The sequence below is a fragment of the Lissotriton vulgaris genome, chromosome 3_1, assembly GCF_964263255.1.
Source record: "Lissotriton vulgaris chromosome 3_1, aLisVul1.2, whole genome shotgun sequence".
In the NCBI taxonomy this organism is placed as follows: domain Eukaryota; kingdom Metazoa; phylum Chordata; class Amphibia; order Caudata; family Salamandridae; genus Lissotriton; species Lissotriton vulgaris.
In genome coordinates this window covers 515,779,140-516,266,726 of record NC_141689.1, presented here as the reverse complement: position 1 = coordinate 516,266,726, position 487,587 = coordinate 515,779,140, and the positions used below count along the sequence as shown (strand labels likewise).

General features: G+C 46.7%; 2 protein-coding genes across 3 annotated transcripts; one reads left to right on the top strand and one right to left on the bottom strand.

Moving 5' to 3' along the window:
• Nucleotides 1-531: 531 nt before the first annotated feature.
• POC5 (POC5 centriolar protein) lies at nucleotides 532-329,523 on the bottom strand. 2 transcript variants are annotated; one of them, XM_086960759.1, is made up of 13 exons: nucleotides 329,402-329,523; nucleotides 271,927-272,010; nucleotides 253,620-253,764; nucleotides 248,460-248,564; nucleotides 240,020-240,213; nucleotides 235,917-236,093; nucleotides 224,420-224,524; nucleotides 221,418-221,597; nucleotides 213,591-213,753; nucleotides 178,686-178,825; nucleotides 115,456-115,569; nucleotides 17,711-17,890; nucleotides 532-1,623 (listed from the first exon to the last, which is right to left on the bottom strand). In XM_086960759.1, the coding sequence occupies exons 2-13, from the start codon at nucleotides 272,008-272,010 to the stop codon at nucleotides 1,480-1,482; spliced, it is 1,731 nt and encodes a 576-aa protein (XP_086816885.1). In that variant the 5' UTR covers nucleotides 329,402-329,523; the 3' UTR covers nucleotides 532-1,479. The 2 variants fall into 2 exon arrangements, with proteins under 2 accessions (XP_086816885.1, XP_086816887.1); XM_086960761.1 differs by having other exon boundaries at nucleotides 240,020-240,210.
• LOC147726714 (uncharacterized) lies at nucleotides 147,042-148,880 on the top strand. The gene has a single exon (XM_086962734.1). It carries the CDS (start codon nucleotides 147,042-147,044, stop codon nucleotides 148,878-148,880), a length of 1,839 nt encoding a protein of 612 aa, XP_086818860.1.
• Nucleotides 329,524-487,587: the final 158,064 nt, after the last annotated feature.

Sequence of the window (487,587 nt, the reverse complement as noted above, 5' to 3'; positions counted from 1 at the left end):
AGTTGAAAACCATTTTATCTTTAGGATACACTGTAAAACAGGTCCTGTATGTTTTCATTATAAGATTCCCTGGCTTCTCAGCCTTCTATCCTTGTGCCTATGGCACCTTTACCGGTATGCACACAGTTAATAGATTCGAAATAATGACAAAAGTAAGGGTATTCATATAGTGGAAATACAGGGGGCTTGGGGGAGAATAAAGCTGTATAACTATGTTAGACAATTCGTGGTCTGTTTCTCAGGTAGCTGTGTAGATTGTCCATGTTCGAAATCTGATAAAGCGGCTTATGTAAGGAAAAAATAGCCAACGTTACAGGTTGGATTGACTGTGTGCCAATATAACTACCAGCAGACAATATTATGTTAACCCTGCAGACAATAAAATATTAATTATAAAAATAATTGCACAGATTTCAACTTGCCCTTTTACACAGAGGTTGCTAATTGGCCACCGAAGGCAGTGGGGTGGTCTTCATATTACAGTAACCTCAATCCAACTGGTTAGAACATTAAATACATGACACATGAAGCTTGAATATCACATTTTATTAAAATAAATTATATATAGTACTTATGCCATAGGATACAGTTTAAAATCATTGTTTTAGAGCGTGGATATTCACACAATTAAAATATTTGGACAAGCAAGTCCTTTTTCTGACATTTAAGGACAAAACAGGTGTGCTTCCAACTCTCAAAGCAAGATAGAAATGCCACAAGCACATAGAACTATATGAAAGATATAGCAACTTATTTATACGGAAAACCAAAGAAGGAAACCAGATGTTCTCTACCTTCATATTCATACCCATCCCAGTTGTAACTGGGAACACCTCGGCTTCAGCATCCGCTTACAGATACGGTAAGCTTCATACTGCATTGTGTAATGGACACGTTATGTTGCGTCTTAATACTCAAAAGAACCTCTTTAAGAGATCTTCATGGCCGGAGGTTTCCGATGTGCACACAAGCAAGTAGCAATTGGTGCACAACATCAAAGCTAGTATATTTCTGGGCACAGAATGCATTAAGATTGCAGGAGTACTGAAAATAAGAACTTTGGAAGGAAACTGCTTGTGAGCAAATATAAAGAAACAAAGTCTGCCTATTTTTAACCAGGAAAAAACAAAGCAAACTCTTCCAAGTGATTTAAAAGCAAATGATTGAAATGCTAATCATTTAAATATGTAACCTTGAACACAAGCCTACATACATTTTAGCAAATTTCACATACATAATATTTAAAAAAACAATTCTTTGTAAAGGCACAACATGGATTTCAGTTAAACCTCCTTCCATAATCGATTTATTGAATCATACTAAAATTCAATATTTGCTGTTGATCACGTCGGAAGTAAAATTAAGAAAACACAAGCACTGACAACAAATGTTTTATGGTTGATAGGGTAAAACCTGTGGCTCATAAATGTTGGCAAGGGCTCTTCACAAAAAATATACTTTCGAAATAGATTTTACATTTCAGTCAACCACCTTTATTGTCTGAACGCCAAGGTGTGGGTGATGAGTTCGGCTGCTCTGTCCTGAAATCCTTGCGTTCACCATAGTAGAACCTGGCTGTGCAGTTCGGGAATATTTCATAGCAGTTGCCTGTGATATGGTTTGCTTAGAAAAATAGAACAAAGATTGTATCACAAATTATGCTAAACAATATCTACATTTTCAGTTCCTCTGGATACATATTCCAATTTTTAGTGCTCTACTCAAAGTATTGTCAGCATTTTTAAAAGTTCTGCGAGTTTTGGTTAGATTACCAAACAAAAACTTTCAAAATGCATTTTTTTTTAAAGACTGTTTGCAACCATAATGCTACTTTACCTGCTGTTTTCGCCACGAATATGAGGTTTATTAAACCTATGTCAAAGTCTTATACCCAAAGCTAACCATAAGTTCATGTTTTGGCGTTTCTCAATCATACAGCATGGAATAAGTGTGTGTAAGGCTTGTCGTCCAACTCACCCCAGGTGGCAGGGCCTGCAGCCCCCCACCGCCTTATGCTGCACACGTCCTTTGGCTGTGAGCAGCAAGGGTTGGCTGCCCCTCTATGCTCAGCCTTCAGCAGTGTGCAGGAGCCATTTGCTGCAAGGCCTGGTTCTATACCAAATCAACGCAGGAGCCCAATCCCGCTGTACACAACCTTTGGACAAGTGCAGTGGGAGTTTACTGCAGGTCCTGGCCAAAAGAACAGTTTATTGTGCGTTTTGGAAATGGGTTGAGGGGGAGAGATTTGTGTTTTCCCTTTTTTGTGGGGAATTCCACTCACTTTTTTTGGTGAACTCCAGTCTTCTCCGCAATCCACTTGTTTGGTTCCTGAACACCACAAGTGCACCTTTCACTAATTATAAGAGAATTAAACACTCTTGGGTGTGAAGAACAAGTTACTTTCTTTTGGTAACGCATTATCTGGTAGAGACAAAATCTAGCTCCAGATTCCTTACCTTTGAAATTCCCCAGGCATCAGACTGGATCCAGAAACTTTGCGTGAGCAGTATCCCTGCGCGCATTCGTGTAGTTCCATTTCGGCTCCGCGTGACGTCGGAGTTGTTAGCATTGGTATTGACGTCACGGTCACCTATATAGAAGCCACCCAGGGGCACGGACGTCCATTACTTACTACTTTTTCACGCCAGAACCATGAAGTGAACTGACATGTGTGTCACAACTAGGGCCCTGAAAAGGGAACAACCCTAGCCCTATCAAATGAGTCCACAGAGCGTGGAGACATGGATGAATCTGTAAAGATATGCAGCTAGATCTCGTCTCTACCAGATAATGCGTTACCAGAGGTAACTTTTTCATCTGATAGAGACTTCTAGCTGCAGATTCCTTACCTTTGAATTAGATAGCCAAGTCATACACTCCTAGTGTTGGGCTGAGGTCAGATTTTCTACACTAAAAAGTCCGGCAGGAATGAAAGGGCAAAATGCCTGTCCCTGCGGACCGGACTGTCCGGGCCGTAGTGCTTGGCAAATGTGTGCAAAGACGCCCATGTTGCTGTCTGGCAAATGAGCCAATGCTGTGGTTGCAGCTTTTCCCCTGGCAGAATGGGCCCGTAAACCCTCAGGAGACTGCTTCCTAGTCAGGGCATTAAAGACCTTTTTATTTTAATAAAGTTAGTTATTAGTTGCATTGCCAAATTACATACTACAGCTTGCAAGGGCATAGAAGATCTTAATGCAGACAATGACCCCGCGCAAGATTGTCAGTTTCTACACTGTCCAACCTTTTTTAGCTCCCACTTAACCCACACAGAGATGGTCATAACACTCAACACCTCTTTTATGGGGTCAATGTAGAACGATAATGCTCTTTTGAGGTCCAGACGGTGGAGGCACTCCTCTTCCTCAGAGTAATGCGGCAGAGCAAAAAAGGTGGGCAGAGTGACTGACTGAGCCAGATGGAATGAGGTTACAATTTTTGGCAAGAACGAAGAATGGGTGCAAAGCACCCTCCTTATCCACAAAAGTCATATTGTAGGGAGGCTTGCATGATAAAGCCTGCAACTCACCCACCAGTAGCTTGAAGGGAGCAGGCATGAGAGATGTGAGGACCAATTTAAGGTCCCACTGTGGCATGACAAAGGGCGTAGGGGTAAACATATGTACACGCCCTTTCAAGAACCTATTTACAATAGGGGACTTGAATAAAAAGGGTTGGTCCAGCAATCGCAAGAAGGTGGACAGAGCTGAAAGATAACCCTTAAACGTACTCATAGCAGAGCCCTGCTGGGCAAGGGTAAGAAGAAGAAGAGAGGAATATTACACAGAAAAGCAGAAAGAGGGTCAAAAGACCTTTCTGAACAATATTTTACAAATGTTTGCCAACGGCAGGCATATACAGTCTTAGTGGAGGGCCAACTGGCTACCAAAATAACATTACATACTTTGGCAGGAAGGTCGAAAGCTATCAACTGGCGCTGCTCAATCTCCACGCAAGGAGGGGAAGAGTTGACAGGTTCGGGAGGGAGACCCTCCCCATAAACAGAAGATCCTCCCAAAGGGGCAGCCTGATCCGAGGATCGATGCTCATTCTAAGAAGCTCTGAATACCAGACTCTGTGCCCAGTCCAGAGCCACAAGGATGATTTGGGCCCGGTTGTTCTTGATTTTCTTAAGAACCTGGGCAAAAATGGTATGGGCGGAGAAGTGTACAGGAGGCCTAAGCTCCACTCATGACGAAAAGCGTTGCAGAGCAAAAGCCGGCTTGTAAACTCCGGTACAAAAGGGGGTGGTGATGGACGGAGCATCTGAATCAAACACTCACACCCAGTCAAAAGATCTGGGTTTAATCCATCACTATTCTTTAGCCCACTCTGCCACCCCAGTTCAGACATGGCTATATGCAAATCAGTCTGACCCTGTGCCTAATGGAACAGTCCAGCCCGAACTGCCAAGCCATGTCTTCCCTGGACCGGAAACAAGCTTCCGAGGACCGGTTTCTGGCATTCCAGCCGTCTTCAGCCCGGCTTGCTTGAATCCAGTGGCAAAGTGAGCAAGGGACTCACGTCTGAGCATACCCTGCCACACTTATGGCGGCCAAAAGCGGTACAAAGGGGGGTGGTGATGGACGGAGCATCTGAATCAATCAAACACTCACACCCAGTCAAAAGATCTGGGCTTAATCCATCACCGTTCTTTAGCCCACTCTGCCACCCCAGTTCAGACATGGCTATATGCAAATCAGTCTGACCCTGTGCTAATGGAACAGTCCAGCCCGAACTGCCAAGCCATGTCTTCCCTGGACCGGAAACAAGCTTCCGAGGACCGGTTTCTGGCATTCCAGCCGTCTTCAGCCCGGCTTGACTGGGTGTGAGTGTTTGATTGATTCAGATGCTCCGTCCATCACCACCCCCTTTTGTACCGCTTTTGGCCGCCATAAGTGTGGCAGGGTATGCTCAGACGTGAGTCCCTTGCTCACTTTGCCACTGGATTCAAGCAAGTCGGGCTGAAGACGGCGGGAATGCCAGAAACCGGTCCTCGGAAGCTTGTTTCCGGTCCAGGGAAGACATGGCTTGGCAGTTCGAGCTGGACTGTTCCCATGAGGCACAGGGACAGACTGATTTGCATATAGCCATGTCTGAACTGGGGTGGCAGAGTGGGCTAAAGAACGGTGATGGATTAAACCCAGATCTTTTGACTGGGTGTGAGTGTTTGATTGATTCAGATGCTCCGTCCATCACCACCCCCTTTTGTACGGCTTGTAAACTCCAGCACACAAAACTGCTGACATTGCGTGTTCTCTTTGGAGTTGAACAGATCAATCCAATGCTCTCCCCACTGCTGAAAGATCTTGCGCCACCTCTGACTGGAGACGCCATTCGTGATTCGCTAGGCATTGACGGAGTTCGTCCACCCTGCCAGGTCTTGAACCACCAGGGTTATGTCCTGAGGGGCCTCTTGACAAAGAGTCCACAAACCCACCCCGCCCTGCCCTGCCCTGCTTTTGTTGCAGCACCATATGGCTGTGGTGTTGTCCGTAAACACTTGCACTAACTTCCCCTTGACAAAGGGAAGCAAAGCTTTCAGTGCCAAGCGAACCCTCGAAGCTCCAACAAATTGATGTGGAGCCTCTACTCCACCAGGGACAAGTATCCCCTGATTGCCACCTCTCCCAGATGGCCGCCCCATCCCAGGAGTGATGTAGCTGTCACTACGGTGGGATCTGGTTTGGGAAGGGAGAGGGGTCTGCCTCTGACCCCATTGCGGTTTGTCAACCACCACTGCAGGTCCTTTGGAGTTCCTTTCAAGACCTGGACAATGTCTGAGAGATTCCCCTGATGCTGCCTGCACTGGAACTTGAGGTTCCACTACAGAGCCCGCATACGCTATCTGGCGTGATTTATAAACAGGATGCAGGAAGCCACGAGTCCCAGCAGCCTCAGTCATTCTCACCGAAATCCAGGATATAGGCTGTACCATTGCTATCAAATCCTGAATATCCAGTAATCGCTGCTCGGGAGGATAAGACTAAAACTTCGCTGTATCCAGAATATCTCCAATGAACGGGAGCATCTGAGAAGTAGTCAGTTGTGACTTTGGTATAGAGAACCCCAGTGAATGCAGGAGGTTTGCGGTAGTCTGGAGGTGGGAGATGACAGCCTGGGGCGAAGACTCCATCCACAGCAAGTCCGCGAGATGGGGTGAAGACGGACACCTCTAACCATCGCAGATGAGCTGCGACCACCACCATCACATTGGTGAAAACCCACGGGCTGCTGGTAAGACCAAATGGAAGTACGGTGAATTGAAAGTGCTTGTGGCCTACCTTGAACCGCAGGTAACTACTGTGGACAGGCAGGATTGGGATGTGAAAATATGCATCCTGCAAGTCCAACGCTACCAGGCAGTCTACTGGGTCTAAGGCAGACAAGGCCTGAGCCAACGTGAGCATCTTGAATTTCTCCTTTTTGAGGAAGAGATTGACAGTCAAAGTTCCAAAATGGGCCGCAACCCTTTGTTCATTTTCAGTATCAGACAATAGCTGGAGTAGCATCCACTGTCTACTTCTGAAATCGGAACCCTTTCTATAGCTCCCATGGCCAGGAGAGCTGTAACTTCCTCTTGGAATAATGCAAGACGATCCCCACCAGCCATTCGTGAGTTGGCGATAAAGGAGGAGGAAAAGATAGAGAATAGCCTTCCTGAATGATCTGCAAGACAAATTTGTCTGATGTTATGGACCTCCAGCAGAGGAGATGGTGTTGAATTCTGCCTCTGACTGGAGTAGCATGGCCTTGCAGAACCAAACTAGGAATCTTTGGAGGCTGCAGCTGCCGGGGATTGGGTGGCAGATGACTTCTGGCTACCATTCAGAGGTCAGAATGAACCACGTCCATGTCCTCGCACAATGTACAGAGCCTGTGCAGTACGGGGGCTGGAATATGGCTAATGCGGTTGAAAACCCTTCCATGGCCACAAAAGGGGCGAAAGCTAGACTGGTCACAAGGTGTGACTATTGGATTTGGTTCTTTTTGGCTAAAGTTCCCTAAACTTTTTGCCTTCCTTCTAGACCTTTTTTCTGACATGGTGTTGCCAACTAAGATGCTTTGGGCACTTTGCCACTCCTGATCAGTGTCAAAGTGCAAGTGCTCCCTGTAAAGTTTAATGGTAATTGGTTGTCCATAGTTGGTATATTTGTTTTACTAGTAAAGTCCCTAGTAAAGTGCACTATGTGTGCCAAGCTGGTAACACAAATGCTACTAGTGGGCCAGTAGCACTAATTGTGCCACCCACACCAGTAGCCTTAAAGAGAGAACTCAGGCTTGCCATTGCAGTGCCTGCGCACAGTTTGTTAAACTGCCTTGTTGTCCTGACAAGTGCAGCCACTTGCCAGGCCTTACCCTTCCCTTTCCACTTTCCTAGAGGAATCCCTGACTATCACAGGTCTAAAAGAACTATGGGAAACTCCTTTACCGCATGTGCAATTCAAGCGTGTTGTAAACAAGAGCATAAAAAAATCAATCGCACCTGGAAGATAAAGCGACCTTTTCACAAAGGCGACACGCATGGATGACTTTGTCCACATACAAATCGCCTGGGTTACAAGCATACTTTGGTCTGGGGTATGGCAGGAAATCAAAAGAAGCCTTTTTAAAACATAGGCTAGGGATTCTACCCTGTATTCCGCATCTGCAACCATGGCTGAGAAGGGGTTGGGGGACAAAATGCAGGCTGTGCGGGGCAGAGTATGAAGACTTCGAACATCTACTATGCACCTGCCCAAGGCTGAAAGAGGAAAGAGTAGCCCTGTTAAAAACGGCCTTCAATGAACTAAAAATCCGCACATGCAGACAAGCGGTTCTTGCTTGCTTCGACCCAGGCCTTCCCCCATTAAATGGGTAGATGGTCAAATTCCTGAAATGTCTGGAACTGAAACTAAAAAATCTGGAAGATGGCACCAGACCGGACTAGTTGAATATTGGCCAAGACACCACACTTGGACCTCACACCTGCACCAAACTGTCTTTATCAAAATTCTCTTGTTTTAAAAATAATATATTTTTCTAAAAATCTTTTTATCCAAAGGTATGAGTTATCAATGTACTTTTGTAATGGTTTTAATTAACCTAAAACAATAAAATTACTTACTTACCTTCCCTTTTCATGCACATCAGACACCCCTATGGTAGGTCCAGGGTACCCCCCTAGGCAGGGTGCAGTGTATGTGAAAGGTTGGACATATACTGAGGTGTGTACCATGTTCCAACAGTGAAATACTCTCCATTTCGTTTTTCACTGTTGAAAGGCCATCTTGCCCATAGGACAGAATGGGGAGGCTGTGTAATATGTTTCCAGTCTATCTTCACATAGTCTTAAGATGGAGAGGTGAAGTTTAGTATGCCAGAACTCACAATTTAATATCACATCTTTTTGTGAAGGTGGTTTTTGCATTGTGTGTTTATAAACCACACTTTTAGAAGTGGCTGTTTTTTTGGTCTCGTCCTTCGCAACGCGCATGCGTTGCATAGGAGGGGACCTCATGTAATCGATTAGCTTTTCTCCCCACAAACGTGCACACGTTGCATTGCTTTCTATTGCAACACGTGCACGTTTGGCGATCTGCTCTCTGGAGCGAGCGGCTGGCATATGGCAGCAATTATCGCGGCGCCAGCCGCTCCCTCCCGCGAGTGAATTGCGCAGGCCCCCCTCCTCACCCCCTCCCCCTGCTTTAAGGCGTGCACGCTTGTTTAGTTTGCTTTAAGCATGGGTGTCTCCCGGTGCGATGCATTTCTGTGCAGTCCAGCTGACAGAAGCGAACATCTCCAATTGGCTTATCAAAAACCATGCAAGTCCGGAGTTCTGTTGGCATAAATCACTATGGTAAAATAAAACATGCTCGCCTTATGCTTGCCAGTCAGGCACGTTTATCTCTGGGTATATTTAGCATTCTTGGACTGCTTGCTCTTTTGTGATGACTCGGGAGATGGCTCGTTTCTTCGAACTGCCTCTTTAATCTTTTGTATGATTTGCCTGATATTTCTTTCTATGGCTCGGCTCGGCCTTGGACTCTTAGGCCCGGGCCTGCACCTTGCACTGGGTCGTGCACGCCTCTGCGCGGAATGAGGTTTTCTGTTTAAACATACATTGAGTAGTTTCACAGACTGAGGCAAATTAAAAACCTGCACCACTCTAATAAGCACACGTTTGGTGATTCACATGGAAAAAATGTACGTGCATTTCTTTTTTTGAGAAATTAGAACTTCACCAGTAACCTGCAAAACTTCACGCCTTTTTTTCTCAATATAGCAGCAGTAGTTTCATAGGGGACCTGCACTCCTCAAATTACCATCTAAAATAACCTTTTGGCATCCAGCCTCACCTGGGGGTACCCAGTTGTATCCCCCTCTGCCCACACTTTCACTGAAGAGCTCTTCTTTCAAGCTGTTTGGAGACAGAGTTCGCAGCCTCCGACGCACGCGCCGCCTGTGCGACTGCCTGCGAAAGATGAAGAGGAAAAAGTCCTGCAGGGTCCCAGCCTTAAATCACACCTCAGGACTGGAAGATTAAATATAGGTGTATGCACGCCCCCACGCTTGTCTCACACATCAGGGAGTGGGTACACACACATACATACTACAAATGCATAAACATATTAGCAAGATTATGAAAAATAAAGCAGCTTAGTTATAAACCGCTGCTTCCAGCTGAGAAATAAGTTTAGCTCCATACATTAAGTGGCAGCTTAGCCTGGCCGACCCCCAAGCCCCCCCCCCTCTGCTGCCCCCTCTAATTACCCACAGATGGCACACATTACAAGTCGGTGTTGCTTTTCTAAAGTGGCAGAGGCAGAGTCCACGTCCTCGGCTGACTCCGGGACGCAAACGTCTCAGCAGAGCAGCGCTGGCTCGGAGTCACCTGGAAGCGGCAGCAGTGCGGATGCCGAATCAATTAGTCTACTCAGTGCTTAATTTGTAAAATATGAAGTGCAGGTGCTCAAATCTTTGTTGGAAGCCACACCTACTTTCACTGGTTCCACCCACATCCTCCATTGGCTCCACCCACTTTCTCTATTAGCTCCACCCACTTCATCAACTGGCACTGCAAAAAGAGAGATGAATTTCAGCAGGGGAGCCTTCCTCATAGTAAGGTTTGATAGGAGGTACCCTACTACTTCTACTTCTAGGTACATCCAGGCTAGTGTCCGGCGCACAATATTTCATCAGCCTCAAATCACACATGCAGTCCGTCTTAAAAAAACATTATTGCCTAGCTGCAGGCAGGTTAGACAAGCACGACGTTCTGATAATACAGCACTCTAAATGGGATTTTACAGCCACAAGAAACTCACTAAAAGAGATACCACAGAATTACTGCTCCTCAGTCCTGAAGCAGCACCCAGGCGGTGTAAAAAGCACTGAGTGCATTGGGCTCAAATCATTAACTGTACGTCATGAGAAGCTGCAGTTAAACATACCTAATGAAGTATTTGCACAAGTCATCCATAGCCCCAGCCTGTGCCTGTCCCTCCCTGAGCTGAAGATTCCTAAAATAAGAACCTCTTTCCCAGTACTGCTCTCTCCTCAAGCCCAGGCTTTCCCTCCTGGCCCTGAATATTTGTGGCATAGGAGCATCTTTCCATAGCCCCAGCCTGTGGCCTCACACAGCACTGCTGTTATCAGAACACCTGTGACCTGTCCACACCCCCGGGTATAGCTCCCTCTGGAAGCTGTCCCTGTTCTCGGAACCTCTCTCCACAGTCCCATGCTGCCTCTTTTGTTGAAGCATTGTCTGCTAAGAGCCTCTCTCTGCCTCTCTTCTTCAGACCCTCTGGAGCCTGCTGTACCCCTCCGAGGACCCTCCTGCTCGCTGCCAGAAGTTTGAGGCGAACCTCTTTGCCCAGGGCCGGTGCCAGCACTTCTTCCCTTGGCCTGCTGCCTGAGGTACCAATGGCTGGGCCACGGGGCTCAGCCTGGTAAGGGCTGACCTCAGCCGCCATGACTATTTCAACAGGAGCCTGGGAAGTGGGAACAGACACCGCTGCAGGGGGCGCGTTCTCTCGAACTACGCCACCACTCTCTGACCCCGGAGACTGTCTGTGACCTAAGACCCCCCTGTGCCACCTTAGCGGCCCTCACACACACTGTGGCTTCGCTGGTGATGCCTCTCTGCCCCCTGAGTCTAGCACTCTCTGCGACCCCCCCAGTGATGTCTCTCTGTGTGCCGTCTGCCCAGAGTCTGGTGGTACTGTCTGAGGCTGCGGGGCACCAGTTCTGTCCCTCTGCCTCCTGCCCCAGGTGTGGTACTCTGTGGCCTCTGTGACTCTGCTTCTTGAGGCTGGCACTGTCTGAGGCACCAGTGTGCCCCACTATGAGTGACCCTTTCTTGTGAGCAAAATCTAGCAATGAAGACGAGGGAATCATACAGATAGCAGAAATTGCACCCATTTGAGTCTAGCTGCTAATATTTCAGATTGCTTATGTGTGACATTTTCATACATTCAGTGGATTTATGAGTCATTCAATGACTAAATGTGTGCCACTTTCTTACGACCAAAATCATGCAATGAATTCAATGGAAATAGACAAATATCAGAAATCACACTCATTTGAGCAACAAGAAATTCGAACTCTGCAGCAGGTGCTTTTAAAGCGATTATATAATTACTAAAAAATCAGCACCCTCCACCACAAACTCAGCTTCAGTTGTGGCTGAACCACATGTAACAAAGAGATCTCTGTGACAAAAACTGCAACCCACTGAGCTATCCACATACAATACAGTTCAATACACTACAGTATGCCGGTAAACTTTCTTTGCAGTAGGCATATTAACACCCTGGGCTACTCAATGGTTAAAGTAAAAACTGAAGCTGCCACTAGATAAAACTCTGACCTCTCTCCAGCGGGAACATTAATCGCCTGCCTCATCTCTGACATAGCAAGTCTGCGCTGGGAAAATAAAGGCTGCCGCTTCATTGTGCCACTGTCAAGCACGGGTATTAAACACTTTTCACTAATAAATCATAAAAGCTGCTAGTTAGTTTAGAGAAAACTTCCTCCTTCGATGGCACTGCATTTACAGCACAGAGAGAAAACGTTAGTGTGCCCATTTTCCAAGGCGCTAAGCCGTGCTGGAGCACCCTCCGCATTCTAGTAACAAACACACCAAATGTCATCAGTAGCAGATTAATAAATTAATATCGGACTTACCCGAATCTCTTTATAGCTGTCGGAATGATCCACGGAGAGGAGCTGCTGGCTTTGCACCACGGAAATATCTTGCCTCTTCAGAGTTTGAGAGCGAGCCATGCTATCTTGCCTCAATCTGTGCCACCTGCTCTCACTATGACCCAGAGGTCCCAGACTCAGCACAAGTTGGGCTCTGCCTGGACAGGGCACAGCAACAGAACATGTCGAGGTCAGGAAGAAGTGAAGACCGGCTTCCTCCTTTAACTCTGGGTCATGCACCAGGAGATTTCCTGGGTGCCTTGGGGCCCGGCTGGCAGGCAGGGAATTCAACATCCTGTCACAGAATACGCGCGGACTGGACATGGCCTCTGCAACAGTGTGTTCATTTGGGATCTGAGTCAATCAGGAGTGAAGTAATTAGTTCACAGCGCTTTGCCCGCGTGGCGGATCGAGTGCGAGGCGCACGTGATCCTCGCGCGGGCACCCATCCGCCAGCAGCGGTGCCAGGTCTGCCCTATTTTGGTTGCTTGCAAAAAACACAGTTGATGGACAGAATGCACCAGTTCTACCACACCTTTGATTAATAGCGAAATAACCTCTGGCCTAGAGTGTGAGAATGATCTTCGGCGGTGGTACAGGAGGTGTGTAGGAAGGAGTACTTGAAGGGCAAAGCCCCTGCAAATAGATTGCAGTACCCAGTGATCCATCATGATGAACCACTGTCACTCAAAGTGGCAAGACACCATTCTCTCAAAGGCTGCATGTATTTCTTCAAGGGTAGACTAAAGTGGTTTAGGTGAAGGTGCCAGAGAAGAAGCAAGAAGACTGCTTCTGCTGACCTCTATGGTTATTGTCATCTATATTGCAAACAAAACTCACTGGACAGCTGAATGGGTCTAGTCAACTGATGTCTCCGACAGGGCATGGTGTGGGAAAAGCCATGGAATTTGTGGTACTACTGATGGAACTGTTGTGCCAGGGAATTCAGGCCCAAAAACCAAGCAGTAGTCCATCCTTATTTAAAGCATTTGCGAGCAGAGTCTGCATTATAGCCGAATAGCAGAGGCTAATAAATGGCATGTCTATTAGAGATGCATGGGTGCCTACAGAATAAACTAGTCAACCTCATCCAGCCTTGGCAATGGATTGCGACCAAAGAACTCATAGATCGGGCACCTGAGTCAATAAAGTCCAGACCAGAGTAGAATATGAATGTATCATGTAAATGGTGAACAACCTCCACAAATTGATCACAGAGATGGTCAGGCAGATTAGGAATAACTATCTGAGTCATCTTCCACAAAGCATAGGGGCATCAGGACAAAAGTTAAAGAGCATTGTTTGAGCAAAGATCTAGGCTCCTCGAAGAAACAAACACCTCTCACCTTGACCCTGTTTACAGGCAGGTCGCTCCCCAGGCCGCACAGCTCCACCTAAGTGCGCCTGTGTTTCCACCCCCGCTGCTGCTGGAGTTTGCGCCAGTGCCTGCCTCAGATCTTCCCCTTCGGCCCATCTGCCGCTTTTTCACTTTGCACTTCTTCGCTTTTTTTCCACTTTGTTACTCTCATTGTATCACACTTTCACTGTATTTCGGTATTTCTCTCTATTTGATCACTGCTCCCTCTGGGACGCTCCTTGCTCCGATTTCCCCTTCCGGCCGCTGTATCCCCTGTGGTCCTGCCCCCCGCTCGCCCATTCGCTCACCGCAACCGCCTTAGAGATGCTCCTCCCTCCCACCTCCTCTTCTTAATGGCGACCGCTGCGCTCTGGCTCGCCTAAGGCAAGCCCGTCTGCGCCAGACCCCCTGGCCCCCCGCCAGAGCCAACGACTGCGCCAACACTCTTGCCCCAATCAAGAAACCCTCAAACATACGCACCGACAGGGGGGCCAGCTGGTTCACCACCGACCTCGAGGCATCCAAGCAGGCCTGCCGAACACTTGAGAAGAGGTGGCGCCACAAACATAAACCAGACAACTACGCTGCTGGCAAAAACGCCAGCCGCAAGCATCACCAACTCATTCGAACCGCCAAAAGGACCTCCTTCAAGGAACGCATCGACAACAACGCACACAACAGCAAAGAGCTCTTCAACATCGTGAAGGAACTCGCCAAACCCAGCTCCAGCTCCAACAACATCCCGCCATCGCAAGACCTCTGCGACTCCCTAGTCAACTTCTTTCACCGTAAGATCGCAGACATCCATGACAGCTTCAACACCCAGACCCCCTGACAGCAGCCGACACCTCAGACTCCACGCCCCACAGCCACACCAGCCTCCTGCTCTCCTGGAACCACGTTAACGACGACGACACTATCAAAAACATGAACACCATCCACTCCGGCTCGCCATCCGACCCCTGCCCCCCCACATCTTCAACAAAGCAAGCTCCATCATCGCACCCCATCTCCAGAAGATTCTCAACAGCTCCTTCGAGACCGCCACCTTCCCGGAGAGCTGGAAACACGCCGAGATCAACGCCCTACTCAAGAAACCCAACGCGGACCCAAAGGACCTCAAGAACTTCCAGCCCATCTTCCTACTCCCGTTCCAGTTGAAAGTCATTGTGAAGATAGTCATCAGGCAACTGACCCACTTCCTTGAGGAGAACAACAACCAGGACTCCTCCCAATCCGGATTCCACAGCAACCACAACACCAAAACCGCCCACATCGCCACCGCCGCCATCGGACGAAGGCGAAACTGTGGCCCTCATCCTCCTGGACCTCTCGGCCGCCTTCGACACCGTCTGACACCACACCCTACCCACACGCCTCCTCAATTCAGGGATCCGTGACAAAGCCCTGGACTGGATCACCTCCTACCTCACCGGCAGAACCCAGAAAGTCTGCCTCCCACCATTCTGATCCAACGCCACCAAGATCACTTGCGGCGCACGCCAAGGATCATCCCTCAGCCTGACCCTTTTTAACTTCTACATGGCACCGCTCGCCAACATCGTCCAATGACACGACTGCAACATCGTCTCAGACGCTAAGTACCCCACCACCGCCAAAACCAACCTCCACGAAGGAATGAATGCCGTTGCCGAATGGATGAAGAACAGACACTTGAAACTGAACTCAGACAAAACGGAGGCCCTCATCCTCGGCTCCACCCATCCACTTGGGATGACTCCTGATGGCCGGCTGCGCTGGGGGCTACACCGACACCCACCGACCACGCACGCAACCTGGGGTTCATCCTGGACTCATCTCTATCAATGACCCGGCAAGTCAACGTCGCGCAGGATCTACAGATGGATCCCCACCGGAACCAGAAGGACGGTCACTCAGTCCCTCGTCAGCAGCAGGCTGGACTACGGCAACGCCCTTTACGCGGGAACCACGGCCAAACTCCAGAAAAGACTCCAACACATACAGAACGCCTCTGCACGCCTCATCCTTGACATCCCCCGCCACAGCCACATCACTGCCCACCTGAGAGACCTGCACTGGCTCCCAGTCAACAAGAGGACAACTTTCAAGCTCCTCACCCACGCTCACAAAGCACTCCACAAAGCCGGACCAGCATACCTCAACAAACGACCCACCTTCCACACCCCGAATCGCCAGCTTCGCTCCGCTGACTCCGCCCTCGCCACCGTCCCACGCATCCATAAAAACGACCACGGGCGGCAGGCCACTCTCCCACCTCGCTACCAAGACATGGAACACCCACCCCATCCACCTGTGACAGAACCAGATTCTACTGACCTTCAGACGACTTCTCAATACCTGGCTGTTCGAGCAGTAGCACCTGGGACAGACAACACCTGGCTAGCCACCCACATCTCCAACAGAATTCCTGGGAAGTGTAAGGTGCCATGTCTCTCTCCAGCCAGCAGCATTTTGCACCCTTTGAAGACCTGGGATAGGAGATAGTGGTCTGTTGGTCTGTTAGAAATTGCCAGTAGGGAACCACCACACCAGTCAACAGTCCCAAACCACCTTTAACCTCCAAAAAAGGTAGGCAGAAAAGGCTCATGAACAGCTGACTCCGAGCAGCCTGACACTGCTAGTGGATGTTTTTGCCTGATGAACCATTGCAAAAGGTGTATAGCAATAAAAACCAATGAAATTCATCTAAAAAAAAAAGATCAGAAATGTACAAGTTACTGTACTACCTTCATTTAATCTAAATTGCTCTCCCATAACTCCCTGCCACACCATGTACTCTTGGAAACGTGAAACACATTATCACACACAAAATAACAGTACACGGTGTACAATATGATGAATTATCAATACAATAATTACACATTAATGGATACATGAAAGGAATCCAACTTTGGAAGAAAAAAACCCCATTGTGCAATACCCTTTACCAGAGACTACCAGGGAGTATGGTAAAACGTCCAATTACTCCTGCCCTCACCATACACTCTTCACAAGGCGAAACTTGTATTTGTACACCGAAAACCACATTACAAAATCTAAACTGAGGAATTTCATCTATACTAAACAGCTACGGATGGAAATGTAGTTTTAAACCCTAAAATCTTTTAACACTGGCATATCAGGAGTATGCTATAACATATGATAAGAACTTAAACATAATAAACAACGATACTTCATTCCACTCGAGACTAATAACATTAAAAAAACAGTATTTTCCACAATAACTTTTTCTCTTCATTGTCACTACAAGTGTTTTAATGGGACTTTATAGTCAAAACAAGCTGTTGGAAAATCATGTAAATGTAACTAGCGATTTCATGCTCCATCAAATCTGAACTATCAAAGCAATTTAACGTTTGTATCAACGGTTTACCTTTAAATTTCATTTTTTATACATCCATCATTAAGTTTCTCCAATTTTAATGATTTTAAATAATCAAACAAAGCTTTTTCATCACTCCAGCTAACAATACAAAATTCCACACACTCACACACATTATTCACATCAAATTTCTGCCTTTCTCAGGTTGATTAAGTTGAAAGGGGAAGTAGATTAGGTGACAGTAGTGCCTAAAATTGTTGTGTGTTCTAGTCACTGTTGATCCCACCGCTAACCTTAACATCACTTCAAATCTATGTTCACTTAGGACATCAAATTAGAACAATGATGACAGCGATAACCACAGATCATGAACAAGGATAATGGGTAATGCACAAGCCCCCATGTGTTGACATACCCCAGTAGGCACCGCCTTTGGCCATGCTCAACACGGCTAGCGCACAGAGCCCAGGCCTTGCACTCTCCACTATTCTTATGGTCACAACCCACGCAGTGGTTGGGTACATGGCCTGGCCTTCAGCCATGTCCACGGATTCCACCTGTGCGCAGAGGGTAGGGTACAGGACCTAGCCATTGGCCAGGCCCTGGGCAAAGACGCCATATGGACCAAGCCCACTGCAAGAAGCCTTCTGCCACGTGCATGCAGCCCCCCTGCCCCAGGTCTTATTATGCCAGAAAAATGTGGTTCCACAGAACCGACTGCCCATTTACAGCTGTACAGATTGGGCCCTGGGGGCATGGTGCGTTTCATAAGACCACCACCAGAAACAACGTGTGATATTATGCATGTCACTAAGCTTACTTTACATAACCAAAAAAGAGTTTACCTGCGTAATGGGATGATGCTTCTCCACGACAACAGAGCTCATTGGTGGCGATACACCCACTGAAGTTATATTGCTTCCAATTCGACTTGCCTTTTGTGCCATATCTACACGTCCTGTGATTCTTGCTGTGATGGTTTTTCCAGCTTTCTGCTGAGCCGACGTTACAACTCTTGTCATAGGCTAAATTAGAGAAAAACAAAAGACAAACTGATAAGCTACATACCTTGGTTACGCTTTTTATGAAGAATACCGTCAGCTTTCAGCAATTCAACAAATCCAACAACAAGGAAGCACTGCTGGCAGCACCTGTTCACACACCCACCAGACATTACTGTTTGAACAGTACTAGCAGCACCATACAGGAACCACAGCAGTGATGTGATTGCTGCTTAATTCACCTGCTTCGAAGTCTCAAGGACAAAAAGAAAGAGCAAACTGTTAAAAAGTAAATTCAGAAAAAAATTACAAAACAATGACCGTACTCAGAAAAGGACGAGGTGGGAGGCAGATGAGGGATCCGCTGGTGGGATCCATCAGAAACAGACGTATAAGGGCAGTAAAGAAGCGCTCCTATAATAGGTACTTCTTCCCACTCTCAGTTCTAAAGACTGCCCACGACACAAGGAGGATATAAGGAACAAAGAAAGAACTAATCCAAGCCAGACATTGAGGCAGGACTTTTCCGACATCTGCAGCAAAGTACTGGGATCCTGCTCCCCCCAACAGTACAAACATTGCTGCCAGTCTTTGGTAAATTGTATGCATCTTTATTGATTCAGGGATCTCTTTGTGAATCAATTCAGACCACAGCTCATTACAAAGCAAAAATATATGTTAATAATCTGCTTCATCAATGTTAGACTTGTCAGCATTAGGGTGGCCTTCCCCCAAACTTACTCCAACATTTTTGCTGATCTTGTTTTGTCGGCCTTAAAACTCTGTGCACTTTACCACTGCTAACCAGTGCTCAATAAATCAGCTCTGATTTGTAGAGTGCTGCTAATCACCCGCCAGCGTATCCAGGTGCTGGGTTCGTGCTGGGCTCAGTCGAAAAGCCAGGTCTAGAGTCCCTTTTTCAGTGGCGGCTCGCTTGGAACAGGCATTGTGGTGAGGAATTAAACAAAAATAAAAAAAAACTTCCCTTTGCTGCCACATGCATCTACCATTGCCGCACTCCACTCCTCTGTGGTTTGGATGCTCAGGCAGTGCCTGGGGAGGCTAAGCATGTTCTCTGCGGGGCTGTGCAACACAGCCCAAAGGAGAAAATGTCAAGTGCACATGACGAGGGCCGGCCAAATTGTCATTTACACTAAAAGGAGTGCAAACCACTCTTTCCCTGCTCTGCCATCAGGGAGCCAGCTCCACCCGACTCCCGAAAGAAAAAGAAAAAAGAAAATGATAACAAGAAGATGTTATCATTTTCTTTTTTTCACTGCTACAATAACAGTGGGGCGACGCTTCTCCGCCGTAGCAAGAGCCGCCACTTCCCTTTCTGAATTCTGGGAGAGAGGATGTTGTTCGAAGCTGAAGGGGAAGGTGAAGGAAGCTGGTTCTGTATATACTATCCCATAGGAAGGTGTGTGCACAGAGTCCAGTGGATCCCCAGGAGGTATAGCAGAGGCTAAAGTAGATAATACCTTACTTTCATTTGTGGTAGTGTGGTTTAGCAGTCAGGCTTATCAGGAGGGTAGTGTTAAGCATTTGTTGTACACACACAGGCAAGAAACGAGGTCACACACTCAAAGACGGAGTCCAGACCAATTGTTTTTTAAAAACGTTATTATTGTTTTATTTAATTTCTAGAACCATGATTCCCTTAGTAGCAGGTAAATTAAACTCTTCATACAATGTTACTTTCCACAAGACAGTGAAAGTTGGATTTGGAGGAACAATCAGATTACTTTTTGCAGTTGAGAAAACAGTTAAAAAATGCTAGTAAGTACTTTATTACATTTCTGGTTTGGTATAATACATACTCCTAACAGTTCACACAACACAGAACATTTGTAGGCAGTTTAACTCTTGTGCAAGCAATAGATTACTGTTTGTGCAGTACAAGACAGTTCAACACTAGAGAAAAACCCACCATTCAGTCCTATGGGAAAAATGAAGAGTTAAGTTACAGGTGAGTTCATCGGTTTTGGAATTGGAGTTTTGGGGGGTAGAACTAAGGTTCCTCAAGGTTCAGGTTGGCACTCAAGGAGCACCACCAGCTGCACTAGGGCGGCCCGATGCAGAGTGCAGGGTACCAATGTTAGCTAATGGGGCACCTTGGTTTGGGACTACTCACGGGCAGGCCTCTCTGTCTCAGGAGCCAAGATCCTAGGGTTAGGATCAGGGCGAAGGGTTCCCAGGTTAGCACCAAGTCCACACCACTAGCGGTACCGGAGCAGCCAGGTGCAGGGTGCCTAGTAGTTGTCGGGAGCCCAATGCGTTTCAATGAAGGAGGCCAGTCGCGAAAAAGGACTGCAGGCTAGAGCCAGAAGACTGGCCGAAGGGAACCAACGACTGGAGGATGAAGAGTTGCTGGACACCATCGGTCGGGGACCTCAGGTCACAGGAGCTGCAGATGCAGGGGTGTCTTTTCGTGTTGGGTTCTTCTCAGCAGTCGCAATTGGTGGGACCCTTCGGATGGAGGCTGCAGCAATTCAGGTGAAGGTCGGCCAACCCTGGATCACAGGTCAGGCTCTCTGGGGGGACCTCACTGAGGTGTTGGGCCACTTGAACTCGGGCCATGAGCGTCGTGTGCAGATTGGTGATTACTCGTGGACCGGCAATATCTGGAGTCCTGACTTGGGTTGGTGTTGGACAAATCCAGTGTCAACAGGAGATAAGAGTTCTTTTAGAAGGCAGGGCAGGTCCCCGAGGTTCTTTGAGGCTGTTGGCTGCAGGACACCGGGTTCAGCTCACAGGGGTTCAGAGCAGGATACGGGCCGGTAGGGCTGGGGCCAAAGCAGTGGTGGTCATTGTCCTCTTCTTCAGCACAGCTCTTCGGTCCTTCTTCTGGTCACGTTGAATCTGAACAGGCAGGGTTCAGGGGTGCCACTAAATACTAGATTTAGGGGCATTACATGGATGTGCAGGTTAAGACCAATGGGTCCCTTCCTTGGGGTGTCTACACTCCCTAGTTTTCCATCCTCCAGTGGGAGGGTGGCATAAGCCTCTTCCTGATTGGGAGGGCCCACCTCCATCTACAAGATGGTGGTATGCTTCACCTCACCTCACCCACCTGAGGTGTTGGGTTGGCAGAGGTGGGCACATCTTCCATCCTGGCTAGGTTTTCCTGCCAGCTCTTGCACCCAAAATGGGGTCAGAACTGGTGGGAGGCAGTTGCCAATAGCAGTAAAAGGCTGGGGCTAGCTAACTAAGGCGGCAGGCCTTTATGCTATTGACGGAACAGTTCCGTCATGAGCGTCGGTTGGCCTGTGCTCATGACGGAACCGTTCCGTCATGAGCCCGTTGGCTCATTAGAACGTTCAGCACAGCGCAGGAATCTGCGTTGTGCTGATGTGGTTAAAGCTCCCTCTTCAAGGACCTTGTCCATCCTGAGGGAGGAGGCCTCTGCCCAGGATGTGCTTTGTTCCCGGACCCAGAGAGCAGAGGGCTCTCTACTCAGGGGTCCAGAAACATGTCATGGTTGTGTCAAATGGCTGGGAGCCAATCCGCAACCAGACTGAGTTGGTCCTTTTTAGGGGGCATCTCTAAGATGCCATCTGTGTGCATTTTTCATTAAACCCAACACTGGCATCAGTGTGGGCTTAATGTGCTGGGAAGTTTGATAGCAAACTTCCCAGACGTCAGTAAAGCCATCATAGAGCTGTGGAATTTGTGTTGACGAACTCTCAGCCCCTGTACTCAAAATGGCTTCACTGCACTTAGTGTCTGTGAATGGCACAGACACTGTAGGGCATATTGCTCTTGCAGCTATGCCCTCACCTGGACATGGTGCACCCTGCCTTTACGGGTGTAAGACCTGCTAGAGGGGGGTCTTACCCATACCACAGGCAGTGTCTGGTGGGCATGGCACACAGGGATGCATGTAAAAACACGAGAGCGATCCCTCTAACACAGGGATGTGTGCCATGTCGGCTCTTTGGTTTGGTCTGCATCAAAACACCCAGTCTGCATTGACAGGGAGGGGTTGCTAAAGTGAGGGGTCTCTGAGGGTGATATAATACATGCTGTAGCCCTCAGAGATCTTCTGTGGTCACTAGGCCTTTGGTACCAGAGGTACCTTTTAAATTGGATTTGCCGGTGGCCCAAGATGTGCCAATTGTGGATGCAAAGGTACAGTTTTAGAAAATAGCACAGGTGCTGGGGCCTTGTTAGAAGGATCCCAGCACACACGTCAAGTTGGCATCAGGTATCTGGCAAGATGTTAGGGGGTAACCATGCAACAACGGGCACTTTCCTATAGGAGGTTGTTCCAGGACTTGGCGGCGAGTTAGGAGGATTGTCCTCCACTGTAGCTTTGGCAGAGCCGAGGAAAGTATGCGTGGACGTGGGAGACAGAGCGCAGATGTCTGGAGGGTTGGTTGATGTTCAGGTGGTGGTTGATGGATGCTGGTCCTTGGTCGTGGAGGGCCTTGTAGGCTTGCCACCATCTTGAATTGGTATCTTTTCTGGTTGGGGAGCCGATAGAGTTTCCTGCGGTGGAAGGGTGATATGGGTCCATTTGGGGAGGTCAAGGATGAATATGGCAGCTGAGTTCTGTGTTGTCTGGTGTCTCTTCAGGAGTTGGGTGGCGCTGCCTGCATAAAGCGCGTCACTGTGGTCCAGTCCGTTGGTGACTAGGGCATGAGTGACAGTTTTCCGTGTGTTGACGGGGAGCCATCTGAAGATCTTTCGGAGCATGCTAAGGGTGTGGATGCAGGCAGAGAAGACCGCGTTGATCATGCTTTTTATATTTACTTTGAGTCTATGAAGATGCCATGGTTGCGGGGGAGGTTTCTCAGTGTAGGTCTGAGTTCGGAGGGCCACAAGGCGTCGTTCCACGGGGAGGTGCTGTTCCCAAAAATCAGCACTTCAGTTTTGTCCATGTTGAGCTCCAGGCAATTGGTCTTCATCGAGTTGGCAACACTTGTTATGCAGTTGTGGAAGTTGGCCCTACTGGAGGAGAGGTCTTCTGAGAGCGAGAGGATGAGTTGGGTGTCGCCTGTGTAGGATATGAAGTTGAGGCTGTGGGTTTTGACAATGTCAGGCAGTGACATTGTATAAGTATTGAACAGGGTGGGGCATGAGGAGATGTCTAACCTCTGTGTGTTTACATCCATTGTGAGTCAAAAATGCATGTAGAATGGAGGTGGGTTTGCAGCAGATTTTCTTGCTCCTGAGGTTGAAGAAGTGGTGGGGACTGGGGTCCGTGGGTTCTACCAGACAGCGAAACAAAGGAGAATAGGTGTTGGTAGAATGGGCCTTCCATGACTTGATGAGGGGCGGGAGCTGTCACCTACCACACTTGAACATAAGAAAGTCTCTGCCTGTCACACTCACAAAGGGTTTGACACTAGTCTTTTGTGACCTCAGACAAGCTAGGGCCAGGGCATGGAGGCAGAAAATCCCAAACACCTAAAGGGGGGGAATCCTTTCGAGCCATCTCCTACTACAATGTGGTCACCAGGTGTAAATAATAGACCTTCAGAACCAAGTCTTTAGTACACCTCTATACCTGCGGAAGAGTTAGAAGAACTGCTGTATTGCTCTACAAGTAAGACCACTATTCTGCTGCCTGAGAGAGGACGCTACGCTGCGTTGGTGGGGAAATCCTAGACCACAGCAAGCGGTGAATATTAAGATATAATCTGTCCGAGTGCCCACAGGATTATGAGGCATAACATTGGGTGTAGTAAGCCTGATTTTAGCGAGTCTAATAGTGAGCTAATGGTGTTTTCCCTTTTTGACAGTTATATTGTGGTGACATTGAACGATCATGCTCTGATTTGTCGTTCCGAAATGATGACGGCTATTTGCACCTTACAAAGGAATAAGAAATATTGAAAACTGTGAAAGCACACAACAAAGGTATTTGGGTTTATAAGAAACCTTTTAGCGGCAACATATGTCTGGACTTAGTTTTAGGGGATAAACAGAATTTATACCGTATATAAAGTTTTCTTTATGCAGGCGCATTCAATTAAAAATAGGTTTTTAGCAACTCTGCGGCCGCATTAATCAGGAGGATTGAAGACGGTACCCCTCGTAAGATGCTTGGTTAAAGTAGTTTTTAGGGGTTGTGAGATGATTGTGTAGACACCTGGTTTAAATGATACGTGATGGCACTCTTCCTTTCCCCCTGGTAGGAGGCAGGCCGTCCTCTGCAAAGAATATCGCTTTGGGTGTTTTCCCAGACCTCAGTGGTGAAGATTGTACCTAAGCAGCGGGGATCTTTAGTTAGTAAGTACCTACTTATGGATTAATACGGCGGCTGGTACAGTGGCAAAAGTTGCCAATACTAACTTATGACTATAGAGAGGCGATGTACGGCTTAGTGTAGGTATATAGTAACAAGTGTTGGTAGAGTGCATATGAATGTGGTGATGGTGTGTAAAGTGTTTTAAGTCTTATTCTTTATCAGCATGTGATTCTGTTGCTTATTTTTGCCCTTAGTAATATTTCTGTAATTATCCTGCCCCTACTTACTATCAATGTGGATATATACTCACAGTGGATCTTTGGGCTAAGGTTGTACTGGTACACTAAATCATGTGTTATGAACACATAAGAATGTTGGTTATATGGTCCAATCAGTGTCATTTGAATTGACATATCATGGGCGATTAACTTATTGATGATTTGTTTATATACATTTTTTCTAGGTAGTCCCAGGTTATATAGAACCAGTTGTATAACTGGCGTATCCTGATGAAGGTGGGTCTCATTGTTTCTGCATGCCACCGAATCACGTTGACCAAGTCCTTTTAAAATCCTACTGAAAGCAGTAGCCCTGAATAGGGTCACAGAGACTAGAACCAACTAAATGTGTTAACTTGTACAGATTTTGAGTTTGGAATGGGATATGTATGTAGTATAAAAGATATGTTTACATGAATGAGTGATGTGTTTTGTTATTTCTCTACCTGGGAGTGAAAATATTGTAATGTGGAAAACCAATTTTGTTTTGTAGACTGTTGATATTACAAATTTGTATTTTTTATAAAGCTATATGTTGAAAACAATGATGATATAAAAAAAGAATATTAATGAAAAATAGTAACATAAAAGAAAGTTAAAAAGTAAAGTGTAAATGTTTTTGAATTTTGATTTTCTTTAGAGCCCATGTTTTGAATTCATAGTTTGAATCATATGATAGAATAGATAGGTCACGAGGGAGCTACTTTATAGTGTTTGTTGTCTTTTCCCCTCTTCACCCTGACCTTAGTTAAGAAATGTCTTCAGAGGGGGTCCCATAATTTTTGCATACCTGTCATTCTGGAACCAGACTTTAAAAGCATTGCACTATCTCTAGTCATCTCCTGGTTGGACCACGGAAACACGCTGCTCACAGCTTTTTCCCAAAACTCATTTGGATCCTCTGAAAGCCACACAACTCCACAGCACAACTGTTTCGGGAACTAGGTATTTTGATCTGATCATGCCAGCACTGATTTCACTAAACTAGCTCCCAATTGAAACACAAGGCTACTTTAAAATTGCCTGTATTTTGAACAAAACCCCACACTGTGGAACACCAAATTATCTTGCACAAAATGTAGTCCTATCAGGAGGTATGTACTCCCTCATATAAACAGACTCTTTGCTCCTTGAATCACCAAGATTAAAAAGCGCAGAACTTCCTTCTGGTCTGTTTTGGAAAATAGTCCAAGAGTATGGAATTCTATTGCAATGGAGAGCCATGTATAGCTTTCTCCAGTATCCTAACAACTCGTAAGAGAGGGTCTGAGGGAGGTGTTTAACGACCATACAGGCAAATACCCCCTGCGTAACTACTTAAATAACAACAAAGCCTGTAGGTCAAGTGGTGCTGAGATACGAAAATTAACACTGGTGTAATTGCACAAAAAATACTGTAGTGAAAGAAAGGCTATCAACTATTGCTGATTAAGTCCTATCAGCCCACCTGATGGCGGAGCCTCATCATGTAGGACTTCCGAACTTAGGTCAATGTGCGATCGCCCAGTTGTATTTTAGCGACGCATCACTGGACCAAAGTACGGTCACCGCAATTGATCGTACAGAAGGTAAGGCTGATATGTGCAGTGCGAAAATCAAATAAAGTGAAGTGTATTAAAATGGCTATCAAAGCAAACAAAGACCTTTAATAGTGTTTGCCTGGACGTCAGATTAAAAAATAGTGAAATGACAGTGTGAAAAAATCACTATCTAACTTGCTTGGTAGAAATCCAACAGAGATCTATATAGGGCCAACATGTTTCTGCCTTACTGTGAAAAGTCACTGGCATTCGTCAGGGCCAAGCTCTTATCTGCTACTGCAAAGGCACTATCGTATGTGCTATAATAATGAAAACTAAAAAATGAAAATAAGGTGATCATTCAAGACCATCCTACCACATCTTCTTAGTATTGCTCAGTTGATGCAATAGGTCTTTCCTGTATAAGAATGAGAAAAGGGGAGAGAACCATATAGACATTGCATATGTATAATCCTCAAAATTACATCTTCAGCAAATACTATATAGAAGGTGCTATAACTGTGCAAAACCAGTGATAATTCAAAATAAACTCAGACTGGACCATCACTACTTCGTGATAGTCACATACAAAGTGCATAGTGTTATGTCACCATAAGTTAATCAATATACAAAAGTTTGACACTTACCCATCAATGTGTGGGAAGTAAACCTCACCTCACCCGGCAACTGCTCGGACGAATAAGGCACCGCTCTAAACATATAAAGACAATCTCTATGATAGATGCATGTCTAAAGGATAAGACCTCAGTGTACTGTTTAAAAACCCACTTAATTTCTTATCTGTCTAAAACATGTCCCCCACTGGTGTATCTGATGGCTGCATTGAACGACTAAGGCATCAAGCCCCCTTCAATAAATTTAAGCAGGCGCTCCACAGTTGAGCAATGGCACCTGCTAATGCCTATGGAAACAGCTGGGTGATGTTGCTGTTTCAAGCTAGTGGGGAAGTACCCCCCCATTCTGATCTGTTCCTCAAATAAACGGGCCAAACTACAAACTATTTAGCCCCTTAAGTCTAAATACCCTGGTCCAAACTTACCTGTCCGTCGGTACCTCGCGGCAGAATCTCGAGCCGAAGGGGAGGCACCGACGGGCAGGTCGGGCGTCTATTTATAACGCAGATAAGTGTATGATTGTTCCCAGCTGTTCACTCGGCTATCACGCTGCACACGCGCAGTGCAGAACCACTACACTCCGCGCATGCGCACAACCTGGCGGTCGTCTAGCGCACATGCGCGTGAGTTAGTAGGTCTGCTTAGGCATGGTGCGCATGCTTATTGGTCCTGTACTTGCTCTCCTGTCAGGGCCAAGAGGCGAGACACTTGTAAACGATTCTCGCGCATGCGCATTGACTCTCTATTCAGCACTGTTTACCGCGTCTATGCGGAAATAGAGAAACCACGATTGTTATTTACAAAAAGCGCCGCGGCGCGACTAGGACAAGTACCATTCTTTAATATTATCTATGCACGGCAATGGTGGCTAATATAAACCGACCGTGGATTACCTACATAGGTAGCGTAAATATGCGCTGCATGGCCTCAATCAGCAGTAACAGGGTGTGCACTGGGGGATAAAAGGAGTCAAGAAGTCAAGCTTCCCTAAGCCCTTAGACACTATCTTGTAATGTTTACTTATGGTTGGAGATGTGGATAATGATCAATGGTGATTATATGATCAAGGTGCCTACTGTTTAGGTAAGTAAAGAGATAAGTAAAAATTGTGTGCTAGTAGACCCCAGATTAAGAACCTTAGAAGTAATATGTAAGGCGCCTGGTTGTTGTAGTGAGCACCACGAATATGTGGAAATCTCAATCTCAACCGGTAAACACACCTTATTGTGACAACAAAGAGCACCCAATGACAAATGTTACACTCAGATAGATAACCATGGAATGTTGTCATTCAGTCCATTGACATCGGATTCCAATCTGTAAATCCATCGTTGCTCCTTAACAAAAAGGAAGTGAGAGACATCAGTAATATGTGGCGGGATGTATGGCTGTTCCAGCACTACCCAAAACAAGTCCTCAGCTTTATGATTCGCTTCCAAAAAGTGGTTAGTGAGGCCTGTAGATTGCTTCCTACATCGGATTGTGCTTTTATGTTCGCTGATGCGAGACTTGATCATCCTCGTTGTATGGCCCACATACTGCTTCTTGCAGGGGCAAGTAATCAGATAAATCAATTTTTCTGAATTACAGTTTGTGTGTCTTGTCAGTCTCCAGGGTCTATTAGTGCCAATGTCTATTAACAGGGTCTTACGTGTCTGTGGGCAGGCAACACAATTCCCACAGGGGTAATGACCTTGGACTGGATTGCTGTTCCAAAGGGTGTTAGTGATTTGTTTCATCTCACTGCGTGGTCTAGTATGCACCAAATTGTCCCGAATGGATGGTCCTCTTTTAAATGCAAACAGCGGGCAAGGTATTACCACTGCTGCTGTATTTAACATTTTCCAATGCTTAAGTATGATTTTCTTAACTTGATTGGAAGATGTGGTGAAAGTTTGTACCATAGTCATCCGGTCTCTTGTCGCCTCTGACCTCTTATGTTGCAAAAGGGCCTCCCGATTATTATTGAAGGCTCTCTTCCGTGCTCGGCGTATTAAATGGTTGGGATAATGCCGATCTTTCAGGTTGAGTGCCAATTCTTTAGCATGGTGCTCGTATAAGGTGTTGGACGAGCAATTCCGTCTTAACCTGAAGAATTGGCCTACAGGCAGATTCTCACGGAGCGATTGAGGATGAAAGCTCTGGAATGACAAAAGCGAATTGCGTGCCATCGGTTTCTTGAAGAGTTCACTTTGTAGGCCTCCCTCTGCCGGAAAGATCTGGAGGTCAAGGTACGCCAATTTGTCTTTGCTGCTCTCCATGGTAAACTTAAGAAACTGATTCCTAGAATTTAACCATGTGTGAAAAGACGATACCTCCGTTAACGTACCTCTCCAAATCACAAGGATGTCATCGATGTATCGTTTCCACAGTACCACCTGGTGGATGAAAGGGTTACTGTGGTTCAATACATGATCTAGTTCGAATTGGTGCATGTATAAGCTTGCCAGGCTAGGCGCAAAGACGCTCCCCATTGAAGTCCCTGAGACCTGGAGGTAAAGATCGTTTTGGTACTGAAAAAAATTCTCCATCATGGCGATCCTTGCGCACTCCATAATGAAGGCAACTGGTGTTATGGTGTCCATTTGTTTAGCCTCAAGGAGACTCCTGACGCAATCCAGTGTTTCCTGTTGCAGGATAGATGTATACAACGATTCAACGTCGAAGCTCACCAGTAGGTCTGTCTCGACGTTGAACTCAACATCAGCCAAAAGTCTAAGCACATCCCCAGTGTCCTGCAGGTACGTAGGTGTTTCCTTCACGATGGGTTTTAAGAAGAAATCCACAAAAGTAGATCAAGGCTCGAGTAACGAACCTATACCCGAAATAATGGGCCTTCCAGGAGGCGGCCTCTGGGCCTTATGAATTTTTGGAAGGCAGTAGAAGTAGGGAATGACTGGATGTGTTGTGATTAGATATCTTGCTTCATGGGGAGTAATCCAGCCTTCTGCTGTTCCTTCTTCTACCAAACTCTTGATGTCATTCGAGATTCTGGGAGTGGGGTCTTCATTAAGGCGACGGTAGGCTTTGGTGTCATTTAATTGTCTTTGGCATTCTTGATGGTAAACGATGGTATCCTGCAGCACTATAGCTCCGCCCTTATCAGCAGGCTTGATAGTAAGAGATCTATCATTTGACAGAGTAGAAAGTGCTGATTTCTCCAAGTTGGACATGTTGTGAAAAGTCTTTCGTCGTTGGTCGGTATTCATCACCTCATGCGTCACTGCTTGCTCAAAGGCTAGGACATTTGCTGGTACTTGTTGATTCAGAGGTGTAAATGTCGATTTAGGTCTAAGGCCGGTGTTCTGTTCACCTTGGTCGAACATATTAGCCTCATTCGTGTTGGAACTAGATGTTTTAGACATGCATCTATCATAGAGATTGTCTTTATATGTTTAGAGCGGTGCCTTATTCGTCCGAGCAGTTGCCGGGTGAGGTGAGGTTTACTTCCCACACATTGATGGGTAAGTGTCAAACTTTTGTATATTGATTAACTTATGGTGACATAACACTATGCACTTTGTATGTGACTATCACGAAGTAGTGATGGTCCAGTCTGAGTTTATTTTGAATTATCACTGGTTTTGCACAGTTATAGCACCTTCTATATAGTATTTGCTGAAGATGTAATTTTGAGGATTATACATATGCAATGTCTATATGGTTCTCTCCCCTTTTCTCGTTCTTATACAGGAAAGACCTATTGCATCAACTGAGCAATACTAAGAAGATGTGGTAGGATGGTCTTGAATGATCATTCTTATTTTCATTTTTTAGTTTTCATTATTATAGCACATACGATAGTGCCTTTGCAGTAGCAGATAAGAGCTTGGCCCTGACGAATGCCAGTGACTTTTCACAGTAAGGCAGAAACATGTTGGCCCTATATAGATCTCTGTTGGATTTCTACCAAGCAAGTTAGATAGTGATTTTTTCACACTGTCATTTCACTATTTTTTAATCTGACGTCCAGGCAAACACTATTAAAGGTCTTTGTTTGCTTTGATAGCCATTTTAATACACTTCACTTTATTTGATTTTCGCACTGCACATATCAGCCTTACCTTCTGTACGATCAATTGCGGTGACCTTACTTTGGTCCAGTGATGCGTCGCTAAAATACAACTGGGCGATCGCACATTGACCTAAGTTCGGAAGTCCTACATGATGAGGCTCCGCCATCAGGTGGGCTGATAGGACTTAATCAGCAATAGTTGATAGCCTTTCTTTCACTACAGTATTTTTTGTGCAATTACACCAGTGTTAATTTTCGTATCTCAGCATCACTTGACCTACAGGCTTTGTTGTTATTTAAGTAGCTTTCTCCAGTAACCTTCAAGAAGAAGAAAACAAGTTACTTACCTGTAACTTCAGTTGTCCAGTATTGGTATCTTTCATAGATTCACATGCCTGAATCATTTCCCGTCGCCGAGGCGGGAGTCCCACGGTATATAAAAGTGCCAACAGTAAATTACAGTAGTAGGCCCTATGAGAAGGCCTGAGGCCTAGATTGTAGTAGCCTATCTACTTCATTATACTAAAAAGACCAAAGTCTTTGCATCAGCCAATCAGCTCACAGCACCCTCTACAACCCTCTCTGCAGAGCCAGTTCTCCTCAGATTTTCGCTAGCACAAGTTGGAATTAGTATCCCAAAATTAGAGAACTGACTCTCCGGGGAGGAGGGTGGGTGCATGTGAGTCTATGAAAGATACCAATACTGGATAACTGAAGTTACAGGTAAGTAACTTGTTTTCTTATCCAGTATTGGGGTATCTTTCATAGATTCACATGCCTGAATCCGAATAGCAAGCAGTAAGCCAGGCTAAAGTCGATTGCGGATATTGGGAGACTTATTGTGGTGCACCCCCATAAACTTATGTTTAACAACCAACAATTGCAACGTAAATGATCTACTAATAAAAGCATGTCTAAATTCAAAAGAGGTCTCATCTAGTATTCCACAGGAAAGGAATATTAGCATAACATAAATAAGCAATACGCTAAACATGCCCTTCTTTTATATCAACAAAAATACTGAATAGTATACACACATCTTAAAATGAACCAAATATTGTTACCTGAATATGTTCAGGTGACGTAAAACCGCTTGGCCAACTGCTGCATCCTCCTGATTTGCTGATTGCAGGCAGTAATGTCTTGTAAACGAGTGGACATTCTTCGATGTCGCAGCACAGCAAATGTTCGCTAGCGTCACTCCTGCAAACAATGCTGTAGATGCTGCTACAGCTCTTGTAGAGTGAGATCTTACAGTCCTTTGTAGTGGTCGGTTAGCTTTAACATGGAAGAAATGGATCGCAGAGGCTATCCATCTGGAAATTGTGGCTTTAGTGACTGCTTTCCCCAGCGTAGTTTGGTCATATGCCACAAATAGCTGATATGACTTTGTGAAGTTTTTTGTTCTTTGAAGATAAAACTTTAAACATCGTTTAATGTCCAAAGAATGCAGTGTTCTTTCCGCCGGGGTTGTAGGATTTGGAAAGAAAACCCGCAATTTCACTGGTTCATTCAAATGGAACCGAGAAGGCACTTTAGGTATGAAAGTTGGATTTGTTCGGAGAGTGACATACTCTTGAGAGAAATGTAAGAAAGGCTCTTTGATAGTGAAAGCCTGAATTTCTCCTATTCTTCTGGCAGAAGTTAGGGCTAAAAGAAGGGCGACCTTTCATGTCAAGAATTTGAGGTCGGCTTTGTGGATTGGTTCGAACGGGTGCTTCATCAGCTGTGAGAGGACGGTGTTGAGTTCCCCTTTCCGGTGGTGAAGGCCTAATTGGAGGATAAGCCCGGAAAAGACCCCTCATGAATTGTTTGATCAGTGACGAAGAGCATAGTGATGGAGTGTCAGCCACTTTCCTGAACCTGGATAAGGCCGCTAAATGGACCTTTATGGACGAGAATGAAAGACCAGAGCGAGCCAAATGTAAAAGATAAGGCAGAATGTTCTCCGCTTGAGCTTCGATAGGGTGTAAAGCTTCCATTTGAGACGATAGGTCTTCAATGTGCCCTGGGCTCGTGCTTTCTTCAAGATATCCCGGCAGTCTTGAGCAATTTGTAGGTGTTGAAATTCTAAGAAATTAGGAGCCATGCGTAAAATTTCAGAGATTGAGGGTCTGGGTGAAGAATCTGACCTCAGTTGAGTGACAATAGAGTTGGAGCCGGTTGAAGTTTTTTTTTTTTTTTAAGTTTTTTAAAACCTTTATTGTAAGAAAGCACACAGCTATTCAGCCTAACATCCCGGAGGCAAGGCAGCACAGTAACAGAACGGTCATAGTGCCAAGCGATTCATGTCAGTACAATGCAGGTTGTTTTTTATTTTATTTACACACAGAAACGTAAACAGAAGCGCCCGGGGGCGCAGAAAGGCAATGGAAGGAAGAAGGACCATGAGTCAGTAGGAGGTGGCAGGGGCTAGAGAAGTTACAGAAAAGAATTAAAGCAGGATGCAGGAAAAGATGGAGGGGGGGGGGAAAGAACAGGAGAATCAGGACAAGAGTAGCATAGCTTCTGTCAACGTCTATGGCGATAAGCGTTCATCCCGGGGCATCGGTTCAGGCGGTAGGCACAAATCACCCCTGTAAGCGTTCCAAGCTCCCCACACCGTATTCCATGTCTGAGGCCGCCCCCTGGCAGTGTACACAGTCTTTTCACGCAACATGCACCAATCCATGTTGGCCTTCCATTGCACCACCAGGGGGGCCACGTTAGATCCCCATTTCTGCGCTATGTCCCGTTTAGCGACCATATTGCCCAGAGTAGCCCACCGGGTCTGCGCCGTGTTGTAGTCATTTGGCTCCCAGACATTGAGGAGACACCTACGCGCCTCCGCAGCTAGCTCAACTCCAGTCACCTCTCGCATCACTCTATGGACCCTCTCCCAGTAAGGGGCAATAACGGGACACTCCCACAATATATGCAGAAAAGTGGCAAGGGCTCCGCAGCCACGACGACAAAGGCCGTCCGGCGAGAAGCCCATATGCACAAGCCTGGGGCCGGTAACGTACACTCGGTGAAGGATTTTGAACTGGACCAGCCGCAGACGTGAGGAAATGGCGACCTCCTTAGGGGAGGAAACAGCACTCTGCCAGTCCTCATCGTCCAGTTCCAGCCCATCGGCCACCCACTGCCCACGCAAGCGCTGGAGGAGGTCCACCTGAACGTTTATCAGCTTTTTGTAGGACAGAGAGATGGCACTATCCGGCATATGCCCGTCCAGCACCCTGTCCTCCAAGGGGGAGCTCTCGGGAATGTCACCCTCCTCCGGTCTGGCGGCTACTATTGCGTGTTGCAGTTGGGCGTAGCGGAAGAACTCCGTCCCACTCAATTTATATTCCGCCTGCAGCTGTGGGAAAGTCTTGACCTCCCCCCTGGAAAGCATGTCCTCAACCCTCGAGATCCCAATGAGGTCCCACTTGTCAAAACCCTTGGTGTGCCAGAGCTTGCCCAAAATGTCGGAGTCGAAAAGAGGGGTGAATTTCGTCAGTCTGCCCTGCCAGCCCTGCATCTTGGTAACCGTTCGCCACGCGTGGACCGCCGCCTTGGTCGGGCCCGTGAGGTTCCGATCAAAGGATCTAGAATAGAGGGCGCGATAGTAATTGCCCCCGTGCAAGAGCCAGCGGTCCATGGCATAGCCGGGGCTGTCCACGGGACCGTAAAAACCATGGTTGATAGCGGTAAGTTGAGAGGCCCAGTAGTACCTCCGCACGTCAGGTAACGCAATGCCCCCGTCATACCACGGCATGGTAAGTTTCCGGACAGCGACACGAGGTCGACCATCCCAAAGAAGGGCACGCTGCAGGCTCTCAACCTCCCTGAAGTAGCGGCCCGGAACAAGGTCCTGAGTATTCTGCAAGGCATACAGAAACCTGGGCAGGGACATCATTTTAAACAATGCCGCCCGGCCCAGTAGCGAGAGAGGGAGTTTACGCCAACTCTCGACATCCCTCCGCAGCCGGTGGAGCGGGGGGAGTAGGTTGTGGTCGTACCTTGCCTTAGGGTTGTGCGAGATGTAAATCCCCAAATACTTGAAGCCTTGTCCAGCCAGCTGTATGGTACAACCTCTGGGGAGGCGCGGCGTGTCACCCTTGAGAATGTAAAGGGAGGATTTGGCCCAGTTAATGATCAGGCCGGAGTAGCGCCCGAACAACCTGAGCACATCACCCGCCACAATAAGCGACTTGCAAGGGGAGGTGAGGTAGAGCAGGATGTCGTCTGCGTACAGGGAGACCCTGTCCTCGAAGCCCGGGGACCAGGAGATCCCATGCAAGTCAGGGTGCGTGCGCAGCATCGCCGCAAGAGGCTCTAGAGCCAGCGCAAACAGGAGCGGAGACAAGGGACAGCCCTGCCTGGTGCCGCGTTGGAGCGCAAATGGAGCAGACATGCGACCGTTAACCGTGACAGCAGCCAGAGGGCTAGCGTAAAGGAGTTGCACCCAGCCCAGGAAACCCGGTCCAAACCCAAGTTTCGTCAGCACCGCCCACAAATAGCTCCATTCCAGGGAATCAAAGGCCATCGTGGCATCCAGGGAGGCCAGTACCGCTGGTTCCGTAATGGCGTGAACCCTGGCCATAACCCCGTGCAGGCGTCTCAGATTAAGGGCAGTATTGCGGCGGGGAATAAAACCGGACTGATCCGGGTGCACCAGGTCGCTTATAACCCCGACCAACCGATTAGCCAACAATTTGGCCAGGATCTTGGGTTCAGCATTAAGGAGAGAAATGGGGCGGTAGGATCTACAAACATCACGCGGTTTGCCATCCTTATGGATAACCACTATAGTGGCCAGTCGCTGGTCTAGGGGAAAGACACCATCCTCGCGGGCACGGAGGAACATATCCTTCAAAGGAGGGGAGACCACGTCCGGCCGGATCTTGTACAATTCAACCGGTATGCCATTGGGTCCGGTTGCTTTGCCTGCACGCAAAGCGCGGATCGCCAGAGCGATCTCGTCCGCTGTGATGTCCCGGTCCATGTCGACCCTGTCCTCCTCAGAGAGACAGGGAAGGACTATCGCCGAGAGGAATTCAGAAGAGTCAGCCTGGAGCCGGTTGAAGTTTGATAGTGTTGCTGACCTTGTCCCTCCCTGTTTGTTTACGTAAAACATGCTGGTGGTATTGTCCGTTCGGACCAGGACTGAAGACCCCGCGATTCTGGGAAGGAATGCCTGTAGAGAGAAGAAGATGGCTCTCAACTCTAGACTGTTGATGTGACATTTGTGTTTCAGAGACCATTTGCCTTGCACCTGCAAGTCTTGGAGATGGCCTCCCCAGCCCTCCATGGACGCATCCATCGTCAGGACGAAGTCTGGAGGAGTTTGTAAGAACGTGAGTCCTTGTTTTAGATTGTGAAGTTGTGTCCACCATTGCAGAGCATCCACTATATGTGGGGTAACTTCGATAATGTCCTCGAATGAGCCTGTCGCTTGCTGCCATTGGAGATGTAGCTCCTCCTGTAGAGGCCGCATTTTGAGACGTGCCAACGGAATGAGATTTATGGCTGAGGAACACATTCCCAGAAGTGACGCAAAGAGGCGAACAGAAAGTGACTTTCTTTTGGAAAATTTTATGGCCAATGCCTGTAGATGAAACTGCATTTCTTGAGACAAGAATGCTTTGCATTGTATCGTGTCCAGACAAGCTCCTAGGAAAAGTAGGACTCTTTTTGGAACCAATTGAGACGTCTTATCGTTGACAGTGAGACCTAGGGATGCAAAGAGATTGCTCTGCACTGTCATGTCGCTCTGCACCCTGCATTTTGATGGACCTTTGACTAGCCAGTCGTCCAAGGACGGGAAAACCTGGATCCCTGATGAACGTAGTGCTGCCGCTACTGGGGCCAGGCACTTTGTAAAAATCCTTGGCGCCGACTTGAGGCCAAATGGGAGAACTTTGAACTGATAATGGGCGCCAGCCACAGTGAAACAGAGATACTTCCGATGTGTTGGGTGGATTGGGATGTGGAAGTATGCGCCTTCCATGTCCAAGGAAGCCATAAAATCTCCCTCGTTGAGGCAATTTAGAATTTCCGAAAGAGTCACCATGCGGAAGCCCTGCTTCTTGAGATATTTGTTGAGTTTGCACAGGTCTAGAATCGGTCGCCATTCCCCGGATTTCTTTTTTATGAGGAAAAAAAGGGAATAGAAGCATGTGTGCCTCCGATGCACTGGAACTTTTTTCTATAGCATTCTTGAGGAACATTGAATGAACTTCCTTGAACAATAAGTGAAGACGAGGGGGAGGGGGACCCCTCGGTGGAGTTATTGGTGGTTTGGGGATAAACTCCAGGGTGTGACCACGTTGTACTAAGTCTAGCACCCACTGGTCGGATGTAATCCGCTGCCACTGTTCTTGAAAGGCAGATATCTTCGCGCCCAAAGGGAGGGAAGGAAATGAGGTTGGCGCCCGGCTGATCACACTGTTTTCTGTGAGTGTCTTGCCCTTGATTGTTTGTGCGCCTTCGTCCACCTTGGCGAGAGTAAACTAGCTGTTCCGGACTGTCGATAAGAAGACTGATAACTTTGCCAGTACTGAGGTTGATATTGTCTGCCTTGTTGGTAGTAGTTTCCTCTCGAGGAGTATCCACGTCCTCTAGCACCTCTAAACGATTTTCTCTTGTACTGTAATGACCCTAGAGATCGTGCAGTGTCAGAATCCGTCTTGATTGCCTGGAGAGCCTCGTCAATGTGTTTCCCAAATAGAGACTCTCCATCATAAGCCATGTCCAGGATCTTAAGTTGGACTTGGGGCTTAAAGGTGGTAGCCTTTGGCCAGCCCTGTCGTCTGAGAACTGCAGCTCCTGCCAGCTGTCTAAAGTTCGTATTCGCAATATCCAAAGTGCAGTCGATGGTTTCTGCCGCTGCACGTTCCCCCTCCAATAAGATCTTACGTGCGTCCTGTCTTTTATCCTCTGGAATGAGATTAATGAAACCAGCCATCTCGGACCACATCTGGCGATCATAGCACCATATAATCGCTAAAGAATTTGCATCTCTGATCGAGGCAGCAGCCATAGTGGAAAATTTCTTACCAATAAGGTCCAAACGACGCCCCTCCTTATCCGGTGGTGTAGTGATAGGGGTGGCTGGGTTTAATGATCTTTGCTGCGCGGCCTGTGATATGACCGAATCCGGCCACGGGTGTCCAAAAAGGCATGCAGGACTAGTGAGAGGAGCACAATACTTTTTGTCAATCCTGGGCAACACTGCTGGAACTGAAGCAGGGTTTTTCATCACCTTGACACCTTCCTTCCAGATATAATCTATAATAGGAATGGCTCTTGACACCTTCCTAGTTTCCTCTTTAAAATCATGGAGGAAACATTCTGACTGCTCCACTGTCACCGGCAACTGAAATCTAGATGCAGCTCACTGCATGAGATTATGAAAACCACCTATGTCTTCAGGTGGAGAGTCTGATGGTTGTGTAGTTGGTGGAGACGGCATGGGAATAACGTAGTCGTCCCATGGATCCAACGGTGGATTGTTAGGTAACTCTCCTTCCTCTACTTCTTCATCCGAAGAAGTGTCCGGGGTCTGCGTAGGTAAGGCAGGTTGTGGACTTTCTGTGACCGGAGACCTGGGCGGTGGAACGTTAGATTGAGGAACTGGAACAGTAGGTTGGGCTAGAGGCACAACCTGTTGAGGTGGAAAACGTTGTTTGTAATCTGCCAGCATAGCCTGTAAATCTTGGATGAGGCTTGGTGGTAAATGGCTGGCCTCCGAAACCGGAGGCCTCCTCCGGTATTCTTAATGATGAGGGACTACAATGTCCTCTTGATAATAATGCCCAGAATAAGCATCTTCTTCATCATCCTCCTAGCATTTAATATTTAATTCTGAGGGATGGTGAGCTATTCCAAAAGCTCCCTCGTGGTCATCATCCTCATAACTCTCCTCATCGTCATCAGCATAAGTCTCTAGTAGATGAGATGGCATAAGTGGCGAAATGTAAGATCCTTGCTGTCTCTGGTATGATACTAATTGAAAGGTCTTTGAAGAAAGCCGGGTAGAAAAAGCCTGTTTCACAGCTAAAGGCTTAGCTGAAGCAGTATCCATTAGTCTTGATGCCATCGGTGATTTCGTCGTCGATATGTTCATCGTCGACGAGGTAGTCGACGAAGGAGTCGTCGTCGATGTATTAGACGTCGACGGGACCGCCATCGACGGACACGACGTTGACGGGACCGACGTCAACGGGACAATCGTCGACGGGCTCGACATCGACGGGGCCGCCGTCGACTGACACGTCGCCGATGGGTTCATCGTCGATGGACCTTGCTTCTTCGTCGACAAGACGGTCGTCAACGGTACCGTAGATGACTTCGTCGACGGGGGCTTCTTCGTCGAAGAGTGCTTCTACGTCGTCGAGGTTTTTGTAGCCACAATACAGATTCTTGTAGACAGGATAGGAGAAGCAATGGCTGTAGTGGAGGTCATAGCCTTAGAAGATTTGTTGGTGGCTGAGGCTCCAGAGATATTAGATGGAGATCTCTGTGAAGAGCCTGAAGTGGAGTGGGAGGTTTTAACATGTTTTCTCCCCTCACTTGAATTATCCTCTTGAGATCTCGCTCTCTTACTGGAGGTAGAGGCTCTGTCTTCGTCATCTGTAGAAGAGGATTTTAGCCCCAAAAGGACTCTGGCCTCCCTATCCCTTAAAGTTTTAGAAGGGAAGGTGCAGCAGATCTTGCAATTTATTGCCTCATGCTTTGGATAAAGGCAATAAATGCAGTCCTTATGTTGGTCATCAACATGGACCCTTTTCTTTTCACTTGTTCTACAAGGTCTAAACAAGGCCTTCTTGTCAGACATACTGAAGCTTAAATGAAGAAACTCAGGGAGACTCCCCTCCACACGACGTGCAGCGAAAATCTGAGGAGAACTGGCTCTGCAGAGAGGGTTCTAGAGGGTGCTGTGAGCAGATTGGCTGGTGCAAAGACTTTGGTCTTTTTAGCATAATGAGGTAGATAGGCTACTACAATCTAGGCCTCAGGCCTTCTCATAGGGCCTACTACTGTAATTTACTGTTGGCACTGCTTTTTTATATACCATGGGACTCCCGCCTCGGCGACGGGGAATGATTCAGGCATGCGAATCTATGAAAGATACCCCAATACTGGATAAACTAAAATTATTTACTAGTCGTCAGATATCTACTAAACAAACCCTCAATGCTACCCTAACCACTCATTAACCACATTGTTCTAACTTCTTTCCTGATTGCTAGGACTGTGCTGATGTTTTACCCTCTAAACTCTTTGTAATTACCTTGCCAATCAATAGCATCTTGTTTATTACTTATACTCCTATACTCATTGCTGTATACTAGGCTATATGGCTGTGCTTTGAAACACATTCTGATGCCTCGGGGTCTTATGCGTACAATATCCATTTATAAATAAGTCTAATGAGTTCAATGAACTGGCGGTGGAAGGGAGGGAAAGAGACACCGGCCACCCACTCATCTTGCTGATGTACGGCAGGTTCTGAGAAATGAGTCTATGAAATTTGTTATACTTGGACATATCCTCATGGGCTCTAGGACGATTTCGCCCCAGCAATGCCATGGGGACCAGGTTAGATCCTCAATATGTCTCCCTCTTAACTATGCTCAGTACCCGAGAACCTGGGAGACCAGTGCTATTACCCACCATAGACACTAAACATTGACTCTCCGAGTGAATAAGACCTCAGACACCCAGAGGTACACAGCATATCTGCATAGAAAGTAATTACAGTGGATTGCCTGCCTGAAACTCTTTGGTTTGATCAATGTAGAATGGCAACAATCTTTTGGGGTTCAGAAGATGGAGCCTCTCTTCTTTAGAAGGGAGAAGCGGAGCAAAGAAAGTAGGTAGGGTGATACTTTGACTGACATGGAAGGGTGTCACCACCTTCGGAGGAAAGAGGCCTGGGTTCTCAGCACCAGTTTGTCTGGGTAGAAGATTGTGTAGAGAGGGTGTACATAGAGTGCCTGCAGTGTGCGTACTCTCATGGCCAATGTTCTGGCCACCATAAAAGCTTGTGTGAAGGTTAATAACCAAAGTGGGCAATTGTGCAGTGGCACAAGGAGGAGTACATGAGGAAGGTAAAGACCATATTGAGGCCCCATTGCGGCATGATGAATGGTCTTGGGGAAAACGGATGTTGGAGTCCCTACAGGCGTCTTGAACAAGGTAGCCGTTAACCAATAAAACCTGGGTAAGGGTGGGGACCTTCATAAAACCTTTGGTAAGGCCGGACTTGGTACCTTTTTTCAATGTTTCAGGAGAGCTGGAATTAGAAGGAAATTTGCTATTTAAGTCTGGTAAGTGTATTCCTCTTAAAGGTATGCAGGACGTTATACTCAATATAGCTCATAAAACCCATCCAGGTATATCATCTATGAAACGGTTGGTCAGACGTTTTTTATGGTGGTCTGGCATGGATAAGTTAATTGATTGTGTTGTTAGAGAATGTAAAGAATGTCTTTCCAGTGAGAAAATGTTAAAGGTGCATGTAGCTCCATTGAAAGTTGTCAAGTGGCCTGAAAAACCATGGCAAAAAGTTGCATTTGATATTACAGGTCAGTTCAATTGTTTACCTGTGAGTTCGCGTTTTGCTTTGGTCATTATAGATTACCATTCGAAGTGGCCAGAAGTAAAATGTGTTTCAAAGGCTACCAAGAGTGCTGCTATTTGGTTTTTTTTAAGGAAGTATTTGCTAGTGAAGGCCGTCCTTCCATGTTAGTTACAGATAATGGGGTACAACTAACATCTATGGAAATGGAGAATTTCCTCAAAGATTGTTATAAAGCATAAACTTACATCTCTGTATGAACCACACAAAAATGAACAAGTGGAACGCTTTAACAGGGTACTCAAAACTTTTGTTAGATTCCTTGAAGTTTGGGGGTAGTTGGTTAAGTGCGTTAAGAGAACGTTTGTGGGTTTATCGCATTAAACCCAATTCCACGACGGAGGTCAGTCCTTTTAAACTTTTTAAAGGAAGAGATCCTGCATCAAGCATGTGTCCATGGTGGTTCAGGGACAAATGTCATACTAAGTTTACTGAAAAAGAGCGTGTACATGATACTGCAAAACGAGTTGAAATGAAACAGTTTAAAACTGCTAATTGGTATAAGGACAAATGGAATACTAAATCACACACTTTAAGTGGGTGATTGGGTTAGAATTCTTAAACCAAGTTTAATGAATAAAGGTTCCAACAAATTTGGAAAAGCTATCCGGGTCAAGAAAGTTTTTAGCAATAGTGTCATTATACAAGATGGTAAAGTGTGGAATGTCAAGAGAATAGCTAAATGTCAGTTTAAGTGCGCTTCCCACCTAGACACATAATAAACATGTTATTCCACTCCTAATAAAACAGATGAGCAAAACAATGGAACTTTTGCATCCAGAGTTAAAAGGTCTGACATTGTGAGACAATTACAATTTTTTTTATGGTTTTGTATAGTTACACATTCTACTTGTTTTAGCTTTTTATTAATAATTGGGGATGTGTTCCATTGTCCTTTTCCTTCAATGATCTCACTCTGCTCTATTCTTTATCAATTCTCTATTTCCACTACTCTTTCACTCTGTGCTTGCCCACTATGGCATGAGCCATGTTTACCCTTAAATTACATTCTAGATTCTGTTTTACAGTGTCATCCTGATTTTTAGGTCGAGCGTCAGCGAAGGACCTATTGTCGGCGGTTTTGGGGGAATCTGAGACAGCGTTCGGGCATGCGCCTCTGCTGTCTCAGATTCCTCCTCTTGGGCCGTGCCCTTCTCGTGCCTCATATTCCCGTGCGCAAACACACACACACACAGCCACTTTCACGCATGCGCACATACACAGCCACACGCACACTGCATACACACACGCACCCCGTCGCCGCCGCACCTACACACACACTAGCGCACCTACACACACACACACACACACACAGAGACCCCCCCACACACACCAGCGCACCTACACACACGCACACATACAGAGACCCCCTCCCCCCGCCGCCATCGCACACATACACACACACACAAGCGCACCCCCCTCTCCCCTACAACTAAGCCCCACTTACCGCCATTCGGGACTTCTGTAGCCAGGGCTCTCCCTCGGGCATGGGAGCCCCGCTCTCAGGCACTCCGTGGGCGCGTGCGCAGGACTTCCGAAGATGGAAGTCCCGCCCAAAGGAACTGGCTTTTTTGCTTGCTCAAGCTGCCCCCACTGGTCTACGGTGTGCTCACTGGAGTCCGATAAGCCTTAAAATCAGCGTCCATGGAACACCGAGTTTCTTAGCCAATGAAAGGGCGACATGCGCGCATACGCCCACTGATACCATGTGGGTTGGCCAATGGGAGCCCAGGGAGCATGGCTACCGGTACCTGCGCTGTGATTGTAAATACAGTCCACACGAGCTTGGCCGCGTCTGCAGTTCGCAGTGTGTACAAGCACGGAAAATGTGAATTAAAGCGAGAAGACTCCACAGCTACCCGACTGCTGTCCAGGCCTACACGCACGTCTTCCGCGCGAAACTTATGCCCTTCTCTTAATATGTTGTAGGCGTACAGGGCACCATGAATCCAATTCATTCGAAAAAACATTGTAAGTAAGACGCATAATCTGCGTATTTCAGAGGCGATTTAGCCAATCTTTCAAATGGGGTTGAGCCATCAGAGTGCGAGTCACGGAGACGTGTGCCTTGAAAGTATGAACTGTGCCTGCATCCTATTCCAGTAATGTGCAATGGCTGCGAGTCATGTCTGGGGCACTGTGTAGAGAGAATTCCAGCAAAGCGTAAACTCTTTATGCTCCCCCAATTAATATAATTCTAGTGGGTGGCACGAAGCAATGGGAACCCAGAAAAAAAAACAACTACGTAAACTAAAGCAGACAGCGTCCAACAATGACGTCACGGTGGAAGAGCTCCCACGTGAAGAGCTTGTGTTCTGAAATCAACGAACAGACGTGAAGAAATCTGTGGACAAAGTAAGATGGTTTGGAATGTTTTTAATACATCAGATCTGAGGCCCATGACTTGCGTGTGGCCTGCAGTTACACGTTCAAATTCTGGTAAGGCCATCTCGGCCTGTCATCCTTCCGAAGTTATTGTCATAGTACCACCTGCTCTGGAATGCTTATATACGACAAACTGCTCCATTAAGAAGATTTAAGTCGACAAGTTATCAGTGACCTTAAATTGCTATAAAAGGGAATGTTTTATTTTAAGCGGCGTTGGGCTTCAAGGGTTTACTAATTCGCTTTTCACCCCAACCCCTTCCCGCTGCACCCCGCCCCTACACCTCTACCTCCAAATAATCTCAACATCGACGTTTCTGGCTGCTTTGCTCATGGCTGAAACTTTTTACCTTGTTCTTGACATTACTGCGTGGCTTTGGCCCCTGTATCCCGGTCTCCTCACACTGTTTATTCTGACGAATTTGCAGGGGTTAAACATAGTAGTTTCATCTCCTGTTAAAGTGAGGACGCTTCTCTTTCCCACCTAATGATACATGAAGTGGAGTTGGACAACCCCAGTGTAAAGTTTGTTGATGATGGAATTCTGTGGTGCTGTCTGAAGCCTGGCACGACTGAGCCGCTCTAAATGGGCACTGTCAACAACAGCTGGGCATGTCACAGAAGGTGGGGCTTAATGGGTTAAATACAGAATGTTGTCCCATCTCCAGGCTGCGGCAGGGTGTATGCATTTTGCTAATGTGCAACTAGAGGACATTAGTCTATTAATTATGTTGATTGACGTTGCTCTTGGTACCTTCAGATCCCCTTAAGTTGACTGTCCCTGTTGTAATTGCATTTGTATAGCACCTAAAACATCTTCAAGGTGTCAAGGAGCATCAGCTGAAGATAGAGCTATACACCACGGGGGAGTGTCTGGTTGAATTGCTTTCATGTCTGTTTGGGAAGTCTTTTGGGGCCATGCTTTTTAGTACTGAGTGTCAGTGCTTGTCAGTGTGATGGTGCAAAGTGAGAGCAAGGAGTTGGCAGTAGCTGAGCTACTCTATTGTAAGGCCCCTTGCACCATTCTTGTCTGATTATCTCCTGAGAAATGCCCTTTCTGATGTGGATACGAGCTCTGTATAATGTTAGTCGCTGGTGTGGGGCAGGAGTGTGTTGTGGGAGATTGCGGTGACAGATGCTGAGCGCTAAATCTACCACGAAGGAAGTTATTTTTGTAGCAAGTGATTTTTGCTTTACAATTCAGTGTAGACCTGTGAGGAGCAAGAGACCGAGCCTGTAGTGATAGGCTGGGTCTAAGCCTCCCTGGGTGGATGATGTTGTAGAGGGTGATTTATTGCATTTAAACCTAGTTTAATGGGAGAGCCATTCCTCCCTTTGTTTCGTGCACTCAGTAAAGAGTTAGATTGTTGTGGGAGGGTTGTAGGTTGAGTACACAATCGTCATGTGGTTTGTCTCGAGGTAAGTGGCTATGTTATGAATGTCTTTTTGCTCACCCTGTGAGGATACAAAAACAGCCTTTGGTCTGAGAAGGCTTAATCCAGTCAGGATAAATCTCTTCTGGAAACTCAAGTTATTCAGGTTGCTGCGCGTGGCATGCAGTGACTTGCCCGCACATTATTTCAGTTGTTACAGTGACTCTTCATGGACTGTTCTGTGTCTGCCTTGTAGCAGTCTTATGAGTAGTATTCAGTTCAAACCCCTTGTGAAGGAGCCACCATTGTTTGAACTAGAGTGGACCTGGGGAGGTCTTGCCTATAGCTGTGTGCAGGAACTGGCTTCCCCTTCCATGGAGCATAAAAACCCCATAATACATGCGTGACCCTAACTGGTGTGTATGTGTGCATGTTTTTTTGTGGTTTTTGTCTCTCCCATTCCAGGAATTGCATATTATCTCTTCCAAGACCACAACTTCAAGAACTTTGCTATGTACGAGTCTCATCCTGTGGGTGTGATGTACCTTCTTGCTCAGGCCAGGCGCGTAGTATGTTCAGTAAGTTTGGGGGGGGGCAGCTTCTGATTTCCCAACAATCACACTGGCAATGCTTGTTGTTCTTCTCCTTTCATTCATTCATTCATTTCAGTTTCGTTTTTTCTTCCTTTCATTTTCTTCTCATGTATCTTTTTCCTTCACCGCCTTTCTTTTGCCCCTTTCTCTATCTATTTATCCTCATTTATTTCTTCTATTTTCATATCCTATCTTTCTCTGCTTGCCTTATTTTTCTTTCTTACTCTTGCATTGTTTTCTGCACTCTGCCATCCTTCCCTCTCTGTCTCTTTCTCTCCCCTCTTCTTCTAATTTCTCTCTCACATTTTCTATCTCTATTTATTTCTCGCTCTTTCTCACTTTTGCTGCCTTAGAGCAAAGAGGCAAAAACTGATCCTCAGGGACCACAAATGTACACTTTTTGCAGTACAGCTCATGTGTCATCAATGCTGTGTGCTGCTTGTAGCAGGAATTGCAAATGCTACTTACCAGTATGCATCTGTTCTTGGCATGTAGGGCTGCTGACATTCATATCTGTGCATAGATCGCCGCCTAGTGTTGGGTCCGGATGATTGCACATTGTTGTCCTGGAAGAGTCTTCGAAGTATCACGAGATAGGTGGCTCCTCCCCTGGACTACAGTGCGCATGGGCATCGACTCCATCCCCAGATTGTTTTTAGCCATTGTGGCCGAGATGGAGTGAACTATGCGAGTGATGACCATGCTATGAGCATATATATATGAATACTGCAGCTGCTACAGGCGCCGGGGAGGAGGGCGGGCGATATGAATGTCAGCAGCCCTACATGCCAAGAACAGATGCATACTGGTAAGTAGCATTTGCAGTTCGAGGCATGTGGGCTGCTGAATTCATGTCTGTGCATAGAATACATAGCAGTCCCTCCATTATCGGCGGCCGCCCGTGCCAGCTGCAGCAGTTTGGAAAAGTGTCTTGAGAACAGCCTGACCTACAGCTGCCTGCTGTTTAGACTGCACGTCTACACAGTAATGTTTAGTAAATGTATGTGTGGTAGACCATGTGGCTGCTCTACATATATCCTCTAAGGGAATGTTTCCAAGGAAGGCCATAGAGGCCCCCAACTTTCTGGTGGAGTGGGCTCTTGGTGGAATGGTAAGAGTGCGTTTAGCTTTTGCATAACAGATCTGAATACATTTCACGATCCACCTAGCAATACCAGCCTTGGAAATAGCGTTACCTTTGTGGTGTGATGCAAAGGCAACGAAAAGTTGCTTAGTTTTTCTAAAATCCTTGGTCCTGTCAATGTAATACATTAGGGCCCTTTTAACGTCAAGGGTGTGGAGCATCCGCTCCGCCAGAGACTCAGGATTTTGAAAAAACACCGGCAACTCGATTGTTTGGTTTATGTGGAACTGAGACACAACCTTGGGTAGAAATTTAGGGTTAGTGCGGAGCACTACCCTGTTAGCATGAACTTGGAAAAAAGGCTCTTGGATGGTGAGGGCCTGCAACTCACTAACCCTCCGTAGCGATGTAATTGCTACTAAGAAAGCCACTTTCCAAGTCAGGAACTGAAGCTCGCAAGAGTGTAGTGGCTCAAAAGGAGGACCCATCAGCCTTGTAAGAACCACATTGAGGTTCCATTCTGGAGCTGGTGGTGTCCGTGGTGGAATGACCCTTTTGAGTCCTTCCAGAAAAGCTTTGATAGCAGGCACTTTGAAAAGTGAAAGGTGTTGTCTATTCTGGAGGTATGCGGCCATCGCAGACAGGTGAATGCGGATGGAAGTATATGCCAAATTACACTGGTACAGATGGAACAGGTAACAGATGATGTTCTGAATGGAAGCATCTAGTGGGTTAATGTTGTGGTTTGCGCAATAAATGACAAACCGCTTCCATTTAGCCGCATAACATGCTCTAGTAGTGGGCTTTCTCGCCTCCCGAATGATGTCCATGCAATCGGGAGGAAGATTGAGGTAGCCAAACTCTAGGACCTCAGGAGCCAGATCGCCAGGTTGAGCTGTTGCGGATCTGGGTGCTGAATGTCGCCATGGCTCTGCGTCAGAAGGCTGGGTGTGAGATGAAGCCTTTGATGCGGTACCACGGAAAGTTCCAGAAACGTGGTGTACCATGGTTGGCGAGCCCACGTTGGAGCAACCAGGATGAGAGTCATCGAGTGCTGCCTGAGATTGCGCGCCACCAGCGGTATCAGAGGTGCTGGGGGAAAAGCGTACGCAAATCTGCCTGGCCAGTTCATCCATATTGCATTGCCCTGCGATTGCGGGTGTGGGAACCTGGCGGCGAAGCTTTGGCATTTTGCGTTCTCCCTTGTGGCGAACAGGTCTATCTCTGGATGACCCCACCTTTGGAAGTACGGTTGGAGTACTGATGGATGTATCTCCCACTCGTGCATTTGGTGGCTGTGCCTGCTGAGCAGGTCCGCCATCTGATTGTCCTTGCCTGGGAGATGCTCTGCCATCAGGAAAATGTTCCTTTGAATGGCCCACTTCCACATGCTCTGAGCCAGATGAGACAGCTGCGGAGAGTGTGTGCCCCCCTGTTTCTGAATGTAGTACATGGCCGTCATGTTGTCCGTCCGGATCAACACGACCTTGTTGCACAGATGTACTTTGAATGCCTTTAAGGCCATGAAGATTGCCATCAGTTCCAGTATATTGATGTGCATCTTCCTTTGCTGTAGTGTCCATAGTCCCTGCACTGTGTATTGGAGTACATGCGCTCCCCATCCCTGGAGAGAAGCGTCAGTCGTCAGGATAATCTGTGGCACAGGCACCTGGAACGGTCGGCCCTTGCAAAGGTTTTGTGGATTCCACCAATGCAGAGAGTTGTATGCCCGACCGCTCACCAACACTAGGTCTGTTAGTTGCCCGTGAGCCTGAGTCCACTGACGTGCTAGGCACTCTTGAAGCGGACGCATATGTAGTCTCGCGTGCGGGACAATGGAGATGCAGGAGGCCATCATGCCTATCAACTGCATGAACACTTTCGCTGGGAGCGAGTGTTGAGGTCTGAATTTTTGGATCAGCGACTGAATACTGGCAACTCACTGAATTTGGCTGCGCAGTGGCCGCCAGAGTGTTTATTGTCGCACCCAGATACTGCCGTATGTGGGCGGGCTGGAGATGGGATTTTGGGTAATTCAGTGAGAACCCCAGATCGTGCAGGAGGTGAATGGTGTGGGACACGTGGTCGGCGCACTGCTGTTCCGACTTTGCCTGAATGAGCCAGTCGTCCAGATAGGGGTAGACGTGGATGTTTTGACGTCTTAGATGCGCCGCCACCGTCGCCAGGCACTTCGTGAAGACCCTGGGCGCTGTGGTGACCCCGAAAGGCAGGACCTTGAACTGGTAGTGCTGGTCTTGAATGGTGAACCTTAGATATTTCCTGTGTGAAGGATGCAGAGGAATGTGAAAGTATGCATCCTTGAGATCCAGAGTAGCCAGGAAGTCCCCCTGCCGAAGCAGTGGGAGAACCTGCTGCAACGTGACCATATGGAAATGTTCTGACAGAATGTACCAGTTGAGGGGTCTGAGGTCTAGGATGGGCCTGAGGGATCCGTCCTTTTTTGGAATTAGAAAGTACAGAGAGTAAACCCCTGTTCCCCTTTCTTGCAGTGGAACGAGCTCTATTGCCCCTTTTTGCAGCATGACTTGGAATTCCTGCTGCAACAAGTGCAAGTGCTCGCCGAACATAGGACGGTTCTTTGGAGGTATGTTTGGTGGAGTGGAAGTGAGTTCCAGACAATAACCGTATTGGATAAGAGATTTGACCCACCTGTCCGTGGTGATGGACTTCCACGCGGGCAGGAACTGCTGGAGTCTCCCCCCGACCGGTGTTGTGTGGTCGGGGGGCAGCGACAAGGCGTCACTGTTTGCTGGCGGTGGAGGACCTGGAGCTGTTATTTCCACGCCCTCTGCCTTTGACGTTGTTGCCCCGGTAACCTCCTCTACCCTTGTTGGTATATGAGGACTGGGTGTTACTTTTATAGAATTGCGTGGATTGCGACGCTTGACCCCTTGAGGTGCCTCTGTTATTGGAGCGGCGAAAGGAACCACCCCGAAACTGCTGTGACTGTAGGGCACCCATAGATTTAGCAGTGTCAGTGTCTTTTTTCATTTTTTCAAGGGTGGCATCCACTTCTGGCCCAAACAGGTGGTCTGGATTAACTGTTTGGTTTAGGATGGTAGTCTGAATGTCTGGTTTAAAGCCTGATATTCTAAGCCATGCATGTCTACGCAGTAGAACGCTAGTGTTTATTGCTCTCGAGGCGGTATCAGCCACGTCCAGAGCGCACTTAATTGAAGCGTTTGTGATAAGCTTCCCCTCCTGAATCAACATCTCAGCTCCCTCCTTGTACTGATCAGGTAAGTGCTGTAGAAGGGTTTCTAGGGTGTCATAGTGTGCCCTATCGTAGCGTGCAAGTAACGCCTGCGTGTTGGATATGCGCCACATATTAGCTGCCTGCGCAGCAATACGTTTCCCTGAAGCTTCAAAGACCTTTGATTCTTTGTCTGGGGGAGGAGCATCACCCGTGGTCTGTGAGTTGGCTCGTTTACGGGCGTTGGAGACAACCAAAGAGTCCAGTGGCAACTGTCCCTTGATGTACGTTGGATCAGTGGGCGCTGCCTTGTATTTCTTGTCAATACGAGGATTGATGACTCTTGCCCGGGTGGGCTCCTTGAAAACCTCTGGCGCATGCTTTAGCACTCCCTTGAGCATTGGCAATGTCTTGACAGTCTTTTCAGCCACCGAAAAAGCGTCAAAAAGAAAATCGACATCCACTGGGTCTGCATGGAGGTCGACATCATGATTGGCTGCAGCTCTTTCAATTAGAGCGTTGAAGGCTGCAGAGTCTTCTGTTGGGGAAGTTTTTGCAGCAAAAAGCTGCGGCTCCTGTCCTGACTGAGGGTCCTCAGGGTCGCCCCCGGCAGACCATGGCTCATTTACATCATCTGGGTCCGAGTACACTGGATAAGTATACTCATCCTCCTCGTCTCCGTCACCCTCCCCAGCGTTCGAGTGAGTGGGTGAGAGCTCCAGACCTTGTGGAGATGTAGGCTCCATAGGGGCAGATGCACCCGCAGAGTCCAACTTCTTTTTAAGGGGTATGTGGAAATGCTCCAACACAGGCTCCGGGGTGATCTTCCGTTTAAGGAGAGAGAGCTTGCCAGTGTTGGCGTCGATGATGACCTCTCGACGCTCCTCCTCTGCTAGTGGTTGGTGCCGTGGCTTTGGAACCACCAATGATGCCTTCGGCGTAGAAACCAGCTTCAAGGGCACTCCGGCCCCATGTTTCGGAGCGAAAGCCTTCGGCGCCGTCTTTGGCGGCAGCGTGAAGTGAATCGGCGTCTGCGCCTTCGCCGGTTACTGTGGAGGCTTGGGCGACAGTGTCCTTCGGCTCGAGCGCCGCGGCCCCCTCCCGAATACGCTGAAGGGACTCCGTGACCTTCTTGGTGAGTGAGGAGGAGGGTGGGACCGGCTCGAGCGAGTCCTCCGAGTCCGGATTCGGCTCGGCAACCAAAGCAGCAGTCTTCGGAGCCGACGCAGCACCTCCCTTTGCTTTGTCGACCGGGATCGGTGCAGGCAGAGACTTGGGGTCGTCCTGACGCTTCTTTGGGGCCTTTTTATGGTTATCGACCTTCTTGGCGTCGACGCGACTCTTCAGAGCGTCAACCAGCTTCGGCGCCGACGCAGCCGCGTCGGGCGTCTTCGCCTTTGGCTTCGACACCGGGTTCTTCGGATCGGCCATTTTGGCGTGCCTTTTGAGCTCGACGGCCATCTTGGATTTCTTCGGCGCCGAGGCCTCTGGAGCCTTTGATCCAACCAGTGCGACTTGCACTTTCGGTTTCGATACAGATGGCGTCGACCCCGATGGCTTCACTTTCGGTTTCTGGACCGGGAGTGGCACATCACCAATGCCCGTGGCCGGGCCAGAAGGCGGGGCCGGGGGACGAGTATTGAGGTCTTGGGTAAGGCCCAAAGGCGATCCCTCGACCTGGGCCTTATGATGGTGTTTGGCCCCGGAGTCAGTATGAGGAAGCTCCTCTTCCGAGCTATCCTCTACGGTGGCAATGGCCCCGTCGTCGTCCCCTACCTCCTCGACGACTTCCTCGAGCTCTTCGTCCTCCGCGTCGTAGTCTTCCTCGCCCTCCGACGCCGGGTTAGAGTCCGAAACATTGTGGATGGTGTCGTCGTCAACATCCTCTTCAAAGATGTTTGCTGGTGGGGGTGCCGAACTCTGGGCCTGCAGTCTTGCGGCCCGACGTAGCTTGAGAGTCTTCTTCGACCGGAACTTGGAGCAGGCCATACACTTGGCCTCGTCGTGGTCCGGCGACAAGCACTTGTTGCACACTGGGTGCACGTCGATGTGCGGGTACTTTGAGGCACACACTGGGCACCTCTTAAATGGACTTCGTTCCATGTTGAAGTAGTCTGGAGCGTCGTGTAGGCCCGTCCGCGCCGACAGCACGCAGAAGGGCAGCAGTTGATCGGAGTCGATGAATAAACCAACCCGACCGATAAACAATACCGACGTGAGTCCTAAAGACCTTTTGGTCTCAACACTGGGCACCTCTTAAATGGACTTCGTTCCATGTTGAAGTAGTCTGGAGCGTCGTGTAGGCCCGTCCGCGCCGACAGCACGCGGAAGGGCAGCAGTTGATCGGAGCCGATGAATAAACCAACCCGACCGATAAACAATACCGACGCGAGTCCTAAAGACCTTTTGGTATCAAGTAAAGAAACTTAAACAACTATCGATTCCGACAGAGGGAACCGAAACACATCCGAACCCAATGGCGGAAAAAAACAATCTGGGGATGGAGTCGATGCCCATGCGCACTGTAGTCCAGGGGAGGAGCCACCTATCTCGTGATACTTCGAAGACTCTTCCAGGACAACAATGTGCAATCATCCGGACCCAACACTAGGTGGCGATCTATGCACAGATATGAATTCAGCAGCCCACATGCCTCGAACAGGGTACTATCCATCGCCCTCCCTCTATCTATCTATCTATCTATCTATCTATCTATCGCCCTCACTATCACACTCACTTTATCTATCTATCGCATCACCACAGCATCACTCAACACCACCACAGAATCACTCAGGGGCACCACAACATCACTATGCGCTACCACAGCATCACTCGTCGCCACCACATCACTCTGCGCCACCCCAGCATCAATCTGTGCAACCATTCAACAACAACTGGTTCAAATATGTTCTCTCAATGTTTCAAGCTTTATTAAAAATGTCACAAAAAGATGTTAATATTTCACTTCTGTTCTTGGATTTTCGTCACAATAAAATACACTGAACATAATCTTCACAAAAGTTATTTACAAAAGTTTAAGCTACTGCCATTATAAATCACAATCACTTTTATTTAAGTATTAATTATTATTTTTTTTTTAAAGACATTGTTATTTGTAATATCATTACATCTAAGTCACCTAAATACAACACATATTGCATTACAAATGCTATAGGTGTCACATTTGCGAAAGTTAAAACTATTGGCATTGTAAATGACAAAGCTATTTATTTAGCCATTTTCAAAACCAACACAAATAAAATAATGGTCATTTACAATACCAATGCGAGACCTATTGCATTGCAAATGCTTGTTCTATTTGGTGCCAGTTGCATCTGGGGCTGGACCTGTATGGACTTACTTGCCGTGCTGAAATAAACCTACTTTGAATTTACTCCTTGGAATTGGATCTTATTGTAATAGGGTGCCAAATGAGGGTCAGTGTTTTTGGAAGCAAACCATGTTACAAACCTGTCCCAATGGCAGCCATATACCATCTTGGTGAAGTAATGCCTGGCTTCCAGAATAACATCACACTCTTCGAGAGGAAGATCGAAGGCTGTCAATTGCTGCTGCTCCATCTCCAAGCATGAAGGTGAAGGGTGCGTAGGTGCGCGTGCAAGACCCGACCCTGCTGCTGCAACAGAAGATCCTCACGAAGAGGCAGCCAGATCGCAGGACCGATGCTCATATTCAGGAGTTCAGGATACCAAACTCTTTGTGCCCAATCTGGAGCCACAAGAATAACTGGCTGATACATCAGAATCATAGCCTGAATATCCTGGTCTTGTTCGAGAAGATAGGTACAAAACTACTGTGTCCAAGAGAGCCCCAGTGAATGAGAGCATCTGAGACGGAGTCATGCGTGACTTTATTTATATAATTTGTAAAGTGCAACTAATACCAATAAGCGTCTTGGCGCTGTAGGAAAAGATAAAACTGCTACAGTAGATGTGCGAAACAAGTTTAGCCAGTGGCCAGGTGCAAACTACTCCTGGTGGAATAGCCAGGTCTTTAAGGCTTTTCTGAAAATAAGTAGGGAGGGAGCAGCTTTTAGTGTCAATGGGAGGCTGTTCCAGATCACAGCTGTGGCCCTAAAAAAAGCTCTTCCTACCCCAGTTGGGTATCCAGAAAGGGGGGGATAATCAGGTTCATGGCGGAACCTGAGTGGAGCGAAACTACCTTGCTGGGACATACCAATTGAGTTTCTCTCTGAAATCAGCTGGCCCCAATCCATGCAGTGCTTTATAGGCCAGACGAAGAACCTTAAACGTACATGGTTGTTTAACTGGCAACCAGTGTAGTTTCCCAATGGCTCCTCTTACCGATTCATGTTGGGGATTTTGACGAGGATGCGGGCAGCAGCGTTTTGCAAAGTCAGGAGCCTCATTTCGAGACCCACTGCGAGATTAAGATAGAGGCTGTTGCAATAGTCTATCTTAGTAAGAACCAATGTGCTGATAGCCGTTCTCAGGAATTCGGAGGGGAAAAATTTTCTAAATCTTTTTATAAACCTTAGTGAAAAGAATGAGGTGGATATAATTTTATTTACTTGGTCCTTGAAATTCAGTTATTTATCAATCAAGACGCCTAGATTTTTGACTTTGTTAGAGGGTTCAGGAAGTGAGTCCAATTCGGGTGGCCACCATTCCGGTGTCCAGAGTGAGAGGTTGTTACAAAAAAGGATGACCTCAGTTTTAGGGGCATTTAATTTCAGGTTGTTGTAGTCCAACCTCTTGCTCACATTGCTGATGCATGTTCCGAGTGCCGTGCCAGAGTTATTTTCCAGCTTTGCCAGTGACACCACAATTTCTGGTTCATCGGCGTAGGATGCCAGGATGCACTTTTGAGGATTGTTGTGAGTGGTGTAACAAAGTTTGAAGAGTGTTAGACTCAGCGCAGAGTGACTATTTATTTATTTAAAGGTTTTGTATAGCGCGAACAAGACCCTTGCGGGTATCCGAGCGCTTCACAAGTGAGGTAGTTAGACAAAAGAAGCATTGTACAAAAGAAACCGATTATAATCGGGAGATTAACTGGGGCGGGTCACTTTCAACAGCCAAGATAAGTCTAGGTAATGGAAGATTGGAACCCCTGACATCTACAGATGTGCTCCAACCATCGCCATCACCTTGGTGAACACCCAAGGTGCGCTGGTCAGGCCAATGGAGAGCACAGCCAACTGATTGTGCTGTTGGTCCACCACGAACCACAGGCAATGTCTGTGGGCAGGCAGGATGCGGATGTGGAAAAAGGCATCCTGCATGTCCAGCGCTACCATCCAGTCTTCTGGGTTAAGGGCAGACAGGACCTGACCATCTTGAACTACTTCAGGATGATGTTGAGAGGGCGCAGGTCTAGAATAGGATGGAGACCTCTATCCTTTTTGGACACCAGAATGTAGCGGGAATAGCAACCACAACCTACTTCGGATTCCAGCACCCTCTGGATGGCTCCTTTGGCCAAAAGAGCCAGTACTTTCAGACAAATTAAGGAGAGATGGTCCTCCATAAGCCGCTAGCGCGACATTGGCATGGGGGTGGGGTGGGGGGTAGCCATAAAGGGGATGGAGAAAGACCTATGGATGATTTGAGGAACTCACTTGTCCATTGTTCTAGACTGCCAGTGAAGCAGATCATGGCGATGGTGCCCAGGCCTGCAAGAGGCCAAGCTAAAGGGGTTTGTGAACGACGACTGCTATAACTGGTGATGCCACGTGGTTTGTCTGTTGTCACGGACAGGATAGGTCGCCTGCTGGCTGTGGTAGCTGGATGCAAAAGGACGAATTGGGTAGCCCCAATTGTAGCCATAGAATGAGTGAAAGGCAGACTGGGGTTGGATAGGAGCCATGAATGGGCCCAAAGATCTAGCCGCAGCCCTCCAACGCTGAGCCTGCTTTTCCATGAGGGAAGACTGGACATCCCCTGAAAAGCCAGTAGTTCCCAACCAGGCAAGGCATCTGAGTGCCTACTAAGTCAGTCGTGTCCAACCCACATCTTATGGTGAACTTTGCTGTCTCTCACCAGTCGGCAATAGCTTAGGAGAGTATGGTTTCAGCCATCTCAACACCATGGGCAACCCTTGCACAACCGAGTCCCTCACAGTGTAGATGTATCGTCCCAAAAGGCATTCAGTGTTCAGAGTGCAGTGCTCAGCTGGCTGAAGAGAATATACTCTTGCCAAAGTTGTCCAACCTTTTGGATTCCCTATCTGGTGGAGGAGTAGGAAAAGCGCCAGAGTTAATTCAGGAGTTGGAGGCTTGAACCACCAAGTAGAGTGTTGGGTGAGGAAACTCGAGTCTCCAGGAGCGGGCAATGGCAGCGGGCAATTGTCCTGTGCACAGGAGCCCCTGTGCAGGGCTTTGACCAGGCCCTGAGTAAGACATCCGTAAGGGATTAATTGAAAGGGAGTGGAGGTTCGGAGGGATAACTCCCAGCTGAAGTATCTCTGTCAAGATGTTCATCTTAACAGCCACCAAGGGCAACCAAAGGTAAAGGACATCAGCCGCCCTCCGCACAACCATTGCACTCCCTCCTCTATAGCCGCGGTAGGAGGAGAGATCAAGCTAGTGTCCAGTTAGGTACCTCACCCGCTGGTATCCACCAGCTCGTCATACCAGTTCTCTGGTTCATCTAGGAGGGTGGCAGAATGTGTAATGGTCCTCAGACCCCTCCCAATAGCCTCTCCAGGCATATTAAAAGATAATGGCACTGGCTCAGTCTTGGAGGGTATGGTACCGGCTGCACCAGAGTCCAAGGTGGGCATTGCCAACCCAGCACTTCTTGCACTTGTGGAACTTACCCGATGATTTTAACTGGGACAATCAACCATCGACATCAGGATCTGCTCCACAAGCAGTCACAGGACCTTTTGCACAAATGGGATAGAGAGTGTTTCAATGTCATCCGATATCAGGTGGCAAGGGTTTTGAGGGAACGTTTCCTCAGCACCTTCGGGTAGAGTACATGGCGCTGCAGTACTTGCAGGCCTTGTAACCGTGGTCCCGCTCCAAGCACAACAGTCAAAACAAGTGTGGGCCTGTCACAGACATGTCTGACTGGCACTACAGGGTTTAAACCCCATTGTTTTTTGGGTGACATCCTTCACCCATCAGGAGGAAGGAATTCTCAAACAAGTCTTCAACAAAACGTTTAAAAAGCTCAGTCAAAAAGTAACCGCAATAGCAATTCCAGAAATGCGCTGACGCGGAAAACAAGGAACTGATGTCAGCGTGCTGGGGTGGCACCTATATAGGCACCACGCTCATCACTACCAGCGCGGATGCCGTAGACATGGAGCCAAACTATGCCATCTACCGGCGTGCATGGGCATGCAAGAATTTCCAGATCCAGTCTGACACTTTGCGATAATTCTAAGGTAAAGAATCTGCGGCTAGAAGTCTCAACCAGGTAGAACATGCCACTGACAGTGACACACTAATGAGACAAAGGCCAAGAATGACAAGTGTACAGTTTACATTTATGTAAACCTGATTAAATGAGCTGTGATCTTTACAGCAGATAAGAAAGATATTGGTCATTACAGTTATCAATAGTCAGTCCTCTATTAAGGTTATTACCTACAAACATAATGGCTCAAAAGTTGGACAGAAACAAATATTGGGCCAAACAAGCTCCTTGTGTACAGGGTTTACTGGCACAAGAAACACCATTGCAAAGACCTCATCAAAGCCTTAATTAAGTAATATATAGAGGGAATTCTACATTGTGAAGGAGGTCTTTTGTGAAGTAGAAAAGTTCCATCAAAGGTGACTCTACTTCGATATAACAATTACTTAGACAAGGAAACACATCTGCTGTGTTTAACCTAAGGAATCATATTGGAATATACTGCAAGGGCTAAATCACAAAACAGAACATTTATTAATAGTCCTCCAACTAGAAATAGCAAAAACCTCTGGCGGCATTTGTAAATGGAGATACCAGCCAATCCTTAGAACCCAACAAAGGAACAATGTATTTTTCTTTCATTAGACCGGTTTTAGACCCTGGTGAGCTGTGCACCATTTTGCCACAGCAGCAGAGTGATCTACTTTGCTACCTTGGTGGGCTAGAGCCCAGCATTGTTAGAATGCTCCGACTGCCTGGCTTGGATGGAGGCTCCCTGAAGAAGCTGTGCAGGAGGCATGCTCAATGCAACTGCACAGCAAAGTTTTTGTTTTGCAAAAACTCTCAAAGTGAGAGATGTTTTTCTGTAAATAAAATATTCTCATCATTGTGGGAGTTTTCTCCTAGTGTGGAGATAATTTTTGTGTTTTCTAGTTAAGAACCGTCAGGCTTTCACCAGTGGTCAAGAACAGAAAAAAAGTACATCAAACCGTCTGATATACTTACACAGGACAGTCAGATGTCATTGGGGCTGTTGGAATAAGGAATTTACTGGCAGAACCAGCAGAGGCTCAGTGTTGGACAGGCCACATGAAGGGCCGCTCTCCCCCGGCCCAACCAGGCCTGAGCCCAGTCCCGCAAGTACCACACACCACCATTGCACGTCCTCCGTCCCCTCAGGGACCCATGCCCTCGAGCCTGCCGACCTCGAGGGTCCGATCCACTGCCGGCCCACGCGCCCAGCCTGGGGCGCCATCTTGGACACTCCACCACGAGGCCGCCTGGCCCCCGATCGACCTCAACCCTGGGCCTGGCCCGGCCTCAGACATTCCGGCACCACCCTCCACCCAGGAGGTGAGCGGGCTACTTGGCAAGTCCATGGGAGAAAGAGGTGTCAATGGCTCTCCCCCACCAAGTGCCGCTCGCCCATCGCCTCCCCGGGCGCTGGCTCCACCCCCCTGCTGGGTGTCTGGACTCCCCCATCCCGGACCTCCCGACCTCCAAGTGCGAGGGTCCGGACATCAAAGCACGCCAGCCCTATAACTGGGGCAGCTCCAGAGCAGGAAGGCAGTTGTATCTTGGAGTCGAGAGACGTAAAGAGGAACTCATCCTGGACGGACTACTGGCGCTGCCATAGCTCTGTCCTGTGCACCATCGTCCTGCCTGTTGGCGCTGCCACAGCCGTCGTAACCTTCATCCTTCATCGTCGTCGGGATCTGCTGGCGTGGCCGCGGACCGTTGTAACCGTCATCTTCCACCGGGACCTGCAGGCTCCGCCGCGGACCGTCGTCCTTCCTTCATCCATCTCGGGACCTGCTTGGCTCCTCCACGGCCCGATCATCTAGAACGCCGAGCTCGAGGATTGAGAGCTATTTTGTACTCATTGGTAACTAAGACTGTCCCGCTACCCCTTTCCTAAACCAGAGACTAGAACCGAGGGGACCCCTGAGTCCAGACCTCCTTGTATCCATCCTCGTAACCTAAGAATTGCATATAAAGTCTTGTTAACCTTCAACCTTGTGTGGTGTCCGTCTGTGGGGGGGAAGTTACTTATCTGTACAGTCGTTGGAGACGGCTCTCCCTGGAGACCTCTCCCCGTAACCTCGGCCGACCCTCCCGGTCCGTCTAACATTGGTGGCCAGCGGCGCGATCCGAATCACCGCATAAACGTACAGAGAGTAGCTCACCCCACGACGAAGTCACAATGACCACGAAAGAGAGCGGATCAACCGAGAAATTCCAAATGGAGAAATTGGAGGAGTACAACCATCGTGAACTTAAACAATTCTGCATCGAACTGGGTATCGCTACCACCGGACTGAGTACCAAGGACGATTTTAAGCATGCCCTAGAATCTTGGGCAGAAACCGGGGCTGCCGGAACCCCTGATCAAAGCACCGTAGAAAAAACGACCACGGCCCCGGAAGGGCAAAGAACGGGTCTCTCGCAAGGCGAGATCCAGGAAAGAGAAAGGACCCGACTACACGAACTAGAAATGGCCCGACTTAAAATGGACGTTGAACTTAAGTTGGCCGAACAAAAAATCAACTTAGAGCACCTGCGTCTCCGAGAAGAAAGAGAGGAGAAACAGAGACAAAGGGAGCTCGAGGAAAAAAAACTAGCGTACGAACACGAACGAAACCTAGCCGAGATCAACCTACGCAAGCAGAATAAAGAAGCAGGGGTACCCGAGCGACCCCCCACCTCAGGGGCCACAGACAAAAAGGTACACATCCCCAAGGATGTTGTCCGAGAATACTTCAGAGAGGACGACATCCAGCAATGGTTTAAAGCCTATGAAATCGCTATGACTGCACACCGGATCGATAGAAGCGACTGGGGAGCCGGTCTCTGGGGAAGATTCCTCAATGAGGGCCGCGACACCCTACTACAGCTCCCGGACCACCAGATGACCTCCTACGACCATATGAAAGCGGCCCTCCTCACCCGCTATGGTCTCACACCCGAGATGTACCGTCAGAGGTTCCGAGACTGCACCCGCATCCCGGGTACAACTTGGGTGGACTATGTAACATACTTTAGCCGAGCCTTCGAGGGCTGGATCCGAGGAAGCAGCGTCACGACCTACGAGCAACTATTTAACCTAATGGTATGGGAGCATCTGTCGAACAATTGCTTCATTGAACTCCGCCAACACCTCCTCGACAGCAAGTTAACGGATCCCCGGCAGCTCGCAGCCGAAGCTGACCGGTGGGAGATCACCAGAGTGGGCCGGAATGGGTCCTACGAACAGAACCGGAACAACAATGGTCAGCACCGACCCAGAGGAGGAGGAGGGGGCCAAGGGCGAGGAAGAGACAACGCCCCGGTCGCCCCCGCTACCAACACCAACCCCCCGGCCAACCGGGGCAGCACCCCAGCGCGACCGGGGTACAGAGCCAATGTCACGTGTCACCGATGTCAACGAGTCGGCCACTATGCGAACGACCCAAACTGCCCGCAGTACCAGAGCCCAAGACCCCGCCAAGTGGCCGCTGCAGCCCTAGGGGAAGAACAGATCTCCGAGGAACAGGAAGAGTACGAACAAGAGCATCAAGAGTGGGAGCCAGCCGCCATGACTCTAGCCTGCTTAGGGGGGAAAGACATGGTCCCGCGGGTCCCCCTACCCGCTAACACCCAGAAGTACAGCCAATGGGTGAGCATCAATGGACACCAGGCCGAAGCCCTTCGTGACACCGGGGCCAGTGTAACAGCCGTCCGCTGTCACCTGGTGGCCCCAGAACAGTATCTACCGAACATTCTCTGCCCTGTACGATCAGCCGATAACTCGGAGAGCCTGTGTCGGATGGCCTGCGTCCCCTTCGAATGGGGGGGGGTCTCCGGCATGTTGAAAGTGACGGTCCGAGACGATGCCCCCGTAGACTGCCTCCTGGGCAATGACCTGGAAAGCTCTCCGTGGGCCGCCGTGGAGCGAAAGGAACACCTGGGGATGTTGGGCGTCCCAGACTGGGCGTGCGTCACCACCCGTTCCATGGCCGCCCGTGCCAACCACCAGCCAGAAGAACCCGAATGGCCGGCGCCACCGCCTTCGGTCGCCCCGGCCGAAAACACCGACCGTAACATTCCCGCCGAACCAGCTCAACCTACCGACCTCGCTAACCTCGACCAGTGGCCTCAAGAAGGGGGGCCCACGCAAGAACAATTTCGCAAAGAACAGAAGACCTGTCCCTCCCTCGAGGGACTCCGCCAGCAAGCGCTCGCCCAAAGCGCAGGGGATACCCCCGGAACTCATTGGGTCTACTGGGACAATGATCTGCTGTACAGCGAGCAAAGAATCGCCGAGCTGGGGAGCAACCGAGTACTAGTGGTACCCCTCCGTTTCAGAGACTTCCTGTTAAACCTGGCCCACGATGTCCCCCTGGCAGGACATCTGGGACAAGATAAAACCTACAGTCGCCTAGTGACCCACTTCTTCTGGCCCAAAATGAGAAACGATGTGCACCAGCATTGCCGATCTTGCCCCACGTGCCAAGCCAGTGGGAAGAGCGGCCGCAAACTAAAGGCTCCCCTGCAACCTTTTCCCGTGGTCACTACCCCGTTTGAGAGAGTCGGAATAGACATTGTGGGGCCCTTGGACCCACGCACAAAACAAGGCCATCGATTCATCCTGGTGCTAGTGGACCACGCCACCCGCTACCCTGAGGCTGTTCCTCTGCGAACTGTGACAGCCCCGGTGGTCGGCCGGGCCCTGATGGGGATCTTCTCCCGTGTGGGCTTCCCCCGAGAAGTCGTCAGCGACAGAGGCACGAACTTTATTTCCAAATACATGAAGTCCCTCTGGCAACAGTGCGGGGTCACCTACAGATTCACAACCCCCTATCACCCTCAAGGGAACGGACTCGTTGAGCGGTTCAACCGTACGCTAAAGGGAATGATCGGGGGGTTGGAAGAGCCCCTCCGTCGCCAGTGGGATGTGCTGCTGCCGTGCCTCCTCTTCGCATATCGAGAAGTCCCCCAGAAATCCCTGGGCTTCAGGCCATTTGAACTGCTATATGGACACCCAGTGCGAGGGCCGCTCAGTCTCGTCAAAGAAGGCTGGGAGATGCCTCCGCTAAAGAACCCTCCAGATGTCTTCCGGTACCTCCTCACCCTCCGCAACCAGACCCGGCGGTTCCGAGAACTAGCGAAGGCCACCCTAGAGGCCAGTCAAGAGGACATGAAAAAATGGTATGACCAGAATGCCTCATCCATTGAATTCGAACCTGGCCAACAGGTATGGGTGATGTCCCCCACTGAGCCATGCGCCCTGCAAGACAAATGGACGGGGCCCTTCAAAGTAATAGAGCGCAAGGGTCCTGCCACTTATCTCATCGACATGGAATCCTCCCGGAACCCTCTCCGGGTCCTCCACGCTAACAGACTAAAGCCCCACTTTGTGCGAACAGAGCTCAGCCTCCTGATGGCCACAGACACTGGGGTTGAAGAAGACTCCGAGCCTCTCCCTGACCTCCTACGGACTCAAGAGCAAGACGGCTCCGTGGATGGGGTCCGGCTCTCAGAGGCCCTCACCAGAGAACAACGCCAGGAGTGTCAAGCCCTCCTATCACAGTTCGCCAGCCTGTTCTCCCTCACCCCGGGTGTCACTTCCTGGTGTGTGCACGATGTGGATACCGGGGACAGCCCCCCTATCCGCCACCGGGCCTACCGCGTGCCAGACCGGGTACGGGCCTGCATCCAGGAAGAAATAGCCAAGATGCTCACGATCGGGGTCATCGAGCCCTCAGACAGTCCCTGGGCCAGCCCTGTCGTACTGGTCCCCAAAGCAGCTGCCCCCGGCACCACACCCGAACTCCGGTTCTGCGTCGACTACCGGGGCTTGAATGCGGTCACCAGAACAGACGCGCACCCCATCCCCCGGGCAGATGAACTAGTCGACCGAATGGGAGCTGCCCGCTACCTCAGCATCTTCGACTTGACAGCAGGCTATTGGCAGATCGGCCTCACACCCCGGGCGCAAGAACGTTCTGCCTTCTCCACCCCCGATGGCCATTACCATTTCACGGTCATGCCCTTCGGCATGAAGAATGCCCCAGCAACATTCCAACGGCTCGTCAATCAGGTCCTGGCGGGGCTCGAAGGATTCAGCGCCGCCTACCTAGACGACATCGCTGTATACAGCCACCATTGGACCGAGCACCTCCACCACCTCCGAGCAGTGCTGCAAGCCCTTCAGCGAGCTGGCCTCACGATCAAGGCCAGCAAGTGTCAAATTGGGCAAGGGTCTGTAACCTACCTCGGACACCAGGTGGGAAGCGGCCTAGTGGCCCCGCTACAGCTGAAAATTGCCGCCATCCAGGCCTGGCAGCCCCCCATCACCCAAACCGAGGTACGAGCCTTCCTGGGCCTCACGGGCTACTACCGAAGGTTCGTAAAAGACTATGGTACCATAGTGGGGCCCCTCACAGAACTCACGTCAAAGAACCAGCCCAAGAAAGTCACCTGGACCCCAGAGTGTCAAACTGCATTTGAACAATTAAAGGCCGCCATGTGTTCCGCCCCTGTGCTCCAGGCCCCAGACTACAGCCGGGAGTTCGTCGTCCAGACGGACGCCTCCGACCAGGGCATTGGGGCAGTCCTGTCTCAAGTGAACACCGAAGGCCTTGATCAACCGGTGGCCTTCATCAGCCGGAGACTCCTACCACGGGAGCAACGCTGGAGCACCATAGAGAGGGAAGCCTTCGCTGTGGTATGGGCCCTCAAGAAGCTCCGGCCCTACCTTTTCGGCACCCACTTTCGGGTGCAGACCGACCACCGACCCCTGCAATGGCTGATGCATATGCGGGGGGAGAACCCAAAGTTGCTACGCTGGTCCATCTCCTTGCAAGGTATGGACTTCACAGTCGAACACCGGCCTGGGCCAGATCACGCCAACGCGGATGGCCTGTCCCGGTTTTTCCGCCTCGACGAGGAGAGTCCCCAAGAGGATGGGTAACTCTCCCCGCCTTCAGCTGGGGGGGACGCATGTTGGACAGGCCACATGAAGGGCCGCTCTCCCCCGGCCCAACCAGGCCTGAGCCCAGTCCCGCAAGTACCACACACCACCATTGCACGTCCTCCGTCCCCTCAGGGACCCATGCCCTCGAGCCTGCCGACCTCGAGGGTCCGATCCACTGCCGGCCCACGCGCCCAGCCTGGGGCGCCATCTTGGACACTCCACCACGAGGCCGCCTGGCCCCCGATCGACCTCAACCCTGGGCCTGGCCCGGCCTCAGACATTCCGGCACCACCCTCCACCCAGGAGGTGAGCGGGCTACTTGGCAAGTCCATGGGAGAAAGAGGTGTCAATGGCTCTCCCCCACCAAGTGCCGCTCGCCCATCGCCTCCCCGGGCGCTGGCTCCACCCCCCTGCTGGGTGTCTGGACTCCCCCATCCCGGACCTCCCGACCTCCAAGTGCGAGGGTCCGGACATCAAAGCACGCCAGCCCTATAACTGGGGCAGCTCCAGAGCAGGAAGGCAGTTGTATCTTGGAGTCGAGAGACGTAAAGAGGAACTCATCCTGGACGGACTACTGGCGCTGCCATAGCTCTGTCCTGTGCACCATCGTCCTGCCTGTTGGCGCTGCCACAGCCGTCGTAACCTTCATCCTTCATCGTCGTCGGGATCTGCTGGCGTGGCCGCGGACCGTTGTAACCGTCATCTTCCACCGGGACCTGCAGGCTCCGCCGCGGACCGTCGTCCTTCCTTCATCCATCTCGGGACCTGCTTGGCTCCTCCACGGCCCGATCATCTAGAACGCCGAGCTCGAGGATTGAGAGCTATTTTGTACTCATTGGTAACTAAGACTGTCCCGCTACCCCTTTCCTAAACCAGAGACTAGAACCGAGGGGACCCCTGAGTCCAGACCTCCTTGTATCCATCCTCGTAACCTAAGAATTGCATATAAAGTCTCGTTAACCTTCAACCTTGTGTGGTGTCCGTCTGTGGGGGGGAAGTTACTTATCTGTACAGTCGTTGGAGACGGCTCTCCCTGGAGACCTCTCCCCGTAACCTCGGCCGACCCTCCCGGTCCGTCTAACACTCAGCTAGTGGAAACATGACGTTTCACGGTACAATAAAATGAGAGTGAACCACAAGTTTGGCAAACAGTGGGTTTTGTCACATCGGTAGAGGAGTACTACTCTGTCTACCATGCTCTAAATAAGGCCCTTAGTGTAAAATAGGTCAAAGGACGATACTTTTCATTTATTTTTAGCAGCAACTGTTTTGGAAGCAGGGGACTTCTCTAGGATACCCAAGTTCAATAATGCAATAACTTTGTTTAGCACGACATTTGTATGGTGGTAGTGGAAAGCGAGGTTGAGGAGAGAATAGGCGTTTGCTTTTTGGAGAAAGAAAGGGAATATTTAGAATATTCTTAAGTACCCACATGTCCAAGGTATTTTCATTCTAATAACCGTCCAACTACTCGTGTTTAGAAGTTTTAGACGTGCTCACTTTACGGGGGGCCAGTGTGAAGGGTGAGTCTATCAAGGCATTAAATGACCTCTGGATGGAGAGAGAATTGGGCTTCTTCTCTGCTGCTGAAGAGTAACAGCTTAACCTCTCTTCCACTAATCGCCTTTGGGAGCACATGGATGCAGTGGACACAGAAGCTTGTGCCACACTGTCTCTTTGATCATCAAGTTAACAGAGAAATATTGACCTGCAGGAAAACCATAGCAGCTCAGACCAATAATTGCAATGCTATATAATTAGGAAAGTCCAACAACATCATTGCTTACTTCAAACTCTCCAAAATGCTTCTAATAGACTTGCCCTTGGTCTTAATATACAGACTCTGGAAGGAAGTGTATTTTTATCAAAGTCTATCAAAATTGTATGTATCCTTCACAAACCAATTTTATCGACTTCCCTCTTTTTTTTTTTACTCTAAACCCACATTATTTTAAAAGGGTGTTTTTTCTTTTAGCGTTCCTTCTGTCTGCTATGCTCAAATCTGGACTCCCAAGCTTTAACACAGACTTCCGCTTTCCTTTCGCTTCCCCTTTACTGCAGGGGCCTGAAAATGGAACTTTAGTCTCATCAAGTAATGCTTTTATTATGTGGTTTAGTTCACTACTCCTCATCGCGTAGACATGATTTTACAGTAACAGTGCCATGCTTTACAAGTGATACGTTGGGATACAGTTTTGAGATGAAGCTACATACAGAATGCAAGTGTAAATAGCACACCACATTATGCATCTGAGCATTGATTAGCAGCACAATTTCTTCCCTAATGATGTTTGTCTCGTAGGCTTCATTGTACTAAACAATTTAGGAAACTTTAAATCAAAAAAATATACAAACCGGTGGCATCTTGTAGAATGTTGTAAAGGGAATGCTTGGGAGGATAGGTCAGTGAATCTATGTTACGTTTTGAAACACACTTAACTTTCTCCATGTTGCCTCTCTTCAGCACCGAAATACTATTAACTCAATGCAGGTTCTGGAATATTATGACAGAGTTGGCTGTTGGGGAGCAAGAACCCGTCTTACTTTGGCATGGAACTTGTACCTATATAACTTTTAAATGGAATAAACACACTTCTTATTCAGGAACCATCCTTTTACTGGCTACCAGAACTTCAAATTTGCTTGAACGATCACTACCTGAACACATTTGTGAAGGTCACCATCATATGAGGTGACAAAACAGTTGTCTGACACATTGCTTGTAAGATATGCCAAGAATAATAGTTGTAAAATTATATTTTTGATTGATTATGGATGAGAGTAAGATTTTTTATAAGCCACAGAGTTTCTCCTTGAAGTCAACTCGGAGCTCAAACCAAATTTGTGCCAGGACTATTCGGGAAACTTGGAACACAAGTGTTGATCAAGGAGGCTCTGTGTATGCCCATACCAGCCTGCGTTCCATCTCATTTGAGGAAAGACAAGGCAAAGAAAAACTGTTTGCTGAGGCCCATCTGTCAGGTCAAAATAACTTTATTCGGTTACAAGAACCATAAAAGTTTGACACAGATACATTGCAAAATTAAAATTAATCTATCAGGATTACTAGAACATGTATCAACTCAGATACAACATACATCTAACTTATATACGAACACTGATATCTGATACATAAGGCATTCATCTCCGATATCACCCATACAGTATAAAATGTGTAACTAGTTTGTAGAAAACGATTGCTCAGAATTTTATCAACTATACTAGTTCATAACGTTTTCTTATAGACATTGCAATTCAAAACAAATTCGTAACAGGGATGCAAATAGTTGACGTAGACAAAGACAATAAAAAAATTAAAACAAGAAATAAAAGTGCAAGGCCTTATTTACCTTAGTAATGGATTTAAAAATTGCCCCTAGGCTCCTTATAGAGGGGAAAAAATAGAATAAAGTGCAACGTGGATTTAAAAATTGCCCCTAGGCTCCTTATAGAGGGGACAAAATAGAATAAAGTGCAACGTTCTTTGTGCTGCTAAGTAACCGTGGGCGAAGAGGTCAGCTCTACCCACGGAGTGTGCGGAGTTGTGCCTACTCCATGTTCCGCGGAGTAGGCACAACTCGGCACACTCCACGGCGGTGTTGCCAAGCCCTTGCCTCCCCCTAGGAAGAATTACATTAAATATACTTTAAAGGTAAAAAAATAACGACTGCAGCGTCCCTGGGCTGCTGTCCTCCTCTTCCTCGGTTTCACGATGATCGGAGCATGAACGCGTGCCCACCCATGCGCATTCCTTGCGTGAAATGCGCGGGCGCATGCGCAGATCATCGTGAAACAGAGGAGGAGGACGGCAGCCCAGGGACGGCGCAATCACGGTAAGTCTTTATTTTTTTACCTTTAAAGTATATTTAATGTAATTCTTCCTGGGGGGCAAGGTGGGCGGCAGAGCGGAGTTTCGTAGACCTCCGCATAGTGCCGCTACGCCAGTTCCGCCCAGGCTTACTGTTAAGTTGTCAAACGGACAGAGTAGTAGACTGTGAACCCAGCCTGATTGTTTAGGAAATGCCACTAAATAATGCAATGTATTTAATCGAAACCTGGCCAGATAAAAATCGTACTTGAACATTTGTGGTAAAAGATAAATAAAATTTCTGTTCATCAGGGGATAAACCTAAGGGATCAGGCACTACCAATTGTGCATGGCACAAGTGGGCCCTAGCATGAAATGCCTCTTTTACGCGTTTATGTTAATGCTAACAGGTTTATTGTAATAATGGCCCAGACTTAACTCATTTACAATTTTCTTCATGAAGTGAAGCCAGGGAATGGTCAGTGCGCTATCTAAGTTCATGCAATCTGAGGTAACGTCACATGAGAACATTAAGTCCTCAGATAACCAGATCTTAGACCATCGGAGAAATGGGGCAATGGCAATACGATCTTCAAGGTAGGTCAGCTGTGGTAAGCTAATAATGCTCCCGAGAAAGTAGTTGCTTAAACAAGAATTCAATATTTATTTCATAAGTTGCACCGGGTAGAAATCTGTGGCTGTTCCTCTGGCTGGTCCATCTGCAACTGCCACAAAGTAGAACCCGCAAACCTTCTAGGAATGTGGAATGCACCACACACAGCACTCCAAACTCTATAGCTAACCTAGATAATTACAACATCAGCCGTATCTCCTGGTGGCAAAAATATGTGGGGGCATTATTAGGGTTCAATAAAAGTCTCTTTATAAATCTATTTTCAAGGACCTGCAACCGTTGAGGATTATAGTAGCCCCAAACTCCTGCCCCATATGATGCCACCGATAAACACTTTGCTTTATAATGGGTAACTAGTTTTGTCATTGGTCTGTAGTCTAGCTTGCGAGCGAATCGAAATAGTCCTTCCACAATCAGACTAGTCTGTTGTGCCCTAGCTGCAATGAGATAGTCCCAAGACATATTTTCATTAAAAATATTCCCTAAATATGTAAAAAATAAAAAATAAAAATAGCTTTTCAATGGTCTTGTCCCTAACCTCAAACTTTCTTGTTTTAATGCCTTTGGGGCCACAGACCATGACATAAGATTTAGTAAAAATAACTTTTAAATCCAATGACGCCATAAAATCAGTGAAAGAAGGAAGTGATTTTTGGAGGTTATTGGCTGTCAAAGCCAATAAAACAGTATTGTTTGCATACGATAACAATGGGATCAAAATGCCTCCTATTTTGGGAAAATAAAGTTCCTTCTCTATTAAAAAGGCCTCTAAACCTCTAAACCATTTGTGTGCAGTAAAAAAGGAATGGGGCTAAAATACAGCCCTATTGAACTGTGGAAATAATAGGGCCCGTCTTCTCCCCCCTAGAGCCATAACTTACAGCAACCATAGTGGAGGTATGAAGCCTGCTTAGAAGAGTTATTAGGGCTGCTTTGAATTCTATTTGCTCCATCAAACCCCACAATTTCTCCCAGTTAACCGTATTGGACGCACAGGACAAGTCCATGAAGGCCAGGTGAATAGATCCCCTCCTGGGCTTCATATACTTGCCTATAATGAGACAGGTTTAGGCACTGCTCGGTAGTGCCCCTCCCCCTTCTAAAACAATATTGTAATCTTGACATGATCCCAGTCTCATTCGCCCAGGTCTCAAGTCGCACAAGGATAACCCTCCACAGTACTTTAGCGGTAGCATCAATTAATGAAACTGGCCTGTAGCAAGTAGGGTCATTCCTACTACCTTTCTTGTATACTGAGACAACAATTGCCTCCTTCCAGGCCTCTCCGTCATTCTCTTTACCGCCTGATATAACACTTTTCTCAGGGAAGAACATGCTTGCAATACATTTCCAAAAAATGCATTTTTGCAAGAGAGAGAACCACAGCAGTGTGGCACTGAACTTGCTCACTGGCCAGCAAGGAGAAGACTGAACTTGTACCTTTCTTATTCCTCTCAATGAACACGTTTGTTGAGGTACTCGTGCAGCATACTGCTCCATAACCGGAAGAAAGCATATGAGCTCACCTTATGCACTTTGGCCATTTTCAAGATGGCACCGGGCTCCGAATGCTGGGGGGAGGGGGGAGTGCATGTGGAGTGTACATTGGTAATCCTAGTGTCCTCCCATATCTAATACCAAAATCTAGTTTAAGGCACTCCATGTACCCACAATAACATCAGAGGCAGACGTCTGGTAGTACAGAACTGAGTTTTCAATCAACCAGACATGGAATACACAATATTTTTGCCATCCTGCCTTTGGCTTCTGAAGTGCATTCCAAATGTTAGATGTAAACTTAGTAAACCTGTATAATAAGCTGTGACACTGTGTGGTCAAAAAGACACCCACTTCAATTTGGACCCATCTGCCTGGGGGGACTGCTTTAAGTTCTGGCCCAAAGAGGAGGTTAGGCAGAACAGTTACAGGGTTCTCAATAAAGACCCCAGGCAACTTGATATCAGGTTTATAAGGCTGTTTAGGCCTAACTGGTTTTAATGGTCAATGGTTGTGACTAAAGTCAGTAAAAACAGGGCAAAAGGGGCTAAGTACTAAAGGAAAGTCCTGGGCTTGTTCCCCATATTCATACAGGGATAAGGGCAACATAGGACAGTCTCTGTTATTCCTGATTCCAGGCTCTCTCGGGTTCAGTAGGTGTTCCAGTCGTCCAAGGGAAAGGATGAAAACAGAACAAGAACACAACGGGGTTAGTCTTATAGGCTTAATATTCTGCGAGTGCTACCCATCACCATAATGCTTTGTGACACCAAGGGTGAGGACTTCTGTCTCCTAAAAGTTTTCCACCCTCCTCCCTGCCAATCTTTTTATGTACTGTAAACAGGGCACTTGCTTGGAGCCACAGTACTCTGGTACCGCAGCATGGGGTATTGCGGCGTCCTGAGATCCCCTGGGACATCTGGATACTTCCGCGTTTACTTTCTAGAGGATAGGGTCTCCTCCCCGGCCTTCTAAGGCTTTCCTGATGCTGTGCTCCTCTGTCTTCGTTTCGGTCTCGCCAGTCGTTGCCACCACTTCCTTGTCTCCGTCTCTGCTCTCCTTCCCCTTGCAGTCCTCAGGCTCTCCGTTTTTTTGTGCCTTTTCCTTGGCGTCTGACATCATTGGGCGCTGACTTCTTTCTAGACCACCGACCGGATAGCGGGAGCTCCATTTTAGAGGGCCAAAAGAAGGGCACTTCTTAAGTGACATCTTTTGCCTGTGAGAGGGGAGGCCTCTTTGAAGTGCTCACCAAGTGTCATATGAAAAATCCAAGCAGACCTGTCAAGCAGGATGTGATATTCAAGTAGGAGTTCACACTTTAATGTCAAGTCAAAAGGGATCCTTCCAGTATATTCTGTCAGCTCTCCCCCATTCAGGTCAGCCTATTGTTTGAGCCTGGGAGAAAGTTTAACCCTCATTGAGACCTATTCAAATGTTAATTACTGGCTGGCAGAAGCTGGAGAGTAAAATGCAGATTTAGCTTCCAAGAACTTAAGGGAAGGTTAAACGTAACTTTCTGAAAGTGCCCATTACAATATATTTATTAAGTCTGCAAATTCACCAGTTAATTCGGATTGTAATAAATATTTCAAAAAGTAAAAAAAATACATTTGTACTGGTTTTCGAGCCGGAGTGGGAATAGTAACCAGAGCAGAAAATAAAATGCATTTGACTTATTACACCCCAATGCTTCCCTATGAAACAACCAACTGTCTTAGAGTGAAAATAGCTTTTAAGGATTTTTAAGGACATGTTTACCATTAAAGCTTTACTTGTCCTACTTTTGAATACAGTGCACACTGCCTCTATTTTGAGGATCTACTACAAGATTATAGGCTCCTGCAGCATATAAAATCCACATCCAGCGTGCTTCTCTTTCCTCCCGGTTGATGAAAGGAAGCAACTGCCTGGGCACTGCTCTTCATCTGTGATTCTGGTTCTCCAGCCGAGATTATTTTCAATCCCGAAGGTTCATCTTTCTGCTCATAGCGCATCTTAAAACTCCATCCACATTGTCACTTCAAATAATTTCTTTGCATTCTTGGAACTCTTCAACCTCTTCCAGTGCGGTCTTCAGAGGCATCTGGTTAGTGATGGACTAGGGAGAGTTCAATGTATTTGCTTAGACTGTGAAACCCCTTTTGGTTTATTCTACTGCCCCTTGTGCCTATTAACTGTAACTCTGCTTTGCCTTTTATGTTGTGTTGGTTTAAGTGATGGTATGCCTTATTAGTGACAGTTGAAATAATGATAATGCTGAAGTGATGGCAGGAAAGTAACGGAAAAATTTGGTGGAGATTATTGTGTGGTCTACAAGGACAAGGATGGAGATATGGTAGGATATGCTACAGTAAGGCTGGAAGCAGGGGATAATCTCCCTTGGTAGCACCAACGTTTTTGACCACCACAGGAAGGACGTAGGACTAATTAAGATTCAGAAACTCTCAAGATTCTCTGCAGTTAGACAACGTCCAGGGTGTGAAAGGCAGGCAGACGTCAGCTGCCAATGAAACTACAGCTCTACATACAAAGTTGGCGACGTCAGGAAAAGCAACCAGCTGCTCGACTTGCTTATGTGCCCTCCAAAACAGCACAATGTGCTGCTCAGCTGGGAGTAAACAAAGTGTACCCCAATGTACAGCCTTTGGTAGTTACTGTCCATTCATCAGCCTATGGAGAAACTTGAAATGTGTGGTGTGTAATGATGCTCCGCTCAGGTAGGTGATGTAGGTAAGAATTTATTAAGGACAAACAGGTACATCCACATATGTAGTGGATATGTATTGGAATCTTAATTGTGTTTCCTGTTGAAGTCTCTTACCACAACATAGCAAGTAGTTTCCAGCTTAACTGTCCTAACTCAATTCTAGAATGTATAATGATGCATTACAATAGTCACAATGCAGTAAGTAACTATAGTAACAGAGATACCACATCTCCTCTCTTTAAATGAAAAAAATAATTAAATTAAAAAAAATGGATACACAAATATAATTCAATTAATATTAATAACAATAAGAATACAACCTAAGAAGAAATAGATTACAAGTAACCACAATCCCCCTCTTTGCAAAACATATTCACATTACATAACTTCTGTATTTTGCTGGTATGTTTATTGCTCTACCAACTCGTGTTACTCTTCTGGAGCAACATGAAGCTTGCAGTCTCTTTGGAGAGGATATTGTAGTAGTGGGAGATATATATATATATATATATATACATATTCACTGAAAAAAACATAGGTTTCACACCAGTTATAGTTACCTGGAAATTTTACTGACATAAAACCATTGAAATTCCCGCGTTATAGTTAGTTGGACTCACTATAACTTAAGCGCCTGCAATGCACTGATGATGTCACATATTACATCACTCATGACATGGTCAGTGTCATCACTCATGACATCACTGATGACATCCAGTGAATGTGTGTCTTTCTGAAAAATAAATATGTTTTATATATGTATTTGTAAAGGTCGATGGAAGAATAAATATTTAAATAAGTGTCTAAATGGATGTTTTTTGTAAAAAAAAAATTGATTGGTTAACTGGCTTATTAAGTGTATCTTAGTGAATACATATATTAGCGTGTAATGTTTAAATATTTAAATGTTTGTATCAGTGTTTCACTTTGTGTATAAGTGGCTGCATGGGTTGGTGAGTAGCTACATGTGTGTATATGGGTTATTAGATTCTTTTTAGTATCAGTATGAGTGTCTGTATGGTTTGGTGGGGGTATTACTTAGCACATAGATGCATCAATGACTGACTCACTGTTTGTATGTGTTTTGAAGACAGCATATGTGCAGGACTGTATGGGTGGATGAGTGTGTATATGTGTGTGCTAGTGAGTGAATGACTGTCTCACTAGTGTCTTTATCAGTAACTAAATATGTTTTAATCTAGTATATGTGAGTATTGATGTATATAAGTGAGTAAATGTGAGAGTGATAGATTGTAAGAGTTCCTGTTTAAATAAGTATGTGTTTCTATAAGTGATTGTTTAAGAGAGTAAGTATGCGTAAGTTTCCTTAGAAGTAAGGTGGTAGTGTGTGTATAGCTGTATATGTAAATAAATGGATGTTCAATAGTTTATTTGCGTGTGCGAGTAACTTTTGGATGACTGTCGGTGTGTAACAGGATGTATAGGTGTATCACTACATATGATGAGTGAGTATATGTATGAGTGACTATATAGAACTGTTGGTGAATGAGTGGATGTGTATATAGATGGTGGAATTACTGAATTGGTTGTTGTAACTGGTATGGGTATCTCAATTTTTTTGAAAATGTTAGTTTCTATTTTTGAATATGTGTTTCAAGGGTTACATTACACTGAAAGGAGGTCTGTCACTGTCACAAGGATGGTGTCATCAGTGATGTCATGAGTGATGTCACTGGCCATGTCATGAGTGATGTAATATGTGACATCAGCAGTGCATTGCAGGCGCGCAAGTTATAGTGAGTCCAACTAACTATAACATGGGAATTTCAATGGTTTTATGTCAGTAAAATTTCCATGTACCTATAACTGGTGTGAAACCTATGATCTTTTCAGTGAATTTAATAGGTTTTTTAAATGCTAATTCCTAACTATAACTGGTGTGAAACCTATGTTTTTTTCAGTGAATTTAATAGGTTTTTTAAATGCTAATTCCTAACTATAACTGGTGTCAAATCTATGGTTTTTTCAGTGAATTTCAAAGGATTTTTAATAGCAAATTTCTATAGCTATGAAATGTAATATTTTTTATAATGAATCCTATATTGTATATTTATGTAATACTATTTTCTTAATGTATATTGTTCATGTTTTTTTTATTTTTTATTTTTTTGCCCTGGAGCGCTCCCGTTGCGCATACCAGTGAGCGCAGTTTTGCGGCGCGCTCCGGTGCGCGTACCGGTGAGCGTCCCGTTAGCGCTATTGCCGCGAACGAAAACATCATCGTGACGTATCGCGTAGCCGCGTCCGCGTGATACGCACGGCGTAAGCGCACCCGGAAGCACCCGAGCGCATACGATCGCTCTACATAAGCGCCCCGGGGCGAGTAGCGTAAGTGCGTCGGGTCATGTGACCTAAAACACTTTTTATTGGTTTAGGACAGTTTTGGTTTCCAAATGATGAAAGCCCTGGTCATGTGACCTTAAAATAACACTTTTCATTGGCTCAGGACAGTTTTGTTTTCCCTATGATGAAAGCCCCCACCTTTTTTCCTCATTCTCACTTTGTACTTTGAGTGAGGAAGACCTGTTTCCAGAGCTATTAGAACCTATTTGTACTCAGAAATGGCTACAGTAGCAGCAGGAGCATCTCAGCCGCCACCACCACCACCACCACCACCACCACGAGGAACAACACCACAGTGGTGGAGATGAAGAAGAGGAGGAGAGGCGGCGCTACCTGCCAGAAGATGCTACCTGCCAGAAGATACTACCACATACAAGCGAAAAGGAGCACATTGTGTGGGAATTTTTTTAAATCCCAAAGGGCCAAAAGAAAGTAAATGCGCCAAAGGTGACTTGTCTGATCTGTAGAAAGGGTAAATTTGCCTTCAAGGGAATTTGTTCAAACTATATTTTGTTTGATTGAAATTATTTCCAAAAAGGATCAGTTACTTATCCTTAAAATGAATCCATCAACAGTTTGATAATTCAGCACGAGCAATGCATCAACATATAACATGTAAACATGAAAACAAAAACACAAGGTGTATACGAAAAATATAATTTTATCAAAATCGCTCAATCAAAGAAATCAGCTACATATACAGATCAATAAGTAAATAAAATTAGGGCTGTAGGTACACATATACGGTAAGGTGTGAAGTGACTTCACACCTTATCCCTTTCTTTTGTTTGGTTCAATGTGATTCGGGATAGGTGTCTTTTTAGGTTCTGTTGTGTTACTCAGTAATTTACTTATATGTGTACCTACAGCCCTAATTTTATTTACTTATTGATCTGTATATGTAGCGGATTTCTTTGATTGAGCTATTTTGATAAAATTATATTTTTCGTATACACCTTGTGTTTTTGTTTTCATGTTTACATGTTATATGTTGATGCATTGCTCGTGCTGAATTATCAAACTGTTGATGGATTCATTTTAAGGATAAGTAACTGATCCTTTTTGGAAATAATTTCAATCAAACAAAATATAGTTTGAACAAATTCCCTTGAAGGCAAATTTACCCTTTCTACTTCATTACCCAAGCCCTCAAGGGTATTCCGGGTTGCTCACTCCCTCTAAAACTTGTCTGATCTGTGGCACTGTACTTTCCCGGGGGAACACTGCCAAAAAATATTCTTTTGCCAACACCATGATTTGCCACATGCAACGCTGGCACCCTAACAACTATAGTGCGGCAGAGGTCAGAGAACTGACCAGAAACCTCCCCAATCTTCTCCCAGCACCTCCCAAAGTACCCAACCAAGTCCATCGGGACCAGCGACAAGGGAGATGGAAATTTCAAAATAGTGTGCGTATTTTGTGGGCGTACAATTTGCTATGGTGAGCAAAGTGTTAAACTCATCAACCGTGCTGGTGACACCCACAAGTGCCCAAAGAAACCTTATTTTTTTTCCTAATTTTTTTTGCTCCAGTTGAGCCGTTTACAATTCCCTGTTTTTTGTTTGTCCCCATAAAAATTCCCCCAAAAATATAAAATTGTTCATAAAAGCCAAAAAAAGTACAAAATGTTAAAAAAAAAACAATAAAAAAAATATAAAACAACAAAAAGAATTAAAAAACAGTTCTTTTTAGAACGACCTCCAATTTATAAAAAAATGCAACATTTTTTAAAAACTCTGTCATTCTTTTTTCCCCATTGTACGCTCCCCGGTACGCTCCCTGGTGCGCGTACTGGGCGCTCCCTCGTGCAAATCGAAAAAAAAAAAAAAAAAAAGCCCCGCGGGGCCCTTTTTTGGCCCCCACATCAAACCTAGGGTGTCAGGGGGGGGGGGGGGGGGGGGAGGGGGAGGGGGGTCTACCCTGCCCCCTTTTGGTCATTTCCCACTTTGTTTTTGCCACCTCTTGTGTCTCGATCCTACCGAGACACAAGATGGCAGCCGCTCCGGACTGTTTGGAATGTTGACAGACACCCGAGAGCCAATCAGCTTTCCGCGCGCGAACTCGCGTAGCGCGTTGGTACGCGCCCCGTGCGCGTACCGGGGCACGCTTATAGATATATATTTTGTTTAACCTAAATTACTCAAAATCCACTGGAGCACATATCTTGAGACATAGCAAAGGCACATCGGGCTACCAGTCCCTACAATTTTGCCAAGTTTTGTGGAAATCCATTCAGCCATTCGGGCTAAAAGTGAGTCCAACCGCCCTATGGAAATTAACATGGGGAAAACACGTTTTGGACCCCCCTTTTATCTCGGCCCCCGCTTGACGAATCCCCCCCCCCAAACTTTCAGGGAAGGAGCGGAGCGCAGCGAGGCAAATTTCAGGAAATTTTCAGGCAGATTCCTTAACCGGCGCCAAAGTTATTCCCAATAGAATGTTGCAGATTCCCTATGGAAAACAATCCTAACTATAACTACCTACTGGCGACATCCAGTAGGTAATAAATATCTATCTATCTATCTATCTATCTATCTATCTATCTATCTATCTATCTATCTATCTATATATATATATATATATCTATATATCTATATCTATATATCAAGGAATCCAAAAGAAAGATGTATTGGAGCATCCACCTTCTGAAGATCAGCAGTGTAACTGAAGCTCAGCTGATCTTCAGAATATAGAACAAACAACAGTATTCAAAGACATACAAAATATGCACAAGGATGCATTACACAGAAGATTCCATAACTGAATGCATGAGTGGATTTCTAAAAAAAACATTCTTAATCTAGTAACAATCTATTCTACTACCACAGATATGAGTTGAATCATTAGAGATGACTCTTGTGGATTGCAGACTGGAGGTTGGAGAAAAACTGGATGATTCAGTAGAAGAAACAGGTTTTATACGTTTTTTTCTTGAACAAGCATCACCGCACAAAGCCATTCTGTTGTAATGCCACACATTTTCATAACTTAATTTGGCAGATTTAGAATAAGGAGAAGTAACTTGTAAGGGGGCAGAATATTTGCTTTGGCCTTTTTTTGGACTTTTGAAGACAATTTTACTTTAACCCAATCTCTAGTCTTTAATTTAATATAATTTGCATTGTGTGTCTTATCAAAATGAAATTTGCAAGAGTCCTGCATTTTCCTTAAATTAGATCTGACTAAAGCTGGTGACCATTTGCTGTAAAGCTTCTTTGTATTCCAAGCTACATTGTCTTTACTAAAACGTTCTCTGCCTCTTAAAATTCTGAAAGGACTATAAGCAGGGCCCTTAGGAGTGACCCTGTAAGCCCACACAGTGTGCTCATAAATTCTCCCAATTTCTACCTGCATTTATAGATGCTTGGACACTTTTTATAATAACTCTGTTGAACATTTCAACAATTCCATTCCCAGCAGGATTATAAACTGGAGTATTTTTTCTGCAAATTCCATTCCTCTCAAAAAATGTGGTATATTTCCCAGCTGTAAATTGCGGCACATTGTCACTTAAAGTCACTTTGGGAATTCCTTCCCGTAAAAATAAACTTTATTGAAAATTTTGATTGTAAACATATCAATTTTTTGCAATTTCAATTTCGAGCCATTTGGAAAAATCATCAATGACTACTAAAACGTGTTTATTGTTCCCTTCATCATCCTCAATAGGACCTAGCCAATCAATACTGAGATTTTCCCAAGGGCAGTCAGGAATTACTCTGGATCCAAGTGTAGGTCTAAGTACTGTTTGGGATTTGTCTGCATCGGCACAAATGGAACAAAGTATAACAACATTTTCAATTTCTTTGTCCATTACTGGCCACCACTATAGCATTTTAATTCTAGATTTCAACTCCGTGATGCAAAGATGACCATCGTGATTTATTTCTAGTACTTTCGTACGTAATGTAGTGGGGAAAAATAATTCTTTCACACCTACAAATGTAACCTGAGTTGTCAATGGATAGTTCATCCTGGATTTCCCACATGGCTTTTAAGTCTCCTTGAAGATCGTTTTTGTTTGGCCAACCTTTGGTGATGAGACTTTCAGCTTTACATAGTACATCATCATGAGAATAACCACTGTTCCATTCCTTTTTAGTAATAGCACACATGTCATCAAAGATTACAACCACATTGAGATTGTCTGAATCTGGACATGAATCGGATTCATAATGTAATGGTGATCTACTAAGGCAATCCGCTACTTGATTTTTCTTCCCTGGTAGGTATTCAACATCATATGTAAAGTCCAATAATTTATTGTTGCAGTCCTTGGTGCGGCTTTAAGTATACCTTCCCGACGTTAATACTTTGATTAAAGCTTTGTGGTCTGTACGAAGAGTAAACCTAGTACCCCAAACAAATTGTCAGAACTTTTCCATAGCCCCTACAGTGGCTAGCATTTCTTTTTCTATTACCGAATATTTTTCTTCAGGGGGAGATAACTAGCGAGAAGCAAGTGCAATGGTTACTTCTTCACTCATCATGTATTTGTGAAAATATTGCTCCTAGTCCCTTGCAACTAGCATCTGTTGTGATGATACTATGTGCAAGATTGTCAAAAGCTTGATGTGGAAAAGCAGCCGTGAGATCAGTTTTAACCTCATAGATGCTATTAAACATTCCTCCCCAGTGCTGCGCTGTCCATTGGAACTAGTGCTGAATGGACGTCCAATGGTCGTGCGCAGCACTGGGGAGGTAGTGCTGCCGTCGGCCAATGCACCGAGGCAGCACTTAAGGGGTTAATTTCTTTAAAATCATGTTCAAGTTCTACATGCCATACAAATTCTTGTTTAACTTTCAGCAATTGTCTCAAATTGTACGTTTTTGTAGCAAAATTCTTTACAAATTTGGAATAAAATTCCGCCAATTAAGGAGAAGATCCTACTTCATCCTTAGATTTGGGTGGATGCTTTTTCAATAGCCTCAATTAAGCATTTCTTAGGGAAGATACCATCACCACCTACTTCATGACCAAGATATGTTATAGATTTCATTCTAAATTTGCATTTTTTAAGTTCAGCAGTTAACCCTTTTTCTGCCAATTTCTTAAGTACAACTTAGTTTTGCATCATGCTCATTCATGTCTCGACCCATTATTAAAATTTTGTCTTGAAAATAGGTTATACATTGTATACCTTTAAACAGTTTATGCATAAGCCTTTGAAATACGGCAGCAGCCGAAGCAGGACCGAATGGCATCCTTATAAAACGGTAACAACCAAAGGGTGTAATAAACACTGTTAAACTTCTGCTGCTGTCGTGTAATTGAATGTGATGATAGGCAGACGTTAAATCTACCGTAGAAAACCATTTAACACCCTTAGTTTGTGCTAACAGTTCATCTATTCTGGGAATAGGGAATTTGTCTACTATAATATTTTTATTGAGGTCCCTCAAGTTGATGCATAAACGCGAATGGCCATCCGGTTTGCGTGCGATGAATAATGGAGCCAAACATTCTGCACTTTCTACTGGATCTATAATTCCTTTTTTTCTAATGCATCTAACTCTGCCATGACACCTTCTCGGACACTTAAAGGAATGTTCCTATCTTAGTGACTTACAAGAACTGCATTCCGTTTAAGGATTATATTGTGTGTAAATCCATTGAGTTTACCTACTTCTCCTGAAAAGACATTTGGAAATTGTTTAGTTATATCATCAGTGAAATTCTAGTCTACCTCATCCAAGAGCATGATCATCTAATTTAGGGTTTAAGATGCTTCCTAACTCACCGTGATACTGCAGGTCCTTTTTCGGCAGAGTACAACTTGCCTCTGGCAGTCCTGTCCTTAAACTTAAAGATTTCTTCAATGTGACCTACTATAGGAATGTGTTCACCAGTAAACGTCACTGGTTGAATGTCTGAAGGTTTTAATTTCTGTCTGAGAACACCTCCAAATTTGTTTTCCCACACAGCACGTTGAACAATAGTGTAAGGGGAACATGCATCAGGTACAATTTGTAAACTTACTCCAGCTACGCTTATATCACAAATTGGTTTCTTCTTCCCTGCAGCGTTAATATTTAGAACAACATTACCAGCATCATCCATGTTCTCAATGCATACTATCAGCAGAAGATGAGTCATTCCGAACAGTATCTTCAGTTTTTCCTTCTACACAACCTACAACTTTATTTTTATTTCACTTTATTCTCCTTCAGGCTGATAAGTATCGAACTCAGTTAAAGTGTCTAGGAATACATTAGAATTCTCACTTACACTTGCCATGTCTGAACTGGGGTGGCAGAGTGGGCTAAAGAACGGTGATGGATTAAACCCAGATCTTTTGACTGGGTGTGAGTGTTTGATTGATTCAGATGCTCCGTCCATTACCACCCTCTTTTGTACCACTTGTTTTCTTTTCTACTTGATTATAGATTCCATTACCTTCCGAGCCTAAACGGTGTAGTAACATTTTCTTTTTCCTGGAAGCAGAAAACTCATCCTCATTTTCTTCCTCCAGTGCTGCAATATAATTTAAAAAGTATTCTTTCCAACCAAGCCATTTTACCACTGGTTCACCAGGACGTGGAAGAAAAGATACCGGAGGAACTAACCCTGAAGCTTGTGAAGTCATGTTGAATTAACCGTAATAATTATAGAATTGTAATAATAATTATAATAATATCTTTGTTAAATTTAAAATTTCTTCTAAGACAATCGTTAGTCTCGAATTGTAAGGAGTTAAATATGCACTTAATTGTATTTTGGTGTGCATATCACAGTAGATTTACAGAGTAATTTGCGTTGGTCACACATCGAGATAACTTCTAATCTTAAGCGTTTTGATCAGACTTTGTTGCGACTTCGTAGATTCAGCGTCGGTAAGTGCGTTTCTTGATGCTATCTGTTTCTAAGTGACAACCTCTCTCTTAAATGACCTCGCCCGATGACGTGTGAGCGCAAAGGGGTGCTTTTGTTCTATTGCCTGCGTCATGGTGAACGTAACGGGGTGAAACGATAGGCAAGTCGGAAGGTGACGCTTGTAAAGACCCCAAGAGCGCTGCACCGAACGTTTTCCACCGCTCGAAAAATGCGGTCGAAGAGAGCATCCAACGGCTGACTAAGTTACAAAGTCATAGGCATGATGTTAACATACCTTAATTAATATCTTTACTCATGAATATCATGCCGTAGTAGAAGTATTGACGTCTGCTTCTATTTGAAACACTTTAATGCTTTCTTGAACGTTTCGAAACTTGTTGCCTGTAGGTTTTCAGTCTCAGGAACACTTCTTTATACTTTATGCTTCTTTGTGTGGATAATTCTCTCAGCCAAGGATGTATCCGAGGTGTTGATGAAGATAATGTTGATAATGAGCAGTTTGCTGTGCTTGCCTTTAAACTGGTCCTTAGTCTCAAAAATTAATTTCAAGAAATAGAAGGTTCTATGGTAGGTTCTTCTGTAGTTTTGAGTTAAAAAATATCCCATCATGTCATCGCCAAAATGTAATGATGCTCCGCTCAGGTAGTTGATGTAGATAAGAATTTATTAAGGACAAGCAGGTACAGCCACACGGCAAGTAGTTTCCAGCTTCACTGTCCCAACTCAATTCTGGAATGTATAATGATGCATTGTTATTCAAAACTCGCAAAGTTAAACTTCCATAATGTAACCGTATTAATAGCATGTGTTGAAATAATTAATCAATCTAGATTAAAATTGCACACACTACACGCGGGACTAATGTGCTTTCATGTTGCACTTGCAAGTTTGTGAAAAATAATACCTAGTCTATCGTTATTGTCAGTATTAAATGCTGCGGTTTCATTAATAGCATGTGCTATATTTCTGTGCATATGCTTTGTCGTCTCTTTTCTGTGGCAAAAGCTCATGGAGAATCCTGGTGGCCTAAAAGAAGAGTGTTTTTATACACGCTGCTTATATGTGCTTTGCTAGGTAATATAATTAACTGGGTTAATATTTAGCAAAGGGGAGGGAAACAGAATGGGTTTCAATTCTTTAATTAATTACTGCCTTGTGTTTGTTTAAATACTAGTTATCGAGTGGGCCTAAGAAAATGGCTGACTGGCAGTGCTGGAAAATGTGAAACTTGACCAGAGTGAAGCCTTCACTCACATGCAGAAAAAAGTTTTCTTGCTAAACAATGGAATAATACACAGAACTGATTTTGGTCGAGTTGTACGTGTTCTTGGAGAAGAGCACCAAGGACAAAAAGCCTGAATCGTCTGCCAAGATTAGGAAGTAAAAAGTTTTTGTGTTCGGTGAAATGTTTCTATTCAGAGGAAGCTAGAAGGATGGAATCTAAGAACAATAAGGGCTTATGATGTGCCCCGGATTTGGTCAGGAAAGTAGGACATGAGGATGGTCTGACATCTGTCAACCAATGGGAACCCTGATGGCAAGGAAAAGTGTACTTTTTGAGAAGATTAGCTAGTAAAAAAGGTATAAAAACTGGCCCTACAGGCAGGAGGGGGCTCTTGCTTCCCGATTCCTGAATGACGTGCTGACAGACTTTTGGCGCACATAAGGATAGCAGCCTTAACCATTTTATTAGGTGAAGAGAGTTTTAGACAGGGAAATAGAATTTAGGGAATGAAAACTTTATTTTGCTTTAATTCATGCTAAATGATTTACTTTGAAATGTCAGACTAATAAGCCCATCCTTGAATGATGCTTTCAATTTGCTAATAAAATAAAGATATCTGAATAAAGAATACTTTCCTTGAATTAAAATAAAGTTAATAAATAGATTTTGAAATGACAAGCTGGTCTTGTTTAATTATGTCACATAGGCGAATGGATCTAATAATGATAACTAGACCATGAATAATGTTGTGTGATCAAAACCATGGTTAAATACATTAAACTGCAGTTGTATATAATTTTGTAAATAGATTTTGAACAGAGTGTTTTAATTAGGTCACATGATTCAGTCGCTCAAAAATTGTCTCCTTAGATTATGGGCCTAGGTAGTGATTTGTGGTTAATGGTGAGTATTGTGGAGATGAATAGCGTTTGTGAGACAGTTTTTCATTAGGAGCGCTGGATCAATTATCTGGTAGCAGAGCTACGGTTACTATGGTAGATACATAGGATACATGTCTAAAACATGTTAAGTTTGTCCAGTTGTTATATGTAGTCGAAAGGTCTTTTCCAGCACTGAGAAAATTCCTAGTGTGCCGGCAAGAGTAGTGTGACAAGTGAGGTTACACAGTGCATTTGTTCTGTTTCAAAATAGTGGTATTGACATATATCACTAGTGTTGTGGACGTACAGCACAAGTTTAGGGACCATAGGTGTGATAGGTAGTTGAATGTATAGTGAAGATTGTCTATGAAATCGTAGCTTTCGAGTATAGGGATAACTGTCCTGTTTTAAAACTTACTGTGAAAAGAGGAATAGAATGTATCCAAGCTTGAGTGAAGGGTAAGAAAGTGTTGTTTCTTACTGGCAAGTGAGGATTTTTATTGGCGGGTTAAAGTCCTGCCATAAATTTCATGTATGATTGGTTAGGGACTCATTCCGTATGAATGTGTATGATAGAAAAATATTTTGTGAAAATAGCGTCGTCTATTTCACGCGAAAGGATACTTGAATGATTGCAAAAGCTATCTCTTTATTTTAGCGAAACAGACAAATGGTTTGTTTATGTGAAGTTACTAACTGAATTTCATTGAAAGATTTGTAAAATATGGCGCTGTTAAAATATTTTGTAAAGGAGGGGTTAGTTCAAGGAGTGAATCAGAGACCGTGAAGCTGCAGCGGCAGCATACGTCACTAGGTTCGCGCTGTGATTGGCTAGCATACGTCACAGTATTCGCGCACTGATTGGCTCATGGGACTTTGCAGGCTTGTACCCGATTGGCTCATTCTGAAATACGGCAATTCTATTGGCCGAACAGAATACCGACGTGGCTTAACCTGATTGGCTTGTTGGTGAGTTTCGTGCACGGATTGGTTGGAGTAGCGGAACCACAAGAAAATATTTACGATCTTTTTGAACTAAGCAGATTTGTTTTAAAACATGAGTTATTACTACATGTATGATGAAAAGAAGCCATATGATTAATCATATGTTTACCCACAACTTAATCATATGATGAAAAGAGGCCTTCATGGTTTCAGAAATTGAAAAATATTTTCAAAAGTGAAAAGAAAATTGAAACGCGAGGTGGAAAATTACTTCATAGGTATAAAACACCTGCAGCCTTTATGGAAGGTGAATTTGGTTATCATACTTGTCTTTGGATGGAGAATTGGGTGGAATATACCAAAGATGATGGTGTATTGGCATGGCCAGAAGATGGGTCATTTAATATGAAAGTGTTGAAAAACTTGAGACAAAAAATGATGTCTCTCGTACCGAAACCCAGACCTACACAATTTGAGGCTTTAGCTGAATGGGAAGATGAGATGTTTGATTTAGAACGGGAGAACAGAGGTGTAACAAGAGGCACTAGAATGAATATTACCAGAGAAACTCATGAAGATTGTTGGAGACAGGCAGACATGTGTAATGGTTTATACTCAGCAAGATTTAGTGAAGAATCTGGTCAAAAGAGTTCTGCAAAGAGAAATAATATTGGTGAGGATAGTGAATTAGAAGATCCAGTTTTAGAAGAGATTTACATTACGAAATCAAAACAACCGCCACCTTATCAACCAGTTTGTTCATGGTCTACCTAGAGAATTCCTCAAGGAACTTCTCCAAGTGCTCCTCCTAGAGAAATTAGTGGTGAAACTCCATTTAGATTAAATCAGAATAATGCAAAATTTCCTGAAAGAGTAGAAACAAGAACTAATTCTAGTACATCTGGAGAAAGTAGAAATTATCCTGAAACTCCAGATCAGAGAAATGAGATCCCAAGAAACGTAATAAGAACAGAAAGACTTGAGGATATTTGAGATATTTCAGAATATCTTCGATCAAAAGAAGAATTAATACAGCAGTTAACTAAAGGCATGGAAGCAGTAACGGTACCAGTAACAATTGGATCCGTTGTTCCGGTTTTTGATCAAAAAGAAATTAGACATTAAGCTCTAACTGTCCCTTCAAATGCAGAAATTCAGAAAGTGGCTGAAAAATTTTATTCAGATTTATCAGAAATACACCGAGAAAAAAAGATGCCAGACTTAACTTTTAATCAAAGTTTTTCAAATGGTCAATCTCTAATTGTTGCAGAATCTGATTCTGGAACTCCAGAAAGAGAATGAAGTATGAATAAGTCCTCAGAATATAAATTACTTGATGCTGCAAAATTGAAAGCAGATTTGAGGAATTAATTATTGGCACAATTGGTCCTGACAGTTTAAAGTTATATCAGGATGATGAATTGTTGTTTATTTGCAAGAGCATACAATGGAAAACGAAAAATAAATATGATTTGTTAGAAGAAATAGCTGCTGAATTAGATGTAGATTTGATGAGACAGAAAAATGTGCAGAAACATTATAGAGTAGATTTCTCTGAAAAAGATATTGAAAATATGAACACCACAGGAAGGATAACTTATATAAAAGAATCAATAGTATTCTTAAAAAGAATAGGTGAATTAAGCAAATGGAGAGTGAAATGGACAAAGAAATGAGAAGAAGAAAAAAGAGAAAGAGGGGAAGTTGCAACTCAGTTTCCTATGAGAGAAATAGCTGGCGGAGGATATGTTCATGTTCCTTGGTCAAGACAGGACATTTTACTGTTCACAAATGATTTTTCCAAATTGAGAGAAAAACCTGTGGAATGGTATCGTCAGGTAGAATGATTTGTTAAGGTCTCAAAAGTGGATTGATCTTGATGGATTCTTGGACATTGTTGTTCCTTCAGATCTTTGGACAGAATGTAAAATTTCTATAGATTGGCCCAAAGAAGAACCTATTAGAGATAAAGTGACAGGTGCACCTTCATCAGATGTTATAAAGCTGTATGATAAAGTAATTGTGTGGATGAAAAACAAGATTCCCCCAAAAGAAGTGGATTGGGTTAAAATCGACAGGACAAATCAAGAGCCAAAAGAGTCAGTACATTCCTTCTATGAAAGATTACTCCTGGTATTTAAACAATACAGTGGTTATGAGAAGCTGAGTGAGAAGGATATGAGCCATTTTATTTACAGATTTGTAAATGGCTTGAGACCTGAAATTGGTGAAATGATCAGATCAGGAATAGTTGGTAGGCAATCACTTTCAGTTGATGACATCCTGAGAAAAGCAAAATACTGCAGTGATGAGATAGACGCTAAGCAGAAAAAGCTAAAAGAAAAAGCAATGTGGGCACAGGTGAAAGTAGCTTAACAACAAATTGCAGCTTTAGAAAACAAAAATGTTCAACAGAATCAAGGAAAATTTAAGGGAAATTTTAATAAGCCAAAATTATTGGGAAATATTGAAGAATTAAAGCAGAAACTCCCATGTTTTAATTGCGGCGAAATTGGACACTGGAAGCGAGATTGTAAAAATCCGCCCAGAAATTTCAAAAATACATTATTAAATCCACAGATGCAGAATGAGGTAAATCAGCAGCATCAGCTACAGCGACAGTGAATCAGCAGAGTCAGATTGCACAACCGCCACTTCCAAATTGTATTAATGTGCAAAGGTACAATTCTGAAACAGGATTCTGCGGAGGTGAACAGGTAAACAGATCACCAAGTTTCTCAACAATATTGGATGGAAGCGAGTCTGATGATTACTTATGACGGTGCCTAAGAGAGGAGGAAGAGTGTGTGCTTGGAGCCACTCTTGCGGTAGATCAGTCAGGTCCATTTATTAATGGTAAAGTGAATGTTGTAGAAATCACTTTTCTTCTGGATACTGGTGCTATCCGTTCTACTGTTAGCTCAGTGGAAATAGAAAACCTGCCTCTCTCTGGTGACACTATCCAAGTAGTTGGCGTAGCTAATCAACAAATTAAAACAGATTTAACAGATCCAGTTAAAGTTGAAATTGGTAAATTTAAGGACATAGATTTGTAGTCTGTGATAGCAGTCCTGTAAACTTGTTAGGGAGGGACATCCTTTGTAAAATGAATTGTAAAATATATTGCTCACCGGATGGTATTGAGCTTCAAACTCCAGATGAAGAAGATGGCCTTTATAAATGAACAATGTTAATGGTTGAAGCAGAAGAAAGTAAACTATTTTCTGCGTTTGACAAAAATAAAATGATTTGCCTAAAGAATTAAAAGAAACAGTCAATATTACAGTTTGGGATTTCACTGGTGATGAAATGGGTTTAATGAAACATGTAGACCCAGTGCAAATTACAGTAAAACAAGGAGCAGATTATCCGAATATTCCTCAGTATAAAATGAAAGCTGAAACAATTGAGGGAGTAATTCCTGTAATTGAAAAAGTTATAAAACAAGGTGTTTTAAAAGAAATTCAGAGCAGTCCATGTAATTCACCGATTATGGGAATCAAAAAGCCAAACAGAACTTACAGAATAGTTCAGGACCTGAGAAAGGTTAATCAAATAGTTGTTCCATGTTGCCCAGTTGTACCAAATCCAGCAGTAATTCTTTATCAGATTCCGCATGATGCAGAATGGTACACAGTTATAGACCTTTGTAACACGTTCTTCACTGTTCCACTGCATCCAGAGAGCCAACAAATTTTTGCGTTCAGATTCCAAGAGCGCATATTAGCATGGTGTTGTATCCCACAAGGGTATACAGAAAGTCCATCTATTTTTAATCAGTTGCTAAAGAAATCCCTGGAAAATCTAGATTTGCCTGGTAAATCGACATTAGTGCAATATATTGATGATCTCCTTGTTGCTGCAAAAACACGGGACAACTGTGTGACAGATACAATTACTCTTTTGAATCATTTGGCAGATGAGGGACATAGAGTGTCTCCTGCAAAATTACAGTTTTGCAAACAAGAAGTAAAATATCTTGGTAACAGAATTGCAAAAGGAATTAGACAGGTAACAATTGAAAAAATAAAAATGATCCAAGCAATGCAACCTCCAAAAACACAGAGACAGGTCAGAATGTTTCTTGGAATGGTAGGTTATTGTCGTTAATGGATTCGTGGATTTTCGGTAATTGCAAAACCATTACAGAGACTGACAAAAGCAGACATAAAAGACCAGATTGTCCTAACAAAAACTGAATTAGAGGCTTTTGAACAATTAAAAAGAAGCTTGTGTGAAGCACCAGCATTGGGTATGCCTGATTACGAAAAGGAATTTGAGCTGTACTGCAGTGAAAGGGAAGGATGTGCATTATCAGTTTTGATTCAGAGACATGGAAAACTGAGAAAGCCAATTGCTTACTTCTCAGCAGTTCTTGACCCTGTTGCAAAAGCATTACCAGGTTGCTTAAAAGCAGTGGCTGCAACAATTGTGAGCTTGGAACAAAGTGAAGGGATAATTATGGGGTTTCCTGTAAAAGTATATGTTCCCCATTCAGTTGAGATTCTTCTTACCAGAAGTAAAACTCAGCACTTGACGAGCAACAGATTGACAAAATATGAAAAAGTTATTCTGGGATCAGATAATGTTTCGATTGCAAGATGTTTGAATCTAAATCCATCCACATTATTGCCTGATGGTGTTGTGACAGAAATCAGAAATGAGAATGACATAGATCATGAATGCCTGAAGTTTTAGAATATTGTACCAAACCAAGGTAGGACATTAAAGATGTACCATTGCCTGAGTCAGATGTTGTTTATTTTGTTGATGGCTCATGTTTGAGAACGGATCAAGGTGTTCTGAGTGCAGCATATTCAGTCTGTACAGTTGCAGATGTGGTTGAAGCTTCTTGTCTCAAAGGAATTCGTTCAGCTCAAATAGCAGAAGTAATTGCTTTGATTCGTGCATGTGAAAAAGCAAAAGGATTGAAAATTACCATAGTGACTGATAGTCAATATGGATATGGCGTAGTCCATGACTATGGCCAGCTTTGGTCTCAAAGAGGTTATTTAACTTCTGCGGGAACTCCAATCAGGAATGCAAAATTTATTAAAAGATTGATTGATGGCACTCAATTACCAGAGAAAATTGATGTGGTAAAATGCACAGCTCATAAAAAGGGTAACGATTATATGACAAAAAGGTAATGCATAAGCGGATGAAGTTGCTAAGTTCTGCGCGAAAAACAATATGTCAGTTAATCGGGATAAAGACAATGATCATGTTTTGAACTCACTCATGCGAATATCTGTAGTTGAGACATGGCAAGGAGTAAAAGATTTACAAGATGAGGCAGATAATGAGGAGAAAGACACATGGCTAAAATCCGGTTGCAGGTAGCGAGAAGAAGATGGAATTGGGGTTTACAAAGATGACAGACCAGTAATGCCAAACTGCATGATTGCTGACATGGCACAAATGTATCATGGTCCAGGTCACTTAGGCAGAGATTCAATGATTAGGTTATTTAGACAGACATGGTACAATCCAAAATTCAGGATCATTGCAGAATCTTTTTGCCAAAGATGCTTGATCTGTCAACAGATCAATCCGAACAGAAAAACAGTTGTAAGCTTGGGAACCATAGGATGGGAGAGTGGTCCTTTTACCAGGTTACGGATGGATTTCATTGATATGCCACCACACAACAGGCTGAGATATGTCCTGGTGATAATCTGTATGTTTTTAAAATGGGTGGAAGCTTTCCCGACTCGTCACAATGATTCAGTTACTGTGGCAAAATTGCTTTTGAGAGAGATCATACCTAGGTATGGATTTCCAGTGACAGTTGAAACTGATCGCGGCACACATTTTGAAAACAGATTGTTACAGATGATTTGTGAAGCACTTGGCAGAAAACAAAAGCTGCACTGTGCTTACAGACCAGAAGCATCAGGTGTTGTTGAGCAAGTCAATGGTACTATCAAAAATAGGCTTGCTAAAATGTGCTTGGCTACAGGAATGACGTGGACTGACGCACTTCCACTTGTCTTAATGTCTTTGAGAAGTACTCCTTACAGAAAAACAGGTTTAAGTCCTCATGATATTCTCAAGGGCAGAGTAATGAGACAAGCATTTGTTCAAGTTGGAAGGGTACTTCGCATTAATAATAGTGCAGTTATGGAGTACTGTAAAACTCTGTCTGACGTAGTGACTTCTGTGTTCCATCAGGTGGGAACTGAAGTGCTCACAAAAGAAAAGGAGCAGGCTCATGATCTTTTGCCAGGAGATTGGGTGAGAACAAAGGTTCATCGAAGGAGAAATTGTCTGGTACCCAGTTGGCAGAAAGCGAGACAAGTGATACTTGTTACAACAAATGCAGTTAAGTGTAGAGGTCTGAAAAGGTGGATTCACGCCGGCTATACTATTCGAGTGCCACCACCTGAGAATTCTGACGAAGAAGGTGATACAACAACTGATTCAGACTCTAAAGGAGAACCTGAGAATCCAGATACTGAAGATCGACAAGAAAGTCGAGATCTGGAAAATGCAGATGTGAATCAGGCATCAAATGAAAAAGATCTAGAAATCGTGATACTAGACTCCGAAAACGAAGAAGATCTGCTAGAAAAAGAAGCAGAAAAGGAGTCTGATCAAGAAGTGATTCAAGATCAGGAAAGTATTGAAAAGCAGACTGAACGCTCTGGAAGAAGGAACGAAAATTCTGAAACTGGTTGATTGGAAGTAATTCAAGAGGAAGAAGAAGACGAATTACCAAGTACCAGCTATAAGGATTATGTTCCTAACGGAGTGAAGCTGCTGAGTAAAGAAGCACCTGAATCTAGAATTCAAGTCTCAGAAACAGAAAGTGAAACTGATGAAAGAGATGAAGAATCAAAAATAAGAGAATTCAGAAAAAGAGCTTGGAGAACTGAATATAATCAATCTGAGCCAAAGAAGAAACTATTCAGAAAAGGAGATAATTGGCCAAATGAGATGAAGGTCTGAAATTCAAATTGGTGAATAAGTCAAAAGAACAAATAAACGAGATTTAGAGTCAGAAAAGTGAATTGGATAAGAATAATCAAGCAGGAATGAAAATAGAAGTGATTAGCAGTAGGGGAAAAAGACCATTAAAACCAAACCAGAAGTATAAGTCACCTGAATGGACTTACATCATTATCCCACCAGTAGTGGAAGTAAGCAGTAGTAGTCAGGAAGAAATAGATGACACAAGTGACATGGACTAAATTTGTTTTAATTTCAGGTTAAAATTGTGATTGACATAAGGTCAAAGAAAATGTGTTAGGTGACACAAGGTCGAAGAAATTGTGTTAGCTGGAAAAACACATTGTAAGACGTAAGGTCGAAGAAAAGCTGTTAGTAGATTCATTTTAAAAAAATTAAAAAAGGGTGTTGTATATTTAGTGTGATTTTTAAGAATAATTTTAATTCTAAATTTAAATTTTTTTGTTTTTGTTTTTTCCTGAAACATTTTCTGAAAGGCTATTGTCTCAAGTAAAAGATGCCTAATTATATTAATAATTCGAGATGGTCTGTCTTAAGAAGGTGTTGCAAAATGTCTTCTATTTGTGTGATTTTATTCATTTTGGTCTGGTTAATTCTAGCTGTCATTTTCCCTTTTGGAATTGACAAAGAAATATATAAAGCTAATATGACTAGCAAAGCTGAGACTAAACAAGCTGTTCATGATGTAGCAGGTAAAACTTATAAAGATATTGAGCACAAACCAGAGATCCACCAAGATAGATCTGTTGGTGATTTTTCTAGTAATACTTTTTCTAGACTCCTGTCTGAATATGAGTGACAAATGTCAAAGATTGCTACGTTTGTGTGAAATTACCTGCTTCAGTTTCGGAAGGGGTGACTTATAATATGCTACCCCTTACTTATGGCATTACTTGTAGTGTATTAACAAGCTTGTTTTATGAAACTGGTCGGTTGGAATATTATTATTCTGACTTTTATGAAATCTTTGCAAATCTAAAAGTTGTAAATAGCTTAAACACAGTGAGGCCTGTGAAACAGATAAGGGAATTTTTCTTAGTAACTGGTGAACTCAATTATGAGTATGCGTTAAAAAAAAATCTAACATGTAAGCTGAGAACAGAAGAAAAAAGTTTGCTAAATATGGTGAAAGAGAGAAGAGCAATCTATAAGAGAAACATGATGACGAAACATACTAAATCTAAGTCCTGGCAAAAGGAGGATGAGAAACTTAATGGAAGAAATGAAAATGTTGCTATTAACATAGATAAACCTGATAGAGGAAAGCTTTGCATTAGGAGAGATAACATGTTATATGATAATTACTTTGTTGGGGCAAGTCAATGTGAAGATACCTATCGTATTATAGGGGGTTGGGGATTTAAAGGGGGCAAAGATCCGATCTTTCCTGGAATTTATTTCATTTGTGGGAATAAAGCCTATTACAGTCTTCCCGTCCATTGGTATGGGACTTGTTTTGTTGGTTTAGTTTTCCCAAAGATATTCCATGTAGATAGAAATTCAAATGGTTCATTTGAAATAGGTGATCACCTGAGCAGATTTAAAAGAGAAAGTTTTTCAGAAATTATTGGAGGATATATTTGGTGCAATAATACCTATGGTGGGAATTACCCTGAATGCAAATAAAATCAGAAAGGTATCTACAATTGTTGACAGATTGTCAACAGACACAGCAAGTTGATTTCAATTGGTTGATAGTGAACTTGTTGCCATGAGATCCATGGTAATGCAGAACCGTCTTGCTTTAGACATTCTGCTAGCAAAAGAAGGAGGAGTCTGTGGGACATTGCATGTCCAACATTGCTGTACATATATCCCAGATAAAAGTAGAGATATAGAAATGTATATAAAGAATTTAACAGAAATGCATACTGAAATTGAACCTGTTGAAGATGAAAGTTTTACAGAGCGCTTGGCTAAAAGATTCGCAACAATTAAACATTGGTTCCAAGAGATTGGTAGCTCAATCATTGGGAAAATACTTTATCCTGTAATAGCTATAGTAATACTTTTGTTACAAATTAGTTGCATGTTACACAAGAGAAAGAAATTTGTGAGGGAAAAGAAGAGAATTTATAAGCTCAGTAAGGAACAGGAGAAGGAAATAGAGCTGGAAGAGTGTCGTAGAGCTCAATATGAGAGTAGTAGACAAATTGCTGAATCTAAGCTTTAGAAAAACTAACAGAGAATGTTCAAAACATGATCAATATAGATAAAAAAAATGTTACTGAAAATTTTTGGGTGTGGTTTGGTGATTATGAAATCACCAGAGGAGGGAGTTGATGGAGCGAGATGTTGTTCAAAACTCGCAAAGTTAAACTTCCATCATGTGACCGTATTAATAGCATGTGTTGAAATAATTAATCAATCTAGATTGAAATTGCACACACTACACGCAGGACTAATGTGCTTTCATGTTGCACTTGCAAGTTTGTGAAAAATAATAAACTAACCTTGTCTATCGTTATTGTCAGTATTAAATGCGGCTGTTTTATTAATAGCCTGTGCTATATTTCTGTGCATATGTTTTGTCGTTTCTTTTCTGTGGCAAAAGCTCGTGGAGAAACCTGGCGGCCTAAAAGAAGAAGGTTTTTATACACGCTGCTTATATGTGCTTTGCTAGTGAATATAATTAACTGGGTTAATATTTAGGAAAGGGGAGGGAAACAGAATGGGTTTCAATTCTTTAATTAATTACTGTCTTGTGTTTGTTTAAATACTAGTTATCGAGTGGGCCTAAGAAAATGGCTGACTGGCAGTGCGGGAAAATGTGAAACTTGACCAGAGTGAAGTCTTCACTCACATGCTGAAAAAAAGAGTTTTCTTGCTAAACAATGGAATAATAAACGGAACTGATTTTGGTCGAGTTGTACGTGTTCTTGGAGAAGAGCACCAAGGACAAAAAGCCAGAATTGCCTGCCAAGATTATGAAGTAAAAATTTGTTGTGTTCAGTGAAATGTTTCTTTTCCGAGGAAGCTAGAAGGATGGAATCTAAGAACAATAAGGGCTTATGACGTGCCCCGAATTTGGTCAGGAAAGTATGACATGAGGATGGTCTGACATCTGTCAACCAATGGGAACCCTGATGGCAAGGAAAGTGTACTTTTTGAGAAGATTACCTAGTAAGAAAGGTAAAAAAACTGGCCCTACAGGCAGGAGGGGGCTGACGGACTTTTGGCGCAAGTAAGGATAGCATCCTTTACCATTTTATTAGGTGAAGAGAGTTTTAGACCGGGAAATAGAATTTAGGGAATGAAAGCTTTATTTTGCTAATAAGGCCATCCTTGAATGATGCTTTCAATTTGCTAATAAAATAATGATATCTGAATAAAGAATACTCTTTCCTTGAATTGAAATAAAGTTAATAAATAGATTTTGAAATGACAAGCTGGTCTTGTTTATTCATGGTCTAGTTATCATTATTAGATCCATTCGCCTATGAGACTTAATTAATGTTGTGTGATCAAAACCATGGTTAAAAAAATTAAACTGTAGTTGTATATAATTTTGTAAATAGTTTTTGAATAGAGTGTTTTAATTAGGTCACATGATTCAGTCGCTCAAAAATTGTCTCCTTAGTTTATGGGCCTAGGTAGTGATTTGTGGTTAATGGTGAGTATTGTGGAGAGGAGTAGCGTTTGTGAGACAGTTTTTCATTAGGAGCGCTAGATTAATTGCAATAGTCACAATGCAGTAGGTAACTATAGTAACAGAGATACCACATGGTGGCCTATTAGATTTCGCAAGGGCACATTTTATAATTCTACGCCTGAGCGAGACTTCAAACTCTGTGAGAACACGCAAAGTATGCACAAGATTGTCTTTAAGGCTGTTACAGTTTCCTTCTGCTTGGAGCAGTTCTTGGGCACACACCTTGTAGAACCTATGGGATTATCACTCGTCTAATTTATAGGCTCTAATTCACATTCAGATGAAGAACCTGCTAGGAACAGTGCAAGGAATGAAACCAGTTAGGATTGCTGGACAGCCCTCGATCAGCCAAGTAACAACTTATTGTTGCTTGGGAGGTCTGCCCAGTGACAACTGAATACACATCTTTGCTTTTCTCTTCAGTGTGAATGAAGATGTACCCTGTTGTAGTTGCCTAGGTGTCATGGTTTTTGAAAGTGGTACAACTGATTGGGTCTTGGTTTCCTGACAGTATGCCATCGCTACGGGGTCTCCAGAGCATTACTTTGTATTCGTTATGACTTCTAAGTGGACCGATGTAGCTCAGCAAGGCTCTGAGCTGCTGTTCCTGCTCCCTGTTAAGCCTCCCTCCTAATTTCTGGACGAGGCGCTCTTATGGCTCCGGTGATATCATGCATAGTCACGAGCGGTGCTGTAGCAGTGTGACGTCCTAGTCGGCGTGGAGAGCTAGGAAAAAAGTTTCCGCTGAATGCTGGTGCAGGGGATATTCAAAAGGTGAGGAATCCACAGGCAGATGTATACATCGGAAATGGTAGTTACCCGCTACTCTGTAAACTACATCCAATCAGTGTGTTAGATTGTTTTGATGTTATCAGTGGCGTCATAGAACTAGTCATCAGTGGTGTAATATGTGGGGTCCTAAGCAGTGCACGGCATGGACGCAGTTCATAACATTAACGTTAATGTTGTCACTGACAAATTCACCTATGTTACTTTAACCTTTGTTTTTTTCTGGGAATTTCATATATATATATTTTTTTTTAACTACAACAGATTTTTCTCATCACAACGTTTAGTTAAGCTTTTTTTCTGGGAATTTTTTTATTTTTTATTTTTAAAGTAAAATAATTATTTTTGGTGTTTTTGTATGGTAGAATAAATGAAGTATATATCCTGTGTGTGGGCAGAGGAGGACAAAGGTTTTTATTTATATAGCGCTTGTTGACGCACGCTATTCAGGAAGCCTACAAAGGATTAGTGGTAAATTATTATGGTGAAATATGAAGTAATTTCAGTGGTGGATATTAGTCAGTTACTTGGAGTGAGAAGGTTAGCGGAGGGATAAAAGGGGGAAGAAAGATTTGCATTCATATAGCACTTGTTACCACCGATGGGTGTTGCAGTGCTTTTCTGGCGAGTAGCACGCCACTCCGGAACCCATAAAGGATTACTGTTGAAAATTAGTATAGTGAAAAATATGAAGTAATTTGTGTAGTGGATATGTTATTCAGTTATATGGGTAGTAGATTAGTATAGTTTGATATGGAATTTGAGAAGTGAACATGTTAGTCTGTTAATTTCGATTGAAAAGGATAGTGGAGGGCTAAAAGAGTGAAGGATTTTTTAATTTTTTTTAGGTCTTAGCAGTAGGAGAAGGCTTTTGGGTGAGTAAAAAGGAGTTTGAGGGGAGGACTCAGAGGGAAGAGTTAGAAAAGTTTGTGTTAGGGGATTGGTATAGTAAGAGGTGCCAGATGATGCAAGGAGGGGTAGAGTAGGAGTATCTCTAGAAAGGGTTATTTTGGCAATCATAGTAGTGGTATGGGGTTTGGGATAAATGAGAGAGTGGATGTAAAGGATATATTGATAGATGTATAGGATGAGAGATAGGGTAGTGCATTGGAAGGAGTAGTAGAAGAAGTTTGAGATGAGTCAGAAGGTTGGGCTAGAAGATATATTGAGCGAAGTATATGCTGAGTATTAGGGTAGTGCATAGGAAATGCTAAATTAGAAGAAAGTGATAAATATATAGATCCATAATTACATTGAAAGTATATAGATACATAAAGGAGTTAAGAATATGTATATTAAAGATATTGCTAGAGGCAAAGGTGAAAAATAGGGTAGTGCATTGGATATGCTTTTTCAGGAGAAAAGTAACAGACACACAGATCCAAGTTCATGGAAGGTACATAGATGCACAATGGAAGTACGTACATGTAGACCAAAGATGATTTTTATTTATTTATTATTTTTTTCTCTCAACAACATAATTATTTTAAATGTTTATACAAACTAATACACAAAGATAAGTACATATCTATAGTAAAAAAATGCTTGTATACAGAGGGATATGCTGTAAATTTCTGTTTGCGTATGGTGCTTATGTGGGGAAGAGCCAAATCTTGAAAATCTTCTGAAGATAAGGTGGTTGTCGGTGGACCTTAAGTTGGGGGGGGGGGGGGGGGGGGGGTAAAGAGGTCCATAGTTTGGCTGCTTGAACAGAGAAGGATGTGCCACCCATGGTTTTTTTCTTGTATGGTGTATTGATCAGTACTGGTAATGACTTCATGTAGATGTTGAAAAGCGTGGGCTTTGTTGTTTTAGGTCTTTTATTTCTAGGTTTCTCCAAGGTGCTTTTTTCTTTTGTTCTGTTGTGTGGTTTTGAGTGGTATCAGGATGTCAAAAGCTTCCTGTAGCCACTCATAGATTTTGAACAGAATTTATGGTTTCCAGATTTGTACTGGATGTTAGTTGTGTTTCCAAGTGTTCCAAATTGAGTTTGTTCGAAAGCCTGATAGGTGGATGGATGTGAGGTAGTTTTAGGGGAGTTGCTTAGCGTTATTTTTTGTTGGAAGGCAAGCACGTGGTGGCCTGACCATGTGACTGGAGTTATAGTTTGAAAGGTCACTAGTTCAGTATTAGCAAAAATGACATCTAGGATATGTCCAGTGGTGTGTGTCGGATTGTGGACAATCTGATGCAGGTTCAATGCGTCTAGGCCAGTGATTATAGTTTTTGGATGGGTCATATGGAGTTTATCAAACCAAATGTTGAGGTCACCCAGAATGCAAAGGTTGGAGTGTATTGTTATCAGGTATGAAACTGTGTCTAGAAGTGAGTCTGGGAATGTTGCCTTGCTAGATGGAGGTCTGTAAAGGAGCAGGAAGTTGCAGGAGGAAGACGGTGTAGGATTGCATCTTGTTAGAAGAGCCTCACAATTCTTTATGGAGATGTTGTCAATTTTAGTGATATGTATTGTTTGCCTGAATACAACAGCTAGACCACCTCCTTTTTTGGCTATACGATTTTGGGTGATTATTTGATAGCCTAGCGGATGGCTTCATGCAGGACTGGAGCCATATCTTCTCCCAACCATGATTCGGTTATGAATAGTATGTCTGATTTTGCATCGGTGAGGTCGTAGATGTGATGCTTGTTTTTAGAAAGGGATCGAGCATTTATTAGTAGACAGTTTAGTGAGTGGCCTTTGGTGATAGTGGGACTTTGTTTGGTGAAGAGTGATCAGTATTGTGTGGGTTTGGAGCAGCTGAGTTTTTAGTGCTGGTATTAGCTGTATTAGGATAGCAATTGTGTAGCTGTTCTGTATCGTGTTTCTCATCCAGCATGCTAAGAAGGCATTTTGATGGGTCTGCATGTGTATGTGTTGGAGATGGTGTTTGAGAATGAGTTGGAGTGATGTGTTGCTTTTGTGATGCAACATTGTTGTAAAGTAGACATGGGGAAGCAAAGTTGTGAGGTGTGGCATGTTGCTTATATTTTTTGCGTGTGTTTAAGGCGGAAGGTGTAGGATTCAGGGGAGATGCTAAAGCATGTGGGTCATGTAGTAATGTTCTAAATTGACCAATGGATGAGAGGCGGTTAGAAGAGAGGTGCTGTATTGCTGTATCTGTGTTGGGTGTGGTGGAAGAGTGAAAGCTTGGCATTGGAGTTTGTTCCTTTGTGTGGTTGAAAGATGGGTATATGTTTGTATTTTGTGATGGTAAGTATTATGAGGTGTTGCGCTTTGAAGATCTTGTTGTGCTGGTGTGTGTGTGATATGTTTTGCTTTTGAGGAGTAGTGAAAAAGGGTGCTGATGTGTACGTTTCATACAATGGATTTGGTTGTGTAGTAAGTTAGTGAGATGTGGTTGTGAAGTAGAGGGGTGGTGATGTGTTTATAAGTAGAGTGTATGTTGTGTGTAGGAGGGAACGAAGTAGTGGTGTGCAGTGTGTGTGTTTGCGTTAGTGTTATTATGGTAGAAGGGAGAGGAGGGTGTGTTGGACAACTGATGGAAGGATGATTATATGTTTGTTAGTGGTAAAAGGTGGTCTGTAAGGTATAATTACAGCAGGGAGAGTGTCTGAATGGCATGTAGTTATGTATGGTGTGAATTGGCGTTGTGTTAGTGATGAGTGTATTGGTTAGTGGTATAGGATAGAGTTGTGTACTGTGTGTAGGGGATGGTGGATATGTGTGGTAGTTGGGATAGTAGGGTGTGAAGATGTGGTTTGGTTGGGTTTGTAGTGCATGCTGGTACATTAATCTGTGCATAGTGTTATGCATGGTGTACATTTTGTGTAAGTGTGTTGCTCTGTTTGTGGATGTGGATGGTGTGGGCTGGGTATTGCTAAATGGGAAAATGGGCAGCATTTCTGGCCCTAGCCCCGACCAGTCTCAAACAGGCTCAAATAGTTAACTGCCCTTGTCCTCTCTGCCCTTAACAGGCTCAAACAGGTAACTGCCCTTGTCCTCTCTGCCCTTCGCCTCGACGCCCGGTCTGAGACACCCTAAGCCTGGCCTTTTATAGCCCTAGTAATCAGGTGACCCATTCGGCCAATGAGATCCCTAGCCCTAACACAATCCAATCAAAACACTAGCCCTAAAAATCTAGAACCAATAGGAGACCAGGACCTTACAGCCAATCTTAGGCCTAGTCCAAGCACCCAATCAGTTAAAAAACCCTCATCTCTACGTCCAATAAAGGCCCTAGCCCTACTAGTATTCTCAAAACAAGTCCATGCAATCCTAGCCCTAGTCCCAACCCTACAATGATTGAATCGGAGACCCAGAAACCAATCAGAACCCTCAAATACCCAACCAATGAGGACATTAACCCTAATCCAATAGAAACACCAGATATAACCACCAATCAGTGTAGACATGTACCAACCACTAGCAGACCATATAAGGTCCCAGCGATCTCAGACAAGGTTTGCTGGCCAGGGAGTTGGAAGCTGCTTCTCCTGTTCAGAATCTCCTAGGAGACAGACAGGCTCAATCCACACTTTGGACTGCTGCAGGTAAGGGCTGCACTAACTTGAAATCTAACAATACTGTTTGAATAAAACTTTACTCCCTCGGCTGGCCAAAAATCTAAGTGCACAGGCCCGCGTAAACACAGTTTAAACAGCTCCCAGAAGCACCCTCTGATGTAGAAAATCACTGTTGCTGGGGGGGGGTGGAGGAGGCGGTGGTTCTGGTTTCACTGGCTTGTGAACACAAAATGGTGGCTCAGAGTCCACTGTTTTAACATACAGGTCTTAGCACAGAGCAAAGGAGAAACTTGGAGGGAAAACAGAATTGTCACCAAGGAATGAGAGGGACAAACTACAGAGGTTGGACTGCAAATCCCACAATTCAACACGCTAAATGGAGGCAATCATGAGCAGGGAAAACCACAAGTGTAAAACAACACAGGTGATCAAATATGCAATTGCAGGCTAAAACTACAATTTTTAACTGTAACAACCACAGGCAAAGACAGTAAAATAGAAAGTGAAAAACGTTTTTTAAACAACTTTTTGTCTTGGGAAGAGACCGCACTAGTCTGTTTCCTTACAACTTCCTGGACTCTGCTCACTGCAATCTGGGGCACAGGTAGGCTGCAACTCACAAGATGGAGGAGAATGATTTGGGGTGCACCCAGCAAGGCTTTAAGGGACCTGGGCTGGTGTGAAAGGAGGGCTCAGACTTGCCTGGTAGCGGAATAACCAATGGTCTGCTGGCATGGGGCTGGGGGCTGGGCAGCTGCTTCTCCTGTTCAGAATCTCCTAGGAGACAGACTGGCTCAATCCACACTTTGGACTGCAGCAGGTAAGGGCCTCACTAACTTGAAATCTAGCAATATTGTTTAAATAAAACTTTACTCCCTCTGCTGGCCAAAAAACAAAGTGCACAGGCCCTAGTAAACACAGTTTAAACAGCTCACAGAAGTACCCTCTGATGTAGAAAATCCCTGTTGCTGGGCCTCTCTCTTGGATGACAAGCGTGCATAGCAGGCTGTGGGGAGGGACTGCCACTACTCGCAGCCCCCCCTCTTGGATGAGTGGTTATCATAGTAGAGTGTGGCGAGGTACCGGCCTCTCCGCTGAAACTGCTCTCTTGGATGACTGAAGCGTGCAGTAGAGTTTGGAGAGGGACTTGCCCCTTCCACTGAGACCCTACTTTCGGATGACAGATTAGAATAGTAGTGTGTATGGATGGAGTTGCTGCTCCTTCGAGACTTCTCGCTCAGATGACAAGAGTACATACCAGAGTGTTGGGAGGGGCTGGTCTCTCCTTTCAGTCCTCTCTCCTTGATTAAAGTGTGCGTAGCAGAATATATGGAGGGACTGGCCTATCCAATGGGACCTCTTTCTAATATGTACGGTGTCGGTAGTAGGGTGTTATAAGGGACTTGCCTCTCCGCTGATACCCCTCTATTGTAGTTTAAGACGGCTGTACGTAGTAGGGTTCAGGGAGAGTCTTAACTTTCTACTCAAAATTCTTTCCAAGCCAATATGAGTAAATAGTAGACTCCGATAAACACCACCTTCACTAACACTACTTCTTACAGTGTGTATACTAGAGTGTATTCAAAGATCACCTACTCCTTGCTATTTATTCCCCGATCCCACTAGTATTGTGAGATCGTACCTTTAAAAAAAATAATTAACCTTCTACTTAACATAGTATTTCCGTCTTACACACTTCCTCTCAATAACAAGGTCCACAAAAAACATTTCTACTAGTAGTGTACTGAGAGCTCACCTACTCCTTTTTAATATTCACGATCCTGCGAGAGTCCTACGAGATCGTACATTAAAAAAAATGTATATATACATTTGTTCTGCCTTCGACACCTCTCCTAATCTAGTGTACAGAATTCTTTCTGATGCCACCTTATACAGCTTTTTTATCTAATTCCCACAACACCAGCAATTTTTCCTCAGTAAACCGTAATGGCGTGCCATTTTTTTTTTTTCAAACCTCCAACAGCCAACTAATCAGAGCGCTCACGGAACCCAGCGAGTGTGTGAAGGTTCACCAAAAAAACATTGCCTCTTGACCAATCACAGGGCTCCATTTTTTTATTTGCTCTCTTGGAAAGGGGCAACCACTCGGTCCCCCCGAACGTATGGTTGGGTGCCTCGATCCCCCCGGGAAACCATTTTAGGCGGGGGGGCGTGGCCCGGCTGGAATGCCCAAAGTGGCGTAGCCGGGGCGCGCCTTCTCCCGCCCAAGAGGGGTTGTCCTAGACACCTACACAGAAGACCACGCCCAGTAGGCGTACAGGAGGAGGGTACACGCCCTCCCGCAGAAGAATAAATAGAGCGGGAATCCGAAGAAGCGTCCTCTTGTTCCTGTGCTCGGAAGGCTGCACCCACTCGTTGCTCGTGAGCCCTCGACGGAACAAGCAGCAATTTTGAGAACTTGTAAACTTGTTGTTTCTCTTTCAGTTATCTGGAGTACGAAGGATCCAGGACCTCGTTGATCGACTAGGAGCAGAATACTCGAAACCATGGCTGGCAAAAAGGCGGGAAAGGGTTCCGAGACGGATAAAGTATTACGCCTATTGTCGAACCGGATGGCCTGCATGGACCGAAAACTCGGAAAGGTCCAATCGATCGAGCGAGGTTTGGCGGAGGTCAGAAAACAGCTGGTGGCACTGAGCGACTCGGGCCACCCTAAAAAGGTAATAGGCCCGGCCTTGCCGGGAGTCGTCCCCGAGGGTAGAGGGAAACGGGTCAAGAAGAGGGCGGTTTCTGGGGAGGTCCCAGTTCCAGTGGTACCCCCCGTCGCCCCCGTCACGCCGGCAGATAACCCGGTACCAAACCCAGATATAGGTCTGCCGATCCCGGTTGTAATTACTCCCGCTAATAATGAGGAGATGCCTCCTGAGTTGGCCATCCAGTTGGCAGCGGTGTTGCCATGGCTCAAGAAAAAAGCAGGGGGGGCAGTGGCCCCGGGAGACCCGGCCGAAGAGGCCAGACTAATAATCGAGCAATTGCGGCAGTCGAGAGAGGCCGCAACGGCGATTGTTCCTCTTGTTTCCCCACAGGTGGCACCGGTAGGACCTGCAGTTGGTAGCGAGAAGACGGCGGGGACAACAGCCGAAACTGGTAAGCTCGCATTGCCAATGGCGGGGGAGGGTTCATTACCCTCAAGGCGGGAGAAGGTTGCACAGCACATCCCTATGGCCACAAAAGAATTAATATGGGGAGACAAATATGTTAACATGTTTTCATTATTGACTGACCATCGCGAGATGGAATATGCTAAAACACAGAAGGATTTATGGCACCCGAGCGTTTGGCGCGCAAAGATGGCGGAGTTCAGGGTGGATGAGACAGTAACGAACTGGGTAAAGGCCTTTTCTATATTTACTGCAATCATGGGGGAAAGAAAACCCGAGCTCATGACTGAGTTAACTTGCTATCAAAATCGTATTATGGATTTTTATTCAATGTATGAGGGGGATGAATGGAAAGGTTATGATATGAAATTCCGGAAAGCGAAAGAATTCGATGCTACCTTGACTTGGGATTGCCTGGACTCGGTGTCATGGCACAAACAGCTCTTGCCAGGGGCGGCAGGTACGTCCTCGCCAGGCGGGAGCGGGTCAGGGTTTGTTCGCCAAAAGCCCGCTGTGCCCTTTCGAGGGGGTGCCGGTGGGGATTCCCAGCCCAAGACCGGCGGGAATGGCGGCAAGCGTGGGGTTTGTTGGGGCTTCTATCGAGGCACCTGTAATAGACCGCAGGGAACATGTAGGTTCAAACATGCGTGTGCGGGCTGTAGGAATTCCTCACACCCGGAGAGTACCTGTAGATCTAAAAACAGCGGGAAGGGAGGTAAAGGAGGGTCTAAGCAGGAGTGAGGTAGGACGTTGGGACCGATTGCCTACACCCGTCGATATCATGGCTCTGACTCCTTGGTTGAACAAATACCCGGATCATGTATCCGCTGGGGTGTTGAGGAAGGGATTCTTACATGGCTTCCACATCCCGGCGGGGAATTTTCGGGGGGACTCCTTTTGAAAAAACCAGCTATCAGTACAGCACAACCCAAGTGTGGCAGAGAAGAAAATTGCGAAAGAAGTCAGCTTAGGGCGGGTGGCGGGGCATTTTCATCGCCCGCCGGTGGCGGAGTTCATATGTTCCCCGTTAGGGGTTGTCCCGAAGAAAGACCCTGGGGAGTTAAGACTTATTCATAACCTGTCTGCTCCAAGGGGTTCCTCGGTGAACGAAGCCATTGACCCAGAAGTTTGTTCCGTGCGGTACGCATCGTTCGATGATGCCGTGGCCATGTTAAATCGCCTGGGCCCCGGGGCGCTGATGGCGAAATCAGATATCGAATCAGCGTTCCGGTTGCTCCCGGTACACCCACAGGATCAGCGCTTGCTAGGTTTCACATTTCAAGGGAGTTATTACATGGATAAATGCATGCCTATGGGTTGCTCTATTTCTTGTGCTTATTTTTAAATGTTCAGCTGTTTTTTAGAGTGGGCATTCACCGAGGCCACAGGGCATGAGCATGTTATGCACTATCTGGACGACTTCCTTTTCTTGGGAGCACCCGGAGATACGGAATGTGCGCAGGCGCTGCGGGACTTCTGCATCCTCATGGGGGAGTTCGGAGTCCCATTGGCAGCAGGTAAGACGGTTGGACCATCTACTTCACTGGAGTTTCTGGGAATTGAGCTCGATTCTGTGGAGGGATGTTTCCGTTTACCGATGGAAAAGGTGGCCAAGTTTAGGGCTTCCTTGACGCAATGCCTGGGCAAGGAGAAGGTGACCCTGCACCAGTTACAGCAAGCAGTGGGTCAGCTTAACTTTGCCTTGAGGGTGATACCAATGGCCCGCCCCTTCTCACGCTCTATCGCACGAGCTATGGTTGGTCTCAAGGAGGGACACCACCGTATGAGACTGTCGGCAGAGGTTCGCCAGGATATGCGCATTTAGTTGGCATTTCTGGCGGACTTCAACGGTCGAGTTGTGTGGAACAAGCCACCAGCGTCTTCAGACGAACTAGGTCTATGGACTGACTCAGCTGGGAGCGTGGGTTTTGGCGCCATCTTTGGTAACCGATGGTCTGCGCAAACATGGCCGGCGTGGTGGCACTCCAGCGGTCTCACAGGTAACATTGGGTTCTTGGAGTTATTACCCATTTGGGTTGCTCTGATGGCATGGCCAGACGATTTCAGGGACCGCTCAGTGGTGTTTTGGTCTGATAATATGACTGTGGTCGAGTGCATTAACCAACAGGCAGCCCGCTCCAAGTGGATCTTGAGATTGTTGAAAGAAATTGTACTACTTTGCATGAGATTGAATGTACAGTTCAGGGCGAAACATGTGCCAGGCGTACTGAATCATGCAGCTGACGCACTCTCTCGTTCACATATGCAGGCGTTCAGGGGCTATCTGCCGACAGCGGACCTAGTGGTGGCACCGTTCCCCGAAGCGCTATGGCTAATCGGTGCCCCGGATTACAAGACCTCGTGGCAGCAAGCTTAGCCCCTAGGACGAGGAACGCATACGAAGGAGCGTTTCGTTCCTACTGCACATTTTTGGGTCCAACGGGGAGACAGAGCTGGGGTCAGAAGGAATCCTTCCTGGGGTTCCTGGTAGCGCTGCACAGAGAAGGCCGATCAGCGGCAACGGCCAGTAGGCATAGGGCGGCCATTTCATTCATGGCACAGGTGCATGGCATAAAAGACCCGACGGGTTCCTTTTTGGTTAGGAAAGCCCTTCGCGGCTGGCAGCGCCTCGAGGGTCGCAAGCAAGATACGAGGCGCCCGATTGGCTTGGACAGACTGTCTCTGCTTTTAGCAAAGCTGGATGAGACGTGCTCCTCCCATTTTGAAGCAGTTCTGTTCCCGGCAGCTTTCGCATTGGCATTCCAAGGGGCTATGCGGGTGAGCGAACTTGTCGCAAGGAACAAGAAAGATATGGAGGGAGGCTTGTGCAGGGATCACGTCCAAATAAGAGGTGATTCGATGGTGATCTCGATAGCCAGGTCCAAGACTGACCAGGGAGCTATGGGAGATAGTGTTATCATGCAGCGCGCGCGAGGGTCCCCCGTGTGCCCGATAAAGTGTTTAGAGGAGTATTTGGCACTAAGGACGGCTACGTGGGGGGGGGTTTGCTTCGGCACAAGGATGGCACCCCACTGACAAGATTTCAGTTTCAGAGGGTGCTGGCACTGTCAATCGCTGCCGCGGGCATTGACCCGTGCGATTTTGGTACCCACTCCTTTAGGATAGGGGCTGCTACTGAGGCTACAGCCAGGGGTCAGAGTGCGGAGGAAGTAAAACAGCTGGGCCGTTGGTCCTCGAATTGCTTCAAAAGGTATGTGCGATTACACATGTTGTAATGATCAATTGACATGCACTCACGCTTCTTGTCTTTTGTTTGAATTACAGTTTCGCGAGCCTGTCACGCGGGGCGGAATTTGAAGTCGACCCAACATCGGGAGACCAGCGGTCAAGGATCACCGACTGGAGAGAGGATGGTATGGGTCGTGGGACACTCATACGTGAGGCGCGCCGGGGACGTATTCAAGGCAGGTGACGCTACTCACGCACCTGGGGAATACGGGTACAGAGTGGCCTTCCATGGGAAGGGCGGGCTCTGTTTTGACTAATTCGGTTCATTTTTTTAGGGTCTTTTAGGGCGGCAAAGGTCACCGTCATCTGTAGTCATAGTACACCTGGGGGGCAACGACTTGACACTGGGTAGACGAGTGTTATTGGAACACATTTTGTCGGCTGTTAGCTGGTTGGCTAAAAGAGTCCCGGGGTGCACGATTGCCTGGTCCCACATGATTCCAAGGAAGGTATGGCGGGGGGGCCTTTCGGTGTCAGCACTGAACCATTCAGTGAAAAGGGTTAATAATAAAATTGGTAAATTGTTCCGCTCTTCGCAGTTACATAGCATTCCTCATGGGTGTATTCGGGGCGATCACATGTACCTGAACGATGGGGTTCACCTGTCCAGGGAGGGGAATGACTTACTCATAGGAGACTTCATAGCATGGCTAAGGGGTTTGAGGAGGCATGACCTTTAGGAGGAGTTAGGGGGGACCGGATAGTCGGTCAACTATCCGGTCTGTGGCGGTAAGGTCATGATTGGTGAGCAGTAATTTCAAGGTCCCTAGAGGGGGGCGCCACGGCCATTGGCCCCTTCCACGGGGAGGCGGCACCCACTAAGGATGGGTCGCCTGGGGGGAGACGGCCGTAGGCCCCTCCCAGGGGGGGAGGCGGCTAGATGCCCCTCCTAATAATTTCCCGGGGGCCGGATATCCGCGACGGCGGATAGAGAGTGTGGGGATGGGGGGGTGCCCACTCTGTCCTTCCTACAGATACCTCACACGGGAACTCGGACGACCTTTAAGATGGCCCCCACCACGACATGGGAAGTTACAGTTGGCAATGAGGGTAGAGTCCTCTGCGCATGCGCCACTCACACCGTGAGGGCGAGATTCTGGTAGTGGGGATCTGACACCGGTTAAGACCTTGCCGTTGGCCCGTAATGCTAGGATGTACAATTTTAATTTAGAATGTATGCATTTTCAGGATGTTAGACTCGGCTAGGAAACCTTTGTATTAGAGATCTGTTAAGGTTAGCTAAAGTACATGTCTTCATCGAAATGTAATAAATGTAAAATTTTACATAATGATGAAACTTATTTAATGTTTTAAATTTTGTTTCATATTTTAATAAATGCGGCCGGGAGGGTGACTCCCTCCCGCCTTCCAAAAGCTCAAACCAGTGTCCGACTTCTCCCATCCTTGGGGATGGGTGTTGGGAGGGGGTGGCGGGCATCCCGGCCATATGCGGGACTCTAGCAATACTCTCGCAGATCCAACTGCCTAAATATAGAATTATATTTTATCCAAAATTTCTCAATAACTACTGAACGGATTTACACTAAATCACACAAGCACAATCTGCAGACCAAGATCTAGCTTCCTGCAAAATTTGGTGTCATTCCGTTCAGCAGTGTTTGCTGCAGCCAGTCTTAGGGAGGTCTACAGAAAACATATGGGAATTTAGCGTTTTTGGTACCCCTCCTTTTACTCAGCTTGTGAATGATGCTTCACCCCAAAATTTTCCAGGAAGGAGCTCAGGTGAATAAACATTGTTTGGAAGAAAGTTTTGGGAAGATTTGTCATAAGGGACAAAAGTTATGAGCGAACCAAAAAACGCTCTTTCTATGGAAAAGCAGACCTAACTACCTGGTGGCGTGCTCCTTCCTGGAGAGCAACTTAACTATAATTGCCTAGAGGTAACCATGTGGTGGCTGCCACTGGGTAGTTAGAGTTAGGTCTGCTTTTCCATAGATAAAGCATTTTTTTGGTTTGTTAATAACTTGGATCCTGTTTCACAAATCGTCACAAAACTTTCCCAAACAAAAGTTTGCCCAACTTAGCTCCTTCCTGGAAAGTTTCAGGGTGATACTTCAAGCAGAGTTTAGGTGTCCCTAAACTCTCCCTATCCGTAAATAGGTGGTGCACTCTGCTGGCAGAGCAAGCCGGACTTTTGAATTCTCCACAGCAACGAATAAAGCACATTCTCAGGGGGAATATATACGACAATGATCATTTATTTCAGTAATGCGTTTCAACTGCGAACAGTCTTGCTCACACACCAAGGGTGACCAAAAGTCTAATTATTTGAGGTATAAAGAGGATATGTGATGCCTACTCCCACAAAGAATGCAGTTATGGTGTGGCACATCAAAATATGAATTACGGTTGCTTTTACCGACTGGAAAAAAATCTGCAGGGATGAACAGGATCGCTAGCATGCATGGTTGAATACTTGTGTATACATAAAGTATATTTAATGAAGCACAACCTAGACCGATGTTCGCCAATGGTCAAATGCGGAAATTCTACATTAATACTGCAAATTCTAATAGCCAAGACCTGATCGTATAACCCACTTAATGGATGAGGATATTGTATTATCGAAGGAAGGTATCAACCTCAGCTATGCCGTGACCCATATAAACAATCAGCATATAAAAAATATTTGTTAGAGAACAAGCACTGATAAAACCAACAGGTCTAGCGTTAGATGCCAGAAGCCGACCTATTGGCTTTGCCAATAATCACCCAACCCAGATGACTATGTTCATGCAAGGCAGCAATCTTATAATGGATAATCTCTTTTTTGAGAATGATGGCACTAATCGTGGTTTTGGCTTAGCCAGTGCTTGTTAATTTGCACCACAGTGGCCATCTTTTAATGATTTAAAAGAAGATAAGATCATTACAAGACGGCTGCTGTGTATGTACGCCCAAATACATCAGCCATTTTGGAATGAGTTTTCTTCATATGAAAAGGCTGGACGATGGTATCTGCTTCACAAATGCTGGTGACAATTCAACCAGCATTGGCAAAGCCAAATGCACGTGCAGTGCGGGCGTCAGGCAGCAGTTGGAGGGAGTGGGGACACTCGCACAAGGGGAGATGGGACACGGACAATGGAAGGCAGAATGATTTGGGCAACGTTGTGGAGGTTACCTCAGGGTACCATTTGAAGCCCCATGTAAGCTCCACAAAATGCCATAGCTTTAGGGATAGCCCAACTCTTTAAACCAACATTGGCATAGCCAATAGGTCTCGCCTTTGGGACCTTATAAGTGTTTAGCCATGCAGCTCATTATCCCCCACTGGGCAAATTTCTGTTATGGAACTAGTGACTCCATGTCACCTTGACAGCATGTGTACTGTATTCGAATGCCATCTAACATATCAATGCATTATGCAAAATGCCTTTCTTTCGGCGACAGAAACCTATAAGATTAATGAACCCGATAATGATAACACCTAAAAAGGAAACCCCTTGGCAGAGACAATGTTGGCCCCTTGTTATGTTGCTTTCCGGGCACCCTAATATAGCAGCACTGAGTCATGGGAGAACAGGAGGCACACAGTGCCCTTTGATGCATGGTTTGCAGTCAAAATATGGCTGTCGTTTGGAATTCCAATAAAGTTTATTTCAGTGTGAATTTAGGAGACCGGGAACTGGGTGTGTGGAAATTGTTGTGATATTCAGACAAAAGACGAGAGGAAAGCCAGATAAGGAGAGGGCCTGGGGCAGGTGTGGGTGGGGGGCTCAGAGTCAGCAGGGGTCAGTGGGGGCTCAGAGTCCACGATAGCAGGGCTATATTTAAAGGCTGATTTTAGAAAGCTGGGAACGCTCCGCAAAGCTGATAACAACAAGCACAGCGCGCTACCAAGGGTGGCAGTGGTATGTCTGCAGGATGATGGGCACCTTTTAATAGCAAGCAGAAGCATTTAGTAGGTGATGTGTATTTGTGGTTAGTAACACCAGCTATTTAGATAGCTCACACCAGGAGCTGAATGAGGCTAGGCGCTTGAATAATAATTGCATGATCTCACACCTTAGCGGTATTCATTTCATTGCGCACACAAGGATGAAAAGCTGACACTGTAAGGTGGTGGTTTGCAGTGTGCTAGGAAGGAGGTGCTGTGCTGGCTCTGGAGAGTCAGCCTGGCAACCAGTGCCCATGCTGGGAGAGAGATCCCCATGCCAGGCACATCATGGGAAGGCTTTTACAGCAACAGTGACAAATCTTGTGTAACAGAAAATTAAATCAGCAGGAAATTAAAACAAGCGCGGCCGCGAAAGTGAAAGTGCTGTGTTTAATTAGTAACATGATCCACAAAAACAAGGAAGGAATGCAGCTGCCACAATGCGCGCCGCTGCTCGCTCCCGAGACCGAAACGCCATGGGAGTGAAATTTAGAGAAAAGGTGGGCCATACACCCACCTTTGGCCATTTGCGTGCTTTCATTATTGAAAGCCACACGCAAAGGTCAATAGAATGTGTGGGAGTTGCCAAATCCAGGAAACACCCGGGGGTTGCCAAACCCACACTGAGAAGTTTCGGGGAAGTTTTGAGTGCTCACAAGAAGCCTCCCATATAGCAGCGCATCCGTGCTGCGCTAGGCTCGACCTAAAAATGCAAACGGTCAGTGGTTAAAGGGGACCTGCCAAAGCTGCTGTTCTTTATTGCATTTATGTATGTATACATATATACACGTATATAATCACGTATATATACATATACACACATACGTATACATATACACACATACGTATACATATACACACATACGTATACATATACACACATACGTATACATATACACACACACATATATACGTATACACACACATACGTATACACACACACACAAGTATACACACACACGTATACACACACGTATACACACACACGTATACACACACACGTATACACACACACATATATGTTTAAAAACAGCAAACGTATGTATATAACTTTATTCGATATACAATATCATAAACGTATAAAAGCAATTTAAAACAAGTTAAAAAAAGGAAAGAGGAGAGAGACAGCCCTTTGTTATTACATTCGCACAATATGTAAAAAAATATATAGCGTAATCAATCCTCATTATTTGATATATACAATAGATCATAATAAAAAAATACTAGACATGAATTTAAAAAGTGGTTCATCATAAAAAAACAGAGTACAGCCCGATGGAAGGTGACAATCTACGGATCCACTGCCTGGACCTGGGTCACCCTAGAAAGCTTCGCTCTGGTCAACCAGGCACAGCCCAGGTACTTAGCTGTCCCACAAATCACACTGGGGATCGAGGTCTCAGATGTTAGGATACGCAGTGCCTCACTATGGTTTTTACATCCCAAGTTGGAACAGACAGGTTTCAGCCATTTTCTCCTCGCCTGACCATACACTGGGCAGGCGAAGAGAAAATGAGCGACAGATTCCGTAGGGGAAGCACAGCCCGGGCACCCTGTGTCACTCTCCCTCGACTTCATCCAGCCTGCTCTGAAACCATCCCGTGGGAGGGTACCAACCCTAAACTTCAGATAAAGTGCCCTATCTTTCGGGGACTCAATAAGATCCAGGAAGGATTCTAGTTTAGGTACAGGCTTCACGTCTAAAAAAAAAAATCCTTCAAGGTGCAGTGATTCTGATTTCTTGTTGCAGTTACAGAAACCCAGTCCCAATAGCCCTTCTTTACAACCGGTTTAGACGGTGGGTTCTGGCTCACCCAGGCCTCTCCCAAGCCAGTGTCCCCCACTAGCTGTTTCAACTTGGATAGCTTATGTCCTACATCTAGTTGAATCAGCTCAGTCAGTGCAGAGGCATAGTGACATAGTTCCGGGGTCTTTCTGAGGCACGTCCAAACAGTAGGGGGCGCAGCCTTGCCATCTCATTTATTGGATGTCTCCAGAGATCATAACGGAGCGGGACTACAAGGGAGCGAAACCAGATCCCTAAAAAAACTTGTTCTCGGATCTTAACATTGTCGAAACCCCACAGTTCCACCCCGTATAGTGATGACGGCAGGGCTTTTCCCTCGTAGACCTTAATGGCAGGACCCACAGGTCGACTATGGGGAAGGCTGCTGGTGTTTTGCAATGGCCCCCGACACGCGTTTATGATTAAGCAGCATTTTTGCCAGATGGGAGGACCACTTCATCGGGCTGTTAATCCGCATTCCCAGGTAGTCAAAGGCTTCGACAAGTTCCAGAGGGGAATCATTCAGCCTAATGTTGTTTCTAAAACTTTTCGATGGTGCCAGTGCCATTAACTTTGTTTTAGATGTATTTATAGTCAGGTCTCTGGCATCACAGAACTGGGTGAAGCGGACGAGTAGTTTTTGTAGCCCCATAGGGCTTTTAGAGATCATGAGGGTGTCGTCCGTGAAGAGCAACGTGGGTGTTTTTTCCCCCGCCAGGGTTGGGGCATCGGCCGTATCCTCCCTCAAATGGTCCACCACCCCAATAACGAATAGGGAGAACAGGGTCGGGGCCATAACGCAACACTGGCGGACCCCCCTCTCAACCGCTAACCTCTCAGTCAATTATACCTGGCTACCCCATCTCACTCTGGCATAGTTCATGGAGACGTTTAATGAGGTCCAAGATCAGGGGGGGGGGGGGGGGGATACCTAGATCGAACAGTACCTGCCATAGCTTGGCACGAGGGACCAGGTCAAAGGCCGTTCTTAAATCTATGAACGCCAAGTAAAGGCTGCCTTTTTCGATAGTAACAGACTTCCAGTATATTGCAAAAAATCTGAAGACCTGGTCCACTGTGCCAACCCCCTGTCTGAACCCTGCCTGGAAGTGTGTGAAAAGGCCATCCTCATCCATCCAAGTCCTCAGTCTCGTCAGGAGGACCCTGCCAACCACTTTCTGAGCTACGTCGATCAAACTGATCGGTCTGTAGTTGGCAGGATCCTCCATATTCCCCCTTCTTATAGATGGTCACCACCTCTGCACCCTTCCAGGAGTCTGGCACTGGATGGCCGCTCACAACGAGGTTGAGAATCCGGAGAATAAAATGCGCCCAGAGGTTTTTATCATTAAGCATTAGATCACCAGGGAGTCCATCGGGACCGGCAGCCTTACCCGGTGCGATTGTTGCAATTGCCGATAAGACCTCTCTTTGCCCAAACTGTTGCCCCTGCTTATGGGATTCGAGAAAAGCCAGCCCAATCTCTTGCTCTGTTGGCACATTCCCTACCACACTGGAATACAAGCCATAGAAATGTTCATACCATTGGCGCCCTACTATATAATTTGATACAGGGTCTACTCCTTTCCTTGAGATAATGCTGATTAACTCCCAGAATCTGGTTGAGTCTTTCAACTGGGCCGCAGATTTTAGTTCTTGCCAATACGTTTCTTCCCACAGACGCGTTGCTTTGTCAATGATCCTGTAGTAGGTCTTTCTCGCTACAATTATACTAGGCTGATCTTTTGCTCTTAGGGCCATTGACAGCTCCAGTCTCCTTACCCTACACACGTCTGAGTACCACGGGTTTTCGGCCTTTGGACGGGGGGCCTTGCGACCACCTTTTTCTTTAATCAGGAAAAATTCCCCTACTTTCCCCAGAGTCTCAAGTCAAGTCAAGTCAGTTAATTTATATAGCGCGCTACATACCCAGAGGGTCTCAAGGCGCTTGAGGAAGGGTGGGGAATTACTTGTCGAATATCCAGGTTTTAAGTTGCTTTCTGAATGCTAGGTGGTTCTGAGTGAGGCGAAGGTGAGTGGGAAGAGTCTCCTGGTATACCTCTGTGAGCTTCAAATCCTGTATGGCCACTGAGATGGGACCCAATATAGCATTGAGCATTACGATGTTCTGTTCCATAACCTTCCTGATGGTTACCAGTATCGATTCCTTCTTAGCAACCTTATTCCATCTCAAGCGGTGGCTGCAATTAGAGGGCGTTATCTCCCTTGTAAACAGCCTCGTGGAACTGGCCAGCTCAATAGAGGTAGTGGCCCATGCTCTCATCAGTTGCATACATATATATATGTACATACATATGTCTGGTTTACTGATTTGGTAATACGAAGCCTGCAACAGCAGCTCTGATGACGAGACCTAAAAAGATGCTAGGAAAAGATAAATGTTTTATTGTGGACGATATCAACGAGTAGCCAGAAGTTGACAGACCTTACACCAAATGCATTAGATTGCACAACTCAATACTACAAGTCCATTTAAGTGAATCCCAGTTTGACAGTATAATTACCAGTTGTTGAGCCTGTTGAATGCCCGATCCTGCAGTTGTTGCAGAAACAATAACCGGAATACGTAAATCATCTTGGAGATGGTGAGTTGTCTGATGGCTAAAGGGAGCGGAGAGCTGAAAAGAAATCACAAATGTTTCTCAGATCAGCAAGGTAGAAAACAGGGTAAGATGTACAGTATGCCTAGGAGACACACAAACACTATACCTTTCCATTTTTCAGAGGAAGTTACTTCTTTACAGAAAACAAATTGATTAATGAGTTCTGGAGGCAGCAAAAAGTGAGAAAATAAGTACAGTAAAATATACTAATAACAATCGATGGACATTAAGTGTTAATATTTTTGTGGAAATGGTGCAGAGGTTAAAGGAGACTTCCGATGGCAACTACCCTGTTTGGGTCCGAAAACTACCTATGGGCGGAATAGCTGCTTGTTGCCCTCTACACTGTTTTTGGAAACGTTCCTATTGCTACCTATTTTGCAATAATCTACCTGCATTCCTTTCACAGCTGGCAAATTGATATCTATTACCTGTGCACCCAGTCAATCTGGCTGAACGTCTGGGGGAATCTGGTAAGGCTTTGCTTTAGCTGCAACCTACAATGCTTCTGGGTGACCTCAGACTATTTACTGAGGTATCTGAATTTGCCAGAAGGGTGATCCTTCTGTGCCTTTAGGTGGCCCTCAAAATGTACTAAGGGGGCTGTGGATTTTCTTGGTTGCGACATTTGTGCTTCCAAATGAACCTCAAAGACCTTTTATCAAGTCATCAGTTTCCTTTTGGTTGTAACTTTAGTTCTCAGAGTGGACTACACTGTCACCTTCATGTCTGCAACACTATTTTAACGAGAACGGGATAGGACATTAACTATGCTACTGCCCTGCAAGAAGTGTCCTAAAATATTTGCTGCATGAAGCACTGGCTATTTACTCTCCCACAGCTCTATTAAACATTGAATAATGGGGGTTGTGGCCTAGCGGCAGATTAAGATGACCACAATTCTATGAGGCACCACATTGGCCTAGACCTATGTGCCGCACCCAAGTTGTCACCCAGAAGCACTTTTGATTGGCAGCAAGGGTCGCTAGAGCACCGGCACAGGATTAGTGTTTGAGAGGTGGGGCTGATCTAGATATCAACATGGTGATGTGGTGGTAACTACCTACCCACCTCCTTACCTGGTGCTGTGGCTGCTTGAATCCCACTTGTGGCAACCAGAACCCTTCGTAAGTAACACCATAGAGTGCAGCTTTATATCCAATGAGGAAGGCGATAAAAACAAGGATATGCAAGGAAGCTGGTGTTTTAAAGGTGTGGCAGATGGCACTTGAGGATTAGTGGTGGTGGTGCCCAATGACATTATTGCCACACAAAGTGAGCAACAAAGTTCTGGCAGGAGACATTCAAATTGGCGACAAACAGGGAGCACAGCCCATTAAAAATCAAATAAAGAGTATGCAAGACTCAGTATAGAGTGAGAAGGCTGCCCATAGTAAGCATGGAGAAATGTGTCATATGTCTAAAGTTGTACATGACAGGAACTATAGAAGGTTCCATCTTAAATGAAATACACAGTAATCACTACAGTGTAGTATCTCCGCTCACCTCCTCATTGTGAGTGATCATGGACGCTAGGAGGTCATCAGGCTCCAAAAGGTACACGGCTATTGAGGGTTCAATATCTTTACACCAAGAACGGGTGAGAAGACATCCCCATAGATGATTGCCTGCTTCACCTTCCAAACATGTAATAGTAGAAATGCTGTACAAAAAATCTACAGTTAGATTGGACAGGAATGGGGCTATCTGGAAGCTGGAGAGTAGGGTGAATAAGATGAAGGGTGACTTAAGCCAAGTGTAGATTCAGTGGCTGGACACAATATCTGCAATATAAAATAATAAATGTCTGAACAGCAAGATGATACACTTGAAACAAATGCTAACAAGAAGTACTCAACGACTAGAGAATAAAAACAAAAAGGCTGTCCAATGTGCAGATCCTTTGGTTTCCACTGAGACAGGCTGAAAATGGTTGGAAACACAATGTGATACAATGCAGGAGGGCCTATGCCTGGATGTAACAAACTGCTAACACATTGGTTTCAAAACTGCAAGTTCTTGGGGGGAAATGTGGAGGCCGTACTAACATTCAGTTATGAACTGTTTGGGGATCACTTCTTGAGAACTAAGTAAAACAAATATCTGACTGCTTACTGAATCACAAAAGTTAGTATTTCCAGATATTTGTAGCTCCACAGAGAAAAATATTAAGGACCTAGAGCCTGTGAGTACAGCAGGTCTGCTTATTGGGATAAAAGACAGGCCTTCTTCCCATCAAGACAGAGTCAGTCATCTGTGAGAGAAAATATATTTTGTGATGCAGAATCGACTAGTTCCTAGCTGAAGAACACCAAGACAGTGGAGGTGTCTCAGTCTACAGTGAAATGTAGCAACTCTGTTGGATTTATTATAGCCTGGGTGTGTTATAACTTGTCAGGTCAGTGTCTGCCAGCTGTGTTCTTCAGGCTTGTTGCCTTTCGCTTACATTATAGGTAGGGTGCATGAGAAGAGGTGTGGCAGGAGATCTTGCCAAGGAGACTGATTCAAAGGGTTTTTAGATGAACTTGTGCAGTTACTTATGTTAGCTCTCATGAGAACTTGGCCTCAATTTTATGCATTGCTGATCTTGTAAGCCCGACACTGATGTATGCAAGTACAATTGGCTTCACAACAATTCTTTTGCGTTGTACTCATCAAAATGGTCATAAAGATAAATTCTTCAGATTGCACACATCCAAAAAGCGTGAGGTTGCTCAGCAAACTGATCAGATCATGTGTCAAGACCTCATGCACATCACCGAACTCTTTCCCACATAGGTGGTCACAGTACAACTACACTACCCTCCATCCAAACATACAAGTCTGCCAATTACCTTAGGACAGTTTGTGTGCCATGAAGCCAAATTAGATAACATAACATCATATATAGCCCATCGCATAAAAAGTCTTCACCTACGGTGTGGAGTAATTAGTGTAGGTCCAAAAAATTACATTTCAAAGAGACAAATTGGTGGGTTACCGGTTTACACATTACAAAGAAATCTCCCTAGTCTCTCCCAGTCAGCTATGTATGTTAGTCTCGCACAAACCATTGTAGTGCATCATTTCCTGCCATTGGCTAGTAGGGAGTGGGGGAACCTGGTTTGGTTTGGCGTATTGTCTTGTGGTAGGCTCTAGCAGATGAAACAGCCATTTATCAAAATGTGACTGAGCATACAATATGCGATGAAACTTATGGAATAGTAAGTAGCAAGGCAAATTCACCATTTGCAGGTGGTCGCAAAACAACCTACTAATACATGTTAATTTAACAGAACACTCTTTGCGACGCCCTGCGATTTGCTTTGAATACAGGGATCTTGGCCTGCAAGGGACCGCAGACCAGTAGCCTGGCTTTTGTGTTTCAAAAAGGAAACTCTTTTAAGCACCTCATGCCCCTGAACGGAAAAGAATTATACTATTTTTTTTTTACTAAGTATTTTCCTGTTGGGACTACAGCAAGTCAGGAGGACATAGTTACTATTTCTAAATTTCCCTTTGCAAATCCTTTACTACCTTCTTTGAATGCGGTAGTAAATTATTGCTACATACTATTGTGACAGTTAGGAGGAGCATCCCGTTCACAAGTCTAACTGCTTTGGATTGGTCGCACAACCTATGGTGCGATTTAAAATGAGTTAAGTACATTGTACATCACACTTTCGAACTCACAAATCCTGTGAATTTGCGAAATGGCTTTGAGAATGCACAATCATGTAGTGCTTAGAGTACACAGTGCCCTGCAATTGGAATGTAAACATGCCAGTAGTTTAATGCAGGCTTAGTTTAATGAAGGGTACTTCTCCCCTTGCAAATGCCTGCTGACATGGTGGAAAGAAGCATTCAAAATGCAATAGGTCTTGCCTTTCATTAGGTTAAAGCCATTTACTTTGCTATACAATACCATTAGCAAAGAAAATGGCTTTAACTTAATCAAAGGCGGGACCTATTGCATTTTCAATGCTTGTTGTATTTGCAAAGCAGACACCCTGTGGGTCAAACGTGTATTTTATATCAAGGCACGTGCTGAGAAGGGACTTCCCTTGCGATGCATTTGCTAATATGGGGAGTCGTATACACCCATTTCCCCAAGAGGAAGAACACTGAGGAATCAAGGGTCTCGACTAGTTGGTCGGACCCCCTTTCTCTAGTTTAATCAATGCAAGCGAGCCCAACACTGTTGGGCGCTTAAGAAATAGGAAAGGCTGAGTTGGTGCCAACAAGATTTGAACTTATGACCCTGAAGATTGTCCTCATTTAACAGCTAATGCATTAAAAAACATATTGGTAGATGGCAGCATGACATAAAATTCAATCTGCACTAGGGGTATACAGGAATGTCTGTCTAGTATTTTAAGAGAGCCCTATAGAGCAAAGCTCAGTCCTCCTTTTTAGGTCTCGTGACCTATCAATGCGCATGCGCATTGATAGAGAAGCGAGACTATAGGGCTTTAAACAAACTCTAACTAACTGGCGATTTGGTGCTGTGCCCGTGCGGTTTTAGGTCAATGCGCAAGCGCATTGACCTAAAATGCGCGTGCACAGCACCAAATCGCCGTCTGTTCCCTCAGCTGCACTCCTCCCACACCCCGCTCCGCCCCCTCCCCTGCCTGCCGTGTCGCATTTCTCCTCCTCCCTCCCCACAGCCTTATCCGCTCTCCCTCCTCCCACACCCTCCGCCCCCTCCCCTGCCTGCCGGGTCGCATTTCACCTCCCCCCTCCCCACAGCAATGCAGGCCTGTTGCGACAACACCTAACCAGGGGAACAAGCCTGCTATCCCTTCCGCTTGTTTTCCATACAACTTTGTCCGCTATCTCTTCACTCCCGCCTGTGCACCCCTTGTCCCCATCTCTTTATCTCTTTACTCCCGCCCGTTTTCCCATCTCTTTACTCCCGCCCGTGCACCCCCTTGTCTGCTATCTCTTTACTCCCGCCCGCCCGTTATCCCATCTCTTTATTCCCGCCCGTGCACCCCGATCTCCGTGGTGATGTGCTCTGATCCTTTGGTGATGTGCTCTGATCTCCTTGGGGATGTGTGGTGGTCGCTGTTCGTGCTCCTGGTATTCTTGGCCTGGGCGTGCTCTGGTCCCAGTTTACGCTACAGATCTTGCTCTGCTGATGTGCTCCGGCTCATGTTGATAGATGACGTCTTGCTGTGCGTGCTTTGCTCCCTGTTGGTGCTGGGCATTATCCTAAGCGGTCTGTACGGGGATTCTGGCTGAGTAAGGTTCGTCCCCTTTTCTCACTAGTTTACTCTACTTGCTGTTGTGTTTTCCTGGTGCTACCCCGTGCCCTGCTGAGTCCCGTCTGATCGGCTTACCCTGACAGTCTCGCTAAAATCCGTGTAAGTTCAAAGGACGCTGTCTGGTCACTGCTTGCTCCGCTGGTCCTTCCAAGCGGCCCCTGTGATGGCCAGCGTGCCATAGCTTCTCATGTCTTGTTCAGCGCGGGCGGCTGAAGAGGAGCCGAGCGCAAGAATTATCCTTTCGCATCAAAATGACGGAAGATCAGGCAGCAAATGAGGTGAAGCGAAGCGGATGATAGAAAATGTCTGAGGTAATCACTGTAGAGTCCGCAGAAGGAGGTGACCTGAAGGGTAAACATGGGTTATGGCTGCTCCGACTGCATGTGCATAACTGCCCTCTGAGAACTTGTGTGCACACGTGTTGGACTGTGCATGCCAGTGTGCTTGGAGTGCGTGTGTGCCAGTGGGTTGTGGCTGTTTGTGCACTGATGCTGTTTGACTGTTCTGTGACCCCCCAATCTGACTGTATTCTGTTTCCCTGCACGGGTGCTCCTACTTCTGTGTCTCTTTGTGTGGCTGCTCTGTAGCTACTTCTGTGTGGTTGATCTGTGTTTTTTTTAATTCTAGTAGTTGTTTCAATGCCTGATGTGTTCGCTGTATGATACACATGTGTGCGTGTTCTGCTCTGTGACCACGCAGCTGCTGTCTTTGATTATGGGGATTCTCTGACTTCCTGTAGGCGCGGGTTGGTGGCCGTCCTCTGTAAGTACCGATATGTGTCCACTCAAAGTGGGCTGGTCTGTTGTAGTTGTACATCTGTTGTGTGTGTGGCAGTCTGTGCTCAGACCCTTTCTGGCAGTTAGTGGGCAGCTTCTCTGGTGTTGTGTGCATGGCTCCTCTGTGGTGGTCCGTGCTCTGCTGCTCCGGGGTGGTCTGTGCGGCGCTAGTCTGTACCTACTCCTTGACAGCCAGCGATGCAAATTTGAACGGTCTAAAGGAGCGGCGGTCCCAACCCCAGGTGCCCTTTACACAGTGTAAGTAGCTGCACCGCACCGCACCACACCACTTTGCATCAAAAAGAGCATTACTTTGCTGTAATTTGAGCAGATTAGAGCAAGGACCACAGTTTTTAAATCCAAAGCCCAGTCTGCTCAGATAGGCATGGATTTTTTACTGGAGAGAAGCTTCCAGTACAAATCCTAGGCTAAACAGGACACTCGCGCCTCTGCACAATGGTGTACAGATGTGTGCCAGCTCTGAGGCAGTAGACAGCAGCAGGCCATTTATGATAAATATGGCTCTGCGTTGCTTTTTCCACCTTGAGCAGCTCCACATAGCACCTTTGGTTGCTACCCTGCATTGTACTAAAATAAATGTTCCCCATAGTGAGCATGTCTGGCATGCTCAGCTTTAACCCTCACACCCTCTGGCAGTTGGTGGCAGTTATACTGAAAAACAATACTGTTGTGTCATTTCTCTCTCCTTACTTCACTTCAACGCCTCTACATGACGCCTCTTTCTTAACCTTTTTATCTAAACCGCTTTATGTAATTCATTCTTTCTCTCTCACCACACTCTTCCTCCTCTTTGTCTACCTCACTTCTATCTCAGTAGACCCAACATACCTTACTTGACTTCAATCTCACTTTCCCCTTCTTTCTATCACTGTCTGTGCCTATTTCTATATCCATCACTTTCGATCCTCTCTCTGTCTCATCTCTCTCCATCTCATCCTTCTCGCTACCTCACTGCAGCTTTTCCATCTGACCTCCTCCTTGCATCTCTCATCCATCTACTTCATTTCTTACACAACCTCATCTTTCTTTGCTTCACCTCTTTATCTCACTCTCCATGTCTCTATGATCTTACCTACCTCTCTCAGCCCCTCCTCTACTTCTCCACTCCCCCTTACCTCTCAATCTCATTTCCCTCTCTACCTCACATCTCCCTAATTACCTTTCTGTAAATGCAACCTCTTAGTTTACCTCGCCATTAGTTTACTACCTGACCTCCTCTCTTACCTCCTCTTTATCTCATTATTTGCTCCCCTTCCTTCATCTCTAAGTATCGTACTCCATTCTAGCTGCCTCTGTTTCTATCCTTCTTTTTATCGGTCATCAATTCCTTTGTCCCTCTGTCTTTCTCTTTCTCTCACAAACGCATAGATCTCTCAACTTCATTCTTAATAGCACTGTTTACCTCTTCCTCGCTTCTTTTTTTCACTCACAACTCGCTTCCCCTGCATAAACCTCACCTCTTTGTCTCTCTTGTAAGTCTCTCAAATTCCTCTTTTCTTTCTACAACACCTTTCTCTTTCTACCCTTCACCCCTCTCTCTACCTTTCGCACTTCCTTACTCCTTTTTACCTAACCCATTTTTAGGTCTCGCCTCTCAATGCGCATGCGCATTGAGCAGAGCGAGATTATAGGGCTTTAAACAGACTTTACCCAACTGGCGATTTGGTGCTGTGCCCGTGCGGTTTTAGGTCAATGCGCAAGCGCATTGACCTAAAAAGCACGTGCACAGCACCAAATCGCTGTCTGTTCCCTCAGCCGCACTCCTCCCACACCTCCGCTCCGCCCCCTCCCCTGCCTGCCGTGTCGCATTTCTCCTCCCCCCTCCCCACAGCAATGCCCTCCGTCTTGGCTTACTCGCTGCCTCCTCCCGCTCTCCTTAATCCGCTCTCCCTCCTCCCACACCCCGCTCCGCCCCCTCCCCTGCCTGCCGTGTCGCATTTCTCCTCCCCCCTCCCCACAGCAATGCCCTCCGTCTTGGCTCGCTGTTCTTTTAACTACTCGCTGCCTCCTCCCGCTCTCCTTAATCCGCTCTCCCTCCTCCCACACCCCCGCTCCGCCCCCTCCCCTGCCTGCTGTGTCGCATTTCTCCTCCCCCTAACCACAGCAATGCCCTCTGTCTTTGCTCGCTGTTCTTTTAAAAACTACTCGCACTTCTTTTTAGGTCTCGCCTGTCGATGCGCATCGAGCTTGCGAGACTATGGGGGCTTAAACACTCTTTAACCAACTTGCAAGGAATCGTGGCGATTCCTTGCAGTGCCCGTGAAATTTAAGCTCAATGCGCATGCGCATTGAGCTTTAAAGCGCGTGCACATGCCCCCAGCCGCCTGCCTTGCACTCCTCCCACACCCCCGCTCCGCCCCCTCCCCTGCCTGCCGTGTCGCATTTCTTCAGTTCCCTCAGCCGTCTGCCAGGCCCCTGCTGCTTTCACACCCTCTCCCCGCTCCGCCCCTCCCCTGCCCGCCATGTCTCATTTCTCCCCCTCCCACTCCCCCCTTCTCTGCCTTCCGTCTTATTCTTGTCTCTTTAAGACTCTTGTCCATAACACCAACATTCTGCGCCTCGCTTCAAAACATTTATTTTTCTTACGGTTACCAACATTCTGCGCCTCGTTTCAAAACATTTATTTTTCTTACGGTTACCTTTGATTTTCCCTTTCTTCCCCTTCATGGCTCCCTTTCGCCACCATTTTCCCACAACCCCTCCTCGTCCATTTTGAATTCCTGCTTCCCTTCACCTCGTTTGCTTTCTTCCTCCACTTTATCTTTTTCCCCAGGCTGACGATTCATTTTCCTTGCCCCTTTCATTTGCTTTCTTTATTCCTTCCTGGTCCTGAATACGTCCCTTTTTTTTTACCTCATCCCATTTCCTTCCCACCATTACTGTTCATTTACCTATCCTTTGGCTGCTCGCTTCCCTTCCTCCTCGCTTCCCCTCCACATCTTTCACCTCTTTATTCTCTCCTCCCTCCCTCTGCGTAGCTCACCTCCCCTCCCCCTCCCTCACTCTTTCAGCTCGCTGGTTGTGTGCCTCGCGCTGGTGCGTCCACAGCTGTTCCGCAGACAGGGTTGACTCCAGACTCCCCTTGGAAGATGCCACTGAAAACATGTTCTATTTCCGGCACGCGCGCTTGGACGCCATCAGCAGAAGAGAGCCGCCGCGAGGACAAATAGACCAATTTAGCAACAGATTATTTGCGGCAGAAGAACCTCCTCTGTTAAGCATCAGAGACGCGCTGGAGAGCCGGCCAAACGCCTTGCTGCTCCGAAAAAAATCACATATTAAAGGACCCACGTGATGGACCTAAGATTATAAACCTCCTTGTTTCATATCTTAACGTGTATCCTCTGGGATTTATACAGTTAATTACGAAGCATTTTGACTTAAGACAGTGCTCGGCTTAAGATCCGTTGCTCTTCAGGCGCCTGCATAGGGAAAGATGCAGAACAACCAGAAAGCGCGGTGAGCATTTAACGTGAAGTTGGACAGTAGGGTTGATAACCTGGAATAAATGGTAAAAGATGAAGATTTTGGCTAACGTTCGTTACATTTCCAGGTTCGTCAAGTGACCCGAGATGCATTTTCTGGTGGCAGCACCCAATATACGGGAATTTTATTGGTACTTTTCTATTTCAGGCATTAGGGAACCAGGGCTGATGACTTTAATACTTTTTTTTTTTTTTTTTGATAACCAAATGTATTGATTTTAGGTAAAACGCGAGCACAAAGAAAAACAAAAACAGAAGACCAGCAGCAAGTAGGAGCAGCGGTGCACATCAGAAATATGACGACATTACGACAGCATTTAATACATTTTTATTATATTTTTTGATAGATTGTTGAATCTATTGCATCACAGCTATTGTGCGCAAGTGAATGGTTGGACATAAACCTACAATGCAAAGCATACAGGAGCTAAACCCAGTTTTGATAGGCAATGATGTGTTAAGGCTAACTTCCCTCAGCAGTGATGGGCCTTTACCCCAACCATGGCACTACTTTCATAAGCTGAGTATCTGTGGCTGATCATCCTCCCCTCTCTCCCCAATCCCCTCTCTCCTCACTCCCCTCTCTCCTCACTCCCCTCTCTCCTCACTCCCCTCTCTCCTCACTCCCCTCTCTCCTCTCCATCTCCCCTCTCCTCCATCTCCCCTCTCCATCTCCCCTCTCCCCTCACTCTCCCCTCTCCTCACTACCCTCTCTCCTCTCCATCTCCCCTCTCCTCTCCATCTCCCCTCTCCTCTCCATCTCCCCTCTCCTCTCCATCTCCCCTCTCCTCACTCTCCCCTCTCCTCACTCTCCCCTCTCCTCACTCTCCCCTCTCCTCACTCTCCCCTCTCCTCACTCTCCCCTCTCCTCACTCTCCCCTCTCCTCACTCTCCCCTCTCCTCACTCTCCCCTCTCCCCTCACTCTCTCCTCACTCTCTCCTCTCCTCACTCTCTCCTCTCCTCACTCTCTCCTCTCCTCACTCTCTCCTCTCCTCACTCTCTCCTCTCCTCACTCAACCCTCTCCTCACTCAACCCTCTCCTTACTCTCCTCTCTCCCCTCTCTTATTCTACCTCTCTTCTCCTATCTACTTACCTCTCTCCTCTCGTCCCGCTCCCCTCAGCACCCCCTCAGCACCACCACAGCATCACTCAGGGGCACCACAACATCACTATGCGCCACTACAGCATCACTGAACGCCACAGCATTACTCATCGCCACCACCGCATCACTCAGCACCATACCAGCATCACTCAGCACCACTCATCACCACATCACTCAGCTCTACCCCAGCACCACCACATTATCACTCAGCACCACCACATTATCACTCAGCGCCACCCCAGCATCACTCAGCGCCACCCCAGCATCACTCAGCGCCACCCCAGCATCACTCAGCGCCACCCCAGCATCACTCAGCGCCACCCCAGCATCACTCAGCGCAACCACAGCATCACTCAGCACCACTACAGCATCACTGGTTCAAATATGTTCTTACAATGTTTCAAGCTGTTTTCAAGCTTTCAAGCTTTATTACACATCACAAAATTTTTTTAACATTTAACTTCAGTTCTTGGATTTTCGTCACAATAAAAAGCACTGAACATAATCTTCACAAAAGTTATTTACAAAAGTTTAAGCTATTGCCATTACAAATTAAATAATTTATTTAAGTATTAATCATTATAAAAAAATAAAAGCCATTGTTATTTGTAATATCAACACATTTAAGTCACGTAAATACAAAACATGTTGCATTACAAATGCTATAGGTGTAACGTTTGCGAAAGTTATAACTATTGCCATTGTAAATGACAAAGCTATTATTTTAGCTATTTCAAAAATCAACACAATAATTTAAAAAAGTCATTTATAAGACCAATAGCTCAAACTTTCCTAATGCGAGACCTATTGCATTTCCAATGCTTGTTTTAGGTTAGTTTTTGACAGCATGGCTGGCAATCAGGCCTTGCTCAAGTTATTGGCTGTTTGTGTTTATCCTTCCGCCGCCACTGGGGTGTTTGTACTGCAAGAGTGACTGCTTTACAACTATAGCCCTCGTTCATACAAATAGAAACAAAAGATTGTATTGAATGCAAGGAAACTACAGTCCGCCTTTCATTTTCAGTTTGGCTATAATGTGCTCTTGCTACATGCATCTATTCCATCTGCCAATGCTTATTAGACTTCTTTTTAAAGATACTTTTAGAAAATACTTTACTCTGAAAGTATATTTTAGTTTGTAGCAAAAGCAAGCAAAGACACGTGGCTACCCTCATGATACCACAAATCATCTTGCAGCATTAAAAGGGCGCAACAGATGCAGGGGCTTAAAGGTGAATGGCGTTCCCACGCAGGACACCCTGCCACCTACATCACAATGTTGGTTCAAACTGTCATAAATACTTTGCCAAGTGTGGAAACCCCCAAATAACAAGAGTGATGGAGTGTGCTGTTAAGAAGCGGCCGGGGGCACAGAGCATACAAGAAGGATAATTCTGAAACGCAGCAGCCTTCTTGCTGCCTAGCCTAAAATATGGATACAGATGTAGAGCGCAAGGTCTCTTTGGTGTCAACATTGCCTTGTAGCATAATGGCGGCTTTAGCAAGTCTGACAGCCTCAGGCGCATGCATTGATAGCCCAAAGCTATTTCCTTTTGCAACTAAGGTACAGGCTTCCGAAACGAAGATGGTGTGTGCCAGTCGCCATGGGCCGTACCAAAAGGCGAAAGGGCGGTAACAACAAAGCCCAATATTAAATCACACGCCACCGTTTACCATAACGGATGACGCAAGCCAATCGGAAAGAGGAGCGGGGATTCAAGTCCCTTTCTAAATCTGGTTTACTATAGCTCTCGCAGGCGAGGAGCGCATGCGCACTCCAACGCCAGGTGAGACCTAAAAAGAAACTGGCCTCATTATCACCTTTGAATCTGCAGTTAGCAGTGATGTAGTCTGTCAGCCTGACCACCAGTAACGTTAACTCATCTGTAGATTGCAGTGATTAAGCAGTGAGAGTCAGAACAAGTAACCATTATTGCCCATGGCAATGAACTAGGTTCTGGACAAGCAATAGACATGCAATGTTCTGAGCTGCGTCCAGACTCTCAGGTGAGGACAAAAGGGTATAAAGAGTTTGAAGTATCACATGGAAGATGGTACTTTAAAGTACCAGGTTACAATGTTTGCCATAGAATAGAATCAAGAGATCCCAATGCTCTATTTGTAACGTAACAGATACCTTGGAACCTTATTAGTACCTGCACTACTCCAGACGGAGTGCTGTGAGGAATCTTCAGGAATATAGATGTATCCACCATAAATATTGTTCGGACAGCAAGTAGCTTTCTTCTAATGGGTACTGCTTTTTCAGATTTCCCTCCATACGAACAGTAGCGGACCGTCCCCTGCCAAAGTGGCGAGGCAGGCCGGGCTGGAAGAGGGAGGTGGGAAGGGTTCAGGGGACAGGGGAGGGGGCGGGTGGCGTTGAGGGGCCAGGAGGCACAGAAAAAAATCAACTTTTACATTTACTCCAACGCACAGCGAGCCCATCGCACTTATCCTGCTTGAAGGACAAGCTCCCAAAATGCACAGCTGCTAATCCTGATGGTGCAGGAAAGCAGCGTTGCGATTGGCTGGTGCGCCAGCAACTTGCACTCCCAGATAGACTGGGAGCCAGTGCCTGCTTTCTCCAGCTCCAGCAACGTAGCTGGGGCTGGACAAAGTTCCACTGTGCATGAGGGTTAGGCCAGCTTGAGAGAACCGGCCAAACCGTCATGCTAGTGGTGGCGGCACTCCTCCACTCTAATCTGCTTACAAATACGTTCAATAACATGATCAGCTGCATGTGATCCTTGCGCATATTCTGCTGCATTATCGAATTTTTAATTGGGAAGTTCTTACGACCAACTCAAGCTAAAGTCACACCCCCAAATCCATGTTACGCTCAGAGTATAAGAGCACATTTCATATTTAGTACCATGACAAAGTCGTCGATGCAGTGACATCCCAGCTGGAGGAAAACCATGTGACATATTGGAGAGGAGTCCCCATTCATGATCTCCTAGATTCAGGCAACTCAGGACATCCACCTTCAAAGCACTGGGAAGATAGCTGCCATCAAAAAAAGCATAGCATACATTTTAGCCCATTCCACAAGAGCAAAGAGTCCCAACGCAGGGTGCAGAAATCCATTTGCCTTCTCTGCTGAGGTAGTGGATGGTGGTAGCAATATCTGAGAGAACATGCACAACATGACACTTGATGGACGGGAAAAACATCTCCATGGCCAGACGAACAATTTGCAGCTCCAGCACTATGTACAGTTGGTGTTTTGCCAGGGACCAAAGTCCTCCACTGTTTTCTTCCCCATGTGAGTGTCCCAGGCCACCGAAGAGACGCCCATTACAACAGTGACCTGGGACTACTGAGGGCAGGAATGACCGATTGAGAGACTGGAGTGATATATCCATCAGACGAGATGCAAAAGGAGTGGTCTGAAGATCTACACGCAAGCAGAGACGCTGCCTTAAGCAGGAACTACTGCCATCTGAGGTACCAATAGAGACATCATCCTCCACCAGGCATGCAGTACCAGAAAAGTATACAACAACAACTAATATCTGGGGGTCTGAAAGACAAGTGAGTAGGTCAGACAGATCGGATCACTAAACCAAACTATGCAAAATAACACCGGTGAAAGAAAGTTGGTAACTACTGGTCTAGTCAAGGCCCAGGAGTATATGGAGAAAAATAGTTCCCATCAGAAGCCACACTGTACCGCCCTTGTCGTCATCATTTGGGTTCTCCTTACCCAGGAGACAAAACGGCCAGTAAGTTGTTACCGTGACCGAAATGTGGTATGCGGGGAGTACAAGAAAGGAAATGAGTGACTAATGAAAAAGCAGTGTATGGTAGTTAGAGTGAAAAAGTGAGGGGTAATAGTAAAATTAGGTGAACTGGGTAGAAAAAGAAATTTATTAATATCTCCCAATCCCTAAGATTAAAAGGCAGGTGTGGGTGCTGGTTTTAAATAATAACCGCACTTTATGGTGGTCGACATGTTTCTGCATTCAAAAGAAAAAAGTTTCTAATGCATTCCTCAGGACCTAAATAATAATACACTACTGCTTTGTCAATAATAAATAATGAAGAAATATCACCTGGGGGTCCCAGGCGTACTCAACCGTATACTGTTAATGCATATTGGCATCGGATCCAAAACGAATGACAAACAAACAGATAAACAGAGAAACAAATGAGCATGAATAATTACTCAAATAGCGCTTGTTTCTAGACATACTGAAATATGTTCACTCACACCAGGACACAATCTCTGGTAAACACTCACCCATGTATGTTGGTTGAGAGGCTTCACCCCACCTGGCTGCAGCGCAGGTAAAAGGAGCACCGCTCTAAAGATAATTATAAAACAATTATAGCGCGGTTTTTAGAGAGAAATAAAATAGAGTTTACTTGGAGACAGGAGGTAGTGTCAACCTCCAATGCATCATATTGATGGTTAACTTGTAGGCACCCCGCTGTAGTCTAGCCAAGTTAGAGAGGGCAGGTACTAGATGTAAGCAGGTACTAGATGTAAAAATATATCTGGGGGCTGCCAATTTTCATGAAAACCACATCTTAGGGTTAATAAGAAACTGCGTGGTTAAGCGATGTAGCTCTTAAACGAGTATTTACTGTTATGAAATGCCACGATTGAATGTTAAAAAGATGTAAAAAGTCTCTGCTACCGCCAAATGATATGCAGCCGCTTTTAGCTCACAAAAGCGGATCGCTTCTCTGTATGAGTATAGGGCTTGTCAGTAGGTGCCTCGTTGGGCACTAAATCTTATATTTCCAACCAGCGGAGAGCCCGTTGAAAACAATAGCTTCTCCGTGTGCGCGTTAGCAAGCCTGTCACTGTGCGCAGCGAGGAGCGCGATGACACGCTTACCTCTTCGTCGGTTGAAGACAATGGCTTCTTCGTGTGTGCGTTAGCAAGCCTGTCACTATGCGCAGCAAGGAGCGCAATGGCACGCTTACCTCTCCGTCGGTGTCTCCGGGCAGTCCTCAGTACTGCTGGGGGGGGCACGCATCTGGTCACGTGAGGCCCCGGGAGCAAAACACGAGTCTTCAAAGAAGCTTTACGACTCATCGCCGGTGCCCCCCCGAGCAGTACTGAGGACTGCCCGGAGACTCCTCGCTGCGCACAGTGACAGGCTTGCTAACGCGCACACGGAGAAGCTATTGTTTTCAACGGGCTCTCCGCTGGTTGGAAATATAAGATTTAGTGCCCAACGAGGCACCTACTGACAAGCCCTATACTCATACAGAGAAGCGATCCGCTTTTGTGAGCTAAAAGCGGCTGCATTTCATTTGGCGGTAGCAGAGACTTTTTACATCTTTTTAACATTCAATCGTGGCATTTCATAACAGTGAATACTCGTTTAAGAGCTACATCGCTTAACCACGCAGTTTCTTATTAACCCTAAGATGTGGTTTTCATGAAAATTGGCAGCCCCCAGATATATTTTTACATCTAGTACCTGCTTACATCTAGTACCTGCCCTCTCTAACTTGGCTAGACTACAGAGGGGTGCCTACAAGTTAACCATCAATATGATGCATTGGAGGTTGACACTACCTCCTGTCTCCAAGTAAACTCTATTTTATTTCTCTCTAAAAACCGCGCTATAATTGTTTTATAATTATCTTTAGAGCGGTGCTCCTTTTACCTGCGCTGCAGCCAGGTGGGGTGAAGCCTCTCAACCAACATACATGGGTGAGTGTTTACCAGAGATTGTGTCCTGGTGTGAGTGAACATATTTCAGTATGTCTAGAAACAAGCACTATTTGAGTAATTATTCATGCTCATTTGTTTCTCTGTTTATCTGTTTGTTTGTCATTCGTTTTGGATCCGATGCCAATATGCATTAACAGTATACGGTTGAGTACGCCCGGGACCCCCAGGTGATATTTCTTCATTATTTATTATTGACAAAGCAGTAGTGTATTATTATTTAGGTCCTGAGGAATGCATTAGAAACTTTTTTCTTTTGAATGCAGAAACATGTCGACCACCATAAAGTGCGGTTATTATTTAAAACCAGCACCCACACCTGCCTTTTAATCTTAGGGATTGGGAGATATTAATACATTTCTTTTTCTACCCAGTTCACCTAATTTTACTATTACCCCTCACTTTTTCACTCTAACTACCATACACTGCTTTTTCATTAGTCACTCATTTCCTTTCTTGTACTCCCCGCATACCACATTTCGGTCACGGTAACAACTTACTGGCCGTTTTGTCTCCTGGGTAAGGAGAACCCAAATGATGACAACAAGGGCGTGGCTTCTGATGGGAACTATTTTTCTCCATATACTCCTGGGCCTTGACTAGACCAGTAGTTACCAACTTTCTTTCACCGGTGTTATTTTGCATAGTTTGGTTTAGTGATCCGATCTGTCTGACCTACTCACTTGTCTTTCAGACCCCCAGATATTAGTTGTATATTGTGTTTGGGGCACATATCTGGTCGGTCGGTAAACTTGCCCTTGGACCCTTTTCAATTGTTTGTTGTATGGGTACCAGAAAAGTACACATGGCCATCAAGCACAAAAGGTGCAAGACTGTGAAGGAAAGTCCCTAAGGTAGATTGTGCCCAGGATCACTCCAATAAAGGACAGCCTCCAAGACATAGTTAGATGCGATTTATTAAGGATCAAAGACAATGGAAAAAGGTCAAATTATGCATCAAGTTGTCTGAAAGCAAAGTGGGTGAAACAATTTTCATCAGGTAGTCGTTCAAGAGTGGAAATACAGGGACTCCTGACTTTCGGTGGGAGAATACCGCAACTGCCAACTTTGTAAAGACACTCTAAATGGTCACAAGGCTGAAAGGCAGGACAACAAATTCATAGTGCTGTGACCCCATTGTCAAGCACACATAATGCATTAGAGATGAACGGATTTCGATGTGAAATGGTGTTATGGAGATCTAGGGATACCATCCAGTCCTGCATGGTATGCCTAAATTTCTTTATTGGTTCATCAAAAGAAGGGGGACACATCTAGACAAGGCAGCAGACAAACCTGAAGCATGACTCTTATCAAAACAAAATCAGGAAACCCCCTGGAATCCTTCCCCGGGAACCACCCCACCCAACCGAACACTAGATATGTGTGTAAACACCAAAGCTACCTCTGAGCTGTAGCAAGTGGAGGCTGTGAGTCGCAGTAGTTGCAGGTTCTTGGGGGATGAGAGGTCACGAAATTCCATGGGAAGCAGTGATAACGGGTGCCAGAGGTCTGGGAATGAACCCCCCTGCATTGATAAGGAGAGAGAAATACATTTTGTACCCAGGATATACCACAGGCGATGCAGCTATCCCACCTAAGCAGGGAAGACGCCCAGACCCCCAATGTGCAGGGATATTCAGTAGGGCCGCAACCCTGTGCCAAACCTATCTGTCGCCCAATACGAGACTTAAGGAGGAATATGAGAGGATTAGGTAAACCTAAGATAATGTAAGCTGGTAAACGGTACAGACGTGTGTCGAGGAGGGCGTCAATATAGTACAGTTCTTGTGTCCAGTAGGTAGCTATCTTGGGGTAATCTCACAACAAGTGTGTTAGAGTGCCAATGAAAACACACTCACACCAACACAGAGGGCTAGGAACGGGATTCCCCCTGATGAGTCTGGGGGGAGTGAGACAAAAATAAGTGGCAATTTTATGGGATGTCTCTTTCCTTGCCACATTGCAATCTGTATGGCGTGCACAATGATAAATATTATCCCATTCCCGCTGTGTATTGGGATGGCTCAGTTCGGACTTCCACCGGGGGAACATGAAAGAGGTATAGTATCTTCTGTAATATAGCCATCTCACTGCTGCCACCCAGCCCAGCCAGGAGAGGGTATGCGGTCTGAGGTAATAGAAATTTTCAGGTAGCTAATGTGTCCCCCACTCGCACCCCATCCATACACACGTGTTCCATGTATGTCATGTAATTCCTTTTCCGTGCATGCTAGAAAGACACATATGCATTTGCGTCCAACGTTAACATGTTAGTTATACAGTTCCCCAAGAAAATCACGTTAATTAGGCTTCAAGGCCTATGGTGCCAACGTCTTTACATTGTACACTTTTGAATAAAGCACACGTTTTTCCATGTTTCCTGGCCCAGTCGAGCCAGGCCCTTAACGAGACTCCAAGTTCTTTTCTGCTTTGAAAGCTGCAGTTTAGGTATGCATCCCTGACCTCTACCTTACATCCTGCACAAACGAGCGGTGCCCGGCTCAGCCTGCTTGCCTGCCAAGCGATATTTTGCCTACAGTTATCTGCTCAGCCTCCGCGAAAACACATTCCAGTCTAGTGAAATAGGTAAACATATTCCCGGCTGCAGAGCAAAGGGTCCTGCCTTCCTGTCTCCATGCAAGTAATTTACTGCTCACGTTACCATGGTAGGCCCATGGCCCCCGCACTCTACATGAAGATTCATATGCACGCACTAGCATTCAGTGATGAACAGCCTCTGCCAGAGAGACCTTTTACTTCAGACACTACATCCTCAAAACATGAGATACCAGATATGCTATAGGTGCAGGTCGTTCTGACATCCCAGACATTAGTCTCCTCTACTAGTGTAAAAGTCAAAGCCCCCAGTTCTCCCAGTTGCACGTCATGCTCAGTTGCGCGCGCATACAGGCCAAGAGTTTCTGCTGATCCTGCAAACTTTCTCTAAGCATCCTCCCACTTGTGACGTTTCTCTGACATGCCAAGTGCACGCCCAAGTGTACGCCTTCTTTCACGCCTCCTGTTACGCACAGGTGTTCTTATCTCTCTCTTTTCACCTGTTACGCCTACTGTATTCGATTCAATTATACTGTTTTACTATATATAATGTGTGATGTTAATAAAATGTTGAATGTCCCTTCCTGAACCTTAGTGGTGATGGAACTCGATGTCCCATACCTCGAGGTATTCTATTAAAGCCCGTATGACTCAGATTCCACGGACTCTGCCTCTCATTTGATTGAGCTATCCTTTTGACTTTTGATGTATGGAAAAATGATACGGTAATTTTATTTACCACAGGTCTCCAGCAGCGCACATTCACTTTTATCTGCTGAAGCAGGGCAGAATAGTTAAGGGACACTGTTTTGTGCGTCTAGGCCCATTAAATAGGGTAGGAGCATTGTAGCCTGGAGAGTGTGGGGTCCCTGAATGATAAATTGAGGGTTTGGGATTTTATGGATGCTGACCTGAGTGAACAGGTCAAGTTTAGCCATAAAGGCCGGGATATAAACCACGGGATCTTCTAATGTTGCCACGTCATCCACATATAGACCAATCGTATGTTTATCCCCCAAAAACGAACTCCAGATATAAGAAGATTATTGCGAGTCCTTTGAGCCATTGGCACCATGTACAGAGCCAAAAGGAGGGGAGAGAGCGGGCACCCCCTACCTTGTGCCTCTCTGGATTGGGACGGGGTGGAGGTATAGCCATCCACTCGCACCATTGCCGATGGCATAGTGTTACTGTTCAGGACTCATTGAGTAAACAGAGTAGGAAATCCAAAGTGCCAATAGGTCTCTCTCAGGTAGGACCAATGGACCCTATTGAATGCTTTTTCTGCGACGATCTGTAACAGCATGTGTTCAGTATCAAAGCACTGTGCCTTATCAACCCATGTACCATGTAAGCCAACGTCATCCGCTTCTGGGTGGACAAAGAGACAACTGGAGTCGTAAAGGGCTACCTCTCTGTGCTGGAGAGCTACTGCTAGAGAACAAATTTCTTCATCGAGTCTAGTGCATGGGGATATTGAGAAGTTGAAGAAACTGAAGGAAGAAGTATTCCACAGAAGCACTACACTTTTTTTTAAATTATTTATTTTGAACAAAAACATTCAACATTCAGTGCTTATATAGTGATTAGACATAATGTGTACATACAGTAATAGTGCCAGATTCCTTTACCTCCCTCCATCTACACTGTCTAGTCTTTTCGACCACATTGAGCAATTCTGGATTGCAAGAAAAGAAATAAGGCAGCCATTGCGTTATAGAATAACGTTGATTCCCACTGTGATAAAGCTGAACAAAACTCCAGCCCCTATAGTTTGTAGTTTCGAATTTCCCCTCAAGATAACGGAATCTCTTTTGCTGTTCAGGGTGATCTATAAGTTCCCTTTAAGAATCAACTGTGGTATCTCTACAGTATGTGTTAGAGCTCCTCTTTTATAGAGTATGGTAAATCAGAATGTTCCTTTGTAGTGGTTCATGTATTCTGTATATTACTTGTTGAGAATGTTTGCCTATGAAGAAGAGAATGTTCTTGTGGCAGTTGTACCTGCTAACCTGAGCCCTCAAGACTGCTTTACTTATAGTAGTATACCGCCACAAATTCTTTACTCTTGTTCAAGCTCCCAATGAGTCCATTGACACCTACATTACTGCGCTAAAAGTTTTAGCAAGCTACTGTAATTTTGATCATTTTACGTCAGAATTAATTTGTGATCAACTGGTGTCCAGATGTTCTTCTAAAAAAAAATCCAACAAAGGCTTCTTACAAGAATCCTTCATTAGACGAGGCTATTGATATAGCAAAAAGTTTGAAAAGTTCCGAAATGGACTCCAAGGTACTAGAAATTCCTCCCTTGTCCAATACTAGCATTACCACAGCTGCTACTAAAGTTCAACAAATTCCACAGACTCCTATTTCAATGGCAATAAATTTAGGGGCAATTCTTATTTTAGAGGTGGTAGAGGTACAACTTTTGGTCGTGGCAGGATACAATGTTTCAGATGTGGGTCAAATTCTCATGATTCAAATTTTAAGACCTGTCCAGCTGTAACACAAGAATGTTGGAAATGTAAGAAAATTGCCCATTTTGGAAATGTGTGCAGAGGTGGCAAACGTCATTCTATTCAGAATGTTCAAAAGGATGATGTTGACTTTGATCAAGCTTTAGTAGAGAACAAACTTGAAGAAATACTATTGGCTATAGACTGTGTTGATATTAATGTTGTCTATTCTGATAAGACTGTGTCGGATCCTTTAGTGCAGATATAAACATTCCTTTGCTTATTGATTCTGGATCAAGAATTACCATTATATCTGTTGACAGATCTAAACAAAACTGGGGACATAAAAGGCTTCTCCCACCAGATGTCATTACCACGTCATTTAATGGAACAAAAATGGAGTTGGCTGGATATTTTTGTGGTAATATTACCTTTGAAACAAAAACCATTCAAGGGAAAATTTATGTTGCATTCAAAAGTATCAATGTATTGGGTTGCTGGCATCAAGCTGAATTTGGTAGGGTTATCAAACCTGGTCTTAAGCATCCTGTTTCTCTCACTAATTCTGTTGCTGATCATTCATTTTCTAAAGCTACTTACTGGAAAGATAAATTTAAAGACGTGTTTCCAGACAGAATTGGTTTGATAAAATGTTTTTCGCACACTATCAAGGTTAAAGAAGGTGTAACTCCTGTAAAACACAGGTTACGCAATGTACATCACAGTATAAGGCATGAATTAACTACTATGTTGAAAGTAGATGCCACTTTATGGATTTCTCCCATTGTTTTGGCAAAGAAAAGGAATGGCGAGCTACGCTTATGTGTGGACTTACGCACCGTCAACAACGCTATTTGGGTAGAAAGTTTTCTGTTACCTCTCATTACTACTGTTGGTAAATCTAAGTGGTTTTCAAAATTAGACTTACGAGCTGCCTACCATCAGGTGGAATTGGATGAATCTTCAAGACATCTTACAGCATTCATTACGCCTGATGGTACGTTCCAGTTCCGTAGAATGCCATTTGGACTGGCGTCGGCAGTGTTTGTTTTTCAAAAAGTGTTGAGTAATATGTTCAGTAACACTCCCAATGTGGTAGTGTTCCAAGATGATATTTTGGTTCATACTAAGTCAAAAGATGAACATTATACTATCCTTCAACAAGTCCCCACGATTTTATAGGATAACCATGTTTCTGTTAGAGAAGATAAGTGTGTATTTGAAGTCAATGAAATTGAATATTTAGGTCATGTCCTTTCCAAAGATGGAGTCAAACCAAAACCTAGTATTGTTGATGGTATTGTTAATGCTCCTCACCTTACAGACAAAGAACAACTACGATCATTTATTGGTTTATGTGAGTTTTACTCCAAGTTTACTCAAAATTTTGCCGAGTGCTTTAGAGGTTTGTTGCGGAAGGGTTCCGATTTTGTTTGGACGTCCACCTGTCAGGACCATTTTCAGTGTATCAAAAATAGCATACTTTCTGCACCTGCTCTCCAACCTTACGTGGAAGGTCGTGATACGTATATAACTGTGGATGCCAGCTCATATGGTATGGATGCAGTTTTGTCACAAATGGTAGGCAATAAAGAATTTACTATTGGTTTTGCTTCTAGAAGAATGAAACAGGTAGAATTGAGATATTCTGTCATCGAAAAAGAAATGCTTGCATGCGAGTGGGATGTTGAGAAATTCAAGCCTTATCTTTGGGGGGAGGACATTTTTTCTTAGAACAGATCACCAGCCCCTTGTTGATATTTTATCTGGTAACAAAATCAAGAAAGCTACTGCTAGGCTAGCTAGATTTCTACAAAATTTTTGGAATTTGATTTCACTGTACAGTATATAACTGGTGGCAAAAATGGAAAGGTGACTTGCTCTCCAGACTTCCTGTTCAAATTGATAATTCCAGTGAGATAGAAGAGGATGACATTGAGGAATGCATCATTGCTGCCATTGAAGATAATGTGATCTGTAATGATATGGAAGAATGGTGTAAAGCCTTGGAAAATGATCCTTTGTTAAAACGAGTCATGTACTGTGTTATTATTGGTTGGCCTAAAGAAACATCTATTGATCCTGGTCTACAACACTTTTGCAAAATTGCTAATGAGTTATCTTTTGAGGGTAAACTCTTAGGGAAGGCAAGTTAATTCCACCGTTTTGTTTCAGAAAACATTTAGAGACTGCGAATACTGGTCATTTAGGGATGACTGCCACCAAGCGCAGGATTCGTAACGATTTTTGGGGGCCTTCAGTTGATCGTGAGGTGGAGGCTCTGGTTAATCATTGTACCCAGTGTTTGTATAGTGACAAACATTTATCTACTTCTTCTGCACCTATCAAACCTACTATTTCTCCTGACCGAGTTTGGCAAAGAGTGGCTGTTGAGTTTTTTAGGACCTTTTCATGTACTTCCTAACTGTACGAGGTATTTCATTGTTTTAATTGATCATTTATCAAGGTGGGTAGAAGTCAGAGGTGTTCAAGTTCAAGTTAGAAATTTGTATAGCGCGCTACTCACCCAGAGGGTCTCAAGGCGCTTAAGGGAGAGGGGTTCGCTACTGATCGAACAGCCAGGTTTTGAGTTGCTTTCTGAAGGAGAGGTGGTTCTGTGTAAGGCGGAGGTGGGTGGGCAGGGAGTTCCAGGTCTTGGCCGCTAAGTAGGAGAAGGATCTTCCTCCCATGGTGGCTCTTCGGATGCGTGGAATCGCGGCAAGGGATTGGTTGGTCGATCGTAGTTGGCGGGTGGGGGTGTAGAAGGTCAGGCGAGTGTGGAGGTATTTGGGTCCTAGGTCGTGGAGGGCTTTGTGTGCGTGGGTGAGGAGACGGAACGTGATTCTTTTGTTGACGGGGAGCCAGTGCAGGTCTCTTAGGTGACGACCGGATATGTGGTTGTGGCGAGGTATATCTAGGATGAGCTGAGCGGAGGCGTTCTGAATGTGTTGAAGTCTTTTCTGCAGTTTGGCTGTGGTTCCGGCATAGAGGGTGTTTCCATAGTCCAGTCGGCTGGTGACGAGTGCTTGGGTGACCGACTTCCTTGTTTCGATGGGGATCCATCGGAAGATCTTACGGAGCATGTGCAGGATGTTGAAACATGATGAAGAGACGGCGTTGACCTGTCTGGTCATTGAGAGGGAGGAGTCTAGGATGAATCCCAGGTTGCGAGCATGGTCCGTTGGTTTGGGTGCGTTGCCTAGGGCCGGGGGCCACCATGAGTAGTCCCAGGCAGAGGGGGATGATCCTAGGATGAGGACTTCCGTCTTGTCAGAGTTCAGTTTCAGGCAACTGTTCTTCATCCACTCGGCTACGTCTTTCATCCCTTCGTGTAGGTTGGATTTGGCGGTGGTTGTGTCTTTGGTGAGGGAGAGGATCAGCTGGGTGTCGTCTGCGTAGGAGATGATGTTGAGGTTGTGTTGGCGTGCGATGGATGCGAGGGGACTCATGTAGACGTTGAAGAGGGTGGGGCTGAGCGATGATCCTTGTGGAACGCCGCATAGGACTTCGGTGGCCTTTGATCTGAAAGGGGGGAGGCGGACTCTCTGTTCTTCCGGCGAGGAACGAGAGGATCCAATCCAATGCTTTGTCTTGTATTCCGACATCCTTGAGGCGTTGTACAAGTGTGCGGTGGCAGACCTTGTCGAACGCTGCGGAGAGGTCCAGGAGGATGAGGGCCGCTGTTTCCCCGTTGTCAAGCAGTGTTCGGATGTTGTCTGTGGCTGCGATGAGGGCGGTCTCGGTGCTGTGGTTGGCTCGGAAGCCGGACTGTGAGGGGTCGAGGGAACTGTTAGACTCAAGGAAGGCGGCGAATTGACTATTGAAGGTCTTCTCGATGACTTTGGCGGGGAACGGGAGGAGCGAGATGGGGCGGTAGTTCTTAAGTTCGGTGGGGTCAGCTGTAGGTTTGTTCAGGAGAGCGCTGAGCTCGGCATGTTTCCAGCTTTCTGGGAAGGTAGCGGTGTTGAAGGAGCAATTGATGATGTCCCAGAGTTGGGGGTGCTATGACGGAGTCGGCCTTGTTGAAGATGTGATGGGGGCATGGGTCAGTTGGCGACCCGGAGTGGATGGAGTTCATCAAGCGGATGGTGTCTTCGGTGCTGATCGGGGTCCAGGCGCGGAGGGTGGTGGTGGAGGGCTTCAGCTCAGTGGTGATGGGAGTGGGCTGGTCGCCGAAGCTGTTGTGTATGTCTGCGATCTTGCTGTGGAAGAACGAGGCTAGAGAGTCGCAGAGGTCTTGAGAGGGAGTGATGTCGTTGTTGCCGGCGCTGGGATTGGTGAGTTCTTTGACGATGTTGAAGAGTTCCTTGCTGTTTTGTGCGTTGTTGTCTAGTCGATCCTTGAATGCTGATTTCTTGGTGGTGCGGATTAGATGGTGGTGTTAGCGGGTGGCGTTCTTGAGGGCGGTCATGTTGTCTGTGGTTGGGTTTCTTTGCCAGGCTTTCTCTAGGGTGCAGCAGTTCTTTTTGGAGTTCTTGAGGTAGTCGTTGAACCAGGAGGCTTTTTTGCTTCCAGGCTTGTTGGGATGGTTTTTCAAGGGTGCTAGTTTCTTAGCGCAGTGGGTGATCCACTGTGTGAGATTGATGGCTGATTTGGGTCCTTTGATGTGGCGGGAGGGTTTTGGTTCAGAGATGTGGTGAGCTGGTCGGTGGTAATTTTGTTCCAGCTTCTGCGGGGAACTTGTTGTGGGTCGTGGTCTTTCTGAAGCTAAAGTGGACGCAGCTGTGGTCTGTCCAGTGGAGTCCCGTGACGTGATTGAAGGAGATGTGCTTGCTGGAGGAGAAGATTAGGTTGAGCGTGTGTCCGGCGTAGTGGGTGGGGGTGTTCACCAGTTGTTTGAGTCCGAGATTGGCGAGGTTATCCAGTAGGGTGGTGGTGTTGTTGTTGTCGTTATTTTGCAGGTGGAAGTTGAGGTCCCCTAGGAGAATGTAGTCTTTGGAAGGGAGGGCGTGTGGGCTGACAAAGTCAGCAATGTCTTCGCTGAAATGTGTGCGGGGTCCCGGGGGTCTGTACATGAGGGTGCCTCTGAGTGTGGTCTTGGGGTCGGTGTGTATCTGGAAGTGAAGGTTTTCGGCGGCAGCGAGGGTGTCGTCGGAGCTGGTCATGATGCGGATGGTGTTCTTATGGACGATGGCGATGTCTCCTCCTGTTTGGTTGATGCGGTCCCTTCGGATGATCTTATAACCATCCGGGATGGCGATGTCGGGTGCTGATGAGGTGTTCATCCAGGTATCCGTGAGAAAGGCGATGTCCGGCGAAGTGGTGTCGAGTAGGTTCCATAGTTCAATGGCGTGTCTGTGGACCGAGCAGGTGTTGAGCAGAATGCACTGCAGGTGGTTGTTGTTGGAGCTCAGTTTGGCGTTTGTGGTTGTAGAGTGGGACTTGATGCTGCAGAACCTGCAGGATTGACAGGTGAAGGGTCCATGGGTACGTCCTGGGGCGGCTCGATGGCAGTTTTGGAGGCGGCCGGTGTTGAGTGCAGTGAGCATTGCGGCGTCGTAAGTTCGGCAGGGGGGGGGGGGGGGGGGGGGGGGGGAGGCCTCTACAGGAGCCAGGGGGTCTGGTCCTGGGCGTGGAACAAGCGCGGACGGGCATAGACGGGCTTACCTTTGGCGCGCCTAGGGCGCTTCCGCTGCGCGTATGCGTCTCTGCCTTAAGTGGAGAGCGGAGGGGGAGCCGAGCGAGGGAGGAGCTGCTGGGAGGCAGGAGCGGGGTGGCGAGTGAGGAGGGGATCGGTCGGCGATGCTGTAGGGAACGGGGGTGGGGCCGCGGGGGAGCAGCGGCAGGGAGCGGGGAGCGGGGTGGTGAGACGGGCTGGGACAACAAAATGGCACCAAACAACAACAAAAACAATGCAGGGCGAGATCGGGGGCACAGTCTGGCACAGATACTTAATTAAAGCAGGGTCAATACGATAAAATGCACAATCTGGCACAAATACGATGCAGGCGAGATCGGGGGCACAGATACGATACCACAGGAAGCGGGCAGAGTAAATACGATATCAGCACAGGATGCAGGCAGTGTCAATGCGATATCAGGACGGCCTGGAGCTGGTGGAGCGACCGGTTCTGCCCAGGTCAGGACGGTCACAGCTCTTCACCCCCTCGGGTCTTTCCTTATGTTCCAGTGGGAGGGAGGAGCAGCTGGGAGGCAGGAGCGGGTGGCGAGTGGGGAGGGGATCGGTCGGCGATGCTGTAGGGAACAGCGGTGGGGCCGTGGGGGAGCAGCGGCAGGGAGCGGGGTGGAGAGACGGGCTGGGACAACAAAATGGCACCAAACAACAACAAAAACAATGCAGGGCAAGATCGGGGGCACAGTCTGGCACAGATACCTAATTAAATCAGGGTCAATACGATAAAATGCACAATCTGGCACAAATACGATGCAGGCGAGATCGGGGGCACAGATACGATACCACAGGAAGCGGGCAGAGTCAATACGATATCAGCACAGGATGCAGGCAGTGTCAATGCGATATCAGGACGGCCTGGAGCGGGTGGAGCAACCGGTTCTGACCAGATCTGTGATTTGTTTCCTTCAAGATGTGTTCAGTAGAGAAGGTACTCCAGAAGTATTACTCACAGATAATGGAGTACAGTTTACTTCACAAATTATGCAAGATTTCTTTAAAAAAATGGGTATACAACATCTACGTACTCCGCTGTATTTTCCTCAAGCCAACGGAAAAGTTGAAAGATTTAACAGAGTGTTGGTAGAATGTATCCAAAGTGCATTAAAAGCTAAGGTAGACTGAGTCTGCCATAAGGGATGTTGTGTGGGCATATAGAACCACACCTCATTCTATTTCAGAATGTGTTCCTTTTGAACTAATGAGGCAGGAAAGTTGTTTATAATTTCAATCCATTATGGAAAGTGAATTCTTTAAATAGTGATTGTAATGTAGCTAAAGAATCTGTCGAAGCAAAAAATCTTAGTGATGCTGCTAGTATTCGTAGATGTCAAAAAAATATCTTTTCAGCAACGAAACAAAGAACAGTTCATTTCACCGTTGGTGATAAGGTTTGTGTCAAAGATCCTTTGCTCTTGCAAATAGGGAAATCCAAATTGAGAACCAGCTAGCATTGTTAGTATTAGAGGTAATGCTGTTAAATTAGACAATGGGCAATGGTGGAACATGGGTCGCATAGCAAAATTCTAATTGTGTTATGATTCTAATGACAAGAGTTTGCAAAATGTTGGTGATTCCTATGATAAGAGTTTAATGAATTTTAGTGATGTTAGAAGATGTCTTAGAGTAAAGAAAACTCCCAGTAGATATATTCAATGATATATTTTATTCTTCATTTATTAAAAGGAGGGAGATATGTGGTATCTATACAGCATGTGTTAGTTCTCCTCTTTTATAGAGTATGGTAAATCAGAATGTTCCTTTGTAGTGGTTCATGTATTCTGTATATTACTTGTTGAGAATGTTTGCCTATGAAGAAGAGAATGTTCTTGTGGTAGTTGTACCTGCTAACCCGAGCCCTCAAGACTGCTTTACTTATCTTCCATGTAAATGAATAAATCCTTTATTCAACTGAATACTTCTGGCTCCTGTCTTTGCTGTGCAGTCTGACCACAAGCAAGCCCACTTCATCAACTTTAGGATATCAATGTTTGGCACTTTTCGCACTTTAAGGTAGATTTTCTTACTATAGCCCAATTAACTTTGCATCATACTATAGCCCTAATAATTATGCGTCAAAAAACACTATCCAAATGTTACCCTGGTTAAATATCAGCACTTTCTCTGCAAAATTGCACATCGCTTAGGCCTTACCAGTTTTAGACAATGTAGGCATTTTCTGCTCTGTTCTAGACATGCTTATTGTTGGCTTAGCAAACCCTGTATCAATGACTGCCGCCTATGTGAGATAGACTGTTTTACCATGATCGATGCAAACACAAAAGGTGATGGACAGAATGCAGAACAATGTCATACATTCACCCCAGTACAGAGATCTGGGCCTAAATCCATCGTTTTTTGCTCACCATGCCATTCCAGTTTGAACCCAGCCATATGCAAATCAGTATTGACCCTGTGCCACATGGGAACAGTCCAGCCCGAACTGCCAAGCCAGGTCCTCCCTGGACTGGAAACAAGCATCCTAGGACTGATTTTGGGCTTCCAGCCCTCTTCAGCCAGGATAGCTTGATTCCAGTGGCATGGAGAGCACGGGACTCACGTCTGAGCATACCCGTCCCACTTGGGGTGACAAATGCAAAAACAACAGGTGATGGACAGAATTTAGCTCAAGGTCATACATTCACCCCAGTACACAGATCTGGGCCTGTGACTGAGGGTGAATGTTTTGCCATTGTGCAACATTCCGCCAATCAACTTGTGTGTTTTGCTGTTCACCCTAAGTGGGAAGGGTATGCCAAGACGTGAGTCCTGTGCTCACTACGCCACTGGAGCTATCCTGGCTGAAGACGGCTGATAGCCAGAAACCGGTCCTAGGATGCTTGATTCCGGTCCAGTGAAGACATGGCTTGGCAGTTCGGGCTGGACTGTTCCCATGAGGCCCAGGGTCAAGACTGATTTGCATATGGCAATGTCTGAACTGGGGTGGCTTGGTGAGCAAAATAATGATGGATTAAACACAGATCTATGACTGGCGGTGAATGTTTTGCCATTGTGAAACATTCCATCCATCATCTTGTGTGTTTTGCTGTTACCATGATCGATGACTTGACTTTAATATTTTATCTATTTATATGACTTGTACTGTATGTTTTAATCATGGTTTATGGTTTTTATTAACTAATAAACAAAGTTACCTACCTAACCTTAGGCTATTATTGGGTCACAAGAGGCAACATTGTACATTTCCTGCATCTAAGAATCTAACGTGGGGCAGTTTACTATTCTCCACAGTATTAGACACATTGTTTTGCTGTGGCCAGGGCTGTAGCTAACCAGCGAGCTTGCTGATGGGGAAACATTGTGGGATTGGTCAAAGTCATGCAAAAGGGCAGCTTAAGCCATCAAATGGTCTTTTGTGTTCGCATGTCTCAGTTTATTCTCTACCGGTGTCTAGAAAGGGATTAGTGGGGGAGATGCCCGAAGTATATAGACAAGGTCTCCATCTTGGGAGCCACATCCCCAGCATGATGCCTGGGTGAGAATTCCAGATTTACACTGTGTGACGATTCAGACTCTGTGGATGCCCCCTCGGGGCACTTTTCCCCTCATTGCTCTCCCATTCTGTGTTTTCAGAACGACAACGACAATGATGACTGCGGCCCCTTTAAATCCTATGCCTGGGCCACTCCGCTGGGGGAGTCACGTGGTTCCAGCGCTCTAAATAAGGAAGACACCGAGGAAGAAGGTAGTCGTACATCGGGACCACGGATCGGACGCCAGGAGGAAACACCAGTGAGGACCTTCTTTGTTTCACCGTCGGAGAACGGAAGGACGGAGCCTGACACCGGGAAGAGGACAACAACAGCCGAAGCCGCCTGCGACGCCGAGGAGCTGAGCACCGGAACAGAAGGGCAGCCAGACCCTACCTGGCAACGCGAGTACGCCAGCCACGGCCACCGGGGGTCGTGGCTGCACAAGGTACGAGACAAACTTCAACTCTCTTGGGGTCGGGGACTGGAGGACGGGAAAGGAGGGGGGAAACCGGGTGGAACCGAATAATTAGTGTTGACACTGTGCATAGAGGACGGGGCACAAAAACGTCCGTTTAAAGAACTGCACGCACACTGGTGAAGGTTCTGGTGAAGAGCTTCCCCCCACTTCCCTTGCTTCCTGCGTAGCTTTAACGCGTAAAACCCCATATCTGACAAGAGGTCTTGTTTTTTTGTTTTGTTTCACGGTATCCGAGGAGGTCTGTCAAGCCTGAAGACCGGGGAACTCCGTTTGGGTGAAAACCTGAGGAGGAGAACAGAGTGTGACCAAGTTGTATTCCTACCTCCATGTTTTGCTTTGGACCCGAACTACATCTCCCAGAACTCCCCTGTTTAGCCTGGATTTGAACTAGTTCTCCCTGACTTACCTTGGTTATTTTGAAAACATAAATGCCTTTGACTCTGAATAAATCCTGACATTATAAGGCATCTAATTTGTCTTGGTCTGCTTCTACACTGCTCTACACGTGGTGTCAGAAGTGGGATCTCTTCGCCTTACCATGGAAAACCTTATACAACAGTTAATACGAGGGCAGGAGAAGCTAGAATGGGCAGTAGAAAAGCAGATGACTTCTGCTCAAGCAGACCGAGAACTCATGAGAGATAGTCTGGCCAACCATGCAGACCAAATGCAAAAAGTAGCAGACGATAGAAGGGAGTTAACAACACAACTTCAGATAAGGGCAGGAAATGGACCAAATGTGTCTCTCCAGAAATATGCACCCGGAGAGGACCCCGATGCCTTCCTTCTTAACTTCGAAAGGGCGGCAAGGGCATCTGGGTGGCCTGAAGCTAAGTGGCCTTTCTTCCTAGCCCCACTTCTTACCGGAGAGGCACAAGCTGCTTACCAAGTAGCTAACCCGAATGGTAATACTTCCTATACAGAAATAAAAGCTTTGATACTGGATCATATGGGCCTAGATGCAGAGGCGTATAGGGTACGGTTCAGGAAAGAACGCGGCACCCCAGCCGATAATCCCAAAACCCTATATTTTAAGCTAAAGGCAGCAGCAGACAAATGGCTAAGACCGCAGTCCCAAACAAAGGATGAAATCATGGACATGATTTATTTAGAACAATTCTTAGAGGCCTTGCCATACCCCATTCAAAGATGGTTGAAACAACACAAACATCTGAGTCCAGAACAGGCGGTAGAAATGGCCACCACGTTTTATAGGGCGCAACCTAGGGCCTTACCTTGGGATTCTGAAAGGCCCTCAAAACCAGGGAGTGGTCCTGTACGACCCGAAAAGAAACCACTAAAACCCCCACTAGAAACTGTAAAACCAAGAACACCCCGATTAGAGCCACCTCCCCTACGCAACCCCCAGTGTTTTGAATGTGGAGAGTGGGGGCACATAGCACGTAACTGTCCCAGGAAGAAACCTCCTGAAGAACCGATGGACATCGGATGTATACCCCGTGCCATCCTATATTCTGCGGAACTCGGACCCAGTTTTCACGTAAGTGTCCAGGTTAAGGGTGTGCAGGTGAAGGCATTGCTAGATTCGGGGTGCAAACAGTCAGTCATTCTACAGTCCGTTGTATTACCACTCTCTGAAGAGGTGGAAGATTCTGTACCGATTAGGTGTGCTCATGGGGATGTAAAGGTTTATCCTGTTATCACTGTCCCTGTAGTCCTTCCCCAAGGTCAGACCCTAAAGGTTAGGCTCGGGGTTGTTCCTAGTCTACCGGAGGAAATGATAATAGGGCAAGACAATCCCTCATTTCTTAACATGCTACGAAACGAGTTACAGAACATCTCTCCCAACCCCAGAACACAACCTACTCTTCTAACCCAAGCTCCGTGGGTCACCGACCGGAGTTTCAGGTATGCTCAGAAACATGACCCAACCTTGCAAGCAGCATGGTCTCAAGTGCAACAAACACCCGATAGCTTTCCCTCTTTTCACGTAAAAAACGAATTGTTATATTGCATAGGGAAACAAGGGGACACTCCTCAGTTGTTAGTGCCTCAAGCATTTCGGGAACAAGTTCTTTTTTTTGCTCATTCACATCTGCTCGCAGGACACAGAGGAGCCCAAAAGACGATGCAGATGTTGTTGCAACATTTTTATTGGCCTGGTATATTTTCCCAAGTCACTAGATTCTGCCAAGAGTGCGAGGTCTGCCAAAAAAAGAATCCTTACAAACCACCAGCTGTCCCGTTACAACCGTTACCAATTGTGGGTAATCCATTTGAAAGAATCGGAATGGATCTAATTGGTCCATTACCACGAACCAAGAAGGGACACCTCTACGCTTTGGTTGTGGTTGACTATGCCACAAGATACCCCGAAGCCTTTCCTTTGCGTACTCCCACAACCCGAAATATCTGAGAAACTCCTGGAGCTCTTTTCAAGAGTTGGTTTCCCTCGGGAGATATTGACTGACCAGGGCACTCCCTTTGTTTCTAAGTTGATGGGACACATTTGTAAGTCTTTAGACATCTCACATCAAAACATCAGTATATCACCCCCAGACTGATGGACTCTGTGAGCGTTACAACGCCACTTTGAAATTGACATTGAAGAAGCTCTTAACTGTTGAGGGCAAAGAATGGGACCAGCTACTTCCCCTAGCTTTATATGTCATCCGAAGCCAGGTACAAGCTAGTCTAGGGTGCTCCCCATTTCAGCTCCTCTACGGAAGAGAACCAAGGAGTCTTTTAGAGATTACAAAGGAAGTATGGGAACAAGAGAAAGAGGAAGATACTAAAACTTTTCTTGAGTATACCCAGAGTCTCCACTCCAGACTCCACAAGTTAAGGGAATTTGCTGATTCCAACCTAGAGAAAGCACAGAGACAACAACAAACCCTCTATGCTCTACACACAGTTTCTTGGGAGACCAGTGCCACCTGTGTAGCCGTAGCCCTTTATAATAGATGATCTTTAGGTGGGCCTTCCACAATGGTCTGTCATGAGCATCCATAAGGATCTGCCCATTCATCTTCAGAGTATTGCACCTGTAGCATGTTTGTCCAAAACTCTCTCAGGTGTCCTGAAACTTGGAAAAGAGACATGGGAATGAGTCAGAATGTTACATGGAGCCAAACTGCTCCTTTGTAGGTGCCCTATTTCATTATATATTCAAGGATGAAGGGTGTTTAGATGGCAATCGAAGATGGACTTAGCAAGTTTCTAAGGCATTGGGTAATACATTGATAGTCAGAAGAGACGCTCCTACAGGTTCAGCTCGAGCATTTTCAAAAGGTTTTTTTTCTCCTTCAGTCAGATATGGTGTGGACGCCACTGGTTCCCAGCTCCCTCAAAATTGGTTCAGTACTGCCAATGTTTTTTGAGTAATTGCACCATAAAGGAGCATGCTTTTGTGGAAATTCAATTTCTCCCGATAGTTAGTGGGCTTTCTGCCAGGCAGAAGCTGTTGTGTTTAATAGGAGGTTAATTGTGTATTTGGATACCCTTTGTAAAACATCCTTATGTCCCCTAATTTGCCTAAGAGAGCTTTTTACAGCTTAAGTCACCCTTGTGCATCAAGTGGGTCGTGCATGATTTACCTTATGTGTGCACTTTGAGACGCCAGCCAGTTTGTGTGAGATAATCTCAGACTTCCTTGTTGTTTTGTGGCGTGCAGTTTGGTCATTTTAAGATGCAGTTTTCTCTCAGCCCAGATGAAGATTTCCAGAGCCTCGTCTCTGTTCATTATCATTAGAGAGGGGATACATAGTGGGATCATGAAGAAAAGGTAACTGAATCTTGCATGATGCTCGTTTTGACCAGCTGTGCTTTACGGTTAAGGTTAAAGTGGGCGCATCTGGCTAAGTATCACTTAGTGGAAATTATGTAAATCCGTTATTAACAAAAACACTCGGTCTGTCAGACTGGGCATCACTACAATTAGTGTGCTGCAGCTTCGTAGTCGGCATTTGAAATGATTGCCTCCTTGCGCCGCTATTGTGGTGTATCTAGTCCATAAGAGTGGATCACATTTAGCACAGTTAATTTTATAACTGGATATGTTTGAGAAGAGAGAAATCCGGTCTAGAAGGGTTAGATGACCATCACTAGTATATCCTCTGCCTACAATGATATTTTGTGTGTTCCAGTTTGCACTGCTATCCCATGAATGTCTGTTGTGTCTCTGATGGCTATTGCCAGGGTTTCCAGCACTAGGGTAGCAACAGTGGAGATAGGGGACATGTCTATCTGGTTCATCATTTGATCTCGAATGGCAAAGATTTGTAGCCATTACATGTATCTCTTCTGTAGTCGGTTTATCTAGTCTTTGGATTCTTACAGGCCAATACAGGCTGTAAGACCTGCAACAGGTAGTCCCATTCAACTCGAATGTCACCCTTTTTTCACCATGAAGGGAAACTGCCAGCTTTGGATCTTGGTCCTTGCAAACCTGCTGTAGGGCGTGCATTGAAGGAAGAAAGTGGGATGCAGAGGTGCAATGAGGGACAACCCCGTACTTGGTCCCCATCTACAGGTGTATAGTAGGACCATTTGGAGTCTATTCATTGGCAAACTTGGCCATCATCTTTGCATCTACTTTTAGGAGCAATACTGCCCTACAACCGATTCAGTTCAACAAGTTTTTGCCTAGATTAGCGTGATTTTTGTGCTATTCGTTACTTTCAGTATGTTAAGGTTATTTTAGATTTCTTCATACATGGTGCATAGGCATTATAATGTCTTTCTCTAATTTCTAATACTTCGGCAGGTATCAGTCTATTCTAGGGTACTACTATACAGAAGGTCATCAATGACCATTTTCATTAATTCCTCTATTATGTCTGCCTCCAGACTGTTTTTGATCAGAGGATAGTGTAAGGATTGCATAGTGTGAACAAATCTATTTCGGTCCGTGTATTACAGCATTTTGATAAAAAAAGGGCTGTGTAATAGTCTCGGAAAGTATGTAGGATTTCTATGGGGTGGGTCAGGGTAATATTTTGGTTTGATTACCAGAATAGTGCGATTAGCGACTTGTTGCTGCATTTGCATGGCCAGTAACCTCCCAGCTTACTGTCCCCATTTGGAACACCTTTGTCTGACGCAACACAGAGCAGTTTCTAATTTCAAAGTTTATAGGCTTTTAGCTTCATCTTGCACTTCACGTGGTGCTCAAAGTGTCTCTTGGCAGTATGAGGAAGAGTAATCAGTGGTTACGGTCTTAATTTGTTGCTCTAGGTTAACTCATGAGTATGAGGTCTCCCACTTTCTGCGTGCATTTTCTCACCTCGTATAAAGAACTTACCTGCCATGACAGTACTCATGGAGAAGTAACTGCTCCCTTGTTTTCTTCCAGGTAATAATCTCAATGGTTTTTGTCATGCAGAGGTCTGTATCTGGAAATATTCAATACCCATTGGCTCGAGGGAGGTTGTGGAACTCTCATTCTAAGCAATATTTGTATGGCATCATAATCAGACACCCCAGCAGGCTGGATGACTGTGCATGTAGTGTAGCCTAGAAGGGATGTGGATATCAGTAAGTAGTCTATACTTGGTGATTGGCACTTGATGTGAAAGCATAGTCTCTCGTTCTGCATGGATTCACTATGTAAAGGTCGGTCATCAGGTGCCCTAGCATCTTTCTGTCCACAAGTGGATGGGTCAATGGGTGCTCAGATTTATCTACGAATTGGTTGATAACTAAGTTCTAAAACCTCGACCAGGAATGTTATAGGTTTTGCCTGCTGATACAGTATTCTGGAAATATCTTCTATGGTCTTTGATCAATGTTCTTTATTTTGGTGTGAATCGGGGCGTGTATCAGCCCAATGAGAGGAGTGTGTTTATGAAATGGGGCTTGTGCCTGCCAGGGAGAGTTGAGGTGGCAATATGGTGTTCAGATGATCACCTAGTGTTCTGACAAAATTGGGACCTACTATTGATGGAGAGCTTTGAAGGTAATAATGCATGGAGTGACCCAGGTAATGGGGTTTGATCAATCTGAGGACAGAGGTTGGCTCTTTAGACAGGTGGATAATCATATGCCACTTCACTAGGCTGCACCCCGCTGCACCCCATCTGGCTTTTCATCAGGAGTTTTGTTGTTAGGCAAAACCAGACTCTTGGCCGAGGGAGAAGGTTGGAGTGTGTGCAATGGTTACTGGCTAGTTTATCTTAGTATGATTAGGTCTGGATCTGGTCAATCAATCAAAGCATTTGTATAGCGTGCTACTCACCCGGAAAGTCTCAAGGCGCTTGGGAGGGGTGGGGGGTCCTCTACTGTTCGAACAGCCAGGTCTTGAGTTGCTTCCTGAAGGAGAGGTGGTCTTGGGTCAGGCGGAGGTGGATGCAGTGCAGCATGTTTAGGTTATCCAAACATCGGTCATCTGAGGCGGTTTTAGTAGTGAGTGAGTGAGATGTGTCCTGTGCATGTGGCTGTCTGAGTTGATTTTTGGACTCTAATCATGTGGACCACTGCCTGGTGATTTCTTCCAGCCTTTGGCTTTCTACTGATGGGGAGGTTGGAGTTCCATTGGTCCATGTAGTGATGTTCAAGTCTTTGCCGATGGGTCCTGTTGCAGTATCTGAGTGAGTTTCTTCAAGAAAATTCAACTAGTCCTCTAGTTGCCCAGGATCCTCAAATGCGGAGGTTTTATTTGCATGGGTGATTAACATCTTGGTGGGGTATAATAGGGCATAATGAATACCGAACGACGACACCCAGCTCATCCTCTCCCTTACCAAGGACCTGCATACTGCCAAAACCAACCACTACAAGGGTATGAAGGCCGTCACCGAGTGGATGCGGAGCAGCCGCCTGAAGCTGAACTCAGACAGAATGAAAGTCCTCATCCTCGGCCCTACCCAGTCTGCCTGGGACGACTCCTGGTGGCCTGACAACACTAGGAACAGCACAAACGCCCGCTGACCACGCACGCAAATTGGGATTCATCCTCAACTCCAGCCTCTCCATGTCAAAGCAGGTCAGTGCCGTCTCCTCCTCCAGCTACAACATTGTAACAACCTGGGGTTGTCCCACGCACTGGAATGTTGTCAAAATACGAAGGGACAAAGGGCTATCTCTACCTCTAACTCATTGTACCCTCTACAGAAACTCGACACGGACGTAGACATTCAATCGGAACACTGGCCCTTTAATGAGGACTGGGAATACCAGTGGGAGGAGTCACGTCAGGACACGGCGACGTCTTATTCCAGGGAGAACGAATCAGGAGTGTGTTTATTCACCCGGAGGGAGGAGACGGAGGAATGGAGCGGAGACGGAGAGAGAGACGAAGCAGAGCAGAGTTTGGAGACGTGGGACAAGACGAGACCGGGAGTCGTTGAAGCGGAGATGGGAGACGAGAAGCCAGGAGGCCACCGACACTACGAGCCACCCAGCCATACACCCGCGGGAGGTGTATGGCTCAGCCAGGTACGAGACAAACTCAGGGGCTGGGTCAAACGTAAAACTACTAGTACCGATTTACCCTGAGGTATCCCCACCCGGTCTTGGTGTATCCCTTCCTGAGCACTAATTTCCCTCACGCCGGCATGAAGTTACTCGTGTTGCACCGATAGTGTGGTCCTCACTCCCTTACCCTATGAGCACGTAGAAAAAAAACGGAACAGAACACTGATACCTACTATCTTTTTCCCTGTTCTCTCAAACGAGCGGCAAGACGGAGACCGACGGGCCTGTTCCGCGGAGAAGACTCGACAGGGAGCACAGAACATCGGCGGCTGAATCTGGGATCAGAAAGACCGCGAGAAGTCGTTCTCCAAGGGCAAAGATACCATCGAAGAAGAAAAGTTCAGACTCGTTGTATACCAAAATAAAACCTACGAAAACTAAGATCAGTGTGTTGCCTATTCATCCCGCACCCGTAACAGTGGTGGTGAATGCGGGCATAGGCACCATCTGTGGAGTCAAGATGGAAACGGTGGTGGAACAGTTAGTGAAAGGACAAGAACGGATCGAGTGGGTACTAGAACAGCACTTAGTATCTGCACAAGCGGATAGGGAAGTTATAAAAAAAGCCTTTGAAGAGAAAAATGAACAACCATGGGTCGACCCCGTTATCAGAGGAGGAACAACGGAGAGAACCATATCCCATGGAACGCCAGCAGTCTCCCTACAAAAATACTGGACAGGAGAAGATCCGGATGCCTTCCTATTAAATTTTGAAAGGGCCGCCAGAGCATGTGGTTGGCCAGTAGCAAAATGGCCGTTTTTTTTGGCGCCCCTATTAGGAGGAGAAGCACAAGCCGCTTATCAAGTGGCCAATCCTAATGGAAACACTTCATACACCGAGATAAAGAGAATAATTCTTGACCATTTGGGACTAGATCCAAAAGCCTATCGACTAAGATTTCGGAAGGAAAGGGGCTCAGTCGGGGAAACCCCCAAAACATTGTTTGTAAGACTCAAAATGGCCGCAGACAAATGGCTTACACCCGCTACGAGTAGCAAGGAGGAAATACTCGACCGCATTTATTTGGAACAGTTTCTAGAGGCCCTCCCATATGCCACCCAAAAGTGGCTACGGCAGCATCATAGTTTAACAACCGCCCAAGCGGTCGAAATAGCCTCCTCCTTTGCTAGGGCTCAACCAAAAGGTTTCCCATTTGAGCAGGACCGAGAGAGAAAGATAATGGGAAGACCTGAAAAAAGTGTTTCACGGGGCAGAGAATTAACACGCCCTCGGACCTGGAGAACAGAAAACAGCATCCCTTCAGGTCCACAATGCTTTGATTGTGGACAATGGGGACACATTGCAAGGATGTGTCCGAGAAAAAGAAACGAAGAAGAACCGATGGAGGTTGGCTACCTCCCCAAGGCCGTACTGTTTTCAGCAGAAATGGGTGGATCGTTTAGAGTAAGTGTCAATGCAAATGGATACACTCTATTGGCTCTGTTAGACTCAGGCTGTCGCCAGTCAGTAATCAGATCATCCTATGTAAATCCAAAACAGTACATTTCTAAAGGGGTTGTTAACATTAAATGCGTCCATGGGGATATCAGACCATATCCAATTGCCGACTGCAGGGACAACTCCAGAAGTAGGAGTGGGGGTGATGGAAAATTTACCGGAAGATCTAATAATCGGAACAGATAACCCTGGCTTCTTAAATATGTTCAAAGACAAGTTGGCAACACAGGGACACACCTATAAAAGAAATACGAAACTAGAGGAACGGCCCAAAGTGAATTACCTTAGTTTTGTAAAATTAACCCAAAATGCAAGCTCTCCCACAAAGTGCTCGGCTAAGGCAGCAGGTTATGATTTATATAGCGCCTATGACTATTTGATACCGAGTAGAGAAAAAGCGGTGATCAAAACGGACTTACAAATAGCAGTCCCCACAGGGTCCTACGGCAGAATAGCTCCTCGGTCAGGTTTAGCCGCCAAATATTTTATTGACGTGGGAACGGGGGTTATCGACGAGGATTACAGGGGTAATGTAGCAATCCTCCTCTTTGATTTTGGACCAGAAACATTTCGGGTCACCAGAGGAGACCGAGTGGCCCAACTTATTTGCGAGAGCATAGCCTCTACAGAATTGAAAGAAGTAGACCGGTTGGACGACACCGAACGGGGGTCTGGAGGTTTTGGATCCACTGGGATACAAAGTGAATGTGTACATGCGGTTCTTCCTCACGACCCGTGGGTGTTGGATAAAAGTTTCAAATTTGCCCAAATTAGTGACCCAACCCTGTTGAATGCATGGGAACAGGCCCACCAGAGAGCGGTAGGTTCAAAAAATGTTCCCGGCTTCATCATACAAGATGAAGCGTTGTATAGAATTGGGAAAGAAGGTGACTCTGCCCAGCTTCTAGTGCCTGTATCTTTCAGAGAGCAGGTCCTTTTTTTTGCACATAGCCACCTTGTTGCCGGACACTCCGGTGCTGAGAAAACGACCCAAAGTGTTCTCCGGCAGTTTTTTTGGCCCGGGATTTATAAAGATACTGAGTCCTATTGCCGAAAATGTGACATATGCCAGCGGATGAATATGGTCAGACCTCCTGCCGTGCCCTTACAACCCTTACCAGTTATTGGGAAGCCTTTCGAGAGGGTCGGCATGGACCTGATAGGTCCGTTGCCCAAGACGAAAAAGGGGTTTCAACACATCCTGGTGGTGGTCGACTATGCCACAAGGTTTCCAGAAGCTTTTCCCTTATCGGCTGCCAATTCTAAACAGGTGGGTGATAAAATGATCGAGTTATTTAGCAGGGTAGGTTTCCCAAAGGAAATTCTGACCGACCAGGGTACTCCGTTCGTTTCTAAACTAATGAGAGAAATTTGTTATACGTTGAACATCCACCAGATCCGTACCTCTGTTTACCATCCTCAGACGGACGGACTGGTGGAACGTTACAACCGTACTCTAAAGTCAACTCTCCGTAAGATGATGGAAGTCAGCGGGTGTGATTGGGACAAGATGCTGCCACTGGCGTTATACGCCATTAGGGCCCAGAAACAGAGTAGTATGGGAGTATCAGCTTTTGAACTGCTATACGGCCGTCAACCCCGCTCCTTATTAGAAATGACCAGGGATGCTTGGGTCAACGAACAGACAGAGGAGGTTACTGCTACCCTTGATTACGCCACAGCCCTAAAAACTAAACTGGGAAAGTTAAGAGAGCTGGCGATGGACCATCTTATGGCTAGCCAGACTGGCCAGAAGCGTGCTTATGACAGGGGAAAAAAGTGGAGACAACTAAAGGTAGATGACTGGCCCTTGGTTCTGCTGCCTTCCTCCTCACATAAATTCAAGGCCGAGTGGATGGGCCCGTATAAAGTTGTCGCTGTCATAGGGCGCACTAGCTATAAACTGCAGATCGCTCCAAATAAACAACAGTCTTATCATAGTAACCTTTTGAAAAAGTGGCTGGGGCCGCCCCCTGCCGAAATTCACTTAGCAGAAGGAGCAGGATCGGATAGCTCGACCATTGACCTGCTGGTACATAATGAAGAATTACAGGGACAGCAACAGTTGGAACTAAGAAATACTCTGAGTACATTTGAGGACGTGTTTTCAAGCCGCCCAGGGAGAACGTCTCTGGCTGAACATTGTATTGATACCCCACCTAACAAGAAAGTTAGGATTAAGCCCTACAGAGTCCCCGAAGCCAGGAGAGCGGCTATAAAATCTGAAGTGGAGGAAATGCTTCGGCTGGGAGTGATTCGGCCATCCAAAAGTGATTGGTCCAGCCCTATTGTAATGGTCCCTAAACCGGACGGCAGTCGAAGATTCTGTATGGACTTTCGGGCTCTGAATGACATCTCGCTCTTCGATGCATACCCCATTCCCAGAGTGGACGAATTAATTGAAAAATTGGGCAATGCTAAATACATTTCGACCCTCGATTTAACTAAGGGGTATTGGCAAGTTCCCCTACGACAAGAGGATATCAAAAAGACTGCATTCTCGACTGATGAGGGTCATTTCGAATTTACTGTATTACCGTTTGGCCTCCATGGGGCACCGGCTACGTTTCAACGTTTGATGAACAAAGTTTTAGCTGGGTTAACGGGGTTTACGTCTGCCTATTTGGATGACATGGTCATCTACAGTCCAGATTGGCAGTCTCATCTGAGTCATCTGTCCACAGTATTGAATACTCTACGGAACGCTGGTCTCACAGTGAACGCAAAAAAAGTTAAATTAGCCTTCCAGAAGGTCAAATACCTTGGCTATGTGTTGGGACATGGACTGATCGAGCCTTAAATAGAGAAAGTGAGGGCCATTGCTGACACCCCTTTCCCATCAACTAGGAGGGAGATGAGATCTTTTTTGGGTCTGGTTGGCTACTATCGGAGGTTTATACCACAGTTTGCTGATATAGCCGCGCCCCTTACCGATGCCTTAAAGGATAAGGGTAAGGCCTCAACACCGGTACATCCTAAAGAACTGATGCAGGAGGCTTTTCGCACATTGAAGTCCATCATTACTTCAACCCCAGTGTTGTCTTCCCCCGATTTCTCTCGCCCTTTTTCGTTGCACACGGATGCATCGGATTACGGAATTGGAGCTGTACTTTCCCAGATCGGGTCTGATGGGCATGACCACCCGATCCTGTACGTAAGCAGGAAACTTTTTCCCCGGGAGTTAAAGTACGCTACGATAGAAAAAGAATGCCTCGCAATCAAATGGGCCATTGAGAAACTCGCATACTACCTCGAGGGACGGCATTTTGATCTCTTCACGGATCATGCTCCACTGCTGTGGATGGCCCGCAATAAATCAAAAAACGCTAGGGTACTACGCTGGTTTTTAAGACTACAGCCATATACTTTTTCCGTTCACCACCGTAAAGGTATTGAAAATGTGGGAGCAGATTTTTTGTCACGTCACCCACTCACCGATCGGGAGTGTCCGGAGGGGGAGGTATGTAACAACCTGGGGTTGTCCCACGCACTGGAATGTTGTCAAAATACGAAGGGACAAAGGGCTCTCTCTACCTCTAACTCATTGTGCCCTCTACAGAAACTCGACACGGACGTAGACATTCAATCGGAACACTGGCCCTTTAATGAGGACTGGGGATACCAGTGGGAGGAGTCACATCAGGACACGGAGACGTCTTATTCCAGGGAGAACGAATCAGGAGTGTGTTTATTCACCCGGAGGGAGGAGACAGAGGAACGGAGCGGAGACGGAGAGAGAGACGAAGCAGAGCGGAGTTTGGAGACGTGGGACGAGACGAGACCGGGAGTCGTTGAAGCGGAGGTGGAGGACGAGAAGCCAGGAGGCCACCGACACTACGAGCCGCCCAGCCATACACCCGCGGGAGGTGTATGGCTCAGCCAGGTACGAGACAAACTCAGGGGCTGGGTCAAACGTAAAACTACTAGTACCGATTTACCCTGAGGTATCCCCACCCGGTCTTGGTGTATCCCTTCCTGAGCACTAATTTCCCTCACGCCGGCATTAAGTTACTCGTGTTGCACCAATAGTGTGGTCCTCACTCCCTTACCCTATGAGCACGTAGAAAAAAACGGAACAGAACACTGATACCTACTATCTTTTTCCCTGTTCTCTCAAACGAGCGGCAAGACGGAGACCGACGAGCCTGTTCCGCGGAGAAGACTCAACAGGGAGCACAGAACATCGGCGGCTGAATCTGGGATCAGAAAGACCGCGAGAAGTCGTTCTCCAAGGGCAAAGATACCATTGAAGAAGAAAAGTTCAGACTCGTTGTATACCAAAATAAAACCTACGAAAACTAAGATCAGTGTGTTGCCTATTCATCCCGCACCCGTAACAAACACCCTCCGCATGCTTCGCAGGATCTACAAGTGGATCCCAATCGAAACCAGGAGAACTGTGACCCAAGCCCTCGTCAGCAGCCGGCTGGACTACGGCAATGCACTGTACGCAGGAATCTCGACCAAACTGAGCTCTCCCTAGAGGGGGATTCTAGGGCTGCGAGCTGATCGCTTACCCGGACCTCGTTTTTAGAATTCATTAACTGCTTTTAAAACTGATTCTTGCGGAGCACTTGGAGCGCGATTTTACTTGGGGGGCTTTTAGTGTAGCTTAAGGGGTATTGTTTTTTAGTCAGGTACACAGACACCCTACTCACCTGATTCTTCTCTTCTGCCCAGCCGCCTTGGAACCGCTATCGGCGGCGGTGGGCGCCATCTTGGGTGAGGCAGGGGGAGCGCTCTAGTCGCGCCTTCCTCCCACCCTCCTCTCACCTATATAATGTGTGTAGTGACCAGACGGCGCAGCGGGCTGGCGCAGCGTCGAAGCCGCGCCTAAGCCAAGCCCGTCTGAAAAAGTCCGCGGCAGACCGGGGCCAGGGGCTACGACCCTTGCCTCTCCCGAGGGCCATTCGTATTCCTATACTAGGAACAGGCTGCTGGAACTCTGTCCTTCCCTACACACTGCCTGTAGGCACTCGATGAATGTGTTGGACATACGCCCGTGTCCACACTGCCCATTTCAAGGTAGGACTATGCTGGTGAGTGACACTGACAGGGTTACAGTAAAAGGTGGGCTATTAAATTGCAGATCTTTAAGCAAACACTGCCTCCAGCTGTGGGATCTCCTACTTGATGAGGACCTGAACTTACTATTCCTAACGGAAACTTGGTTGGGTGAGCACTCTGATCCTGATATACTGAATGCAGTCCCTCCAGGATTTACCCTCCATAGACTTGACAGAGAAAATGGGAGGGGTGGGGGTATTGCCATTATTGTCAAGCACCCCATTGAGTGCGCCCTGAGACCCGTAAAAATTGACAATAGCGAAGCTGGCGAATTCAACATTAAACTGAGTCAGCAGGAATCTATCTCGGGCATTTTAATCTATAGGCCTCCGGGGTCCCTGGGAAATTTTCGAAGTAGCTTATTGGAAGGGATTACTCAGACTGCTATTAAACACAGTAAAGTACTAGTGCTGGGGGATCTAAATCTACACTTGGAGGATCCTCTATAGAAGGAGGCAGCAGACGTTCGATTAGTCCTAAAAGAGCTGCAGCTTGACTTGTTAAGTGTGGCCGCTACCCATGAGAGGGGTCATTGTCTGGACCCTCTGTTCGCCAGCTGGGATATGATAAAGCCACTTACTCCCCTACAGCTCCCTTGGTCTGACCATTTTTTGGTCCCATTCCTTCTCTCGTATCAGTTACATAAGTCTACTAGGTCTGGGCCTAGCAATTTCCCACGTCGTAAATGGAGACTTTATTCTCAAGAGGCTTTTGTTCTGGCCATTCAGAGGGCCAGGCCACCGCTGGCAACTAACAGTGACTTGGCCAATAAGGAATTTAATCAGCTTGTGGCGACCACCTTGGATGAGCTTGCTCCTTTGAGTAAAGGCAAGGCCAAGGAGGGTAGACAACGCACTGCCCCTTGGTTCACACAGGAACTCCAGCATATTAAATCAAATTGTAAAAAACTTGGAAGGAGCTGGAGACGGAATCCCAGTGAACAGGGCAAAAGCAGCTATAGCATAGCACATAGAAGCTATCAGTATGCAGTACGCAGAGCGAAAGCTAAATACTACCAGTCTCGCATTGAGGAAGCCGAGAGCTCCTCACGGGAACTGTTTAAAATCTACAAGGAGATATCCTTGATCTCCAGCTCTAACGCCCCTGCATGCGACTCCATGGCAGAGTGCAATAGAGTAGCTGACTTTTTTCCAACAAAGTCAAGTCCATTTATGCCTCCTTTTCGAAACAGCCAGGGAGGGGCATAGATTTTAGAGCCACGAGGCGTGGCTTGGGCGCCGATGGCGATGGTCGCCTGAGAGCTCGGCTCCGGGACTAAGCCCGGGATTATCCTGAAAATCGGAGGCTGCGGGGCACCCCGGACCCCGCATTCTGCTGAGTGTGCCGACGGTAACCTGCCGAGGCCCCTGGTGGAGATCGGACAAGGATTGCTCCGGAGTAAGACCGAAGTTTGCGGAGTTGCGGAGTGCGACCCAACATGGCGCCCGGACTCCTTTGTCCCCCTGTGAGGACCTACTGACTTGAAGAAGAGCCGTGGGCAGCGACTGGCGCCCGGCTTCGCCATCCCCGGCTGTTCTAGGCATGGGACATTTATTGGCTTGGGCCTTTTGCAACGGTTTTGCGCTCGGTTGGACGGCCGGGTGGGTGCCCACGCAGTGGAGGGCACCGGAAGCGGACGCCCTGTGATCCGAGCGGTGGCCGCCTCGCGACTCCGCAACTAGCTACGTCTTCCCGGCCAGTCCACCTACATGGGAGGCGCGACACTCTGGCGCCACAGATCATCCGAGGGAATTGGTGGCCCTCACCCCGGGGCTGTGGTGTGTGAACGGGTCTGCCCGACTCGGCGACGGCTGTCTCCGCCCCCCCATCGGTGCCCTCGGACGCCGTGGCGGTAGCGTGAGCCGAAGCGGCGGAGTCTCCACAGGCTCTGGAGAAGGAGGTCGCCCATACCCGAATTGAGGACAAGCACCCGGGAAGGTCGTGATCGACACCTGTACACGGAGACACCTACTCCGGGACCCTCACGGAGTGCCCCTGGCAGCATGGGGAAACCTAGAGGAGCCAAGGGATCCACCCAGACCACCTCGGACTCTGAAGCCCAGGACAAAGAGGAGCATGGGGACCCGAAAAGCTCTGGTAGCGCGCCGTTGCAGCAACAGTTCGACCGTGTCCTAGAGGCGATAGAGGCTACGAGATCGGCCCTCCAACAGGACATTGCTCAGGTGGCGACGAGCCTGGGCCTCCTCAGGGCGGACCATGGCAAACTTTCAGACCGGGTCAAGGAGGTGGAGGGCACGGTGAAAACTTTGGAGCCGGCGCAGCGAACCTTGGCTGCGACGCTGAAGGACGCCTTATCCCGAATTGAGACCCTCGAACGGAGGGCGGAGGATGCGGAAGGCCGCAACAGGAGGAACAACATCCGAGTGGTGGGCCTGCCGGAAAAGATCGAGGATGGCGACATGGTGCGATACTTGGAGACCTGGCTCCGAGACACGGTGGTCCCGGAGGGTCTGTCCTCCTTCTACACTCTAGAACGGGCCCACAGAGTCCCAGCACGACCCCCACAGCAGGGACGTACCCCGAGGCCGGTGGTGGCGCGGTTGCTGCATTTTCGGGACAGGGACTTAATCCTCAATGCCGCCAGGCACAGTGGCCCGTTCCAAGTTGCAAACAGTCAGGTGAATATCTTCCCTGATTACACCTACGAGACGCAGCGCAAGCGGTTCTCCTTCCTAGCGGTTAAGCGCGAACTCAGGAGCGAGGGCATTCAGTATTCACTCCTATATCCTGCAAGGCTCCGCGTCATTGTCGATGACAAAACCCAGTTCTTCGACACCCCGGAGGAGGTCTGTGACTGGCTCGAGCTATACCGGACAGGGAAAGATGGTTTTGGCTCCTCGTCCCAACAGGCGGATGAGCCGGAACAAAGGAGGCGATCCAGGAGGGTCAGGAATCGCCGCGGCCGCACGGGAGGGCCCTCGACTGCGGAGACATCGTCGGAACGGAGGGGAGTGTTGGAAGTATTGTCGGAACTGTCGGGAGCAAGGGACGAAGCCATCGAGGAGGAAGACAACCCGGGTGCTCAGGGGGCACCGTCGGACTCGGAGGATTCAGTGGCAGATAGTACACACACACCGGTGATCACACCGAAAGCGGTGGAGGACCTTCTAGATGGACAAGGGTAACGGGGTATACTGCTTTGTTTTGGGTGGGGGCCCGGCAGGGGGGAGGCGGTTGCCGTCCTTTATTGCTGACGACGCGGGTGAGAGGGTTGGGGGGCCTCTGCTTTTGCCCCGGAAGGTTTTGGCACTGTTTGGGGCTTGATATAGTCCTGGTGGCCTGGGCGACAAGGGCCCACTGCCTCCGCCCAGCCCGCACCTGGCCCATAAGGCCTTCCTACGGTGGCGACCGTAGGATTAGTGGGGGTTCTGGGGTTGATATACGACGAGGTTTGGATGGGATCTAGATGGTGCTGTTTGGGTCCTGTTCTGGGGTGGGTGGGGGGGGGCTTTGTTGGTTCTAGGGTGGTTTGGTTTTGGTTGGGGAAAATGGCCGCCATCAGCGCTGGGAGGATTGATGCCTTTGCTTTGTGGGGACCCGGATGGGGGGACTGTGCAAGAACAATCTGGGACAATGGCTGATGTTGCTAACTTGAAATGTGTTACTTGGAACGTGAGGGGGCTTCACACTATGTCCAGGCGCCACAAGGTCCATGCTTATTTAGTGCGTAGGGGAGTGCAAATGGCGCTGCTGCAGGAAACGCATCTGAACAAGGCGGAAGGGGCGGCGGATTCAGCGTAGATGGCGGGGGCAGGTCTTTTCCACGTCGTACTCTGCTTATGCCAGGGGGGCGCTAATATGGATCAGGGCAGGGGTCCCCTTCCAGGTCACGAGGACAGTGTTGGATCCAGAGGGGCGTTTCGTGGCCATCTCAGGCACTCTAGGAGGGAGGGACCTGAACGTTTGCTGTGTGTACGCTCCTAATGTGGACCAGACTGCCTTCCTTTCCAGGTTATCGGGCTCGTTGGCCCACTTTTTCGCCGGGCCCCTCCTGTTGGGGGGGGGACTTTAACTCCGTAGTGGATGTGGACATAGACCGCTCGCATCCCCCGCTCCCCGATTCCCCGGTCCGTCGCACGGCTAAGAGTCGTCAGGATTGGCAGACCCGCTGGGGTTTGACGGACATTTGGAGGGCGCATCACCCCGCATCTAGGGATTATTCATATTTCTCGAGCCTCCATGAGCTGCATGTCAGACTGGATGGCTTTCTTGGTTCGCCCGAACTGGTTTCGGCAGCGGTCCGATCGGAGTACTTATCGAGGACCATCTCGGACCATAACCCCCTCCTACTGGACATTCGCTGGTTTCCTGGGACGCCGGCGGTGCCCACCTGGAAGATGCGACCCGAGATCCTCGAGGACAGTGTCTTCAAGGCGGACCTGGGGGAGAGAATATCGGATTATTTTGCGTCCAATGGCGGCTCCGCGAGTACTAGGGCGTTAGAATGGGATGCTTCTAAGGTAGTGGTGAGGGGCTACTGTATCTCTAAGAAGGTGGGCATGAGGCGCGTCATCCTGGCTGATTTGGACACGGCGGACCGGGCACTCCGCGAGCTTGAAGTTAGCCGCCCCGGACACCCGGAATTGCAAGCACAAACGGCGGAGGCGAGGGAGAGGGTAGCGGTGGAGGTCGAACGGCTCCGCTGTTTTGATTATAAGGCCTATACGGTCCGGTCTATCGCGGAGGGAGACAGGTCGAGTGCGTTGCTGGCGTGGTTGGCCAACCCTACGCGCCAGTCCCAGACGACGACAAATATGCGTGGAGCTGACGGGACCGAGGTATGCACCCAACCGGAGATTCTTGGTTGCTTCCGGCATTATTATGAATGTTTATACCGCAGTCGCTCCGCACGTGACCCAGACCGGCTCGATAATTATCTTCGCCCACTGGAGCTCCGCACAGTAGGACAGGAAGTGGCGAAAACTCTAGGTTCCGATATCGACTTGGGGGAGATCCGCGGGGCTAGCAAACGGATGGCGAGGAACAAGACCCCGGGCCTAGATGGCCTACCAGTGGAGTTCTATGCAGCTTACGCTGACCTCTTAGCCCCTCGGTTACTGGTGGTCTACAGGGAGGCAAAGAGGCTGGGGCGACTCCCGAGCTCGATGTGTGAAGCGTTGGTGGTTCCTCTCCTCAAACCGGGCCGAGACTCATCCGACCCGGGGTCCTACCGTCCCCTATCAATGTTGACGGTGGACTACAAAATATTGAGCAGCATCTTGGCCTCGAGGCTGCTGGGACATATGAGTTCCCTGGTGCACGAGGACCAGGCCGGCTTCATCCCGCCGCGGAACACGACTATGAATATTCGTAGGTTGTTCCGCTTGCTAGGGGAACCATTTGTGGATGCCCCGTCCCCGGTAGTTTTGTCGGTGGACCTGGAGAAGGCTTTTGACAGCCTGGAGTGGGACTACCTCTGCACGGTGTTACGGAGATTCGGCCTCGGGGAGGGATTTGTCAGATGGACCGCGGTTCTTTATGCTTCTGCTTCGGCCAGGGTCCGATCGGGCCCATTGATTTCATCACGGTATCCGGTGGAACGAGGCACGCGGCAAGGGTGTTCCTTGTCCCCGCTTCTCTTCGCGCTAGCGGTGGAGCCACTGGCGATGCACCTTCGCTCGGGAGCCCACTATACGGGCTTATGGACGGCAGCGGGCCCGCATTATGTCTCGCTATATGCGGACGACCTGTTGCTCTTCCTAGAGGACCCGGTCGACGCTTTACGGGGAGCGGAATTGGCGCTCACGGAGTTCGGAGCGGTCTCGGGCCTCCGAGTGAATTGGTCTAAGACCTGTCTTTTTCCGGTACGCAGGGGTACCCCCACCCCTGCGCTAAGTAGGGAGATTAGATGGGAGCCCGACTGCTTTAAGTACCTTGGGGTATTCGTTTACCACGACCAACCCGACCTCCTAGATGGGAACATTGCCCGCTGCATTCGAGCACTCCGAGGTTGCATGGACTTTTGGGCCACGCTGCCGCTCTCAGTGGCGGGACGTATCGCCTTGCTCAAAATGGTGGCGCTTCCCCGGTTATTGTATTACTTCCGAACTTTGCCGATCTGGGTCCCTCCGGCCACGTTTCGTCGCTTACGCTCTATGGTGGTCGGGTTCCTCTGGGGAACGGGCCGGCGGCGGGTGGCCCTTAATACCTTGATGAGGCCGAAAGACGAGGGGGGGCTCGCTGTGCCGGACTTCGAGAAGTACTATCTGGCGGCGCAGCTCCAGACCTTCACCCAGGAGATCGCCTGGGAATTCAGGGGCCCGGAAGACGGTAGAGGGACGGGTATGGCCAGGCATGTTCTCTCCTTTATAGCGCTGCGACAACGCTTGGTCCTGCGGGACTTGTCGATGGAGGAGCGGACTATCCGACTGTGTTGGAATCGGGCTCACGCCAGAGGCCAACTGAGAACACCATATGCGCCTGAAATACCGTTGGGGATGCTGACGGCCCTCCCCCACGGAGGGGATTGGTCACGATTGGCGGCCTGGGAGGATTCCGGTTTACAGCTCGTCGGTGATCTGTACGAGGACGGAGCGCTCTTGTCCTTTCAGGATCTCATTGACCGCTTCGGGATCTCCCGGGGCGACTTTCTGCTGCACTCGGCCATTGTGCGAGCGATCCAGGCACACTGGCAGAACGGGCTGGAGGAACCCCACTTGTCTCAGGTGTGCCAGTACGTAATGATGTCGGCGGGCACGGTGAAGGCGGTCACTTGCCTCTACGGCAGGTTGATTGCCGAGGGATTGGCTCCTCTCACCACATTGAGGACCCGCTGGGAGGAGGACATTGGTAGAGAGATCCCGGAGACGACCTGGGCCCAGTTGGTGAGACGTGCCTGGAAGGGCACACGTAGCGCCCGTTTCCAACTGGTCCACTATTATGTTCTCCATAGAGCGTACCTGACCCCGGTGAAAATCAGGCGTTATTTTGCCACGGCTTCAGCGGAATGCCCTAGATGCCCGGCTCAGGAGGCGGACCTCCTACACATGTTATGGGCCTGTCCGGGACTGACGTCCTACTGGCAGGAGGTAGCGACGACTCTGGAGGAGGTGACGGGGAGGCTCTTATCATTCGACACGGCGGTGGGGCTCTTACACTGGTTCCCCCATACCCCCCGGAATAAAATTTCCAGTAAATTTATTGACCTGGGGCTCCTCCTTGCTAAGCGAGAGGTGACCAGAAACTGGAAGGCACGAACTGGTCCGGCAGGCAGCAGATGGCACAGTGAGCTTTTGAAGTGGGCGGCGGGAGAGAGCGCGCTGAGATATCAACTGGCTTGGAGACAGGGTAATGAGAAGGCGCAGGAGGCCGCGTTGGAGTGGGAAATGCTAGTGCAGGCCCTCAGGGATTATTGTGCCCCCAGCGACTCCGAAAGTGAAGAAGCGACTCGCCCCGAGTCCCGATGAACGTCAGCACTGACAGTCTTATTACCTTCCCCGTGGGTCAAATAGCAGATCCTATGTTGATGGCTCCCTGGCGCTGGTGGTGGGGGGGGGGGAGGGTTTTTTTTTCAGTTAGTAGATATTTTGAGGGGGGGGGTTTATTTTGGGGGTTTTGGGTTTGTTTGGAAAAGCAGATGACGGACAGTGTCTTATCCGGACCAGCTCCAGCATCCTACTGACCCCTGTTGCATTTCGCCGCCCGACCCCAGGGTTGTGGGCCGGTTGGCTGTGTACAGACTTTACGGAGGGGGGCCAGAGGGCTTTATTCTGTATATGTTGCTTATAATACAATGCTGGTCGCTACTGTACTGATTTACTGATTCCTGCAATAAAAATATATTAAAAAAAAAAAAAAAATAGATTTTAGAGCCACTGTATTGCCTTTGGATCCTAGCACTTCCTTGCAAATCTTTGAGGTCCCCTCAGCTGAAAGTCTAATTAAGATCTGTGAAAGTGTGAAGTCTGGTTCCCCTAATGACCCGGCCCCTCCAAGGGTTATTTCAGAGGGTCTGGTAGGACTGGAACCGCACATAAGACATGTCCTACAGACTTCCTTCTCCTCCCAGCGGGTTCCAGAGGAGTTGAAGAAGGCAATAGTATTACCTATTAAGAAAAAGCCAAATGTAAGCATAGAAGTGCTGGAGAACCTAAGGCCCATCTCACTATTGCCTTACCTGGCGAAAGTGGTAGAGAAGGTGGTCAATGTTCAACTTACCGAGCACCTGGAGAGAGGAAATATATTTCATCCCTCCCAATCAAGCTTCCCAGCAGGCTTCTCGACAGAGACAGCTCTATTACGGGCCACGGAGACCCTAAGAGCTGGAGCGGATGCAGGGCACACGATGGCCTTGATCATGCTCGACCTCAGCGCAGCGTTTGACACTGTAGCTCATTCCATCTTGCTACAGTGTCTTAGCGAGGCTGGGGTCGGAGGTGCCGCTTTGTACTGGCTGCAGTCGTTCCTGACAGGCCGATGCTTCCAAGTACAACAAGGGGCCTGTCGATCTATAGAGATGCCACTAGACCAGGGAGTGCCTCAGGGCTCAGCCTTGAGCCCCACTCTTTTTAATCTGTATATGGCCTCCCTGGCTAAAGTGGTTCAGGCATTTGGGGTGGAATTGGTATCTTACGCCGACGACACCCAGCTGCTGATCTCTTGATCGCAAAATCCCGCCACTGCTTCCTCCAACTTTAAGGCCTGTATGCAGGCCTTGGCTGGCTGCCACTGCCTAAAGCTCAACGGTTCTAAAACAGAGGTTCTGGTAGTGAGGGGGGGGGGGGGGGGGGTAAGAGCGACAGCTGGTCGGCAGAGAGGTGGCCTCCATGTCTGGGTCCCACCCCCACACCATGTGAGGAAGCTAAGAACCTGGGAGTATGGGTTAACCCCACTCTCTCCTTTGAGGGCCACATAAGGCGCCTTGTGGGTAAGTGTTTTGGGGTACTGAAGACCCTCAATAAAACACTAGATCTGTTACCCCTAGAGGCCAGAAGGACGATGACGCAGGCGCTGGTGACCTCTCGGTTGGACTATGGGAACATTCTGTTCCTTGGGTCCACCGAGGGATGCTTAGGTCGCCTGCAAGTCATCCAGAATGCCGCCGCCAGACTGGTGCTTAGGAGACCGAGGAGAGCAAACTCGCAGAAGGCGTTGGATGCCCTTCACTGGTTGCCAGTGAAGAAACGTGTGTTGTTCAAATGCCTTCTGTTCTGTTACCGTATTGTCTGGGGCAGGTCTCCCGCTTATCTCCAGGACTTAGTCAGCCGTTATGAGCCGCCAAGGGCCCTCCGTTCAGAGGGCATTGGGCTGCTGACAGTTCCGAGGGTAAGGAAGGCCAGAATGGGCGGGCGTTCTTTCTCGCTTCAAGCCACTCAGCAATGGAACAAACTTCCTCCTGCTATGAGACTGGAAAGCAGTGAGACGGCGTTTCGGTCTAGGCTCAAATCCCTTCTGTAAACTTTGTAGGGACGGGGGTTATGAATGAGGTCTGGGTGTGCCATTAGCTCCACCAGCGCGGGGACACGCCGTGATGGCGTTACTGTGCGCTTTATAAGCTCTTTATTATTAAACACCTACAGCGACTACAACACACCCAGAACGCCTCGGCCCGCCTAATCCTCAACCATCCCCGACGCACCCACATCACCCCCCACATCAGAGACCTTCACTGGCTCCCCATCAACAAGAGGATCACCTTCAAGCTCCTCACCCACGCACACAAAGCACTCCACAACTCCGGACCAGCCTACCTGAACAGCAGACTCAACTTCTACACTCCAGCCCGCCAGCCTCGCCTCATGAATCCAGCGTACCACCTCCGGAGCAGATCATTCTCCTCCCTCGCTGCCAAGACCTGGAACACCCTCCCCCCTTACCTGCGGCAGACCCAGGATCTGCTCACCTTCAGGAAGCTCCTCAAGACCTGGCTTTTCGAGCAGTAGCAGAAGCCCCCCCCCACCCCTCTCCCCGCGCCTTGAGACCTTCACGGGTGAGTAGTGCGCTTTACAAGTTCAGCGATTGATTGATTGATTGATAAATGGTTAAGGCGAGGGTACTGCTAGAGAAAGTGTTTGTTTATTCACTGTATCCTCTTGAGATATGACCATCTTATAGTCTTTTAGGTGGAACCGTTAATTTTTTAGTTTCTGTGATAAATTTGCTTGCTCGCTGGTGTCATAAAGAGCAAGCCATTATCTGTCTTGAGCCTTCGTTGGATGTCAGACGTCTGGGATGGACCCTGTGCACTCTTTAGAACTCTGACTAAGGATCAAAAGTTACATTTGTGATGGCAGCTATGAAATGTGAAAGATAGATCATATTGTCCCTTTCCAATTTCTCTGGTACCACAGATAGGCTCAGGTTGTCTCTGCAGTGTTGGTCCTAGAGTTCTATGGCTTTCTTTTGTAGATACCAATGATCCTGATTCCAGTCAATCAAGGAGGTGATCTGTTTTTCTACCTGTTCCAGTCTGTCTTTGGTGCTATGCAATCTGGCATTAAAGGTAGCGTTAACCATGCAGGTTGATTGAATATTTGTCAATTACTTTGCAGTAGTGACTGCTACTGTGGACACTGTTGTTTTGAGTGCTGCCACCTCCTTCGTGACTACCTCCAATGTATTATCCTGTAATGGTATCTCACTATCTGGTAGTGCTTTGGATGTTGTGTGAGACCACCTCTGTAAAGAGTTGTTTGCTGGTTTCGACATATTCCACTGCCGTTGATTGGGTAATTGGTGATGTCTGCCAAGTAGGCCCCGCAGCTATGGAGGGGAGAGTAGTACAGGTTAAGCCAGTACTGTCTAATGTCTTGCAATAATATGAAATTCGGAGTTGGTTTTTCAATGGAATCAGGGAAGTCTGGGATCAATTCTGTGGTGCAGATCCCATGCTGGTACTTTTTTGGCTAGGGGCATATTAACGCCTGTAACATGCACAATCTATGTGTGGGTTACATGTGGGTCAAAGTAGGGTGTCTAGCTGTTAATATCGCCCTGCTCTGACTGGAAAGTGAGCAGATTTCTTATCCCTACACCACTCATATTTAGGCAGTAGCATGATGAGATGTCTCTTGGGGAGGTCAGGTTTTCTTCTGTGTATGGTCTGCCTTCACAAAATCTATTGCCAATTCGGTATGGGGCTATGAAATGTCCAAGCGCCTTTGCTTGAGAAATCCCTTCCCCTGTCTCACTGTAGTATGGTGCTGGCTACTGGCCACCTGCCCCACAATTGGAAAATACCTTTTCCTATATGCAAAGTCTCTCTAAACCTTGGGTTTCATTTGTCCATTTTAGGGTCTGGACACTACCCTGGCTCGCGTAAATGGTTCTGGGTTCACTATCCTTCCTAGGGTACTAGGAGTCTCAAAGGCTATCCTTGGCTGCTTGATGTGGTGTGAGAGAATAGGGGGACCAGGCACCCACACTCCGATTGTCTATCTGTTCTACTTAGGATGTTATGTGGTACACAGGGCCCCTGTTCCTCAGCTGGGAGAATCCTCTTTCTATTTTCACCTGGGTTGTGGATCTTGAGCGCACAACTCAGGGCTCTGTCTCTCCTCTAGGTCCCCAGCCTGCTTCCATGACCACTGGCACTCCTGGGGCCCACTGTCTCTCTGCATAAAACCTCATTGCATGCAGTTTGCGGGGCAGTTTGCGGAGATGGGGCATATTACGCATTTTCATTGTTTGCTCCCCATTACGGTGAATGCCCTGCCCAAGGGGATCCGCAAATTCACGCATTCATGTAAAAACACAGAGGGGCTGTTTTACAGCCACTCAGTGTATTCACAGTGCAGGTGGCAACCCGCCTGCACTTCTAAAGTTGATGTCTGGGGGTACATAGGAACCCATTTCGCCCCTTTATAGGGCTGTGAGTGTCCCCTCTGGAGATCTTCTTTGCCTCTGCGCCCGTGTCTGTAATATGGAGCCACGCAGAGGCACAAGGATTCCCTAATTTGCATAAGGCACACCTCTAGACAAATGTAGGAAAGCCCCATGATGGTAGTGCTGGTGCTTTAAGTGCACCAGCACTATCAGTATTACTGAAGGGGATGAACAAGCATCTGCACCCCCTTCTGTAATACAAAAGTGCCCCGGGGTGGGGGGGTGCAAAGCAGGTATAAATGGCCGCTGCACCCCCGGGGCACTTATTGTAATACAGCTCCTTGTGTGAAACCTCTTCCAGTGTCTGCCTTCTCTCAAGTCTGCGTTCGAAAGGCGGACAGGTTAGGACAGGTCCAAGCTCTGTGCTGAATGGCCTTGGTTGTCACAAGAAGTCTTCCATTCATACCCCCACCCACCCGCCGTTTTTGACAGTTTCAGCCTGGTGCTTGCGTCAGCCTGTTAGGGCATTTGATGACAGACTCAAAGAAGGGCTGCAATGTTCTCAGGCGCCAAGCTATGTGCCCCCCTTCTAAAATATTTAGATAATTAACTAGTATCACCAATGTGAAACAGTCACTCAAAATCCCAGAGACAGCAGATGAAAAGTCATAGATACCTCAAAGGAGACCAAACAGCTTGCCACAACCTATATAGAGAAAGAATGGGTTTCTCCTTGAGTCAAGGTGCAAGCACAGCAACAAACTATAAATAAACACAATGGGGTAGAACAGGAGCACTCACACAGCCTGTGCGTTTTCCTCACACTATTTGTAGTGAATATTATCAGAATAGCAGTCACTACAAGTGCTGTCCTCTCAGATTATCTGAGACAATACTGGGTGACCGCTCAGACACCAGGAACACAACACGTAAGAGAACTAAGATGCAGGACAAGAGCAACAGGCACAAATGGTCAAAGCACAAATATAATGCACTAGAGAACTGGGAAGTAACACAATCTAGGAGGTATTTACAAAGGTATCTGCAGCTTTTCTGTTTCTGTCTGTTTTCAAAATGCAGCGCCACAGAGGGAAGTCTCATCTACTCCTATAGTCACCACCACTTGCTATTTATTTATATTTATTTATTTTATAAACTTGTATTGCGCAACAGCTACCCAAAAAGGGTTTCCCGGCGCCTGATAACACAGCATCATAGATGGACGAGTATAGCTGGCGCATTCAGGTTACTGATCGAACAACCAGGTTTTTATCGCTTTACGGAAATTTGAGAGATTTCCCTCCTTTCTTATGTGAATTGGAAGGGAATTCCATATAGTGGGGCCCAGGTGGGAAAAGGATCTTCCTCCCATCCTGGAGAGCCTGACTCTTGGCACGCAGAACTTTTCAGCTGATAGGGACCGTAGGTTTTTTGTAGGAACATAGGGGAGTGCCAGTGCCTGAAGATATTCCGGGGCAGTACCGGATTTAATTTTAAACATGTAGTTCAACGCCTTAAATCTGATACGACTTTCCACCTTCAACCAATGCAGTTCACGTAAGTAAGGAGACACACTAGAGTTTTTGGGGATGTGGCAGAGAAGTTGGGCAGCCGTGTTTTGAACTAGTTGTAGTCTTTTTATGACTGCTTTATTTGCCCCCAAATAAAGGATGTTCCCGTAGTCAAGCCGGGATGTGATTAAGGCATTGACTACTGTTTTTTGCATGGGGACCGGCAGCATTCACAGAATCTTTTTGAGCCATTTGATAATGGTGAAGCAGAGACCCACTACCTTACTTGCCTGTTGCTTCATGGACAAAGTATTGTCTAGAATCACTCCCAAGTTTCTTGCCTGGGTCACTGGCGTAGGAAGATCACCCATCTGTGTAGGCCAGTGTGTTCCATTCCAGAGCTCAGGCTGTTTGCCCAGAAGGAGGATCTCCGTCTTGTCTCCATTTAATTTTAACTGGTTAGTTGACATCCAGTTGAAGATGTTGAGAAGACCATTTTTAAGAGAAGACGACGATGAGGATTGGGGTTCCGATAGTGAAAAGACAATTTGTGAGTCGTCTGCGTATGTCATAAAAGTGAGTCCAGCTTTCTCCACTAAATCTGCCAGGGGTCTCAGATATAAATTGAAGAAAAGCGGACTAAGAATGGAGCCCTGTGGGACCCCGAGGGGAGTTGAAGTTTCCCGAGCTTGCGATGGTAGATGCAATTTGGTATGTACGTTGGCTCAGGAAAGATCTGATCCACTGCAGTGCCATTCCACCGATTCCATTCTTTTCCAGTGTGGTAAGTAGTCTCACGTGCGACACAGTGTCAAAGGCTGCGCTTAAGTCTAGTAAAATAAGCGCAACCGTTTGACCGTCGTCGAGGAGTTTTTTGATGGATTCGGAAATTCCTAACAGAGCAGTTTCTGTGGAGAAACCTGCTCGAAAACCGGATTGGGTGGGGTGGAGGAGGGCATTGTCGTCAGAGAAACGGTGAGGGCTGTGTGTACATGTCTTTGCAGACATTTGGAGAACACAGGAAGGAGTGATATGGGTCTGTAATTGGCTGGCTGTTCCGGGTCAGCTGTAGGTTTTTTCAACAGAGGGGTCACTATGGCGTGTTTCCATAGGGGAGGAACTGTGGCTAGCTCTAAAGATGAATTTAAGGTATCTGCAATAATATTAAGTGCCGGGGTTTCAAGAAGTTTTAATATATTGACAGGGATGGAGTCACGTGGAGAACCAGATTTGATTGATTTCAGGAGGGAGGTGAGGGTATTGGTTGCTAGGAGTTCTGCAATTATATCCAAGACCACTTCTGGGTGTGCTGCCTGTCTTTCCCTCACAATATTAAATGCAGTCTTCCACTATACTGTGCAGACTCCATTGTGGTTTGAGTTGGTATGGATGCCATCTTGGTTTAAACTATCAATGACCAGGATGACGGTTGAGTGGGCTCACTGTGGAAGTGGCGGACACGTTCATGTCAGTCCTATGCGCACACAGCAATATTCACATAATAAGCCCACAGCTATGGCACCCTCTAGGACTGCAGGCTTACTATACTACAGTGCTCAGCAGTTGTGGCAATTATGTCATGGCTTCAGAGCGTGGAAAGATGGACAGTGGGATTCTTCTGGGTGGACTGATGGCAATAGGGTTAAATGCCACACATTTGACCTGCAGGGTCTAGACTGATTTGCATATGGCTGGGTCCAAACTACAGTGGGGTGGTCAATCTGTCCCAGCATTCCCGAGGATTGACCGTATACTTTCAGGAGAAGGGGGGAGGGGGGACAGTAGATTCACACATAACTTTATGGGAGGCCTACAAAGCGGTGTTGAGGGGCAGATACAGGCGCTAATTGGGGCCAAAAAAAGGAAGATACTTAACAAATCCGTTCATGAGAGCAGCAAATACCTGGATGGAGGAAGAGGTGACAAGGGACACGACTAGCGACCTGCTTCACAGACCAGCGCTGCGACAGCGTGTTCTACGCACCATGGCTGATAACGAAGCGAGAGCCTACGCCCTGGAAACTCAGCATCGTTTATATGATGTAGGTGACAAAGCATCAAGACTCATAGCGTGGTTGGAAAAGCGTGATCGGGAACGGCCATGGGTGACTGAGGTGGAGACAAAGAAGGGGTACTGAAAACAACGAGATAATGCGGAAGCCTTTGCTACGCCTTTTGAAGTACCAGATCCAAAAGAGACAGTGAGGACCTATTCAGAGACTTCTCTATACCCACACTAACAGACGAAGCGCATGAGACTCTGGAGGTTGACCTCACAGAAGATGAACTGGGGGGGTGGGGTCATGGGCTCCTTAATTCAGGGAAGGCAGTGAGATTTACAAATATCAGGCTTCCACAATAATACCACCGTTACATAACATGCTGCTAGAGGCACGAGAACAGGGGCAACTACTGCCGGATCAGCGGGCGGCCACAGTGGCAGTGATGCACAAGGCAAGGAAACCACCAGAACAGTGTCTCGTATCGTCCCATCTCCTTGATCAATGCAGAGGCGAAAGTGCTAGACAAGGCTTTAGCCGATCATCTCAGAGGTGATACATGTAGATCAATCGGACGTTACGCCAAATAGAAGCACTCATCACTATCTACAGAGGCTCTACATGGTGCTCCATATGACGCGTGACCCTGCTGCTCAGCAGATGGAATTGGATGCATCAATGGCGTTTGACAGTATATGAATGAATGAATGTGGATTGTCCCTATTTGTTTATGATACTGCATGAGTTGGACTTTGGCCTTAACTTCTGTAGCTGGGTGAGGCTGCTGTACAGGAAACCTCAGGCCCGAGTACGGGTTACTGGAGCATTGCCCAGATCCTTTCAGCTGCAGAGAGGCACTAGATAGGGTTACCCTCTGTCCCCTTTGCGGTTTGCCCTTGCACTGGAGCTGCTGGTGCATTGAATTCAGAGGGACCTGATGATCTGGGGCATAGAGGAGACTGGGGGGTGGGAAGAGCGAATCTAGCTTTAAGCGGATGACACACTCTTGTCCTTAGCAAGACTATACGACTCTATGGCCAGAGCCCTCTATATTGTTGAGTTGTTTGGGAGTTACTCAGGATATACTATCAATTGGTCCAAATCGGTGGTCTTCCCGCTATCGGGCCCTTCGCCTAGGATACCGGCACGGTGCGCGGCTCCAGTGGTGTAAGATGGACTTAAAAGTACCTCATGAGAGATCAGGGGTTGTTTCTGAAGAAGAACCTCGAGCCCCAGATAGAGCGGCTAAATGCTGATGTACGGCACTGGCGTACTCTCGCATTGTCTCTTGTGGGCAGAGCAGCCCTTTTTAAAATGGTGGCTCTGCCGCACCTTGTGTACCTTCTCCAGAACACCCCCTGTCCAGTCCCGCCGGCAGTTTTTAAAAGATTAGCTCAAGAAGTTAGAACGCTTCCGTGGCAGGGTGGCTCTCCCAGAGTAGCACTCCATAAACTACAAAAGGAGAGTAAGCTGATGGCCTAGCGGTCCCAAATGTTAAACTTTACTACTGGGCTTCGCAATTGCTGGTTATAAACTACTGGATTTATGCAGACGTGCATGAGCCAGCCTATAGAATAGACAAGAGCCAGCATGCCGGAAGGAAATTGTGAATCACTCTTGTACTCCCGCAAAGCACGTCCGGAATAGCCGACCCACACAGGGGTAGTTGTGGGGTGTTGAAGGAAGGCTAACAGATTCCTGGGCTGGACAGAGACATTAACTAGTCGGATTCCACTATGGGCAGGGGACACATTGAAAGAAGTGGCCGCCCTAGTGGGCTTTAGAGGGTGGCAGCTTATAGCAATCGAATACCTGGAAGGATCTACAGACGGGAATATAATTTAAATCAGACACAGAGATACCACTATCTAAGACTGATGCAGGCACAGCAGACATATATCCAATGTGGTACCCACATTCCAGATCACTTCCCCTGGAGGATACATTGTTATTGGACCGCATCCCCGAAAAAGTGAAATCCATGATATATCGCAAATTAATAAACAATGTGCCAGACCCCCTGGTTACCTTGTGTGCGACATGGACTGACGAACTTGAGACCATAGACGATGATGAATGGCAAGAGGAAATAAAAAGCCCAAGGGAAATTGCAAGCCACACACGATTTAGACTGGTGCAACTCAAGATATTGCACCGTACCTCCTATCCACGCACACAATTATATGAATGACATGAGGGGACTCTCTTTCACATTCTATGGGAATGCCAGGAGATTGACAGATTTTGGCATAAGGTCACAGATGTAATTTCTAGGGTGTCAGGAGTGACTGTCCCTATGGACGCCAAATAGCTTCTTTTGATGATTCAAGGAAACCGTGACTGGCCCAGACACGTGGGAATATGGTTGGCACTAGCAGCTGGAATTGCCAAAAGAAACATCGCAAGGAGGTGGGGAGGGCCTTCACCATCGTCGTTGAGAGAGTGGAAAAGGGACCTTGACTGGTGCCAACCACCCGAGGAAACAGTTTACAAAAGTTGGGGCTGTATCAAAAAGTGGAAGAAAATATGGAAATCCTGGCGTCAATATAGAGCAACGTTGGGGGTGGACTGATACACATTAGCCACGTCTTGCTGGAGGGTGGGGAGGAACTGTTGGACAAGGTTTTTTTGGTCTCTGGTCTGTGGATGTTGTCCATGGCTAACCTGTGCTTTTGAAGCCACCGAAGGTATACGACCTACCACTCTCTCATATAATTGTTGTATTGATGAAGCTAAACCATGTACGAATGCATGTGATTAATGTTAAGTATGGTAATTTGAGCAAGGTTAATAAACAAAAACAAAAAGATTCCCACACCCCCCAAAAAATGTAAAGCACATTTTCAAAGCAGATTGATAGGCAAAACATTGAAGATTAGAGAGAAATATATTAGCTACTATTTAATTTCAATGGTTCTTTTACTTACAAGATGCTCTGATGTCATGGTAGGTGCCATTTGTGAAGTAGACCCATCATATTGAGTAGCATCCATATGCGGGGAGGTTGTTTCTGGCTGGAAAGGTGCTGGCTGACTTGGCCCAGCATCTTCTCTTCGGTTTGATTGATCTGTTGAAAGTAAAGAATGCTTTAGATGCTGCAAATATTTACAATAAGTATACCGCAACATATATTCCTTATTATTTTATTGTTTGAATGTGTGAATAAAGCTGCTTCAAATGCCTCTGGCTTGGGGTCATCCTGTCAACATGTACCAGGTTAGTCACTGCTAGATGGATCAGAGGCATTGCTTAGGACACGCACAATGAATTTGCTGCATTGAAAATTTAAAAAAGGATGAAAACAATTTGAAGGAATTCACTTTTAGAACTAGTTAATTATTTTACAAGCGTCAAAGACTAAATATATGCCAGTTATGACAGGTGAACTTTCACATTCACTTGACCCTAAGAAACTGAAGAACTACAGGATGTACCCTGATCCTGTTGGACTGATCCGGCAGCTTTGACACTGTGCCTTACTCTATAATAGTGGCCGGTCTGGTTGAACTTAGAATCAGTGGCAAGGCTCTCTAACTACTTAATTCTTTTCTGTCAAACAGAACTCAGATGGTTTCTTGTGATCCATTTAGACCTAGTGCTTTTTCACTCCCCTGTGAATTTCTCAAGGGTCTTCCTTGATCCTACCTTCTTTGATCTGTATGCAGGTCTGCTGGAAAGCCTTATTAGATCTTTTGGGCTCTCATTTCATTCTTATGTGGAAGACACACAGATTAGTGTTACCATCTCAGATGACATTCACTTGCAACTTTCTAGATTTCATGTGCGCAGTAAGGAGCTGCCCGAAATCCAGTTGTCTTAAGCTGAACAGAGAGAAGACCAAGCATTGGCATAGCCAATAGGTCTCGCCTTTTGAACCTTCTAAGTGTTTAGTCAGAGATATTGACTTTGCCTATGTCTTTAAGCGGTGCCGTACAGAACCACAGCAACATCTCTGGAAACGAGGGCATATGCGGGCAAACCAACGGATTCAGGCGGCTTTGAAGCTCTGAGAGGCACAATTCTAGTAATGGTTGTGTTCTTAGCCCTCAGAATATAAATGACAGGTAGTCTCCCTCTGATAAAGCACACTCTTCTCTCTACTTCTTTCTTCACCTCCGGGCATCTGGAAATTGCACCAGCATCTTTAGAAACAGGCAGCTCACAAAGGAGATTGGATCATGGCATGCCTGCGATGTAGAGTCTCTTCTCCAAACTATACCTATCCAAACTAGATCTTCAATGGTATATCAAACAGAAACATATGTAGATCCCTAAAGCTTTGCGCAGTTGAAAATAAGCTGGACAACTCACTATCAGATCTTGGGAAACCATCAGTTAAGTATATTTTTGCAAGTAATCTGGACATTCCTCCCCACAGACTCTGTAGACAGTAACAAAGGACTGAGTGCCAGTAGAGCTATTTCAGGACTCCGGCTATGTGACTTCCATTTTCTCAGGTTCAGGCAGAGCTGCTGCTCAATTTTGTATTCTTTGAAGAGTGCCTTTGCAACTCCAATTTTATGTCTTATGTGAAGTGAGAGAACCCTTGCCTATACTTTAACAAATAAACAACCCTTGTGCTACTCAGATTAGCCAGGAGAGGTTGACTGAGAAAGAATTGAACCATAACAAAAGTTTCTTTCTGATGAGCTGAAGACATACGATTGAAGCTCTTCTCCTGTATTCTGTTACTTTTTTTTCTGCGATGTACTGTTTTTATACATGAAGCACTTCCATGCCAATGTGACTAGAATGCTCTGTATAAGCACGCATCTGTAAAAATGCATAGATCTTTGGGGCATAGCTGAAACTGAGTGTACTAGAACTGAGCAAATTAGATTTTGATTAGGTTAAAATACAATCCGCCTGTGACTGACAACCCTTGATGCTTCAGTCACAATTAATCTGATAGATATATTGAGTGTTGCATAGAATAATGTCTCTGCTCCAATATAGAGAGCATAATTCCCATTTACACAACACTCCTACCGCACACACTGGCTTTTTGTGTAGCTCTCCTATACGGAGTACCAGCCTGCTGAGAAAGTAGAAATCAGAAAAGAATATTTCTTAACAGTAATTTGGGGCGAAATTTAGCGGGTCGTACGACACAGGAGCATCCTGGAAATTTGAAGGTCCAGCTCCCCGGAAGCCAGGGGCCAGCACTCAGAAAAGAAGAGGACGAGCATCTGGTTAGGAGAACAAGTTACAAAACGCAACCAACAGTCACCTACACTACCTACTAGAATAGGGCGACGAGCACCGAGCTACACGTCATTGTAATTTACAATCAACTGTTGCGTGCATACACTGCAAGCCTGTTTATTGCGGCACCCTGCTGGTAAGCATTCCACAAACATTTTCCATCACTATGCGCAGAGGGGAGTCATTTAATTAAAAGATCATGTGGTCATGTGCTTTGTGCATCGTTGAACTATAATGCTTCTATCTACTTTGCTGGTTGAGTATGGATGCCCGCATGTAAGGTTGCCCTACTACGGCCTTTTATAGTTCTAAACTGAGCCGTGCCTCATCGAAAGAGAAAAGTTCAACAAGTCACCAACATGAGAGATGCTTGGTGCGAGCATGCTCGTGTGACATCTGGCACATAACAGATAGCACACTGTGCGCCGCTGCCCTTAACCACTTGGATGCTAATGACAAGGGTAACTTGTCATGCACTGCCCATTCATTTCGATGGAAATCTCATTATATCAGTGGAACTTCCTTAGCGTCCAAGTGGTTAACCGCAAGCCGTGGGCCGTGGGCAGATACATTTCCTGGGAAAGGTGGAACATGCACCCGCCTTTGCCCAATTGCGTGCTGTCTTCGCACACAAAGCTCAATAGGAAAAATGCAACAAAATACAAAAACACACGCACGAGCGTGTGAAAAGTCCTGAGTGATTCCAAGAGGTCGTTTTCCTAGAGCAGCACATGGGCGCTGCGCTAGGCTCGACCTCAAAAGGTGTTTGTCAGGGAAGCAAGCTTTAGGTCCAAAGCTTTGTGACCAAAGGAGTTAAGTGACTTTGCAGTGCCAGTTAATTCTGCAAATAACTTAGAAGTTGATTGAGACTTAAAATTTTTTAAAACACTAGGTATTTCTTGTTGTCGCTGGTAATTTTAGAGTATGGATAACCAATTACTTGTGCAATGAGTCATCAGTATGAGAAAATGATACAATCTTTGGTTTAAGTCATCTGTTTCTGTAAATTTAAGAGACAGATAAACATGGCAAGATATGTTGGCTTCATAGCGCTATTTTAATTATAGTGAAAGGCTGCTTTGAAGACAGTCGTCTAAACAATCTAATGATGTGGTCTAATGGAAAACCGGCCACAACAAATTGCTATATCATTGTTTTCTATAGCAAGAAAGTAAAAGTAGAGTTTACCTTTAGTGTTCTCTTAAACTGTAGTTTCAAATTTGTCAACAAAGTCTGCTGGTTAGGATACTATATCAGAATAAGTTTGTGAATAAATGTTTCTATGCTTTAGTTCCCTATATAATTTCACACATGGATTCTACTATTATGTGAAAGACTGGTTTCAGAAATTTAGGACAATATAATTCCCCATATCTGTTATTTCCAAATAACTCTAGATAAATCCGATCATTATCTGGAGAAAAAAAAATATTAAATAAAATTAAACATACATCTCAAACCCTAATTTAAGATAGAAAAAAATACTAGTGTACTAGAAAGTGTTGATCCATATTACTTTAGGAACATAACTAAGATAAAATCGGGCTATTCAAGACTAATTTAGTTGCTATTCACAACAGCTAAAAAAGAAAAGCACAATTTTGGCACAGAATAGCCTAAGCACTAAAAATTAGTGATTAACCCCTTGTGCGCGGCTGCGATTCTGCGCCTGTGCGGCACATTCCGATCGCGGGTGCAGTCATGACGCCGGGAGCCCATCAGCACACGAGCACTGTGTGCCATGATGGCTCCCGGACGTCAGAGCATGGAAGGGGTTAATCTAAATTCTGGTCCACTGTTTTATTGTTTCAGGGGTTACTAGTAACAACTGAGAGAGTAGCTATCCCAGTAACATCTATGGAGTGAGAACACCACCTTAATCGAAAGAAATAATTTAATGGGCTCAATTTTCTGGGACTACTCTCGAGCCAATATTGAATTTGTTTCAAGTTAATGACATTTTTAGAACTAACTCCTTTAAATGGTCCTGTGCCCGTAGACCGGATGGTCTTCAAATAACACCAATTAAAATAATTCCATGATTTGGGCCACATATTCAGAACCTTTATTTACTTATTGTCTATCCTACTCTGTCATTTCTGCTTCCTGTAAGGGAAAGTTAATAATTTCAGTATTTAAAAAAGGGAACAACAGATTGTTTGTAAAACCTATGTAGAATAAAGTTAATAGACACTAATGGGAAAATTTTTGCCAAATTCATTTTAGAGAAATCGAGTTTCTGGTGTCATTATTGTAAAATTATACTGTTAGAACAATTGGATTTCAAAACACCGCCTTGTATTGTAGACAACTGCCTCTTCCTTACTTTGATTATAAAGTGCATAGCAGCATTTAGAAATTAGTAATGCCTTTGATAAAGGAGGTCAACAGTTGTGTTGGGGCAAGTTGAAAAAGATCCCATAATTGGACAGGAGGTTTCCCTGAGGCACACCCATTTTCAGAGGGCCTCATCCATGAGAGATCTTGTAAGAAGTGATATTAAAAACTAAGAAAAGGGGCGTGGCCTAGCGGCAAAGCAAGATGACCGCAAGCTAAGGACTCTACGAGGCCAACCCTTTCCTCCCACATAGATCCGACTAATGTATCCGTGGTCTGAGGTCGGAATAGGCTATCAGAGGACCTGTAGAGCACAATGAGCCCAAGATCAGGGCAAACAGACCTGTAAATCTGGAGACTCGGCCGCTCCCAATATCGGCCTGCGACTGGAGGTGAGCCAGGAACTAGAGTGATCAGGTGCCCAGGACAGACACCTCAGCTAGCGGATTTCGGCCAGCAGTGTACCCGGAGAGGCACCCGAAGACCCAGATCGGCTGCAACTTGGAGGGGAAGCAGCGGCTGCCCAGACAAGTGCAGCGGGAGACAATCTGTTTCGCAAGCGCTGGTGTTACGCTGCACCCCCTGGCCTAAAACAGCGTAATCGGCTGGTGGGTCTGAGGCCGTCAGAATATTCCGGAGGCCCGCAGCGACCACATGGCAATCCGGTCCTCTGCCCCGTGAAGAGCGGTGAGCCCTGCGTGCAAATTCCCTACATAGGCATCGGTGTGGCTGCGGGAACGTGAGGTGTAGAGGGGGCTCCTAGACACGGTGAGACCAGCACTGGAGTCGCTGTGGGCCGCACTAGTGCCAAGAGCTGCAACCAGGGGAGTGCACACGGAGATGCAACTGGGACAATCTTAGCCCTGAAGATCCCCGAGGGGCCCACCGTAAGGAGCAATGGTACCAACCCCATTTTAAGCTACAAATCGCCCTAATCTCACAGCGGAGTGAAAGGCAGTTGGGTGGAAGGCGGTGGCAGAGTGAAGAGCGCAGGAGTTGTTGGGGGGATTTGACCCGCAGAAACAGAACGGGCCCCACAGCACCAGCGCCCCCTGTAGACGCACTAACTGGGAGGGGACGCACTAGATCAAGGACACAACCTGAAAGCTGGTACCAACCCACCATCTTGGCCCAGACATCGGTCGTCTGTCCCCAGGAGACCACCTTGGAATATCTCTCATTGTATAACACCCCGTGGTAGACAAACAGGTCAGTGCCGCGATGGTACACAGGGAAAGAGGGGATGGGCTGAAAGGGCCTGCCAGCACCTGGGAATCCGTAAATGCCTTACAGACGCATGGGGACAGCTCTCAGACCCACACTACGGTGGCACATGCAAACCCTGCCGAAATGTCGAATGTGAGGGGTCCTAAGAACACCCAAAACAACAAACTGGACAGGTAAACCTGCCCGAAGGCAGCCATGGTCGAACAGCACCCACCCCAAGAGAAACCTGTGGAACGACCGGATGCAGGTGTCCCAGAACACACCTTGAAAGATGTGCTGGACGCAATCAGTGAGATCCGTACATCTCTGGGGCAGAGAATGGACACTATTTCCTCGGAGGTCATGTTAATCAGGGCAGATCTGGCCATGAACAGGGGGATGGTTAAACAACTTGAGGTAACTGCGACAAGTCTGGTAGAAGATACTAATCAGTTGCAGATCGAGGTACAGGAGCTACAGGCATTCCGAAAATATCGTTGAAGGAAAGCTGGACGACTACGAAGGCAGCAGCAGACGTAACAATGTACATATCCTTGGCCTGCCTGAAAAAGCAGAGGGACAAGCGGTAGATCTATTTGTGGAAAGCTTGATCACTAACCACCTTCAACCCAAAGGCCTGTCCAATATCTTCGTTGTTGAGAGAGTCCACTGGGTGCTGGGGGGCGACATACACCAGGGGCCCCTCCTTGTCTCATACTGGCCAGACTTTTGAGCTATCGGGACAGAGACATATTGCAGAGGGCCAGAGTTGCACCACCCATACGACTGGAAAATTCGGAAGTCAGATTCTTTCCGGACTTCACTCAAGCGGTTCAAAGGCAGCGCAGATCATTCTTGGGGGTTAAAAAGTATTTGAGACACAATGGCCTTAAATATGCCATGTTGTTCCCGGCGCGTCTTCGGGTGGAGGCCTTAGGGAAAACCAGATTCTCTGAAGCTCCGGAGGACGCTGCTGATTGGCTAGACGGGTGGAGAGATCCAGCGGATCACAGCTCCCAGAGAGACTAGGAGGTACCAGGGCCCTGGCCATTTGACAGGTGTTTTTTGGCACTGGCAGTGCCCCCAGCTTACACAGACTTTCTATAATAAACTATGTGAGGTGCGTAACAACAGGTACTATTATGAGGCCGAGCGACTCAGGGAGAATCATTTACATTGCGTATTGGGAGGGAGGGGGGAGGGGGGGGGGGGTGGAGGGGTGGAGGAGATTGTACCCCCATTTTTCTTCACTTAGTTCAACTTAAGGGCGACAGGCACTCTGCATTGTTGTAGTCATGAGCAGTTCAGGGTCCAGAGTGCAAGGAAGCAGGGATGGGGAGTTGGGAGGGGTTCAAGCACAGTTACATGTTCTTAAGGAATCTTCAAGGCATCGCAGTCCAACAACACAGGCACATTGGTAACATGTGAATGTCAATGAGTACGCAATGGGACAGAGGGTTTAAATGGATGAGCTGGAATGTTAATGGCCTGGGGGACAAAGTGAAGAGAACCGTGGTACTACAGTACATCAAGAGGTACGCCGCTGAAGTAGTGCTACTGCAGGAGACACATCTGGTGGGGAACACATGTAAAGCCCTCAACAGGTGAGGATACAGCCTTGTGGCCCACTCCGGCTTTACTTTGGGGTCGAGAGGAACAGGTATATTACTTAGGAATCCTTTCCCCTGACGGTCAAGTCCTCCTGGGTAGACACCGGAGGAAGATACGCGGGACAATGGGAAGGAAAGGTATTCACCCTCATGTTGATTTATGTGCTGCCGGGCCTCCAGGAACTAGCCTATAAGAACCTGGGTGCCATTCTGTTGACGGTGCCAGAGGGACTCCTAATGGTGGGACGGGACCCGAACGCGGTGGTCAATGACACCCGAGACAGAAGCCCTCCACGAGAACGTTTCCCTTCCAACAGCGGACTACCGGATTTTCTGGGGGCAATGGGGTTGCAGGATATAAGGCGGTCGTTTCACCCTGACACCATCCAATATAACTACCACGCGGGCGCTCACAACAGCCAGTCGAGAATAGATTACTTGCTAGCTCCCCAGACCACTTGACACATATACGAGAAGTTAGACACATGGCGAGGGGTATATCCGATCATTCCCCATTGTGGGTGCACCTGGTGGTGGGCCATCATAGAGCGGGAAGGGTAGCTCCCATCAGCCCTTGGCATCTCTGTAATCCGGTGGTTCGCAAGGCACCACACACCCCGATCAAACAATACTTCCTAGAGAATGTGGGGTTGGTGAGCTCTCACCGGACACTATGGGAAGCATTCAAGACGATAGTCAGGGACCAAGCCCTTTCCCAAACAGCGGGGGGAGGAAGGAAAAGGTTAAGGAGGAGGAAGCACTAGAGACAGATCCTTCGATTGGAAGAGAAAATGGTGGAGGGACCCAGCCCACTCACCCTACACGTACTACAGTTGAAGAGGGATAGTAACAGGGCCTTAGCGACAAACAGAGCCAAGGAACTGGGAAGAGAGACGCTAGGTAGAATCTATGATCAAGGGGATTAGGCTGGGAAATTGATTGCATGGTTAGACAAACAAAAGCTGGCAACTAGACTGGTGCCAGAATTAATAGACAAAGCCGAACACATGATCACGGACCCCAGGACATCGCAAACACATTTGCCGCCCACTTCGAACAGATCTATTCCTCACAGAACCCCTACACAATACATGACTCTCACGATCTCCTAGGGATATAACACTACCTAAACTCTCAGCGTCGGAGCTGGAATACCTAGAAGGGGCGCTCACGGCTGATGTTGTGGCACAGGCTGTCAGGGGGCTTAAGTCGGGGAAGGCTTCAGTACCCAACCTTCTACCAATTGAGCTATATAAACTTGGGACGGATATTCTTGCCCCTCACTTGTGTAAAATGTTTGAGGAGAGCAAACTCGGGGAGCTGCCCTGACACCAAAGGACAGCAATCCTAGTAATGATCCAAAAGGAAGGTAAGATCCTGACAGACTGTTCCTCCTACAGGCCAATCTCCCTATTGAATGCAGAGCCGAAGATCTTGGTTAAACTCCTCGAAAATAGACTGATCAAAGTCATTAACAATCTGTTACACCCGGATCAATCAGGCTTCATGCTTCAGCGCAACACTTCGTTGAATTTACGCAGGGTACACAGTGTGATGGCAACCATACAGGAGGAGGCGGTATAGTTATATCTGGATGCCTCCATGGCATTCGATATGCTCGAATGGCTGTATTTATTTGCCGTTCTATAGAAAATGGGTTTTGGGCCCTGTTAGACCTGGCATCATTGGCGTGAGTCTCCCCTCCATTTTGAAGGATTGCCTCTTCTGTTTTGATATGTTTTTGCTGATTTTATGCTTTGGGCACTGTGCCACTGCTAATCAGTGCCACAGTGCAAGTGCTCCCTATGTTACATTTATGTACTAATTGGTTATTCCATGATTGGGTTATTTGAGTTATCGGTCAGCCCCTAGTACAGTGCACCATGTGTGCCTAGGGCTTGTAAATCAAATGCTGCTAGTGGGCTTGCAGCACTGGTTGTGCCACCCACAGAAACAGCTTGTAAAGTGTGTCTCAGGCATGCCATTGCAAGGCCTATGTGCAGTCTAGCACTGCCATGTCAACCTGGCCAAGTGCACCCACTTGCCAGTCCCTAAATCTTCCCTTTGCTTCATGTTAGACACCCCTATGGTAGGCCCACGGGCAGGGTGCATTGTAAGTATAAGGTAGGGCATGCTCTGATGTGTGTAGCATGTCCTAATAGTGAATTACAGCCATTTTCGTTTTTCACTATTAAAGGCTACCTGTTCTCCATAGGTTAGAATGGGCAGTTAGAATATTACATTCTTATAATCCTAACTGACTCAGGGAACATGGTAGAAATTCAAATTTAGTATGCCTGAACTCAGAATAATAAAATACATATTTTAGTAAAGTTGGTTTTAATATTCTGTGTTTGAAAATACCACTTTTAGAAAGTAGGTATTTTCTTGCCTAACTATCCAGGCCTGCCTCTGCTGGGTTGTGTATTCCTTGTCTGGGTTTGTGAGTGACATGGCAGGGGGATTCCAGGAGACAGGCTGGGGCAGCCCTGTGGTGAGTAGAGAGATCTGTATCTAGATGGGAGGGAGGAGTTGCACCTGGGACCTGAATAGGGCTGGGCCTTCCCTCTACAATGCTGACTCCACCTCCTGTGGTTTGTCTGAGGTCTCTGCCCTGCACTGTGAAAGGAGGGGAGGAATCATGTCAACAGAGTGCTCCAGAGCCGCATCGTACTTCCCCTGTGCTGGCTCCACCTCCTGTGGGGCGGCTGATGTCTCTGCCCTGCACAGTGAAAGGAAGAAGAGAGTCTTGTAAACAAAGTGCTCAGGAACTGGTTTGGACTAGGCAGAGGCCTCTCTGCCTTCAGAGAACAAAGGATTTTGGGGTATAAATATTGGGACCCTGATCCCAAGAAATGTGATCACTTCTGGACAAGAAACCTTTCTGCCAAGGAGAAAAACCAAGGAAGTTGCAGGAGTTGTACTGCTCCTCTGCCAGTGTGCAGTTTGCTGGGTTGGCCTGCAGTGGTTGCTTCATTGCCAAGGGAAAGGAGAAGGAACTTTGCAAGGACTTTCATCTACAGAATATTCTCCAAGGGCTTGAACTGTGCTTGCCTCCTGCTGAAGTCTCAGGGATAAAAGACGTCACCTCCAGCTCCCCACTGAATTTCCTTGCCGGGAATTCGGACTCCAGACACTTGCGTGCCGCTGGGAGCTGGATGCGTGACGCATCGAGAAGAAGCGTGTCGCCGCCACAGCTGAAATCGTCACATCGCCGGAGAAGCGAGCCTTCGCTGCATCTCCCTGGAAGCGGGTGTTAAACGAAGCTGCCTGCTTTCGCATCACCAGAGAAGCGTGATGCCATCCTGAGAGCCACCATCGTATCACCGGAGAAGCATGTCGCAGGGCCTGTCGCGGCTCCAAAGTACAGAGTCGTCGCAAGGCTGCCAGGGCGTTTACACATCATCATCGCAGCGTCATCGCATCGCTGCATCAAGGGCGCCATCTTCTTGCATCGCAACCGGATCACCACATCGCATCAAGGCGCCATCTTGCGCACCGCAAGGGTCCTGCAGGCCGAGAATCTACGCATCACCTCCGCACCGGTAAGGATCACGACGCATCCCCTACTCTGAGCAAGCATTGAGGGACGACGCATCATCTCCCCCGGATCACCGAATCAACGCATCTCCCCTTTTGCAAGCCTTTTTTTACTTTGCGTTACGCATCCAGGTACTTTGTTGAGAACTTTGTTGCATTTACCAACAACTTGAACTAAGCAACTTTAATAATCTTTTAAGTAATCTTAAGTGTAGTATTGTGGAATTTTGTCGTTTGTGGTCACGTGTTAAGTCTATATAAAGAATACTTATTTTTACAAAACCGGAGTTGTGTCCATCTGTAGTGTTTTCTCTGTATTACTGTGTATATTCACAAATGCTTAACACACTGCCTCTGAGATAAGCCTATCTGCTTGTGCCAAGCTACCAAGGGGGTGAGCAGGGGTCCCTATTTGGACAAAGGTGAATATCATTGCCAACTAGAGACCCCCCCCAGATCGAACAGGCCCCAATTCATCCAGTGGGTGAGACCTCTCTATTCGAAACCACTAGCCCAGATAGTAGTAAACAAAAGATCTGAGGTGTTCGGACTCAATAGAGGAACCAGGCAGGGATGCCCGCTTTCTCCCCTCCTGTTTGCCTTGGCCCTGGAACCCATGGCATCCTGGATGAGGAGGAACCCGGTGATTTGAGGCTTTAAATGGGCTGAATCGTGGGAGGACCGCATTTCACTGTATGCGGACGACATACTATTGTTTTGAACATACCCAAAGGCCTCACTCACAGCAGTACTTGACATCTTCGCCATCTTTGGCAGATACTCAGGGTACTCAATTAATTGGGTCAAATCAGTATTGTACGTCCTAAAGGGACCCCTCACAGGCCTTCCCAGGAATTGCCCGATACAGATCACCACACAGGGCTTCAAATACCTCGGCATCTATATCACCCCTGATCCCGCAGATAGATTCGCTCAGATCTTACTCCCTCCCTTGCAGAGATTGAAGAAGGACTCGGAGCAATAGAAGATGCTTCAGCTGTCGATGCTGGGGAGAGCATCCTTATTCAAAATTATGTCTTTACCCCGGTTCCTAAACGCCCTACAAAACTCAATAGATATGGTTCCTGTAAGCTATTTTAAAGAAATCTAGAGTCTACAACACAGCTTACTCTGGAATGGGAAGCCGTGGAGAGCACTTCCTAAACTGAATCTCACCTGGTACGATGGGGGTATCGCCCTACCTGATCTTAAAAAATATTACTGGGCAGCTCATCTGACATCTGACAGCCATCAATCATGGCATTTACAGACAGGCGGAGATCTGGGCTATGCGATGGATCGTTGGGTACTATCTGGAGGGAATGATCAACGTGTGCTCTATTCAAGCACCGGAAAGTACCGCCTGACCGGAACCACCAAGTATTCGGTGCAAATTTAGCCAGCAGCTAAAAGAAGTCTGGGGTGGGACTGTAGGGTGACCCTGGCTACCCCATTATGGGATTCGGAGCGGCTTGGGAATTTGTGGTCATCTAAAGGCTTTGACAAGTGGGACCTCACAGTTATATCAAAAATAAGCGACCTATGGATAAAGGGGGAGGTAAAGTCATTTTCAGCCCTGCAACAGGAATAGGATCTTGCTCCTACAGAACATTTTAGATACTTGCAGATCTGTCACGCGTTGCAATCCTGTCTCCAGAAGAGAGATGCTCCCCCAACTCCTCACCCCTTGAGAACAGACTCCTTGATGGCTACTTACCAACGAGGGCTATATCACTCACCTAGAAAAAAAGTTAGTGAACCACACTGGAGATCCCCTTGTGAAAAAGCGGGAAAAGTGGGAAAGGGATGGAATAATACTTGACGATGAAGACTGGGCAATCGCGATAGCTTCACCACAGGGGGTAGCCATTGCAGCAAGGCGGAGGCTAGTGCAACTCCAAATCTTGCACTGGATCTACATCATGGGGCCCTATATGGTGCAAATAGGAAGAGCAACAGATGGTAATTGTAGACGGGGATGCAGAAGTCAAGGCACGTTTTTCAATATTCTGTGGGAATGCGCATTTGGCAAAGGTATTGGAAGAAGATACATGAGGTGATGGGCGAGGTGTTAACGCATGCAGTCCCTCTGGAGGCTAAGAGATGTCTCCTGAATGTGTGGGAGCCCACGGATCTAAACAACACGCGCATCACCTGGGTTAAGTTAGGGTTGACGATTGCGAAATATTACATTGCTCAGAAATGGGGGACAGCACAGGCACCTGCGGTCTCCGCATGAAAGAGGGATATGGATTGGTGCATGTTCAGTGAAAAGTATGTATATGTAGCTAGGGGATGTCCCAAAAAATGGACCCCCATTTGGAATGACTGGAACGAGTAAAGAGGGGACATTTGTATTCCACCACTAGTACCAGCTCAAAATGAATCGTTACAGACATGATACACCATGATATTACCAATTGTTACAAAATTGTGCACTATTGTTAGGGATAGAACCTGGTTAAGATGAGAAATGAGAATGTTCTGCGCTATACCTTGCGAGGTTGATTCCAACTGTTAATAAACAAATTTAATTTTTTTTTTTTTTAAACGAAGAAAAAGCAACATGGATCACACTCACTGAGGGATTCGTAAAGTGCAATAAATGTAAGGCATGACAGCATGTGTCAACATTACAAATCTCAAAACACCATTCAACAAAAATATCAAGGTCAAAGGAAGATTGACTTGCAGGAGCAAACATAGTACACAATAAAAAAGCCATGATCCAAGTTAACCGGTTGCCAAACATTATGGCAAATATCATGAGAGTGAGGAGTCATTGTGAAAATATAGTAGTATAGCACAGATACCCATGGACATAAAAGGAGGGGGACAGAGAACAAGAACTTAGGAGACTTGAGACACCGTTTATTCTGAAGATGGATAGTAAGGAACCCCATAGCCTAAATGTAGACAGGGAATTACATACCTTTTTAGGTTGACTAAAAAGGTGAACCTAACAGGGAGATCGTTGCCATTGCTGGATTAAAGTTGCTTTGGCTTTTAGCTATATTTATTAGGGGGGGGGGGTAGGGTGGTTAAAGGAAGACAGTTTTAGAATATGATATATGGTTCTGTGGAATGTTTCATTCACTTAAAGAATTGCTGAATATGGCCCACTGGGGCAGAATGAGTGATTTAGAAGGGGTTCATTAGAATTAAGCACAATGGTGAAATACGGATGAGTGAGATTTATACAGAAACATTATGGCTATTGAAAAAACAGCAATATTCGCAATTACTTTAGTACTGAGTTCTTGAAACAGCTATTAGATGAATTACGTTGCACTGCTCATTAAATGTCGTATTGCATAGGTTTAACTATGAGATTTTTTGCTGGCAGATTAGTGATTTACATCTTCTAGATAAGATGAATTATATGTAACTGGAATTAATTGGGTAAATATGTAACTGCAAAAACAACCGCAATGAATTTCCAATCAAGTTACTATACAGTGATCTGCTTCACAGAGAGTATATAGTAGGATTGTTTTAATGGTTGGGAAATTTCATTTCTTTTCATGACTATTTGCATTTGATCTATATCATTTGGATGAGTTGTATATGGTTAAATTCTATTTACAATACACATGCACTGATCTTATGTTATATGATGATGCCAATTTTTTGCACATTGGGTGTTTTTGTATTTAGCACATTAATCTCAATGTCGACCATATCATGACCAGGGTTTCTGTGAGCAGTTACAACGCGTATATGTGTTTTTCAGCCTGAACAGAAATTTGAAGCAGCCATTAGTGTGTCGGTGTCATTCCTAACTGGAAAGCGAACTGATAAATATTATATATAATATATCTATTTATCTAAACATACACACACCCACACACCATACACACACTCCACACCCCTACCCCCACACACACCCCCCAATTGAAAAGCATCTGTAAGAGGACAGTAGCGGGAATGTGAAATGAAAATGTGCGATAGAGGGTGCAGACATATTTAAAGTGTTGATTGGACAGGACTTGTGATGTGGAGGTAGCCCATTCTCGTCACAGGGCGCCTGAGTCAGATCCCTAGAGTGAGGGTTCCTAACGTGGACGTGGCAACAAAGTCTGCAGGCCAGTGTGTAGAATCATCTAATGAATGAAGTCCAGGCAGGTAGAGATGAGAAAGAGGGAGTTTATTGTAGAACATAAACTAGGGACCTCATCCTCCAGAGACCAGCAGGCAACTGACCAGAGAAGGTGGAACATCTTGAATCAGGCACATTCCAAGATGGAACAGAGGTAATACACATAAGGCAAAGGCCAGGACATGCAAGGGAGGTAGAGGATACCACACAGTGCCATTTTAGGAAAGGTGGGAATTGTAGGGCTAACCCTTATGAGCATATATAAGGCAAGAAAAAAATTGGGGCGCTAGAGTTGCATTAGTTCTCCACACCAAACTATGCATAGGGAATTCACAGAGCATTTGTAATTGGCCTCAGGCCCCACGCACTTTGTCATCTGGACATGTAGAGGAGTAAAGGGAAATTAGGCCTCGGCGGTAAATTCCGTTCCGCTCGTGGAATTTGGGTAATTTTGCGTTCCTTCGGAGAACGCGGAATTGCCAAAAATTCCGCGATTTGCTGCTTCGTGGAAATTGTTGCTCTTTTGCGCTCCCAAAATGCGTGTTTGTGAGATATTATCCCTAAGGACGCAAACACTTTCGCGAACAGGAAAAAAGCATCGTTAACGGGAAGAACAAGCAATTCCGCGTGTTCGTGGAACTTTTGCGTGCCCCCAGAGATTTACCATTTCGCAGAGCTTTCTAGAGCGCGACTACACAAATTCCGCCCACCCCTAGAAATAATGCTGCACCAAACCAGTCTTGTTTTACTACCTTTGTGTAGTACAAAATAGTAGATGGTTATATATATTTTTTCTATGCAAAATTAAATAAATGTTTATTGGGTGTGCCAACAGTCTGATACCTAGACCTTAAGAGCCGAATATGTAGAATATTCAACATTAAATGCATTGTCTCTTAATTTGTTAGCGTCTATCTAATACATATATTATAAACAGTTTTACATAAATTACAAACTAGTTTTCTAATCTAAGTGATTCTTAATAAAGGTTACGACTAAGTCTCCCAGTTTTCTCTTTTTACTGATTTTTACAGATAAATACAGACAGAAACCCATTTATTTTCCTGCCTGTATTTGTTTTCAAATATGGAAACAAGTGGAAAGGAAATGTTACTTACCCAATAAGCATCTGTCCCTGGCACGTAGAGCTATAGATCTACATGCTTTGCATACTCCTGCCATATAGTGTTGGGTCTGGATGTTTGCAAGTTGTTTGTTTGAAGAAGTCTTTCCAGTCACGAGGTAGGTGACTCCTCCTTTCGTGATATTGCGCATGGGCATCGACTCGATTATTCGGTTGTTTTCCAGCAGAGGTTGAGAAAATGGACTTGGGAAGTGTAGAATAGAGATGTCCATGTGTATGAATGTAAAGCAAGAACTACAACCACTACAGGTAACCAGGAATTGGGTGGGCGCATGTGAATCTACAGCTCTACATGCCAAGAGCAGATGCTTTGGGTAAGTAACATTATCCATTCGAGGCATGTGAGCTGTAGATCACATGCTTTGCATAGACTATGTAGCAGTAATCCCTCAAAGCAGTGGCTAACCTGTGGTGTCTGTAGTTGTTTGAAAAAGTGTTTCAAGTACTGCTTGGCCTACATTTTCCTGTTGTCTTGAAGACACATCTACACAATAGTGTTTCATGAATGTATGCGGTGTCGACCATGTTGCTGCCTTACAAATGTCAGCTATGCGGATATTTCCCAAGAAGGGCATAGTAGGCCCTATTTTGCGAGTGGAATGCGCCCTAGGGGGCACTAACAAATTTCTCTTTGCTTTAGTATAACATGTCTGGATACATTTTACAATCCATCTAGCAATCCCGGACTTAGAAATAGGATTGCCTTTGTGAGTTGGAGAGAAAGCAACAAACAGTTGCTTTGGTTTCCTGAAGTTCTTGGTTCTTTCTATGTAGTAACTTAGAGCTCCCCTAACATCAAGCGTATGTAGAGCCCGTGCTGCTACAGAATCAGGTTGAGGAAAGAAGACAGGTAACTCAACTGATTGATTGATATGAAAAGCAGACACTACTTTAGCAAGAAATTTAGGATTAGTACGGAGAACCACTCTATCCTTGTGAAGCTGAAAGAAAGGCTCTTGTATAGTCAATGCCTGAAGCACACCAACTCTCCTTAGTGAAGTTAGCGCTATGAGTAAAGCGACTTTTCACTGCAGGAATTGCAACTGACATTTGTGCATGGTTTCAAAAGGTGGACTTTTAGCCTTGTAGGAACTATGTTTAAGTTCCACTCTGGTGCAGGGGGAATTCTTGGTGGTATTACCCTTTTTAACCCTTCCATGAATGTTTTAATCATTTGTACTCTGAATAGGGAAATGTGATCTGTTTTGCAAATTTGCAGCCACTGCTGCTAGATTTAAGCGAATGGATGTATAGGCTAATCCACATTGCGGTAAATGCAACAGATAACAAAAGAGGTTTTGTACAGAAGCATCAAGTGTATTGATATGGTTGTTATAATAAACAAACCATTTACATTTAGCAGCATAACATGCTCTAGTAGTAAGCTTTCTAGCCTCTTTAATAATATTCATACAGTCTGGTGGTAATTGTAAATAACCGAACTCTAGGACTTCAGGAGCCAAATCGCTAGGTGGAGTTCTTTGGGATTTCGAGGTCTGATTTCTCCATGGCTCTGAGGGTGTGAGATGTAACCTTTGATAATGAATCACAGAGTTCAAACAGGGAGTGTACCAAGGTTGGCAAGCCCAAGGGGAGGCTTTTAAGATCAGTGTTAGAGACATTTGTCTAAGCATTCAAACCAGTAACTGATTTAGTGGGAGAGGCGGAAAAGCGTAAGAAAATATCCCGGACCAATTCATTCATAGAGCATTGCATTTGGAAGCTTGGTGTTGGAACCTGGATGCAAAGTGTGGGCATTTTGCATGGTTTACTGTGGCAAACCGATCTATTTGTGGAAATCCCCATTTTTGGAAGCAAGGAAGAAGAACTTGGGGATGAAGTTCCCACTTGTGGATTTGCTGCCTGTGTCTGCTGAGCAGGCCTGCAACCTGATTTCCACTCCTGGAACGTGTTCTGCTAGAGATATATTTTGTGGTGAATCGCCCAACTTGAAATGCTTTGCGCAAGACGCAACAGCTGGAGTGTGTGTCCCTCCCTGTTTTTGCAGGTAATACATTGCTGTCATGTTATCTGTGCAGACTAATACAGTCTTGCCTAGAAGTTGGGTGAGAAAAGCTTTGAGTGCTAAAAACACTGCTATCAATTCCAGGTAGTTGATGTGGAGACGTTCGCGACTGTGTGACCACAACCCTTGTACTGTGTGATGTTGATGTTGAAGGGGAGCACCCTAACCAGTAAGAGATGCGTCCAATGTCAAAATTATCTGTGGAATCAGGTCTATGAAGGGCCGCCCCTTTGAGGATTCCACCACTGCAGAGAGTGATGGTTGAGGTTGTCTACCAACACTAGATCGGTTAATAGACCCTGTGATTGATTCCATTGACTTGCTAGACATTCTTGCAGAGGACGCATGCGAAGCTTTGCATGAGGTACGATTGCAATGTATAATGCCATCATTCCCAGAAGACTCTGTCTGGTAATGATTGATTGGGGTGAAACTGTAGTATTGTGGCCTGAATTTTGTGAATCCTGGCTACTTTGGGAGTGGTTAGATCTTTGATAGTATTGAGGGGAGATCCTAGGTAAGACTGCACCTGTGCTGGACACAGGTGAGATTTCTGTACATTTATTGCCAAACCCAACTGATGAAGCAGATGTACTGTTATCAGAGTGTGAAGTATACAGGTTTGGTAAGTGCTTGCTTTGATAAGCCAGTCATCCAAGTAAGGAAAGACATGTATACATTGTCTTTTGAGATGTGCGGCTACTACAGCTAAACATTTGGTGAACACTCTGGGGGGATGTGGTAAAGCCAAAGGGAAGTACCTTGAACTACTAATGTGTGCCTGCTATCACAAATCCGAGGTATTTGCGATGAGCGTAATGAATTGGAATATGAAAGTAGGCGTCCTTTAGATTTGCATAGACATAGTCGCCCTGCTGCAACAGGGGAAGTACTTGTTGAAGAGTGACCATGTGAAAATGCTCTGACAATATGTATTTCTTTAACTCTCTGAGTTCTATAATAGGTCTCAAAGATCCGTCATTTTTGGGAATGAGAAATTAGAGGGAATAAACCCCTGACCCGTGGTATTGGAGTGGGACTGGATCTATGGCCACATTGAGTAATAGCGAGTGCAATTCTTTTTGAAGGAAGTATTGGTGGTCTGGAGACATTTTATGTGGTCAAGGACAATTATTTGGAGGAGTGTTGGTAAGCTCCAGGCAATAGCCATGATGGATAATTCCAAGCACCCATGTGTCGGTTGTTCTTGATTTCCAAATGAGGAGAACGTTTTGTAGTTTTCCACCGACAGATGTCCTGTTGCCTAACAACTCTTTGGGCTTGGGTTCGATAAGCTGTCCAGGGCCTGATGAAACCTTAGTAACACAGGGAGGGGACCAGTCTATACAAGGGAGTCAGGTCAGTAGACCAGGAGACAGTATAGATACCTCAACTGTAGGAAAAGATTATTGTAAGGTGCTTTTTTGGAATGTGGCCGGGCTAAAACAAAAGATTACTAACCCAACCTGGGATGAGGCCATTACTGATGTGGGAATACTAGCCCTCCAAGAAACTTGGGCTACCACCCCAATACATCTTAATGGCTATAAAACATACTTTACCCCGGCGGTGGGGGGAACTTTTGGGAGACCCAAGGGGGGGTTGATTGTATACATATCCAATTTGCTAGTATACGATAATATTTCGTTCTCCCCTGGATCCAGTTATTATCAAAAAATTGTAATTTATACAAGGAAGGGTCCAAAGATGGTTCTTTTTAATTTTTACAACAATTGTTCAGATGGCATGATTAAGGATGTACTTGACACATTAACTATAGAAATGCAAAATGAACTTGATAAGAGCAAGAGGGCTGAAGTTATGCTTTTATGGGGAGGTGATTTTAATTGTACTCTCTGCAAAAAGGGCCAAAAGGGCATTTGTGGTTTAATGCTGGAACAAGATGTCAACTTAACCCATTTTGAACACACCCGATTAGGTGACTCATTAAATGAGATAATTTTTAACTTTAACTTTGGGTTTTCAAATGAGGTAGCACAACATACAATGCCATTTGTACCAACATTTGTTGGTCGGGGTGCCTCATCTATCATTGATTTTAATTTGTGTACGATAAGCTCTGCGAGCAGACTGATCAAAGCAAATATCATGGATTTACCATTGAGTGATCACCTGCCACAGGTACTAAAACTGGATAATCTATTTGCTGCAACTGATACTAGAGAGGATCCGGACCAAAGGGTCCAGGATGTGAGGTTGGGTGCTCAAAATGGTTACAACCTTAAATGGAGCAGACTGGTCCCGGATGACTTTCTGTATAAAATACTGAGTAAATGCATAAATAGTTTCTCGATCTGTTTAGATGAGTATGCTGAGCATTGTGATATAATAACCCATTTTAATGTTATCTCTAGTACTATTAAGGAAGCCTTGTGGGTTGAAAGGAAAAATTCCTTAAAGTCCAACAGGAAATGGTTCGATAGGAACTGCACTAGAGCCTTAACAAAACTTAGACTTGCAATCCACAAAAGACCACGGGATGCAATCCTAATTAGAAATGCTAGGAAGGTCTATAACTTTGCACTGAAGGATAGAAAGGCATTGATAAAAAGGGAGGCTTGGGACAATCTATGCGCTGCCTCAAAATCAAAGGACCCGGCTGCTTTTTGGAGGGTCATTAATACCCCCCTTTTATATGATCAAAAAGCACGCCTGGAAATTGCTATCTCAGAAAATGAGTGGGTGGCTCATTTTTCCTCCCTTTATAAGGCTGTGGAACTGATTCCAGATGTAGGCCAGGACGTGGGGTTGTTAAATGTAGACACCACTAGAACTCTGACTGTAACCCTCCCAGAAGTGATAGCTAGTCTGAAGGCGACTAAGGGGGGCAAGGCAGCAGGGCCAGACGGCATACCAGCTGACCTCTATAAAGCTAATATTGAATTATGGGGGCCTTTGCTGGTTCAGCTTTTTAATGCCGCCCTGGCAAATAGTCCAATCCCTACCTGGTTCACATCGGTAATAGTCCCCATTTTCAAAAAAGGTGACAGGCTAAGTTGTACTTGCTATAGGCCAATTTCTTTACTGGACTCTTCCATAAAAATTCTGGGGAGAGTGATTTTAGCAAAACTGCAGAGCTGGGCTGAGGATAATGGAGTACTAAGTGATTTTCAATTTGGGTTTCAAAAGGGTTTGGGGACCATTGAGCAAGGTTTGAATCTTTTCACCTTGCAACAGAAATACATAAAGGTTAAAAAACAACGTCTATACCTTACTTTCGTTGATTTAACATCAGCTTTCGATTGTGTGTCACACACCAAACTATGGTCTATTATGGCCGAATTGGGTATAGAAAATGCCATTATATGTTTTCTGAGAGAACTTTATTCTGGGGCCACTGCTAGTGTCAGATACGGGAATAATGGTAAATGCAGTAGACAATTTGGGATTGGTAGGGGTGTGCGCCAAGGGTGCGTTTTAGCCCCCTTTCTATTTTTGTTATACATAAATGGATTGGAGAAGCATCTCGTGCATGAGGGCAGAGACATGCCTATGGTGAGAGGTAGGCCTGTCCCTGCACTGATGTACGCTGATGATGCCGTTTTGATGGCTCGTACAACAATGGCTTTACAAACTCTGGTTACAGCCTTTAACACCTTTATGCTTGGCTTAGATTTGAAAATCAATTGCTCTAAAACTTTATCAATGTTCTGTGGGCCCAGAACTAGCAAACATTTGAAGCCAATCTTCATTAATACCGATCCCCTAGAAAGGACCCCTACTTTCCCGTATCTGGGCATATTGTTTCATGAAAGTGGCTCATGGACTACAGCGATTCATGCGAGATCCCTGCTATTTTCTAAGACTATTATGGCCCTAAAATGCTTTATGAAAAAATTAGGTAAAAAACCCATAAAGGAGATTTTAACTGTGTATAATGCGACCTGTATATCTGTAGCCACCTATGGTGCCGGATTATGGGGGTACTCAAATGTTAATGCGCTTCAAATCATGGAAAACAAGTTTTTATGTCACATTCTGTCCGTACCCCAAAGCACCGCAACAATGATATGCCACGCTGAACTGGGTATACCCTATATTACAGACACTATTAAAATTCAGCCAATCCTTCTTTGGCATAGGGTTTGGACAAATGATGAATGTGTTGTTAACCGGGCTATTTTAAAGGATATCATGGTACTGGACAATATCAGTGACTTTAAATGGATAGGCTATGTCAAAAACTTTCTTGGAAAAATAAACTGCCTCCAATACTTTGAGGACCCGCAATCCATGGAATATATATCTAGACGGGATCTGAAAAACCTATGTACGGTGTACCTCAAGGAAATGAGACATATAGAAGAGGAGAGAAAAAAGACTGTTTCCGCCCACCAGGACATTCTATGTGGAGAGAGATTGCAGCCATATCTTTCATTGTATATGTCCAACCATGAACGCTACCTCTTGACCCGTTTTAGACTGAATATTGTTTTTAGGACATTATCATTCCCGTCGATGAATTGTTGGTCGAAGGATCTATGTCCCTGTCCATGTGATGGAGTATCCCATCAATCCGATATACACATTTTATTTTTTTGTAAATTTTATACCTTTCCTCGGAAAAATCTGATTATCCCTATCCTCAAGGATCTAAATGTATATAGATGTCGCCTAGCGTTTACAGAGTGCCAGAAAATGGAAACTGTTTTTATGGTTGCCTCAATTGCAGAATTTTTAAAATTGGTTTTTAAGTGCCGTAAATCAATTCGATTTGATTGATTGTTTTTACCGTATATATGAATTTAACTTTGATGATTCTCCTTTTTCTTGTGTTTTTAAAAATAAGCATACCTCACCTCTTGTAATTTGTAATTTGCACTTGTCATGCTACTTTCATGGTTATCTTGCTTTTTAACCGAATAAAGTATTTTTGAATCTTGAATCTTGATTGATTGGGGTGAAACTGTAGTATTGTGGCCTGAATTTTGTGAATCCTGGCTACTTTGGGAGTGGTTAGATCTTTGATAGTATTGAGGGGAGATCCTAGGTAAGACTGCACCTGTGCTGGACACAGGTGAGATTTCTGTACATTTATTGCCAAACCCAACTGATGAAGCAGATGTACTGTTATCAGAGTGTGAAGTATACAGGTTTGGTAAGTGCTTGCTTTGATAAGCCAGTCATCCAAGTAAGGAAAGACATGTATACATTGTCTTTTGAGATGTGCGGCTACTACAGCTAAACATTTGGTGAACACTCTGGGGGGATGTGGTAAAGCCAAAGGGAAGTACCTTGAACTACTAATGTGTGCCTGCTATCACAAATCCGAGGTATTTGCGATGAGCGTAATGAATTGGAATATGAAAGTAGGCGTCCTTTAGATTTGCATAGACATAGTCGCCCTGCTGCAACAGGGGAAGTACTTGTTGAAGAGTGACCATGTGAAAATGCTCTGACAATATGTATTTCTTTAACTCTCTGAGTTCTATAATAGGTCTCAAAGATCCGTCATTTTTGGGAATGAGAAATTAGAGGGAATAAACCCCTGACCCGTGGTATTGGAGTGGGACTGGATCTATGGCCACATTGAGTAATAGCGAGTGCAATTCTTTTTGAAGGAAGTATTGGTGGTCTGGAGACATTTTATGTGGTCAAGGACAATTATTTGGAGGAGTGTTGGTAAGCTCCAGGCAATAGCCATGATGGATAATTCCAAGCACCCATGTGTCGGTTGTTCTTGATTTCCAAATGAGGAGAACGTTTTGTAGTTTTCCACCGACAGGTGTGAAATAGTCGGCGGGAAGTGTTGGGAAGTCACTGCTTGCTTGAGGAAGGGGAAGTGCGATAAGTGGTGTTTTTACCTCTGTCTCTGGCACTATTTCCCCCATAACCCTCCTCTGAAAAACCCTTATGTAAAGGAGGTTTAGGAATTGCATTTATATGAGTAATTGTTCTGCTTTGTGCCTATAGACTTAGACCCTCCTCTATAAAAAGAGCTCTGAAAGAAACCTCTATTTGAGGGAGATTGAAGCGCTCCCATCAATTTTGCCACATCTGTATCCTTCATTTTTTTCAGCACCAAATCGACTTCAGGACCAAAAAGGGGCTTTTTGTTAAAAGCTATGTTCAGCATGGATTACTGGACTTCAGGCTTAAATCCTGAAATCCGTAGCCAAGAATGAAGTCTCAGTAAGATGCTGGTATTCACTTCTCTAGCTGCGGTGTTGGCTTCAGCTAGAGGGCATCTGATAGTCCAAGAAGGGAAATTAATTTCCAAGAAGGGAAATTAATTTCCTGCTTCTAAGACCTGAGCTTTTGCCCTATGTTCATCTGGGGGAAACTGCAATAATTGCCCCATTCCGTCACAGTGGGCTCTATCATACCTTGCCAGCAGGCCCTGCGTATTAGCAATACACCCTTGATTATCTGCTTGCGCCACTACACGCTTGCCCAAAGCATCAATCAGCTTCTATTCTTTATCTGGGGGAGGGGCATCCCCAGATGCTTGAGAATTAGCTCTCTTTCATGCATTTGACCCACTAAAGCAGGGGTCTCCAAACCAGTCCTGGAGGGCCGGATCCATGCCAGATTTTTTGGATATCCCAATTGAGATACATGTAGTAATTTAAAAAATCTGGAATGGATCCGGCCCTCCAGGACCGGTTTGGAGACCCCTGCACTAAAGAGTCAAGTAGTAACTGACCCCTAATAACAATGGGATCTGTGGGTTAAAATGTAGATTTTGTTCTACTCTAGAAGTAAGAATTCTAGCAAGGACAAGGTCTTTAAAAATATCATCCGTGTGCCCTAACATACCCTTGAGCATAGGGAGTGTTTGATTAGATTGATGTCATCCTAATGTGTCTAAGAGAACATCTTCCTCTAAAGCCTCTTTACGTAGCTCCACCCCATGGTATGCTGCAGCCCTGCCAATAAGCAGTTGGTATGAAAGGTTGGCATCAGGTGGAGATGGCCTGGCAGGATAAAGATTTGGGTCTGTATCCTGTGGAGGATCAGTGGTGTACTCTGTCCAAGGATCTGGAAGTTGTGGTTTGTCCTCGTCAGACCCACCGGTGTCAAGTTGAGATGGAGGAGACTGATTGGGTGTAATGTTTAATGGATCATGCTGTGGAGAAGAGGAAGGAGGAGGAGGAGGAGGAGGAGGAGGAGGAGGAGGAGATGGAATCGTGTGAAAAGGACTAGTGCATACACTTTTCTTTTTCAAAGGAATTATATGTGGCTCATCATCATCAGGAAGCTTGTGCTTGGATGGTGGTTTAGCATGAATGTGTGTTTTGGATCCAATCTAATAGGTACAGTGTCTTTATTGGGATCCGGTGAAACTGCAGGCAAGTCTTAGCTTTTCGGAGTCGAGGCGGAAAGTCCTTTTGATGCCGAAGGTTTGAACTCCGAGGGATTCTTGGGTTTGGCCGTTGAGTGTTTCAGATCCGAAGATTTTGGTTTAGAACCGATTTTGGATTTGGAGCCCGAAGGTTTCTGCTCGGAGGTAGGCTTTGTGCGACTCGGTCCCGAGCCTGAAGGCGAAGCGTGAGAAACCTCTTCTCGTTGCGGACCTTGGCCTGGAGGCAGAAGTGGTGCTGAAGCCTTAGATTTTTTTAGGGACGGTGGGAGGGGGGGAATGACGGGGGTAGAAGGGGTCTTCGGTACTCACGTCCCCTTCTCCCTGCAGCAGCTCCTCGTCTTCTAGGGCGATCTGCAATTCTGAACCGGAGTCGGATGCCGCCAAAGACAGTTCTTCTTCTGCCGCTGATACCCCTTCTTGTTCGTAGTCGTAGCCGAACAGATCTGGTACGACATTCAACCGCAGCATCTCCAGACGTCGAGCCCGACTATCACTGCGAGTTTTCTTTGATCTGAAAGATCGGCACGCGTCACAGTCTTGCTTCTTGCGCTCAGGGGAGAAGCACAAATTACACACCTGATGAGTGTGCGCTAATATTTCTTGCGGCACAATGAACAGAATTTAAATGGGGTCCGTTCCATCGACAAGGAGCCTAACAATGAAGTCGATGCACATGTGCACTATCACCGAAAGGAGGAGTCACCTACCTCATGACTGAAAGACTTCTTCGAACAAAAACAACTCGCAAACATACGGACCCAATACTAGATGTGATATACAGCTCACATGCCTCGAGCATAGGTTTTCTTTTGGACGACTCTCGCTACTGTCAATCATGAGTGCTAGGTCAATGGCTGTTCAGACTGACAGGTAGGGGAGTTAAAAAAGAAAGATTTCCTAACGAAGCTTAAATAACTGCAGCAGTACAGATGCTTATGCTGTTCTATAATGCAAATGGTTTCAGATGACTGTATTGTACTATAAATGTCCCAAACCTATTGGACATTACAACAGTGTAAACATTTGCAGTTAAATAAATGTGTAAATGTACCCACTGTAGCTTCATTTTTTACACTAAGGACAAAATAAATATGGATAAATACAGACTGAAATGTCAAAAAATAAATACCATAAAACTGGGAGCCCTCGTTATGACTTACAATGCAAGCCCTGTGTTTAATTTTTATACAATTTCTTTAAGAAATAGAAAACTAACCATGTGTCTAAGATTTCTTATTCTATTTGTAATTATTAATAAAATCCTTATTTTTATATAAATAACTTATAAATAGTGAGAGGTAGACATGTTAAATATCGGGCACTAAATGTGAGGAACTGTAAACGGTAGGCCCATAAGATTTAATAAGATGCAAATACGACTTAGCTCTACCATTGCCTAAAATTTGAAGTATCAAATCAAACCAATAAAAATGCCACATAACATCGTAAACAAAGAATTGAGGAGAACAATCAAGATAGTCTGAACAATATAAAGAGACTGTGGTCCACCATCTTAAATAGATCTAGATGACCAGTTGGGAGAGGTGGAGGCTTTTCCTAAAAGTTGTTTAGCTGATTAGGCAGTCAGGAGGAGATTGATAATACAGATGTCCCAACGTTGATTATTATTAGGGGCCTCGGGGATTGTAAGTGTGCTACTAAGGCTTAAAGCACATACAAGAGTAGAAATAGCAGTAGAGGTAAGAGGCAAACTTGCCTGTTGCCTCTGAAAAGACTGGAAGGGACTAGAAGCAGCAAAGGTGGTCTGAACCTTGTGGTAGACTTGGCTATATAGTAGTCCAGTAAAAGATCCTACCTTCAGAAACGGAGGATGGAGAACCTAAACGTGAAGTCCATGAAGCCAAAAGCTTTATGTCTAGGTGTAGGCTTGTATTCACTATATGCAGTTTGAGTGAGGTAGAGCAGGTTCAGATAAAACCAAACTCATTGCCAGTAATCACAGAGAGCAGTATTCTAAAGTATTTATGCAAACATTTTCACCAATACCTTAATATACCTATAGATTAGTGATATCAGATTAAACAGGATTGTTAGAAGCGTTCAATAGGTTTGAGAATCAAAGTAATAAGGGGTTATGGTAAGAGGAAGTTTTTTTGCTACAGCTGCTATACACTGGGGAGATGGGTAAGATAGGGACATTAATTAGGACTTCGCTGTCCTGTCTAACAATGTGCCTAACCCTCGGGGGCACCGTCACTTACTTCAAGTGCACCATCCTGGCTGTTGCACCTACCCTGACCTCCACACTCTGCATCTTGTAAAAGACCGGTCTTAAAACGCTGAACCGGTGCAGTGACTATGCTCCCTGCGAGTTAGAGGTCACGTGGAAGGGTCTCAACTTTTGTACCGCAATCTGACTCATTATGTATAAAGAGGGCGCCGAATGTTGGTGCGGTCAGCCTAATTATGTAGAGAGGGAGACACATGGTCCAGTATGTACCAAATGGTCTTGCAGATTTGGACCGCTCCTGTGAGCAAACAGTTTTTTTCAAAATTTAGTCATCAGAGTTAATAAAGCACCAGTTTTTAATAATGATCCTCTTGATTTTAGAGGAATTCTTCCCTATTCAAATTCCTAGCTCTCTTATGGCTCCTTGAAATGATGGAATCCAGGTAGCTCCTGGTTTTCAATTTATTTGATAGTTCCTCCGATTGTTCCTTAAAATACTTGGTATGACTGCAATTCCTGCTGAGTCGTAAAAATTAACCATAAGGTACGTTTTTAAGTAGTGTATGGGGATGAAACCTGCTGAATGCCAAGATGCTATTCTTGTCAGTAAAGTTTTTGCAGGTATTAGACACTTAATAAGGTATTTCATCGGCTTACTCCAACACTATCTTGCATGAGTGTTTAATTCATAAATATCATGGTAGATGTACTGAATAGCAGCGCCTCAAGGGGCTACATTATGACATAATATTTTCATGCATATTGCCTTGGTCTTCCACAATGTCATTTTATAACCCATGATACTGTAGCGGGCACAATTGGTGACATGGCAACCGGTTTCCAGGACAAACCAGAAACTACAACTGTTACCCTTCTTCCATGTCATTTTCCCTGTTCTTCTATCTATATTGACAGGTAGCGGGCCAGTGAACCCAAGAAGTGTGCAAGTCTATATCAAGCATGAATGAAGGCATTCACCTCACACAGCATACTGCATTTATACATCGCAAATAATGGCTGCATACACACTGAGTGTTCAATACAGGCCCAGCACTTCTGATAGTAGGGATTTGCTATATAAAAGTGCTAAGAAAAGCCACAAGACCGGATCTGGGCTTAGGTGGCTGAAAAATGTACACAGCTCTTGTTTGAAATGAAGACCATTAACATCCATCTCTCGTGTTTTCAACCTTATCAAAGTATTCATAGACCAAATAAACTATACATGTAAACCTAAGGTAATTGTACACATGGAACTCCGATCCCAAAGGCAATTCCATTTAGAAGTGTATCTCTCTCATGAGGTTAAGCTCAATCAGACATGCTAGGTATCCTGGGTGAGGACTTGATGATGAAGCAGGACACTAATACATTTTATTCAGTTTACGAATAAACCACAAAAACATAAAAAGCATTATTGACATCTAATTAATTGATATTGAATACCATTAATGAAGGAAACAATTTTCTATTTGCACACTTACACAATAAAATATCACCATTATTCATACTCAATTTAAAACCCTTTAAGTGCGTGACCCTAGAGTCAGTTAGCAGAATGCCTCATGGCATTGTGTGGGTTTAGTTTTGAGGTCAGTCATACCAATAAGAGTCATTCCTCCTCCGAAGACTTTTCCAAACCCCTTTCCCCCTCCACTACTAAAAAAAGCAAGGGACTAGGGCTTGTGAGTTGAGTTTACACTCCCGGATTGTTGTTGCTTCCTGCTGTTCAGGTCTGAAAAGTTATTGTTCACTCCCAGGAGGTACTCCACTAGGAGATTCATCTGGTGGTGGATCACCCAATGTAAATTCGCTGCATCCGTGTTGACAGTAGAGGTGGTCATGTTGTTTGTATGCACCAGGACTACTTTGTGAATGCCTTGGAGAAATGCCTTGAGGGCTAGGTGTATGGCTAAAAGTTACAGATGGTTGCTGTGGAGACCACATTGATGACGTGACAGGGCAGGATCTGTGACGTCATCTAGATGCACACCCTTCCAGAAAGTGATGCACTCATGGTGAACATAACATGAGAAACAGCAATGACCTGCCAAGACACAGGTCATTGCTGTTCTATTTCTCCAGGAAGCATTGGATACTGGCCTCTGTAAACACTAGATCTTCCCAGTGACCATTAATTTGTGACCACTGTAAAGATGAGCACTCTTTGAACAAACAAATATAGAGCCTTGCCTCCGAGACTATGGCTATACATGAGGCAATCATGCCTAGGATACGCATCACTGGTCAAGGCTAGAATGTCTGAAAAAGAGGCAAAAGCTGCTGAAATACTGTTGTTAGCTTGAGTCGGCTTTGGGCGTGGCTCCATTGGTACCACCCTAGGACTTAGTGGTGTTGACCAGAAACCTCAAACTGTGAAGTAGTGAAATGGCAGCTTGGGTGCTGTGGTCTTGAACTTTTGATCAGCAAGTCATCCAAGTAGGGGGAATTTGATGAAAACCCTGGTCTAGTGTGGCCATGAAGTCGCAATGCTGTAGAATAAGGATGACATCCTGCAAGGTGATCATGTGGAAATGTTACTAGAAAATGTATCTGTTGAGAGGCCCGAGATCAATGATTGGCCTGAGTGAGCAGTCTTTTTTGGGAAGGAGGACATAGTGGGAGTAGACTCCTTTGCCCAGGTGTTGAGGGGGCACCTGATCTATGGCCCTCTGAAAATGAGCACCTGGAACTCTTCTTGTAGAAGGGTGAGGTGGTCTGAGTGGAGGGTGTGTTTGCGGTGTGGGATGATTGGGGGTTTGAAGAAGAGTTTGAGGCAGTAGTCGGGCTTGATCATCACTAGAACCCACCAGTCTGTGCTGAGGTCTTCCCAGCTGGACAAAAAGTCCTTGGAGCCCTCCCACCACAGGTGTAGCACTACACTCTAGTGTGATCGGGGGTATGTGGGGCAAGTCAATGTTTGGAGATAGCTGCTCCCCTGGAAGGCGTACCTTTGCATCGACCCTTGGAGTCATTACCCATGAAAGTGCCCTGTCTGCATCTCCTATCCCCCTGTTGGTGATAGGACTGCAGCTGTAATTAGTATGACTGGATCGACTTAGGAGAGGGGGCTTAGGGGAGGTGGCTTAGGGTCTGCCTCTTGTCTGCTGCCTCTGAAAGGAGCACTTGGTCGGTGGTACTTGTAGGGCACCCATGGCTTTTGCGATGCCTGTGTCCTTTATCTTTTCTAATATACCATCAACCTGCGCCCCAAAGAGGTGCTCTCCATCAAAGTACAAGTTGAACAGATATGTTTTTTGACCTCTGGCTTAAAGCCAGGAATATGAAGCCGGGAGTGTCGGTGGCGGATCACAGAGGTGTTTACCCCTCTGGAAGCTGTATCATCGTAGTTCAAAGCACATGTTACACATGGCTTTCTTCTCCTCAACAGTCACTTCACCCCTCTTGTGATATTGGTCAAGGAGATGTTGAAGCAAGGCCCCCATTTCTTCCCATTGGGCCATGTCTTGACACAAAAGGAGGCCCGCAGAATTGGCAATGCATCAGTGAGAGGCGGCAGCAGCAACTGCCACTTTTTGCCAATTTCATCAATGCACTTTCTTTCTTTATCAGAAGGAGGAAAGTCACCTGTGGCTTGACCTGCTGCTCTCTTTCAGCAGTGGAAACCACCAAGGAATCGGAGGAAACGTGTTCTATGATCTAGGGAGGATTAGATGATACAGGTTTGAAGTTTCTTAATCCTGGGTGTTCCCACCTGGAGGTTCACAGGCTCACCTACTATTTTCTGAGACAACTTCACTATACCCTTCAATTCAGGGAGACACTTGATGGAACACGACTCCACCAGGAAAACATCTGCCTCCACGGTGATATACACATCTACTTTTCTGTAGGCAGCTGCACTTTGAAGGACACTGGTATGCTGTGGCATTTTCCAGTGGGGAAACCCTAACAGATGTACTGTTGGTCAGGGTTTCCTGGGAGCTCCACGTCATAGTTGTATGAAATTGGGTTATTAGTAATGCAGGATGTGAGTGAGGCCTGTGCAATTTATAGGTCCACAACTGCCTTCTTAATGGGAAACAAGTATCGCATGAAAGCACTTAAATCTTTCAGATGGCAGAGAAGCAGAGCAGTTCCAGGACTGCTATGGTGAGATGGTGTGGGCTAATAATAATCCACTGGCAAACTACACTGAAATCATTGTCCAGTCAGTGCTTTTTCTTTGAAAAAGGAAAAGTACATTCATTACACACACTAAATACTATGCATTAACCCCTTCGATGCTGATGACGAGCTCAGCTCATCATCAGCCACGGGTGACTTGTGCGGATGACGAGCTGAGCTCGTCATGTAACGCGGTTATTTTAAAACAGCCGCACTGCGCAAAAATAACCGCAGCAGCGATGCGGTTAATATACAAATACATACATAATTTAGATGAGAATACCTTTGGTGACATTTTGAAATCTCATTTGACCCCATATGGGTCATGACCCCCAAAATCACTATATCCCCTTCCCTCCCCCCATACCAGATGCAACAACACATATAAAAGGGGATTGGTCATTTTACATAAAGCAGGCCTACTGGCTTTGCCAAGGATCAGCAGATCAAAATATAAGGCAAGCCTATTGGCGTTGACAAGGGCCCACCATGTTAAAATATAAGGCGATCATCACATATTTGGATGCACTATTAAAATCAATGGATGCAGTAATCTGTTTTAAAAGCACTCAATCAGCATTGCATTGCATATCAACCAAAATTATTAATAAAGTATTTGTATTATAAAAACAAATGTGCTTTCTTTTACCACTTCAGATCACATAATGCATTCATAGAACCAACCACTAGAGTTCCTGTAGTCGAGCTGAAGAGCATCAAGCCCCAACTCTGGGAGATTTCAAAATGCAAAGTCTCCTCTGGTCATGCATCTTATGACCTGTGTGACATAGGGTTAGCGTTTCCTGAATCACTCTTGGGGGGGGGGGGTGCGGGGGGGAGCAGCACGCCCTGCAGCCCCAGACCACTATGACTAAATATTGGAGATAACCCTGCCACTTGGTGGTGCCCGACAAAGCCACTTCGTACTCTCATTGATAAGAGCCGTAAATATATTAACACTAGATGTGTACGTAGACCGTAGCCTGAAAGTCCTCTGCTGGAGAATAGGGATTATGCTGAGGAGGAGGAGGAGGAGGAAGAACAGGGCGTGGTGGAGGAAGGCTAACAACCTTGCTTTTTGTCTGCAGGCTTCAGCTCAAGAGAAGTGTACGGTTGTGGAGTACCCTCGAAGGAAAGCCTCTGCTTTTTAAGAGAATTCTTTCTGGGGGCAGAGATCTTACCAGTGCAGAGATGAATGATGATGCATTGGCATCTGCCACTGAGCTCTTGTTTGAGCATGTAGAGAATTGGCCTCTCCTCTGCATAGGCCGCGGATAGTCTAGAAGCGGATGATCATTTCTGTGCAAACTGTGCCTTCGGTTTCGAAGTCTCAGCAGAGGTGTGCTCTTGGACTTGAAGGCTGATGGGGGTTGAGGCTTTGGCTGGATCTCATATCTGCTCCACACCTTGCCTTGGTGCATACCGGAACCAGAGGGCAGTGGAGGGTTGTGCACGTGATTCAATGCCCAAGCCCCTGGGGCGGAGCTTGGCCTCGATGTGCGACTGCTTATATGATTTAGAGCTTTAAGTTGAAGGGTGGTGTCAACTGTACTTTGCGTGCCTCGGAGTGGACTGGGTGTGAGGTCTGGGGGTCGACTAAGGTAGACAGGACATCTTCCTGTTGCTCTTCTTCCTCTGGGTCTACTTCCTATTCTGGCTCTGAATAGTTCAATCTGATGATTTCTGGGCGAGTTGATGGGCCACTACATCGGATGGCTCACTGTATTACTCTTCTTTGGCATCAAGCGGGTCTGCTTCGCAGAAGAGGTCAGATGGTCTGGACAATGAACATGAAATTTTATTTTAGGCTCAGTGCCTGTCTATCCGCTGCCTAAGGGTCTTCTGCCTCCTGAAGGCCGAGCAGGAGTTATAGCGGGTGTAGCCATATTCAGGGTAGAGGCACAGATCACAGAAAGCGTGGTAAGACCAAGGATGCTTTGTTTGGCACAGAGGGAATCTCTTGAAAGGTGCCCATTCCATCACCCTCTGCTTCATGCTTTGGCATCAATAAGGAACGAGTGGAGCCCCTAAATGTCGAGGTTGCCGTGAGGGCCAGGACGCCCAGTATTCGGCGGAGAGATCTATAGCGGTTTTAGTGAATGAGTTGAAAATGGAACAAATGTAGAGAAGAACTCTTCTTGGTGACAAGAAGGAAGATTTGGATACAGGAACCACGACAGTCTGTGTCAAACACGTCGAGACGGGGAGCAATCTTGATATGTGCCTGTACCGGATGGTGAGAAAAAACATCTAACAATGGAAGTGGAGCCCATACGCGTTAAAAGACAGAGGAGTCACCAATGCCTGGTAACTCCAAAGACTTCCTAAAAACACAACAACAAATTGCAACAGTCCAACCCCAGCACTAGATGGCAAAATTATACAGAGAATGTGTATCTACAGCTACATGTGCTAAGAACAGCAGTTTATACGGGAGTGGTTATTAATGAAAGAGAAGCAGCTTAAACAAAGATGGGTAACTGAGCAGGAGGCCCCTCTAAGCTTAATAAGATCATATTTAGACAAGTTGTTTCCAGTCAAATTTGACATATGCTGCATCTAGCGTGATTAACCAAGGGCCTGCAAAAGCATAAAATAAAAGTTTCCTAGTGTCCTCCCTAGAACCTGCGGGAACCTAAATACCAGGGACATCTAGTAAGCGGTTCTACCTCAAAGGGGTGGCAGGAGTCCGTTACTTCTCACATCTCCCAGCCACAGAGGGCAATGTGGGTTATAATGCAAAGACATCTGGAAGCATGTAAACTGGACCTCTGTGCTCAAACCACACTAGCTATGTAGAGCAAAGATGTGAGAAACCACATTTAGAGAGCTTTTTAATTTTAGTTTATAGACAAAGCAAGGTTTACTATAGGATAAGTGAAGCACTTTCACACAATTCTAGTCTAGTTATTACATTTGGTGATAGATATAAACATATCACAAGCAGTGTTTACTGTAATTGACAATAGCAACATGCTAAGTTGAATGCAACTTTACAGTATGCATTTTACATACGAACCATTATCCAGTCTATTTTCTCTGCCGTGAAACATGGTCATTGCTTCCATATTCAAGGCGCATACACCACGCATGAAAGCTTTCTTCATTGAGCCTTCAAAATGTTCTCGGTCTCCATGCAGGCGCTGAATCTCCGCTCTTGCTTCCTCAACAGTTTCATTACACTAAAAACCAAATAAGTATATAAACTTACAGATAGCTTTAAGAACCACACTGAAAAACAACTATCAAGCAGAAAGTCCGCCAGTTCATCTGCGGCACAGAGCAAGGTGGTTGCATGTACACATATGCTAAATTACCTCTTCTACAATACATAGAATCTATTTGAGGTTGGAGGAGAAAAATAACCTGCACAGCTTCCCCATGCACTTGTGTCTAAGTAAACTCAGATCATTTAAACAAACAAATGCACAGTTAAATGAAACCGTAATAGTTATTAATACACTTCCGTAGTGAAGGTTAACGTCTCAGTATATGGAGATTTTCATTGGAACTCTGGTGTGTTTCTCACACAAACCACAAGAATCTTTACTCTTAACCTTAGGGGGAGATTATAAAGCAACAGAAGCCTATTCTTCATGAGTCCCTGCAATAGCAACAACAGGCACTGCAATTGATCTGAAATTGGGCCACAAACAGGGACCTCTGGCAAAATCATCATTGCCAATTAATCAGAGGCTTGTAAAGCGCAGCTACTCACCCATGAGTGTCTCAATGGGCTGGGGGTTGGGGGCTGCTGGTCGGACCGGGTGGAGGATCATTTGAAAAGCCAGGTCTTGAGGTTCTTCCTGCGTTGGGTCAGTGATGCTGAGTGAGGTGCAGGGAGTTTCACGTCTTGGCGGCGTGGTATGAAAACTATCTTCCTCCAGCTCTGGTTGTGTGGACCATGGGAATGGAGGCAAGGGTGAGTTGGGAGGATCGGATTTGTCTGGTGGGTACGTGGAATGGGAGGCTGTGGTTCAGGTAGACTGGTCCTCTCTTGTGTAGGGCTTTGTAGGCGTGAGGTAGGAGCTTGTTGTCTGGGAGCCAGTGGAGTTGTCAGAAGTGTTACGTGATGTGGCTGCAGCGGGGGATGTCAAAGACCAGTCTGGCGGCGGCCTTTTGGACGTACTATAGTTTATTGAGCTGTTTCTGGGTGATGTCAGCATAGAGTGCATTGCCGTAGTCGAGTCTGCTGGTGATGAGTGCTTGGGTGACTGTCCTTTTGGAATCTGTAGGGATCCATCTGTAAGTCTTTTGGAGCTGGCAGAGTGTGTGGAGGCAGGCTGAGGAAACCGTGTTGATTTGGCGGTCCATCATGAGCGAAGAGTTCAGTATGATGCTATGGTTGTGTGCGTGGCTCATCGGGGTGGAGGGGGGTGGGGAAGGCACCCAGAGTGGCTTGCCACCAGGAGACGCCCCAGGCTGATACAGAGGGTCCCAGGATGAGGACTTCGGTCTTGTCCGAGTTGAGCTTGAGGCAGCTGTCTTTCATCCAGGTCACAACGGCTTTCTTTCCACTATGGAAGCTAGTTCTGGCGTTTGAGGGTTCATTGGGGAGGGAAAGGATCAGCTGGGTGTCATCGGTGTAGGAGAATTTGTGTCCGTGGCTTCTGATGATGGCTGCGAGGGGGGCCATCTAGACGTTGAAGAGGGTGGGGCTCTGGCAGGAGCCCTGGGGGACTCCAAAGCTGATAGCCGTGGTTTATTAGAGGAATGGTGGTAGTCTGACTCGCTGGGTCCAGCTGGAGAAGAATGAGTGGATCCAGTCCAGAGCCCAGTCGCGGATGACGGCGTCATGGAGTCTGGCGATTAGGGTGCGGCGGGAGGCAGTGTTGAAGGCAGCCAAGAGGTCTAGTAGGATGAGGGCTGCTGTCATCTGTGGCGGTGAGGAGTGCAGTCTCTGGGCTGTGGTTGCTTCAGAAGTCAGATTGGGAGGTGCCCAGGACGTGCTTCACTTCGATGAACTCAGACAGTTGGGCACTGATGGCCTCTATGACCTTTGCTGGGAAGGGGAGGAGGAAGAACAGTCTGAAGTTCTTGAGGTTTGCCGGGTTGGAGGATGGCTTCTTCAGCAGGGGGTTGATCTCAGCGTTCTTCCAGTCATCCGGGAAGGTGGGAGTTTTGATGGAGCAGTTGAGGGTGCGGCAGAGCTGGGGGGGCGATGGCAGCGTCTGCTCTGTGGAAGAGGTAGTCCGTGCATGGGTTTGTCTGGCCCCTGAGTATATGCTCTTCGTGGTCTTCAGCATGTTCTCTGTAGTGAGAGGAGCAGAGCACGGTCTGTTGAGCAGCGGCTTGTTTGTCTGCGATGGTGGTGGGTGTGGCAGCTGGGTCTAGAGTCTCGAAGCTCTCATAGATCTTCCTGATCTTGTGGCAGAGAAAGGTGCCAAGTTTGTTGCAGAGGTCTTGGGAGGGGGGTAACGTCTGCGGTCTCGTTGTTGGGCCTGGTGAACTCCTTGATGATGATGAGTTTGTGTGCCTTGATTCAGTCTTGGATGGCCACCTCTTCAATCTTCCTCATGTTCCGCTGGTGACATCATGCAAAACAATTTCCACTATTAAGCTATCCTACTGCTGCAATGACTGCCTCAACACCTATGAGCTTAATGAAAGGCCTTTCCTAGCCTTACCACCCAGTCATACATTACTGGGTTTTATTGATAAAAGTTTAATACCTCAAAGGAATAAAGGCCTCATATCATCTTGCCTGTATGGATGGCCCAGACCAACGAGGTAGTATCCAAGTCTAAAACGAACTCAGAAAGCAACAGTAGGGTTGGAGAACATACTTCAGTAAAAATTCAGAGATGATGCAGGAGCCACTGCTGTTTCAAGCACCACTGAAAGGCCCTCGTACTTTATCTGGTGTGTGACACCACAAGAATGCACAAAACAATCAGGCTCAGAAGGTGGAGGACTTGCAGAACCAAAATCAAACTTTGGAATCCTGTCTCAAATATCTGCAGCCCTCGGAGGAGGAGAGAAAGGCTTTATGAAGGCTGTGCCCAACACGACACCTATGAAGGGCAGCCTCTACTGGAGTATGAGATGGGACATCTAGGTGTTGATGATAAAGCCAAAGTCATGCAGAAGGGTCATGGTATGCAGAAGGCCAAGCCATCATCAGCTAGCTGCCCAAGGACTCATGACCTACTGAAGGAAGCCATCACCACAGCCAAGACTTTGTGAACATTTCTGGAGACGATGCAAGACAAAATGATCGTACTGCATGGGCGAGTGGGACTCCAATGTGAAAAGGCTTGTGAACATGGAGGATAAGCAGATGGAAATAGGCATCCTGAAGATCCAGGACACAAACCAATTCCTGCTTGCAGGTCCAGCAGAAAACGGCACATGAAAGCATTTTGAAACGGTCATGTTGAATGAAGAGGTTTAAGAGTCATAGGTCCAGAACGTATCCAAGACCTCCATCTGGGCCAAACAGTAAAGGGAGTAAAATCTCATGCCACTTTTCTCCAGGGGCACCACTTCTCTAGTCCCTTTGCTCAGAAGGGCAAGTGTCAGAGAGCACCCCCTTTTCTGCTAGGCTTAAACACTCAGTGAGTCATCTTGACTGTCTCCCAGTTTGTGGGTAAGAGGAAGATGTTCCTGCTCTCTCCTGGAAGCTGGTGGCGGAAGAAAGAGGAGTCAAAGAAGTTGTGACATGGCAGATAAATTAGAACACAGGGGAGACTGGAGATACTACTGCTGGTGATGTTGGTGTCACTTAAGTATACTCTGATCCAAGAGAGGGATAAAGCTGTTACGGGGTCTGGACTGGCTGAAAAGGTTACCACTGCCACGAGGGTTGTCGCTGGAGAAGTGACTGTACTTGCTGATGAAACTGTTTCCATGGAAAGGCCAACACATGTACGCATGCCATGACTATTTTTAAAAAATGTTGCAGGAAGAAGTCCACCTTCTCCCTGAAAGGCTGCTTGCCACTGAACAGTGTGTGATTCAATCCCACCTGGACAAATCCTAAAAAGCTTGTGCACTGTATTTAGGCATGTTGGCTATGGACTGAGCCATTGTATGGCCAGAGTTCTGGCCCCACTTCAAGATTTGTTTGGAGTTGTACAATCCTCCGTTGACCAAATCAGAGAAGGGCTTCATGTGGTCAGGGAGACTGAAAATGGCCAAGCAAGCCAATACTCGCGAAACATGGACATTCTGCCACGATGATGAGGCCTTTACAGTGTCCAGAGCTAGACCGCATGAAGCAAAGACTTTCCTGCCCATTAAACTTTTTTGTTTCATAATACGAATTAGCAGCGGTGAAACTGGCAGATTTAAACAGGCAGAAGAGACTGGTACCACCAAAATCTTCGGTGATGGGAGGAAGACAAAAATATAGGGTCAGATGGCACAGTACTATGGTATTGTGCGATTTGTCTGTGACTGAGATGTCCAAGAAACATTTCTCACTTGAAATCAGAACTAGCTGGAAGAGCACATCATTGGGACACACTTGGGATAAGATCAAAAAGCCTAAAAGGTCATACGATTGAGAAAAGTTAAAAACATAGTATATAAGTGGTAATCATTTGATATTGAAGTAGCGCCTTTTTGGCCAAGCATGAAGGTGCAAGCACGGTTGGTTAAACTTGTTGGCCATAACAGCTGCATGTCCTTGGAACAATTGAGAGCGATTAGATCTGTAAATTATATGGTAATGATTAAAATATGTCTATTGCTGCAGGTGGTTATAATGCACAGGGTTTATTGTCAAAGCAGGCACAAATATTTTCCTTCACGGATTAGGTCTCTTAATTGGAAGGTGGAAATTGTTTCTGAGGGTGGTGTTGGAGAGTATGTCATAGATGGTGCCTAAGGCACAAGGTCCAATCTCAACATAGGCAGGAGCTACTTTGGAAATATCTCCAAAGCCAAAACTGTTGAGTCAGGTGGCATCTGGCTCCGAGCTGGCAGAATCATCAAAACGTTTCAATCAACCCAGCACTGGGGAGTAACCTAGAAGTTTGTGGAGCCATCATCAAAATGTCTAACATGGTGTTTTAAAAGGCCTTGACCTGGGATGAGGCGGCAGATGGAACCAGAAACTCAAGCTGAACCAGAATCACCTTCTAGGTTGAGGAAGAGGCTCGGTCACAGGACGAGGACACGGAGTCTCTGAATACTACTAGAAGCAGGCAACATCCCTGAGGAAGAGGACTTATCCTTCCTGTGCTGTTCACAGTAAGATCCACTGGGGGATAGTTTCTGTCCATGGGCTTGCCAGAAGAGATGAAAGGACCACTTGGGGTGTTCTTGCATGTTCTTGCCAAAACAGTTTGGCCTTCTATTCCCTTTTCGTGCATGGGTGAGAGCTAAAGTCACAAGTGTCATGATCTGATCCATGACACCACATACAAAGGAAATGTGGATATGATAAGGACATATTGGGCAGTCACCAGGGCGTAAGCCCCAAAAAACGAGGGAGAGCCCATTTAATTCTATTAGGAATGTCATCTGTGAAACCCTGGGAAGATAAGGAAACAGTAACTGGAACCCACTCTTTGCTTAGCTGTGAAATGTTTACAAACAAATTGTGTTTTAAAACAAGTTATAACAGACCCTACCATTCCTAACTACAGGTATACTTTACTTGCAGCACACAATATCAACCTTTAACATAGCATTAGTTAAACATTTAAACTAAGAAATTTACTGAAAAACCCCAAAAACATAATCGTGAGGAAATTAACGTTGACCAAGTTGTAGTAGAGGCTACACCCAAAACCTAAAGAGACTAGAAATTCAAAGGTTTAGATACGACCTTAACTATACCTTTTACCACCACCATGGGGACTTAAGCTGAACTCCTACTCACAGCACGCTTAATTTATAACACACATTTTTTAAAAATCATCGACAAAGACAATTTAACAATTTATATTCATTAATAAGATGCACACAGTAACTATAAAGTATAAAATGAAGACTACTTAAAAAAAAATTAAATTTACCCTTTACAGCGGACCTGTGATAGTCAGATCGTGAAAAGTTTAGCAGTTTGTCATGGTCAAAAGGGGAAACAACAAGCAGGGCTCCAGAAGACTGGTTATACCTTTTTTGTGGTCCTGGGGCAACCTATAACTTCACAGTCAAAAGCTCCTAGTGGGACAAGCCAGTAATATGAAGCTTGTAAAGATGCATCTTTTTTGGAGTAAGCTTGGTGTCCTGTCCTGGTCTTCCAGAAACAGAAATTTTGTAAGTCCCAACTTTCAGGAAAAATTCTGTAACTTTTTTCATGCTGCTGGAAAAGTCTTTAAACCTCAGGGAAGACTGAAACCAGACCATTGCTTTAATTGTTAAAAACCTGCTGACAAATTGCAGTCAGGTTTAAAGCCAAAAGTCCAGTAACAATTGGGTTGCTGCCCATCTGCAACTTTTACCAATTTTTTTAAGACATGTTAAGACTTTACTGTCAATTTGGTTCTCTGGAGTAGGGGAGTGGGTGGAAATCCCTTCTTCCCCTGGAATGTGTCAATAATACTAAATAAGATGCCAATTTATTTAGCATGGTATTCTAATGTATTTGCCAATCATGTTTTTGCAAATACTCCGTCCTTTGCCAGCAATGAGCAGGAGGGCTTATGGTTCTAATTGAGCATTGTATTAAACAACTGCTCCCACAATTAATTCAACGGATGTACCTTTGCCACAATATTGTCAAAAAACAAAGGGATACTCCCTTATAGGAAAGTATAGAAGTGTTCCTTCCAGACTACGTGTGTCTCCTACAATGGTGGAAAGCACACAGCTTTGTTTAAATATCCCTCACCCACCAAAAGGACCCTTTGTGGCATGCTTCATCATTGGGGTTTTCCCGCCACACTGCGGGACGGGGCGTGCTACGACCTATGACTACGTGGGAGCACTGGTTATGAAAAACAATACTATGTGTGGTGCAGGAGTGTGAGTTGAAGGGTCTGAAGTGAGTGGTAAAAAATGTAAAAATATCTGTCTCAGTGGAAAAAATAATTGTTAATGTTCCTTTGAGCTGGTATCGTTAAAAGTGGGGAATGAGATGGAGATACTATGCTTTAATGAGCAGTGTCCCCTGTGTAGACATGCTTCGAAGCCCTCCCCTGGCTTCTCATCAGGACCTAGAAGAGATCCCTTCTACACTCAAATCAAAACAACTATGTATTTACATATAGTCTTACTAAGTGGTGCATATAAATTTAACATGCACAGTATACTACACCCCAATAGGAATATTGCTGAATGGGTTCTGGAAGAATAAAAACAGTTAAAATAACATAACACATTCAAACTGCACCATATGTGGTGTTGACCTGGAGGTATCCACTTCTTCTGCCGTTTTGAGCATTACCTCTTCACTCCCTTGTTGTGTTACTTAGACCTTTGCCACAATACACAGATTTTATTTAACTTTTATTCATTAACCACAAGATATCAGATATCCAGGAGAATAAAACTGGAGAACCGGAAGAAGATTTATACATTTTCAATTCTTTGAATTTTGCTTCAGTGTTATAACAGCCTTTGTCTCCAAAGGCATGGTCTTTACACCTCTACTGTATTTTTATGTAAAGAACTAGCTCTAATCAAGTAAGGAACTTAAGTTCCCTTCTGACCTGAGTGTTTCAGCTTTAAACGCTGAGGTAGTAAGTCTGCTTGAGTAAGAAAACAATTATTTTCATAATATATTTTATGATCCACCCGTAGGCCAAGTATTCAAATGGTTAGGAGCACCAGGAGGATATCAAATATGCCTGAATATTATAGCAAGCATTTTATAGGTAGCTGACGTGCCCAAATGATCTAGGATTAGTAGCAAGGGTTGAAAACATTTAAAGAGAAAAAAAATCAGAGTTACCTGTGCAATTTTAGCTTCATAATCGTTAGACAGCTGAACACAAACTTCTTCAGCTCGAGTTCGACATGCTTTCTCTACTCGGTCTTTCCAATTTGCTTGAATGATAGAATGCCAGGCGCGCCATGCTTTCTTCTTTAAAGCCATGGAGTAGTGCTTATCCGCTAGGTTCCTTGCATAAGCCTTGAATGTGATAAAATTCCTTATTAGCAATGCTTCAATAATTGATCTAAAATACACAATAATAAAAACTGAACACAGAAAATAATGGAGTTCTTACCTCTACTTTTATATTTATAACGTATAACTTATGTACAAAGTTTCCTTCTAATTATTTCTACTAAGCAAGAGATGGCAATTAAAAATTTCAATATGAAAAATGTCTTCATTGAACTACAGTCTTCTAGGTAAGGTAAACTTATCTTAAAAGCTCACAGGCTCTATGCTGTAAGAATTTAAAGGCACCAAGATGGGTGCTGAAACAATGGTGGTTTGCAGCTTTTTGTGAAGTGCAGCACATAGCTTTCCCAGCAAATCGTGTCATATTTGATTGGGTACATGCCTATGCAAAGGCTTTGACAAATGCTAGCAACACAAACATTGATTAACACATTAGTGCTCTGGGGCTGGAGGAGGCAGGTAGAGCCTCAATGAGAATTAAAACTAGTCTTGGGGAGAGGAACCCAATTGTCTCTTTGGGATCTGCCACTGTGGGTGTATGTGCGAGTTTCGAAGGACTAAGTACATTATTAGAGCTGGACCTCAAGGAAATATCTGTGCAGAATGGAGGCCAGAGTAACTCGTCAACCGAGCAGGATCATTTCCAACTAGTGATCCAGCTGAGCACTGGGTGGAAATGAAACAGGTAGTCCATTTTAATGACTGCTCTGAGAGGGATGCATTTGCACAATTTCTCTCTGCCCTCTGACAAGACAACTGTGCCCAAAATGGTGGTTATGAAATACTAAATTTAGACAAGAGAATGTAATGATATTTTATAAAGTAAGACTAAAAGATGAAACATTACAATACAAAACTGTCTTTACTTTTTTCCTCCTTTACTTCCTTTGCCTTTACTATTTCCGTTCACACACCTGTCAACAATGGCCACCAATTACATTTTCAATACTTGTAAGTTAAGGAGTAACACATCAAAGACAATAGGGGCAAGTTTAGTCTTCTAACTCTGTCCTCATTCGTTCTGTCTATCTCTCCTTTTAATCCATCCAACAAATGTTATCGTTTTGGAGTAGTGTCATACAGTGCAAACAATCCAGCGTATTGAATTAGACATATAGATGAACCACTTGGCAGGAAGTAGCTCGATCCATTATATTTTGCTACATCTGCGAAGGAGAGCACTTCTCTCACCTCTGTGTAAACGGTGTGCCTTCTGACTGCAACCTTTGATTTTAATTTCACTGAAAGTAAGTAAAGATGTGAGCATTGAACAACAGGCACTGAAAGAGGACAGGGCTTCCAAGTGCCATCCTGCAAAAGGAACACTACTCCAAACAGTTCACCTCTGGGCATTAAATATCAGCACATACATCTAGTTTGAAGCTTGTTTCCTCAGCACTCCGTGCAGCAAGTAATATGTACTCTGCATACAAATAACCCCTTACTATGTATAACTTCTGCATAGATGCTGCTCACCGATTCATTTACACCCCCCTCCCAGACACAACGGTCACTCATTTTCTCACATTATACAAGCCAAAATTCCTGCATTTGCCTACAAGAACCTTTGTGCCAGATAATGATAGCTCCCCCCCGCAGAACCACGCTCCCCCATAGTATTTTCCATGCAGGCATGTTTGATTTTTTTCTAAAGCAATACATGGATTGTTAAAACCTACATGTAACGTAATGAAGCAAAGTTTACTAAGTATGTGGTTTATCAGCCACTTCGGGAGCCACTGGACAAACTGGGGCAACAAGGCCCCAAATGAGGTGGTGGTTGTTATTTGTTCCTGGTGTATCAGGGCCTGATATACTATGGCTCCGCAAACTAGGTCAAGTACAACCCTTTCAGCACTATATTCTAAGAGTAGCGTGCAAACCAAGGCTTCTGTGTAGGAGACAAGGGTATAAATGGATTTCCTGATGTAGATGTGGAACTGTGACTGCCATGGTCGTTGTAAAACACCATGGGGGCCAAAAACAGACCAAATAGTAGTAAAATATAGAAGTTTGGCAACTGAACTCCCACAACCAGCCTTGTGGATGCTTGGAGGGAATGGTAAGTATGCAATAGGGATTCATTTTTTCTACTGCTAATGGAACTCGTTCGGAGTTTTTTTCCCCAGATCTCAAAAGTTAAATAGATGGGGTTGGCAATTTCGGTCGATGAAGATGGGAAAATGCTATTCTATTTTCTGGAAACTAATGACTCACTGAAACAATGGCACCTGAATGCATCTCTATTACAAGAAAAATAATTCAGAATGAAGCGCATAGAAGCCAATTGGCCAATTCTGTCGCCCAATAATGCCTCAAGCAGGGGCATCTGCAATAGAGTAACTCACTCCAAAATAGGGAAACTAAAGATAATCAGGCTCAAGAAAAAGTTGAAAAAAAGATGCTCTATTTCAACAATTAGAGTTTTATTTCTCTTTAAGGAGTATGAGCTCTGAACTCCACATGCCAGCGAGTAGTCATTATGGATTTCTGGGATTTGCATCACAACCACTTTCACTACAATGACTTTACCTACCATTACTTCGATGTGGATAATTTTGTCAAAGTAAAGGTCAGTGGAAGCAAATGTGAACCAAGGAATTGAAGGTGAAATAATGGTGTCCGAAGTTAAATCGGCAAAGTAAGTAATCATAGGACGATGGAGCAAATGTAGGAATTTATATATATATATTATATATTTTGTTAATTCTAGTGCAACAAGCAATTTTTGCTGGTTCATTAGATATTGCACCAAACACGTTATAACAGAACACAAAGAATGAGGTAACTTTTTATATGGTTTATGGGTCGAATTTCATACCCACCTCTTGCCGACTTTCTGCGTGCTCCAGCCTCCATTGTGTAAATGATTTCATTACAGACAGCCTCTCTTTCTGCTTTTCAATGGCTTTTGTCAAATTAGAGATCACCTGTGAATTACATATAGTTATTATGGAACATGAAAACCTATTTGAAAGAATTTGTCTTGACGCACTCTGCATCCAAAGTACCACTGAGAAAGAAAGCAAATTCCATCAACAAGTCCATGCACAAATGAACCAAAGAACTGACATTTATCAAAATACTTGGACAAAAAGGAAGCATCCGAAACCTTTATACACATATTAATTCATTTCCATTTGAATGAGTACCATGATCCACAAAGGTGAAGGGAACAGAATCATTGTGCAATATCCAGGTATTGCATGATAGCCCCTATGCTTAAACTCTGCGTCAACGACAATGACCGAAGAAAGTGAACCAGTATCTTTTCTGACCGTACTAGAGCAAAATGTGTAAATGGTTAAATTGCTCAAGTTGAAACAACTTAAACCTAGCTAATTTTACAAATTCTACATATAAATAGAATAAAATGCTATGTCATTTTATTAAAAAAAGATTACCCTTTCTTTCTGGTAACCAACGTCTGAAAGACCATCTAATGTGGTATCGCACAAGGGACTGTGTATTGCACGTGGGAGGGGGCTGCAAAAGGAGGTTTGATGCAGAAAATATACAACAATCACAAAAAGGCTACAGCTGTGCACAGAAGAATCAATGCTTGCTGATTTTTGATAACGTTTACATATTATATATACATACACATACACATGTAATTAAATTGTAATTAGTAGGGTTTTGCAGATCAACTCAGCAAGACTAGGGAAGGTGAGGGGGATGAGAGGTGCAGGGTATTCAAGATCAGATCTGAATCTTTTGATAAGGTACTCTACGGTAGGCAATGGGAAAAGATGTTCCAGAGTGAGAAGCTTTGTTGTTTTTCTGTTTTTATTTAGGGAGTTGCAAGGTTTTGTTTCTTCAGTATCACAAGCTTTGAGTGTAAGAGGGTGGAAGGAGAAGGCAAATCCATTAAGAAGAACTGAAGTTAGCAAATACTCACTTTATTGTTGCACAATGCATTGATGAATATGGATTAATTTATTGGGTCACACAGAACGGAATGATTTGAAAGTGTTTTTTTAGGCATTGGAAATAGGTGTATGGGACAGAGTTGATGTAAGGTTTATATCACCCACAAACTAGTGAACGATGGCTCCAGGCAAAGATTCATGATCAAAGGAGTTGAGAATAAAGATTAGAATGTATGTTGATCATTTGAGTGAAAGGAATGAAGAAAACCAATTAAGGGCAGTGTCAGAGAAGGCCATTTATGAAGATGCAGCGTTAAGCAGGTCTCTGTGGTTAACGAGTGACAAAAGAATGCAGAGAAGTTCAAAAGTGTGAGAAGATTGTGACAGTCATTTTGTGTACTTGTAGTTCTGCAGTTACCCCCCCCCCCCTTCCCAAATTGATCTTGCCAAGGAAGGAGAGGCAAGTGATATGACGGCAACTTGCAAGGTTATTGTTTTCTACATTGGGATTCTGTTGAAGAGGAACAACTTAGGAAAGAAGTTGGCGAAGTTTGAATCTTGAGGGAAATTTAGCTCTGCAAAGAAAGATGCTGAATATATATTCAGGTTAAGGAAATAATAAAGAGCAACACAAAAAAATGTTTCTCAAAGTTCTTGATCTGAAGAAAACGGACGCACAGACTCGTCAGCATCGAGACTGTGCGTCCGTTTTCTTCAGATCAAGAACGTATCTGGACTTTGAAATAAAGAATACATTCTGGTATCTGGATTACCACGTGGAACGCAAACTAAGGGATAAGCTGTTAAATCCCTGAGGGTATGAATTCATACGTTGAACTGCACTTCTGAACACTCATAGTGCTTTCTGTGTTTTATTATAAGGGTCATCCATACTGCATTAAAATTCCTCGTCCTGATGATGGTCTTTGGATAAAACTTTTAAGACCGAAACGTCGACACACCAGTCCATGTCTACACCCTGCATCTGACTGTTTATTCTGAAAAGGAGTAAATTCTTTATTTATTTACAGACTGGATTGATTTTCTTATGTATTGATGGATTGATTGTCGCTTCCTTGTACCTAAGATTTTTTTTGTCAATTACTTTGATTATGAACCCTTGCAAAATTTGAATTTGATTTGAAGATACAAATAATACGTTTCTTTGAAAAACATTTTTTTGTGTTGCTCTTTATTATCATTTGATTTTCATTTGTTGAACAGAATTGCTATTTTTAACATTGTTCTATTTCCTCAGGGCTAGTGTGGTAGCTCTCATGAGGTCTCAAACAAATATAAATAATTATAACGGTGACTGATTGTTTCAGTTGATAAGTCTGAATAAGACAGACCCTATCACACTGTAAAACTTTGATTTTTAAATAAATCCCCTGCTGGTACTTTTCCTTAACCATATATTGTTTGCCCAAGCCCACAAGGGTATATTTGGTTACCCACTTCTCTAATCAGAATATATATTCAAGCAATGGTAAATTGAAAGGGTACTTAAACATTGATGAGGGGAGTTTATTCTAATCTTTGGAGAATTTTAATAATGTCACTGGTGGTTAAGAACTGGATGGTGCTCCGGAAACGTCCATTGGTAGGAGGAACTGGCTATCCAGTGTATTGGAAAGATCAGTTTTTTATATGGTTTGATTGTAGCAGTGAAGGATTTGCTTATGTTTGTCGTTCTCGACTGAGCAAGGACTCATGGGGGAGTGAGTGAATGCATTGTTTGAAGCTTTGAAAAGTGCATCACTATAGTTCTTAATTGTTTTAGAATTATGTGCAGAATTAGTTTAACATTCAAGTTTACAGTGCATGCAGTACTGAGGGGAATTAGGTCAACAGGTGATGCTGAAGTGTGCCAGGTCTCCCTGTTTCTTTGAAGCCTATTTTAAAATGTTCATTATTGGGTTTACCAAGGGTCAGCATATTTTGATGTTGCCGTTTTAGATCGAGCCTAGAGTCAGCGTGCAAGCGCTGCTCTGGTGAACATCTGCTGTAGTTCACTACGTGAGGGAGGCACTGCCCTGCCCATTTTTTATATTGGCTTGTGTCTTTGTCCTTCGTAAATGCAGTCTTCTTATTGATTAGGAGGCTTGTTGGGTACTCCTTATTATGGCCATGTAGTCATTTGTACCCTCCCATTGCTATCTGCCCCTTTACTTCGAGTGTTACAAGGTACGGTACGTGTTTTTAGACTGTGAGCACTATTTTTCTGCACCTTCTCACCCTCTCCCCCACTCCAGTTGTGCGTGCCTTTTAGCCTGCACTCCAAGCTTCTCTGGAGTGCGGGCGGGGGTGCCTTCTCCCCCGGCCCCCCGCCCGCACTCCAGTTGTCCGTGTCTCCCTCCTCCCCCTCCTGTTGTCCATGATGCAATGCAAAAGGTCTCCCGTAAATGTGAGTCCTATTGCATTGCAAATGCTTGTTTTACTTTGAATGCCAAAGCTGATCTCTGTTTCTATCCTACCACTGTCTTGCTCTTCTTATTACACTCTGATGAGAGATTGACTGTTTGGCTTTTGTTGGGGTTAGAATGTGCAGGACAGCCATCCACAGCTTTGTATTTGCATTTCATCCATTCTGATCTGTCCCTTGCAAGGAGAACTGGCGTGGGCAACTGGGGCACAGGAAATACTTGAGATAAGTCCGGGGGAGAAGCAATGCCAACGTCTTCGTACTTTTGTAGACCAGAGGTCGTCGTGCCCCGGGAGTGGGTCGAGAAGTACAAACAGGATCGTCATTTGTACTTCTTTTGCGCCACGCGCGATTTAAGTCCCAGCAGAAAGGTGTGAACACCGACTTCAACTCAGTAAGAGGGGCGTGGAGAGGCTATTGCCATGTTCAAAATAGCAGGCACAGGACACGGCCCTCTCTCTCGCACAAATAGGTGACAATAATCCCAATATGGCTACACAGCAATACTACCTTCCCCTTTAGTTTACCCAGTTGCTAACTGCACGTTCTCCTCAAAAATATGCGCCCCATCTCCAACACTCTCCCCTTCTACAGTTGGGCTTTCCCTTCTCTTCAGAACCCCTCCACTCTCATTACTTCCGGGAGAGCCATCCGGTTATGGCAACAGATGCTGACGACAATACAAAGATCTCCATGTTCAGACTACAACTCTAGTTGAATCTCCAGAGTTTGGCAGCGACACGCGCTTGTCCGATGCCCAAGTTAATAAGGGTGGCAGATTCCTTTTCCTTTGTACACCCAGGGACAGTAAATGTAATCCCTTATAGAGCTGCACACCGCAGTAGTAGTAGTAACTAAAATACTGTAGTTAGCCCTCCGCGTGCCACACTCCTGAGTCCCAACCCCGGCAGCACCCATCTGCCATGACAGCCGCCTGCCGGCTTCAGTACCTCGATGACCTAGACCCATTTGTCTGCACCAATTTCCCAGAGACTGGCCGCCGCTGGAGCACAACCTGTTGCTGAGAGCTGCCCTGAGTAAGCAAATCCCAGGACTGCACCGGCTTCTACAAGATCCACTAAAGGTATTTTGGAGAGTAGATGAAGGGGAACTATTGGTAGGAGTGTGTACTGCGAGCAATGGTGGATATTTGAAGGTATTGGGAACCCACTAATCTGCCTAAAACACTGGGGTCAGGGAGTGTTCTTGGCAACTGTTGCCATTACGGGGCATCGGGCCTTATTGCAGTTCACATTGTATCCCTGGTACGTCCTGGGGTAAAGAGGGAAGGTTTCTAGAGGGAGATGGCAGAGAGGGTAAAATGGCTAAGGGTATCACTGATAATTGTGGTACATACTTGGGAGTCTCAGCCCACACTAAAGGCAGGGTGAAGTGTCTAAGCGTCGCTATATTTGGTTTATAGATAGACACCAAAGAAGGCTTTCATTTCGAATGTAAAGATTGCCAGTGAGGTAGTGTTGTGTAAGCTCAGAGGTAAAGAGATACACATTCTGGTGGCACTCCCGAAGAAGGATGGAGCCATAAATAGTCCCTTTTTAGGTCGAAGACTAACTGTCTGGTGTTCTAACAATATCTTGGGGACATTCAGAAAACTTACATGGGAATGCACGCTAACAATTGCCTTTATGGGTTGTAGCTCACATTTGCTTGCTTTCTATTTGCAGTCTTTATTGGTTATAGAAAATCCAGATTGAGTTTGTCCCTTCCTGGCTTATATTCTATTTTCTGTATTCTTCCACCAGTACTCGCTTTTTGTAAACAGGCCTTTAACCTCATAGCTGCTATTACACATTCCTCCCCAGTGCTGCGCTGTCCATTAGAACTAGTGCTGAATGGACGTTCAATGGTCGTGCGCAGCACTGGGGAGGTAGCGCTGCTGACGACCATTGGCCGTCAGCAGCACTTAAGGGGTTAAATTTTGTTCTTATCTTGTGATGTTTACTGTGCATTCAAAGACAAGAGGTCAAATGTCAGGTTCTGTCTTCCGAAGGAGGTTTGTGTTTACTTTTCTTTCTCTGACTACAAAGTGAGAGAATTTATGTGACAATCATGCTGCTGCTGGTCGGAAGAAGGCTGCACAATGGTATTTTTTTTCTACTGCACACTGAAATGTAAATGAACTGTGCAGGTATATCAGAATTAAGAAAGCACATATGAAGCACATTTTTTGGGGCAATTCTGAAGTCTGGTGGAAACAAATATTTCAATACAATCAATACACTAGGTCATGGGTATTCACAAACTTATTCTTGGGGGCCAAAATTACAGTCTGGCTTGTGGCCAAGCGCTGCGCAGATGAGCCTGCCTGGTGGGGCTGGGCTACTGGGGTGAAACAATCACCCCCATTTCAAAAGATTACTAGATAACTATTTCGAAATGCAACATTTATGCATGTGCCATGAATAAATATTTTTATTTTTACGGAGGTCTGTGTGTTTCTGACCATTGTTTTCCATCTTTGACTTGTTTAGATAAGCATCCAGTTCCCTGCTCTTAGGACCTCAGTTGCGCAGACACTTGGAAACACCCTTCATTTGTCTCAGAAGACAACTCAAACCCCTATGTCTCTTAAAGTCGCTCCGAGCAACCCTTAATGGCCCTGTTGAGAGTTTACAGTACCAAGCCACAAGACAATCCAGCAAACATCGGAGGGGTAAATACCAAGTGCATTGATAGAGGTAGGTTTCCTGTCCTCAGACCAGCCCGCTGTTCACACCCCGGCTCATAAAACTTACCACAGGCATGAAGGAGAGGATATGGCCTAACTGGCTAGGGCGGTGGTCTCAAATCTGGTAAACCGGGTTGGAGTCTCGGCAAGATTGCTCAACATCCTGTGATTCTGGGCAAATCACTTAATCTCCCTGTGCCTAACAAAAATGAATGTGTCCTTGTGTAACGTAACTGGTGCTCATGTAAAGCACTCTGATACCTTCGGGTCAAGTTTGCGCTATATAGATCTACAAATGCATTATCATCCTATCCTGACCCCTTAGCTTCAAGATCTCCCCATACAACGCCATGACACAATCTATACCGCCTACAAAAATTACAGCTGTTAATCTGGAACGTTCGGGGATTAGGAGACCAGCGCAAATGTAGACAAATATTGGTGTATCTAGACTATCACCATATCCAAATTGCGTTACTACAGGAGATGCACCTCAGCCCCCGGGGCGTTACTACACCTCAGCCCCCGGGGCCTTTGCAGCCCGATGGGCGGAACATCAAAACTTCTCTTCATATTCCACATGCTCTAAAAGAATGGCAATACTGATCAAAAAACAAGCCCCATATGTCCCAATAGGATCCATACAAGATCAACTAGGCATATATAGTATAATGTGGGGTATACTGGGCCCCACATCGGTTACGTTGGTGTGCTGCTACGGTCCCAACACGGACAATCTTAATTTCTTCACCACATTATGGGTAAAGATACTAGAAATAGGATCCACACATGTGATCTACAATCAATTTCTTAAAACTCACTTCACCGCCGCCAAAGCACTCCTCTTCCAATATGGCTGACTCCCACTATAATCCAGATGTCTTCTACGATACTTTCTGGGGTACTGTTTCTAATAGGGTTTTCGAACCTTTAGCGATTCCCGCCCGAGTCCCTCCATAAATGCCGCTGGCGCTTAGCCTGAGCTCTTACGACAGAGGGCATATAGTACAGTTGCTGATGTTCAGCTTTATAGTTAACTGTTTTGTGTGTGCAGATTTATATAGTGCGAACTCGACCCGAAGGTATTGAAGCCTTTACATGAGCACCAGTTACGTTACACAAGGACACATTCATTAGGTCGAGCCTGAGCCAGCGCGCATGCGCCGCTCTGGCGATCTGCTGTAGAGGAGATGGGGATAAAAGCCCCACCCACTCTATGCCCATAATTTCCATCGGCTTGTGTCATTGTCATTACCCTCCCACACATTGGCTGTGATGCCTACCATTTGCAATAGGTCTCACGTTTACGCAAGTCTGAGCTATTGGGATTGTAAAGGACAATGCCTTTTATTTATGTTTTGGTTTTTAAAACATAAATAACACGCATTGGCATAGCCAAATGGTCTCGCTTTTTGGACATTATAAGTGTTTAGCCATGCAACGGTTGGTGTTGGTTTCACCAAGGATATTCTGCTGCATAACTAAATACTTATAAGGTCCCAAATGCGAGAACTATTGGCTATGCCAATGCTTGTTTTTTAAAATAAATACAAACAGACGAGGCCGATGTGTAATACTGGGATACGTGAAACTACAAGTCCCAGAATTCAAAGTGCTAAAACAGAAGGAGAGGGTATAGGCAGGGTCACTAGAATTAGGAAAATCTACATCTATACTCGGCACAATCGCCACTGGGGATCCCTACCCCGAGGGGTAAGATACTTCAGTGGCGTTATACAATGGCCTCGTTAGAGATTTGTTTAACTATCAGCTCATCAAATCAACAACACGTATGGGAGACACAGACTCGACTTTTTTAGGCTATCGGGAGTTACTTTTACTGAACTTCTTTTATCATTCGAGCGTCTAAAGATTACCTCCAGATATCCAATGTTCTCAGTAAGCACATGTCTCAGAGTCTGGGCTGCCATAATACCACCAGTTACTATAATTTTAGCTGTTAACAAGAACTATAACAGTTGTTAAAGGCCCTGAAACTGCAGTATAGTTGCAGGCTGCGGACGAGGGCCTTTAATAACCAGGAATCCTTGAGGTAGAAGGGTCATAATTATATTAGAACATTTTAACCAATGAGAACAAAACGTTCTAAATTACCTGAGGGAAGACCCAGGAAGACAACATTTAAATGTTGGAGCGGAACGGACGTTGTTGTACCTGAGTACCATCCATGTATTCAGCAGAACGCCCAACATTCCAGGGGTGTATAACGTAAAGCTACCAGGTTCCGCATGCTTCGGCTCAGAACCCTCAATCCTGGTACTTGGAAAGTGTTAGCACAACCTTTCAGGCTCCTGCATTGAAACACGGCCTCTGCACCTCCTCGCCTGTACGGATGCAGCTGTGCACGCGGGGTCAAGGCAGCCAGGACCGCGGGCAGGTATGTAGTCAAACCGAGGCTCCTATCATGCAAACTGGCCAATCTGAGACTGGCATTGAATAGAGAGCTCTGCAGAAAAAAAAACGGTATCTGCCATACTTCATCTAAACACAAGGTGGTGGTGTAGCGTAACGGTTTATCTGATGCCACCAGGACCAAGAGAGGTTGAAGAAGGTGCGAGACATTGCAGGAGGAGGGGAGAAGTGAGGAAGATAAGAAAGGAGGGGCGAAAACCCTAAAGCAAGAAACAAGTAAAACTACAAAATAAAAAAAACTCGAGTTGTGACGAGAGTTGTGCACTAGCGACGGGAAAAAGTGCTTTGTACGCCGCACGCGCTTGTGCGCGTAATAGCAAGCTGGTGGCCGGCACGGTAGCGCTTTTTGAAGCAGCTACTAAATGTCTCGCCAGACCAGCGCATGCGCCGACTCTAGCCAGACCTAAAAAGCATTGCCATTTACAATGCCACTAGCTTAAACTTGTGTAAATGCAAGACCTATTGCGTTGCAAATGCTTGTTGGTATTGGCAGCAGTATGCATGTTACCAAATGATATGAGAGTCTAGTAAGCACAAGAGGGAATACACATCACCTGAAGTGTTGGAAGGCAGACAGGACAGGTTGTGATGCAGCTATTCAATATGAAGATTTTTGACGCATCTGGAAAGAATGTTTAGTTTGTCATTTATGAAGAGGTTGCCAGTGGTAAGAAAACATGTTTGGGCAAAGTGGTCAACTGAGAAGGGTGAGAGGCAGCTGATGATGGGAAGGCAGATCGGATGAAGTTAAGATTGTTGCATGTGATGAAAGAATTAGTTGAGATATGGGAGGGTGGGTTGAGTGGAGCAGCAAGATGTAGGAAGGAATCATTGAAGAATTTTGAATATCACAGGTGATTAAAGTTAAATTGTAGATCTTAGATGGAGGAGGCAGAAACTAGGTCTGAGATGTTATAAAGGAATACATTATTGGGGCCAGTTGCACTGTAAAATTTAGAAGGGGCAATGACAGATCCACAGAACCCAGCCTTAAGCTATGTGAAAAAAGATAATAAATAAAGTAAAAGTGGGCTAACAAACATTTCATGTTACCGTGAGAGCTGCATGACGCATTGTAGAATATTGGAGTAGGAAGCAATAAAGAACACTACTCTTGGGATTTTCCTCACAATATTACATTAAAAACCCCACAGTAGGGTAAACAAGGCTCTCATTCTAAAGAATAAAACTCCTCACCACCAAGTGACCCACAATGCTGAAACAGTAGAACACCCCAAAAAGGTTAGACCGTGCCATTATTTGAACTCCAAGTCAATTGGAAATATTAGAAGTTGCCACAATGCATTATTTGGACCACAACCCTGACTGGGGTGATCCAGGGAGACATTAGAATGCTGATGAAGTTGAAGTACTGGAATACTAAGCCCAAGTGGGACCTAGAGGTCTCAAGCAAGGGGTGTAATGACAATGGCATGCCGATTAAAGCACTTACTAACGACCTACCAGGACGTTTGAAAAATAGTGTATTTGTGGTCTTGTGGTCAGGAAAGCGAGAATATGTCAAATGGCATATCTTTTTGCAGCAAGTTAAAAGGAGCAAATGTTTTTTGCAATGTTAGTGGATTGCAGAAAGTGTGGCAGGGTATGCTCAGACGTGAGTCCCTTGCTCACTTTTCCACTGGATTCAAGCAAGCCGGGCTGAAGATGGCTGGAATGCCAGAAACCGGTCCTCAGAAGCTTGTTTCCGGTCCAAGGAAGACATGGCTTGGCAGTTCGGGCTGGACTTTTCCCATGAGGCACAGGGTCAGACTGATTTGCATATAGCCATGTCTGAACTGGGGTGGCAGAGTGAGCTAAAGAACGGTGATGGATTAAACCCAGATCTTTTGACTGGGTGTGAGTGTTTGATTGATTCAGATGCTGCGTCCATCACCACCCCCTTTTGTACCGCTTAGAGATGGAGGAGGCAGAAACTAGGTCTGAGATGTTATAAAGGAATACATTATTGGGGCCAGTTGCACTGTAAAATTTAGAAGGGGCAATGACAGATCCACAGAACCCAGCCTTAAGCTATGTGAAAAAAGATAATAAATAAAATAAAATTGGGCTAACAAACATTTCATGTTACTGTGAGAGCTGCATGACGCATTGTATAATATTGGAGTAGGAAGCAATAAAGAACACTACTCTTCCTCACAATATTACATTAAAAACCCCACAGTAGGGTAAACAAGGCTCTCATTCTAAAGAATAAAACTCCTCACCACCAAGTGACCCACAATGCTGAAACTGTAGAACACCCCATTAGAATGCTGATGAAGTTGAAGTACTGGAATACAAAGCCCAAGTGGGACCTAGAGGTCTCAAGCAAGGGGTGTAATGACAATGGCATGCCGATTAAAGCACTTACTAAAGACCCACCAGGACGTTTGAGAAATAGTGTATTTGTGGTCTCGTGGTTAGGAAAGAGAGAATAAGTCAAATGGAATACCTTTTTGCAGCAAGCTAAAAGGAGCAAAAGTTTTTTTGCAATGTTAGTGGATTACAGAAAGTGTGGTAACAAGGCATATTTTGCACCAAACTAAATTGAAACATTCAAATTCGAGAGCTCGGAGAACATGTATTACAACTATTTCAACAAAATTAGGCAAACCTAATTCGATCCAGTTTCAGACAAAATAAACATGCAAAGTAGGGACTTGGTTCCAGCCATACTCTTATTTCCAGACAGTACAAGAACAAATCACCTTCCACGAAGAAGACAATTTTGGAAACGGATCTGGAGTTTTCAGATGCAGAAAATCCCCCAGCAGGTAGCACTAAATGAATATTTTTATTTATGAGACACTTCATGGATGTCTTCATTAACCGACCAAAAAGACCTACTCCAGAATATTCTCTAGCAGCAAGCATTCTAACTCTAAACGATGTAAATAAATTACCTCATCTTTTCTCTTCACAGACGTTTCATAGTTCTGCAACAAATCCTTCAGGCTGTCAATCTCGTTGCTCAGTTGATCTACTTGGTTGGCGTGCTTTTCACTTTGTCTTCTTATTTCTTGTCGGTGTTGCTCAATGATAGTAAGTCGCCATTTGTTTAATTCAGTTATTACATTTGTCTGAAAGAGAAACCTGTATTACTGCAATATAATAAATTTGATTGAAGGAGAAACTTGCTGATCACGACAAAAAAAAGTGTAAAAACGTGCACATCACTTCTAAAGCAACGAATGCTCCTATCGTGTTAGCGTTCTTTGCAACAACAGGAAGGTCCAACTAAAAATACTTTTGCATAAACCTATGGGATAAACTGAACACTTAACCCAAAACCTTTTCCTATCTGGACTGGCATCCATGCTCGACTCCTCAGCCACGGCTTCTTGCCAGGCACCCCCTCTTTCTTGCTGCTCAGATACTTTAAGATTTTGAGCTAGTGTTGGATTTTAGACGAGAAGTCAGTAACGCAATTGGTTTGTTTGTATTTAAGTACCAGGTTAAGATTGGACAGTTGACCTGCTCCAAAATATTGTGTCACTCCATCTTCTGATAATTTCTAGTATTTTAACCTAGTAGCCACCACTTCTCGTCAATCCCTCCCAGACGACCTGCTTAATCTGAGGGATATTAATTAACTACCTGTGCAAACCATGACAACCACAAAACTTTCTCAGGATATAGGACAAACTTAGATACAGAACAGTCTTAAACAAGGCAGTGGATGCCTGTGACCATCACGGTCTGTGAAGCAATTTCTAAAACTTGCAGAGTGATGTCGAGATCCATGCCATCGCTTCTTATGCTTCTTTTTCGATTTTGAAGCATGATCGGATGACCTCGAAGGCGACGCCGTATGGGATCTTGCCACCAGAAGTTTAGTTTCCCTCGCACGAAGTGCCTTCAGGTTCAACTTCTTACACGAAGAACAGCCTCCGACATCATGGTCCGAACTCCGGCACCAGATACAATCCTCGTTCGGGTCCGTGATCGACATAATTTTGCCGCACTCTCCACATGGCTTGAACCCGGTCTTCTTAGTCGACATCTTCAGCGAGACAAAGAAGCAAGAAAACAGAGAAAACAGTAACAAAGTTACTAACAGCTACAGAGATTCCCGGAAACCGTTAGCCCCGACAAAGTGGAAAAAAGGGAACTCATGTCATCACGCCGGCGTGGGCCTATTATGGCGTCGGTGAAGTCAGCGGAGTCGCGCACGCTATGCCGTGCCTCTGTGACGTCGTCCACGTCGGCGCGAAGCTACAAAAAGAATTTCTGAATGTTGCAGACGCAAGGGGATATTCAAAAGTTGAGGAATCCACTGGCAGATGTATCTATCAGAATGCGTTTTTGGGCACGGAGGCGTGGACTACCAAACTCTCGGGGGAGGGGTGTTGGGAGAGGAAAGTGAGGTCGCCCGGGGCGGCAGGCAACCATCCTATCCACAGGAGCCCCTGTGGTGGGCCTGGACCAGGTGCCCAAAAGGATGTCCGTGAGGGCTTCATTAAACGGCCGCAGAGGCTCAGAAGAGCTCTCTACTGGTTGAAGCACCTCTGTCACAGTAGGTAGCTCGAGGTATAGGGCCTCGGCCGCCCTACGCAACAACACTGCATAAGCGCTCCCTCCTCCATAGCCACGGGAGGAGGAGGCAACATGCCAAGGTCAAGTGAGATGTCCAGACCACTGGCATCCCAGTTCCTCTCTCCAGTCCGGATCTTATTCCAGCTGAGCAGTGAGAGGGTCATCGGACCCCTCACAGTCTTCCTCACCCTCCTCTGGCTGCCAAACTGGCTGAAAATGGCCAGGGTGGAATGCAGGCACAAAAGTACCCATGGGCGCCGGATCTGGCGTGGGTCCGACTCCGTATCCATATCGGGCTGGAAGCTGGGGTCGATGCCGGCTGGAGGTCCAGCCAGCGCCAGCTGCAGTGGCATGGAATCGTGCCGGTGACGGATTTACGAGATCAACCGGCGCCGAGCGGATCCAGGTCTGGATCCAAGGGGGCCCGGCTCTGTATCCACATGGGGTTGGAAGCCAGGGTCAACCCTGGCTGGAGGTCCAGCCGGCGCCGGCTGCAGACATAGTGCCTGTGGAATCTGCACCAGTGATACGAGGTCGACCAGCGCCGATCTGGATCCAGGCCTGGATCCATGGGGGCCCTGCAGAACAGAGGCCGGATCCGCCGATGTCGAAGGTCTAGGGCCCGAGCAGAGTCCACGGGCGCGAAGGCTCACCGGAGGAGTTGTGATGACCAAAGATGGCATGCATCAATTCGTAAAATTGACGAAGCTGGGCAGGGGTTGCTCCCGGGAAGGCCAGAGTCGACCCTGAAGGCTACGCACGCAGAGCAGCGAAAGTGAGACCACCCGCACCCTTTGTCGCATCGGCCGACGGACGACGAGAAGTTAAAGAGCGACTAGGTTTCTTCGACTCCTTGTGCTTCGACTTACCTGACCCCGAGTGCAAAGACTTCGAGTCACGTACAGGAACCGCAGGCCTTGAAACCGGGCATCCCTAGTGCACCAGGAGTCTATGTAAGACTTGAAAAGAAGTCGACAAAGAGACGCAAAAAGTCAGTCATAAAATGACTGGGAGTACCGCTCTCTCCAGATCTGCGCTGCTGGCGCAGAAAAAGAAAGAACAGACGTCAGCGCATGAGGGCGGTGTCTAAGTAACTGCCGCAACGTCATCCCGGCAACCACCACGACGGACGCGGAGTCGACCGACGCCACCTACCGACATGCATGGGTACTGCTGAGAAAAAACTTTCCGGATCCAGTCTGAAGCCAGGGGAATATTCTAAGGTAAGGAATCAATAACTGTTTCTTTCAGATAGGGGCTTCTTTAGGCAAGAAACATGTCGACCCCATGCACTACACAGACTCTGTAGGACCATTATCTCCAGACAGAGCTTTTAGTTTTTAGTTAGGTTGGTGCTCCTTGGGAATAAAGTTATTGAAAAGTGCAGGCCTACACCTATTTTAAATTACACTGCACACTTGGGATACTACCCTGTCCACAAACCCTCACACATCCGATGGCTTCATCAAAAAAAAGATCTCCGACAAAGAGCCCCTTCGTGGGTGCCCGTTGGGCATTGCAGCACCGACCCGATGAGAAACAGGCCCAATGGTGAAGCATAACATCCCCTGGGGTGTGTGAACGCACCTGAATACTCCCACACACTTAGGAACTGCGTACTGGTTTCTTTTTCATAGTTATTTTATCACCAAAGCAGTCTCCAGTCCAGCTCTAGGCTTCATTGATATACCGCTGAAGACTTCATTAGAGTGGTCCTGATAAAAGGGATACAGGATACTGAAGCTGCTTAGGATGCAGTGCGAGCCACGAGAGGCTTCCTGGGGCTACTCCTTGGTCCACCGTCTTGGTGAGACGACTGTCAATAGGAGTCAATGTCCCTCCAGGTCCTCTTAGGTTTAACTGTACTACTTGTCTCTGGTCTCAGCAAAACCAGCGGTTTCTTTTAGTGAAGGAAATTGTCTGTCTTGGGAAACAGAACTGCACTCCTGTACTCGTCAATGGGGCTCATATCCTTTCCACAGAAAAAAACAACAATTTGAAGTTTTCACTGATAAGACATAAGTATCAGGACTCAATAGGCCAGCTGTATGGATGACATATAATAAAACAGTATGTTTGACTTTGACGAAATCAAGGTACAGCTACGCTAATAGTCTGAAATGGTGGGCTGGGAGACATGCTGGACTCTCACCTCAGGGTGGCACAACAAGAACTGCAGTCACGAGGTAAACGTTAACATACAGGCCCTGGGATACCCCTTGTGTCATATACTAGGGGCTTATAAGTAAAGTAAGTTATACAAATTGGGGATGATCCGATCACACATTACACTTTTAAGGGTCACAGCACCGGCAATGAGGTCTGGTTGGGTGGCTGCAGTGCACTTTCAGTCAAAACACCAGCAGCATTAGTCCAAACCTTTGAGGTGATCATGCAAAAAAAAAAAAAAAAGCATCTCCTTACAACATGCAATTAGTAAGACTGTTTCTATAAACCTATTACAGCTTACTTTAAGATTTCCACTCCAGATATCAAGTATGTCTTCAACCCGTTTCATTTTCTCAACTGGAATAGGCAACTCAGTAACTTGTATTTCACTACTCCTGTGAGAACATGATCCTTGTAGATCCGAACCCTCAGAATGAACAGGAGAAAATAGTGGCATGCCGGATTGAAAAGGCCTGTTCTCCATTATTCCTTCTTCTGAAAGGAAAGAAAAAGCATGAGTAAGAACGCTGTTAACTTTTTTTTATTTTAAATAATGGAATAGGTCATGTCATGAAACCTCTGTGAGACCCTACCAGAAAAGCTCCAAATCTCACCATGGCAATAGGTCAATATTAACCAGTGATTGATTTGTAAGGAATAGCTTCTTACCTGTAACTCCAGTTCTCTCGTAGGGACATTTCCATGATGGTCATGAGAATTGAATAGTCCCACCCAGGTGCGGTTGTTGAGGTAGGGAAAAGTGCCATCCCCAACTTCAGAAGGTGTGCTTCAACCATCAGCAACACTTGTGAACACCCTAAAAGGCGCTGGTGAGACCGAAGGGGAGGATCGCACACTAAAAATGATCCTGGCCCACTTTGCACCTAAAGTAGGATCGGTGGGACTGCAGGACCGGTACATGAAAGTAAGTGTCCTGCAGGTCCTGAGCTTGTCCTGCCATAAAAAGGTGTTCAAAGAGTGGAGCTGCATCCATCACTCTTCAGCACAAAGAAATAGCAGGAGTAACAACCAGTTCATATTTCCAGGGACTGAACCTTCTCTATTGCTCCTCTGGCCAAAAGTTCAGGGAGCACAGATAGTGCTGGGGATGGATCAGACGGCAGTAACTCGACTCGAGGCCTTTGCGATCCTTGGGGCCCATAGGCTTTCAACATGGCCTCTTTAAATGCCTCAATCTGTTAAGACGTCGCCAATTACCCCAAAAACTAAGGGTGCATATGGATCAGTTGCAAAATCAGCTCCTCTGTGGGGACAGGAAGCGAGACAGAAGCACCCTGACATCAATTTGACTCTACAAGCTGAGAGGAGCAGGACTGGGACGAATCCTATTTGGCCTTCATGTGCTTCTGCTTTGGCTTACTGGAAGACTTGGACTGCAATTAGTGCCTGTTGTGAGAACAAGTCGGCGCCCTTAACTTTGAGCGGGAGTTTGACCTCTCAATTGTCTCAGTGTTTGGCGACGTACAGCTTCTGTTTCTGAATTGCCTTTGGATTCATAAGGGTAAACTACTCACAGGACTTGGAGTTGTTCCACGAACCCAAACACCAGAGGCACATCTCATCGGTGTCTGTTGTAGAAACGGTTTGCGACAGCAGGAAGATCAAATGCAATCAACTGCCATTGCTCAATCTCCTTTCATAGACATGAAGATGTGCATGTTAGGAGGCAGGACCTTGCCCTGTTGCTGCGACAGGAAATCCTCCAGAAGTGGTGGCCTGATCGAAGGGCAGATGCTCTTGCCCAGAAGTTCTTGGTACATACTCTCCTTGCCCAATTTGGAACCACTAAGTTGGCCAGGGCCTCTGTCGTTCCTGTTTTTTCTTCAGAACTTGGGGTAGAATGGGCAGTGGCTGAAAGTAATATAGACGTCCTGTGCTCCACTCTATCCAGAATGAATCTCCCAGGGAGAGACTTCTTAGGAACTGCAGTGTGCAAATGTTTTGACACTGTGCGCTCCCAGCAGTGGATTCAACTTTGAGGTTTTAGTAAAGGACATCGTTCACTTGCACACTTAAAAATAATAAAAACTGGGGCTTGGTGGGCCATCATGACGGACGTTTGCTGAGCGAGCTACGTCCGGCTGGCTAAATATCCTTCACATATCCTTGCTTCCCTGACTTTCCGAACATATTGGGGACGACCCAGCAGTCCAGCAAGCTCCTGGGGACACTCGGTGCGACTTTGAGGCACCTGCCGCACCGGGGAGCCGAGCGTGTGGGGTCCGTGTGGAGTGGGGCCTGCAGGGCGGCGGAGGAGCAACGAGATCGTGCCTGGGGAGACAGAGGCCGAAAGCTGCCATGATAGTCTGCGAGCGGATGCCGCAGGGAGTCCGACAGTGTGGTGAGGCGGTGACGATGGGTTGGAGTGTGGCTGTCGCTGGGGTTCCTGTGCTGTCAGCGGAGGAGGGGCCGCAGTGGCCGCCATCGGCGGCGCAAGTGAGGAGCGGCCGGGAGAGGCCGGAGCGGGGATCTGCGCCCGATCCTGCTGAGCCGTTGGGGTGCCCCCTGGAGACCAGTGACTCAGCAGTGGCAGCAGCAGCTGGCGGGATATTGTAGTGCTTCCCCCGATGCCTGGGGGACCTGTGCAGTTCGGCGGCAGTATCGAGCCGCGTGGTGTGGAGCAGTGAGGCTTGTTGTCGCCCTCCCCCCCCCCGCCCTTACCCACTTGATATTCACCTGCTGCATCAGTGGGGATCCCAGTGGGGGGGCCCTGCAGGTGGCTAAATTAGCCCGGACTTGGTGGCTGCCTCTGAGGGCCACGGTGGAAGATCCTGACTGAGTGCTCCGGGGGAGGCTGTGGCCCATTCCACTTGTTGACTTGGCGGTGCAGCTGGCGACAGGGGCCCCTGGAGGGGGGTTGTGGTACCCCTCTAGTGGACGGGATCTCCCCATGGTATCTGAGGCGGTGATTGGAGATAGCAGTGCCCGCCATCCTTCGGTGAGCTGTTGGGGGGAATCGGCGGGACAATCTAGCTGCGCGAGGTGAGATACGGGTGTTCCGTTGCTGGGCCCGGCCGCCGCTGCGCCTCTCTTCTCCACCCCTACCCCCCCCTGTCCCCCCCCCCCCCTGTCCCCCCCCCCCCCCCCCCTGTCGATCAGGCCACGGACTGCCGAGTGTGGCCTGCGACAGATTACACGCCCCCTGACACGGGTCCCCGAGGTGGCTTGTGGGCGCCTTTTATCCGGAGATAGCCCGGGCCCAGACTGATAGGCCTGTGTCGGCGTGGAAGGGGGTACTACCTCAACGTCTGGTTGGGCCTTGTGTGTGCCTGTGGGCCGGCAGAGGAGGGCAGACATGACTAGGGACAAGGGCAGCGTGGGTTCGACGAAACAGGGGCCCATAGACAAGTTCACTGGCCCGGGAGCGGTGGCCGGGGCTTCTGGGGACCAGCAGGAGGCCGTCCCGGACAATGCAGCACTGATGGCGGCGATAACTAATTCCAGGGACATGTTGGATGCTAGGATCGCGGCGGTGGGCTCGGACGTTCCGCTTCTGCGACAAGACCTGCGGAATGCAGTGGCCCACATCACAGAAGCGGAGACCCGCATCCGAGGAGTGGAGGACGATGTTGCAACCCTGAAAAAAAAAGGTAGCAAATATGGAGAACATTGAGAGGGCTTAGCGTTCCGGGTCAAGGATTCCGAAGGACGGGCCCGGCGGAACAAACCGAGATTTTGGGCTTTCCGGAGGGATGCGAAGATGGCAACATGGAACGATTTCTTACCCAGTGGCTAGAGAGTAGGCTCCCTCCAGAGGCCATGTCCTGTTGCTTCGTGGTGGAGCCGGCTCACAGAGCTTTGATCCAGAAACCTCCGGTGGGGGCCCGCCCAAGGCCAGGGATCGCCAAACTCTTAAATTATCTCCGACCGTGACACCATACTGAAACAGGCCCGGGCCAAGGAACCCCTGCTCTATGAGAATACCCGAATTCTAATATTTCCGCATTACACGCAGCTGGTCCAGCAACAACGTCAATCATTCACGGCCACGAAGGCCCGTCCGCGAGATCTTAAGCTGCCCTACGCCCTCTTGTTCCCGGCTCGCCTGCGGGTAGTGTTCCGCTCCCGCACCCACTTCTTTGGCACACCGGAGGAAGTCTTCAGATGGACGGATGAAACAGTTCGAGTGAGAGTACATATGCCGCTGGGGCGGGAGTCGGATTCCTCGGCAAGTGAGGCTGCGCCCAGAGGACTGCGGGGGCAGCTGAGAAGGCAATAGACGATCCAGGTCTCAGAGACACTCCAAGTTGTGCGTGACATCCTCCCGTGGGAGCTCTACTGTAGGCCAGAAGACCCAGGACCCCTGAACAGTGCTATTCGAGCGGCGCGGTGGCCCCAGTCTCCCTGTTGGGGGCGGGGCACTCACCCTGCCGCAACAGGTACTTCAGTGGTTTTAAGGTATGGGGTGGGTTGAGACAATTTTGTTGGGTACGAGTCGCACTTCCACAAGGGGTTCACTACATTTTCTGTGCAGGTTTGCATGGACCTCCGCCCGTACAGTGGTCCTGTCCGCTCCCTGATGGCTGATTGCTCTGAAGACGATTGGGTGCCCCCGGGCACCCTACGTGTCCTCAGTTGGAACGTGCTCTGGCTCCTAGATAAAATCAAAAGGGGGCGGTTTTGCGTCAGGTGAAGAGGGCTAGAGCTGACGTTCTTTTGCTACAAGAAACCCACCTACTGGGTACAACGGCCCTGTGTTTGCAGCGTTATGGATACCAGCAAGTCTTCCACGCCGGCTTCGCAAGGGGTTTGAGGAGGGTGGCCATTCTTGTGCATCATAGAATCCCATACGTTCACTCCAAACAGTGGGCTGACACGCAGGGGCGATAACTGTTTTTCCGAGGCATGGTCGGGGTGGATCCTTTGGTACTGGGTTGCGTCTACGCCCCACCCCTCTTACAGTGGTCACTGATTGAGAAATGGTTTACTGTGTGGGCGGACATACCAGACGCGCTGTCAGTGGTGGGAGGGGACTGGAATGATGTTCTGGATGTGGTCAGGGATAGGCACAGGATTGAGGGGGGGGGAGGGGGTCCGGGCGGTGGCCACGCCACAAAACTGCATGATATGGTCGTGGGCTTAGATTGGGTGGACAAGTGGCGGCGCCTACATGGGGACAAGCAGGAATACGCATCTTTCAGCAGTCCACAAAGCCTTTTCCAGATTAGACTACATTTTCATTCCCTGTGCAATGGCTGGAAGGGTGGAGTCGGCGGAGATCCTCCCTCACAGACTCTCGGATCACTCCCCAGTGGGCTGGGGGGCGGCAGCCATTCCGTTGGCGCCTCTCGGTGTGGCACCTGCAGCAGGAGGACTACGGGAAGCACATGAGTGAGGCTATTGCCAACTACCTCGTCGGGAATGTGGGATCCGTCTCCAGCGCCGGGGCGCTGTGGGAAGCTTTGAAGCCCTGGGGGTGGGGGGGTGCTCATTGCCTGGTGCGCCGCGGCACATAAGCGACGCAGGGCGGAGTTGGTGAAGGCCGAAGCAGAAATAGAGGCACTTGAACGCCAGAGTTGGGTGGCGGGTGGGGTCAGGCCGTGGGGCAGTTGCTCCTAGCGCAACAGTCCTATGCAGCTCTTCTGTTGGCGGAGGCACGGCAGGTCTGGCTGGCGAGGCACAGCAGAATATGTCATTGGGGGGACAAGTCAGGCAAAATGCTGCATCAGCTCGGTCAAGGCGCTTTCCATGCTCAGACCCTTCCGGGGATACGTGACGAGACGGGAGCTTCGATTACTGACCCAAGGGCGCTGGCAGAGAGCTTCACTGCATACTATGCGGACCTCTCTGCCCCACAGGAGTGCCTGCTGGAATATGTGGTGGACAAGTTCATAGCTGACTTGCCGCCTAAAGCAGTCTGATGAGGTGCGCGATCGGTTGGAGCTCCCACTGACTGACGAGGAACTAGGCACGGCCCTGGGCGAGCTCAACTCTGGGAAGGCTCCCGGTCCGAATGGGATTCAGAGTGAATTCTTCAAACAGTATAACTTGCAGCTAGCCCCGCACTATCGGGCAGCCCTGGAGGAGGCCAGGGCACATGGTAGGCTCCCCCCGGATTGGAAGCATGCAGAAGTAGTTGTATTTCTTAAGCTGGGTCGGCCCCGGAGCACCATGCATCCTACCGTCCCATTTCTCTCCTGAAAGTGGAGGCCAAAGTTCTGGCCAAAGCGTTGGCTAACCGGGTCCTACCTCATATCTTAGCACTTGTACACCAGAGTTCGTGCCCCAGGCACAATATACGGCGGGCGCAGGTGGCGATGGCTGTCCGACAGACCAACGAGCTGGCGGCGTTCCTCTTGCCAGACATGGACAGGGCATTCGACTCGTTGAGCTGGGTCTCTCTGTTCACCCTGGTGCCCCGGCTTAATCTTGGCCCCCATTTTATGTCCTACCTGACACTGTTATACTGGGATCTGGCAGCGTCTGTTCGGGTGGCGGGAGCGGTTTCTTCCAGTTCTCCTATCAGGCGCAGCACCAGGCAGGGGTGCCTTCTCTCGCCGTATTTATTCACCCTGGCTATGGAGATGTTGGCGGTGTGGGTGTGCATAGATGCACAGCTACGCGGCTTTGAATTGGCGCCGGGGCTGTCCGATAGGATTGCCTTATATGCAGACGATGTCCTTTTTTTCTTACAGATCTGGATAGAACGGGGCTGCGCCACCTGCGAATAATGCAGATCTTCGGTGAATTATCGGGGTTATTCCTGAACCCCCGCAAATCCATGCTGTGGGCGCTGGAAGAACGGACGAGGGTCAGTGATTGGGCATCCACACTTCAGGTGGTGGTGGTGGCCTCAAATATTTGGGTGTGTTTCTCTAGGAGGTGCCGGCCATCTCCTGGGAGCGGAATCTGGTGCCGGTATGGGAGCGAGTTTGTGCAGATCTCAAGATCTGGTCGCGTATGCCTCTGACACTATGGCAGATGAGCAATTTTTAAGATGGTAGCGCTCCCTCAGCTGATTTACCTACTCAATAATCACCCATATCCCATTGTGCCTAAATGGTTCCGGCGGGTGAACTCTGTGCTCGGGCAATTTTAGTGGGAGGGTGCAGCTGTGCAAGTAGCGCTGGGCACATGCTTCCTCTCCACCTACTGCGGTGGTTTGGCGACCTCGGACATCCTCTCATACTATCAAGCCTCACACCTGCTGGTCCTGAATGAGAGGTGGTATGGCGACAGGCGGGACCCGGCTTATGCATTGGAATGCTACCTCATAGGGTCCCACACATTGCACACTATTCTTTACTCTGTGCCACTGCGGGGCGCCCTGCCATAGGCCAAGCGGGTGGTGTTTCAACTTTGTAGGCAGGCGCTGCGCCGTATGGGGTGGTGGAATACCCTAACGGGGGAAACCCCCTGTGGAACAATGGGCGATTGCCCAGCCTCGCAGCGTTACAGGGTTTCAGGGGATGGGAAGACATTGGAATCTCGACCCTGGGGGATGTTCTGAGGGGCCCGACACTCAAGTCCTTCCAAGACCTACAAAAAGAATTTGGCATGCCTTGCTCACAGTTCTTTCGGTACCTCCAGTTCCGTCATGCACTGTCCCCCAGTCTAGAGGGGCTAGAGTCTCTCCCAGAGTTTAGTCCACTAGAAGCAAAAGCGTTTATGGGGGATTTGGAGACAAAAAAGATTACCCAAATCTATCAGTCCCTTGTTACGCATTGCTCCCCTACGCTGCAGAGGCTCCGGGAGGCATGGGAGGAGGATGTGGGCGTGCTTGAGGAGGAGGATTAGAGTGAGGCTTTGGCTGCCCACAGGGGAGCGGCCATAGCAATGCGTCACCACCTCATTCAATTTGAATACCTGCACAGGGTCTACTTCACTGGGGTCAGGCTGTGGCGGGCAGGCCTAATTGCCTCACCGGAGTGCCTCCGATGTGGCACGTTTCTGCATACCGTCTGGTGCTGTGGTTCCCTGGATCAGTTCTTGAGGGGGGTCTTGGCCTGTCTATCGGAGGTGTTGGGGTGGGAGCTCCCATATACCCACATTTACAAACACTGGATTTACATTTACATTTTTACAGTGCACTTTGATTTTCCATGGTTCGGTATTCATCTACGACAATGCTGAGGTTTTAAGAACAGCACTCTCTGAACAGTCTGCCCTGCAACATTGGTTGAACTTGGTCGAAGCAAAGACTTGTAACGGCATTCCTTGAAGGCAGATAGGGCGTTATTGCTTAAGAGCCAGATTGCCTGGAGGGATGCAGCAATAACCACAATCCATCCAAAGGCTTTCGCACAACTGAACTAAAAAATAAAAGGGTCCGAGCCTTACTATTAAAACAAATAAACATTTAAATACTTAGAAGGAACCTCAAAAGATCTACATTAACTGTTAATATTCATCGTCCATCAAGAGAGCATGCCCCGTAGGTTCAGGGCGTCCCTCAATTCCTAAATGCAAATCAACGAAAGGAAACCTTTTAATGTGAACTCGCTGCAATTAGCACACGCACAGTATAGCAGAGTGTGGTTCATGTAACGCAGTTATAGCACCACAGAGACTTTGTGACTGAATAATCATTTCATTTGCTGTTGTCCATCGTACTATATATATATTTTTAACTGAACTAAAAAATATATTCAACTAAGAAAAAGAAATGGACAAATCAAAGTTCAACGAGGCGATGTCTGGTAAGCATTCACAGCATCTTGCAAACAGATGTAGTTGTAGTGTTACCACTTTCAAATGTATGAACCACAATCATATAGTACCTTCCACAACATGTAGATCTGTGGGACTTTGTCGACTGGAGCTAGCTGGGGTTTCTGGATTGGTTCCTGAATCTTGGAGCTCCTTTTCTAGTTGCAGATGTCTTCCTGTTACAGGAACACACAAAGAAACGAGTTCAAAGGGACTTCAGAAAACAATAACCAGCATCTAGCCTTTCTTTCCACCAAAAGAAGGGTGCATGGCTAGTAGAGGGAACAAAGGAGGGAGCAGCGAAGAGAAAAGGATAGACAAGCGCAGTACAGGGAGACTTCACAAATGACATGATCAGGACACCTCAAATTACATCATTGATGACATCATGGATTACATCATCCAATGTGTGACAGTTTAATTTATGCTTTGCATACTGGTAGGTAAGTATCATCCTACTTTTCTACCCAATTTCATCCAGTCGTTTTTCTGCTAATGAGCTGAAGTCTTTACATTACGACATGCTTGTGCTCCTAACAGCTCTTAGGTGTGTAGATGCAGTTAGGTCGTTATAAATGTTTGCAAAACTGTTTAGAGATGGTGGCTTATGACTTTTTCTAGAAAATTGAACACAAGTAGTTTGGGTTTAGAATTCTTTTTCAGGTAAGGCAAACATTTTATGTAATAAATACTAAGTCTTCTAAGCAGCCTTGTAAAGTAATCATATCCCCATGACAATTTATACATAGGACAGGAAGACTATGTGCTCGCTACTTACCCAAGAAGATCTGCCTGATTAGCCACACAAGGTGGTCCATCTGTGCAGTTTTTAACAGAGCACGTACGCGGCAGACAGTATGACTTTGTGTACCTTCATGCTTTCTCTATTTACAAGGATTAGTCTCCTATTGGAGAGTTTTTTTAAAATAATTGTTTCATTTGTCATGACAGTTTGCTGTCTGCATGTAGTTTAGCATAGGATAAATGACTAAAAAGTACCTATTTTTGTACATTATTGCAGTACACTTCTTATGATAGGTTGTGTAACTGTAAAGAGTTTGGTAAAGGCTTAAATTGTTCATAGTAGGGTTAGGATTATGTAACAAGACTTCATTCCTTCGAAAAATTGATTTTTTTTACTAAACAGTTGTATACATATGCAGGACTGAATGAAGTAGAGGTTACCTATGTATGTGTAGTTTACTTTCAACATGAGCTTTGCTATGCATGATTCGCATGTTTAAGACTCAATGTGCAACCTAAGCAAAAGTGATTTCAAATAGGTGGGTTGTGTGAATATACTATAAAAGATGGTTTAAATTACTGTGAGCTATTTTTACTTATTTTCATACCTTAAATATTGTATAGCTTTTAAGTGTGCAATGAGGTCATAGAACATGTCATGAGGCATGTAATGTGCGGTCATAAGCAGTGCATGGCAGAGGACGCTAATTTTAGTTATCACTGATAATTATTAAATGCTGATTTTCTGAGTTATGTTGTCACTAAACTTTTCACCTAACTAATGTCCCTTTAACCTTTGTGTTCTTTTCAGAAATGGTCTTTTTTTTTTAATACAAACTCGGATTTTATTACCATTCCCAACCATAACGTCACTTTCAACTATGATTTTTTCCCTCAGTAAATGTCTAGAACTTTTTTTCTTTCGTGAAGTAATATTTTATTACAAAATGTAACATCAACTGTAGCAGAGTGTGGAGAGGAACTGGCCACTCCACTGTGACTTCTCCCTTGCATGACGAGTGTGTGTAGGAGGGTGCAGGGCAGGACTAGCCTCTCCGTAGAGACCGCTCTCTTGCATGAAGAGTGTGTGTACTACTGTGTGCAGAGGGACTAGCCTCTCTGCTAAAACCTCTTTTGCAGGACGTGTGTGTGCAGTAGATGTAAAGTGTTACTGGCCTGTTCGCTGACACCGCTCAGATGAAGGTTGTATGTAAGTACGGTGGTATGAGGAGGACCTGGTCTCTGCTGAGATGCCGCTCTTAGATGATGGATTTATGTAGTAGTGTGCGGGGGAAGGACTGGCATCTTCACTTACACTCCTCCCTAGGCTGACAGGTATGCATAGGTGAGGGTAGATCGAATTCCTACCCCTTCTATATTTTTTACAATCCTGCGACAGTCCCGCAGTATTGCACCATTTTTTAAGTTTAATTTACAGTTTGCTTCATCACAGTACTAATCCTTTATAGAACTCCTCTCAATTATTAAGGAGACAGTATGTCTTAATCCTGCCCCTTAATATAGCTTTTTACAATAATTTTCACAACACATGCAAAATTTTACAATCTCCAGTAATCGCAGCCATTTTATTTCTGTTTGTCCCAAAGCCAATCAGAGCACCTGCTCCTCTGGGACTCATTGGAGACTCTCACGTCTGCAGGAGCGAGTTGGCTGATGGGAAAAAGGGCCTCTCGACCAATCAGATGGCTCTTTTTTTGATATTGTACAACCACAGGACTCTCGCAAGACTATTGGGAACCCAACCGTCGAGATATACAAATATTTTTGTCCTTAATATCTCAAAAGCTACTTAACAGATTTACACGAAATCACAAAAAGCACGCCTTCTTTACCAAGATCTAGCTTCCAGTCAAATTGGATGTAATTCCGTTCAGCAGTTTTCACGATATTGCTTTCCAAAAAAGTCTGTGGAAAATGTATGGGGATTTTATGTTTTGAGAACTTTTTCTTTGTCCCCCGCTCGACAGATCACCCCGAAACTTCCCAGGATGGACCAGAGATGGATGAACTTTTTGGGGGGTTAGGTTTTGTAAGACTCACCAAATGGTGTCAAAGTTTTTAGCAAACTAAAGAAACTCCCTTCTTATGGAAAAGCAGATCTAGCTATAGGTCATGTGGCGAGGGAGTGCTTGAGGGAGTCAAGTAGGTCAGAGATTGTGAGAGATTGGGCTTTGAAGCCTGCTTCATCTTCTACACCCACCCCTTCCAACAGAATTCCCACAGTGGTCAAATCTTCAAAGCCCAATCTCTCCAGATATCACCGACATACTTAACTCCTCCAACCCCCTCAAGCCACTGCTTATGAAGATGAAGTGTTTCATCAAAGCTCTCTGGGATGCTCTTGTATCCCTCCTTCCAATTTTCATTGCACCCTCACTAAAGGCCTCTTTCCAGATGCTCTCAAGACGGACCAGACACTAGACCCTAATGATCTTACCAGCGACAGGATCATGAAAAAGCAGTCTATGTTCATCTACAATATCATATTAATGCTAACCCTCTCCTGAACGATTACCATTCTGGCTTCGTTTCACATTACAGTAGAGAGACCTCTTTACACATCGCAGACTCTGACTACCTCCTGACCACATATGAAGATGATCCTGGGCCTTCTGGTATTGCTGAACAGCTCAGCCGCCTTCGACACCGTCAACCATCTCAGCCTCATTTGAACCCTGGAGTCTCAAATGATCAACCCGAAAACTCCTTCACTTCCATTAACAATACTTGTTTCACATAAGCATATCCAGGTCACAAAAGATCCTTCTTACCTGTTAAATTCTCCAGGGTTCCATAGGATCTCCCGTCATCGTAAAACTTCACATGGAGCTGCCTGGTGCTCTTCTGACAGTGAACAGAATCAAGATTCACCAATATGGTGATGATACAAGACTCTCAAAAGCTTTCTCTGCTTCATACATCCAACACCTCCAACAGTGCCTGCATATCATGCAGACCTGGCCCAGTACCTGAAGCTCAACCCAACTAACACAGAATTCCAATCATTTGCCAACAAGAACAAACAAGATGCAGTACAAACCTGGCTAAATGGCATGAACTTTGATGCCTTCAAATCCCAACTTTTACCAACCTCACCCTCCAGGAATACCCTGCTCCATGGCAGTAAGCCTATTTCATCTATAAATCTAGGCTCTGGAACAACACTTCCATATCCATCAGGACCACACCAACGCTGCTCAAATTTAGAAAACAGTTGAAGGCTCATCTCTTTAAAGAGCACTACATCACAGTGCATAGTCTACCACCCAGCTTCCCAGCCTCTTGCTAGTTGACTTTTTGCTGGTCTTTGACAATCTCCAGCGGTCCACCGCCTTCTGGTGCGGTTTGCGCTACAGAACGTCATATACTAACAAGGTAGGCGTCAGCTAGCGTGTTTATCCACTCTCCGGCCTGGACCTATCCATTTATAGATTTAGCACCAGATTAAAGTTCCTCCCACCCCAAATAATATTTTTCAACTTGCGTCATACAGCATTTCTCGAAGATAGTATTGAAGAAAACGAACATATGGGCCACCACCAGCAATAAAAACCTCCGCCCCAGTTCGAAAGGCTTCTCCATGAACGTGAACCATTGTGATTTTTTTATGCAAACCCTTCGCGAAAATGAGATATGCAGCAATATATCTACTCAGTCCCCATTTTTCCCCAAACTGTGCTGGCCTGCTGTGATTTACGTGCGTCTCCTTCAGTATGACCAGGTAAACCTTGTGTCTAGAACAATAGTCTTCTGGTGGTATGAGAATTATAGAACAGCCAAATCTTATTAATGCCATGCCTTGTCTCTTACCATTTGTGTTGTATATGCTAAAACAACAACGATTAAACACAAAACAAATGTAGGAAAAATTTAATCAATGAGAGAACAAGCACTTAAAAACCTGACAGAAACTCAATCAGCAATCCTGGAGATATGACTGCAAAGCAAGAGCTACATAAAGCTGCAAAGCTATGCAATGGGCTCAGATAATACAGAAAGCAAGACCAGGAAGGACCAAGATTTTGTTTCATTCCCCAGGGAAACATGCTTCATTCTTAAAGCAATAGACTTGTGAGAACAGTTCGAACACTAAAATATAGAAACATACTTGCAACTGTAGAGAAGAATAGAAATAAAAAAATATCAACCTGAGCTAGACAAGTGTTTATGTAATATTAACAGAATGCCAAACTGGAACTGTTAGAAAAATGCGCTATCAGTCATTGAATCTATGCAAGGCTAATTTTTACATTAAGCTTCAGGAAAATGCTAGTATTATGGTTATCAATCAGACAGATTCTACAGTGATTAGGCTTTAAAAAGCGTTGCGTCTGTGTCGTTTGTGGACACAACAAAAATACATGCTTTAATATGGTTTGCTTTTTTGTGAAATAATTGGAACATCAATCAGTAGACATAAAATGAAAGGTATAAAGAAAACAAAACCATACATCCTTTGACAGTACCTGAACCTTGGTGGCGAACATCACTTAAAACATTTGAAAACCTGCCATCAGCTGTCAACTGAAGGGGCGGCTGAGGTTGCCCCAGGACATTTGGTTCAAACTTTGGGGTCACAACAGCATAGCGAAGAAGCTCTTCATATTCATCCTGTCAAAAACAGAAAGAATGTTTTGTGAACTCTGAACGCAAGACGGCAGGCGGGATCCAAGGGGACACAGAAAACACAAATGAAATCTGGAAAATACAAATGTAATCAGTGTCCTATCGTTACATTTAGATGAATTGGTGCATTGTAATCAGTGTCCTATCTTTGAATTGTAATTAATAGGTGCATTGTAATCAGTTTCTAATCTTCACCAATTCATCTAAATGTAAATATAGGACACAGATTACAATGCACCAATTCATCTAAGTTTAAAGATAGGACACTGATTACAATGCATCAATTCATCTAAATTTATAGATAGGACACGGATTACAATGCCCCAATTCATCTAAATGTAATCAGTGTCCTATCTTTAAATTTAGATGAATTTGTGCATTGTAATCAGTGTCCTATATTTACATTTAGATGAATTGGTGCATTGTAATCAGTGTCCTATATTTACATTTAGATGAATTGGTGCATTGTAATCAGTGTCCTATATTTACATTTAGATGAATTGGTGCATTGTAATCAGTGTCCTATATTTACATTTAGATGAATTAGTGCATTGTAATCAGTGTTCTATATTTACATTTAGATGAATTGGTGCATTGTAATCAGTGTCCTATATTTACATTTAGATGAATTGGTGCATTGTAATCAGTGCCCTATCTTCACACTTGGATACGTTGGTAGATTCACTAGTCGTTTCGCACCATAAGTTCTTAAACTGCAAACCAAAACATATTCTAACGTTTTTGCTACCATCTGCTCTAGGCTACATACACGTAAGGCCTTGTGCAAAGCAGGGACAATTATTCACTGAAAAGGGATGCTCTTCTACGGTAGACTTTGGTTTTGGACAATAAAGAAGGTGGTAGCACAGAGAGACTTTGCAAAATCCAGCCAAGTATTAGCCCCTTTCACTACTAATGACCTTTGAACACCTGTATGCCAGAGATCTTTTTTAAGTCTCTGTTTATTTAATTTTTTAATAGATTTTTTTAAGCAGCTGTTTATTTGAAAAAGACCTACTGTCAGCATACCAGAAAGTACAGCGAGTTTAAAGCTTTGGCATTGCGATTCATTTGCTTGCTTCCTATTCAATGAATTGCTAGGTCTATCTTGTTATGCACCTCCCCTGGAGTACAGTCTCATTACTTGTGTCCTTCCACTGCTCACTTTCAAGGACTACTTTTTTTATTTTTGCTTAAGCACTCTGAGCGTGCATGTGCTTTCCAGCTGTCTTCCTCATGTGCTTTTCTCTCCCTCCTGCTAAGTGTCTCTCGATGGTCTGCTTTAACTCCTTGCGCTTCGCTCAGAGTACTTCTCTCTTCCATCCTGCGCTCCATGTTGCTCTCCTGCCTGTGCGTTCTTTCCATCTTGTGCTTCTCCTTACTGCCCTCCATGTGCTGAGTTTCCGATCCCCCGTCCCACACTCTCCTCGGTTATCCTCAACCCGAATACCTCTTTTTTTATTGGCCATTTTGCCCCCCGCCCCCCGAAAAAGCTTTATTTTAATTACCTATCCAAGTGGCGTCCGTCATCTTGGATAAGTAAAAAAAAATATTAAAGCAAAGTTCCGTGTCATTCTGCTGCCGTGTGCACGCGGTCTGACGTATTTACATGTCGGTGTAAATCGACTGACATCACATTTTTAGGTCTCGCCTAGATGAAAGCAAAAGCAAAGCTTTTGCTGTCTAGGGCGAGACAACTTCTGTTATCACTTTTGGGGGAATGTGGACAGCAGACTGTCACGCGCTTCTCCTGCCGGAGATTTTACCTCGTGGGCGCGCACGGGGCTGTGCCCTCTCGTCTTTCACTGGCGCCGTACTGCTAGATGGCCACTAGATGGCACTGTTTGGACTACTATTGAGAGACCTGTCTCTTCAGCAGCTTCGCCACTCTTCCGACTTTGCTCAGCTCTTTTTCTCGGAGCTTAATCTGCCCCCACAAGAGCTCATCTTCCCGTCTGCCTTCAACCAGGGGGTACACGCCAGCTGTCACTGTCCTCTTTCACTGTGTGGCTCCAACTACCACAGCAGGTGAGTGCATTCGCATTCGGAGTGCTAGTTCGCGGGACGTGGTCAGTCTTAAATTTCTCCTCCTGCCGGCTGTTATCTTCGCTTCGCGTCTTCCACCCCTCGCAGCAGACTCTCTCCCTTCCCAGGCTGCGCTGGGCTAGCGTTGCTGACTGACCGTCTACATCGCGCTGGCAGTCTTTTTTTATTTTACTGGGGGTGGGTCTCATTTATTACAGGCACCCGCCCGGCCACGCTTGGCCTTTCCTGCGTTGCTGGCTTCATCCTTCGGTCAGGGCACTATTACCGCAACATGCGGCGGCAGGCCGCACGCTGTCTCCTCTCTGCAGCAGCCTCATTCAGTCCGTGGGGTGAGCCAGGGCTGCTACTCGGAGACTACGGAGCTCAGGGTGAGTTCTCCTTTTTCACGGGGGTGCGAAGGAACGGGCCGCTGCTCCGCTCTTCACAAGACTGCAGCTGGAATCGGAGAACCCTTTCTCACCCAGAAACGGAAATGTACTGTTACTGGAAGTACTTGGTGATGACTCCATTTAGCTGCAGTGTGTAACGTGCCACGGTCTCTGTGCGAGGCACATCTTTTCTCCCTAAAGAACAACATGCTTCCGCGGTTGACCCCTTGTTTCTGGATCCCAGCTAAAGGTTATTATTGTAACTGACTTTGCCCCCGGTTATCAACTGTACACAAGTAAAATGGCAAAGTCCAAAATAATATGTGTTGACTTGTTTCCCTAATTTTAAAAAAAAGGACCGAAACGCAGCCCGTGAAGTGAGCAGATTAAATTTTCTGTCTCCGACGTTCAAAGTATTTTATTTCCTAGATCAACCATGCCTGGCCCACTTATGCCATCTTTTCAAAAGTTGCAGGAACGTGCGATAACGCAGTGTGTTCCCTTTCAAATACATAATCTCGGAGCAGAATCCAAATTGGAGGACCTCAGAAGCAGCAATTCAGCCACTAGGCCACATCCCGTCCTGCCTACTTTTCGCCGGTTATTCCTCACCACGCCACACACCCGCTTGCTGTCAAGCCACACTCAATCACGACAGAGTACAGGCAGCATGCAAGGACGACGGAATACCATTAAAAAACCAGAAGTATACAAAATAGTTACCAACTCTGCGTCGTGGCGCTTTCGACGATGGGCTCCAGGCCTCGGGGTCAGGATCCCCGCTCAGCCCTGCCGGGCACACCTCTGCACCTAGCAGTCCTCCGAGGCTTCTCGGCCCCCTCCCTGAGACCCCGCATCCTTTTTCCCGCGCCGCAGGCTGGAACAGTCACGTGGCCTTGTGTGGCGTGGTGGCTGGTGCCTGGAGGTCTGGCAGATGGCATGCAATCCTGGGGGCTTTTTCTGTCTACACCCCACATGAAGTTAGTAATAAAACGCCAGAGACTGAGGGAGGCCAGGAAGAAGGGGCCGTGATTTAACAGGGCTCCGTGTAATGATTGAATATAGGTGAGAACTAGATTTTCTTTGTTGTGTACCGACAGAGAGGAGCCTGGTCTGTTTACAGCAGACCCCAGACAGTGATGGACGAGAGAGGCGGGCGCGGGGATCTAGGATGGGTTTAGTGGGACAACACACAAAAGAATGTGCCTCGACTCCCCAGCACAATTTTGCATACTAGACATTGGCCAAACCAGAGTAGCAAAGCCAGACAGGGACTGTCTAACTAAAGGAAACAGAGAATGGTATGGTAAATAAAAGAAGCATTTGCAATGCAGTAGGTCTCATTAGCGAAATTTTAAGCTATTGGCATTGTAAATGACAATGCCTTTTATTTATGTTTTCAAAACCAACGCATAGATAACAGGTCTGTCATTTACAATGCCAGTAGCTCAAAGTCTCGCAAATGCGAGACCTATTGCATTGCAAATGCTTGTAATTTTTTGGGATGCTGCACAGTGCCTTGTTTTTGCAAAGCACTGGCAAAAGAAATTTGCAAAGCCATTAGGTCCCAACGAGGATACCGATTGGCTTTGCCGATGCTTCTTCCATATGTTGCTACTAGCCAATTCAATTTTTTTTGCCTCACTGCGTTAGCCTGACAGACTTTTGGTAGATAAGAAATTTTCATTGGTGCAAACTATAGTTTATTATCACATTGTATTCAAAAGAAAATATAGCAGGCAAAATATTTTGCCATTAATATAAATTAACAAGACGCTCAGTATTTTGCTGCTTTTTTCATAAAAAGAACCATAAACTCCGATACTCCATACATGGACATTTGGCTTGCGGTCTCCTAAGCACGGATTTGCAAACAATCTCAGTATCAAATCTAACGAAATGCTAGTTTAGAATTGTTTGGGGCTTCCTCACCATAGGAATATTGAGAAACAAAAATAACTTGTGCAAATATAGTTCTACAGAGTCACAGTCTTTGATAGATTCAGAATTATTTCACATCACCTGGCAGGGTATCAAGTACAAAAAGTTTGCTTACAAAAGAGAGAAAATCATCATTTAACAAACTGACATGTCCAGCACACCCCCCCCCATTTTGCTGGCTGGTTTGCAGTTAATGAGGTGGAGAGAGCTTGATTTCTGTCCCTAGAGGCTCCCACTGCACATTGTTGTTATTGGGACGACGCAAAGAGTGATTTTTTTACAGTTATTCCTTTGGTGGGGCAAAGTGTGATGCAGGAAAATATCTGGTGGACGTCTACTAGGACAAATTCTGGCTCCTGCTAGCTTTTTCAAATAACATAGTAGATAAGAGTTGGAAAAATGTTGGCTCTCTGAAGAAAGACTTTCAGACGCCTTTTGATGGCTATTGCATGAAGAACGTTTTCAGCTGAGCTGGTCGTATTAGATAAGACAGGTGGCCAGCGCCATATGTGAAAATCTATTTACAACCTTGAGAATAAACATATTAGGGATTCGTCCCATTGAGTAGGGGTTCGTCCCCATTGTAATCTACTCCATATCGCACCTGAGGCAGAGTTGCAATATAGAAAACAATTGAACTTCATGGAGAAGCTTTGGAGAAGTTATGGCTAACCCCATAGTTGTCTTCACAGACCGGGAATCCCAATGCATTTTGGGGTTAGGGTTAAATGGAGCATCCATGAGCTATGATAATAACGTAGGGAGCTCCTTTGGCAACCAGTACCAGTGGAAATGTTCCCTTGCCTCAGGATATCCACTTGCAATGTAAATGTTCTACTGTGAGTCACTCATCTGCTTTATAGCTAGGTTTGCAATTTTCTAAATCAAATACATTAATCTACTCTTGTCTAATAATCTCCTTCATCACTCACTGAGAGAGCCGAGTGGCATCTTCTGAAGCGGGAGAGCAATGTCTGGTGAAATCTGATGAACATTTAAAGGCCAGTCCATGTAAGATGCAGGATATATCAACTTATTATGTTAGAACAGATGGGCAGAAGGTAGAACTTCACCAACGTGTTCAAAAACAAACTTCCTCCACTTCAAAGTATACATTTTAATATGAATTAGGCTCTAGTTACCTTCGCGATCTGCCTACAATCATTAGGGGTATTGGGGGAGCCAACCATCAATCACTCAAGAGTATGGGCGTTTGCTAGAGAGTGCGGGTGGGATAGGGCGAAGGTAGGCTGTGTAGTGGTGAAAGACCTATCCATTGCCCGCAGTTAGGAGCATGGGTGCTTTTAGCATATGCTCCACAGGTCTGTGCAGCAGTACTGTCTCACCTATGTTCTGGATACTAGTATAGTCATGAAACAGTTAGGTTTCCTCTCGAGGAGGAGAAGAATTAAGGTATCACATTGGCCAGTTATCTATCTTCCAGCTATCACTCTTCAAAGGATACTCCATTCCTGTTCAGAAAATTTGGATTAATGTTGGAGTGCACGTTCACCTTCTTGGCGCAAGGAATGAAAAAAGAAAGGACAAGACAAACTTAAAAGACTGGACAAAAAACATATCTAGAACGTGAAGGCCACCGGTGACTAGGCCCAACTAAATCAGGTTGAGCTAGGGCAAAGAAAATAGAAAAGCCATCATACTTAAAGCCTCCAAAGTTGGAGATATTTTGAAGATTCTAAAAAAGGTCAGGCGTCAAAGTATGGAAGACTCCACAGACATTTTGCTAAGTTGAACCCAAAGTGGATGAACATTTTCAAGGAACGTTTGTGCAGATTGAAATTGCACCTATGATATTAGGAAAACAAAAAATGCTTTTTCAATGGAAACTCTTACCAAATCATAACTACGTAGGCATTAATGCAGTCTGTGTAATATATTCACTGAAAAAATGTAGCTCAAGTGCAGTCATGCTTACAAAATTGCCAAGTTAAAGGGAGTAATGCAATTCATATCTCATACAACAGCAATATTCATGACCCCGTCCTTGATGAAGCAGATACAACTGCAAATATTGTACTACGAAAGACTAATGTAGTATTATTTACTGGTTTGACTAAGTGTTGCTATTTGATTACATTGAGCGTTTAGGAGTATTTACTGGTGTAAACACTATTAAGTCATAAGCACTGTATTTGGTGTGCAAATTCTTGTTTGCAGAGCAGTTGTGCTAGTGAATTTGCATCCCAATCCATAATCTGCAAAATTCATAACATAACTTTAGCCCGTGTTTTTTCCAGTAAATTAGCAAGCAACCTCCACTCCAAATAGCTGAAGGCTTTGTGGGGCCCCAACCTCGTCCTGGGGTCAGTTGATGCTCTCCCTGATCCCTTAGGACTTAATTTATTTAAGGATTCTGCGGCAGAGTCCCTGTTCCCTGTATTGGTGGTGGCAACATTTTTAGGTCTCGCAGACCTGCGTTGCAGCGCATGCACGGTACTTGCTCCGCGAGGCTTTTTGTGATCAATTCACTTTCAGAAGTGTAGTGTAGGCTCCGCTCCCTCTTCATAGTAGCTTGCATCCTCCTCAATGCTAAACGCTGGCTTCACATTGTAAGTGAGGCTTTTTAGTCCCTCCTGGTTACCATCCTGTCCAGTTTTAGCTCCTCCCACCTGGACTAGATCGTTTACTGGCGGCAGTACACGGAGTCTTTTAACTATTTTGTAAGGACTTTTTTTTTTACCATTCATGTAATGTCCGTTTACCATTGGAATACACATCTCACATTTGTTTGAGTCTTGTAAATGTCCACATTTGCCTGCTTAGTCTAGTGCAAGCACAATCACTGTAAATGTCTACAACGCGATTTTGAAAAAGGTCAATGTTGTGAAATGTTTATAGTTTGTTGATCTGCAGTTGAGCTGCAAGTCTATAAATGACTATTTGATCGGTCTCTCTCGAGGCTGTTCGTGGCGAGGAAACTAGATTAGACTTGAAACCTGCGGTTCTCCTTTGGTTGCAGGGCAAGATTTGAACCGTCGTGTGACCTTTGATGTAAGAAAACAGCTGCACTCTGTCCACTAGGCATGGATAAATCCCTCACCCGGTACACAAATGCAGAGGGTGTTTAATGCATGTGTATCGATCACCATGTTGTCTTTGCCTGCTACAGCTGACAACATATTTCCGTTGCACAAAGCATCTGAAAGTAGATTTCAGTGCAAGCACCTGCTGGGAGTGTGGATAACTGTAATTGCATTTATATAGCGCAAATATGACATTACCCTCTTTCTACACACCGCATGTGTCTCTTGCTAGAGGAGGATGTAAACATCACAGTGTTGGAAGAAGTATCCAGCTCTGCCAGTGGTGTCGAAATTCACTTTGGATGAGTGACCCATAATTCGTAAACTGATAGTGTACGAGACGTGGGCTCAAAATTAATCTATGGTTTACTATTGTGACTGATTAGAAACAATAACTTGTGGAGAGGGGTATGACTCAAAACACTGCGCTGCCACTATTGTGAACTTTCGGCAATGTGTGTGCAAATGTTGTCTGCATACCAGTGAGCACTGTCTGATTGTATGATCATGTTAATGGTGCATAAATGATTATGTACAGTGTATGGCTGCATACACGTGTACCCTAATTGCCAGTATGTGTTTAATTACCAATGGGGGGCAAATATGTCGAGAGTGCATAACAGTTGTGTGCCTGCTTATGTTGTAGCTGCAGCCTTCCTCCCTTCTTGTATATGCATTTTTGTATTTTGGAGTTTTATAGAGCGCAAACCAGACCGGTGAGGGTATCAGAGCGCTTTACACAATTGACATGTGGAATAAAGGACTTAGGATGGGTGGATACAATAGGGGTAAAACAGTAGTTGCATTAACAAAAATAAAAAGGAGTAATCAATAGCACATCAGGACACAATAGGGATAAAAAAGATAGAACAATAATACAATAATGTAGCCTCAAATTCAGCGTAGGATGCCAGTAGTGTCAGGCTAGTATCATCCGGGAAACTGGATAAAACCCTACAAGAGGTATGAATAGTTGTTAGAAGGTGGTTCCGGCCGTCTGGATTTTTTGCTTTTTGAACACCTATTTGTTGAGCATTTACTGTGGGAGAGCCTCATAAGTTGAGACTCCCCCACAGTGAACTCATGATGAGAGGGACTGCATGTGTATTTTACCGGTGTCCTCCTGGCGCAAGTAGGCCACAGCGCTGCAGCCAGAACAAGGGGCACGGGCTGGTTACATTTAGTCATGTGTGTGTACATGCGTGTGCACAAGTGTGAGGGCTGCGCAGGGGTGATTCCTAGCGTGCGCAGCCCAGGTGCAGTTACAAATTGAATGGTGTGGCAGGACTTATGCAGAACTCAGTGGTGACATGTAATAGGCTTCTACAATGGGAAGAAACATTTGAGGGAAAGTCAATGTGCTTTACTGTTGTTATTCCATTATTCCCCTATGAGGATGGGGAGCACATGGGCTAGTTTTACTTTACAAGGGCCTACATATTCCAGACACGCACTAAAGTCCTAACCAGGGCCTGGCTGGGGCTCCGCCTGTCATGCTGAATTAATGACCTTCCTCCTCAAGCTGTAGCATCAGAGACCCAGCACTCCACAACAAGCATTCCAAGGGCGAAGGTCTCCACTCCAAGAAGAGACGATGGGCGGAGCTACAAGTTCATCCATCAGCAGCTGACACCTGGTGCCAGGCACCAAGCTGCTCGGGAGAGAAGGCAGCAAAGGGGAGGGCCTCTCAGAGACCATGTGGCATGAGACCCCTGGACAATGCCATTTTGAAGAGACCCAGATGCATGGGCAGGAAGGAGGGAGTAGGGGCAGGGAAGTGATGTGTCGCTGTTTGATAGTGCAAACTGAGACTTCCTGACAGTCCCCTCCAAATTATTTGTAAAAAAAAAAAAGTTTACACAGGAAGAGTAGTTCTCTCTGGGGTGTGGTCTGCTGAGGACGACTGGTGCTGAAGCCTGGCACCATGGGCAGCTGGAAAGGAGAACCTCCAGAGTGGCCCAGACCAGCACAAGTGACCAGGAGCCTGGGCCTCTGCGCAAGGAGAAGAGAGGCCCAGTAAGAGAGCCAGTCGAAAGGCTAGCGCAGTGAGCAAGTGAAGACCGCTCCCTGCTGCACTCACCCTCTTGGAGATCAAGAGGGCTAAGGAAAGTGCTCCCAGTGGCTGGGGAGCACGGCCAGGGCAAGAAGAGGCCAGAATCATGAAGATCGGTCCCCTGGGGCGGAGATATGGCCCCCAGCAGGTAGGCAACCTTTGGCCGACCAATGACGTAGCACGTGGGGCTCCACCGCCGCCGGTCCAGAAAAGCCCCCGGGGTGGGTCAGAGTGAAGCCGGGGAGCGCCGTCGTGCTCCCCGTGAAAATGCCCTGCAGGGTGCCAGGAGCCCACCCTGTACTCCGGTGATGCTGGAGAAATGCCCAGGAGAAAAGCTGTTGCACTCCCCGTGAAGAATCTCTGGGGGCCCGGGACCCCATCTCCGGGCCCCGGCGGGAGAAGCTAAGTCGGGGAGCGCCGGTGCCCTCCCTGTGAAGGTGGCGTGGGTCCGGGACCCCATCTCCAGGCCCCGAAGTAACGGAGGAAGGCAGGGGAGTGCTGTTGCAATCCCCCGCGGCTACAGGAAGGCAGGCGGGGAAGGGGGTGTAGAGTGCCGCCACACTCCCCCGTGGCGTTAGCCATGCTGTAGTGTAGTTCCTATATTCCCATTAGGCTCTGCGCATTGGAATAACATAAACAGCAGTTTAGATGTAGGACTGAGGTCGACTAGGTCTCTACTGAATATGTTAGACTTAATTAGGTATGCCAGCTAGCTCAGAGGTCACTAGAAACTTTCTCGAATGAACAGGGAGGAGTTAACTTCCCTGATTAGACAAGAAGGGATTAGCTTCTGACAACTGCATAAATATGACAACTTTGCTCCCTCCAGAATAAGGAGTACATCTCCAGAGTCGTGTGATAACAATAGATAGCTATTTCACTCAGTCAATCGTGCATACTTAGTTTCACCAGAGTACAGAGAACTAGAGAGACGGGCGTTTTCAATAAAAGGTGTTATTTATTGAGCAGTCTTCTTTCTCATGCAAGAGAAGTGAATTGCCACAATTGCAATACTTATCTATACTACTATTATAAAGAGAGAACTGTGTCCTTTGAGCCAGGTAAACTCGAAAAGTACACCACCAATCAAAAACACCAAAGGTATCTTTGAATACCTCAGGGCAAGCAGAAGGACATAGGCTATTAAAAATAAAAAATATACGTTGTTTAAAAAATGTTGAAATAAAAATAAAGTAGTCCCTTGCAAGTAGCGCCGGCCGCGTGATGACATTTGCGCTCCCAACACTTCCTGAACACTTCCTGAAATGGCGGCGAAGATCGCGACCTGCTGGGAGGACTGCCGCGGCCCTGCTTGCTGCTGGGCGAAGTGGCGGCCTGTGCGGGCGGGGCGCCTGGATCGGGAACGGCGGCTCTGGCTCTCCGGGACACGGGCCGGGGCGGGGCGGGAGGGGGCAGGGCCGGGGCGGGAGGGGGAAGTGGGCGGGAGGTTGGCCCTGAACAACGGTGGCTAAAAAAAAATGCTGCCCCCATCCCCTTTCTGCCCCAGGCAACGCTGGGGCGGGCTGCTAGTCATAAAGTAAAGTGCGTACAGTAAAAGGAGTATTATGAAATAATACTGTAAACGCATTGATATGGTTTCCGAGCCATATGATACTTAAAACGGATGAAATATATACAATTACATACAATGATAAAAGTTGACTAAACATACTCAACTGGTGCTTCTAAATTACGCTTACCCCATTTTACCTAACCTAAGCCTAGTACGTGGGAAGGAGTAAGGGAGTTGCAGTTTAAGTTAAGTTAGTTTTGCCAAGAATCTGAATCAAGAATTCTCTAAGGGTCTAATCAGCTCTGTACCTTGGTTTTAGAATGAAGGAGGTCTTGTATCTCGTTCTCCGGACTCGATCTCCCAGTGACCCGCAAGGGTGACTGGAAACACTGGAGCTGGATTTTCTCAGCAGGAGAAAAGACAGCGGCTTTCTCAGTGCGTCAAATGTGAGGGGCGGCTTCCTTCGGCACTCGCATCAGCTGGGCTTTGGGTAAGTAGATAGCCGCTCTGCTCCAAACCACAGTGTGTTGCTTAAGGCAAATGCTGGTATATTTTTATCCGGAGGGTGTCGTGTTTGACGCAAGGTTGGACATAAGACGTCAATAAGAACCGTCACTAAGAACAGGCAGTTCTTTCAGGACTCACAGGAGTTCTAGGAAAATCAAAACAAAAGCAGGGGGAATTCCCGGGTTGCTGGAGGTTTGGTTTGTTTAAAGAATGAATTGTACTTTCTAGGAGTCTAAGGAAGTAGCCTTGCCGTATTTGGACTGCATTGGCTATGACTAAATATGGATATGATTCTTATGCCTTTATAAGGATATGATTTGTTATAACTACATAAGGGCATACATCAGGAATATTTAATTAGGGTCCTAGATACGTTTACAACAATGCCAGTAGGAATTTTCTGTGTCTGCCCGATGGAGAGGGCAGACCAGAAGAGGAGTGCCGGCTCCCGCGTCAGCATGCAAGGGGCCGGGGAGCCGGCGGGAGCCACCGGGATGGGCTCCCCGAGCAGCGGGGGGAGCCGCTGCTCTACTATTCACGGGGCTGGAAGAAGCAACCCACAATCCCTTGCAGGCCCAGACCGGCCTGCAAGGGAATACCGCCTTTTCTCTGCTCATGGTGGCCCCAGGACAACGGGTTCACCGCTAAATGTGTGACAGGGTGCAGCCTCCCTCTGCATAAAGAGGAAAGTCTCTCCTTAAGTCTCATGGGGACTTAAAAGGAACAACCCCTCAAGGGCACAGCCAGCAATCAACTTTCCCCTGGGCTTGAACTTTTGTACTGCAGCTGGGGGGCCTTAAGGATTGCCTTGAGGTGTGGAAGGCTGTGCTGCGGATGCCTGGAAGAAGGTGAAGGTGTAATTGCCCCAAAAATGCATTTACTAATGTTATTTCTTTTAGAGACTGAAAGTCACATGTGTTATGGGAAGGGCCTCCCCGCTCCCGCCTCCCAGCTGCTCCGCCCACCCGCGCACTTGGCCTTAAATGGCGACCGTGCGACGCAGGTGAGTGTGACCCACTTGTGGGACACCCCCGCGCAGCACGGCCACCAGCTGCTGCGTGTGCCCCCTGCCTGCCCTCTGCCTCGCTGCCGCCTCGTTTGCCGGCTGCCGGCTGTCTCCGCTGCGGGGATTGTTTTGCCCGGTTTTGACGAGCATTTGTGCCTGTTTTTGTTTAACTTCGTATAACTTCTTTTTTCCCCTGTTTTGTCGTTTATTTGTGCCTGTTTAGCATTATTTTCTTTTGCCCGTGTTTTAGGCTCTCCTTCCTTGTTGTCCGCCTACCTCGCCGCCCTCCGCCCTCCCTTCCCGCCACCGCCGCTTGTCCCCGCCCCTTTTCTCTTCTGTAACCCTCCCCGCTCCCGCCTCCCAGCTGCTCCGCCCACCCGCGCACTTGGCCTTAAATGGCGACCGTGCGACGCAGGTGAGTGTGACCCACTTGTGGGACACCCCCGCGCCGCACGGCCACCAGCTGCTGCGTGTGCCCCCTGCCTGCCCTCTGCCTCGCTGCCGCCTCGTTTGCCGGCTGCCGGCTGTCTCCGCTGCGGGGATTGTTTTGCCCGGTTTTGACGAGCATTTGTGCCTGTTTTTGTTTAACTTCGTATAACTTCTTTTTTCCCCTGTTTTGTCGTTTATTTGTGCCTGTTTAGCATTCTTTTCTTTTGCCCGTGTTTTAGGCTCTCCTTCCTTGTTGTCCGCCTACCTCGCCGCCCTCCGCCCTCCCTTCCCGCCACCGCCGCTTGTCCCCGCCCCTTTTCTCTTCTGTAACCCTCCCCGCTCCCGCCTCCCAGCTGCTCCGCCCACCCGCGCACTTGGCCTTAAATGGCGACCGTGCGACGCAGGTGAGTGTGACCCACTTGTGGGACACCCCCGCGCCGCACGGCCACCAGCTGCTGCGTGTGCCCCCTGCCTGCCCTCTGCCTCGCTGCCGCCTCGTTTGCCGGCTGCCGGCTGTCTCCGCTGCGGGGATTGTTTTGCCCGGTTTTGACGAGCATTTGTGCCTGTTTTTGTTTAACTTCGTATAACTTCTTTTTTCCCCTGTTTTGTCGTTTATTTGTGCCTGTTTAGCATTATTTTCTTTTGCCCGTGTTTTAGGCTCTCCTTCCTTGTTGTCCGCCTACCTCGCCGCCCTCCGCCCTCCCTTCCCGCCACCGCCGCTTGTCCCCGCCCCTTTTCTCTTCTGTAACCCTCCCCGCTCCCGCCTCCCAGCTGCTCCGCCCACCCGCGCACTTCGCCTTAAATGGCGACCGTGCGAACGCGCAGCGGTCACGCGCAGCGGGCGCGCCGATTGTGCGCCGAAGGCGCGCCAAAGGTAAGCCCGTCTGCGCCCGTCCGCGACCGGATCGCGACCAGCGCCAGGACCCCTGGTCCTCGAAGACCCCGACCGACCCGCAGGACGTACTCAGCCGCCACCCTCAACGCACTCAACACCGGCCGACGCCCAGAGTGCCACCAAGCCACACCACGTCACACCCACGGACCCTTCAGCTGCCACGCCTGCAAGTTCTCCTGCAACCGGACCTGCCTCACACCAACATCCGCCAAGTCAAACACCAGCAGCACCCACCTCAAGTGCATCCTGCTCAACACCCGCTCCGTCCACAGACACGCCATCAAACTCTGGAACCTCCTAGATGCCACAGCCCCAGACGTTGCCTTCCTCACAGAGACCTGGATGAACGCCTCTTCAGCTCCCGACATCGCCATCGCTATCCCAGAGGGCTACAAGATCGTCCGGAGGGACCGAAACGCCAACCAGATGGGAGGAGGCATCGCCATCGTCCACAGGAGCACCATCCGTCTCACGACCAGCACCGACAACACCCTGACCAGCGCCGAACACCTGCATTTCCAGATCCACACCAACCCGAAGACCACCCTCAGAGGCACCCTGATCTACCGACCCCCTGGACCACGCACCCAATTCAGCGAGGACATCGCCGACTTCGTCAGCCCGCATGCCCTCCCCTCCGCTGACTACATCCTCCTGGGGGACCTCAACTTCCACCTGGAGAACAACAACGACCGCAACACCAGCACCCTGCTCGACAACCTCGCCAACCTGGGACTCAAGCAACTGGTGTCCACCCCCACCCACCTCGCCGGACACACACTCGACGCAGTCTTCTCTTCCAGCACGGACATCGACTTCAGCCACGCCACTGAGCTTCAATGGACGGACCACAGCTGCATCCACTTCACCTTCAAGAGAACGACAACCCACCACCACCAGCAACAGGCCGCCCGCAGAAGCTGGAACAAGATCACAGCAGACCAGCTCGCCACCTCCCTGAGCCAGCACCCTCCTGCCAGCTCAGCGAACCCCAGCCAGGCCGCCGACAACCTCACGAAGTGGATCAGCAACTGCGCGGACGAACTCGCGCCGCTGAGGACCCCGCCTAGCAGACCCGGCAGCAAGAAGGCCCCATGGTTCACCGACGAACTCAAGAGCTCCAAGAAGAACTGCCGAGCCCTCGAGAAAGTCTGGAGAAGGGAACCGACACCGGACAACAGGACCTCCTTCAAACTCGCCACCCGGAAACACCACCAGCTGATCCGCGCCGCCAAGAAAACAGCATTCAAGGACCGGTTGGACAACAACGCACACAACTGCAAGGAACTCTTCAACATCGTGAAAGAGCTTTCCAACCCCAGCGCAGGAAACAACGACATCACCCCATCGCAAGACCTCTGCAACTCCCTCGCTTCATACTTCCACAACAAGATCGCGGACATACACAGCAGCTTCAACAACCAACCAACGCACACCATGACCGAACAACCGCCCCCCACCACCACCCTCCACGCCTGGACCCCGATCAGCACCGAAGACACCATCCGCACGATGAACTCCATCCACTCCGGATCACCGACCGACCCCTGCCCTCACCACGTCTTCAACAAGGCCGACGCTGTCCTCGCACCCCACCTGCGAGACATCATCAACACATCCTTCGACACCGCCACCTTCCCTGAGAGCTGGAAGCACGCCGAACTCAGCGCTCTACTCAAGAAACCCACAGCGGACCCCACCGAACTCAAGAACTACCGCCCCATCTCGCTCCTCCCGTTTCCAGCCAAAGTCATCGAGAAGACCGTCAACAAGCAGATGGCCGCCTTCCTCGAGACGAACAGATCCCTCGACCCCTCACAGTCAGGCTTCCGAGCCAACCACAGCACCGAGACCGCCCTCATCGCCGCCACCGATGACATCCGAGCCCTGATGGACAAGGGAGAAACAGCGGCCCTCATCCTCCTAGACCTCTCCGCGGCATTCGATACGGTCTGCCACCGCACCCTAGTACGGCGCCTCAGCAACATCGGCATCCAGGACAAGGCGCTGGAGTGGATCATCTCCTTCCTCGACGGAAGAACACAGAGAGTCCGCCTTCAACCGTTCAAGTCAGAGGCCTCCGAAGTCATCTGCGGCGTCCCCCAAGGATCATCTCTGAGCCCCACCCTCTTCAACGTCTACATGAGCCCCCTCGCGGCCATCGTACGCAAACACAACCTCAGCATAATCTCCTACGCCGACGACACCCAGCTGATCCTCTCCCTGACCAACGACCCCGCCGCCGCCAGAGCCAACCTGCACGAAGGGATGAAAGAGGTAGCCGAGTGGATGACAACCAGCCGCCTGAAACTGAACTCGGACAAGACGGAGGTCCTCATCCTGGGCTCCTCACCCTCCGCCTGGGACGACTCCTGGTGGCCTCCCGCCCTGGGCACCGCACCCAAACCGACAGACCATGCACGAAACCTGGGCTTCATCCTGGACTCCTCCCTCTCCATGACCAGGCAAGTCAACAACGTCTCCTCGGCGTGCTTCAACATCCTACGCATGCTACGGAAGATCTTCTGGTGGATCCCCACCGAGACCAGGAAGACCGTCACCCAGGCCCTCGTCACCAGCCGACTGGACTACGGCAACGCCCTCTACGCCGGTACCACCGCCAAGCTCCAGAAGAGACTCCAGCGGATCCAGAACGCCTCAGCCAGACTCATCCTCGACATCCCACGAACCAGCCACATCTCCGGACATCTGAGAGACCTTCACTGGCTCCCCGTCAACAAAAGAATCACCTTCCGCCTCCTCACCCACGCACACAAGGCCCTACACGACCAAGGCCCGTGCTACCTCAACAGCCGAGTCAACTTCTACGCTCCCAAACGCCACCTCCGATCAGCCAACCACGCCCTCGCCGCCGTCCCCCGCATCCGAAGAGCGACTACAGGAGGAAGGTCCTTCTCCTACCTGGCCGCCAAGACCTGGAACTCCCTCCCGACCGACCTGCGCCTGACCCAAGACCACCTCTCCTTCAGGAAGAAGCTGAAGACCTGGCTGTTCGAGCAGTAGCGGCACCCTCCCCCCCCAGCGCCTTGAGACCCTACGGGTATGTAGCGCGCTTTACAAGTGTCACTGATTGATTGATTGATTACCTGTGTAAGGTGAAGTCATGAGCGAAGTGGGGTTATGTTCCAAGACATTCCTACTAGGGTGTCTGGTGGTATATGCTTAATCATGTGTTTCAACTGTAAAGCCTTTTAGGGGCTTTAATTGCAATGCATTACAACGGTTATCAACTATGAGGAGTACCTTATTTGAAGTGATGCCCAAACATGTATTCTTACTACTGCGTTAGGGGAGGAACAACCCGGACTGTTAGCCACTAAGGTGTAGAGGTGCATACTGTATGGTCAGTATACAATGCTTGGTCAGGGTTATGTGTCCCCAGGGCAGGTGTACCGATTTTTTTAATGCTTGTTGAGATGATGGGGTGGGTCACCACTGGGATAGTGCCAGTTGGTAGGGCCCTCGCACCAGGTTGTGTCAGCCCACTGCATTAGGGGCAAGATGATGTACATACATGGAGGAGGTGGTATTAGATCCCCCCCTGCGAGAGGGGTAGAGATGTCATGCAATGTCACAAAGTAATTCCAACAGCTTATGTATATTTGTAAATTGGTGCATAGTATTAAGTAGTGTGTGTGTTTAACCCCTTCCATGCTGGTGACGAACCCCAGCCGTCATGCACTACGGTGCTCGTGTGCTGATGACGGCTGGGGTTCGTCATGGCCCGCCCGTGTTCTGCCGGCGGCCGCACACGGGGAAAATCGCGGCCGCACGGAAGGGGTTAATAAATGTACTCTTACTTTTATAAAGCAAAGTACAGACTGGAAAATCAATTGAGTTATTTCTGCGCACCTGTAATGGCGATTACTAGCCCACACCACCTCCCTTGAGTAAGCCTTAAACTGCTCTGCAACGCTACCCTCTGAGAGTCAGGTGCTACACTAGGGTGTTTGGTTCCCAGTGAAGGACAAATGTGACATGTTATTTGTGCAGGCCTCACAGATACTTCCTCATTTTCCAACAATAGTTAAGTGATAGGAGAAAAGAAATGAAGTACAGAAGAAATGGGTGGCTACTGCGTGTCAAACAAGGACACATAAGAAAAAAGATGTTGTAAATAGATGACAACTAAGGCAGGATCCTCACATTGCATCGTAGTGACTCAGATGAAAACATATTTTCATGGTCTTTCTGAGCGTTAACAAGCTACATACTATTAAATGCTAATTATTTACAAAGAGATCCATCCAAGCTGTCTGAAAGTAAGGTTTTTCCAAAGTTTAAAAAGGAGGAGCTAGGAGGAATGGAGTTGTGTCTGTCCTACCTGGAACTCTGAAGAGACAGAACTGCCACGATCAGAGTCTTTTGGGAGAACTGGAGTGGAGTTTCTTTCCTCGTCAGATGACATCTGCATAAATACATAAAAAATATCAAAACATAAAACTAGAGAACACTAATTTGTGGTTGATCAAAAGTTAAGATGAGAATTTGTAGTTTTCGTTTTAACATTGATTGTTTTGCATGATTTAGTTTAGACTTCAGAAATGGATATGTAGACCTAAACACTGTTCGAAAAATGAGGTATAGAACATAATATTCAATTTAAAAATAGAGTCAGAAAAACTTACAGAAATACAGAAGATAGCAGACGCTGGATGACTCACTAAACGTCTGTACAGGACTGAAAAACAGGGGGTGTTTACTAAAGGTATTTCCAGAACAGGAAGGATTAAAAAGCTTCCCTGAAACAGAGAAAGTCTACCACTGGCAGACTCTTAAATCGGCTACACATTCCCAAACTTTAGTTCCTACGATAGACTACCTTAATTCCTAAACCCGCTTACAGCAAAACGATGTAGCAAATAGAACTTCAATAAGGTCAAAGTGCAACTGTGGGGCTCACGTCGAATCGCAGTTTAGGACCGCGTGTCTGACCATCAGGCACCAGCATGGATTTGCGCCCCTCTCCGTGGACACCAGGTTAGGTCTCATTATTCGGATCAGCGCTCAAGTGCTTTGCTAAATCAAGGTTTAAAAACTGAGGAGGCAGAAGATTTCCATTTCGATCGCCAGTTCAAAATATGAATCAAGTTTCTTTTAAGGGTGCAGTGATGCCAGTCACACAAAGATTGTCACAGTGCATTGGCCTAAGGTAACTGAACGAAAGAACCAGCACCGGACTTCTTCCCGATGAACCTACTATAGTTTCTTTACAGAGGATCCTGGAGGGATTCGATACAATTGACAAAGCCGGGGATGGAGAAAATCTGGGGATCTCTTGAAAGTGAGACTTCAAGAAATTTTGGGAGGAATCTGATCTTCCTGAAGGGCACTTTCTTTTGCATGTGCCAAGAGAAAGTGCTCTACAGAAGTTATGGAAAGTGGGTCAGAACATATCAAGGTTTAAGAGTGATATGCACCATCAAGGACAACAGCAAAGCTGATACATTAGTGTATAAGACACTCACAGACCATACAAAGTGCTCGCTAGCTTAAATGAGAGACAAATGGGCAAACACGACATAGTCGATGACTAAAGTGGAATGGTACAGGGTACGGAAGACTGTCACAGAAATCTCTAGAAATGCTAGACTCAAGTTTATCAACAGAATGTACCCCAGTGCAGGAGCAAATTGCCTCAAGTTTGGGGAAGAGGGTGCACTTCTACCATCTCACGGGAGCACTGGTGACGAGTGCAGCCATAGTTAACCCATAGGAATATTCACAATGGGTCTGAAACATGTGGACTAGGCCGATCTCAAGGTCAAAGGCCAATAGGGTAACTAGAAGATTCATATACCTGACCCTCAAATTCCTATAAACTGGAAAGTGACAACAGCAGTCTCAATAGCCAGACATGGCCAAAAAAAAAAAAGTAGCGAGAGCTCAGGACTAGATCAATACCAAATTCAAAATTAAATCAGAATGGGGCCGAACATCCTGAATCCCAGTGCAAGCATCCTGTTCCCCTCCCCCACTCCAGATTTCACTTTCTTCTCAGTCTTGCTTAGTATTTTTATGGCAGGTATGGCGAACCACACATCAGTTATACAAAATATACCCTTCACTAAATTTGCTGGCAAGATGTGGATCTCACTATTGATCACTGGTTTACTCACAGCGGATTCTTTTTAATTTGAGCATTCAAGACCTGTTGTAACTTCTCTTATGTGCTTAAAGCCATCCCCCTACTTTTGATTTGTTTGTTTCAGTATCCTTTAAAATTCCTTCCATTCCTCCTACGCAACAGGGACTAAGTACTGTTGCAAAACATAATGGTTCTTTATCTGTTCTTTATGGGGAACACTTTTTTTGTTGGTTTCCTGCTCGGTTACTGTGCCTGCTGTGTTCTGCTGTAGCGCTATACCGGCTTACATTTTAATATAGCATTCCTCCCTCCCACCACCCCTTAATGCAGCAGTTGTGTTAGTGCTGCCTCCTGCACCGTGCCTCCTGCTCCATTGCCTTTTTTCTTATTATTAGTGGTATCTTTGTCAATTTCAATGTCAACTGTCTTTTGTGCTTCTTTTAGTAGGAATCAGTTCGATTTTGGGCTTCATTTTAAGGGGAGATGCGGCTTGTTTTTTTAACTGGAGTGGTGGCATGCTCCTATCATGCTCTGCTTTGGGGCACTGAAACTGTAGTACAGACAAGAAAGCAGGAACCTTCAAGGATGAGATACGGGGGAAGGTGCTGTCTGGTAGAGGATTAACGAGGTAAAAAGGTAGAATGAAGTCTGCCCAGCTTTAGTTAGCAGCGAGCTAACATTTTATAGTGCCGGACATGGGTTTCTGAGTTCAGTATTTGGGCACCAGCACCCATTGTTTTGCCCATTAAACACTTGGTATAGAACTCAAAATTACCCGGCATGAGGCATGCCCAGTACTGTTGGCTAAAAAGCTGGGACTTGCTAAAGTTTCCAGGTGATGGAACCACTTGCCAGTGCGCAAGTAGTTCAGTGTGGTTCACAGCTAGCCCTTATATTGTTGCGTAAACAGAAAGGAGTGAATACACCTGAGCATGTCGGTAAACGGTCGGGATGAGAGTCTTCATTCTTTGTAAATAAATGTCATCTTACAGCCATAAGTATACTGAACAGTCACACTAGTTTTTGATTAATGTGCACAAAAATGTTCTTAAACGAGCATATGTATTTAATATGCGTCGTCAATTGTTTGCACATTTCTAGTTTAACAGCCTGGAATCTCTAATTGGCCGATAAAGGAGATTTTAAAAACCAAAGCAGAATAAATACTATTCCAAGATGGGTGCTGCATTTGCCTGTACTTCCCAGCACTACCATTGGCAATGGGCATGTTAAGTTTCAGGACTGGCTGTCTAAAGCTGCTTCGACCAAGTACGAGGAATAGCAGATATATATATTGTCAAAGCAAATGTCCCTTGCTGGAGAAGGAGCGACCATTCAGCTGGTGCCGGTGCCGAGTCAAGGACAAGACTCGTTTAAACTTTTTCAAAGCAATTGAAATAAATCACCGCACTCTTCTCGGATTTGATTAAAAAGCTTAACCAAATCCGAGAAGAGTGTGGTGATTTATTTCAATTGCTTTGAAAAAAGGTAGGGGCAGAAGCATGCTCTGTAGTGTTTATAGTTTACACCCCTGCTCTGTAATCCTCCTTGTACACAAGCCATCTGCAAATAATGGACCGTTACAGTTCACAATTGATTTGGTGATTGAATGTCAGTCCGGGCCCCTACACAACGCAGAAGAGTCCAGAGGTGTGGTTAATGCAGGAGTGATTACACAACTTAAGCACAAAAACTAGAGCTACATTATTGTCGCTCACGCAGAGAGGCTGTTGGCGCGGGATAGTGTATTCAAACTTGTAAAGGGTGGGATTAATTTGTGGGAAGCCGTCCAAAGCTGCCCAGGGCGCAGGCAGCAGAGGAATTTGAGGCCATTAGTGTGCAGTGACCACTGTAGGCCATACCTTCGGTGTCAAATTGTGCCGTAACTAAATAAAAACACAGTGGCCCATTTCCTGACGAACTGTGTTCTTTAAGCTACATAGTGAACAGGAGCTTTTTTAAAAATTCTGTATGTTCATTATATTTTGATTTTAAGTTAGCGTGTTGAGGCTTTTCAGGTTTCATCGTTTTTTTGGGGGGGGAGGGGCAAAGTGGTAAATGTTGGCGTGTTTGGTGTTCGCACTCTTTTGTAATGTCGGCACATGTGGTTCATTTATGGCAGTCTCTCTCAATCTCAGCAGAGGGTTTGCCAGTGGAAAGGGGTTACAGTGGTCCATGGGGAGCTTTCGATTACGCCTGGCCGCATTGCCCCCTTTGCCCTCAGCAGACAATCATCAATAAAACAACTACAGATGGTTCTTGTCTGTTTGCAGTCAAGGAAGAGGTAGTGATAGATTTCACACACAGCTTCTCTTTTTTCCATTCAAGATTATGTACTAGATTTTTATAGAAAATACAGTATATCTTGCTTAGATTTTGTGAAGATTAAAGTATTCTCTCGTATTCCCAGCGTGCATGGGTGAATTCATGTAAATGCTTTTGGTCTGAGCAGAATGTTTTGGTAGGTATATTAACACAAATAACAGTTATGCTGCCGTTGCAGTCAAGACTGTCCCCCCCAAACCCATCAGTCACCAGTTTTGCTATTTACATCTAGCACGTTTAGCTATCCTTGCAAAGAAGGTAAGGTATGGCTTGCAACACTGGCTGCTTCACCCTAACTGGTTGTTTATAAGCAAACTATTTTATAGTTAACTGACTCAGTCCCAACCATACCAGTCCTTTCTCAACAAACCGCGCACAGGCAACTTGAGTTTTCCTTTAATAATAGTATTGTTATTGCGGTTGTTTAGAAGCTTTATCAAAATATTTACAGTAAGTTTACAAGCCTGCTAGTCCTAGTTTCATGCACGATTGTTGTATTTGTGTTTACATTATGGCATTAACACCAGATTCCATTCCACACCACATGCATTCACCATGCTCCAAACAAAAACACATAGGTAAAAGACATTGTAATTTACAACGCCAATGGCTCTATGCCGGACCGATTGCATTGCAAATGCTTGTTTTTGCTTGAAATAACATTGCTTAAATTGACTGAAAAGTGATACACGACAAAAGCAGACTTTTGCGATAGTAGTGCGGATTGTATGAGCATGTTGCTTGGTACTCCTGTTGGCATTTGCTTTCACTTTATACTGTACACTGCATGATGCTTATTGCTGTGTTCGCTATGATACAAAAATAAAAAAAATTAAAAGAACTCCTACAAGCAGGCCTACTATACTAGAATGAAACAGATACATGAATTGTTGTGCAAATATGTTTATTAATTCATAAAACAAACAGTTAAATGTGCCAGAGACTCACGACAGAGGCCATACAGAACCGCATTGCCTTTTTTTGCTAACAGTTCCCGGGAGGTCCATTTAGTCTAAGCTTAGTGGCCTTATCGGCCTGCTTGCCGAAACCGCTATTTTGCTTAAGCTTGGTTCTAATTTTCAGAAGAGGTATACGGGAATGAACCGTCTTTGAAAGTCAAATTAGACGCCCATTTTGGTGCGAAGTTAAATTTAGTTAGCCAAAGAGATGAGGAATGAATTGGAGATATTAATATAACGTAGGTTTTATATCGCCAGTGTTACAATATTATTTGTTATTCACTCTTGATATACATCACTGCCACAATTTTGTTTTATTTTCATAATCGTTCCTATTCATTTTTCAGGCACTAAGATAGGATTTGATTTTTAAAATAAATCTTGAAAATACCTCCCTGGCTTCCTAGCGATCCTAAGTGTGTCTTTGCATAAGGGTTTGAGTTACACTAATTATCTCTATGATATCTCATAGGACTGATCGATCCTAAACCACATCTCACTCAAATAGTGCTTGTGGGTTGGTTGTAGTCCAATTGAATTTCTTTCTTGGGTTCGCACATTGATAAAGTCCTCAATGTTAGGGGATCTAGAAAACCTAATACTGGGCCATGTTCTCACTTCTTGAAAAAAATGTAATTGTCATTGATGGAAATACATAAACTTGGTTACGTGCCAGAGATGTCACATTATTTAACACAGATACCTTATGCATAAAAGAAAGGATAAGTAGAACTTTGTCTATTTTGGATTTTTTTTTTTTAATTATAGTTACTTTATTATATAGTATATTGAAATCACTTCTGCTGACAGACTTTGCTCATACTTTCGTAGCTGTATTAAAGTCTTTCTATGCAAACATCTTCAGGAGGACATTCAAAGGAGAGCACATCTTAATTATGATGGAAGGATCTCAAGATACTACAACGCTTTGACATGTTCCTCGTTTTGCTTAGTTAAACTAAATACATGAATACACTTGATTACAAATTGCTGCTTTTCCTAGATGTTACTATACTAGTGAAAGATGACAAAGATATTTTACTTCAAGCAAGGTGATTAATCAAATCCTCAAGAGCCTTTGAAATAGGTGGTGCGAACATGCAGGGCCGGCTTAAACGCTGGTGGAGCCCAGTGCGACAATCATTTTTGGCACCCTGACACCCCACAAACGCCGCCTCAGATTATCACACCGTGTGGACATGTGTCTGAAGGATTTCTTTGATGGCCCATCTACGATGTCATATAAAAGACATAAAAAAGTCAAAGATAAGCTTATCAGAGTGAAAGAATAAACACAAACACTAGAATACACAGAAAAGGAATATGCCCATGTTTACAATGTATTCACTGCTCAAATAGGATACGAACATATGTACAATAGCTCAAGAAGAGAGGAAATAAAATTAAATAGTTTCACTACCTGTGACAGTAATAATTATGTCTGCTTAATCAAATGCCTGTGTTCGGAGGCTTACATCAGAACAACTAGTTGAACAGTGAAGATCAGAAAAAGTGAATATAAACGTAACAGATTTCGAAATCCAAAAGGTACCAGACAGGATGCAGCGCAACGAAGTGGACCACAACATCAAATCAACTTTCATATTTTGCAAGTAGTAAAAATAAATCAGAGATGACAGTATTGCGGTTCTCCTTGCAGACAGAGTACATTACTTGTTAAACTAGAAACCATAGTTGTAAACGGTTTGAACAATAGGAGTGAAGAGAAACAGAAATCCCAAAATCTAGACATACTTCAAAGAACATACGAGTAGTGTATAAGAAGTTCCCAACTCAACCGTGTGGACAATTGGACCCCACCATTACTGCTTCCCCGTTCCGCTCCTTCTTTGCTCCCCAAACTCCTTCCAGTCCATAACATTTTTATAATAATTAAATTTAATAATTTAATTTAATAATTCATTTTTTCAACATTTCAAACTACTAACATTACTGCATCTTGGACTGGTAAATAAACAATGCATTCTTTTCGCTAGTAGCATGCAAGTGTTATCTGCATGTGTGCGCCTAGGAAATGATGCAGCTGCGACATTTACCCATAGGGATCTAGGCGATGTAGTCACAGACAACCGATATTAAACAGTGTCAGTCAAACTAATTCTATTCTTGGAGAAGCTGCCTAGATTGCATCGAGCCAGGTCTAGTGCATTCTAAAAGGCAAATGCTTAGCAATCTTGATCAGAGGTTGAGGAAGCAAGTTTCAAAGTCAGGCAGCAACGACAGACATAACTCTGACCCCCACCTCTTCCTTTGGACCCTGGGTACGATGACAAAATTGCAGCTAGGAGAGCAAAGGTTTCGGATGTATCAATTAAATAGATCTTTAATCCCAGCAGGGCTCGGAAGGTGCAGGGCCTTATGTACAATACAGATGGATTTACATATAATGCACTTCCTGGTGGGGAGTCAATGTAGCTCACCCATCCCAGCAACTGCTGACTGGCACTTAAGAATGTCAAGAATATCGGTGGCAAGCACATTCAGTGCCAGCCTGAAGTTTTGCCTGGTTGTCTATGTTCAAATCTTAGTAGAGGGAATTACAATAATCTAGTCTGTACATGAAGGATAATGCTACCTGCTTTCTCGTTGGCAGGGGGGATAAAAGGAAAGATCTTTTTTACCTTCCTTATAAGCCAGAAGCAGGTAGTGACTGTGTAGTGTGCCTGTCCATTCGGAAATAAATCAGTGTCTAAGATTACCCCCAAGATTTTTAGCCTTCTAAACTGAAATCGGGAAGGCGTCTAAGAGGCCCGGCTACCAGTTACCATTCCAGATCGAAGTTTGCATCCCAAAAAGCAACACCTAATTTACCTCACCATTAAGTTTAAGGAAATTCCTGTCCATTCAATCTACGACCGCCAACATGCATTGAGAAAAATTATCTGTGGTAGCAGCGGAGTTCCTAGGGATCGACACAATGATCTTGGTGTCATTGCTCATATCCCATAGGCAGGAATGATGGCAGCAAGTGGGGACACATACAGGTTGAAAAGTGTAGTATACAAAGATGTGCGCTTTGGCACCGCACAAGGCAAGGAGAAGACATCCGAATGGAATTGATTAAAGAGTACCTTCTGAGAGCGATTGAGGAAGGAGGACAATAGGGCCAATACCTGCTCTGTAATGCCAAAATGTTGGAGGCGTTCAATAAGCAGTGAGGGGTAGATGGTATCAAAGGCCGCAGACAGATCTAAAAGAACCAAAGCTGCACCTTGCCCCTCGTCCACTAGACACCTAATTCGGTCTGTGACCGAGACCAAAGCAGTTTAGGTGCAGTGGTGTCTTTGGAAACCAAGCTGAGATTTGTACAGCCATCGCTGCTGTTCCTCAAATTCCATCAAATGGCCATTCAGATGTTTCTCAAGAATCTTGGATAGTAGCGAGATCAGACAGTAGCCTGTAAGATCCTTGCTGTCAAGATTTTTTTAAAGGAGAGGCCAGATCAGTGCCTCCTTCCATGGACGAGGATAGCAACCAGAGAGGATAACTTTGTTCATCAGGACTGTGAGAGGGTGTGCCAGAGAATTTGCTGCCATACGCAAAGTTGCTGGTCCACATGATTCTAGGGTGAGCCCGACTTACTTTTGAGGATATGTCGTTCTACCGTTTCAGAGTGGTGGAAAAACAGTGAGCAAATTAGATTCTTGGTTATTGGACCCCAGAGACTCCCGGGTTTTCAACTGCGCTCTCTACTCTGAGTATGCAACATACAGTTCTCTTACGTTTTGATACTTCAAATATAAATACAAGTAATTTTAAGTTGGAAGAAGTCACCTCGCTGGTCGCAAAAATCTTGAGAGCCGTCTCTCTAATTGAAAGAGGGCTAAAGAGCTGGTACACCACTTTAAAAAGCTCTTAATTGGAGGTGGTAGATTCCATTTTATAAGTGCAGCATGAGGTCTTCTCATTAAGGGTTAGTTTGAATTCCTTTATTCTGATCCTATATATTTTTTTCTTGGTCCTTGAAGTTTCTTCGCCAAATTCGCTCGACTGCGACAAGCCTGCCTAAGAGTTCACTAGCCTCTCAGTGAACCAAGGGACAGAGGTGGAAAGCCTTTTCTGCATTTTACCGATTCTGTGTAGCATCAGCAAAAAGATGTGGCAAAGCCAAAAGGTCACAAAGGTGAAACCTATAAAGCTTTGCCAATGCTAGTCTTTTTTTTTTTTTACTTTTTGTCATTAGGTCTTCAGAACATGGAGGGTTCTCTGTGAAATGAACAAAAAGAGAAATTTCGGAATTCATTAAAGCAGGAGTGGGGAACAAAGGGAGACTTCACTCAGTAACAGGTACTGAAGACTGGCAAGCAGGTATGGTTCAGAGAGATGGCCGCTGAAAGTCTCAGAAAATGCCTCTAAACAATGATCTCATGTGAGTCTTGATTATCTCCAATAGTCAAGCTTCTGCGTACTGTCAACATAGTGGAGAATGGGACGGTTGGAGGCTCAATAACGGTACGGGTGTTTGCAAAAAGAATCTCTCTGCAGCAGATAAGAGACCTGCCTCTACGCATTATTACTGGGGCCTCAGGTCTCTGCGTGGGATGTGGGCAACAACTGATGTGGTATGTGCAATGCATTATTTAATAATCTGGTCGAGACAGTGGATTCATATCTCCAAACTAGAAGTGATATTAAACACCCCTCCCCACACTTTTTTCAAGCTCCAAATCCTTTATGACCAAGGAAAGACAGTGCTCTGAAGAGTGCTCAATGAACTGCTGTGGAATCAGGACTGGTGTAGGACTGCCAGTACCTCAAGAAGTGAGGTGACATTACCTAAACAGCACCTTTTAGTTGTAGAGCAGAGGATATGCCCTGAAGCAACTAAAGCCTGCCTGCCAAGCAAAGTTCACAGAAGGAGCAGGGGTGTTCCTCTAGCCGACTCCCAGGACACATTGTTTGGGGTCAAGGACAACTACTTTTCATGCTTATTTTGTCCTTGTGACAAGTAGGCCCAACCCCCTGCAGCACAGACCCTTTGGCTGCCAGATTACACTACATTATGGAGTAGGGAAGAGCATCGTCTGCAGTCAAGGTAATATTTGCATCCATAGGTTAATGCTGTTCGAACTTGCATTTATGGTTCATTAATACAAAGCCTTTAATGTTAAGGTGAGTGCTGTGAGGAAATGTTGTAAATTCAGACTGCTCTACTGACGTATAAAAACATGTACACATGTTTGAAAAGTTTGACAATATGAGGCCATGTATAATGCTTCCAGTATGCTCTCTGATTAGATGCAAATATATGCAAAACCTTGAACGCAAGATTGACAATTCTTTGCTTTAAAAATAAAATGTTCATAAAAAAATGCAACTGGGGAAAAAACGTTTTTGGGGAATTACTGTGAAATTTTAGGTACCCTTTCTTTGAAGCATCATGTATTAAAATGTTTTGATGGAGGCTAGTATTTCTCAAAAATATTCATAATTGAAAACCATTGTAACCAGTTACAACCAACTTATAGTAAACATGAAAATAAATAAGCATTGACAAATCCAATAGGTATGACAGTGGTGGTCAGCCTTTTTTGGTTTTGTGAATGCATGGCTTATTTGGACATGGTTTTTGTAAAACTTTATTGTTGTGGGAGCTGCGGGCCCTCATCATTAAAACAAACATTGGCATGAGTGTTTTTGATCTGAAATACCACACATTGCAACAGTTTGCACTGAACAAAACTGCTTTGCTGTCAATATGCTCCTTGTGAAAGAGCAGAAGGCTGTCACTCACAGAGAAGCCAGCTAGTAGATAGAGAGATATCATTTTAATCAAATTAAACAAACAAAAGGTCTTGGGGGCCGTGGCTTGGCGGGCGAAGATGGCGGTCGCAGCCTTGTAGAGCTCCCGCCGGCCCGGACACAATTTGCTCATTTATCCTGGCCCCTGAGCCCGCAGTTGGTACCACGTGAGTGGCATCGGTTCCGGGGAGTGTTCTGGCTTCTCCGGTGTCTTGATCCCGCGATTCCATCTCTCCCGGGGACCGAAGGCGCTGACGGCGGTGAGCGGCCTAGTGACTGGCTGTGGACCTGGGACCTCGATTTTCAGGACGCCGGGTGGCGGTCGCAGGCAGACTGCTGGAGGTCGCATCGGCGATGCGGATTCCGGCCTGGCCTTGCAGTTCCAGTTGCCCACGGATCGCAGAGGTGTCCTGTACTCCAGTGATGTGCCTTAGGAGAACGTTTGCAGGCGACACGGCGTGGTAGAGGCCTGCCCCGCCCTTGTGAGGCCGGGGCCTCGAGTTTCGCGACACTGGGACTGGCCTAGCCTGGGAGCAGCACTTATCGCTCCTTATTCTGAGGACACCAGTGCCGGCGTCCCAGCCCAGGGCCTGGGGCTCCCTGTGCCCATCGCTGTGGGTTTGCTCCCGAAGATCTACTGAGGATTGTCGCGGAAGGTGTCCGCCCTGCCCAGGGAGAGACACCGCTGAGCCTGCGAGCGGCCATGACCAGGGGTGGTGGAGGAGGCCCGCCTAAGCAAGGCCCTATCGATAAATTTACGGGGCCCAGTGGTGGATCGGGGGCGCCCAGCGGCAGCGGCGGGACAAGGCCGGACAATGCAACGATCCTGGCTGCCATCACCCAATCCCGGGACATGCTCGATGCCAAAATCGGGGCTGTGGGAGCGGACGTTACACTGCTGCGCCAGGACCTCCGCAATGCGGTGGAGCGGATCACTGAGATCGAATCCCGAATCTCGGTGACAGAAACGGACATTGGCGCGCTGAAGCAGAGAATGGCGGAGGTGGAGCGTACCCAAAAGACTCTCTCTGCCCGAGTGGAAGATGCCGAAGGGCGCGCACGGAGGAACAACCTACGCTTTATAGGTTTTCCGGAGCGGTGTGAGAAGGAGGGTATGGAGCAGTTTTTGACCCGATGGCTGGAGAGCTGGCTCCCGGAGGGGGTCCGGTCCACTTGTTTCGTGATCGAGCGGGCGCACAGGGCCTTAACTCAGCGGCCGCCGGAGGGTGAGCGTCCTCGGCCTGTTATTGCTAGACTTTTGAATTACCATGACCGCGATGCCATACTGCGAGAGGCGAGGAATAAGGGCTCGCTCACCTATGAAAACCACACCATTATGATCTTCCCTGATTATACGAAACTGGTGCAGCAGCAGAGACAGTCCTTTGTGGCCGCCAAAGCCAAGTTGCGGGGCCTGAAGCTCCAGTATTCTCTTCTGAACCCGGCCCGCCTGCGGGTGGTGTACCAGTTCCGGACGCATTTCTTTGATTCGCCCGAGGAGGTCTTTCGGTGGACCGACGAAGCAGTGAGAATCAGGCCACATGCCCAGCCGGGGCTAGACCCGGGCGGGTCACGGGGATCATCGCCGGAGCGGACGAACCGCCCAAATCGAAAAGGACGACATCGGAGGTCCAGATCACGTAAGCGGTCAGCCTCCCCTAGTGCGACACAGACCAACGGCACGATAGACTCTGAACATTCCGATGCTGGCAGTTGAACTCTGATGGGGCCTGGACCCTGGTTCTGTCCGGTAATGTGTTGCCCTACTTTGTGATGGATCGGCTAGTGGGGCTGTTGTATGGGGGCTTCGTTAATGCCAGACTGTATACGCTCGAGACATTTTGAGGTTACCTGTGGGAATGCTGTGGGGCTCGGGAGGAGACTTCTATGGGCCTTAGACCCTCACGAGTTGTGGGTGTTGTCGGGGGGGGTGAGTGTGTGATGACCGGGGTGTTCCCTTGGTATGGCGGGCCCTGGGTCCTCCGTTTTGGACCCGGGTCTCTCCATGCCGCGACAGATACTTCAGTGTTCTATGAGGTATAGGGGTGGGGGGAGCGGGGTCGGGGGGGGCGAGTTGGTCTGTTGTTGGGGGGGGGGGGGGAGGGGGGTTCGGGCCTGGAGTGGGGTGGGGGGAGTTGGGGTTGGGGGGAATGGGACCACACGTGTATATTGCTGTTGGATGGTGGGGTGTGCCGGGGTGGCGCGGAGGGCCTAATGGGGGGGGGACTGCTTAGATGATGGCTGATCGAACTGCCGTGCCTCCTAATAAGGCCATTCGCGTTGTAACGTGGAATGTGAGGGGGATGCTCGATAAATCAAACGTGGAGCTATATTGCGCTGGGGGAAGAGGGAGGCGGTGGACGTGCTGTTGCTCCAAGAAACTCATATGCTGGGCTCCAAGGTCCTTAGCCTCCAGAGATTCGGCTTCCAGCAAGTTTACCATGCCGGCTTCGCGAGGGGTTCACGGGGGTGGCTATCTTGGTTCATCGCAGGGTGGCGTACGTTCATGGAAAGCAGTGGATTGACCCTCAGGTCCGCTATGTTTTTATTAAGGGACTGATGGGTGCCGAACCAGTGGTCTTTGGTAGTGTCTATGCCCCCCCTCCCATGCAGTGGGCCCTGTCAGAGAGGCTGTTTGCGTTGTGGGATGAAATTCCAGATGTGTTGACGGTGGTTGGGGGCGATTGGAATGAGGTCATGGATGTGGGTTCGGACCGCAAGAGACGCGTGCCTGTGGCTGTAGATCCCCCCCCCCCCTTCCCCCCCCGCCACCGCGCATACTAGACTGCGTGCAACGACGGATAGCTTGGGCTGGGTTGATGTGTGGTGCCATTTTTATCTTGCTGCGCGCGAGTTCGCGTATGTGTCGGCTGTGCATGGCTCCTTCTCGAGACTCAACTATATCTTTATGCCTGGTGCCTGCCTGAGCCGTGTGAGGGACGCTGCAATCCTACCCAGAGGTCTGTCTGATCACTCCCCAGTTTTGGCTACCATAGACCTCCCCTCAAAACGACAGCCGTTTCGTTGGCGGATGTCTTCGTGGCACCTACAGCAGCCTGAGTATGTGCATCACTTGCGTGAAGCGGTTGATAATTATTGGCGCGATAACCTTGTGGGGGACGTGGATGCAGTGGTGGTATGGGAGGCACTGAAGCCCACGATACGGGGAGTTGACATCGCTTGGTGTGCAGCCGCACGGCGGAAGCATCGGGAGGCTATTACGGCCGCCGCCGCTCACGTGGAGACGTTGGAACAGCGTGGCCGGGATGGGGGTGATGAAGATGCGGCACGACAGCTCTTGCAGGCGCAGCAATCCTACGCCTCGGTCCAGCATGATGAGGCCAGACCGGCGTGGCTCGCCACGCGTAGCAGGATTTATCAATGGGGCGACAAGTCCTGTACGATGCTTCACAGATTGTGTCAGGCTACCTTCCAGCCTCTCACATTGCCGGGCCTCACGGCGGAGGATGGTTCGGTGGTGACGGACCCGGCCCGTCTCGCAGCTAGCTTTGCCCATTATTATGAGACACAATATGCCCCCCGGGACTCCCTGGAGACGGAGGAGATATCCGCATATCTCGATGACCTGCTTCCGCAGGCCGTCTCCGATGAAACTAGAACTGCGCTGGACGTCCCGCTCACGGCTGAGGAACTCGGGGAGGCACTGGGACAGCTGAAGGCGCCGGGCCCGAGCGGCTACCCGTGCGAATTCTACAAAAAATTCCACCTCCAGCTGGGACCTCAGTACAGACGCGCGCTCGAGGCAGCACGGGCCCAGGAGGAACTGCCGCCCGATTGGCGCCACGCTGAGATCGTGGTCTTCCTGAAACCAGGCAGGGCGCCGGACAGGCACGACTCGTACCGGCCCATTTCACTTTTAAACATCGAGGCCAAAATCCTAGCAAAGGCCTTGGCGAACCAGCTGCTGCCCTATATTACAGACCTGGTCCATCCTGACCAGGCCGGATTCATGCCCCGTAGAGCAACTCGCCACAATATCCGGCGGGCGCAGGCGGCGGTTGATGCCATGGGTGCTCGGGATGAGCAGGTGGCACTCCTACTAGCGGATATGGACAGGGCCTTTGACTCTGAGTTGGGCATACTTGTTTACACTCCTGGCCCGCCTTAACCTTGGCCCGGTGTTCCTGTCGTATCTGAGACTACTATACACCAACGTCACGGCCTCAGTCCGGGTGGCCGGGAACACGTCCGGGCGCTTTCGGATTGGTCGGGGCACCCGGCAGGGCTGCCCATTGTCCCCATACCTGTTCGCCCTTGCGATGGAGCCCCTGGCGTCCCGGGTGCGTGCTGATGCCCAGATACGCGGATTTGTCTGGAGTGGTGATTTGGTAGATAGGATCGCACTCTATGCGGACGATATCCTTTTCTTTCTCACCGACCTACAACGCTCGAGTCCCCGGGTCCTGGATGTTATGCGCATATTTGGCGAGATCTCCGGCCTTCGCCTCAACCTCCACAAATCGACCCTATGGGTGCTGGGCGGTGGGGTCGTGATTGACCCCTGGGCTGCGGGACTGCGGGTGGCGATGGATGGACTGAAGTACCTTGGCGTATTTCTTTCGGAGTCGCGCGCCGTGGCTTGGGATCGTGGTATCCTGCCGGTGTGGGAACGGGTCCAGGCCGATGTCAAGACTTGGTCCAGAATGCACCTTACTATCTTTGGACGTTCGGCCATCTTCAAAATGGTGGCGCTTCCGCGCCTGCTGTATCAACTTCAGAACTTCCCGTACCCTATCGGCCCGCAGTGGTTTCGTCAGGTCAACTCGACGCTGGGTCGTTTCCTATGGTCTGGTGGAGCGGCCAGAGTGGCGTTGAAAACATGCTTCCTGTCTACTTATTGCGGAGGCCTGGCCACCTCGGACCTCCTCTCCTACTACCAGGCCTCCCAACTGCTTATTCTTAATGAGTGGTGGTACAGCGACAGGGAGGACCCGGCGTATGCCTTAGAACGGTCACTTATGGGCGATACTACGCTCCACACCATTCTGTATTCAGCCCGCCTGTGTCGTGCACTACCGTCGGTTACCAGAGTGGTCTTCGCTGTGTGGAGGCAGGCCCTACGCCGCATGGGCTGGTGGGGCAGGTTGACGGCCGAGACGCCGCTCTGGCACAATGGTCTGCTGCCGGAACTGGCGGCCCTGGCCGGTTTTGAAGGCTGGGAAGCGATAGGTATCACGCTACTGGGTCAGGACATGTCTGGCACTACCCTTAAATCGTTCAAGGAACTCCGCACGGAGTTCCAAATGCCTCAGTCCCAGTTCTTCCGCTATTTGCAGCTGCGCCATGCCCTCACCCCGAGTATTGCCAACCTAGACTCCCTACCAGAGTTCAGCCCGGTCGAGGCAAAGGTTTTTATGGGGGACCTGGGGGATAGAAAGGTTTCCCGGATATACCAGACGCTGGTCATCCATTGCTCCTCTACCCTGCATTCTCTTCGGGCGGCATGGGAGGTGGACGTCGGCCCCCTAGATGAGGACGATTGGAGGGAGGCGCTAGAATCCCCGCGTGGAACCGCCATCGCTGTACGGCTCCGACTTATCCAATTCAAATACTTGCACCGAGCCTATTACACCTGTGAACGATTGTGGAGAGCTGGGTTGATTGCATCCCCGGAATGTCTGCGCTGTGGGACGGTGCCTGGATCCCTGATACACACTGTGTGGTCGTGTGGTCGACTGTCTGGTTTTTGGAGAGGTGTGTGGAATTGTCTATCCGAGGTCCTAGGCTGGGACCTTCCCCGCACCCATCGGCTAGGATTATCGCACGTCATGGAGGGCATTGGCGGGAACATCTATAAGCGTCATCTGCTGCTTTTGGGGCTTGTTGTTGCCAAGCGAGACCTGGCCCGGGCGTGGAAGGCTGTGAGGGCCCCTCCCCTGTCTGCGTGGAAAGCTGGGCTGGACTACTTCATGGGCCTGGAAAGGCCGGTATTTGAGGCGAGGGGCTGCCCGCGCAAGCACTACAAAATTTGGAAGCGGTGGGCCGATTACCGGGGTCTGTCACTGGATCCCCCAGCGGAGCGAGAAGAAGACATTTGATTGTACGGACATTGTTGGCCCGAATCTGCGACACTCCTGTCGCGCTACACCGACACCTTTTCTCTGTTGCTGTATGTACACGTGTGGGAGGGGGTTGGGGGGGGGGGGGGAGTTTCTGGGTGTTGGGGGGACCGGGGTTGGGGGTTTCTTCATACTGAGCCTATTCTTGATGCCTACTTGGACATTTGCTACTCATGTGATTTACTGTACCGGTATTGTTGTGGTGATCTCTGGCCTGTGGGGTGCCACGATTTGATTGCTCATTTGCTCAATAAAATTGGTTGTGAAAAAAACAAAAGGTCAGACCTAAATAGGGGCCCAACTCTTAATGAAAGTCACAAACATGCACCCATGGTATATGTCCTTGCCTTACTGCAGATTTAAGGCTTTAATGAATGCATAAGAATTTACAGAAGTAGGTCAGGAATATCATACTCCCAAAAATAGTTGTGAACTGCATTTTAGCCCAAGCAAATATGCATGTGTAGATTTTCTCATGCGAAAATCTGTTGAGCAGTAATAAGTTCACACTTACTTCAACCACTTCCCCCACACACACACCCGCCCCCCCCCCCCACCCCACACCAACCCTGGAAGATGTTTTACCTGTGCCCTTGTTCGGAGCAAATTTTTCAACCTTTCTCTGCATGGGAAAATATTAGAGACGAGTTGTTGAAAACCCATAAAACATGAAACACAAAAGTTAGCAGGTTTGCAAGACTCAAAAAGCCATTCCAATCATGGGGAACTATTGCTTACTACTACATCCAGCCCCAGTATGTACATATGCGGAAAGGTGGCAAAATAAGGAAATTGCTAGTAGTCAAACCCTGCTTTGGTGTGAGCTCCGATATAAAGAGATTTCTGCCATAATTTGACGCCACACTACATGGCACCATAGGGACAAGTGGTTTTTGTTACAGGACAATTAGATGTATGAATCAACCTGTACCATGGACACGTATATATTTTATTAAATTCCACACCCCTGAGGAGAGAGCCCCACTGTGTTTTCAGTGGTTGTGGGACATTGAAACAGCTGACTGCATGAGAACAAGCTAAGGAGGACACAGCAATCGAGTAGTTCCCCCTGGGCTCTAAGGTTTCTTGATGGGAAATGCAAAAAAAGTGATTCTCATAGGCCCAGTTGAAGCTATAACTACACAACTGTCATATGGCCAGCTGGGGCTGAAGCTGTGTGGACTTGGGCTCAGGCAGGGGCTTCAACTGCCATAATAGTCATATGCCATAATAGTCATAGGCCTTAAAAGTGCTAGAACTCTTGCAATCATTGTAAGGCCAGCTAGGGCTGCACCTGGATGGCAACTGCCATTGGTCTGATCCAGTGCAGCAACTTTCCTCACTTCAGGCAAGAATCCCACCAAGAGACACTAACTTGTAGGGGTAGATTAAGACTAGACTTCACAAGGCCTGGTTTCATCTAAAGAATGAAATAGGTTACTTCAAGATTGGGTTCTTGTGTGGATGCATACCAAATATGTGAGTGGGTCCCCTCACAGGGCTCCTATCACAAACCCAAAGAAATTCACCCTGGTGCCAATGGCACAAGCTTGGAAGCCAGTGGGGTTTACATGGTGTGCCCGACTGCACAAGCGGATTTAGAAATCAATGGCAAGTCAACCAAGGTGGATGTAAGATTGAGAGAGAAACAAGGTGCTGGGGTTCACTTGCTCAATGATTGAATTGCTCTTGATATTCAGGACCAGGGACAGACATACATACATACATACATACATACATACATAATCTCCGTTCATATAGCTTTGGATGTGTACATTTTCCGCTTGGCCTGTGAAAAACGTATTTTTCTGTATTAATCTGATCATCATTTTGTACTTCCCCCGAGATGTTGAATCGTGAACTTTGGTGCCTTTCTATTTATATTTGAAGTCAGCACAAACAGACTTGCTTTATGGTGTTGTTTACAAGCCTTGTGCTGACCTACCTGCTCTTTGCCTGCCTAGGGCTAATCTAGGTCTACTTGTAATGTTTATACTAGTTTGTTCAATTGTCTCTCAATGTATGAGAAGGAATCTGCAATGTCCTTCTTACCTAATCAGGTATTGTTCCTTTTTGTAAAGGTTTTGCACATCCCCAGCCGGAGCAACATATATAAATAACCCCGCAGATTTTTTATACGATATGCACTCTTTCCATAGCCATCATAGTGCTGTGACTGTGTATCCGCACAAATATAATTAAATACCAGTTACTTTGGCAGACCTCCGAATACTAGCCTTTTTTGTAAGGTAGAGAAGAAACGTGTGTCGTTTTTCCACAGGACCATATCAGCAGTGCTGAAAAGAACACAGGTTGCAGAAATATATAATATATATATATATATATAATATATATATATAAAAAAAAATTCATTCATACAGCTTTATGTGTATATATTTTCCTTCCAGCTGTAATAAAAAACTAGCATTGCGTTGCGACAATAATCCTAAAACAAAAAGAATCAGTCATGAAAATATTACAAAAGTGCCACACGTCCCATGAAACGAAGTGCAAATTAAAAAGTTAATAAAAGGGGGATGAATAGCACGCAAGATAAGAAAGCAGACTGTCAGTCATAGCAGTCTCTGGAGGGATGCAGGGGGACCAAAGTTGACTTCGCCGGATTGAAGCAGTCCAGAGACCCGCTCGAAAGCGGAAAGAACCACCAGGCGCCAGAGCTATCTGGGTCCACCAAATAAAGCAGAATGTCGTCCGCATAAAGGGCTATCTTATCAACCTGCCTCAAGTCCCAGGCCCAACCCCGAATAAGAGGGTCCTGTCGGATGAGCGCCGCCAGGGGCTCCATCGCCAGTGCGAATAAGAGTGGTGAGAGCGGACACCCCTGACGCGTACCCCCCCGGATCAGGAATGCCTCAGAAAGCTCCCCATTAATGAGTACACGGGCTCTGGGATTAGTGTAGAGAACTCTGATCAGATGGTGGAACGAGGGACCGAAACCCATCCGGTCCCGCACATCCTGCTGTTAATCCCAATTCACCGTAACGAAGGCCTTCTCAAAGTCTATAAAAAACAGGGGCAAGTACAGGGTTAGGCGACCACGGTGGGACAGAGCCAGGTGGAGACGACAAATGCAGTGGAGAGTGCCCCTGGCAGGCATGAACCCGCACTGGTCGGGGTGGACCAGGTCCTGCAGGAGGGGTCGGAGTCTGAGCCAAGACAGTGGTGAAGATCTTGATCTCCGTGTTGATCAGTTAGATCGGGCGGTAGTCCGGACAATTCAGGAATGGTGGTTGCGTCTTCAGAATAACCACTATCGTGGCCACATCAGACTCGGGTGGGAATGTTCCTGAAAAGGTCCACCAAATGGGGGGCCAAAATATCCCGAAAGGCAGCATAGTACTCGAGGGTACCCATCGGGAACAGGCATTTTACCGGGGTGTAAGCGCGAGATCGCTTCCTGGTTTTCCTCCAGGGTGAAGGGGCGGTCTGGTGCCTTTGCAGTCTCCCGAGAGAGACACAGCAGTTGGGTACCAGTCCCTTCCAGCAAATCAGCCAGAGGAGCGCCCAGGGGACGAGCGGTATAGAGGGTCGCGTAGTAAGCAGTAAAAGTTTGTGCTTGTGTTGCCCGGGATTCCAGCTGGACAAGTTGGGCCGTCTGCTCAGACCGCCTGCGTAGACCAGTCCCCTGGCCACCCCCGGGATAACAGCCTTGCTAGCCTCCCACAGCGTCCCCGGCGAGGGAACCGAGCCCGTATTGGTGGAAAAAATAGTGACGCAGCTCCTGACCAATTGACTCCACTAACTCAGAGTCCTACAAGAACCAGACGTTGAGTCGCCAAGTCGCTTGTGGACCCACAGGAAGGAACCAGAGACGGAGGGAGATGGAAGAGTGGTTTGAGATCCCCTGGGCAGTATCGCAGCCCCAGATACCAGCTGGCAGTCTGCGGCCGGCATCGGGAGAAGGTCAATACAGGAGTGAGTATGATTGGCTGCTGACGTGTGGGTGTACTGTTCCCCACGGGGGTTCCAAACCCGCCACACGTCACAGAGACCTGGGGCGAAGGACCAGCTTGAGAGAATCTTCGCAGAGGTGACACCGGGCCCGGACCGGGTCCCCGTCGTATCACGCAGGGGCTGCAGGACGGCGTTGAAATCCCCTCCTATCACCATAAGTCCCTGCGGGAGGGAGGAGATTACCTGTGTAAGGTGACGAAGTGTTGGAGTGCCGGGGGAATGTAAAAGGCTTAGGGGGCTCAAGGGGCGCCCTTCAATGGTTCCCGAGACTGCCACATAGCAGCCCTGTGCATCTGTCTCGGCTTTAGCCAGGGTAAAGGGAAGCCCTTTCCTAAGTAAAATAGCCTCTCCCCGGGAGTCCCGCGCAAAACCAGAGTGCCAGACCCTGTCAAATCCGTAGCGAGCTAGGAAGTTGCATTGTGTACCTAGGAGGTGCGTCTATTGGAGGAAGAGAATGTCCGTGTGTGGCGGTGAGCAGCGCGGAGGACAGCCGTGCGCTTGATTCGGTCTAAGAGGCCATTGACATTCCAGGAAAGGATGTGGATAGGTCTAGTGAGGGTTCAAGTCATCGAAGGGAATGGAATGTGGAGGGGCGGATATCTACATGGGACCTTGCCCAGTCAGATGGGAAGCACCCACCTGAATCAGAGCGCAGAAAAGGGGCCATGGAAATTGGTGATCTGCTCATCAACTGTGGAATCCAAGGAAGGAGGGAACACTGCCACCGAGGGCAGCCCCTGATGGCGGCCCATAGGCAGCAAAAAATAAAAAACTGGTGGAAGATGTGATCTGTGTGTCAGCTTTGGACCAATCTGAGAGAAAGCTACCAAGAAGAACTGCAACCAGCGGCCCATAGGCGGCTAAACAAAACAAACTGTCGAGGAACTACGGTCCCCCGTCCCTCCCATTCCCCCAACCCTATACTTCTGAAGTGGAAGCACCTGTCGCACCAAAACCCCAACTACGAACTACCCAACAAAGAGGTGATTAGCTACTCTAAAATGGTTAGCGACAAACAGTCAGGAGCATGGCTCAGTTGGACCCCCCTCCATGTATACGGATGCATGCCCACAGTAGATAAGCATGGAGTGGATAACAAAGAAGTCATAAGATGGTTCAGATCCAGGATGGCAGTAGGGCAACCCCCCAAATTTAAGACTCCGTCTAACCCATGTGTGTCTGCAATACATTTTGGTCTATTGGCAATGGTCTCTCCTTTCCGGGTTACGACACGTTTCAACCCATATGTACTTTATAGGTATTACAAGGACATTGCTGTGATGTTCAGGGTGTTGATGCATTTTAGCCTGTACATGCTTTACAGGTCTTATTTGGATAATGCTGTGACTTGTTCCTACATATAGAGAAAGGGAATTTCTAGTGAATGTAGAACTTAAAATTGTAATTATGAGAAGTTAAACACCACATCCTATTTGAGGTGATGCAGAAGTTCCTTCAAAACCTTCTCCGATTGACATTAGTGGGCCTCAAACAAGTGAAAAAAAAAAGATCCGTAGGAGAACAAGTGACATGGCAGGTTCAACTTCCTTCTGCAGTTCTACAGTAGAGCTCACCTCATAGGTCTTGTTAAATCGTTTCTACATCCCATGGGTTTGTGGGTGTTAGTCAGTGGAGAACTGGTAGGTCACACTGGTAGACGAAGGGGCAGCATCATATCAGCCTTAGGGGGCACAAACATAGATCCAGCAAGGCACCATAAGGGCCCCCTGCCCCAGCTAAGATGTCTGGTCTCCTGCTCCATCCCATCTCTGCCGGAGTTTCAGACAAACCATTGATCATGCCCTTTAAGGTCTTATAAACCTTTCCACAAGACCATTAGTCTGGGGATGATCTGGGTGGTGAATCTGTAGGTAACACCACATTCTTCCCACATCGCCTTCAGATAGCTGGACAGGACAGGAAATTCGTGCCCCTATCTGAAACAACTTCCTTTGGGATACCAACTCTGGTGAACACATCAAGTAGGGCCACCAAAGAAGCAGTGACTGTTCTGAGGGGGTATCGCTTCAGGGTATCTTGTGGCTTGGTCCAATACCACCAAGAAACACTTGGTGGTTCTAGGGGACCCATAATGTCTACCGCACCCTCTCAAAGGGAGTCCCAACAACTGGCAGTGGTATCAAGGGAGCCTATGGCTTGCCCCGTCTTGCCACTGGCCTGACAAGTTGCACAAGAGCTGAAAAACTCCTTCATTTTGACAGTCATATTGAGCCAACAGAAATGGTTAGCCAATCTTTTCAATGTCTTACTCTGCCCTTAATGACCCCCCCAAGGGGGATGTCATGGCTTAAAGCCAGGAGTTCCCTGCACTTCTGGGGTGAGGGCGTGAGGGGGAGGGGGGAGAGAATCGCAAACCTCCTGGTAGCCCCTTCTTTGAGGTTTGTAACCTCACTGCAGAGAACTCCATCCTCCCAGTAGACTTTGAGGAAGCCACTAACATCACCCTTCTCCTGCCTGGAAGCAATATGCCATAGGCCCAAACGAGTGAGACACTCTATCCCCGACACAACTCCCCTTTGGAGAGTCTACCTGCAACTCTGCCAAGTCTCTGATCTTGCAGGGGTGGATTCCCTACTGCAGATCACATATCCTCCCCCTCAGGGTTCGATTCCTCCTGCACCTCTGGAGTTCTTTGGGCTGCCTCACCAGGCCTAGTGTGAAAATTGCAAAAAACACAGTTGATGGACAGAATGTAGAACAATGTCATACATTCACCCCAGTACAAGGATCTGGGCCTACATCCATCATTTTATTGCACTCCACACCACCCTGGGTTAGACACTGGCTATATGCAAATCAGCTCTGACCCTGTGCCTCATGGGAACAGTCCAGTCCGAACTACCAAGCCAGGTCTTTCCCAGACCGGAATCAAGCATCCAAGGACCGGTTTCTGGATAGCTTGACTCCAGTGGTGTGGAGAGCCTGGGACTCACGTCTGAGTATACCCAGCACACTCGGGGGGGAAAATTGCAAAAAACACAGTTGATGGACAGAATGTATAACAATGTCATACATTCACCCCAGTACAAGGATCTGGGCCTAAATCCATCGTTTTTTTTGCACTCCACACCACTGGAGTCAAGCTATCCAGGCTGATGAAGGCTGATAGCCAGAAACCGGTCCTTGGATGCTTGATTCCGCTCTGGGAAAGACATGGCTTGGTAGTTCGGACTGGACTGTTCCCATGAGGCACAGGGTCAGAGCTGATTTGCATATAGCCAGTGTCTAACCCAGGGTGGTGTGGAGTGCAAAAAAACAATGGATATAGGCCCAGATCCTTGTACTGGGGTGAATGTATGACATTGTTCTACATTCTGTCCATCAACTGTGTTTTTTTGCAATTTTCACCAGACCCAGTGCCGTACCTCCAGTCATTGGATGCTGGGCGCATTGTTCCACAGGGCTCCACAAATCCACTCGCCCGCATTTGCGAGGGAGAATGGATGAGGACGAGCTATTTTTAGTTCCTACTCGCCCTTTCTGGCGAGTAGGAAGACAAACTAACTTTTGTTCTCCGTCTTTGAAAACGGAGCAAAAGTGACAGGATAACAAGATTTAAAGGCATTTTTATTGCTCACAAAGAGACTGAGCAATGAAGATGCCTTTAAATCTTGTTAACTTGTCACTTTTGCTCCGTTTTCAGATACAGAGGTCAAGTAGGTTGCAGTTGGGTCGAGGGGAATTTCCAAGTTACTAGACCTGCAGATCTAGTACAATTTTTCAGATTTGTCGAGCCCTGGTTCCAGGGTCCAAGTGTCCAGCATTTCACTTCTGGGCAAGCTGTGATCTGGTCACAGTCAGGAAGATTCAACATCCTTGCATGGACCAATCTCTCCAACCCTGACCAGTCAGATGCTTTAAGATCATTACCCAATAGGCAGTCTACTGGGAGTGCAGGAGACACAACTACCTGTTTAGGGCCGGTCACACCTCCCCATTCCAAACTCACTATTGCCATGGGATGGAGTCTGGCCCTGCTGTTTGCATAGGTTACTACATGATACACACCAGGTATGAGCTGCCCTTATGAAACCAGCTTTTCTGTGACCATAGTCATGTTGCTCGGATATGAATTTACCTTAAAAAAAAGAAAAAACAAGAGGCATTTGGCAACACAGGAACAAGTTGGTTTAATTAAATGCAGCAGCCGAGAGAGAACAGAGTCATGTCTGAAGACTATCTCAATGTACAGAAGTTTTGGCTGGTATTATATATAGTCCTGGAGGTACAATAAACCGATTACACATTCTGGTAAAGCACGTAAAACTGGGCCTAGTCATGAACCATAAATACAACAATCTGATAAGGGTGACACAGGTGGCTCTCAACTTTGTGTAGACAGAGTGTGGGCCAGTGTGTATGTGTCCAGATGTCCGGCAAGGGGAGCGTGTGATCACTTCGTGTAGTGTGCATGCTTCTGATTGGCTGAGAGTTCCTAACTACATGTGGCAGCTGACTTTGTGGCATTTTGGGAAGGCACGCCTTTGGCCAAACGTGTTTTACTAGGGTCAATCTCCTTATACCTTTTGTGGTGCAACTGCATATCTGTAGGATCGATCTGGGTTTTCCCTGTTTGTGTGTTTATCTTCAGGCTAGGTCAAAATCCACCCACACTCATGATCTATCAATTGGTATCCTTGGGTCGTGCCTGTCTGACCACGTATCTCTTACTCAGCGTGGATTCATCTCAGGTGAATTTGACAACAATGATGAGAGTTCATTATTATGTGTAGATATAACATGGCGGTCATTGATATCACATTTACCGACATTCTCATTTACCGACATTCTCATTATTATGTGCACATTTGTCATAGCGTACAGCGACATCTTATTTACTGAGATTGATATTGTTATGTGCATACATGGACATCGAATTCACATAGATTAGCATTCACATTGGCTCCTGTATCTCTCAGAGCCTCAAATTCAGTTCCATTGATTTTAGACCTCTGCCTATACCTCTCCATAATGGGAGGCAAGTGTGGCCAGGGTTGCAATTTCCCCCTCCCCACCCGACCCCAAAGAGACAAAGGATGCCAATGTCAACTGCTTCTCCATATCTGGGACAATCTCCATCCAGATGCTGACAATCTGCTGGGACTGCCCACCAGTGGGGGGCTTCTTTGTGCAGACAGCATCTCCGCTCTTGTATCCTGACTGATAACAGTCAAAACACTGCCTTCATTAGCTTACTGAACTTTCCTGCCTTTGCAGGGTCAAAGCACTTCCCCTGATATCCCTTCTTCTTGAAAGTGGATTGGCTAGTGGTCCCTCCCCCATGTGCTGGTGTTTGTGAGTCTTGTGTGTTTTTTACCTTCTTTTCCCTGGGCGATGAGGGAGGGGAGGGGAGGGGAGGGGAGGGGAGGGGAGGGGGGGGGGGGCTGTCCTCCCATCTTCTGATCACATCCTTGGTGCGGATTGAAAACCCAGGTACTCAACCACTCATTAGCTAGCTCCCCCAGCTCTCTAGGACTAGTCAACCTAGAGTCAATTAAGTATTGGTGTGACTTCTCTTGTACACAATGTGCTCTTTCAACAATAAACTATACAGCCCCTCATAAGTACTCACTTGGTTACCACTAAATCCAGCGCTCTAGTGCCTTCACTGAGATGTCCACAAAGTCCACCCAAGACGGTATGTTAACTTTCTGTGTGTCCCCGAGGTTCACCCTATACTGCTCTGGGGTCATACTAAATTTCTTGACTAAACATGGTCTCATGTTGGACTAAGATTTTGCTTCATCCCTCTGTAGGGTCAGGAGTCTATCATCACAGCTACTGTGATTAGTTCCCACAGGAGTGAACCCCAATATTTTGAGTGGACCCCTCTAATCTCAAGGGACCTATCAAATGCAGCAAGCCATTTGTCAATGTTATCCCCTTCAGGGTACATTGGAACTATTTGCTTGGGAAGCCTGGGATTAAACCCACCACCCCTAGTCATCTCAGCCTTATTGTTGCGGTCACCATTTCTTTTCACTTTTGCTTCCTCACACTTTTCTCTAGCTAGTTCTAACTTCTTCACTTCCAGACCTGTGGAAGCTAACTGAGCCTCAAGAACTTGCCTTCTGAGGACCCTATATGGGTCCTCTGTGGCAGAGGCTCCCCTCCGCCATTAGCAAAAAGTATGAACTTGGTACCAAAAAAAATATATATATAATGGATGAGGTGCCATTATCCACCTCCTGGAGGTGATTGGAGAGTTCACCCTCCCCTTCCTTCTCTGGAGTGGCCTGTGTCCACGCCTAAAGGGACCTAATCAACTCTGCCTTCCCAAGCTTGTTGCTATTTGGTAACCCCCTAGACATAAACTGAACCCTAAGCTCAGCCCCTGTCCCTTTGTTCATTTTAGCCAGGTCTAGATCCATGGTTTTTGGTCACACAAACTTTACAAAACAGAAATAGAACAAATTTAGAACAAGCATTGGAAATGCAATAGGTCTCGCATTAGAAAAGTAGGAGCTATTGGTGTTGTAAATGTTATTTATTTTATTTGTGTTTTTTGAAGTAGCTAAATTGTTAGCTTTGTCATTCACAACGCCAATAGTTTTAACTTTTGTGAATGTGACACCTATAGTATTTTGAATGCAACATGATTTGTATTTATGTGACTTTGATGGCAGCTTTTGTTGTTATGCCACATCTCTAGAGAGCAGGAGAGTGCAGCAGGGGAGAGAAGCACAGCTCTGCAATCTGAGCGTCCTCCTATGGCACACCCATGTGAGGCTTGAGGGGTGTGAGGGCGACGGGGTGTGAGGGCGACGGGGTGTGAGGGCGACGGGGTGTGAGGGCGACGGGGTGTGAGGGCGACGGGGTGTGAGGGCGACGGGGTGTGAGGGCGACGGGGTGTGAGGGCGACGGGGTGTGAGGGCGACGGGGTGTGAGGGCGACGGGGTGTGAGGGCGACGAGGTGTGAGGGTGACGAGGTGTGAGGGTGACGAGGTGTGAGGGTGACGAGGTGTGAGGGTGACGAGGTGTGAGGGTGACGAGGTGTGAGGGTGACGAGGTGTGAGGGTGACGAGGTGTGAGGGTGACGAGGTGTGAGGGTGTGTGATGGTGAGGTTGAGTGAGGGGTTGTGAAGTTGACTGTGTGATGGTGTGTGATGGTGTGTGATGGTGAGGGTGAGTGAGGGTGTTTGATGTTGAGTGTGGGAGTGTGAGTGTGTGGGTGTGTGATGGTGTGAGGGTGAGGATGTGTGAGGGTGAGTTAGGGAGTGTGAGGGTGTGTGAGTGGGTGAGTCTGAGAGTTAGGGTGTGTGAGGGTGAATGAGGGTGAGGTGATGAGGGTGTGTGAGGGTGAGGGGTGTTGATGGTGAGTGGTAGCGAGGCGGAGTGTGGCTGAGTGTGTTTGAGGGTGAGGGTGTGAGGTGTAGTGAGTGTGAGTGTTGTGAGGGGTGTGAGGGGAGTGAGGGTGTGAGTGTGAGTGAGGAGTTGTGCGGCTGAGAGTGTCTGGGGTGTAGTGAGTGTGAGTGTTGTGAGGGGTGTGAGTGGAGCGAGGGTGTGTGAGGGTGTGAGGGTGAGGGCGTGTGAGTGGGGGAGAGTTAGGGTGTTTGAGGGTGAGTGTGTGAGGGTGACTGTGGGTGTGTGAGGTTGAGGGGATGAGGGAAAGGGTGTGTGAGGCTGAGGGGTGTTGATGGTGAGAGAGGGTGAGGGGTGAGTGTGTGAGGGGGAGGGTGTGCGGTATATTGAGTGTGAGAGTGTTGCGAGGGATGTGAGGGTGTGTGGGGAGCGAGGGTGTGAGGTGTTTTGAGGGTGAGTGGGTGTGATTGTGTGTGTGTGAGGGTGAGTGAGGGTGTGTGAAGCTGAGGGTGTGTGACGCTGTGTGACGCTGTGTGAGGGTGTGTGACGCTGTGTGAGGGAGAGTGTTTGATGGTGAGTGAGGGAGTGTGTGTGGGTGTGTTACGTGTGAAGGTATGTGAAGGTGATTTAGGGAGTGTGAGGGTGTGTGAGTGGGTGAGTATGAGAGTTAGGGGGGTGTGAGGGTGACTGAGGGTGATTGAGGGTGAGGGGATGAGGGTAAGATTGTGTGAGGGTGAAGTGTGCGGTGTAGTGAGTGAGAGTGTTGTGAGGGGTTTGACGGTGTGTGAGGGTGAGGGTGTGTGAGGGCGTATGAGGGTGAGTGAGGGAGTATGAGGGAATGAGTGCGTGAGGTTGAGTGTAAGATTGTGTGAGGGTGAGTGTGACTCAAAATGTGTGTGTGGGTGAGGGAATGAGTGTAAAGGTGTATGAGGGTGAGGGGTGTTGATGGTGGGAGGGTGTGAGGGTGTGTGAGGGTGTGGGTGTGTGGTGTAGTGAGTGTGAGTTTGTTGTGAGTGTTGTGTGGGGAGCGAGGTTGTGTGAGCATGAGGTGTTGTGAGGGAGAGGTAGTGTGAGGGTGCGGTTGAGTGAGGGGGTGTTTTGCCGAGTGTGTGTGACGGAGTGTGTCGGTGAGGGTTTGTGAGGGTGAGTGAGGGTGTGAGGGAGTATGAGTGTGTTTGTGTGTTACGGTGTGCGAGGGTGAGTGTGTTTGAGGGTGAGTTAGGGAGTGTGTGGGTGTGTGATTGGGTGAGTGTTATAGTTAGGTTGTGTGAGTTTTTTTGAGGGTGTGGGATGGTAATGGGATGAGGGTAAGCGTGTGTGAGGGTGAGAGGTGTTGATGGTGAGAAGTTGCGAGGGTGAGAGTGGGCGAGTGTGTGCGAGGGTGTGTGATGTTGAGTGTGTATGGTTTAGTGAGGGTGAGTATGTTGAGAGGTGTGTGAGGGTGTGAGTGGAGTAAGGGTGTGTGATGTTGAGGGTGTGTGATGTTGAGGGGGTGTGAGGGTGAGGGCGTGTGAATGAGTGTGAGTGAGGGTGATTGAGGGTGAGGTGTATTGAGTGGGACATTGTTGTGAGGTGTTTGAGGGTGTGAGTGGTGCGAGGGTGTGTAATTGTGAGTGGCTGTGAGAAAGAGGGAGTGTGAGTGTGTGAGGATGATTGGGAGTGAGGGTGTGTTTGGCTGAGGGTGTGTGACTGTGAGGTTGAGGGTGTGTGAGGGTGAGTGAGTGTTATTGATGGTGAGTGAAGAGGAGTGTGGGGGTGTGATGGTGTGTGTGTGTTACGGTGTGTGAGTGTGAGGCTGTGTGAGTGAAGCAGTGTGAGGGTGTGTGAGTGGGTGAGGGTGATAGTTAGAGTGTGTGAGGGTGTGAGTGTGACTGAGGGTGTGTGAGGGTGATTGGATAAGGGTAAGTGTGTGTGAGTGGTAGGTCTGTTGATGGTGAGAGGGTGAGAGGGTGCGAGGGTGAGGGGTATGAGTGTGTTTGGGTGAGGGTGTGTGAGGGTGAGTGAGGGGGTGTGATGTGTTTTTTTGATGGTGTGTGAGGGTGATGTAGTGTGAGGGTGCTTGTGGGTGTGTTATTGTGTGTGAGGGGGGATTGTGAGAGTTAGTGTGTGTGAGGGTGATGCTGTGAGGGTGTGTATAGTGATCTGTAATAAAATAGTTTCTGTATGTATTTGAAGATGTGTTGTATTAAATTAAAAGTGATATTGCTTCCCTTTGGATTTCTCTTGCCTTATGCGTATTATTTATATGTAATGAAAGTGTGTGTGTGTGTATATAAATCTGTGTTGTGTTATGTGTTTTTTTGTGTTTGTTGACTCCAGTTAGAAATCTGTTATTTTTAAAATGGCCGACGGAATGCGTCACTTTGACGCCACCTACGTCAGCGTCCTTTTTTTTGTGGTCACTGTTTACGTTGTATTGACGTTTATTTTTAGCCAATCGGAGCGCGACGTTTTTGACGTTGCGTTCCGATTTGCTTACGTAAACGCTGGAATTCCCCAGGAGATCGAGAATGTTGCAGCGCGGAAGGCGTGTTAGTGTGCTGCTGTTGCATCATTTGACAGGTAAGATTTTATTCCCAAGTGATTTTTAATGTAATGTAATGTAGTATCTATAGTATGTTTAAAGTAACGAATGAATAGGAGTGTATTTTTATAACAGGTGACATTGTTATCGATTGTAATATTTCGAACTTTGTTTTATTTAATTCCAATTAAAGTCTTGTTTTTAACAGTCGATATGTAATGTATATGTTTTCGAAAGCGCTAATGTAATGTTTTATTTGCTTTTTTTTGGTATTTGATGTACATGAACTGTTTTTTGAACTTTGAAGGGCTATTTTGTTTCGAGTATATTTATGTATGTTGTGTTAGCATTGTTTTGTTCCTATGATGCAGAAGTTGCTGGATTATATGTTATTGAGCTAATCGATGTATTAAAAGGATTCTTTTTTTATTTGCTGATTTTATTCCCCATTTTAATGTATTAAGAGGATGCACAGTGATGTAATTGTGTGTATTTTATGCGTTTTGTAAAAGAAATGTTTTATTTTCCAATCCCTGTTTGCATTTCCGTGTATTAATTTCTGCACTGTCCTTGCGTTGCATTAAGTTTCCATTTTAGAATAGCTGCAATTGTGTAATCTGATTTTTACATATTTATGAAATTGTTACTTAACGGTATTTATGTGTGGAGTTGAGGGTGGACTTTTATTTGTAGGGTAGAGTGGTAGGGTGGTATTGTAGTTATAGGGTGTAGTTGGAGGGTGGACTTTGACGGTGTGAGTGTGAGTGCATGTGATCGTTTTGGATTTTGAGGGTGTGTGATGATGTGTTACTGTGATTGAAGGGGACTTCCAGCATGTGTTTGTGACAATCCTACGTTGTAATGCGCACTTGTGTTTGTGATAAAACCCACCTTTTGTAGTATAAATTAGGAACAGATAGACTAGTACTAGACATGTCAGTGTGAGTGTGTTGCTTTGTTGTACGATTTCGAACTTTGTTGTGTATTTGTTATAGTACGTGTTTGCACAGTGTGTTAATGTATAATATTGTACCGCTTTTAAATATTTTTTTGTTGTAAGAAATGGCGTACGCGATGTGTGCATTGATTGTTGTAGCCTTTTACTTTTTGTTGAAAATGTGTTATTATTTGAGGTATGACGTAATTTTTGAGGTATGACGTAATTTTGAGGCAATCGTTGCGTTCTGTTTAGTTATCCAATATATGATGTTGAATGAGAGAGCTGCTGTATGATGTGTGTAAATACCTAAATCTATACACAGGTGTTGCGAAATGGTATGAGCTAATGTATGCTGCTAAATGGGACAGAGGCTGTATGATTAGGATTGTAAATAATGTATCCAATATATGATGCTGAATGAGAGAGATGGTGATTGATTTGTGTGTAAATATCAAAATCTCTACAAAGGTGTTGGTAAATGGTATGAGCAGATGTATGCTGCTCAATGGGAGAGAGGATGGCTGAAGAGGAATTAAAGGATTTAGCACATCTTTCCTTTCTTTGGGCTGTATATTTGAGTGTATGCTGCTCAATGGTAGAGAGGCTGGCTGATGAGGACTTTAAGGAGTTTGCACGTCTTCTTTTAATTCTTTAGGCTGTATATGATGTGGAATGAGAGAGATGCAGAGTGGCTGATAGATGCAGAGTGGCTGAAAGCTGCAGAGTGGGTGAAAGCTGCAGAGTGGGTGAAAGCTGCAGAGTGGGTGAAAGCTGCAGAGTGGGTGAAAGCTGCAGAGTGGGTGAAAGCTGCAGAGTGGGTGAAAGCTGCAGAGTGGGTGAAAGCTGCAGAGTGGGTGAAAGCTGCAGAGTGGGTGAAAGCTGCAGAGTGGGTGAAAGCTGCAGAGTGGGTGAAAGCTGCAGAGTGCGTGAAAGCTGCAGAGTGCGTGAAAGAGAGGCTGGCTGATGAGGACTTTAAGGAGTTTGCACGTCTTCTTTTAATTCTTTAGGCTGTATATGATGTGGAATGAGAGAGATGCAGGTTGATTTGTGTGTAAATAGTGAAATTTTTAAAAAAGGTGTTGCGAAATGGTAAGAGCAGATGTATGCTGCTCAATGGGAGAGAGGATGGCTGAAGAGGAATTAAAGGATTTAGCACGTCTTCTTTCCTTTCTTTGGGCTGTATATTTGAGTGTATGCTGCTCAATGGTAGAGAGGCTGGCTGATGAGGACTTTAAGGAGTTTGCACGTCTTCTTTTAAATCTTTAGGCTGTATGTTTGAGGCTAGAGTCTGAATGTATCCAATGTATGCTGATGAATGGGAGAGAGGATGGTTGATTTCTGTTGTAAGACGTCAAGGTTGTGAAAGTTGTGGCGAAATGGTATGAGCCGATGTATGCAGCTGAAAGTGAGCACGGCTGTATTGCATTGCCCGTTTGTACACAAGTTTTTTGTACTGAAAGTTATACACCCCTACAGTGACTCGAAGTTGTGATGCGAGCCTAGAATATGAATGTATAAAATGTATGCCGAGAGGTGGCCAGGAGGGGATAGACGGCCCGGCGGCGATTTCTTTTTTAAGTCGTTTGTGAATTAGTTAAGATTTTTGGATGCGATTTCAGTTTCAAATCTATTTTGTACTGAAAGTTATACACCCCTACAGTGACTCGAAGTTGTGATGCGAGCCTAGAGTATGAATGTATAAAATGGATGCTGAGAGGTGGCCATGAGGGGATAGACGGCCCTGCGGCTATTTCATTTGTAATTCGTCTGTGAAGTCGTTTGTTTTTTGGCGGCAATTTCAGTTTCAAGTCTTTTGTTTCTTGTGGACTGTATGAGCGTGCTGGAGAGAGGGGGCCAGTAGAGGACAGACGGCCCGGCGGCGATTTCTTTTTTAAGTCGTTTGTGAATTCATTTGATTTTTGAATGCGATTTCAGTTTCAAGTCTTTTGTTTCTTGTGGACTGTATGAGCGTGCTAGAGAAAGGAGAGAGGGGGCCAGGAGGGGATAGACGGCCCAGCGGCGATTTCTTTTTTAACTCGTTTGTGAAGGATTTCATTTGTAATTCGTCTGTAAAGTCGTTTGTTTTTTGGCGGCGATTTCAGTTTCAAGTCTTTTGTTTCTTGTTGACTGTATGAGCGTGCTAGAGAAAGGAGAGAGGGGGCCAGGAGGGGAGAGACGGACAGGCGCCCGTCAAAGCGAAAGCCCTGGAAGTCGTTTGTTTATTGTTGTTGTTGTGGACTGTATGAGTGTGCTAGAGAAAGGGGAGAGGGGGCGTGCTAGAGAAAGGGGAGAGACGGACCGGCGCCAGTCAAAGCGAAAGCCGTGGCAGTGAATAAATTAGGGGAGGAGAAATGCCTGAGGCACAGCGCATGCTTGGGATAGCCGTGGGAGGGAGCCTTGACGCTTTGATGTGCACGCGCTTTAATGTCAATGCACTTGCGCATTGAGGTAAAATTTGACGGGCACTGCAAGGAATCGCCATGGAATCGCAAGTTGGTTAAAGTCTGTTTAAGCCCCCATAGTCTCGCAAGCTCAATGCGCATGCGCATTGACAGGCGAGACCTAAAAATCAAAAAGGATGGATTAAAAATAATTTTTTGTCCAAATTTCAAAAATTTGGAAAATTAAAACTTTTGCTCTAAGCCAATTCGCGGATTTTTAAAGTTCTTAACTTAATTTACTGTAAGATGTAATTGAAAAACAAGTACATATCCTCCCCGCTGAACACCAAATGTTGAAAGGTGGATTATTAGTAGTGGTAAGTATCCAGTCACGATCTCAATACATTAGCCCCCGGATTAACCCTGGATAGTTGGTGGCATACCTGAAATCCAGGCCGGGTCGCGGTGCAAGATAATTGGTATGACTCTCGAGATCAGGTTGGTCTCCTTATGAAGCTTTTTCCAACGCTGCTTCAAAAACATCTGGAACTTCATCCTGAAGTTCCTCTTGAGAGTTAAAAGTGTACATAACACAAATCCAAGGTTCCAGAGTCGGAGTTGCTCCGCAGGAATTGCGACTACATTTCCCACAATACACCTGGCCAAATACTAAAACGTCTACTGGACACACTCCTGGCCGGGGACTTTGTGGGGGAAATGGTGCAGGTGAGCTCTGTTAACCTGTTGCTTTCAGGGAGTCCACTCCTAAATCCTTTTTGAGGCACGGCAAAGTCGTCAGGGCTGTGGTTTAAAGTATTCCGCAGGAGCAGTGCTTTAGAGTACACTCCTTTGGGGTGCAGACCAAGGATCCAGCAGGGCAATTCTTCTCCTTGTATTTTCAGGCAGCAGATCGGAGTTGCTATGCAGCTCTTATATTTATTCAATGTTCTGGGGCAAAGACCAGGGGAGCAACCCTGGCCAATGGAGTACAGGGTGCCACCCAAAAGCATGGCAGCTTCCTCCAAAGTGTGGCATTTTTTTGTCTGACAAAGAACTGAATTTTAAAATTAAAGATGAAGAATTACTCTCCTTTGGGAGAAAGACCTGGCAAAGCCAACCCACTGGTGTGGCTCATTTTCCTTAATACTTCCATTCTAGAGCTCCTTCAAATTCCACTCTTGGAGCTGCTGTGGCTGGGAGAAAGAGGGATTGGCCTGGCTGGCATTCCTTACTGTCCTGCTCTCTTTGAAGCCCAGTTTGATTTACCCAGCCCCCGTCCTAGCTTGTGCTCTGCAGCTGCAGAGCTTCCCCCTCCCCCCAATCAAATAAACTGACTCTGTGCAGGTCACTTATTACCTCACCAAAGAAGTTTGGCTAAGCCTGTTAAGGGCTGGCCAATCAGTAGAGGGCTGGATTTTGGCTCACAGAAAAAGAAAGTTCTATAATGTATTTTCTGCATTAGTTATGGTACATTTAACAGTGGCAAGTGGTTAGGTTTATTGTTAGAAATGGGATCTCTGGTTAGCTAAGGCTTGCGCCAAAGCCAGGCAGAGACCACCACTTTAGTCAGGGCAAGGGACTTACACGCCAAAGATAACCCCTGCTCACCCCTTTGGTAGCTTGGCACGAGCAGTCAGGCTTATCCCGGAGGCCAAGTGTAATGCGTTTGGGCACGCACACAGCAACAACATCCCAGGCACACCACAAAAGGAACTCCACACAAGGTTATATCAAACATAGCCTTTGTTTTCTCATAACACATTAGGATAGTAATCACATAATATACATCGTGCCACCTGGCACTAGGTCATATTTACAAGGGGTTATTTACACCTGGCAGGGCCCACTGGACCACTGTCAGAACCATCACAAAGAGAACTTAGTAAAAGCAAGACATATCATAAACGTACAACCTGTAATCACTGGTAACCACTGTACTCCGCATCAGCCTGTAACATAAACCACATTATGCACAGTATCACATAGGCGCCAAATTAATTGTACGCCAACCTCATCAGTCTAACATCTAAGACCCTAACCTCCTAAGCATCACTCATATTAGGGGGTCTACTTACAGTAGGAAATAATCTCACTGGCATAAACATATTATGCACATAATCTCATCCCCAAACAAATTTTGAGGCATAAATCACAGTAAGGCATCACATTTTCTAATATCACATAAATCACGGACCCCCTTGGCCAACTAGCCTTCTCAAAGGGGCTCAATTGCCCTACGTCCAGAATGTCAGGGTTGCTGCCTGTGCAGCGGAATCCAAAATGCGCCATTGTGATAGGGCAAAGGACTGCATCTCACTCCTTCCTCAAAACATATCCCCAAAGACTGTGGCCTAAACGTTGCAGCTGGCACGAAGTAATGCGCAGCTGTAAAGCTAATGAAGTCTGTGACACCACTGTGCCTTCTGTGTCCCCCTCAGGGACTCAACTCATGGCCATCTTGTTGCAGCAGCTCGCGCTGGTGCGACGCAGCTGTGGCATTTTTAATAAAGGGGACCGGGCACCTCTGTGCCCTCTGGACCTCCCACGTGACAAACACATGCCCCGATCATTGGGGCGGCCCGCTCTCTGGCGGAACCACCCAGGCACCGACAATGTGCCTCGATCTGCTCCTAAGACTCTGGGGCCCTCTGGGGCTCTTCCATTCTCAACGGAAACTGCCCCCAAAACGTTGCAGCTGCCTGCGGTCTCGCAGGACAGCAGAGATCAGCTAACACACAGTGAGAATCATGGGTCCCTCTGGGCCCCCAACCACGAAGCATGCCTCGTCGGAGCAGCCCGCTGCCAGACGGGGCCGCTCAGGATCCCGCCCGCACCGTTGCTGTGCCATGACAGCACCACCACATTGAGCCTTCACTCACCAGCTCCTCGTGAGTCTTGGTGCTGCACCTCTGTCGGCAGGCGGGATCAGCAGCATTTCTCCTGGTCTCCTCTGTGTGGGGGAAAACTAGGTTTGTCCTCTCGCAGTGCGGGGCTTCCCTTCGCTCGCAGGAGTTCCGCGCTGCCATCGGCAGCCTCTTCTCTTCTTCACCCAGGACCCCTCCTGGTACCTGGGGCTTCATGGACACATGCAAGGCTCCCTCCGGCACACGAGAGCCCTGCGCGAGCAGACGCCACTTTGGTCTCTGCTCTTCCGCTTCCGTCTGTCAGGCCCCGCCCACAACCAGGCAAGCCAAGGATCGCAGCGGAGGTCTTTTTCTGGCGGCAATGAGGGGTAGGCTCCCTCCTCATAAAACAATATAAAGCAGGGTGGGCACCCGCTAGGGCGGACAACGCGGGGTGGGCACCCGCTATGAAATCAGCAAAAGCGGGGGAATCCCTATGTCGGGATTCCCTTCAAAATGATCGCAGCTCCGCGATGCAAGTGGAAAACAGAAGCGCTCCTTCTCAGGATAAATAAAGCGGTCTGCAGAAAAAGCACTAAAGCACTCACTAGAAACTAGGATTAAAGTACTGGAAGTCCTTAGGGATAAAGGGGCAATGCAGGGCCCAGGGAGGCAAGCCCTCCTGGCAGCGCCCCCTGGGCCCCAGCAGCCGCACGCCCCAGCAGGATCAACACCAAAGAACAGAACTGAACATTTTAATGGAGTCACAGCCCCTATATTTATACTAGCATTTCTCTTTGTGTCACAGCACAGGGCTTGGGAATACCAGTCAAAACTGGTTTGGGGTGGGGCGAGGGGGAAATTGGAGCACTTTGTTTTGCCAGCTCCTCTTCCCCTTTGTCAGGTGGTGGCTTAGTGATCAGACACCACAGGGGGCGGAGCCAGCCTTGCACAGCCTGGGCACAGGCCTATTCAGAGTCAGGGGAGAAGTGTGGCTCCGGGGTTAGAGGCGGCAGACCCGGAAGCTGAGATCGGCCCTGGACCAGGGTTCAATTCCCCGCCTCGGCGGGTCTTGGGCTAAAAATTCCACGGACTCGATAATTCTAGCTCCGGTGCCTTCGCGACTCACGGGTTCACACTCTGCGACTCTGGGCAATAGCTTGCCTAATCTCCACAACGGCCCCTCGCGGCGGGATGCCTGGCTTTCACCTTGTGGATACCCTGCCGGGGTCATCTCACAGGGGAATACCAGGACGGGTTCCCTAAGCAAGCGCCGGGAAACCCACTGCGGGTAGCTGTGCGCTATATAAGCTCAAATACATTTACATTTACCCCTCCCACTACTCTTAGCCCAGTTGTCCCATTCAGCCTAGATGACTCACCCTGCCCCTCCTGGAGCCATCCACGCCTCTCAGCTCCTGTCACTCACAAGCCAGACATGCAATTCACATCAAGCAGGCAGACACATAGCACACAGAAATGCCAACCTCTAAAAGTGGCACTTCTCCACCAGTCACCATAAATCTGCGCACACCATTGCGCAGGATTCATCCTCACGAGTTCATACATACTAAACTCGACCCTGCACTTCTCGCATACCAGGAATTACCATGGACTGCATTGCAGGGCTTGAAAAATTCATTCGACCGCTCGCATTTGCGAGTGAGATTAAGGACGAGCTATTTTTCGGTCCTACTCGCCCTTTCTGGCGAGTAGGAATACAAACTTGACACTTGACCTCTGCCCCTGAAAGCAGAGGAAATATGACAAGATAACAAGATTTAAAGGCATCGTTATTGCTCATAAAGTAAATGAGCAATAAAAATGCTTTTAAATCTTGTTAATTTGAAACATTTGCTCAGTTTTCAGAGTTTGAGGTCAAGTTCATTTAAGTTAGGTCGAGGCGATTTTGTAGTTTACTAGACCTGCAGGTCTAGAGCATTTTTTATAATTTGTCGATCGCTGCATTGCTATGGGACGGCAGGCCAATCTCACCACATGTACACAGAGAGCGAAGCACTTTACACTGGACCACAGTGCTAAAGTGCCTAGAGGCCTAAAACCACCACCACCATGTCAGAGCTTAAGGCAAAAAGTTCAAGGGTAAACCTGCCAAAAGAGGCCAAGTCCAACATTTATCATTACCAATCTTAAGTCCTTGAATTATTATTTTAGCTCACTCCAATAAATAGTTACACTGTAGTAGAGTATCCTTAGGTTAGCTTACAGTGCTCAAAACACTACAATGGGGAAAAACAACATTGGTAACCCCCCCCCCCCCTCTTCCAGAGCATATAAAATACCTTTTAAAATGTCCCTGCTTATTTTCACATGGCACCCTACCCTGTGACCACTTACGATAGGTCTTAGGGGTAACTTATGTATGAGTAAGGTACTTTAATACCTTGGAAGTACCTTTAAATCCAAAGTCGAATTTTCAATTTAAAAGCAGCTTGAAAAGCAGGACTGACTTAAAATGACAGCAGCCAACCTAGCAATGTATACTTCGGTGCCTCAAAGCTTATAGGACTCTACACCTGCATGCCCTACACTAGGGATTTACAGGTAGGTGGTCAGTGTCAATTATAATTACACCCAATTACCATATACATTTTTAATCAGAGCCCTGGGCCTGGTTAGCAGAGCCAGGGGGCAGTCAGAGTCAGTTACCACCAGTATCTGCAAAAAATGGGGGTGATCCAGCCAAAAAGGATGACACTCACACCAAGGGATATCACAATTACTAATATGATAGGTGTTAGAAATGGGATCTCTGGTTGGCTAAGGCTTGTGCCAAAGCCAGGAAGAGACCACCACCCTAGTCAGGGCAAGGGAGTTACACGCCAAAGATAACCCCTGCTCACCCCCTTGGTAGCTTAGCATGAGCAGTCAGGCTAATCCCGGTGGCGATGTGCAAAGCATTTGTGCAACATACATAGCAACAACATACTAGGCACACCACAAAAGGAACTCCACACAAGGGTATATATAAGAATAGCCTTTGTATTATCATAAAACACATTAGCTGGTAATCACACAAGATATACTGTGCCAACTGGCACTGGGCAATATTTTCAGGGGAGTATATACACATGACAGGGCCCCTGTCAGAATCATCACTTGGTAAAAATAGTACAAGTAAGAACATATCTTAAACGTAGACCACAACCAGCAATTACTGGTAAACACTATACTCAGCATCATCCTGTAACATAAATCATATCATGTACAGTATCACATTAGGCGAAAAATATATTCTGCGCCAACCTCATAAGCTTAAACATAGTAGATCATAATCTCCTAAACATAACTCACATTAGGAAATAAACTTACCAACATAAACCGCAGTAGGGAATAACTCACACCTAAACCACAGTAGAGAATCACCTAAAACATAACACAGTATGCAAAACCTCATGATCATAAAAACACATTTTAGTGGCATAAAAACAGGGTGCGTAAATCATACTACATAAATTACATTTCCTAGCACCCTATAAATCACGTCAGGGCCTGGCGCCTTATAAATCTAACAGTCCCCTTGGCCAACTGGCCATCTCTAAAAGGGGCTCAAATGCCCTAGGTCCAAATGTCAGGGAGGCTGCCAATGCATCGGGAGTCATGGTGCACCCTGCGTAAACCTAAACGTTGCAGCTGGCACTAAGTGCTGCGCAGCTTTGAAGACAAGGGGGGCAAAGGAATGCATCTCACTCTGAATTCAAACATGTCCCCTAAAGCACAGAAAGACCTAAACTGTGCAGCTGCCCACTACTTGCTGGGCAGCTGGAAATACTAAAATGAGGCATGGGCTCTCAGTGGACCGTAAAACAAAATGTGCCCCCTTCGTTGGAGCCACACGGGGCTCTGAAGACAAGTAGCCAAACGTTGGAGCCACTCGGGGCTCTGAAAATAATTATAAAAAATGTTGGAGCCACACTGGGCTCTGTAAATGCATAATGCCCCCAGGCACTGTGGCCCTCAGGGGCCCCTAAACTATTGGGCCCTCATTGGAGCCTGCTGGCTCCTAAAACCACTATGGCCCCCAAGCGTTTCAGGAAGTAATGTGGGGAGAATCATCTACCCACAAAAATGTGCACACGATATTCATAGAAACACGCTGGTTTCTTCACAAAATTCAATTTTATTTGTTGCAAATTATAAACCTTCTTGAAAAATTCTTTGAGGTCTTTGAAATTCAATCATGTATCCATAAACAACTGCCACACATATTAGTAGTCTTATGATGCAGTCTTCATAAATTTACATCTTCTTAATACCCAATGCATTTCGGGTCAACAAACGAGGACCCTTCATCAGGGGTCTGTAACAAGGTTAAACAGGACCAAACTAGCTACTCCACAATGCATGAAACAAAAGTGTCATCACTAATCATGCAAATAGTAAAAATAAACAATCATACCAGAGATTCAAAGAAACCCCGAAAGTGTGGGAAGCTATAAAGTATAAGTGCCTTACAGAAAAGTGGAACTACGAGACCAATGAGTAATAAAAGTCACTGAATAATGTGAACGCTGTTTGTGAACTGTGTTAAATAACACAAAGCTAGCCCAAACCCTATGCCGGATTTAAACGAAAACCATTGGCAATGTGGCTACAACCAACCTCAAGTGAAGCGTGCACATAGTGTACTAAATAGATTCAAAACGCTAACAGAAAGCTTACATGCAAACAGACAACGCTGTGTCTCGATCGGGATTCAGGAAGTTTAACTCGCGGTGGCTGTGATTCGTTGAAATAAGACATGTGATCGGAGTAAAGTGACCAATGAAAACATAAGATCGATGCCATGTGATGAGAGTGTGGGTGCTTCACGGAAAAGACAAAGTTCAGGACAATAAAGTTTTGTCAGTGAAAAACCAGTAAAAAAAACAATCGGACGCGAACCTAAAAGACAAACGATAACACAAACGACGTAAAAACAGATAGATTATGCATTCTCTGGTCATACACAATATAGAACAGTTAAGAAAAATAACTAGCATTTTTGATGAGGTCAACATTCTGAAAATTCATAACATTTAAGCAAGGACTCAAAAAAATGTCTTCAGACCAAGCAAAATATACTGATCACCACATTAGAGAAAACAAGAATGTTCAATCCGATCATTCATCCCAATAGGATGAGTAGAATTAAATTTTTTGATCCAATGAAATTCTGCCCTCAGTCTTTGTTTAACGGGATCCATGTCTCTGCGTTGGGGAATAGTCTCCAAAATCATGAATTTTAATTGTGCTATCTGGTGACGTGCTTCTTTCCAGTGACAAGCAATGGTAGATTTCATGTTCGCTAAGCATATATTGCTCTTATGTTCGGTGATCCGCACCTTGATTTTTCTTTCCTTCCGTTTGTCCTACATAAACTTTACCACACGGGCATTTAATAGCATAGATACAATTGGTGGTATCGCAAGTGCTGGTGTGATGTAATTCGATTTGATGACCTTTCGTAGGATGGGTAAACTTGTTACCTACGATGACGTTACTGCAGTGGGTGCAGTTTTGACATCTTAACATGCCTTTCCAAGATATCTTCTCTTTCTTAGGTGTGTTTAATAATTCCTTAAGATTTTTGGATCTTCGAAATGCGAAGGTGATTTTATCACTGTAAAGACCTTGTCATATGGTTGCTTTTTACCCATCACGGAGTTCACCATGACCGGATTGATTTTCAGACTAGCGTGTTCTGCACGAAGCTGTGCGCCCCTAGGGGCCGCGTCCTGAACATTACGGCTAGTGTAATGAACAAGCGCTCTAATCACTTCCACCGCGACTTCATGAAGCCGTCGCAGATCAGCCATGTTACAAGTGGCGCGTTGAGGGTGAGGAGTGAATCCAGCCAAAGCGGGCCAAGGTGTGCCCGGAATGGACAAAGGACCTAACCTCGAAGCGGATAAAGAGTGTGGTAGGGCGCCACCAAACCAAACTCCATGCTGCCAAGCATCAATAGGAACCTCCAGTGCTCTGTACGGAGCATATGCAGCCGGCACAGCTGAAGCAGTGTATGAATGGAACACTCCAGAATTAGCGTCCACCGCCGGAAATGTCACCCACGAATAAAACAGTTCGTACGGGTAAGCATGTTCCGCACTCACTACCAGAACGACAGCCAAGCCTTCCACAGGAACATCATACATCCGCAAATGGTCACGCACCGCAATGCGACTATGCTGCGGGATGTCCACGGCTTGTGCCATGTCAGCACAGGAAAGTGAAAATACAAAGAGTACTTTGTAGCACAACTGGGTAGTAATTCAAAGAAACCGTTTACAGATAGATTCAAGCTTGAATAAGACATATTTCAAAAATAGGTAGGTTTTTCCTACACTGCCGTTTTCCGGAAACGGGAATGAAGGCGTTAAGGTTTGAATGTTATACTACTCGAGTGTCATGATATAAGGCCAACCAACGTATGGGCGCCATGTAGCAGGGTTTCCGTTCTCCCACAGAACTGTGCACAGAGATCTAGAACCTGGGTGAGTTCGGGTGACCCAAAACTCACCTTTGTTTCAGAAATATCCTTACCAAGCTAGCTACAGTGTCTCATCGGCAGTAATAACTTACCAATGACTTAGACAATCCAGAACATGAACTTAGAATACCTCAGGTATCGTGGAACACATGAACACTCTTTCGTTATATAATCATTACAAACCGAAACTGGGAGGCAGAGAACACACGTGCAAGTTTGAAATGTTTATTTTTCAATGCAACATTCTCAAACGCAGTATCTTGTATAATATCAACATACATATTATAAAAATCAGAGTTAGCAGCATAGTCACTAATCCATAATAAACAAAAGGTAATAGCATGTTATGATGCAAAAATCTATAGAATTATGTATCACCTATATTTCGCGCACCCTATTTAGCATATTATATTATATCTAAGAAGGTCTCATCTGGGTTCTTAGCAGGGCGGACCCATACCTCTAATTCTCAGTAGGAGGAGATCACATCAACCGCTACCAGCTCTCAGCATGCGAAGCATCAAGTGTGTTCATTCATTCCCTGTAACTGTATCTTAAACCCGCGTAGAGCCCAATATTGGCAGCAACATTATTTGTGTTATGACTAACGTGGTGCGAGGATCAGGCCTTCAGCAACCTTGTGTTAGGTTATTCTTAGAGTGTGCAGTTCTCAGTGTGCAGACAGTTGTACCAAGTGTACCAAGCACGACTGATACCAGTGCAATAACATATTATTCTCAAATAAATCACATCTTTCGTCTAGGTTAAAAGCTACAATAACAATTAGGTGTCGTGTGCAAACCAAAGCAGAAAGAAAATATGGCGTTTAAACATTTAATAAGCACATGCTAACTTAACACAATATATAGAAACGTAGTAACCATATGACAACCTTTCAGGTCAGGTTCCAGTAGAATCATCGACCAGTGATTATTGATTATACGTTTGATTTTTGTGAATTCCGTAGAATATTTCATCACAAAAACTGTTTTCTTTTCAGGAATTTTGACTCTCTTGTAGAAGAGTTTCTCTGGTTTGTTCATTAACTTTAATAGATGTTTCCAAGATTTCTTGAGGATATCCTCTTTGGCGATATTTCTTAGTCTGCTCTCTAAAGGATTCTTGTAAATCATGATCATTCGAGGTGATCCTTTTCAATCTGATAAATTGTGATGTAGGCAAATGTTTTTTTAGGGATTCTGGATGGAAGCTTTGGAAAAGAAGACTGGCATTTTTATCTGTCTTTTTCTTATAAACTTTGGTACTGATTTTATTGTTGTCCAATTGTATTTGCACATCCAAAAACGCAATGTTCTCTTTATTGATAGGGTGAGTGAATTTTATACGATTGTATGAGTTCAATATATGGATGTTCTTCTCAAGTTGTTGTCTAGAACCTTCCCATATTAAAAAAATTATTATAAATGTATCGTTTAAAAACAATGATGCCTTCTTGCCAAATTTGATTATGTAGAATGTGGTCCATCTCGAATTTATGCATATAGATGTTGGCATATGAGGGTGCCCCCCCCCCAAAGCCCATCGAAGTGCCATACATTGGTTGAAAAATTGTCCTTGCCACTCGAAGTAGCTGTGATATGATGCGAAATGCATCAATTCCAAAATGAATATTTTTTGAGATTCAAGATCACGGTTTAGCAAGCTCCATTCCAGTGCTTCAATGCCCTCATTGTGGGGGATAGACTTATATAATGAGATGACATCGCATGGTATCGATCTTAGGTTTTCATTGGTCACTTTACTCCGATCACATGTCTTATTTCAACGAATCACAGCCACCGCGAGTTAAACTTCCCGAATCCTGATCGAGACACAGCGTTGTCCGTTTGCATGTAAGCTTTCTGTTAGCGTTTTGAATCTTATTTAGTACACTTTGTGCACGCTTCACTTGAGGTTGGTTGTAGCCACATTCGCCGATGTTTTTCGTTTAAATCCGGTACAGCTTTTGGGCTAGCTTTGTGTTATTTAACGCAGTTCACAAACAGCGTTCACATTATTCAGTGACTTTTATTACTCATTGGTCTCGTAGTTCCACTTTCTGTAAGGCACTTATACTTTATAGCTTCCCACACTTCCTGGGTTTCTTTGAATTTCTGGTATGCATGTTTCTTTTTACTAAATGCATGATCAGTGATGACACTTGTTTCATGCATTGTGGAGTAGCTAATTTGGTCTTGTTTAACCTTGTTACAGACCCCTGATGAAGGGTTCTAGTTTGTTGACCCGAAATGCATTGGGTATTAAGAAGATGTAAATTTATGAAGACTGCATCATAAGACTACTATTATGTGTGCCATTTGTTTATGGATACATGATTGAATTGCAAAGACCTCAAAGAATTTCTCAAGAAGGTTTACAATTTGCAACAAATAAAATTGAATTTCGTGAAGAAACCAGCGTGTTTCTATGAATATCGTGCGCACATTTTTGTGGGTAGATGATTCTCCCCACATTACTTCCTGATATTTAAAGGCATGGTTAGGCTATATGCGACAAATGTGACGCCAACCAGAACTGTGTAAAAGCGTTCCATTGAAAATTGTTGGATAAATAAGGAGTGCACGGGGATAACAGTTTTCTTCCCCAAGCGTTTCAGCCACTCAGGCTCTGAAAATAAGCATGCCCACGGTGGAGCCTCGTAGGCTTTGAAACTCACTATGCCCCATGTTGGAGCCACGTAGGTTCTGAAACTCACTATGCCCCATGTTGGAGCCACATGGGGCTCTGAAAATAAATAGGCCAACCGTTGGAGCAGCCTTCTGTCAAGCAGGGCTGCCCTGGAGAGAGGCACTGGCGTGGTGCCTCGACTATACTCCCCCCACCCACTCCCCCCAGCCGGCTTCACTCACCAGCTCTTCCTGGTGGGGACCCCTCTCTGCAGCTGAAGCACTTCTCCCGCTGGGCTTTCCTGGACTCCTGGGAACCCCGGCGGCCTCGGCTGCCTGTACTCTTCACCCGGGCTCCCTCCTGGGACCCAGTGCTTCTCAACTTCGGCTGCCACCGCGGGGCTCTCCCTCCAGCATGAGAGCCTCGCGTCAGCACGTCATGCTTCTGCTTCCGTCCGCCGCCCCCGCCCACAACCAGGCAGGCCGCCGCAACGATTTCAATGCGCATAGGAACGCGGGTGGGCACCCGCAAAGCTCACCAAGAATGCGGGATGGGCACCCGCTCGTAAATAAAGAAATAAGCGGGGTGGGCACCTGCCTCTATAATTATAAAAATAAGCGGCATGAAAGCGGGGTGGGCACCCGCTATACATGGACAGAATGGTGAAATCCCTACGTCGGGATTCCCAGGGCGGGGATCGCAGTCCAGCGCTGCAAAGCCCACGCTCCCAGCAGACAAGGGTCAGGGGCTCTGCAAAAGTAAACTAAAGCGCTCCCAGAATAAATAAAGCGCTCTCCATCAGCTGGGCATTTTCAAAGTAAAATAAAGCGCTCCCAGGGTGAAAAATATGCTGTAAAGGTCCTGGAAGCTGGGAAGCAAAAGGGTTCCAAGAAGTCCTTACAGGTGAAAAGGGCAATGCAGGGCCCAGGGAGGCAAGCCCTCATGGTAGCCCCCACCCTGGGCCCCAGCAGCAGCACGCCCTGGGTGGAACAGCAACCAAGAACTGAATGGGTTCACAGCACCTATATTTATACAACATTTTCCCTTTGTGCAAAGGTGCAGGGTTTTGGGGAACCAGATACAACTGGTTCAGGAGCACTTTGTGTACATAACTCCTTCCTTCCTTCCTTCTTTTCACAGGACAGGCCAGGGACATCAGACGCACCACGGGAGGTGGAGCCAGCATTGTGGAGGGTAGGCACATTCTTATTCAGGTCCCCGGTGCAACTCCTCCCTCCCATCCCATCCCATCACGCGACGCCCTCCTGCCGGCTGGCCACGCCCACCTTCAGGCCACGCCCCCTTTCCGCCCTTTTAAGCGCCAGCTTTCGAGCGCTCTCTGGGCTCATACCTCCTGAGGCGGAAAGCCGGGAGACGCTCTTTTAGGATTGTGTTTTCTACGTGCTTTTAAAACCTCACCTGCTGCTACTTGATTGTTTTCACCTCGAGGGCTCCGTGCAGCGGATCAATCGCTCACGCGACGCCCTCCTGCCGGCTGGCCACGCCCACCTTCAGGCCACGCCCCCTTTCCGCCCTTGCGGCCACCTATTTCAATGTGCCACTTTAGAACGCGCAGCGGACGAGCGCAGCGGGAGCGCCGACTTCGCGCCGAAGTCGCGCATAAGTCAAGCCCGTCTGCGCCCGTCCGCGGCCGGACGGGGCCAGGGGCACAACACCATGCCAAAAACTTGTCCTATTCCTCCAATGACCTCTTCGCCCTCCAAGGCCTCTGGCCACTCCCGGATCCCGTCCGCAGACTCATCTCTTCACTTGGCCTTGCCCCTACCCTCCCCATACCTCCGCCTTCCCCGTCACTTGTTCCCCCGTCTCCCTGTCCCTCCCTCCCCGACCCCCAACTCACGACCCCAGCACTGTCTGCTATCCTACTCAACACCAGGTCAGCGGTCAAGCACCATCACGAGCTGTCCGTCCTACTCGACTCAGAGAAACCGGACCTACTGCTCCTGACCGAAACCTGGTATTGTGACTCCTCCCTCCCCGTTCTCTTGGCTACCCTCCCCCCTTCCTACGTGGCCCTGCGCGCCGACCGTCCGGCGGGCAGAGCTGGTGGTGGGGTTGCCTTAATCGCCAGGTCAGATCTACATTTTCAATCACTTCCCTTTCCCTCTATGCTCCCTGTCGACTTTCTGGTAGTCCGTTCCCTCCTATCCTCTTCCCCCATCACCTGCCTTCTCATGTACCGCCCTCCCCAGTCCTCACCCTCTTTTTTATCTGCTTTTCAAGACCTACTGGCCAATTTAGTGGTCAATTATGCCTCGGTTCTGGTGCTGGGGGATTTCAATTATTGGCCCTCAGACCCACACGAGTGCCCCGCGTCAAAAGAATTCACAGAATCCTTATTATCCTTCAACTTCGTGTCACATATTACTGTCCCCACTCACTCCCATGGACACACACTCGACCAGGTCTGGTCTCTCAACCTCCCATTGGCCTCGGTGGCTGTCTCTCCATGCCCTTGGTCCGACCATGCCCTCATTTCCTTCTCCATTCCCCACAATCCATTATCCAAAACCCCGCATGCCAAAAATACCTGGGCGCGGAACTGGAATAGGCTGGATCTCCCCTCCTTGACCTCCCTGCTCCGCAACTCCACCCCCACCTTTGCTGGCCTATCATCTGCCTCTCAAGCCAAGGCCATTAACACCTGGCTGGCTGGAGGTTGCGACTCAGTGGCTCCCCTACGTCGCATTTCCATCCGCCGACTCAAGGACTCCAATAGATGGTTCAACGACCACCTAAAAGAACTTAAACTGAGCGCCCGAAGGGCGGAGAGGCAGTGGAGGAAAGATTACAGCCCCTTGTCAAAAACCCACTTCCTTGCATCACTGGCTAAATATAAATCAGCAATCTTGGCTGCAAAAACCGACTACTTCTCCACAAAAATAACATCTGCCGACAACAAGCCCAGGGTAATCTTTGGCATTGTGAATGACCTGGCATTCTCAGACCGAACTTCGCCCCAAATCCCTCCCTCCCAGCTTCTCTGCGACCAACTCAATAATTATTTCTTGGACAAAATCACAACTATCAAGAGTAACATCCCATTACCCTCGTCTGCTTTTGTCGATCCCTCCCCTCCCATCGTCCAAAATCCTCTCACCCTTATCCCTCCCCTCACTCAGGAATCCTTTCTGGCGATACTCCCCAGAGTGAAGTCGGGGTCTCCGGCGGACGTCTGCCCCGCACGCATCTTACAGCAAATCTACTCTAGCTGCCCCGATCCCCCTATTGCCTTCCTTAACAGCTCCTTGGCACAGGGTGTTGTGACCCCTGCACTAAAGGCAGCCACTATAGTGCCTCTGCTGAAGAAACCCGGCGCGGACCCTTCCATCTCGGCCAACTTTCGCCCCATCTCCCTGCTGCCCTTTTTGGGCAAGGTGATGGAACGCCATGTCACCGCGGTACTGAGCGCTCACATCGAGGCCAATGGGGGGCTGGCTGCTCGCCAGGCTGGATTTCGCCCTAGGCACTCGACCGAATCGGTCATAGTTTCAGTCTTAGACAACCTCAGAAAGGGTATGGATGAAAACAACTACCAGGCACTGGTCCTCCTTGATCTCTCCGCCGCCTTTGACACGGTGGACCATACTATCCTACTTGCCCGTGTCAAGGCGGCTGGCATCGGGGGATCAGCTCTGGTCTGGCTCTCCTCCTTTCTGAGGGACCGCACTCAGGCGGTCCGACTAGGCGATTTCACCTCCACCCCTCTCCCTGTCACCTGCGGTGTTCCCCAGGGCTCTTCTCTTTCTCCCTTACTCTTTAATCTCTACATCTTTCCTCTTATCTATGCGCTCCAGCAGCTGGAGGTCACCGTCTATAACTATGCGGATGACCTCCAGCTCATCTTTGATCTGTCTCCCTCTTCTCTCTCGGCTTCTAACTTCCAGTCAACTATGACATTCATCAGGGACTGGATGAACCACAACCATCTTAAACTGAACCCGGATAAAACCGAGCTGATTCTCACTGGTGGTTCATCCAGCCCCTGGAACTCTCTTTTCTGGCCCCCCTCTCTCGGCCCTGCACCATCCCCCTCCACCTCGGTCAAAACACTGGGTGTTAAAATGAATAATCAGCTCACTCTTCACTCTCAAATCAGCTCCGTGGTCTCTTCCTGTTTCCTCACCCTCCGAACTATCCGCTCTGTCTCCCACTTCTTCTCCCCCCAGGCACTAAAGATGATCATAGCCGCCCTGGTAATTTCGCGTTTGGACTACGCCAATGCCCTCTATCATGGTATTCCAGCGTACAGCCTGCGTAGACTCCAAACTATCCAGAACCAGGCGGCCCGGCTGGTATACGGCCTTCCACGCTATCACCACTCCACCCCCCTACTAAAAGAGCTCCATTGGCTCCCCGTGAAACAACGCTCCCTTTTCAAGATCGGATGCATGGTTTTTCAGGCCCGTCAGGGCACTGCCCCTGCTTTCATCACTTCACTTATTAAACCTTATGTCCCTGCTAGAGATCTCCGGTCCTCCTCCAAGTCCCTCCTTCAGATCCCCCGCTTCTCACGCAAAAAGTGGGGCGGGTCCAACTTCTCAACCCTGGCCCCTACTTTCTGGAACTCACTTCCAGACAATCTTCGTTCTGCAACTCAGTACCTCTCCTTCCGTAGAGACCTGAAAACTTTCCTCTTCTGCCAGGCTTTCCCCGCCTAAACTTACCTCACCCTTTCCCTGGTCTTTCTCCCTCAGTTGATGAACCCCCAGCGCCAAGAAACCGCAAGGTGTACGTCGCGCTTTACAAGTGTTTTAAATTAGAAATTAAATTAAATTAAATCTACATGCAGATCTCCCTATTCAACACTGGGCAGACTCATCCTGGCTCCTGGAGCCACCCACATCATCCAGCACCTGTCACTCACAAGCCAGACATGCAATTCACATCATGCAGGCAGACAGACAGCACACAGAAATGCCAACTTCTAAAAGTGGCATTTCTAAAATAATCACAATAAATCTGCGCAGCATTTATTCACACAAATTCGCACATACTAAACTCGACCCTGCACTCCCCTCATACCAGGAATTTCCATGGACACGCATATCCCCATGCATTCCTATGGGAGGGCAGGCCAATCTCACCACACGCACTCGGAGAGTGCACGCACTTTACACTGGGCCACAGTGCTAAAGTGCGCAGATGCCTAAAATCACTACCACCATGTCAGAGCTGAAGGCAAAAAGTTCAGGGGTGAACCTGCAAAAAAGGGACAAGTCCAACAATAGGGTAAAAAACTGTAAGTTCAATAAAAGTTGGTAGTAAGCTCAACTCACAAACGTGTATTTGTTGTGCACAACCTGAAAGTCAATAACATGCCTATACATTCTAATGGTTAATTGCTGTGGAATATCCCCAGCATTACTCTCAAATATACTGCGTAATTACTCAGTCATAGAAAGACTGGACCCCAAATTTCTAGAATGAACTACATTCTATAAAATATGTAAACAGGGGTATAGAATTTAAAAAAATATCTACTTGTCCAAGGGGCAGGCTGCTTCATAAATCTACTTGTCTTACAACAAAATCCACTTGTCCCTTTGGTGCCATGTAGTGCAGCGACAAATTATGGCAGCAATCTCATTATATAACAGCTCTGATACAGACTCTCTGATTATGCCAGGGCTCATAACATAGAAGTCTTTGAATACTTGCAATCCCCTTATGTTGCCACGTTTCCGCAGACCTACTTATTGGGGTAGTGGTAAGCAATAGTTCCAGGGTTAGAATGCCCTTTTGAGTCTGTGCAAACCTAATAACTTGCATGTTTTAAGGGTTTTCAACAACTTTTCTCTAATTTTTTCCAAAACTAAGAAATGCTGGAAATGTACTCCGGACAATGGCAGATGAAAACCTTCTTCCAGAGTTGGGGAAAAAAGTGGTTGGAGGGAAAGTGAACTTGAAAACAGTCAGGTTTTTGCATGAGCATATCTACACAAGCAGATTTGCTCATGCTAAAATGCAGTTCCCAAATATTTTCTAGGAGTACTATTTCATAAGGCTACCTTCTTTCCCCTAAATGTGATGGATAATGTGCTGCATGACTAAACACTTTTAAGGTCCCAAAAGCGAGACCTATTGGCTAATCCAAAGCTTGTTTGTCTTGGCTGCCGACCTGTACATGTGGCCTCCAGAAGCGCTAGTGCGAATTACGCGAATACACCGACAATAAGACTTTATCCACAAAGATCTCCCTTCTCCTCCCCCTGAACAATTTACTTCTCTCACCACGCTGTGAAAAAGCAGACAGGCAGACAGTCGGCTAGATAGATAGTACAGGATGTCCAACTGTCCAGCATTTTGCAGGTTTGTCCTGCAATTATGGCTTCTGTACCCCTACCTGCACACAGTCACTGTGGAATGTTTACTGTCCCGCATTTTGATTCTCTGACATTGTCAAAGGACAAGCAGCTTTCATTCTTTCAGTAGTTCATGAAGTATAAAAGGTACCTGTGGGTGGCTGGGAGGGAGGAGCTGCAGCATTGGCTGTGTGCGTCATGAGTGCTGCCTTTAGACTTTCGAGACAACACCAGTCGGCCTTTGTACTGGTCGCATTCATTAGGGAACACAAAAAGGATTCTACTCTTGCTCATTTGGAGGTGCTTCCAGAATATAAATTTACTTCACTCCCCCTCCACCCAGCGGTCATAGCCACTCGAGCGAGACAGAGAGCAGTAAGAAATGCCTTTTTTTTATTTTTATGATTACAGCTAGCCTCCATGACTTGCCAGGGTACGGTGTCTAAAGTAAACACATGTACACATCCAGCTTATTATTGTATTCCGATTCGACACGACTTGACGTCCATTTACCAACTACATAAAGTAACAGCAATTTACTGGGGGGCAGCTTTCTAAGAATGCTCAAGATGCTGCCGGTATCAGGGTTGTGGATGATGCCCCCCTCAGTCACAGAAAATCACCCGACTTCAGATGCTAGTTCAGTGTTTCCCAAACTGTGGTCCGCGGACCCCCAGGGGTCCGTGACACATTCCCAGGGGGTCCGTGGGCAACAGTTTTAAAAGCACAGAAACGTTTCTTGTTTAATTAGCAGCTTTCCAGCAACAATAAAAGTGTCAAGAGAATGCCAGTGATTAATGTACCTGCTGGAGAGTGAGGAGAGTTTTGTTCAGTGGCAGCTTTGATTTAACTAATGTAGCACAGAGGGTTAATATGCCTACTGCAAAGAATGTGCAACATGCATCTTAAAAAGCAGTATTTTTTGTGCCTATGTTCGTAGTTACTGCTTTTGTCACAGAGATTCTTTTTTTACTGTGCACTTCATAAGTGACAATCGTAATCTAGCAGTGGGACCTATAAACTGTCATCAAAGAGCTGCTTGCAAACTGCATTGTACCAGTTAGTAACTTATATTTTGTCCCAGTTATCCATTATCCTGATTCTGCTCAAAAGATATATTTGGGTTGAAATACAATTTTAATGTTAAAGTCAATGCTAGCCACTGTGTTATGTTCTGAATCCTGAGTTTGTGCTTTTCCAGACCAAGCACTCTTTAAACATTTTATATACACACTGATTTACATGTATGATTCAATGTCTCTATATGTGTGTGATGAAAAGTGCTCTGACATCCTACAATGGTATGGGAGATGATATAAAACAAATGAAATACATGTGACAGAGGGGCTATTACTTCGATATAAAATACTAAGGGCCAGATGTACAATCTGTTTTTATATGCGCCAACGGGTTCGCAAGCCCGTTTGTGCATTCAAAAACCTATTGGGCCATGTACATAGCCTATTTCGCAAGTCGCAATTTGTTTGCGACTCTCTAAATAGGTTTTGCAACTTGCTATTTGGAATGGGCATTCCCTTCCAAATAACGAGTCTCAAAACCATGTACAAATGTTTGCGGTCGCAAAACAGTCACAATTACCACCTACTTCAAGTAGATGGTAATGCATTCGCAAATGGGAAGGGGTCCATGCAAAATTATTTTTTAAGGGCAGGCAGTGGTCCCAGGGACCTCTGCCTGCCCTTAGAAAATGAAAAGAAAACGTTTCATTTTCTTTTTTTTTTAAATGCATGGTAAACAGGCTGCATTTTTTTTAACTGCTTCATTTAACCCCTTCGCTGCTGATGACGAGCTCAGCTCGTCATCAGCCACGGTGGTCGTGTGCGGATGACGAGCTGAGCTCGTCATGTAACGCGGCTTTTAGAAAAAAGCCGCACAGCGGAAAAATAACCACTGCAGCGATGCGGTTAAAAGCAGTCCGAGACATGGTGGCCTGCAGAGTTCAGCAGGGCCACCATCGCTGGGAGGGCTGGCATTCCCAATGGGCTTTCAAATTGCGAGAGGCTCATTAATATTAATGAACCTCGCAATTTGCGACCCCATTGGAAATCCCAAACAGTGTTAAACACACTGTTTTACATTTCATTTAGCGGCTCGCAATTTGCCACTCTCAATGTGTCGCCAATTGCGAGGCGCTAAATGAAATGGCCGTACTTCTGGCCCCAAAATCCTTAGTACTTTGAGTATTTGTTGTGTGTGCACACGTGTGTATTTTTTTCGAATTACTGTTTTAATGTTTGAAAGTTAACTCATACAAATTGCTTGGGGGTCCCCGGCTTCCAGTTATAACTCAATGGGGGTCCTCAGGAGTCAAAAGTTTGGGAACCACTGTGCTAGTTGATTTAAGAGCATTATTTACCTTGGGCTCAGAGGATGGGCAATTGGATTACATATTACACATAGTCAAAGACTGTCCTTATTGTCCGTTCGATTGCTTATTTGTGATCCTTCTATGAAAAGCAGTTGCGGGATTGGTCCCGTCATAGTGTCCTATTCCATTGTTCTTCAAGGTGGATGTGAAATGTGTGTCATATTTTTCTTTATTTACTTTAAAAATGGTAAATAATATATATATTTTTTAAACGATGTGTCTGATCTTTTGCATGACCGCATTCCACATTAAGAGCAAGTGGTGTTTATATTTATTTTAAATGACTTCAAAAGATCTTGGTCACTTTTTCCTTATGTGTACATTGCAGAGAGCCTTATCAGCCTTTAGAAATTATTTTTACTCACTTTATGAAATGTTTAAGATACTCTTGCCTTTCCACTGCAGATTCAAAGTGAAACAATGTAATTTGCAGCTGCATAAAAACCTCAGGCTCAAACCAGGCTATATTGAAGGATTCTGTAGGGAGAAGGCTGAAATATGCTCAGCAATCCAGACACATTTTGTCAGTCCGTTTTTTGTGTTACTTGTAATCTTAATGATCACATAACACACTCAGTACAATTACCAGCATTAAAAAAAGTTTAGATTAGATGGGATAGTGTTGTACACAAGAGGAAAAATTGAAAAGCATGGAGGATGTTGGCCCTCAGACGACACACAGGAGTTAAGTCTCACTGCAGGCAACATGGAAAAGTGATGTTTGAGGGTGGGATCTCCTCATTGAACAGTTCAATACTGTAAAGACAAGCATAGAAAATATTATGCTGGTAATGTAGTGTAAACGTCTTGTCCATATGGGTTGGCGTTGTCAGGATGCAAGGGCAAGAGCCACTTCCTTCCAAGCATCTGAGAAATAATGTTCAAAATACCTTGTGAAATACAGAACTGCTCTTCTCCATATTCTGAGACAGAGACTAGTAGGGAGAAGAAAGGCAAGCATACGGTGTGCATTCCCCTCCAATAATGTTGCACCTACTTGAGAACCTTTGCCTAGGCCCAACTTGAGTTGCTGAGAACTTGCATCTCTTCACATCATATATGTGCTAAAAAATGAGATGTAGAACGAGAAGGGAGAGACAGTGTAGGAAAAGATACCTATTAGAGTCTGATAGGTATCTTTTCCTACACTGTCTCTCCCTTCTCGTTCTACATCTCATTTTTTAGCACATATATGGTGTGAAGAGGTGCAAGTTCTCAGCAACTCAAGTTGGGCCTAGGCAAAGGTTAATTAGACAATGCCAAGAAGTATGCGTTTGCTTTGCTGTTCTTGCTCTGTTTGCATCAGGCAAGCATAGCGAAATGATAAATAAGAATTGTATCCTTGTCAGGGTTAATGGTCCATTCTGGCCTCTGTCAACTGGAACGGTCTCGTCTTCGTTTTCTCTTGGGTTCAAAGGCCAGCCAAGATGGCCATGATCACTGCCATTCAGAAAGAAAATGAGGACTGTATCAATGGAATTGAATGTCAAGAATGGAGCAGGGGGATAGAGAAAAGAAGGGGAAATCGAGTTACTTTCCCTTCACAGTGTTGTTATCTTAAGGTTCTAATCACCATGCAGTTTTTCTATTGGGTGCGGCTTCTGACATCTTTCACCGTTTCTGCACCTCTCTTGCGGCTGTCTGCGTTCCTCTCTTCTTCCTCTCACATAGTTTCTCATCCTTCTGCCTACCTGTTGGACATATCTAAGCCTCTTACCCCATTCCTCCCATCTCTGTTGTGTGCTCTCGCATAGTGGCACTTTTGCCTGGACCAGTAGTTGCATGCAGGTGTCCTGTGCCTGAACAAAGTAGTGTGTCTCACTGGTTAGAGGCGGCAGACCCGAGAGCAGAGGACGGCCCGGGACCAGGGTTCGATTCCCGGCGCGGCAGGTTTCTGGACCAGGGTCAGCGGACTCGATAATTCTCTCGCCTCGGTGCCCACTCTGATCAGCGATCACACTCGGCAACTCTGGGCATTAGCTTGCCTCATCTTCACTAACGGCCCCACCAGACTGCCGGGGATGCCTGGTCTCACCCTGGAGATACCCATTAAGGGACCATCTCTCAGGGAAGCCAGGAAGGGTTTCGCAGCGGTCGAAGCGCCTTGGGACCCTACGGGTAAGTAGTGCGCTATATAAATGCCTATACATTTACATTTACAAAGTAGCTGAAGTTTTCCCGAGGAAGTTGAGCTCCTGTCTGTCGATGAACGTGACTGATGCACAGATTCAGTGGTGGGAGTAAATTCATAGAAGGTTTCTGACATTTAACGTAATACAATACAAGCTGGGAGGGTTCAGTGGTGACTTCTCGTCACCACTAAGGTAGGTGCCGTGTTGCAAAATCTTGAGGGCCGAAATTCAGTAGCTAAGAATTAATTGCAAAAACCTTCTCAGTCACTTATGACATGGTTCTTTGAAAGGGCAATATTCCCCGGGAATAGCCTTCATCTTTTTCTGCTGACGAAAACTCTGCAATACTAATAAATATGAATAAACAAACGTGCCACAAAAAAGTGTGCAGGAAATTTTGCTTTTTTGTGCCGCAAAATATACAAGTCAATGCGACGATACCCGGGGGAAGGGGGTCTGTTTCACTACGATGCTGACATACTAATAATTAAATAAGCTACATAAATGCGGATACGTGAACATATTACAAAAATATAACTTACATAGATGATTCGAATTATAAGATTTTCTTAGTTCATGACTACAACATGATCTGCTGTTAGTCAGCGCTGCACCCACCGTACCATCTCTCACCTCTAATCAATACTGGGGATCCCTGCTTTCCCAATTCAGATGGAGACTTGTCGCTTTCTCTGCGGCTTTGCTTCACCAGGAAGTTTCCGACAGTTTCAAACTGCCGGTCACCAACAACGTTTCCCTTCATTGGTTCCTTGCAATCCAGGAGCACTCGTTGATTGGATAGATGTTGAGCTCTACAGATATCTTGCACGACCCAACCTGATAGGACAAAAGCTCTCGCCCTCCGTCTGTGGATCACCATAGAAACAGAAGCTAAGCGCATCTTGAGGGCGCTGGTGAATATAGTCCCTCTTCTATTGCGACCTCCTGCGGTAGGAAGGGAAATGTAAGTAAATGGCAGACGCGTGTTTGTTACCAATACAGACGGGGTTGTGCCAGAATAGCATTATACCGCGACCCAATCTACAACTACGTGTGATTTGCTGTATACGTGTCTTGGAATTAATATTTATGTGAACTCGGAACGGTAAGTCTTCTAAGAAAGTCTTCAACAAATCTCCTCGAGAATTCCAACCTCTGTTCCTTCGGCTATCTCGCAGACACCTTGCACACATAACTGGCTGGTTGGAGCACTTTCCCGGGCCCGGCTCCTCACAGGTAGGAGAGTAAGTACATAATACACGTCAATAAAGTAAAATCAAAATGTCTTGGCTAACAACAGATTTCAAAGAAGCATTTGCAATGCAATAGGTCTCGCATTGCTGAAAGTGTGAGCTATGGGTGTTGCTAATAATAATGCAACGCCATTACCTCAAACTTTCAGTAATGCAAGAGTTATTCCATTACAAAACAATCGCGGCACTCGCGCTTTACCTTTAAACATCTAAAGTGCGGGTCCATTTGTAATACATTAGCTCTCCCATTGCTGAAAGTTCAAGCTATTGGCGTTGCATTATTATTAACAACGCTAATAGCTCAAACTTTCAGCAGTGCGTGGTCTCTTGTATTGCAAATGCTTGTTCTTTAATCCTATCTTGGTCCCGACCTGTTTAAGGTTTCTGTGAACATATTATTCCAGAGACATCAGTGTTTACCCAGATAGCTCCCAGTCAATGTGACGGCTTTCACTGCTTCTTGCAACCCATTCCAAAGCTAGAAGGAAGACATGAAACATTTCAAAAACAGACGGCTGTGCTACACATAGCAGCAAAAACAGAGATGGGGATAGGGCTCCAACGCCCAACGACAAAACAGGTCATTTTATCTAACACTTACTATCTCCTCTATTGTGTAAAAGGTGTTGTCTGCTGCGAAATGTACAGCAGTGTACTACAATCTGGAGAAAATTCAGTCACATTGTGCACTTCAGAAAGGGCACAAAGCGCATGAATTTTATGTCAAGACCGGAGGCTCCTGTTATGCTTTTCTAATCTTGCTTAAATTTAATAGCAGCCAAGATAACCAAAAAAAACTGCACCTCCCAGAAGGCCAAGTGACAAGTTGATCAATCGAAGAACATGGAATCTAGAACAAGAACCAATGAACAGACAGTCCCATGTATAACGCTTACCCTACTCTGACTGCGAACAGCCCTCTTTTCTTGCTGCTCGCAGTCAAGATAAGTACATGTGTTCCACATTTTCTTTCGTATTTTGTCATATTGCTCTATTTATTATGTTTGCCTGTAATGTTGCTAGGGGGAATACCAGGAATCCTTACCTGTACTTCTGCCATCGGGCAGTGCCGTGAGGGAAACGGCGAGGCACAACACGACGGGGAGGCAGCAGGAGGCGGTCGAAGCCATCGGACCACACTCCCCAGCAACCCCTTGGCCGGCGGCGCTCCGGTGACGCGGACAGAGCGCCCGGAGGCGCCAGTAAAAGGCTGACCCCCCGGAGGCCCAGTGGGGGAACACCAGGAATCCTTACCTGTACTTCTGCCATCGGGCAGTGCCGTGAGGGAAACGGCGAGGCACAACACGACGGGGAGGCAGCAGGAGGCGGTCGAAGCCATCGGACCACACTCCCCAGCAACCCCTTGGCCGGCGGCGCTCCGGTGACGCGGACAGAGCGCCCGGAGGCGCCAGTAAAAGGCTGACCCCCCGGGAGCCCAGTGGGGGAACACCAGGAATCCTTACCTGTACTTCTGCCATCGGGCAGTGCCGTGAGGGAAACGGCGAGGCACAACACGACGGGGAGGCAGCAGGAGGCGGTCGAAGCCATCGGACCACACTCCCCAGCAACCCCTTGGCCGGCAGCGCTCCGGTGACGCGGACAGAGCGCCCGGAGGCGCCAGTAAAAGGCTGACCCCCCGGGAGCCCAGTGGGGGAACACCAGGAATCCTTACCTGTACTTCTGCCATCGGGCAGTGCCGTGAGGGAAACGGCGAGGCACAACACGACGGGGAGGCAGCAGGAGGCGGTCGAAGCCATCGGACCACACTCCCCAGCAACCCCTTGGCCGGCGGCGCTCCGGTGACGCGGACAGAGCGCCCGGAGGCGCCAGTAAAAGGCTGACCCCCCGGGAGCCCAGTGGGGGAACACCAGGAATCCTTACCTGTACTTCTGCCATCGGGCAGTGCCGTGAGGGAAACGGCGAGGCACAACACGACGGGGAGGCAGCAGGAGGCGGTCGAAGCCATCGGACCACACTCCCCAGCAACCCCTTGGCCGGCGGCGCTCCGGTGACGCGGACAGAGCGCCCGGAGGCGCCAGTAAAAGGCTGACCCCCCGGGAGCCCAGTGGGGGAACACCAGGAATCCTTACCTGTACTTCTGCCATCGGGCAGTGCCGTGAGGGAAACGGCGAGGCACAACACGACGGGGAGGCAGCAGGAGGCGGTCGAAGCCATCGGACCACACTCCCCAGCAACCCCTTGGCCGGCGGCGCTCCGGTGACGCGGACAGAGCGCCCGGAGGCGCCAGTAAAAGGCTGACCCCCCGGGAGCCCAGTGGGGGAACACCAGGAATCCTTACCTGTACTTCTGCCATCGGGCAGTGCCGTGAGGGAAACGGCGAGGCACAACACGACGGGGAGGCAGCAGGAGGCGGTCGAAGCCATCGGACCACACTCCCCAGCAACCCCTTGGCCGGCGGCGCTCCGGTGACGCGGACAGAGCGCCCGGAGGCGCCAGTAAAAGGCTGACCCCCCGGGAGCCCAGTGGGGGAACACCAGGAATCCTTACCTGTACTTCTGCCATCGGGCAGTGCCGTGAGGGAAACGGCGAGGCACAACACGACGGGGAGGCAGCAGGAGGCGGTCGAAGCCATCGGACCACACTCCCCAGCAACCCCTTGGCCGGCGGCGCTCCGGTGACGAGGACAGAGCGCCCGGAGGCGCCAGTAAAAGGCTGACACCCCCTCTCGCCCCGCGAGTCGCGCGCGGGAGCGACCGGGCTAAGCCCGGGCAAAGGGCGGGCCCTCTGTGGCCCTCAGAGGCACGAGGAGGACGGGACGGGGCCACTCCATTTCGTCACCACTCTAAGGTACTTTTCACTGGCCAACCTCCATTTGGGAACTGTGGTTATAGAAATCATTGTTGGGACTATCTGCCTTTTTGCCAGGTGTTATTGACATTTGTGTCTGTTGTTCCGCGTAGTAATCCAAATCGCAGAATAGGGGCTAGCAACTGTCCGCATGTCCCCAAGAGGCACCCGCAGCAGAACAGCTGCCGCTGTGACTGGCCCCATTGACCTTTTTATAATGAAGGCCAATGACGCCATCAATCAGGGCATTAGCCTTTTAGAACGCAGGGTATCACAAGATCTGGCGCATGCCAAACGCTCTTCACTTGGTCTTATTGCTACCGCCACCACACCTGCACAAGCTATGCCTAATAACATCAGACCCCTACTTGACGTTTGCGCTGACATTCATACCATCCCCAGCGAGGTTAATCTTTCAGCCTCCATTCCCCTGTTAGACTCAGACACTGATATTAGCACAGACCTGGAAAAAACCCCTGACCTACTCATTAACCCCTCTCCCAAAGTGAAATCTGCTGAAAACACCAGGCAAGCGAGAGGTAGGCGAGAGGGGGCAGTTCAAAAACTGAAGTTACATGCACCCAAGCCCCGGGTCACCATGGTCAGGAAATATGGCCGGGCACAAAGGAAATCTGGGAAAAATACAAACTCTGTCCCTAACACTAACCACAACACGACCAGGGTTACGGTAATATCTCAGAGGGACGATAGCGAAACTGTTCAGCAGGGCAGAACAATGAACACTAACACAGATAAGGCATATGACCCCCTGCTGGAAAGACTGGGGGAACTATTAAGTATTTATCTATCCCCAATTGAAAACAGGCTTGCTCGATTAGAAAAACAACTTGATGAATTGAGTAGCCCTCTTAAGAATTTCCTAAAGGAAGGCCCTGCAACAAGTTCGAATAACAGCAACCCCACCAAAATAGCAGGTACCAAAACAAATAAAACAAATATTTCACAAGCACCTTCAACTATCCCAAATAACACACACAAAGCTGCACCTGTTGCATTGGCCAACGGCCCAACTTCCAAACAAAAAGCAGTAACACCGCATACTAATAGCGAACCCGCAGATAAAAGGAAGGATCCTGGTACCAATACCTTCACTAATACTAAACCCCCAAATGTGAGCACCACAGGTCACCCTCCAATTTCAACAAGCAATCCTATCTCGACCCAACCCATCCCAAAAACACCCAGACAAGTTCCTGCCCGCATTAACCTCCCACCGGAATGCGGTGCATATGTACTAGTGTTAGTAAATGTCACCAAACTAAGAAAGGATCAGGATGAAAATCCCACATCACTGAAAAACAAAACCCTGCACTGGCTAATTGCTAACTGCAATTACCCTATCGATGGTGCAAGGGAGATTATTAACACACAGCGAGTGGGTTGGATTGGACCACTAAGGAAAAAATTTGAGGGCGACTGTGTCACTATAAGCTTTAGAAAACCACATTGGGCAGAAAAAACACTAGCCAATGCCCCTCTACCATCGCCCTGGGAATTTAACACCACGCTCCTCCCCTTAGGATATTTCTATCGACACCTGATACCCCCAGAACAAGCCACGGCCAATTTCCCCAACAATTTCCCCACTAATTCGCATCAGGATATGAATTTTGGAGCAAGGATCAAATCACCCTTGTTTGTTCAAAATCAGAATCCAAATGCCGCCTATTCCAATAATCACAATTGGCATCCACAACCACCAATGCCAATCCTAACCTCCAATCATCCTCAGCACTTTCAAGCCCCATCTATGCATCAGAGTAATTATAGGGATAGGTCTTATCCAATCCCTAATCCGTTTCAGTTTGCACAGATGACTGAAGCTAGGCCATTGTACAACATCCCTACTTTCAATCGGTTCGATTATCTTTCATCATTAGACGAACAGGATTGACTGAGTACACCCCTCAATAAAGAAATGTGCAAAAATGCAAAAGCCTGTAACCTAGAGGGTGCCACAATTCCTGCTGCATTGCCCCACGTCAAAACTGCAGTTACAGAAATTATATTGTCGGATAGCATCCCGGCCATTTCTAACGAATCATTTGACCACGATAATGGGAATACTGGGAGTACATCCATTAAACAGGGGTTCAAACACGGCCTATCAATTCTAAGCTGGAATGTTGCAGGTTTAGAATCTAAGCTCTTGGACCCTGCTTGGATCGAACTAATCAATGATGTAGACATACTTATGTTCCAAGAAACTTGGGCTGCTGATAACCTGTATATTGAAGGCTACCACTGCTTCAGCCTGACATCAGTAAAACCTAGTTTTGGCCGAGCAGTGGGTGGTCTTTTTATGGGGATCAGAATTTTGGCAGGCGGTACAATTAATGAATTGAAGCTAGATAACCTTGCTAATCCCAATATTCAAATTTTGGAATATAAATTGAAATCAAAGACCACAATTTATTTAACCAATTTTTACAATAATGATTTTTATGGTGTACCGAACAAAAATTTTGTTGCTTTATCTAAAGTTTTAAACATGATTGATTGTTCCCTGTCAGTAGACACTAAGACTAGTATTCTGATCGGGGGAGATTTTAATGTGAAACTTATAGAGAACTATGGATCTATTAATTTTGATCACTGTAATGACCGCAGGGGTATGGAACTGATCAGCATACTTTCTGAATTTAATCTTGTTGATGTAATGAGTGTAGGGTATGATATGAATTTTCCCTATGCCCCCACGTTTAAGGGCAGGGATAACGGTTCAATTATCGATTACATTTTTACATCACCTGTGTTATCGGACTGTTTAATTAAATCTTCTGTGGTGCAAACGTCCTTCAGTGATCATAATCCATTGTTAGCTATTTTTAACTTCGCACCCAGTCCGATTTTTATGAATTTAAATGGGGCAAGGGACATTACACCCTCAATCGACGGCCTTCGCCTTAAATGGAGGGGAATTGACTGTGGGGCCATTATAGACACGATTCAGGAGGCACATCCTGATTTACTGAAATGCCTCTCCTCCCCAAGCACAAATAATGAAAAATTGATTACAGATTTTGAAGCTTTATGCTCAAATATAAAAATTCTCCTGTCGGTCCCACTCCCTATTGAACACAAAGAGCTACGGTGGTTTGATACATCTTGCTCCGTGGCCAATAGAGAGTTAAGAAAGGCCCTCTCTGCTAAACCCAGGTGTAAGGATGTAGTTCGAGCTGCCAGGAAAAACTATAAAGACAAAATATCGAAAAGGAAGGCAAATTTGCTCTCTGACCACTGGGATAAGCTGGTTATCAGCGCCAACCTGGGTGGCAGCGCCCCCTTTTTGGTCGGCAGTCAGGAGAACGAGGGAAATGGGCAAAGAGCTTACTAAAATTAGCTGCAATATAACCAGTGCAGCCTGGGAGACCCATTTTTCTAATATTTATGCTGCCCCCTCTGATGAGCAACCTCTCCCTAACATGAACCAAACAGAAGGCTTAGAGATCTCGGACCTAGAAGTCAGGAAAGCCATCAAAGAGAGCCTAGGTAACAAGGCGCCCGGGCCGGACGGCCTCCCTATTGATATTATTAAATTTAATGCTACTCTTTGGACACCAATACTCCTAAACATTTTTAACAGTCTCCCACATGTAGCCATGCCTGCCACCTGGGCTACTAGTATCATCGTCCCCATTTACAAAAAGGGAGACAGATCAGACCCAGCAAATTATCGCCCCATTTCCCTTCTGGATAATACTCTAAAAATATTAGGACGAATAATTTATAACAGGGTACTGGAATGGGCGTCTGATTCTGACTTTTTAGATCCCTGCCAGATGGGGTTCAGGAGCGGGGTAGGAACAGTCGAGCAATGCCTAAATTTAAAACTGATAATCGACAAATGCTGCATTGCTCGCTCATCCCCCGTCTACCTAGCTTTTATGGATCTTTCATCCGCATTCGATCTTGTGGACAGATCCAAGCTATGGTTAACTCTCCTGTCAAACGGTCTTGATGCCACTCTTGTTAGATTCTTAGCCTATCTCCATACTGACCTGAAAGCTCGGGTACGTATTGGGACGGGCGGAGAGGTATCGGGAGCCATTAAGATAGGGAGGGGGGTGAGACAGGGGTGCGTTTTAGCACCCCTGCTGTTTATCATTTATATTAATGGTCTGTCCAACCATTTAAAGAGAGCTACCCCTGATGTCCCAACTATTTTAGGAAACCCCCTACCCGTACTTTTATATGCAGACAACGCTGTCCTTATGGCACGTACACCTAACGCCCTACGTCTGCTTGTACATAGTTTTGTAAATTTTATGGAGGGACTGGATCTGAAAGTTAATTTTAAAAAGTCTTTTATTATGTCCTGTGGGCCGGGCAAAAGGAAACTCGGCACAATTCGAATTGGAACAGATAAACTCGAATCTGTCCATAAGTTCCCTTATCTGGGGTTGGTTTTCGCTGCGAACGGCTCGTGGAGCGGGCATGTGGCCCACGCCACGAGCAAGTTCTCGAAAGCCAACAATTCTGTTCTGAGTCTCCCCCGCCCTAAGAAAATCGGCGCCACAAAAGCCATTGTTAAAATTTTTAAACTACAGTGTTCCCCTGTTGCCACGTATGGAGCCGAAGTTTGGGGATCGGCCAGCAGCATTAACATCCAAAGAGAGGAAAACCGTTTTTGCAGAAAATTGCTGGGAGCACCGATCTCCTCTTCCAATTTCATCTGCCATAATGAACTTAACCTCCCCTTCATAAATGACTTTATTAAAGCAAGACCAGCACTCTTTTGGATCAGAATCTGGAGAAATGAGGCTGCTGTCCTTACGCAAAACATCATTAAGAACTGCCTTAATTGTGAAAATGGCATGCAGATCCCCTGGTTTAAAGAAGTTTTTAAAATATTTAATGAAATCGGTAGAGGCATTTTGTTTACTGAGCCAACGGCTATTGAATCAAAGGATAAATTTGAGGTCCAAAAGGCACTTTACGCACTTTACCGCAATGAACGGCTTGGAATTGAATTACAGAAATCAGGGGTCAAAAAATACATTGGCAACGGTCTTTGTATGCAAATCATGCCACCCTACCTCTCACTCCCTATGTCAAATTGGGAGCGATCTCTACTGTTTCGTCTAAGGGCAGGAACTGTGAAATTTTTGCTGTCTTTTCCTCTGGGGTATCAACATCATATAGATCTTACCCCCTGCCCTTGTGACGGTACAAGCACTCAAGATGATCTGCACTTTCTGTTTTTCTGTAAATTTTATGTGAGATATACCAAATGGCTTTTAACCCCATATTTTAGAAAATTCAGACCTCTCACACTTCAGGAATCCTATATGTTGCTGCTCACTTTGGACACTGATGAACTGACATTTCGCACTTGCACTTTTTTAAGACTAGCCATACGCGCACGTAAGACTATGGAAAGTCCTTGAAATCAGACTCAGTCATAAAGATACTACTGCTAATACTTTATAAGACAATGAAATTTATTGCTTAACCACTGTATGAATTGTTCTGTTACAATGGAATGTTATTTATTTAACTGTTTTGTATTATGTGTATATATGTGCTTTGGTGTGTTCGGTACTTTTATGAATTTTATCAAATTCGAATAAAGGTCTTTTGAACTTGACTTGAACAGACAGTCCCATGTATAACGCTTACCCTACTCTGACTGCGAACAGCCCTCTTTTCTTGCTGCTCGCAGTCAAGATAAGTACATGTGTTCCACATTTTCTTTCGTATTTTGTCATATTGCTCTATTTATTATGTTTGCCTGTAATATTGCTAGGGTTTTCAGTGCCTGCCCTGCTCGTGCTCCTTCCCTGCCGCTCGCAGATGTTGCCTGTTCCCCGCAACGCAAGTCGGCCATTTTATACAGACTCTCACCATAGCTGTGGTGTTGTCAGCATATCCTCCTGGGTGCTCCTCAGTTCAGTTGCTGTTTCCCTCCCCGGAGCCTTGTTTTCCTTCGGACCTCTTCCGTCCTGCTCCTGTTAGTGGGCAGCCTCTCTGGGTATGGCTTTCCCTTCGTGGTTCCGGTCTCCACGTCGCTCTCACACCCAGGGGCGGGGCCTTTACTCTCTTTCTGTTTCAATCTTCATTGCCTTGTTTTTGCCTGACTACTTTTTTGCTATGGAGATCGATGGGTTAGCAGAAAGAGAAAATTGGTACCTTCCAGCACTAAACATAATGTTTCTGATAATGATGCATCACAAATGTTAAGTGAGGTTTCCTCACATAAGGTTGAGGACAAAGTTCTCTTTCTGTTGGAAAATGTACAACTAAGCAAAAAAATTCTGGGGTACCTAAGAAACTTAAGATTTCTCAGGTTTTGGACACAGATGATGATTTAGGTGACGCAGTCGATGTGATTGACTTATTTGATGCCAATGACCCTTCTTTTTCCCCTCCATCTAAAAAGTAAAAAATTGATTCTTTTAGTTCCAGACCTCTTCTGGATTCGGAGGGCTCTCCAGTGTTTGACCCTTCTATTCGCCATCCTAAATCCACGGAATGGTTCCCTGCTTCTCATGTTGGCGACTATATCTCCGCTAGACTTCGTCTGCCTTTGGATAAATCCACCAGGTCCAAACTCAAGTCCGAATGTCCTAGGCCTTCCCTTTCTTCTAAAATTACTGTTACGCCGGCTATTGATCAACCTTTGCTAACTTTCTTTTCCTAATTTGGTAAGGACCCCCGTAAATGGCTGGATAAGGCTTGGTCTCCTTGTCAGACAAGTTATTGGATGGTTTAGTACCCCTTGCTCGAATTTTTGACATGGTAGAATCTGCTCGATTGGACGGCACAGATTTTGATCCACAGGACATTTTTTTTATGGGTTCAAAGAGCTTTTTCTCATCTTGGCAATGCCAACTCAGCGATTATCCATGAACACCGTAAAGGTCTTCTTTTAAAGCTGGATCTGAAGTTGGCAAACTTGGCTGCCCTTGATCCTGGCATTAAGGCTGATGGTCTTCTGTTTGGTGATTCTTTTGTAAAGGACTTAAGTAAATTAGTCACCACCTTTGCCTCTATTGACAAAGCCCAACAATATTTTAAAGAAAGTTTTCTCTCAATGGGTTTTTGGCGGGCCGGTAGAGGCAGGAGTCGCTTTGCCAGCCGTTCATACCACAACCAAGGCTCCAGAGGATCTTTTAATTCCAACTCCAATTATTAAGATTTCAAACCCCAGTTCTACCCTCAAAGAGGTTGAGGTTTCAGAGGTTGTGGACAAAAGAACTTCAGGAATAATTCCCAACAAGGTGAGTCCCTCAGATCCTCCCCCCATAGGGGGTCGTTTAAGTCTGTTCCTTCTAAAATGGCAAACCCTAACTGCGGACCTTTGGGTTCTAAGCTCTATCACAGGCTGTCTTATAGAATTTTACGCTCCACCTTTCCAAACAGTTTTTTCTCCTCCTCACGTCTCCTCAACCGACATGTCAAATCTCATATCAATAGAAGTTCAATCCCTTCTTCAAACAAGCAATTCAAATTTCCCTTCTAGATCCTTCAGGTTTTCTCAGTACTATCTTTCTAGTTTGCAAGAAAAAAAAGAAAATGCGTCCTGTCATGAATCTAAAATGGTTCAACCAATTTGTGGTTTATCGCCACTTCAAAATGGAGACCATTATTCATCTCAAGAGCCTCGCTTCGTTTACACGATTGGATGGTCAGAATAGATTTACAGGACGCATATCTCACAATTTTGATTCATCGCACTCACAGGAAATTTCTCCAATTTCAAAAGCTTGGAGTAACTTATCAGTTTTGCTCCCTCCCCTTCGGTCTGTCTTCGGCACCTTGGTGCTTTACAAAGATAATGAAACTGGTTGTGACTTATCTGAGGTCTCTCGGGGTCAGGTTAATAATCTACCTAGACCACATTTTGATAATTGATCTAGACAAACATACACTGTTGTCACATTTGCACATCGCTTGTTCACTCCTTTCAGAGCTGGGTTTCTTTTTAAATCACGAAAAGTCCATGATCATTCCATCTCAGCAAATCAATTTCCTAGGGTTTCTCATTAATTCTTCCACTGCTTCTCTTCATCTACCACAATCAAAAGTCTCAGCAATAAAATCAGAGCATTTTTAAGTGCTGCGAAACTCCTTGATTTCCCTCAGATCACTCGCAGGAATTGTAGGTCTGTTGTCCACCTCCATTCAGGTAATCTTTCCAGGGCCTCTTCACTACAGAGCCCTTTGACGCCTAAAAATCCACCATCTGATTCAAGGGCTGGCTTACTCAGACCTGCTATCCTTTTTTTTTTTTATAAACATTTTTATTTGCATTTTCATTAAGTAACAAAAACACAGTCATGTCACCAATAGTCGGCCCATCCCGACCCCCCCCACCTCCCAAACACCATTCACTGTTACTAAAGTCATTGCATCATTACCCAACACAGTCTCTGTAGACGAGCTCAGTCCTTCACTGGGGCCCTCATGCCTTGGTAGCATGCGGTGCACTGGCCCCCCTTCGATGGTTACTGCGGTTTCCCAATCAGCCTCAACGCCCCCCATCTAGACCATGATATTTTCTCCATTTACCCCAGATTCTACCAAATTTCTTAGGGCACCCACGTGCCTTGTAGGTAACCCTTTCAGCTGCCATGTAGAGATCCATGCCCAGCTGCCATTCCTCCAGTAGTGGTAACGTCGCCGCCCCCCACTGCCTTGCCACGTCTCTTTTAGCCACCACCAGCGCCAAAGTAAGGAATATCAGTTGCAGGCGGGCTAAGTCGATGTCGTTGGTCATACCCAGGAGGACCACCTTAGGGTCGTGTGGCAGGGATGACTCCAGCACTTCCCCTAGCTCCCTCAAGATCTCAGTCCAGTAGGTCTGTATGCTCGAGCAGGACCAAATGATATGATAGAAGTCCCCCCCTCTTGACCACAACTCAAGCAATTTGTGTCTCTGGCTCGGCCCATTTTGTATAGGCGTACCCTATCAAAATATGTTCTGTGTAATATTTTAAACTGAATAAGCCTCAGCCTAGACTTAACGGCCACTTCCCTAGGATGCATGAGCACGGTGTCCCAATCTACCCCGTCTATCTCCCCTACATCTCTCTCCCATTTACTCTTAAGGGTGTTTAGATCGTCTGTCACGTTGTTCATCAAAGTCCTGTATGTGAGGGACACTTCCCTTTCCTGTAAAGACTCTTGAAGCAAGCGTCCTTCTAGAGGTGCATATTCTGGGATCGCATCCGTCAGGATCCCCTCCGACCGCCATGCATGTCGTAATTGAGCGTACTTAAGATATTGGGTATGGAGCAGTCCAAATTCTGTCCTTAGTGTCTGGAACGACTTCAATTCCCCTCTATGTAAAATATCTCCTATCGTCGAGATTCCTATATCATCCCACCTCCTGAATCCCCGCAACTTATTGAGTTCCCGCAGCCATGCACAGTGCCATAGTGGGGTCTGTCTGGTGACCTTCTTTTCCCAGATCATGGACCCTGTCGCCCTATCCCACACTTTCAGTGTAAGTCTAGTAGCCGGCAACAGTCCCCCCCTGTCTTTGCCGCCATTAAAAAAAAATGATCGCACGTGCGGTCGCCCATCTTATACCTTTCTAGCGCGTACGTGGGGTGAGATGCCGGAGCATGGAGCCAGTCATTTATAGGCACCAGGTGTTCCGCCCAATAATATGCCTGTCGTTGCAGGGTCGTTAGTGCAATCGGTGCTTGCCTACCCAACCAAAGGAAGGTCCGCAATTCAGCATTAATTTCTGTAAATACCCTACGGGGAATGAGGTAGTATTCGTTTTGGAATGCATAGAGAAATTTCGGCAGTATCATCATTTTGAACATGGCCGCACGGCCTAGGATGGTAAGGGGGAGAAGTCGCCACCTGCTCACGTCCGTCACAAAATTAGTCACTATCCTTCGTATGTTTACGTCGTAGGAGCGGGCCCGATCTACCGTCATGAAGACTCCCAGGTAGGTAAAACCTTCCTTAGTCGTCCGCAACCTCTCAGGGGGCGGTGTCCACTGCTCCCGTCCCTGTGGATCATACAGGACTGACTTATGCCAGTTAATCATGTATCCTGCATGAGCTCCGTACCTTTCCAATTCTTCAAACAGTGCCGGTATCGTCGTTTCAGGGTGCGTGATGTAAAGAAGGACATCGTCTGCGTACAAGGAAATGTTTTCCTCCGTGGTGTCGCGCGGTCCCCGCAGGAAACCTCTAATGTCCATATGTTGCCTAACAGCCGCAGCAAGCACCTCTATAGTCAATGTAAAAAGCAGAGGTGACAGGGGGCATCCCTGTCTGGTTCCCCTGTTCACTGGGAAATCTCCTGACTATGTCCTGTTAACCTTGACCCTGGCTCTAGGGTCTGTATATAGCAATTGCACCCATTGTCGGAACTTTGAGCTAAAGCCTAGTCTTCCCAGCACACCTTCAAGAAAAGGCCAATGAACAGCGTCAAATGCCTTTTCGGCATCCAATGACAAAATCCAATGCGGCGCCCTCCTCCCCCCTACCTCCTGCATCCAATTATGGGTCCTCCGAAGGTTGAATCTCGTTGCTCGTCCCGGGAGAAACCCGGTCTGGCTCAGATGCACCAAGTCCGGTATGACCCTTCGCAGCCTGAGAGCTAACACCGTCGCTAGGAGCTTTACCTCTATGTTCAATAGCGAGATCGGGCGGTAAGATGAGCAGTCCTCAGGAGGCTTGCCCTCTTTATGGATCGGCACTATCGTGGCCATGCGGAGGTCCGGGGGGAGACTACCCTCCTGTAGCGCCCCTTCAAAGAGACCCAGTATGTGGCGCGCCAGCAGATCTGCTGTTCGTTTAATGAATTCTACTGGGAAGCCATTGGGTCCAGGAGACTTCCCGGCCCGCAGTTTACAGAGAGCCAGTTTTACCTCCTCGAGAGTAATGGCAGTTTCCAGGTCGTCCCTGTCATTGTCATCCAGCACCGTGAGGTCGAGATGCATCATATATTGGAGAGCCATCTCTTGCGTCCCTAGGTCCCGCCTGTCGTAAAAGAGCCGATAGTGGTCAGCAAAAGCTTCCGCTATCTGGGCATCTGACGTTTTCATTTGTCCCTGCGCATCTCGTGCCTGCTCCACCCAACGGGCATCCTGCTCTTTTCTACTCAACCAAGCCAGCAGTTTACCAGACTGGTCGCCCACATCATACAGACGGTGTAGTGTCGCCAGGGCCTGTGTCCTAGCCTCTCCTGTAACTAGGTCTCTATACTGACATTGTGTATCTTTTAACTGACGAAGAACCGTCTCGGATGTACTTGACAGGTGTGTCCTCTCCAGTTCCAGTATGCGTGCCTCCAGTGCCTCGACTTCCCTCTGCCTCTTCCTCTTCTCCTCCGCTATCCTGTTTTGCGCCCTATCCCTCATTACCGTCTTAAGGGCTTCCCACAGGACCACTTGGGATGTGACCGATCCCTCGTTTTTTTGGCCAGATAGATCTTGACATCAGCCCTCAAGCCTTTCAGTATCTCCGGGTTCTGTAGGTCCCAAACTGACAGTCTCCATACACCCTCCCTGCAAACCCTACTCTGCCCCATCTCTACCAGCAATGGTGAGTGATCCGATATACCTCTGGCTTTATACGCTACCTTATCGTCTCTACTGAATACATGACGGGCAAGGAAAACATAGTATAATCTGGAGTGCATCTTATGAGCGCCAGAAAAAAAGGAATAGGTCCTATCGTCAGGGTGCAATCGTCGCCACACGTCCGTCAGTCCCAGGGTGTCAATCGTAGCATGGAGGGCAGTCGGTACCTGATCGCCTGTCCTGTCTCCTGTCCTGTCCAGAGTCGGAGTCATCACGTCGTTGAAGTCCCCCCCAACACCTGTATGGTATCAGACGTCTCGAGTGGGACGTCCATGGCCCCTTTAAATGTGTTGGGCTGCAGCTTGGGGGGAGCATAGGCTGACACTTACGTGTATTCCTTCCTTCTCCAAGTACCCCTCACTCCCACAAAAGTCCCCTGCGGGTCGGTCCATACCTTTGCCGTCTGGAATGGTTGGGTCGTTCTGATCAGCATCGCCATCCCTCTGGATCCGGTAGTGAAACCGGCATGAGCAAGGACCTTATTTTGCCCTCTAGCTAAGAAGCCACAGTTATTACCCTGGAGATGTGTTTCTTGCAGCAGCACTATATCCGGGCCTATTCTCTTGATATATGCATTCACAAGACCTCGCTTGACCTTGCTGCCTAACCCATTCACATTCCATGACATAATTCTGACTGTCGTCCGGTCCTGCCGTGTCACCCATCATCCCTCCTGTGTCGTCTATCCGTGTGGATATCCTGTACTAGTGGTGGAACGTTCCGGGTGTCTTCGTGATCCACTCTTTGAACATGACCTGTACCCCTCCCTTCATCCCCTCCCCCCCCCCATCCCCAATTTGAAAAGAAACCCAACTCCCCCCACGCCCTCCCCCCCACCTTCCCCCCCCAGTAGTCCCATCCTCCACAGAAGCAGGACTACCGGCAGAGAAGGTCTGTCGCCCTCCCGTGTAACCCGCCCCTGTACCTACTCCTTCGGTCTACGTAGTGAGCATGCAACCAAATCCCACCAGTTCAACCTGAAGGGTCTAATAGAAGGAAACAATGTATGTAAACCCAAGCAAAAAGTAAGCAAAAGGGGTAAAGGCAACTTGCGGGTCTCTTTGGCGATGAGCTGCAATCAGCACTGCCTGGTGCCCCCCTATTCAAGAGTGCGAGTCCTGCGTGTCAGTTCTCGGGACCTCCGCTGGTCCTGATGCATCATGTTCCAGCTCTCGGATTGCCGCCTCTAAAGGACGCATGGAGCGCGTATCATCTTCTTCTCCTCCGGAGGAGGAGCGGCCCCCCGCATGTTCACCTTCAGAACGTGCAGGGTGTCTCCTCACCTGAATTCCAGTCTCTGAGCAGTTACATGCCCGGGTTTTGTACTGAGCATCTTCCCCGACCCTTTCCCGGTATTCAGCTGTGTCCACTAGTCCTGAGGTCGCCACCGCCTCTAGGTGTTCCACTGTCCCGACGGGGTCTCACACCCTTCCAAGCGTATCGTCTGCCACCAGTTGCGGGGTCCCCCCCATCTCCTCCAATGCGCAGGCCAATCAGGGTATTTCCCACAGCAGGGCCCCGGCTCACCAGCGCCTCGGTCACAGTTCCGGTGTAATTGAGGGCCCGGCCCGGACCCGCCGCGCGGCCGCCCCCTCCGCTCCGGGGCCCACCTCGGCCACCAGTGTCCTCGGTGTTGTCGGCGAGTCACGCTCCCCTGTGGGCGAACCCACTTCTGCCGCTGGCGGGGCCTCTTGCAAACCCCCTGAGGCGTGGGCCGCGGAGCCCCGCAGCCATAGCGCTCCGCCGGCCCTCAGCGCACCTGCTTCTTCCCACCGATCCCCAGTCTCGGGCCGCAGGACGGCGGCCCGCAACGCAGCGCCTCCGCCGGCAACCCACCCTGCCCCTTCACAGCACGCACCGACCTCTCCCGGCCCGGGAGAGGGGGCGAGGGGGGTCCGCGTCTCCACTCCGGGCCCAGCTCCCAACAGTCCGGTCGCCCTGGTTCCTCCGCTCCACCCCGGTGCTGCAGGGCCGCTATCGCTGGGCAGCGGCCGTTCCCCTCAGGCTCTACCGCAGTTGAGCTGTCACCGCTGCCTCCTGAGCTCCGACTCGGCCCCCAAGCACTGTCCCGGATGTCCGTCTATGTGGGCACCATCACTGTCCCGGGCTGGCTCTATCTTCCAACGGCCGCTCGGAGTCTGGCCGCCATCTTAGAGCGTCGCTGCTGGCCTCGCCTCCACTTCAGCAGCAGCTCTCTCCGTCTGTGGACTCGCGGAGTGTCCACCACAGACCCCAGGACTCGCCAAGACTTTCACGCTCCTTAATGCACTCTCTTGGGGTACTTATGCCAGGTATGTAACGTCGGATTCAGAGCAGCTCCGCAGGAGCCACAGTGGGAGACGTCCTACCCGGCCATGCTGTTGGCCACGCCCCCAGACCTGCTATCTTTAGATCCGGAATCTCGTCTAGAGCTCCAATGGTGGATAGACCATTTAGACGCGTGGAACGACAAAACGATCTTCGCCTCAGTACCAGATTTTTTATTAGAATCAGATGCTAGTCTGTTGGGCTGGGGCACTCGTGGTGGTACAATCTCGACTTGCGGTACATGGTCACTCGAGGAGTCAAAATTGCACATAAACTGTTTAGAGATGCTGGCAGGTTCCTTTGCAATCAAGAGTCTCGCAAAGAACAGAGTTCGCTGTTCTATCCTCCGTCGCATGGACAAGGTTTCTGCGGTTCATTACATAAACCATATAGGTGGCACCAAATCCAAACCCCTTGGGGAGTTAGCGAAGAGCCTATGGGAATTTTGTCTTATCAACAAGATCTCGTTCAGAGCAGAATACCTCTCAGGCAATCTCAACTCCATCGCGGACTGGCACTCTCATTATGTATGAGACTCCAACGATTGGAAGCTTCTTCCATCCGTCTTTCAATCTATGTTTCAAAAATAGCGCCCTTTGCATATCGATCTGTTTGCCTTTCGCCTGAATAACCAACTTCCACAGTTTTTCAGTTGGCACCCAGATCATTTGGCTTTGGCACCAGATGCTTTCCTCCAAAATTGGTTGCCTCATCTCAATTACGCCTTCCCTCCTTCTATCATGATCAAAAGGGTCCTTGCCCAGATCAGACGTCAACTAGCCTCTCTGGTGATAGTGGTTCCCTTCTGGCAGTCACAGATTTGGTTACCATCTCTGTTAGAGATGGCTGTGGATTTTCCAGTGATACCTCTTTCTTTTGACAACCTTCTGTTAGATCCTTTGGGTCATCCACACAATCCTGATTCTGGACAACTCTTTGATTCTGTCAGCTTGGAAAATATCGGATCTAACCACTCTGACCTCCACATTTCGCAATAAGCTTCTCTCTTCATTAGCAGAGCCTGGACTCCAGGAAAAATGAAAGCTTACAAATCCGCTTGAGCTTTATCGTCAAGCTGGTGTTTGGGAAAACATATTGATCCCTTTTCTTGCTCCCCAGCTCTGGAACACTCTCCCCCTGTCACTCCGCAGCACCACCAATCTGCTTGCCTTTAGGAAGGGACTTAAAACCTGGTTGTTTGGTCTTTAGTCTGGTGTCTCTACTCTTCCTACTGCTCCTTTTTTCTTTGTTGTGTTATGTGTTAGCTGCTGACCTGTTGGTCTGAAAGCGCTGGGACACTCCGTTGGAGTATCTGAGCGCTATACAAAACCCCCCCATAACATAACATAACATAACATTTAAATTATACTGTCAATTTTCTGGCTTCTGAAGGCAGCTCAGGTAAGACTTTCAGAGCGGTTAACCTGTACAGGTCTGCGATTTCCTTTAATCACAATACTTTTAAAGGCAAGCCAATTGGTGAACACCCTCTAATTTGTCGTATCCTTAGAGGAGTAAAGTTTTCTAACCCTCCTTTATCAAAGTACTCTAGTTATGGGACGTGAATTTATATACATTACTCAATCATTTTCTGCTTGGCCTGAGAATAAAGATCTCTTCTTAAAAATGCTTTCTGACAATCTTACTATGCTTTTGTGCTTGGTATCTATCAAACGTGTCTCTGATGTCAAAGCTATGGATGTTTCATTGCGTCAATTTACTCCTTCTGGTGTAATGTTTCATATTAATAAGAGTACAAAAACTAATTTTAATCTCAACCTAAATTGTGTGTTGGACAATGTCTTAAGGTGTATGAACAATGGACCTTTGATCCTCCCAGTCCCTACTTCTCATTTCAATCCGTAAACCTCATAAACCTGTTTCTTCTACCAATTTACCTGTTAGGTTCATTGGGTTATGTCCCTTGCCGGAATTGATGTGTGTTTTTAGGGCGCATTGCACCATGGAAGCCATGGCTTCCAAAGCCTTTTGGATAGGCACCAGTTTGGAGGACATTCAGGATCGGCTTTATGGTCCAACGATAGTATTTTTCAAATGTTTTAATTGCAAACCTTTTATTATTGCTGCTTCTTTGGTTGTTGGTATGCTTTGAACAAGCATAATAGGAGCCTCCAGTATGACCTAAAATGTAGATTTTCCAAGTAATTTATGAAGGAAAGTCTTAATTTTATTAAAGACGCATAGGTGAGTAGTATCCCACAGCAAAACCTTTTTAATATGTGTTCTTCTCCCTCCCGACAGTGACTCCAGCTTTACCACCGCTTCTTCCTGATCAGGGCTGTCGTTCTCAGAAGGATTCTGTTCTTCTACGTCCTTCTTCATCGTTCGACAATGGACCTTCGATTTTCGTTCCTGCTTCAAGAATGACTTTTATGGAGCTTTGCCAAGAGATTTGGGTTTGGACTCTAGTTTGTTGTATTGTTCTATTTTCCCCTTGTTTACTGAAAATATCTAAACTGCTCACTTAAGAAAAGAGGGCTGTTCGCAGTCAGAGTAAGCGTTATACATGGGACTGTCTGTTCATTGGTTCTTGCCTGAATTCCATGTTCTCCCATTGGTCAGCTTGTCACTTGGCCTTCTGGGAGGTGTAATTTTTGTTGTTTATCTTGGCTTCTATTAAATCTAAGCAAGATTAAAAAAGCATAATACTTGCCTCCGTGTCTTTAATAAAATTAAGACTTTCCTTCATAAATTACTAGGAAAATCTACATTGTGCCCGTCTTTTAAGAGTTCACTAAACTTAATGTGTAATCCATGTGGTGGATGTTGTATTTCCAACAATTATACTAGAAATATTTCTGCCTCTCAGAGTAATGTAATAGTTTTCATAAGCCCAAATGAGGAATGGTTAACACACACCAAGTGCTACATGTTTAATACAAACAGAACTCTAGGCACAATATATTTAACGCTACTTGGGAACATAACCAGTACCTAAACAAATATTTCTGCCTTTTACAATAATGTAAAATGTTAAATAAACCCCCAAAGCGGTAATGTAATTTGCGAGTTACACCAAATAAGTAAGCATCTTAAAAAGTAGGGGCTCATGCATCAAACTAAAAACCGGTCGCAAACTGGCAGATTCTCAGAATCTGCCCCTTTGCGACCGGTATTTTTGCATTTGGGATGCATCATTCCAAATGCAAAAATCGGAAATTGTGATTGCATTTAAGAAATTGCAAATTGCGATTCCTTAAGTTCAATGCTATAAGCAATTTAAAATAGCGATTTCGCTGTTAGGGGTCGCAAATTACCTAAAAATAAAACAGGTCAGTAATTTGCAAAAACGTTGAAAAATGCACTTAAGTGCATTTTTCAAAGTTACGTGTTACACACACACATGCCCTTGGTTCATGTGTGCGCGCAACATGGATGCGCCTTAAAATTTCAGGGGTGCAACAGGGTGTCCTTTTGACACCCTTGCACCCTTTAAATTGCATGCGCAATTTGCGAGTACCTAATGGGTACTCGCAAATTGCGCATGGAATCAATTCCTATTCATTCCTATGGGTCTGTAGGCCCATACGAATTAATGGAAAGCCATTCCTTAATTGCGAGTCGCAATTAAGGACTGTTTAGGAATCGCTATTTTTAAAGCGATTCCTAAATGCACAGGCTTTTGTGATTCCTTAATTACGATTCCTTAATAACCACAATTAAAAAATCTCAAAAGCCTTCCTTGATGCATGTGCCAGTAAATTCCCCTACTGTGGAAGGCTTCCCAAAGGGTGATTTAAGGCAATTCGCAACATATGTACGTCACACTAAAACACACCCATATGCCAGTCTTACCACCGCTAACAGTTGTAACAGTTATGCTAATGCCGTTCTTTTGCCTTTTTAACTTAAAGTACAAAGTATTTAACCTTGTTCTGGGACTGCAGACTCGTCGTCGCATCTTTCTCGGTTAATAAGAATGTAAGATGTAAACATTAGAAAGTGCTTACATGCTAAATATAGCCTAAAGGTTTCTGAATACAAAATTTACCTTGTGACCCCCTTTGGATTGTAAAAAACAGTAAATTAGCAAAACAGGAAGTCTGGAGTAGCGGGAGATGGTAGAATCCTTTGTAGTTCTGCCAAGCTGTAAAGATTGTTATCCCCCTTCTAACAAGCATATGTGATGTATATTGCACCCTAGACATTTGTCTGTAAAAGTTACCAAGCAGAATGGGTTGGTGGTGGGAGGGGGAGGTGTTTGTGGAGTGCACACCAGTAGCGCAGCTAGAGGGGAGTGAAGGGAGAAAAGAGCAAAAACATTACCCCCCCCATAGACCCCAGATGCACAAATGTGTAAAGGTTTGTTTTCTGCTTTAAAATATACAGCGGCAAATTATAAATTGGAGAGAATTCATTGACATTGTACGCATCTGTTCAATTTCAAAGAAAGGTATAGCTTGACTGCAAATGAGTTGTGGCTGATGCAAACAATATGTATATGTTTATAAATAGTACTATCAAAACTAAAAATACGAAAGTGACTCTGACTTCAAACCCTAGTTAAGCAGGTTACAACACTTAAATACAGATAACCAAAAAATCACTCATTTAAAACAGGCAAGAGTGAGTCTAAAAGCAAGCCATGCATTAGAAAAACAGTATTCTGACGTACTAGTAAATATAATTCCTTTTATTCCAAATAAACCATATTTCTTTTACACTGCGATTGTAATATTTTAAAAAACACAGCCAAAAGGATAATTCCACAGATACATTTTTAAATGTCACTAACATCTGTTCAATTTGTTAAAAGGTATAGAGTGACTGCAAACGAGTTGTGACTGATGAAAACAATATCAGGGATGTGGAATTCCTATAGCCCGACGCCCAGGACATATTGTTTGGGGTCATGGGCAACACGTTTTCATGTGTATTTTGTCATCGGGACAAGTCGGCCCAAACCCCTGCAGCACAGACCCTTAAGCTACCAGTTTGCAGTACCATATTTTTGATCAGGGAAGGGCACTGTCTGCAGTTAGGGCAATATTTTTGTCCATGTGTTAATGCTGTTCAAACTTGTAGTTATGGTTCATTAATTGACCGCCTTTATTATTGTTTTTTTTTTTTTAATTTTTGAAAACCTTTATTTGTGTAGATGGTTGCATACAAATACAGGCCTACAACCCAGAGGCCGGCCACAGAACAAACTGGAAAGCACCAATATCAATAAAAAGTACGGAGTGGTTACGCAATACTACACAATGCTGCGAGTCCATAATGCTAACTGAGTGTAACCCCCCGGCACAGGATCACAGAAGGTTAATTTTATGTTTAAAGAATAAAGGATCGGCTGTATAATAAGCGTCCTGGTGCACATGGCGGGGAACAGAACCAACAATATTATAATAGGGAGTCCATAGATCTGTCATCAGAGTAGTCCAAAGCGTTCAAGCCATAGATGCCCTCGCAATTCTTCTTCGATAGTCCACCCGCAACCTCATGTGCCCAACGACAAGCAGAACATCACTCTCATAATAGTCAAATTATCAGTGAGATGGATAAAGTTGCAATCACTATACAGCCCAAGCCGGAGAGCAAAAGAAAACGAAAATACTAGAAACAAGCATTGGAAATGCAATAGGTCTCGCAGTAGGAAAGTTAGAGCTATAGGTGTTATTTATTTTTTTGTTTTTTATTTATGTGTTGTTTTTTCTAAATAGCTAAATTAATAGCTTTCTTCTTTACAAAGCCAATAGTTATAATTTTTGTAAATGTGACACCTCTAGCATTTGTAAAGCAACATGTTTTGTATTAACGGGACTTATATGTGACTTATATGTATTGATATAAAAAAAATCAATGGCTTTAAAAAACAATTAATAATTAATACGTAAATAAAATGGATTTTATTTTATATTGCCAATAGCTTAAAGTTTATTAAATATATTTAGTGAAGATGCTGTGGTTGCGCTGAGTGAGGGTGAGGGTGAGTGAGGGGTTGAGGGTGAGTGAGGGGTTGAGGGTGAGTGAGGGTGAGGGGTTGAGGGTGAGGGGTTGAGGGTGAGGGGTTGAGGGTGAGTGAGGGTGAGTGAGTGAGGGTGAGTGAGGGTGAGGGGTTGAGGGTGAGTGAGGGTGAGGGGTTGAGGGTGAGTGAGGGTGAGGGGTTGAGGGTGAGTGAGGGTGAGGTGTTGAGGGTGAGTGAGGGTGAGGGTGAGTGAGGGTGAGGTGTTGAGGGTGAGTGAGGGTGAGGCGTTGAGGGTGAGTGAGGGTGAGTGAGAGTGAGGGTGAGTGAGGGGTTGAGGGTGAAGGGTTGAGGGTGAGTGAGGGTGAGGGTGAGGGGTTGAGGGTGAGTGAGGGTGAGGGGTTGAGGGTGAGTGAGGGTGAGGGTGAGTGAGGGTGAGGGTGAGTGAGGGTGAGGGTGAGTGAGGGGTTGAGGGTGAGTGAGGGTGAGGGTGAGCAAGTAAACAAGTAAAATAATCTAATTCAACATTTGTTGTGAACTTCTACGAAAGGATATTTATTCGACGGGTTGAACCATAGATCGTGGAAATTGGATAACAGTTACAAGCATTTGGTGTGCCTTGGTGTTTTTTGGATGACTTAACTAGTATATAGGGGAAGTTTGTGAACTTCTGAAGCCTGCACTAACATGGATGAACTTGCTCAAACATTGGCGGTAACATAGTGTGCAGGAACTACGAGGCTGGCTGTGCAGTTTCATATTGTTTTTTTTCTGGAACCTTCTTTTGTACTTGTATTGTTGCACGTGTAAGAGTTTCAGCCTGAAAACTATTTCTGGGCCTCCAGCAGCTCTTTCTGTGCCATGCGTTTTGATATATCCCAGCGCACGAGGCGGGCCGGCTAATGAATTTCACAAAGGATGACACTCAGTCCATAGTGGTGAAGGCAACCTTTGATGTGCGCCCTCACATCCTAACAAATGTTGCAGTGTTTACTGGCAGACGCTGGATGCTTCGAGGACGGGCCTAATGTGCAATTGTTGTCGCCCTCCCAGCTTGACCTCTGTTGAAGTGTTTTATAAACAGCTGGGAGAATAAATGGAGTATTAGAAACAGTTATTGCAGCAGGGGCAGGCCTATTTGCTTTCCTTCAGCGGAAAGCTATCATTCATAAGGGGATGATTATGCTGGCTTGTGTTCTGGGTAGCTGACTGGTTTACTTTACCATGGCAAGGCAGAATAACAGAGGAATTGTGTCATGGGAGCCAAGTGAGAGATTGGAGAGGTAGGAAATCCAATTGCCTAGTTTTACAGACATTTGTCTTGCGCATATACTCTGTCAAATGTTTGGTGCAAAAGCAACCGAAGTCCTTGCTATTGTGCAGCAAGGAAAACAATTGAGACATTCGTGCGACAAAGACCTACTCAGTAGCTTTGCTTTCACAACAATAAAAAAAAATCATGATATAGCGCCAAATACCATCTTCCGCAGTTCCCCGGCGCCGTAAGTAGCTGATGTTATGATTACTCAGTTTAAAGTTATCAGTTTGCCCACGTCAGGAGGAGAGGGGACTCGGCGCACCGATCCGAGCCCCTGTCCTCCATAATAGGGCGTTTGTCAGCAGCAAGCGTTCAGCTCACTTAGCCATGTAACTTGTTGTTATGTGAACACTAATAGCAAGTATAGTTGGTTTCCATTCTCCCTCATTATGCTTCCAGTGTCTGTAAACATTTTGTTCTTGGCTCAACTTTATCCTACAAAATAGCTCTTGTAAAAGTGATTCAGGTGCAAGCTTGAAACAGTTCACGTCACGATAATGCATTAAAGCCGTGACCACAGTCAACCTTTCTTTCCCCTCGGTCAGGGACAATTGCCAAGAGCAGTTCTCTCTCCCCGACCTCTATAGGTTATGAATGGTCCTCTTTTAAGCCGAGAATGCTTTTATATGCGCCTGTTGTCTTTTTGAGTACCTGCCGTTAAATTGTGCTGTTTTTGGCAGAGCTGGTGAGCAAATGAGGCGTAATCTCTCTGATCTCAGAAGTCTGGTCGGTCAGCCGTGACATTCGCAGTGTCTTTCCTGTCTACACCCTGTCTGAACAGAGTCACAGCCCTGCCAGACCCCAGTGGGAAAGGCTGCACTTACCACAGTGCACAGTGGGCGCAGATGGGAGGGCAGTAGGACTAGGCGAATCACAGGCTAAGGTTCATGTGGGGTTCACGGTGCCCTTAATAGGCTTAGCCGTAGCAATGTCTATATTGCAGGCCTCCCGTCAAACAAGTTAGTAACAAGGAGGAGGCAGCGAGTTAAAATGGAGGGCATTGCTGTGTGGAGGGGGGAGGAGAAATGCGACGCGACATGGCAGGCAGGGGAGGGGGCGGAGCGGGGGTGTGGGAGGAGTGCGGGAACAGACGGCGAGGGGAGGAGAGTAGGAGGAGGAGAGTAGGGGAGCTGTGGGGAGGGGGGAGGAGAAATGCTACGCGACATGGCAGGCAGGGGAGGGGGCGGAGCGGGGGTGTGGGAGGAGTGCGGGAACAGACGGCGAGGGGAGGAGAGTAGGAGGAGGAGAGTAGGGGAGGCACGGCCTAGCGGCCGTGCAATCAAGAAGTGAGGGGGCGGGAGAGTAGGCAAGTAGCCAATATTTCAGACTTTTAAAGGCTGTATGTAACTTGTTGTTATGTGAACACTAATAGCAAGTATAGTTGGTTTCCATTCTCCCTCATTATGCTTCCAGTGTCTGTAAACATTTTGTTCTTGACTCAACTTTATCCTACAAAATAGCTCTTGTAAAAGTGATTCAGGTGCAAGCTTGAAACAGTTCACGTCACGATAATGCATTAAAGCCGTGACCACAGTCAACCTTTCTTTCCCCTCGGTCAGGGACAATTGCCAAGAGCAGTTCTCTCTCCCCGACCTCTATAGGTTATGAATGGTCCTCTTTTAAGCCGAGAATGCTTTTATATGCGCCTGTTGGCTTTTTGAGTACCTGCCGTTAAATTGTGCTGTTTTTGGCAGAGCTGGTGAGCAAATGAGGCGTAATCTCTCTGATCTCAGAAGTCTGGTCGGTCAGCCGTGACATTCGCAGTGTCTTTCCTGTCTACACCCTGTCTGAACAGAGTCACAGCCCTGCCAGACCCCAGTGGGAAAGGCTGCACTTACCACAGTGCACAGTGGGCGCAGATGGGAGGGCAGTAGGACTAGGCGAATCACAGGCTAAGGTTCATGTGGGGTTCACGGTGCCCTTAATAGGCTTAGCCGTAGCAATGTCTATATTACAGGCCTCCCGTCAAACAAGTTAGTAACAAGGAGGAGGCAGCGAGTCAAAATGGAGGGCATTGCTGTGGGGAGGGGGGAGGAGAAATGCGACGCGACATGGCAGGCAGGGGAGGGGGCGGAGCGGGGGTGTGGGAGGAGTGCGGGAACAGACGGCGAGGGGAGGAGAGTAGGAGGAGGAGAGTAGGGGAGCTGTGGGGAGGGGGGAGGAGAAATGCGACGCGACATGGCAGGCAGGGGAGGGGGCGGAGCGGGGGTGTGGGAGGAGTGCGGGAACAGACGGCGAGGGGAGGAGAGTAGGAGGAGGAGAGTAGGGGAGGCACGGCCTAGCGGCCGTGCAATCAAGAAGTGAGGGGGCGGGAGAGTAGGCAAGGCAGGCGGCTGGGGGCATGTGCACGCGCTTTTAAGCTCAATGCGCATGCGCATTGAGCTTAAAAGTCAAGGGCACTGCAAGGAATCGCCACGATTCCTTGCAAGTTGGATAAAGAGTGGATAAGCCCCCATAGTCTCGCTTGCTCGATGCGCATGCGCATCGACAGGCGAGACCTAAAAAGGAAAAGGGGGACTCCACGTTACTGTACCCGCCCCACGGCGATAATAGCGAGCAACAATCCAGACAGCAAACATTCTTAGGGGCGTGGCGGCTAAGTCAGGATAAGCAGAACCTGAAGTACCATATTATATAGGAATACCCAATCCTCCCCAGGCACTCACCCCGCGGGAATCACGCACAGTCATGGAGACCCAAGAAAAGGACACAAAAGAGCCATAGAAACAAGTAACTATCTAATAGACCCCAATCCACCCGCCCCACCCTGCACCCCTGCAGAAGGCTATGGCCTACCCCTCCCAGCAGCGTGCCTGTCACCCTAAACATGAACCCGAAATATAGAATGAGATAATATAGGGAAAGGGAAAGAAAACAGGTAAAAGAGAAAAAGGAAAGCCAGGGGAGAGGATACCATGTAACAAGGCGCACGGCCCATACAAACAATTAGTGCAGCCCAAAACGAAACTGGCAAGTTTTCAGGTAGCCATACATATTAAGGATTCAACAAATTATCTCAATTTGGGGCAGTCCATAACTCCGTGCACCGAACAGCAGTCCTCCGGATTAAGAACCGGGCTCACCCCAGTCCTTTCTTGGCTATCGCCACGATGTATGTCGAAGTAGCGGGCATACAACAAAGCGGAGAGAAAAGGCTGTGGAGCAGCCGCTAAACGGCCAGTGAAAGCAACCCATGGGATCTCCTCTGCCGACAGTAATGCAAAAGCTGTTTAAGGCAGTCTTGTACACCAGTGGCAATGATCACCAGCAAATCTTCCCGCATGCGAGCCAAGACATCGCTACCCCCACCAATATGCGGGAAACCAACAGCAACCACCTCAGGCCCATCCGCATCTCTAAGGGACGGCCCGGGAACAATGGCGGTCACCACATTGTCTTGCACACAAGAATCCCGGGCCAAGGTCACTTGCCAAATCTTCAGCGCTCGTAGGACGTCGCCAATCGTGGGTTCGCGCTCCCCAGTGCAGGCCCCAGCACAGTACAGAGGTACAGCATCGACATCCCGGGGCGCTCCACAGCATACGGCATCAGCCGCCATTTTGCAATTACAGCGCCGTCTTTTTGGAAGCAACTCCTGGGGCGGGCTCACAAGCAGGGCCCCCGCGGGATCCCCCTCAAGCATCCAAACAGCAACCTCGATGCAGAAATGAGGGCCACCAAAAGAGGGGGACCCGCCGGCGCCACCGCTCCGCTGGAGCCACTCTCCGCCACCGAGCGATGAAGTCCGGAATGGCCGGGCAAGGCAACAAAGGGGGGAGCCACCAACACGGCGTCCCCCACACACAACTTGCCGCACCTCACCTCTGGATCACCGGACGGTAGTCCCAGGCGCGGTCAGTTGCCTCCGGCCTTTTCGCACAACGGCCTCCTCCGGCCGGCCTCCATCCTCCACCCGAGGCCGCCACCGACACCGTCTCGCCGGCTACTCGCTGAAGGCAAGGCCCCGGTCTCACCCCACGGAGGCTGCACTTCCTGGGAGGACGTCGCTGCGGACCCACTGAACGCCGGAGCCACCAGGACAGGTGGTAAGTATCAGCAGAGCTTCATATATAACATGTTATCGTTTTTGGGCAGGATGGGCGGCAGGATAGATGAGTTTAGGCAGGGAGGCCGGCGGAGCCGAGCTACCGTGCGGCCATCACGATGTCGAGCTTGGCTCCTCCCCCGACTGCCTTTATTATTAAGGTGAGAGCTGTAAGTTAATGTTGTATGCTCGGACTGCACTAGTGACAGTGGTTCCAGTATGAAAATGTGAGGCTATGTATTATGCTCCCAGAATGATCTGATTTGATGCAAATATTTGCAGAAGCTTGAAATCAAGATTGAGGTTTCTTTGCTTTCAAAATAAAATGTTAATAAACAAATGAAAGCAGGGGAAAAAACATTTAGCTTACTACTGTAAAATTTCAGGTACAATTTCTCTGCGGCATTGTGTTGATACATGCTAGTATTTCCCAAAAATATTCATAATGGAAAATCTGTGTAACCAGTTTCAATAAGATTTGGGAAACAAAAAATAGCCATTCGGTCTGAAATTGGTGGTCAGCTTTTTAGTTTTGTCAATGTGTGAATTGTTTTAGCATGGTTTTGTAAAACATTATTGGTGTGGGAGCTGACGGGCCCTCACCATTATAACAAACATTGACAAAAGCAAAAAATAGTTTTTGGTCTCAAAAAGCACACCCTGCCACAGTAGTTACACACAAACCACTTTGTGTGCCGGTATGCTCCTTGTGAAAGAGCAGAATGCTGTCACTCACAGTGAAACCAGCTGATAGAGAGAGAGAGTGACAGAATTTTAATAAACACAAAAGGTCATGGTCCACGCCAGACTAAATTAGGGGCCCAATTATTAAAGAAAGTTTTAAAAGTGCACCAGTGGTAGATGTCTTTGCATTAAAGGCACATATAGGGCTTTCATGAATTCCCAAGAATTTACAGAAGAAGGACAAGAAATAGTACTCCTAGAAAATATTTGTGAACTGCATTTTAGCATGAGCAAATATGCATGTGTAGATTTTCTCATGCAAAAATCTGAGTGTTTGCAAGTTCACTTTCCCTCCAGCCACTTTTTTCCCAACTCTGGAAGAAGGTTTACGCCTACCATTATACATTCTCAACATTTCTTAACCACATGCGTGCGGGGGTTATTTTTGCGCTACGCGGCTTTTTTGCAAAAGCCTCGTTACATGACGAGCTCAGTTTGTCATCAGCACACGACCATCGTGGCTGATGACGAGCTGAGCTCGTCATCAGCATCGAAGGGGTTAATATGGGAAAAGATTAGAGAAGAGTTGTTGAAAACCCTTAAAACATGCAAGTTAGTAGGTTTGCACAGACTCAAAAGGGCATTCTAACCCTGGAACTATTGCTTACCACTACCTACAGCCCCAACATGTAGATCTGCAGAAACTTGGAAACGTAAGGGGATTGCAAGTATTCAAATACTTCTATGGTGATGAGCCCTGGCATAATCAGATAGGATATATCAGAGCTCTTATATAACGAGATTGCTGTCATAATTTTTTGTCGCCGCACTGCATAGCACCAAGGGGACAAGTATTTATGAAGCAACCTAGCCTATGGACAAGTAGATGTTTGATTAAATTATACACCCCTGCAATATACCGGCGCACTGAGAGAAAGGCTTTCAGGCCATTAAACTTGTTACCGCACCCTACTCATTTTGCAACTCGACGAGGCACTAAATGAAATTAACAGAAGCCAATGCCTTTGCAACTTGATGAATTTGCTAATTCCGAACACCCCGCTTGTGGGACCGTTCTGGAAAAAACATGCATATGTGACAAAACACAGTACAAGTAAAGAAGCTTTCACTTGACAAGGGGAGATTAAATGATTTCCATAGAATCTCAGGATATTGAGCCTCCCAGCAAGATCGAAAGAAGCCACACAAAACAGTGTGCACAAGGTTCACAAAACCCAAACAAGAGGAACATTTTAATCAAAGGTGTAAGAAAACACTGTCACAGGGACATTTAGAAAACAAACTATAAGAAAACAGTGGCACGGGGAGAGAATCATTCAGAAAACAAATGTGCAGGCTGCAAATTAAAACAAGCAACAAGCTGGAGTCACGGTGAGGGAGGCAGCAGTAACACAACTGTGGCATTAAGCAGAGGTGGGAGGAAGAATCCTATATTTGAATGAAGGCAGCTGAGGCTAAATACACACAAACAGTAACAGAGCAGGAAACCAAGAAAAATATAGTACTACCCCATAGAACAGATAAAGAACCATAGTAGAATGAGACAGTACTAAGTCCCTGCTCTGTAGGAGGAACAGAAGAGAGTAAGGAGAGACAAAGAGACATATCTGACCACTAGCAGGCAGGGATGTTTAAAGGACACTGAAATAGACAAATGAAAAGCAATGGCAAGACAGGAGATGAACTTCAAGCACACAGACCGATTACAGCAGGTTTCGAAGGGACAGCGCACACGCTGTCTGGCTCAACCCAAAAAGAGTGAAAGTATCTATTCTGTCTGCCGTCTGCTAAAATATCTACCACTGTTGCGCTATTTCTGGTGCCAATAGATGAATAATAAACGTCGGGTGTCTATTCAGCCGGTCGCTTGCCAATTAGCGACAATTCATAATTCAGCTGGCAGCACAGGTATAGCTGACAGGAGGCAGGATTTGTCTGGTGGATAGCTGTCGAGACATTAACAAAGATATACTCTTTAAGCATATAGTCCAAAAAGTTGTTGCCGTCTTATAGAGTCCCTAGAAAGGGCGCATTTTTAAAAACAGCATTTTTTACTGTGCAGTGTCACTTTATTGAGCAGCCGAGTTCCATTTTGAGTTTGAACACCTGCCATATTCAGTTTTAGAAAAAAAGTAGCATCTACTGCATTTTGGTTATCTGCTTTAATGATTGTCGAACAGCTAATATATTAAAATATTAATAATTGCAGAGATGCGTTGGGAATCAAACAAATGGTGTTTTTACTTTCCTGAGGGGAACATTTAGTTATTAAAGAAAATGTCTTGGCTTCCTCAGCAACATGTCAAGTTGCATCTGAAGCAAGTGCTCTCCTCCCACTTTCTCACTAATTTCTAGGTGCCAGGTATGCATGCTACAGGGGAGGAGTGCAAGCTATTGGGATTGCAGGAAGAACAAGCAGACTGGTAGGAGAGCGTATATATTGGGAGGAAAGTGGAGTGTTTGTTTGAGAGACGAGGCACCCAGGGGGAGAGTGACCAGAGTGCTAGAATAGCTGGCAGAGGGGGTGGAATTTAGAAGTGACTGGGTAGGCAGAGGGGTTGAGCAAAATATTTAAAGGCCTGAGTTGGTGGCCAGAGGATATTAGTGGATAGGCTGAGTGAAAGGAGAGCATGCAAGCTGAGTGAAAAATGGGTAGGGTCATCCTCTTTAACATATAGGCAGGATTCTGACTGGGAAGACACACTGAATCAGCAGTGCTTTCAAACAGGGTTGACCTAAGCAGCACCTTAAATTCTGATGGAGTCGCCGCAGTACTCGTTTTGGACATTCCAACTGCTTTTGATGCAGTGGACCACCAGTTAGTGTCTATGGTTTAAATGTTTTTATTGAGTTTAAACACGTAAAGACTTCCATTTACAGCCAGGTATCATCAATTAAAATCTAAGCAGTATAGTTGGCCTGCGCCACAATCAAAGAAATGGAATACTAACATAGGAAGAAAACCAAAAAATAAATAACCAGACAAAAGAAGCATCCCCCCTCCCCAACCTTACCCCCCCTCCCCCGTCCAGTGCCCCGGGTCATCCAGCAAGCCCTCTACACACCTCCCGAATCATGCTAAGCCTCCAGGGTCCACCCTACCATCCGCCTTCTGTGGCTCCGTGGGGCGTAACAATCTCAAATATCTGGGACATGTGATTTCCCTAAATTCGGAGGATAGGATAGACAGAAATGGTTGCCACAAATCATCAAATTTAGATCCCGCCATAGTGAGCGACAACTTCTCCATCCCCAGCACCTGCCACAGGCGATGTAACCAACCCACAAAGGAGGGGAGTGCGGGAGTTCCCCAGTGCGCTAGTATGTTTTGCATTGCATTGCAGAGCCTAATGCAATGGCCATCAGTTTGCCTCTACGAGACTTCAATGGGTAGATCAGGGGATTAAGGAGACCTATTAGAACATAAGCCGGGAAGCACAGGACGTCTGTCTCGCAGTGCTTGAGCCCAGTAAGGTTGGATATGCACACATTCCCCCAATAAATGCACCAGGTTGCCTACCTGGCCGCAGCCACGCCAGCACGCAGTGTCTCGGTCACAGTCCATCTCATGCAGCCTCTCCGGGGTGTAATACCAATACGTCACCCATGTGGTATGCAGAGTGTCGAGCCATATGATATATCCCCTCCCATTCTTTCCGAGTGGGTGTCCTACCTAGCTCTCTCTCCCAACTCTCCCTGCCAGGGTTGTGTGTGTATGTCAGAGTGGCCTACATCATCTTGTAGAGGTCGGAGATTAGTTTGGAGTCTGTTGTGCGAGTGATGAGCCATCGCTCATAGGCTGAGAGGTGTCTATCTGCGCAGGTGCGGACCTGCGGTTGCAATGCCCAATGCCGCACCTGTAAGTATCGCAATCACTCAGACTCCAGGAACCCGAACTCTTGCCTAAACTGGGGAAAGGGCAAAATACCCTTACGGCCATATATGTGATACAAGAACCGACAACCGGACGACTTCCAGTGCGCGAAGTCTGTGGCCACAGCTCCCGGTTTGAGGGTGAAGGACTGGGTTATTTAAGACCCAGCGGTGCCAGGGGACAACACCTGAAACCTTCGTGGGTTACCTGTTCCGGCGTACAAATGACAGAGACACGGGACACTTCCTTCGGCGTCAAAGATTCGAGGTTTATTTACTGCAGGGAACACAGAAGTCACGTGAAGTACATATAATGCAAGTTCGCGGGATCTGATTCAATTTGCTACTGTGGATCGCTCCTTTTATACAGTTTTCTCTCATAGGCTAACATGGTACACAAAGGTTTACGACTTGGTTCCCATCATTATCCCCGAGAGGGGTAGCTTTGATGTATTCAAGGTCCGGAACATAAGTACAAAAACATTTGGTGGTTCCCAACTGTAAAAACCCATCTTCCCACCATTAGTACATTCCAATCGGCAGTAAACAGATCGAAGAAGGAACAGGGACAGGTGCAGAGGAAGGCAGAAACAGTGGGGAGATCGAAAAAGGGTGTAAAAGAGGTGGTATCGGGAAACACGAGCTGCAGGCATCAAAGGGACGTGCCTAATGAAATGCACGGCTAAAACAATAGACCGACACGGCAAGATGAGCATCGAGCGGGGCCATCTGCCTTACAGTATCATCCCCCTCATCATAAAGACACTTTCAAAGGAGACGTGTCTTCCGCAAGAGTCTTGGGAATCCCAGGGTCGCGAAGCGGACAGCGTCCGTTCGCTGGCTACTTGAGGGCAAGAGACAAAATGGATGCCGCATCTAAGATGGAACCCGTGGGTACAGATAGATAAACCCACGAAACAAACGAACGGTTTAAGCTAGTACAGCGAAACTGCGTACACCTACTAAACTCGTCATTTGCGGTTCATAGATACCAGACTCGACCATATTCGTGCGAGTCGAAAACATCACTTATGATCGTCACGGAACCTCAAGGGGAGACGGGAAAGTCGTAAAATCATGCTTGATGTCAGTAGCGTCCCACACTTCAAGGGGAACTCTCGTTATGTAAGGGACGTACAAGTTAGGGGGTCTGTGAAACTTGTGCAGAAATGGGATTTCCTGTAGCGTCCTTGCCGCAACCGCCTGGTCCTGAAACAGCCAATGCTTTTCCGATTCCCATCTGCTCCACTCAAACAGGTATCGTAGTTGTGCCACCTGATAATACACCTTAAGATCAGGAACTCCCAGTCCCCCCATCTCCGGAGAGAGTGTCTTTAGTGTACTGCTCATTCTCGGCTTGCTACCATTCCAGATAAACTTGGCCAGGTCAGATTGCATCTGCCGGATCCACCCGCCCGGTGGCCGGAGAGGGAGAGCACGGAAGAGCTAAAGGATCTGTGGCAAAATCGTCATCTTAACTGCCGCAATTCTCCCTAACCAGGAAAGGGGATAGTGCTTCCACCGCCCGATCTCGCAGCGGATTTTCACCGCGTAGAATAGCATTGTTGGTAGCGGCCATAACAGAAAGGGAGGGAGCCTGCTGTATTCCCAGGTACAGAATAGTGTCCGTCGCCCACTGCACGGGAAACAAACTCTGCAGGTGATCCCGTGTAGAGGGGGACAGCGAGAGGTCCAAAGCCATGGACTTTTCTTTATTCACCTTGAATCCGGCCACCCTGGTGAAAGTGTCTAAGTCCGCCAAAATGCAGGCTAACAAGGGAGATCAGCACATCATCTGCATATAAGCTTATTTTGTGGACGTAGGATCCAAACTTGATCCCCTCAACCGCCGGATTCTGTCTTATTTTCTGTGCCAAAGGCTCCATATAGAGGGCGAAGAGGAGTGGTGACAGTGGACACCCCTGCCTCGTGCGCCTGCCGATACGGAAACTGGAAGAGGTGTAGCCATTCACTTTGACCGTTGCTGTCGGGAATTTGTAGCAATTAAAAATCATGCTTCCCCTGACTTGCCTGGTGTTACTGCGCCACCTCCGCCACCTGGAACGAGGGAAACGCGCCCCACACCGAGCTACCGCCGCGCCAGGAGTCACCAGCGGCAGCGGAGCGGTCTCGGTACCCCAGGGGGACCTGCAACAGCGCACGCTGTGCGCGTCATCTTCTAGCGCCAGGAGGCGCCTTAAAAGTCGGGTCCACCCGGCCATTGTGTGTTCCTGCTTCCCCTGACTTGCCTGGTGTTACTGCGCCACCTCCGCCACCTGGAACGAGGGAAACGCGCCCCACACCGAGCTACCGCCGCGCCAGGAGTCACCAGCGGCAGCGGAGCGGTCTCGGTACCCCAGGGGGACCTGCAACAGCGCACGCTGTGCGCGTCATCTTCTAGCGCCAGGAGGCGCCTTAAAAGTCGGGTCCACCCGGCCATTGTGTGTTCCTGCTTCCCCTGACTTGCCTGGTGTTACTGCGCCACCTCCGCCACCTGGAACGAGGGAAACGCGCCCCACACCGAGCTACCGCCGCGCCAGGAGTCACCAGCGGCAGCGGAGCGGTCTCGGTACCCCAGGGGGACCTGCAACAGCGCACGCTGTGCGCGTCATCTTCTAGCGCCAGGAGGCGCCTTAAAAGTCGGGTCCACCCGGCCATTGTGTGTTCCTGCTTCCCCTGACTTGCCTGGTGTTACTGCGCCACCTCCGCCACCTGGAACGAGGGAAACGCGCCCCACACCAAGCTACCGCCGCGCCAGGAGTCACCAGCGGCAGCGGAGCGGTCTCGGTACCCCAGGGGGACCTGCAACAGCGCACGCTGTGCGCGTCATCTTCTAGCGCCAGGAGGCGCCTTAAAAGTCGGGTCCACCCGGCCATTGTGTGTTCCTGCTTCCCCTGACTTGCCTGGTGTTACTGCGCCACCTCCGCCACCTGGAACGAGGGAAACGCGCCCCACACCGAGCTACCGCCGCGCCAGGAGTCACCAGCGGCAGCGGAGCGGTCTCGGTACCCCAGGGGGACCTGCAACAGCGCACGCTGTGCGCGTCATCTTCTAGCGCCAGGAGGCGCCTTAAAAGTCGGGTCCACCCGGCCATTGTGTGTTCCTGCTTCCCCTGACTTGCCTGGTGTTACTGCGCCACCTCCGCCACCTGGAACGAGGGAAACGCGCCCCACACCGAGCTACCGCCGCGCCAGGAGTCACCAGCGGCAGCGGAGCGGTCTCGGTACCCCAGGGGGACCTGCAACAGCGCACGCTGTGCGCGTCATCTTCTAGCGCCAGGAGGCGCCTTAAAAGTCGGGTCCACCCGGCCATTGTGTGTTCCTGCTTCCCCTGACTTGCCTGGTGTTACTGCGCCACCTCCGCCACCTGGAACGAGGGAAACGCGCCCCACACCGAGCTACCGCCGCGCCAGGAGTCACCAGCGGCAGCGGAGCGGTCTCGGTACCCCAGGGGGACCTGCAACAGCGCACGCTGTGCGCGTCATCTTCTAGCGCCAGGAGGCGCCTTGAAAGTCGGGTCCACCCGCAACGCGGGACGCGAGCGGGACGCCGGGCGAAGCCCGGGCCAAGGGCGGGCCCGTTTTAGCCCGTTCTAGACCGTGAGAGACTGGACTGGGCCATCCCTCTTACTCCCACCCTCTAAAGTGACTAGTGGCAAGGTAAACCAATTCTACATCTACTGTGTGACTGGCCTATTGTTAGTTATTCATTGCTAGGGCCTTGTTGCCAACCATTGTTTGTCATCATGTCTAAACAAAAAACGCCTGTCACTCCGGCTAATACCATGCATAACTACTTAGTTCAGGTAGTGACAAAAATTTATAATAACCGGAGGACTTCCCTAGGTATGGGGGATTCGCCACCTTGTGCTCAAATCAATCAATCAGGGGTGTCCCAGCCTGTAACTGATGATCTTATTGTCTCCGACCCTAGTGAAGTCCTAATTGAGCACTTAGAAATTAATGGTTCAATGACTTCTACGGACCATCAATCTGACCCCTTTACAGATCTGATCAACTTAGAAGACCAAGATAAATCTGTGACAATTGAGGAGTCAGTTATAGAAACCAATACCTCCCCAACACCTGTCCCCGCTCCAAGAGCAAAAAAAGGGATCACTAAGGCGCCACCCAGAAGAGGTGGCTTACGCTCTTCTAAAAACAAACCCGTAACCCCACCTAGACGAGCAAAAAGAAAGAAAGAGGATGGGATAAGGGAGGAGGAGTATGAAAATGAAGAAGGGGAGGACACCCTCTTAATTAAGCTCATGGGCACACTAGAGTCCAAACTATTAGGTTTAATGAAACCCCTCATATCAAAGGTTGACCAATTAGTTACCAAGGTCAACAAGCTAGAGTCCCTGTTAAGGAAAACCAACGAGGGGGTGGGTGAAATACCAAATCTAGTTGCTTCAAAAATTGATCAAATGGAGACTGTGGGAAAATCAACAGGGGTGACTATGAATGCTGGTTTACAAGCTTCTTCAGACCATGTCCAACACGCCAGTCTTAGGAATGATATTACCTCCGACATGAATCTACCCTCTGAGGCAGCCCAATTAATGGGCAACAGCATTCCTGAGACCCTAAACCCAGAATCTGCCCCAGTTGAATTAATTGTTGAAGCCTCGCCCCTTATTTTAGTACTAGCTAACACACCCTTGCTGAAAACTGGTCAGATCGAGTCCCCTGATTCCCTAAGAAATAAGGCTCTCCAGTGGTTGAGTAGTAACATGCATATATCCCCCTGGGGCAAGGAAAAACTATCAGACGATCTGCTTACAGCAAGAAGAGTTAGGTGGATAGGTACTAAGCCAAAGAAATTTCAAGGGGATTGTGTGGTCCTGAACTTTAAGGGCCCCGATGTTCTGCCCGATGTCCTACGGAACATTCTCCCTCCACAACGTAGGACAGCTGAAATAGTTCCACTGACACTGGATTTCTTCTATAGTAGAAGGGGTCTAGTAGCAAAGCCGAGTATACTAAGAACTAAATGGACAGTAGTGGGAAATAGAAGGGCTAGAACCAATCCAGCATGTGAGTGGGGGCTAAGCTTGGATAATCAATATTCTGTGTTAACGGATCTGAATGAGTGTGATTGACTCGCATATGTCTCTCCTGCTACCCTGAATATGTGGTCGGGCCAAGGCCGTGTTAAGATTTCCATGTTAGATGAACCTATACCAGCCCCAGATGAATCTTGTACTTCCGGCTCGGAAGAACAAAATAGAGCCCAGGTGGAACAGGAAAAATCATTGGAGGAGTTGTTATCGAGATTGAACAAAAATGTAATACTAGGAGTAGATCCTGCAGAAACATTAATTATTCCCGACATTGTCCAGACGTACTCTCAGCAGGCTAAACCAAAATTATCAATCATTTCATGGAACATAGCCGGAATAGCTAATAAGTTAAATATCCCCGATTGGGGTGATTTTATTAATCAGTACGATATCATCATGTTCCAAGAAACTTGGTCGATTATACCAATTTTTAGGCAAGGGTATTTAAATTTCTTTGTCCCGGCAATTAGCAATAGAGCGGGACGTCCCTCGGGGGGCCTGTTAATTTGGGTACGCCAAACTTTGAATTGTTCGGTTAAGCAAAGGTCTATACCCTCTAACGATATTTTGGCACTTGATTTTACCTGGCAAAATGGTCATCAACTAGCCCTGTTTAATTTGTATTCAAGGGGAGTAGCCAGGGGTAAATCATCTGAGACCCTATCGTGCCTTGAGAACAATATTGAACAGCTACCAGACCCCTCTTACATAATAATAGGCGGGGATTTTAATACTACCTTCGAGCCCTTGGGTGAGGAGGATAAAGTCCTGGCTGAAGATGAGGACACCAAGTGGGGTATACCCCAACTAGATATCCCTGTAATCAAGACTTGGAGCACGGTAGCAATACAACTGAAAAGCTTTTGTCTCTCAAGAGGACTTAGAGCAGCGAATGGCCGGACAGTGTCAGATTCTATGGGGAAAAATACCTTTGATAATGGTAGATCGGCCAGCAGGATAGATTATATACTCCTAGATGTAAGGCTCTGGGATAAATTGGAAGATATGGAAGTGAAGGTTAAGATTGAAAGCGACCACAATCCATTGTGCCTGACACTACATACCTACCATGACATATTTGAGTATCCTAGAGAGGATCATATGGTCACACAGGACCTAGTAAGTTCTAATAACTCCCGTTACTTGAAGTGGAGTATGCTCCTAGAAGATCTCGCTAAAATAGAGACCCTAAAGAAAGTAGTAGTGGGTGAAGTTGCTAAGATTAAGTCCCATTTTGGACAGACTAATTTTATCGACTACATGATGACTGCCCATGAGACATTTTTTACTACAATCCAAAGTTTTTTCCGTAAAAAAACCTCCACAAGTAAAATGAAGAAACCACAAGAAACCAGGGGGTGGTATGATAAGAATTGCAGGGCAGCTCGAGATAACCTCGGGAAGGAATTAAGACTAGGAAGGCCTGAAGCAGTAAGGCTGGCGAGAAATCAGTATAGGCAGGTTCAAAAATTGGCTAAGAAGCGTTGGGACGAGGATTGTTGGCAAGAACTTAAGGAGATTTGTGCCTCCAAGGATTCAAAGCGCTTCTGGGCCTCAGTAAAATGGGCAAAGGGTGGCATAGCACCCCAGCCTGTTAATAATGTCGCAAAGAACAGTTGGATAGAATACTTTCAACCACAGTATGCCCGTAATCCTATGTTTAATAATGTCAGCCTTCCTCTACAAGTCTACTACAAAACACCACTATTTACTGAGAGGGATGTGAGTGTTGTATTAGACTGCATAGCAGGGGGGAAAGCACCAGGTATGGATGGTATTCCGGCTGATATTTTTCTATCTGACCGGAAGTCCTGGTGCACCTACTTTACGATGTTGGCCAATGCAGTGGCTATGGGAGGGGAAGTGCCTGCCTCCTGGAAGGGAGCAGAAATAATTCCCATATATAAAAAAGGTGACCGTTCCCTGGCTAAAAACTATAGACCCATTAGTTTAATCGACACAGCTCAAAAGTTAATGGGTCGACTAGTCCAAAATAAACTGCAGCAATGGATCGACGCAAATAACATCTTGTCACCTTACCAAGCTGGGTTTAGGCCCCTAACTAGTAGCGTCGACCAAGTTCTCCATTTTCTAACAATTTATTGGAGAAATGTCAGCTTGAAGAAGGGGACATTGTATGCAGTTTTTGTAGATCTAAAAGCCGCTTTCGACTTAGTCCCCAGGGAAAAACTTTGGCAGACCTTGGCGGATGCAGGCATAAAACAGGAATTGCTCACACTCCTTGTTCGCCTACATGAAAACAATTTCGCTAAGATACGATGGGGCAAACAAGGAGAGGTAACTGATTCCTTCCTTGTTGAACGTGGGGTGCGGCAAGGGTGTGTCCTAGCGCCAACCCTCTTCTCCATTTATATAAATGGTATTGTTGAACATCTAGAGAAGATTGCTAGTGACGCCCCTGTAATAGCCGGCTCCCGTGTACCAGTCCTCATGTTTGCGGACGATACATTATTACTCTCCCGCACCCCTAGTGGGTTACAAAAAGTAGTTGATGCCTTTGGTGTATATTGTGATGATAAGGGCCTAGAATTAAATACTACCAAAACGAAATTCATGTGCCTTAATCAACAGTCCTCCTTTAAGGGTGTAATAAAATACAAAGGAACACCCCTAGAAAGAGTGGACTCTTTTTCATACCTAGGTATCACTCTGCAAGAAAACATGAGCTGGAAACACCACATAACTACAACCCTTCTAAAATTTAGGCAGCTATCAGGTGCTATCTCGCTAAAACACCGTACCTCTCTGACAAAGCCTTTGAATTGTGTCATGGAAATTTATTCTATGAAAGTCCTGGGGGCTTGTTTATATGGTTCTGAAATATGGGGTTTCTCAAACTTGAGCGATCTGGGCCGAGCGGAAAATAGGTTCCTAAGAGGGGTCACAATGGTCCCCCAAAGTACCCCAATAATTCCGTTAAAATTAGACCTGGGCAGAAAATCAGTTGTGGATATAGCGAGGCTTCGGCCCCTCCTGTACTGGAGGCGAATTATGGTGACCCCAGAGTTAGGCCACTATGCAGCAGCATTGATGGATGTCATCAAATTCGATCGTTTCCATACTATCCCATGGCTAAGGGAGTTGCGGGGTCTACTTACAGAATTGAAATTGGATCACCTATGGGACAACAAAGATCCAACTTGCTTCCCCTCTAAGGAAAAGCTAAAAGATCTTTATTGGGAGATGATATATCTTGCAATGTTTAGTGACAGTACAAGTGTAAAGCTAACATCTCGCTTTTTAAACTTAAAAATGTATCCATCATACGAATGTTTTTGGGACCTAATTGAAAAACCGTATGATAGAAAACTTTATTTTCAATTTCGCATTGGTACATTACCTTTAAATGCGTTTAAGAAGCATTGGTCCAGACATGGGATGAACATTGTCACCATTGTAATGAGGAAATTGAACACATCTCCCATTTTTTGTTTTGTTGCCCACTGTATTTGGCCCCCAGTCGTAAGTGGTTAAAACCGGTGTGCTTAAAGTTGGGAACCCGAAGCCAAGCCGAAGCCCTCAGGATACTTGAATCAGATTGTACAACATTATATGTGGTTGGTGTAGCAAAGTATCTGGCATGGTCGTGGCTAATTCGTACCCGATCATTATTGGCTACTGTATCATAATGAAATTATGTGTATCCATAAATTGTTTTATTGCGACAAACTGTATGTTTTTTAACCTATGAAATGTGTTTCTTAAATTGTAATAATGTGTTGTAATTTTATGATCTTTTATTACGTCTTATTCGACATCAAATGTTTAATATGTATTTTTAGAAGTATTTTTATAAGTAGTATTTATTGTATAGGGCTAGGTGAATGCTTTTATGACAAAATGTCGAATAAAGCTTATAAATTGAAAAAAAAAAAAAAAAAAAAAATTGGAACTTCTCCCACACCCCCACCCTCTCTAACACTTGCTCTAAATAGGGCCAATGGACGCTGTCAATCGCCTTTTCAGCGTCTATAGCCAACTTCATATACTCCCCGGGAACCCGGCCGGCCTTTTCTATAAGATGAAGAATCCCGTTGGTGTTATCTGACGTATGACGTTCGGGTATAAAACCCGCCTGATCTGGCTCAATGAGACCGGGCATGAGAAGAGAGTGGCTGGCGGCCAAGATCCCTGTGTACAATTTAAGATCAACATTAAGGAGGGATATCGGGCGGCCCCGCATTTCGTCTTATCTTTCCCAGGTTTAGGAATCACTACGATAGAAGACCCTAAAAGATCAGGTGGAATCGCACCCAGTTCAGCAAAGGAAATAAACAATTGAAGTAAGAAGGGGGGCAAGCACCGTACAAATCTTATTGTAGAAAATAACGGGGAACCCGTCCGGCCCCGTAGCTTTCGCTAACTTGAGGCGGGATATGGCAGCTATGACCTCCTCCTTTTGGATGTTTCTATCAAGTTGCTCGGCCTGAGCCGTCGTCAGTGAGGACAGGGAAACCGAATCCAGAAAGGCAGTCCCTTCTGAGCTATCAGACAGATCCTCCGTATACAAGGCAGCATAAAAGTCGCGGAACGTTTCCGCTATTCCCGCATCTTCCGATGTGCTGGTTCCATCTGGCCTAACGATCTCCCTAACCCCCTGTCGTTGATGCTGCTCCCTCAACCTGTCAGCCAGCAGTCTCCCACACCTATCCCCCCAGTATAATAAGCGTGTGTCTCAAGGCCGCGTACTTTGCCCGATCCTGGTACAGTGCAGTCAATTGAAGGCGCCTTCAGTTGTCGCCACACCCTCGGTGCCCCCGTCCTCTGATGCATCTGTTCTAATTCACGGACGGTTGAGTGAGTTCCTCGCGTTTACGTTTGCGCTCCCTATTGTCCGCCGTCGAGAGCGCAATGAATTCCCCTCTTACTACAGCCTTCAGTGCAGCCCATTGCGTTGCCAGAGATGTCTCAGAATTCGCATTATGTGAGAGGTAATCAGAGATGGTGGCCTGTATCTGTTTAACAGTGTCAGCTCTATGTAACAGAGTATCCCGAAGGCGCCACACCCTGGAGGGGCGCGAGGCCGGCGGGAGAGTAAAAGTGGCGAGGACCGGGGCGTGATCAGATAGGGAGGCCAACCCCATTTTGACATTGGTCGCAAGCGCACGCAGTGGTGCTGAACCCAGCAGATGATCTAATCGTGCATAAGTGCATTAGAATAATAGGAGTATTCCCTGTCTGAGGGATGAAAACTACGCCAGAGGTCATGCAGATCTAGATCGCCCAGTCTCCTTCGTCCTTCTGCAGAGATCTTCCCTACCTGGTGCGTGCGCTGACAGGATCTATCTAGAAGGTTGTCAAACACTAAGTTCAGGTCGCCCCCCCAAAAGGATATTACAATCGGATATGGCTGAAGCCTCAGTAAAAGCGGCTTGTAGGAACTTCTCCTGGCCCTCGTTCGGGGCATACATAGAGCCAACAGTAAAGGTCATTCCACCCAGAGCAAAGTGATAAGTCAGCAGCCGACACTTAAGCTCAGCACCTTTGTGTAGTACTTCCCCCTTGAATTGCTGCGCTACCAGTATTGCCACTCCAGCTGTCTTAGTAGAACAGGAAGAGAAGAACTGAGTGGAAAATCTACGGGACCGGAGCCTTTGACAGTCACGCGCCAGCAAATGAGTTTCCTGGAGCAAACAGATGTCTGCTTGTGTGTTCTCCAAGAAGGACAATATCGCCCTGCGCTTCAAGGGATTATGAAGACCTCTCACATTGAGGGTGAGGATCCTAAGAGTAGCAGCAGGCATGACCAAAAGGTACTAGGATAAAGATTAGCCGCTTTGCCAGAGTAATGGACCACCAAAGGGAGCGCGACAACTCGGGCATCGGAGGCCACTCTAGAGCTAAGAAAAGTTTGTATGTGGAGCACTGGACACCCTCCCCCTACTCCCCCACCCATTCCCAAACTGCCAAACACAATAAAAAAACACAATAGGTCAGAAACATACAGTCCATCAACCATGATTGATTAGTGAAAGATATCCGGGTAAATCACCAACATGAGAGCCCCCTCTCTCCCACCAACGGCCTAGGCCGTAGAAAATCAAACAATCGGTCTGCTACAGAATCAATAGTCAACCATGTGGAGTATTGGGGGATTCTGCAGAAACTGCCTCCAGAGCCGACTTTCATCCCTCCATGACATCCGCCACGCGGGGCTTCCTGAGGCGCCACCTGCGGCCCTGTAGACGCCATCGGGGTTTGGAATCCTCGACCTGCAGGTGCGCAGTGATAGGCCTGAAGGACCTCCTCTTCCGCAAGGGCAGGGCGGATAAGTCCTGATAGAGAACCGGGGACTGTCCTCGAAACTGCAGAGGTTGCATCTGTCGCACCTTTTGGAGGATGGCTTCTTTGGTGCAATAATCCTGGACACAGACTAGTGTGTCCGGTGGGGAAACCGTCAGGGCCCTCAAAGGACCCACCCTGTGCCCGCGGTCCAGTTGCAGCTCAGTCTCCAAGGGCCAGGCCAGGATGTGGTTAAAAAGCTCCCTGGCGTAGGCAAACCGGTCCTTCGAAACTTCACCCGTTTGCACTCCCCTCATGCGAATGTTGTGGCGCCGGGACCTGTTTTCCAGGTCCTCGACATAGGTTTGAAGATCTACTTGCTGGCCATGGATTCGGAGTATCTCCTTCTGCAAGGCTGCTATTTCGGTGTCCCTTCCATCGCTCTTACCCTCCAGATCAGCAACCCTCTCACCAATTCCATCCATTTCCTGACGGACTTCGCAAATCTCCGAGGTAAATTCTTGCTTGAAGGTGTGGATGTTTACCCGGAGAGCAGCTAACATTTACTCAAGGAACGCCTTGGTAATGGGCTCAGCTCCATCGTCCATGCTGGGCCCCCGCCAGGAGGTACTAGCCGTCGCAGTAGAGGTCATTGTAGCCGGCTGTGCCATAACAAATAAGTCTTTGATGGTCCTGTCCTTCCTGTTTCTGGAAGAGGACATAGCCCTCCCTGGAGCAGCACAAGTAAAGCACAAAGGGTCCCCGCACGTCGCAATGACCAGATCCTGCCCCACAAGTGGCCACAAAGAACAGGCACCAGGCCTTTTGGAGCGGTATTCGCCGGTGACTCGCCAGCTGGCGCGGGGAGTGCGCTGCTTCTGCCTGATCCTCTGGTCGTCGCAGTCTCGACGGATCTGGCACACCCGGCCTCGCTACTGCCCAACACTACACTGCTGGCTGCCTCTCTCTGCACCTATTCAAGCCCGTCCGGCCCCTCTGACGACGACCCGCCACCACCAAGCTCACTGAGACCTTCCACACCAATGATCCACTGGGCAGTCTCTGTCACAAGGGGCCCTCTGCCATTCCGCCCCTCACTCACCGGCAGCGTCTCCAGGCTCTCCCCCAGGGCCCGCCGTGTCTGCGCCATCCTCCTGTCGCTAGCAGCCACTCCACTCCTAAAATAGAGTTCCGGGCCAGCCTTCCATCACCACCACACTTTCCAAGGGCAACCGTGTCCCCTGCAGCCGTCCTGCTCACCTCTGTGGCACACAGTCAGGCCAGCGCTGACTCCCCAGTCTCCGCCACAGCCCAGTGCTTCCACCCAAGCTCCGCACCACTCACAGCCGACCTCCTCATCCGACCTCGGGCCCCGCCATCCGGACCGCGCGACGGGCATCCACAGGTTGGCACCCCGGGCCTCACACACACCCTGATGCCAGCCGAGCTGTCCTTCCTCACGGCGGGGTCCTGCCGCCCCACAGACACAGTAAGCCCAGTCCACTCGTTTACTGGCAGTTCCGCCGGGGCCCACGCTCGTCTCTGACGCTGTCCGTCCGCTGTGGGCTCGTCCTAAGATGGCGGCCCCACCTCACAGCTCCAGCGCCAACCACCGGGAACCACCACTAGCCGTATCTCCGCAGGGGGGAGAAGCAGTTGAGCCGCACCAGTCCCGGCACTCCGCAGGTCTTCCTTGGCGGTAAGATGCCCCACAGGTCCCCCGCTGCCTCAGCCTAGCCGCTCCGGGTTCCGTACAAAATGGTGGCCAGGCTCGACCCCAACGAGGGTCTCCGATCGTCGGTCACCGGTGAGGGGGCACCTGCCCGCCCCCACCAGGAGCGCCACAGTCCGCTCCGCTGCTCCTTCTGCGGCATGCGGGCTCCTCGGCCCAGGAAGTTTCAAAGTAGCCCGGCAGGGCCCACAGCCGCACGTCACGGTCTCAGGTCTCACCAGTCTCCTCGAGCTGCTCAGAGACTCCGACCGCCCCACAGCCTGAGATCGCCTTTTGGGAACCGCCTGCCAGCTCTCAGCTGCCTCCTTCGATTCCGGGACAAAGTCCGCACCGGGATCTGGACCGACTGTGGCTATGATGGCCCGCAAGCCGTTGCTGGTGAAGGCCGTTGGCGGGAGCTCCGTAGCAGAACATCTGCTCACGCCGCCATCTTGGCCACCCCCCCCCCACCAGTTAGTGTTTAAAAGTCTATTAAAAGTGATTAAAAGTGTTTAAAAGTGATTTAGTCATGCCCCATTACTATCACCAGTATTCTAACAAAATGTAGATGGCCTCCAAGGGTCAACAACCACACCTCTGTTTTTTTTAACAAAAACGTGACCCCTACATGTCCTTCGAACTGGAATCCTAGCATGTACTGTGGAAAATCTCTGATCCAACCACAGCTAGGCCTACGCATATTGGAGCTCCTGTACATTGACATAGGTAAAGAAGTTGGGCGTGACTTTAGAAATAAAACTATCACATGAATGTCAGGGCAATAATGTGACAAAATGTTCCTTCAACACCTTGAGAACTCTACTATGGATCTTTCCCTACCTGAGATTCCCCATAGTTTACAAGCTTTCAAAATGCCTAAGCAACAAACGAACTAATCTAGAATGCTGCTGCACAACAACTTCTTAGCCTAAGCAGACATGACCAGATCATCCCTGGTCTTTATCCTTTATTTTGCTGTAAAAATATATCATCAAAACGCATAGGTATGCGTAGAAACTGTTACAGTGTAAAGGTTAAGGTCTTGGATTGAATACTAATTGCACAAGGAATATCTATCAAATTTCTGTTTCCCACAAAGGGCAACATTCTGCACCAAACTGGTTATCTTACAATGCACATTCAAACTCTGCAACCAAAGGAAGAACCACAGATCAAGAATGGCACTGCTACTAACCATCCCGCCTTTGAGAAGAGCCCGGATACGTGGTAGCTCGTTCCTGGTACAAACATACAATCTATGGAACATATTACCCAAGAAAATAAGGATAATCTGCAACCATTTAGAATTCAGAAAGAGTAAGAATTTGGTGTTTTCCAAAATAAGATTTGATCTTTCAAATGTGTGACTTTGCATTAGGTGATTTTGACCTATGGCCCAATAAATTAAAAAGTGGAGCCTGGTAGTACTTCTCCTGGCCATGTGGATCACAACCCTCCTATTTTGATCTCAGTGTCATAGAGGGTTATGCCCACAACAGCACTCAATGGATGAAATTGCTACTTGTTTTCCCACTTATTCCTCTAGTCATGTGCAACCCAATGTAATTATGCTGTCACTGTCAGTAGTAAACTGTATCCAAGAATCACTGTGCAAAGATGATGAATACCCACATGCGTGATTATGGCTATCCGTACACTGTTCTGCAACACATGCTCATGTTCCACAAAGCTCTACCAAGCAATCATACCTTCCCTTCAAACTGCATGCAGTGCAACTTAACCATTCCCACCTTTTCTCATATTGTTCTTACTACAACGAACACTCTTTCAGTCATGCACCTGAAAGGGCATCTGGAGCTCAGTGAAAGTTATGAGTGCTCCCTTGCCTGGGGCAATGAAGTGCTATTCTGAAGTGCTATATACATTATACAATCATACATACATACATGTATTATTTATATAGCGATTCAGAGTATGAATTGCCATTTAAATAATACAATAATAATACATACATGCATGTATTATTTAAATAGCACTTCAGAGTAGCTACATACCCTTAACCCAAAAAGCGATTTAGGCCTCACAATGGGGATAGATTGTGCTTTATAAAAAATAAAAAAAATGCAATAAAGTGGCACAACCAAATCAACATTACACAAACCAACACAGTAGACACACAGACACAACACAATTTCTCAACACAACAATCCAGCACAAAACAAAAGCTAACACAAAAGACCAACACACCAACAGAAAGACACCAATACAACTGCAACACAATCAAAATATCAGTACAACACATTATTTAGCACAATATTAGAAAATAACACATCAGCACAACTACATAACACAAGATCACAGCTAACAAGCACAAAAATATATAAACATAGTAACAAAAGGCAACGCCACCACAACAATGCAGAACATCACAACAGAAGATAATACCGAATCAACTTAACAGCATTCCAGCACAACACACCAACACAATTGCGAACTGCAAATCATCACCACAAATCATTGACCACACAAGAAAGCATGAGCACAATACAGTGCAAACAATAGTACAGCCAAGCTGTGTAGCCAAACAACAATGCAATACAGCACACAAGCCTGACCAAAGAATATACCAACACAACACAAACATACCACAGTGCAGTTGCCCAACACACTACAGTAAGATTACCGTTGCCGGAGGAGGGCAGTCAGGACATCAAGCCCCAGCAGTCCCTGTGGCCGTTGCCGCCTTCAATCTGGGCCTGGAGGCGCATACAGCCTACGCTCGGGAACCACATGGAGTGAGCCCGTTACCGTTGCCGGAGGAGGAGGGCAGCCAGGACATCAAGCCCCAGCAGTCCCTGCGGCCGTTGCCGCCTTCAATCTGTGCCTGGAGGCGTATAAAACGTACGTTCGGGCCCGCAGCGTGGGAGCCCGTTACCTTTGCCGGAGGAGGAGGACAGCCAGGAGATCAAGCTCCAGCAGTCCCTGCGGCCGTTGCCATATTCAGTCTGCGCCTTAGGCGCATAAAACCTACGCTCTGGACTGCAGCGTGGGCATGCCAGGGCAGCGCCCTGCAAAGCCCGGGCCAAGGGCAGGCCTGTCTGCGCCAGTCCACGCCTGGTTGAGGCTGGGCTGGGCTTACTCTCTTGGTCAAACACTCTGGGTTTCGGCCTGGTCTGTGTAAAAGCTTTCACCAATGTGTGCCAATTGGAAGGGTTGCACCAGGAATCCAGGACACAGATCCACCTGTGAGTACTTTATTTACTTGGTTAGTTATTCTGGGTACTCGTGTGGAATTTCAGCAAAATTGGACAAACCACTGTTATCCCTTTTGCTGCCCCTCTTGGGTCTGTTGTGTTATTGGACTCTTTGTCACCGGGCTCTGTTGGATCCAGCGTAATGGGAAAAAGAAAGGCTCAGTCAGCCACTCCTAGGGGTCAGCCGTGCCGTACCATTGACACATTTCTGGCAAAGGCAGTGGGTGCTATCAACAAGGAGATAGTTTGGGCGAAGAGGCGGCTTTCTTTAGACTTAGGATGTTCGGGGCTAAGTTTGTCACCTATTTTGCCAATGACTCCCAAGGCCCAGGTCCTGCCTCCCCCTCCCCCAGCCTCAAAGTTGGCACCTGTTGAGTCATCCTCACCTGAGCCCTTAGTCTCGAGGCCTGAACCTCCCCTTCCCCTGCCTACTCCAACCTCTGATCTGGCGAGTTCCCCCGTTCCTAAACGGAAGGCCAAGAAGATCATGGAAGCTCCTGTGATCACACGTCAGCCACAGGTGAATGCTGCAACTGGGCTGCTTACGGAGGAATTGTTGATCCATCTGGTGTCAGCTCTACATAATATCACAGTGACTCTTACTGAACTTTTATCTCCTGAATAGACTGGATAAGCTGGAGCTAGCCACTAGGGATTTAGCTAGCAAAATGGATATTCTTTCGACTTCAGTGGAAAAACATCCATCTCCTCAACCGTCAGTGCCCCTCATTAGCTGATATCATCCCCTTTGCTATTCCCCTGAGTAACAGAGGTGTTCCACATGTTAATTCCCTCCTAAAGTCCAAGGGAGTTATGGTCCAACATACAGCGCTAGGGACTTGTGGATCTGGCATTGTGGAAGGCAGCACTCCTAGCGCTGCGCAAGCTAACCAAGCCTTATGCTTCGAAGATGCCCCTTATATAGAGGTGCAACTATCTAAGGTTTGCCAGGTCCCTGTGATTGATCTTCCCCCAGCATGCGCTCCCTACTCCTGTGGTCCTGTCAGCAGTGCCAGGCCTCCCTGCTCACAAAGAGGAATCCACGGTCCAACTAATTAATAAAGTCTCCCAATGGTTGGCTGTCAGGGATACACAGCATACAAATTATTTTCCCCAACCTCGTGCATTAAACTACTCCCGCTGGGCTTTTTTTATAGACCTCCGCTGGGCAACCCAGGGGAGGGATCGCCCACAAGGGGTAGACTTAATGAAGGAGGCTTGGGGCAGCTGTTTCAAATTCTTATGCCCCCCTTGCAGGTTTGAAAGAGTTGGATTGACTTCAGGAGGTTAAGGGGACACATGCCTATTCTCTCCAACAAAATGACCCCCGAGACAGTATAGAGGAAGTTTGCCCCCTATTAATATCGATCCCAAGTGAGATTTTATCAGCCAGCCTCCCTTATGTGCTTCCCGTGATTAACCATATGCCCTAGGAGAGGCCTCACGCGCCTTTCTCTCCATTCCTCCCCCCCTCACCCCCCCTGGTAATATCAACCACATTCCTGGTAGAGAATTTAGTCTTAGATCCTGGAATGTGGCAGGTCTGTCTTCCAAGTTAATCAATTACAGATGGCTATTGTATGTGAGGTCATATAAAATTATATTCTTACAGGACACTAAGAATAATTTCTTTCTGGATGGGTATATCTTTTGTCCAGCGTCAAATTTAATCATGGGACGAGTTAGTGGAGGCCTTATGGCCTTTGTGGCTCTAGAACTATGTAGAGACCTAAAGATTTTAAAGTCGGATTTTCAGGCACTCCAGTGTATAGGATTGCATATGGGGAGAGCACACAATCTTGTTATAATTAATTTTTATAATGCCTAGAGGGGAGAGGGCGGGTCCTACACTCTATAAAGTAGGAGGGTTGTGGGCACACAAATTTTATTCTAGGGAGTGATTTCAACTGTCATTTGTGCCCATCCTTTGTATAGAACCAGTCGACTGGTCAGTCTTGCCCGCTTTCATACGACCTCCACATGGAATACACTACGGAAGGGAAGGTGTTAAACAATTTGTTACTTACTCATAACCTGGTAAACACCCTATTTTATTTATTTATTTATTGGGCTTTTAAAGTGCGACAGCTACCCAAAAAGGGTTTCCCGGCACTAAAGAGACACTAAGCCATTGAGCAGATCGTGAAACTCTGAAGAGAGACAGGAGCAAGTTACTGATTAAAAAGCCATGGTTTTATTGCTCTGCGAAAGTGGACATAACGAGTTTCCAAGCGTAAATTCAGAGGGACGGAATTCCAAAGCCTGGGGCCCAACAGGGAGAAAGATCTCCCCCTGATCCTAGCTCGACGCACTTTGGGCACACTAAAAAGGCCTTGAGATGAAGATCTCAGGCAACGAGCAGGCGTGTAGGTGTGAACGAGGGCTTGTAGGTATCTAGGGGCATTGCCCCATTTGATTCTGTGCATAAGACTCAATGTCTTAAATTTGACTCTGTTTTCAATTCTTAGCCAATGGAGTGCCTTAAGATGACCAGACATGCGTTCCATTCTGTGACAATTACAAAGCAATCTTGCAGCAGCATTTTGCACAAGTTGAAGGCGTCTCATAACAGCATGTGATGACCCCAAGTAGAGGACATTTCCGTAGTCTAAACGGGAGGTGATTAGGGCGTAGACCACAGACTTCTGTGTGTCATCAGGCAACATCCAAATGATTTTCCTGAGCCACCTCAGGATGGTGAAACAGGTTGATGTTGGGGGGGAGCTACGACACCAACCAAGATGGCCGCATAGTCTCCCGGCTCCGCTGACCTCCGTCCTACGCTCTACTATCCTTTCATCTATCCTGATCTCCGGCCCCGGATCCGTGTGTGTGACCCGATTTGCACTCCGATGATGTGATCCCGGAGTTTCTCCGACATCGTGGAACGGAGTAACGTCGAGGACCGATTTGAGGCCTAACCCAGCCGAGAAGCCGGGTTCTCCTGTGCTGGCCTAGCCGGGTCCGAGTTGAACAACAACGGACTGTTGAATGTGGTTGGGTCCGGTCTCTGGAACATTCGGAATTTTGGGATTGCTCTGCTACCATCTGCTGCCTGGTGTTCTATAGGAGGTGAGGTGACGAGTGACACACGGCGATGTGTTGCGGGATTCCCGGACCGGTGGTCCGGCATTCATATCGCCGGTGCCCCTTGGGTTGGAATCTCACTACGCGCTACTGCACGCTACCAGTCTGTCCCTCATGGCTCATTCCTGCTCCGCCACATCTTCCCCCGGAGAAGGCTCCTCTCCTGTGGGGAACATCATGCCTGAGGAAAAATCTAGGTTGACAGAGCAGGCTCAAAGTTGCCTGTCATTGCGGACGGTGCTGGAGGCCCTTGTGGCACTTCAGGAGACTGTTAAAGCCCAGACCTGCAGCCTGTTGTTGGCGGCGGATGGAATCAAAGGATTGAGACCGGATCCTGACTTGACGCCCGAGACCCGGCGGCCAGCCCGCCTTTCGATTGACGCCCCGGTGGCATACTTAGACCCGGCGCTGGAAGCTGTATTTGCCCCTATCGCAGTGGAGCTACCCGAAAGTACTGTGCTTGGTGACTCAATTAACCCGTTGGAATCCCCGGTTTTGCAACTGTCGGAACATTTACATACTGTCCCCACTTCGGATCCTTTCAATTGGTACCGTGAACTGTTTTGGACTGTGTCGACCCCCCTCCCCAGTCGGTCTATCAAGATGGCGGATGGGATAAAGCCTGGCTTCGGAGACGGGGAGGGCCATCGTTGGTACCAGCCGACTAATTTGGGACCTGCCGTTCTTTTTTCATCTGTGGACCCCTGTCCTGCTAACTTCTGTGTACCTTTTGACATTTTGAGGATGGGGCTTTCTTCCCCTGAATGACTCAGCGAATTTAATCAACGGGGCCAAGGCTGAGATTGCTGTCTGGGTTGTTTATTGTGGTATTATGGTTAACAGGATTGTTTTATTGAATTAACGGAGTCCGGGGCGGCGTTGGTTAGGACGGGGGCGAGAGACCGGGAGTGCGTTGAACAAAGCCCTCCTCCATTTCCCCTCTTCGGGTGGGGTTTAATTTCTTTTCCTTTTTTCCCTGTTACTTCTATATTTCGGGTTTCGGTTCTTGGGCGACAGGCACGCTGCTAGGGGGGTAGGCCGTAGTCATCTACAGGGGTGCAGGGTGGGAGGCTGGGGGATGGGAGTTTTGTTTTTTCTTTGTTTCTATGGCCTTTTTTCCCTTCTTATCTTTCTTTGGCCTTTTCTTTTCTCTTTTTCCGGGTCAGCGTAGTGGGTTCATTGTTCGGTCCACCTTTGCTTTCACATCTGTGCCTCAACTCTCGCGATGTTTCGGGGCCACGGGGCTGGCATAAATGTTGGCGTGAACCGTAATAGTATGCTTGTTTATCTGGGGGTCGTCTGCTTTAACGCCACTGACCTACATGAAAACAAATTAACTGTGGACACTTTGCTATTTCGCTCGCCCCCTCTTCATAGCTTGAGATATTGTATGGCACCTGATCCTTCTATTTTATATTATAAAATGAAACCTTTTGTATCCTGTTCCCAATTTGATATGTCATCCAACCAGTGCGCATTGTGGATGTAGCGACTATGCTCCCCTGGAGGCTGGAACTGAAGATTTGATCGTAATATTGTGTTGCAATTGCTTAGCGGCCAGCCCTGGGGGTTGTAGGCCCGTGTTTGTATCTGGTTGAAAATGTCAAATAAAGGTTTAAAAAAAAAAAACAGGTTGATGTTAAATTAATAACTTGGGGCTCCATAGTTAGGCCATTATCGATGATGATGCCAAGATTGCGTACTTGGTGCGACGGAGCGGGTAAAGAACCCATTTCTGTGGGCGAATGTCTTGTGCTCCAGAGACTCTGATTTGGACCAAGTATTAAAACCTCAGTTTTACCACCGTTCAGTTTGAGCAGATTGTCCCTCATCCATGTTGCAATTTTCCTGAGGCCTGACTGCAAAAGAGAGGAGGAGTCTTGATCTCCATTAGAGAGTGAAAAGACAATCTGCGAGTCATCCGCATAGGTGAACATGTTTAGACCTGCCGCTTCGGCGATCTGGGCAAGAGGGGTTATATATAGATTGAAAAGCAAAGGACTCAACACCGAGCCCTGAGGGACTCCATAGGGGGATAGATGGACATTTGAGGACGAGGTGTTGGAGGTGATCTGAAATGTCCTTGGTGTAAAAAATGATGCTATCCAATCCAATGCTTTGCCCCTAATGCCCATTGCAGAGAGAGATTTTAGCACAATGTTGTGGGAGATGGTGTCGAACGCTGCGCTGAGGTCAAGTAGAATCAGCGCAGCGGAATCTCCTCTATCTACCAAAAGGCGAAGATTTTCCATCACCCCAAGCAGTGTTGTCTCTGTCGAAAACCCGACTAGGAGGGGTGAAGTATGTCATTCACCTCCGTGTACCGAGCAAGATGACCATGAATATGTTTCTCCAAAACTTTGGAGAAAGCAGGTAGGAGGGAAATAGGACGAAAATTGGCAAGGATTTTAGGATCAGCCGTTGGTTTCTTTAGCAGTGGTGAGACCATGGCATGTTTCCACATGGACGGGACCTTTGCAGTGGAGAGGGATAAATTCAACGCCTGGCAGATTACAGACAGTTGTGGAGTGTCCAAGAGTTTGAGTACGGAAATTGGGAGGGGGTTGATTGGAGAACCAGATTTCACTTTCCCTAAGATATCTTGAAGGTCTTGAACATTCATCCCAGGCCAGGATGTAAGTGGCTCATAGGACAGATCTGGCGAAAGGGAGATGCCCTCCTCCCTAGGGCCAGAATCTGGGTTCCTCGCGGCGTGAGCCTGCTGCTGTTTGGAGATGTCCTGATAGATGGTCTCAATCTTATTAGTGAAGAACCGCGCCAATTCTTCATATTGAACATTATTCAAAGGAAGGGGTTTAGCTGTGGTGTTGGAGCCCGCTAACTCTTTTACTAGATTGAACAATGTTTTTGATTTATTTGTGGCCTCCGAGATTGTCTTCGCCACGTACTTGGCTCTAGTTGTAGTGCAGGCCCTGTATTTACCTTTCATGGACCTTATGTCCCCTTTTGACCGGTTATACCAGACTAAGGTGTGTGACATATTAACCTCTCTGGGAGTGGATCCTCGCATTGGCGACCTACTTGTATCACTCAATGTCCACACAACGCTAGCAGTGTGATTTTCCGATGAGGGAGATCTTTTCAATCATTTTAATTGTATACGGGGTGTGCGCCAAGGTGGTATCCTAGCTCCTTTTTTATTTTCGGTTTATATTAATGGCCTCGAGACTGCCCTCTTGGCACTGCAGTCAGACTCCCCTAGAATAGGTAGGAGAGCTATGCCAGGCCTACCTTATGCCAATGACGCGGTGCTCAGTTTTTACTATATGTTTTTTTTTGTGGTTTTGTTTTAAAGATCTTTAATAGGAATCATCATCTGTGTTACAAATCAGCTTACTGCCTACAACCACTGAGGGGCCGGCATAACGTCATTACCAATGTGTAAAAACTTGTTGTATCAGGGGGGTAGGGGAGTACACAGCAAGCTGCCTACAACCCAGCCGGGCCGGCCGCGTCAGGTGGAGTGTTGAATTGTGTCGGCATAAATAGCGATGCAGTTAAGGGTCACAATTTTAAACATTAAACAAAACAACTAAGGCATACACAAGGTACCGGTTCCACCTCTGAAATAGCATGTGAAAAAAAGGGAATAAGTAAAGCAAAGTGTCCTTAGTTAGTGGGAAGTCGTGGCCGCTGAACAAAAGGAGTCTATGACCCATACTGTTCCGTAAGTCCCAATAGGCAAGAATTGCGTGACCTGAGGGGGGTGCCTCATCAAGACCCAGATGGTGCAGCGCCTGGGGCGTCTACAGTGTCATCTGGAGCGTGCTCCAGTAAATAAGACTGCAGTGGGCTCCAAATGTCTCTTGGGCGCAATGAGGGAGGTTGAAGCTCTGCATAGATATGGAGCTGTTCTTGGCAGTATATGAGATCCCGGAGCCAATCCTTAAATTTGGGCACCCTCCCTCTTCCCCACTTGCAGGCTAGTTTCCTTTTAGCGATCAGGAGCGCTATGGAGGTGTATTTACCCATTTTTGTGGCAATAGGTTTAGTATAACCTAACAAGGCAGTGAATGGGTCCGTGGGGACGTGCAAGCCAGTCATGAGATCTAGGGCGGTGAGTACTTCCACCCAATAGCGTTGTATAGGTGGGCAGTCCCAGGCCAAGTGTCTGAAATCGGCCCCTTCCTGTCCGCAGCGATTGCAGCGATCGTTGTCGCGCAGCCTCAGTCTACACATACGCACAGGCGTGTAGTATAAATGATGTATGTATTTATAGCGTATAATTCGAAATCTACTATTAGCAGAGATTTCTCCAGTTTGTGTATAACAGTATGTCCACTGTTCCTCGGTAATGGAATGACCCAGCTCCTCCTCCCACCTGCTCTGGCCCGCAATTGCTTTGTATTCTCTGTTTGCCTGTACGGATTGGTATAATTTCGAGAGGAAATGTGCGGGGCCTCTTGTTGTAACAAAGCGTGTAGCGGGGGCATCACAGGAGGATCCAGGGTAGAGGTGGATGTGGCGGCTTTCGTGTCCTGTCGGAGTCTTATGTAGTAAAAGCGTTCTAAGGGATTGGGGGTAATGTGTTTAAAAAATTCATCGCTGGTACTAAACTTCCCCTTGGTATACAGGCTCCCCCAGGTGTGTAAAGAGAGCTTACGGAGGAGCGGGCGACAGCCACCTTCCTGTGTGACCGGGAGATCCTGTCACCCAAAAAGGGGCAGGAGAGGAGAGCACAGTAATGTGCAGTGTCTCAATTTGGCCAGGCCATGCCATGCGCTGACGGTGCATTGCACAGTAGTAGATGCAGTGTGTCTGGGGACCGCTGGAATGCTGAGGTAGGCTGTACTGGGGACAGGGCGCATGTATCCATTTTCAATCGCCAAGTGAGGTATGAAAGGGGAGGTTTATCCAATATGCAGCATAGTGTGCTTGTGCGCAGTTAAAATATAATTCGATGTCTGGTATCGAGAACCCACCCACGTGAAAGGGGCTTGTAAGTACGTCCCATTTAAGCCTAGCTTGTTTCCCTCCTCATACCAATCGAATGAGTTGAGTCTTAATGGCAGAAAAAAAATGCCAGCTGGGAGCTTATGGAATGTTTACAAATAAGTATAACAATTTGGGCACGATCACCATCTTGATTTAGTGCTGCTTTCCCAGCCATGGAAATGGGCAATGCTATCCATCTCGTGATTTTGTCAGTAATGGAGTCCAATGCTCGTCCATAATTGGCGGTCATGAGTACATCGCTAGCTCTGGACACATTGATGCCCAAGTAGGTAAGAGTGTCTTCACACCATTTGAAGGGTAAATCTCAAGGTGGAGTCAGTGAGAGGGTAGATCTGGGATTTGGTTCAGTTGATATTGACCCCAGAGAGTTGCCCAAATAGAATAAACAATCGCAGAATAGGATTCAGAATGATATCAGGGCGGCGCAGGTATAGAGTATATTGTCTGCGTACAGAGATATTAGGATCTGCCGTTCAGGGTAGACGATGGCGTGGTCACGGTAGTGTTGTCTAATTTTCGCAGCGAAGGGTTCAATGGCCAGAGCAAACAAAAGAGGGGAAAGGGGACATCCCTGTCTGGTACCTCTCGCCAGAGGGAAAGAGGAGGAGCACAGTCCATTTACCATAACAGTGGCTCGAAGCCCAGTGTATAGTAGATTGATCCATGCTAGAAACTGGGGAGGGAAGCCCATGCGCACCAAGACATAGGAGAGATAATCCCATTCCAGGGAGTCAAAAGCCTTAGTGGCGTCAAGAAATATGGCAGTCGCGTCTTCCTCAGGGTCTAGATCGTGGAGCGGAGCGAACAGTGTTTGCAGGTTATGAGCTGTGCTCCTAGTCGGGACAAATCCCGATTGGTCAGGAAGGACGAGTACAGGCATCAGGGGCTGATACGGTCAGCAATCAATTTGGCAAAGATTTTTGCATCCACATTGATGAGAGAAAGGGGTCAGTACGAATCTAGCTGTGTGGGCAATTTACCGGGTTTTGGTAGAGAAATGATAAGAGCCTCTTGCATTGTGTGCGGCAAAATTCCGTTCTCGCAAGCTTCCTCAAGCACGTGTCTAAACACTGGGATAATGAGGTGTTTATATAATTGATAAAATTCTGCCGAAAGGCCATCCGGCCCGGAGCCTTGGCAGACGGCAGTTGCATAATAGCAGAAATTATCTCATCATTCTCATGATGGGCTAGCAGGAAGGCTCTTTGGCCATCACCCAGCTAGGCTATGGCGGTATCTTCAAAAAATTACTCAAAGTCTGCTGAAGCGTGTCGCTAAGTAGAGTACAACCTCTTATAAAAGTGTTTAAATGCTGATAGTATTTCCGAGGAGTTCCTGTGTGCCAGGCCATCCTAGTCTTCTATTTCTAACACAATATTGTTATGGCGTGGAGAGCGGATCGTGGCGGCCAGTGCTCTCCCTGGCCGTTCACCTTCCCCGTATTGCCGGGCTTTGTGGTATTTCCCCCTGAATTTACATTCCTGCTCTGCAGTTTCCTGGTAGTCATCTAGCAGGGTGCGTAAGAGAGCCTGCAATGTGGGGGAGGGTGTTGACAGGAGGTCGGGCTCAGCTTGTTTGATTTTTACCTCAAGGTTATGTAGCGTATTTCGGATATCTTTCAACACTCCGCCGCTTTTCGGCAGGCAGATACCGTGTATGGTGACTTTAAAAGCCTCCCATATGGTAGAGTAAAGAGATACGGAACCAACATTACGGAGGAAGAAATCCGAGATCTCCTGTTCCACTTCATTTTTAAACACAGGATCTAAAAGAGACTGCGGATTGAGGCGCCATGCTAAATATGGAGGTTCCTCATGCGGCGGGGTGAGAGTCAGTAACACCGGGGAGTGATCTGAGTATGTGCGTGGTAGATAAGAGGTGTGTGTTGCCAAGTTGCCCTCTCCCTGTCAACTAACCAATAATCAATGCGCGGCCATGAAGCGTGAACAGAAGAGTAACAAGATCCCAGTCGTGTAGTCGAGTGGTGCATTCTCCAGAGGTCAGTTAAGCTATATTCTTCTACTATGTCCCTGAGGGTTCGCTGTGCAGCTGTGTAGTGGTGTGGCTGCGGGTGCGACCTATTTAAGCTAGGGTGAACCGTGACATTAAAATCCCCCCCCATATCAGGTGTGTAGAATCTACATCTTGTATCTTACCCCACATCGCCCTAAAAAACTCTGGGTCGTCTGAGTTTGGTCCAAAGCATGAGACCATTGTGATAGAACACGCTGCTAGCCTTCCCCACAGTACGTTATATCTCCCTTGTGGGTCAGCATAGGAACCTATGGGAGTGTAGGGAAAGGAACGTTTTACCAACACAGAGGTGCCCCAAGCATAAGATGAATAACAGGAGAAACCCCTGCAGCCAGCCTAGTGGGCAGCAAAAGTAGGAGGTGAGTTAGGAGGCAAATGCGTTTCTTGTAGCATGGCACAATGAATATTGTCGCGGTCCAGGTACGCAAGGATGTGGCGACGTTTCCGGGGTCCCCCAAGCCACGCACATTCTATGATAGAAAATTATCTTTAAGCGTCATGGGTCGGGCCTCTGTCATGCCAATAGTAAAGAAATCCGGAGCAGGCCCTGGTATGAGCAGTTGCGTGATAGTGCAATAGATGGTGGAGCAGTGCGATGCCTTAATAAAAATGTATATAGAAAAACAGTCCCCACCCCCTTCCCCCTCCCACAACAACTTCCCCAACTTGCTGTGCAGCAACCCTCCCCATCCCCACAACCCTTCAAAGTACAGTCCCAACGGGGGACAATTAGGAACATTGCAAACACGTTGCTCATAGTCACGTGTGAGGGTTCACCTGGTTGGTGGCGTCTAGAGGGCAAACCGGGTACACCTTGCTTTTGCGAGGGTGTTCGGGCATAGAATCTTAGGTCCATCAGATAGTGGGATTAGGATGATCAGGGGTCCTGACCATGTCTTATCTAAAAGCAGTGTCCAAAGCTGGGGGACAGTGGAGGCATGAAGGGCCAATTTCAGGGTGTGCTAACATGGCCCTGTGACAAGGCACATACATGTAGAATACTGGACCTGGGCTCCCATAGTTATAAAGTCTATAGCTTCTTATTCAGAAGGTGGGGGGGGGGGGTCATTCATCAAAGAGGGAGTGCGGCCTCATGGCTCCGCACCCCAGAGTCCAGTCCCCTGCACAGAGCGCGCCGGCAGCAGATTCAAAGAGCCAGCATCGTGTCTCAGGTAGGCCATTTACTCAATGTCCAAAGCGCCGCCCTCTGCTGCATCTTGTGTTGCGGGCGAGTGTCGGTCTCTGGATGGTCGGGGGAGGGTTTTGATGAAATCCTGTGCATGTTGCGGGTTAGTAAAGAATTGTTGTTTCACTTGAGCAGTGACTTTTAGTTTAGCTGGGTATAGCATGGCGTAGGGGAGGTCAAGCTGCTGGAGCTTCTTTTTTACTTGGAGAAACTTGCGCCTTTGATCCTGCACAGCCATGTTAAAATCCGGGTATATGGATATTTCTGATTCCTCATGAGATAGTCGGCCTTTCTCCCGGGAGAGGCGAAGGGCAGTGTCCCTGTCGCGGTAGTTCAGCTACTTAGCTATTATGGGACGAGTAAGAGTTCCGGGGGGAGGGCGGCTCACCAGCAACCGATGTGCTCTCTCGATTACGAAGACTGTCGAGAATTCTTCTCTTCCGAATAAGGTTATAAGCAGTCGCTCTACATAGTCCTCCATGCGTCCGGTGGCAGTGGATTCTGCTATACCCAAAATGCGGAGGTTGTTTCTTCTCGAACGCGATTTAAATTCCTCTTTTTTAGCAGCTATCCCCTTCAGCAGTCTGTCTATTTCAAGTGTGTGGGTGTTTGACGCATTAGTCGAGTCCTCCATGTCGGATATGCGCCTTTTCGCCTCCGTCAAGCGTTTGTCATGTTTTTCCACCCTATGTGTCAAGCCGTCCATCCTGGCCGGCATAGAGTCCATTTTTTATTCTATTGAGGTCAAGCTGGATTGCATCGCAATCAGAAGATCTTTTAAGTCTGCAGTTCAGGGAATAGAGGTGGTGGCCTGTTCCTCATCCGGGTCCGTCTGGGACCGGGGGTCTTTCTAGTATCAAAGGTGAGCTTCGGCTGTCTGCCCTCTAGTTTCCCCATCTTCTACTGACGGGGCGAATTAGCATGCTAGTAAGAGAGTAAAGGATCCGGGTCTCCCTCCGGTGACTTTCTACTGTGGGCTAAGCACCAGGGATAGCCCACGCTGGCAGCAGCGTCTAGTTGTAGGATATGTCTCAGTAGCCATGTTCCACAGCACAGTATTCACAGGTTTGCCTCTCTCAGTGTTCCGCCTCAAAGTCAATTGAAAAATACAATGTGTGGGCACAAGGTCTATCAGGCCAATTTACAGATGTTTACGCCTCCTCCAAGGCGAGCAGATCAACAGCGGGCCTCAGTGTGACCCACCTTGATTGTACAGCACTCCCACCTTCGGAGTGCATTTGTGTGCGGCTCGGCTTCAAAAGGGCACATAGAAGCGGGTCAGCAAAGGTCGCAGCGTCGAGCACCTCAGGCTAGGGGCCAGGCAGTGTGCGGTATCGCAGGGCAGCTGGGTTGTAATCTTCAGCCTGGTTACCTCCCCGCCATAGCGCTATTAAGTAGGCAGCGCTGTATTCCGTGCCTATGGCAGTTCCCGTATGGCGGCCCTATCTGCATATCAGGGGCACTGTCTCAAGATGTCGGCCCTACGGGGGGCGCACTCAGTGAGCACAGCAGGGGCCAGATGGGCACAGAGGCAGGCCCTACTCCACCGAGGCGCAGTCAGTCTGGCCCAGCACTGTGGTCTCTATCTCGGGCCGTTCCCAGCCCCCGCGTCTCTCCTCACACGCAGCTACCCCTCTGCTGCATCGGGGGATCAGTGGCTCAATATCTGGGGCGCACGGCAGCAGGGGACAGCAGCCCACGAGAGGGAGGCCTCGCTCAGCGGAGCCTCGCAGCCTGGTTCCCGCCAGCCTCTCACCTCTCTAGTAGTTGTGGGCCTCCAGGACCGTCTCCTCCTCCGCGTCCCTCGCGCAGCCGCTCCCCTCCGCCGTGCGTCCCACACCGCAGCCAGGCCCGCAGCCGCCGGGCACACCGCAGGAGCACCGCCCGGCGGACTGGGGGCACAAAGGCGGAAGGGCAGAGGCAGAAGGGCAAAGCCTCCGGTCCGTCCACAGCGTCCGGGGGGTCGCCCGATAGCAGCGGCAGTCCCCTCCACAGGATCTCCTCCTCAGGCAGTCTGCGCCGTCGCCATTTTGAGCAGTGCGAGCACAGGAGCGATGGCTGCTGACGAGCGTCTTCAGGTAGGGAAGGGACGGGATGGCTAGCCCAGGCAGTTCTGTATGTGTTCTCAGAGTCTATAGGGCCGGTTTTGCATGTCAGCTTGTCCGGATGGCCAGGATTACAGGAGGATGTTAGCCCGAACTGCAGGAGCCTCACGTAAGTGCGGCCATCTTGCACGGCGCCCTCTAGCGCCCCCCTTTAATAGATGGTTTTGTGACATTTATGGACAGGCTGGACCTGTTTGTTAATTATACCAAGTATAACGTCTTAGTGGTGGGTCCCCGGGGGCTGTGGACAAAAAAGCTTAAAAGCTGGCAACTATACCCTTGGTAAGGACCCGATCTTTCCCTATCTGGGAGTGTTATTTGGTGATAAATTGCAGTGGGAAGCCCTCTTAGAAGGGAAGCTGAGCGAGCTGAATAAATCCTTGGGAGCCATCATTAGTTTTGCAAGTAGATTGGGTTCATGGGCCCCAGAGGTCATTTTAAAACTGTATAAGTCTAAAGGTATTTCTAGAGTTGTATATGGCAGTGAAAGCTGGGGATATTGCCCCCACATAGATTACAGGTAGCGGAAAATAAATTCTTGCGTCGGATCCTGCGAGTCCCCCAAGGCATGCCAGCCTTGTCTGTGCATGAAGAGTTTGGGGTTGGTTACCTTACGGATCAAGTGGCAGTCAAACCTTTAGTGTGCTGGATAAAGATATGGACATCTGAGCATAAGGATTTAAACCGCATGATCGTATCGGATTGTCTGGCATTTGAACATGGCAATAAAATCCCTTGGATACCATACGTAAAGGAGTCTTTCCAGGCGATAGGAAGGCCAGATATTTTCTTTGCACATGACACTTTAGTTTGGGGGACGTTAAAATCATAAAAGACCTACATAACAAATTTTTAACTTTGAACCGTGAAAACACCAACCTTAATAAACCCTCAGTAAGTGCCTATGTAATGTTAAAATCAGTTCCGGGTATCAAACCATACCTTTCAGCCCTAACTAGTGGTCATGATAGATTCTTAATCACAAGTTTTAGATGCAATCAACGTCATCATTTTTTTGAATTCCCGGTTGGTTTTTTTTCTCCCGTCAGACCAACGAGGTCCCTGTGGCTGCGATCTTCGATCTCCTCAGGACACGTTACATTTGATACTATTGTGCAATTTTTTTTTTCATTGCCTAGAAAACGCTTTCTCCGGCCCTTGTTAAAAAGTCTGAAATTTAGGCAAGCTAAAGTGGCACTCTTGCACTTACAGTTGTTACCTAACCCCTTCACACTCTGTGCAGAGATACGCTTTTTGCCGGCCCCTTACAGATTAGGTTGTCTAGAATTGATTGAGCCTGTGCAGCCTGCTTTGGTTAAGTCCTTTTAGCGCATGGGAGTGTACAGCCCTGTCCATTAGAGTTTTATCAATTTGTATTGTTTTAAATCTTTTCTGATGTTCTAGTTGCATGAATTGCCTTTTTACTTATAATGTGATGTATTTTTTCTCCTTTGTATGAATGTTTGACTGTATCTTTTATGGATGCGTTGCACCTGAATAATGGGAAAAAAAAAGAAAAAAAAAAATATATATATATATATATATATATTCACTGAAAAAACCATAGGTTTCACACCAGTTATAGTTAGCTGGACATTTTACTCATACAAAACCATTGAAATTCCCCCATTATAGTTAGTTGTACTCACTATAACTCGCGTGCCCGCAATCCACTGATGATGATGTCACATATTACATCATTCATGACATGGTCAGTGACATCACTGATGACATCACTGTTGACATCTCAAATGACATCACTGATGACATCACTGATGACATAATCCATGTGACAATCAAATACACCTCATCCCACACTGGTATAATCTTTCATCACTCACTGTAAAATAGAAAGTGCCATATTTGAAACCATTGACACACCAATAGAAATTTCTAAACACCCACACAGTTATTCATAGAACTATACACACATCTAATCACTTACCTATAGATTCAGTGTTATATGCAGTGAATAATCAACAGAACACTATCAAATATACTTATACGCCTATTTCAACATTACACACCAGCACACATTGTATTCACTTATAAAGACATCCTTCTGACTTATGCAAACAATTGATTATACTTACATTTAATTACCTACACACTTATACAAACACCACTTCATCTATTTACATAGATAGTAACTCACACTTGGGCCAGATGTAGGTGTCCAAATACCGGTCGGAAACGGCCGAAAATACCGATTTTCGGCCGTTTCTGACAGGTATTTGGACATTGGTATGTAGGGGATAGAAAAACTTACGGATTCGGAAATTTTACCAATTCTGTAATTTTACCGAATCGGTAAAATTACAGAATCGGTAAATTTACCGATTCTGTAAATTTTACAGATTCGGTAAAATTACCGATCGGTAAAAATACTGAATCTGTAATTTGCTATGTAGGTAGCACTGTTGACAGTGCTACAGGCCTTCAGAATTCTTTATTCTACCACCCAATACAATTGGGTGGTAAAATACCGAATTCAGGTGTACATGCACATCTGTGCATGTACACCTGTGCCATGTGACACACAGACATGCCCTTAGGGCATGTATGTGTGCCACATGGCACACAAGCCTGAACTTGGGGTGCTAGAGGGTGTCAAAGTGACACCCCCTGCACCCTTGCAGGATTCAGTATTTACCGATTCGGTAAATACCGAATCGGTATTGCCCATTGATTCCTATGGGTTTCAAGGCCCATAGGAATCAATGGGCAATACCGATTCGGTAATTACCGAATCGGTAAATAACGAATCCTACCGATTCGGTAAAAATTACCGAATTTTTACCTACATCCTATTTACCGATTCATAAATACCGAATCGGTAAAATTCGGTATTTATGAATCGGTAAATAAGATTTACCTACATCTGGCCCTTAGTGTGTTATAAAATCACTATTACAAGTATACAGTTATCCATATAGTGACTCGTACAATCACTATCCCCCACATGCATCAAGCATTTTTGGAGTCTCAAACGGTGCGATTCCTTAAAATCGTCCGTTTGCGATTCCAAAAGTGCTTTTTGGGATGCATGAAGCAATTTTAGAAATCGCAACATTTTTGCGATTTCTAAAATTGCGATTGCTTTTAAGAAATCGCAAATTTGCGATTTCTTAAAAGCAATGCATGATTACTTTTAAAATTGCGAAATCGCCATTAGGGGGTCAAATTTACCGAGTGGTTGAACCACTCGGTAAATTTGCAAAAAGTGTTAAAAACGCTGAAAATGCATTTTTTTCAACATTCTTGTTACGGACACACATGTCCTTAGGACATGTGTGTGTGAAACATGATGCGAAAAATACATTTCAGGGGTGCATGGGGGGGTCCTTTGGACCCCCCCCCTGCACCCATGAAATGCATTAACATTGCGATTTTCAAAGTGAAAATCGCAATTTGCTAATGCCTTCCCATTGCTTCCTATGGGCCTTTTGGCCCATAGGAACCAATGGGAATAGCGAATTCGCAAATTGTATTTCGGTAATTTATGCGATTCGGTAAAAATTGCGATTTTTACCGAATCGCATAAATTTACCGAAAATATTCATGCATCCCGTTTTGCGAATTCTAAATTGCGAATCGCTATTTTTCGCAATTAAGAATTCGCAAACACCCGGGATGATGCATGTGGCCGTATGTCCTAGGCACACTTAATTAGATATAACTGTCACATACACTGCCTTTTTTTTCAAGTTTAATGGAGATGTACCATTGAGAGAAATATTTCATCACTGCCACACCCATAGACATATACACTCACTGAAATAACTGTTATAACATGTAGTCTTAACCTCATAAACCTACTGAATGAACTATTCACACATTTTTTGGCAATCACACTCCCCCCACCAAACCACATAGACATTCATTTACCCATACAAATACTCAGTTAAGAAACCAATAACAAATATACTGGCAGATTCATCAAAGTTATGTTTTGCGAGTCCTTAATAGCGAATTTTAAGGAATCGCTATTAAAGACTCGCAAAACGGGATGCATGTAGGAATCGCAATGTTATTAGCGATTCCTACAGATTCCTTATTTGCGATTCGGTAATAGCTAATCGCTAATGTTCCGCTAAAGGCCCATAGGAATGAATGGGAAAGCCATTCCTTATTAGCGATTAGCTATTACTGAATCGCTAATGTTCCGCTATTTCAAGGGTGCCAGGGTGTCCAAAGGACACCCTGTTGCACCCCTGAAATGGACCTGTGCACAAATGTTACACTCACACATGCCCTAAGGGAATGTGTGTGCGCAACATGTAACTTTGAAAAATGCACAAAAGTGCATTTTTCAAAGTTTTAGCAAATTACCACGAACTATAACTTCATGGTAATTTGCTCCCCCTATTAGCGAAATCGCTATTTTTTTGGGTTTCATGCATTGCATTTAAGGAATCTCATTTTGGGATTTCTTAAATGCAAGAGCAATTTAAGGAAACGCTATTTAGAGATTCCTTAAATTGCGATTTCTGCATTTGGGATGATGCATCCCAAATGCAAAAATACCGGGAGCAAACGGCCAGATTCTGAGAATCTGCCCGTTTGCTCCTGGTATTTTCTTTGATGCATCTGCCTGATAGTCTTTAACGTAGCAATTAAGACAAAGCAATAAAGACTTTCACACAGTTTAGTAACTATACATTATATATAGTGAGGCCCTACAAATTAGTCAAGAAAACAATCAATGACACTGTTACTAAATCCTTCATCCACACATTTATATTTATATATCCACTCATTCATCAATGCAAAGTAGTATATTTATAATACATTTTAAATATCAAAGCAAACCACATTCACTGGATGATGTCATCAGTGATGTAATTTGAGATGTCATCAGTGATGTCATCAGTGATGTCACTGACCATGTCATGAATGATGTAATATGTGACATCATCAGCAGTGGATTGCGGGCGCGCGAGTTATAGTGAGTACAACTAACTATAACGGGGGAATTTCAATGGTTTTGTATGAGTAAAATGTCCAGCTAACTATAACTGGTGTGAAACCTATGATTTTTTCAGTGAATTTTAAAGGTTTTTTAAATGCTAATTCCTAACTATAACGAGTGTGAAACCTATGGGGCCTTATTTACGAGCCCCTTGCGCCTCCGGAACGTCACTTTTTGTGACGTTCCGGTGGCGCAGAAGACTGAGTGATATTTATCAGGCAGGACTGAGCCACTTTTGTGCCGTAATCCTGCCTGATAAATATCAGTCCCTTTAACGCAGTGTCTTGTGTTAAAGGGGCGTGCAATGGGTGTTGCTGGGTCGTTCCCAGCAGCATCCATGGACTTGAGTAATTTATAGCATCCTCAAAGTCAGTCTTCCAAAAATTTCAAAGTATAGGACATGATAATCCTAATCCAAATGTTTCTCAAGAAAAGTTATAAACCGTGTCTGTGGGTCATATCTGCACAAACGCCGATATTCCGAACGATTGAAAATGACTTTTCTTGAGAAACATTTTGATTTGGATTATCATGTCCTATACTTTGGAATTTTTTAAAGACTGACTTTGAGGATGCTATAAATTACTCAAGTCTCCCGAATTGTGTGGGTAAAATTGATACCTAGTCACTTTGAATAAGAATGTACTTACGACTCGTCTAACATTTGGAAGAAATATCTAGTTATATGACAACAGGATACCGACATAACTTGAAGGAAATAAGAACGCCCTAAAGAAGTTCTGTTGTACAGAACGAAACGCTTCGGCTGGCTGTGGTACATAAATTTAAGGAAAATAAAAGCATTTGAAGATACACCAAGATTCAGCACTTCAATAAGGACTCTAAGTGATATGATTTGATTGGACTTGTTGTGCAAGTGGTGCTGTGCCAAACTTTGGAATATTCTCCACTACTCTCTACTACTCACTCTACTACTCCACTACTCTCTAATACTAACTCTCTACTACTCATTCTCTACTACTCTCTCTCTACTACTCACTACCTACTACTCACGATCTACTACTCTCTACTACTCACTCTCTACTACTCTCTACTCTCTACTACTCACTCTCTACTACTCACTCTCTACTACTCTCTCTACTCACTCTTTACTACTCTCTCTCTACTCACTCTTTACTACTCACTCTCTACTCACTCTCTACTACTCATTCTCTACTACTCTCTACTACTCTCTCTACTACTCTCTACTACTCACTCTACTACTCACTCTCTACTACTCTCTACTATTCTCTCTCTCTGCTACTCTCTCTCTACTACTCACTCTCTACTACTTACTCTCTACTTCTCTCTACTACTTACTCTTTACTACTCTCTACTACTCACTCTCTACTGCTCTCTACTACTCACTCTACTACTTACTCTCTACTACTCTCTACTACTCACTATCTGCTACTCTCTACTACTCACTCTACTATTCACTCTACTACTCTCTCTCTGCTACTCTCTCTACTGCTCTCTACTACTCATTCTCTACTCTCTATTACTCACTCTACTCTCTACCTCTCTACCTCTCTTTACTTCTCTCTCTACTAGTCTCCACCTCTCTACCGCTACACCTCTACCTCTCTCTACACGCACTCATATACACATATATATATGCATATGCATTTATATATCGCGTAGTTTCCGTATCCAAACCAAAACCACAATCCAAGTATTCAAAGACACAGACACGGACCACAGTTCTAGTGCTTCTTGTTTAATTCAGTGCATGGACATCATGACGCGTTTCGGTCCCGCCTTGGACCTTGATCACATGTATGTGTATATATATATCGTAAGATTGATACAAACTTGGATTTATCCAGTTAGTAATGTTTAGTATTTAAATAACTTGACTTTGCAAAAGAACGCTATAATTTGTAAAATTAATGTATGTGCAACACATGAACATGTATTAATATTTTATAAATTATTTTAATAGCGACTGAAGCAAGTATTGATGTCAGGTATAGAAGAAGTACTGGGCAGTATATGAGAACAGTCTTTTTTCAATGCCTTTTAATCTTGTGAATCTCACTGAAATGCAACTCAGGTGTGCACTTTCACTAATTGTTTATAAAGAAAAAAATGGCGCAGTTTAGCTGAATGTGATCAAGGGCTGCATAGTCCGAAACGCGTCGTCGTGAGAGGTGACAAATAAAATACTTCTTGCCTGAAACATTTGCTGCTGAGGCCTGAGTTTCCTTCTTCGCCTGGCGTTTGCTTGGAAGTGGTGGGAATCGTCTCGAATTTCTACACGTAGGTCGGTTGCCTACGTTACCAGAGCCTCCTCTCTGCAAGTCGGATAACCGCCCACAACCGGAATTCTAGTGGTCCGTGGTGGAAGCTTTTGGCGGTCTTCCCCCTACCTTCGCCAGGAAAATCTGTGTATCCGGTGTCTCTGTGTGCTCTACGTGGGTCGGCTGATCTGGTGCGGAGCATTATGCGGAGCCGGCAAAGCTAGACACGGCGATTAAGGTAGGAAGAGAGCTGCAGCAATTTCAAGCAAGTAACGAGCAGGCGGCGGCCGCTCTGTATCTTTAAGTGAATATCTTCACTGTCTCACTATGTCAGCGGAAGCAGAGGCAGAACGGGTTCGAGCACGGGAGCTCGCAGCTGACGAGCTCTTTGGTAATTTACCAAGTACATCAAGCACTGCTAAATCGGCTTCAAACATCATTGCCGATGAAAATGGGGATGCGAAAACGCTACTTAAACAGCTCGAAAAGAAATCCAAACTGGAAGTGACTAAGTGGTGGGAGAATAAATCTTTGTCAAAGTATATTGAAGTAGGTCGCGTGCCTCGCGGTCTCAGGATTTTACTGGCTCCGAGCTTTGACAAGCCCAATCCAAACATGCTCCGTGAATGGGGCGAATGCAATTTAGACGCTTCCATGAATCTAGTCAAGCTTCTAACTAAATATGCAAAAATCGATCGTGATGAAATACTCAAAGAAATAGAAGCTTTAAATGCTGAATTAGACAAATTGCCCATTACTGATTACATTACCAATACAAAAGCTGCCATGAAAGAGCGTTTAAATAAACATGAGGAAAGAATTAAAATACGGAAGGCTCATAAATTCGCCAGGGATCTGGCTGACTATCAGAATGGACAAATCTTTACCTTCAGTAGAAAATATGATGTGGCCAAAAGGAAACAGTATAGTGCAAAGCTGGCTGGCAATTCGACAAACACTGGCCCTAATAGTAACTTGGTGGAATCCTCCTCTAATGCAGACACCATCCCAACCTTGAGTTCATCGTGTGAAAGCATTGATCAAATGGGCAGCAGTAAAATCCATTTAAACGTGAGTGAAGAATTGGATTTTTTAGTGGAGGAGAGACTGAAGACATTGCGTCCGAAACAGAAAAAACAATCAGACGCAAATGTAGAAACAAAAGACGACGGGCTCAGCGCAAACGCTGGAAAGCAACTCACAAAAAAGAAAAAGAAAACCTACTGGAAAAAGAAGGGACAATAAATGATAATACCGTGATTAATCTCAGTGATGTTGAACTCTCCACAGCAGAAGAACAATTGCTTGCACTGGGATTGAATTATTGTCCAGGGGAAAATTTCAATTATGCCAAAACTCGTATAGATGTTTACTGTTTCATACGTAAACTAAAATTAAAAAAGTTTTTTGCCTCTAAATCAGACAAAGGACATTCTGTTATTACTGAAACTAATACACCAGAAGTAGGTAATATACCATCTTTGTTAGTTTCTGATGCTCCTGCATTATTGATGTTTAATGAATGGGACAATGAGGCGTCTAATGTGGGTACTTTAGATGATGTAGATCAATCCACACAAGACAGGTTACGCAGAATAGACTGTATACAGAAAGGTGCAGGTCTGAGTCCATTTAAACCTAACTCTGTGTTTGTACCTCTGATGCCAAAAGACAGCATTGATACATATCATGACATGGTGGTGTCTGATATTAAAAAGCTAAATCATGCTGTTAGAAAAAACAAATGGCAACGTAGTGTTTTCTTTAAAAATGTGGCATATACTAAATTGATGAAAAAACTCAGCAATAATTGTAATGTGGTTGTTAAAAAATCTGATAAGGGCGGCAATGTCGTTTTGTGGCCAAAAGCAGATTACATTGCCGAGGCACAAAGACAATTGGCCGACACTGTTTGTTACACCAAAGCCAGTTCAAAGGAGTACGACAAAGCAAAAGACAACATATATAAATTGTTGTGTCAATGGAAAAGAGAGGGTCTCATCTCCAATGAGGAGTTTAAGTTTTTACATAATGAATTTCCTAAACTCCCCATTTTGTATCTTATTCCAAAGATACATAAAGACAGAGTGCCTGTCCCTGGTAGGCCTATTATATCGGCCATAGGAAGTATGGGAGAACATCTCGGTCAATACATTGACCATTTTTTACAAGAAATAGTTGTTACCCTTCCCAGCTACATAAAAGACACGGGACATTTTCTCACTAAAATAGACCATATAATATGGTCTGAGGGCTTTATGTTAATTACACTCGACATAGAGTCGCTATACACCAGCATCGACCATGGTCAGGGTCTTGAGGCCATCAAGTATTATTTGTCTAAGCGTCCCATTGAATACTATGCACACAGCAAAGTTATTCTTACACTTATTGAGTGGTGCTTACACAATAATTTCTTTCTTTTCAATGACACTTTGTACAAGCAATTGAGAGGAGTCGCCATGGGGGCCTGTTTCTCTCCCAGCTACGCATGTTTACATGTAGGCTGGTGGGAGGAACAGGTCCTTAGGCGTCTCCACAACGACTTATTTGTTAGACATGTTATCAAATATTATCGTTATATTGATGATGTGTTCCTGATATGGCAGGGAACCCAAGAAGAGGCATTATCATTCATTGCCACCATCAATAACAACAATATGAATTTAATTTTCACTTCTATGATCAGTTCAGTGCAGATTGATTTCCTTGATGTTAGGCTCCAAGTGAAAAATGGTATACTTAATACTACACTATTTCGGAAGCCCACAGCTGGGAACATTACATTACATGCTGCTAGTTCCCACCCTCAACATTTGATAGCCAGTATACCATATGGGGAGATCTTAAGATTAAAACGCATTTGCAGTGATCATGAAGATTTTTTAGCATGTCAAGACAATATGTGTGCTCGTCTTAAAAATCGCGGATACAGCAACAAAGTGATTGCCAATGCCATTAAAAAAGCTAGTGAACGTCCAAGGAATTCTCTGTTCCCTCAGCCTCAATGTGAGAAAGCACCAGCTAATCAGGTTTCTGATAACCCCAGATTTATTACCACCTTTTCTAGGCAAGAAAGGAAAATCAGAAGTATTATAACTAAACATTGGCCAATTGTTTTGAGTGATGTTATACTACAAGAAAGATTGCCCAACACACCTTCTATTACCTTTAGGAAGGGTAAATCTATGGGTACTGAACTTGACATTAATTCTCCAGAAACTAAAAAACCAACATTGTGGCTACACACTAGCAATGGCTTTAGGCGGTGCACTTCCTGTCGTGCTTGCAAATTTGGTTGTAACAAAACTACCTATCAAATACCCTTTCAGACATCCCCAGTTCCAATAAAAGGCAGTTACAACTGTAAAACTGAATGTGCTGTTTGTTTTGACGTGCACTTGCGGGCTTAACTACATTGGTAGTACCAAGCAGCCAGTGCACGTCAGAATATTGCAGCACATAAGGGCAATATTGCATAATGACCCTGCCTATCCTGTAGCCAGGCACTTTGCTCAATGTCATAATAAGGACATCAACTGTCTGTCATACTATGTTGTCAGCGCCATTCCTAAATCTAAGAGGGGTGGCAATAGAGAGCATCAACTGCGACAACTTGAAACGAAATTTATATTAGAGTTTGACAGCAAGTGGCCTCAGGGTTTGAATAACACAGAGGATATGCACACTTATCTTTAGGGTCATAATATCATTTATATTTGCCTGTCTCAAAGAATTTAAAACAGTTGTTCTACCATTTCAAACCAATTTAATGATATCCTTATTCAACAGCAGTGCTACTGAACAAGTCAGCAACCTTTTCTGCCTTATCTTGATTACTATTTTGCAATGTGCTCATTTTTAGCAATTAAGCTACTTTTGTATAATTTTATCGATTTTAATGTTTTACCCGGACGGAGTATCTTATTATTGATGAATTGTTATACATGCTTGCTATGAATTCGTATATTGTATTTTATAATATTAATCAAGGTTTTATTATATTTATTGCACTGCACTTCTTTATGCTCATTTGCACATCACTGTCTTTTTTGCACTGTCTGATTAGTCCTTTTAATAGGAATTGTCTGCACTACGCACTTTAATCGAGTACTTGGTTGCTTGGATTTATCCGGATATTTTCACAATATACAAGATGGGCGCAAATTTATCATGTTACATCGTAAGATTGATACAAACTTGGATTTATCCAGTTAGTAATGTTTAGTATTTAAATAACATGACTTTGCAAAAGAACGCTATAATTTGTAAAATTAATGTATGTGCAACACATGAACATGTATTAATATTTTATAAATTATTTTAATAGCGACTGAAGCAAGTATTGATGTCAGGTATAGAAGAAGTACTGGGCAGTATATGAGAACAGTCTTTTTTCAATGCCTTTTAATCTTGTGAATCTCACTGAAATGCAACTCAGGTGTGCACTTTCACTAATTGTTTATAAAGAAAAAAATGGCGCAGTTTAGCTGAATGTGATCAAGGGCTGCATAGCCCGAAACGCGTCGTCGTGAGAGGTGACAAATAAAATACTTCTTGCCTGAAACATTTGCTGCTGAGGCCTGAGTTTCCTTCTTCGCCTGGCGTTTGCTTGGAAGTGGTGGGAATCGTCTCGAATATATATATATGTATATACATACATATATAATCTGCATATCTATATAAATACAAATATAAATGCATGCATACATATACATTTATGCATACATATGCATGTTATTTACATGAAAGTTTGATAAACACTAATAAAAGCAAAGCTAAAAAGCCACCTCATTACAAACAGAATGGCTTTAACTTAAACGAGGGCGAGATCTATTGCATTTTCAATGCTTGTTTACTTTGGTTCCATCAAGAAGGCATTCAGATGTGTCACACATTTGCCATAAATTCTGAATGTTAGCACTCTAGTTGCTCATTAGATCACTGTAGTAAAGCTACTGCTCACCAGGGAAGTCTGGTGCTGGTATTCAAAGTGCATGTTTCAGTCTGCATGTCAGAATTTTTTTTATGAAATAGAAGAGGATTTGAGAAGTCAAAATGTGCCCTAATTTTTCTTTCTTCAGCACTAATCATAATTACTATGGCAAAATGAACCCCCTCATTTTGTTCCTTTGCTAATTAAGGGCCAGATGTATGAAGCTCAAATGGGTTCGCAAATGCCGAAATTTGAGCAAAATGGTATGTATGTAGCAAATTTCAGTGCAAAATGAGGAATCGCAAATTTGCGATTCCTTATTTTGCGATTGCATTTAAGGAATCGCAAAATTTGCGATTCCTTAAATGCTATGTATGATGCAAAAAAAATTGCTAACTGTCCCTAAGGAATCGCAATTACCACCAACTTCAAGTTGGTGGTAATTTGCGAATTTCTTGAAAAATGCCAATTTTGCCATTTTTCAAAGTGCCATGTGATGCACATACATGCACTCCTCACAAGGAATCTGGCCTTCTTATTAACACCCGATCGCTGGTTAAGAACAACATCACCTTCAGCGATTTTATCTCGGAAATGAGACCATCATGGGTTCTTATTACTGAGACTTGGGCCACTGATTCCTCTGGGCCTGAACTGGTAAACGCCATTCCAGAGGGCTACCCCCTCGTGAGACTTGACAGAGAAAGGCGGAAAGGGGGTGGGATTGCCATCCTACATAAATCCTCCATAAACTGCCGGATTGAGCCCCTCTCCTCCTCGCAGGACTCCTTCCAAGCCTTACATTTTACGCTTAAATTCACCCCTACAGCCTCCTTTGCGGGCATTCTACTTTATAGACCGCCCGGCCCTAGACCCACTTTTACTTCCGCCCTCCTGGATCTAATGGAGCCCTATATTGATAAAGCCAACTTTACCATTCTAGGGGATTTTAATTTTCACCTAGAAAACCCCAATTCGGCTGATTCCACTCTCTTGCTTGACTCCCTTGCATCATACGGTCTCTTGCAAAAAGTTAAAGGTTCCACCCACTCCGCTGAGCATACCCTGGACGGAGTCTTTACGAAGGACCCCAGGCTGTATATTGGCTCCCCCCTCCTCCTTTCTTGGACGGACCACATGGCAGTCCCCCCCCCGAGCTTACTTTCTGCCCCTCGACCTTTCCCCATGAATCCACCAGTCACCAGGTCTCCAAAAGGAACTATAAGGGCCTGAATAACGAAGCTCTAAGTCCGCTCATCGCTAATCTGAATCTCTCATCCATACTAGACATAGACATGGCCTCCCTTGAGCTCTCCAACTCCATTTCGAAGGCCATTGACACTCTGGCACCGGCTAGACTCCACTACTCGGCTAGAAAGCGCCCCTCGGCCCCCTGGTTCATCGACTCCCTCAGACTGCTCAGACAGGACTGTAGGAGGCAAGAAAGGCTCTGGAGGTCTCATCTTGACCCTAACGAAAGAACCAAACACAAGGACATGCTCAAAAGATATAAGGCTGCAGTTCTAGCAGAAAAAAATTCGGACTTCACCAACCTTACTGCTACCCTCAGATCACACAGAGAGCTATTTAAAATCATGGATAACCTATCCATGACGCTCCTCCCCAACCCTATTGTCCCATCTCAAGAGCTGTGCAACCAGATTTCCACTTTATTCCATACCAAAATCAGGGATATATACACAGCTCTAGAAGAGTCCAACCGCAACTCTAACGATTCCTTTCTTCCGGCAACTCCCCCCCCTCAGGAATCAACGTCCCCGCCCCGCGACAAGCTGACAAATTTTCCTCCTCTGACTTTTGAGCTCCTCTGTCAACTTCTTGACAAACTTAAATCTGGTTCCCCTCTCGACCCCTGTCCCTTAAAAACCCTGAAGGAGTGTAAAGAGGTCCTGCTGCCCCCTTTTCTCGACATCATGAATCAAGCAATCTCCAAAGGCGTTTTACCTGCATCTTGGAAAATGGCCACAGTCAAGCCACTCCTGAAAAAACCCTCCTTAGACCCTACCATCTTAAAAAACCTCCGTCCGATATCCCTGCTTCCAGCTCCTGCCAAGCTGCTCAAGGCCCACCTAAACTCCCATCTCAGCGCCTTCCTGGACAAGTCCTGCCTGCTAGATCCATCTCAGCATGGTTTCCGGAAAGCGCACAGCACGGAGTCAGCCCTGACAGTGGTGGTTAACAACATTCGCACTAAGGTCGACAGTGGTCAGACCACTCTTCTGATCCTGCTCGACCTTACAGCCGCATTAGACACCCTGTCCCCCTCTATTCTTATTGCTCGCCTTAGTGAGATGGGAGTGGAGGGGCCTGCCCTGAATCTCCTGGCCTTGTTCCTTAGCCATCGCATGCAGATGGTCAAACTGGGTGACTTCCTCTCTCCCGCCAAGCCTGTGCAATGTGGGGGCCACAGGGCTTATCTTTAAGCCCCACCCTTTTTAACTGATCTGTAGTCCCAATCACGTGACTGTTTGGTTGCACGAGTTTTTTTAAATGGCGCCTGTTATTTATTGAAGTATCGGTGAACAAGCCTGCTGGTCAGGCGAAACGCGTCCGAGGGCGACAGAAAAATAAAACACTTTGGTCTACACAAGTCTCGTCACTGGTAGTTTTTCTGCCTGGGAGGTGAAGTGTTGTGGGGACTGGCTCCAGAGGTCCCGTGTGAGACGAGACGCCCGCTGTTTTGGAAGGTGGCAGTTTTCTTCTGGAGAAGGAGGAGTGGAAGATATATATATATATATATATATATATATATATATATATATATATATATATATATATTCGCGAAAACTCCAAAACGCTACCTCCAATCCCAACTCGGATCAACGAAGCAAGCAGGAGATGGACCACCAAGTCGAATTACAGGTTCTTTATTGCATTTCAGCTGGATAAAAGGGCAAGACGCGTTTCGGGCTTAGACAGCCCTTGTTCACATGCAAATGACCAAATGTAACTTCTTTTTATAATGCTTAATGACCCGCCTGCATCCCGCCTCCAATCTGGTCATGTGACCATAAAGATAGAAAACATACTGTGCATAGGACTTCTGTGTGCAAAATTAGCAGATATCAATGTAAAATGTGCCACATGAAAATGAACATATATTGGCAATCTAGTAAAAAACATTCTTGTTTTATCGATTCATTTGTTGTAGCAGGATAAATCCTTTCTTTTCTGTTATCTATAACATAACGTCATATTTCTGTGTAATACATAGTGAATGCACATTGTTATGTTATCAGCGGAGAATAATAGCAAAAAATGTCAGGGAAACTTATAGTGCTACTAATGGTGACACCCGGTCGATGCCTAAAGTGAGAGAAGTTATATTCAGTTTTCTTTTCTAGGGACATAATCTGGCTATATGTCCCCATGAACCACATTCGAAACATTGTGGCCCTTTGAAGCTGGGAATCTCGGGCCTCACAGGTCTAGAGGGGTACGAATCAGGTGTTGGGCGAGGTCTCCTTTCGAGCCGGGGTGGGGGTCTAGTAGGTTTTTCTTGTTCCCCTGGATACATCCGGGCTGAGCCCGAGCAAAGGTGGATGCCATTTCCATGGCTTGGGAGGTGGTCAGGTTCGAATGTTGTCTCAGCCACTTCTGTGTTCCATATGGTAGTGCTTCCAGGTATTGTTCTAGATATATCTTATCCATAATTTCTTCTTTGGTGCTGGTCTGGGGTGTAAGCTATTTATCTGTGGCCATTTCTAAATCGGGAAAAGAGGGTCTTTGGATTCTCTCCTGGGGTGCCTCTCTCTTTCCGGAACCGTACCCTATATGCTTCATTGTCTAAACCTAAGTGGTCCAAAATAATAGTTTTAATCTGGCTGTATGGTGTCTGCTCGGATGCATTGGCCACCTGATAGGCCACTTGGGCTTCATTGGTCAGAAGGGATGCCAAAAAGAAAGTCCATTTATCCACAGGCCATCCACATGCCAGAGCAACCCTCTCGAAATTGGTTAGAAAGGCATCAGGGTCTTCCCCTCGTATGTACTTTTGAAGTGAGATCCCAGAAAGAGTAGGATGTGGGGGTCGGGATTCTCTAGGAATGAGATTACCAGGATCCGCTATTATTTTCTGAAGCCCCTCAATCTGTGTTGAAACGGTACTTCTAAAGGTTTCATGGTCCGCCTGGGCCGAGGATATCTGCTGCTCAACTACACAGCCCAGCTGCTCCTGCCCCTTCACGAGTGTCTGTAATATTTCCTCCATCTTAGCGCCACAGATGGTTAAGCAGTTGCCCGCATTCTCCACCACTTGTTGCGGGGTAGAAGAACACACGGGAACTTTAGGTGTGGTTATCAGAGGTTTTATTGATTGCAATAGCCGTCGCCGGCGGGTCACACACCTGTAATAAGGTAAGGGGGGGGTCCGTATCCCTTCTTGCCGGTGAGGTTTTCTCCTTCCTGGACCCCCCTCCGGTTCTCCACCTCTCCGCGGGACCTCTGGTAGGAGTAGTTCCCCTTGACTCCGTTGTGACCTCCGGGGTTAGGAGCAGCGTGGGGAAAAGAAAGAAAAGACTTGCCTCAGTCAAGGGTTCGGATATGTACAGCCGAAAAGGGGAAAAGGAGTGAGAAGTCACACAAGTGCACTAGTGCTCTCAAACTGAAAATAGTGAGACAACGGGGTGCTGGTTGTGTGGGGACTCAGGGAGTGTCGGGATAATGCCGAGTGAATTACGGGAGTTTTAACCCCTTTCTACCTGCCCAGCCCACGATACCGGAACGTACCTGGGTGAGCCACGCTTACCTTGAAGCGTGGCTGGGCGGAACGCCTTGTCATTGGCCTCCTGGTTCCTCGCGTTGCTGCCTCGACTCAGCTCCCTCTTCTCCCGCTGTCGACTCTCTCCCGTCTCCGTCCTCTCTTTCTTCGCCTTCCCAATCGCCGCCTCCTCAATCCCTGCCTCCTCTCCACACGTCCTCTCTACCTCCGGGTGATTCACACACCTGTTGGTCTCCGCCCCTTGGTTTTTCTTCTGTTTCCCTGTCAAGGCAGGGGATATGCCTGGGCTCGAGTTCCGCCCAATTAAAGAAACAGTGTTCCTCGTCCCTGTGCTCAGATACCGGAAACGGGATGTCGGGTTCCTTTTTCCAGCTTTCAGCCTGCTGCATGGACAAGGGAGACAAGGGTTTGTCGGCACGTTTAGGTGACGTACTGGTACCATAGGAGTCCTCTTCTGCCGCCCCGTCACAACACCCTAATGCAAAACACAAATCCATTGGTGAAACCCAATTCCCTCCAATGCTGGAATAGTGAACTTCCCGCTCTGCTAACTGAGATTCAATGGGATTATTGTTGTGGTCATCTGTCTGAATTGTCCCCAAATTACAGATTACGTTTAATCCACTTTAAGTACTTGCACAGATACTACAGAATACCTGTGAGTGTCTATTGCATGAAGCTCAGAGACGACGACAGCTGCTGGCGCTGCAAGTGCACCCGGCCTCATTTCTGCATGTGGCGTGGGACTGCCCTCAGATAGCCGAATTCAGGTAAAATATCTTTATTGCAGTTAACCAAAACCTTGGGAGAACTGATGATCCTTCCCCAATGCTAGGAGTATTGGGGTATGTCAAAGATACTCTACCTAAGCAGCGTAAACTACATGCTCTACTGATGCTCTTTGCCAAGCGACAGGTAGCAATTCACTGGGGGAGGAAGAAGGTGCCCTCAATCAGGGGTTGGATAAATGATGTAACGTACGGCCACACTCAGCTGAGCACTTTTTGGGAACTTATTTCTCTGACCTCCAGGCCTCGCAACATATGGGAACCCTTCTTGGCCTGGGCTAAGAGTCAGCCTGGCCCTCTGTCACCTGCACACGCGCAGGCAGACACAGAGGGGGTGTGAATGTTTGGGTGCCAGTTGCTTCCATTGCCATTGTACTGATTTCTAATTCTTAAATGTACATGTGTAGGACCTGCTTGTCTTTTACCTGAACATTCGCCCCCACAGGCTGTCATGTGGCATTGTGTTTTCTGTTGTAGATATTTGCCTGAAGCCATTCTCATTGTCAACATTTAGAGGCGTGGTGCAAACGGGTCACTCCTGCGATATTACTGATCTGATGTAATTTATTGATCATGACTGCTATATTCGCTATGTCACTTTGATACCATGCTGGCTTTGCTTTTGTCTTTGTATTCCTTTTTTGATGATAAACTCAGTTCACTTCAAAAACTTTATTCGAGTTGAATTTACAATTCATAAAAGTATACAAATAAAAACAAAGTTAAAATTCCATCTCATTCGCTCAGAATTAAACATGACTAAAAACAGTTTTTTAAAATGATTAAAAAGAAGTTAAAAAGAGATATAAGACAATGCAATCAGGTGAGATACATGTTAATTAGTTATAATTAGTTGGCCAATGTTATCCCATAATTATAGTCCTTCTCACTCTTAAGATTGTATTCAAGTAGAGGCTCACTGTACTAATGGTAAGGCAGTCGTCTAAGGACCTTAGTTTGTTATAGGCATCTCTAGCTTTTCTTAAGCCCCAGACTAACAAGAGAGGTTTTAAAATTTGTCGCCTAGGGTGGCTATATAAAGTACAGAAAAGAGTGCAATGTATGTTTGATTGGTATGATTTATCATCACAAGGACAGCGTCTTTTTTCTCTCGCCCAGTGATTACAATTCGGAAATGATACAAGTCTATAAAAAGTTTCCAGGCGAAAGTATGTCAGGAGCCTGCGATGCTGTAGGGGTTGATCTAGTACAAGATACAGCTGTGTGCCCCTTTGGGATGTCACCTCATCATGGCTCATGACAGATTTTTTAGTCCTTTCACCCTTCCATCTTTGCAATTCCAAATGTTCTAGGAGAATCTTTTTTAGCGTGGATCGCGAGAGCTGTTCCAGTGAAGCCGGGTAGGTAAAATATTCAGGATGACCAATCTCACTAACAAAGTTCTTGATGTAACTAAACCATTTAATATTTTTTGCCCCATCACAGTGAAGGGCTGGGCTATTCTAAGGCCCAGCGGTGCCAGGGAACAACACCTGAAACCTTCGTGGGTTACGTGTTCCGGCGTACAAATCACAGAGACACGGGACACTTCCTTCGGCGTCAAAGATCAAGGTTTATTTACTGCAGGGATACAGAAATCGCAAGAAGTACACGTAGTGTAGGTTCTGAGAGACTGCTTCGAATTGCAACAGTGGATCGCTCCTTTTATACATGTTTTAGTCCTAGCACAACATGGCGAACAAAAGGTAACAGCTCAGTTCCCACAGAAAACTTCAAAAGGGTTGCTTTCATGTATTCAAGAGCCCGGAACATAATTACAGTAGCATCGCCGGTTCCCAACTGTAAAAGTACGTTATCTCACCATTAAGTACATTCCATTCTGGCTGTAAACGAGTTAAGAGAAGAGACAGAAACAGGTGCAAGGAAGACAAAGATAGACAACAGATTGAAAAAGAGTGTAGGGGGGCAATATCGGAAGCACGATTGCAGGATCAAAGGATTCGTGTCTAATGCATGCACGACTGAAACAATAGACCGGCACGGCAAGATGAGCCTCGAGCAGAGCCATCTGCCTTTGCAGTGTCATCCCCCTCGTCATAAAGACACCCTCAAAGGAACACGTGTCTTCCGCAAGAGCTTGGGAATCCCAGGGTCACGAAGCGGACAGTGTCCGTTCGCTGACTACTTGAGGGCAAGAAACAAAATGGATGCCGTATCTAAAATGGAACCCGTGGGTTCAGATGAAGAAGCCCACGAATAAGACGAATGGTGCAACGTAGAATAGCGAAAACGCGTACACCCACTAAACTCGTCATTTGCGGTTCATAGATACCAAACTCGTCCATATCCGAACGAGTCAAAAACGTCATTACGATTCTCACGGAACCTCAGACGCTCCTTTTGCCCTCAGGTAGGCAAGCACTAGTCGATATCGGATTCGATCTCGATATTCATCAGATCGTTCAGATGTTGCTGCAACATTATTCTATCCATCAATGCTTCTTTGGTAACAGATGGCCGTCTTATACACGTTGTAGCACAAAGGTCACATAAGGCAGGACCACACTGCACGCAAAGACAACACGTGAACAGAAACGCTACAACAACTCTGATGATCATCAGAATCTTCCAACCCCACGTCGACATCAGGCCCCAAAACCATCCTAGTAGCGTCCAATCACCTACGTCCACGTGTATGGACTCGGAGATCTTATTCAACTTCGAGATGGCTTGATATACGGTTGGAGCGTTATCAGGGATGAAAATACAGCAACACGAATGGATCACCTTGCACACACCACCTCTATCTGCAAGAACAACGTCTAGAACCATACGGTTCCGCAACGTCATAAGCCTATCCGCCTGAAGCTCTGCTGTCAGATTACCAAGAGCACTTGCAGTTATGTTAGCAGTCGATTCTACCACACGAGTCAACTGTCTCAGGTTCCTACTATTAACCATAGGTCCCCAAAACGGCAGGAAACCCTTAAAGAAGTCTCCTGATTCTTGACCGGCAGTGTCCTCTTTGCTAATAACGCCTCTCACAACTCTAGTCTTGTGATAGTCCGAGGCAACTGTGAAAGTCGGTGGCAACAGATTCGCAATATAACAGGTGCCCGAGAAATCACGGGGTAACCATGTATATGCGCGATCATAACATACAAAGTATGTACCCTTGGCAGTCAGGAAAACGGGGGAAGAGAGCATTGGTAAAACATACGTTTCAGTACAAGCACTCTTCCCAAGCTGAGCTCGCAGATTTCGACCAAGACCTTGCAAGCAAAAATTACCGAGATGGGGTACGATCCAGATCGGAGACGAGCTTTTAAGCTGTCTATCACCCACTGACATGCTATACTCATCCTCACTCAGATCCTTGTATGCTCGCACTTCTTCCTTCGGAATAAGCGATGCATCAAAAATATCTCTATCCAAGTCAACAATCGCTCTTGCCAAAGTCTTGTGGTACGGGCCGGGACCAGGATCTGCAGAGCGTGGCTCTCGATGGGGGTAGGAATCTAGTGCACTACGGAACATAGTTTGGAATGCTCGAGCTGACCCCTGGGAGCTATAAGGAAGAACCAAATACGGAATACCCCTATCCATGGTATGTGGCATTAACCCACACACCCAACAGTTAGTAGTATTCATCACTAACTGATGCTGATGTAGGAGCTGGACAAAGGAGTTGTTCATGAATTCCGCACGTCTAACCTGTTCATGTTGGGGTAGAGGATGAAAGGAATGTGGAGAAACAGTGGAAATAGAATTCAGTTCAGAAGGAGAAGAAGTAGGTGAAGCGGAAGGCAATAATGACTGTATTCCAAAATACACTCCACCCACTAATAACATAGAAACAGTCAGAAACAGCAGGAATACCTGAAACAGAAAGCATTTTGTTCGTACAACCTTATGTAATTTCGATCTTTGAGCCGACATCCTCTCTACTTCCGACAGCTTAGAGAACTCCATCCTCTAAAAACCGTCCATAACGTTCTTGACGCACTTCGTTCTGAGTAGCGATTATCAATTCCCAGGAGTTCCCAGGAATCGACAAAAGTAACCGACCTAGTGTCAGGAACCTGCTAAACAGAAGGAAGTACCCGCACGGCCCTACGGTCAACCCGGAAGAAAGGTTTTCTTAAACAAACATTCAAGTTTTAATACAAAACTCCTAGCTGTGGAAGGAAAAAAGGAACACACGTGAAAAAGAATTCAAAAATCAATAGAAGATGCAAGTGTTCATAATGTTCGTGGCAACAGTAAGGGGGTAAGATGAATTCAAAAAGAAAAACAAAAAGGATTTTTATTAGTCTTTGTCACGTGAACGAAGAAAATATCGACTTCTTCCAGGTCGAGTCTGCTCTTCAAATAATTGGTCAGGTTGCGAACCAGTGTTCAATTGATCAGGTGACAGTTCAAGCCTCGAATTCTCCAATGCTGACAATTCAACAGATGTATCTGGCTGCAATGAATTGTCTCCTACAGGTTGAGCATCACTAAACGGCACAAAACGTAGAGGGGTCTCTGTTTCCGTTGCGGCAATCCCAGTTCGAACCCAAGAATCTGCTGGCAAAGGGATCGGGACTTTCTTGGTGTGGGTGGCGTGCACCCAATTCTTTCTGCCTTCCAAACAAACTGCAGTCCTTGTAGTCAGCAAAACTTGGAAGGGACCCACAAATCTTGGCTCCAAGTTACGTTTTCTCCCAAAGTTGCGGGTGACAACCCAGTCACCCGGTTGGAGCCAATGTCCAGGACCCTCTGTCTGTGCCGGTAGAGCTTAAACCTGTTGATGAATTAACTCAGTTTAGCAGTCAGATCATAAAGATAATCAATCAACATTGGGTATTCGAGACTATCAAATGCCTTAGGCCTCGGGACTCCCCAAATGTTCGCAGGACGGCCGAACACAATCTCATATGGGCTAAGCCCTACTCGAGAGTGCACAGTCGCCCTGGTCGACAAGAGAGCTAGAGGCAAGGCATCAGGCCATGACAGACCAGTCGTCGCTTGAATCTTAGCAAGTTTTAGTTTCAGAGTGCCATTGTACCCTTCAACTAAACCTGCTGACTGGGGATGATTGGCGCTATGGAATTTTTGTCGAATTCCAAGGCCCTTACACACACTCTTCATCACACTCCCCACAAACTCACTTCCGTTATCCGTTATCCGACCATACAATCCGTGGCATTCCATACCGAGGAAAGTATTCCTTCAGTAGGACTTTCGCGGTGGACAGGGCAGTATTATCTTTAAGAGGATAGGCCTCAATCCATCTGGAGAACGCGCAAACCACAACCAAAACGTACTTCAGGTTATTGCATCTCTCCATATGGATGAAGTCCAATTGGATGACTTCAAAGGGACATGTAGGAGGAGCAAAATGGCTAGGTGGAGTGGGGGTGCCCTTGCCAGGATTATACATCATACATACCATACAATTCTTAACCACCCTCTCAGCACACTTAGCAATACCATCATTCTTCCATACAGGAGACAATAACTTACATATACCTTTCACGCTAATATGTGACAAGCCGTGAGCCATAGTCACAACGGCTAGCACATATGCATCCGGTAACATCCACCTCTGACATTCCGACAAATCAATCCAACATCCATGCGCATCTAACTTTCCCGTGCTTTCTTTCCACTTAGTCTTTTCAATCTCGGTAGCCTCATTCTGAATCGCTTTCATACTCTCAACAGTGTCCTCACACATACCAGTCTCCGCCGGCCACCTTACTGAACTCGTAACGTACATTCGGGTTGCAAGATTCTTAGCTGTTTCCTTAGCAATCTCATCCGCAAACGCGTTACCACGACCAACATCATCCGTAACCTTTCGGTGCGCGCTGCATTTGATGATTGCCACCTGCTTGGGCAATGTAAGTGCGTCCAAAAGATAGTTCACGAGCTGTCCGTGTTGGATCTTCGTGCCATGCGATGTCATAAATCCTCTTTTTCTCCACAATCGACCAAAGCTATGTGCAACGCCAAATGCATATTGACTATCTGTAAACACATTCACTCGCTTTCCTTTAGACAAAACACACGCTCTTTTCAACGCAATCAACTCTGCCGCTTGCGCTGAATTCTGACTCAATCTCGCAGTTTCCACAACCGTACTCAACGTCACCACAGCATACGCAGTCGTCACATCGCCATTCGGCAACTTAAAACACGAACCATCAACATACAAAATACCATCGGGGTCTGCCAATGGAGTGTTTTTTAGGTCAACATGACCCTTCGTTTCTTCTTCAGTTCGTAGATAACAATCATGTGGTGGTACATCATCTGATTCCATATTAATCGGCAACAAAGTCGCCGGGTTCAGCACATTACAACGCTTTATTTGTATATGACTTGCCAAAAGCGTCAACTCATAACCAGACAACCTTGCACTCGTCAAGTGCTGAGTTTTCGTTCGATTTAAGAGAGTGTCAACTGCATGCGGAACCATCACCGTAAGCATATTATCCATGACCAATCCTGCAGATTGCCGGATGGTCACCGCAGCTGCCGCTGTCTCTCTTAGACAACTTGGCAATGCTCTGGCTACTGGATCCAAGGTCGAGGAAAAATATGCACATGGACGATGCTGACAACAATACTGCAGCTTAGAAGGTGACACCTTGTGATGTAAGTCACATAGATGCTGTAACAGCGATACTGTAGCAGTTTTGCAAATCTGCTTAGTGTCAGCAGCCACCAACAGATCATCAACGTACTGAATCAAAGCCGCACCAGCTGGTAACACAAACGCGTCAAGTTGACTCTTAAGAGCTTGGCTGTAGATCGATGGACTCTCACAGTAGCCCTGAGGAGCGCGTTTAAACCTGAAGCTGCGACCACCTAATGAGAAGCCGAATAGATCTCTGCTTTCCTCAGCAATCGGAATGCTAAAGAAAGCCTTCTTCAAATCGATTACTGAGAACCAAGAGGCAGAGGCTGGAATCAGAGTCAGTAAAGCCGTAATATCAGGCACCACAGGAAATTGTGAAATCACAATTTTATTTACCTCTCGTTAAATCAATGACAAAACGATACACAGGAGGCTTGGATGGATCAGTTCGTTTCAAAATAGGTAACACAGGACTATTACACACATTTCTCCGAGTTTCCTTAATAACATCCTTCTTGATCAAGTCATAAATGATCGCTAATAGCGCTCGATCACCATCAAGAGAGATACGATACTGGGGGATACGTGGTAATCGCACATTCGATTTCAATTGAACAACATAGGGTGATATGTCCAGCAGGCCCACGTCATTGGGACCTGTTGCCCATAAAGACTCAGGAAGAGAACTCAATTCCGGTGGAAGCTTATCAGTTGACAAGTACATAGGAGAGATCACTCTCTGACCCAATGTAAGCTCCACTCCCGCAGGAGAACAATACAGAGTCGCATATAACCGTTTCAACAAATCCAGGCCCAAAAGATTCTCACCACAACCAGTAGTTAAAATCAAAGGAGCATCTAGCTCACGAGGCCCAATTGTAAGGGGCAAAGGGCTAGAAACCGGATTGCTAACCGGGGCGCCAGAGAATCCAACGGAAACATTCGTTAAACCAGACAAAGGTGCGCCAGGGAGTTTTGAATGCATGATGGAACTTTTCGCTGCACCAGTGTCCAACAGAAAAGGCTCAACTACGCCCGATGTGGCAACTGCAACGTAAGGCCCTCTCTGATCAACCGGAACTGATACTACTCCCTCTCTTTGTCTGTGGCTGTCCTAGTAATTACCATCATCAATGTCATGCTCGACATAATAGTCGTCCACATGATACTGTGCAGATCTGCCAGACGATGAATCGCGTCGATCAAAGCAATTGTTCGAGTCTGATGAAGTAGTAGAACGCTCATTCTGATTTTGAGAGGTACCGCGACCTCTACCACGAGATGCCTGTTGAGGACCACTACGACCTCCTCGAGCCGAAACGCCATTATTTCGTTCACGTAAAACCGGACAATTAAACTTCAAATGGCCTTCACCTCTACAATATGCGCATTGATTATACCCAAGAATAGATCTCGTTGTAGAGCAGTCAGTACGCGACTGAGTCCTAGAAGACTGTGATTGCGATCGATTTTGCTGCTGTGAGTCATTTTGATTCGAGCGCAGAGGATACGCTTGCTGTAACAAAACCTTACTCTTAAGATCCTTCGTTTTCTTATCTGCACGATCACTTTCTTCCTTTTCTCTGTTTTCGTAATATTGAGCCGTGGCTAATATTTGAGCGGTGGTAGAAACAGCCCACGAACTTTCGGAATTCTTCAATTTGTTGCTGAGTTCAGGCAACAGATTCGACACAAATTTATCGACAAACAGTCGCTGACCTCCCTCAGTGCTCATATCCTGACCACTGTGATCGATGAATGCCTCCTCGAATCTGGTAAAGAAATCGGAGACACTCTCGTCTTTCTTTTGCTTGCACGCAGACAATTTATCCCAGTTAACTCTCATTGCTGGCATAAGTGTCTTCATAATTGTAATAATCCTCTGGGGCAGATCAGTAATGAGCTGTTCAGGCTTAGCCCCACCAACTTGTCGTCCGTCAGCCGCCGCAAGAGCAGCCCAATCACCGCCTAACTCAACTACGTGATTCTCTTGACGGATTTTTGCCCAAATTGGTTGAGGTACTACGTTACCGAACAACATATCAATATCGGCGAGGTTCATAACAGTAGCATCCACAAGTTGGGATAACTCCTTATAATAACCTGCCGGATTTTTCCGGGGGTCAGGCAACGTTTGTTTCACTTACAAAACTTCCGATCGTTTCCACGGGAGGTGTATCCAGACTCTCTGGAAGTGTGGCGGAATTGCAGGGTTAGCAGCAGCATCACCTGGCATCCACACCAGGGGAACTTCTCGCATGGGATACTGACCAGGTTGTGCCATCCACTCCTCAGTGTCGTCATTAAACAATACTCAAGGTTGTACTGTAGATCGAAATGATAAGAGACGCTCCAAAGCACGTCGAACATTACTACCCACAATCATACCGTTCGAAAACTGATTCTGGAGTTCAGTCATTTCGGGCGGTACATTGTCTACCTCATCATTATCCCACTCCTCTCGTAAGGATTTACACATTTCCTCAAACACGAATCTTTGTGTGGGCTCATTAAACTGAGAGAACGTCTCGAAAACTACGCGCAGGGTGTATTTAGCAGGATGCCTAATCCATTTACGCGTCATTTTCACTAACGTCTCACTTTCCCTACCACCAGGAATTTGACTTCGTCTCTGAGAGACATCAGAAACATCGGACCCAAGGATCGGTCCAAATGGAGAGTAAAGATTAGCAACAGCATTAGGTATGCGACTACGGACAGAAGGAGAAGAGGAGAGAAGTACAGGGGCAACAACATGAGGGCTAAACGTAGGAGCAGTAGGAGTAGTCAAAAGAGCAGAAGTAGCGGGAACGATAGACTGAGAAGGTATAGGCAGTGGAGCAGTAGGAAGAAGGGCAGGTATGGGAGCAGGGACAACTTGAGGAACAAGAGGATTCGGGAGAACAGGACCAACGGCAGGCTGACCAGCAGCTGCCGGAACAACAGGTTGAGGTACAGGAGGAACCACAGGAGCTGTAGTATCCTGTGCGTATGGAGGTTGTGATCTCAGGAGATAGGACAGCAAAGGGTCCTCTACCGCTTCTTCTCCCTTCTTATCAGAACTTGACGGTAAAACGGGATAACACTTATCCACCGCCATATGTTGCAGTCTAGCAAAAACTTCCTTTTCCTTCTCTTCTTTGTCTCGCTGAAACTGCTCCGCATTTCTCATCACCGTAATGATACCTTCTCTCTTGTTTTTCTTAATCTGTTTGATTTCTTTCTGCTTGGCCTCTTTGCGCCATAACCGAAAGGAATCAAACATGGCCGGCCTAGCTTTCTTTTTAAACAATTTTGCTTCAAGATTATCTAATATTGCAGTTTCGAAACTACCATGGGGTGGCCAACTAAGGACACCATCACTTTTAGTATAGCGGATCCAATAATCATTATATACGATAGGACCCACTCCGTGACGACTATAGAGCTCACAAATTGGAGTTCCAACTGGAGGTATCGGACATGAGTCCTCCAACCAGGAATCCGTACCGCAACATTTAAGGAAACCAAACAAAGTACTACGGCCAGGCATCGTGCACACTAACCGAGTTTACAAACTTCAAGGGTTATCGAATTACGATGTCCTCGCAAAAATGCAAGACCCTCGGTTTTTGGCAATTGCAATCGGCAAATAAAACCCAACAACTCAGAACCACAAATGCAATGGAACCATGCAAACAACCAAGTATCAACAACAACAACCAAGGACTATGGGAGCGACCCACAAATACTTAACTGAAAGAGCAATGGCGTCACCAGGAAGGCCCGTCTATCGTCTTGCTGTACAAAGGACTACGCCAGGCGCCAAAACAGGTCGACAGTCAGGGCATCAGTCCGTCGCAGCCGTCAGGAGGCGGGAATCTTCGCGGGAAAAGTCTTCGGACCACTTATTTCGACAACAGGATCGATGAAGCGGGGTGCACCTTCCCTCGGAGATTTCACACGAAGTTCCTCACGATCGTCAGGCTTTGGACCGGTACCGCTGATGTCGCCCCACGTTGGGCGCCAACTGAAGGACTGGGCTATTCTAAGGCCCAGCGGTGCCAGGGAACAACACCTGAAACCTTTGTGGGTTACCTGTTCCGGCGTACAAATCACAGAGACACGGGACACTTCCTTCGGCGTCAAAGATCAAGGTTTATTTACTGCAGGGATACAGAAATCACAAGAAGTACACGTAGTGTAGGTTCTGAGAGACTGCTTCGAATTGCAACAGTGGATCGCTCCTTTTATACATATTTTAGTCATAGCACAACATGGCGAACAAAAGGTAACAGCTCAGTTCCCACAGAAAACTTCAAAAGGGTTGCTTTCATGTATTCAAGAGCCCGGAACATAATTACAGTAGCATCGCCGGTTTCCAACTGTAAAAGTACGTTATCTCACCATTAAGTACATTCCATTCTGGCTGTAAACGAGTTAAGAGAAGAGACAGAAACAGGTGCAAGGAAGACAAAGATAGACAACAGATTGAAAAAGAGTGTAGGGGGGCAATATCGGAAGCACGATTGCAGGATCAAAGGATTCGTGCCTAATGCATGCACGACTGAAACAATAGACCGGCACGCAAGATGAGCCTCGAGCGGAGCCATCTGCCTTTGCAGTGTCATCCCCCTCATCATAAAGACACCCTCAAAGGAACACTTGTCTTCCGCAAGAGCTTGGGAATCCCAGGGTCACGAAGCGGACAGTGTCCGTTCGCTGACTACTTGAGGGCAAGAAACTAAATGGATGCCGTATCTAAAATGGAACCTGTGGGTTCAGATGAAGAATCCCACGAATAAGACGAATGGTGTAACGTAGAATAGCGAAAACGCGTACACCCACTAAACTCGTCATTTGCGGTTCATCGATACCAAACTCGTCCATATCCGAACGAGTCAAAAACGTCATTACGATTCTCACGGAACCTCAACAGCTTAAACAGTCCTCTATAATGATTCTATTCAGTTCTGTGGCAGTGTTAGTCCAGACATTGTGCCAAAGTAAAACAGGGGCTAGTTTTATAATATCCGTGATGTGAAGGAGGGCAACTTCGGCGTGTAAGGCATATATAGCAGTGTTCTTCGATGTAGCTAATAACAATCGCAGGAACCTGTTCTCGATTCGCTGTATTGCCTCCACTTGCTGCCAGCCCCAGATGCCCGCCCCATAAGTACCAGTGGCCACACATTTAGCTTTAAATATTTGAAGGAGCTCCCTGACTGGTCCATTCCCTATTTCTTTTGCGAATCTCATAAGAGCACCAGATGCTCTATTAAATGTTAGGGCCCTTGCATTCACAGCGGGCTTCCACGTGCCTTGCCTGTCAAAGTGAACCCCCAAATAACAAAAGATGTCGGCTAACTCCACCCGCTTTTCATCTAGAATAATTGGACATGGTGTTCTTTGTTTATTTGGGCCGCACGACATGGTAAATGTCTTAGAGACATTTACACGTAGCCCCTGGACTTCATAAAATTTGAGAAGGTCTGTACGGCTTTCTGAAGGCCCACCATTGTCTGCAAGAGGATAGCCGCATCGTCAGCATACAATAGAATGGGGATGGATTTGCCTTTGATTACAGGATAAACATAATACTGTTGTGTTAAGCAAGAACCCGCCCCGTTGATATAGAGGTTAAATAGCACTGGAGCTAGTATGCAACCCTGCCTTACCCCTCTATTGATTTTAAAAAGCTCAGTACATTCCCCCCTCTGGCCGTATCTTACACGTGCACCTGCCCCAGCATAAAGTTCTCTGATGAAAACAATTATTTGGTTGTCCAAACCGATGTCCCTTAAAGTCTGCCAAAGATTGTCATGCAAGACGCAATCAAATGCAGAGCTGAGGTCCACAAATGTCACGTATAAGTTGGTTTTCTTTGTATGTATATATTTGGAGACAATTAAGGAGAGATTTAGCCCCTGCTCAATTGTCCCCCGCCCTCCGCTAAACCCATACTGGAAAGGCGATAACACTTCCTGGCCTTCCAGCCAGTCCTGAATGCGGGCGAGAATGACCCTACCTGCCATCTTCATAAAGCCATCTAACAAAGAGATGGGACGATAGCAGGCAGGATCATTCCTGTCCCCCTTTTTATAAATCGGGACCAGGATTGCCTCCTTTCATGTCGAGATGAAACCTCTTTTATTTATGCAATTCAGGACTCTAGTGAGTAAAGGGGCCAACCGGTCCGGAAGCGTTTTAAACACATCAATAGGGACACAGTCGGGTCCTGGTGCTTTGGAAGCTGAACTTTCCATTAAGGCCTTATAGACCTCCTCCAGTTCAAACTGAATATCTAAGGGAAACGAGAGATCTGGTCCCTCAGCGATTATTGCTGTTTACGGGGGAAGTCGCAGGCGGAACCAGCATGCCATAGAGGGCTTGGAAGTGATCCATCCATTCCTGAGCCGTGATAGCGTTATCTAAACGTGGACCCTGGTCATCTTGGTAGAAGGGAGCATTCACAGCCTTCCAAAAGGCAACAGTGTCCTTTTGTACTGAGGCAGCGTGAAGGGCTGTCCAAGCTTCAGCCTTTATGTCTTTCTTCCTTCTAGCAAGGGCGACACTATAGTTACGCCTAGCCGTTTGTACCTGTGCTCTAACTATTGGGGTAACATGTGATGCTTGTTTAAGTTCCCTCATTGAGTGCCCTAGTGCAATTTGGGTCAAACCACCCAGGGGTTCTCTTAACTACATTACGCGGGTTTCTGGTCAGGAGCTGTTTAATTGAGCAGCAAATTTTATTGAAAGAATCCAAAACAAGATCTTCGTCCTTTTCTAGGGTCAGGCACGTATTAATTTCCTTTTGGGAACTGATCACTGGGTTTTTTAGAAAACTAGCTGGGATTACCTTCTCCCATTTAATACAAAATCCATTTTGCTGACCAAGAATGGGATTACGGTCATAATCACAATGAGTATTATGGGATGGCACTTCCAGATTTAGTTTAAAGGTGACTGAAATAGGGTAATGATCGCTAATACCACTAGTAAGTGTCTCCCATTTAGTGACCAGTGGGGCATAACGTGACGAAAGTAGAGTAAAATCAATAATTGATTTTGCCCCTCTTGCGTTAAAAGTGGGAGTAAATGTTTTGGGGCGGGAGCAAGCCTCATTAATAAATGCCATGGAATGCTCCACTAGTAAGTTATTAAGCATGTCCCCTAGTTTTGTGTGGGCAAAATGACTAGACGCCCCCAAGTTTTCGTCTTCCCAGCCACACACACCCTGTAGGCTCATTGGACATAAGGGACAATTAAAATCCCCTACCCACATAATAGCCATATCCCCCACGCAGCTATCCTCGATGTTCTTAAGGGTGCCTGACAATTTCTTGATGATGGTTTCCAAGTGGACTGTGGGGATGTTATTATAGAAATTAACTATAGCTAGATTTTTTAAAGAGCCCCATGTTACCACTAGTATTTGATAGTATGCACAGTCCAAAATAATCTTGAGGACAATAGGGCTGGTGTGAATCGACAAATATATAGACAGCCCTCCCTTATGTCTACCCTTTTTGCTAGGAACTGCCGGGGTAAAAAAAGTTTTATATCCTAACAAATGGGATTGGTCGATGGCCCATGTTTCCTGGAGAGCTATGATGGAGTGAGTCATAGTTATTGATTGCCAGGCTGCGTCGTTGATTTTTGAGGCAAGACCCGCTGTATTCCATGAAATTATGCTTCCGGAAGTTTCAGTGCTAATTAGCCGTGTTGGGTCAATAGCTGTTACAGGAGTCAATTCCGATGGGGCACTGGGAGTTGTCCCCGGGATATTAGCCAACTGGGGAATTGATGTTAATTCTTCCACTAGTACTTGTGATTGAGGCTGAGAATCTATGACGTTATAAGGTTCCTGCGTGCTAGTGATTTGTGCAGGAACCAAAATTTGTTTTTGGGAGCTTAAGTTTGCTTTTATGTCTTTGGTCTCGCCAGTCGGAGACATGTTAATAGGGGACCCCGACCGTCAGTCGCAGTCATCAAAACCTGAAAAGGCTTCAAATCTGTTAGCGACTTCCAGCGGGGTAAATGGCAACAAATGGCCCATTCCCCTGATTCCCATCAAGCGGTCCATCCCCCTAAAGCTATTACTATGTCCCCTGTAAGGTACAGTGTCCCATCCAGATGCATTTTTAGGAATCATAGGATTGGGCGCATGCAACATATACTGATTATTAAATGTTATCGGTGTATTAATCAGTGGGCCAGAAGGAACCCCTGGACACATTATAGGAGTCACCAGAGATCTTGGGTAAAAATAGGACAGATCACAGGGAACGATGGTTTTACCAACGTTCCCTGGCATCCAATTTAAAATGTTTCTGACCGCACCAGGATCTCTGAAGTTCATGACTATTAGATAGCCCTTGATATCTTTCTCTCGGCTCCCCAACCAGGAGAGTGCCGCACATGCACAATCTCACCATTGATGTTGCAAGGGAGCGGTCTGTTCTGGCTGAGCCAATGCATGGTTTTGTTTTTTAACTGAGAGAAGCCTTCCCTCCTGCCATCCTCTAATGTGGGGACACCCGTGAGTACAACCACATATGGGACCGCTTCTGGAGGCAATTCAACTTGGCGACCCCTGTGGTTTTCTGCTCTAGCTGGGGCTGCCCTCCCCCTTACCTCCTGCTTGTTTCCAGTGGCGGATGTTTTCACCCCCTTTGAGGTTTCATTAGGGACAGGTTGGTGGGCCGGTTTAGATAAATTTACCCCCTGTTGGTTTCGATTCGCAGAATGACTAGAAGGATTTAGAGCCTTTTGGATAGCAGGGGTAGGAGATGGCACTGCGGCTGCAGGTGGTGGGACTGGCTTTACAGGATCTTTAGATAGGCCGGCTTTGTTGATAATGGCCGTTTCTAGGTCCCCTAGCCATTGCTCTACCCTCTTCAACCTCTCTAGTATGGGTAGTGTAAATGACCTAAATAGATGTTCAATGCTATCGAGATAGACAGCAGGCGATTGTTCCTTGAACGTGCAGTTCCTGGGAGATGCTAGGCCAGTTGTAGATGCAATCAGTGTAGGGGTTTTTAAAGTTGGTGATGTTTCTTGGGGGACCATTTGGGTTGGGTCTGGTATTAAACTAGCCTTTATAGTAGGTGCAGGTGTTACACTAGCCTTTCTGCCTTTGCCAAAGTCAGAATGGCTAATCTTGCCTCTTTGTGGAACACCACCCCTCCTCCGTCTTTTATTTGGTGGCGGACAATGAACTTTGGGCACATGAACTTTGGGCACTTCCGATTTCCCAACCTTCTTTTTGATAGTCTCAGCTACTACTCGAGGGGTGTCAGATATAACTTCTATCCCCATATTAAAGTTACTAGAGATGGATACGTTGGATACAATGTTTTTGTCCATACTGTTAGGAGCAACCGATATAAGGGGTGTGTCTCGCAAAAGTATGGGAATACCCTGCGTAGATAACAGGTCCTCATTTTCAGTGACCAGAACTGTACCAGATGGACTAATCTGAGGTAGTGAAAGCAAAGGAGGTCTACTTTTAATACATTCAATAGAGCGACGTCGCTCTGCCCTACGTTCGGCCAGTACGCACTCCCTTTCCATATCAGAGGCAGCCTTTTTAAAATAATTATCCAGTGTGCCTCTACTATTTCCCCCTGCGTTGGCCAGCGTGGTTGTTTCAGGGGTAGTAGCCATGGGAGATAGTCAGCCAGGTGTTACTATCGGCTCATAAGCAGCATGCAATGGTAACAATTCGAGGCCCCAGACAATCTCCCCACGGCGGCGGCACTCAGCTGGTGAATTCACTCAAAGAAACAACAGGGGGGCAATCACTGTGCTTGGCAGCGGCATAAAATAGTCTGTGGGAATTATGCCGGTGGAAAGATAGCTCCTATATTTGGTGGAGGTGTACACATTCCATTAGAGTGCAATGAGTGAACAATATAAATACAGGACAACCTTACTTTCGCAGAGGGACGTAACAAGGCGATGGCTTTAGTAGGTTCAAGAGAATGGGCCCAGCCCAGCCACCTTCAGCCACCGAACGGCCACAAAATGGCCCGCCCTTTGCCTGGGCTTAGCCAAGCGACCCGTGCGCGATCCAGCGACGCGGGGTTATCCTGAATTTAAAGCACATCCTGGCGCGGGTGAAGGCGGCTTCCGGCCGCAAAGCAAGCTGGGACTGGTAGTCCGTGTCCCCAGGCAGGCAGGTCTCCCCCTTCTGCGGCCGCGCTCAGGATGTTGTGGAGCGGCGGCGGCGGGAGGAGACCTTGGGCAGCAATGCGGGTAGCGGTGGTAATGCAGGCACAAGGTATGGGCTCAAAGAAATGCCCCAACAGCAAACAAGGCGCATGTGCGCAAAAGTAATGACCCCCCAGATGATAAACTCAATAAACACAATGTAAAAAAAAAAGTATGTGATAGATTTGCAAGGCCAGTTGTTTAGTCGACAAGAGATGTTGGAGGAATTTTTCCAAAGGAATGAGGGTTCCTGTGCATCGGCTTTATTAAATGTCTAATTCGAAAATAATTGAAGCGCTCAGATTCAGGGATATCATATTCACATTTGAGATCTTCAAATGATTTTGGATTACCATCTATATAGAAGCCTTGAAGACGAAAACAGTCCTCAGGCCTCCTTAACCAAAGTCGCAAATTGACATGCCTGGCGGGAAGTCTGTGTTTACTACAGTGGGCATGAGCGGGGAGGGAAAAGAGGTAAGGCCTTTTTTGAGTGCAATAGAGACCCACACAGCAAGTGTGGCCAAGGTAATCAGGGAGGCATATCACAGCCGGCCTCTAATGCTTTTAGGAACCCCTGGCGCTCCACCCAAAGGCCTGGTCACCAGGTTTTGGTCAGTATAACACCATTGCTTGTCTATTTCTCCCCTCCGCCATTTGCTCATGTAACGAAGCTGTGAGGCTTGGTAGTAAAGAACGTGGCTCTGGACCCTCTGCCCACCCTGCTTGGGACGTCTCCTGCAGGTCTTTACGGCAAGTCTCGATCGGCCTTCTGCCCATATGTAATTCATGGAAATCGCCTGTAGGTGTGAGATACCTTCTTTCTGGATAGGGAGAGGCGTAGCTTGAAATAAATATAGGATGCAAGGTATTCAAGTAATGTTGACTGTGGAGATGCATCCCACGCAGGAGAGAGAGTGGCTTTTATGTGCTGTTAGTAAAGATTTGGCCTTGCACATAAAAAGGTTAAAGTTAGTGTAGCGTCCAGCTACAATAAATACACACACTTATGTTGCCTTATAACTGGAACTTTATTTAACATGTCTTCTCCATGCCCTGCCCCTACACTGACTAACCCTTTCCTGTGTCCACTCCTCCTCTTCCTCTGGCCCCCTAGCTCCTCCCACTCCCAACTACTGGTGTGCTAACTTCACAACATCTCCCCCCTTTGTGACAAAACAAATGAGACATACTGACTTCTCAGTCCATCTCCTCGATCAGTCTCTTGGGTGGACGAACGTCACGATGAGGTCGTGGCGACTTAGCTCTCGGACTATTGGTGCTCAGTGTCTCAGTGATCGGAGCAATGTTCTCATGATCATTTGAATGCAGCTCTTCCACTCTGGGATTGTCCATTTCACTCGTCATGGTTCTTGAGGTATCTGGTGGCAATTTCTTAAAGTGCGAGATGTTTCTTGTGACTCGCCGCTGCTCGGACTCCGCGGTTACCATAGTTCCTTTTCTTCTTGTGACCACCAATGGTTCGTCTTTGAAGGGACAGTCGGTCTTTTTCTGCATCTCTTGCTTGACGATAACATGGTCCCCTTCATGTAATGATAATGACCTCGCTCTTCTCCGGTGGTCTGCGTAAGCTTTCATTTTTCCTTTGTTGCGTTCATCAGTGGCTCTTATTTCACGCAGATCATTCGCAGATAATGATGCTTCCAAGGCTCCATCCCACGTTGGAATGCGATTCCTCATGGGACGTCCCAGCATAAGAGTCGCCGGGCATTGGCCAGTCGTTGCGTGAGGAGTTGTGCGATAGGCTCGAAGTACTTCATTGAGTGCTGTTTGCAGGTCCCTCCCTTCCGCGGTAGCATGTTGGAAGGTCTTTTTGAGTGTGGCCATGAATCTCTCAATTGTCCCATTTGCCTGTGGCCAGAGGGGTGTGATCCTGCGATGGTGAAAGTCTAGGTGTTTCGCAAAAACTGCAAAGTCATTTCCGTTGAACGGAGGTCCATTGTCTGATTTAACGATTTTGGGAACCCCCCACGTTGCAAAGACCTCATCGAGTACTTTGAGAGTACTGGCAGTGTTAGTGGACGGCACAAAGTAGGCAATGGGGTATCTGGAATACTCATCGATGATGGCCAGTACATATTTGCCCGATGACAGGGGTCCATAAAAGTCTATGGCGATTTCTTGCCACACACCACTGGGTAGGGTGGTCATCTGTAATGGTGCCGGAGGATCGCTCTTGCTAGTGAGTTGACAGAGATGACAATCCTTCAGGGTGGCTTCGACCAGGTGATCGAGGAATGGAAACCACACTCGTTCCCTTAGTGCTCTTTTGGTTGACACGATTCCCCGATGCCCTTCATGTACCAGAGCAATCACTCCTTGTCTCAGTTTGGTGGGAATTACAATCCTCTGATCTCGCAACAGTATGTCATCAGTTGTGACCGACAGCTCACCACTCACGTGCCGGAAGGCTTGCATTTCACGCTGGGTCGAGGGGTCGGCAGTATCATCCTGAGAATCGTATCTCCATCGATTGTTGCGGACTCTGTGGATGACTTTCTGCATGATGGCGTCCTGTGCTGTACTTTCTCGAATGGTCTCCATGGGTATGGCTGGTGGTAGAGCTTGATCTGTTACAAAATGAATGTATTCTTCTGCGATGGAGGACTTGGAAGCTGACGATGGAAGGGGGTGCCGGGACATGTAGTCCGCTGGATTTTCAGACTTCCCTGGTTTGTGAATTATGGTGAACGTATATTCCTGTAATCGTAGGCCCCACCTTTCAATCCTCGGGGGCATCTTAGATCTTGGATTTCCATAGATAGTGATGAGAGCCTGATGGTCTGTAATTAAAGTGAAATGTTTGCCATAAATGAAAACATGAAAATGTTCGCATGCCCACACTACAGCTAGGCTCTCCTTTTCGGGCTGGGAGTATGCCCGTTCTGGGTCAGTCAGACTGCGACTTGCGTAGGCAATGATGCGGCGTTGATCCGAATCATTCTCGTACTGTGCCAGGATCGCTCCAAGCCCCACAGGGCTGGCATCCACAGTTATTTCAGTCTTTCGCTTTGGGTTGAAATATGACAGATGGTCCGCTGATTCCACCGCTTTCTTGATTTCTTTGAATGCCTGCTCACACTGGGGAGTCCATTCAAATGGCTGACCCTGTTTGGTCAGCATGCGGAGGGGATGGCTGATCGTGGCGTAGTCCCTAATATAACGAGCACAATAGCTGGCCATTCCAAGGAACGACCTGAGTTCGCTGACATCTTGGGGACTCTTGGTGTTGTTTAAGGTCACAATTTTGTCAGGGTCAGGTTTCATGCCGGCTCCAGAGAAGATATGACCAAAGAATTTCAGCGTGGTCTGGTGAAATTCGCATTTTTCTTTGTTTAGAGTCAGGTTTGCTGCCAGTAGGGCATGGCAGACACGATTAAGTGCGATGTCATGTTCTCGAACGTCAGAACCATAGACGAGGATGTCATCGCTATAGTTGAGCGTGTTAGGAATGTTTTGAATGACTTGTCGAATTGTTTCTTGAAATATTTTGGCCGCTGAGGAGACTCCGAAGCTTAGTCTTTTATATCTGAACAACCCCAGGTGGGTTGCAAAGGTGGTGATGTATCTGGACCCCACTTCTAGTTCCAATTGATGGTATCCTTTATTCAAATCTAATTTTGAAAACACAGTGGCTCCATTAAGCGCTGCAATCATGTCGCTCAAATGTGGCCCCGGGTGTCGTTCTCTTTCTATTGCAGTGTTGGGCAGGCGCATGTCCACACAGAGGGGCCGATTAGGATGGAGGATTTTCCGCCTCCTCCGGGCCGGCGGAAGCCACCTCCGGCCCGGAGGAGGCGGAAAATCCTCTGTGGACTCACCAAAGACCCACCGCCACATTACGATGGCTGGTGGGTCTTGGTTTCTGTCCGCTGCTTTTCCGCCGCGGTCGGATTACAACCGCGGCGGAAAAGCTCTCATTTGGCTGGCAGTGTCTATCAGACACCGCCGGCCAAATTAGGATGCATTTGAAAACATGCTTTTCCGCGGCGGTTTTTCCGCCGTGGAAAAGCATGTGTACTTTTGCTTTTGGGGGCCCGTTGCGGGCCCCCAGGGTGTTGGTGGGTGGGGGCTGCACATGGGGGGTACCTATGGTACCCCCCAGCATTTACATGCACAATGCGGCAGGCACCGCGCGGTGCCTGCCGCTTTGTGCATGTAAATGTTACACATGCACTTTTAACATTGCGGCGGGTGCTGCTTGAAGCAGCACCCGCCGCAATGTTAAATATCCAGGATGTGACCGCCAGGGTGGCGGTCACATCCTAATCGCACATGAGGGAACGCCGCAGCCCATGCGGACGTTCCCTCATACTCTGGGGTCGCGGACGGACTCAAGTCCGTCCGCGATCCTAATCGACCCCAGAGTCTGACTTTGTTGGCCGTGCCCTTCTTTGGGACGATAACGACTGGTGATACCCATGGAGTCGGGCCGTCCGTGCGCTCGATGATGTCCGCAGCTAACAAGTCTTGGAGTTCTTCCTCAACAGCAGTCTGTAGATGGAATGGTACCCGTCGAGGGTGTTGGGCGACAGGCCTGACTTGTTCATTGATATGTAATCGCACCTGACAGTCTCTCAATTTGCCCAATCCCTGAAACAATCCGGGAAACTGGCGAGTCACATCTTGGTGGTCGCTGACCTTGAAAAGGATTTCGACCAGGTGCAGCCGTTCAGCGGTTGGTAGGCTCAGAAGACAGTCTGCTTCGGGGCCCTTGATGACATGGATGACCGCTGATATGGTTGTGTTGTCGTGTGTCAGGGTCGTCGAGAACTTCCCCAGGCAGGGGAGTGGCTTCTTGGCCATCCACGTGAAAACCCTCACCGGTGCAAATGTCAGAGGAGGTCGTTGACTCATTCTTTCGTATTCGGTAACTGGAATGTAGTTTAGGGATGCACCAGAGTCTAGCACAAACTTTGTGTCGTGATTTCCAACTTTGATATCCAGCCGAGGGTATCTCTTGAGCTGGTCTGGATCTGCTGCTAAATTTAGATATTCAATGGTGTATGCCGAGTCTCGGGACGATGGTCTGGATTCTCTGGACGGTGACCTTCGCTCCCACCTGGACCGACGTGACTCTCTGCTAGAATGTGATGATCCAGAGGACTGTTCCGTCTGATCCTGGACAGCTCGCGCGTAGTGCCTTCGAGTGTCGGACCGAGACATTCTTGGGGCTCTGCTTCGTGTGTCAGACCGAGTTGTCCCTGTGGGACCATTTCGTTTTTCTTTATTGTACTCCCCGCACATTGCTTCGAAGTGATTAGTTCGACCACACTTCCGACATCTCTGGCCCATGGCCGGACAGCTGTCCACATGAGGGTAATCATACCCACACCGGTAGCATTTTCTCACTCTTTCCGATCTTTTCTCCTTCTTCCATGGTTCTCGTCGTTGATATCTTGATTGCTCTTGACGGGACGACGTGTGCGATCTCCATTGCTTGTCACTTGAGCTTCTCCGACTGTCACTTTTGGCGTGCACACGTCGCACCTGTTCATGACTCCCTTTGTGTTCCGTTTCCATGACGGCTGCATACTTCTCCGCCTGATCATAGGCTCGTGTCATTTCCTCTATTTCATCCAGTCCATGTGCTTTTCTCAGCAGGCGCCTCCTGAGTTGATCTGAATAACATCCATCTATTATTTGAGATTTGATGGCGTCATCGGTAGAGAAAGTATCAAATTCACAGTATTTGGCCAGCCTCCGCAGACGCATCATGAAGGCACTCATGGGCTCATCCTTCCCTTGCCGAGCGGAGTGGAATGAGTGGCGCTCATAGTCTACATTTCGCTTGTGAAGAAACTTTTTATTCAAAACCTCACATGCTTTAACATAAGTATCCACGTCGGTAGCAGGAAGGTCTTTGAGTATTTTGACTATCTCTCGCCCCGCCAGGTTGCGCAGAACAATCAACTTCTTTTTTTCGTCTACGATATCCGAGCCTGCAGTGTAGTCTTCAAATTCTTCCAGCCACTCTTGCCATTTGGGACCCATGCTCCCTCCCGTTGTCACCTTGAGAGGTGCGGGTGCCCGTAGAAGCGACCCACTTGATGGAGGTTGAGCATTCTCTTCGTCGGTCATTGTGCAGCAATCTCACTTGACTTCGCCAATGCTTGTTTCCTTGCCAATGCTTGTTTGTTTCTGTCGCCAATGCTTGTTATATTTGCTAATGCTTGTTTCTTTCAGTCGCCAATGCTTGTTTCTTTTACGATGCCTGACTTCAAAATGGCCGCTCTGTGATAACCAAGGGGTATGTCCTGGCGAGCGCCTGACTCTAAGATGGCCGCCGCCAATGTAGTCACACGAGGTTTCTCTCTCGCTGCATTCAGGCACTCCAGACTCACCGGCCGGCAGTTGCAGGACAGCGCGCTCCAGGAATCACTCTTCCTTGTCCACCACAGCGACCAGGTAGGGTTGGGGTGGGCTCCCGCCTTGCCCAGCACTTTTCCGCGTTTCTCGGCCGATCGCGCGCCAAAACCCACGCATCAGGCGTGAGGTCGGCACTTTCACGGTGCAGGCTCCGGTTTTGGCGCGCTTAATCGCGCTAGGCAGCAGTTTCTTCGGGGCAGCGCCCCTTTCACCAGGGCACCTCTTGACTTGCTGTGGGGCACTGGACAGGGTCGGAGTGGGCTCCCGACTCCTGTTTTGCATCGGCTGGGTGACACACCCCCGGCGGGAATCGCGCTGAGGCGGTTCTTCGACCGAGCGTCCCCGCGCTCCCAGGTCATGGTATACTTGGAGTTTCTAGCGTCTTTGGGGCCGCGGTCACTCGTTCTTGACCCTCCTCGGCCGGCCTCAGCTTCTTCAGGCAGCGGAGCTCGTCTCTCGACGCTGCAGGGGGCAGGGTGTCTCTAGGTGGTCTCGTGGGCTGCAATCAACGAGATCCCACCTTCGTCGCCAGTTGTAGCGTCCAGCTACAATAAATACACACACTTATGTTGCCTTATAACTGGAACTTTATTTAACATGTCTTCTCCATGCCCTGTCCCTACACTGACTAACCCTTTCCTGTGTCCACTCCTCCTCTTCCTCTGGCCCCCTAGCTCCTCCCACTCCCAACTACTGGTGTGCTAACTTCACAACAGTTAGTTCTCACACATATTTGAAGGTTAGGTGTCAGCCGGATGCCTAGATAACTGATAGTTGGTGGACAAACTATAGGGTCTAGTGGTGTTCAGTGAGTCTGCCCAGGTGTTTCCCCTGACAATGATTAAGCCCTCAGACTTAATCTGGAGCCCTGCAATTCCTCAGAATTCTAAGAGTATAGGGATAAGAGCCTCAAAGTTTTAAGCGATTTGCTTGGTTCATTGAGGGGATGGAGAAGGTCATACACAAAGCCAAACACCTAAAAAATGTCGCAGCCGAATGAGATGCCATATATTTGCAAGTGATCTCTGATTTTCTGAAAAAGGATTTAAAAAAAAAAAGGTCATAAAGAAAGGAAGGGAGGGGACTACCCTGTGCATATGTGAGTAAAAAAGGGGGTTGAAACCTGCCCATTAGCTCTGAACTTAGTCATGAGGGCGGAATAAAGAGCAGAAATTCAGCCAAGACATTAGCACCTAAGCGAATTTCTGCAAGACATCCTAGATCAGCATACGCCAATCCACCCTATCATACACCTTTTCTGCGTCGAGGGAGGAGAAACACTACTCTGAGGCTTCTTTCTGTATATCAGTAAGATGCAGAACATGTTTGGCTTTGTTTACTTTCAAATTGAACAAATAGAGGATTTCATTGTTTTTGCCATTGTTTGGCATGGACATAAAAATACAGAGCAAACTGGTAAAATACCATCAAGGTGGAAAACCTATTCTATGCATTTCAGGAAACCCGCAGAGCTATAGCACTTACAGTACCAGTTCAGTGTTTTTTAGTTAAGCTTTAGACGTATATCTTGCTTACTTTCTCTCATTCTCTTTTTCTTTCCCTTGCTCTTTACTATTACTCCTTTGTTGATGTTGTTATTTTCCCTTCTGCCTCTCTTTTTCATTCCCCTGCCATTGTTTGCCTTCGTCTTTGAATCATTTCCCTGCTTGTTTATGTCAGTATTTGATTCCACGCAACTAAGCATTATCTTTACTTAACTTATTGTCTCGTGGGATCAGTCTACTTTTCCTTTTTTCATCTGTTTTGATCTTATTTCTCTGCCTGTTCCTTCTACAGTAATGAACTGCTTCTGCATCAGATAAGTGTCACATAATGGAAAGCTTAAACTGAGTTTGGTATGGGATAGAATTGTGTGTCCACTGCAGTACTGCAGCCTGTAGATGTGATTGGCTGCTTCTGTCTGTTCCTTACAGAAAGTAATTTATTTTCTGAAGATAGCTGAAGGCCAAGAATCCCAATATCCTAGGGGTTTTTAAGCTTAACCGATCTGGCATTGCCTTCCTAAAAATGTTATTTCTCATGCAGGTCAACTCGAACACCTATCCCCCCACCACCCCCCCAACCCCCGACCCTCCTTCCCCCAGCCCTGTCACCTGTCAGCGGCTGGGCACGTGGTTCTCTGTTGAGCATGGGGCATCACCAGTGTGAGGGGACTCGAAGGAAGAGTTGGTTCCATGGATGTATGAAAGACACACGCCTAGTGGCTAAACTGACTGTAGCCATTTATCTCTGGCTGCAAGAAATCAAAAAAAAGATAATATAAGTCTTGTTAGGGGCAATAGCGGACATTCAGGCACTCACCACGCCGCAGCACCAGCCGTGAGGGTAACAGCTCCTGTGCCTCGCGTCCTCTTGTCCTCCCGAAGCCGTGAGGGCAACGGCTGAGGATTTCAAAATCCAGGTGCCCCGGGGGTCAGGGCGCACCAGTGACGCCAGCACAAGCGCCCGGAGGCGTTTGAAAAGAACGGAACGCCTCTCGCCCGCGAGTCGCGCGCGGGAGCTGCCCGGGACAAGGGCGGGGCAGTCCGGAGCAGAACGAGGCCGGGCTGGGCCACAGACCTTGGCCTATAGACACTTAAGTGGCCCCATACCCCAAACACAGTGAAACTTTGCAATATATTTGGTTTGTGTATAACTACTGTGCCTCTTTTAAAGATTTGTGCCACTAGGTGGCGGTTTATCTTATATCATGCAATTCATGAGAGCTTTATATGGTCTTTTACATTCTTATTTGATTAGTCTTTAAACATGTCTAAACAAAATGCTCCACTTGCGCCTGGCACCTTGGACAACTACTTAGTTAAGGTTGTCAACAAAATTAACAGTGAAAGGCGACAGTCGTTAGGATTGAGTAGTGCCCCTTTACCCGCCATTACGCATATTTCCCCTGTTTCACTGGTGCTAGGTGATAGTAGCAATCTCAATAACCTCGACGTATCTGTCAGGGAAATGCCTGAGCAGTCTACTTTTACCCAAGTTGAGTTGGATGATTCCATAGACACTATAGTACAGCATCCTCCAACCCCTGTGACCAGAGTGGTTAGAGCATGCAGGAAAGCCCAGACCAAACGCGGGGGTACCCGTACCACTAGGAAAAAAGTAGCTACCCCCCTTAAAAATTTAGATAAGGAAGATGATGCCACAGTGGAAGATTGCAAAAACAACAAGTGATGGACTGAATGTGGATCAATGTCACACACTCCCCCAGTCAAAAGATCTGGGCCCAAATCCATCGTTTTTTTGCACTCCACACCACCCTGGGTTAGACAATGGCGATATGCAAATCAGCTCTGACCCTGTTGCCCCATGGGAACAGTCCAGTCCGAACTACAAAAGCCATGTCCTTCCCAGAACGGAATCAAGCATCCGAGGACCGGACCGGTTTCGAGGTAACACCTCTCATCAGCCCGGCTAGCTTGACTCCAAGTGGTGTGGAGTGCCTGGGACCCACGTCTGGGCATCCCCAGCGCACTTAGGGCGGCAATTGCAAAAACAACAAGTGATGGACTGAATGTGGATCAATGTCACACACTCCCCCAGTCAAAAGAGCTGGGCCCAAATCCATCGTTTTTTTGCACAGTGGAAGATGGCACTGTAAATTGGATGATGAACAACTTAATCACCTAGTTAGCGTTATTGACTTAAAGGTAAAGGGTATTATCAAACCTCTAGTGGCTAAACTTGATCGGATGTCTGCGGAGGTTAATAGATTAGGAGGACTTCTGAACAAGTATATGGATGAAGTAGGTAGCTTAACAGCTCCAACAAAGAATAGCAGTGATAACCAAGATTCCCCTTCTGGGAGGGGTGCATGTGTTAGAGAGAATGTTGTACCGAATTTCCCCCCTCCAGTCTGCCAAGATAAACAGGTTGTAACAACAGCAGAAAGGAAGGAGGGATGGACTGAAGTAAGGCGAAGGCGCTCTACAAATCTCCCCCCTGATTGTGCACCATATGTGGTAGTTTTAACTAATGTACCTCCTATTGAGAACGAGAGCCTCAAGGAAATACATGAATCTTTAAAAAATAAAACGGTATCCTGGTTGCATAGACAATGTGGTTTCCTGACTGCATTTTCTGATCAAGTTTTAACTACCAGAAGGGTTAAGTGGATAGGGAACTCCAGGAAGAGGTGTAGGGGAGACTGTGTCATAGGAAATTTTAAATACTCACAACATGATGCCACCGTACTTCTTAGAGCTGCCTCCTTACCGATCACTGACAATAACGTGTGTGCCCGCTCACTTGGTTTTTTCTATAGTCACCTTAACACTACCCCTCATGATAGTAAAAGAAGTAGACCCTATCCTTTTATTCATGGGCCATTTCCTGATATCACTACGCAAAATCGATTTCAAACCTTAAATTCCTTGGATGTGAACGACTAACTTATACAGGTCGTCCAGCCCCAACCCCAGGAGACCATTAGTTCCCATGTGGATGTTATAGAAGATCATTTTATGGCTCCTGAGCTAAATATCACACTTGAGTCAAAACTGGTGAATGTTATAGAAGATAATATTATGGCTCCTGAGCTAAATAGCACACTTGAGTCAATGCTGGTGGCGGATCCAAGTGTGTTTATGGAATGTGGGGATACAAGGAATAGAAACCTGAATGAAGGTGAGGGTCTAAATGACTGTCTGATGCTTGATAGTGTTGGTACTAGAGGTAAAGGTACTACGATTGTCAGTTGGAATGTGGCAGGACTAAAATCCAAGGGGAGGGACTTGGGTTGATTAAATTTTATTAATACCTACGACATTTTATGTTTCCAGGAAACATGGCGTAGGGATGAGGTCAGTTACGAGGGATTTGCTTCCTATAACTTACCGGCGCTAGGTGTGGGACCAGGTAGAGCCAAAGGTGGCCTTCTGACACTTGTATCAATTTTTCGCCAATTGTGATAAAAAAGTATATACCTGTGGGCGACCTTGTGCAGATTCTTTGGCTTATTGAGGACAAAGATCATAACATCCTACTGATCAATTATTATAATAATATCTTTGATGGCACCAGGGCTAAAGTAGTAATAGACTTAGCTGGTGCCATTGAAAATGTATGTCGGGAAGCAAATGTTGTATTTGATTTTATATGGGTGGGGGATTTTAATATCACTTTATGCGAACTGCCATCACTAAAGGCTTGTGGGATTACTAATAATGCCGGATGGGATGTCTTGCTCTTCGGGCACAACAGCTATGGAGAAGCATTGCATAAGCTCATGGGCTGTTATGAGCTGGAAATTTTGGAGTATAGCAAAGATGTAAATGGTCTACCCATCCCTACTTTTAAAAATTGGCATACTAGCTCTGTAATTGACCATGTGATTGTCTCTTCTAATATTATCTCTTGCTGTGCTCCTCCTAGAATTGATGTAACACCATTAAGTGACCATAATTGCATCATCTTGGACACCACATTTTGGGCAGGTAGCTCAGTCAAAGTAGGTACCACAATCACCAATGTAGAACCACACAGGACCAATGGTGTAAGGTTAAGTTGGGTAGGAGAGAGGGCCCATGGATTAATCAGTTCCATTGTTGAGGAGAGCCTGTTGGACATTCTTTTTATTTTGGAAAACAGATCTGATCAGTAGAAGATTTTATCTTCTTTTAACGAAATTAACAAAGCTATTGATGCCAAGTTCACGGGACATAGCAGCGGGCAGCGTAGGAATGGACCGGGTTGGTTCAATCATCACTGTACCGCCGCATTAACTGATCTTAAGCTGGCACTATTAAAAAAGCCCAGAGACAATAATCTAATTATTAAACTGAGACTGGCATATAAATGTGTGCTCAAACAGAGGAAGAGAGAGCTGCAGGAACAGGCCTGGGATTCCCTCAATCAAGCAGCAGAGCAATCAAATAGTACCTTGTTTGGAGCCACGGTTAACTCTTCTTTCCTTAAGGACGAAAAGACACCTGAGCTAACCTCTAATGTCTCGAGTGATGCATGGATAGTCCACTTCTCTAATATTTTTGACTCAAATAGAACTGTAGGTAGTGAACCCAATAGGTGGGCTGTCTTGCCGCTGGATATTTCAGTTAGTGAGGTTTAACGGGGCATAAGTGCTAGTAAGGGAGGGAAAGCCCAGGGCCCGGATGGGGTGCCTATAGATGTATATAAAGCTGCACCAATGGTTTGGGGACCACTTTTGGCAGCCGTTTTTAATGCAGCCATGTGTACTGAGGCCCCTGCAACCTGGTGAGAATCGATTATAGTGCCAATTTACAATAATGGAAGTGGGTCTGATGCAAAAAATGATCGCCCCATTTCTCTTCTTGACTCCTCAGTCAAGATTATGAGCAGAGTCATGCTTGTTAGATTAGAGGAATGGGCTGAGCAGGATGGCATTCTGGCTGATAGCCAGTACGGATTTCGGAAGGGTCGGGGTACACTCGACCAGTGCATTAATCTTGATTTACTGATCGGGAAATATACTGAAGCGAAACCTGGCTCCCAGTACCTCTGCTTTGCAGTACTAAGTAGTGCATTCGATATGGTAGACCATTCTATTTTATGGCCAACCTTGTTGAAGTAAGGAGCACCTGATCGCATAATTTTCTTTCTCGCAAGGCTGTACAAGAAATTGCAAACTAGCGTGCGCTTTGGAACCAGAATGCACCCCAAAATTTAGTGTTAAATGAGGAATTAGGCAGGGCTGTGTTCTGGCCCCCCTCCTTTTTATATTATTTATTAATGGAATTGATGCCATTTTAAAAAAAGTTAATGCAGACGCCCCCCAGATTAAAGGTGTCCCTGTGCCGGTGATATTATACGCCGATGACGCCGTTTTACTTTCTAGAACCCCTGTGGGATTACAGCGATTAATGGACAGTTTTTCTTCCTTTATCAAAGACAGAGAAAATTAGTCATTAATAAAGGGAAAACATACACAATGACCTGTGGGGCCAAAAGCAAACGTTTAAATGCCTTTTTTATTGACAGTGAAAAGGTGCAGCAGGTTGACAAATTCTGTTACCTAGGTATTACCTTCTCTAAAGACAGGAAATGGACTAACGAATTTAATAATATCCAGAATAAAATGGCAAAGAATGCCCATGGTATCTATAGATTTGCTGCGAAGGTTGGGGATCGCCGTACCAGGGATATGCTCAAGATTTATCAGGCTAGATGTGTCACCGTAGCATTGTATGGGGTGGGAGTATGGGGCCATAGTTGCGCCTATAATCTGCAGCTGGAGGAAAATTCATTCCTAAAAAAGCTCCTGTTTTTGCCAACCTCCGCTCCAACCGAATTGATCCATCGAGAATTAGCCACCAATTATTTAATTGATCTGTTATCCCTTAGGCTACTGATGATCTGGCGGTCTATCTAGCTCAAGGATGAGAAGTCTTTTAACAGATCCATTATCGAGGATTGCTTATTATTGGATAAATATCTTGAGGTACCCTGGGCTAAATATGTTGTTGCCTGCTTCTCAGACATATTTAGCTTGAACATTTTACTTGACCCCGGTGCAGCACCGAGGATACCTAAAGCTGAAATGAAAAGTATATTTTTGTTATATACTGAAAGGAAGCGGGCATTTGCCACTGGATCAATGTCCACTGTCATGTTTTATAATCGATATAGTTCTGGGGAAGTTTTCCCGTTTTATTTAACCATGATGACTAGGCATTCACATAAATTTGTGCTAACCAGACTTAGATTTGGTATGGCACATTATCTAGTGGCCCATCCAAACATTAAATAACACCCGACTGGGCCATGTATGTGTGATGGCGTGTCTACTCAGAGCACTTTGCACTATCTGCTGTTTTGTAAACTGTCCACGAACTTTCGTATTACCTTTTTGAAACCTATGTTTGTTAAATATGGTGTACGTACAGTTAAACAGGCTATGACCTTAATTTTTAACCTGCAATCTGCAGACGTCTGTTTTTATACTGCAATGTTTTTAAACTGGTGCATCAACTCCAGGAAAAGTATGTGTTTTTAATGAATTTCTGACTGTTAATTGTAAAATTATTTTATGAATCGGGAAAAGTATGTGTTTTAATGAATTTTTTTGACCATTAATACTAACTGTACAACTTTTCTATGAGCTGCTGAATTTTTTTGTTGTGCTTTTATGGCCATCTACATGTACCGAATAAAGCTTCATGAATTGAAAATCGACAGTAGTCTGAGGACCAATGAAAATATGATTCCAATCTTGGATTATTCAGTTTGCTACATTGTGTGATCTTTGGCAAATCATTTAAGCTACATGGCTGCCTATCTTGCATCACAGTGTTCAGGAACCGAATCAGGCCAGCGTTGGCCCAGGCTCTCCTCTCCTCACCCAGCCTGTGAGCTTCTCCAGAGAGGTCTCATAATGTGGGAGAGTGGAATACAGGATGGGTCTTGTACCATTTGTTATGTGTTTATGTTACTTTTAACATCCGACTGGTAAAGTATCTTCCAGTAGCTGTGTGATTAGAGTGCTGGAATGGAGATAGCAATGTCCCTGCCATGTTCCATTTGTTCTGTGCTTCTGTGTTTTCTTTGTAGTGCAAGTAACTCCAGGCTGATAAGTATCTTCGCAGTAAGTGTGTAATTAAATTAGAAAGACAAAAATTAGCAAGCATGCACATGGACAGAATGACCCCCAGGACATCCATGTACAAATGTATGTAAATGTCGGGAACTTGCCCCAAGTGTAGCGCATATGCAGCACATACGATCTTGTGAGAGCAGTGTCCCCACAATGGAGACATCATGAAGGCCTTTAGTTTAGACAATATTTATTTCCATCTAATGAACCATATTGCCGTTGTTTAAAACGTTTTTACATTATAAGTTGATGTTGAACAAAGTTTCCAATCCCCAGCGGAGCATCTTATTTATTCAGTAATACATTGTGTTTCCGTTCTTTTCCTTCTCTCTAAATGCTTTGTGCAGGTTTACATTTAGGTTTTCAGGGCGGGCAGGCGTCTGTCTACGTAATATGGCATATTTCATGGATGACAGACTCTCCTCTGAGCAATATTCCTGCACCCTCACAGTATCTGACCTCCCCTGGCCTATCAATCCACCCACCAGTCATTGGCATGAATTCACATCCCCTCAGCAATGAGCACATCTAACGTCTGGTCATTTAAACTACTAGAAACGAACCGGAATCAATGCATTGAATGGCGTCTTGAGAGCAATGACTTCTCTCGATAACACTTGATTAGCCGTGGGTTCCGCAGTAGCGTGCAACTGACGCAAGGCACGCGAACTTCTCTTCAGCCGTAAGTGCTGTATGAATGCAGTTACATTAAAATGTATTGCGAAAACATTGCGACTTCAAAAATGGTCTTTGCCTTACTTAGAATATCACCGGTCAGCCCTGCTGTATCTTTTCTCAGTACTGTGCTGCTCTCTACTGGCAGCCAACTTAAACACCATCTGAAACTTGTGCCATATGAAACAAACAAATGTGCTTTATTGGTTGAGGCGCGTTTTAATTTATAGGAACTTAAGGACTCGGTGTCTCGGGTGCTTTTGCACTCGAACAAATTGGATGCCAGTTTTACTGATTATTTTGCAGCCACAGCCCAAGTACACAACTAATCTGACAGAACTAGCAACCAACAGCTGGCACAAGAATGTGTATTTAATATCGTAGTTCTAAGTGTGTGGGATTTAAGGGGAAATACATTATCAACCTTTGTTTAATGTTATCAAAATATTTCTGATAAGAAAGGGGGCTACCATTATGCCTTTAATGCCACTCCACGCAGCACTTGAAAGAACATTACATCATAAAACAAAAAGCAATCTAGAATAGAACATTCACAACTTATAAGAAGTCCATCCACAGAATTATTACACTCTTTTAAATGCTGTTCCTTACAGATAAGTAGCTCTTTATTTATTGCAATCTTTGTTACCATTAGTGGTTTGCTTTGACTTTACCTTTCATTTCGGTTTCCAATTTATAGAAACACCTCCCATTTTATCCTTTTTAAAAAATATTTACAGTGCTTTTTCACTTTATCTTGTGGGTTCTTAAACCATGAACCTTCTTCGCCTTGAAGCACATGCTCGTTTCACGTACCTGATTTCTTTACTTGACACCTCTGTCTATTTGGACACCAGTTCTCCTTTGACTCCGTTGTCCTGCTGCCATGCCACTTTTGGTCATGGACTGCAGTGTCTGTAAGCTGAGGGCTGCCAACTGTTTGCCGCATTTTCTACTGACTGTAAAAGGCTTGCAGCAGATCCCCTTTGCTGTCTGTACTGCCCCAGGCATGCAGTCAGCCATTTTCAGGGCCTTTCCTCACTCTGCCGGACTTGGCAGATGCGTCTAAAAGTGTGTGATGCGTTAGGCAGGGCTTTGAAGAAGGCATTGGGCAACGGCTTAGCCGTCCCAATGCGAATAATGCCTCCATCTTGAATTCTATGGCAGGACGGAGGCTCCGATTATGCTTTCTCATTTCTTTACTGAAAAATACAGCAGCCAATAAGAACACAGTAAAGAAAACAAAAAACGACATTTCCCATGAGTACCTTAGAGACCATAGAGGCTAGACAGTATAAAAGGTACCATAGAGGACAACACTTCCTCTTTCTTTGCTGCTTCGCAGTCAGTTAAGTGCACTTTCTTCTACTGATATTGTGCTTACATTATTGTGGTTAACTTGTGCGCTATAGCTATTGTGGTTTGCGCTTTAATTGTTTATTGTCGGCCGATTGTTTGCCGTTTAATTTTCGCCGCTTGCGCTTCGGCGTTGCTGCGGGGGCGTGTGTCCACCCGCTGGTTACAGGCGCGCGTCGTCCGCGCCTGTTTCGAGTTTGTGGAGCGGGAGACGGGGGCTGAGAGACACACGTATAGCTTGCGCATCTCTCTTTTCGACCGGCACGTTTGTCAACGCGCACGCGCAGTGTCATTGTTGTCATTCTGCTCCGGCGGCCGACTTTGACAGCGTGTTGCCTGCGTTTCTCCTGAGGAGAATTCTGAATACGGCTTAAACAGCCTACGCCCACTTGCCAGGTCGCCTAGCCTCCTCAACTCCCCTGTTCACGATAGGAGAGGGGTTGTAAAATTGTGCATAGGCTTTGCCTAGAGTGTTGTTTGAAGCAAGCCCTCCCTCCACACTTAATTTCTGTCAGGCTTGTTCCTGCCTTGCTTGGCTTGCTTTGGGGTGTACACTTCCCCTGCATTGCCCTTTGGGTTGTTAATAATATCTTCTCCTCTAGTGGGCATAATCCTTTTTCGCAAGGAGTATGGGAGACTTTTATGAAGATGAGGAGTACTATTATGACGAAGAGGAGCCCTCAGGCTCCGTGGATGCTGATATGGACCGGGATGCCCGCCACACCTTCCACCACCAATCCCAATGGTAGGAGACAGACACAGTTAGAACTTTTGGAAGGGAGGGGGGCCTTGCGATCCCCCCGGCCATATTTATTAAAATATGAAACAAAATTTAAAACTTTAAATTAAAACGTTTCATTTATCATGTACAAAATTCAACTTTCATTACACTTGATGAAGACAGGTATCCAGGCTAACCTTAACAAATCTCTAATACAAAGATTTTCCTAACCGAGTCTAACATCTTGACATAATGCATTGCATACAAATTTTGTACATCCTATCGTTAGGGGCCAACGGCAAGGTCTTAACCGGTGTCAGATCCCTATCACCAAATTTCCGCCCTCACGTGTGAGTGGCGCATGCGCAGAGGGCTTTACCCTCGTAGCCAACTGTAACTTCCCTTGTCATGGGGGCCCCCTTTCACTCGGCGCCATCTTAAGGTCGTCCGAGTTACCGTGCGGGGTATCCGTAAGAAGGACAGCGTGGACTCCCCCCTTTTCCCCGCACTCTCTTCCGCCGGAGCGGATATCCGGCCCCCGGGAAATTCCTGGGAGGGGCCTATGGCCGTCTCCCCCTGGGCGATCCAATTCGTAATGGATGCCGCCCCCGTGGGAGGGGCCAATGGCCGCCCCCCCCGGGCGCTCCCATCCATAATGGGTGGCGCCCCTACTTGGGACCTTGCAATCACTGCTCACCGATCATGACCTTACCGCCTGACCGAAGACTAAATAAATACGACAGTTAGTTACCTACTAGGAGAAAAACCTATGCTTAATCTCAAATTATAGCTAGATATATCCAATGAACAATAAACATTGCTACAAAGGAGAAAAAGGTCCTATAGCAGAGAAACTATTTTATTGCAAACAGTTCATTACATTTCTACAAAGGAAAAAAGACCTATTTCAGTTGCATACACACTCTTGGAATCAGTCTATACTGGGAGAAAAACGGCCTAAACAAGACGTTTATGCATCACAAACAATTGCGAATCACAACTTTGTATACTCCCAAACCTCTGCAACAAGGGGCTGGTGGGTGGGTCAAAAAATGCAGCTTGTTCCCTTGAGGGCTCACGAGCGACGAGTGGTGCAGCCTTCAGAGCGCAGGAACAAGAGGACACCTGCCGGGATTCCCGCTCCTTTTATCCTGCAGCGGGAAGGCGGGGCAGCATCCCCATCCCGCCCATAAGTGCACGGACTTCCGGGCGGGTGTTAGGACAACCCTTTTAGGCGGCGGGGGCATGCTCCAACCACGTCACTTAGGGCATACCGATCGGGGCACCCAGCCATACATTCGGGGTGACCGAGAGGTCTCCCCTTTCCATACGGACCGGGATGCCCGCCACCCCTTCCACTACCAATCCCAATGGTAGGAGACAGACACAGTTAGAACTTTTGGAAGGCAGGGGGGCCTCGCGACCCTCCCGGACGTATTTATTAAAATATGAAACAAAATTTAAAACTTTAAATTAAAACGTTTCATTTATCATGTACAAAATTCAACTTTCATTACACTTGATGAAGACCGGTATCCAGGCTAACCTTAACAAATCTCTAATACAAAGATTTACCTAACCGAGTCTAACATCATGACATAATGCATTGCATACGAATTTTGTACATCCTATCGTTAGGGGCCAACGGCAAGGTCTTAACCGGTGTCAGATCCCTATCACCAAATTTCCGCCCTCACGTGTGAGTGGCGCATGCGCAGAGGGCTTTACCCTCGTAGCCAACTGTAACTTCCCTTGTCATGGGGGCCCCCTTTCACTCGGCGCCATCTTTAGGTCGTCCGAGTTCCCGTGCGGGGTATCCATAAGAAGGACAGCGTGGACTCCCCCCCCTTTCCCCGCACTCTCTTCCGCCGGAGCGGATATCCGGCCCCCGGGAAATTCGCGGGAGGGGCATATAGCTGTCTCCCCCTGGGAGGGGCCTATGGCCGTCTCCCCCTGGGCGATCCCATCCATAATGGGTGGCGCCCCCACTAGGGACCTTGAAATCACTGCTCACCGATCATGACCTTACCGCCACAGGCCAGATAGTTGACCGACTATCTTGCCCCCCCACACCTCCTATAGGTCATGTCTCCTCAATCCCACTAGCCAAGCTATCATGTCTCCTATCAAAAATGCATTCCCCACCCTGGACAGGTGTACTCCATCGTCTGAATAACAGTGGTCCCCCCAGATGCACCCATGAGGTATGCTCTGCAGATGAGCAGAGCGAAACAATTTCTCCATTTTATTGTTGACCCTCTTTACCGAATGGTTCGACGCTGTCGTGGACAATCCACCCCTCCATACCCTCCTCGGAATCATGTGTTACTAAGCTATTGTGCACCCCGGGAGCGTCTTTGCTAACCAACTAACTGCTGAATGTATGTGCTCGATTAAAGCTCGTCTGCCCAACCTTACCAAGTCATTGCCCCCAATGTGCACTATGACTACTAATGGCGGTGACCTGTGCCGCCCTAACAATTCTTCCACAAAACTTTGCAGTCGGTCAATACATAGGCCGCCCTTCCCATGGAAGGACACCCTGAAACCATAATCCTCAGATGTGTGGATCGCATCACCTGCCTTGAATATGTCCGCGGCACGACTCACGTATGAGTGGCCCACGACCCAGACCACTCGTCTTCCATTCCTTGTTCCTGAAGCGGTGGTTAGCTGATACTGGGCCGGTCCCAATTTCCGCCCTGCGTCACAGGCTCGTGAAACTGTAATCCAAACAAAAGACAACAAGCGTGAGTGCACTTCTTCAGTAACTTACAACATGTGCAGCCGCACGTACCGTTTGAAACAATTCAAAGACCAGCGGCCTAATTGTTTAACATTGTCTGCCCGCAGACCCCCAGCCGTTGCTTCTGTAGCGGCCCCTATCCTGAATGAATGAGTCCCAAAATCACTCTGGTTCAAGCCCGCAGCTGCAATCGTGATTGCCAGCACCCTCTGGAACTGAAACTTTGTTAACGGGGTGCCGTCAGCATGTCGCAGCAAGGCCCCCCCCCCATGTCGTCAACCTTTGTTTTAGGTAGGCCTCAACATGCCTCACTGGACAACAGGGACTACCCGGAGCGCGCTTCAACACAATGCTATTCCCTTGGGCCTCCTGGTCTGTCTTTGACCTGGCTATCGTGATCAGCAGGGAATCCCCCCTCACTTGCGTGTGGTCCCTGCGCAGACCCCCCTCGGTATCCCTTTTGTTGGCAGCCACTAGTTCGCTTACCCGCAGGGCCCCATAGAACGCCAACGCAAATGCTGCCCGGAATAGGACGACCTCACTAGGTGAGGAGCATGTCTCCTCCAGTTTAGCCAACAAGGCGGTCAACCTGTCAAATCCTATCGGGTGCCTGGTATCCTTTTTGCGACCCTCTAGGCGCCGCCAGCTGCGCAGTGCCTTTCTGACTATAAAGGAATCCGTCGGGTCCCTGATCCCCTGGAGCTGAGCCATAAACAATATGGCGGCCTTATACCGACTGGCGGTTGCCACCGACCGGCCCTCCTCATGAAGTGCCACTAAAAATTGGGTAAAGGACCCCTCCTGACCCCATCTATGCTCCCATGTAGGGCCCAAAAAGGCGCAGTACGAGCGGAATGCCCCTTCATAAGCTTTTCGTGTCCTGGGCACTAAACTGGCTGCCACGAGGTTTTGTAGTCCGGGGCGACGATTTGCCATAATGCTTCGGGAAATGGCGCTGCCACTAGCTCCGCTGAGGGTAAACAATACCTGAAAGCCTGCATTTTGAAACGAGAGAGCGCATCAGCTGCATTATTCAGTACTCCCGGCACATGTTTTGCCCTGAATTGTACATTTAGTCTCAAGCATTTCAACACAATTTCTTTCAACAATCGCAATATCCACTTGCAGCGTGCTGCCTGCTGGTTAATGCCCTCGACTATGGACATGTTATCAGACCAAAATATCACCGAGCGGTTTCGGAACTCCTCTGTCCAGGCCGACAACGCTACCCAGATGGGGAATAGCTCTAGAAAACCAATGTTGCTAGTCAAACCATGCTGGCCATTTCTGGGCTGACCAACGGTTACCAAGGATCGCGCCAAACCCCACACTGCCCGCAGAGTCGGTCCATAAACCTAATTCTGCTGACGAAGCCGGGGCTTTGCTCCAGACTACTCGGCCGTTGAAATCCGCCAAGAATGCCAGCCAAATGAGCATGTCCTGGCGAACCTCTGCCGACAGCCTCGTATGATGGTGCCCTTCCTTTAGGCCAACCATGGCCTGGGCAATCGATCGGGAGAAAGGGCGAGCCATCGGTATAACCCTCAATGCAAAATTAAGCTGTCCCACTGTTTGCTGTAGTTGGTGCAGTGTCACTTTGTCGTTCCGGAGACATTGCAACAAGGAGGCCCTGAATTTGGCAATCTTCTCCGCCGGCTAACGGAAGCAACCCTCCACGGAGTCTAGTTCGATACCCAGAAACCCCAGGGAGGTAGTTGGACCCACCGTCTTACCTGGCGCCAACGGTACCCCAAAACCCCGCATGAGCACGCAGAAATCCTGCAATGCCCGTGCACAGTCCTGAGAGCCCGCCGGCCCGAGAAACAGGAAATCATCAAGATAATGCATCACATGTTGGTGCCCTGAGGCCTTCGAGAACGCCCACTCCAGAAATGAGCTAAACATTTCAAAATAGGCACACAAAATTGAACAACCCATCGGCATGCACATATCCATGTAGTACTTCCCCTGAAATGCAAAACTCAACAAGTGCTGATCCTGGGGATGCACCGGAAGCAACCTAAATGCGGATTCAATATCCGATTTTGCTAACAATGCACCGGGGCCTAGGTGATTCAACGTTACCACTGCGTCATCGAATGATGCATACCTCACACTGCAAATGTCTGCATCGATCGCCTCATTAACGGAAGCCCCCCTTGGTGCAGATAAATTATGAATGAGCCTGAATTCGCCCGGCTCCTTCTTGGAAACTACCCCTAATGGGGAACACACAAAATTGGCCATTGGTGGTTCACCGAACGGTCCTGCCACCCGCCTCAAGCGGACCTCTTTTGCGATTTTTGTGGCGGCCACCGTCGGGTTGTGCTTAACGGACAGTTGGTTTTTGCATGAGGGGGCCCCCCGAAAATCACCCGCCAGTATCCTGAAGCCATACGAGAAGCCATCTCGCAGGATCCCAGCGGACACATGATCCGGGTATTTGTTCAGCCAGGGAGTCAAAGCCATAATATCCACGGGCGATTGTTTGGACCTCCGAGGCACCGTGCCAATCCTGCTTGGTACCCCCCTTTCCTCCAGTAATATTGACTCTGGATCGGCAGCTAGTTTCGGGGTGGGAGGTGTTACCACAACCTGCGCAGGCATGCCTGAACCTGCATGTTCCCTGTGGCCTGCTACACGTTCCCTTGTTAAAACCCCAACATACTCCTCGCTTATTCCCATTCCCGCCCGATCTAGACTGAGTATCTCCCCCGTGGTTTGGTCGAAAGGGCTGTGGATGTTTCTGCTGAAAGGCCCTGGAGTCGTTTGCACTCAACCCTGATCCACCCGCCGAGCCCGGCAAGAACTGCGCATGCCAAGATACAGTATCCAAACAATCCCAAGTCAGTGTTTCATTAAACTCTTTAGCTTTTCTAAATGCCACGTCATACCCTTTCCATTCTTCTCCTCCATACTTCTCATGGAAGCCCGTGATCCTGCTCTGGTAGCAAGCAAGGTCTCCCAACAGTTCTGGAGTTCGCTCACCCATAATTGCTACAAAAACAGAAAAAGCCTTGATCCAGTTCATCATAGACTCTTCCACCCTCAATTCTGCCATTTTTGCCCTCCATACACTGGGGTGCCATAAATCCTTCTGAGTCTTGGCATATTCTAACTCACGATTGTTTGTCAACAATGAAAACATATTGATATACTTATTCGCCCACACCATTTCTTTTGTTGCCATAGGAACATGTTGCGCCAAGCATTCCCGCCTTGAGGGTACAGCGCCCTCCCCCATTATTGGGAGCAACCTCTTACCGGCTTCCGTTGTACCTCCGGTCGTGTCCGTCGACTTATTCCGATTTTCGACCGCGGCCAGGGTCGCCACCTGCGGACAAATAGAAGGCACGTTCGCTGCCCCAGTGCCCCTTGTCTGCCTGACCTGCTCGATAATCTGCCTAGCTTCTTCGGCTGGGTCTTTCACAGCCGCGGATCCCCCCGCTCCCTTCTTCAACCAGGGTAACACCGCCGCCAACTGAATCGCTAGTTCAGGAGGCATTTGGTCGTTATCCAGCGGTGTGATAACCACAGGGATTGGCAATCCCCCATCCGGTATGGGTACCGGGCTGGACGCTGGTGCTACTGGGACCAGCGGGACCTCCATCGGGACTGAGGCCTCGCTAGGACACACTTTCCCCCTCTTCTTTTTCCCCTTATCCCCCCCTGGGGTAATGTTTGGCAAAGCAGGCCCCATGATCCTCTTAGGTCGCCCTGAGGGCCCCGCTTGGGCCTCCACTTGTTTCCAGAGCGCCTCTAAGCCGCGACCCAGCTGGTCTACTTTACCGAATTTCCTGTCCATCGCCGACACTTGGTTCACCAGTGTGCGCAGCATTCGTTCCATCTCGGAGCTCTTTCCACTCTTCTTACCAGGCATATCTGCGTTCTGTTTTATCTCTGCCTGTTTTCCAGTAGCGACTCGGACTCCAGCTACGCCTTGACGACTGAAACAGAAAAAACAACGATTACAAGTTCAAAAAATGCAGCTTGTTCCCTTGAGGGCTCACGAGCAACGAGTGTTGCAGCCTTCAGAGCGCAGGAACAAGAGGACGCCTGCCGGGATTCCCGCGCCTTTTATACTGCAGCGGGAAGGCGGGGCAGCATCCCCATCCCGCCCATAAATGCACGGACTTCCGGGCGGGTGCTAGGACAACCCTTTTAGGCGGCGGGGGCGTGCTCCAACCACACCACTTTGGGCATACCGGCGGGGGACACGCCCCCCGCCTGCAAAGGTTTCCCGGGCGATTGGGGCACCCAGCCATACGTTCGGGGTGACGAGAGGTCTCCCCTTTCCAATATATGGGTCAAGCCTTATTTCATGCCATTGCCCCTCTGAAACGGCATTTGTCTGAGTATGCAGCTCAACAAGGATGGTTGCCTCCTTCTGGACATTCCAAAAAGTCTCCAAAGAATACTCATCATGCGGATTTTGTAAAATTGGCGAAGAATCTGTCCACTTCGCGTTCTTCTAAAAAATCTTCTAAACATGTGATTGCGCCACAGGATTCTCCCTCAGCTAATGATTCCACCTCCACCGATTCATCCTCTTCTGACCCTGTGGTTCCTCCGTCCACAAAGAAGGCTCGTAAAGAGCGCTTTGTTGATGCCCCTACCAACCCCCAGGTTCTGACCTTTGACCCTGCAGACATTGTCCATCCTAATTCAACTGCCTGGCTTCCCTCCCCTGAGGTGGCTGAGTATGTGCAGATGCATATTCGTCGCCCTTTTGACAAAGATGTTCAAGCTCGATTACGGTCTGAGTGTCCCCGTCCAGATCTTGCAGACAAACTGGCAGTTACGCCTGATGTTGACCCGACAATGGTGACCTATATGAGAAAATATTCCAAGGATCCGAAGAAGGGTCTGGACAGGTCCTGGAGATCCTGTCAGGACAAAATGTTAGACCTTCTTGGTCCCCTGACTAAGATTCTGGACCTGGAGTATCGCGCTAAGGAATCTGACGCACTAATAGACACTGAAGAACTGGTGGGATGGTCTCAGAGGGCCATCTGTATACTTGGCAATGCCAACTGCGCCATCTCATGTGAAAGCCGTCGCTCCATTCTCCTGAAGCTGGACCCAAAATTAACTGATTTAGCTCCACCAGAATCGGGTTCCCTGGCCCAGGGTTTGCTTTTTGGCCATCCGTTTCTTAAGGAACTTACGAAGTTTGTAGCGACTTTCAGTGGCCTAGATAAAGCGCAGTCCAATCTGCGTCGGGCTTTCCGCCCGGTTTTCGGACGGGCCGGACGAAGGGGACGTTCGTCCGGCCGGGGAGCCAACCAACCTAACCAACGTGGTGGTCAGTCCCAAAAGGGTGGCGGTCAGGACAACTACAGTTCAGGAAAATCCAAATTCTACCCTTCACGCAAAGGGAGGGAACAGTACAACAAAGGAGATTACGGAGGAGCCCAAGGTGGACGTCACGATTCCTCTAACTCAGGTGAGCTTGATTCTGGCCTCTGAGGTTGTTTTGGGGGGCAGGTTGAGATTTTTTCTCCACAATTGGCAGCTAATCTCAAGCGATGCTTGGGTGTTGGAGACGGTGCAAGGCTACAAACTCGAGTTTTACAAACACCCTCTCCAACACCGCCTTCCTCTTCCCCATGTTTTTTCCCAACAAGATCAGGCATTCATCTCCGAGGAAATCAATTCTCTTTTGGCCAAAGGGGCCATCGTTCCTTCTTCCCGTCATCCCGACGGCTTCGTCAGCAATGTTTTCTTGGTGGAGAAAAAGGGAGGAGGTTCCCGTTTGGTCCTCAATCTGAAGGACTTCAACGGCGGAGTGGTATACCGTCACTTCAAAATAGAGGGTATCCATCTTCTAAGAGACCTGCTTCAGGAAGGGGACTGGATGGTCCATCTCAACCTGAAAGACGCTTATCTGTCTGTTCCAATATATGGTCCAGTTTCAATGGCTGAGGAAATGGTTCGAGTACACCGTCCTCCCATTCAGTAACTCCTCAGCTCCGTGGTGTTTCACGAAGCTGCTGCGTCCGGTGGTGGAATCTTTGCGAGCCCGTGGGGTCCGCTTGATTGTCTACCTCGACTACATTCTTCTTATGGCTCAATGCCCTCTCCTTTTGCAACTTCATTTACGGTGGTCCATTGAACTCTTACAGTCTCTCGGATTTCTTGTGAATCCTCTGAAATTTGATTTTCAGCCCTCGCAGATATTGGACTTTCTCGGGTTCCGCATCGATTCGGTTGCCTGCCAGCTCCTTATATCTGGTCAGAAGATCAGAGCCATCAAACAGGAGTTGCGGATGGTGCTGTCCACACAGATGGTCTCGTTGCGGTCTGTGGCTCGCATTGTAGGTCTGTTGTCCTCTTCGATCCAAGCGATTTTCCCGGGTCCCTTACACTATCGAGCTCTTCAGCGCCTCAAGATCAGGCATCTTCAGAAGGGTCTTCGTTACTCCGACCTCATTCCTCTTTCGGAGGATGCTCGCTGGGAGATGTTGTGGTGGCTGGACCACATGGAGTCTTGGAACAGTCGAGCGCTGTTCGGGAAGACTCCGGATGTGGTAATAGAGTCGGATGCGAGTCTTTGGGGTTGGGGAGCCCGGTGCGGTCCTCTGGCAACGGGGGGGCGTTGGTCCCAGAAGGAGTTATCCCTTCACATCAATTGCTTGGAGCTTCTTGCGGGCTCCTTCGCAATTCGTTGTCTTACCACTCAGGCGTTGAACTGTTGCATTCTCCTCCGCATGGATAATATCTCAGCGGTGAGATATGTCAACAAGCTCGGGGGTACCAAGTCCAGACTCCTAGCGGAGATTGCGAAGGACTTTTGGCATCTTTGTCTGCAACGTCAGATCACAGTTATTGCCGAATACCTTTCTGGTCGCCACAATCAAATAGCAGATTGGAATTCTCGCCATCTGCGGGATTACAGCGATTGGCGACTTCACCCTCGGGTGTTTCGGATTTTGTCCCGGATTTGGGGACGTTGTCACCTAGACCTTTTTGCCTCTCGCCTGAACAAACAGCTTCCCCTGTTTTACAGTTGGCGTCCGATCCGGAGGTTCTGGCCACGGATGCGTTTCTCCAGTCTTGCCCTCCACTCCTGTTCTATGCATTTCCTCCCTTCGCGATGATTCCCAGAGTTTTGGCCCGCACAAGGCACTTTCTCTCGGAGCTCATTCTCATCACTCCTCTTTGAAGAGCCCAGGCGTGGTTTCCGGTTCTTCTGGAGATGAGCTGCTCCCCGCCGCTCCTTCTCCTCAGCAAGTGGAACCTGTTGCTGGACCCTCTTCTGGAACCTCACCCCCTCATACTATCAGGTCATCTCCGTTTTGTGGCGTGACGGATTTCGGGGGACGCTGGCAAATCCCAGGCCTTTCTTCGGACGCTGCCAGATTTATTGGTGAAGCTTGGGCCCCCAACACACACAAACGTTATGCGTCAGCTTGGAAACGATGGTGTGATTGGTGTTCACAACGGTCAGTGGATCCCTCTTCTGCAGATGTCCCTTTAGTTCTGAATTTTCTCGCATCTATTGCTTCATCTGGTTTGGCATACAGAACGGTTAATAACTTTCGTTCTGCAATTTCAGCTGGACATGTTCCTGTTGATGGTAAGCCTATTGGGGAACATTCTTTGGTTTCCAAATTACTCAGAGGCATTTGGATGGTAAAACCTCCTTGTCCACCTTATGGGATGTCTCAGTGGTTTTGTGTTTCTTGGAATCATGGCCTTCCAATGCTTTGCTATCTCGCAAACAGTTGTCTGCCAAGCTAACTATGTTGCTATGCCTGTTGTCCTGCAAACGCGTCTCGGATATTCGAGCTTTAGATCTTGCTGGACGCACGTTCTCTCCGGAGGGTGTTTCCTATGCCATATCTCGCCGTACTAAATGTAACATGTCTTCTGTGTCTTACCCTTCTTTTCCACACAATCCAAAACTTTGTGTGGTCCAATGCATCAAGGATTACGAGGTGAGTACTGCACCTTTTCGACATGATATACAGGGTCAACTGCTTATAGCTTTGCAGAAGCCTTTCAAGCCTGTCACTCCTGCAACATTGGCACGTTGGGTGCGTTGGCTCATGCTGGAGGCTGGCATTGACGTTTCCGTCTTTGGGGCTCACTCTGCACGGGGAGCTATGGCCTCTAAGGCTTTTTCCTTGGGTGTCGGTCTCCAAGATATCATGAAGGCCGCTGATTGGTCTTCGGAATCAGTGTTTAAAACATTTTATTTCAAACCTATTGTAGATGTTGGTTTTGTTGTGGTGGCTAAGCTTTAAACAAGCATAATCGGAGCCTCCGTCCTGCCATAGAATTTAAAATTTGCTAACATTCGTGCCAAGAATTTTCAATTCTATTAAGGACAGGAGGCAAGGATTATCCCCCCCTTGTTTATATCTGCATTGCTTTGTTATTATCACTGTTTGGATGCACTTGTATTTTTATTATGCTTCATGCTGTTCTATGACTTGTTTTTTCCCACCCCTTTTGTCTATTATGGCTCGTACATTCGTGGGTGTTCATTATTACGGCTCTGTTTTACCTTTCAGTTTCAGACCCTAAATGAGTTGCTGCTCTCGTGTTCCACGTTGCCAGAAGACGATGCTCTGCGCAGACAATCTTCCACTTCGGTTTCCTCGTTCTGCATTCCGATGGCCTGTGCTTCGTGATTTCCTTCAGGGTTCATTTAGATTATTGAGACTTTTATTTATTGTTGAACTGTTCTGGACAAAGAAAGAAGAAGTGTTGTCCTCTATGGTACCTTTTATACTGTCTAGCCTCTATGGTCTCTAAGGTACTCATGGGAAATGTAGTTTTTTGTTTTCTTTACTGTGTTCTTATTGGCTTCCTTATTTTTCAGTAAAGAAATGAGAAAGCATAATCCTCGCCTCCTGTCCTTAATAGAATTGAAAATTCTTGGCACGAATGTTAGCAAATTTTAAATTGGGGCGAGTGCCATTTATTAACAGTAAAATAGGCTTTTGTTGGGAGATACTCTAATGTACCACGTTGGCAAGTGACAGTTACAGTATCTCCACAAACAGCTGACCAGCCAGCAACATTTATAATTGCATCCTTCCTCTTTTACTATTACTAAGCGTAAGCGTAATTTACTATTACTAGAGATTGGCTTGCCTAATATTCTTAGTTACTCCGAGGTTGATTTATTATTCACAAAAGCCTCTTTTCCGGAGCTTTGCTTTACATCATGCCCGATAAGGAGAGAGAATATCGTGAGGTCACAGAAGGGAAAATTAATAAATAAATAATTTTAAAAATTCAGCACAAATGCATACCTACATACGCAAGACTATAGGAAGTCCAAACATTTTGAGAAAGGGTCCATGCCCTCAAACAGGATGGGAGGTCTTTTCACCCCGAAAAAAGTTGGAAGGTCCAAGCACCTCAAAAGGGATTGGTGTCCTTTGCGGCCCCAAAGTGAGAGATGTCCGATGTGAAACAATGGAATTGCGGGACCTAGCGGCATGCATGTCTTGGGCACTCAAAACATTGAGTGCGTGGAGGAAGAGCTTCAGGTTCACAATGCTGCTGTATGATGAAAAAGTACTTGATCTCGATCAAGGGGATGTTGACGGCGATGACCTCTTCAGTGATGATGTGGTTCTTTCTACCTCCAAAGACACAGTCAAGAACTCTCTAGGGGAGGAAATGTTCTCAGCGAACAATATTAAGCATTGCAGAAGTGCTGAGTGGTGGCCCTTGAACATGTGGGCAAATTAATGTTGAAGTGGAGCAGGAATCCACTCGAGAAGGAAGTGAGGAATGTCCCCAAGGCCAAATGTTCGATGCCCATCATTCAATACAAAGTATGCCTTACTCCGAACTTGGACCCAGAATTACCAACCTTTCTCTTCAAGATGGGCAGAAACCCCAGGAAGGGACTTGAGAAGTCCCTCAAACTTTGCCAAAAGCACCTCCTCGATGTTGTAAATGATCCTTCCATCACATAAACTATTTGGAATTGACAGCAGGTCTTTATGGTCACTCGAGTTTCATTGTTTACAAGGCAGAGCAGTTTTATGGAAAATGGACAATGTTTCTGGTTTGGCCTGTATAAATCACTCAGGAGGAACAAGATCCTTAGATCTGTCAGATTTAGCCAATAATTGATATCTATTTTGCTTGGAGCACAGTCTCACATGAAATCAGGTCAAATGTGGGGTCCTCTTGAGATAGACCTCCTTGCAAGCAGACTGACATTTTAACTGAAGAAGTTCTACAATTGGATGCCAGACCCGGGGAATCCCTTAAGCGTTGGAAGGAGTCCAACACTTATGCATTCCCACCCATCAACATGATTCAGAGGGTCCTTCAGAAAGTGAGACAAGTGAAATACTCACTTATTCTGATAATTTCATTTTGAGTTTCACAGGAGTGGAGCTCGATGCAACATTCCCATTTTTCTACCTACCATGAAGGGTCTGCTGAAAGAGGCAGATGGATGCTCTGGTGCAGACAGGGACTTTGAGCCTTTTTACGTGGAAAGAATCAGGGGATCTTTGGAAATGTCAGGCCTTTCCGTAAGAGCTCCTCGAGGAATCTTGGGCTCCAGGAACCCGGTACAGGTAGAAGGGAATTTGTAAGACTTAGATACGTTGGTGCATGGAAAGAGACTTGGATCCAGCGGAGGCTCCTGTAGTTGTGGTAGCTAACTTCCTGGTGGATAGGGCCCTTAGTTATAGAACTGCTACAAATCAGCGATCTCCACAGTTCATAGTCTAGTTAATGGCAGGAGCTTGAGGAAAAATTTTTTGGTTTGTAGAGTGCTTAAGAGCATCAGGTTAAGGAAGCCACCTAGACCTAGATATGAAACCTTGTGGGATGTCAATATGGTTCATACCTTGTTTTCCACTTGGTCAGGTAATAGATATTTAGATTTGAAAAGACTTTCCATGAAACTAGCTTCCTTACTCTGTCTAATCTCTTGCTGTAGAGTTTCGTACGGTATGGCTTTGGAGGAAGGTAACAGTGTCTATGATCCCTTTAGGGTAACTTTTGATATTACTAAAAGAACCAAGACTATGTCTGATTCCATCTTTTATCCAAGATTTGACTTGTGCAGGAAATTGTGTGTAGTAGATTGCATGAAGGAATATAATTCCCCAATTAGTACCATTCGTCCTGATGGTACCAAACAACTATTGATTTCTTTTGTTAAACCCTTTAAAGTTGTTACCACAGCAACTATTTCAAGGTGGTGAAATGTACTATGCAGCTGGCTGGTGTTGATCTACAGAAATTTAATGCTCATTCTATGAGAGGTGCTATGGCTAGTCAAGCCTTTTGGAAAGGTGAAAGACTTGAGGACATCATGAGAGCAACTGATTGGTCAAATGCTTCTGTCTTTGCTAAACATTTTTGTAAACCAATTGAGCACATGTCCGATATGGTCTTTGAGGGCTACCAACATGCATAATGGTATCCTCCGTCTTGTAATGAAATAGTGATTCTCCAAATCAAATGCCAAGATAATCTGAATTTCATTAAAGACACAGAGGCTAACATATCCCGCCCTCACATCCCATTTGGTCGGATACATTTCTTAGAATATAAAAAAGTATGTATAGAAGGATTTTAGAAATGGATGCATTTAATTATTGATGTAAGTGTTTTCTTCACTTTTTTAGTTTGTATGAACCAAATTTTTAATAATTATTTTTCCTTTCAGATAACACCCAGTAGTTTACTTCCTCTAAGGAGTTCTTTGTTAAAGAATAGCAGTTTCTATGCGTTAAATGAAGACCTTCAGTTGCCTCTGATTGCAATGTGGTGGGGACTCCTGCACTATGAAGATCAGTTTAACTTGCATTTATTTTTATTTAAGGTGTGTGTGCCTTATATTTTATAAGTAGTTACCTCTAATTGAAAGTCCAACCATAGAGGTAAAGTATTTAGTACTTTTTATTTATGCCTCTGACCCAGCCCAAAGGCTTACTGACCCACCCCCACTGAGCTCAGGATCAAAGTTTCCATACATTTTTTAATGCACGGAACGATTTTTAATACAGATTTGTATTAGAGCATATTTTTCCCGATCATTTTATATAGGATGTGGGAGGAATATTAATTCCTTCCACTTCTTTTCCACATCAGGCTTCCCTGCATTGTGCCTTAGTAACCATACCGGTGATAGCTAATAAACTCTAAAAATGGTTTAGTTTAAACTATTGTTACAGAAATCAAGTTTATGCAAATGCTACCGATTTAGCTGGTAGCCCCCACTTTTTAAAGCTAAAATAAATGTTATTTTAAGTTTCTCTCTCTTAAGGGTTACACTTCATCATGGAAATTGAGGATTTAAATTTACCTGATTTAGTTTCCTCTAAGACCCAAACAATCAAAGGGGATTTAGGTTGAGGGAATTTTTTTTCTATGTTTTGTTTTATTAAAGGATGCTAAATGGGGTAATATGAAGCATGGTTGTCCATATCATAATATATCAGTTAAAAAGTCATCGGTTGTACAGTCATTTTAATAGGGGGTCTCTTTACAGTTTTCATTACTGAAGATTGGGCCATAATACACATGATCATTATTTCTCCGTTGCATTAAGTCATCTATGTATTCGTCAGAAAACTCTGCACCTGATTGATATACAAAATGTATTTGTTCAGCCCTGCCTCAAAAAAGTGGCAGTTTACTTTTCCTGTTTTTTTCCTCTATATGTGCTTCTCTTTTCTGTCGGTCTTTTCTTCTACAGCATTGAACGAGTTGACTCTGAAGGATGTTCTAATGGGGGAATTGACTATCAGAATCAATTTGACATCTAGCAAAATACTCTTTTAAGGCACGGTGCTGGACATCCTGGAATGGTAGATCACTTCTGATATATATATGATTACTAATAACATCGGGAAGGTGCTCAAGCATTGTAGTGTTGGCCAATATTATGTTCTAATGTGCCTTACCAGCAGTGCTTCTCAGATCTCCCAGGGCAATCAGTAGGACCAAAGGTATTCTGTTTAACTGGGCATACTGTCTGCCAAAAAGTTCCATTTTATTAATTAAGCCATTGGTTTTGTGTGCTGTGTGCACACCAGGCCCGGCTCCAGGGTTTTTTATTTAGATGGCTCAATGGTGCATTTGAGTGGGCCACTGCAGGCCCAATTTGTCGCTTCTGGAGATATACCTCCGAGATCTGGATTTTATATCTACTTAAAAACATATTTGCAACACAATACAAAATATACATTCTGTGTGCATACATTGCATGTAGAGTTTCTTGAAAGTAAGAGCCCATGTCTGTACATAACCACCAATCTTCAAATTCTAGCAGGCCAGGTTTCAAGTCAAGCACCTAGATACCAAGCCTACTGTAATACCATTTAAGCTTACTGGGTGGGCTGAATTACCACATGCAAGCCTTGGCATCATTGCACTAGGAAGGCTAGCTATTTACTCACTGCAATTTGCTGAACACTTATATCTCTGCACAATATGAACTATTTATTTATTTTCTTGTCATTCTTTTGCGACGTACTTTCATAGATAAAAGTTTTTTAAAACAGTAACACATTTGAATAAAAAACAGTATTTTGAACACTGTCTGCAGTTTCCATGCCTAACAATTGCAAAACTAGTCATTGCAATCAAAAACATAACTTTCTGTTGTTCTTTGAAAACTCCCCTACAAACTCATCCATACATAGATTTTCTGTGAGCTCCTTTTCATGTGCTAGAATAGTCAAATTCTGCTTCCGCTCATTAAACATTGTGTGGCGGAAAGGTGTGAGGACACGAGATAGGGTTGAAAAGGAGCTCTCACAGGCTGCAGTTGATATCCCTATAAGTAGTGCATGTACATACATTTCATGGAGTGTTTGGTCAACTTCAGTATAATCATGCACCAGTTCATAAACGGTGGCAACATCTGCACCTGTGGACGACACAAATTCCACTCTAAAAAACAAATGTGTTTGCAGTGTCTGAAACACTGCATTAGCAGGCTTTAAAAATAAAAGTAAATCTTGTAAAAATGTCCCAATTGCATGAACATTTTTTCTTTGAATATGAGAATATTCCACAGGCTTCTGTCTTCAACTCAGATGTAACATTATCTACATGATACATGGCTGATATAAGATCATACGTCATGTCAATGTTTTCAACCACACATTTTGTAACCTCATAATGGCTAGGCCATCGAATTTCAAGAAGACTTTTGAGAGTTGGTCAATATATCGTTGACTCACATAATGATGATGGAAGAAACTGTACAGCATATTCCAAAGATCAAATAATTGCTTTGCACTCGGTTCACTCTGGATGACATATATGACAACAAGATGAAGTTGATGATTTTAACAGTAAGAAATATATTTATTTAATCATCTCTGAATCGCAGCCTAAACACTGCCATTGCATCTGCTCGTCAATGATGCTCCATCATAGCACTGACTTAAAATGCCTTTTAGTTTAAAATTACAGGCAACCAAGTGGCTTAAAATCTGATCAGCTGTGTATTCTGCATCTACTTGTTCTGTAGTAGGGGATCTCTGTGTATAGTCATAATCTAGTGAATAGTCCCGCCCATGTGCGTGGACCCCGGCAATCAAAAATAATCTCTTAAGTTGTCAAAATAATGCAGAAACTGCAAAGACACTTAAGAGAGAATTTAAAGACAAATAATGCAGCCTATATCCACAGGCTACACTGTCCAGTACTTCAACTAGAAATTCCACCAAAAATCACCACACACAGCACAGCCTGCTAGTTTCTACCATAGAGAAACTTGCCTCCTCCAGTCAAAGACCCAGGAATGATAGAGAGGAAGGTAGGGACAGACAAGCCCCATAGGCTGCCATTATGTGGCTTAAATAGGATACTGTGCCTTTAAGAGAACTTTCCAGAACTTCTCCCAGTATCCCAGAATGCATAGCAGGTCCCTCTACTTTCAGTTCTTTTTTCCGGCTCCTGCTTACAGGACCCTGACATTGAGCTCTCCCTTTTTCAAGGGTTTATTGAATTCGTTTTTGCACTTTTAACTTTTAAAAGTGTTGCAGTTACTGCTTGGTGTTCTCTTCTCACTTTTGTGCTGTTTTTTAGGCATTTTGGGGCTCCGAAATGCCTGGCCTTTTTGTTAAGTGCCCAGCATGTGAGAGGAAGAAGGCCAAAAGCGACCCCCATGATGTCTGCATCGTGTGCCTTCCAGAAGATCATGGCCCTGAGGAGTGTGTTATCTGCCAGCAGCTTTCTGCTAGGACCCTCAGGGACAGATTGAAGATCAGGCTGGCTGGCCTGGAGGATAGGCGTCAACGTGCTGCAGGTGGGTCTGGGCAGCCTGGGAGGGATCCCTCTACCTCTGCTGAGGCCCCTGGGGGGCTCCCCGGGGGCAGGAAGTCCAGCCAACGATCCCATTCTCCGTCGGCGTCGATGGCATCGACGACGGCGTCGAGAGGGATGACGACGGCGTGCTCCCCTTCTCCCCGGGGCTCCGGGTCGAGACGGCGGGACGGTTCGACGGCGAAGGAGAAGCCGACGTCGAGGCCGCCGTCGACGTCATCGTCTTCGTCGACGTCGAGATCTTCCTACCGACGCCGAAGGCACAGTGACGTGTATCGACGCTCGCCGTCGAAGCGGCGCCGACGCTCGCCGTCGAGGCGACACCATCGGTCGTCGTCGAGGCGACACCGTCGATCGCCGTCGAGGCGACACCGCCGATCGACGTCGAGGGGTGACGTTCGGCGCCGAGGAGGAGACGGTCGATGCCGAGAGGACGGCGCTCGACGCCGGAGTCCATGAGACATCATTCGACGCCGGAGAAGCGTCGTTCTGCGTCCAGCAGACAGCGGTCAGCGTCGAGGAGCAGGTCACCCGCTCCAAAACGGCGGAAAAGGGACTCTAGTCCCAGGAGTCACGCTACTTCCAGCGGTGGTCGCAAGAGGAAGAGGTCGCCGGCGGATGGGGATGGCTCTCCGCACCCCTCGCCTAAAGGGACACCGGGCTCGGTGTACTCGGAGGTGTACACTCCGTCCCGGCCCAGGACTCCGACTCCTCCCCCCGTGCCTAAGGAGGACCCTCCGCCCAAACCACCACTGCCTTCAGGGGACCCTTCTCCACCTCCGGTCCCTCCGCATGGGCCCGCACCGCAGCCGAAGGTTCCTCCGCCGAGGTCCACTTCCCTGCCGTCCCTGCCTGCTCCTCCCAAGGGGACTCCGAAACCGAAACCCCGGGAGGAACCGAAGACACCTCGTGATGAGCCGAGGAAGACCCCTCCGAGCAAACCAAAGGAGCGCCCACGAGCTGGCAGGTCTCGCTCTCGCTCTGGGCGAAAGGAGAGCTCGAGGCACAGATCATCCACGAGATCGAGGCACCGCCATAGGAGGCGCGAATCTCGCTCGCACACGAGGTCCTCTGGGACCAGGGATTATTCGCCTACCCTATCGGGGTCACCGGACACCAGAGTGTCCCCGATAGATGACCTGGTGGCCTTTCAGGACGTACTGTTGCGGGGCGCGGCGAAGCTCGGCACTTCCCTGACGGTGCCTACACCGAAGACATCGGTCATCTTCGAGACGCTACATCAGAAGCATCTGTCTCGTCCTCTCCTGCCCCTGGTGCCGGGCCTGGAAGAACCTGCTATGGCTCTGTTTCTCACCCCGGCTGTGGCGAGGGCGGCTCCGTCGAGATTACTAAAGAAGTACCGGGCTCCCGACTCGGATCCGGCCTTTTTGAGGGCTGAGCCTCCGCCTGACTCCGTCATCGTCACGGCGGCCCGCAAGCAGCATGCCACCACCCCGACCTCTACGGTTCCCCCGGACAAGGAATCGAGATGGATGGACTCGGCAGGGAGGAAAGTTTGTGGTACTTCCGCGACCTCCATGAAAGCGGCGAGTGCCACGGCTCTGTTGGGTCGCTACGACCGCGCCCTCTGGGACTCCCTTGAGCGCTTTGCGGAGCATTTGCCCCGGGAGCAGCGTGAAGACTTCATGGAAGTCCTGAGTGAGGGGATGCTGGTGGCCAACCAGATAATCAGCGCGGCTGCGGACTCTTCCCTGTTGGCGGCTCACGGATTTTGCCACGGGATCAACCAACGGCGCCACGCATGGCTCCGGCTTACGTCCCTGAAACCGGACGCACAGCAGAGGGTGGCCAATCTGCCGTTTTCCGGTGAGACCCTCTTCGGGAAACATGCTGATGATGAAATGGCCCGCATGAAGGCGGAGGCCGAAACGCTGACGGCTGTGGGCCTGAAAAAGCCCAAAGAGACCAAGAAGCAGTACCGCCCTTTCCAACGGCGGTTCGGCGGACAGGGCCGAGGACGAGGACAGGCTTCAGGGCACTCGCAACAGCAGCAGCAGTTCCGGAAGCCGTTCCAGAAGCGGCAGAAGGGCAGGGGAGGCCAGCAGTCGGCTCCGGCGCCCAAGGGCCAGGCGGGGTCTAGGCCCTAGGAACTTACTTCCCCCGGATCCGTTACCCACTCCCGTAGGGGGAAGCATACAACTTTTTCTGGCAGAGTGGAGAAAAATTACTCAGGACAAGTGGGTGCTGAATATTGTTTGCAATGGATACAGTCTTCGGTTCACCGGCCCTCCTCCAGCTATTCCCCTGGTCACCTCGCAGTTTCAGCTGCGCGAGCTTCAGGCGGAAGCGGATATCCTGTTGAGGAAAAGGGCGATAGAAGACGTACCTCGGTCTCAGAAAGGGAGAGGTCTGTACTCCAGGTTCTTCCTGGTTCGCAAGAAGGACAAGAACGAGTTCAGGCCCATTCTGGATTTGCGACAGGCAAACAAATGGATTCGCAGAGAAAAGTTCTGCATGCTGTCGTTGCATCAGATTTACCCTCAGTTGCAACAGGGAGACTGGCTTTGCGCTATAGACCTACAGGATGCTTACTTCCATGTGCACATTGCACACAAACACAGGAAGTTCCTGCGGTTCCAAGTCGGCACCAATCACTATCAATACACAGTACTCCCATTCGGACTGAAGTCTGCGCCGAGAACATTCTCGAAGTGCATGGCGGTGGTAGCAGCACACCTGAGGAAGAACAAGGTGTTCGTCTACCCGTACCTGGACAATTGGTTGATCAAGGCATCCTCCTTCTCGGAAGCGCGAGCACACTTCAAAGACGTGCGTTCTCTTGAACAAATTGGGGCTGCACATCAACATGGCCAAGTCTGTCCCGACTCCGGTCCAATGCATACAGTACTTGGGAGCCTCCATCAATACGCTGTCAGCAAGCGTGTCTCCTTCGGAGGAGCGACGATTATCACTCCTTCGGAAGGCTCAGGCTCTCATGACGTCTCCATCTACAACAGTGAGGACGGTGTCTTCTCTACTGGGATCGATGGCCTCTTGTATCTTCCTGACGCCACACGCACGGCTGCACATGAGACCATTGCAGGAGTGCTTGGAGGACCAGTTGGATCAGAGGAGAGGATCTTGGGACGACAAGATTCGACTGTCGCTGCATGCTGTTCAGTCTCTGAAGTGGTGGTGTTCGGCGGAGAATCTCCTCAAAGGGGTTCCCTTTCACAAGGACATACCCAGGCAGACTGTCGTGACGGATGCGTCTCTTCTGGGATGGGGAGCGCACTCCGGGACTCTACAGATTCCAGGCACGTGGTCACCGACGGAGGCCACGTATCACATCAATTTCCTGGAACTCAGGGCTGTTCACTTGGCGCTGAAGGCCTTTCTTCCGTCCTTCCAGACCAACTCTCTGCTTGTACAGACGGACAATACCACCACGATGTATTACCTCAACAAGCAGGGGGGCTCGAGATCGCGCACTCTGTCTCAGGAGGCGCAGACGATCTGGCACTGGCTCCTAGCCAGAGGACTGACGATAACGGCCACCCATCTACCAGGTGTGCAGAATGTTCAGGCAGACGCGCTGAGCAGGCTGCTTCAGGAAAACCACGAATGGGTCATGAACGACGAAGTACTAGGAGAAGTCTTCGCAAGGTGGGGAACTCCAGACGTAGATTTGTTCGCCACCGCCGAAAACAGCAAGTGCAGAGACTTCGCCTCCAGGTACTTCCAACAAGGGACGCTGGGGAATGCGTTATGGATCGACTGGACGGACAGCTTTCTGTACGCTTTTCCTCCCATTCCCCTGATTCCTGCGGTACTCATCAAGCTGGCCCGGTCCAGAGCTCGGATGATACTCATCGCCCCGGAGTGGCCCAGGCAGTGGTGGTTCACGGACCTGCTTCACCGGTCTCTCCTTCCTCACATTCGGTTGCCGTGCAGGCCGGACCTTCTCACGAAGTTCGGGGGACGGATGTTACACCCCAACCTCTCGTCTTTGAGTTTGGCGGCATGGCTCCTGAGATAGTGCAATATGGCCATCTGAATCTGCCCGATGACTGCATGGACATACTGAAGGAGTCTAAGAGACCTTCCACTCGGACTTCATACGCTTACAAGTGGAAGAGGTTTTGTATCTGGTGCCAGTCTAAGAACCATGATCCTACGACCTGCAAGGAAGATGTCATCCTTCCTTACCTTTTGCATTTGGCGCAGTCTGGCCTTAATGTCCATTCCATTAAGGTTCATCTTGCTGCATTGACTGCCTACAGGAAATGCCCTTCACAGACTTCCTTTTTCCAGATCCCTGTGATCAAAGATTTTCTGGAAGGTTTGAAGAAAGTATTCCCTCCTGTCAGGCTTCCCTCGCCTTCATGGGAATTGAATGTGGTGCTGTCCAGATTGATGAAGGAGCCTTTTGAGCCTATTCATAAGGCTTCGTTGCAGCACCTGTCCTGGAAGGCGGCGTTCCTCGTGGCCATTACATCGGCCCGCAGGGTGAGTGAAATTCAGGCGTTGTGTTGTAATGAACCTTATACTGTATTTCATGCTGCTAAGGTTGTTATGCGTACTCACCCTAAATTTCTTCCCAAGGTTATTTCTGATTTTCATGTCAACCAGACGATAACTTTGCCTACGTTTTTTCAAAACCCTTCATCCCCAGCGGAGAAGTCTCTTCATTCCCTGGATGTTAGGAGGGTGTTGAAATTTTATCTGGATAAAACCAAGGATATTCGTAGGTCTGACCAGTTGTTCATCAATTATGGGTCGGTCAGGACGGGTCTTGCGACCTCGAAGCAGTCCATCTCTAGGTGGATTGTGTCCTGCATTCAATTGTGTTACCAAAAGGCTAATAAGACCTTAGGAGGTAAGCCTAAGGCTCATTCCACCAGGGGCAAAGCTGCCACGACGGCTCTGCTCCGTAATGTGCCGATTGCGGAAATCTGCAAGGCAGCCACTTGGAAGTCGGTTCATACCTTTGCTAAGCATTACTGCCTGGACACTGACGCCAGGGCAGACGCTCAGGTTGGGCAGGCTTCGCTGCGGAATTTGTTCGCACAGTAGTGGCGTTATGTATTTATTCTCCAACGCCGCTTTGGTGTGGGGATGGGCTTGCCATTCTATTCACTAGATTATGACTATACACAGAGATCCCCTACTACAGAAGGAGTAGTTTCTGTCCTGTAACTCCAGTTCTGTAGTAGGGGTATCTCTGTTATAGTCATAAGCGCCCGCCCTCCTCCCCGGTGGAGATTTTCATCGTGTAAAGAATGCGACAGGTCTGGCGTGCTTCGCCTTCAAAAAGAACTGAAAGTAGAGGGACCTGCTATGCATTCTGGGATACTGGGAGAAGTTCTGGAAAGTTCTCTTAAAGGCACAGTATCCTATTTAAGCCACATAATGGCAGCCTATGGGGCTTGTCTGTCCCTACCTTCCTCTCTATCATTCCTGGGTCTTTGACTGGGGGAGGCAAGTTTCTCTATGGTAGAAACTAGCAGGCTGTGCTGTGTGTGGTGATTTTTGGTGGAATTTCTAGTTGAAGTACTGGACAGTGTAGCCTGTGGATATAGGCTGCATTATTTGTCTTTAAATTCTCTCTTAAGTGTCTTTGCAGTTTCTGCATTATTTTGACAACTTAAGAGATTATTTTTGATTGCCGGGGTCCACGCACATGGGCGGGACTATTCACTAGATTATGACTATAACAGAGATACCCCTACTACAGAACTGGAGTTACAGGACAGAAACTACTCCTTCCATCTGTAAAAGATCAATTAAATGCTCCACAGGTTTGGCTTTGCTCACAAAATGCACCGTGAGGGACAGATTTTAATAATACGTTCATCACAAGTGCCATCAATTGTAATACAAAAACCCTTTGAATCACAACTTTTGGACTTATCTTTTATTTGTGAGGGAACCATACCACTTAAAGTATCTATTATTAAATTTGGGATACATTTATATGTATATTTTGCATTGAGGTAAATGGAGTGTATAGTTTCGGCTAGCTTTTAATCTTTTTTCAAATTGTATCGGAAAAGCTTTCAAAATAATCCACATATTGAATCAAAAATATCTGCTGTGTTCGTTAACACCAAGAAATTGGACTACTTCTCCAATGCTTTTTAAGTAATATCAATTATTTTCTATGACTTTTGTGTCTAGTAAAAAAGCAATTGTATCTCCTTTTTTCCACTCTCTTATATGCCTCTGTTATAGTACAGCATATGTGTGTGTTTGTCTGGCCACGTGTTTAGCAAAATGTGTGTCAGATGCCAGGGCACTTTTCTAGTTACGGAAGTCAATTACAGTAAAAACTGTATCTTTATAATATTTCCCATTAGCATTTACACAACATGGGGAACAAAAGCCTTCATTCAGACTAACAGAGTATTGTAGTTATGGTCTGGTTTTGTACCATTCTGAGCTGAAGGCCCTCTCACAGTCACCAAACCTACTGCATGAATAAGATTTAAGAAGGGGTTGGGATGGCTTATCCCTATTTAGATTAATGGCATTGCTGCTGGGATGACCTTGATGCTTTTGTTTGTCAACAAGGCTCTATTCACATCAGTACCATGAGTTAAGTGAGCAGACATTTTTCTTTCTTTTTCTCTTGGAATGGGAGATGTTGGTAAATGATTTGGATTATAACACAAGGGATTGTGGGTGGCATCTAAAGAACCTCTCCAAATGCCAAAACTGTCCATTATGCCAGAGCTAGGTTTAGCAGCAAATGAAAGAAATATATTTATAAAAGTAGATTACTTAAAAATGTTTCTAAAATAGCATGTCAAAATTAGGTAAAATACTTTTAAAAAGTTCCTGAAATGTATAAAAGTGGCCATACTATGAAAAAAAAAGTTATTTTGAAAAATCCTGAAGTGTGCGCTTGATATTAAACTAGCAAATTCCTCAAAAAGCAGTAGAAAATTGTCGTCTGGTATAGCTTCAATATCATGAAATTAACTAGATACACATAACAGATCCCGCTCTTTCTGATGAAGCAAACCTGCTATGAGTCGCATATTGCTTTTAACATAGAAGGCTTGAATTATGAATCCCCAATAAAGGTGCAGTACTGCTTAGGAAATTAACTGAATATGTGATACATGAGACCCATTTCAACTCTCTCCCTCAATCCAAGGCATTCTGATTTAGCAATCAGTAGGCTTATTGAGCAGTATGCATCTCTTTATGGTACATGGGGACTGAAACTGTTGAGGCATGTTTGTCCAATACCATCTCTGCTGGATTCTTTTCCTAACAAATAATCCATTTGTCTAGAGTCTTTTCCAGTCACAATATAATATCCTGCATTTATCTGCATATGGTTTCCAAAATGAATCTTGTTTGAGAGACACTTTGTTGGAAGAATGGTACACTGCAGTGTCGCCTCTGTTTCAGTATTGTGCGTGATGGATCAGATGATGCTCTTATCTTTTATTAGATCTTTCCATGTATATGTTTAATAGCATGAAGAAGAGTGGGAAATGGAATACGTGCAAAAAAGACATTTATATTAATGTATTGCTGTGAATGTTTGAGCAGGTCACATTAGGATCTACCTAGCTACATTAGATGTGTGCTCCACCACATGCTCCATATCAACAAGCATGGTTTAGCACTATAAGATCTCCCAAATTTACAGGTGAGGCCCGACAGGCTTGAACTGCATACAGCCATCCAAGGCAAATAGAATGCAATCAGCAGTGATGACGAGTGATCAAAAGGAGTGCACCAGTTACAGGCAACCAGAGCAGACCTGCCTAGACTCCACCCAAGAGCAAGAAGAAAGTATAGAATGACCATGGGCCTATAGGCAGGCTGATTATTTGTCAAACTAGCAGCAACAGAGAAGTATGCCAATGCATGAGAGTGTTCAAGGAATTATAGGTAGCCAGAATATATGTACTATGCATCCACCCAAGAAAGATAGAGGGGTCGTCTGATGCTTGCTCCAGATACAGATTGCAATTGTAAATTTAAGGCATTTGTACACAGCACAAGGTCATTCAATAATACAATACTTCTAGGCAGTGGTATCATAAACACCCTGCTTTAGAGCTTAAATGGAGTGGGGGTAATGACACATAATTATGAGCGTGTTTTGTCTGCAACTCTGCAGACAAAAGTTCTTACAAACACAATGGGCCTCATTTATGAGAAATGATGCATCGCTGCGTGAAAATAGGCGATGCGTCACTACTCAGTGCACACTCCTTGCGTCATGATTGATGCGTCATATTTATAATATGTCGTAAGGAGTTACAGATACGTCAGTATTTCTGACGTATCTGTAGGCACAAAAATGACGCATTGCTGGAGTGTGTCACAAAAGTGACGCAACTCCACCAATGTGCACTTTCACATGGGCAAGTGCCATGTTCTTAGTGCCTGCGTCAGTCTTACGCCTGCCATGAAGCAGGCGTAAGATTTTGACGCATTAGCGGCCAAGACATGGCGTAGTGAAATCTTATAGATTTCACTGCGTCACTTCCATGACCCTTTCTTGCGTCAAAATGCCCCCCTTGCATACATTATACCTGGTGCAGGTATAATGTGGCGCGAAGTGAGGGAAACCCACAATAGGGATGCAAAGTCATTCACTGTAAAGGAGGCAGGCCCAAAAGATGAAATGAGAGCACGAGAGAAAGAGTGTGCAGGGCTGTAGCTTCCATTGGTGCAGGAAGTATCTGAGGGGCTCACTGAACCCTGTTTATATGTGTATTGTATAATTCAAGTAGTTTCAGGGGCTCATTTCCTTTCTGCACTAGGTTACACGCTACACTGGCTACACTACTGACAGTGTGGGAGAGAGAGCGAGCAGGCTGGAAGAAAGAGTAAATTGAAGGACATATGAAAAGACGTAAGGGCTAACAGCATTAAAAGATGGATGCAAGGGTGAAAGGACTGAAGGTGAAGTGTAAAATAACATTTGTATGTGTGGGTGAAAGAAAGAATGGCCGGAATCATGAAAGACTGAATGCATGCGTGGATGGATGAATGGAAGTATGGATGGATGGGTGTGATGATAAATGGAGGGTGAAGTGATATATGGTTGAAAATGATTAAATGTATGGATGGCAAGATCATGGATGAATGGATGGAAGTGTGAGTAAAAGGGTGTATGGAAGATTGTAATGATGAAAGGGAGTATGCACAGAATGGTAAAGGAAGGATGGAAGCATGAAAAGATGCGTAAATGGATGGATGCAAGAAAGGCGTAAAGGATGCAGAGATAGATGGACAAAAGGTGGAATGAAGAGACCTCATCTAGGGTGGGGTAGGTAGAGCTTACAGGCTTTGCTTCACGCAATGGTATTCGAGGTATGGATCAAAGTGAAGAGTATGTTAATTGCCTGGGTACTCCTTTGCCACTAGCCATGAGGAACGGATTTGGTATGTTGTGCCCACACCGGTGCCCCTCTGTATGATTGAGACCGGCTGTCTAGTTTCTGCTGGGAATATGTTGACTTGTTACACATGTGGTGCATTCCTGGTGAAAATAGCTTTGGGTTTGGGGGAGTGCATGTACACCAGTAACCCACACACCCTGTGGTCTAAAATGTCGTAAAAACAAAGATCATGGAAAAGCCTTTGTCACCTGGTGTTGAATTAAACTTAGTCCAATTGCTTTTGGTGTTGCTTATGGGCTGGGTTGAGGTAAAGGGGGGCTGCCTTTGCCTTCTAGCTCTACCCCAGTGTGGCTCACATCATGATGTTTTTTTTTCTGGGAGGCCTGTGATATATCAGAGGGGGCTCTTTGGCATCAGTCTTGTAAATTCCTGATATGCCACAATGGAAGGAACATGTGTAATGCACATGATGATTATCTTTTATCCATGATGGTAGAAACAAATAAAGTTATTTCAAGCTGCTCGAGATGTTAACACTTGCATATTGTCATGATGTCAATGTGTGCAAGAATTATTATCCCTTGCATTAAGTCCAAATGTCTATCTTGTCAAATTTATTGTCAACATGTGTACATGAGTTATTGTGCACAAGTTAAAGTTGTCAATTGTTTTCCCTGATACAGGTAAGCATTTCAATGCAAGTTTCACATTTCCTCAGTAGGATTCAAACTGTCATGTCAGGTTCACACTTACACAGTTAAGTGCATATTGCCATGCCAGTATTATAATTCTTCAGTCCGCCACACATTGCCATGCTAGGTTCATAATATCCAAGTTATGCTTACCCTTCCAACACATGTTCACTGTAGCGCTGCCCCTTTCACGTGCACTTTCAGCGCAAGGTTCACATGTGTCATATATAAGTTGCAGTGTACATTAGCTACACAATGTGCTCATTAGACACACTTTGCCATGCCAGGGTCACAGTTACTTGAGGTTGGTACAATTTCGAGTACCACATTTTTTCACTTGCATAACACTGGGGTGTGGTTGAATGGCTTTAAAATTAATACATACTACAATGTTTTTGTCCTATGCTTTACAAGTTAAAAAACATTGCTGTAGACGTGTGTCCTTCCAGAAAGCACATTAGATTGTACGGTGGGGTTCAAGAGAGGTTTATTTAAGTATCACAACTACAGAAACTCCATCCATCATCAAACTAAGAGCAACTGACAAATGCCTCAATTCCAGCCCACCACCTAGCAACCATCCCCACATTCCAGAATATCATAACACAGGACATCATACCTTCTCCCACCTTACCCATTCTAAATTTAAAGACAATAAAGGGAAACTTAACTATGAATGCAAAGGATACAAAGAACATAATAGAGCGAAGGCAAGGAGGAAATGGGAGTGCATGGCAAATGGGAAATGCGCTCACTTTAAGAAACACAATCCTGCAAACGACCAGAGCCTTTCTCGTGCAAACGGCTTTTCCACCTCCGAGCCCGAATCAAGCCCACCAGTTGCAGTGCTGGTATCAAAACTAGATCTAGCTTGAAACTTCGCCACTCTACTTAAATTCTAAATTCTATGGTCATTGGTCTTTATTGCATTTTTTAAAACCTTGATAACCTTAAACCGATGACTGAATTTTGATCTGCCTCAGCCTCTCCTGGGAGATTTAATCTTGACCCAGTCTCCCACGTCGACCACCATACTCTTCACAGCCTTCCTTTTATCATACCAGATCTTTCTTTGTTTCATCACCAATTTATCTCTCTCTCTCCAGCCCTCCATGCTGCTCACCTTTCCATCCGCCAATGTTCTTTTGGTCGTTACCCACAACAGAGTGACCTCTATGTTGGCGACCCTTCCTTTAAATAAACGAAAGCGAGTTTCACCAGTGGACAAATGAGAAGTGAACCTATAGTTGCAAACTTTCTTCCTCATGGCCAACTCCCAACTCTCACCACAGGCAACAGCTTTTTGCAGAGTCTCTTTAAGAACCTTGATAAACCTTTCCACCACACCATTGCTTTGTGGATGGTACAGGACCGCCTTCTTATGCTTGATCCCCCTGGAACTCAGAAGCTCTTCCATGACTGAGGACGTGAACTGAACACCATTGTCTAACAAGAGTGTTGAGGGGATACCCTTGCATTCAAATAGCTCTTCTAGAAGCTCGATCATTAGACCAGTCTCAACGGAATTAACCACCTTGATGTCAGGCCAACGGGAAAACATATCTATACACACGATGGAGAAGTGTGGCTCAGTGGTTAGAGGCGGCAGACCCGGAGGCTGAGAGCGGCCGTGGACTAGGGTTCGATTCCCGACGCGGCAGGGTCTCGGGCTCAAAAAAAATTCCACGGACTCGTTAATTCTCGCGCCGGTGCCTACTCAACTCACAGGGTCACACTCTGCGACTCTGGGCAATAGCTTGCTTAATCTCCACTACGGCCCCTCGCGGCGGGATGCCTGGCTTTCACCTTGTGGATACCCTGCCGGGGGTATCTCACAAGGGAATACCAGGACGGGTTCCCTAAGCAAGCGCCCTGAGACCTTCGGGTGATTTGTGCGCTATATAAGTCAAATTACATTACATTACATTACGATCACATACAGATCCTGAGTCTTCAACTTCATAGGTCCCAAAATATTTATTGAAATGTCCATCCAGGGACCATTAGCCTGTTCCCTAATAACCATAGTTTGCGTCCTGCACTGCAATATCCTGTCACAACACACACATTCAGCACATTCACACAGCAACGTCTCTACATACACATCTATGGCAGGCCACCAATATGCTTCCCTGATTCTTTCCTTTGTCTTGACAATGCCCATGTGTGAGGCATGAACACTCTTTACCAGCTTATCCCTTGTGCATGGGGTGCAACCAACTTACTACCACGCATGCGGAGACCATCCATCACCGCCAGATTTTCCCTAACGTGCCAAAAGCTCTTGAGGACCTCTTCACAGTCCTTCTCCTCACACCAACCACCTGTGACCATGGTTATGACTTTCTGAAAGTCAAAATCGTTCATGATATGTTCCCTCCACTCCCTCTCAGAAATCAACCCTTCACTAATCACATACATGAATTCCTTCTTCCAGTTCTTCACCTCCAAGCCACTCAACATCATCTGTTGTTGCACATGCCTCACCCTCGAGTCTTGACAGAGAGTCTGCCAGGATATTATTGGAAACAGGTACATATAGGGGTGGGCGGAATTTGGGCAGTCGTGCTATGCAAAGCTCAGCGAAATGGTAAAAAATCTCTGTGAGGATGTGCAGAGTTCCATGGACACGCAGAATTGCTTGTTCCGCACGTTCGTGATGTTTTTTTCCTGTTCGTGAATGCTGTTTGCGTGCTCGGGGGAAATATTTTGTGAACACGCATTTTGAAAGCGCGAACAATTAAAAACTTCACCGAAGCTGTGGAGTGTGGAATTTTTGGCAACTCCGCATTCTCTGCAGAATGCAAAATTACCCAAATTCCGCAAACTCCGTGAGTGCAACGGAATTTACCGCCCAGGCCAACATATGAGATGTCAAATTCTTGTAGGGCCACAACGCACTTCCGTATCCTATGGGAAACAAAGTTAATGCCTTTCTTGGAAAAGACCTCCCTAAGAGATCTGTGGTCAGTAAGTATTCAGAACCTTTTCCTGCACAAATATTTTCTCAGCTTGCGCACTGCCCAGAAAACACCCAGAGCTACTTTCTCCAGAACAGAATAGTTACATTCAGCACCCCTCAAGGGCAAAAATAATTGTTTTATCCTCCCCATCAACCTTCTGCAAAAGAACTGCTCCTAACCCCTTTGAGCTGGCATCAGTCATGAGATATGATACTTTTGTGGGGTCAAAACTTCCTAGACACGGTGCATCATTCATATGTTTCTGAATGCACTCAAACTCTTCCTCACAGTCCTTGGACCAAACAAATTTGCTTCCCTTCCTGAGGGGAGACCTCAAACAAGAGGTTTTCCTTGTGAAGATCGGAACTAGCTTGTGATAGAATTCAGCCATGCCTAGGAACTTTACCAACTCTTCTATGTTTAAAGGTATGCACAAATTACAAATGGTGTTTACCAGTGATGCTTTGGGTTTGATGCCTACAGCGGACACAAAATGCCCTAGATACTCTATTTCTTTGACATCAAATTTGCACTTGTCTGTCCTAAGGGTGAGGCCAGCATCGCATAACTTCTTCAATACTGACCTCAGCCTTCAATCATGCTCCTCAAGATTCACACGAAAAATGGACACATCATCTTGGTACACCTTGACACCCTGAAGGCCTCCAAGAATGCCCTCCATCGCCCTCTGAAAAACTGAGGCCGCAGAAATTAGTCTGAAAGGCATTTTTATAAATCTAAAGGTACCAAAGGGTGTTACGAAGGAGGTGAGGTCCTTGGAAGAGGAGTAAAGCCTGACTTGGTGATAGGCGGAGGTCAAGTTAAGGAAGAAAAGTGCCTTACCCCTCAAGAGAACACAGCTTGTCAGTTATGTTGGGTAAAGGGAAGTGATCAACAATAACTGCTTTGTTGAGCTCCCTCAAGTCAACACAGAGCCTGGCCTCCCCATTAACTTTGCGGGCCATAACAACTAGAGAGACCAACTCCTTTGCTTCACCTTCTTGAATGATGCCCTTGGCAAAGGGCATGTCTAATTCAACTTTCAGGCTCGCCCTTACTAACAGAGGTACATTACTGACCTTAGCTGTTTTTGGTACAGTGTTAGGTTTGACCTTTATTCAATGTACATAGTTTTTGAGACAACCCAGTTCACCAGCAAAGACCTCAGGGAATTCCTTGAGCCAGTCTCGATTGGCATTATTAACAACCCTCACTGGTGGTAATTCTTTTAGGCAGCCCAAGGGAGTCTAATTGGGATCAAGGAAGATATGTAGATCAAGTTGATGGAGCCAACTATTGAGTGAGTCCCCCTTCATCAAAACATAGATTTTACCTGGGATGACTCTCCCATTGAAGTCTATTGTGCCCCAGAAATAACCCAGCAACTCAATTGTCACCCCACCATGACCTTTTGGCCAAATGTCTGGTTTCAACACGGTGACTTTGCCCAGCAGACTACGCTCATAAAATGTTTCGGGTACTAGTGTTATCTTGGCCCCAGAGTCAAAGAGCATGCTCACAGGAGCATCATTGATCAAAACTAGCTCCTAAGTACCATCACTATCATTCCCAGTGACTTGGAGAATATTGATTTCTTCCAAATCCTCCCTATAAAGATCAACTTCCCTGAGTTTATTATGCTCTTTGCCCGTTCTGCAGCACTTGGAAATGTGACCTTTTCTCCCACAAGTTTTGCATGTGCCTTCCAGCCTGGGCAGTCTTTAAAGTTGGCCATGTGGCCAGCGTTGCCACACCTGAAGAACTTCCCCTGAAAATTCTTTGTGTTAAAGGGCTTTGAAGTGGGGCCTGATTTCAGTTTAACGGATCTATCCCCCACCACCTTGACATCAATGTTCTCCTGTTTATCAGCTGAACTGTCTTTGCATATAATATCAATGAATGCTTTTGAATGCTTGTGACTTTTGGCTATGATCAGAACTGCCAATGATGGCGTGTCTTTTTGCGTCTCTCGTTTTGTCGAGGGCGCATCCCAAAATGAACTGATCTCTTAAGCGCTCTTCTAAAGCTGCACGAAAATTGCAAGTGGAAGCCAATTGCGCAAGATAGTTATGTACTGTTCGACCGACTCATCCTGCCCTTGCATTCTTCTCCCGAAGTGATATTGTTCAAGGACAGTACTCACTTTCGGAAGGTAGTGCAAGTCCAACTTTTTGATGCAGATTTCGTATTCATTAAGTGCGGCAGAGTCACTATTTACATTTACTATCAGAGAGTTCAGGAAGGTGCTCAAAGACTTCTTGTCCCTCAGAGCCCAAACAATGAATTAACAATGAGGTCTTCGCCCATACCATCCTGGCGTCGATCCTGCATCCCGATTGCGGCCAAGTATAGATGAGTGCCTGTGGAGCCCGGCTGTGTTACTCCGGCACGAAATCTGCCCCTGATGGCCGAGATCCGTCGTCCCAAACTTCCCGGCCCTTGCAATGAGTGAGCCGGGACCTCGAGTGGCGCAGCAGCCGGAGCGCGACTGAACAACATCGGCTCCGACCGGCCATCTTCGCCCGGTGACCCAGACCGGGACTTATGATTGGACGCGGCCAGAGACGGCCGATCGGAGATTGGTGCTGGCGCCCCTTGAGCAGCCCTACAAAGGTTTACGCCGGTGCCTGTTGTTGATTGTGAGCTCGGCTCTACCTGCAGACGTACGGGCTGGCTTCGACCTACCCCGGAGACTGCCGGCGGCCGATGGATCTCCTTGCAACGCTGTTTCAAGGAAGACTTCAGGTATGCCTGGTAAGCGGTTTGCAACGCGGAGGGTGATCGTGGTCTCGAGTGTTCCTGATAAGACCCGCTAGTGTGTTGTGTGCAGCGATTGACACCCTGGCTACCGGTGGGGCTTGCCCCCTCTCCTGCTCTTGGGTTCCTTGGAAGGGAAGTGCGCTACATTGATCGGAGAAGTGGCGATGGAACCCACAATGCGGGACATCCTACTGGCCCTCACAGATCTGCACTCTGCTTTGAGATGTCGCTGGATGATCGTTGACGACCCGCAGGCGGCGGCGAGTTATACAATGGCGGACGGGCAAAATGTCGAGCCGGAGCCCGACCTTTCCCGGTTGGCCGATGCTGAGGACTCCCTGAAGTGCGTGAAACTGGACAGTGGAATTGGTGAGTCGTGTGACCGAGCTTATGTGTCTGCTGACTTTATCACCCTCCAGCTGGCCATTACCGCTCCTGACTTGCATTCTCCAGTTTTCTCGACGGCTAGTGTGTCATGGAGTAGCATTACCGCATTGACTTTTTTGCTTCTACTTGCTGCTGCTTTGGCTCCAAAAAGGACTTTGAACTCATTGAACCTGCCTTCCCACGATGTGCGACGCCTTACTACCTCAGCTCGGACCGGCCAGGGCTGAACCTGGACTGTTTAAGTACTTGGTGGAGGTTCTTGGTGCCGGATTGTGACATGGCTTGTGATGGTGACTTGGGGTGATTGGGATGACTTTACATTGCTGCTTGCCCTCCATTATGGTGGGCTTACTTGTTTTGCAGGATGGGTGGGGGGGGCGTGTCTGGGGCCGGAGCTAGGGCCCTCCTCATATTTTCCCTTTTTCGGGGGCTCTTGGGGCGACAGGCATGCCTATGGGGGGGGGGGGTGGGCCGTGGCCTTCCGCTGCATGCAGGGTGGGGGTTGGGGGCGGGACGTGTTTTTGTTTCTTCTTTGTCTCTATGGCCCGTTTTATCTTTCTTCTTTTCTTGTTCCTTCTTGATAAATCTTCCTTTTATATCTTTCTTTTATAGTTGGAGTCGGGGGTTTGGGTTTCTTGGGAGGATCATTGATTGTGCCCTTTTATGTTACGGAATTCTGTTAACATTGCTCGCTTTATGAGCTGGTCACTGTGGTTCGGTGGGATTGTTCTCGGACTTATATCTTCCTATTGTTCTCCCAATGGTGCGTTCAATTGAAGGCTAATATCCTGTCACGTAAATAGCTTGGTAAACTATGTTGTAATATTGCCTGTAGTTTGATCCTTCAACTTTATTATAAAATGGAATCCTCCCACATCCTGTAACACTGTGGACAATTTTGCTCGTTGATCCTGATTAATGTGGCCGGTCTGGCCGGAGAACACAGTGTAGTTATCCTCTGTTGCACGATATTTTGACATCTGGATGTTATTGTTTAATGGCCTTTTGGCCTCTACTTGCTTTGCCTACGATGTAATCCTGAGGTTTCCAAATAAAATTAAAAAAAAAAAAAAAACAATGAGTTCTTTCTTCTCTGTGCTTAAGGAAGTGCCACAGACATGAGCATATTATGTGAAAACCTTCTTCCACTTCAGCCCTGAGAGAGGAGGCTCGCCTGGAGATGTGGAAAAGAAGGGAGAAGCAGTGATATTTTGCATGATGTATGTATGATGCATCAGGTATGTTTTTACCTAGTTATCAATCAAAGAATCAGAACATTCGTTAAGTGCACTACTTTCCCGTGAGGATCTCAAGGTGCTGGGGGGGGCGGGGAGGGAAATGCTGCTACTGCTCGAATAGCAAGGTCTTGAGTAGCCTCCTGGAGGTTAGTAGGTCCTGGGTCTGTCAAAGGAGGATGGGGAGGGTGTTCCAGGTCTTGGCGGCGCAGTGAGAGAATGATCTGCCGCCGGTGGTCGCTCTTCGGATGCGGGGGACGGTGGCGAGGGTGAGGTCAGCGGACCGGAGCTGGTGGTTCGGGGTGTAGAAGGTGAGTCGTCTGTTGAGGTATACTGGTCCGGTGATGTGGAGTGCCTTGTGAGCGTGAGTGAGGATCTTGAAGGTGATTCTCTTGTTGACGGGAAGCCAGTGCCGGTCTCTCAGGTGGGATGTGATGTGGCTGTTATGAGGGATGTCGAGGATCAGGTGTGCAGAGCTGTTCTGTATGCGTTGAAGTTGTTCCAGAAGTTCGGCCGAGGCTCCTGCATAGAGGGTGTTTCTGTAGTTCAGCCTGCTGCTGACGAGGGCCTGGGTGACCGTTCTTCTTGTTCCGGTGGGGATCCATCTGTAGATCCTTTGGAGCATGTGGAGGGTGTTAAAGCAGGAGGATGAGACGGCGTTGACTTGCTTGGTCATGGAGAGTGTTGAGTCGAGGATGAACCCCCGATTGCGTGCGTGGTTGGTGGGTGTCCGGCTGCTCCCAGTGTGGTCGGCCACCAGGAGTCGTCCAAGGCTGAGGGGGTGGGGCTGAGGATGAGGACTTCTGTCTTGTCTGAGTTGAGTTTCAGGCGGCTGGTCTGCATCCAGCAGGCGACTGCCTTCATTCCATTGTGGAGGTTGGTTTTGGCGGTGGTAGGGTTTTTGGCGAGGGAGAGGATCAGTTGAGTTTCGTCAGCATAGGAGACGATGTTGAGGTTGTGTGAACGGACGATGTTGATGAGACGTTGAAGAGGGTAGGGCTGAGGGATGATCCTTGGGGTACGCCGCAGATGATCTTGGTGGCTTTGAAACGGAAGGGCGGACCAAAGGGTTCTGTTTGCGAGGAAGGAGGTTATCCTTTCCATGGTTTTGTCACGTAGTTCTGCGTCGTGTAGGCGTGTGTGTAGGGTGTGGTGGCAGACGGTGTCCTAGGCGGCCGAGAGGTCCAGGAGGATGAGGGCTGCATTTTCGCCTTTTTTCCAGTATGGTCCTAATGTCATCTGTGGCAGCAACGAGGGCGGTTTCGGTGCTGTGATTGCTGCGGAAGCCGGATTGGGGCTGGTCCAGGATGTTGTTCTCCTCGAGGAAGTGGGTCAGTTGCTTGTTGATAAACTTTTCGATGACTTTCGCCGGGAACGGGAGGAGGGAGATGGGCCAGACGTTCTTGAGGTCCTTTGGGCCCGCTTTGGGTTTCTTGAGTGAGTTGATCTCAGCGGCTGTTGAGAAGCGGCGTAGGGCGTTGATCTGGCGGCTGTTGAGAAGGTCTGGGTGTTGAAGCTGTTGTGGATGTCTGCGATCTTGTGGTGAAAGAAGGTCTTGCGACTGCGGGATGTTGTTGGAGTTGGAGCTGGGGTTGGAGAACTCCTTCACGATGTTGAAGAGTTCTTTGCTGTTGTGCGTGTTTTCGTCGATGCGTTCCTTGAAGGAGGTCCTTTTGGTGGCTCGGATGAGATGGTGGTGTTTGCGGATGGCGTTCTTAAGGGCTGTGTGGTTTCCCGTGTTTTTTCATGGCTCTATCATTTATCGAGTCTTCAGCAAGTCCGCTTAGTTTCTTGGAGGTCGGTAGTGAACCGGCTGGCCTTTCTGTCGGTGCACCTGTTTGAGGTTTTTTTTATCGGGCGAGAGTGTTGGCACAGTCGTTGATCCATTGCCTGAGGTTGCTGGCGGCTGTATCGGTGTTGGTCGCGAGGATGATGTAGTCTGCGGACGCAGGGGCGTGCGTGTGTGCTGACGATGTCGGAGATGGCGTCGATGAACTGTGGCTGGGGGTCGGGGGGCCTGTAGACGAGTGTTCCTCTGAGAGTGGTGTTCGGGTCGGTGTGGATCTGAAAGTGTAGGTATTTGGCGGCGCTGGAGTTGTCTGTCATGCAGGTCGAGACTCTGAGGGTACTTCTGTAGACAATGGCGATTCCTCCTCCTGGTTTGTTGGTGCGGTCCCTTCTGGTGATCTTGTGTTCATCTGGGATGGCTGTGGGGATGTCGGGTGCCGAGGAGGGGTTCATCCAGGACTCTGTTAGGAAGACGTCTGGGGAGGCTGAGTCGAGTAGGTCCAAGAGTTTGACGGTGTGCTTGTGGACGGAGCGGGTGTTGAGTAGTATGCATCTGAGGTGGTTGCGTTCTGCTCTGGAGGGTGGTGTGGGGGGGAGCGTGCAGGTGTTCAGCGGCTCGTGAAGCTGCAGTTATGGCAGGTGAAGGGTCTGTGGGTGAGTGACGGGCTGGCCTGGAAGCAGTTTGATGATTGCCGGTGTTGAGTCCATGGAGGAAGTCGGCGTCGTAGCGTCGTCGGGTGTTGTGGCACTCATGGGGTCAGGGGTTCTGGCACTGGGTGCAGTCCAGGCGCGAACGGGCACAGACAGGCTTGTCTTAGGGGCACCTTCGGTGCGCCCGCTGCGATCGTTGGCTGCGTGACCATGCAGCGGTCTGCATTATGTAGGGGAGGCAAGAGAGTCTCAGCTGGGAGGCGGGAGAACGGGCGCAGGAAGAGGGGACGGGGCCGGGGCAGCAGTGGCGGGAATGGGGAAACGCTGGAAGTAGCAGGCACAAAAACGAAAACCAAACTGAAATAACACGGACTAGACAAAACTAAGCAGATGCTGGAATAGTGGGCACAAGAAGAAAACTAAGTAACAGCAGCAGTAATCTCAAATAAATCAGAAGCGCACGATTACAAAACCTTGGAGGCAGCAGCCTCGAACACCCAGGTCCGGGGCCTCCGCAGGCAGCGACGGTGAGCAGGAGCTTTGGGGAGAGTGCAGGCCTAAAACCCGAGTCAAGGTCATACGCCTCTGTCCACGATTGCAATCAAATGCTACGTGATGTGACATCTGCACAAAGGCAACATCAGATGGATCTGGTGACATAAAGGGCCCATAGACCATCAATGAGTTCATCAACCCTAGCTGTATGAGAGTTTACTACCATGACTGAAAATAGACAGTTCATGTTGCTAAGTTCAAATGAGACACAAGCCCACGCATTTTAACTGGGATTCATGAGACAGACATATGGTGCTCAAATGGGCCCTGGGGGCGTACCACAGGCCCCCGCAGACCATGCGGTCCGGGGGCCCCCAAGCTCCAGGGGGCCCCATCAGCACAGTGCTCAGGCGTCGGGCCGGAGAGCTTTTGATTCATTAACGCAGGCATCAGTCAGAAGCATAGAATTATCCACATCGTTGTTTCCACAGGGGGAACATTTAGGTCTTTTTCTTCAGTCAGCTCGCTGGATTGAAAATACTTCAGTGTGCGCTGGAAAACAATTTCATGGCAAGAAGGGAGGCTCCTATTATGCCTTCTTTTCTTGCTTTATTCCAAATAGTAGCAAGATAAGTAAAGAACAACAATACCCAGAAGGCACAGCAGAAGAACTACTGGCAAATGGGATTGAACAAAACAAACAACGTACCAATCACAGTAATGATAGTATATCTGAACAGATCTGACCACACGTAGTCTTCTTTTCTTGCTGCTATGCTGTCAGATAAGTCATATTTTCATGTTTCTCTCTCATTTCTGATGTGTATTGCATTAATATTGCTTGTTTGTTGATATATAACTTGTGCCCCTCGAGTGCTGCTTGCGCTCGTTTCTATTTTGTGCCTTCGAGCGCTGCTTGCGCGCGTCTTCAGTTAATTCCGGTCCCGTTGTCGGACCTGTCTTTCCCCCCCTCGCGTGCTTCAGCGGTTGGTTTCTCCCGCTGCGCGCTCTCTCTCGCTGCAGCGTAGCCTTACCGCGTTTTCTGCCGAAGCGTTTCTGTGAGGCTCTCGTTGTTGGACCTTTCGTTTCTTCACGGTCCCCGCCCCCAGGGGAGTGTTTTTCCCTCACGCTCACACCCCCTTTCCCAATCTTTCAGTTTAACCCTTTCCTCGCTGCCATTTCGTCCCATTATGGAGGTTTCAAGCTCTCCTGAGCTGGACAATGATGAAAGTGAAGCTTTCAAACATGACCTTAGTCATTTTATTAATTCCTCAGTGGAGACAGCTGTGGAAGCTTCTATGACTGGTGTTTCAAAGCACATGGAGAACTCTCTCCTGAGCCTTATGACCAAAGCTTTGGCCCATTCGCGGGGGAAAGCAGAAAGCGTAAACTGGTTCCTTCCACTACTATTTAAAAAAATGTGTCACTGCTGAGTCGCTAGTTGTCCTGGCACCCGACTGAGGGCGCGGTCCCTCCCAGGCCTCGTACCACAGAGGGGTTTAAGACTGTGGGCAAAAGTAAATCCAAGAGTAAAAATGTGGAGGTTCCTAAGAAGCTGGTCATTGACTCAGTCCCAGATACGGATGATGATGATGATATGGGTGACACTGACGATCTGGCAGACCTCTTTCAGATTAATGATCCTCCTTCTCCCAAGAAGCCTAGACTTGACTCATTTGCGTCCCAACCTGTGCTTGACTCGGAGGGCAATCCTATGTCTGACCCTACTACTATTCGACATCCTAATTCCACAGAATGGTTTCCCATCCCCCATGTGGGTGATTATATCTCCTCCAAATTACGTCTTCCTCTGGATAAGTGTGTTAGAGCTAAACTCAAGTCTGAATGTCCCAAACCTTCTTTACCCCCTCATATCACTGTCACTCCTTCCATTGATCAACCTCTCCTTACTTTCTTTTCGAAATTTGGCAAGGATCCTCGCAAGGGTGTGGACAGAGCTTGGTCCACTTGTCAGGACAAATTGCTAGATGTTGTTGGTCCTTTGGCCCGGGTGCTGGATATGGCGGAGACTGCCCGCCTAGAGGGGTCTGACCTCAACCCTGAGGATATTTCTCTTTGGATTCAAAGATCCTTTTGCCTTTTGGGCAATGCCAACTCTGCATTTATCCATGAACGCCGCAAGGGCCTGTTAATAAAACTAGATCCAAAATTGGCGAATCTGGCCTCGTCAAGGCGGATGGACTCCTTTTTGGTGATTCCCTTGTCAAGGACCTCAGCCGTTATGTATCTACCTTTGCTTCATTAGACAAAGCCCAATTCTCCATTAAGAAAGTCTTCGCCCCTCAGGTTTTTGGCAGGGCCGGCAGAGGCTGGAACCTCTCTTCCGGCCGCGGTTATCACAACCAAGATTCCAGAGGTGCAGCAAATTCCGGCTATCAGGAGTACAAACCACAATTCTACCCCCAACAAGGTCGTGGCTTCCGTGGCCGTGGACAAAAAGGCTTCCGTAGCAACAACAACCAAGCCAATACCCAAGGGAAGCCTCTCTCCTCCAATCGGAGGACGTCTGTCTCTTTTTCTTCACAGGTGGCGCACTCTCACAGTGGACCCTTGGGTCCTCAATTCTGTCCAAGGTTATCTCATAGAATTCTACGCTCCTCCTTTCCAGGATATTTTACCTCCACCTCTGGTTTTTTCCGCAGACGTAGCTCAGCTCGTCTCACAGGAAGTTCAAAATCTTCTTCTCAAACAAGCTATCCTCATAGCTCCCTTCGATCCCTCCGGTTTCCTAAGCTCTCTCTTTTTGGTCCGGAAAAAGAACAAAAAGGTCCGTCCTGTAATCAATCTCAAGTGGTTCAACCAATTTGTGGTTTATCGTCACTTCAAGATGGAGACCATCATCCATCTCAGGGACACATTGCGTCCATCCGACTGGATGGTCAGACTGGACCTTCAAGATGCCTATCTCTCGATTCCCATTCACGAATCTCACACAAAGTATCTTCAATTTCAGTGGCTCGGTGTCACCTACCGTTTTTGTTTGCTTCCTTTCGGTCTTTCTTCCACTCCTTGGTGCTTCACCAAGGTGATGAGACCTGTTGTGTCTTATCTAAGGTCTCTGGGCATTCGTCTAATCCTTTACCTAAACGATATCTTACTCATGCATACCGACAAACAGTTTCTTCTTGCCAACCTCAGTGTGACTCAATCTCTTCTCCTCGACCTTGGCTTTCTGATCAACTCAGAAAAATCCATGCTAGTTCCATCTAAAAGTATAGAGTTTCTGGGCTTTCGGGTAGATTCTTCCACCGCTTCTCTTTACCTTCCGCAATCCAAGGTTACAGCCATTCGAACGGAGATACGTCTCGTTCGCCAGCTCTCTCAAGTGTCCCTTCGTTGTCTTGCAAGGATAGTGGGCCTTCTTTCAGCGTCTATTCAAGCCATCTTTCCCGGCCCACTGCATTATCGCGCCCTTCAACGTTTGAAGATAAGACATCTCCGCAAAGGTCTGGTGTATTCCGATCTCAATCAGCTAGACCTAGAGTCACGCCTCGAACTTCAATGGTGGATCGACCATTTAGATGTGTGGAACGGAAGAACGATCTTCGCGATGGCCCCAGATCTTGTATTAGAATCAGATGCCAGTCTGCCGGGTTGGGGCGCCCGATGTGGTTCAATCTCGACTGGAGGTACATGGTCTCCAGAGGAGTCATCATTGCACATCAACTGTTTAGAGATGCTGGCAGGCTCCTTTGCAATTTGCAGTCTAGCCAAAAACAAAGCAAGTTGTTCCATTCTTCTTCGGATGGACAATGTCTCTGCGGTCCGCTACATAAACCATCTCGGTGGCACAAAATCCAAACCCCTCGCAGAACTTGCAAAGAGTCTTTGGGAATTCTGTCTCCAGCACAAACATTCCCTTCGGGCGGAGTATCTGCCGGGCAATCTCAACGCCATTGCAGATTGGCACTCTCGTTATCTTCGAGATTCAAGCGACTGGAAGCTTCTTCCCTCCGTTTTTCTTTGTCTTTCCCGAAAATGGGACCCTTTCTCTATCGATCTTTTTGCTCCCCGTCTCAATTCTCAACTTCCCGCTTTCTTCAGTTGGCGACCGGATCCTCTCGCTCTGGCGACAGATGCCGTTCTCCAGGACTGGTCCCTTCACCTCAATTATGCTTTCCCTCCATTCCTGATGATAAACAGGGTGCTTGCTCAAGTCCGACGTCAGTCGACCTCCTTGGTTCTTTTGGCTCCTTTCTGGCAAGCTCAAATCTGGTTTCCTTCGCTATTGGAACTGGCAGTGGACTTTCTGATTCTTCTTCCTTTCAGCGAAGATCTCCTCCTAGACCCTCAGGGTCTTTCAGCATGGAAAATCTCCGGTCTTCCTCTTCTGACATCCTCGTTTCACAGGAAGCTTCACTCTTTATCAGTCAAACTTGGGCCCCGGGCACTTCCAGAGCCTACAAGTCAGCCTGGACTTTATGGTCAAGCTGGTGTCTGGAACGGTCTGTCGATCCCTTATCAGCCCCTCTAAGTTTTGTTGTTAACTTTCTCGCTTCTGAAGCTAGCGCGGGTAAATCTTACCGCACTGTCAACCTTTACAGATCAGCTATCTCTCTGAACCACTGTCCCATTGACAATAAGCCGGTAGGTACTCATCCTTTGGTGTGTCGCCTTCTCCGAGGAGTCCGATTCTTGAATCCTCCGTTGGCTAAGTATTCTGTTTTATGGGATGTTAATTTGGTGTTCAAATTGTTTATTTCATGGCCTGACAATGATGCTCTCTCTCTCAAAATGCTTTCAGCCAAACTTACCATGTTATTGTGCTTAATATAAATCAAACGTGTTTCTGATGTCAAGGCTTTGGATTTGTCTTCCAGACAATTTTCGCCTTCTGGTGTTTTGTTTCAGGTT

What these genes read in the sequence shown, in the direction of transcription:
- POC5 (XM_086960759.1), bottom strand. Translation starts at nt 272,010, where the DNA reads ATGTCATCTGACGAGGAAAGAAACTCCACTCCAGTTCTCCCAAAAGAC. An exon ending in ATGAAGCTAAAATTGCACAG is followed by an intron (nt 213,754 to 221,417) that starts GTAACTCTGATT and finishes TTTGGTTTTTAG; the next exon opens with TGTAATGAAACTGTTGAGGA. An exon ending in CCATGACATCAGAGCATCTT is followed by an intron (nt 115,570 to 178,685) that starts GTAAGTAAAAGA and finishes ATTTCTTTTCAG; the next exon opens with CTCTCCGCTCCCTTTAGCCA.
- LOC147726714 (XM_086962734.1), top strand. Translation starts at nt 147,042, where the DNA reads ATGGAAAACCTTATACAACAGTTAATACGAGGGCAGGAGAAGCTAGAA.